The sequence below is a fragment of the Apteryx mantelli genome, chromosome 3, assembly GCF_036417845.1.
Source record: "Apteryx mantelli isolate bAptMan1 chromosome 3, bAptMan1.hap1, whole genome shotgun sequence".
Lineage (NCBI taxonomy): Eukaryota > Metazoa > Chordata > Aves > Apterygiformes > Apterygidae > Apteryx > Apteryx mantelli.
Genome location: NC_089980.1, coordinates 32316226 through 32892941, shown reverse-complemented (window position 1 = coordinate 32892941; position 576716 = coordinate 32316226). Strand labels below are relative to the sequence as shown.

General features: G+C 37.4%; 2 protein-coding genes across 3 annotated transcripts in view; both read right to left on the bottom strand.

Annotated features, from left to right (window-relative positions):
* USH2A (usherin) overlaps positions 1-211650 on the bottom strand; it is a 409459-nt gene extending 197809 nt beyond the window's left edge. The window contains exons 1-34 of the mRNA XM_013949903.2: positions 211166-211650; positions 205052-205217; positions 176158-176293; positions 174883-174946; positions 171881-172175; positions 170344-170528; positions 167066-167287; positions 165631-165724; positions 156410-156605; positions 155485-155615; positions 143836-144031; positions 139826-140473; positions 133484-133667; positions 128167-128330; positions 123806-123964; positions 120183-120677; positions 117518-117790; positions 115870-116027; positions 114405-114549; positions 104526-104756; positions 71989-72119; positions 66100-66226; positions 65590-65691; positions 63905-64093; positions 63252-63382; positions 57224-57497; positions 53470-53673; positions 53264-53344; positions 50712-50897; positions 35332-35445; positions 32610-32771; positions 10420-10579; positions 9760-9931; positions 5280-5427 (exon numbers count right to left, since the gene is read on the bottom strand). Of these exons, the coding sequence (XP_013805357.2) occupies positions 5280-5427; positions 9760-9931; positions 10420-10579; positions 32610-32771; positions 35332-35445; positions 50712-50897; positions 53264-53344; positions 53470-53673; positions 57224-57497; positions 63252-63382; positions 63905-64093; positions 65590-65691; positions 66100-66226; positions 71989-72119; positions 104526-104756; positions 114405-114549; positions 115870-116027; positions 117518-117790; positions 120183-120677; positions 123806-123964; positions 128167-128330; positions 133484-133667; positions 139826-140473; positions 143836-144031; positions 155485-155615; positions 156410-156605; positions 165631-165724; positions 167066-167287; positions 170344-170528; positions 171881-172175; positions 174883-174946; positions 176158-176293; positions 205052-205217; positions 211166-211650 (6808 nt within the window). The remainder of the gene's footprint in view (positions 1-5279; positions 5428-9759; positions 9932-10419; positions 10580-32609; positions 32772-35331; positions 35446-50711; positions 50898-53263; positions 53345-53469; positions 53674-57223; positions 57498-63251; positions 63383-63904; positions 64094-65589; positions 65692-66099; positions 66227-71988; positions 72120-104525; positions 104757-114404; positions 114550-115869; positions 116028-117517; positions 117791-120182; positions 120678-123805; positions 123965-128166; positions 128331-133483; positions 133668-139825; positions 140474-143835; positions 144032-155484; positions 155616-156409; positions 156606-165630; positions 165725-167065; positions 167288-170343; positions 170529-171880; positions 172176-174882; positions 174947-176157; positions 176294-205051; positions 205218-211165) is intronic.
* Positions 211651-243784: 32134 nt separating this feature from the next.
* ESRRG (estrogen related receptor gamma) lies at positions 243785-492832 on the bottom strand. 2 transcript variants are annotated; one of them, XM_067293058.1, is made up of 7 exons: positions 492762-492832; positions 376219-376634; positions 363533-363649; positions 298261-298371; positions 293656-293817; positions 258911-259180; positions 243785-247449 (listed from the first exon to the last, which is right to left on the bottom strand). In XM_067293058.1, exons 2-7 carry the CDS (start codon positions 376619-376621, stop codon positions 247205-247207), a joined length of 1308 nt encoding a protein of 435 aa, XP_067149159.1. In that variant the 5' UTR covers positions 376622-376634; positions 492762-492832; the 3' UTR covers positions 243785-247204. The 2 variants fall into 2 exon arrangements, with proteins under 2 accessions (XP_067149159.1, XP_067149158.1); XM_067293057.1 differs by lacking the exon at positions 492762-492832 and adding an exon at positions 413115-413170.
* Between the last annotated feature and the right edge of the window lie 83884 nt (positions 492833-576716).

Sequence of the window (576716 nt, the reverse complement as noted above, 5' to 3'; positions counted from 1 at the left end):
GTATAACTTCCCAAAGAGCTCAGTGTCTGCAGCTCTGACTGATTTCATCTAGACGAGGAGGCTTCCCAGTAGCTTTGGAAAGGCAGTCTTACAGCGACTGTGCAAGTTCTTCTGGACTATTTCACAATTCTGCAACTGAAATATTCCAGAATTGCTTTTCGCTCCATTCTGATAGTCTGGACATGACAGACCTCAAGGCACATACACGATATGCTTGAGGCTTCAATTAAAAACAAAATAAATAAATAAAGACTGATAAGGGCATCCTTAAATATGAACACTGGCATTAAAGATGTGTTTTACAGGAAAAAAATGAAATATTTTAAGTACTTATACCAGTAGCACTAACCCTTTAAAGTAATGGACAAATAATTATTAACTCTTTTGATATTTATGGTAACAGCATTAATCCTAATGTACTCATTTTTATATTAACGTAGGTGTCGTATTCACCTCTATGGGATCCCCACTGTAAGTCAGTATTAATTAACTGGACATTATTTTAAAGTGTTCTTGCAATAACAGCATTATGCAACATCTACACTACAAGAAGCAGCTTGCTGGTCGATATTGCAAGCTTTTCTTATCCCTCCAATACAGTCAGAGAACAAACATCTTTAATAAGCTGATGCATTATCTCTTGATTTACTTCTGCCTTATATGTTTCTCATTGAGAAAATTACAGAATGAAAAGAAAGGAGGGCTTTTTAGAACAAAAAAGACATGGGCTAGTAGTCTGACTCTGAGATGTGAAGTTCTTACTCTAAATTAGGCAATACTTCTTTTTGGCCTGGGATAAATAACTTAACCTCTCTATTTTGCCAAATATCTTTCTGAAACTGGAATAATAGTGTAATTGCTTGCCTACCTCAGAAGGGTATTGTGAAAATCGGTTAGTGTATGTCTCTAACACACACTGAAAAAAGGTTCAAAGCCTGCCCAAAGTTTATGCACTTCTCAAGACTAGCCAGATATTTTTGAAAAGCTCACCACCCATGAAATATTAAAGTGTACTGTACATTTTTGTGATTATAAGGCTTCAGAAGTGGCACATAGTGGCCATGAAAAGATGCAATTTCTTCTTAATTATTAAGTCTAACTAGCTAGGATTAAATCTTGGTTTCACTGAAGTCAAAATCAGTATCGATTATAGTATGATTACATTTTACTCTTTAAAATAAAACAATGCAAATTAGGCTTAAATTCTGAAGAAAAGTATAGGGTCACTAGGAATTCCCTGCACATGTATCTACAAGCTCTATTCCCTTTTTCTTCCTCCTCCCCTCTCCGCAGGAAGGACCATATAATATCTGAATGAAACTCCAGACTTTGAAGATGAAAAGAAGTACTGAATCTAAAGTGCTACAAGCTATTATTCTTAAGGTACAATCTAGAGGTCAAATCTTGAGCAAAAAATACATTTATCTACATGAATAGCTTCACTGATTACAAAAACAAGTAGTCTCTCTCACAAGCATAAGGATTTGCAGAAACAAGTGCTAGATTAGTTCTCTGAATAGTTTCATAAATTCGTTTTTACTATATCTTTTATTTCCTATATGAATTCCATATGGCCTTGGAAGATACAGTACAGATCAAGACTTGTTTTTAATGTATGATTTGTATACAAGTAAAGTGAAGTTTTTGAGAAGCGATCATCTAAGGAAAAATTTCAAGGGGGAAGAGAAATAAAGATGCTTTTATATGAAAGGATTTTTAAAAAGCACACCTCAAAATATACGGCAAGGGTATGATCTGAAGAATATATGGATTCGTTGTTGAGGCCACAAGAATAGGCAAAGCTCAAAACAGAGTATCTGATGCCTCATGTCATCTCACAGAGCCTCTCTAAATCTCACCCTGAACTAAATGGTCCATATTGCTTATATTATACTATCTATATATGTGACATATAAGTGATAGAAATAGAGGGAGGTCTACTGTAAAGCAACATATCTCAGGCCATGTCTCATCAATTACTTTATTGTTGGTTTGAAAATGAGACAAAAGAAAATGTGAATTATACAACAAATATATTCAGTATATTATCTTACAAATATCTTTTTTCTGTACCTCATATATAGGTGACGATACTGAAGGTACTTCAAGACAAAGAATTAGGTATAAATTTTCCATTTGCTATGAGATAACAATTTTTCACTAAATAGTGTAAACTGACTGCAAATACACCAAAGATGGAGTCCAGAAACTCATATCCATGATCAGATAACATAACTCTGACTGCTAAATGTTGCCTTATCCCGGCAAGTCTCGAATCTTGCCTTTCTTTTTATTTTTCATTGTGCCATCTTTGTGAATAAGCCAAGTAGCCCGTAATCCTATTTGCCACCTGTGGCCTCAAGGGTAGCATATTAATCCCTCTTTAGCTTTGTCAACTTGTAGGCAGCTGGTCTCCATATACATCAAGAGAGTATAACAAAGTCCATGCTGTGCAAGTACCAGTCAGCTTACACACCTACTCCACATCAGCAACAGCTAATCAGCTTCATCAGCCCACAGAACTAAACAGCTTCTTCTGTAATATCTTGCCAGAAAAAGGGAGAGAGGGAGAGGAAGGAAAGGCCCCAGAGATCTACTAAGGAGATGTCAATTAACGATATGCAAATCTTGTCAATTCTTAGGTTTCCACCTGAAACTGAGCCAAGCTCAGTAGTTTCAGAAGGCACTACTTAAGCCTAGCAGGCTGAAACACACGCAGTTTGAACCGATTAAGCTGAAAGTGAGAAACAGTTTCTACGCTTTTGCAAAAAAAAAAAAAAGTATCATATTACATCCTTAGCCCATAAACATGAACAGACAACAGTAAAGATGGTGAAGCAGGAAAACTGAAGATACATTTTTTTCTGCTGATCCTTTTCCGCTTTTGAAAATATCTCCATAATATTTCTGTATTGTTACATTTTCTCAACTACGATATTTTTCAGCCTCTTTCTTACACAGTTTTAAAATACTAACATAGAGAGTGATTATGAATGATGTGGTCACTAGGCAGTCTAAAAGACATGCTGAAAATGAATAAAAGAAAGTCTCTGAACAATGCAATTTTTCCTGATAAAGCAGTTGGTCAGTGAAAAATTTTAGAAGGTGTTTCTTTTGTTTTAATTATTTTTCTGAAATAAGGAAGAGGATGCAAATCGGAAATTGGAAAGAAAGAAATAGGAGAACAGTATGACGTGTTATTATTTATATACTCTTTCTGAAACTCCCAAAAAGGAAAGGGAGAAGAAAGAAGGAAAACGAGAGAAAATTAACACATCCCTTCGTGACCATTGTGCAAGCGTGAGCACACGACAGTGAGAAAGCAAAGGCCCTGACCCTCCTACGTGCCCTTCTGACTCCAAATGCTCATATGATAGCAATTCTTCCACTCTTAACCACTCATTAAAAGCTCACAGATAAAAATGGAAGCAGCCTTTCCCTGTGAGGCAGAACAACAGCAACCGTCTTCGCTGAATCCCTTCTACCAATTCTGAACCTAATGAAACTCCTCTAACAGCAACACACATAGCATCCACACATCACCAGAGAATAATGGCAGTTCCAGGGGAAAGCACTCCATAGGCATCAGAGTGGAAAAGCAGTGAAAATGCTTCAGAATATTTTTCAAAAGGGAGAAACGCACACAGGTGGCCTACAAACAACTTTGTTCTGGGTTACAGAGGAGTAAGCTATATGGCAGACTTGGTAAGACAGTTACCTAAACACATTGGTCAAAACCCCAATATACAGGTAAATAGTGCTGTCATCTAGGCTGATAAAACCTCCATGTTCCTTGGATGAGGGAACAAGGGACAGAAGAATATCATTTATTTTACAGAACTTCCCTGATTCTTATCACATCTGTTGCTAGTCCAAAGTCTGGATTCACAGCTTTCCTAACAACCTGTTTATTGTGCTCCTGGTTTAAAAGGAGAGCTAAACTGTATACAATAAATACGGTATTAATAACAAGCTACAAAGTGTAAATTTAGTCATGTGTTCCCACCTTCTGGCTGTTTTAAAGTATTCATCTATCAATCTATAGTCCTTATCCTGCTTCACTGAGATATAAATTCACACACATGTGTATGTGTGTGTATGTATATTTTGGTTAGTTAAAAATCCCTCTAAACCATTTGTCTTTTTCACAGCGCAAAGATAACAGGATCAGGTCCTGACAAGAATGATTACACGTAAAAAACATCTATTTCATCGAAAATGTTTCAGACCTTAGTCACTAAGTCACATAGGTGACTTTCTTTCTTTCTTTCTTTCTTTTCATTTATCTCTCCCTGTGCCTTTGCCACATACACAGATGGCATTTTAGTAACAGGGTTAGAGGGTTTCTTAGGGGCTAGAAGGCAAAAAAAAAAAAAAAAAAAAAAAACACAAAAACCCCATAAATTATCAAATAGAGTATTTAACAGCAGATGACATACCCTTATGTCCTTCTACAAGTAGGGCATACAGAATATTATAAATACATAACCTTAAAATCCTTAATTTTTTAAAAATCATTTAAAACCCCTAGAAGTTAAGTTATACGGGTAGTAGGCATTCTTCCAAAGTTGAAAGAAGGGGCAAACTTGCAGGAACAAAGCAAAAAATGAAATTCAGGTAAAAACAACGTGAAAATTGATATATATCAATATGATACTACAATGATGAAAAACATTTCTGTTGCTTAAATGCATTGATTGATGCAATTTAAACTGTTATATGCATGGTAATAAAATTGAGGTGAAATCCAAGGTCACATGATACTGTGCAATACCACTGGAAATGTTCGATTGCTCTAAAAGTTTTAGACACGATTATTTCACAGTGAAAAACATTTCTAAACAAAATAAAAGATATTATTTAACTTCCACAGCAATGCAACTGTATAACTTCAAAATGATTGTGCAGAACAGAAATCTAATGATTATCATGTATCTATTAATGTAAAAGAAATGAATGTTTTGTTGGCGGGCATGATGAACATTGTAGACCGATATCCTTTCAAGAATGCCTATTTCCTCAGCTCAGCTGTCCTGAAAACATTAAACAATGAGCTGCAGTACACAAGAACTATCAAAAGGGAGCACTTTTGAGCCACTGAAACTGTACATTAAGCTGAAAACCACAATCTCCTAGCTACAGACAATGATACTATCTCAGGTATTTTATGTGCTAAAATGATCATTAAAAATTAAGCACCACATATAAGCTGCCATTTAGAATATTAATTTACCTTTACTAATCATCTTTTTAACTTGAGGCTAAAAGAGTTCACTTACCATTCGGATACTCAGGCTTAGCCCATGAGATGTTAAAGGAGTCAGATGAATATGACTGGGCTTTTGGAGCAGGAACACCTTCTGGTGTACTCTCATCAGTTATAGCTGTGCTAGCTTCACTGACTGAACACCCACCTCCGGTGCAAGCCTTAAAATATGAAGCACAGCAAATAAACATATTCCAATGTAATACCAATATCATTTGATGCTAGCAATCAAATTTTGCAAAGTTTTATTTTTACATTTCTGACTTTAGTAAGCCATCTGCTTTTCATAGTAGATTCATTTTACATTAGCATAGGTTATTTATGATAAAAGGTGAAGAAACAAGAGATGTGCTACTCATTATATTTAGGTTTTAGGTATAAGATAGATAACATCTATTTTTAATAAGTGCATTTGGCACTTGACTGTGAGTAATAATCATGATTAGATTTCCATTGCTCTTGCAGAAGGAGTTAAAATTACAGTACATGCACACAATATACATCATTTACAGTGCAAAACTCTTCTGGTATTGACTAAAGAACACTCAGAAATTTCAGACACAGAATATACTGTCCAAAGTGCAATGCACTTAAAAAATGAATAGCTACAGGAAAAAAAAAAAAAAAACATTCAGACATTCCTGCACTTCATCACACCACACTGACTGACAAAAAAGGGAAAAAATAACTTATAATAAATATGTAACAGATTTTTTTGCAAATACTATTGCAAGAAAAGATTCAGTACATTATTTTTACATTTTGCTTGATTATGAAACAACACAATATGCAAGAAATTGTGCATATTGCCTCTTATAATAGGTTTTCAGTGTTTTACATGTATAAACATAAAAGTTCACAGTCTACTCCTTACATATGCTAGTTTACCAGTTACTTGCACTAAGAGAAGAGACTGGACAAGAGACAGAAGTTCTTACAGAAGTTTGAAAAAATATATACACACATACATACATATATATACACACACACACACATATATATATATATATATAAATGGAATGTATAAACTCTGCACTGGATTTAAAGATTTTTTTTGTTTTAATTGCAAGCCATAAAATAAATCAAAACCTGAATTCAACAAAGACTCAGACATACTCTTAATCATACTTATGGGATCACTGGATTTTTAGGGGTTGCCTGGGTGCTGAAATGGATAAGTAGTCCTTTCTGGAACAGCAGCATCACATAAAGAAAAAGCAACCTTGGTCTGCAGATCTCCAGGAATAAAATTCTTCTTTTGATCTAGCATATATTATTTGAAAGTATTAGCTTCTATTTCCTATTTCCCAATGCATTTCAAAATGCAGAACAGTCAACATACTTCCCACCCCACCTCCAAAACCGTATATTAAACCCTTTGGTAAGAAAAATAACTGTTCATAAATGAGTGGATATTTTATACACCAAGTTTGTTATGATTTCACTGGAAACTACACTATCAACACAACAACTGAATGATGCCTTTTGTTCTGCCTGGGCTCTCAAAGGTGAAAGAATGCACCTTAGTTTTGGAAACATCCAAAAATGTCATTTACTTTAAATGTGATAGTGTTAAAAAAAAAAAAGTCAGCTTGGATGCTCACATAACTCTTACCATTTCGATACAGAGAAATCTTAAGAACATCAGCCTCCCACCAGAGCCAGACTATTCTTTAAATGATTTAGTTTCTACCAAATTCATGAAGAAACCAAGAGCTGAAATACCTATTCCTCCTATGATCCTTACTGCCTTGCTAAGTAGTTGCACTGAACCTTCCTAAATAGTAGAGGTTTTTTTTAATTTGGTGAGTTGGTAACAGCAGCCTTGCTGTTCATTTATTTCTTGAGTTTAAGAAGGCTCAATCTTTGTATGTCAGAATCTTGCTGAAGAATGAAGTTTCTGATTTTGTAATGAATATCAGTTAAAGAAAGCTCATCTGCATTTTAACTAATGGGATTTTAGATTAGTTTATCCAAGTGGACTGGACATTGCTGGAACGCTGGTGATGCACAATGCCGTGAAATTCTGCACACCACTGAGCTATGTTGTGCCACTCTGAGCTTCCCTGAGAAACAGTTTTGAGGTAAAATTTGCAAAAATATCAAAGTGCCTGGAGAGCCAAGGGACAGATCCACACTACACAATGAAGCACAGCACAGAGATCCTCCAGCTACCACCCGAGCTGGTATATCCATACAACACAGCGGTTAGGAGATACTAGCTTAACAACTAAATCACAAAAGCCCCAAGGCCATATAAATAAGTGCACCATCCCAGCTACTAAACTCAGCCTTTTAGCCTTTCATTTGCTTGCAGATCGACCTGATTCACATCTATCCAGCTTACAGTGAGAACAAAGCAAAGACAAGTTTCTCCACACCAATCCATGCAGACATGACCTTAGACTCGGCTGACTTTGGAAAGAAGCATTAGACTTATTTATAAAAGCTGTTACACTCATTTACAAATAAAATTGCTACATATTAAATGGCAGTAATTAATTGTGAAAATTGGTAACAGCATACACAGATAACAATTTTGTTAACTTCATTTAATATACCTGTATTAACCTTGTCACACAAAAGTTAAAAATAGAAGCCTGTTAGGTGCTGAAAGCTCTGCTGATTAGGATCACAATTATTTTTGATAAGTCAGCTTTAAATTTCCTACCTAAAATAACGTTTTTGCATTGATACAAAACAGTATCAATATTACCTGTGAAAAAAGCAAAAATAAAGCTTCTATCTTACTGAAACACTTCACTGTAACAAAAAAAAAGAAAGAGGAAAAGCAGCACTTCCGTTTCCAAGGTTCTTTTTACTTTAAAAGTTTTAATAAATTTTAGGTTAAATTATATGCGAAATAGTCTAAACGTTTTAACTTTTTTGGGGGGTTGCTTATTTGTTTTGGCTTATTTTGTTGGGTGTTTTTTTTGCATCAAGTATAATACGGCCAGCTTTAAGCTCAATTACTTTAAATCTGCACTGCTCTCAAACTAGTCTGATAAGTTGTAAATACAATGGGCCCAAATCCTTCAGAAGGCTACCTATTCTACCACCATAAAGATATTGGACGTTTCATGTACTCTCAGATTTGCCCAGTTGAAAGTCTTGAGGATGGTTAGCTCTTCTAGCCTACTTATCACAGACCATTACATTTTATTCAGTCAGCCATCACCAAATGACCTTTCTCTCACTTTCTGTTGATCCCTGATGCAATACAAATGTAAAAAACAAAGAAATAAGAAACAAAATATAAAGATCAAAGGTTTCTAAAAATGTTTTCAGTAACTTCTAAAAGAGCCACACGTGTTAACGAAGTAAAAACAAAATGCACAAAACCACTCTATTGTTTGAACTGTATCGCTAGGCACAAAGAGTCACCAAAAGCAGCATCCGCGTTGCTCGCCGGATCCTGGCTGTTAACGCTACCTCCCTCTCCTCTCCTCGTGCCCCAGCGTGCAGAAACCGGGCAGGAGCAGAGAACAGCAGCTGTGGCACAGTGAAGGACGGCACAGATTCTTTTGATAATACTGCTAGCTTATGAAGGCTTAAAGTGTTTGCTGAAGTACCGCCTTAGTTTTGGACATGGTGCTATTTTACATACTACACAATTTCCTATGCTGAAATGTCTAGGCACAAATGAATTAATTTCAACATGAATCTAAGCTTTAATTAGACTGAATATCCTTACTTTTTCAAGTTCAAGTCAGATCCTTATCATTACCTGAAGGTAGTTTATTTTTTGTGGTATAATATTTAGAACATTCAAGAGCATGTTAAGAAAAAAATGAATGCATACCCAGTCTACATAAATGTAAATTTATTCATAATCAAGAGCGGAATATTTTTTCTATGGCATTTATCAAAGCAAATATCCTTATATAAGTATTGTTATAAAACGAACAGTGTGCTTAAAACAAGGAACAATCCCATGTTTTTATCCACATATTCTCAGGTTTGTTAGTGAACTGAATGTGTTCTATTTTATCACAAAATTAAACCATTGACAAAGAAATGCAATGAAAACATCAAAGTCTTTTAAAATATTTTGAATAAAAACCTGCTACTTCACACTGAACTGTTTTCCTCTCCGCTGTCTCCCTCTACACAAGGATTTTGTAAAGAAAGAGCAAATTCTCATGGTATAAAATATGAAGAATGAACATTTTCAAACACATTCAATATTTTTCTTCTCATAAGTTGGGGGTGGGAGACATTATTAAATCTTTCAGATATTTCTGGTCAATTCTCTATTAGTCCTTATCTAAATTATCCTTGAAAAAAACTGTGTTTAAATTACATACACATTTTTGAGGGCCAGTTTTGAAATAAAAACAATTACTGATGTTCACGACACCTCACCAACCTTAGTTTTCAAAAAGAAGAGGTTAAACAAAGTGGACACATGAACCATTAAGTATTTAAGCTGTTAACAAAATCAGAATCATTTTCACCATTTTACACCTCTACTACACTTCTTTAAAACTTACAGCTAGTTTTATGAGGTATTCAGTACCCGGGAAAAGCTGCTGAATAGTATAATCCAGAAAAAGTTCTGTGCTATTATAGATTACATTCCACTTTGTAAAATTCTGCTCATTGTTGGCAATATAAATTATATAGCGATCTAGGATTCCATTTACTTCTACTGGTTCTTTCCATCTGGAAATGAAAGAAAAACATGATTAAGACCAATAAAGATTCAGACAATACTGAAAAATGCAAGTCTTTGTTTAGGGGCTCTGTAGTTTTTCTTTTAAGCATTTGAAAATATATTTGTGCAACCATAAAAAGAATATCTAAGGGATATCTCTAATGCAGTATTTGCGCTGAACAGATAAATGATTACAATAACACACCAAATAGGGGCTACGAGATGGGCATATCACCAGAACATATTTCCTGCATTGAAGTTTGCGGAGGCTATGCCCATATGTAGGTTATACTGATTGCGTAAAGACAAAATGGAAATTAAGTTGGCAAGTGATAATCAGAAGGTTCACAGAACCACTAAACTAATCACTTCTATGCATTTAATCATAATAAATTTAATTTTATGTCACAAACCTTTCCCCTGATTGAACTCACTGGAATTCTTGAATAAACTGATACACTATTGTGTTGTCAGGAAAGAAGAAATCCTTACTTACTGTACATATATCGTTCTAGAGTCCAAAACAGTCAGGATCGGGGCATCTACGTGAGATGGTGGCAGCTGTGCTGTAAACAAGGTGACCTGGGAACTGTTTGTACAGCCAGCAACTGTGCACGCAGTGAGCAGAAACTGGTATGGCGTAAAAACTGCTAAATCTAGGGGGAAAAGGAAATACGAGTTTACTTTGTATATTAATTTTACCTTGCTTCTCTGTAACTTTGAGAGGGCATCGAGTTCAGAAAATCAAGAGGAAGGAGGACCTGCCACTGTCTTAAATGTCTCAGATGTGTCTAAGAGAAGCAATAAGAGAATGCTTGTTGTTTAATACCAAGTACCTGCAAATTCTGATTACTAATAGGACTACAGAGCTCATTTTGGCTTTGATGGACTTGTACAGTACGCTTACAAATTATACTAGAATGTACTGCACCTAAACAAAACACAGATAATAGCTTCCTTGGAGCTACATACTATATGAATTTGCTACAGTTTCATATCAATGCCTTTAAGATGATTAAATTAAAACAAATTAATGGAAAAATCATATAGGTTCATTAATACAGCCAGATTATATTCTTCTACAAAATGTGCTATATGTTACATGAATGTCAAGCATCAAAACATACAGTCATTCCCCTCACACAAATTTCACTATATGAGAATGAACACAAAGGAAGCTTATTGTTGCCATCACTCATTTATAAACTGGCCTCTTTTTGCCTATTGGTCCTCAGCTGCATGAACATTGAACATTTGTAATATATATTTTAGTAAAAAAAAAAAAAAAAAAAAAATTGAATATTTCAGCAACACCACTGTTAAATGGTTATTTGTTATGAAGTTATCTTGAGTTCCCATTACTGCAGAACTTCACCTACTCTTTAGGATCACTGTACTAATAAAAGAATGTTTGTCAGGCAAGTTCTAGTAGGAGAGTAATTCAGACAAAATTTTCTAATCTTTTGCTCTTTTTATTACAAAAATAATTGCAGATTTTAACCAGCAAATCCTTTAAGAAGGAATTTACAATTGAGGTTTTGTCAACAGTGTAAGATATGCAAGTAAAATGTGTATGTTATATAAAGACGTTTTTAGTATGCTGGAAAAGTTCTGGATTTTTGAAAGACATAACAAATCCTGGTATTCGCGGAGCCAAATAATATCAAACTATCAGTTTGTATAAAAATGCTTCTGAGCACAAACTCAGAAATTGCAAGTGGATGACAAAGACCTTGCTAAACGGTTCATCTTCTTTCTCATCAGTTTTATCCTCATAAAATGTCCCTGGCCCTAGCTGCAATGGAATTACTTCTGATTTACTCCACTCAGTGCAAGGAGAGATTGAAGTCTTGCATTTTTACTGAAAACTCATTATCATTCAGTGGTATCACTCCTATGAAGCATGCGGCAAAGTGCGAGTTAAAAAAAAAAAGTCATAACTAAAAAAATCATCAAGTGAACGCCTGTGACACGCTGACATGTTTAATCAACATAATGGGGCTGATTCTACCAGGGTTAAGCAGTGCTTATGTGGGTGAGAGGGGGAAAGCACACTCCAGAGCAGGTGCTCAAGCTGGCTCAGCAAGCAGAGAAAGTAAACTCCACACACGGCACCGACTGTATTGCCCTCATTAGCGCATGCCTTCCTAGATCCCTTGCTCCTTGCGGCTGCCAGCGAGGAGGCCACAATAAATACAGACTGCAATGGAAATATGCAAGATAAGTCTCAGAAACTCCACATTCTGGAGGGCAAATGAGTGACCACAAGGAATTTATTTTTAACAATCCCCAAATGAACAACCAAAAGTAGTACGTGGCACCTATTTAATTCACATGCTTGTAAATGATGGATACACATTCTTGCCTCTCTAAGTTGAAACTGTCTTGTGGCTTTTTCCTCAGCAAACAGGGGAACAAAGAGAAAAACAAAAAGTATGTTTCTCCTTTTCTGTTTGTTTATGATAGATCACTTTTTTCCTTGTACAGAGATTTGGCATGGGGAGGGAGGTTTTTCCTCTCCTTTAAGGAAAATTCCTTACCGGGCAACTGTTCTTTTGAAAAAGTAGCTTGGTACTGAAACCCTGATTTGATGCCAGCTCTAGCCAATGGGACTACTTGCACGAGTAAGAGTTTCTGGAAGAGCCTAGTTAAGTTTGAAGAGGGAGGAACTTTGTAAATAATTAAGAGAATGGAAGATGGAAAATGGTCTATTTACCTTCCAGAGAAAATGAAGAGAAATGAAGAGAAAATTCATTACTATGTGTATCTCAGTGCCTGGAATGGGAAAAGCATAAAGGCAAGACAGGGAGGAGAAACAGGTAAAGTCTAAAGGAACAGGAATAATTAGGGATGAAAACACAGGACGCAGGAAGAGCAAGATCCTGCAGGATCCACTGTAAAGGATACTGGGAGGAGAGGGGAGGGGAGGTTTAAAAAAAGAAAGAGAGAGAAAAGTGAGAGAGGGTAAGGGGGGGTGAGGGGGGGGTGAGAGAGAGGGGGGTTGAGAGCGGGAGGAGGGAGGGGGGGAGAGAGAGGGAGGGGGAGAGGGGGGAGAGAGAGGGAGGGAGATTTGAAGAATAAATTATGGAAAAAGTAGCAATGTCACCAGGATAAAAGTAGATCTTTACTCCTCAGTTTTATTTAATAATGCCAAAGTCCTCTGAGTAGTAACAGAAAGTTTTAACAGAATCTGAGAGATTTTGCTGGGGTAAAGGATAAAAAGAAAAACAAAGTTGTTGTGGGTAGGAGAAGAAAATACAGAAGTGAGAGAATTAGGAATGTGCTTTTCAGTCAATGAACATCTTTCCATAGATTTCACCAAGCTCTGGATGAGCCTGCGAATAAAGTGTAAGCAGCGTTTCTAAACCTCAGAACTAGGGACCAACAAACTGAACAAAAAAATCATAACTGATGCAATTATTTGTCATAATCCGATTTGGCAGACATTTCCCTATATATAATTCAAAGTGTTTCATAATGGATCAACGGATTCAAACAACTGCAGATACAAGCAGAAATCTGAATGAGGAGGGAGGAAGTTCCTAAACTACAAAGCCACTGTTTGTCAAGGTCCTCCAGCAACAACACCTTGTTTTCCATTTGCTTGATTGCATGATTTGCATAAGATCAAATGTAGGCAATTGCGGACATGAAAAACAGATCACTTTCAGACGCATTAGAAATGGATCCACAAGCATTATCCAGAAATGCATTACAAGAAAATGCATCCCAGTGCATGGAAACCTCAGTGATTAATGTCAAAAAATCTATAATTTAAAATACAGGCCATGAATTATATGTTATTTTACAATTGATTTCATGCTGTTGCTGGAAGAATTTCATTGATCTCAATTTACAAAATGAACCCAATAAACAGAGAATGATTTTATTTTTAACTCACAATAAAACCTGAAGAAACTTTATTATACATTAGAAAATTAAAAAATAAGTTATTTTGCTCCATCAGGTTATATTCCCATCCATTCTACAATTCCAGTCTCCTACTTTACTTTAAAATAACATCAAATGCTTTGTTTGGAATTTTCCAATAACTACTCTCTTAAATCACTTATTTCCTACTAAAACAAAGCTAAACTTAAAAGTTACAGATGCTTACTGAGAAAAAGCCAAATTTGGGATTCAATCTTGTACTCATTTCTGGACTTCAAAGGGTAAAGAACACCAAAGGGCAAAAAGGGAACAGACTTTTGGGGGGATACAGGATTCCCTCAAACCATTCTTTTTCTTATTAAGGTAGCAGGAAGGCAGGAAAATGCGTTCTCCCCTCCCTGCTCCCCAACAATCCACCTATCCAGTTAAGACCATTACTCACTTTTTTCAGAAAAAAAGCAGGGGTCGGGGAAAGAAGGGGTCAACCTGCCTTTTCATCTCCTTGACCTCAGAGGCAATACAAACAAACTATATTCTCTTCTAGCTCACACATCAGCAAGAGAATTTCTAACTACGCTGGTTACCATTAAAATTGACATTTGCATACCACTATATTTATTATGCATGTGGTATATGCGGAACTCCCCACGCTTACTAAGGTAGCTATCCTAAATATCATGGTAAAGCTAACTACAGCAGTTGGTATATATCCAGTTTCTAATAACCACCAACATAAGTTCTGACAGCACAATCAATGCAGGAGACAGAAAGAATAAAGAATGACCCTGTTTGCATGGTCAGTGAGGACACTCACTTTACTTTGATCAGATTTAATGGGTAGTCATTGAAAGACAACATGCAACACTAAAATGTTACTTTTAGTATGGAATTTCAGAGATTTTGCTGAGATGGAGAATGAAAAGAAAAACACAGTAGACAAAGAATACAGAAATGAGAGATTTAAGAATTTGACCCAAAAAACGAACTTCACAGTCAAGGTGTCAGAGTTCAAAAATACCACAACAGTAATGTCAATAATGTTGTTTCAATTTATCTGTAACATGCAGCATTCTGCATTCAGGTTTACAGAAGAGTCACATATCCTTCTTTCCTCCCCTCTTCACCCTATTTCCACCCTCCCTGATTTCAGACAGCTATTGTAGGGACTAGAAATGGCAGCATAATGTCCTGGTGAGTGCTCAGTTGAAAAGTGACTTGTGTGAGGAACCCCACACAGTTTCTCTCAGGAAAATAATTGAGACAATAGCAATCCCATTGCTACATTCAAAGGAAAATAATAGGACAGCCCTATAACAAGGGATTGTTAGCAGCACAACAAAGCAAACCTGCTGAGAGAGTATGAAGATGAAAAACTTCCAAAGCATTCCAATCACCGAGTTGTTTATGGAACTAGACTGCGTGACTACTTGGGCTCATTACTCACATCCTTACTCGGGTTCCCTCATCTTCTTTCACACTGTTTGTTAAATTAACTTGCAGTAACTTAATATTTAATTAGATGGCAAACTCTTTGGGACCATAAAACCACCTCACCAAATACAGTGATGCCATCTGATCGTTATGCACTACCATATCAAAAGAACAAAAAAAATCAAATTCATAAAGGAGGTGCCAGACTTGCTCCCTCGCGTATCATTAGCAATTCTTTCCATTCCACCATTTTCCTAAAGCCAGCAACAACTCTCATATAACTTTTAGTACAGTATATCCTGCTTTCTGTATTTATAAACAACCAAAAACTTAATTATACTGACTCTTGAAGAACTATGACTAATCCGCAACCTTCTCTGGTAAGTTTTTATACTATGTTGCATCTTTTTCACAGATCTTCTGTAAATCCCTTCCATGCCCACCAGACCCATGAAAATATTTCAGAAAATGAGAGGCATCACAATTAACACTAGTTGCCTATTTTAGGCAACTGGATCAAGCCGAAGGAAACAGTGTTCCTATGTACCTGATTGCATAAACTAGAATTGAATGGTCTTTAATGAGTGGAACAGGGCCATTAATTGAAGAAAACAACCATCTTCTAAGAAAACAGCAGCAACTTCTGCTGGATATTAATTAATAATGAAGAACGTTCCAAAGTGAGGATTAAAAGAATTTTGTGAAGCCACTAAGAGCAGGGGCAAGAAAGAAAAAGAGAGAAGACAGATAAACTCAAGGTCACAAATAATTATCTTCAAGCAGCACCTTAAGTAGCTGTTCTGCTCTCTTACCAACAAAGACTTTGATGAAATGGCAATTGGACTAAACAACCTTGCTTCTAGCTGGCCAATAAATGCTGATGTGTTTTAGAAGCTATATGCTCAACAATAACTATTGTTGGTTTCCTAAATTTCTCATAAAGGAGTAAATCCTTATTCCAGCTGAGGTTTACACTCTTGAGAAGAGTTCAGGAAACAAACAACTTCCAGCCCCAATCTGAGGAATTAAAGAGCACAGCATGAAGCCCTGTATCATGCCAGGAACACCAAAAACATGACAGCCATTTGTTAAGACTATGTAAAAAAAGCCATACTCAAGAGGAAAAAACCTTTGGCACAAATGTGAAATAAAACGGTTTTTAATCATTTCAATTTGCAATGATTTCAAACTATTAATGTAGTTATTATGTGCATGTGGCAGAACCAAACGAGTTACCACTTTTAGAAAAGTGATAGCTCCACAGTAGTTACCTGTTTTTTAATATAACTATGTTTTAATAGAAAAGATTTTAAATCTATTATTTCTTTTTCATATTTAGTAACAGTGCCTTGGTTATGCTCTTATAAACCTTAAATATTGTGAAGAAAATCTTTCTACAATCTATCAGCTGAAACTACTGTAGTGCTTTGAGCACAAACACATCCCCAAACATTACATTTCATCCTAGCCTATTCAAAAAGGCCACATTAGCCTCTATTCCTGAATATTTTGTTTCTTTCTTCCTTAGTTTCTTGTTGAAGCCCTTAGTTTTAACCTTACTCTAGCAAGGTATGCATCCTTTTTTAATTAAACATGCATATTATCCTTTTTCTAATGCAAAAATTGTACTACAAGGATGGTTTTAAACCCATATCCCTGAGATAGTTACTATGGGTATATTTTCCAAATCTTGTTCTCACCCTCCAGTTAGGACACACTAGCTTGAAATGCTGAAGGTGATCAGCTGAAGAAAACTCAAATCATTAGAAGCTGTGAATGCCACATACCACAGTGCTTAGAAGAAGGGAAGCATGAGAGAAACACATTTTAACTTCTCTTTCAATCCTCTGCCAAACTGTATCTGATTCCCTTTGTGAATGTAAAGATATCCCATGACACTGACAACAAAAGTATCACAGCGCACGTATGAAACTCCTGGAACATCCCCCCTCCTAACCTCCCTAAACCGTAGCCTTCATTAGCAACCATCAGAAAAATATAAAGGCCTGTTTGTCTTTTTGAAGACTTTTCTCCATGCCAAAATGACACATAGCCAGTCTGTGTAAACATTCAGCATCAAAGTCCACACTTAATGAACTTCCAAGTTATGTCTTTGCTTACTAGAATTAAAACTATCCATTGCCTCCTTAGTTTACTTCATTTATAACAACAGGACAAGTAAAGTGAGTCTGAAAAGGAGAGGGGAAGAAAGCAGGGAGAAAGCAGAGCACGTTCATTTTTATCAGGCATATGAGTAGAAGTACTCATGCTAATACCACTATCTTAGTTTTGTTTCTCTATGACGCCAAGTTAGTCATTTCTTTGCACATAATGTGGCCTTAAGTAGCCCTGCTTTTTAAAATCACATTTTCCATTCATGAACACTTGCAGTCCAGGCATTGTAGGAGCCATCATAAGAATCATGATCTTTCATGTGAAATTATGAAAAAGAAAAAAGGTGTTATGAACAATTTACCACTGTATTACTTCAGCTTTATGTTCACAGCTACAATAATAAATTTGCACTAGGCAATTTTGTTGCAAATCTGAATCTCAGATACCTCCTGCTGTAAGACTGGAAGTACTACTCTGGATTCACAGTATGACCAAGAACACATTGGCCTACTAACTAACAGATGCACGTCCTGTACTCCCAAGAGCTGTTCCTGATGGTAATTATAATCTTGGTGCAGTGGGGAAAAAAAAGAAAGTTCACATTCACCTTACATTTGGTGCTGAATTAATTGTATCAGGTCAAGAAAAGTGACTGACTGCCACTTTTACAACCCACTGAAGAGCACATCTAAGTGTGCAGCTGTGGTTAGAGAAGCCAGTAAGATGTTAAGTTATGTAAGAATATATGGCAAGTAATGCAGCAACTATTACATTTTATAAAAATCAATAGTGCAGTCTTATCTGGAATAGAATATATTGCAGATTGCAGAAAGAAAAGCCGCCTGGAAAACAGCAGTAAAAAAAAGCACAGCCACACAAACACTTTCTAAGGAAGACAGGCTAAAAACACAACCTGAGAAAAGAAGACAAATAAGAAGACACATCATACAGGTATATAAAATAATAAGTGCTACATAGAAAAGCAATTAGAAATCTATGTTCCCAGGAACCCTCTTTCAATAATACAGAAATAAGAGGATATACAGTCAATTTAGAAAGTGAAATATTCAAAAAGATGCACCCCACCCAAAATCATGGAGCATCTATTGCTGACAAGAAGATTCAGGATAATCTTTATAAACTAAATTCTCAGAGAGAGAAACTAAGTATCAACATTTCGTTTATTAAACTATTTTTATAAGCATCATAGTAACTTCCAAATGTGGGGGACAGATTCCCTGCAAGATTTCTATACTTCTCTTCCTCTCTCTCTGTACCTGGGACCACTTAGACCTCTATAAACATTGTACCTTTGTATCTTTAAGTTTTCCTGCCTAAACAAAACAAAACAAAAGAGGGAAATAGAAGGAGAGGAGAAAGAGAAGGCAATAAATTTCGATGAGAAATATTTTTTTTGACCAAAAATAAACCATTTTACTAGTAGATTTTTACTTATTAAAATTGAATATGCATGCTATATCTCAAAATATCATTTTAACTCTCAAATAAGTGTTTTATGAATAAAATATTCAACCAAAAATATTATCAAGCAAGCAGAAACTTGACACAGCATACTCAGACTAGATATTGGAATCTAATCAGAAAAAATATGACAATAAATTGTTTATGGGCGACTTGTTCCAGCATTTTGTACCCTGCCAGCCATGCAAGAGGTTTAGAGAACAACTCTCACCACCCAGGCAAGGCATCATGTGATTTAAGAGTTTCTAGAGAAGAGATACTTATCACCTTTCCAGGACTAGAACAGCCCTGTATATCTGAATTATGGTCAGGGAATAACGGATTTTGCTAAAACATTACCATACTGCCAGAACAGGGATAGTGGGAGGAACTCAGCTTCCAGCATGGTTCCTAGACAAGACAATTTAGAGCAAGTTATATTTGTTCCAAGACTGCAAAAGCCGAACTAGTCTTCAGCTGGCCCCTGGATGAGAGGGTTGTAAAAGATACTGCACTTCCACCTGCTCTCCTCTGTCCTCACCAGAAGAGTTAGCCCTAGCTGTTGAGTATTAGTATGGCTGACATGCAGTTGGGGAAAATTATTGGATTTTTTTTTCCTTTTTTTTTCTAGTTCATTAGTTTCACCTTTGTTTTCAACACAAAAAAAGGAAAAAATCCTGAAAAGCCCAAAGTTTTTTCAACTTGACATGTTGCTTACCAGTCATGTCATGTCAGTAATGTCAACAGATAACATAACTGCCACAATCTGATGTGATGCATTAAACTGAGATTACCAGAATAAATCATGTTTGTATGTACACAGATCACAGGTGGTGCAGTCAGCTGCTCTGTATTACTGTGTATCTATAGGATGCGCAGATTAGGATATAATGTTCAAAGGCTTGTTCTTGTTTGTGAAGTGCTTTGCAACCATAACTCAAGAGTAAGGGCCACTGCACAGTTATAATGGCATAAACCATCATCAGGGAAAAATACAAATTGATCAGTGCCAGCTATATTAAAGAAAGAGCATGCATCTGTCCTCAGTCTCATAAATTTAGTGGTTGTTGCAGACCTTTTCTCTATCCCACATTCAGTTTATTAATAACAGTATCTATCATAAATAATAATAATGCAGAGTAGTTTATTTCAAGATAAATACTCTTCTTGTCTGTTGATCCTCTCCCTTATCTCTTTCATCTTGTGTATATTCCTCCTGCAAATGGCAGGGGAGGTGGAAGAGAAGAGCTGGTTTAATTTATTGTTTGAAGTTTATGCCCTTTAATTGGAAACAGTGTGCTATGCTAAGAAAGTTGTCTATGTAGGCTCCCTGAAATATCTGCATACCTTAACAGGCATGTTAAGCTTGTACAAAGGAAGCACAGAATTTACATTCTACTGCATGTTATAAATAAGTAATAAGAACAGATTAGAATTATGCATTTACGCCTACTAGTGAGAGTGAGATGCATAATTCACAAGTGGCAAACCCTTAAGAGACTATGGAATTTCACCCCAACCCTCTCCCCTCCAGTCTCATGCATGTAGAACACGGTATATTTTTCACCCCCACTGCCCCATCATTCTTTTTTTCTAGCTAACTTGTTTAGCTTTAATAAGTAATACTTACTTTCTTACAGAAAAGCAACATGCACTATATGTTTAGCAGTCATTGTTGGAAAACTATTTGCTCCATGTTACAATACTGGTGCTATCTTTCTGGATTTGCTTGGGATTCTCCAGGACACAGTTGTAAGAGGCAGGTGTTAAATGGCAGTGCTTTCAGAAGGTGCCTGAGTAAACAGCTCTGGGAAACTGAAGCCCCTACCCGCCCACAAAGAGAACACAGAACATGGCACTGCAACTTCCTTACGCTTCTTAGTCAACATGACGTCCTGCTCCTCTAGTCGGATCTTGTGGAGGAAGACAGTATTTTAAGTTAATCTCTATGCCCATTCAAGTCCTCTGCATTTCTGCTGAAACTTGTAAACTAATGTTGATTGTGACAGCAATTTATATTATGGGATATGAAGGCCACAGAGTTTGCAGTGCTTGCAGCTTCCACCACAGCAGTTCTACCTTTAAAAAGCCCTCTGTTACCTGATGATAATGTATAGGAACAAGGAAGGATTTTCGTCTAGTTGCTTTAATGCTTGTCTTGGTCCTGGTTGGAGTACTACTGTGTTGATTAATGTATCTCCCAAAGAGGCATCACCAGGGGCAGACTCTTGGTGAAAGAAGTTCTCTTGTAATTTCTCTGAACTCTTTCAAACTAAAACTGTTTAGTTCCCTGGATTTTTCCTTTGTCCTGTGTACAAATATTTTTAATTATGTTCTAGTTCGAACTACCATCTGTTTATCCTGCCTCAATCTCCGCTGGGCAGCCTGTTAAGCTAAGACATGTACCTCTTCTTTTTCTGGTAATATTCATTCTGATTTTTTATTATTTAATCTTTTGATTTCTTCAGTGTACCTTACATTATTTTGAGTGTTCCTTGACTAACATTCTATGTATTTTATCTTTGTGCGTAAATTAAGGAGAAAGATTTCAATTATGCATGTATTTTAATTCCCAGTACAATTTAACAGTTTAAAAATGGCTATGTGATATTAAATCCCAACAGCCTTATCACAAAAATTCAAAACATGTCAGTTAACAGGAAAATAATACTTTTACCCTAACTTTTAACAATAGCAACAGGCAGCACAGTTACACAGATACATAGAAGAAAATTGTTGTCCTTAACTTGAGACGATGAAAAGGCTAGAACGCCAGTTCAGGAGAATATGTAGACTTGCTTTTCAGTTGGATTAAGTTATTATTCCTTGATCAGAAAACAAATGGGTAACAATATTAAAATTAAGTAATCATAGATAAACATCAAAATTAACATTTAGAATGAGTCAGGTAATTCTGGCAAATCCCTCAGCAGTCTTTTAGGGGGTGTGATAGAAGGCATCAATGCATTATTTGATAAAATTCTATACATCTTACCAACTAAAAAATGTAGGAACACTCTTACTAATCATAGCCTTTCACTTCAAGTATCAGCAGAGGAAGCCTAAGTTATTACTGCTTACAAACTAAAGAATAAAGCTACATTATTTCCCCTGTAAGATTAAAAGCTCATCCTACAACTGACTTAGAGGTGTCAGTATGAAATTCGACTTTCAGAAGGATGCTATTGACATTCTTTATCAACAAGGATTGCTTTCCACTACTGACTGATTTCCCTCTACACATTTCACTACTTATGTATCCTTTGTATGAAAACAGCCAATCTAGCCAATGATCCTAGATGGGTAAGCAAGATCATAATGAGGACTCAGAAACTTTTAACGAAACTCTGTAGTCACCTCTGAATAACCATTTCCACTGAATAAATCCTTAAATGGAGGAGACTAACAGAGGGTGTGGCAAGGTCACCCACTGTCTTTAACATGAAAGCTTTCAACTGTTGGCAGAGCTTCCAGAGCTGCAGACAAAAATTTTCAAGTGAAGGATATGCATTTAATCATTTTGACCTATCCAATACCTTTTTAGTACCACAACACAGAAATAAATATCAATTAATGCAAAATCCTGTATGAATTAATGCAAAATCTTGAATTCAAGACCATGAATATCTGGTCTGAACATAACACCTACATTTAAAATATGCTGTGTTTTAGCTGCCCCGTTACCTATTCAGCACTGATTCTAACAAATCTAGCTTATATTGACTAGATAAATCCTAAAACAAAGTATTAAAAGCCTCCCCCTAAGATATTTGTGTAAAATTATATATAGCATTTCCATTGATAGAAACCACAGATGTTTGCAGAAAGAACATAGGTTTCATTGATTAAATCACAAATTTAAATTAGAAACTGCTAGTGATATATTTCCAGATACAGAACAGAGGCAATATATTATCACTGGTATAAAAATTCACTTTTCTTCAGCTGACCATTTATTATCTTACATCTACAGACCTTGTGCAATGCCACTCCTTATCAAAATGATTGAACAGCACCATTATTAAATTATAAATCCAGCTGTTTACAAGCAGCTGTAAACATACCTAGGAATGCAGAAAAAGAAATCAATATACGCATATTGTAAATGTAACTTAAACGTGCATCTGCAATAAGGGAACATGGTATAGCCAGAGCAGCCATCACTGAAACAGTAATGATTTTGTTTCTCATCCACCTATTCAGTCACTTTAAGATCATTTGTCTAAGCATTATTTAAAGACCACTAATCTGATGTTCTTCCTACCTGTTATTTATGTTTGCATAACCTTTTTGCCCATGCACCAGTTACTTTCTTGGGAACACATGCGTTTAAATTGCTACCCTATTTATATGGTATGAATATATCTCTCAGGAGAAAAGAAAAAAAAAAAGGAAAAAAAAGAAAAAAGAGAAAAAGGAGACCCTCCAGCAGCTTTCAAAGCCAAACTACGATTTATGTAAAATTAGATTGCCATAAAAATACAATATTTTATGGAAGACTAGTGGAAAACATGATGGAGTTCAATACTGACTAAAAGGCTATTATGCTTTATGTAAACAATTTAGGTGATAGGTGTAGAAACCTAGGTTAGATTCCTGGCAATGATTCAAAAGGAAAGGAAGTCTCGAGAATGCTTTTCATGGTCTTTCTGGCATGATTTATGCTTCGCAAATGTTTTTACATAACTTAGGAGGATAGGGAAACAGATTTTGAAAATACAGGAATCCTCCTCCAATCATTCAAACCCCACATATTTTAAAAATCAAGTTTGTATCCAACTACTGTATGGCCTCATAACGTTCAGGTACATATTGTTCACATACAGAACAAGACTCGCGAAAGATGAAACCATTCAGGAAAGGTTGGACTTCCAGTAACTTAAAAAGACATTAATTGGTGAAATATTTTAGAAATGTCAATTTTAAGGAAGTCATTCTCAGATTTATTGAAATAACAGGTCTGAAACACATATGCAAACAGAGTCACCTTTTCATAAAACTGTCTCAGTATAGCTTTCTGTTTTTTTGATAATTAAATTGCTAAAAATATTTAAATGATCATTAATGACTCAACACCCTCATGATAATAAGTTGGTAAAATTTACAAAATTGGTAAAATTTACAAAAAAGGAATGCGTGGCTGGGGACCCTACTCCAGTGTTAGGTGCCTGTAATTTGTCACCATTCACTAATATTCCACTGGTGTTAATGGGATGTTGGAACATACTTAATACATAGGGGTGGGTGTGTATGTACTGCAAACTAAACAGGAACACTTGTACTACTTTTAGTCAGAATAATTATCCCAGCTGATAAATAAAACCAACACAGTTCGTAATAGTACTACGGAAGAAAGTATCTATCTTAAATTTGGCAGTTTAGCACACCAAACAGTCAAGAGGCCTGGGTCATAAATGATTAAGGAGAAATACATTTTCCAGGGCATAAGGAAAATCTCAGAATGAAACTTCATGATGTATCTTAATTGTAAGATCAGGAAGGCTGCCCCACTCTTTGCAAGCCTATTAAGTTAGAGCTAAGTGAAGTATATCCTTATGAACAGTATCAAGGGATTCAAGTAGAAGCTGCAGGTTTGGCCTCAGTCCATCTGTGCAAAAAGGTGTCATATCTTTATTTACATGAGACCAGCATTACCTAAAACTAAGCATAAACCATACTGAGGCACCAAAATGATCCTGGCAAAAACCCTTTTGGGAAAACAGAAGTGCTCTTCTCTATCTATATATGTATGGTCCGTAAGTTAAATATAAAACCAAGCATAGTTTCTGATTGTTTTCTAAAGCATTTAACAAAAGTGCAATTGAATGAAATCTAGACGTAAATTACATATCCATGCATCTGTTTTATTAGCAAAATTAGAAATAGAACAGAACCCAGCACTTTCCCTTACTAGCTTCAGACAAACTACAATTACCAGAGCTACTGCTGCAAACAAGATCCTGCAAAAAGTTTTTTCAGGCTATAAGTGCAACATGGCCAAAAAAGTGTATTCCAGTTCTTACAGATTTAAAGAGAACTCCCAATGCTTAATAGGAAACAGAGGTCAGTGTGTGACAACTGCTCACAAAGAGCACTTATTTCACCTGATATGGCCCTTTATGAAGTTCTCACTGACGAACGACAAAATGTAGAGAAACAGATTATGTCCTTCAGAAATCCCAGAAGGGAGGTAGGTAATATGCATGAGATTGGAGGCAGGCATGAGATTAGGTGACTTTTTCCAAGAGAGGCAATGCTAAGGCAAAAAGAATCAGAAAGTGGCAAAACAAGAATTTGCTGCTATCCGGCAGCAGTGCCTCTGATGTCTTGGAGGAGACCTCCAAATCCATATAAAGCAGTGCAGAACACCTCCAAGATTTATTGAATGTGGTAAGTTTTAGATAAGGCCCTGGCACGAATCCCATTAGAATTCATTGCTACATGATGCAGTGGCTTATATTACGTGATTCCAATTACTTAAGACAAAGGTAATGACTAAAGTGGACCCTTTCACACTGTCCAGCGTTCAGTGATTTCTGACCACTGCACACGAGCCAGATTTGCTTCTCATCTCACAAATATACTACACACAAATACACTCTACTATATTCTTTGAAGGTATTCTTAACATACATTGATGGCAATATCAGCCAATCAGCTCTGCCTTTTCCCAAGAAAAGTCTGTATTTAAAATTTACAAACTGAACTCCAACAAATACTTGGTTCAAATCTATCTTTCTCAGTACACACTATCTTTTGAAGTGATCTCAGCATCTTTAACTCTGCTCACCAATCTACATATCTGTGAAGGGCAAAATAAAGGACTAGGAGCCTAAATATGTCTAAATCTGACAAATCATTATGAAATAAGATCACAGGACAAAATAACCTGGGAGGTTTACATTTTTGATTGGTTTTAGTTCTCGTCAAGGAATTTAGACTGATAAGCCTTGAAATCAATGCTTTTCTTCTCTTTGTTTAAAACCAGAACCAGAAGCCAAAATATTTTCATACTGTCAGAAGCGAAAGGAGAAAAAAGGTCTCTCCCTGTTCTGCAGCTATTAGCTTTGGAGTAGCTATTTGCTTCAGTTTGCATTTGTACATACAGAAGATTGGGAAGTACCAATCTCTCCCTCATTTTATAATTTGTGTTGCATTTTAATTTTTGGAAAGTGCTATTCAAGCAACCTGAGAGCTCAGCAATTCCAGAAGGGTTAGCGTGAGTTCTCTCCTGGCTTGCTGTGTTACCCAAATCTGATCAAAGGACAAGGACTCCAGAAGCTTGTCCAGCTGTGGTTTTATAATGACACCATTAGGTTTTGCTCTATAATCAAGGCCTCTAAAAGTCTCTGTAGCTTCAGGCTTAATATCCGCGACAAGGTTAACTGAAATCTGCAGCAAGGATAACTACATTAGCAGATTGTATCAGCAGGAAATATTTAAACACTATTTAAAAGGATTTTAAATAAGCAGATTTTATTTAACACTGCACTAATGCACTGCAATAGAAAATGATACAACAGAGCTGCTACAAATAAACATAATGCTTTTACCCTTACCCCAACCCCCCTCCCATCTAAATTCCCCAGATCTGTACTATTAAGTCCAATGAGTGGACCAGATTTTTCTATCTGAAGCTGAAATACAGAAATGCCAGACTCAGACAGCCCATTTGCCCTTTGGTTTTGTGCCTGCTGAATCTGCATTCTGGGTCTGCAGAATTAATTACAGCACTACCAGTCACTGGCAATGTCAGTGTTGCCAATTCAGGTGTATCAAAAGTGCTTTCTTAGTTTCTGTACAACTTCTGGAGGAAGGCCGCTTCCTCTATAAAACTGGTGTACTCTGCCCTCTAGTGCTAGGTGCACCAATACAAGTTTAAAGGTATACTCAGGCCAGGATAAAGCCTGAAGCAGCAGATGTTCTTTACATACCATCTTGGAGAACTTGTTATTTGCTATCTGCCTTATTACCTGGATGTGCTGTTAAGTTATGTATGAGTGGTAGGCCTGGAACTGTAGCATATTATTGCAAAAGTCTGCAAATAAGAAAGAGACTTTGGGTCATATCTTTTTGGGTCACATGCAAGCCTCACAACGCTGTAAAGTAAGTCTCTGCTTCAGAGCAAACTCAAGAATTGTGAAATTCAGAGTTGTAATAAACATAAATCTGACACCAACATTATATTGGATAGTAAACCACTCTTCCCAAAATATCCTAGTGGAAGAACAGACTTGGTTTATTCTGGTATTTATAGGTATTTCACTGCAACTTGGAAGATGGGAAATATTCCAATACAAGAGGACTATAGAATTTTTCAACTGTTTGTCCTTTGAGCAGGTCCTAAAACAAAGGAGCATAAATCCTTAGGGTAGAAAATCAGTGTTTTTAAACACTCCCATAACTCAAAAATATTCGAAAAGTAATCATGAGAACAACGGTGATATCTTAATAAAACATAAGAAGTATTGCTTTCTCAGTGACACTTTTCCTTGCAATTATCCTCCACACTACAATTCTTCTGTGGATTTTCTCCCATTCAAATGGTTTCACTTTACAATAAGTACAATATTGATGTCATGATGGATTTTGTTGTCATGAGTCTATCATTTAAAATAAGCAGTACTAACCATAGGGATAAAAAGAACAAAAAACTAACCACTTTTCACTAAAATGTGGTAACTGTGTGTGGCTGTACATAGTTTATACTATAATTACTACTGGTTTATAGCAACATTAAAAAAAATACAAGTATTAATTTGGGTTGTCCTATTTTTTAACTTCAGATAGGCTGAACTCAGTTTTCACAGGTGTCTTAGAATAAATCATGAAGACATAACTTTCTCACCTTTTTCCAAGGATCTCTTTAATACTTTCTCTGGAAAACTAATCCAAAGCTGTTTGTCACAGATACCAGAAATGCTTATTAAACTTGTGGGGGATGTAATTTAGGATAACTCTATACCGGTTTAATTCAGCTGAGGATCTGCCCTTATAACATAGTTGATCTGATCTCTTTCCTGAAATACTGGAAGCGCTTCTTACAGGTTGGCAAAGAAAAGTAAGTTTCATTCAGCTGAGTGTTAATAAGAATATCTTCTTTTTAAAGATTCATGACGAGAACCATTAGAATCTGCTAGGGAAATTATATGAACACAATTTGTTAACATTGTCAAGTACCAAATGCTGCAGAAAATGTAGACATGTACATCCCCAAGCTCAGTACAAAGAAAGATTTACAAATATTTTGTATTCTAAAGATATCTACAAAGTTGTTCTCCAATCTTTCTGCATTTTAGATGGTATTGGCACCAGCAGCTCAGAGCATTGCTGCCTAATACTCTTCAGTGTAATACCTATCTTGTTTCATCTTTCATGTAAGCAGGTGGGAAAATTTCTGAGATTGATTTAAAAAAAACCCAAAACCTCAAAAACATTGCATTAAGAAATCTCCACATTTCAAAGTAGAAAATTCCAATCCGCCTATGAGCATTTGCATGTTTGCACTCCTTCTTCCTCTCCACAGAACCTGCCTCCCCTCAAATTTTCCTAAGTCAAAAGCCTTTGAAAGATCAGTTTGTACATGATCATCTGATTTCTGTTAAGAATTTGGGATATAACCCTACAAGTTACTCCATCTCCTCACAGCTACTGGGTCATCTCCTCAGAAGAGTGAAGTATCTAATTTTGGAAAGTAGGACCCTTGTTACAATTTCTTTTCCTGAGCTGCAGCTGTTGGTCTTGGTTACAGGAACTCCTGCACTCTCAGATATAAGATCCAAAAGCATGAAAATAAGGGCCTGGATTCACTCAACCTAAATTCCAGCTAGGATCCTGAATTGAGTATTTTCTCTTGGCTTGTTCTAGGCCCCTGGAGGCCCCTACCTATAGGAGACATTAAGTTTTCACTATAATTTAGGATGTGAAATAGCACCAGATAGCATGGAAAAGTAGTACAACATAGGGCAAGTGGGGAAAGGTGAAAAGCAGAAGAAATAATGGCAGCTCGAGGCAAAGGTGCTGGGGTGCAGGGGCTGACTTGTTTTAGTGCTTTATTACTCACAACACAGAAGCTGTATTTGTCAATATGGGGAAAATATTTAAAGACACTAATGGGTGATGGATGCCTAATGGATGCTCCTTTTCAATGTGGTAAAGTGTACATTTGCCATATGTGCTTTTAAAGGGTTTCCTTTTTAATTACAGCTTAACCCTTAGAGATAAAAAACACTTGAATTTCCATGAAAATCAATGAGTATTTCAAGCTCTCCACAACTGTCAAGATCAGGAACAAAGCTAACAATATATTTGCAGTTATAGTGTTGAGAAAACATATCGCTCCTCAAGTCATGGATTAACTAGTGTGGGCACAAACCAGTTACGCTTCCCATGGTCTGAAGTGAAACTCTGCAAAGTACTAATTTTTGGACAGAACAGAAGCCTTCGTAAAATGAAAGATTTTAAACAAAATTGAACCATTCCAATAGACATAGCATTTCAAATTTTCAAAAAACATTCAGAGAATCTATGACTTTCTGGTATAGGCAAATAATTGGAAACTCAGCTGTATAGTTATTAAATTAGGAAAATCATTTTGGCGAATGAATAGGAAACAGATGTCAGAGAGGATGAACTTTGGCTTTCTGGTTAGGATCAGTACTGTATTATTATGAGGTAAAAAGTCACCAGCAAGACTAGGATAAATGCTGCAAGGATAAAAATAAGGAAAAAAAAACAGAAAGCTAGGAAAGAGGGAAAGAGATATGTGTAACTCTGAAAAGTTAAATACCCAACTTTTCAATGTAAAACTGCTCTTGCAGAAAACAAGATTATGTTATACCTCTTTTAGCACTAGCTTACAAAGAAGAAAATCTTGGGCTCTAAAAAGAAGCAAAAATGGTTCAAATTAAAGATATGCACAGATCTAAGCAAGATTTTAAACAGACCTCATTCAGAATGGGATTTCTAATGACCCGAATCCCAACCTGATAGCTCAGATCATTTCTTCCCCCTCAGGCAAAGTGAAAAATTGGCAGCTAAATAAAATGGGACCAAAGCAAACAGTCTGATCTCTACACCATATTCAGAACGGTGGGCAAGAAGGCCTGTCATGCACTCCTGCATAGGGCAGCATGAGCTGATTCACTAGTCTTCTCTTTGAGGAGTGGGGGGAAAAAAAGGAAGCTCCCATTAGCACCAAGATACTGCAAGTCCTGATGAGAAGATGGGACACCAAGGTAAAGAGATTGTATCCTACTGAATACTAGTACACCAGGAGAAAGTTGGGATTCCAACTCAAGAACCTTGCCCATCTTGGAGGCACTGGAACTAAATTTCAGGTTCTGCAAAAGCCAGTATAACTGCCATCACTGGGTCCACTTCTGCTAGACTAGTTCTGCAGTCTGTGGGCAGCCAGGACGTTTCCTGGTGTAATCAAAGTTCAGGGGCTGAAATTGTTCTCTCTTTTTATGCAAAAGGTTGGTTGGGAATAAGCAGGAATCTCTGTTCTCATTATATCTTAGGTCTACCTAAAAAAATAACTGAAAACAAAGTTATGAAATGCTCAGTTGGAACAGAATTATCAAAGTTACAATAAAAAAAAAATTATTTCCAGATAAAAGCAACAGAAGATCCTCTAGGAATTTTATGAATCAAAAGACTTTTCCTTTGACTAGTTTAGCTGAATGTAATCTGATGTAGCTGAAAAAACTACATGTAATTACTCAAGATTTGGGGGGTGGGAAGTGGGGAATCAAATCCTCAGACTCTTCAATTTGCCCTATTCTTAATTTCTAAAAGCACAACTATAGAAATCACTTGCTTCCAATTTCTATTAATAAGCATATATTTTAGCTATGGGTCAGGATACAATCAGACCTGAATGCAAAAACAAACAAAAAAAACTGTATTATGGTGAACATTTCCCCAGATCTTTTATATTCCTCTTCAATTTATGACCAGGTTGCATATGAACACACCAGTAAAAATACCTGTGATGAACTTTCAATAATGATTTTAATGTGTGGAAGCACAATTATTTCCACTTCAAAATTCTTAAGAACAGTGTTATGGGATGGCAATAAGAGATTAATGGAGATCTTGCAAAAAAGATAAATGGCACTACAAGAATACCAGAAAACTGAGGGGAGGGAGGAAATTAATTGAACCTATACTTTTGATAAATATTTATTTTTCTGCAGAAGAAAAATGCATACTAGTTTGAGCTGTCATTATGCTAACCTATATTCTATTTTTCATATTATTAGTAATACATAATGTGGTAGTTTATATTCAAAAATAAAACCAGAATGTATATACCTCATGTATTTATCCAGAAATACGCTAAGGTTACTATGGTTACGAAAAATCCATTACCTTTGAATACAGAATGAAAAAGTTTGACTTAAAGTGTGCACTATTTATTATAGTGATCATCAACAGCCTTCAGGAGGTTCTCTAACTGGATTCATTTTTCAGTGTCAGAACTGACCCACCACACAGCTTATGGCCTGTGCAAGGCAAAGAAATTTGAACTATAAGAATTTTTAAATACGTTTTATACTAACTCAAGATGCAGAAATGGCGTTGAATTTTAAGGTCTTACATGAAAAACAAAGTATGGCCTTGACACCCTTTTTCTTGAGTAGTTCAAAATGAAATGTTTTAGTTTTATTTGTACCTATTAACATACACAAATTCTGATTGGACCAGAGTAGTGATTACATTTTGATGCGATACTTCTAGTCTAAAATTTTGATTTATTTTGGTTTTTTTTATGGTATGAATAATCTTAGTCTGAACAAATGACTTGGATACCTAATTAAACTATACCAGTAAAGTTAAAATAGGAAGTCAGATTACTATGCTTCATTATATTGCCAAAAAACATTCATATAGCTTCTATGTAAAAATTTAAGAATACTGAGATAAATTGACTATTGACAGAGATTCCATAACTCATCAGAAATGGATTTACTTTATGCCTTGAACAAGTGAATTAAACATGAGCTGTTCAGAAAAGCAGCACAATGGCTCGCTAATTAAGAACGTCCAAGCACGACAGTGGGAAAAACTATTAAACTTGTATGTTATATTTCTTGTCTGCAACAGCTTGCAGTTTACTTGTTTTGAGAGCTGGATGCTACCAGATCAAAAAATTATAAAAACTATTATAAGATGGCTCAGGTCCTGTGAAACAGAATAACACAGAAGAGACTCCACGGCAAAAAGGCAGGTGTATAATTATCTCTGGGGATCCCAACAGAGAGGAGTTCTATAAAGGATTCCCTAAAAAAATGAAATTGTCAGGGTTTGAAGTGTGTACAGCCCATTTTTTATTTTATTTTTAATTGTTTTTCTCTGAAATGCTTTTATTTTAACAAGTAATACTTTGCCTTAAAAAAAGGCATTGGTCTGGCCGCTTTTTACCAGAAATAATAGAGCTGCTGTTAAATAAGGACCTCCAGGGAGAATAAAAGTTAGCATGATGGGCTGTAACCCAGGTCCATGAGGTAGCAGAAGAATTACATAATTTCAGCCTCAGCCAGGAAATATCTTGAAGCCTGGCACTGAGAGCCAAAGCACTAACCTCATCAATACTATCATGTTAACAAAGGGCTCAACCTCACAGCTCAGTCCAAACTTCCTAAATCTTCCATATAGCCTCATTACTGGCTTACTCCACCTTCCACTGGAATGACACAGTTGACTCTCTAAGCAGGGAAACTCAGGGAAACTCACAGCAACTATGAGATACCCATCCAACACGATACCTAGCACAGAGCTCACCTTTTACAACATATTTGGTTCTGTTCCCAGAATAAATTGGTACTCCATTCGCATATAAAGTATACTGTGTAATAATACCATTCGGTGTTTTTGGTGGACTCCAACTCATCAGCAACAATGTGGGAAATGATATTGCTGTGGGTGGCTGCACATCTTTGGGGGCTGGAAAAAAAAAAAAAAAACCAACAAACGTATAATGCATTATATATATAACGGGCAGTAAAGGAGGGAGGGGAGGGAGGGAGTCTTAACCACACTCCTAAGATCCCACGAAAATAAATCAGAAGCAGCTCTAAAACCATTGCAAGTCTGCTGGAGTAATGTATAAGAGCATTTTTGGCTTTTCACAAATAATACATAATCTTAGTGAGCAACTACTACTGATTGCAAGATATCAACATTTTGAGAACTCTTCTATCTCATGTGAGGTTTCCTAGCCAAAAAGAAACTTCTGTGAAAGACAAGGACATAAGCTTTGCTCTTTAGACAATAATTATCCTTGTATGACTTTATCTTTCATGACTGATAACATTCAGAAAGTGGAGGGGGACATGATTTTAGTACAGCTTATTTTTAATACAAGTTCATTTCTCTTTCTTGATGTTTTTTATTCCAAATTACAAAGCGATCACTTTTTTCTAATCATAAACGCTGGTGCTATATTATGCACACATCCCTTATTTCAGACTTTTTGTAATTCAACAGTTAATAATGTTTGTTTAGTACAGATTTTGTGTACATAATATACTGAAAGTTGGTAATGCATAATAATATAAAAGGCCAATTCTCTCACCCTTCCGGTGAGTTATATCTTAGAACCACAAGCAATCCCACCAAGTACTGCAAGGGGAGCAGAACTTGGGCCTCAGCCTGGGAGGAATATCTCATAATACACAAGCTCTGTGTTAGCAGTCTGAAACAATAACTAGCACTGGCTGGCAACATGAAAACAATATAAAGTAATGAATGTTTCAATAGGGAAACAGGGATAGCTGGAGGGTGTGATATGGTGTCTGTCCTACGTATCATCAATTCATTGTTATTAAGAGCATGTAACAAGAGCATTCAAAAATAGAAACTCCACATGTTGACTTTTTGTTCAATTCTTCTGAGGGATAAAACATGTTCCCCATGGCTTTATTTGATCTCAGGTGTTTAAAAAAAAAAAACAAAAAAAAAACTCTTCTTGCCTAAACCTTCCCAATATGACAGCACATCTAAACACAGTGGGTATTTTTCTAAAACACATGTAGAACTCCCACCTCAGCAAGTACATTTACTAAGCTTAGAAAATGAGATATAAACAATTTTTTTTAATTACTGTATTACACCAAAAAGACATATACCATACCATATTGCATGTTTCCATCACAGGGTCCATTACCTATTTGGCTGTCAGAGGCTACACACTTTCACTGATAATGCTACCAGACAAACTCAAGAGAGTTTATTTAGAACTTTCAACAGGCAATGACTGGGTTTTGATTTGATTGGTGCTGGTCATAACTGTTAATGTGTTCACATCAAAATTATGTTCCAACAACATCAGATGGCAAACTCCATTGGGACAATTCCTTGCAGGCATATCTGCTTTGGTAACAGTTGTTTATTATTATTATTATTATTAACAGTTCAGCACTTTAGCATTATTTTGATCATTATGGTTGTAATTCATGTAACCTCATGCTAAAATTTTATTTCTTTTATTGGTACTGTATTAGTATCTAAATTACAAGAGAAGATAAAACAAATAAAAGCCTTGTTAAAAACGCAACACTGTGAGAGTTAGTAGACAGGACTATGGGAGTGAGGGAATTTTGAAATCTACATCACATCATGAAAGATTAAATACTGTTCTGTAAATACAAGTCAAAGTCTTTCACTATGTTACTGATATAAATTTGGAGTAAGTGATGATTTCAGCTTGATTAACATGGCTTTAGAATGGTGCGACCAGGAAAAGAATCTGACTGGGACTTTATGTTTAACTGAGAATGGAGTTAGACATGCTACAGATCTTTTGGGAACAGTTCCTCCAGTAATTGACGTGTATTACTTATCAAGCTACTCTCTAAATCCAAAACTGTAACATATTTTCTCTTTCTTCCCACTTTAGATCTTAATGTAAGCTTAGAAAACACTAATTTACACTACAACCTTTAAGTTTGAGCACACCAAAACATAAAACAGTTTAGAAAAGAAGGGAAAATATGAACAGTGATTAATAAATAACTCAATTGGTATTTGGAGGTTTCATCACACTGAAATAATTGTTGCCTATTGCTGGTGTTTAGCAGTTAAAAGAAACCACGGAAATCAACCGTTTGATTCTCAATTTCATACTGTGCCATACAATCAATTCTTTTTAGTCAGACTGTCTCTAGATTTACTTCTGAGCCATAGTAAAATGAGGAAGCTTTCATTAATCTTTCAGATGCTTCATATTAATGACAAGGCTCTTGCATGAACAATGTAACAGCAATTAAAAAGCCCATTAATCTGCATTACAGCTATTAAAGATGCATGTCATTAAAGGGTATGCAGTTTGATTCATTTTCACACACCCCCCCCCAAAAAATGGAGCAATTATGGCCTGGCAATGCACTTTGTCATCAAATTAGGTTGGGGTTTTCCAGCAAATGGCTTTGCAGCATTTAGCTCTTCTCCTGTTTTATTATTCATGACTGAAATGTGGAAGTCAAGACCTTTGAAATTACTTTACCTTCTTGTGGAGTGGAGATGTTCAATGCATGCAAGCTCTCAGCACAGCCAGCCAAAGTGCAAGCAGTTAGGGTTACAGCATAGTTTGTGAAGGGATGCAAGCCTGTCAATATGCCTGCAACAGAAGAAAGCAAAATGTTATATATGTACAGTGTACAGACTGTTATACATACATACAAAGACAGAAGTAAAAAAATAAAATTTTTCATAACCTGCTTCCATTGTTATGGATGCAAAAGAAAAAGCATTCAAGGTTTCATTTCCAGTATGCCATGACTCAAATTTTGAAAAATAAATTAAGAGTAAATGGTGTTTTATTACATTCAACGTACTCCTAATTCAGCTAAGTTCCTTTAGTTCTCCACTATAACAGACACCATTTCAAGACTGAGGTGCGTATCTTAATATAATAATACCATTCAGTTCAGTTTTTTTCTTAGTCCCTCCCTCATCAAATTAATTCTGATACGCATTTTGTTTTTCTAAGGAATTTTCACTCCCTCCCAGAATAATGCTACCTCTACACTGTTACCCCTATTCATCCATAAGCTAAAATCTTTTTTGTGTATGAAACATCCCAGTTGTGTTCCATTACTTTAGTGGCAGTGTATAAGACATATATTTGCTGCTACCACGGTCACATAATTCAGATGACACAGCACCCAATGATTTACAAGAAAAACAATTTGTAAGCTTGTGCTTTCTCAGGTCCTGCTGCTATTAGTGAAGAGAAGTTGCTGGATTCCCACAAATAGATTAGCTACATGCCATACCAGTTTGGTTTCAGTACCAGAGTCAGGAAAGATAAATGGTCATCCTGACACACTGCTCCCGTCAAAACAAAACAAAACAAAACAAACTACCAAAAATGCCTTAGGAATAGATGCAACACATCACTCCTTATCACTTAAAAAATAAACTATTTTGAACTGAAATATATGGTAGGACTACATAGGAATTAATGTATTTCTCAGTAATTTTCAAAAACACCTAGCAGTTCCTACTTCAAAGTAGGTCAGACAATAAAGTAATATGGAATGAAAATGCAGAAATAATTAATTTAAAAGAAGGTCAATTCATGTCAAATTTCATTTTGAACCATGTTCTCACCTCTACTATAATGGCTTTTAGTAAGATCAATGGGGTGTTGCATTAAAAAAAAAAAAAAAACGATTATTTTTATGGTGCAAACTATGTTATTTAGGAACTGCCCCATATTGGAATGCTGCAAGCTGCACCACTGCATAAACAGCTTTGGAAACACTGGTACTTCAGAGAACCATAATTTTTGGCCAAATCTCCCTTAGTACAATGAGAGCGCAAAGCCCCTCAGTACACAAACAGATAGAGGAAACCAGTCCATAGTATTACTTTTCAAAGAATTACTAAATAGAATGCAACACACTCTTGGCTTTAAGCAGAAGGCCTTTTTCCCCCTCATACGCCCTTCATACCCACAAAAATGGTCTTGAGAATTTGATGCTGGAAGGTTACTAGTTGTAGCATTATTCTATTATTTTCTGAGCGGGACAATCACTTAAAGTAAATCCATACATCTTTCTATTGTGTTTACTAATAAGTGTGTTCACATGGAAAACGAGGTTAACTTTCATTGAATTAGTAATGTTTGTGTCTTCTTGTGTAATTTATTCAAAATCTTGGAAGGCTGACATTGCGCAGATCTTTGAGCTTTCTGAAGTCAAGTTCTACTCTTACATGCAAAGAGATAATCAGAAGTAACAACAGTCACTACAGTGTAGTTGTGCTAAAGTAAAAATGTTGATCAGAATCAACTCTCTCTAGTTATGTTTTTGCTTTCGCAAATCCTCCATTAATAGTGGAAAGTTGTACTACCATCTTACAAGCTAATGTAAATGCTACAGGGAGGAAAAAGAAGGCTGTGTCCACCATTACCAAGCAAACTTGCCTGTAATCTTTTTGCCATGTAAGGCAAATATTTTTAAGAGCGTTCAATAAGCATAAAATAGAAAATAATGATGTTTCAAAGTGTTTCTGTAAAGCAGGAATACTGGAATCTACAGTAAACTCCTTAGCACAGAAACCTCATTGCCAAAAAAGCCCTCAAAAAACAAAAAACTTTTTTTACCTTAAGACTTAGTACAGACAAAACACTTATTTCCAGATCATAAAGAGTTAAATATGGGAATGTATAAAAGCTACTATTTGAATTACCTTCAGCAAATAAACACGTGCAGAAACCAAATCCTCTGTGACATTTTCAAGTTCTTGGTTAAGAGAAGCATGGTATAGTATAAATGCTATCTCCCTATTCACTCTGCTGTGCTTCAGGATGCAATTTAGTTTTATTTGTACATTTAGCACTTGTAGCATTCTTTTCTTATGAAGTAGTGAATTAATGCTCCTTGCCTTTTCTGATGGAAGACATTCTGCAGGGTCACCAATGGCTTCAGGCATTGAAAGCCACGGTAGCACACATCCAGAAAGATGCCCATAGCAGTAGGAGGTTTGAGTTGGGCTGTTTGGCTGTGCTTTTTACTTTTGACAAAGCAGAAAGATTTTACATGATGCATCTGCAATGCAATAGGTTTTACATCATGTTATCCAGTAGGTTTGTGAAGGACAGTGAGAATTTGAAGGAAAATAAAAAATCCTTTTGAAAAATCAGGTATCTGTTGCTTAAAAAAAATGTATCCAGCAAAGGCAGCAACTGAGAAAATATTTTATTTATTTCATAATTAAGATCTTTTTTCACACACACATACTCTGCACTATTTTCTCTCAACAAAGAAACAGATGTGCTGCATGGGTAGGCAATAGAAAGTGCACAGATTTTATTTACATACTTCAGCAAACTACTTTTTTCTCAGCTGCCAACCTATCTGTTTGGCCAGCATCCACTGTAATCTGTTCTCCTTCATTATGTTAATCTGTGGGCGGAAAGATTTCTGTCATCTTCAAATCGCTTGTACAGCAATGGTAAACACCTTGGCCTGTCTGTAATTGGACAGGTGTCTGCATTGGTGTCACCCGGCTTTTAATTCAATTAAAGAACTGGCTGCTCTGCTCTCATTACCCACTCATTTCCTCTGCACTTGTAGTCAGTCAGTGAAATTTACACTCAGCGCCTGACTATCCTAGAGCACAAAGTCAGCAGTCCCATAGCAAAGATCATCACTGATATACGTGCATTAATTTATAGCACAGCAAAATAAATTTTGTGATAAAAAATAGCCCTATGATCCAATGAAGATCGTCGATGGCTTTTAAAAACTTTTTCTTTCCCTTCAATTTGTGCACTCGCAGATTGGCATCTCCTGTCTATTCCCGATTATTGATGACCTGACGAGAGTCCGTAAGGCTTTCCAAAAAAGGATGCTAACAAAGCAAAATTCAGCCACAGCCACACGTGCATATATTCCACTAAAGTTAACAGGTAAGAGGTAGATAAATTGTCGGTTTGATCAGGAGATAGAAATAGAGGGACCCATCAATATTTAAGAAAAGGGTCAGCCTCCCATATTTGGGATAGGAGTCCCATTCATTGAGTATGCCACTACAGAGTAGCTGAATCCATCTAGACTTAAAATTTACATCATGGACTACGTTCCAAGCCTTAAAGTCTGCATGGAGAATCAGAGACTGTAAATCATTCTAACACACCGCTCCTATCTGCCCACTTAAAGAACCTTTGGAAATAAATTTAAGTTCTAACACAGACATTTTGACACAGTGACCCCATGAAACTGAATAATGTCATTTGTTAAATATGAATGTAAAGTTAACAGTCTAAAAGAGTGATCTGGAATCACACCTAGAACATTAAACGCACTTTATATGCAAAACTAGTACTTAATTTTCTATATTTTATTTAAATGATCTTTAATTATTTGTAATATTTAAAGCTAAGTTTCAGAGTTGTTTCCGAGTGAAAACATTAGGTTCATTCCTCTGGATATGGGATAAAAACATGGGCATGGACAGTAGAAAAGGGTCAACAATGACTTGATGGTAAAATGGACAGGTTGACTAGGCAGAGCTAGTAGCATCTGTATATCCACTCCATTCACCATTCTAATGCATAAAGTATACAAGAAGATTAAATATCCAGGTTTTCCATTCATTTCTCCATAAAACAAACATCATTTTCTTCAGTATATCTAAAAGGGAGGTCTCATATCTTTGGATGATTCAGCCAGAGTCTACATAATAATCTGGTAGATTTTTAGTGGAAAAGTAGTATTTCTCACCAAGGAAAAAATTGTTTTACCACTAAAGCATGAGAGTTAATATACTGTTCACAAACATTGTAAAGTGGATTCCAAGGCAATGATACTATTTTAGTAATTTCCTTATATAAAGGAACTCTGTGAGAGTAGTTGCTTCTCTGTCCCAATCTGTCATCCTGTTTTTTCAGAAAGTTGCCTCAAAGCACCACCAGGTTTCCAGAGATGAAAACATACACTTGCTTATGATAACTTATATAGCTTTTATTCTGCATAATGGATTGGTCAAAGAAATATAAATTGAAGAAAGTTTTTAAAACACATTTATTAAAGGAGCTTTCACATAAAAACCAAACAAAACCCATTTGCCCATACACACAACTTGCATAAAAAGCTATTTACTCTTATAGCTGTAACACAAATATTAACATTCTTTTCCTCACCTATCAAAAAAAAAATATATATATATATACTCAGCTAGGATAGTGAAAGAATAGAATTTTGAAAGGTTAATCAGTTCAACTTTTTTTACAGGTAAATTTAGCTAATTTTAGTCATAATTAGGCACTTTTACACGCAGCTTGAAAATTCAACCCTACCAGGATTACTATTGAAAGTTAAGATTCCCAAAGCCAACTGCAGAGCTTAACCGTACAAGTCCCATTGTTTCATGAGCTGAGTGTACTTTTTGCAAAGGGACTTGAAGGATCATTTCTTTGCCAGATTTTTTTCACTGTTTCCTTTCTATTTCTCCACCTCATAAGGACCCATTTTGCAGTACACATTATACATATGCCTTAATTCTTGTCTAAGCAGTTAAAAAAAATAAAAAACAAATCCCCCCTCCCCAAAGACTGTATTTAGCCAACTTGAATGCCTGAGGTCATACATCATCTGTCTAACAAAGTCACTTGTGTGTCGAGATGCATCATTGCCACACTACATTTAATCACAGTCCACTGACCAGAAAAGGAAGTCCTCAACTGACTTTGTGCTTTCAACAGATTGTAGCAAAAACTGTTTAAGTACATGCGTCTTCTACATATGCATTTCTGGACTGAAAGGCTGTGCACATCAATCTGTCACGCACATCTGCATTTTTAAAGCACCTTCTACCATACACATAGCATGAGTCATAAAATTTTGAAGAATTATTGAACAAGAGGGCACCTCTTCCAACTCTTCGACTTATAAGAACAAAAGAGCTTACTTTGGTTACCAGATCTCTCTGGCTCGGAAAACTTTTCTCCCCACAGAAAAATTTCACAAGCAAAAATACACAAGCCTTGAAGGTGCAGTTCATGTTGCAATACTTCAAGGAAGGCTGTTACATTCCCCTTAAGACAGAACAGCTCTCTGGCTGCTTTAAGTTGCAGAGTATCTTAGCCTAACAGTCCTCTTTTGCATATCACTCTGGGATTCTTGATCCTTCCAGATAACTTTTTCACTATTCATTTTCCGCAGCATGATATATTTAAGAAGTTTACAGAAAGGGAAAGAAAGAGAAAGAGAAGAGAAATTTTTTGCAAGCTGATTGTGTCTATAAAAAACATATTAATAATCCTTTCCTTCCTCACAAAAATTAAGAATTTGGTTTCTTTTTTATTAATAAATATATTGGTATGCAGCTAACAGCTGCATATGAATTTACAATTCATATGAATAAATTCATACAACAGCATTGGGTAGTAAACAAGATTCATTTAGGTCTAAACTCAGGCAAGTTAGAACCCTAATACTACAAAATAATAATAATCACGTTTTTAAATGAATATATTGTAAAATATGCTGACAAAGTCTGCTAAGTGAAAGGACAGAAGAACCTACATTCTGTCACTCTGATTTAGAGCCATAAGGAGCTCGAACACCAGCTGGCAATTCACAGAAACCTAATGGGCACAGCAGATCTATAGGCTACCCTATGTTACAGTAGCTGCGGCAGTCAGACAGAGATCTGAGCAGAGGCTCAGGTGTAGCTTCTGGCATACTGCTTCAGCTTCTTCCACTCAGACAGGTGTACGTACATGCAGGTGAGAGAGACTGACAGACCAAATCTGCAGTAACTTCCACAGGGACAAAACAGGCCCAGAGAGAGAATCACGTGCCTAATCATTGCAAGGGCCTTCTTCTATAATACACGGTTGTGTTAGAAGGATATATATACATCATTCCAAATCCCACATACTATGGCTTGGCACCATAAAGTAACACTAAGGCATGCCGTCGTTCTTCCTGTTACAGGAAATTTTTATGCATTTTCTGTCACATATTAGCATTTCAGACCAAAGGTTACTTCTACAAAACGATGATACAGAGAAAGACTTAGGTTGAAAATGATAACCATTCTTGTATTTAAACATGGTTCAAGCAACTGATGAAGCAATGACTTCAGAACATCAGCTTGTGAAAGTAATAATTTTAATATGAAGTTCCAGCTTTTATAATTTTAAATATAATTTCAGATTTTAATTATAAATAGATATAAGCTAAATATACAAGACCTGGCTAGTACTTTGTGTTTATATCTTCATAAAATGTTTTAGAACATTAGAAAATTGTCACAACTCAAAATACAGATTCAACAGCTCTCTTACCCTTCTGGCCCTAGGCCCTACATGTATTTATATTAATTACATTGTAACTCTTTTCTGCAAATTTAAAAAAATTTCATTAACTGCAGCATAGGAGCGTTTTGAGTGTAAAACGCTTGTGTAAACAAAGAGCTCTGAAGTATTCTGAAATGCACGACAATAATATCCAAATAATCCATTAATGGTTTCATGCAGCAAACTGGCTATCTGGCTTTGGTAAATCATTTACATGTTTAATGTAGATCAAAGCACCCAGAGACAGCCTAAAAGCTCATGCAGAATCCTCCCACTTTTTTTTTTTTTTAATGTTTACCTAACTACTGTTCTGATGCACTACTTCCTAAAACATATTTTCCAAAACTGGAGTTATTTTGAACAAAAGAGTCCTGAACTGAATATCCCTGGAAAATACATTCCCCCACTGGGCACAGAAGGAACAATGTCCATGAGACAGAACTTGCCAGGGCCTGGGGGGAGGCACCAACAGGCCTTACGGGCCCTGACCAGCCTCGCTTGGGGCCTCCCCCGGCACCCTCTGCTCAGGGGCCAGGAGCTCCAGTTAAGCTCAGCCTTGCACCCCCAGACCTTGGCCTGAGCTGCACCCTAGGTGGACCGTTCCCTACCCTCACCCGAACAGTTGTTTGGATTTCCCAGATTGACCTCAGACTCTGCTTGTCACCTTGCTGTCACCTGATGGTTGCTGGACCATCTCTAGGACTCACTGCTGTCACTACCTTGCTCCCGTCGCCCAACTCCAGTGCCAGCGGGCTGCGCTGTGTTGGTCCATACCCAGAGCGGCCCCTGTCCCCCACTCCCCGAGCCCCCTTGCTGGGAGGGTGTCAAGAGGATGGGACCAGACTCTTCAGTGGTGCCAAGCGACAGGACGCGAGGCAACGGGCACAAACTGAAACACATCTGAACATGAGGAAATACTTTTTCACTGTGAGGGTGACAGAGCACTGGAACAGGTTGCCCAGAGAAGTTGTGGAGTCTCCTTCTCTGGAGATATTCAAAACCCGCCTGGACGCGATCCTGTGCAACGTGCTCTAGGTGACCCTGCTTGAGCAGGGGGGTTGGACTAGATGATCTCCAGAGGTCCCTTCCAACCTCAGCGATTCTGTGATTCTGTGATTCTGTGACTGGGGTGGGGGCACGGGGATTTATTAGTCAGATGCAGCCAATACTGGCTGCTTACGCGGGGCCCTGGCAGAAGCCTCCCTCCTCATTTCAATTAGACAGAGAATCTCTTACCTGGTTCTCTGAATACAGAAATTTGCCATTCTAATAGTGAGTTTTCCTTTACTCTGCAGCCCCAGAAGGCAAGCCCAGACCTATCAGTCACAGACAGGAGGCTTAATTTTCTCTTCTGAGAGTAGCCCTAGTTAGAGTACTTTCAAAGCTGAGGCATATTCTAACCACTTTGATTAACCATATTAAATCATTAAATTAACTTTTCCTGAGATATTCATCTGCAGAGCATAAAAGACCAAAAGGTGAAAAGTAATTATAAACACATGTCAAGGGAAGGATGGAACAGTGATCGTGGACGTTTGGAAGGAAAACCACTGACAACAATTTTCTCATTATCACATGTGCAGTCACATCAACACCTAGTTACTGCAGTAATGGCATAGGCAGTATGAACTACAGTAACCATACTAAAGTAAAGGAGAAGTATTTTAGGAATACCAAATATTTGCAAATTCTTTTGCAGAATATTTTAGTTAAATATTAATTGCAGCTTTCACTAGTTTTCTTCATTGCCTGTAACTGGGAGCTGCTAAAATTTAGGGACTGGAGGATCTCCTGAATTCTATGATGAGATTGATTTGAATTATAAAATATTATCGTAAGGGTTTGATAATAGAAGCATTTTTGCTTGGATAGATAAATGCAAAAGCTTACTTTTATCTGAAGGCTGGGTCTAAGCAAGGAGCCCTTTGTCAAAACAAAAAGCACAGCACTACATGGAGTATGTGAGGACTCTGATTTAAGCACCCTAAGTCAAGAAGAGTGCAAACAGAAGCTTAGTGAAGATATTTCTCATGAGCTATTTTCTATGTCACACTATAAAGTGTTTGTGTGTATTCTGAGCTCTAATTGATAAGGACAAGACATGATCACCTTGCTAGATTAATCTTCTGATAGTTAAACTTACTAAAACACATTAAACAAGTCTTAAGGCTGAGCAATAATCCCCTCACCTTTTTCCCCTACGTGTAATGAAAGGACTGCAATAAAGTGGCTGAACAGAATGCATTCTAAATCTTTGCGTAGTCTCAGATACTTAGTAACTGTCTCACAAAACTAAATGTTTCAATCATCTTTTGAAAGCAACCTTTACTGCTTAAGCACAGAAGGCAGCTTGCAGCTAGCCATATCAGTAACCACTGAAATAAAGGATCATTCCACAGAACACATGAAAAGAAAGATGAAATTACTGGAGAAATCAGGAGCTCCGAGGTCTGAGATGCATGGACTCCAAAGGAAAAAAGAAGGAAAAGCCACCAATAGACCAGATTGAAATAGCGTGTCTAAAGCTTCTTTCATTTGTTTAAATACTGATTCTAATTTATTTTCTAAATTTTTATGGCAGTGTAATAACGACATTTGGAATGTACTGGAATGCAGAGTAATACAAGTTAGCCTTTAGGGAAGAAAAATCTTTGTTGTGATGATCCTGTGCTTCCCTTATTTTTGTGCTCAGTGTGACTGGTCTTATTCAAAACATATCAATGTTATTACATGGCCTTTGCACGAGGGAAAGATGAGCTAGTATAGCATCCCATGGATCTCAAAAATTCATACTCTAACTTGAGTCATTCTGGAATACAAACCCTGAACAGCATAAGAAAAAAAATACATTGCCTTATCTATTAAGCTGCCATCATAAGAACCACCTTTTGGTTCAACAGTCAGACTGAACACCCTCATTTCAAGGATTTTATCCTACTGAATATTCCTTCCTGGGATGAAAGTTAAAAAATTGTTTGAGATTTTGAAGATGACAAGGGTCAGATTTTGAAGGATTTTTGTTTCTGAGGAGTCAGGAGCAAGCATTTGGGACTGCGGGATTATGCTCAATTAAAGACCTTCTTTACCTTAAATACTTATTTTATTGCTTTAAATATTTAGCTACTTTACCCTGATAGAAGTGCAACAGGTTCTTTTGAATTTGAGACACGCAGGACAGGCTTCTGGGGAAGGGGTGATGCTGTTAATACTTTTTTGTTACCATGCTCCAGTTACGACTTAGGACCTTACTGCACAGAACAGATCATGGTAATCGTTCAAAAGAATTTATAGTCTGAGCATAAAACAACACACAACAGACGGATATAAAAAGGCATGAGGAAAAAATAAGATAAAGGGGAATGTCAGTGCCCTTAAATAAATTTGCTAGCAGCAGCTTAAGTGTAGTCTAGGCTAACAGGGAAGGAAAATTTTAAGGAGGGAATGGAAAGATACCTCTGATTTAACTTCAAAGCATAGCTAGTGGCATTTCCCCCACATGTGAAATTCAGTGTGGAGGAAAGCACAGAAATGAATATTAAGAAAAACATCTAACAGCTGGTCACAACAATGAGTTGCGTAAGGGTCTGACGGACTGTGGAGGGGATTGAAAAACGATCTGATACTGAAGAACTGGACAGAAGACATAAAAGGTATTGCGCTGCAAAATTAGCCTGAGCTCCAAAACAGCAAGTCTGGAGATGTGAAAACCTGGACTCAAAAAAAGGTTTCTGCATTCAATAAAAGAGAAAAAAACAAAGGTTTAAGGGAAAAGAAGTTGGGCAGTATGTCATTATTATGAAACAACAAACAACTCACTGTACATTCAAATGCCCTGAAGCATTGCTCACTGTGTTAGGTGACCCATGGTCACTGATGGAACAGGTAAATATTGGCTAAGCCACAAGCACATAGCTGCTAGACAGAAAACGGGCTGAAAAAACTGATAGATCTACACACAAACCTAATACCTGAAAATTTGGAACTGCCTGATTTAAGCAGAACCTGAGTTTGGAGTCTTCGGATAATAAGTTTAAGAACTAAAGCAAGAACTCTGAAAACCACCAGTGTTTAACTGGCACACTGACATTGCTAGTGCTTCCTAACAGTGCTGCTTCATCAGCAATCCCACTGGAAGGTGTAGTGCTTTCCTCTCTCCTGTTGCATTAGCCAGCCTAGCTGTTGCGGCTATTTTAGCACCTACTTGTAGAATTTAACAAAGGAATTTCTAAAGGAACAGTCCCTGAAGAGAAATTAGGGAGAAAATAAGCAAAACTTCCTTTGTAAGCAAGCTCAGAGGGAAACAGCAAAACCAGCATCTCCTGGTCAAGTTCGGTGTGTATATTTGTTAAACTTTGATTAATCAGGAAAGATCATTCAGGAGGGAAAGCCAAATCTGTTCTTGGATTCTGCCTTCTGAAACAGGGCAAGGAGCCTGTAACTTAAAATAAGTCCATCTGTGACAGAGAAAGGCTATTCAATTGCATTTAAACTTACTTGAGATATATTGTTTATAAAATATTCATTTATTTTCAGAAAATCAAACCCAGGATTTCAGGATTACCTGAAAACTGAGATTCCAAACACAAAAAACAAATCAGAATTTTTCCAAAGTCATTGTTTCAAAATATGAGATCCAAATGACTAAGTTTGAAGCTCCTTCTGAAACTTCCCCAAAACATCAAGGGCTTTTTGATCTATCGTTTTGTTTGTGCTTTGTTTTGATATTGGGAGTAGAGGTTGTTTGGGGTTTGTTTGTTTGTTTTTTTTAACCTAAGTGGGAGCAACCTTTCCATTCAGTTTCAATAAGCCTAAGCTTAGGGATATCTGAAGGAAGCTATGTTGAGTGTTCATTATCATGAGCACCTCCATCAATGCCAAATATTAAAGTACTGATTACAGTCTGAAGGCATTAAAATTGAGCCAGGACAGGGAAAGTTCATGCTGACAATATTTGAAAGGTTTTTGTTCTCTAGAAGTTACAAAGTTTGGTTTCTCTAACTGTATGATGATGACTTCTATGCCAAGAAATAGAAGAGGCATGCAGCAGTTTCCTTGAGTTCCAACAGGAGGCTGCCTTAACTATAGGGGGGAGAAAATTCCATCTGATTAAGATGGAGAGGAAGGTCTTTCAAGTGTTTTCACATATTTTGTCCCCAGTGAGTGAATATGTTGTGTTTTAGTTAAATTAGGCATTTAATTACAGCTCCATTCCTAGACTTTCTGCAAGGCTTTATGGACTATAGGCCATTAGAGGTAGTGAAGGGCTAATCAAACTGGCCCTGACTCCATCAGCTGTACTTCAAATATTCTTTAAGGGTGTTTACAGTTACAGGATTTATGGCCTCTTTCTGTTAACAAACTAGGAGGAAAAACAATTCCCCACACCAATGCTAAGTTTTAAGCATTTAGTCATGTTTCTTATCTGCTTACACTGCAGAATACTCCCATAATGCAATACAACATTTGGGTATCACTTCAGAGACTCCAACCTCCAGATAACGTAATCATATTATAACATTTCTCATTCTGATCAGTCTTACATCTCGATGAACTTGAATATGTTCTAAGACTTGTATTCTTTTCCAACAGGCTAATTCTCCAACAGACTGTAGTATAAGTGCAAGGGTAATAATTGTCTGTTTTGAGAAAATGACTTTCCAGCTCCTGCTGTATTGCTAACCCTCAGTTAAATACCAACGAAATTAGTTATGAGGCTTAATGACCTACTTTTGGTCTCCACATATAAAGCTTGCTCAAATAAAACTAAACAAACCCTAAACTTTCTCAAAATTTATCTGGAACAAAAGTGAAATTGATAAGCAGCGGTCTAACTATCCACGACAAATGGAGCACAATTAATAAGAGAATAAATAGGGAAAAATAAGTAGAATTATTTCCATTTCTAACAATCTAGCCATCAATAGCATTCATTTTTTACTTTTAATTTTCTTTTAAGATCACATAAGAGTCACTGCATTCATGGATTAAACACAAATATTTGCAGATAATTTAAATTTTATATAGCAGGAGCATGTGCCATATCATGGTACAATGAAATTTGCATTCATGGCTACGTATCGTCTCTTATCCACTGTGTTACCAGCAGCAAAATTGCAATTGCCATATCTATATTATATGAAAAAAACACTCTTTACTGCCCTCCCACTCCACATTACAACACATTTGCTTTTCAGCCTATGTCCAAACATGCGTGACAGCACACTAACCTGCCTAGTGTGTTTAGGCACACAGGTTCTCAGACACTCCACTGGGTATCCTTTTCCTAGCCCTCAGATTGCATTTAAAAATAAACTTGTGTGCTCACCTTCTATGCATTGCAAATCTGCTCATGAGGGCAACCTCTGACTGCCTTCAAAAATCAGTATTGATTTACCACTTGAGGTTTCTTCAGTTCTCCATAATAACTCACACCTTTGTGGGGAATTATTCCCAGTGCCCACAGATGAGTCCAATCTGTGTAGGTTGTACTGAAATCAACATGCTGAATGTGAAATCATTTCAAGATCAGTGATTTAACAGAAATACCTTTCATTTGGTTTAGCTCTGACCTCAGCACAATGACCTGAATTATGTATTTCATATAATGCAGAAATTGGGAAATACACAACTAAACTATTGGGCAGAAGCTGTAAAACAACAAAAGTAGCACTATTTCCACACATGGAAAACTGAACTGGAAAAACTTATTGCTATAGCATGTTTCAGGTGCCAGAAGCATAAAGGGATTAAAAAAAGAAAGACAGCTCTACCACAGGCCATTAAGCATGATGGTCCATATGCAACTTCCAGCTCGGGAATTCCATAAACTATCGACTAAAGTTGTATTAAAAGGAAGGCTTATTCTACACCTAGCACATTTCTTATATTTACTTCCTAAGCATGTCCAGTTTGACATTGTCAGAAAGGAAAATGGTTGAAACAGTCCTTTGGTCAAAACTAATATAGTCATTCTTAAGTTCTCAGGGTCATTTTATTTTGCAGCATTCAGCAGCTATCCGCTATAACAGACTAAAGAACTGGGATTCACTTACTATATCCTTTTAACGTAAATAAATGCCTTATTCTTCTGCCTCCCAAAAGCGATCTGCAAATACTTCCTACTTGCCCAGACTGGTGTAGACTTTTTCAAAGCCCTCACACACAGTCAGGGCATGAGACCAACAAAAATCAAAGTTTTGATTCTGGACATCAGCTGTGAATAAGCTATCTAATTCATATGCTTCTAATATGGTCTTTAATTTCTACTAACACAATTTGTATTGCTCTACAGCATAGATAAAGAGTATTCAATCAAGGAGTTCATCAAAGCAATCACAGTAAAAATAAAAAGCTCATGCAGGTTTGGTAGACTAAGTGCATTTCTCAGAAAAATACAAGAGATTTCAAATTCAAGAAAATAAAATGTTTTCTCTTGAAAATGCACGCATACATTATGGCAGAGAAACAACACAAAACATACATATTTGTGCAAAAATGCTAAGCACATATTAATAGGCTTTAGGAAAACAGCAGTAATACACTGTCTGAGGGTAAAGGCACATTCTGAGATTGTTATATTGCCCAAAGCTGAGTCAAACCAAGCCAACAGCCTTGAGCATTATGTCATTAGTACTTTTTAAATTAAGATGAATTATAATTAATTTTGGAGAGTACATAAACAAATCCATTGGTTACATTTTGATATAATAAAAATAAGATTTTTTTTTTTTTTACTATTGTCCCCTTTAATCATCTGTGATGTGTTCTCTTCCCAAGGCAACTGTGTAGTAGCAAGAAAAGGGAGTCTGTTGACAGAGAGCAGAAAGCCAGATGAAAACTATCCTGCTAGGAAAAAAAGTCCGAAGATGTTCTCTACATAGCAGAAGAGTCTAGAGCTCCTTCCTAAAAACATTCACCTCCTACAGGTAAAAAGATGCAGACTCCAAAAAACACTTCTCAATTTCAGTGATTCCTATGGCTTCCATTCACAACCCATAGCTCAACAATGACAACGCCCCACAGATACACCAAAGCCCCCAAAGTCCTTCCTTCTGTAATAACTTACTTCCACATTCCAGTGTTATCAAGCAAAGCATTTGCTTAACAGAAATGAATACTGGTTCCTACTTAAATCAGCAAGGTTTATATGTTTAAAGTTAGTCAAGTGCATTGGTACATCAGGTCAGATAGCATCTTAGCACCCAACTTCAGAGTTCACTTAGGTGAACTGGATGTAAAAACAATGAGAAAGAAAAATCACTTCTGCTAGGCAAAAAACAAACAAATAACCCCTTTTCCCCCCACATTCCTCAATAGACTGGAAAAGAAATGTTTAAATAAAACTACTTTTTGAGTTTTATCTTAACTTCTAGTGTTCTTTGAAGTCAGTGTTGAGGTATGTATGTAGATGCTGACACCAAATACTTCCATCCAAATATTATATATGCTGTGTATACACAGAAGTAGAAAAGCTCCATACAACTCGAGTAATACTTTATAGGTCAACAAAGGAGGTATGAGCATCTCATTTTATTAGATGTGCCTAAAAAATGGTACTCAACAACAGTTACCTGTGAGCATACCGGTGTCAGCAAACTCAGCACTAGTGATGGGTACACTGGGACCATCCTCTTCATACGCTTTCAAAATGTACTTCTCAATTACACCTATGACCCCAGCAGGTTTGTCCCAGGTGACCTCAATGCTGTAACCATTTATACTGTGAACTCTTGAGGGAGTTGGCACATTTTGTGGAACTGCGGAAGGATAAAATAGAAAATAGAGAAAATGGCAGTTCTGAGGAGACTATTGCCCCTATTCCTCACTTTTAATGGCTGCAGTAAATCAGACTCAACCATTAGCATAAATACAATTTATTAGAGTTGTAACTTTTCAGCATTGATTTAATACGACTGCACATCTTGAGCTATTCAGTTTAAGCTATATTTCAAAACCATCAAAACTCCATCTACATAACATTCTTTCTTGTCTTGTTGAGGCTTTCCAAAAACATTTAATGTATCAAACATATCTAAGCATCACTCATAAAAAGAGGAGGTGGATTGTATGTGGCCAACAAGTTCAGGCATTATAATGATGTAGCAGAAGGAAACAAGACAGTGTTGCAATACAGAAAGGTCTGACACTTATCTCTTGGATATCTCAGCCACAGAAATGCCACAAATATGAAACATTTGTAAAAAATGTGAATTTTCATTTACAAAATTCAAGGGCTTCAAAAATTTTAAGCATGCTTGTTTATTTTCTTATTTCTACAATGCAACACAACCGTCTCAGGGCAAAACAGAGACCTGTAAGGCCTTTTTGCAAAATCCTTTACTTCTTCATTTCATATTACAGAAAAAGGAAAATGAAGATGTTTAAAAAAACTGGAAAGCCAAGCTCATATATGCATACAGTCGCTAATAAAAAAAAATCATCCCATTTCCCATAACCTTTAACTATTTATTAGATATTACTATACCAAGCAAAGGTCTGGCCAGTAACAGCTTCATCACAGATAACTGCACAAGGGATGCACAGGAAAGGCCCAAGGAACACTATGGCAGGATGATGGATGATGAGTTTGCTGTAAATGCATGTGGACTCCTGAGCCCTGCTGATGAAGATCACTTGCTTTTCTCACCATCAGATAACCTTTCTTTTTTTTTCTTTTTGTAATTTTATTATTTAACTTCATTAAATATGAATGCAACCTCATTTCTTGTAAGAGTACCAGAATGCAAAGTATAAAGATACCTGAAAGTTGTGATTCTTCTGTAAAGTAAGAATATGATACTCTAGGAAAGCTTCAGTTACTACAGTAATATACTGATTTTATTAGTTCTGAAGTGTAGCACAGGGCAAGGTATGGTATTGTATAGCAGATGGTCTTCTCATAAGGGACACAACAAAACCAACGCAAAAATAATTAAATAGCGCAATTATTTGCCAACCCTTAGGAGCGTGTAGCTGTTCAATGCTGTGGTCAGCTTGCAAATATAAATTTGTGGTAGAACTTACTGTGGTCAAATAGTTGATATGAAAATATATGTGTATTTGCTCTCTTCTGGGTGTATGCAAAATAGCAACACTAAGTTGTATAAGAATGCATTTGCAAGTCAAATATTTATGCAGGTGTTGTCTTTTTAAGAGCAATTATGGAAACTTTTTTTAAAATGCCGTATAATTGGAAAGATCATACATTGAATATCTTGCATCAGAATATTTCTCTGCATTGATGGAATGCAATTAGGGTTTAATTTACAGAAGAGGAAAAGTTGGATAAATAAAATGTGCAGAATTGTAAATCTTCAAAAACTTGCTGGCTCAACAAGGTTTGCAAAAACACTGAACAGAAAAAGAAACGTCCTTTAAATTTGCTTCATAAGATTTATGAGAAAGTTGATCTTTAAGGCTCAGCAGGTATTATGCTCCTACTTTGAAACACTCTTCACAAGTCACATTCTACTTTCCTTTTAAATATTACCATATTTTCACACATAATCTATGGGCTAAAAAGAAAAAAAAAAGAACAGCCCCTCCCCCCTTTCTCCTCTGTCATTCAGCAGCACTGAGTGGCATACCCATGTGCAGGCATGGAAAGAAAAATTTGCATTAAACTCTCTTTTGACTACCAGCTACATTGACTCTCATCTTCCACAGTCTGCTCCTGCTATCCCAGTCGCTCCTTTCTCTACACTTGATTTTGTATCGCCTCAAGTTATACATAGGAAAATGTATATATAAAATACATAGATTTACTTATTCTAGCAGACTCATATAATATGATTAGAGGTTTAGATGTGCATGTATCAAAATACCTAGATGTGCAAACATTCTACTCAGATCATGCAGTTCAATCTTGCTCTTGTACAGTCACATAATATAATACATATTTGGAAATTGGCTTTGAATTACGTGTGGAAAATATTTACCTGAACATTTTATAGCTGAAATAAGACATTAATATGTTACCTACCCAAAGCATCAAGCATTTTTGCACCCCTTAGAAATACTACCCAACTCACACTACTCAAAATTGTCACGGTGGGATTTTCTCCAACCTCATGTTGGATAGCTCATGACAAATTGGAATAAATAAGCTTTAAACTACATTTACCTGATTCTCTTGTACGAACACGGGTCCATACACTAGATACTGATCCTCCTTCATTTGAGGCAACCACCCTATAAAGGTATTCTTCAAAGAACATAGAGAAAGATAAAAGGGGAGAAAAAAAATGAAAACGAGACACTGAACATGGTAACACATTAATACAGAATGAAATAAAAATGTTGTATTTCATTAAAGAACCAATGTGTTACCTGTAAATGGTTGTAGACCATTCTCATAAACACTCTGCTCTTTTCCTCGGTATACTAGGATGGAGTCATTTCCCCTGCAGTTAACAGCACTGTCAGTTGATAGGCATCCATCCAGATTGACTCTGACAGCACTGCTGGACACAGATGCCAAGTTAACGACAGCACCTCGTGTAAATTTAACATCCTTCATGCAACCACCGAAACCTAGCAAACAGTAAGGGATTAGTATCACATAAAGAGCTTCAGTCATTAAATAAGAATCAGTTTTGTTCCTTTCCATTCTATATTTTCAGCATTAAAGACTGTAATGTGCAAATCTTAACTTCCAACATGAAAATTTCTTTCCCCAATTTTACACTAAGCCGGTAGGTATTCCCGGTATTCTAGTGTTGATTTGTTGTCCTACTGAACTACACTTTCATTATTACCAATTCCACCCCATGAGCAAAAATCTTTGTTTTGTCTTTTGTCTCTGCTTTTAAAAATATCACCATAAAAGTGATTCTGAATTTGGAAATCAGTTTTCTGTACTTTATCGCTTGGTAATATTTTGTTATTATACACTTTTTTTTTCAAATTCAGAAAAATATATATTGAATATATACAGACTATATAGAAGAAAGAGGCAGATCAGATTATCCTAATGGGAATATATCTGGTATATTGTTTGCAAACATATTCTAGAAACATAACCCCAAACTGTTCATTTACTGGAAAAAAAATTAAGTAACCTCATTTTGTGTGTGTGTGTGTGTGTGTGTGTGTGTGTGTGTGTGTAATGTTACTATCAACATAACATATATGTTAAATTTAATTATTTGCAATAGAAACAACATTACAAAATTTTAAGGTGAAGTTGTTTGAATTTTTATATATTTCTATGATTTCATTTACAAAGAAATTACTAAACTGATAGAAAACTGATAGAAATAGTTCTCAAATCTGAATAAAGTTCAGTGACCAGTGGTTGACATAAAACCAAACATTAACCAAACTGAAGACTTCAATTCATCCAAGAATTTGTAAATTTAATTAATTTGTAAATTAAAAATCAGTGTCTTAGAGATCAATATTCTTTTTTAGCTTTGTGAAGGCATCATATATACATCTTAGGTATTTTCACTGCCTTTATTACTACAAGATGGCAGCTCAGACCAGTAATCCTACTGAGCCACCCAAGCTGAGAGTCTAATATTCATACATAGTTCACGGAGAAAGAAGGGGGCACTGAAGGTGGACATCCAGTTTGATTCATCCTCTGGAATGCCTTCTCTCTCCACTACGCTGGGAATTTAGAGAAACTACCCCTTCAAATGGACACATCCTAATTTATGCACAGCTCTTACTCCACAGCGACTTGCTCTGTTTCTCATGCAGTCTGTGGCAGAGGAAAGAATTAATCCCATGTCTGCCCAAGCACCTTAATCATTAGACAGAATGAACAGTTGTTTAATTTGCAATTGAGATGCATATTATCATAGCCTATTTTAGTCCATTACTTTTTTTTTTTTTTTTTTAATGTTTTTAGATGCATTCATCACTGTTTGAAGATGTCTGACTGATGCTAGCCAAGTAATGTTCTTTTTCTATGGTCAGATAGTTGCTGTATAAGCAATGACAGTAAAAATTCTCACAAACATTCCTACCAACTCATCTCCATCTTGACCTCTCAGGACTGTATGCAATGGGTCACACAAAAGCCCACAGACTCTTGCTGAAATTTCTTAAAGGATTCGAGCAGCCATTAACTGAGACAACCTTTGGTAAATATTTATTAACCTGGGAAAGTCTCCATATTCCATTATTATACCAATACACGAGTACATTCCTAAACAAAAGTAAGTTTCAAAGCTGTATGTTTTAGAGAGTTGGATAAAGTATGCAAAAATGAAATAAAAACTCTTATTAAGTATCCACTGTTGACAATGTTTTTTTTACTGATTATAATTAAAATAGGCTGGTAACACAAACTTATTTCAAATTGAGTGACATTAAAGGAAACCAAAACTAACACAGATTTCCATACTTTCTAGACTGTATGCCCTAACATACTATGGAGCTATGTCCTGTTTCAATCTTATTTCCTCTTTGGACTAATCTTCCCATTACTGCTATCATTCTGATTGGTCACACTGATAAAAACTGACAGGCTACATTTGAGAGCATGATAAGGTCGGACATAAGTTAAAAATAGGCACTTAAGCCAAGATTTTCATATGTGGATGCCTAAACTTGCTCATTTAAATCTACATTTAGGAACACATAAAAGGAGTTCTATTTTCAGAAGTTCTGAATATACATACACATAGCTGCCATCCTATTTTGCAGGGTTTTGAGGAGGCTTGGTGGAAAAAATCATGTTTATTGATGTGCCTGAATATGCACTTCAGACATTCACTTTAGACAATATTTTGCCCTAGATTCTTTGTTCATAGATCTCTTTGCTGCAGGAGTTGAGAATGCATCTACTCACAAGGCTATACCATCTGCTAAGAGGCAATACTGACAGGAGTTGAGAATGCATCTACTCACAAGGCTATACCATCTGCTAAGAGGCAATACTGACAGGATATTACTGGCTAGCTCTTCTGGGCCATAAAAATTATGCACACACAACCTGGAGGAAGTTTACAATATACGTGATACATACAACTGGAAGAATACTTAAAATAATATTTTTGAGTTATCTGTGAATACCAGTGCTTTGATTTGATTCAAGCCATTCAGTAACTGCGACCTCACAAAGCTTTGACACACCTCTACATAGCTTCCCTGCATGCACACATTCAATATGAACACATGCATTCAAAATCATCTACTAGATCTCTCACTAATCACTTACTCACTGTTACTTATTTGTCTGTAGTATCTGAAAAATACATCATGACTGATAAATAGCTTCATAAATAACCAAAAAAAACCCCTCCAAATCCTAAACAGGGTTAGTTTTATAGACATCTTTTTGACTACTTTTCATACAGTTGGTCCTTTGGTGGAAGCCATTAGTAGCAGGCTGTAACTAATACTTGTCTCTTTTTCCCCAGAAATCAGACTCAGAACAAAAAGGTCAAAGTGATGGCTTAAAACATGAGTGTCTCTTCTCCTCCTGGTAATGTGAAAGACATTAGGTAACATAGCCAAAATCCAAATTCAGAATTTTATACTCGCTGGATGTTTCAATCAGAATTAGTATTGCTTGAAGAAGGACTAACAAGATCTCAACAGTTGCTACTTGTGGCAGCATCCAGCTTCATCACAGCGATTTAAGCTTTTTGTATTGTGCTCCATCAGTTGTCTTTTCCAGATCTGTGAGTAACAAGACTAACGTGAGTAGACTTTTGTGAGACAAGTTATCGGTGTGTAACAAGACTAACGTGAGTAGACTTTTGTGAGACAAGTTATATGAACTGGCTTTCTATGAGGAAGATTTGAACTCTGCTGGTTGTGCATCTCAGGTTACTATTTGTCACTCTCCAATTCCACTCTTATGAGTTAGATTACTTCAGATATCACTGAGTTGGAAGAATTTTCATAGTATTACAAAAGGATCAGCAGTAAGTTTAGTTAGATCGGGTAGAGAGAGCTGGTAGTTCAGAAAGCAACAATGGATGGAAGGACAAATTTACTTCTCTGCTAAACTTGATCAATGTTACATATTCATTAATTTACACTACCAGCAGATTGGTCTCCACCAACAACCTTGAGGATGACAACAGTTTTTGAAAACCATAGGCTCCTCTTGGTGTTATCTTACCTTCTTCTAATCCCAGTTCTTTATAGGTATTCTGAATCTCAGGTGGGACTCCTCCTATGTAGATGGGCGAGTTTACTTCCAGCAGCTGAACACGGGGTTCCAGTGTCTGTTCTCTCAGTTCATTCATACTTGCTGAAACTACAAAGCCTTCCTTTTTCACAGTTACTTTCTTCCACCTTCCATCACAATAAAACAGTCCTAACCAGAGATCCAGTTGTGTAAAGACAATGCCAGTTTTTAACAAAATGCTTAATATTCCACTCTTCAGTTCAATCTATGTATTTTAAAACAGAAGATTTTGAAAAAGACATCACACACAGAGCAATTAAAGATGAGCACACTGTAGATATTAAAAAAACAATTGAAAAAATGCAAATGTAAAAATATTTTTATCTTCAGGATAGCAGAAATAATAAAATTGTTCACACAAATCAAATTAAATACAGTGTATCAGTTAATTCAGAATGTAGGAAACTATTTCTAATTTTTTTGACAACTCACTTCAGCATTAATGTAACTAAGCAAAAAGAAAAGACAATAAATCAGGATTGTTTTGCCTTTTTTGAAAACAAGAAAACAGTATTTTATCTACCAATTCATTTTTTGGAAGAATGTAACAAGATAATAAGGAAATTAAATGTCAGACCTGATTAGGCTCTTTTTAATTAGCTGGTGAACTCAATTTCAAATTTCTCCAGCATGTATTGATTCATCCTTATTCTTCTAAATCTTCTAAGAAAATAATTGTTTTTGTATGTGCTTTTTGAGATTAATATGCCAATTTTCTCAAATAGAAATACATTTTACTTAAATTTTTGCTGCAGAAGTTTCCAAATATTTTACTGTTAGACTCTTTAACCTAAGTGAATGGAATGCACCAGCAAGGAGCGGTGAGATTGTAAATTAGCAGGTACAGAACACTAAACATTTAGATGACAAATTCGTGATTGAAAAACATGGATAAGCTCACAAAAAGACATTTCTATTTCCATGCCAAAAATCTTATTAAGTATAATAAGAACTATGAGTTTAATATAAATGCTTATCACTAGTATTGACAAGCTGACATATTTGTTACTGAGAATATGAATATCACAGCATTTTTAGTCTGATTGCATTTTCTTAACAGTGACCCCAACTGAATAAAGAACTCAGTCTTTGAGATGTCATTAGCACTGTTCATGAGAAGGTTAGATTTTGTTTGTTTCTTTCTTCGGAACCACAAATTTTCTTGTTTCCATGAGTCTGTAGCCTTTGGTAGCTAAGGTCATTAAACTACAAGTGAGGGATAGATCATGGGATCAGTTCTGATGAGCACAGCTTGAAAAAAGCAGCCCATTGGGAAAGTTACCATTTTTAATTCACAGAATAAGAATTAACACAGATCAGACTGTGCTGCCATCAGAACCCCAGGCTGGTGGGAAGAAAGCGTTTCAGCTGCATGAGTTACATCATGACTGCAGCAGCGTGCCAGCAAGTCAGCCAAACTTGGTGTGCAACCTGGCAGCTGGAGAGAGGGCACGGTGTTTGACACAGGGTCACTACTCAACACATCCTTCTTCCAATTTACTCATCTTGGCATAGTCTTGAAGCAGGCAGAGAATGATGCTTGTGTTATTTGTGATGACCTGGTCTGACATTTAGAATGCCCAAGTGCATCCAGAGATAGAGAACTATTCAGTTTGAACTGTTCTGTGTGATGAAGACAAAAAGTAAAGTTCTGGATATATCTAGCATGTACAGGTCCTTCTCTCTGGTACTGAGCATAGGTTCAGAAAAACAACAGATAAATTGATTGCTTTGGATAAAATTCTGGGAACGCTTTAGAAAAACTTGATTGTTAATTTTTCCTTGGGTGATGTATTATGAGGTTAAGCCATAAAAGCACAAAGACCATCTTCTTTTTCTTCTGGCAAACATGTTAGCCACCATCACCAGAAAGAGACAATATAAGATCATTCTAAGAGGAGTATATCAAAACTACAAACCTGAGCATCTTCCCAGTTTAATGGTTAAAAGTATAGTTGCCTTTTGGAATTTGGGATACAAAATATTAAACACCTCTGTAATTTTAATTAATACTGTTCTCCGTACACACCATTTTTATTTTGATATACCTGAGCATGCATGGTTGGAATTAGGAAAGCCAAAGTTCAGCTGGAATCTGGGAGGGATAAGCAAGAAGAGCTTCTACAGGCACGATGGCAGGAAAATGAAAATTAAGGAAAACACAGGCCAGCTGCTCAATGGGGCAGGGGCCCTGGTGACAGGACACAGAAAAGACTGAGGTATTCAATACCATCTTAGCCTCAGTCTTTACTGGTAAAGTATGCTTGCAAGGTCTCCCAGTTCTCTGAGCCTAGTAGCAGAGCCCAGGGATGTGACACATTCTTTTCCTCTCAAGCAGAGGAAGATCAAGATAGAGACCACTTAAGCAAACTGGACATACCCAAGTCCATAGGACTGGATGGGATGTGTCCAAGGCTGTGAGGGAGCTGTTCAGTGTAATCGCGTGGCCACTGTCAATCCTCTTTGTAAGGCTGGGTCAATCAAGGGAGACTCCCTTCAAAAAGGCATGTTCAAAAAGGGCAAGGAGGAGGAACTAGGGCTAAGTCAGGGTCCCTGTACGGCAAGTCTTCATGGAGACCATATCCAAGTATATGAAGGACAAAAAGATGATTGAGAACAGCCAGCATGGATTTACTTAAGGAAAATCATGCCTGAACAACTTGATTGCCTTCTATGATGAGATGACTGGCTCAGCAGTGGGAGAGGAGATGTTGTGTACCTTGACTTTATCAAGGCCTTCAACATGGTCTCCCAGAATATCCTTGCCATCAAACTGGTGAAATAGGTGGACTGTATTTGAACTATAAAGTGGGTGGAAAACTGGCTGGGCAACTGGCTGGACAGCAGGACTCAAAAGGTTGTGATGAGTGGCTCAAAGACAGCCCCTGGGCAGCTGGTTACTAGTGGCATCAGTTGGGATTGATACCGGGACCAATTCTTTTTAACAGCTTTATTAATGACCTGAGTGATGGGATGGAGTGTACTGTCAGCAAGTTTGCAAGAGATAACAAATAGGAGGCTGCAGTTGATATGCTGGACAGAGAAATGAGGTTTTAAGAAAAGGAGCTGGTGGGTTCAGGTGAATAACAAATTAAACATGAGACAGTTCATACTAGAGATAGATCTCTAGATTATCTCAGGGCTTGGAAGTCACAGAAGAGAGGCAAACAAAGTACCTTTGTAGAACACTTTGTCTTGGGCAGAAGATAAGAAAGACTCTTTGGCAGCAGTCCAGCCATGTGTCTAGTTATAGTCAGTCAAAAACTACAAAGCTAATAAGAGACCTGTAATTTATGCAAATGAATGGGTCAGGCAATACTATCATACATTCATGTTTTGGATAAGTGGTATAGCTTTTAATCTATATCAGCTTCTAATTCCATGTCAGTGCAAGTCTCTCCTGAGCAAAGCTCCTAACAAAGACATCATAGCTCATGCTGAGCACGCTACACACCTCATTTTCACTATTAACCTTTTTTGTGAGCTGAAGTGTACAGAAAAACCTTCCGTCATCATTACGTACATGCAGAACACAAAGATGCAAGGGCTGGAAAAGCGTGCATGTACTGATGCTCTCTAAAATTCCTCATCTTAAAGTTGGGAAGAGATTGAGGTCAGGAGTAGAGTGAGATAAAAACTTTTTACTTGGGTTAGGACAAACACTGAGGAAAATAACTAATCACAATTTCATTGCTATGAATAACATAAATATAGAATTGACAGAAAATCTGGAAGTATGGTTAGAGAAGGAAATTGTTTTGTCTAATTACTTTATGCTTTGACAGCACTTTCAATTTAATACGTTCCCTTTCTCCTTTATAGTCAGAAGCTATTTTCTCCTATTTCTATTAGTCTTTCATGGAGCAAGAGAAAGGAAACAAGGACCATATGCCACAAGAATCTTGAGAAGAAAACATGCCTCACATTCATCCTTGTGAATAACTTGTCCCTGCGAATAGTGCCATCCATGCTGCAAATTACACATACTCAAGTCTTTTCAGCTCAGGACAATAGCATGTATGGAATCTTATGCTATTAGTCTATGATCTTGGTCATTACTTCAGGGCAAAACTAGAGGAATAACATGAAATTAGCAAGACTGCTGCTATTAAAACTCATTACAATTTCTGGACTAAGGCTGCTTGAGATGGAGGAAGCAAACAGGTCTAGAAGAACTCAAAATCCAGGAAAAACAATTTGCTGGAAAAGACAGTAATATAAAAAATAAATATTGAGTAAATTATAGTTTAGTCCTTCTGAAAAGGAAAAAAAATGTATTTATATACTTAAGGTCATAAGTTTAAAGGGAAAGGAAATTAGATATAATGGCATGTAACAAAACAGGCTTTGACCTGACAGTCATTAGTGAAACAGCCTCATAGTAATAAATAAATAAATTTCTAGAATACTGTACCATTTGGGTATAAAACAATACAGATTAGGTCATAAAGAATAACAATACCCTCAAAAATCTCCAGAATCTAGGAGATAAGAGTCCCAAATATCATTTACATGAATCAGTTATATCAAGCCATGGGAAAAAACATAAATATAGTCTGGTGATATACCAGACAAAATATTAAGTATATCATATTTTGAGAAAAGTGGGTGGGGAGGGGGAAAGGCTAGTAAAATCATAATAATGAGATATTTCAGCCTCCTGCAAATAAACTGGTTAAATGTTACAACAGAACAAGCAGTTTCCTGATGTTGTAAATGATTGCTCCTTGGAACAACTAAAAAAGTTACTATTCTCAGTTTAATCCTCCATAACACCTAGTAGTTGGCGCAAGTAGTAACTATAGTTGACCTATAGCAATGACAGCAATAGTGATGATAGTCTAATTGCATTTAAAATCCTTGGAGGAAGAAAAATATCAAAATCCAGAGCCACGCAACTAATACATGTGTATATGTATACAGAGATACCTTATCTTTGTTTAGTTATGATCACATTTCTGAAAAAAAGAACAGATATTTGAGAAAGCTTTGGCAATATGAATATTAGAGACACCGCAAAAACTTCCAAATTAAGAAAAAGAGGGAAATAAAATAAATTTTATCACAGAGAAGTGAATATGAGAAGACATATGTAAGTACACAAGCGTTCATGAACTGGCTTGATACCATTCATCCTGTTTCCTCAGTTGAAATGAACTGTAGAAAACTAAAAGCTAGTAGTTTATTTATAAAAGAACCTGAAGAATTTAAAAAGTTTGAAAACCTCAACAAACACATTCAACCTTAAACAAATCTTGGAAAGGACAGAGATATGAATGCTTCTGAACATAAAACAATCTTATTTAACAGGCATCAAAAATAAAGTTCTCAGGCATATCTCTTAAAATTTGCCTAAGGCAGGATTTGTGCAGCCTCCTCCATAGCACTGGGAAAACAGTGATGGAGAGGCGACTGAGTGAGATGGGATGGAATTAAACTGGACCACTAATCTCAATCTATATGACAACCCTTATGTTTTAAATCAAAATGAAGAATTAATATAAAACATATATGTATATCACCCTAGAGGAGAAGACTTTGTTAGGATACTGGACAATTTCCTTAATAGATTGTTTGATTTACAATTGAATTGATTTATTTCTGGTATCGGTGGATAAATTAGGTAAGTCTACACTTTCATGGGAATGAACCAAAAGCTTTTAATGAAAGTCTTATGTTCTATATTCTAAGCGCTTCTAATTGAGTAAAGAGAATAATTCTGCTTTTAATTATTGGTATCTTTCTTATTTATGACGTAAATAAGAAATGTAACTTATTCTGTGCATCTGTTGGAGTCTTTTTTTCCTTCCTGTGCTTTGAAATGCTGTACATAGCAAAATAAGTAGAACACAAAAATAACTTATGGTTTGGAATATCTTTAAATGGTGGGCATATGTCAGTAAGCAAAACTCACAGATGATATCTAAATACAGTTACTTGTACTGATTTCTAAACTTACTGCAAGATAATCTGGGCCATCTTCATTGTAAACAAACAAAAGCAATCCATTCAGTTGATCTGTTCTAAATTTCAAAGAAATCTCAAATTCCAGTCCACCACGGAAAACACCTGAATGCAGTTCCAGGAAACCTTGAAAGAAATTGAGTACATGAATAAGTTAATCAAGTACCTAAATAAATAGATGCAAGAAACCAAAAGCAAAAGCTTACATGCTACTTTCTACACTGACATGAAGAACTCAGAGGTTTCAAGATTAAGGTTTTTAATGTTATCACTCAGCTTTGTAAAGGATATTTCTCCATAAGGTGCAACAATGATCCAAACTGGTGTAATGTCCTAATGTTTTACTGCAGTGAGAGACCTGGAGTTTTTGATATGTTATGGACGTCTGTGTCTCTTCAAAAATGAAACTTCATCTTTTACACACATGTCAAATACATGTACAGTTAAACCAGACCACCTGTCAGTGAATGCAGTTCCTCTTCCAGGCAACAAATATTCTTGTAAACACAGAAATCAAATTTTAATCCATTTGAAAATAATGCTTTTTAACAAAACTTATTTGAAAAGCAGATCATTGAAATACTTTTGATATGATCACTTTTTAAATTTCAAGAACATATTTGACTGGTATGTAGTACAGCAAACTACCTTTGCCAAGAAAATGTGCTCCTTCTGGGAGGGCAATAGGACATCCTTCCCAAATATGATAGACATTGTTTTGCTCTTCAGCATCCTGCCATTTTAAAGATTCCCAATTTTCATAGGGAGTATGCACTTTTTTCAAAAACATGTCACTAAGACATCCCACAAAACCTTTCCGGATTATCATCTTCATCCCTGCAAAAAGGAAAATCATTTATTAAAACAAATCACCTGAAACTAAATATAGAGATGAATATATGTCTTTTATACACACTCTTCCTCTAATATATGTGCATGTGTGGATTGATATCCAGCCATCAGTCTCTGCATAGGTCCAGTTTCTAAGCTAAATCCAGATTTCTGCATGGGTCTAGTTATTAAGGACAGCAGCTACTGCTACGTAGCTGGAAGAGTTAAGCCTTTTGAGCTTTTCCATGAAGGTGCCTTAAAATCAACATAGTAGATCTACTCCATGGAGATTCTAAGGAAAATTTTCAGGTTTATCCTCTTTAAACAAAACAATAATTGTGAAGAAAGACACGCATGGGCTGAATGGGAAGAAGCAGTGTTGCAAAAGCTTAGGCAGATGAATATACTCTTAGAAGCTCAACTAGAAAGCTTTTCTTTCCCTATTTGGATAAACAATAGTAATTCGTGGCTTCCATTCCTTTTTCCCTGCTGGGCAGAAAAATATAAAGCAGGTTTTATACAGAGCCTTATCTTGAACAGTAATTATAATCAATCTTATTTTGATTACTTTCTTACTCAGCTAAGGTTTTTGAGGATAATTTTTCCTCAAAAAAAATTATCCACCCTGGATAATTTTATGAATCAAATTTTTAGAAGAACACAGGCACATTTTCCTGCTTTTAGTAAACTCAAATAAAGAAGGGAAGGGAGAAAATGTAATCTAGTGCACCTTGTGCCTCACAGCAAGTAATCAACTAGATTTCATGCCACCAGTGGGTGGCAATGAAAACTTAATACACAATTTTGCCTTCAGATTTATTTGAAAAAATGTGCAAGCCTGCATATGAAGCCTCTGAGACAAAAACAACAGCTGATTACCTACTGTTTTTGTACAAAGTGAACTCTCCATTATCTGCTGGTAGACTATACACTTAGCAAATAAACTCAGTTTATATATGAAGTCATGTGTTTATTGATTCTGTGGAAGCCAGCTACAATCAAGCTCCACATAAATACAGCTGTAGAATACAACAATCCTTGATGGATCCAAACTGGATCCAAAAAAGGCCAGCATGTGGTATTCCTGCAGGCCCTATGCTAAAGTTAACAAACGCGTTTTTTAATGTATGCTTTAGAAAAGAATTTGGGAATCTGGAATGTAAAACACACCCCTAAGATTCATATACACAACAACTTGCTTGCAGGTTTATAGCTCTGCATATAAAATTCATTAACATGTACACAAACCTTATTGGATATAACGCTGCTTCACTACTGATGAAATTGGCTATAAACATATTTCAATTTATCACTAAAGATAAAATTCAATAAACTGTAGAGACTTACTTTTGATCAAAAAATTGTGTAAATAGTTATGTAAATTAAGTACTGTCCTCATGTTCCTGATAAAATGTAAATAGAACCCTCAGTACTGGAAAAGTAAAGTCCGTTCCACTGTATAGGATTTCAGGTATATCATATTATATCATAATCATACTCACCTATGTCCTTTCTTAAGATAGTATAACCCTGTGGAAGTCCTCCAACAAAAACCCCAGTGTTCTCTCCAATAATGGTACTGCCACTAGTAGCTAAGGAAGAACCTAAACAAGAAAGGTCATTAATTTTGTGTTCAGTGCTTTCAATAAATTTTCGAATCTATAACAGAATAATGACATTTAATAAAAGATGCTAATGTAACCCATATCCTAATGCTTTTCCATACATATTCTACAAAGATTTACAATAGTGTTCGACAAAAGAATACCAATACAATCACAGATATAAAAGCACAAAAAGATTAAAACTGTTCACACTTAGTATTAAATTACCAACAATTCCCAGAGGACAGATACTTCAGATACATGGCCAAAACAGTAGCAATTTTGTCACAAAATGCCGAATGAATTTATTAGCTGAGTGGATAAAAATAAGTAGTGGAAGTGAAAGCAAGTGAGCAACACCCTGTGTTATACCAAAATAATAAAACAAAATGGAACTGGATTGATTACCTGTGTACTGCCCATCCACTGTGATGTTTCCCAGGGCCTGAATTCTTGTAGCAATTATTTGGTGCCAACTGTTATCATTGTACTCTTTTCCACCATCATTAGTTGGAGTGACTGCTACTGCAGATCCCTTTTTATTAACAGAAGAATCAGAGTTAGAATATTATAAAGGTAAGATTTACAATTATACTTCACTCCACCACTCTGTGGTATATAACATCTGAAAACAAAGACAAAAGTCCTCTGTTTAACTTATGCTAAAATAATGAACGATGTTAAGGACTGATTCCCCCACTAAATTAACCTTCTCAAATAATAAATGAGGGATCAAGGATCCAGTTTAGTTTCTATTAACAATAGAAAACCCTGTGTAGTTAGTTCCACTGATTAACATGAAGATGAGGGAAAAATTCTTAAGGGACATGTCACACAGATTTTTTTATTATTTATTTATTTAAACAAAGTCACTGTTTAAGTACTTCCCAATAATTCCAGTAACATTTTCTCAAAACTTTATATCCTACTTGAACTGTGTGGAAACTCAATGTTATTCAGCTGAATTCACAAAACAGACCTGTACCAGGAAATTACTGAATGGAAAAACACTATTTTGCATAGGCACTGCATAATGTTAAAGGATCATGACCTATACCATTACCCATATGGCTTAAGACAGACTTCAGAAAAATCAATTTCTGGGGAAAAAAAAAAAAACATAAAGGAAAAATAACATTTCCTTATAAGTTTAAAGTCTAGCATGCTACTTTGCAGTAGTAAATAAGACCGTTCAGAAACTTTTTCACCTCTTCTAGCACTCTTTCTAGTTCAAAGACATTAGTATTAGGAATATGAGAAAAAAATTGTATCAGTACCTGTTGTGATTAACACTAAAAAGGTCTATTGAAATTAAGTACTGTCCCTTTAAAGTGATGTGCATCTATTAGAAATTGCTGGCCAGCATATAGATTTATAAACACAGTATATATTTTACAGTGGATTTTTGTACTGTCACTGTGCATCCTATGCATGAAAATACATATGACGTGTATGTGACTACAGGAAAAATAATTTTCCATGAATATTTACCACACTTCCTACTCCATGCAACCAACATCTTGGTATTGAGGCAGTTTGTACAGCAGTTCTCTGTCCCATGATAACAATACAAGGCTACATACCCTTACATACTAACATGCATTTTTTCATGTACTATTTTTTATTGTCTTCTTTCCTATTTCAACATTTTAATATTTTACAAACACACATTTCATTATCGTAGTTTAATAATTAAAACCAGAACTGGTGTCATGCCCAATTAATGTGCCCTGGTAGCATGCCCATTAGTTTTTCCATTAGTGAATTCAACAATACTAATGGGATTACTAGCATGGGATGCTAATTGGGCGTGACATAAGAAACTGGCTTACTTCTTAGCATACCCTTGCTAATGATGAAATTAATGAGCATTTTATTAAATGCTGTCTCATCAAAGTGTACTTAGTTAGCGTTAAAATTGTTACAAACGATGCTGCATTCTAAAGATCAGGTGCCTGAATAAGTGGTTCTTCATATTATGTTTGGCAACAGCATTAATAGTTTTCTACATCAGAAACCACATTTATTTGTAACCAATTCAATCTTGGACCACACAACCATATGTGCTAACCTGTGCTTAATTTCAGGGGGGAAAAAAAAAGACTATATTCAGGTTTCAGAATGCACTACATTAAAAGCCTCTATAAGACATTTTACCAGAACTACCTGAGCGACTCTGTGATCACATTTAAGCATTCTGTTGTGAAACAGCTCATTATACAGTTTGAAAATCACCTACAGGAAACCAAATCTGGATTAGTTTGCTGAGTCATACAATAAGCCTTATCTTTTAGCAGCTCTCAGTAATAAGTAAATAAATATGAATCTGGGTGGGTCTTCTTGCTGAAGTCTACATTCATGAAAATATTTAGCGACATCTAAAATACAGATTCTCAAAGATACTGTCTTAGTGCTACAGCCTGAATGCAACTACTTTTCTGCCAGTAAAGTTCCTTCAATGTCCACATTCTTACCAGTGAGAAAGTGAATAAGTACTGAAGTTTTGCTAGTGCTAGGCAGCAAAGCACAGTTGGTATTCATTACTAGGCACTCTCCACCTTTCTTTTCTGGGAGTAACAGTTCACTCTCAGACTGTGCCTACTACTTTGGCTGTTGCACAAACCATTCAGCAGGAAAATCAGGAAAATTCAGCAAGTGATCCTCCTTTTGCTGAAAAGTTTAGTAAATGGGTCACCTTCTAAAACAGAAGAGATGGACTAAATTTCCTCCATCTTCTGAGAAGAATCCTGATATACTATACCCTCAGAAGTGTATCCTAATCATTAAGAAAGAAGGTATTCCGGGCCGACTGAAGTAGAAAAGAACAGCTAGTCAACAAGAAAGAGAGACAACAGAGATAGCTAGGACAAAGCTAGATGAAGGATGGTGTACAGAAAGTTAAGAGAAGTATGAATGGACAGGAAGAAAAAGATTCACACTTAGAGAAGGAAGAAGTAAGTTAAGCTGCTGAAGATTCCCCACTAAAAAGAGTTGGCAGAACTATCCCCAGAGCAGATTCAGGGAAGAGAAAATGTACTTCTTATCATGAGCAAAGATACATACAAGAATCCTGAAAGGGACCAAGGGTAAAAATAATTAACCTGTAAGAAGACAAAGGTTCAAGCTGGAATGGAGCACAGAATATTATATCAAGCTGAGAGAGATACAGTTCAGCAGAGACACACATGTCACCAAAGGAATTTTTTGCAGTTTTTAAGAAGAATACAAAGGCAGGACTGCAAATGTTTATCAGATATGTTATGACCATCATTAGAGAAAACAATGCTTATACCCTGGTTAGGAACGCACATGAAGTCAAAAAGAAGCAATTAAATGTTTGCACACTAACGCAAACTATGATAAACAAATGAAGGAATAAGAATTGCTGCAAAAGAACATGACACCTGACATTACAGGAATAGAAAATAATGGCAGAGGAGGGATCAGAATTGCAATGCATGTGTTGAAAAATAAACGAACTATGTAAGAAATATAGAAATAAAGGGGGTCTAGTCATTTCCATCACAGAAAGTACTACTACATTAAATATTTTTAAAGAACTTCTAATGAATCTAACAAATCTGCTAAAGAAGAATAATAATATATAATAGTAGTATATAGTACTACTAGTATAGTACTACTAATATATAATAGAATAATAGTAAATATAGTACCTCCACACAAGAAAGGGGGGAAAAAAAAGAATGATCCATGAATGACAAATCTGTTAGTGAGACATTAATAACATGAAATTATCTGGAATAAACGCTGATGATATGAGATAGATGTATTTACCCATGTTTAGTTCACAACAAATTATTTTTCTTCAATTACATGACTGACTCTCTACACAAAAAAAGTGATAGTTCTGGTATGCTTTTTCAGTGCTACTGCAGACATCATAATTTACATTCAAGAAGCTAGGGACTAATCATGTGAATGGGAAGCTGGCAGAAGAGATGACAACAGTCAGTTATATTGAAATAGGAACAACAGAGGTGGAGGGAGGTTATTTAGTAAAATCCTCAAGGCTTAATCTTGAGGTCTATCATTACTATCTCCCAAAGGATCCTAGCTCAAAAAGCAGAGATATCCCATGAAACCTGCTGGGTACACAGAAGTGGAAGGCTTCATCAATATGTAGAAAGATTTCAATATCACTGCAAGAAGAATGCTAAGGGTTGACAAAGAAACAGGATTAGGTTTAATAATACAAAATATAAGCAACAAGGATTTTCACTGGTAACTAGGAACTCATTAAGTTGCCATTGTCAGAAAAAGTCTTGGTTGCATTAGTTGGCCACAGAATCACTGGAAGGATCAATTCGATGTAGACACGGAAAAAGACACTGTACTATGGTAAGTCAGACATGGTGCTTTCAGTAGCAATAACATTGAATAAGGCACTGGTGGCACTGCTCTCGAATACTACAAACAGATTTGGTGGAGATGTAGAATTAAACACTTGGAAGCCTGGGATCTTCACACATTCTACTCTTAGGTAAATATGCAGCATCATGACTATAAGAAAAGGTCTTTCTTAGCTATATCTAGCTTTGTGACTATGAATCAAAGTAGAGAAGAGAGTCTAAAGGTCAGAGTCATAAATTTATGAAATTAACAAGGTTCAGATGCTTAAATAAGTACCTTTGTGGATCTAGCTTGAATCCTTGAGCATAGAAGAGCCCTTTCTTATTTTCAGTATTTGCTGCTAGTTGTCTAATGCAACAAAGTCAGCAGAAGACTGACCTCTATAGTTCTTCCGATAAAGCCTTAGAAATGAGCTCCCTCCTTCACCCGTTCTATTTCAGAAGCAGGACGTCAAAGACATCTATCTCACTTTCAAAAAGAATACATATCTTAGCTGTCCCCCAACAGGAGGGCACAGAATGAATCTTGAAGCAACAGAGATTTTATCAACAATTCACCCTCTTGGAAAATGAAGGAAGCTTTGGGAAGTAGCTCCTCTCATCTGCCAGATCTGCCACGGGTCGGACTTGGCAAACCACAGAAACTGCTTTCATTGGTGACAGAACTGCTGAAACCCAGCACCGCCAGGGAAGGGAAAAGAGAACTGGACAGAGATCAGGCAGATGGAAAATGAAAGGCAAGAGCAGAAAGCACAGGGAGAATTAACACAAATCTGGACCCAGCTTATTCTCTGCAGAAAAAAGGCAGCCTCAGGTACATTCTCTCCCACCACTGGAGAGCATGGTGCCGTCAGCCCATCCTTCCCCACGTGCAGGAAGAAGGGGTAAACTAGCAGGAGCCTACACAGGAAGTAGGAGAGAGAAGGGGAAGAGAAGGAAAGGTGTGCTGTAGGAGATGGATGGGCATAAGAAACAAAAGTTTGAGAGCTTTTGATCACTAGAAAAGACATGTTTAACAACATGAAAAATAAATACAGATTTAGTTTTAGGCCCTTTCCTGTCCATTAGCCCCTATCATGATGTATACATATTAACCTCTGTGTAGCACCATGCCTCCTCTACAGATTCTCCAAAGCTGAAGAGAAGCTACATTGCTGCACAATACCTTTGCATGTTCATGGAGCACCAGTGGTCCATGTGTTTAACCATGGCAGAGCTCAGGAAGCAAAGTTAGTGGTGGATTATCAAATCTCTAAATACACACCTTTTGATACTATTAAACATTTCTGTTCATCCCCTGGGAGCATTACATAATATATACAATTCAGTTTTGGGGTGCAGAGAAAATAAAAATTACCCAAACAGAAATGCAAGGAATGTGATCTTATTTTTAATTTTGTGGAAGTTATTTGCTAATATTTCCCTGATTATTTCCATCTTTGTTATAGTCATTATTAGTGGAAGCAAGAGACTACTTTCATGACATTAATGGCAATACATTAACTCCAGTAGAAAAAGATTAAGTCTCAAGATGAGATGCTAAAAAATAATTGACTAAAATAACACAAAATCTTTATTTGTTAATTGAAAAACTAATTCCCCCCAACTGTTTGAATGCTTGGTACTTAAAGTTGTAGAGGTGTTTAGTGGTATTGGCAAAAAACCCACAACCCATAAAAATGCAAAAACAAAGTTGTTAACAGTGGCAAACATGTAACTAACTAAGAAATTAATAAAGCTTTAGGTGTCTCAATGTTTCTTTCCCCCAAAATTTCCAGTTACCTAAGGGTTCTGAGAAACATAACTTAAATCAATTAAAAAAAGGGATAAAGTAAATGTCCCATCACCTCACATCGTCAATTACATAAAGAATTCCTGGAATATGTAATAAACCTATTTTTATATGATCTCGGGTTTTTTGTTGTACCTGTGGATCAAAAAGAAAGTAAGGACGACCACTCTTCAGTTGAAGTGCAATGTATTCCTCTTGATTCCCAGGTGATGCAGAGAAAAAAATCAAACCATCAGGTTCCTGCGTTCTAAATTTAACTTTAATACCTGGTTAAAAAAAGCAAATGTGGTTAGTGTTAAAAATGGTTCTTATGAATTCTTACAAGTCTTACGAGTCTAATTACAAATGAAAAAAGATTTCTAAAAAACAGCAATAAAATGGTAAACCAAAGTCACGGCATGGAAGCTTTGTTCACCTAAAACCCAGATTAGTCATTGTAGGAGGAATTCCTCTAACCCAGTCTGAGTTAAGCTTTGAGAGACATTCCAGTGATTTCAAAGCTATTACTCACCTGTAAAAGAGTCACAAAATTGTGACTTATGCTGTTAAGTAACCCCTTTCTTAAGAAAATGTAATTCAAATACTAGCATACTGTGCTAATAGTTGATGAATGGGAAGAACCAGAAAAAGATTTAAGCCCAGTTTTGCGTATGGACTTTCACCTCTCCCTTAACATTTCTATCTGTAAAGCAGGAATGATGTTACTACAATAAAGGGTTTCTATGAAGAATAATGGCTTTGTGGTTCCAAAGGAGATATATATATATGATGGCATCTAAGTACAAAAAAAAAACCTGAAAAAGAACAAGTTTTAACAAAAATTGGAAATATCCCAAGGGATAGTTATGAACTATGCTTAATTAAGAACCTTCCAAATCATTATTAATAGTCCTCCATTTGGCTTCTGATAAACTAATAAAGTAAACAGAATACCACTCAAAGAAAAAAAATTGTTTGGTTTTTTTTTTACATTATTTTTACCACAAATAAAATATCAAAGCAAAAAGCTAATGAAACAGCTTGTAAATACTGTTACTGGAATATTGTTGCCCAGAATATAAAGTTACTTAGTAACCATCTAAGGGCACATTAATGAAGCAACTCATAAAATATTGTATATCCCAGTTTTCAGGAACATAATTATAAACAAACAAGTTTTGGATAACCAACATTTTTTATGACCATGATGACTTTCTTTTAAGCTGTTTCCTAGAAAATCTTCTTACAGAAACAAATAACAGTTACAAAATCATATGAAAAATTTGGCACAACTTTTCTAATGTGAAAATCTAGATATCACAGGCTGAGTCTATGGTTAATCCCTGCTTTTATTGTACTATTATTTTGCAATGGGAAATGAAAAGGCAGCAATAGCAACACGTACCTTTTCTCTAATATTCAAAGGTATAATATTGGACAAAGGTTCCACATCTAAAAAGACACTGAAATAATTACTCAGAGGGAACACTGAGTCATGCAAACCTTATTTTTTCAGTATTACATCATATTCTGGTATCTCACAATTTTGACTCAGCCATGTGCTTAAAAAACGTACAACAAAATTTTGAACAGCAATGCTAGATCGTAAGGTAAATCTCAGCATACGTCTCAAATGCAATAGGATGTGATCAATCTATGATGCAACATATGGATACACAGTGAAGTATGTGACACCTCCCCTCTTGGAACGGATAAGAAGAGAGTAACCAAGAATTTCTACAAACTGGATGGGTACCATAAATGATCTGCTTCCCTTGAGTTAGTGTTAATGCAAAGATATCTCCCAGCAGACATCTGACAAGATCAAAGTAAAACATAAACATACCATTTCTAAATTACGGTGTAAATCTATCATCTCCACACTGTATCTTTATTTACCCAAGTGGTCCATCTATTTGCATACCTATCTCCCACCACTTTATGCAATACAAACTGTTATTTCTTTTTCCTTTTTCTTTCCTCTTCCTGCAGTCAAGTCACAATACCCACACCTGATCAACAGCATGGAAGCCAATGTTTTTGGAATTGCCAATCAAATCCCTCCTGCTGGAATATGATTCCTCTTTCACTTTTTTAATTGAGGGGGGACAGGTGGTAAAGGATTGAGCAAAAATAATTCCAGTGTTCACTCATGCTAAAAATAGTTTAATTTGAAAAGAATGTGTTGGAAACTTAGAGTTACGTATGTTGGGTGAGCCATGCAGCTGGAAGAAAGCAGTGAAATGGTTGGTGAAAGGAAGAGAAAACCATATCCCTGTTATATGCAGCAATTTTCCAGAAATATTTTCATGTGTTTTCAATGCTACTTCTTTCATATACACTTCCATGATATTTCAGCCTAAAATGCTTTTTACAGAACGGGGCAATTTAATGTTTTTTACCCAACTCTATCAAACAATTCAGTCTCTTCACACACATTTTCACCATCTTATGTCAGACAGAAAATAATAAGTGATAAAAGTTTTTCATGTAGACAGAATCTATTACAAGAAATTAAAGAATCATAATTCTGATACATATTCATACTAGATAATGCTTGTTAATTACCTCTACCCATAAGAAATATCCTTTGACCCACATTTCCTAATCATGTAGATGTTCTCATGCAATATAATATGATGCGCTCACAGATAAGAAACTTTCTCTCTAGATAATGAAAATCCATCATGCTATTAAAATACCTACAAAAAGCAATTGTACACAACCACACCCAGCAAAGACAGGACCCAGATGATGTATTATGCAAACTAACTTATAAAGATATTTCAGTTGAAAAGTTAACCTGCTTTTTCAAACAATATTCCTACAATTCAGCTTCTTTTCCCCATCCTTCTGAGTTTCATTTTTCCTTTTTAAAGTAAAAAGCTCAAAAAACCAGTAGCCATATTTCAGGAAGAGAGAGAGGGCATAGCTTTGCATAGCTCAGAAATCACCACTATTGCTGTTCTTTAAGGTTCTGTGCATTTCCAATCACAATATGCGCTGGAAAGGATGAGACTGTTGGCCTATAATCCCAGCATTAGAAAGCCCAGTTAATTTAACAAGCTGCCAGTATTTTTGTCAAGCTACCAAAAGACATTTCTGAAGACCAAAGGATTCCTCCTTACACCTAATTTAGGACAGCTGCAAACAAAATAATTGAGTATCTCCAAAAAAACCATTATTGTGCAATGGCAAGTGTTAGAAAATATAAATTAAATGACTCTTTCATAATGATAATATTGCAGTAATTCTTCAAGTTTTGAAATGTTATACAGGAGCCTTCTTTCCTTGCATATTGAAGAAGAGGGTTACAAAAACCTTAACTCCTGCCTCTAGAGCTGCCATAGCCTCATATGAATTAGTGATGAGTCAGGGACTATCGGATAATCTTTCTCATTCGCAGCCTATAAAGCAAATTCTTCTGACTTCATTTGCAACCTATCTATTATGCAATTTGGAGAAGGCCTCTACCCCTTTAAGTTCAGGTATCTTTGAAGATCCTCATAGGATAAGAAGTTTGTATAATTTAGCTCCAAATAAGTACTTCCACACTTCAATACTAGCATTTTCCTGTATTTCCAGTACTGACTATAATGGAGAAATCACATATTAAGCAACCTCATCTCTTATAGATAATATTCTGCAAACTTTGCAGGTCAGCTGTGTGAGAAAAAATTAACATCTGTAAAAAATAGCACAGGACACAGGAACAAAATGAACAAACTGAATATATTTGTTGAAGTTGATTGGATTATTTTAAAACCTATTTTTCTTTAATGATAGCAGCATTATACAAGATACAACACAAGCCTTGTCTACAGCAAACATAAAAGACAAAAAAAAAGAACATACTGTAATAAAAGGACAAGTAGATGAAATAATTATTAATAATATTATTAATGTTTCAAAGTATCCCAAAGTGTGTTAGGGTAGATTCTATCCTTCTGTCAGTACCTACATAGTTTAAAGGTTTGCAATAGTGCATTGTGATTAGATTTTTATCCTAGTTTCAGAGATGGCACATCCAGCTTGGTAGAAGAATAAGGATGTAAGTGACCAATATGACATTTTTAAGGTATTAAAACGAGAGGTAATATCAGTATACTATCCTGTGAGTGCATACAGTGTTGAAAGTTCCTTTCATTAATATGCTAATATTAAAACTAAAAAGATATACTATTCCTATAACACTAGATGAGTCAGAAACCAGTTCTTTATCTAATGCAGAAAATGCATATGAAATGATTTTTACACCACCTCTTTACTTCCCTTATAAAAGTATAGCACGTTTAAGAACTTCAGCAACATTTCAGATTCAGATTCACAGCTGGATTCAGATTCTCCTTGTACAACCCAATACAGCTTGCAAGATCTTCATAAAAGTATTAACAGGTAATAATGTGCTCTTGAGAGGCTGACTGCAGTTTTTGCTCACAGCAGACTCACAGAGCACATGGGATTATTTTGAGTTTAGAAGAGCCAGCTGGTAATCAGGGAAAAAAGTATAAATTAGAGCAGCTCCCAAATTAGCATAATATATATATATTCAGTTTATAATTATTCCGGCAAAGAATTTTTCAATTTCATAGCCAAACTGAACAGTTTTGAAAATTCACTGACTAACCCTGAAAATTTTTTTCCATTTTATGCTTGCTAAATAAAAAGCTGAAAATAGGTTTTGATTGACCAAGACACTTTATTCACCCAAACTAAAGAGGTTTTCTGTAGAACATCTTCCAATTTAACTGAATTGAACTTAGTTTAAAAAAAAAAAATCAGCATTTCAAAATACTAAGATATTCAAAGTGTTTTGACTTCTTAAAATTTTGGGGGTGAGGAACTGATGGGAGAAAATAGTCAGAGGTGCAAAGTAACTGGAGACATCTCTCAAACATATCTGAGAGATTTCAGCAAAATGGCCTGCTTAAGGCTTCCTGGGTTACCTTCTGGATTAACTTTGTCCCATGAACTCTGCTAAAATACCTGTAATGCACTTTTCTCCAGAAATGGACATTCAGAGGACATTCAAGTGGACATTCTATTCAAAATAGACAAGAAATACAACTTTTTAGAATCATTACATATTTAGATATCCATACAGAAAGCCGATACATATCTTAACAGTCCCATGGCACTTTGCCAAAACCTATATATTATTGCATCTAAAGACCTGTCCAAAAGTGAAAAGAACAACCTTATAACTGTATTTTCAACTTTGATGCAGAGAGTAAGAATACAGTTAATTATATTTTCATTTCATAAATATAGCCTGTAACAACCCTTATATGTCAGATTAAAAAGTAAAAATAATAATTAGATACCCTAGCATATCATAAACATTTTCTTTGTGTACCTAGGCAATCATAAAAGGAAAACAATGAACATTGCAGTTGGGAAAAGAAAGCAAGCTGCCTATTTTCTGGAAAATCACAAGGCATTATAAGAAATTAATTTTGTATAATTTGTGAAGCACATGCATTTTCAGTGCAATTTCTCCAAGAAACCCAATTTGTACTACCTGTTTATATTGCTATATACATTGCTGCAAATAATTATATAATTGCATACTCCACCCAAATTAACAGAAAACTGTTGGCAAAGAAACTGATCTTGTTATGTTTACCACAGCCCTTATTTGTGCATAATGCCAACCGAAATTAATAGAAATCATATAGGAAAAGTTTGATTGCAGCATTAGATTCTCAACACTCCTTCAGGATAACAAACTTTAAGCATTTACTTAACATTAAAAGTATGTACAAATGCTTTCACCTAATCAAAGTACATTTACCAACAAAAATTATTAAACAAGTTTTCTTTTTAACTGGGGCAGGGATAGGTGGGGAGTAAAACTCTTTTTGGGTTAACTGAAAATTATTTCAATAATTAATTTAATTCTGGTTTCAGTTAAGCTGTATTTAATGAAACCACAGCATCTTTTATGGTACTATACACTTCCATTGAATGAATATTTACTTGTTATTCGCTCTGTGGGAATGATTCTGCTTGCTACATGTCATCACAATAGCTTAAATGGTACCATTTTAAAATATATTTATGCTACCAAAACACATCTTTTGAAAAAATAAAAAAGGAAGCTTTAGAAAAATGGATCAGGATTTAGAGCCATTTCACATGATGAACAAAGGAATTAGGTGAGAAGAAAGAGCTTGGTGGACACTTTCCTAGACATATTCATGAAGATCCTCTGCTGAATCCACAGAGTTATCACTCTTCAGAAAGAATTTGTGACAGCCTACAGGCTTTTGGGTTTTGTTCAGAGGAGAAGTTCGAAAGTATTCTTCCCCAATCTACCCAATATCTTTTGTTAACTTTGGTACAGGAACAGGTTCCATATTTTGACATTATCTTAATGTATTTCAAAATATCTTTCAAGTTCATCATCACAAACATTAAACTAAGTCAGTAAATGCATTAAGTAAATGCTGTCCATTTTCAAGTTGTTTTCTTTCTAGAAGAAATTTAAAATATATACTTAAAAGACACATACATATGTACATACACACACACACACACACACACACACACACACAGACAAGTCTTCTTTTTCCAAACTGTAACTTGTGTCCAATTCCAGGTCGGCAACTTCTTTTCTTGTATTGGAGATGATATTAAAGCAAATAAGACGCTATAAATCCATTGTTCTTAGAATTAGTAAGGACAAAAATATATATATATTTTGTGAAAGTTTAAGTTGGAGAACCTCAATTTGAAGACTTTTTTTTTAATGTGCTCTTAATACCTCAAACTACCAAAACATTAAGTCAAACTGAAGGATTGAACAAGCATAAATACAGAACATGATGAATAAATAAAAAGGGGACAAAGTGTAGTATTTTCTGTGTAAACTAACTATCAGGCTAAAACATTAGATTAGAACCTAGTATTTCTTTTACACTAAAATGACTAATTTGATACCTGTTTTTTCTCATTTTGCTTGCTACCCCATTATACCCACTACTGGTAAAACAAACAGGACATTTTAGCTTTAATCTTCTTACTACATAACCCAAATAACTTCAGTCATGTTTGCATTAATGCTGCATTAATCATGTTGTTGCGTATTAATGAGTTTTCAGGCTATGCTAATTACTGTCATAGATTCTGCAGCAGCCCATTAAATATACAAATTACAGAATTAAAGAGCCAGAGCTCTTCATGATTAATCTTTAAATGGAGAAAAACTAATGATGTCTGTACAAAGTTTCTCTCCACTTTTGGCTGACTGCGTCCAATGAACAATCAATTAGAGTATTTGAAGAATAAGAAAATTGCTCATATTAAAAGATTTTTTACGCCGTTATTCTATACAGAAGATGCCTACGTTTCTAAGTTTCTGTCACAGGGACTTCTATAACATATTCCAGTCTTTAAGGCCTTAAGTGTTACACAGGGGTAAAAGCTACAGGATTCTAATTCACTACAACATACCCATAGGAAGCTGCTGTTTCCATATGAATATAGTAAATCAGTCCTTTTAGCAAGGACACCAGGCCTGCTACTCCCTAGTAAGAAAGATTTACAGCAAACCTTGGTGAAAAGAAAGCTAAGATAAGTTTAAAGTCATGTGATAAGGTTTGATGTATTAGTAGCACTTTCTCCCCTCACTTACAGTGAGCTTTTTCAGGAATAGAGTAATACTTAGTGGTTAAATCAAGAGATTCAAAATTAGGAGACCTTGAGTCTGTACCCAGCCATCGACTGAGGTATGTGACCCAAGAGCCATCATTTAAATCCCACATGCCTCCATGTTCCTTTCCGAAGAACGGGGGGCAATACAACCCGTGTAAGGTTCCATAGTTTTTGAAAACTTCCTTCCTGTTTTGTCCAACTTATCTTTAAAAATATATAAAAGTAGCAAAATGCCAACATATGTATTCAGAAAAACTACTCAAGTACCATTCAAAAGTATTCTCTGAATATTGCATGTTATGCAGAACATCACAAGTTTTTGGCAGATTCTGGTTCCATATTAATAGTACTCTGCATATCAATAGCTGCTAACAATTTAGAATTAACTGGGCCATTACAGACATGTCCAGTCAGTTCTTTGTACCCCAGAAAAATAAAAAAATTGTAGTAAATAAATTAAAGAATTTGTAGTTATATAAAGTAGTTCTTTAAAAAAATCCACTCAGAGTAAAGATTGATACTCTCATAGGAAGACACGGGGAAAAAGACTAGCTTGATGGTGAATAAACAATGAAGAGGACACAATACAAGGATATGAGATTGCCTAGGAAAGGGGAGAGAAGAAGTTTCTCAACACCCTCTCAAGACAAACAAGATTGTGTTCAAGGAAACTAAAAGGAAAAAAGTTTAAAACAAAGATGAAACTTTTCATAAGTCACCTGGCAATTTGCTAGTGAAAAGAGAAATGTAATTAAGACAATCTGCAGTGCATTGACACAAAAGGGATCTGAGATTTTAGCAAGACCCAAAAGGCACCAGATATTCTGACTACCCAGATTCATCTAATAAATAAATGAAAACCTCAGAGAAAGATATTTGAGAGATGACAGTGAAATCTGATAGGGAGATGCGGATGATACAATTATCTGTTAGCATTTCCCTTGCATTACAGCCAACATCCAGCTATTTATACAGATATTTAAAGCAATACAATCATTAAAGTAGCTTATTAAGTAAATCTAGGAATAGAATTCAGGAGAACTATCTTCCACTTGTGTGCATTGGGACAACATGCAACACGCATACATCCAAACAGCACTATACTTTTAGAATACAGCTACCAGAGTAGGAATAACAACTGCAGGCTGGAAATATTTCCAGGAGTCAAGACTTGCTTGGGGTAGGGATCAGCTGCACGTTTGTTTCTGTGTTGCTCCTAATTCTGAAGTGGAATATGAGCAAAGATGAAACATAGGCCAATAGTCTGGTAAGGTTTTCTCTGATATTACTGAACTGAACAAAATTTGAAAAAAAAACTTTACTCGAAAGTGTGGTCTCTCTCAAATAATATCTGTAATTCTTATTTTTATTTATTTATCTTTACTTAGGCTGAAAAATAAAGTCATTTTTTCCAACCATAACCCATCTTCTCTGACAGCTTCAAGAAATAGCGAGATCCTGTAATAAACGTACTGTAGATCAACAGACTCAGATTCTGTTAGAGAAAGAAGAAAACAGTTTCTGGAATTACAAGTCCTTTATCAGTAATTTCCTGACTTCAAACTTTAATATTTTAAGCTCGGAAATAGAGGCAAGAATTCATCTTAATTTCAAGATAAATTCTTTAGAGAAAGAACTGTATTCTGTTACTTGTATACAAATTAGTGCATAAAAAGTCTTCTCATACAACAAGGGTAAGGTGAGAAATGCTTCTAGGTGTTAATGCAATGCAAATCACAATTACCAGAAATACGATGACAAGAAGGATCACTTCAAAGATTTACAACAGTGCAATCTATAAAAGGTCAACATCACAGAGAAATCAGAAAAATGAGCTAGAGGTCAGTACCTGTAAATAGCAGTTCAAATGTAAGTCTTTATTTAGTATTTCCAGCAGTATTATAAATGTAACACTGCACAGAGAGTAATTTAACTAATCACGGGAAAAGAGTATGACTAGAACACACTAAAATACAAATACATCAAAATTAAAGTCAGTGTAATGATCTGAAACGCAGCAAATTTAGACAACAGTGCACTAGCCAAGGCAGAATCCCATCACACAGCATCAAAGAAGTTGGAAGCACAATAAAGTGGAAATTTTGCAGCAAGTGAAGAAGCTTATTGATTAGACAATGTACATACTGAGAAGAAGAAAAAATAAAATAAGTTAATGAGTATCTTGAGAAATACTATAGGACAAAAATGGAAATGTAACAAAAAGGAGAAAAAAACCCTTTTAGACAGAAATACAACACAAAGCAAACAGCAAAAATCATAAAAATTCAAGTTACAAACTCAGCAACAAATGCTAGTTGTGACAGAACTGCAAGAAAAATCTAACAATATATCCAGGTTAATGCAAAGTTTTAAGGCAGACCAATAAACTGCAACAAATTTGCCAAATGTTAATATTTCAACAAACAAAAAAATAACTGAAAGAAATAAATAATGTTTTCATCTAGTTGTATCTGTGGCAGTATTTCCTGTGACTGTTCTTGACATAAACGACCTTTTTCACAAGAAGCCTAAAGAACTGTTTTTATTTGCAGGAACTAAGTCCACAGAAGGACTTGCATGGAATAATCAGGTGCAAGTTTTACATATAGACAGCAAACTCACTTTTTGCACACTTACAGGAGTGTACACTTGATATACCATGACATAGCTGCTGACAGTGAGCAGTTTCCTCAACCTCCATCAACTTAGGCTATCATAAAGGCTCATTCATTGCCAGATATTTGCCATCTAATGGAACTGCATCTTGAAAGTGCAGCTGGTCCTGCTTTGAAAAAGTTAATAACATTCCCCCATATTTTGTTCTGTTATACACATGCCTTTGTACCTAGGAACAACAGATTTTGTAGAATAAATGAAGTGCTTTATGGGGTTTGGCAGCAATGAAAAAAAAATAGTACTTTCAAACACCATAGAGAGAAAATGTGAAATATTAAATTTTCCCTCTTAAGTAAGAATTTATGTTATCTCTGAGAGTGATTATGGCTCTTCTTTGATGTTGTCAGGGGTAGCTATTTCTAATACACGTGTTAAACACAGTCTAGATACCTTTTGATGATGCACCTGTGAACACTTACAGCCTTTTTAGATTGATGTTTAAAGTTAGGAAAAAAAAAGCTTAAGAAAACAAAATCTGTTGACAGTATTCCAAACATTTTGTAGCATTTACACAGAATATTTTATTTAGAATATGATTCACATCTATCTAAACATCACCTAATTCCATCTTCAACACCTCAAGTTTCACTGAAAACATCACCCTAACAGATCACAGAAGACTGATAAAAACAGATCACCTTTGTGTAGAAGGGTAAAACAGAAAGGGAAAAGTCCAATCCATCTGCTCTTGCATTGGACATGTAGGGTTAAGCATATGAAAGATGGCCTTGGCCGTGCTCTCTTTAAGTGACGATGTGATTAGAGGCATAGCATAAAGTCAGCAGCATAAAGCTCACGCGCCAGCTCTCTTTGGTCCTGTAAAAGAAAACAACTACGCCTAATCTAGAATATGGAGAAAACACAGGGAAATACTGCATGGGAAACTAGGAAATCTAGCAATTTTCTCTTAGAAATGACTAGCTTATGTATGAACCCTGCTTACTCTCACTAATGTTTCCAAATGCACATAAGGAAAAACTGATCAGATATACAGCTGTTACCGTCCTGGAGACTTCTTTAAAATAGAACCTGTATTCATTGTTCAGCCTCAAATCCTGTTACCATTTCTTTTTCCTTTCATGGTGTGTCACCATAAGTATATGGCCCAATAATCAGACAGTGGATTTCATGTTAGTTATTATACTTCAGAGGCCCTATTCACCAAATTTACCCACCTTCTCTGCTGTGCCCAGCTTCTGTAAAGAATGTGTCACAAAAACCCTGACCCAGTGCAGTAAACCAGCTGTAGAAGGTGAATCATCAACTTGGAGTCTGACTTCTTCCCAAGAATTAAAGCCCTGGACTCCCCGTACAAGTCAATCACATACAGCAAAACTAGCATGGTATTGAGTTGAATAATCATGAACTAGGAAATACTTTCAGAGTGATAAGCAAAACTCAGAAAGTCCCACCCCCCAGAAAGTTAGAAAAATTCCTGTTGCAATAGCTATGATCTTGGGAAAGCAAAGATAACTCACTGGGAGTTGGGGCACTTAAAATTTGTGAAATGTTGACAAATGAAAGACTTTCAAAAGTTATATAGCATACTGCAACTTCTTTATAAACTTCTGCAAGAAATAATTTCACAGTCTGTATATTAACAGTTTGGGACACAGATCTTTTAATCCTGTATGACCTACAAATCTACACCACTTCTTGTACAGCAGTACTAAAGTGCACATGCTGGAAAATATGAAACAAATGAGAAACCAAAGGATATGCATGCTATAGGAAAAGTCATAGAGAAGACATAACTTAGATACTTGGAAAGACACTTCAGACTGTCACTAAACTTCAGAAACCCAAGATTATTATGGAGGAAGGGAGTAGAGGAGGAATAAACATAACTTTTGATCTAAGCCAAAGACAAGATCCACTCCATACAGACACATGTTCAATTCCTATTTCATGCCTTAGTTATAGTTCTATAAAGCCCACAAACTTCAGTGGAATTTTTAATGATGTACATTATTCACAGAAAAGCTTTCAGATTAGGCCCCTGTCTCTTGCTTTTTAAGAGAGCGACGCAGTGATATGTAATGGAAATGGTAACTCATGTACTACATTCAATAGCACAGCAACTGTGACAGATACACATTTCAGGAAATGGATACAGGCCACACATTATGCTGGGTCCTGTGTGTAGTCACCTACCTGAGCAACTGGGATGGTACAAAATAACGGTGGTGCTGAGTTCATGTCTTCCTCCTACCCAGGTGTGCTAACTGCTCCTCAGCTGAGGAGCTGAGCTGATATTTTCTCTGTGTGTCAGGATGCAGAAAAGCATACTGAAAAAGTATCAAGACAACTGATAAAGCAGCACCAGCAGCAAAATCTGTCAGTGTTTCAGTGATTTTCACGTATGGTACAGGAGTTTGTGATTTTCACTTGATTCTAATCAATACCTGGAGGAAACTAAGTAAATCTATAAATTCTGAACTATATCCATTGCCATGATCAGTATAAAATCTGACCCAGGAATAAGCATGGATAAAGACATTTCAATGGTATGAATGGCCATATAACTCAACCTATGAGGGCTTAATTAAAGGACAAAATTTATACAACAATTCAACCTGAGCCAAACGAGAAAGTAACGAAGAAAGCTTATAATGACAGGAAATTAACTGACATAGCACATGTTTTCTAAATACTAACATAATTCTGTTTGCCCAATATAAGTTAATTTGCAACACTAAACAGAATAAATTAAACTGCCAGGGCACAAGGATGACTTAAACAATAACTTTCATAAAATTTCCCTTCACTGCCTTCTATACAGCTGTAGTCAATCCTCTCTTATACTTGGACTGTAAACTCTTTAGTGCAGAGACTACCAACTTTCTGTTCCTAAGGCAAAGATTTAACATTCAACCAATTTTATTAATCTAAACAAAGAGACAAGGACAATACCAAAAATAATTTCCCTAACTCTATTTCTTTAACATAGCACAATATTATTTGGCTCCAATATACTGTGATATTTTAACATGGTAATAGACTGATTCTATGTCATCTTTTTATAATTTTAATTCCTTAAGGGCATCCTGAATTAAAGACAACTTTGTTGTACCCTGCCTTTGTGCTGATTTTTACATTATTGATTAAAACATGAGTGATTTTAGAATACATGGCTGACTATTTCTGAATGACAATAATAAGGAAATTTCTCTCCTTCTAGTAAATTCACAGAAAAGTTAATTCTTTCTTTTTTCTCCCTCTCCCTTATTTCCAAGGTATAAGGCTTTCTACAACACAGAAAATCATGACTGATTACAAGATTTTAATAGATTAAATCAAAAATTGGGTGACTGGGCATATAACATTACTGGTAGGTATGATACTCTATATTCCTCTTTTCTTTCCAGGGTGTCCATTTTTGTACCATTGCCGCTTTAAACGTCTATGCCTTATGCAAAGGCACCCACATTAAAAAAAAAAAAAAGGTTCAAAAAAGTTCTCTGCCTTGTCCAGGTGCTGTAACAATGGTTCCAAGTCACCTTTTCTTGTCCCCCGTACTGCCTGAGGACTCAAATGGCAACTAACTTATCTAACTCCTGCTGATTAATTAGAAGTCTTGTCTGCAAAGTTAGAGCAGTGTAAGGGGAAGGGGGGAAAAAAAAAACTTCACTTCATCCTTACCAATAGAAGTATATAAACAAAAACCTTATTTACAGATGCAGTTAAAAACACTAAATAAACCTTTAAAAAAAAACTTAGAATAAACTATGGTAGGCTACGACAAGGTTTAGCTGGTGTAATTGTAGCAGCCAGACTTTTCTAGTGTAAAATGGTACAGCCTCAGAGCAAAGCTGGCCGATGCCTCTTGAATGGCATGTGACTCTCGGCTGTTTCAGTGTAGGAATGCTGCTGCACAAAGCCACTGACAGCAGGGCTTTCAGGCACAGAAACTGACGGTTAATCTGAATCCCAAACTGTTATAGGAAGAAAGTATTGGACTATCATGACTCCGTCCAGAGCACCCTGAAACCTTACACCCAGCTCAGCCCTTCCCATAGTGAGACCTCTTGGGAAGGACTGCCATTACCTGCTTTGTGAACTGTTAACACTCTTCTTCCTACAACATGCAGTAGGTGTCCTGAGGCTCTTAGGTGTATGACGATTTCAGTAGGTGGCTTATAAAGCCAGAAATTGTGGACATTTCTGTCTTAAAGCAACCTTGAGCTCTGGTCATTTCTCAGGCTGGCTGCAGTTGGCTGTCACTTTGCAATTCTGCAGGAGTACCGTGCTGCCCTTACTTCCACCTCTGACATTTCCCTGGCCCTCTCCTGCTCTATGTGAAGGGCAGGAGGTCTAGCACAAAACCAATTATGCAGTCTTAGCCTCAGCTAGGATTCCCATTCATTTTTCCCCCCATAGCACATACAGCTCAGTAAGGATAACCAAGTTTATACAGGAATATCCTAAATTTTTGACAATCAGTGATGCTAACAGGACTGTTTAATGTGGGTTTGGAACAACTAGGTCAAATAAGTGTATTTTGATCCCTGAACTGGAACAACTTGGGACAGAAAAATATAAAATAAGGAACAAAGATGAAAGGATATCCAAAGAAGAAAATGACGGAGGGGGAAACACCTACATTTGAAAGCTAAAGTGCAGAGGCAAGGTAGTTATAATACATTTCATCTTTTAAAAATACTGAATAAAGCCTCCAAAACATTACAGTTAAATGTTCAAAATGTTTGTAAGGAAACTCACTCTGAATAGTGCCAAAACTTTAACAGAAGGGATGACTTCTATTCCAGGAGAAATGTATATATATTTTTTCCTTTTATAATGCAATAGGTCTTTCCAAACAGTAGGCATTCTCAAAAACACTTATTCCCCACCCCTTTCTTGAATCTTCCCTACGAGGTTTTGTCCTAGTCCCACATTTCACTCAATAATTTGTTTCTTGCTCAAAAGATATTACATGGGATAGTATACCTGCCAGTCTAACTTCTGTTTTGTTCATCAAGTTATTAAGGTTGATGGGCACAAAGACCGTAATCTGTGTAAACGGATTCCCCCTCCTCCCCTCCCTGCCTCTGCAGCAAGTCACTGAACAACTTGAAAAAGCATGAAACAAAATCACCCAAGGGCTAAAACTCTACTTCCGCTATTTCAAAACTCCCACTACTTACTATAGAAGAGTGAGCAAACATTCTGCTAATGACAGCACCTCTGCTGGTGAAGTGTCATTTTTAGTAAATCAAAAAACTTTTAAAGTAAAGCACAATAAAAGAGCACTATTAATTACCATCCCTGACAAAAAAACGGTTTCTATAAAGATGTAACACTACTTACTCTTTAATCATTTTTTTCTTTACTCTATAAAACAGTAAGGATTTGTGCTGCTCTAAACATCTGTCCTTATAACAGCAACTACCCTAGAATAATAGCACTAATCCCAATTTATGTCCATGTAAATTTGGTCAGAACAAAAAATTCTGAGCTTATTTTAGATACAAAGTATCTGGTCAAATTGGGATTATCTCCTCCTCTTTTTATTTATTAATTTATTTGAGGTAGGTAAAGTAAAGTGTTCTTTTTGAACTCTCAAAGAATACTATTCTATACAGCACTGAGAATTACCATTAAGGAATGCTTGCTGAACTAATAAATATAACAGGAATAGAGTTCTGTAGTTCCCCCTCAGATTAGTGTAGGGAAATATTTTATGCTACTTCTACTTGCTTGTACAACATTGCATAGATTTTTATCAGGTAGCACAGAAAGACATCCGAAAAAATATTCAGCAAGCTGAAGGCATGACCCAACAAAAAGCCTTTTTCCACATAAACAAAACAAAATACCTCACAAGAATATAACTGAAAATCAAAAACTTTTAGCTTATGCTTAAACTTATGCTTTAATTATAATAAGCACAATATAGTTTGCAGAAAGCACTTAAACAATTTTGAAGTAGAAACATAGACAACTAAAGGAACAGTGGAGCTGAATAGCAGAATCTGTAGAAATCTTGAGTTATTGAGGCCAACATATTTTCAGGAAATAGCCTTGTTTTATAATCTAAATCATAATCATGACCATAGTGAGCAAATAATCACTTCTTAAGATAAAGATAGGACTTTAGCAGCAGCACAGGTAACAAGCTGGTTTAATAAATAAGATAGCGCTATAGAGTGCTTTATAAGTAACAATCAATGTTTTAAAATCAATGCTCTTGCAAACTGGAGCCATTGCAAAGGGGGCTAGCACAAGGGTAAGATGATCTGGTTGATGTATTTTGGATCTGTGGAAATAAATCCATTTACAGGAGCATTTGCAGGATGACTAAGTTAAAAGAGCACTGCAACAGTCAAGCCTGGCTAGGGGGATGCCTCTTCCTACTGTCAATATTTCAAACTGATAAAGAGCTGACCAAGTGCAATCAGTACTGTGATGAATAAAAGAAAGCTTGGGATCATTAACATTAATGGGACTCATGTGGCTAAACGCTCATATATTGTTCTGAAAATTTACCCAACGGACCAAGAGATTTTTTTCTTTGCTTATGCTTCCCTTTTTCCCTGCATGTTGTACACAATCAGTTTAAAATATTTGCAGTGTAATATAAACTTCTAAAATAACTTCATATTATTAATATCCCATGTGTCTGAAAAAAAATAGAAAAAAGAAAAAAGAAGAATTAGAGCTCATTCAGACTGCCAGGAAGACTTGAGAAAACAGAAATGCCAGTTTTATAAAGACAGATGAAATTGGCTGATCTAATATCTTCAGGCAGAGTGCCTTAGCCTTGGGGCACAATGACAAAGACTCTAGCACCTGCCATCTACAATGTGTGTTAGGGAATGGTTAATAAACTGGTACTGGATGAGACCTAGATGAACTTTTGTAGGAAGACAGAAATTCAGATCAGCAAATATAGTCCTAAGAGCATATATGTCTAGGATATGACCTGGTTCAATAGTTTTAATTTGAAACTTGGTAGTCTTTTTTTCTTATCAGCATTTATTAAATACCTATCGTATACTCAGGGCTATACTGAAATCAGAAGATGACATGGCTCTTACCTCAACCACCACCTGTGCAATATAACTTGAGAAACCCTACATGGTACAATGGGAAGAACAGGGCAGGGAGGGGGGAGAGGGATGGTTGTTCAGGAAAATGTAGAAATTGGAAATCTGGGAAACTGGAAAATATTTTTAGCATAATTTGGTGAAATATTAATATTTACCCATATGGCCATTTAAAACAAACATTTTTAAGAAATGATTTTACACAAGATTTACAGTTATGTGATACACTAGTGTGAAGTCATTTCTATGTGGAAAATGTTTAAAGCTTGTATTTTGTGTTTTAGCTTAGGCAGAGTACACCTAAAGATGACAGAATAGTATAGACAGAAGATGTTGAGCAGGAAATGAAATTCTCCTGATAGGGCAAGAGACCTCTCCTTTGCAGGTTCCTCAGGACATAGAGGAAAAATAGTTTAGTAGCAGTAGCAGCACAAAAGATAAGCAAATGTCCTTTATGATTTCAAAGGTTATTATAGTTCCAAGAAATTTAACTTTTTTCCAAAACGCAGAAAAATACATAACTTTACCCTCTGTAAGGCGACCTGTTCCAGTGCTGTTGAGTCATTTTTTCTTAGCCATGGGGGGGTGGGGGATTCTATTTACTGTAGTACCCACACTATTTTAAAATCAAATGCTATATTGGAATAGACTCCTTCTACAGGCATCTAAAGATTAAAAGGACCTACATATGCATATCTACCACTCTGCTCTGAACCCTTGCAGTCCTAAATGGGTTCATGGTAAGGCTTAAGGTAAAGCTTTCAAGCCTGCTAATCAGTCCCAGCCTTCCCTCACCATCTTATTTAGCCTCTGACCAACGGACTGAAGACAATTGTGTACGTGACTGAACAATAAGGCTGGGATTAAGCAATCTGTAGCACTGCGTCCTTGCATAATTAAGCCTATTAACAATATCAAACAAAATTAAAATAAAGAATGGTGACTGAGGGAAGAATTCTGAAGTTACAAACAAATAATAGGACATTGACCCAAAATAGAGCAAATGTGAAACGAAAGAATAAAATGCCTTTTCAACAGAGAAAAGAATAAAGAATAAAAGATGGCAATTAAAAGGCATTTAAAGTATGCATGCCATATAACATATAAGCCTTACTGGTAATAGAATCGAATATAAACCACAAAATATGGAGACTGAAAAGAACATTACTGTACTCAATTAGCAGTTCTACTGTATCATCAACTTCTTGATGAACAAAGTTTAAAAGATTCAGAAATTCCAGTCATCTCAGCACAGCTGGACAGAGATAGTAGCATAAAGAAATACTGCTTATTTCCAACTATAACTAACAAGAAGATTGTGCCACTGCTCCTCAGGCATGTACCTGGTCATATCAATCCATACCTTCATGACCTTTAGGTAAGGATGAGCTGCACCACTTTAGCTTACGTATAACCCTCCCCCAGCATGCAGTAGCATCATTCACCCTGTCTGCCATGAGCACATCACCCCACTCGCTCTGTTCTCTACACACACTCTCTATCGAATATTAGGTCAAATGTAAGGTCTCAATATTAATCTTCATGGCCATCCACGGAACCGGTTCAAGACATCTCAGGAGCGCCCTTCTCGATATGCTGGAGGTCTCTCCCAGCATCTGCTGCTAGTTTCAAGGCTCCTAAGAGCAAGGCTGAACTCCCTTTGCAAGCAGCACAGAGGCTCTGCAACTCATCAGAGGGGCAGGGGATCAAAATGACCACAACTCGCACAGTCTGCTAAGGACAGTTTAAGCCCACATCAACTCAGGCCTTCCAAAGTCATACATTAAAACAAAAGAAAGAAGAAAAAGAAAAATATGGCCAGAGAAGAAAGTTAGGTAACAGGGGAAAAAGAAAAAGGTGCATGAGGAGTGAGGAAAAAAAAAATTACTTTCAAGTGTGATTGTGCTTTGGAAGATGTTCAGGAATCACTTACAAACTATGACAAATGCCCAATATTTCAATCAGTATTCTCACCTAATACTAATACCTAATAATACTAATAACTAATAATATTATGACTAGTCTGTGGATTGGTTAAAAGAAATAATTTCAGGAGATTGGTTTCTGTGATTTTTCTATTCAGAATGGAAACATAAAACAAATTTTCCTCATTAAAGATAAGCAATTCTGTCTCCATCCCCAAGTGGAAGAACAGAAGTTTGCAACTGTAAATCCACAGTATAAAACTGACTTCAAAAAACAACCTCCCCATCCAGCCCCCCAAGCAAACAAATCTTCCTCCCAAGAATGTCCAATATGTGTAACAAATAAACAAATAAATAAAAGCCACGTTTTACCCACTATGTATCTGAAGACCGACCCACAAGGACCATCCGCTTCCTTTAAAAAAAAAATCAGGTTGCAGACCTATAATTATTACAAGTTAATAATTTTCATGTATTGTATAAAATAATCTCTTTACAATTACTAATGAATATTCTGAAATGAAGTCCCATGCATTTCCAAAGATTTTTGACTTTGCTTGCAACATTTTAACAAAATTCTTAGTTCTGCATATTTTAAAACCAAATAACTGTAGTAATATCTATTATAGTTAAGGCCAGCCTATACAGCAATAGTTGGTGATTACCAGATCAAAGGCCTTACTTAAATCAATAAAGATAGCTCCTGTACATTGATTACCATCCAACGCTGTAAAAATATAATTGCTTATCTCAAGAGGAGCAGTACAAGTGAAATGAAAAGGTCAAAAAAGGTCAATAATTATTTAAATTAAACTTACATCTTCCTTCATCCGATGGACCAACTCTAGCACCTACCGAAATGGTGGTGATTTACCAGTTTAAAGAGACATATTAACATGTCAGCAATGGGCTTAGCAGTAATTGGGTCAGCAATTTTAAGAAGTCAATGTTCCAGGTTGTCAGCTTCTCCCTTTATGTTCTCGATTAATCTTAAGGTAATATAGATCTTAAGTCAGTAAGCACAGATCTAACCACTTTCAGTCAAACCTAGTTTGGGCATATACAGAGGTAGAGTACAGTTACTTTTTCTAAACTACAGTATATCATTCCCTAGAACGTCTTTAAATTTAAAAAATAATGTCATGCAACAATTCACTGTTGAGATCAATGAATCCTCCAAGTAATTGAATATATAACATTTCTGTCATCCAAATAAAATGGTCCTTACACAGGAACAACATTACTTGGAAGACTTATGTTTTCCTCTGAATAGTTATGCTAACAGCTGCTTTCTAAATTCACAATCGTGATACTGCATTGTTACTTAAAGTGAAAATAATTTTGTCCATCTATATCCACTTCAGAGATCACACAAATTCCAGCGCATTTCAGAGACAGCATGAGTAACTTGAAAAAAGATAGAAACTCTGAAAAAGAAATGTATAATCCTATCTCATTCTGGAAAAAATATCTTGCAAAATAATTGGCTTTAGAGCTATTTGTTTCGTAGTTGTAAAACTCCGCATTGTATAGCCCAAAAAACAAGAAACACTTCAGAAGTCAAGAACCCAAAGTGCAAATAACCAGTATCTAATAGAATACATGTTATGCTTTTAAGTTCATTCTATTAAAAAAAAAAAAAAAAAAGAAAAAAAAATCCATGCTTACTGGAAGACAAATACTAGCATGTAACCTGTAAGATTGTATGTCATTGTAGCATCAAAAGCCTTTCTGAGGATCCTATCCAGCTATAATATCTGGAAGCTCTGTACATACATAAAATAACTAACAGAGATTTAGCAAAATTAAAATGTAACTTTAACATACTCTTCAAGTTTCTGTATTTATTAAACAAATCTCTAACACTCAGGTGCAGAAGATACTTCCTCCTTAAGGTCTGCAAATCGGAATGGCAGCAACATTCAGTGCTAAATTTACCTACCACGTCCTTGTTTTCTTTTGCAGGGGATTTTTCCTAAAATACACTCTTTTAAAAATAGTATCTTTTATAGCCATATTTTCTTCAGGCCAGCTACCTTTTGATTACACTTTCAACAATTAATTTAAATTGCCCTTTTTATCTTAAATAATAGAAGTCTTTAAGAGTTTTGGTTCCTCCTTTCTTTGGATCAGAGACATGAAATTTGGTTGAGTGTGATCTTGAGGTGAGAAAGATGGGACTCTCAATTTAATCAGTCATGAAATTGCTCTTTGCAGGATGGTTTGCTGGAGGGTGGTAGTGAAATTCTGAAAAAAAAAAATTGAATTTACATGGAGACTTCCCTAACATAGGGGCCAAAAAGGCTCTTGCATGGAATTGGTCCTGACCACCAAGTTGCGGTAGTGTGCTAGACACTAGAAAACAAGATGAGAAGTCTTTCTCCTAGACTCTTAATTTTCTCCCACACGGTATCTGGAAATATGAAGAAAAAGACAGCACCTTGACAAACACAGAAGGAAAACAAGCAAAGACATTTTAACAGTCAATTCAGGGGAAAAAAAAAAGGGCAAGGAATAAATACGGACAGTGCCAAAAAAGGAAAAGGATTAAAAATAAAAATAAAAACGAGAAATAGGAAAGCACTAGTGAAAAGAAAATAGCAGAGCAGGAGGATCTATAACTGCTAGGAAAATCTCTCCTTCAAAATCCAGTAAAAAAATATATATGCTGCCAGTAAACACAGAATGGAGTGAAAAGGCATACACTCCTTTTCATTGACAACTTCATATACAGATGACCACCTAGTGCAGCAATCAGTGTCTCTGTCAGTTCAGATCACAAACAGATGTCATGAACATGAAAGTTTTACACCCATTGACATCTGTGTTAGTCAGCAATGTTCCACATGATGAACGTGTCTGGGATTCTCCTATGCCATTGGGGTTTTTTTTTGTTTATTTTTTTTAATCTTCAAAAGAGCTATTTAGACAACATTAGGACTGTACAAGTAAGCCATCAAAATTTTGGAAATACAAGAACTAAAATGTCCGTGAAAAATTAATGCACACACAAATAGAGGATGAGTAATGATATCGTCTACAATTATACAAACACACTTTTCCCATAAGATACCTGCCTCAAGGATTTTATGATGTTCAGCAAGTAAAACAGAATTCATGTAGCAAATAAGGAATTTGTGCATAGAACCCTGTCTTGATGTAGTGCTATGAGGATGTGTAATGAAAGAGGAAGGGGAGTGTAAAAGTGCCAGGACAGTTTCACAGCTAGCACAGCTGAGCTAGTGCAGTTCAATGTCACTCTGGAGAATTCTGCCCCTGTCCCTGCCACAAAGTTCTTACCCAACGCGAAGCAAGTCACTTAAGCCAAACTTTTCAGAGTTACTCATTTGTTATGCACTTTTCATTTTCTTGAATGCTTACATTTTAAATACCCCACAGAGATCTGTGGAAGTTTTAAGTGTTCCTAACTGAATGGAGGGCAATAGAAACTCTGCTTTAAACACATGAGCTATTCTTACAACTTAGCTCCTAGCTATCTTAAACCAAGCACTCAAAATTAGCAAGGACTCTTTGACACTTTCGGTCCGTTCCCATTCAGAAAACAAAACTAACAATATCATGAAGTGTTATAAAGATGAATATCAATGATTACAAAGCACTCAGATACTCCAGCAAAAGACAGGATAGGAATTTTTCCTTTTTTTTTAAACTGCATTTACTGAAGAATTATATATGTAGAGTAAGACATATATCAATCTGTATACAGAACAATAAGAATTTTTAAAAGGCAATAGCTAGTCCGTTCCAGACACAGAGCCTATGGACAAACTAGTTTTTAATCAAATGACTAAATGCCATCATAACACAGAAGAGTAACAAAGCTGAATTAAGTTCATAAAGCCTTTTAAACTTTGTTTCCTAAGTTTTAGGAACTTCATTTTGCAATCTTAATTTTTCCCATATGTACTAATGCAGACAGCCTATTTTTTCCTCCAAATTACCACAATCTAATCCTGAATGATGGTTTTGACATAATGGCATTATTCAGTCCACGATTTGATTGATTTTAGACCTTAAAGCCGAATCTTAACACACGTAAATTTTTAATCCTTTAATTTCTCTATTCTGCTAGCAATTGATAAGGACAATCATACTAAGAGAAGGTATTAATTTGATCACCCTGAAAATCAATTAGAAGGCCAAAAAAAAAAAAAAAAAAAAAACCTTTTACCATTATTATGAACATTTCCTGATCAAATTCACAAAGCAATCATAATCAATGCATGACTTTTCACACATTTCTAGTCAATACATTATTCAGTAGTTCCACCTTCACTATTTTATTTTTAAAAAGCAATGTGGGAAAGAGGAAGTCATATCTTAAAAGCAGGCATAATTTAAAGGCTCAGTATCAGCAGAATGGAATGTCTTAAGTCATCGGACCAAATAATCATTTATAGAAATACTAATCTAAATAATATGGTCCAAACACAGGCCAGAGAACTGTGTGAGAAGAGCAACAACTATGCATTAAGTTCACATTAAAAGTCTCACCTGACTATATAGTACAAACCATCTCTTTGCTTCATGCTTTTTGAAAACTTTCCATAGAATACAAGAATCGGGAAGAATAGGTAACACTCTTACTGTGCCTGCCCAATGAACTCCTCAAAAAAAAAAAAAAAAAATCTAGCACATACAAGAGCTTGTCCTGCCACATCCCTTCCCAACACCCTGAGTATCCTCTTGTAAATTAGAATCCTTTTATCCATATACAAGAGACTTTCTTAGACTGGTTCCAATTCTGTGCTCAGAAATATTTGGTTTCTTAACTGAGATGGTTAAAAAAAAGGCTTTTATTCAGTGTACTGGTACTTTAAAGGGCAAGGAAGAAATTGGACAGGATTTATATATCATTTGGAATTAAGGAAGAACTTTGGAGAGATAGGCAGCATCAAAGATAATAGAATTCCTGCCATCCTGCCCTGGACTAGCCAATCTTTTCCAAATAGATGTAGTATAACTACACAGCTAAAAACACAAGATTAAGAGGATTTAGCACTATCAGTCTAGCTGAAAATCTTGACCAAGTGTCATTGTTACTGCCACTGACCCTAGTGCAAAGTAAAAATGTAAGATTTCAGAAGTTTTAGAAAAAAATGTATCAGAAATTTGACACTTATTAAAGTCTAAGCTACAGGAATATTCCTACCTGGGTATTACTTCTCATCAAGCCCTTGTCTTGAAAACTACTTTGGGTTACAAGTTCAATTATACCAGCATACAAGAATCCTGCAAAAACCTTCACAGAATCACAGAATCACTGAGGTTGGAAGGGACCTCTGGAGATCATCTAGTCCAACCCCCCTGCTCAAGCAGGGTCACCTAGAGCACATTGCACAGGATTGCATCCAGGCGCGTTTTGAATATCTCCAGAGAAGGAGACTCCACCACCTCTCTGGGCAACCTGTTCCAGTACCTTACAAAGTACTGCGTGGTAGGCCTACAATTGCTCTGGCAGATGAAAGTCATTGGCAACATTCAGCTTTATTCCTGTCACCTTTCTCCGTTCTACCACGTTTCTGAGACTGAGAATTTCCAGCAGCATCCTTACTTTCACTCTGAAGGATGAAAATCCACTGAATTACACTTTCCTATGCTCAAACCTGCTCCAAGTTCTTTCTTTGATCTGTATCATTTCAGTCCTTCCCATATCTACACAGCCCTAGTTAAATGAAATGAGTCTCCATTTGACACTCAGTACATGAATCTCTCACATGCATAACTTGCAAAGAGATGCTTGACACCATTTTTTTTTTTTATAAACTTTGTGTTTGCAGCTTCTACCTTCTAGCTTTTTCTTTATGCTAGTTATTTTCAGCAACTTTTATTTTCCAAAATCTCCCTCCCAATGAGTCCCTCTATCTTACATCTTTTCTTAGAGATGCACTGTACAGAGGTGATGCGCCATCACAAAAGGAATCCCAGAAGACGTCATGCCTGAAGCAAAACACAGCATTTCCATAACTGTTTACTTTCAGAGTCATATATGAGGCACCCACTATCCTTGCTGCTGAGGCATAAAGAACAGAAAGTTTCCTTGATCTCTCTCTTTTCCTTCTTCATCCTTGTAAACCTACAATATAATCCCACCTTCAGCTTCTGCAGTGAGCTGGACTAATACACGAGAACTCCATTCTTATTTAACAAATGCTGGACTACATGCTAAAACAAAAAATTATTTATTCCACAGTTCCTTTTTGTGCAGGCTCCTATGCAGAGCCCCTACCTCAAATCCTATCAGCATTTTGTTAGGAAGTTAGCAAGGAAAAGAAACAACAAATACATAAGTATGCTTTACAGATGGAAATTCATTTTGTATAAAATAGTTTTGTATATAGGTGCATACACTCGAAGATTAGTTTAAAAAAATACAAACTTAGTACAGAATAACTTCTCTTATTACACTTGACTACACACCTGTTCTTTGAAGTAATTGATAAAAAGCTTTTCTTCTGCTAATTCTTAGGTTTGTCCCCTACAGACAGAACATCCACCATATTTCAAAATAGCAAATCTCATTTGCACAAAGCGAACAGAAGCACAGTTAGTGTTGTGGCAAAGGGGAAGAACTGCTGTTTTAAAGAGTGCAGCTCATATGGCTACATTTATGACAATCAAAAGACCCAATCCTGTATCTGGTTTTGCATAAGCATACAGCTGAAGCTAATGATGATCTAACCTGGCAAATGGGTTTTTCGACAGGGAGCTAGGTATAACAACAGTAGGAAAGCTATTGCTTTTTTAACTTTTACTGTTGGGGCTACTACATGCTCTAAAAGTTTGCATGCACAGGCAGAAACATTTGTTTTTAACCAAGCAGTGCAGAATGTCATACAATACTGGCAAAAATGTGCTTTGACACTGAAGCCAAGAAGATTCAAAAAATTTGCAACTAAATATGCCAGAGGCTGTGCTGCATAATTAATCTATTAAACTGCAAAAGATAAATATGAGAAATCATACAGAAGGGGAAAATCCTTTTTTTCCTGTAGTGGCAATATTAAATCTTTTTTAGAATAAAAAAGATGGAAAAAGCAGATGCTTGATACTGATAGCCCATACCTAACAAAAGCAGTTCATCTGAGTGAAAATATTACCCCCGTAACACTGGCAAGGTCAGTATCAGCCTGGCTTATTTGCTGCCCAAGTCTCTGTTGTGCATGTTAGAAAATGTTTTAAAACGTTTTGTTCATAAAGCAGTACAGTTCGCTTTGTTGTGCTGGATCACTCCTTTTTCTCTATATACAGCTCTTCTCTCTACCTATCTTTAGGCTTCTTGGGATTAGGAAGGAAGGAAGGAAGGAATGTGTTTTTCAAGATGAAACTGTGAATTCATTCTAAGTACTAGGGCTAAATTTTAACTGAAATGGCTATGTGAACAGTTCCCTTTCTTACTGAAGCCACCCACTTGATGGTGATATAGAAGAACTTTATCTTACTTTCTTTCACTGAAGATGAAGTCCTTGGTTCAAATTGTTCTTTTGTGAAGACAAGGGAAAAAAACGCAATCAGCAGGCATAAAGATTAAAACAAGCTCTAAAACCTGTGGCAGCAATCTTTTTTTTTTTTTTTTTTTTAAACACATGACAAATCCTGGAATAGATTGACAGAGAGGTTGTGGAAATATTTCTGGAAATATACCTGACTACATATGGAGATAAAACTCAACTTGACAAAGGCAGGTCTAGTTGGACCCACTCTGAGCAGAACCTTGGGTCAGATGATTTCTCTTCCAACCTAAATTATTCTATTATACTATGATTTAGTGATTAAAACTCATTTCTACCCATTTTACCTTATCAGTAGTCATAAAAAGAAAGGTTGCAAAATATCTAGAGAAGGAAAAAAAAATAGTAGAGGCAAAATTTGTCCAACTCATGCAACCTTTCCTTTTTATAGAGGACTGTAAATCAGATCTCTGTCTATGTGAAGTTCCTGAAGGGCAAACAAGTGATGTTACTCCAAAAAATGAAAAGACATCGGGGTGGGGGGGAAGAAATGCAGATCCTTTCTCTTAAATTTACTTGGGGAAAAGAACATCTGTCCTAGTTGCACTGGGTCAGTCTGAGCTTATGAGAAGGTATAGGTTTGGAAAGCATTCTTAGGGGTCTTGGAGCCTATCCACTTACCCCAAAGCAGAATCAGTTTTACCTAGCTTATTCCTGACAGATGCTCATCCAACTGTTCTTTAAAATCTTTGGTGTCACAGCTTTCATTTTTTTCTCACAACAATCTATTCCCGCACTCAACTAGCCTGAGTCTTTCAGAAGAATATTCTTGTAAGAAGCCTAAATCTCCCTTGCTGTATTTTAAGCTCATTAAGAGTCCATTGCTCTTTTACTCACAGTAGACATGGAGAAAAGTCCATTATCTTCTCTAAAACTATACATATTTTTGTATAGTTTAAGAGCATTATCATGTCTCCTTTCAGTCTTCACTAAACAACCTCAATTTCTTTAGCTTTTTCTCTTACAGCGCTTTCTAGACCTCTAATCACATTCATTTTCTTGATCTTCAGTCATAATGCATCCCAAAAATATCTTCTGGGATGCTGGAAAAGGTTTATTTGGCTCCATAAGCTAATGAAAATATTTGTTGCTTCTACTAACTCTGAAGTGATTCCTCAAGATTATATGGAGTAGAATTTGTTCCACATTACTGCAAGGAGAGCTCACTGTGATGAAGAGCCAAGGGGAGGTTGAACATTGAATGACCACAGTCATTCTCAACACTTCTGCTTACAACAAATGCAAATGACTCTTGTTCAGTGTTCCATGGCAAACTCATTAAGAAACACTGTTACTGAAAAGAATTCTCCATTCTGAGAAATGTGTATGTATCTCTGAGTCAGAATTTGGCAGGGAAAACACTACCACTTTTTTAAAATATACATTTTTAAGACTACTGCATGACATTAAAAATGTCATTGTAAAAAAGCTCTACTTGTAATGTTCAATATATGAACATCTTACCTCATACAGTTATTTCCTGATTATTACAGGGCTGAATCTGCATCATTTAGAGGTTGGCAAAGAGTTCATATTCCAGGCAAGACCAGTTTCTTTTCAAGTGTAGTATCCTACTTTAGAAAACTCGGATTCAAAGCAAGGCCCAACACAAAGACTTGTTCAGAGTGGAACTGCATTTTGATTAATATTACATGAATGACTTTCTTTTTAAAGAGGTAGCATCCAAGAGGAATAACATTCAAACAACACTAGCTAATTCAATTGTTTTTAAAATATCACAGTCATGATGCATGTGACCTGCTCAATAAAACCTGGAAACTAAATGTTCTTCCTTTTATCTACCCTCAGGGACTTAATCTTGTACACTTGCCCTAGAAAAGACTACTGCACAGCTCTTTGATAGGGTTCCATACAAAATGTAAAGTGGCACTGTTCTATATGAAGGCAGAGTATCCACCAAGATACTGGTAAGGGTGCACATGTGTTTTCTTAGGGAGTCACGTTTTCAAAGAAAAAACATGATCTACCACTCTTTATGAAAAGAAAAGGTGAAGGTGCCTCCCTTCAAGAGATTTTTATGAGTTATGATTCCTGATCAGAAGGTAGTGTCTCAAATTAGAACCAAACTTGATCCTAAGCAAAGCTCATTTACATAAGTCAAAATTTATACATCAATTATTATTTGGTCCATTCAAGCACCTCAATCCTGGCCTTCAACCAAGGAGCAAAAGGCAATTAAGCAAAAACTCTTTTCATAAACAGATCTGATGACTAGTTGTTGATACACACACACTTCAGCAGTGCCTAAAAATCCCCATCCATCTTACTGTGAGCCTTGATACTATAGAAAGTATATGAAGATCCTAACTTCCCTGCACATCAATCCTGGAACTCACACAGCCAGGTTAACATGACATTATGCTCAAACTCATTATCCTCTTTTTTAGGCTTCTAAATGTGCTACAGGAGGAAGGTCCTAGAAAGGTGCTATGTCAGCAACCCTTTTTTTGGACCTAGCCATTAGACTCAATCATCAAAGGAACAATCCAAGTACAACTTGGATTTAAAGGGTATTTAAACACTCAGCTTTTCACAGTTCTTTGGATTCCAAGCTTACCTGTCTACATCATGAATAAAATAGTACTTCCCTTTACAACTAAAGAACCAGAAAGTCAAATATAAGAATGTTTCTGCACCATTCTGATTCCAGGCCAACAGCTTCTTCATACAAGCAGAACTGAATAAGGCAACCAAACAAAACAACTAATTTGTAACAATTTCTAGCCATTTCTAGAGGCCTTTTAATTAAGCCTTAAGTATAAATTCATGCAATAAATATAATTTGAACTTCTGTGTGTGCAAATAGACTTACGAAGTAACCTTTTGAAAACAAGGCCTAACAAGGTCCCAAACACCACTTCCTCCAGCAAGATGCTTTGAAAGTGTAATCCCTTCTCATTAACCAGGTTTAAATGCTGAATGTGAAGAAGTCAGGTTTCCCTTTTTTTGTATTACTGTTATATTAAATTTAAACACAAGGACAGTAGCTGTTTAGCAGGTCTCAGATTTATTAAAAATAAAGTCTGCACCTTCAGTCAAATGATATCACAGATGCCTAAAACATTTCTTTACAGTTTGAAGAGCTGAGAAATTGCATGTGGATAGTTCTGGCAGAAACAATCTTTATCTTTACCTGACTTCCTCTCTACCCAATGTGCACTCAAAACACATCTTCCTGTGCAGCTGGAGGCTTTGTTTCAGACAGAAGGTTACTGCTTAGTGTAGCCAGTGTTTATTGCTTAACTTTTTTTTGAAGATGAATTTGGAAAAATTCCCAGATAATGCATCTGCCCCTATTACTTGCACCTCAGAGTGTAAGACTAGCCAGAGAGGTAGCAAGGGCAACTGCATTTATTAGCAATGAATAAACAGATCTATCTTTTTCTGGATTAGCAGTGGATGGTCCCACATGCACCAAAATGTATTTGTTCACTGACTGACATATACAAGCTGGCATGCTTTTGTGTCAAAAACATACACAACTGCATTCACACTAAAGCCACTCCATCTATATAGTACAATTGCCAACTGCCCGTCTTCTTCAGAGATGGGGAATGAGAGGGGGCCTCAACAAAGAAACAAGTGCAGAGAACAATTAAAGAACATTTCTCATTCCCTTAAGTGACTTCTTTTAAAACTCTCCTGGCTTTTCAGTTATTTTCCCTCCATTGTGTTTTGTAAGAAGGACTTAAAAAAAAAAAAAAAAAAAGATTTTTATTTCTCAAAAATTTTTTGAGTTGTCAAGTAATAGGAATTATACCAAACACGCTGATTTAACCTGCTTGTCAGTTATTACCAGCAGCTGCGTGGACAAATTGCCTATCATATTGCGGTTCTAGCTCATCTCCAGAAACTCAGACTAATAGTTGATCTTACAGAAAGATCACAATCAAAAGTGATAATAAATTATATCTATCCACACATCATTATCAGCACTCAGGTGCCAATATGAAGGGAGCTTTATTTTAACATCTTCACCCATCCCATCTGTTCAAACTGTCTCAGATCACCCTCAGCCATCTCAAGAAACCTTATTCAAATTGAGGCTTCAGCTTCAGTTTTTACAGCATAACAGAAGCCCAGAGATTGAATCAGCACTTGGGTAGATTAGTGTTATACCTTCTTGGTTAAAAAACAGACAGACACGGTAACAATCCAAGTAGTGTATCTCCCTCTTCCCCAAGACTCTCAGAGACTTCTGATATGAAGCAGGAAATTCAGTGATAACCATAATTATTTATCTAATTAAACTATTTACCTATACCATAGTGACGGGGCTGACTGGAGCTCCAACAAGAAAAACTGCACCTCACAGTTCCTTTGGTGTTTAGATCATCACAACAGCAGACAGATAACAGAAAAAAAAAAAACACATAAAAGATTTTTTACTAAATATACAGTAAAGGGTGCAAACTTTGATGTCAGGAAAACTATCAAGCAACTTGGATGAGCAAAGGTGCCCACCAGCTGTTCCTACAGACTCACGCACAGAGACAGCTTTTGCAAGTCACCGTGGTGTCAATATTTAACCAACACATTATCATTTGATGCAAGTAATACCAGTCAAGTCCGCACCTAAGGAGAAAAAAAAAAAAAAGGAAGTCATCTTCAACTTTTTTTGATCACATTCAATGGGAGATCATATAGAGCTGAGAGGCATTTTTTTTTTTTTTTTTTTTTTTTTTTTAAGAAAACTCATTTCACGTACTCCCATACTTGCAAGTACCAAGACAAGCATGTCCAAATATTCTTTCCAGAATTACCTCTGGGCCTCCCCAGAGGACAAAAACAGTCAGCTACTGAGCCCTCTTCAAATCTTCAGGGGGGGTTTTGGGTGTCAATAATGCTGCACACTTTCTGCAGCCCTTATCCTGTGTTAACAAAGAAGATCCAGTACCAGCTTGAGTTGTATCACAGCACTGTGGTGTGGCCTTGGCCCAGTCAGCAAGCCATCCGACCCTTGTTCTTACTGTTATCTAGATTCCTTTTAGATTTCCTCTATCAGTCTCATAAAGATATATGTTACACACACACACACACTTTTTTTTAAACCTTCAGCTCTGCCATTTCTTCTTTACATTTAATAATTCATGCTCCATGCACACCTGTGTAATATTTCACCTCTACAACTTCCCAAACACCTGACCAGGTTCATCCAGATATCTTCCTAAAAAAACATATTGTCTAGATATTTGTTCTATCCACGAAGTGTAGACATCAACAAGATATGAGAATAACAGAATATAGCACACTTGACATGTTTAGATCAGAAAAACTGCCAGTTCCAAACCAAATACTGAGTCAGAAAGAGAGCCGATAATGCGCAGCAGCCCAGGGACAGCAGTTGTTCTGCCACGTTGGCAGCCCGTCCTCTTGCTTTGACAAAACAAACAGAACCACAACACAGGTGCTCTGAACAGGGAAGAGAGCTTTCCGAGCATGCACGCAACCTCAGGAACCCTTAAAAAGATATCAGAGAAAACAGGCTCAAGTATTTACAGCAAATTCATTGAAAAGTTTTAATCCCAGAGGAATAAATAAAATCCAGCTTATATTTACCACTGGGGAATGAGTAGAATATGCAGCAACATTCACCACCATGTATATCTCTATGTCCAAAGCCAAGGGAATACAAATCCCACATGTCCAATAAAGTCTTCCAACAGCTTTTTATGCAAGAATCTAAACAGCCCATACTTCACTAACAATCACATTATTCTTGTAAATTAAAAACCACAGATCTTACATAAAAATGAGATAGAAGATGATAATAAATGGTAAAACAAATGCAGAGTACAATTGATACATTTTATACGTCATTTAAACTCATTTACCTGTAAAGTAAGTATTGGTGGGGAGAGTGGAACTAGTGAATCTGTAATATCCATTTCCTGGGAAACGGATTCCTTTCATTACTTCTGTACTCAATGTAGCTAAAGATGAATCCATCCTTTCCACCTGGTAGATGGGAGAAGGCCCATTAAGCTCTTCAGGTTCATTCCAATTTATCTTTACCGTTGTGCTGTTTATTCCTTCAAGACGAGGGGCACTAAGTTTTCTTGGAGCTATGTGTTTAAAAAAAAAAAAAAAAGTTGCCTATGTATCATTGTTCACAATGCTTGGGAAATAATTCATTACACATTTTTTTCCAAAATATCCTGCTTCAGTTTCTGGTCACCTTAAGAATAAATGTAGATCTCTATAGAACATATTTTAGGTTATTTTTAGAAAAAAAATTCTTAATCCTTATAGAAATTTACTTTTAACTCCACAGAAATATCTTACGTGTTTATTCAGGCTTTGGATAAAAGTCTCTAATATTATATCCAATACAAAAATGAACTTTTTTCATAATCTTTGAGAATCTGAGTCAACTTTAACATAAAAGCTACATTTGTATCCCTTCCTTGATTAGCCTCCCGTGCCATATTCACCGTAAGCATATACACGTATGACTTTCAGTATTGGATTTTAGCGCAAGACCAAAGGAGAATCTGAACAGTCAATTAACTCTTGTTACATCTCAGCAGTATGGTACATGACAACGCAAGTATTATCGTTAGATAAACTTATCCTAGTCAACAAGAGCAAACAGCTATCCATCCACAATACTGACGGCCCACTAGGTTTTTTTCCTCATGGCATACTTATAAACTAAGACAACATTGGCTTATAAACAGATAATTATTCAGTTCAAGAAAGTGATCTTCTCTGACTTTTCTCCACCAAAATCAGTGCGCTGTCAGAGTCTATGCCAGACTGTTTCCGTGAAGGTATCTACATAAGATAGCTTTATGTTATCACAGTGAACCTCCTACTACTAAAACCAATACTCTAATATTCTTTTAAACACTCTGATAGGGTTGGTCATTCTATAGCTAAATTATGAACAAAATCATTAATTTTTTAAGTACTGTACAGTAAGCCACTGGAGGGCAGCATGACCTGTTTGGATAATGAAGTAATGGCCATATAGGTGTGAAAGGAATGGACCAGCTTTGAAACAGTAATACAGACATCATTTGGGGGAGAAGCACAAGAACACTTCACTATTTATAGAATCTATATCCATCTTATCTTGCCTTTTTTCTTCCACTTCTTTCCCTTATGAAGCAAGGGATTTAACAACAGAAACTTCATTTGTAACCAGGAAGTGAAATACAATGACAACCTGTTAACATTACTATGTCATTACTGGAACAAGTAAAGAGCAATAAAAGCCTTTCAAGAACAATAAAACCTAAATTAAAATATGGGTCTTTGAAATCTGACATATTACTTCACAGCACACCATTGTATATACTATGAGTTCTTTACAGAGGGAGAGATTGCTTCATTTAGCATGAATTAATAACATCCTTTTAAATATTTGTGCATTTACAAGATCATTAACATATTTTTCATTTTTCCCATTTGCCTGTAGCGTGTTGTTATTTTTTTCTCCTTCCGTTCCCCCCCCCCCCCCACCACCACTTGATAAATATTCTTGGAGAAGGCAGGGAGTGGGGGACTGGGAGACTGCCAGCGACACCGTGTATTGTAAATTCCTGCTTAGGCATCATTTATGACTTCACAATCTAATTAGTATCTCGTGCTATGTTAGAAATTCACAATGTCAAAATTGAAGTAATGCAGCATGAGGTCATAAGCTTGCCTGCACAAGCAGGGCACAGCACTAATGAATTGCAGTATTAATGCACAGGTTTAAATAGAAAACATGGCTTAACAATCAAAACTTCACCTTTGGAGGGAACCAGAGTACGTCAGCATTTTAAACGTGAACATAGAGGTTGAGCCCTCCAGTTCAGCTTACCGATGGTAAAACGGAAGTGCTGAAATTCGTTATTTGTAAAACATATACAGCCAACACTTATGACAATAACAGTAGCTTCCTTTAAAGTCTAGTATTAATAAAAGGCAGTTACTTGGATCATAATTATGGCATCCCTGATACCCAAACTCAAAGCTTTTATGGGGCTTATGCAATTAACTACTTAAATGCATCGTAACACTTGCTTCTCTGACAGCGAAGTATTGATTTTTTAATCATTTTCAAGTCTCCTCTAGCACAAATAAATGTACTACAGTTACAGTTAATGCACTGTGTACACGCATTAAACAGTGGCATGACACAATTTATTGTTTTGTGATATATGGAGCAGAAGCCTACCCTTTCAGAAAGTAACATCCTTGCTACAACATTAGTATTTAAACTATAGCATCATTGATGCTGGAGAATTTTTGTTCATCCAGACAATGGGAGACTATTCATAACAGATTACCTAAGCCCACACCAAAGAAAAGCCTCAAAACCAAAGAACCCAAACTCTGCACAGGAACAGAGAGGACAGAAGAGAAATCTGTAGCACTAGCCCTGTGTGGTACTAAATGCTGAAATTAAAAATACTCAAAACTAAAAGATACAGTATATATTTTCCTAAAGGTGTCACTGTGGTACCTGTAGCTACTTTCTGAAAGATGAACTGACTATAATTTTACCTATTTAATTTTTTTTAGTCACGTTCTGTTAAGACACATCTGTCAAAATAATGAGCATACTAGATTTTAGTGGATTCAAAGTCACATTTTGTGTATTTTAATTATGTAGTTTTAATGTCTTGCTATATAATACATATTTAATATATTATAAAGCTAAAACAGTATTTAAAAGCCTATGATCGCTGCATGCCATTGTGTAGCAGAGGGCACAAAAAAGACCAATAAAGACAGATGGTCCATACAGCTTATGTTGAAGTCATATATCTAAATATAGATGTTGCTACACAGGTCTTTACAAATAAGCCTTTCCCATGTGTGTATATGCACACACATGTACACAAAAATGAAGTTGGTAAGTAAAGAGCAGTTAATTTTGTTTTGTTTGAAATGATATCATTTTAGTTTTAGACTCGAAGACAGATGCCAGCATTTCACTCTGAACAGATGGTAATTCCATCTAATAGTGCATCTCTGTATTAGTAAGGTCTGTTGTGTATACAAACAGTAATAAACACTAGGTAAGGATCAAAATAAATTTTAATTGTTGACATTAAATTCTGGCAGCCACAGTTCTAAGGATACAATACTCCTTTCTCAAGTCTGTCAGGTTTACTAATACAACTGCTAAAGCTTTTCCATACTCTGCCAGATTCTTGTCCCAGGAATAACATATTTACACTGTGGCTAGATTTAACAGGCTTACATATGTTTGAATAACTACTTCTTAGCATATTGTACATAGATATCCGTGCACCCTTCCACAGAAGTCTTCAATTAGCCATTCTGCATTAACAATGGGTGAGGTTTTATTCCTGTCCAATTAGTTCAAAAAGGTAATAAAGTGTACAGTTTTTGAATTATTGTTCATTTGAATTCTAAATGCACATGTACAAATTAAAACAGGAACGTTCAGCAAATCTGAGGGCAAAAAATTAAAGAGAAAAGCTTTGAATTTTCTTTGCAGATAAAATTACGTGCAAAGCCTAATGCTCACCCGTTTCATTTTTGCTACGAGTTATGCTTTACAGGACCATGAGATTGCCATAGCATTTCTAGTACGATCTTTGCTTTCTGCACTTCACAATAGCATCAGCCGTTTCAACAGTAAATGAGTCAAGAAATAATACTTACGTCTTCTGACAATATTTTAATTTTTTTAGAAGATTTTTAGAGTCTATTTTGGAATACCTCACAATAAAGGAATAAAATGACTCATAATGGACATCCAGAGAAAATTTAACAAAATGGACATGTTGCAATCATATTTCTTTAAAAATAGATTTAAGATACAGTATTTTTTAAAAAATCATGAAAAATATATTGCTTCCACCATATGGGACAACCAACGACTCACCAACCGATTTAAGATGCAGCATATTGAGCTGACCATATGTTACAGTGCTGTTGAATGGCTGAGTGATTCATGCCCGTCACATTCTAGTATATCAATTAAAGCTCCTTGAAGTCTGCATGATTTGTGTCTCTGTTATTAAACCCTGCTAATTCATCCCACTTACACATCTGTTATAAATCTCTAGGAGTGCTGCATGATTCATGGCAATCTGTGAGCATGGTACAGCAAATTCTTCTCCTTGTAATTAACAGTAAATTGTTTTACTGCCATGCAATGAATTTTTCAGTTATATTGCAAATGAACTCCTAAATGCACGGTTCTTTCCTAAGAACTGACTTATATCATTAGGCAATTAAAAAGTATTGCTTTGAACCAAAAGCTTTTAATCAAGAGGAATACAACTTAAACATAGTTTAAAAACCTTGCAAATTTGGCACAGAGGGAAGAGAATAAACTGAGCTATTTTTTGAAGTATAATACGTGTTTGGTAGGGGAGAGGAGACAAATAACTCGGCTCCCTACTAATTTCTTGAAACTCAAAGAGCAGTTTAACTACAGCTTGAACACTCGGCAAGATAAGTTTGAGCAGATACTGTTTATCTCAGAAGTTACTTAAGTCATCTGTCATTACCAAATTTCTCAGATTACTTTACACTTTTCTAATTGTAAAACAGTGTCTTTATTCTTGAAATAAATAATTGGATAATTAGCCAAGATGAATCATCAGAGGATTCCAATGCTGTTCAAGTGCTCTTGTCAAAGGTGAAGCAAATTCATTTCAGCTTTGCCTCTGCAGCTTTCTGAAGAGGCTTTGATTTTTTTCCCTGCTACATTCTTGGCAGCAGTCTCAAATTCATGAGTCCATACATCAAGTCAGTAGTTTAACAACAAATGAAATTAAATTCAAAGAAGGGAAACTAATTGAAGGACAGCAACAAAAGTGTTTGGTAATGTGCTTTTTAATATGGCATGCCACATTTGCATGATAATTTTTCCTTTTTAGCATGGAGCAGAAAGTGACTAGCTTAATGAGGGATTATTCAAGACAGGAATGAACAAAATGCATTCATAACTAAGAACAAAGATTGTATTATGAAACGGAAACAGGCAACTGCCGAGAAGTAACTGGATGATTGGTTTATGCATTATGAATAAAAAGGTAGAAAAATATTTATATTAGTATTCACTAATGACTATATATACAAGATTGTTGTAATTAAAATTATAAATTAACATATTAAGAGTGCTTGTTTAATCACTTTGGGTCCTATTCACAAAGAAGAGACTTATGTACATGCATGCAAAACAATGTGCGTTTTCAGGCCAGCAGCAAATGGCCCTCATATTTCTCTTCCGCAACAAAGGAAAATATACATTACTAATTACCTGTTTAATGAGTATTTGTGATTTTAAAATTGAGGCATAGTATTTTGTAGAAAAGCAGTCTATGACAGACATAAACAAATGCTGTATTGCCATGACGAATGGGATGAGGCTTTTGAAAAGGGCTTGCACTGGACCTTATTCGTGAATGGAAAAAACGGACAAATTACTCAGACTAAAAGGGTAATCAAAAAGAAAATGACATCAAGGAATGTCAGACAGCCCAGAAAGCCCATCAGCATCATTACCCCAGTAAACCCAGAGGCAACTCCAAAGCCACCAATACAACTGCTTGCGAAGTCTGCCAAGAAGCCAGATGCAGCTGGTGCTGGAAGAATATCTTCTACAAATTAGCTTCTGAACCCTGTAATTGCCATCAAAAGCAAAGGATCAGTAATACAATGTGCTTGGGTAAATGGTAGCAATCACAAAGCTATGCTTTGGTGTCTCTTAAAAAATGTTTTTAAATTAAGTTTAAAAAAATTAAAGAAGGGCAAATGAAAGACGAACCTAATTACAAAAAGTAAGCTCAGTCACACAGTAGTCAATGAAACATAGCTGTATAGATTGCTTAAGGCATACTTTGACTATCTGATATTGAGAGATGTAGGATAAGCAATTGCTGTACTGGTCTAGTCCTCATTCAGCTAATTCCATCCTGTTGAAATGTCACAAACTGGTGGGGGGAAGAAAAAAAAGAAAAAAAAAGAGGTAAGCGTTTGCCTGCCTGCCTGAAAAGTTCAGAAAATATGCATGCTTTGTCTTTACAGGTGCTGCAAAGAATAACCTAAGTAATTCATAATTTTAAGCAAACACATCGTCAAAAAATTACTTTTTATGAATCAGCTCTTTCAGTGGTACCAGCTGATACAGCTCTCTTCATTCCAAGGCACCAGCTCAGAATCTTACACAGATAAAACCACAGAGCACTTTCAAAAATAAAGTACTTTTGAAAATAAAAGCATAGCCTAAGACCTGATACCAATAAGAGGCTGAAAGCTATTCTCAAAAATAAACAAGAATTTGAACTTGACAGAGCTTGGAGAAAGGAATAAGGTAGAATTTGGCTCCAGATGTTGAGACGAAAAATGTATAATTACTGTCCAGTATTGCTTTCAATTACATTCAGGCAGCGCCACTTGACTTCCTTGGGGTAACAAAGACAAAAATGAAGCTAAAATTTGGTTCTGAATTTTCAAACAAAGTATTGAAAATAAGCTTATTCCTTATCTATCAGCCAAGACTTTCAATAATACACGAACAACACTGCAGTACATAGAATATTTAAAATAGAGCAAGGAATGTGATAGGCACATGGACCATAAAAACATCCTTACTCTACCATTTAAAAGACTCATTGAGAAAGTAGGAAAGAAACACTTTAATGCTTTGAGCCTTTAAAAGCTACCTATTTCTGTATTTATATCTGAACACACCAAACTGAGGTCTAATTCTGGCCAGTCATCTTCTCTGTGAGTAACAGGAAAGGGTTAATTCTCCTCTTCCATTGTCATGACATGCTTGCTTCAGTTTTTCATCCTAATACTGGACTACCATGTCATGCTGATCTTCCAACACTCTCTTCCATCGCTGGAGCTGGTGATGAATCAGGCGTACCTATGCAACTTCTTTTATTTATCATATCTCTTCCTATTCTTTTTCCTGATTTCATATTCATTTGTGATAGCTTCCACTCAGCTTTAAGGTAAAATAACTTGTTTCTTATGAATTCTCTATTTTGTTAGCTTCCTCCTCCTCACATTCTCCTAGCAAAAATGTCTTCTTTTATTGCCATTTACAAATATTTTGGGAGTGTGTACTGGAGAGTGGCAAGAGAAGAAGAATGATAGATTTCTAAGAGTATCTATTTTCATAGCGAGTCTTCAGATTAAACTAATCAATAGGGACACAGTTTAGAAATGATTCGTGATTTCTGGTGGCAAATTTTAGTAGGAATTGGCAATTCTAAAAGCAAGCTCTCTTTCTAGTATACCTCTGTTGGACATCCCAAAATCGCACTCATCAAGGTACCCATTGATTTAAATGCTCCATATAATAAATCAGTATTCTCCACACAAAGATGGCTTTCCCTTCTCCTCCTAAAGATCAGAGAAGAATTAGTATAATTCAGTACAACCTCTAGCCCAACTGGGAATACAATTCAAAGCTCCTGGATTGTTACAGTGTGAGGGAACCATTATGCAGGAGCACATTTCAGTCAAGACTTCCTCCAAAAAGTTCCCTTTGCCAGAGCATGGGAGTGGCATATAGCCAGGGAAACTACGTTCACGCCAGAGAGACGTTCCTTCACGAAACAGAATTCCTCAGCAATCCTAGAAAGGCAATTTTAATTTTCTTTTGCACCTTTCAGTAACACAAAAGGATATTAATGGACTAAGATTTGATCATCTATTTTTATAAATGGCAGGAGTGGCTTCTCCTAACTTACTTTGTTCTAAGGCTGAATTTGCTCTGATTTAACAGTAAACACATGAGTAGTATTTCTTTTACATTTGCTTTTAAAATACCATTTTACAAAAAATAATATTCCCAAAATGGAACATACACAGAAAAACTCTGGATGGAGACTCTTAAAAATTTTCTCCAGAAATGAAAAATATGAATGATGAAAGACAAAATATCATGTAAAATCTAACTGTTTTATTCTTCAGTTTGTCAAAATTTAAGATACTGCATTAACATGCTTTAAAAACATGAAAAAAAAACACTACAGAACCTTTAGCTTCAAGGCCTAGAACTGGTAAACAAAAAAAGGCTACACCGCAAAACATCTAATAAATCTGGATATGTCTGTTATTCTATTTTGTATTCTCCTGTCTTCTTTAATATGATAGGTCTCTAAGTATTAATACTACCAGGGAGGAGATGGTCATAAACAAGCTGTCAAGTGTAACTAAGCTATTGTTTCTCAACCTCTTAATAAATATATAAATGCAAACTTGGATCATTTGTGCTAATAAGATGTCTTAGGCCATACTTGTTTCCATGGTTATCAGCACAGACTGGAATTCTGTTCCTTACATGGCTGTGTGGTATGGAATAAAGTCATGCTCATACAAGCAGGAAACTCTTTAGCAGCCAGCTTGAACCTTTAAGAGGTTGCAGCACAAAGAAACAAACTGAAAACGAAAATCAGCAATTCAGAAAGAGAGAAGACTAACAGAACAATCTTTGTCCACTGAAACATAAGGACTCTACGGCAAGAAAAGAAACAAATCATATATCCTCCACTTGAGATCAAATGGAAAGGCAATTAAATAAGTAGATAGACAACAAAACAGCACACTAAGGGTAATATCCCAACAGCCTAAATTCCACTTCAGTTCATATACATAAAGCTTCCTGTTTACTGGCTCTAGGCCATTCCTTATTCCCTGTCTGAAAGCTCCTATATCCCTTCATTGCTTAAGCAGAGGGGCTTTGACAGAATTCAGGCAACTCAGATATGGTCCAGAGAGCCAAGAAAAACATGTTGATTAGGCAGAAGTTTTCAGATTTTTTCCTTTGGGAGACAAAATTATCTGGTTAATTATCTGCTTAACTGAAAATGCTAATACTGTGAAAGTAATACTGTGTTTTAAATGCCTATACAAAAGGAAACTGCAACATTAAGCGGCCAGGTCTCTGCAGGTGACCACCAATATGCCACACAGTACGGATTTTGAGCTTATACTTATAGTATTAAACAGTCATACTGACTACCGTGTTCCAGGAATAAAAAGATTTGTGAAGCCAATTTTCCTAACAATTTCTCTCTCTAAACCCTTTTGATCCTCTAAGAAGTGAATTCATGCCAGTCTTTCCACCAATGTAAATACAGGCTTTCTCCATTTCTGTTCTATACTGATGCTTATTTTTCCCCACATTTGTAGAAAGCTAGTATCTTTGAAACCCCTGAAAAATGTGGTTGAAATGATCTCAAATCCTGAAAAATTATTAAGGTGCATAGACACATAAATGCAGTTTGTTAAGCATTGTTTCCTTAAGAAAGTTAGAGTTTAAATACAAAAAACATGCAACTCATCATTCGTGTTAAGCAAGACATTGCATAGTACATACACTTTGCATGCCCTGTTGTGCAAATGTTACACATACACTAAAAAAAAAAAAAATCAAGAACAACAAAAAACTTAGCAGCATACATGAATGAAAGGGCTCGGCCACATTTATGTACAATTACAGTTTAAACAAACAGGAGCAAAAAAATAAACATAACATGCAACTGAGAGTGCAGTACACAAATCCTATTGCCATAGCAACATACCTTAAACCTGCATTGCAAAAATTTTGTTTTGTTTTTATTCTGTCAATGTAAGCAAATAATAATTAAGCGAGTCACTTTGTATTAATACAACACCTATCCCTGTCACTGTGCATCAAACTATGATCATCTATAATGGTATTCATTAGTAAACTGTGTGTCAACTTTGCACTTTGATACAGATTGTTTCCTTACCAGCTGTCAAGGTTTGTCCCGTGCCCGGCTCACTGGTTACGCAACCAATTTGATTGCAGAGAGTAATAGTGAAGTTGTACAGCTTGTACGGTTTTAATTCTGTCACTACGTAGGACAGCTCATGAGCCTCAGCTATATGCAAAACCTGCAAGGCAAACAGATTAGATGATAGTCGGTTAACGTCATCAATTCATAGGAATGAAAATGTTATGTTCACTAACATTTTGTTTCTGAATTTGCAGATTCCTTCATTTAGACATGGAAAAGCTTGCCAAGACCTACTGAGGGAGAGGATTACTTTGGAGAATCTCAGTAAGGTAGGATTTAAATGATAATACTTCCCATCACCTTGTTTTATGAGGTAATAACCCAGTTCCTGAGTGGATAAATGAGGAAACAATGTTATTGCCTTGTAACACTGGTGGTGGTACAGTTCTCACTACAAACAGAAGTGCAGAACAGAAGAAGCTAGAGCCCAGATGACACCACTAAGTGATGAAATCTGACCATCACTGAATGAGTCACTTGATGAGCAGGCATTACGATGGATGGGAATAGCTAATACCTAGAGGCATATGAATCTGCTTTACTTTAATATTATTTTAAGCTATCAGTTGGAGACAGGGGAAACTGAATAAGATGTTATATTTTAGATAAATTCTTTATCAGATGTTTATTTAGATGAAAAAAATCACAAGCCTGTGGCCAGAAGCAATTTACAAACAATTATGTATTGTTACAACAGCCCTAGGAGGTAGGTAAGAAATATTATCCCCATTTTATAGACAAACAAACTGAGGTCTATCTGTGATACCATTAAAAGTCTAAGTTAGTTCTGAACTGAGAAATAAAATGTCAGAGCACCTGATCCACTCCCACACTCAGGTGATGTTTCTTTGCTCGTTCCTAAGCTTTCAGCTCACTATTACTGCCATGGTATTTGTTTGCAAAATTCAGTCATTCAAAAATTAAAATAGCATTTTAAAAATCACATATTTAGACTTTATAAAATTGGTTTTCTTTATGTTAAGTTTTCAAAGACTTGTCTATTATCCAGGAAGCTAGAGGGGGGTGGGGTTTTTTTGTTTGTTTTTTTTAATGAAGGCAGAGATTCCTACAAAACAACATGACTTTACACATATCAACAAATATTGCAGCAATACAGAATCAGACCACACAAAGATCAAGGCAATTTAAACGATGCTGCTTAATCTGACCCCTCCTGCTTTTGAATCTTACCCACCACTGAAAACAAGCAATTTCAGGAATATCGCTTAAAACCTAAAAACAACGTACAACATTAGAGCACAATCAAGAAAATGACAAACTGACAGGTGAAAAAGGTCAGAGGATGTACAGCAATTAGGCAAATAATTTCATCAGGATGTAATGGAGTCAAGAAGGACACCAGACTTTATCAATTTTCCTACTATCAGTTAGCAAAATCATATTGCAACAATAATACCTGGGAAAATGGTGGCAAGAATTTTTGTTCAGTCATCAAACTAATGCTGTATCCCAACACTTCTCCTCTTGCCAAATTATCTTCAGGTTTTTCCCAAGACACATTGAGGGAATATGGTGAAAGAGGGAATACTGATGGAGCTGGCATGAATACTGGGGCTGAAATCAAATTAATACAGTAACATTCATAAAATAAATGAGCAACGTGTCATGCAAGCTTTCTTACTGTATTTGTAAAACACCATCTCTTTTACGGACGTTTCAGGTCCAATTCCTTTTCAACCAACTTTTCAGGTGTAACTGGAATTTTCACGTTATTTTGATCCTACGTGAAAAGTACCTCACTCACCCATCATTCTCCTGTCTCCCACCCTGGCCACGAATGCTGATTAAGGCTCTGCCTATGCCTTCAAAGTACTGCTAATCAGCACTAAAGTTCTGAACCCTGTAGCAGGTAGGAAGTACACATAAATGAAAAGGTCTTGAAGAAAAACATCAGGCAACCTGGGAAAAAACAATAAAAGCAAAAGTGTTCAATACTTCAGCATCTTAAAAGCAATCTTGTTTGCTGGGCCAGTTAGAAATTAACATGTCTCTCACTTCTTACAAAACAGTTCCCTTGTCTTCCAGAGTTCAACCTGTAAAAGGATTGTTTGCACTGCAGTTAAATCCCCACCTGATTACTCTGTAATAATAGCACACCAACCCATAGCACTTCTGTTACATACAAACAACCACACTAATGGACCTCTTCCCAAAGACAATTTAACACTTTTATAACATAGAGTATTTAAGAATAGATATGCACAGAGACTCATTTTGAAAGGGGAATTAGTTTAGCCTGCTGTTTTTCAGGAACAAATGACTGAGGACATGATTTTCAAGCTATCAGTAAACAAAAGTACCAGTGATGTAACGGAGATGCTTAATCGCAAATCACAGGCTTTATCAGCTTAAAACATTAGATTTCTAATATAAGGATTTAAATAAATATCCATTATTTCAGAATAATGTGTCAAATGGCAAGCACTTATTAAAATTGGGTCATAAGAACTGTTGTGAACTGATTAAACTTCTGAAAGAAATAGTTCATATTATGATACTTGGCTTCTATACAAGCATATAAATAGTTTTAAGTGCTATGCACCTGAAAAGGTGACCATCAAGATCTTCAAAAAAATTTCTAAATAATCAAAGCCTCAATTCAGGAAAACTCACTTGAATCCCCTTCCAGCACATACATACGTTCTTGGACCAAATTCCTAAATCATACCAACTGATTACAGATTTGTGATGAAAACAATCTTTTCTCATGCCTTCTCTGTTTAAAGAATATATAAATAAAATCGGGGAAATAGTGGGGAATTCAAAAGGTGCCTGGTAGATTTTGCAGTCTTTTAGTTTTGAAACTTTGGTTCAAGTGGCAGAGCTTCTTTTTTCAACAACATGATTTTATTGGTGAAGAAATTTTTTCCCATCACATGCTAAGTTCTGAGAGACTCTGACTTGTTTTCTTTTTTAATTAGTTAAAAATGAGAAAAAATGCGTCCCTATTTGAATCATTGCTGAATAAATCTTATTGAACAAACCTTTAAAAAAGCATTCCAGTTTGTTTAATTTTTAGTGAACAAATTCAAACCAATACTTACTTGCCTCTCCTGTGCGTCCTGATACCCAGTCTGAAGATATGCTACCCGCCATGTTTACTGCTAGCACATAAAATTCATATTCTGTGAATGGTTCAAGATCAGTGACTGTGATACTGGTCTGAGGTGGAGCCAAGGCATTCTCATTAGCAGACTCCAAAACTGGTTGAGGACTGAGCCATCCACTGCTTTGGAAAATACGAATTTCAGGAGGAAGAAAGTTCCCATCTGATTTTAATTTTTCTCTCATGTAAAGTTCATATCTTATAACTATACCTAGACAAAATGCAAGCCAGACAAATGAGTGTATTAAAACTATTCCTAGAGTTCTACTAAAATATCAGTGCTAATACATTTAAAGTCCTAACAATCAAACAATGAACAAACATGGAAAATATAGCATATAAGAAGGTTTTTTTCTTTCTGCTATTTTTATCCAAATATTCACCTATGCTTTTTTTTGGATTACATTCTTTATTTTCCCCTCCACAAAATTTCAGGGTTTGCTAACATTTTGCAAATTTACTCCATGAGTTTTGCTATCTTTACTTGAAGGAGATACACTAAAGTTCTGACCAAATGTTACTGGAAATGACTTCAGGCCTCTGATTTTCAAAGGGATGTTTTATTTTTGTTTTGCATAGTGGATAGGACATTATTTGAGCAACAGTTAACTGCTGACCTTTTAGAACAGACTACTGGATAGGAGGGGTGTGCGTGTGCATATGTGTTTTCCATCAGATAAACCTACTACATAGGCAGGAAGGTCTCGCCACTTCAGAAAAAATAACCTCACTATTGTGGTATGAAGGGATACATGACCTAGGTAGGACTGTGGAAGCAGTCTAGCTCCAGGATCACAGTGTAAAAGAGCTGACTGCAGATTTCCCAAATGAAAAAGGAGAGAGACATTACAAAACCAAGAGATGGTTAATTATCATATAGTGTAAGTATCTGGGGCTGTGCTCATGCACAGAACTGCAGAGGTGGCTTTCGAGAAAGGGCATCTCCCCTTGTCTTCTGGGAAGACGAGGATATCTGACCAGACATCAAAGGAAATACAAGAGCGTTGCTTAAAACTGCCTGTGCTGTCAATTACCTCTAATAATGGCTATTTTAACCTAAAGATTACCTAAAGATAACCTAAAGATAATTAAACTATGTTGGTACTTTGTTATTCACTGCCATCATTGGAGAGAAGGATAACATTTTATACCAGTGAGTTAAAACAAAGCATATACTCAATATAATACATCTTTTTAAATTTTAGAAAGCAATACAACCATGACACTAGCTCTTTGGCACACCAAAATGAAAACCTGTCGGTAATCTGGGTGGACAAATCCATGCTAATTTTCAGCTAGTTAGCACAGGTTCCAAAGCAAAAAAAGCATAATGGAACAGTTTCCAGTATAGGGCAAACTAGAGTCAACATCCTCTGCACATCTAAGATATGTTCTCTAGTTGCTAGCCCAAGATGAAACCTCTGTCTTATTTTTCCAGCTTTCCCTGTTATTTGCACTTGTTATACTGAACCATTTCTACCCATGCCAGAATCACACTTTCACTTTGCTGCGAGTGTTCCCTTACACCTCTGTGCTTCTGAAAAGATCCATTTTCAGCAGCTGCTACCTACACAATAGCAAACAGAGGTCTACGTGCCACAGGTACCAATTTGGAAGAAGGATAATCAGTCCTCCTTCCACTTTCAGCTGTTGGGGAAAGTAAAAACAGAATCTAATGGCTGAGGTTGATTTTACTGACCCCCATATGTAGACGGATCAGGCAGATACAGCCACCAATCAAACTATGAAGAGTATATGCTACGGGTTGAGGGACAAGTACTAAGAGCAAGTTTCATGACCTACACTGTAGGCCACCCCTAAACATATAGACACATTCTTGTGGGGGCATTCTTAAGTCTAATCTGGCAATATTAAGCAAATAAGATTTTCACAGAGGTGAGCTCCCCCATACACAGATGCTCATTCTGTGAACAGATAAAAATGCTTGTTTTAGCATGCACAAATATTTGTGTAACTGCAAGTTCACAAAGCTCAACTGCATGTATATTAAAAGATAAAGTGTCTACCAGCAAAATCCGTGGCATCACAAAAGCATCTTACAACAGCTGTGTTCTCAGACTCAAAAACCTAAAATATTATTAGGCAAGTTAGACCAGCAACTCTTGGCAACGGCCTAATCCCTAACAAAGTTATGCTGGTAATAGAATTAGTTACTACACATGACGGATGGTTTTAAAAACAGACTTCTCTGTTAATTTTCAGATTTCTTTCATAATTGTTACCTACTTATTTATTCTTTGTACAGCCATATCACCACATCTGTCTGAACTAGGTGATCTGGCAAATTAGGAAGAAATTAACTTTACTGTAAATGTTTAATTATAGATGTGATTTTTTGTTGCAGCAGATGCCACTAACGGCTAAATTCTGGTCCCATCACACTCAGCTGCAGTTCTGGACTCCAAAAGAACAAAATACAGATTCTGATGGTATGTTTAGTGGTGTCAGACGAATGCAGGTGCTGCCTTACTTTATTCACTGTTCATGTCTCATGGATAAGGATATTCTAACCAGATTTGAGAAAATACTGCTTTTTCTTTGCATAATCTTTGATTTAAGAAAGTAAATATCGTATGTCCTACCGTTTGGTTTCTCAGGTGGTGACCATTTCACAGCCAGTTCTGTAGAGCTGATGATATCTATAACAGGTGGTTGTAACCCTTCTGGAGGAGCTTGTGCAGTAATTACTGTTACTGGCTGGCTCTTTAAGCAGCCTCCACTGGTACATGCTTCCACAGAAAAAACGTATTTTGTAAATGGAATGAGATTCCAAATAATTGCTGAGGTTTCTAAACCTTCATACTGGCCACAAGGTTGAAGATCAACCAAACCAGTACATGTCAAAACATATTTCTCTATGGGCCCAGAGTCATTTGAAGGGATTGTCCAGTAAAGCAAAGCAGAATGGTGACTAACAGGAAAGACTGGATTTAAATGAAAGCTTCCTGTAGGTATCCCAGATTTTGTTCTGTATGTCACTGAGTCACTTCTAGTAAAACCATGAACATTGCTGGCTTGGAGGTAATAGGAATAGAAGGTATATGGAGATAAAGTGGTATCAGTGAAGGTCTGAACACCTAAAACAAACAGGTGAAAAAAAAATTTAATACACACAAAAATCTTAATCTGCACACTTAAAAATAAAATCTTTCCAGTCCTAACTCCAAGGCATAAGATATTTATGCCTGCTTGCATCCTCTTCTTCCTGAGATCACTGACTGTAACTTGCACCATAACTTTTCAGTATTTGGTTTGAGGTTTTTTTTGAATGGGGAAATAAGCATCCTGTTTTCCCTCTATTTTCTTCCACTGGACATTGGTGTCACTACAGAAATATTTCTTCCACTGAATTTTTACCAATTCCTGCTTTAATCATGAATAGGATTAACACAATTATCTTATGATTCATCCTTTGCTTGGAAATAATTATTTCAATTGTAAATCATCGTCAATATTAGCAAAGCTGCTTTAGAAAGCCAGACATTCTGTGAATTTTCACACCTTTGTTTTTGATTCATTTTATAGTGTAAGGCCATATATTTCACCTTTCTGTGCTTTCACTTCCTTGGTTCTAAAATAGTACTTGATGGTTCATTTGTAAAGCACTTGACCTTGAATGAAAAATGAAATATAATTGCAAATAATTACTGAAAAGGTATATCCCAAAGACTGTATTTACTTTCCTCAGCCTCCAATTTTCATTAACTCTAGGCAGCTTTTTAACAACAGGACCAAGACGACCTCCAGGGTTTATCCCAGAAGCAGCTATACACCTCAGTCTGTGTCCAGCCATGGTACAATATGTGTATATATACAACCGTAATACCATACATGGTTTTGTCATAAGAGATAGTAGACAGTGAATAATATATTATGTGTGAGATCATGGATATTCTTCAACTTTTGCAAAACAGGTATTTCTATGTCCTCTCTGTGCATCTGCACTGGCAAGCCAGTTCCGAGTGCAACCTGGAGAAGAGGACCACAAGATTATTAGTATTGCTAGATATCCAAACCTTGACATTGTAGCACAAAAGCAGCAGCGTCAGCCCAATAATTGCTTACAGCATTTCAACTACCTACAATGATCACATACTTGTTGCTGGAGTCCAGTGATAAGAAGACTGGGTAGTCTAATCTTCATGCCTTGCTGTTTCGGCAAGATTCCAAAATGGCTGTCCCTGCTGTAGTAGTGGTTATTGTGATAGCAATGTGCATTAATAGAACTTGGATTGCAACCAGCAAGTTCATTCAGTGCAGATGAACAACTGATCACCAGATGGAAACTTTATTTCAAAAGGAATATAAGCTAGACAAAATTGGATAGAACCAAAAAGTAGAGGGTTCTATGTTCCCCTGGAAAATAACCCCACCATCTATTTAATTACCTATATAAATAATTAGAACCAATATGATTTGGAGTTAGTTAGAATCACAAGCAACTTTGTGGGGAATTTCTTACATTTTAGAGCAAATATTTCATTTTATCCTCAAAACTGGTATCTCCTGAGTTTCTGGCTTCTGAGAGCACAGTTAGCAAAACATTAATTTAATTGGATATTCTGCAATACTATCAGCCAGATCATCAGGCCAACTGAGGAGATTATTCTTAATTTTCCTTAGAAAGTTCAATGTTTCTAACTCTCATTTAGTCATAAGATCAGTATTCATCAAGTTGCGCTCATGTGGCATTTCATGAGTGTTACAGATTCTGCACTATACTGCAAACAAAGTAATAAGTGGAATAGTGTCAAAATAAAACGGAGTTCTGCCAGCAGTAACAAATTGTTCTCAGTATTCAAATACCATTCAGCAGATGATTTTCACATCATTAATTAGGACAATTGCCAGAAAATGTCAAAAATGTCTTTTTTAAACCAAATCTACGTTTTTACAAAATAATGGTTTGTTAAGTATAAATATGCTGATGTCTGATTACCCAGCTAGTATACATTCAGAATTTTTTAGTTTTTACTCTGTAAGTACAGCCATGACATAACATCTTCAACAATGCACACTTTCAAGTACATTACAGAGCATAAATTTATGAAAACAAAATATATTAGCTTTACTTTTGAAATGACCTCATATTTTTACTAAATTTAGGCTTTTAAAGCAATTTAAGGAATTGGAATATTTTCCATTAGTTCTCCAAACTTGGCTGTCATGTTTCTTCCTCTTCTCACAGTCACTTAATCCCAGGCATATATGGGTTGCATACAGTTCTTCGCAACATGTACTGAAGAGTGTCCAAATACACAGCATCAGCCACGCATTGTAATCAGTTGCAAGAAATATTGAAACACAGCAGCTTGCTCCAGAACATTAAAATATTAGGCAAACCAAAGCATCTGTCCTTCCCCTGAATAAGTCGATAATTTTTTTCTCCAGAGTACATACCAATACTCGGAAAGACTTATTTTCTACAAAATATTAATGCTGCATTGCTCTGAAAATGCAGCAAACTAAAGAAACTTAGAATAGAAATCAAAGCTTAGTTAACCACACCTGTTTTCTTAAAAACAGTTGTGTGCAGTATATATATAAAAAACAGCATCCAAATTCAGCTCCTTTTCAGTTATAAGAGGATCAATAGTAACACAAAACGGCCTTTCCAGCCAGGACAGAATCCTGAACCCTTGAGGACTGCCTTCTGAGCATCCCTTCGCAAGCCTCACCATGAGAGAAGTGGTGCTGCAAAAGGCAAATCAGGAGCTACACTGATAGCCTACAAAAGGTGCTAAAAGTTACAGACCACAAAAAGCTTTCCTAATCTGTTAACAGTTTAAGATTGGGAGGATGATAAAAGGAGTTTTAAACACTGTATGGTCTCTTCTATTTCCTGTAATTCTTTATCAGGGATTTTAGCATTGCACCTTTTTGGTTTTGAAGCATATGTATATTTGCAAGAAATGTTTTCAGAAAGTCAATTCTTCAAAGTGCTTCAAAATCAAAAGTAAAAAAATTAGCCATTTGGGGTGATTCCGATTACACGGTTTTAGTCTGAGGTGCTCATTTCTTTCAAATAAAAGTAATAAGAACAATAGTCCACTAAAGGAAAATGGAATAACGTATTCAAAATCTCAGAGAACAAAAATGACAGAAAGCAGAAATAATTAATAAATGATATACATATGTACATATACATATGGACACACACAAACACATACAAAAACTTTGATGTCATCTTCTCATAAATACTTACTATAAGGATAGTAGTCTTCAGCTGTATAAATTTCAGTCTCATCCCTATATAACTGGTAAGTAAGTCTGTTAGAATTTGGAGAGTCAGGGGAACTCCATCGGAGACTGATAACAGAAGAATTGAGAACTTCTCCTGTAGGAGGAGGTTGTTGGAATGGAGCTAAAACACACACATACGCAAAGAGAGCATTTAAAAATAAAAGTAATCAATAATCACACAAATAAATTTAAATAAAATTGGAAAGGAAAAGGTGGTTTTTCTTCAAAGAAACACTTTCAAGTAAACACATGGTCACCAAGGCCAGACATTAATAAACTAAACTGATCCATGCAAATGCTCTTCAACAAAGCTTTTTATCCAAGAACATAAAACAAATTTAATACCCACCCCCACAAAACTAAAACAAGTGTACTTCAGTTTTCAAAAAAAATCTTTTTTTCTTTTTCCTTTTTTATGTATTTCAAGAACTCTGTAAAAATGGAACATGTTTATCTGGTCACATTGTTGAAGTCTGTGGTTCAGTCATCATTTCTGTTTTGAGAGGATTATTTTTATTTTACCTTATGCCAGGTGCTGCATATCTTCCTCTCATAGAATAGAAATACAAAGTCCACAAGCTAACTACAAATATTACCACAATGTTATAATGAACCTATTTAATTAAGTACATAAAAAACAAAAAGGGCCAAATTTTGAAGGTTATTTAGACAACTCACTTCCATTTTTTTCACTGGAATTTAAATCTGTGAGAGTGAGGCATCTAACTTTTTAACAGATCAGCTTGAGATTCTGTTCTTATTCATGAAAATAGTGCTCTACTATAATTTTGGGGAACTTGCTACTTAATTATGTTGGTATCAGTAAAGTGAAAAAACAATTCTGAATTTCACTAGCCAAAAGTCTCACACTATTAGAAAGAGTAGTCAAAGTTCCTCCTATGTCCCTTTTGTAATTCAAGTGTATGATCACGGTGCTTTCCAAGACAGGGGCTATTATTCAGAAAATAAATTTTATATGCATAGATATACACACATACATAAACACATATGTGCACACACATATACTTATGTTATTATTCAAGCCAGAGCATGATACCCTACTGTGCTGTGAAACCTCCAGCCAGCCTATTATTACTCAGGAAAGCATTTCTCTGTCACCCTCAGTATACCGTGCAGTAACACAGAAGAAGATGGTCCTTTTTGGCAGCTAATAAATAGGTTGACTCAAAGGCACCCTTGCCATTTCCCTACTCTCTTTTCCAATCCTTTCTGCTTCCACTGAGGCACTCTGGAGTGAGCAATCCTACACTTCCACTAAACATCACACGACAGATAAGGCCTTTTATACTGTTTGATCACACTCTGAAACCTGACAAGGTTTTAGAAAAAACAAGGGGGTGCGGATATAGAAGAAACCATTTTGCTCTGGGAATGAGACTAGCTGAGGCAGTAGAGAAATCAACATATAGAGTAAGCTATCAAAACTGGATCCAGAACCATGCAGCAAGCTTTTCTCCCTTATATTCAGCAGTATAGGAAAATGTCAACATTAGAAACATGCGTCTTTTCATTAATTTTTCTCCTTCTATTTATAAACTATAGTCATCATCATCATGTGCAGATTTGCTTACTATATGCAATTCACCAAAAGATAATTATGCAGATCTGTTCAGCTGAACTAGTAGGAGGTAAGCGAAGAGTGAATCTGAGGACAGAAAAGCAAGAGGAGGACTTCCAGCCTCACAAGTGACACAGGTAGAGAATTCTGTCAGTATCAGTGAGTCTCACTACTCATGGGTTTTTAACATATACCTAAAATGCTAGTTGAAGATCACTAAATAGAACAAGATAAAGAAAAGCTCTGGTCCTACTGCAATCTCTCAGCCAAGAAATAGGAGGAGATATTTCTAGAGTCCATTGGATTGAGCACACGCAATCATCATCTCATTAGAAAGCAGACAAGATTTTGCTGCCAATCTAGAGTTCTGGAGTTCAGCTGAGTAAGAAGTGAATACACGCTAAAGTATCTGTAAGAGAAAAATTTGAGAATCAAAGGAAATATGTGCTCCTAAATCCCTTTGGCACTTTTGAATGTGTCCATCCATAAAATACATGCTTACAAGACATGCAACCTGAGCAACCAAATGAACTTATTGAAATAATCCTTCATTCTCCACTCTCAGTCTCATGCTATTGCATGTTGCTCCCACTTGTATGTCATTTTACAGTTCAGATGTGTAAGCAAAGTATTGTATTTCTGATTTTTTATGCAGCATCTAAAATGTTGCTGGGCAGAAAAATTGAAAAAAGGTCTTTTTCTTAAGAAATTTTATTTGGACAATGATAGCAACTTACATTTGCTTCTTTTGGCAAAGATTTTCAACAAGTAATAATATGTGTCAACATAATACTGTGTTACAATGAAAATAATCACAAATAGCAAAGGCAGGAATTAAACCAAACATCAAAGCTAGGCAAAGCTCCATATCTGTGCAACAAGTTAAGACATTTTGATATGAAAAACTAAAAGATTGCAATTGCTATATCATTTATGTCCAGAAGAGGACTCCGCTTGTCATTTAGAATACTGCCTGAGCTGTTCCTACATTTTCTAACTAAAATCTATGATATTATTTATCTATGCCATGTTATTATTAATCAATTTTATAGTTGAATTGCCATTGACCTTTATCAAATGTATATCCCAACATAAATAAGTAGGTTGGTTTATGTTTGTAAAGCACTTTGAAGATGAAGAGCATCATAAAAGTGCCATGTATTATTATTATTATACATTCAGTTGAAACATCCTACATTTTTTAAAGACACAACAAGCCAATCAACTATCTGCACAATGAATAGATACTATGATGTGCTCTACAGAAGAGTACAGTGAAAAGCAAAATAAAACTGTATCTAAACACTCTTAACTTTGAGAAAAATCACCTCTGAAAACAAATCAGTCTCTTCATTCCATTCCATTTATAGTACTGTGCATTCTGCAATGCATATTATTTTAAATTTAAACTAATTTACAATAGAAATACAAACTGGAATCAAAGTGAGATCTGTCTGTCCTCATAAATGTACTCTTCATGTATGTATGTTTCTGCTTGCAAATCTATAACACACATATACCACAATGACGAATGTGATATAAATGCCTACGCAGAATACTTAGACAAATATTCTGCAGAAGGAGGATCCAAAAACATAGTTCAGAAATTACTTGGGAATGTCTAACACTGTAGAAGGTTGCACTGTACATAGTTAACTGAGCTAACTCTCACAGTAGTACCAGGTCTGGTCATTATTAATTAGACCCACTCAGAGAGATGACCAGTTAGTGTCTGCAGGGTACCTCATTAACTGACTATACTGCTTCTCAGACTGGGCCCTTATCTTTGTACAGCACTATGATGTGTCATGTAAATGTAACACAACAACTTGTCCAGAACTAGCTCAGGTGCTACCAACACAGCCTGGCACTGTACACTATGAATGTCCTCAAAGCCCATTTCTGAAAACAGAACTGAAGACACCTTAAAAACGTAATTTTCTCTCTACATATAACATTTTTCCTCTCCTTTAAAATTTCTTGCCAGCACAGGGACTATGGACTGGTGAGCAAATCTGAACATTAATTTTAACTAATTATGACATAAACAAAGGCTGTTTCCCTTCCTGCCTAGACTCACTGCCAGGGCAGAAGTGCAGACGTTCCACTGCAACACAATTCATTTCAGTTCCTGATCTGATATTCAGCATAGCATTAGCCCGCCCTCACACATGCTGACTCATGAAGATCTGTTACAACTACATTGCATATTTTCCCAAATTGAGTGAAAAAGTTCCATGAGGAGACAGAGCTACACTGCACTGCGGACCAAATTTCAAGTTAATCACAAGGTTTTCAACATGAGGGCAGGAAAGAGTTAAGCTCCGAGCTGTACCAATACTATCGTGTTCATGTAACTAAAAAGTGAACTCTGCATTGGTCACTGCAAAGAAAGTGGTGGGAAGTGCAAGGGAACTTTGGGCTGTTATTTCTCCCCTGCATTAGATTCATCAATGTAAGCTGGGTGAATGATACAAAGCATTCTGTACATCTTTCTAGAAAACACTTCTGAGATACTTATAATGAAAAACTTCCTTGAAGGTTTTTTTTTTCTTCTTTTTTTAAAGGAAAAACTTTCCAATAAATATGGGGACGGGGCGGACGGGGACGGGGACGGGGGGGGGGGGGGGGGGACAAAAAAAGCCCAAAAAACTTTTTCTATTGTAAAACTAATCTAATAGTCACTAAATCAATAAAAAGCATTAATTTGAAAGACATGCTTTTAAGACCAAACATCCACTTACTTTTACTGCAGCCAAATAGGTTGTGGACATCCAAATTACTAGCATTGGGAACACAGTTGTCACATTTCAAGCCAGTTACAAATTGTTTACAAACACACTGTCCAGTAACAAGATGACAAGTCCCACTAATGGCTCCTGCAGGATGACAATTACAATGCTGACATCTATAAACAAAACCAAATCAAGAAGTGATCAAAACACATTAACACTTCAGTTAAGCACAGTAGGGTTTTTAGTAGATTCTCTTGTCTTACATAATTAAAAAATCATAAACAGTTCAGTAGCCTGAGACACAGTAGAAAATCTAAATATTAGCCTTATAAAAAAAAAAACTTAAAAAGAAGGTGCCTATTATTGAAACAAACATTAAAATCTCAATACCAGAATAACACACTAATTTGTATAAAACTGCTTAGAATTAACAGAGCTTTTTCTGTTGCATATACTGATCTATATAAAAAATACATAACGTTTGGTAATAACCACATTATGAACTCAGTCCTGCAGCGCTTACTCACACAACCTTTATTGCACAACTGTAGAGTTCAGAATGATACAGGTGCAACCAGCTTCAAAGCTGCCTGCAAAAAACATTCCAACTTGAAGGAAACTAGGCTTTTTTGAAAAAAATAATCAGTTAGTAATTTCTTGTCCACAAAGGCAAATGGAAGCTGCAAAAAATAACATACTGCAAATACAGGAGAAAAAAAAAAAAACATAGAAACAGAAAAAGGGAGAAAAATCTCAACTTAAAATAGGGAAAAGAAACACAATGGCAGAAAAATAAATACTATAATGGATAGTACATTTTCTTTACTGCCTGATATCAAAATTGAAAAAAATTAAAAAGAATATTTAATTAAACATGTAAAGTAAAATAATAATTTAATTAAAAAAAATTTAAAGCATCAGTATCATACAAATGTCACATTTCCACTGTGCAGATCTCTGGCATCAGTGGAACACTGTTACTGTATTAATTTATGCTTTGGATTTTGCATGTGGAAACTCTCATGATCAACTTGCTTTTCAGTTGATATACTATCTTCCCATTGACACTCATTTATAACATGAATACTGATGTCTGATTATGCAAGTATTCAAAGACTTGCAAAATCTTAGAAGCTGAGTAATTTTTCTCTTATTGCAAGCACAACATTATTGGGCAGTAGCATATCACCTATTGTAATACAGTCCATCATCATTAGTCATAACAGAAATAGTTAACAATGGCAAATAAAATAGTATACTTTAGATTCTAATTTCACCATCTTTTATTTGCTGAAGACTTAAGGAGTTTTGAAAAATCATGGACTGGGAGGAATTTGGGACTGTGCAGTGTGCACTCATTCTCCTTGCCCTAAGCTGCACAAGTTCCTGTCTCAGGCATCAGCAACAGCAGCCTAGAGGGAAGCTTAAAGTACCCCAGGTGCCAGGGCCCAAGATGATGAAGTGGCAGAAGGACACTAGAAGAGTCCAAGGGAGAGACATCATACCATGCCCCCTCTGCTCTGCTAAGCCAAAGACTGCTCTAGAGTTGCTGATTTATAGTTGGCCGAATTTCCCCTGGCCAGTTTCACCAGGCCCAAGGAAATAGGTGACAGTACCTTTAGTTAAGTTAGCTCCCCATTTTTCCAGTCATCATAACCACCTTTTTCTATCTCTTTCTACCTATATGAAGGCAGAAATAAAGGTGAGTTTACTTGTGTTTTAGGTACTGGCTTTTAAAAACAAGAGAGATGGGAGGGGAGAGGAGGAGAGGGTGGAAAGTGTTTTCACATTAAGCCACTAAAATTCAGGTCAATAATCAGTGAAATAGACATTAAATGTGACAGATTTTTAAACATGTTTAAGAAAACTCTTCACATATATTTTCTGCCCATCACAGAGCTCTCTTTATTAGAGTTCCTTCACTCCATGGCAACTCTTGCTGTGTGATCTCCTGGGTAATCATTCAACACCCTTAAAAAGGCTGATAAAAGCTAAAGCTGCAAAATAAGCTGCAAATTTGTTTTATGGACTAATATCCCTTTGGGAACAAATAAAATACATTCTCTCTTGGAAACCACTATACTGTAGTTTGCTCTCTTTTATAGTCGAGAGAAAAGGGCAATTTTTTTCAAACTGTATTAAGTCTTTTCATCTGTAGGCAGTGCATCCAAATCCCCCTTCAAATAGAGGTTTTGTTTAGACTGTTTAAATATCATGACTGAAAAAAATGGTTTAGTTAGAGAAAAAAAAGAAGATAGAATTATTTGCTCAGCCATGCAATATTTTATTATTTCATAATTTCATTACATGATGATACTGAGTATGTATAGTTTGCGGCTTTTTTTTTTTTTTAAACATGTGTCTCAAAACACAAACAGTAAGAGACACCTTCTCTTACTATTCCCTGTTTATTACTGTACCTCTTATGAATAAGGGTCCCCTGAGCATTCCAGTTTGCATTATCATTCACACATGAGATAATCAAACTCATTTTACATACATGTACATTCACAGTAATAGTTTTCAGAGTCTGACAGGATGGGGATTGTTTTTGCTTGGAAAAGTTGTATTTTCTTCTAGGAAAAGTGTAGACACCCTACCTCCTTCTATACTGATATAGGTCCTGATCCTGCAAATAACAGCATAAAAGTCATCCTATTCAATTCCATAGTGTTATTCACATGTATTTGCAAGATCACAAAGACACATTCATTACTTTCTTTAACTGCAGAACATTAGAACTGGCTTTATTTTTATGCACAGATCATACTTTTCCGTGCTCTAAAATCAATTGAGGATTTCAAAGAAATAATTCTTTGAAATTTTTAATTGTATTTTCAGTGTTCCTGTTAAATGCTACTTCATCAAGATACTCTAAGTCAAATATATTTGAGCTTTATTAAAACAGAATTATATATAATCAAAGAAAACGGACTTCTAAAACATGGAAAGAGAAATGCCAGACCAAGATGAATTGCAATATTGATTTTGTGAGGATAAATGGTTTTTGTAATATTAATATAGAGAAACCTTTATTACATTGACTCTCTAGGTGCAGTTAGAGCCTCTCCAGCAATCTGTTTAAAATCTTCATTTTTCATCCTTATGGGAAAACCTCACTTGCTAAATGGATTTCATAAACAGTAATCTGTCAAGATATATATATATAGATAAACAATTTGTGATGTTCATTGACCAGTTCATTATAGTAAACAATACAGAGGTAAGGCATCTCAGATATGTACCAATGCCCACAGCCGCTCGAGATCTGTTCAGACTAGTGGAAATTCCCAGAATCTCAAATTCCTTAACAGCTGAGGAAATTTTCCTGCTTTATAAACTGGAATGCATTAAAAAATACAGAGTTCCAGTTTGATCTTACAAACCTCACAAAATTAATCAACACACACACACACACACACTCTCCTCTAAGACCAGCAGGATTTCAAAGACTCGCAGTCTCTGTATGTCATGATAGCAATACCAAGTCTTAGCAGAAAAGAACCAAAAGTTAAGACGGGTATGTCTTTGCTACTACAGAGGGCTCCTACTCTGTTTTATTCTGTAACCCCAGATTACTTAAAAGATGCAAGGATGGTTTCTTTACAAAGAAAAAAAATACTTTTTTCTTTTTTTAAAGAAGATTTTAACAGTTAAAAAGAATGAATTAAAACAGATTAATAAATAAAGTCCTGTATTACCATTTTCAGTGGATAAATGTTTCTGCCTGAGGAACAGAGGTACATTGCCCAAGTAGATGCTAACTAGAAGGAAGCCAAGCATATGCAACACTAGTTAATCATGTTGCTTAATGTACTATCATAGCAGTCTTCAATACTGTCATGAGGATTAGGCAATATTAAGGCATAAAGCCAACTTTGATTCAATTTCCAAAACTGTAAAAACTTCCTATCTTTACAACAAGACGAGCCAATGCTTTGGATCTAGATAATTCTAGATATTCTATATTTTGAATCTCAGAGGACAGCTGAAGATGCAAGTAGTTGGAGCCTACTGTCTAGTGCAGGAGAGATGTTGCTTAACAGTGACTTAAACTTTTCCATTGCCTGCTTAAATGGAAAAGAAAAATCCATTCCAAATAATTTTTAAAAATTACTAAAAACAAGGAAGATGTATTTAAAAGGGAACTTTAATATTACACAGATTTTATCCTTTACCATTAGAAGTGACAGGAAGTGAAAATAGGAAGTCCTTATTCCTACAGATTACTTTATGGCCATTAGCAGATGCCTCTGTGGCCCACAACACTAAAAAAATAATTTTAAAAATCTCCTAATGAATGACAGTAATATAAAGTGAAAAATCTGCAGAATAATGTCAAGTAAATGCAAGAAGACACAGAAAATCACTGCCTAAAAGCGTGTCTACCCTACACTACCTGGGGGAAAGGAGCACAGTGGAAAGAACGTTGTACAGATTTTGTTTAAGCCTGTTTTTTTAAAAGGCAAAAATACTAAACTTGAAAATACTTTTCCACCATCAGTCTGTATCAAAATACGATAGTATTAGAGCTGTGCAATCTTACTGAACAACCTTTAGAAGGAAATTGAGATTGTGAGGATTAGCAAGAAAAGATGCTGGAAGAGAAAAATAGAGCAATAGTCAGAATAACAATGCACCACCTACAGATATATTTTACCCATTATATTCCAGGGAATATATCTATATAATTTTAGTGCATATAAAGACCTAGGCTATGTTAGATAAAGAATTTACCTTGTTGCACATAATTAAGTACAGGTGAAGAATACACTCCTTCAGGAAAACAGACTTTTAAGAGGAAAGGTGCTGTGAGTATTTCTACTGCTGTTGCTAAAACAAGTTTGTAAAGGCAGGAATATCTGCAATTTTTTGCTTTATTTTCCATTAAAATGTCTTTTGCTCTGAAATTTTTCAAAAGCATCAACTGTTTATAAGAAAAGCACACTACATTTACAACATATCATTCAAAATATATACTTTAATCATTAATGATCGGTATCTCAGAAACCAGCATCTTACTGAGGACAAAGAGGAATTGTAGTGAAGCAATATCAAATACCTACAACATTAGACACACTGTGTATAGCTTTCATGTTGCTTCTACTTAAATCAGTGGCAAAATGTCTACTTACTCCAGTACATGTGAGCACAAGGGGCTGTATAACACATCATATGTAAATCTGAGAGTGCACACATGAATTGAAGGGAAGGATTAATGTAAACAGATTACATCTTTTTATTCTCACTGAAACCTTAGAATTTGCTAACATGAGAAAAATGTAACGAGGAGGTTATAAATTACCTGTAAAAAGGAAACACTCACCTCCCTGTGACAGAGTCAAATCCAAAATAAAGCTCTCTACAATGCTCACATGTTCGTCCTGTTACAGACGCATCTCGGCAAATACATTGGCCAGTAAGTTTATCACAAACCTGATTCACTGAACCAACTATGTGGCACAGACATGGCAGACAGCCAGTGACACTGGATGGAGAAAAATAAAAACCTAGAAAAAAGAAAGTGATTTTAAGAATAGACAATACAAGAAAAATGCAAAAGAAGTGAGCTCAACAAAGACTGTTATTAACTTGTGTACAATCTGGGACGAAACAATGGAGCCAAAGGTTAGGTAATACACGCACACACCAACTCAGATAAAGCCATACAGTCCCCTTGCAGGGCAGGGCTTCTGAATCTTTTAATTGGCACTTGGTAAAGCTATTATTCATCCTCCACTTGCCAGCTCTGATTCTTTACTCTCTCTCTTCAGACTTTGTTTTAGACAGAGCAAATGCAAAATAGGAGAACTACAGTACTGTGTCTGTGGGGAAAGTAAAAACCCAAGGACATGAGAGCCATTAACGAATGCACCACAAGCCATAGGAACATAAAAAATGCTATGCAAGAACAAACATTTGTCCTGTCTAGTCCAGGACCTCATCTCTGACAACAGCCAGTATTAAAAAGCTGCCAACAAATGCAAGAAATGCATGTATTTTCTTAGGAAAGTTCCTTCTTAACCTTTCTTACCTAGTGGCTGACTTAAGTCATGAAACATAAGGCTGTTTCTTAAGAAAACCTACATTTGGTGAGCATTCCCAGGTCTATATAAATACTTACATTTTACTCTACTGAGCCTATAATTTGTATCCTACACCAGTACATTCACAGAAGCTAACAAACTGTTGAAAAAAGTAACTTGTCTGCTATTAAAAAGCTGTCATTCTGAACCCCATCCTTCTGTTCTTGTATTATTACAAATTATCAACCTGAGCATTCGGTTTACCTTCCCTGCAGTATATTTGGTATATTTCTGCTATACTATCTTTCATCCTTTTCCCCTCTTAAGCAATCTTTATCTATGCAAGTCTTTAACCCAGTTATTGAAAAACACAGGTAGACACAGTTTATTCACCTCTAATTGAAGCATTGAAAAAATTACCCATTATTCACTGCCTCGCCTGAAATTCCAAACAAAAGACATTTTAAGCACAGTTCTTTTTAGTGACACTGTACCACTGGTATAATCTATTTTGCTACCTATCTACCAACTTATTCCATTCTTACAAATTTTTTTTCTATACACCAGGCCACAAGACAATTCAAGTAAGGGAATACCACTAAGCAATATAATTGCATAATGTTTTCTAACATTATTTTGTATTTTTTACCAGACCATTCATGGACATTTCATGAAGTTTTTCACACAAATTGCTCTGGTCTTTTTTCTGGGTGGTACAGTTAGTAAAAATGCAATGATGTGTTTGAGTTATTCAAATGATGATGGTGACGCAATATTAACTGACACTTGTCAACAACAAATACCTATCTCTGAACATCAGTCCTAAGATAGGGCCATTAGTTAGGTGTTTCTATCTCATCAGCTGGCTGTCATTATTCCTTACTGCACAACTTAAGCAAAATGTCTGTCTTTACTCAAACACATATGCAGTATTTTGACAGACTTCTTGGACACATTCCCTCTTTCTCAATTTCCATCAGCTTTTTTCTTAGCCATGTTCTCAGTTACTGAATCTTTTTATCAGTCCAATAATTTTCTCATGTCCTGCTTTATAATAAAAAGCCCCAAACTGCACTGTAACATGCCATCTTGCCCAAGGCCTTGTTATTTATTTTGTCTTACAAGAGATAGCCATATATATACACACCCCTAGGGTAGTATTGTCTGTCTTCACAGTACTGTTGCACAGTGAGCTCATATCCAAATAGCGGAAGAACTAAACAAATTGAAAACATTAGAATTTTACTGCTCAAATCTTTGTTCAAGTTTAGCCTCTGGTCCTCAGCGAGATAAATCTCAAGTGGACAGTGAAGTGATATCAGTCTCCAGTTAACATACATTCACATCATAAAATAACCATGCTGTTGGCACTTTATTCCAGAGAGGCCCAGAATGGAGCCACCAAAGAGACTGAATAGCTTGAAGTTATTAGTGAGGCAGCATGTATTATCTCATACTGCAGTTGCCTGCGCAGTACAGTGACCATCCTGTGCACAAACAGAGGAGACCATTTCCCAGCAATGTCACTCCTGAGCACAATGAACAACTCCACTCAAAGAACATAACGAGAAGATAGGAAACAAGTTTAAGCCTAGACTCCTGCAGAAGGTCAGAGCACTTCTCCAGTACCAAGTTTATAGCGTGCAGTGAATGATAAACACTCGTGCTAACAGAGACTCTCTTCTTTCAGAAATTTAGCATAAAACTAATGTGTTAGAAAAGACTATAGTGGATAAATAAGCACATCTCTAGTAGAGAAATCAGTTTCAGCTGAGCTGAATTGATCACTATGGCACCTGTTGTTTTTGCCACAGCAGAAAAATGCATAATTAGTATCTATATCTTAATGTTAACCAGCTTCCAGGTCTCCTAACATCGTAACAGCTAAACCACTGTAGAGCAGAACGGATTTGGCACAATGTGTTTTGATAAAATAATCTTTTACAAATGCTCTAGAAGTTTAATTAGGTTAAGTTTCATGATGCTACTACAATATTTAAAAAATATCTTTAAAAAGTTGTAAGTAAAAGTCAAGATTAAAAAAAAGTAAAAGTGAGGGACAGGGGAAAATGGGAGAGAGCCTTTCCCCCAAATAGTTTATAAAAAGAATTAACTAACATTATTAATGTAGACAAGAAGAGAAGAGGCCTCGTGTTAAAAATCCATACTGGTGGTCAGAACTATTACTATTATTTACTTCCACCACCTAGACTTTGGCAGGAAAGAACAAGAAACAACTGTTGATGCAAGCTTAATTTACAGCAATGTTAGAACAGCCCATAAAAGTCGCTTTATGAAGGATCCACTGTTGCATAATAGAGCCAATCTCAGATTTGCAGAGAGCTATTGCAAATCTCCACAGTATCTAACTGGTAGTATGCTTATTCTTCAGATTTTCTCCAATTCAACCGCAGCTGATCATATTTGTCAAATATTCCTTCAAAAGGAAGAATAAAAGCCATAGTAAAGTATTCATCTTCCTTATTTTAATGATATTCTTACCATCTCTCCTTCCGTATATATGTATCTCTTGAAAAAGGAACACCTGAAAAATCCCATAGTGTGTTTACACTGTGGTGGTAAGTCTTCTTTCTTAACCACAGCCTATGCTTCAAATATAATTAACGTAACAGTGTTAACAACACTGACAACTTTGTCATTACACACATCAAATTCTTCTGGCCAAGAAGGGATGTAATATGTATATAAAACTCAGTACTGCTGCCTGGTGGCACATTCTACATTCTGGCTTACAGCTTTTCTACCGTGTCGTACTATCAAAAGCCCTGCTCACTAAATGAAGAATATAGAAAAAGCCTCTTACAGCTGTGCCTGCACTCACCATAGGATCCAAGATCTGTATTGAACAGCATTTTTATGGAACGTATTCCAGCCAGTGTGGCACCACAGTCATGGAATAAGACACAGACAAACTCCTCAGACTTATTTGGGGACTAGAAAAATTAGTTTTCAAATACTGCAATCTAGCACATCTCAAAAACTAGTTTACATAATGGTAAAACCGCTGTTTTGTTTGGCTTTATGTAAGAGTCAAGCGTTCCTCTCTTTTCATATACTGCTAGTTAAAAAAAATAAAGTGTACAGAAATCTACTAAAAATTTTACTTGTATGAAAACAAACCGGAAAACAATGGGCCACCAATACAGCTTAATAGTAGATGATACACATGCTGAATGCTCTGGAAACAATCCTTTAAAAATTCTTATGGTAAAATAATTTCCCAAAGTTACATTTGGTTTGGTTTTTCAATTTTTCTCCATTGGCAGCTCTTCCAGGATTAAGATTTTTGTAACTGTTGGAAACGTCTCAAACTTTATCAAGGCACACAGAAGACATGGTAAGACGCAGGCATCCTGTCTTCTGAAGTTATTTTAAATACCATCAACTACAAGAGACACATAATTATCCAGAGAAAAAAAGACATATGACCTGTATTCCACTCAGAAAACTCAGGTAACAGTTGAAATGTCCCAAAAACCTAAGAAGTTCTTAATATGTTTTTATGGTTGCCAGTTTTACCTAATTAACTGTGTGCTTTTAATTAGTCTGTGTGGGCTACAGATATACTTCAAGTGCATTTTCTTATCTTTGTCCCAAGGCGAAGCCAAAGGACATATTTAACATACTTGAAACCAATTAAACTCTTCCATACTTCTATAACTTAATTGCACTATTACTACCAGACATTTCCCTCATCTGATCTTAAAAAAAAAATCTGGATGTATCTACAAGTGGATATTACTATATTACTCATAATTATATAATAGAAGACTAGTGCAAATTCTTCCAAAATTGGGAGTTTCACTGTTATATTTTTTTAAGAAAGTCTTTATTTTGACACATCATTAAGTTGTCTTTCATTTCACCTCCTCCATTTCATCATGCAGCTCTTTAATATTTAATTTTACTTGTTTGTTGTTGCTGTTGTTGCATTCTATCTTTGTTCCACTTCTCTTTAAACATGTGCTGCCATCAGCAGCCATGAACTACCTACCAGTACAGTCTGGGCTTCTGGAGATTTTGGCTTGGTGGTTTGGGTTTTTTTCAGGTTTTTTTGCTTTTGGCTTTCTAACAGCAGTAAGCAATACTAATTTACCTCTAAGCCTCATCTTTTCTGTAATAATCACCCCTATTTTACCTTCTCCTTTGAAATATATTAACAAAGTGTATTTATAAAAAAAGTATAGCTGCATTTAACATCTAAGTCAGCTCACATGGGGATTAATACTAAAATGTTAGTGAAAATATCATAATACGCTGTGCTAAGAGCAATACAACACTCCCACAATGTTAAGGACTTAAAGTTTAACCTACAGAAGAGAGCTCAGTGTTCATCACATACATTCATTTCTTAGCGACTTTAAAAATAATTCTTATAACAAGACTTTTTTTTTTAAACAGAAACTACTGTTTAAGTATTCCTTTGAGTGCCATGTAGGCTTTTCCACATACCAGTCTGTTCATAGTATCAATTAAACCTTTCTAAACCATTTAGTTCTGCATAAAGCCTGGCCTTTATTTTTCAAGGACAAGGGTGGTCATTGACTCAGGAAGCCTTGATATCACTCCTCTGCCAATCTCTGATTAAGTGGCTGCTGTAGTGGGTTAGCAGGTCAAACAGCACTGGAGGAGGAACTAAGAAAAACAGAACACTGCCTTATTTATTAGTATATGTACCTAAAATAATTTAAATTAAAATATTTTTTAAAATTCTTAATGGAGGTTAAGCAGCTTTTTTAACCTCTGTTCAAATTATTGAATGGCATATTAAAACCAATGGGGCTATAATGTACCTTCTAATGTGACCTGCTACTTTAATAAATTGCACATGTATTTAACATGAACTAAATCTATCTATTTAATATTACTAAGGGTAGGTTAATAATGCCTGTAGTTTCACTTTATCCAACTACTGTTTAAAACAAAAATGTTAAAATATAACTGCAGAGCTACCTACTTAAAATGAATATTTAAAACTCCATTTACCGTAATACAGTATGGAACCTTGAGCTGTGATGCAGCAATTGCAGTATCAGCTATTTATAGGGCCAAACCATAAGCAACCCTTGTGAAAGTCAGCATATCCCCAGCACGGTTAGGCAGGTGTAGGTTTTTCAAGCAGCATGCTTGCCAGTCTCATCAGAGTTCAAAAAACATCTCTTTACCTCCCTCCCTGCTGAGCCTTATGCATGCAGAACTCTTCAAGAAGACTCTGCCTCAGTTTTCTTATGTGGATAGCTGCTATTCATGTAACTATGCTAATGTACCTCTTAGACTGCAATTTAGTGAATGGGCCATGACAAGCTGCGTATTTTTTCAATACCTAGAAGCACTAGGCCTAATACTATTTTGGACCTGCTGAAACTGCTGTAATAACACAAGTTACACAATCCCTGTATGGCAAGAGAATAAATATGTGATGGTGAGTAGGACATTAGTTCTTCATTCTTACTCACAGAGTCAGGAAGAAATATGAAAAAAATAAAATTAATAATAACTTAAGTAAGAGGTATATCAGGCATCAAACTCTGTAGCTGCATATTAAATACTGTAGGAACTGTAATAATATGTAACAAAGCAAAAGTTACTACATCAAATAGATTTTCTTTCAATTTCCTTACCAGGTTTACACTCATTGCACCTTCTTCCCTGACGATGAGGCAGACATACACACTGTCCAGAAAGGTGGTCACAAACTGTTCCTGTCAATGTACCCAGAGTGTCACAGTCACAATGCTGGCAGCCATGGAGGTTGCTAACAGTAAGGTTGTACATATGAAGCATGCACTGACTGCACTGAAGGCCAGTTACACCAGCTTTGCAAGGGCACTGTCCTGTTGATTTGTCACACAGCAGAGAGCCGTTTACTGTTACTGTACCTGCCTTATCACAGTTACATGGCAGACAAATAAAGGAAGGATTTTGTTGTACTTTGTGGTAGCCATCTATGCATTCATTGCATTGTCTTCCTCCAACATTTGGTTTACATGCACATTGCCCTGTCTCAGCATTGCACACAGTTCCAGAAAGTGACCCTGCAACATTACATTCACAAGCTTTACAGCCAGCTACATCCAGGCCATAAAAGTTCTCCATGCAGGTGTCACAATGAAGTCCTTTTACTTGTTCCTTACAGCTGCACTGCCCACTAAGAGGGTTGCAGAACTGGTTCACTGAGCCATGGATGTTGCACCAACAAGGCTCACATCCCTCTTCATTAGAATTTCTGAGAGCTTTAAATCCAAAATTGCAACTATCACACCTATGGCCTGAAAAGAGAAAAGGTATTAATAAAAGAAAAAGACAAAACACCACTCATTTCTATGAAAAAAAAGTATTTGTATAATACACTTTAAAAAAAGAAAAAGAAACGACTAATCTTTTCCTTCACCACCATGATTAACAGGAATTAAAAGACTGCACAAGTCAATTGAACAACAGCGGCATCCCAAAAACCTGTTTACTTTTCCAATTTGTTTCAGAAACAATGCGTTTCAGTTGGCTTCTCAATACAATTTAAGATACTTCAGCAAGAGATTTTAAAACATACCTAAGAAAAAAGAATTCATCTATGCGACCCTCAGAATACTACCTGTTGCATGATCAATTGTTACATTAACTCTTTCCCTTACTTAGTAGAAATGCAGTATGCAAGAAATTGTGCTGGGCTCTCAATCTGTTTTGATAACAGATTTATATATTATATTAAAAACATTAAATATGTTCTAGGGCAACACAAGTTAGACTAATTACAATGAATGAGCTACTTAACACTGTATGCCAGTTTTAACATTGATTATATGTATGTTGGTGTTTATTGTTAGCCCTTACTGAAAGCAGAAAATGCCTTCCATAATCCAGAATGAAATAATATTTTTATCTAAATGTATGATTTAGTTAACTCCTACAGTGCATTAAAATCTAAACTGTTTTCTTAATACTTCATCCTGTAGCTTTATTAGCTTTGTTTTCAAAGTCATTGCTTTATCCCTGCCCCAAGGGATAGCATTTGTATTTTAGTTTATAAAACGTACATTACAAGAAAGCAAACTAGATTATTATATGAAAAATGCAAATTCACAGTTATGTATTTTCCCCTGCAACGGGAAAATCCTTCACTATGAAGCCATCATTTAATTATTGCACCCAGAAAAAAAAATAATCTAATGTTCTAGCAAAATACTGCCATCGTTCAAAAAATATAGAAACATACAAAAATACCTTTAATAACTTATATGTAGAAAAATAAAATTTAAAATAGTAGGAAATGCTTTATATACATGGATAAAAGCTCAAAAACTCCAACAGAAGGCAAGTTTCTTTAACAGTGATGAATGACTCACCTAAGGCATATCATTTAATTTCAATAAGGAAAATAAAAAAGGACCACTATTGCTGCAAATTTTAAAAATAACTGTATTGTTAACAAGAATTATGACTCATTTTGAACTATTAAAATTGGTCTACATGGATTCATATCATATCAGTTTTAAAAATATGCGCAGTGCTTATTTGAATATGCCATACATATTCCTGACAGGTAATCTATTCCTAACGATACTGAGGAAGGCCTACAGGGCATCACATTCAATGTTAACAAGTACAGGGGAGTTAGCACGCTTGGCATTTAATTCACATTCTTCTACCTTTTTATTCTAGATGAATGACCTACTTTAATAAAATTATTGGTGCTAATGTATTTTACTGGTGATAGAATCATTAGTAAGATTTAACAGTTGTGTTAACTCTAACAGTTCACGTTTCATAACACCACAGTCCATAGATGCAGTTTTCTGTTATCCTGTTTGTTTAAACAGATAAAATGGCAACAGACAGATTGCTCTAAAAACCAATTTAGAAATCCAGAGAGGAAAGCTTTCTTTGTTAAAGTTTACTGCACAGTTTTGGTAAATTACATTTGGTAAATCAAATTTACTTAAACATGTACTAACATATAGAAGCTTATTTACACTTGGTTTGGAAAACAAAAAAGAGAATCCAGTCTGAAAAGAATTAGGTCTTTATCCCACAGACAGTCAAACACTTGCTTAACAGCAGTGATCCACCATATTTACAGGTAAATTTGCAGAAAGCATACATTTACACATTTTTGACTATAACTTTTTTCATTGGAAATAAAAATAATTCTTATTATTTCCATCAAGGAGACAAAATATTTAAAATAATATATAAACAATCAAGCATGCAAGAATCAGATTCTGCACTTCTTGCATACCAAACTCCTACTGAGGTTAAAAAAAAAAGTCTTTGCAGACATAGGGGATGAACCTTACCAAACCCAAAATGTAGGCAAAGAACATATAACTAAGAATGCCATGAAGTCCATTTTATTGAACATAGAAAATGTTTTTAAGATGAATGGAAAAAGTCACAGAGGTTATTTTTGACTCTTAGCAGCCCTTTCACTACATGGAAAACATGGTACTTGGCATTCCACAAGAAAGAGAATACAAACTATTAACATTTATGTCTGTCTACAGTTATTTTCCTTATTTGTTGTTATTTTGTATTTGCTTTTGGAAACCCCAATCACAATCAGAAAAAAGAAAAGACACAAAGAAAGGATCACAATGCTGCAACCCTATAATAATTCAATAGTCACAATTCAGTAAATTATAAATTAGCAGATACTTGAATTTTTGTTAATACAACCTAAAACTATGGTTAGCTGCATAAAAATAGGTTTCTAACTGTGTTAATAACAAAGCAAAAAAGGATCTTTTTTTTTTTTTTTTTGAGACATATGTATGGTCTGAGACAGTTACCATGCAAGGCTCACTTTATCAGGAAATTCTCCTTGCATAATATTCCCATATATCAACATTTCAAAGTGTATTATATATACTGCGTACTTTGGGCACTTGATAAATTTTGTCCTTATGCGGCTGTGGCTCCCCTCAAATATGCTGGAAGTAATAAATTGCTATAATCAAATCTAATTTCTGAAAAATACCTGTGGGAGTAACAAACAAAAAAGCACGTCTTGTAAAAAAAATGATAAATAACACAGAAGGTAGCAGTTTATTATAATCAGCTTGGCATTGAATTACAAAATTAAAATTATGTGGCCCTTGATAACTAACCCTAGCAATGTACATGATCTGTGGAATTATGTTGACTTATTTTGCATTTCATAGGAACAGTTCAAAGAAATATAATAGAAAAAAATGGACAGATTTATCACAAAGGACTCTGTAGCACAGAATATTTTGAGAAAAAAATCCATTTATTTTGGTCTAGCAAGAAAACTAGCATGGAAACGATTTTCTTAGAACTCGTTAAGTATAAAACATTTTGAAAAAGTGTTAATTTCCTAAAAGAAACATCTATGCAGTAAGCAAATTACATTATTTCTGTGACTTATTAGTATGGAGCTATGTAAGCTAATGCAGCTATGCCATAAAGAAACTTCTAAAGGGTTGATTAAACTAAGCTTCAAGCTGTAGTTTGATAGAATTATTAAATTAATAATTTTCCAACAGTTAATTTCATTCATTTTTTAATCTGCCTTCAGCAAAGAAGTTTACTATACTTTTCATTTAGAAATCAAGTGGTTTTTATTTCCAGAGATGATAAGAAAAATGGCTCCGAACTCTCGCATTACACATACCAATAACATTTGCTTTGCACTTGCACTGGCCTGAATTTTGGTGACAGGTAATATCTCCATTGACTGTCCCAGAGGTATTACAGTTACAAGGACTGCAGCCATCAGGGTTTGACTGTTGTAGATTGTAGAATCCTTCCTGGCACTGATTGCATTGTCTGCCAGACACATGTCTCTTACAATTACACTGGCCTCCAATCTAGAAAGATACAAAATATTATAGAATGATGAACATATCTATTTTTAGATGATACACTCATTAGCAACAAGAATGGGAGTATAAGACGTGGAGGAGAGAACTTTAAATGGAACAGAAAATATAGGCTTGTGTAACACATTTTTTTTCCTCTCTCAACAAGTTGGGAAAAAAAAGTAAGAAATATTAAAGAGTGTAACTATTGGATTTTAACTACATTTAAACCATGAAAAAGTCTTGTGTTTTCCAAAAGGGAGGAAAAGGAATTGAGTAAACAATGCAGAAATATTTACAAGTTGGACAGAGTAAACTGAAGAATAATTACAAAATTGTATTGTAAAAATGGTAATTTCTCTTAAAACAAACAGTACTTTTTTGAATCACAGTTACTATAAAATACTGTATTATTTTCAGTGGTGAAGTTCTCCATTTTTTTGTTCAAACCCTCTCCCCATTTCCTCAGTCCAGCTGAGATCCAAGCCTTCCATCTCAGTGGTGGGATACAAAGTTCCTCCTCTGTTCTCTTAATGGGCAGCATTTGAGTCATTCTATGTCATGCCTGAGCCATCATGATTTGAGGGCTTTTGCCTCATATCTTGTGCAAGATTAAACAGATTAGGCAACACACAATATGATGAGGACAGGGAGTCGGGCAATACAGAGAAGCATAACACCTGGTTTGGCAAAAAGTTGAGGACTCATAACCAAGGAAACAAAAAACCACTACAGAACAGAAACCACTAAAAGGCAAGTAGAGAGTTTTTGATTCTCTGTGGACAACAGAAAAGGCGGGCAGGCCCCCCAAAAAATGGTAGTAGAGTAAATGTTTCATGAAGAAAGTGTTGACTGAAACAAACAGAACACTTTTTTTTCTTTCATTTGTTTCATTTTCATCTAAACACCAAGAAAGAAAACCTACAAATACTTTGGGATGGACATTACATCTGCCATTTTTATCACACTGTGGTAGAAATTACACATCAGCCATTTACATCTATCATTCCTATTACACCATCGCAGGACATGGGATTGAAAAATCTTTATGAGTTAGAGAACATCCTTATAACTTCTACTCCCCAGATGTCTTCACTGTTAGTGTGCATCACAAGTACAAATTGTGCATATGACCACTAGCCTAAGAAAATCATACTGCTTTCAATAAAAATGTAAAACAAAGACAAAAACCCTTTGTGAAAAAAACTGCATTAAAGTTCCTTATGGGTGAGAATATCCTCTCATTATGACATGTTCAACTGAATTCAGGCTTTTGAGAATGAAGAATTAAAGTATTGCTCAAAGACCAGAAAGCATGTATGTATGCCACTCTACTCTACTAGGCCCGCTTGCAACTTGCAATACCAGTGAGATATATTTGCAGATTCTGTAGCTGCATGCATCATTCTGTGTAGCTATATCGAATAATAATAGGGTTAGATGGAGCAGCCTGCAGAACAGCGACTGGGATATGAGAACATCTCAGAAGGTCATGCCCTGTTGTGCACCTGAGTTCTGCTTCCTGACCTTTCATCAAAGAAATGAAGCCTGGGCATGTTTTGAGAAATTTAGTATGCCCCATTTAAGCTTTGTATTCTGAATGCTGTGTTAGTAGTGGGGTATGAGTGTTTTGCTTGCTTTTTCTGGATTCTCAGCAGCTAGCAGGAGATTAGTACAATACAGTATAATAATTAGATAGGTTAGGACAGTGTCTGTCACATTCAAAAATGGGAAGGTATGGTAAATTACAAGGTGGTAATTTTTTTTTTTGTCAAGTCACTCAAGTGCTTAAAAGAAGTTACCTCCTCTTCAGTACAGTTTAATGGCAGACAGAAAATGTGTTCATGATGTTCATGATGGGTTAATGCACAAACAGGTTGGAGTGAATGTTTCATAGTGCTTGTACCATGGCCTAGTTTTCACAGATTTCATTTTTCTGAACTCAAGTGTTCTGAGGAATGCAGAGATACCAGTAGACAACCAAAATTTTGTGTTATAAGTAATTTTCTTTGGGTCAATAAGTTTTCTTTTTTAATTGTAAACATTGACATAAATGAAAAAGCACAGTGATTCGAATCTAGAGAGAGTCATCTTCTACAGCATCAACAGCTGTAGTTCAACATACTTTGCTTTTAATCGGCTACCAGAACAATAACCATCTTTTCATGGTTGTCTTCACTTAAAACCTATAAGCCAGGCAAAGCTGAAACAATGGAAGGGACCAATGGTACTGGGGACAAAACTACGCAAAAGTTCCACATAAGCATATGTTCCTACCTATCCTCCCCAGAAGTATTTTGTAGTATAATAAAACCTTCTCAGTGAGCTGTCATGAAAGATCTATCACTGAGGTATCACCAATATTTTGCAGAAAGAGGAAGAAGTTAAAAGGCAAGAAAATAATATTTTAAAATAAACATTTATTTATTTAAAATTAAAACAAAAAATATTTTGTTTACAATGACCCTCACTGCAAACAAAAGGCAAGACTCTCTTACCTTTTTGTACCTGCTGTTAAGAGAGGGCACAACAGCAAAAAACAGCAACAAGGATTAGAGAACTCACAAGCAAAAAGCAACTCTTAGCCTAATGCTAAATGAAGAACAATACCTATTTTAATACATAACTATAAAGGAATCATTCTGTGTCTGTGAGTATAGCACACCAAAATTACACAGTATAGCATCGTAGCCTTTATCTTTTAAAGAAAAATTACGCAGAAAGGAAGAAACTTGTCAAAGAAGTGAAAGTGCTAAGAAAGAGTATAAACTGTTTGCATGTAGAAAACTTTTTATATAAGGATACCTCCCCCTAGAGCTCAGTATAAACACATAGCGCACTCCAAAAGCTACCTTATGAAGGAAAGTATTAAATGCAAAAAAAAGACTTTCAAAGAGTGGAGGTCAGATCAGAATAAGGAAATTAAAAAAGAAGATAACACCAACAAATTTTAAAACCACAATAAGGCAGTCTAAAACCCAGGTTTTAAAGAGCACTTGCTTAAGGCACGAAGGGGAAAGAAAAAAGTTTCCGAATGTCAGAAGCAGAAGAAGCAGAAGAAGCCTACCAGAGAATCAGCCGGGTCAGTAAACAATTAAGTTGCACAATAGCAGATTCAGATTGGACATCAGAATTTTTTCACTCAGAGGAAAAGGCAGCATCAGAACATTTTGCCCAGAGGGAATGTGGAATCTCCATCCTCAAAGATATTCAAGATTCAGCTAAACAAAACCACGACTGACTTGATCTAGTGTTGACAACAGTCCTGCTTCGAGCTGGAGCAGATGACCAGCTAATAATTCTGTGATTCTATGAAGCATTCAGGGAAGACAGAGCCACAACTGAGAATACAGAGAAGGTATTTTGCAACTGTTCACTATGAAAGAGCTCAGGGAGTTACAATCCTATATCTGGAACAATTTTCAAGACTTGATTCAAATTGAAATAACGGAAGTAAAAGATTTTACCAAAATCTCTCTATTGAAAGTGACTATACATAAGAAATAAGATACAATACAGCCAAGAGTTCTAGATGAACTCAAATATGAAATTACTGAGTTATTATTTGCTTAAATCAACCTCAGTAAAAGAAGAATAGAAAACGGTAAAATTAACCATCAATCTCCTACAAAGGCTGTAAGGAAGTTTGAGATCTACAGACTAGTAGCCTTTTGTTATACAAAGCAAACTGGTAGAAACAAGAAGATGAGTTTGATATAGTGGAAAAGATTTGGTATGTTTTTTTGTAAGAGAAAATCATGCCTCGTGATTCTGCTGCAGTTCTTTGCTTACATCAGCAAAATGTGGAAATATTGCAGAGACATATGCTGAACAAAATGGGTGATCAAAATGTCAAATCGATTTCTACATAAAAAAATGCAAAGAAAACACATGGGGAGAAACATGCTGACTACAGGTAGACAGTGTAAGTCCTAAATGAGCTATTATCGCTCAAGAAAAGAGCTCTTAAAGTTGCTCTATTCTCCATAAAAATCATTTGAAAGCTTTGAGACAGTTATAAAAGACAAATGGAATACTGGAATTATTAGGAAAAGATTTGAGAATTAAACAGAAAATGTCATTCCATCATAAAAATCCATTGTGTATTAACTTTTTTTTTTTTAAACACAAAAACAATTTTTACAGACTCTTTTAACAGGTTTACAGAATGAATATACATTATTTCTCATAATATAAGAAGGAGAGAATACTCATGTAATTATCAGAGAGAGAACTTAAAAGAATCAGAATGAAGAACTTTTTCTATACAACTTTTAAATTGTACAATTTATTGTCAGACAATATCATGAAGGTAAAAACCTTAGTGCATGCAAAAATAAGTTAGATGAATTCCATACATGGACATGAAACAGCAACTTGCATGAAATTCCTGGGTCAGGCAGTGCCCAAACCATTAATAGCTGGAATCTCGAAAAGTACCAGGGAAGGATCATGCTTCATAATAGCACCAGCTACTGGTCTCTATCAGAGAGGATACTGCGCTAGATGAAAGCCTCCTTTGATCCCGTATGGCTGTTCTTGAAAGAAATGTACGTAAACTCAAGTCTTATTGTGAGCAGGTGGCAGACATGCCTGATGCAACAAGTAAAATTTACAGATTACAGAGTGCTGAGAGAAGCGAAGGGCACCAATATCCTCAGCATAATTTTAAGTATCAGGCTATTATAGAGTACAAGAAGTAGTAGTTTTCATCACATTCAGATGCAGAAAATGCATGCCTCAAAACTGACCTTTTAATAGGGTAAAAAGTGATGCTAGAAGAATAAACATAGTTCTTCAGGATAAGGGAGAAATATTGGCTAATTGAGGAATATAATTCAGATTTTCTCCACCAACCAGTCAATGAAACCCTTTGGAGATCTCCCTATAAAAATGTCCTCCTTCTACCTTACTGTTGCGTAGAAAAGAGTCTTCCATTTGTAATGAATACAAGTGGCAACTGGTTTCCAGGTTCTAAGAAAAATTAAATTTTAATGGTGGCTAGAGAAAAGTATAGAAAACTAAAGTTATCAGACTGCTTAATAGATCTGAAAATAGGTTCCTATGTTACAATTAGAGCAATTGTAAGCAATCCACTGGTAGCCATCTGCCACGATGATTTCAAAGTCTTGGAAAAAGGGTCAAATAGAAGAAAGATAGTCTATAGGCAAGACAAAAAAAGAGCCTCTACTTTTATTCACAAATGACCATCATGTATTTTCACTCAACTATTTTGCTCATGCCTTAGCTCTAAGCGACTAGAAAACCTTTCCATTCTGCTGCTTCAGCCATTTTCTTGTCAATACAGGATACCAAGATAAAAGATAACTATTGAAATTTAGCCTCTGAAATAAAGAGCAACAAATAGAGTTCTGTAATCCCACTTTAACCCTGCCCTCTGTGGTAAGGATGGTATTATAAATAGACATGAATATCAACTAGGGGAAATACACCGCTATAATGCATCCCATATTGCACAGATTTTATCCTTCATATGCTGCCTATACTTCAAATTGCTGTGTGGAATTTTAAGGGAAAAGCTGAGAAATATGCTCCAGATAAAAACATTAGAAGGAGGAAAAAAAGTACTTGTAAAACTGGGAAGGGAGAAAGCATAGGGTTCTGCAGTTGTCTGCCCTTGGTGCTAAGCTTCAATATTTTTATTAGCAGACTCTGAAGAGCGAGCAGAGAACAGGCTCGCAAGTCTCTCAGATTACAGTAGCTCAGAAGGCAGAGCAAGCACTGCCAGGGCCCTGGGGGAGGCACCAACAGGCCTTATGGGCCCCGACCAGCCTCGCCTGGGGCCTCCCCCGGCACCCTCTGCCCAGGGGCCAGGAGCTCCAGTTAAGCACCCAGGCCTTGCCTGAGCTACACGGTGGGTGTGCCTGTCTCCTCGATGGACCCCTCGGACCTACGCTGTAGTCATGTCTCCAGCTGCTCCGGACCGGACTCCCTGGATGAACCCTGTACCGGGTTCATCCCTTTGCTCTGTCGGGGACTGTCGAAGGACCCTGTTATATGGCTCTGCCTGCCATGTTTAGATGCTGCAGGACTGCGTCCTGGTTGGGGTGGGCACTGCTGGGTCTCACTGGCTGTCGGGGGGAGAGTTTCAAAATCATTTTTACACTGTTCACAAATGTTCTGAAGTCAGTAAAGATGACATAGCTACAGAAATTCAAAATACAACACATATCAAGGAGAGACCAAATGTGAAAAAAAGAAAAATTGTGAGGAAACAATAATGCAGAAAATAATCTGGAAATGATATTGGACTGCTGCAAGTTAAATATGAATAAACAATATGATACCACTCCAGAAAAGGTAAATGTCATTATGGGATGTATTAAAACAAAATCTCTTATGTAAGACATCAGAAGGAAAGGTAAGGCTTCAGCTCAAACACTGCCTGGTTTTGAATAGTAAGAGAGAGACAAATTGGAGAAAGTACAGGAAAAAAAATCAATAAAAGTAATAAGGAAGTTCAGAAAATTGATTTAAAGAACTGGAATTCTAGCCAAAAGAAGAGAAAAAAAAAATTAAAGCACGCTCGCACTCTCAAATTCTTAAGAAAATTGGTTATGGCCTGAATTTAGGAAAAAAATAATAATTGGTCTGAATAAAAAAAAAGCATATCTTTAATATAATCTTTATCTGTAAAGATAAAGAAGCACTGAAATAATCTAGAAGCACTGTGAAATGCTTGGTAATAGATACCATTATGAAAAAGTTGTACAAGCTGATAAATGTTTATGACGGTACAGAAATAGGTACACTGCACATGATGGTACAGAAACACACATCAAAATGGGATAATAAATTATTTCTATAAATGTATAAAAATCTAACTGAATTATGAAGCATAGGGTTTGGGGGTTTTTTTTGGGGGGGTGGGGGGTTCCTTTCTTTCGGTAATCCCTGTAAATTTAAGCTTCCTCTGGAAGCAACAGTATCATTGAGAACACTGGTAACAATTAATATTTAAACATTTTGTTAACCAGAATTTCATCAGTTGTGCACTGCAGATATTACTGAATCTTTTTTTCTTCTCCCCTAAAGAATGCCATCATTTAATGAAATAGACTTTAATTATTCTGGTTACAGAAGAACAGAAAGCAATCCATTCTTCTGCAGCTTATGCTGGACAAGCCTGGTTCTGACCCAAACAGTAAGCAGACAGATATAACTCCTGCGTTAACATGACCATCTTAGTACTAACATGACCATCTTAGTACTAAAGCACTTAAAAAAAAATAAAATAAATAAAATAAATAAATAAAATCCGCCTAGATTGTCCCTCGTGAAAATGAATCTAGCACAGCATTATTACCAAGTGGTAGTGTATCTTGGGACCTCTTAAACAAAAGTCACTAATGCTGAGTTAGCATACGTCTCTTGTGTTATTTATAATTTAGGTATAAAATACATATTACTCCCATATTCTTGAATGTAAATGGTTATAGAGAGTATTCAAGCAATTTCCCCCTGCACAAATCTCAGCTACAGCATCATTGTCCTTAATCAGAAAGAAGACTACTTGAGACTTCTGAATGTTAGACACGCCTAGCAGTTCAGCAGTTCAATTTTTTAGACTGTATTCACTATTCTTTAACTGGGGGACATTTTAGTCTAATTCTTCACATCTAGAATCACAAAAATCAAAGAGGAGTCTGTTCAAGAACCTTCCCAATGTCCAGCTACTGAACTGCTATAAGGACTTAAGAAGAGATAAAAATACCCAGACAGAATTCCATAGAATTCATTCCATAGAATGTTATTAATTATTATTGAGGGTACAACAAGCTATTTAGCCAAAGTATTCACATAGTAGAAATTCAAAACATACATTTCATGGTCTCAGAAATGTACCTGCTGAGTACTTAAAATCTTGTTGATCAGATGCATTTGTATTCCTTATTCTATTCTGTGCATCTGTTGACTGAAATACTCTTAATTTGCTGCTTTAACAGACGTTCTTCCCCTTTTATCACAAATTTCAGTTATTTATTGCCAAGCACAATAAATAGGTTGAAAAATGTGTAAGTGGAAAAATGAGAACAGAGGAGTACTCATTTTAACTTTGGATCAAAGAATTTATCAACTTGTTCAGATATTCCAAATATTTCTTTGAGAAATAAAAATGCTACCTTGGTTTAAGATACATATACATACACAGATACCTAGATATAGATGTTTTTAATATTGGCCAATGGTAAGATAGATTTTCCATTATATGAAAAAAAAAATTCAAAATTCTGAGAGAAAAAAATTAGGAAATTCAAATAAGCAATATTTAAGGGCATGCAGAAAGGTGAAATCTGAAGCCTGATCAAATGCTTATGTGGTAGCATGAAAATCTATGTATTTATTTGACTCCTCAGAGAAAACATTTTGTTCAGCTTTATGTCTTAAAAAGGATTTTCATGTAACATGAGTCAAGACAACTACCACCCTGGCAGAAGCCAATTAAGCCTTTGCAACTCCAGCTAATATCCTCTGCAGTATAGTACAGCTTCTTTGCACCAATAGGTATATGATAAATACTTATTTGCAAGTTATGAGTAAATTAAAAAAAAAAAAACAAACAGAAAAAGCTGGGAGAAGAAAGATATCTAAATTCAGTTGGACTAGAATCGAGACTTCCAAAGAACAGGTAAAAAGCAATGGCAGCACTTCCAGCTCTGCCTAGAAACAAATGCCCTGGAAAAGAGCACTTTTTTCATGTCGTTATATATGGCATATTATAACGGAATCATGAAAGGACTACAAACTGCTGTGCCTGATTGAATATATAAGCACTTGTAGATCAGTCTGGTAAAAAGAAGCGCAGGAAAATGAGTCAAGGATTGTGGTGTAAGGGCCAGAATAGATTAATCTCCAGCTCTCCATACAGAACATAAATAATCACATTAGCAGTATTCTGGTAGCATTTTCTCGTGTGTGAATGGTTGGGGAGAATGGAAGGCAGCAGACCATCCTTCCTTCACTCTCAAAGCTTAGGCACCCTAATTAATTCATCTGGACTTTCTGATAGCTTGAATTATCTTGTGCCAAAAGTTCATAAACAGGATGTAACCAACATGCATCTTCTCTTCATGCATCTTTAAGCAAACTGTAGCTATTCTCTATCTTGTACCCACCAGTCTCAAGGGAAGACTTCTCACTACAAAAAAGTGTCTAATGAGCTGCTCTTGGGAGTGCTGCTACACCCCTTCTAAAACCCCAGTCATAAGGCTATAATACAGTTTTTAAATTGGTAGTCTGCACTTTAAAATACAAATGAAGTTACACATAAGTGACCTAGTGATGTATGAAAACTGAGAACCTATGAAACTGAGAAATACTAAACACCTGCCTGTAGTTCCTACCAAGGGCAGAGAGAAATAGGTGACCAGAATAGGCATAAAGTTTTCATAGCAGTCCAAAGAAAAGAGATGGGAGTAGCAGTGTTACAGTAAGCTCTTCTAGCCATTCTGTAAATTATCGACATTAATATTGCTACATTTGATGAGTAAATATTCTATATGATTCAACAGATTAATCTGTGATTCAATGGATTAATTTTGTAACTCTGTACCTCTTAGAACTTAGTGATAACAACCGGCATTTCACAGAAAGAAAAAATCTTGATGAACTGCAGAAAATGGTAAATTATGCAGTAAAAGTGTGTTCTGTACCATTTTTGGCATATTTCCTTGAAAATTATCATTGTGACGTGACAATTAATTTTCATGAGTAGGGTCCTTATTTCTTATGATTCCATCTTCCACAGGTCAAATCTGGAAACATTTCCTTCAATGATGCCTTCCTATTTCATGTAATTCATTTCAGCCTTTAGTCTCCAGCTGTATTAATCTATTCTTTAATGCCTCTTAATCATTTCTCTCTGCACTGCTTCTACTGCAGCAGTCAATTGATGCTTTATTGAGCAGCTTCCCCCATTTTTCCCATTTTAGCTCCCAAATCGTACTCACATATTTGAGATTCATCATTAACTTTTTGGTACATTTTACTGTTAAATTAGGAATTTCTGTAAGTTCGTAAACTACTCCTCCTTTAATTATTAATGACAGCTACAGTTGTTTTAGGTTAATCAGAAACCATGAACATGCAGATCAGCATTTGTTTTCATTTTCCTTACACCTTACAAAAATAGTCCTAACGTGACATCTGAGGTTTTCAAGCCTTTTTCATTTCTGTGATATTGCCAAAAAGTATCATCTTCAGAAGGCAGAAAATTATAAATTCATTTTATTTGTGGCCATGGGATTATTTTTAAAAACACAGTGTGCTAAATTTGCATATCACTCAGCATATGCACCCATTCCCATGAGTTCTGTGAAGATACATTGAGTCAAACTAGGCATATATTTGTACCACTGGAGTGCCAAGGATGAGAATAAAACAGGTCCACACAAGCTTACTGTTAAATAAAATGCAATTAATAACAAGATACACCAAATGCTAGAGACGAATTATTTTATGAAAAGTTTGGAGAAAAGATGAAACAGGGAATGCAGCAACAAGCTTCAGAAATGGTCTAACTCAAATCCCTTTAAAACATTTTTAAAACACATTTCAGACAAAGAGGCAATTTCTTCCCAATTCCTAACAATACTTGGATTTTCACCAAGAACAGGACATATGTGATTAGAAAATGAGCTGTAATGCATTTGTAATGCACTTTCAAGATTTCAGTCACTTGAGTTTCCCTGCTAACTATTCTCCATAGGCATGTACAGGAAAAAAAAAAAATCCACAAACACAGAATTTCATAAAATATATCTAGATTCAGTACAATTTATCATTCAGTTTATCATTCTTACATTGTTACTGGACACTATTTTAACAGACACTCAGCAGGTGTTTTGAAAGCTACAGTTAGATTTATGAGCAGACTATACATCTTGCTTGTCAATGAGGTCCATAGACTTAAAAAGCGTATATGATGGTTTTTCCTCTTCTCAGCTATCGTCACTTTTTTTGTTTAAATGGACTTTTTGAATTATATGGGATATCAATCTTTGTCTGCATTACAGGGAAAACTAGCTTAATTTTAGTTCAATTTCAGACTCATCTTATTGTCTAAATTTTCAAAATCTGTTAGTAATTTTAAGACAGTAGCAAGACCTTGTAAAACACTCAAAAACTGGATATCTTAAAATTACTGAGAACATTCGTACTTATCAGTCTCCCAAAATCACTAATTCACTTCTGAAAATTCATATGGCATCTTTTCTGTCTCTTTCTGATCCAGATGAACTCTACAACAGCATGTGTCAGATTGGTTTTTGTGTTTTGCTGTCTTTCAGGCTCTAATGTAAAGTCAATAACCATTTTGAAAAGGCTGAACTTAAGCAATTTTTATGAAGTATTTACCATCTAAATACATTTTGCACAATCTTGCTGCTACAAACACAGTTAATTAAAATACTTTGCTATTATTCTCTGTTGAGGCTACTTACATTATCACACAGGAGGCTCTTATTTTTGGTGCCTGTTGCGTAACAGTCGCAGGGTTTGCAAACATCAATGGCTGAAAGATCTGCATCTGCTTGTCTGTAATGGAAATCTTTGCACAGCTCACAGTTTCTTCCTGCATGAAGGAAAGGTTATGCATTATGGCTTCCAATTCATTAAAATTAGCTGTATAATTCAAAATTAAAGACTCTATTCCTTTGAGAGAATTCTATAATTTTCAGGACGTCCATTTTAATGCACCTTTCATCTCTACCTGCCAATTTAGTGATCCAGAGCATATGAAACAATGAACCTGTTACAAACTATGTTTTACTCCATTAAACTTCCATCTGTTATATAATACCACACTTTTATAAAAGCTGTGCCATGCGAATGCCTATACATTTTTTGGAAAAATTACTGTTGAACCTGAAACTTTCCTTTCTTCCCTTAGCTAGACAAAGCCAAGAAACTGAAATAGAAGAGAACTGTAAGAAAGTATTCAAATACACTACTTCCATAGCATATAAACATTTACTCAATAAGGAAGAATTTGATGTTACAGCAAAAACTGACGACACTTTTACATGTTATCTGTTAAACTGGGTTGATTAGAAGGACTTGATATTCTGGATTAAAATGCTCTAGCACATATAATGGAAACAGCTTCAAAACTATACACTATAATTGTCTATTGAGATGTCTTCTTCATGGAAGATTTTATACAAGGTAAGACCAAATTTTAGCAGTATTTTCCTGCAGCTTAAATATTGACACAGTTGTAACGTGTGCACTACCTGGATACTCTAAAAATACATATACATAATAATATTCTGAGATGTCAGCCATTGAACATTAGTAATTTCAGCTGATAGAAGACTTACCAAAAAAGTGACTGCAGAACAAACACTACATTCTTTTGCGACTTACCTGCTGTGTTGTGTTGACAGTTATCACATATTCCCCCACCGCCTCTGTAGTATTCCTGAGGAAAAGGGTCCATCGTTAAGTCATAGTGGCAGCTTACCGCATGGCTGTAACACTGACAGGGTTTGCAGTTATAGGCATGAACTTGATCACCTGGACGAAAAGGCTTGTCGTTATACAATGGCAAACAGCGATCACACTGAAATTAAAAAAAAAGAAAAAACAAAACAAGACTACTGCTTTATACTGGTAAGAAAATTTTTATACTCTCTATACACATATTTTGTTTTATATGCTTTTCCTCCAGTTACACAACAGAAAAAAAACGGTACTTTACCTTTTCAAATGAACAGGAAGTGAAAGAGTATGCAGGGAAATAACTTTTTTTTTTTTAATTCTATTACTTTAACAACAAATTAAAATCAATGAAGGTGGAGAGAAGAATTAAATTATAAGTATTCAGATACTCAGCACAGGCTGAAGACCTGGGATTCAAATTTAATTTAAACTCTAAAGATGCAAAACAGTGCCTATCAAGTTTGAGGTACAAGAGATATTTACTTACTACATCCATTTGGAGGCATTTTAAATAATATCTTTTGTTGTACTTTATAAAGGTACAGATACCATTTTACCTTTTGGATGAAACAAAAGTTCTACTATGCCCAAATATGTGGTGAATCATGCTGTACAGAGTATCTGAAATTACAGCACTCCTTAATATGCATTTATCTTATGAAATTTCAAAGTTTAAAAAACAAGAAAATCCCTACACTTATCAACTTATATTTGAAATATGACATCAATGGAATACGAGGAAAACAGATTCATTGTTTGAATAAAAACCTAAAACTATCTTTTCTTCAGTTCTTTTCAAATTTATTCAGATAAAATAAAAAAAGATAAAAAACAAAGACTAATAAAATTCAACTATTTAATTAACTTAAAGACTTGGTTTTTTGGTTGGATTTAAGTAGTCCAGAAGCAACTCCAAAGTTCAGTTTTTATTTGGATGAATTCACAATATTACCTTCTAAGCCGAGCTTTGTGAATAATATGAACTGGGAATAATCTTCTGTTTGTAACAGACTCTACAAGGCTTCAAGGAGAAGATTTATTATGCCTATTGGTACATCAAGAACTAAAAACAACCTGGATTTTTTTTAAGCATTTTGAACAATTACATTCTATTTATGCTGAACAATCCAAATAGTCTTTACAGAATCGTCTTAAATAATTGTAAGTGTTGACACTGGAGAAATATTTGTTTATAAAAAATTTTCTAATGTAACTGGTATTACGAAAAATCCATTCTCCATCCATATTTGTGCTTTGCTGGATCTTAGAGACAAAACATATTACAATTATTATTTCCATCTTTCAGAAACAGTCTAAGAGAAGTTTCTAAAAGAAACAGTGAGAGAAAAAGAACAGGCTTCAGGATGAAAAGTAGCAAGCCTTCGCTTCAGACCTTGAACCCTGGCCTTTGTTTACAGAAGAATCACTACCAGATCATGATTATCCCCGTTGCAGTATACCGGGAGGAATGCCTTGCCCATAACGGTTACACAGGGTTCACAGCTGAACTCTGTTCAAGTCCTCCCCTCACTCACATCCACCATTCTTCTCTCTCATCACTCCCTCTGGGCTGCACATTGAGGAAAATCAGCATTACGTTGCATCCGCAATTTAAGATGAATGTTCATTCAGGCATCATATAACGTAGAAGTACAAGAAAGAAACCTGTCCTCCCAGACAAACCATCCCACTGCTGTAGCTTCCTCATCTCAGCATGTCAACAGAAATGCATCTTCCTTGAAAGGAAAACAGAGTACAGACACAGCTACCAACCTGGCAAGCCAGAATTTCCATTCATGCATGGCTAGCCTCTTAGATGCTGAGAGCATTCATAATTTCATTTCAGATCCGATCTTAGATCAGTTACACATGCACACCTATGTTTACACCTATTGATAAAACACACTAGTAGTAAGAAATCATAGCAAAAAAGATGGCATTTGATTATACAGTGTGAAAACTACGTATATTTTTTGGCTTTTAAATAGCAGTCACTCAAAAATTGTCAATGATTGTCAAATATGCACTGTTCTAGCAGGTGTCACATCTGTATTCATTAGAAATGTGCACTGGACCCCTGCCTCATCCCGTTGAGTTTGCCACACCTTTATTAGAATAAGAACTGCATTTAACTTTCAGTTTTGGCAGAAAAATGACGAATATATGGTAATCCTCAGGCTTTCATTCACCACATTTAAACTTGGCATTTTCGAAAGCATAATTGTTGAGGTTTTCAAAGGTATCTAGAGAATTCAGATTTCCATTCTTGGCTATCGTATATGAAATGGATAGGTAAATTCCCCACAAAAGCCTTCGACAAATCTGAAAAAGTTCCAGAGGCAGAGTAACAAAGAATGCTAATTCTTCACAACACATTCCTTTCTCCATGAGATAACAGTATAAAAAACACAAACACGCTGATGTCCTCTTTCTCTGTTGCATTTAGGCCCTTCAGAAAACATGTTAAATATACGGCTTGGTCTGTGGACAATAACAAACGTGTGTCCTCTTGATATATAGTTTCTGAACTGCTCTCCTTCTATGACCACTGAAACAGTTTTCTGAGAAAATACATTACATGAAGCCAGATGGTCAAAATACCTACCTTATCTTGGCCCAATTCATTAGTTTATAATTATGATTAAAAACTTATTTTTACTAATGAATTTAGGATTTTTGATTAATTTTATGATTAAAAACTTATTTATCAAAATTTCTGAATCCAGCATATTTATGGAAAGATCACCAGAGACTTTAGCCTGAGTATATATGTGCCAATTTCCTTATTAATCACTACAAATGCGAAGGACAGTACCTGCAAAGAAACATTCAACAAATAATGAAGTACTTCAGAAGGCAACAGTAACAGTACTTTAAGACTTGCAATAAGTTGTGATTAATTAGAACCTTCTACTCTAGCACTAAAATACCGGAAGTGTTCTACCCTGCTGCTTACCGCTGGGTGGCATCCTATTTTTTTATGCTATGTTACGTAGAATTTATTCCATCTGATTTTTTTCTCTTCTGTGTAATAGAAACCACCTCATATCTGTCAGTCAAAGTTCTGTTGCAATAACCAATATACATATGTACATATTATAGACATTTATGTATAACTTATGTATTATAGATATGTCATTAACTATACATATAGATTTAAAAGTCTGCTGATGTGAGATATTTTATCAAGATCATAACACCATCTTCTCAGATCTTTTCAAATGCTATCTTGTTGTTGAAAACCACCATTACATATATTGCCCAGCCATGCCTATTTAAGCTGCCCTGTAAGTGTTCACTATAATAGGGTAGCTAATGACTTTTTTTTTTCTACAGGATCCCAGGCTGTGCCCCAAATGGACAGTACGCTTTCACTGTTTAGCTTCATTAGTCAAACAAATATGGGTTCTAGGCTATATTTATTCTAGAATAGCTTAGCCCTGCTCTGAAGAGTCTCCTTAAATTCCTCATGGCTTTTCTACAGCATCCTCATTACAGCATTTGACTATTTGTCAAGACCGCACGTTAGACAGAGCTTTGAGCTATATCTGTTTCTTGTGAACTCTCCAAAGAAAACCAAATAGCTTTTACATTCTAAAAGTCAGGTTTTATTATGAAGAAAAATCTAGAACACTCTAAATGACTCTAAGTGACTAGCAAAGACAGAATAAAAAGGATGTCATGTAGTTTTAGAAACTAAACACAGTCCATAACAGATGGTTTACAAGTATCATATGCAAAATAATATTTTGCTAAAAGATACTATAGTTGCTTTGCAAAGGCAAAATGACATACAAAGAACTGGACTGACAAAGAACATAAGATCTGCCATTTTTTATGCCAAATTCTGATAATGAGGTACAACTGAGATCTCTTAAACACTGCTACAGATGTTGTCAAGCAGCATAAGATATATTTCTGTTAAAGTCCTCTTTCATCTGTGCTTTCTTTGGAGAAGTTACAAGCAGCCACACTAAGTCCAACAAAATCAAAGTGTACGCATTCCGACTATCAGGCTGCTCAGTAAATTCATACCTGCTTAAATTGTCTGGGAATAAAATTCAAAGCTATTTTCAAATCAGGCATCCCCTCCGTCAAACTTTCATTTGGACCCCGACCTCATAGGACTTTTCCAAAAATAGAGGAAGAAGAGATGTTTTGTAGCTGATGAGAACTTGGCACGCATTCTCTTTTACACAAGTTCTGGCTTGCTTAGGATATTCAACTGCAGGTAAGAGATCTGTGCTTATTTTACCCTCTATCTGATTTGGAATAAGACTTTGAAGTTCATTCTCCTATAACATTAAAGAGTGTTGTAGCTACAGTTTATTAAGTATGCTAGGGTTAAATTCTCTCTTCTAAGGAAGCTGTTGCATGGGATTATTTTAATAACACTTCTAATGGGGTAACAGAGGAAAAAACAGTGAGATTGGCCAATCACTTTGGCACTCCTATTCAATCTGGAAAAAAATCACATAAACTCAATAAATACATGTGGCGTTATGAGTTACAACAGCTACTCTCAACAACAGTGAAACACTAGTCCGGTTTTCTCTCAATTTCTCTACATATTAAAAGAAATAATACCCTGGGCTGTCAATAAGCCCCTGAAAACCATTCTCAGACTGGACCAGCCCTCCTAACTTCTGTTATGTAACATGGACAACCATAATGCTAGCTGCCATCTGACCACGACCTCATAGCTATTAAGTAAAAATTACAACCCTCAGATCAAAAGGTATAAGTTATAATGATCTCACAAGTCCTTTGGCATGTCCACATCTGTGGAACAAATCACATGAGACATCTGAGACAGCAGCAAACTCTTTCAGTATTTCAATGATGCTTGTACACAAGTTGTTTTAGAAGCCTGATCTTTGAATTATGAAATTACATCAGTATTCCAAGCATGGATTCCTGGACAAACCCCTAACTTCCACTGACATGTCAAAAGTTATTCAAAATTTTCAGGGATGCACTGGACTAGATGCCTTCACACTTGCCATTTTCTAAAATTTCAGTGAACCATTTGTCAGATGGATTTCTTTCCTATTTATTCTGATAAAATCAGCTTCCTCCAAGGCCTATCCCTGGATACACAAATTACACCACAGAATCTACCAAAAAGCCTATGACTGCAAATCTTTGTCATTAAGTGAATGACCATTTACTATAACTAATGTTTACAGTTCTTCAGATAGTATGTATCCTTGATTCCAACATTTAACATGATGATACAGATTGTCCTTTAACTAAGATTTAACTAGATTCTTCTATAACACAAAAAGGCTTATTAATCCAGTTCTTGGCACATCAACCAACAATGCCACATCCAGTTTCAGACAGCAGATGTTTAAGAGCATTACTTATTTATACCGAAAACTCTGAAGACTTCAAGCCATTACTGTATGCAATCATTCTCACACTTCCTTTCATACCCTCTCGCGCACATATCAGAGTTGCTTTGTTTTCTTTCAATTTCTATTTTCTCTATTATATCTATAATTATTTGTATTTATTTTGCCATTACATTTCTGTCTAATGTTCTGTATGACCAATTTAAAGAAGTTTCTCAGCTGTAGGGTAAGGCTGATGTGGTAGATGGTATTGTTTCTTCATGGGCCATTTCCAATTTTTCATGTGACATCACGAAAAGTTTTTTCAATATATTATTCTTGTTTATAAATTAGTCTTTGTATATAAATGTTTCCAAGATCAGAACTCTACTCTTCATGGCTCAGTTTCCATTTGTAAAAAATAGAGCTATTTCCCAAACTAATACACATGGCATTTACAGAACAGATTCTAAATGAAGAAGCTGAACTTTTTTTTTCATCAGATGAGACACATGCTCTTTGAGGATTTATTTCTTCTTCTTTTTTAACCTGGCCCCTTGATATCTGCAAGTCATTCTTAAGGTTTCCCTTCTTCTATCATCCCAGTCCTACCAACATATTTCTTCATCAAAACAGAACTTTCTTAAAAAAAAAAAAAAAAAAAAAAAAAAATCATTTGGGATGTCAAATTTCATAACACAGTGATGCAAATGATTAAATTAAGATTTCCATTTGTAATGAATTATGCGATTTTCAGTTTGGTATTCCTTTGCTGCGCAACAGCTATCCTGAAGTATACATCAGATAAATTCAAAATTTTAGCTCTAACTTTAGCTGAATCAAGTGTAAATGTGACAAGGACATACTCTGCCATATGCTACGAGCTTGTCAGGGAATCTCAGATTTCTGGTCCAAGATGGTCAACAAAAATAATTTTTTTATACTCCTTCAGTTGTGGTGACTCACTCACTACACCAGCATAAGCGCGAGTTAAATTGGTCACAGTGCAATTTCAACTCACAAATAATGTGTATATACTTGCAAAGTTCCTTCATCAAATGCTCAATTGACATCCAAAATAAAAAAACAGATGTCTAATTCATTGGATTGGGAGCCTCAGAACCACAAGTATAAATCTATAAAACAGAATTCTATAAATACCAGAGACAGATAAAAATCAGGATGGATTCTGGTTTTGCATTTAAGTGTTTACCTTACAAAAAAATCAAAACCTTTAAACTGTTTGGATTTCATCTAAATCCCTGGTAGAATTCAAAGTAGTTAGTGATATATTTGCAAATACTACTTCTGTTTTATTTCACCTTTATCAGATATGGACATCATCATTAAAGAATGAGAAAAATATAATTAAACAACATCCTTATTCTTCTCCCAATGAATATGGTTAATTCAAGCAATTCAATTACAGTTACAATGCACATACACCAAGTCAAAAATGTGAAACTTGCTTAATGGAACAACTCATTAACATTGACAGAAAATATCTGATAAGGCAGATACATCATTAAAATGTATTTGGTTTGTTTTCACACAGTACCGCAAGTCTTGCAAGAGTGCTTGGTGAACTTCCAGTTCTTATTAAATATTTATAATTAATCCCTACAAAGTAACATTTCACAATGTGTGTTCTAATTAAAGGGACATTGTCAAATTGAATTTTTTTCCCAAGCTGATGCATCTAAAAACTTCAGTTTTCTGTTCAAATACCATTTAAGACAGTAGATTATATTTCTTTCTTAAAAAAATAGAAAACTAAGATCCTGTATTTAATTTTACAAACATCTTTCACATGATTCTGAGCACAATATCAAATATGCTCAGGTTAACAGTTTTTGCCTCCTAACTTTTACATTTACGCACACACTGGTTGCTTTTTGATGCCAGTTTAGTTTCAGCTTTGCCATTCCTGTTGCTATTATGTAACCCTTTCTTAATTTTTAGAAAGTGTATTTCCACCAGACATAAATGTAGCAAGGAACAGAACATTTATTCATGACAGAAATCTAGAATTCAGTGAGATTGTGGGATTGATTCCTTTGATATAACTCATTCCTCCTTAACCTCAACTTCATAATCCTTTATTTTTGAGATGAATGATTATCAATAATAAATTTGGTGGAAACACTGAAATGTCTTCAGTTAAAATATTCTCAAATGTTAGCAGTCAATGCGGCAAGTTCAGAACTTGAATATAGGATTTTAAAGTTGACACTGTCCTGGAATTACTACTGTGTAGCAAAATATTTGTTCTGCTTTAACTTGGAAAAGTGTGGCAAGCCCACACACATCAAACCCACTCATTTTTCAAATTTTACAGTTTCATCATAATGTAATGCAGACTGTGATGATGGTTCACAGCTCAGTCTCAAAGCCAGCATTTCTCAATGGCAAGGGGTTTTATCACATGACAGAGAAAAAGTACATCCCCCAATTCACAAAAGTGCAATATAATTACTGCGAGCCATATGAGGTGCCCTAAGGCTAGCAATTACAGAAATACATAGTGATAAAGACTATACCGTATTTCAATTAACTTCAGTTGAAGTTTACAAATTTATAAATATGGTATAATTCAAAATATGATATACTTTTCAAAACACGCACATATTTGGGAAGAAAATTCAAGTGAAAATATTGTGCCAAAGGAAAAGCTCTGACCATCACAAGCAACTCAGTGTAGTCTTCCAATTTGCCTTAGCATTTGATATAGACAATGCAAATATGTAACGTCCTCCCCCAACTTTGTACTTGCAAAATGGTAAGGAAAACATGCTACAGGTACATATTTCTTAAGACATTAAGCAAGAAATTATTAACGCGCCTCAAAGGAAGCAGGAGGAAAGGCAATTCTCCTAATTCTTCAATCAAATAAGGCCTGCTGGTATGGTCATTCCCCTCATCAGCACTTGCAACATCCACCTCTGAGCAATCAAGCTCCTGGTACTTTGATTCCTTTCCCCTCTCATACACACCATCCCTCTTTCCACACACACCTATAGTCCATTTTTATGTCTTTTCAGGTCCCAAGAGCAACTCACCTCTTGAGCATCTAATCTAGGGACATAAGTTTTTCTGTAGGAAAGTTTTCTCAATTCATATATCATGGTTCTGTTTTTGCTAAGTTGAGTGTGAAAATCTTCCAAGAAAACCAATGATTATACAATTTACACTTACATTATTAATATTTATATTAGCTAACCTTCCTTCTGAGACATCAGCCACTCTGCTGCAAGTAGTAAGTACAAACTAGCACCATTATTCTAAGCTGTCTATATATTTCTCTAGAAGACTTGTGACTTTTAGTGAAAACCTGCATTTTGGTTTGCCCCAGGCCAAGAATTACTAAGTTAGGAGGAAAATTTTAATTTTGCAACTTGGTCAGTTTTACCTACACATTGCACCTCATAAAGTCCCTCTTAACTGAAAGACGTTATTAAGAGCAGATCCTACTACAGATCCTTTTGCTATTTGCTACAGTAGGTACAGCCATAATCTTTACTGGGTGCTGACAGTCTAAGTTCAGATTTGCATCTGATCTTTTGCAAACTGACATATTCTTATAACAAGAAACCAAATCTCTGATCTCAGCACTCCTAAAGTTCTGTGATGAAATGGTTCTGGGGAGGAGAGGGAGGTTTTTTATTTAATACAAAGTCTGCACATGGAAAATATCCTTACAAAAGCAAGGACAACACTAGCATGCATACACACACACTTCCCCAGGTATAAAATCCCAGTTTTGAGCCTGTTTGCTGGTAGGAGAAGTAGATAGACAAAGGAGAGACTCACATTATTTCCTTCTGTATAGCTTTCCTTGAAGCACAGGCACCTGTACAGTTCCAAAGCTGTGTCACAATTATCAGCATGGCCATGACAATTACACCTGAAAGAAAAACAGGTAGTGAAGAAAACAAAAAAACATGGAAACATATCTCTGCAGCAATATACAACATCATCACGAAGACAATTTGTCTTGCAAGCATAGCCTGGTTCTTTATTAAGAACAAATAAAGAGACAGAAGAGAATGTTCTTAAGTGCAGTAACCCACAAAAGACTTCTCCATTCAACACACTTGTAACTATCAAAAACTGCCTTCCAAGGAAATAAAAAAGAGCATGTATTAGAGCTACTGTTATCTTATGCAATAGCGAACAAGAACTAGATTTCAGTAAACACTACACATGTAAAATTTTATTTAAAATAAATGGTTATTATTCATCAATATTTAGCTTTACAGTGTGGCTACAGTTTTTCAAAAAATCTGTATCTATATCTAATTTAATCATACAGTTTAATCCATTTAGACCTCAGCTAACATGGAGTTCTTACTAAAATAAAATCTTTGTAGAGCATTAGCCTAGACAATAACCATCCCACTACAGCTGAAGGTCTTCTCTTCTGGAGGTATGGCATAGCTTTGCAGACTACAATTGAAATGACTTTTCTGTTATATAGTCATCAAGACTGTAGTTGTTTTCGTAAAAACATCATCATAACACATCTAAATCATTAATCAAAACATACTAGTAGCACAGAAAATAAGTTTAAGGTAAACGTGACCTCTCATAGGTCCTCTCAAAATGAGATCTTAACTACCAAAATAATTTCAGAAATAATACTTATTAACAAAAATCTGCACCATATGCTTCTTGGAGACTATTTCATTGCTAAATTTGCATATTATTTACAGGGCATAATTAGTCCTTTCATAAGACAGGACACTTATACAATAAAGTTGTCAGTCACAGATAATGTAACACTTTTACTGACAGCTGCCCAGTTTTAAATGGAAAACTGAAGCCTAAAACAAAGAATGGGCTCTGCATTAAGACTGTTAAAATTGCCATGTCTGGAAATCTATAATGAAACTTGGAAGAGCTACTAAAGTAAAGCATAAGCTGTGGTTTCAATCATAAGCCTTTGCTTAGAGGCATTGGTAATTCCAAGGAAAGGACTGCTTTTGACAGATTTGTGTAATAAGTATAATTTATTTTAAAATAACATGTGAACAAATGTAAAAAAAAAAAAAAGAAAAGAAAAAACCACACACAGTACACCAATCATTACAAACTTCATGAACTTCAGACAAAATTCATTTCTCATTCATAATGCCAAAACAGAATAACTCCATTAAATTTTAGACCAGTAATTATATACTTTGCACAGTTTTAGCAGTTGGAGGTAGTGATGGGTGGGGTGGGGAAGAATTCCAATAACACCTACCTTCCACTGACTGTGATTTCATTAACTCCATAGTATCTATGCCTGAAATTTACCCAAGGCTCATTTGTATGATACTGGCCATGGAAATGAATCCTCACTTGCGTAGCTTTTACAAATTCTTGGAGAGATGGAGTATTATAAAAATCATTGTAACCAGGCCGGTGATTTGGTTCCGGGGTAAGAATACTAAAAGTTAGATTTCCACGAGAGTATGGAGTAAAGCTGTTTAAATAAAGAAGAGGAAGACAAATGAAAACCAAAATGTCATATATTTTACATATTCTTCTCAGAGAGGGTCTCCATTCAGCTACACACTTTTTTTTATGCTTTCTAAGGAAAATTTTTAGATCAGTGGCTTCCCAATCATCAGAATTCAAACAGGAAAGAGAAAGAAACATACTCTATATGTCTGTTTTCCCCAAACTGCAATGCTCTTCTCCAAATCCTGAGTTTTCCAGTTAAAAGTAAAGCCTCTAAAAGGCAAGTTCAAATTCTGAATGAAGTGTAACTGATTCAGTGACATCTGCCCTAGATTTGCAAAACATCTATGTCAATGACATAAAGAATTCATTTAAAAGGCTAAGATGATAATTAGCATGCCCACGTTGTTAATTATTTCTCTGCTAAACACATACATAAAACATACAGAAACAATTATATTTTGAGTTCCAGAGTCACTGGACTCTTCTCATCTCATTTTGACAAGCGAGCAGGATTAGAAATACACTACCGCTCCAGTGAGTTCAGTGTAATGATGTAGGGTTCAGAGTACAACTTTATACTTAAACCCTAGAAGCGGAAGGATAGTCCAGAAGTCAAGCAAAGCCCAAGTAAGCAAGTACCATACAAACTGCTTGTTTGCCCATTTGGTATGAATGACGTTCATATTGATGTATTTACTAGGCAGAGTTAAGCAATGAGCAGAACTTGCCTCTGCAGGAGGCAAGAATGCCTGCTTCTTTCCACATCTACACAGGCTCATTAAAAATATACATCCACAGGAAGCCCTTGGCACACAACATTCAAAAATGTATCTTCCTCACTTCAAAATATTTCTGAGATTTTGAAAAAAAATAGATTCTTAGCTAGATTTTAAAAAGAATTAAAAAATACAAGAACCCTGATCCTCAACAGGACCCACTGCTACATCAGACCCTTCTATCTTAGTGAAGAATCTTTGATTTTATTGTGTCCCTATACAGGCTGCATGTTTCACAAAAATCTCAGTGGAATAAATCTGTATGTTTCTTCAGGGGATACTGTCCTCTCCCCTTCTCCTCAGAAAGTTAAATAAAACACAGTAATCAATACTTTTCTTTCATGACAGAGAGCACTGTAATGAAAACGTTGAGACTGGTATGAATTGAATGAATGAGAATGTATTGGTATGAAAGTACCAGAAGGAACAGCAGAAGGACCGTAAAGCTGATAAGTAGGTCCTCAAGATCTTAGTGCACCTATGTGCAGCTTCTCAGGACACTCATATCAGGAAAACAAAGGAAAGCTTAAAACAAGGCTCAGCCTTTATCCAGACTAAACAAAGACTCAAGCCTCTGATAAGGATATAAAGACAGTGAGTAAATCCTAACAACTGACAGAGGTGGAACAGGATGGAGACACAAAAACCTTAATCATTTTCAGTTCCTAAAGGATACAAAAAAGCCCATTCGAAATTAGCATGTGGTCACCAAACAAAGAGGCAGGAGACATGATAAGAATTCCAAAACCAGGGTCACTTGTCGTCCATGTCATTCCAAGGAGTCCTGGCCACACCACCAGGATGCAAGCACGCTGGTGGCTAAATCCTGGACAGACAACTTGAACACATGCCTTGGCGCTTACAAGTATGTGGCTATGAGAGTGAGTGAAACTGTTTTTTTTTTTTTAAATAAAACCACCTTCCCCTCCTATAAAGGTCTCAGCATTATGCTCTGCTACACTGTTGCCACAATGTTGCAACATTATCTCCCACAGTAATTCCTCTTTGAATATACAGAATAGTGACCATTACAGGATATGTTTCTTATCTTTTAAACAAAGCTTTCTGTACCTCATCTGTACCCAAAATCATTCATTCATATCACTTCCTATTATCATTTATGTCATGTAATTGAAGGGGAGAAACAGTACTACTTATACAACATTTATGGAAACGGTTCACACTTCACTCCTGAGATCTTCTTAGAAAATATACAAATCATACTTCTGGATTGAAGTCTAATGAGTTCAAACATAATTTAGGTCATTTATCCAAAAACATTTGGCTTACTTAAAAGATTTCCCTTCTCCTCTACCCTCTGCTCCAAGGATCAGCAATAAAGTTCACATTCTTTTGTTGAAAACTGGTGTAACACAGATGACCTTATGCTATTCTCCTTAGAATACTCAATTCTTAGAGAACAGACAAAGATGCTGACACTTGAAAAGTCTTAGTGAGGTAGCAGAAGTGAAACAGCAAAAAAAGCAAAATGCCTACAGCACCTGGTATTGTATTTTCTGACTGACTTCCAGCCAAGTACTAAACAAGCCTAATGCTGACTGGCATCTGAAATCAGGCAAGACGTGGTGCATTTGAATAAATACCACTATATGTAAATGTGTGTGTGCACATGTATTTTATATATATGTGTGTGTGTGTCTGTGTGCATGCATGTGTGTGCATATATAATTTAAACATGCTAACTGCCTAGTAACAAGGTTTGCAATGTTTCCAAGAGGTAAAGCTCTTCCTCCCTCCCCTTCCCTCCCAAGTTTTATTTTGGTTCTCACTTAGCAAGATTAAAGAGCTTTAAGATATAATTTTCAACTCATCTCTTATGTGTTTTTCATGATCAGCAATAAGGCTGAATGACTGGCTTTGTTAAGTTTGCCCTCTCCGTGTCATGCATTACTACAAAAGAGATCTAAACTCCAGAACAAGTTGCGCTCTTGGAGATCAGAAGGAATACCTGCATAACCACTGGATAGTTAACTATAACTCTGCTGCCAATAAATAGTCCTGCAACACATGAACATACAAAATTTCAACAGTCTAGCTGAAAACAGAAATCAGTTGTGTCAGGTTCCTCAATGTTTGTATTCTGATAAAAATGACAGATGACCTTTTGCAGTTCTTCAATGGAAAGGCCAAATTTTGGATCTTCTACATACTCAGCAGCCCATAACAAATGAGTACACCAAATTAAAAGATTCTGTCTCAGTGGGACATGAAAACGAATTGTGTTAGGACATTACCTGTTCAAAGCATCTGTATTATGTAGATACAAACCAACTCATACCTAGGAAGTTGGAGACAGTTGAAAGAGTCTGGTTTTTCCAGAGATCCATTATTATCCATTCCAAAAATACTGCAGTTTTTAGCAAAATATTGCCAGTCTTCCCAGTTTAGATCATTTCTTTTTTTTCTTTCAATTCTTACTGCTTCAGGGTGTGGGCTAAAGAACTGAAGTATAATATAGAATACCTACAAGAAGATAATAAATTTTGGAACAAATATTAAGCATGACTGCACTATAAAACAATGACAATATAAATATTTTGTTTTATTTCAGTGCGACAATATAATCTTTTCCCACTCACAGACAGAAGAGTTTTACTCCAGGCATTCCAAATTAAAGACAAATAACTTTTTGTTAAACAAGCTCTTTGTTTTCTCAGACATTATTACGCAGCAACTGAACTGTTCCATCAGAATTCTTCACTTTTTCTTGAAAACCATTTGAAAACACACTAGATAGCTAAGTCCATGATTTGTTACAGTAACATTATTTTGGAAAAAATGAGGTGCTTAGCTTGGTGTTGCCAGGTATCTGATGAGTTGTTTGTCTGATAACAGGTTGTTGGGTTTTTTTAATTTAATATCCCTATTTTCCATTTGGAATCCAATCAAATACCTGTGTTGCAATGAAGAGGACTTCTCCCAAAATACTGTTTAGAGAAATGTGTATGCACCAAATAAACCAAGTCTTAGAACTTCACTGATATTTGAATTGCTTTTTTAACTAATGGACCAATTCTTTCTTATGTAGCAGAAATCAATTTTGTAGCCTGTCATCATATTATTTCCCTTCTCCCCATTAATAACAACAAAAAAAAAATCCAAAACACAACAAAGCTAGAAAGAATAAGCATCACTAGCATTTGAAACATGATCTTGATTCCTTTCTGTCAAAATGCAAGGCATTTTGATAGCACCCCTACTGCGAATGCAGCCCCACTACTGATGTGTTCTTCCTTCCAAGGCCACCTGATACTCTTCAGCCCAATAGCAAAGTGTTAGGTTGCAATCTCGCCTCTGTTCAGAATCCTCTTCCTGTTCATCACATTCTCCTCCCATATGCCTCAGGAAGTTAAACTACCATCTCCAGAGCACCTACACAACAGAAATCCCTGAAGACATGCCAATGTGCAGCAGACTTGCTAAATTCCATCTGACCGCAATCAGCTTTCCATCAGAAGATATAATACAAGCACCTCAAGTTTTAATAGAAATTCAATTGAAGCTGAGTTAAAAGACAGCAACCAGTTTCTAGATATTGATGTCTTCATACAGGATCTTCACTCTAGTTTATGCAGTCCAGAATATTGTTTGTAATACCAGCTAAGGCACATGAAAAGAAAGGTTCCATAACAAAAATCATAACACATTTGATTATTTTTCACATTGTTTCATGCTGATAAAAAGTTTTCTTCCTGGCCCTGAGGGATAACATCTCAGAGCATAAGGTCTGAATTTCCTCAAACTTTAAATAAAATGTATATTAAATCTCTTCCTAGTTTTGATTTAATAAATAGCAAATGTAATCTTTTCATTACCTGATACTGTCCATTTTGTAAATCTATTGTGATAGAAACACCATGATCCAGATCTGCAGTATTTGTAAATATAGATGAAATCCAGGTGGTCCCAATGTCATCATCATTGATGTAATACAGAGGATGGGCTTCTGCATCCAGCCTCAGCACTCGGTCATTAGTGGTATCATCTGCACCATTAGGGATGCAGTACCTCTGTATCAATGGGTGTACCCGGGGATGACTTTCGGGACAGCGGCACTCAGACTGGGTGTGCAGGTGAGGAAATTTTCCAGAGAATACTTCCAAAATGTCTCTGTCACAGCATATAAAAAGCAATTACATACATGATAAAAAATGACAAGTGGTACTTTGTGCCTCTAGGTTGATAGATTAAACAAAATTCAGCTTAGACTACTCTAGAAACCCTATAGCCTTGTTTCATCGTGCATAAATGAGCCAATCAGCCAGGAATCTAGTCACCCAGGGTTCCTACTTAATCAATGGTAACCAGCAGGCACCTTTAGCAGGCATCCATGAAGAAGCATTCCGGAGTTGCTTTCATTGTTCCACAGACATACGGAGCCAAGGGCATACATGCTCCTTGCTTGGGTGCCTAAAGCTAGTTAGGAGGAATCCAGTGCCAGATGCAAAGAGAAAAACTTCTATCAATATTTTATTATGGCATTGTGTCTGACACCAATCATTGATCTGTATACTTTTCTTAAGCTTACCACAGGACTGACATATTGCCTGTACCCACAAAACCATTAGATGACTTGAATATAATGTTTGTCCTCAAATCTTCCAATAAGACCAGCTTGAAAAATGTCACCTTAAAAACTGTGTGTAAAAATATTTTCACCTTCAGCTAACTTTAATAGAAACATCCACTAAATTGGGCTACACCAGTCTGTGGTCACCCTATTGAATTCTTACAGCTTATTTTAAAGCAGTTAGGTTGCTTTAGTTCCCACTGACTTCATCAACTGAAACAAATAAGTAGATCAGTAGATGATATGAGCAGGTCACCTAAAACTTTATCTGTCATCTCTGGTGTAAAAGAAGGATTTTGTGATCCTAGAAAGTGCTCATTTTTATCAGTAATAATATATGCCTTGTATTATTATCTGGCAAGTAAATACTTGCTGGCTGCCACTACAAATTCTACAGAAACCAAAGTTACAGAATTGACGTAGACTAAAATTAGTTGATATGCAGACTAAGACTTTCATTCACAGTTTATCCCAGACACATTTTGGAAAAAGTTATTTGTGGATATAAAACAACTACATCTATGAAACCATCGTTAGTTCACAACACTTTGTAAAGTATCTTAGCTTTTAATTTTTAAACTATACTCATTTCACTAACTTAAACTGCAGTCCAAAGGATTTGACAAGGATTCCTCTGAAGGAATATACAGCCAACGCAATCTTCATCTAGCTTGGAACTGCAATTCATATTAATACTTTAAATTCACAGGAGATCAGTTCATCAAATTGTCCTGCAGACAGTTGAGCTAGAAAACTACTCTCCATCTTATTGAAAGACTATCATTAAGTAGCCTTAAGATCTACAGTCATGAGTGTCACTGAGCACAACCTACCCTGAAGCATCACACAGACAAATAGGACTTGGCTACTTCTGGCCAGTTTGAACTGACTGGATTAATCCACCATGAGCTGGATGACTAACAAAGGTAACACTTCTTTGTAACACACTAGGAAGGGTGGCTGGAGGGCAACAGAAACTGCAGCGGCAACCACTGCGTGGCCTTGGGGATGGAGGAAGTCAAAGCCATTATCCTGGGGCTACATGGACCAAGCTAGAGAAGTCATTGGCAGCTTATGCCGACAATCTAATATAGAAAGCAATAAACAGTTTAGACAATAGCCCCTTGGCTGGGGGAGGAGGGGAATGGGAAAGGGTGTCAAGAATACCATACACAGATGCCTGACACCATGGAGAAGCTGAAGCCTGAGGAAGTGAACTGCTAAGCTTTGGAGCTGAGCTGTCAGCCACAAAGCAAGCATGCTGACCCATTGGAGCATCTGTTCTGTTCCGCTGGATCACTGGTTTTGGAATGATCTAAACTGGACTGGTAGCGCTGAAGCTCTGATTTGTATGTTGTGCGTGTATGTGTGTGTGCGCAGAACACACGCATATACCCATCCTGTCAAACAAATAAACTTTGGGTTATATGTCGCCAAGAGGTGTGGATCTGTTCCAGCAGCCACCCCACCCAATGAGCTGTCCAGCTCGGCTGGATTCAGCCTCCCTCTCCCCTAGAACAAGGCGCTTTCCTGTGAGTGCTTCCGAGAAGGTGGGAGTAAAGACTGCGCTTGACAGAGGAAGTGCAGTTTCTTATTGAAACCTATAACAGAGAGGTCTGCTAACAGTAAACCTTGCTGTAGGGGAGAAACAATTTGTGATCACAACAACTCGCCGTAAGGCAAGCACACAAGGATTCTGTCCAGCTTGAAACACTAGCAGAGTTCGCATTCAAGAAGGAATAAGACCATACAGCAGGGGGCTCTGCCTGAAATACTTTAAAGAAAGTGCCCACAGCCTACATGGAGCTCTGTGGAAACTTGGGAATCTCACCCAACTTATCAGCACACAGTGTAACATCAAAACAAGAAATCATGAGTTAATGTCACCTAACTAGCTTATAAGCATTGAAATCTAGCCACTGGATCTACTGTCTGTTAGAATACATACTAAGTCAGCTTATAACAGAGACAACACTTTAACAAGGAAAGCACACATTTATTACTGAGTTTCAATACACGTATTTAAGCAACAATTCAAAAGAATAACACATTAAATTATTGAATTTACTTTAACTCAAGGTTGTTTAAAGTCATGTTTGAAATCATATCCAGTAAACTACATCATCACAAGCAATCATCTTTTGAAAACGACACGAGTAAAACACCATACTTTGAGGAGTAAGTATATTGTTATGCATTCTCTCTCTTCATCACATTCCTATTTTCACAAAAATAAAGGTCATTTACCTGTTAGTAAGTGCCACTGGGTAAAATCGAAAATCTTGCATTCTTCCAACAAATTGCTCTAAACCTAAGAAAATATACTATAAATAAATAATCTAATTGTATTGAGCAGAAAGCAGCTTTGCACTGCATGAGAGCACCTTTAATTCAACACTCACAGATCTCTCTTGCACAATTACCCCTCCTGAATGAAACCATCTTGGACCTGGACAAAACTATAGAGGGCAGTGACTTAATTTTTTGATAAAAAGAATGATTTATAATAACTTTATAAGAACATTTTATACCTATCTCTTTTCTGATTAGAGAGGTGGCACAAGGACCGGCTCATTAGACAGAAGTAATGAGCCAGTCCATGTGCCACCTCTAATTAGAGAAAAGATACAGTAGGTACAACTGTACCTAACAATTTATACAATAAAGATAAAAGGCATTTAAAAATATTTATTTCTTTTATACACTTATCAGCTATCCAGTATTCAGAATCGGAATCAAAACAAAACACATTTCCAAATATGAGCTTTAGGAAATAGGATGCAGAACATCTTTGTTGCCCAACAGCATAACAACATTTAAGCCACATACAGCTATATTTAGGACTTGGCTTCAAATTCTGCATGTTCTCAGAGAGAAATACTCAATGTTCTTACACACGCAGAGCCAAGAATTTGTGGAGAGCAACAAAACATCCTGTAGTATTTCTGCAATGATCATGTCTACTGTAGCACATATAAAATTCTGGATGTAGATAAAGGGAACACTGTATCAGGCACTACTGGAGACCAAGGGACCCTCATTTTGCCAGTGAGTTTACATGAGTATTAATAGAACAGAAGAAAATCTAGAGTCAGAAATCTTGAGTTCTATTCCTGACTCTGGAGAGGAAATTAGTCTAGTGGCCATGCATAATTCCATCTTGAAATAGTTTCACATATTTACTCAGAAAAGCTAGGACATGATATTAATGGAATGTGTTGCTTTAGAGACCAATATTCTGGAGAGTGCAGAAAATCTACTTACATGCAGTAACACATACAATAAATTATGCACCTACAGGACTATCTACTGAACACCTATCTTTCAGGCAACTCTTGAGAAAGCTAATTTTACAATAGGAATTTTTTCTTTCATAAATATATTACTTTTCAACACAATATATTACTTCTCAACATATAGATAACTTAAAAATGACTCACACACACATTGATTTTAACCACAACGAGCACATCTTATTTTTGAACATTCTGATTCATTCCACTAAAACAGTACAAGTTTTACCTGTGAAGCTTTGTCCAATTTGCAATGTACCATCAGCATCAGGATCTGCAATTGTTCCCACAAGAATTCTCGAATCAAAAGCTGTACTGTCATCCTCCCAGCCATTTAAAAAGAAACTAATTCTGCTCTGATGCACCTATGGAATCAACGTAAATGGGCAAATATGTACTTTTTTATGTAATCATCTTGATTTCTGTACATGTTGCATCTATCACTGATTAATCACTAACATTACCTTGACCTACATGTGGCATGTCTTTATTTTTTGGTGCCTATTGAAAGTACTTACCTTTTTTCTATCCATTAGCAATCCAGGTAATAAGATCATCATTCAGATGCGTAGATTATGAAATTTCTATAGTGGTCAAACCAAAGAAGAATCTACAATACAATGACTGGCAGAATGAGGGGGGAAGGAGAGGCAGAGGAAAAAGAGAAGGGTCTATTGCACAAGCTACAACACTGGTTACAGTTACTTTACCACTTCAGGCCATGGGCGCATGTTATAGCTGTCAGTGTTCTCATATATATCAGCTCATACAGGCCTCAAGGGACTATCTACCAGGCTTAGGATAACCAAACACAGCACATTTCAGCTAGGCCTCTAAGACCCCTCCAAAATACCCCCCTAACCCCAGCATGTTCCTTTTTACAAGGGCTGAAGGGAATGGTATAGGAACTGGCTACGTTTGCTCTACAGCCAGTGGGTAATTCCCTCATATCGAGAGAACCTTTGGCTAGGAATATGCACTCAGTTGGCACTCCAGGGTACTGTTTTCTGCAGGCATTCCCTTCCCTGCCAATTCATTTTAAATTTGAGCTAACATTCATATAAATACTTTATGGCATTCTCCCAGCTCCACAAAGTCACAAGATGCTGAGCTTTTACAAAGTACTGTTCTGCATTAAAAATCCTCATGTTTAGCTGGCATAAAACTAGAAAAGGTTTAATAATATGTAGGCACCTTCCAGCCTTACATTTTATGGAATTCAGTACTTTCATTTGAAAAATATAGGAGTACTCAAAATGAAAACTGCAGTCATCACGCCTTATAGTCAGCTTCCTACAAATGAAGTTAATTAGAAAAACTAAGATCAACTTGTTCAAGACTTTTGAACTCTCTCAAATAGTTTACTAGACTAATACAGTGAATAAACATCTTGCTTACTTCAGAAAGTGATTTATTTGCAAAAACTGGAATTTCTTGATTTCAACAATATTTAGCTTGCACGAGGCTTATTTAAAATGACAGCTCAGTAGCCTTCACATTTTGAAACGTTGTAACATTGTTGCCAGTTTACAGAATGTTATTTCCATTTTGCAGAAAAGGTAATCACAAACTTAAATGGATGCTGGGTGAATCACGTCTACAGAGGCCAAGAAAAGCTAGAGTGCTTTAGCCTGTCTTGGTATCTATTCTAATCAAATCAAAATAAGGCCGGAATAATTGCCTCCATAGGAACAATGGATGTGCAAGGACAAACAGAAGGTTTACAAGCCAGAATATTTTGTTGCAAAGAGGAAAGCCAGGACCTGGGAAAAAAAATCAGTTTGAAAACCACAACATAAGCATTCAAAATGTTATTCCATCAACAGTCTTTCAAATTTCAGACCAAGACAAACAGACACAATTATCTATAAATCTGAGTTCAGATGATCATCTGTGCTTCAGGCACTGAGTCTATCAGTACTTTAAGAAAGAAAATATGCAATGAGATGGAGTTTGGGGGGGTTTTTTTCTTTAGGTTTCACAGAAGATTGTTCAGATGCATTTTTCTCCTTAAATTACATTTTCAAACATATACATGTATGCTGAGCTTTACTGCTGTTGTTTCCAGATTCAGTCAGTATTTCTCAAATTTAGACACAAAAATTTATTGCTCTTCCACTGATGGAAATTTGAAGGCTATTACCATAATTACTAAGCACTGAGATTTGGTCAAAAAGTTATTGTACATGAGTTTTACCACTCAAAATACATCTCTTTTCATTTTAAGTTAGCTTTTGTGTTCACTCATCAATGACCTAAACACAAAAAAATTTTATTTAGTTCTAATTCAAAGCCCTTTTAAACATCTGACACCCTATTTGCAAGAGCCTAAGCATATGTGTATATGGTGGTTACACTGCATTTTTTTTCAGCATCACTTTTTTACAGCCTGTTACTGTCATTTGGTGTTTGACTGTTATCACCATAGAAGATACAGGCTTTTCTACTTTGTTATTTGTAGCATTATCTCAGGTTTTACAACATCTTTGCACAACATGCCCGCACATGAAATATAACTAGTGAAAAGTTCTCAATGGTATTAATGCATAAAAAAGAATGTGGTTCCATCTCTACTGTCTTTACCCAGCCAAAAGCTGATGAACAGCCAATTTTCCTTTATCACATTAGCACAGCCATGAGGGAAACACATTTGTTCTAGTCAGCTACACTAAAGATACTATTACCAATCTAACATATACATGTTTTATATCAGCAGTATTCTCAGAGTATGAGGGAGCCAACAATATATTAACACTAGCATGACAGTTTATTTAAGAAAAGAAAATTGTCTCTGTAGAGGGACAGAAGTTAGAAATGTATGGCTAAAGCTCAGTGTCACTGGTCTAATAAAGGTAATAATTCTTAAGCTTTCTTTATAGCAGGTAACACTCCTGTGGCAGCTCTGTCATATCATTCAAATAAAAATGTTGTCTTTTACAAGTTTATGTGTACCTTTATTTTTAGTCAGATATGAAGCATGTTTCCGATTTCCTGTTTTCACCACAAACTTACTGTCTTGGCTGCAGTTCCTATAGGACCTGATTCTGCCTCCTTCAGTGGTAAGCAGAATGCTGGCCTTCAGGTATCCCTGTTAAAATCAGTGCGACTATTTATGGCTTAAGAGTGACAGAATTAGACCCTAAATGATCAGGTATTTTTTTACTTGTTGAAAATTGGTGATTAATGACAATTTTAAATCTCTCTCCAGCCTCTCCCCTCCTCCACCCACAATCTCTTTATATTAAACAGGATTTAGAATAGTTGGGTTTAATATAGCACATCCCCAAGGTAGCCCTAAGCACTTTACAATGCTGAATTGGATATCAGTAGTGCAGTGACTGTGTAAGGCAAAGGCAGCAGTCATTATGCATTTGGCAGTAGCTCAATGTAATGATCCCCCTGCTGGTTATTAAAGGGGCTATGAATACCTGACATGGGAGGAAAATGTAGGAGGGAAACCATGTGTGGTATAAAAAAAAAAAAAAAAAAATCCCAGAGGCTCTCCACTGTGGGAGGAGAGGAATGTCTCAGAGTTTGGTGTCAGTTTAGACTAAGCTAAATAAGAAGGCTGGCACCAAATCCACTGTTTGGCATGGCTATTTAAGATCTCCTGACCGTTAGCATTAAATTGCACACAAAACCACAGAAATAAAAGATGAATTTTACCGGTATCTGACTAGGACAACAGGATTATTCCCTCATTATCTTTATTAATGAAGTTCTGTAGGAATTTGCCCCAAGACAGAAACAAAAGATGAGTTGGAGAGGGCAGCCTCATGGTTGTACAGAGCACAGGACCAGAAACCTGGAACATCAGAGCTCTAATCCCAGCTCTGAAACCATCTCTCTCTCCTGTGCTTCCCCATCTGTCAAATACTTAGCAAATCACCTCACAGGGAGGTAGCAAGGATTAGTTACTAAGATAAATTCACTCTGGGACTGCATTAGCTTCTGCCAATGCAGAGCCAAATACCAATTCCAAGCAATGAAAAATCCATTTGATGGTGAACTGAGATGGTGAAAGATAACCATAATATCTCTTCTAATAGCCTTCTTGTCACAAGCCAGAACAGTTTCACAGATGAGGAGTGCAGGGGCAACTGAGGCAATAAGCAAGCTCATTCAAGGCATCCCAAATGAAGTTCTTACAGTTCTCAGTTACAACCGAATTGCCTGTTATAGCCAGTAATACCAAATCCAAACACTTATCCTATCTACCTAGGAAATTTTTCCTATCTTCACAATGGATCACAGTGGTGCAGAACAAAGGAGGACACACTAAGGGATGAGCTACCGCTTATAAAATTTTTAAAAAGACATTACAAGTATCTATTTTTTCATTTACAGATCTATGCTATTCAGAGCCTACCCATGTAATAAAGAGAATGGAATTTAACAAGAGTTTTGCCACTTGGTTTGGATCAGGCACAGCTGTAACAAAGACAAGCCAGTACTATCACACAGTAACTGCTAAGAGAACTTTCCAGTGTCCTGCAGTAGCCTGTGTGGCAAATAAATAAATAAAAATAATAAAAATAATAAAAATAATAAAAATAATAAAAATAATAAAAATAATAAAATAGCAACATTACAACCAAATTCTACACTTAACTTCAGAGTGGTTGTACTGGCTAAGACTAAGGGCCTACCTGGGGTACAAAGCAGGTGCCTGGAGGAGAATACAGAAGCCCGGTAAACACCTGATACTTCTCCTGAATACTCTGAACTTCAAACCACTAGCAGTTTGGATACTTCTTCAGCTAGACATGGTTTCTATATATTTAGCAACTTTCCCTGGATTTCTCTTCCATGAATTTGTGTAGCTGTTCCTTGCATGCAAAAACTGTATCATCCAAAGGCACCCACCATATAAATGGATTCAAAAATACGCTTTTTTTTTTTTTTTTGGCCTTGAACTGCAATGTTAGCTACAAGCCTAATGATAAAAATATTTAGTATATCAATAAAAATGCTCAAAATACTTGTCAAAAAAAACCTAATATTCCTTTTTTATTGACATGGAAGCAGAAAAAAATTTAGTTCTCAAATAAAAGAAACAGATACATTGATTGCTCCCTCCCCTTTTTTTTTTGAGCTACACTGGCACTTTCCAAACCAAAGCCAATTTGGGGGAATATTGAGATTCCAATCTACAAAGTTTTGGCTTTTAGGTAATAATACACTTACACATATTACATAACAATATACATGTGTGATATCTGGCACATTTATGCAACATGCACTTAAAAAAAAAAACAAAAAAAACCCACACACACATTAATCATCCTGTCACTCAAATGTCCTGTTTTACATATTAGGGCAACTGCGCCTATTTTAGTCTCTTCTTTTTAGAAGTGAATTATATCATTTCTCCCAAACTAAATGAAGTCAAACCAGTGACTTTTCCTTGAGTGGATGCTGCTGATGCTTGCATCAGTTAAGATCTTACATTAAAAACAGCTCTTAATATTAATACTTCCCACATATCTTGTCCAAAATTACTTCTAATAAATAAGATAGCAAGGAGAGACTTGAAAAAGATTCTTTAAGTTCCATTAGACAACAATAAAAAAATACTTAAATATATCATAGCAGAACTTAAGATTACTAATCAGATATCAAAACTCCACTTGCAGTAATTGACATATAAGCATAAATAGATGTGGTAGTCTCTTCCCCAAATGTTTTAGAATTTATAATTATTATATATTTCAAAGACACACCTGTTGGTAATAAATACTAACAAGTATAATGTTTCCCTTTATGTTGTTTCTTCCTATTTTAATATTCAACGGCAGAAGAAAGATTTATTAAAATATTACATATACATTTAAGGGAGTTATCTCAAGACAATATTAATCTCTTCTACTGGTTAAATATACACTCTTTTTACTCTTATTTACCACAGCTTCTAGTAACCACAAAGTACAATTTAATCCTAAAGTTTCCTTTCATCAGCTGCAGTTCTAACAACTAGATCACAACGTCTGGCAAGACAGATGAAGAAACCAGATGGAATTTTCCCAGATTTACAGGTTGTACATGAGGAGTTGCACAATAGAGAAAACTTTGGCAACAACAAAAAAAAATCTTTTCCAGTCAGTCCAGCCAAATGATACCAACCTTGGCCTATTTAGCTATCCAGCCAATTTAGTGATGGCAAACTCTTAAATTGTAACTTCAGCTCTTAAGGCTATTTATACCATCAAAGAAAGTCTCAGATGGCAGAGGCAGGAATGACCAGCACATATAAAACAAAGACCAAAAATTTATCTTCAGATAGATACTGGGAAATGAAATGCATTCCAATACATGTAACAGACACCACTATTTCCAAGCCAGAAGAAAAAGCAGTTCAGGGATCTGTGATGTGTACCAGACAGTGAACAAGATTCTTGAAAATATCATGTCTCTGCAAACTTAAAAAAAAAATACAATCTAAAAATAGCAATTGCAAACTCAGTTGCAAATGCAAGCTATATTTAAAAATTAAATGCAAACTAAAATTAAAAATCTGTTTTTCAAATATGCAAAAATAAACATATTCTCCTCCAAACAACTGAGCATAAAATAAATTGTAAGAAAACTCAAACAAAACTGAATTAGTTTATCCTTTAAATAAGCTCCATTTGCTCAGCAAGAAGTTTCTTGGCAACAGCAATAATTTTATATTTATAAGGAGGGGCTATACACAATACCAAGAATTTCAAAGTGCTTTACAAACTGCAATTAGATATCCATATGATTTACCCACAAGACAGAAAAAGATGTTCCATTTATTTTACAGACTTGGAAACTGAGAGAAACAGCAATGCTCCTTGCCTTCCCTTAGCTGCTATAAAATCTTGAGTAACTCCACCAAACTCAATGACGTTATAGAGGCTTTGCAGAGATGTAAATGAAAGCAGAAGTTAGCATAAACGCTTTTCTCAGTCATTCAGAAATTATGAGGAATCAGAGATTATGAGAAATCAAGAGACTTTATGACTTTCCCACCTCAAAAATTACTACACGCTGCACACTTACAATTTTTTTTTACAGTCACTTAATTTGGTAGAGTTCTTGTAAAGTTGCTTCCCAAACATAGCTTATTATCTGTTTAAAAAAAACAAGAATTGAAAAAACATTTTCTCCCCTAAATGTATTGCAGTTTTGTTGCACCAAGAACTTTTTCAATGAGCTCACTCTACAGAAATGTTCAGTGTATTAACACATTTTCTCCCAAGGTGAGAAAACAGATTAAGGTTATGACCAAAATGACAGGTCTGTGGCTTCCTTGAATACTTTAATAGAGTCAACAAATCAACAGTGGTCACTGATGACAACAGAGGAGGGATGACAATAGATGGAAGGAGGGGAATTAGTGATGCTGCTATAATAGTCTAATCAGAGACTTGAGCATAAAAATCTTTTTCACCTTCAACCTGTCTACATATGCTCATTCTCCCTGCTTATATAAAGATATATGGTTTATCCCACCATTTACCATTGAGGTGACATGTGGGTACACTTTTACACTCTGTGAAAGCAGCTGTGGAACAGAAGCATAACAGTTAATAAAGGATACAGCAGGGGGGTTTTGCATATCAGAGATGACACACACATAGGTATGTATTTTGGTATTTTCTTGCATAGTTGCAAATCTTGCTGAAGCTGCAGCAAGATGCTTCTACACAGCGTTAGTATTTTGTAAGTGAATGTCTACAAAGAGGAGGGGTCAATGATACGGACTTAAGCAACACAAAGTGGACAAATGGAGTTGGGGGGTGGAGGGGAGGAAAGAGTATGAAACCATTAGCATGAGTCCAAGTTTACTTTCAGCTGTGATTCAGAAGCCAGTGACCCCCCAAAAATATGGTCCATTTTGTGTATTATTAAAACCTAGCTACCTATGTGCCCCTAAATTGGTGCACGAGAAATAGGAGACAGCATTCTGCCACAATTCAACCTTTGTCTTCACTGAATAAATTGCGTAATTTACACTTCTTCAGTAAAACTATCATCCTACTCAGACTCCTTTCCTACATCCCAATTATGCCTCCTTGCTTTTTATTTTTCTTACAGCATTTTTTTATTGATTCTAACTATTTTGCATTATTCTTCTCATTTTTATTTCTCCTTTCTAGTTTGCTACTTTTGCAATTTGCCTCTCTCATTTTTTACTTTGTATTTTTTGTGTAAAAAAAAAAAAAAAAAAAAAAAAAAGAGAAGTGGGAGTAGAGTCCATGCCCCTCAGAACTAATATTTTTCTCACACACATTAATACAAATGGGGAAGAAAAGAAAGGGTTTATCCTAAAACTCCTCTACTCCTCCCAAACCTTCAGCTGATCTGCACGCCAGCCACTTGATGATTGCTTTAGAGGACAGAGAGCTGCAGTCATTTCCACAGCCTAAGTCAGGCACAAGTGTTAAGATTCCACGCCACACTCAACCACTCCACACGTTGCTCACCAGCACTAGGGTACAGCCTGCTTCTGCAGTCTTAGATGGCTTATCTCCCCCCTCACAACAAACCACATGCAGGCTAAACCAAATTTTAAACCTTTGCTGAATGGATTATTCAAGAACAAGTACTATAAAGTACTATCGTACATTTTGGCAGTACTTGACATTATTGCTAGGGATGTTTGGGCAGATGTCTTACATACACCAAAATCCCTGTGCTCTTTTTTTCAGAGGCAAAGCTTACAACCCCAACATAAAAAGAGTTCAGTTTTAGTCTTTTGCTCTTTGCATTTTAATATTTTATCTGGAATGAAAATTGAGAACACACAGAGGGAACTTGGCAGATCTAAAGCTTGGCAAGAGAGAATGAATTTATGTAGCAAACATACGAGAACAAGAACGTGTCGTGAGGAATTTGTCTGGGACCTTGTTCTCACATAGACAGAAAAAGATGCTAATAACCATGTTAATGGGGGCAGGAGAATGGGGGGGAAGGGCGTAGAAATCAAAGAACAACGTCCAGGAGGACAAGCCAGCTCAGATAATTCATCTGCATAATATTTGACAGACGAATGACACCTTCTAAGCCAGTAAAAGAGCTTGTTGATGAGCCTGCCAATGAGCTTGGTGCTGTTTCAGTCAGAACTCCTGTCTCAACTTCAAACGCATTTCTCTTTCTATACTTATTAAGTAGCAGAGAGAAGGAAAGCCACCTATATAGTCATTACAATTATTTTAAAACTTCCCGCTGTTTTTAGATTGCTTGCCGACTGTGTTACAGAAAATGCAAAAAATACACACATAATAAGATGACTTCTGCCTACTATTGTTAAATGCCTTTATTCACATGTCTAAATTCCTAAGTTTACATATTCATCTCCTACGGTACCCTCACATGGCAAAAAACTAAGGATTCAAGCTATTAGAAATTCTGAGCAAACCCAAACATACCATCTCTCCATATTTCTAGACCTGGAAGTAACTTGGCTGCAAACTTGCAGTAAAAGAATACCAGAAGAAAGAGGCAAGCTGCAACATCTAGGTAGTTTTCAATGTGATGTTTTTCCACATATCTTTGGTACTCAGGCCAAATAGCATTTTACAGGAAGAAAGCAAGGGGAGCCTGAGCAATCCATTGAAACCAATGGGATTTTACCACTGAATTAAATATCATTGTGGTCAGGCACCTTCCTTTTATTATTATGAGAAGTGCATATGTCAACATTCATAGTGAGGGGGGCTTCCTTTATTTCCAGTCATTCACTTACATTTAAAGGGAAATAACACCAAGATCATTCTGGGTTGAGATTCACTATCTAACTGTAGCCAAAAATACAAAGTCAACTCTGCCCTCTCACCAAGGCTTGCCAGTCTAACCAAAATAAGTGAAAACAAACATTTTCATTTATAAAGTTTTTATTTTTAGTCAATTTGTATCTGAATTCAGGGATGCTGCATTCCTGTTCTTCACAGAGAAAGGGAAGTAAAAACTCTAAAATCTCTCTTTTGTCATCTATTCGAACTAAGAAAACAGCTTTCAGCTTTTAAAAATAGCAACTGAAGTTATAAAACAGTGAAAGTGGTACACACACACAAACTCTTCAGCATTAAAGCATTGGATTTTACTTCAAAATGAGGGTGCTGCTTCAAGCTGACTAGAAACTTGAACAGGGAAATAGTTTGAAATAAATTTGTAAGTTTAATTCTTCCTCAGTATACTGTAAATGAAGTTCCAATGTATCTAAGTTCACCATAAGCAAGATTAACTGAATCAGTGAATTGGAATATTTCAGGACAGTTACAAGATACCTTTCTTTACAAGATGTACAGGGAAACGTGCACACCTAATCTGTATTTGACAACACCATGCATAATCTTGTTGCAGAATCCAGAGGATCTTAATTTTCACTAATGTAACAGGATTTAAGAACACCTATGTTGAACATATTTTCCTGCAGGCCAGTTAACTGGTAAAATATCAGGAAAACATTCCAAAAGGTGCAACGCTTTTTTCATCTTTGTTTTCATCCTCTACTTTTTTCTTGCTTTTACTTTTGTTGTTAGACTTTGGCAAACACTTTTCCAGGAGTTCTTAATAAGAAAAAATAGCTTTGATTAATTGGCTTTTGAAGTTAAAACTGCCTAAATGGGAAAAACACACCATTTTTTCAAATATTGAAATTGAATCATTGAAACACTGGAACATTCTGTCCAGAGATAACAAGTGGACTGACTAGTACTTCAGCTGTGAATTTATTTAAATGTAGACATACACATGCAGTATTGGGAAGGTAAAAACAGGATATGAAATAAACATAAGGCATCAACTCTAAGCTCACTGTCAAGAGTATACCAGGGCTTCTCACCACAGAGTTCAGCTGAAGGTAACTATCTGTCAAATGTAATCTGTGCAAGTGAACATGCTTAAGCTGGTGCTATGAATCAACCAAAATTGCTTTGGTCTTATTGACATTCAATTGCAAGAAGTTGAAGCTCATCTAGTCCAACAGACAGTCTGACAAACCAAGAGTGCTTCAGTGACAGAAAGCTTTAAATATAGATGCGACTATCATCACAATATACACAGAACTGAACTTTATGATCCCTCATACCATCTTTAGAAACTGGTCAGTCACTCATCAGCTGGTCATGATGCCATAAGCCCACACGGTCATCCTCTGCCTGTTGCCAATTTCTGCCATTAACTATCACTGTGACTTTAAAAAAAAAAAAAAAAAACTACAGATTGACTGACAGAAAAATACAAATTGACTGACAGAAAGAGAATACTCCATCTTTCATCACTGTCCCATTAATCTCTCTCTCTCAAATCCACTTCTTTTGTCATTACCATCTTTGTTCTCCTTTTATAAAATGCCGGATTCAAATTTATTCAAAGCGTTCGCTTTAGTCAAGGGCCAAAACTTCAGCTGGTACAAACTTACTTCAGCTTGCTCAGATTCAGACCTAAATTATGCTAAATGTACTGTCTTCCTCACAGCTTTTCTTTACATCTTGAAACAAAATGTCTGATAAAGTTTGTTGGAGGAGGATGTTGGAGAGTAAAGTATCTTGCATATCAGGCCCCAAAAGGAGACCTGATCTCTGTCCCAACCCTGCACAAAATAAAGGAACACCAACTGCTACAATCTATATGCTTGTTTGACCCTTGTTTTTCAAGTGAGTCCTGCCATTTCAGTGCTAGATGCTCCAATGCAGCACAGTGTGATTTTCTAAAAATTTTCCTGTAGCCCCACCATCTACCTGAGCTATTAGACCAACACACTTGCTTGCCCTTACCAGCTCATGCAGCCTCATTCTCTCTCTCTCTCTCTCTCTCTCTCCATACAGTGAATTTCAAACCATCCTAAAGATGCAGAGGATAAAGGAAGACTTGGAAAAGGAAATATGCCGATTACACAAAATTTGCAACCATGTAGGGGTACATAAAAAGTAAGTATTTGGGGGGGGGGGTGGCAGAGACTCACACCCATGCTCTGAGTGCTCAGAAGGGTTCTGCCCATGCTCTGAGAAATCTAATATATATGAAAAAATAAAAATAAAATAAATAAATAAATAAGAACACAGACTTGGTGAAGAAACTTCATCAAGGGACCACAGTGGCAGAACTATCATAAAACACAGTGGCTGGAGAGGATAAAGGGACAGTAGAAGGACTGCTAAAGAACAGTGAAGGAGAAAGAAAAAGCATAGGGTCGGGAGGGGCAAGGTGTCTCTTTGCCTTTCCTTCTTTTGCCTCAGGCCCATATCGGCCTTTCCTTTTCTTGACTTAACTCAGATGAATTTTAATTGCAGCCTCTCTACGTGTTTCATACACTATGTACTCTCCACTTGTGTGGAGTGGATTTCCCATTCATCACAGGATTGCAGGCAAAAATCCCAGGAGCATTTTGCTTTCCTTCAAAGTTAGCTTTGCTAAAATCAATAACTTTGGGGCTGCTTCCTCTGTGTCTAGTACATACTCTCACAACCATTTCAAATTTCATGATTTTATGATCATTTGATTCTGCTTCTTATCTCCATACAAAGATTTATATTTATATTCTTCCCCCATGATAATAGTGACAATATTCTTATTGTGTAGACTGTTTAAAAAAACTGGATATAGGCAACAACCTTACAGTACCAGTGGAAACATGCTCTCATTTGTAGTTTTAACACAGTCAGTATCCTAACTGATCTCTAACAATCTCTTTTCCTACTGCTGCCTCCTAGATACACCATCATTCTTCAAACGATCAAAGTTCTGGCTTTCTTAGGGACCCATTTTATATCTTAAGAAATATTTTTATTGTTTGTTTTTTTTCTTTTTTATGACCCACCTGCAAGGTTAGCACAACAGCTATGAAACACAACTACATTAAATTGTCCTTAACTTGCAAACTATTGAACTTAGTTAAAAAAGAAAAAAATAATAATTTTTCACCCACAGACTCAGTATCATCCCTCACCAATATTGTTACTTCTCTTCCAGCTTTATATCAGCTCTCTCTTCACTAAAACTCTGTATCTTGGCATTTTAAATCCCCCTTCATTTTCCTGGTTGTCTCTCTTATTCCAATAATATCTTTCTTATCCTTGAAAACATGTCACTCCAATTCAGCAGTCTTATTACATATGCTCCTAGCATTTGTATAAAAGATATTTAGCTTTTCTCTTTGCCCTCATTTACTTTTCTTTCTCACTATCTCCTACAATGTTAATCCCTTCTCCACGGGAAATGGTTTTCCTTCAATCCAAGTCTTTCTTTTTGTGCATAGCACCACTATTTCAGCTTGAATTCCCTGAAGAACAACATAAATTAAAAAAAAAAGGGGGGGGGAGAAGGGGAAAAGAAAGATGGAACCCTGGTGTTCTCCTGAAGCAATTAACTCTCTGTTCAAGAACAAGCTGTGTATTAATACAAATTTGACCTCAAACAGTGAAATGAAAAAGCAACTGGAACGCAGACTGGTCCAGAAGGTGTTTCAAAGACTTCAGACAAACTAATAGCTATTTTATTAATAAAGCTTTCAAAATGTGACAATGCAAGTAACAGCAAGAAGCAGGATCCAAAATAACAATCATGTATGTCATTAATTTTTTTAGACAAGGGTAATTTTAGTGCTGTGAGACAACCTAGAAACTGAGTGATATAACCCACACTGTCAATTATTTGACAAAGAAGGCCGAGGATAAAGACCTACATGAAAAGAGATAACTTTTGAAATGGACTGTATCTGACAAAGAATTAGTTTTTAAAACAAGTAAATATTGTTTTTTTAAAAAAAAAAAGTCAGAGATTACTGATACTTCCACCATAAAGGATGCATTCCAATTGTGGAATGGAAATTTTCTTTTTTTTTTTTTGGTGAGTAGATCATCAGTATTTCATTAGTATGAAATAATATTAAAACTGTTAAATGCAGCTCTGCCACTTTCTACACCAACCAGCATCATACCAATAAGAATTACTGCTTATCACCTATGTCACAAGAGCTCTGTCAATCTATTAATGATGCCTCAGAACAGAATTAACAGATTTGGGCAGGGGTGTGGGAGAGAAAACCAGAGAGTTCAAGACTGTAAATACAGATTCTGTTGAAAACTGAAATAATTAAGCTTTGCTCTAACTACTATTTTAACCATCGATCAATCTTTGTTCTTTTTACATGCAAAAGTGTAACAAGTGACTCTTGTGCTGCAAATGAGTTCCAAACAATAAAACATAATAACAGGATCCTAGTCATCAGATCTGAAAATACATGGAGAACAATTGCTTTCTTGTCGCATAATGACTCTATTTTCCCCAAGTCACAGAACAAATCAGATCCAAGCTCCAATGATCACTATAGTAACATGAAAAGAGACAAGTATTAAGGATTCAACAAGCTGCTTTTTAGCAGCTAAAACAGTTACATAAAATAGACTTGCCAAAATTAATTGAAACAGAAAGGCCTGAAAGTACATTTTAGATAATCTCATAACAATGCACATTTTCTGTCTGCCCCCTCCCCCATTTAAAATACAGCACAGCCACTGATTCTGAATTTTCCTGAACTACTTGTAATCATGTAAATTAGGGATGAGACGTAGATGTCAAATGAAATGTCTCTTCTGAATAAAGTCTCTGTACTTTACTAGTCAAAGAATAAGCAGATACTTGCACAAATGAAGGAAGCTGTTACTAATGTACAATTATTAACCCTGTATTACACTATCAGTTGTAGATTAACTTCTGGTCTTCTGAATTGACCATATGTGAAGAGTTTTGCACCATTTTGCATTGCTCAGTACGAAGACTTGCAAGTCATTCCCAAATTTAATGCAAGAATACATCAGTTCTACACCAGTTGGACAGTTCTACTGAGGCTACAAGGTTGAAATCCATCTCTCACTTTCTTTGTGATGGTTTACACAAGGAGCAAGCAATTACTCTTGCCCTCTGAATGCCTCCCCACAGAAGCTCCATATACCCAGTTATGGAAACCATACCATTTTTGCAAATAGAGTCTTGTCTTTTCTTTCAAGATTGAGTTTCTCTGCATTGTCAAAGATCTGCAAAATTCTGCCTCTGATTCCTCTTATATTCCTCCCAGCAATCTTACTTCAGGCCTCTCCCTCCTCCTGTATCCTGCTACCTTCCATCACATCCTTCTTTAGAAACAGTCATTCAAATATTCCTTCATCGCATAATTCTCCAACACTTTTTCAATAACAATTTACTTAAAGTTTCAATATTTTTTTTTTAATAGCTACTTTCCTCCAGAGTTACTAAGCATCTTGTCAGCAGAGCTTTACAGCAGGTCCAAACTGCTCTGTTTACTGAACATTGGCCAGACCTGACTTAGGAGGACTGTGTTTTGGTAGCTTATCTGTGGGAAAAAGCTAAAGACAGGAGTTTATGCAGAAGCTCCATCAAATGCATTTTGCTGCAGATGGGCCAGAAGAGGATCAGGGCAAGACTGCTCAGAAAGTTCCTGCACACTTTAGTATACAGGCCACAAGTCAAAGCATGGAGAGGCCAGGGAGATTCTGATCAACAGCAAAGACAAGGATGCCAATAAGCACATTTTGGTCCCAAAATACAATAAAATGCACTTAGAAGTCCAACAGAAGAGTGGCAATCCAGTTTACTGACTTGTTAGATGCACAATTACCGGCCTACAGACAGGAACTACATGCATAAAGTACAAAGAAGCAATAACCCAAAGAGATAGAAATCAAATATCAAGACTGAAGCAAACCACCCAAAGCAGCTGAAAGAGATAAGAGACTTTTTCTGTTGACCAGTACTGCCTCCAAGAACCACAAAAGTCCCATGGGCAGAGGCCATCAGGCTAGAAAGAGAAAAGGAAAGTGTCTCTGAGCACTGAGGATAAATCTCTGGGAAAAGGATTTCAGTGGTCAGAAACAGAGAAGCTCGCAGTCCTAAAATGTCTGATTAGTAGTAATATTGAAAGTTTAATCCATGCTGTCACTGAATATCACATGTTGATATACCTACAGGTGCAAGAACAGTGACTCACTATTTAGGCCAGCTCTGATCACAGACAATAGCAATGGCCCATGTGAATACCACCGGAAAGGACAGAGGAGAGGGTCAAGAGGAAAATATTTTGGCTTTAATTCAGGACACAGAAGATCAAAGCCAGTGCCACTCTTTGAAATGCTGCCAGTATCAAAAAGGGTCAGACAAGCAAGGTTGCAGAATTCTGTGCACAACTGAGCAAACAGTGTAGGTAGAAGAGATTTAGGGTGATTAAGAATTGAGAGATTTGTCTGGAACAGATGGAATTAAAGAAGGATAGGCTTCTCCTATGTCAAAATAGGGACAGTTTACTTGTATATCAAATTAGGAAAGAAACTGATCAAGTTCAGGAAAGAAAGCACTAAAAAGCATCTGAAAAAATAGTCCTAACTAAGCAGGCATATAGACCATGACAACATATGCCCATCTTTGAAATGTATAAACTAAGATGGTTGAACCAGAATGTCAAGAATGACGTTGGTCATGCCAGTGAAGGAGAGTGGCTGTACCTTAAAAGAAAGTTCAAATTTTGATAAGGTTAATAAGCTTTTTTTGTTTTAAAACATACTACAGAATCTGTGGTACAAACATATCATAACGTAACTCCAGTCTGCTTTTTAAAAGAAAAAAGAAAAAGCAGCATCTTCAAATTCTATAGGAGATTAGAAAAGCAACAAAACCAGAAAACAATACAGTTTTCAATTAGCCCTGCAGATATTGAAGAATAATACAGAAATTAAAATTTTAGGCATGATTTATAACCAGGTCTTGGAGCAATTAATCTGATAATTCAGCAAATAAAGTCTACACAGGGTGAATTGGAAAATATAATGCGAAATGGAAGTTGTAAACAGATGGATAAATATGATATACTGGAAAAGTCAAAGTGGCTTTTGCGGAAGGAAATCAAGCCCCAACGTTGAGTTCTTTGAAGAAGTTAACAGGCACATGGATAAGAAAGAGCTCAATACAATGGCTTTCCAGGAAGGTTTTGACAAGGGTAGACATTAAATGGCCACATTTCACACAGACAAAAGTTTATCAGTAGGTTCCCCCAACAACCTCTGCTATTTAACATTGTGTTGTCTTGAGAGCAGTGGTTAGTGAGGTGACAATGGATGTAGTTAATACACCCAGACAGTAGAAGTTAAAGCTTACTTCACAGTTACAGTAGTATCTCAAAATAGTTAAGGAACAAGCAAAAGAGTAGCAGACTAAATGTGTTAATAAGCACAAAGTATTAGACATGAGGAAAATATTCTCAACCATGCACACATAACAATAAGCTCAGAATTGTCACCTCAGAAAAAGATCTTGGAGTTATCGTGGGTAGTCATTCATTAATGCGCTCAATGCTCCATGGTAGCCAAAGAGCAAACCAAGTGAGATTACTGGGAAAGGAATGAATAACATAAAATTTCATTGTGCCACCACAGAAATTTATCCTTTTTTCAAGAGCAACGTGTCTTGAATAACAAGTGCAGTTCTGATCTCTGCAGCCCAAAAAAATATAATAACATAATCCCAAAAACTTTCAGAAAGATCAGTGCAGAATGGCTCCAATAAAAGGAGAGATCAAACAAACTAGGAATACAGAGTTTATAAACAATTATAACAATATGTGATCAAGTTCTATAATCAAAAATCTCAAATAGCATGAGAACAGTAAATAAGAAGTGACTGATGCAAAAGAAATTAGCAGAATGAAGTTAGGAGACAGCAGAGTTAAAATACAGAAAAAAGCACTTTTGTACAGCCATAATTACATATGAGGAACTCATCACCACAGGATAGTAGAAAAAACAAAAATATATAGGAATCAGAATACTAAACAAAAAATAGTTCAGTCAATGGCTATTCAATACAGTATCTAGCTGAAGAAGCTTCAAAGACACTGGTTGTCAGAAACTAAGTCAGGGATGTGTCTAAAGAAAGCTGTTCCTGGGCACCTACTTCTCATTCATAATTAAAGACAGAATATCTGGACAGACAGACCCATTGTCAGACCAACACTGCAGTTCTTACACAGTGCAAAGACTATGGTATTATTGAGCTGAGGTAATGGAACAAGATATATGGACAGAAGGAGTACTTCCACCTCTTTTCATCACAGAAATTACTAGTTTCCAGACAAGCTGGCAAGTTGTTCAGGGCCTTCCATGACAAACTTAAACATGCAAAACCTTGCTATAAGATTGCTCCTGTGTACTTCCACCAGCACATATGGTTTTCCACTGTACAGGATCTACATATATAATTTATGTCACCTTCCATTTACTGCATGCACAGGCGATAATGCAAGATGTACATGAAAGTTCACACAAAAATAATGGAGGTTGCATAAAGGACAGTCTGAAAGTTTCATCTTCCATTTCTTGATCAGACATCTGACTTAAGTCTCCTAGAGAAACTGGAACCAAATGCAGTAATTACTTTTTTTAAATAACCAAGAAAAGCAGAAGCTGCTCTAAATATTTTGCTGCACTCATGAAGTTTTTACACTCTTAAAGAGAAAATTTCAAATACCTTGCAAGTACATCTACTTTAGTGACTAGCATGGCATAAAGATAGAAGAACCATGGTTCAATAGTTGCGATCCATCATAATTCAGGACTTCCACAATGAGTCTTTACCAAGAATGAAGTTCACACCAGTTGCCAGTTCTCTGCCCTGTACACACCTAGAACTACTTGCTGGAAGACCATGTGTCCATGCTGCAAGTGGTGTGCTCTAAATGGTGATACTTCAATGTAAAACTTCAAACTTGGTCTCCCCAGAAAGGAGCCAAGTTCAAGCACATCAGCAATGCACTTCAGTGCATACCACAAAACTCCAAATTCAGACACCAGGCAAATCTGCACCAAAAAGAGCCCTTCATGCACACAAAAATTGTTAATATAGATGTACACTGTGAGTGTCATCTTGATGTTTTATGCTAACAGCCATATCAGGTATATGCAGCTCCTTCCAGCCTCTCAAAGCTTAATCTCTACACAATCTAATGGCACACAAATGTGCAAACAGAATAGCAGTCATGCAGCTTTGGAAGAGTACCTGAAGTTACACCAACTATTGCATACCTGGGAATCCACTTATGAGCAGTGTACATAAACATATATTTAAGAAACTAATTCAGAATCAAGGACTACCTAGTTAAATAATTTTTTTGTTTGTTTCCCCCTTTCAATAGGGCTCCAGATTTCTAACGATCTGAAAATAGTTATCTGATTGCAGCAACTGTAGTTTAATTCACAGGATGTTGTTGAACAGCATACATCTCATCCCTTTCTCTCAGTTCTTTAATTCTAGTTATGAAATTTTTACTATTATTCTTAATATTGAATTTGAATACTTGAAGCGTGTCTTTTATTCTTTTCTTTACCTTTCAATATGTTCCTCTAAGCAGGCTACTTACTTAACTATGGTAGAGCATACCTTTTAGAGTTGTATGCTGCCATAATATTAAATGCCATAATCTTTCTTTTGCAAGAAAAAATATCCTTTGTAAACATATTTTATGCCCAGTAACTACACACAATATTAATTGATATATTGCATATTACAATGGTCACTAGAAGCTTCATTCACACAACTATTTATCCTGAAAAATTTTTATGGTATCCTTAGAAAGAAGATTGAAAGTTATTTTCAAATTCAAAAATAAACAAACAAAAAACCCCCTAGGGTTCCAGAGTAGCACCGACCTGTAGTCATCTTTAATTCACCTATTTTTATCTAAAATATAAATAAAATTAAAAACAAAAAGCACCAAAAATACTACCTTAAGAATTGCAGGATGTCTAAAGATTTAAGATTAGGGGAAAAAAATGCAAGTCATTCTTAACATACTGCACCCATTATTAAAAATACAATTTAATTCTCTGCCACATATTTTTGTATAAGGAAACAAACTGCTTGTAAAACAAATTGAAACCTCATGGATTTCAAATCTCATCTCTCTCCAAACAGACCAGACAGTTTCTGCAGAATAGTCAATACTACCTACTCTCAGCATTGGCCACCCAAAGCCTTCATTCCATTCCTACTGTAGAGGATATAAAGTCTGTGTAGACCTTAGTGGGATTTTCAGCTTTGCAGTTTCCACCAGAGTGGTCAAGATGGCACTGGCAAAACTGTATTTTTGCTATTCTCTGAAATTAAAATCTTGGCTTAGATGAGGTTACATGTCTTATGCTCCCAGACAGCTGTTGCCTGCAGGTCTAAATCTGGAGATACTCAGGGAATTTGCTTGAATTCATATTCAGGAAGGAAGGAAAGTCTTCGTTAAGAAACAGTGCAAGTGGGGAGAAGATAGGGGCAGCTGGGAAATACCCCTGTTTCCCAAGGAGCTGAAGTTATTATAACAAAGAGCTATCAAATCAACACAAACCAGTCTACATTCTAGTAACCACGGCCCAGGAGAACAAGAGGCAAACACCACAGTAGCACTTCTGGATGCAGTACAGCAAGTTATTTACATCAAAGAACCCCAAGGCTGCAAGTTCAGCAGCAATATCTGAATGGGCTGCAATCATAGCAGACGCTAAATGATGAACCAGTTGCCAAGGGAGCTATGCTTATTTTTTCCAAGAAAGGTTCTCTACACAGACCCTCAGAACACGTTACACTCTGTATAACATGTTTATTCCTGATGTTTGTTGGGAGCACAGCAACAACTACATGGACAGACCCCATCCTCCTAAGTATTTTCATCATATAATGCATTTAGTGGACAAGAAGTTCTAATATGTACAGTTGATGCAAGCTCCCTTCTGCCTTTTGGGGACGGACAGGCTACTCCTAATGACTAAAAAGTGATGACTTCAAGCAGGACATCAAAGTAATCTGTTAAATAAAAGGTTTCCTTGCTTTCCTATACTCTTACTAAACTTGGGGTATATACCCCACTTAAAATCCCATATTTAGTTATATATACACAGAGAGTGTATACAGTAAATATTTTCCTCCCCACTTTTAAGTCTTAGGTTCTTGGCTTTTAATATAAATTTATAAGTATTCAAAAACTTGAGCAGAAAATAAGAGGATTTCACAAATTGGAAAGGACAAGTTTTCTCTTGATAGTCAAACAGTTATGATGTAAAGCGGTCTCATTAAATCATAAGTACTTTAACCTTTTCTTGAAAGAACTGGAAGATTTAAAGATTTATAAAGAAATTTTGCCTAAACTAGGAAATGACTCATATTTGACATGTATTGAAATGATAATGCTGATTTCAATAGGCACTCTAAGAGCATTTTGCTCCCAGGAGAGTAATTCAGTCATGGTTACCTCTTTGCATTTATATTTTAAACTTATTTTATAAAACTTTTAATGTGCTACTGTCCGCCAAAACATGGCAGAGTTACATAGATATGATCAGGCAAAATAAAGGCTAGTAAAAAGATTATTTTTTATAATTGTGGACACTAAATATGAAACAAATACATCAATCTGACATGTTCTCAAAGAATCTCCCATTTCAGCAGCCTTGGATGTATCTGAAAATTCATGTTTAAATTCCACTCTTCTTAACTGGTTAAATACCTTCTGAAGTATCAAAGGGAAAGTGAGAGACCCTTAACAGTGAATATGAGAAAGAAAATACACAATGGAGCTGCTGTTACTAAGTGACACAGATCTGATTTTGGTATCACTATGCAGACATAATGAGGTACACAACTGACCTTAATTATGCATTGCTATGCTTTCAAATGTTTTGATTTCTTTCAAAGTTCATTTTTAAGACACCAATTTAAGTGCATACCGGTTTCTTTTAATTTAAGGTTATATATGTTTACTCCATTGTGTACGTTAAATCAGTGTTTGGGTTAATACATGTCTCCAAAATACAATGATAAATACTAGTAAATCAAGATCAAACACAGAGTGATTCTAACACATTCAGAAGCCTGAAGAACTTGATCCTTACCTACTGAAATCAACTAGAATAGTCCTAGTAATTTCAAAAAACAAAAAACAAGACCCAAAAAACACACAGTTTATGGACTGTTAAGCAATCCATTAAAAAACCCTGTCAGAAATTACAAAACAAAAGATAAGTTTCTTTACAAAACATAAGCAGTGGAAAACAAAGCTAGCACACATCATTAGAGAGAAATAACTGACGAGTAGAAGAAATGGTTAAAATTCACTTTTGTTGCAAATTCACTTCAACTGACCTCAGCAGAACTATTCAAGAATAACTTGTCTCAAATGTTTATTAGGTATAAAGAGCAAAGAAATGGATAGCCAATAGCTCTGTCAGCAATATACCGCATATTAAGAAGGCTGCACAAACTATTTAAAAGTAGGAAGTTACTTTCAGACTGATATAGTAGGACCAAGCAGATGTCTCAAGTAGCTTTTTCCAGTCCATTCCAAGACTATTAGTGACTCATGTCCAATATTCTGCTGAGAGTGTTCATTTTAGTAATGTTGCAGGAAAAGAAAAAAGAAAAAAAAGAATCCCATAATACACCTACATAAGAACAAAATGTGGTAGGAAATTCCATCTTCTCCTATAGGATGCATTGTATCACATTATCATTTTTACAAAAGTTATTGAGCTTTTCTTTCAAATATAATTTTCTTATCCCCACTAATCTGATCAGAATGTTTTTTCAGACACAGACTGCTCTAGTAGAACCATCTCATAATTTACATCTCAGATAGTTCCTTTTCCGTCCTGGTGTTTACCCTACAACACATTTAGAGAAGGAAGCTGTACGTCCTCCTACTCTTCACTGTAGTTAACTCCCAAAGGAAGATTCTCCAAGTTACCTCCTGTAAGGCTTGCATAAAACCTTTCACTGCCATTGTAAGCCTAGTAATTCTGTCCTGATTCATGTTCTTTAAACATGAATGTCTGAAATTGTACACAACATTCCACATGAAATCTCAGTGTCTGGAGCAACAGCAATAATACTTTGCTTTCACTACTAGAAAGGCCTTTCCTGATGTATTCCCCTAACACATGCCTTTTCCATGGCCCCATCATGCTAGTTATTCATCATCACCACCTGGCCCACTATTTCAGTCATTTTTCTGATGATTAGGTACTTAAAGATTTTTGTTACTGGTTTCAAAATTATGACTTTGCATTCTGTAATACCAAATTTTATTTCCTGTCTGTCACCCTCATCCATTCAGTCATTCCATTCTTCCTGTATGACATCTCAATGGTCCTCTCTCCAATGACACCTCTCCATATTATGTTATCAGCTGGTTTTATCAGTATACTCTTAATATTTCCACCAAGATCATTATTGAAAATATAATACAAGGCTTGTCCAAAAACTAATCCTAGAGGAATTCACTTGTAATCTTTCTTCAGGGATTACAAGCAAGTTCCTTTCAGCAGTATCTATTGCCACCCCTCCCCAAGAACATTTCCTATGACTCTATGGCTTCTCATGGGGTGTCATATCAATGCTTTACTGAAGTCCAGATAGAGGAAATCTGACACATTTACTTTGCCTGAAAATCAGTTTTCTGCTCAAGGGGGGAAAAAAAAAAAAAAAGATCTAAGAGGTTAGACTGTGATGAGCTATCTTTGGTAAATCCATGTTGCATTTTATCCCATTTTTCATTTACCTGCATTTCTTGATCTGTTCCTTCAAAGGTGTACTCTAAATCCTCATCTGCCAGTGTGTTGAGACAAATAGGTCTGTAGCTGCCAAGAACCTTTTTCCCTCCTCTTCCTGAAAGTAAGCATTATATTACCACTTCTGACTTGCTAGATTCATATAAAATACCTCACTGTCAAAGGATTTTATGTACCAGTTACTTCAGAACTTTTAAACAAAGACAATCCAGTTGCATCAGCATCTACACAATAAGTTTCTTAATTCATGTTTCTTCCACTTCATGATTGTTCCTGTTTATGTATTTTCATTTCTGTTATACAGCTCATTTTTGCTCCATGACTGTTATTATCTTTATTGAAAACAGAAACAAAGTATTTATGTAGTTTAGGGACCTTACTTAAATCATCCTTAATCTCAAGCACATCTTCACTCCACAGGGCCTCGTCTTCTTATATAAGAGATCTTAAGAACCTTTTCACCATTTAATAGTCATTGCAAAGTCTAATTCAGCTTGACATCTTTACAGTTTTATTTCTATTCCTACACAGCATTCTCTGCAAATTTGCTCCCCCGCTCCCCACTGCTTGTAGACTGCCATTTCTAATTGCAAATGTGCTTATTCAGCCAGTTAGGTGGGGGTACTATTTCTCCGATTGTTTTCCCTTGTTAAGGGCAGAAAGTCTTCTTAAATTTATCATTTTTATTTTGAAGAACTTTCAGGCCATTCAGTCTCTGGGCTTATCAGTTCACCTTCTTTTATAATGGTAGTCCTATCCGTTTGTCCTTTTTGAAACCCAAAAGCATAGTGACAGAACCATTTTTGTTTATTCTTCTATTTCAACTGAATCAAGTTGTGAATACTCAGGTGAATATTATTTTTAAGACCAACATCTCTAATAATGCGTTCACCACTTAACAAAGATGGTATCTAGACTTTCTATTTCAGTGATTAGCTGATGAAGAAACTTTTCATCCAGAACCTACAGGAATGTTTGGGCCTGCTCTTGTTAGCAGAACTTTAATTTCCCAGGTATAAACAGGAGAATAAGTTTCTGTAATGACATAGATCTTAGTAGTTCTTCTTTCTAAAAAATTACACATCGAAATCCAAACCTGAGGATGTAAATTCCTAGACTACCTCAGTAGAATTCATTTACAAACCTTTTTCTCACCTACCTCAGCTCACTTATGGAATTTTATTCCAAAGAAATTCTTTTTAATCTATGCTGTCCTTTCTTTTATCCTTCTCTTTTATTTAATTAATATTTGGTGCTATTCTGCAAATCATTTTTATTATTCCTGAATAGTTCATATGCTCTTATACCTGAATTCCAAACATATCTGCTGTCCCACCACATTTATGCTCTCTCTGTAAGTTGTTGCATATCTGCCACCAGTAGTTCAAGTTCCTCTGTCATGTTGCCTGTCACAAGGCATTTATGTGCAAATATTTCAGTTTTTCCTACCAACACCATTGTTTGCAGGCTCCCAGCTCTTACTGATCGCTTGACTTTCAGTCTCATATTAAGCATACCTGCCTTCAGAGAGTGGCTTGGACTCTAGCTCCTGAGTAGAGAAGCCTTTCTCACAGCCAGCTGCATCATGCACACACACACTCTTTGCAAAACACAACAAACCAGCCAAAAAACAAACACAAAAATTCACCAATCTCCCCTGAACACTGTTACCAAGATCAAATCCCATAATCTCCCTTGGCTGTTATTCTAGCCATCAACTTGGTGTTTAAAGCCTTTTGCCTCAATCCCCACTTCCTCAGTTGCAGCGGATTCAGAAGCAGGCACCAGCCCCACACCGCAAGGGTGCTCTCACTCTCAGCCAGCCAACCTGCCCCTGCACAGCATCTGTGTCCTGTCACAAACGAGGCATAAATTCCCTGGCGCCCAACCAGCAATTATTGCTTTTTCCTTAGGGATGGGTCCCAGTAGGTACCCCTATTTGCTAACCATATTAGTAAGACCTAGCATTTGCTGATCATGTGGCTTTTTAAACTTTTGTCCTGAATCAGACTCATCTGAATTAGGCATACCTGTGATCAGGCCCACAGTTGCTGAGCAACAACGGATCACACCCTAAACCTTTCCTCTTCTTCTCCCCCAACCAAAGACACCCAGACCAAACAAACCAGCTTCAAAGCAGACAGTCGCACCATCTACCAAACAAACATGCAATACTGTGCATGGCACTGAATAATACTTTAACACTCTAGAGTATCTGATCAAGTTTACCTCCAATAAAATCGAAAAGATACCTATTTTGATCCACTATTGTTATCTACATTTCTTACAAAGACTCAAATCACCACAGAATTTAAGAGAAAAGCTACACTGCTTAAAAGTTTAGGAGTCTCAGGGAAAACAAGGACCTACTGGATCTACTTGACCTACCAACATTCAGCTACTAGAAAACACACATGTATATTGAAGGTCAGAGATATTATCTACAGTATCATGTCTAAATGTGTAAGCTTGCAGCATTTAATGTTTCTAACTTCAGTTTTGGGGAAACCAACTTCTGCCAGTCAATAGCTTAGATGCCTTGACCTTTGGCATGAAGGAAAAACATTTTCATAAGAAGAAAGAGACATTACCACATATATCTTCAGTTAACACCTGTCTCTGAATTATATTATCTGAAAATTGTAAAAGTACATATTTTTTAAAAGAATATGAAGAGCTTGTGCCTACTGTGGTTCATGCATGGAGAATACCATTTCTTTATGTGAAACTCCGCTTAGCATAGCAGTATCCCATCCTATCACTCTTCCCCTGAAATTCAGATTCACAAGTTTTTAGGTTTCCTGTAACTCCAGATATGGCATTGTTGCTATTTACTCCATTTTTTCCACGTATACAAGTTTCTTTAATTGCATGAAGATATCCATTCCACATTTTCAGTTGTCTTACCAGGAACAATATTTAGGTGTTCCATAAAACAACATTCACAAACTTCATTTTCTTTTAGTCCAAAAATCCTATCAAGCAAGCTGTCAAATAAGCCTGAACAGATTTCTGACATCAGTACAGTACCATAGAGCTCTAGGAAGATCCCAAATAAAAAGAATGTCAAGCAATGTTCTCTTGACACCTGCCAAATTCTGCACAGTATTTAAAAAGATGTTGAATCTACTCTTAGTTTAGTTAAACCTAATAGCTTGTGACTGAACATTACAGATACATACATGAAATTTCACATCCAACAACAATCCTATAACAATATGCAAAGGAAAACTGAAGCTAGATTTTTTTGCTTGTTTGTTTCTGTAGAAGTAGGTTATATAGCAACTACACTGATAACTTTATGACTACAAGCACTTCAAAACCAGCATGGCTGGAGGAAGACCTCAAGCTATCTTAATTTAACAGCCACAGAATTCAGTCCTAGGGCTTGTCTTTGCTAAAAAATAAGGACATACCTACAACAAACAGTGATACAGAACTGAGATCCCTAATCCTTTATAGGTATCAGAGGCAGTTTTTTGCTTCAACAAAAAAGCACAGATGTCTACATGATCTCACTTACCTGGAAAAGCCAGAAGTAGTAGTAAGCACACCTATTATTCCACTCTGCCACAGCTAGCCCTGCTGCCTTTACCCTTTATCTCACCTATAGCTCACATAAGGATTTCTACTCCACAGTGTAGTACACAGACATACCACCCACTGCCTGATCATTGCCTGGGGAGAAGGCTGGTTAATCATAAAAGTCAAAAATAACTAACTTGTTCTAAGTTCAGCTGCTTTGTACTTTTGGTTGTAAACTCCAGGGTCTCCTACTGACTTTAACTAAAATTACTAATGCCTGTAAAACCGCGTAGTGCTTTAATCTTCAGAATGCTTTTTAAACAGCTTAAGGAAACACCTGTATTCGGAAGGAAGGACAAAGCTTCAGTCTATAAAGTTCTGGGAACTATCTTACCATTGTCAAATATTATTATTGTCTGAAGAAACATCCATTTTCATATGAATGCTACTTTTGCATGAATTTGTTCAATCTCTCTCATACTGTCATTTTTCATTTATTTCTCCATTTATAGAAAAATGCTTTTGGACATCTGCTAAAAGTTTGCAAAAATATTTAAAACTTTGCCTGAAGTTTGATAGTCAAGCCTAGTTCTAAAAGGAACATGCTGCAGCCCCCATCACCTTTAATGGAAAGCTGAATCCTACAGTACTATAGATCTCAGAATGTGAAGTTCTATTTTGATCTCAGAAACTACTAAAAGGTATTAAATCTGTAGTCTCTCTAAGGCTCTAGAAGCTACACTTCTTTTCTGTTACTATGCATTGGACTACTTTCCCCAAAGAAACAAAGGACTGAATTCTAGGGAGTGCTTGGGGGTTCTCTGTAATATGAATTAAGATGTGTGTATTTAAATCTAGCCCCTTCACTCTTCACTTTGCTATCGCAGGCTCTAACAGTTTCTGAGATTAGTAAAAAAAAAAAAAAAAAAAAAAAAAAAAAAAAAGTGTCTGACAGCCACAGCACTAACATAGCAACCTTGGAGTGTTTGAAGTGTAAAGTTCATTAGTTCTACCTTAAGGTCACTCTTTTAATCCAACAGCCAAAATCTTATTCACACTACCATGATGTTATCCTGGAAAAAAGAAACCGCAAAAAATTCAAGACGTCAGCTTAGATACTTCTTACAAGTGACATGATCAGCACTAAAAATCCAAACCACAGTCAATACCTTTTAGCAAGTTCCAAGAAAGCAGGAAAACTATTCTTTGATTGTGCTGTAAACCAAACAAGATTTAATAGACCAGATAAAAGAAATGAAGGAAAGAGAAGATAAACATTTCAATACCTGATAATTAGAGCTTTTAATTATTAGTTGAACTTGACTTACAAACAGAATTTACTAGAGTGCCTGTTGGGAATTACTAAGACATGCAAATAACCAGATGTCCTTATTTCTACTGTATTTGTTTACTGATTTTTGTATATACAGTTTAAAATTTAACAAACTCAATTTTGCTTTATCCTCAGTGGATATTTGTATACCTTTTAATAAAGTTATGTCAACAAAAGATTTTTTGAACATAGGGATTGTCTTTACAATTTTGAATGGTATTTTTAAAATAAGAGGTAATAGCTTTGTAACTTACTAGCTTAATTGATCCTGCAAAACTGTTACACGTTTAATTATATGCACTGTAAGAAGTGTTTATAACAAAATGGGGTACACCTCTACAAGGTAAGTATATTTGTGTGTTTAGACGAGGATGGCATTCTCTCTTACTTCTTTTTTTAAAGACCCAAGACTCATTAAAATCAGAAAAAGTAGATTTTCTTCACCTCAAGTAACAGTGTTCTTAGGACTTTGCTTGTTAAGCTGAATGTGTACACAGCATTTATTTCCAGTGCTAAATTAGCAATTGCTTTAAAATTAGTCCCTCGAATTAAGATCCTTACCTACAAGACTCAGAGTTATCAGCTACACCACCCTTTCTAGTGCAGATATTTATACAGTTATACTATTCTCACACAAATGCTGTGTTTCAACAAATATTAAATTATTTTTTTTTCTTACTCACCTGCACACTAAGATGAATCCATTTCTTCACAAGAATTCTCCCCAATGTCATTACTTTTATTGGTGGCTGCAAACCATTTACTGTGCGATAATAAAACATGGTCTCTTTCTCAGAGACTGTGAGTTTGAACACAGTCTGCCCATCAATAGCCTTTTCTATCACACACCTTTGGAAATAACCAAGAAAAACAACATAAGGTCAGAGGCACACATATATACACATTCTTGCCAAGGTGCTATCTTGTAAAGCGATGCCAACCAGAATGTATTAAAATAAACGTTAAAAATACAGCTCTTGAGAAGATGCTCAGTGACAGTGAAAGTCACTGGATATACTAAGCATAAAATGATTTTTACAAACATTTTATTTCTTAATCTGTGATAAATATATTTTTAATGCATTCACCCTCATTTCACTTCCTCTTTCAGGGTTCCATGACAGAAAACACAGGGGCTGGCTATTGCTGTTAAAACTAATATTTAAGCTTCTGCCTCATTAAGTTCTCTGCTGCACTTTTCTTACAAAACTGCACAACACAGAGCATCCTGTTGAGACACTTGCACTTTTCTTGTTCCAACAAAGCAAACGTAATACACCTATGGAAGTACTATGAATGACATTTTCTGGAAATAAATCTTCTATTTTTCCACCTAACCAATCCAGCTAAGGCAGCAACAACACAAGCTTCTGTGCTGTCCCTCTGACACAGCCTTTCTCTAACCTAACGGAACCAGAGGCAGGCATGACAGCTATCCAGCCACTTGTTAGTTCTTTTCCACTGAGATTTCACATCAGTATCAAAAGCAATATGGACAAAGAACATCACCTATAGCAAGCCACATTGCATACCTAGCTGTTCAAATAGTTTTGCCAAACTGGCCACCATCATACCAAGGCTCCTCAGAAAGCAAAGGCTATATATGCTTGTCAAACGGCTATGTATTTTATTTACTAATTCCATCATAAGTACTAATGCCATGAAAAGTACAACACGCATTAAAAAACAACCCCTACATTCCAGTTTCAGCTGCTTGAGAAATCCAGTCCCAACTTACTTATGAAAAGCCAAATATTGTAACAGTTACACCAGAGTAAATTAATGCACTACTAAATCAGGAGAGAGAAGTGTATAAAATTCATTTGAGACCAGGATTTTAGATGTAGTTCAGAAAAAAAATTATCTCCTGATAAACTTCTTTGCCTTTCTTCAGTCCTCACTAAAATACATTTACAAAAGAAAAGAATCAGAAAGGTTGTTCTTTGATACTGCCATTATTCACTGATTCACATTTAAATCCAAGAGAAAATTAAATTCATTTTAACTGTCACCATTATAGTCTGTTGGAATGTTGTCAGTAAAACAACTTGCAGAATGCAGACTATTTTCCAACCCTTCCTAAAAACATATTTCTTAATATATTGTTGATTAGTCTTTTCAATATATTGTTTGCTTGTAAACATGCTAGTTTTGCTAGATAATAAATGTGAGGGAAGGCTCAGCTAAGTAGCAAAATATTTAGGAACTGGATTTAGCCAGTTCCTGGATAAACAATAATTGGATAATCCATTTTTTGTTTATTTTACTTATCTAAAACAAACATCCCCACTTTTTTTTTTTAATCCCCACAGGTGTCATGACTTTAAGAAGGGAAGTGACCTTGATGTACACCACTTTGAAAACTGGAAACAACAAATGTGAATTATGACTTACTATTGAAAGAGGAAAATCAAGAAAGGTAGAAAACAGAGGAGGAAAAAAGAATAAAAAATGATGCTAACAGACGCGAAACAGGCATAAGCATTACTTCTGACTAGGAGTACTATTTTCCATTCCAGCCATGCTTATAGAGAGAAACCACTGTTCTTTGTGAAGTTTCAGACTTCTGGTAACCTGCAACCCCACAGAGCCAATCCCTGACTGTAATTCACAACGGTGGGGTGAAAAGGAGAACAAGTAAATCAAACAAATCCACATGTCAACTTTCAAATCAAAAAATATTCTACACAGTCTAATGTGGATGCACTGCTGATCCCCACACGTTAACTGGGAACCATGACTTTCTAGTGAAACTGCCCTATTTAGGGAGAGTAGGCTTTCATGGTAGTGACAAAAATAATTTTACTTAATCTAATCATGCAATAAACTGAGTACAGAGCAATGCAGTACAGATATGATACAGCAGATTCACGTGATACAAGATACAAAATTAAAGCAATTGGTAATTATGCAAATAAGAAATGAAAAAAAAAGTAAACATAAGAAGAAATAACAGGTATTTAAAAACCAAGGTAAAAGTCACCTCGAAAAAGACTAATAGGGAATTAATCTATTTGGAGGAAAAAGTCTTGCTCAACTTAACTGGCTTCAGTGAGTAAATTTCAAGAATAGTTTGGAATACCCACAAATAGGAACATCTGCATGAACACAGGTTCAAAAAAATCAGATGTATGGTATCTTAAGGCAATTCCCCCCTTCAGCCTAATCAGTAATGTATAATATCTGAGTTTATATAAAGTAAAGTTAAAATAATACACCTAGTGCCTACTTCACAATCAGACCATTCCTTTTGACCCTTTTGTGCATAGGAAACCCCAGCTCATTTGTTTCTTACCTCCGATACTTTCTGGTCATCTAACTTCCAGTTAGCCCAACGCATGCTAAATTGGTATAAGCTTCCTGTAATGATTTCCAGGCTAAACTTCTACTTGTATTCTTATCCTATTCTATTTCTAGTAGTTATCATGTATTTCCTATATTATACTAAATTCTATGCATAGGTTTACTGAAAGTATTTAGATTAACTGATGAGCATGCAGCATGAGAGGAAGCATGGGGAAAGAACAATTCAGGGAGAAGAGCTTTGCTCACTTACTGCACTTCTGCCTAAAGGGAAATAAATTTAAAGACTGAACTTACAAGCGTGTTTTCTCACTATTCTCTTGCTTTTCTTCAGGATCTCCAAATGTAGTAACTTAAAAGTATACCCATAAATATCTACACCATACATCTTAGAATAACATTGGGACTTCAAAATAAATAAATCCATAATATGACCTGACTTCCCCTTCTATGAAAGCATATTCTTTTCTAGCTTCACATAAGAAATATTAGTATATGAAACTGATAAAGAAAATTCTCTTTCATGTCTTTAATTACTCACATATATATGCCTCCTTGAAAGTCACAAACTTCTATGGGCCCTCAAACTTTGGATCCTTGTGTCAGTATTTCCCACTTCAATAAGCACAGTAACTCCCAGCAGAAGAATTCTGCTATTCTCTCGCAGGGGCACATCCCTAACTGAGGAATGTTGCAGTCTTTCTGAGGTGGCAATGGGGTGTCATACATCAAGACTCCTGGGTTCTTTCCTTAGCTCTCTCTAGCAGCCAGAGAATTTCACATTCAGCACAGAGAAGTGCATTGGTATGGCAAATCCAAAAATTGTGGGTCTGCTCTACTTAATATCAGAGGACTTAGTCAGTAACTGAAGTATCTTGTTAAATTTTCAATTATTCTACTTATAAAACAAGCAGAGGGTTCTGGCCCATCTTCCTCATGTTGTCAGGTTGCAGTAAAAAGACTTTGTTCAAATGAGTTCAAGTTCAGTGAAGTCCCTCTGCCGAGATATGTGGTTTAAAAGGTCTCTCTCGCAAATGACTTCAAACGAAACAAAGGAAACCATCAGGGACTGCAAAACATAGGACACCTGGCAAATCTAACTGCTTCTTCCAACCTGAAGTACTCACTAAACCAATACAATAAAAGAAAAATATATAATTATCTTAACACTCTGTTAGGCCATTTCCGTATTTCTCTTTTGTAGGATGCCTTCCGAGTCAAGCTTCAGTGGTTCAGTGGCTATTTGTGTGGCATGGAGTGGCTGACTAGCTTTCTGCAAGTACTTATAGTACAGATCTCTCTACACCATCCATGGCCATACTGCCCAAAACACCTGAACTAGCTTGAATCTCTGCATGAACTAACCATGCAATATGCTGTGCAATACATCTACATATAGTACACCAGGCTTCTGCTCCAGATGATGCAACAAACTTTTATCCCAAGTTCTCTCTGCTACTCTACCAGTTTAATCAGATGGTATCTATCAACTAACATTTATGCATACATATTGATCCCCTCTCGCCAGATTTCAACTTTTCTATCTTCTAGTCAAGAGCACTAGGTACCCATAATTCTTTTTTGTGTTTTGTTATATCTCTATAACTTCCCCCAAACTGCTATCCTGTATTCCTTCTGTGAAGAAAGGAAAATTTACATGGACAGTGGAACACTGGACAGTGGAACAAAAAAAAATCTGTACAACAGCATATCATCTGGTCCACTAGACAGATTGCTGTCCAACTTCAATTTTCAGGACTGGGCCATACCATTGTCATTTCTATGTGTTGAGTAACAGCAATCTCACACAGCAGGAGAAGGAAGTGATCTATTGCAAAAATTAAATAAAACTTCTAAATTTTAAAAGTGATCTATAAAACCCACTGAACAAGAATATGTACACTGTGCACATAATAACACAGTAACAATAGGACAGTAATGCTTTACACAAGTCCATGGGTAATCAGACCTCAGTGGAGCCCTCTTTCTGCACAGCACTTAAGTTAAAACAAGGCACATATATTTGATTGTTTTAGGTTCCATGCAAGCAACAGCCCATCCCATTAACAAAACAGTTCCACAGATCTCACTCAACTTATCATTGCAACAGCTTGCCTGGAAATTAGCAGGACTTTTCTGCTTCAAGTTAAGCATATGCTCTGAGGAACAATAATCTGGTATGTATCCATGCACACTAACTCATGATGGAAGACCACCCCAAGAATGGACTGTCTGATGTTCAAGATTCAAACATTATATGGAAAATGCTGCCTATAAAATATACTAGGCCAAAGCTCCAGAAACTCCTTCACATATTTCTTCAGCTGAGCTGATTTAACCTAAACTCAAACTAAAGTCACTTTTGCCAGGTAGAGCTCACATTTATTCCCTCTCAGTGACCACAACAATTTCAATGGTATGAAGACTGGAGCTAGGCTGATTTTTTTAAAGGTAATTATTCATGCATTTAGCAGACTATAATTTTAAATGTTCCTATTATTTCTAGTGATTTTCACCCACCTCGAAAGAAAGTTAGTATTTCCAAGTAGCATGCAAAGTATCAAGAATGATGCATAGAGCACATCATTATTTTCATTCTAAGAATAAGTTAAGAGCACAAGTACAAAAATTTGTGATACATGCTCTGAAGGAATGGACTATACTTTGTATGTGCTTCACTTCAAAGAGCATCTGCATAACCAGGGGAAGTAAGAGGAGGCAGCTGTGCATTTTTATGATAGATAAAGTGAACTTTTTTGCAGGATTTGTGATGTTTTTTCTGAAAACAGGCTTTTCATTATAGTCAGGCACAGTCAAGCTGAAAGGCCACTTATGACAAAGTCTTATTTGCTAAAAGTGTGACATGTAGGCAGTCAAGGGAAGAACCATGTTTAGTTATGTCCATTTGGTGAACACTTTGTGAAATTGCACAAATAGCTTGAATAATGGAATATTTTGTTGCAGTATGAATGTGAGTTCTAATTTGTCAACATTCCACAGATCTTCCAGAAAAACTAAGACGACTGCCCTTTCACAGTACTAAAATATTCATTCTGTGAGATTTTGGGGTCTGTTTGCTTTTTTTAAAGGAGTAAACTCATGTTTAGGGGGTTCCTAAAACTTTAGATCATTTTTTCCATCATGAAAACAGCAACAGCACAAATCCTTGACAACATGTTTTTCCAGCAGCTTTTAGAAGAAAAAAGTATGAATTAGAAACACAAATTTAGATTTTAAAAGGACAGACATCATGCATGTTGTGTATGAATAGTTTCAGTGAAAATAAAGGGATTATCATCTGCGTCAGCATTACAGAAACTGATCCTACTCGTCCTGACACTTGTGAAGACCCCAACCTAAATACAGCTTTAAAACGTCATAGTTTCTCATTGTACCTTTTTAAAATTTTAAATAGCTTGCTAATAATGACTGTGACTACAATGATCAATTTTTCTAAGAGCATCAGGAAAGTAAACACCTGCAATACTACTTACATTACACCTTCTTGCTCAGGTTTCAACCATACAGTTAACGTAAATGAAACTGCAAGCCTCAGTGAGCGGGGAGTAGAGAAGCAATCCTTGTGATTATGAAAAATAAAACTTGAAGCGTTGCTGAAGGACCCTGGATGCAAGTCGCTTTTGTCTTCTGTGATACAGGTACCGAGGGCTTCTGAAAGAAGCAGCTTGTAGGATGAAGGTGAAGACCTGTATGGACATTCCTGAATACAAAACCTCTGGGTGCAGGACATAATACTTTCAACAGCAACTGAGCTATGACAAAAAGTACCTCGGTCTGGCAGCCCACAAGTGGCTTGAGTTGGCACAACTGACACATTCTTGAAAGCTCCCACATTTTCTAGCCTAGGGAAATGCCCCTGAGAGCTGACCAACAGAAAGGAGTCATAGTAAGTTAAGATTAATGTTTCAATAGCATGAAACAAGAAACGACACCTTAAGGAAAGAGCCCAGCAATTCATGTTTACAAAAAAGCTCTTCCTGATTAAAGCATCCGTAAATAAATAATGATGTCCATGTTGGTAGCAATATCCTCAGGTGCTATGCTTTAACAGATTACGTAGTGTTTCATCTCCAAAACACCAATGTAAGGACTCCGTTGCAGAGGACATCTATGTCTTCTGGTCAGTGAAGCACAGGTGGGTGACAGCTGGTATCTGCAAACCACAGAAAATAGACAGGGTCCACAGGAGGAACACACCACTTCTCACAAGCAAAGGTGACGCTCTGCTGGAACTCTAAGGCAAAATTCTTCCTCCACCTTTATGTCAATAGGCCAAATCTTTAAACTTTAGCTAGTGAAGGCCAAGAGATCTCTCCAAAGAAGGCCAGTAGGACTAGGCCTGCTTAAAGTTGTACACATTCACAGCAAAGCAGAATTTAACCCAGATTTATTATTTATGGCACCCAAAGCACGTGCTTGGCATTGTATTTTAAAGTAATAAAGACGAAATATGACAGTAAGCTACAGCAGGCAATCTGGGCATCAAACACCCTGAATGTATTTTCTAATGGTTTTAGTGCAATTCACTAAACTTTGCATTTAAAATCTCTCTGTGCTTACCCCAGCTTTACATCGCTAACTTTAAGCTACGCAGAGCGTCACCCCGACAGCTCTGCTTTAAGGTACCAAAAATGTGGAGTTACGCACTTCCAGAGCCTGCACTTCTGACACACATTATCTGCACACACGAGAGAGAAAAAAAAAAAAAAAAAGGAAGAGTTGACCTCTGAGTTTCCACATAAAATGACATAATTCCTTCAAGTTTACAACGCACTTTGTCTCTTACCCCACTGCCCATCTCACGCAGCTCCTCTCAGCAAAGCTGATTAAAACCACATCCCCATCTGTCCCATGTGGATCTTTTAATAGCAAACGCCTGCGCTGCTAGTCACCGGCGCGACGGGCAGGTACCTCGGCGGGGCACGAACCGCCAGCGAGCCGCGCCGCGGCAGCCGATAAAGAAGTTGATTTACCGTTATTCACCGCGGCCCCCGGAGGCGACCGCGCGGCGCCCGGCGGCTCCCCGCCAGCAACGCCGACCGCGGTTGCCTGGCGACGCCGCGGCCGCGGCCTCGGCGGCCTCCTCGGCGGCCTCCTCCTCCTCCTCCTCCTCCTCCCCCCCCCCCCCGCCGCCGCCGCCGCCGCCGCCGCCGGCCGCAGGCTCCCGCCCCGGCCCCCCCGCGGCCTGCGCCCGCCGGCAGCCGCCGCCGCCCGCCGCCGCCTCCCAGCGCGCCCCTGCGGGGGCGGGCCCGCGCCTCGCGCATACCTAATTTTAAAGTAGCAGTGCGCGGTGCCCGTGCGCCGCTCCGGCGGCGGGTCTCCCCCCCCCCCCCGCCCCGACACACAGGCCTTTAGCTTTCACTGGCGCCCTTCTGCGCTAACGGCGCAGCCCTCGCAGGGCCGTTCGCTGTATGAAACGTTTAGCGCGGCCCTGGGCAGCACTTGTCTCTCGCGGCCGCACCTCGGGGCCGGGGAAGCCCGCGGCATGTGGCAGGGTCCCCGCGGGGCGTGGCATGGCAGCCAGGCAGCGGCGGGTCCCTACGTGATACGGCAGGGTCCCGCGGGACGTGACATGGCAGCCAGGCAGTGGTGGGTCCCTGCGTGACATGGTGGGGTCCCCACAGGGCATGACATGGCAGCCAGGCAGTGATGGGTCCCTGTGTGACATGGTGGGGTCCCTGCGGGATGTGACATGGCGGCCAGGCAGTGATGGGCCCCTGCGTGACATGGTGGGGTCCCCACAGGGCATGACATGGCAGCCAGGCAGTGGTGGGTCCCTGTGTGACATGGCAGGGTCCCTGCAGGACGTGACATGGCGGCCAGGCAGTGATGGGTCCCTGCGTGACATGGTGGGGTCCCCACAGGGCATGACATGGCAGCCAGGCAGTGGTGGGTCCCTGTGTGACATGGCAGGGTCCCTGCAGGACGTGACATGGCGGCCAGGCAGCAGTAGGCCGCCTCTGCCAAGCCCTGTCATTTAAAGGTTTGGAAAGTGAGGAACTCGTGGCCTGGACGAGGCACCCTTGGCTCTATGCCCGATTTTCGGCGCAGATCTTAGCCCTTTTCCATGTGCAGGGAGAGGATGAGGAATTAATTTCTCTTTTAGGCACACTAAAATACAGAAATCAGAAGACAGATTGAAGGGCACAGAAAAAGAGCAGAGTAAGTGTTGTAGCGTAAGTATATTTTCCTCATACACATCACCCTCTGCTTCTGTGACCAGATGCACAACCTATACATCCGTGAATTGGTTGCGATTCACAAATTTTACAAACCTTTAAAACATTCTTCCATTTTCTCATCTGTGAAATTATAGCTCAGGTAGCTTTCTGCAATTTATCTGAGGCTTTTTCTTTTTTCTTTTCTTTTTTGCCTGCACTGACCTATGAGAAGCTACATCAAGGCCTAAAGGTGTGTGTCCTAACCAGCATGATGAGATGTGCCTACATCAACCTTTTGAAAACTGACTTTAAACACTAAGTACAGCCAATGTGTGTTGTAGTAATAACATCACTTCAAAGTAATGCAATGAAGAAACATTGGCAGGACCTTCAGGCATTTTTGACATGAATTTCGTTTTTTCCGTTTGGGGCTGTGCAGAGCAAACACAAGACGGCAAAGTTGGCATCAGTGAGCTGAGCATGAGATGCAGTAGGTTGATTGTATGTATTTCTGGGCAGAATAGCTCCAAATAATACATTTCCTGAAGATACATGAAGCACCTATAAAATTTATCTTTGCAGTGAAAGTTATATGAACTGCAACCTGGTTGGTATCTTTCCTGTCAATTTAGATGAAATAGGCTCAAGTAACTTGTGATTTTAGCATGTTTGGACTTTGACTAGCAACGTACCAACAGGATTCTTCAGTGGCACATGCAATTGCTAAGAAACCTTCCTCTGTCATCACTCTTAATACATATTAAGAAGCCCTTCATCCTGCATCAAGCAAGCTCCTAGACTGTCCAGGCACATCTCTTTTTTAATGCAGATCTTTTTCCTGAAGTCATAAAAGATAAATAACAATTCTAGCTAATGTATTATCAGTCACTTTACTGTGGTTTCATGTTCTCTAGTCATTGAACTATTTTAGCTGTCCAGTCAAAATTACTCTCCCCAGAGTATTCAAATGTAAAGAACTTTGTTTATCGTGGAAGGGATGGGTTGGGGGAGGGACACTGGTCTGAGGCATGGTCACAGCACACAGTGTTTCTACAGAAATACAGTAAGACCGTAGGTGACCATGACACAGCCAACAATGTGACAGTAAGAGCATTTACACGTAAAGAACAAAAACAGGTCTTTAAGACCACCACAGAAAATCCCAGATGTTAGTTGACATATCAGAACATCAAACAAAATTAAAATGACTGTGAGTCATGGATCACGTGCCTGACCAAAATGGGAACTTATTGAGTAGCCAAAGACATCTAGCTATGACTTGTATATACTACCTGGCATTTCTGAAATATAAAAATCAGTTTCTGTTTTTGCCCTGACCCACCCCTCTGTGGTGACCAGCAAGTCCTGCTCCAGGAATCCTTGCAGGTCAGACAGGATACCAAAAGGAAAGTCAGGACACGAACACGCTGTTCATTGCAAAATGCACTCGTCTGTTTTATTCTGCAAATGCTTGACAGCCCCAACACCTCCCAACTACAGTGTAGCATCTTACATAGTCAGTGCTCAGTTTGGGAAACAGGCCCCGCTGACTCATGTTGAACCCGCTATCCCCAAGGAAAACCAGCTCAGAAGAGGATTACATAATTCATACATTTGATTACACAAGACAGTGGCACAAACCTTGCAAAAATCACATTTCAGGGCACTGTGCAATTACCCAGGTCAAGGATCACTTCATTTTTGTCAAGGACACCATTGTTTATCAGGAATATAATGAATAAACTACCTGCAGGAGGTTAAATAGATTAGAAAGCATCCAAAGCCTTTTACAACCATCAACAGGTGCACTATGTACACTGTACCACAAACAACCTGAGAATGATTTTGAAATAATATGCATGCATTTCACAGGAATGTTTTGAGGGTTATTTAATGTATGTATGAAAATATGTTATATACACGCAGCGATTTCTAGAATCCAAGAAAATGTGCTACTATTTTGAAATGAATTCTCGTGAAGGATTTATTATGCCCATTTCAGAGAATTAGAATTGTGGCACATAGAAAGTGATCCAATTTAAATGCTTCAGCTTTTACAGTTACAACTTCATCTCTTCGGAAAAGAAAGCCTTTCACTGAGGTGCTCTCAGCCACACAGATCCCATTTGAGAATCTGTCCCGCATCAGAAAATTTTGACATAATCTGGAATCTGTTCCTAATGACTCAACACCTTGTTCATGACAAATAGTTAGGGTTATCCAAAATGTTTTAGGAAAAGAAACCAACTATCTGTAAAGCCTAGTTTGTTATACAACAGTGTACCCCAACTGGAAAAATTTGAAAACCATAGTTCTAAAGCTTCTGTGCTCTGGAACAGGGATTTGAATTTAGCAGAAGTCTTCTTCTATAATCAAGCAATAAGCCCTGAAAATGTCAGTTTGCACATGCTCAGTAGAAATCAGTGGAGCATCTTGTTGGAGGTGATAAAACAGCAGGGACTAATTAAGTTTGCATACAGGGCAAACTTAGCGCTACCATTTCCAAACTTCAATGAATGCTTGGCTTTGCAACTATTACATTCTTTTAGGAGAGAAAAAAGGATAAAGGTAGATAGGGAATGCAACAATACACTTATTCAAAACTGCAATAACACACAACTAGTCTCCACAAACAGTGTACTGTTGTGCGTGTATGCTTTATATTTATACAGTCCAATACCAACTTACAACTTAAAATAATTCCTTAAAATTATATGTAGAATTTCAGGGAATCCACTTCTCTACCAAAACCAGCATGGGTGTTTTTGCCTCTATCACAGTTCCTTTTAAATATTATTTTAATTAGATGAGCAAAGTCATGACAACTGATTCAGTCATCAACATTGCCTTGTCTTCTGTTCATAAAGCATTCTGAAAAACTGTTAAGAATTCTGCAGTGTATCCAGAGCTTTCATTTGTATCTTACTTTTGCAAACAGCTTATACCAATATTAGCTTGTATTCATGCAGCATTGACTAGTCACATGCTACTATTTTTGCCATTTTGTGAAGTGACCTATGTAGACTAACCCACACAGCATGACTTTCAAAGATTAGGCTCAAGTGTACAATTCAAAATTCACTTTCAGTGAATATTCATAGAGATTTGTTTTTATGAGTGCTTTTTCTCATAAAACTACACCATCTGAATATTTGTAGGAAATTAACATAAAAGAGCCATTTGCATAGGCAAGTCAATATTTATTTCAAATTTAACTGTCTAGCAAAATTATTTTTTTCCCAATATTTTGCAAGCAATAATAAAACTACAATGCAAGTACATTTTAATAGCTGGAGGGGAGTTGATCATGACAACCCAGAAATAATTAACAACTTATGTTTTAAACGGGAGGAAATTCTGTGTAAGCCAGTGAAATAAATATTAGAGTAAAATTTTCTGAAAGCACAGGAGGAGGCGGCAAGTATTTTATAGAGCTGTTAAGAGACTTTTAACAGCTTTAGAAGTACAGTACATCACGGTTTCTTTTAGCACCAAAAACTTTCTTTGTTACTAGAAAGGCAAAAATGAAATAGTCTTTTAGGCAACAAGTTCAACAGGTTTCTTTCACTTGAAAGAATACTGAGCTAGACTGTACATCTCCACATGGAGTGAAAGGAAACCTCTACAAGGACTTTTTTTTTTTTTTTTTTTAAACAGACATTTCCTTTTGCCTTACCATGATAACCTGAAAAAGCTTTAATATACTGTCCAAGAATGAAGGGCTATCCTATACACCTGAAGCACTTAGGGCTCCAATAATCGGCCTTTTCTGTCCCCACAGCATCCTAGCACAGTAATTCTTCAGTCTTCTTCTTGCAGTTCACAGCAGTCACTCTTATTCTTTCTGAGACTCACCTATCTTGTACCCTCCTAACTCCATTAATCCTCCATTCCCAAACACCCAACCGCCTCTGCCACACATCCATTCTCTTCTCCCATGTTTAAAGGCATCTCCCAGCAATTCACTGTCCTACTCTAACCTTTGCCCCACTCCCCAAATACATTTTACACCTTTCCAAATCAGCCAGGTATCTACTTCTGAAAAATAATTTGTTATTTCCTCCATCTCTCCCCCACCCAATCCATCGTATGCGTTTCTGCCAGTTCCCAGCAGAAGCCACTTCTATGTAACAGCTTCTCTTTTCCTTTATTAGTTTATTCTCCACAAAACATTCTTTAATCCGTCCTCTGGCCTCCAATCCTATCAATACATATCTGTACCTAATTAATCAATTCTGTTTTCATCAACTGATTATGTACACTTTCTCCAGACTTGCAATCAAATCCCTGCCCTATTCTTCATTTTCCATTAGACCTTCTCTTTTAATTCCCTATTTCAAATGCATAGCTGCTTTACCAGGCAGCCCCTTCCATCTTCTTTTGCTCTTCTATCATTCAGCAACAAGCACCCTGCTCAGCCTTGAGTGTTCAGCTGATCTTACATTCCTTACCCCAAACCTCCTTTCAGCAAAACATGATCCCATATTTCCTTGCAACTCACTTTTCATTCCATCCCAAATGAGGATCTTCAGGCTCTGCAGCTGCCTCCTCCCTGTTTGGGTTCAGCTGCAGTCAATGCACAGTCATCAGGTGAAAGCAGAGCAGCTGGAGTGCTGCCTCCCCTGTCAGGAGAAGCAGTCGTCAACCTACCAGGAGAAACTGTTAAGAGGCTTGTGCTTGAGGCTTTACAGAAGAAATAACAACCCTGATTTCCTGTGTAAACAGACATGGATTCACCAAAAGATATCATTACTTCTGAAAATTGCTCCCTTATTTTCAGACATAAATGATAAAATTGCTCTCCAGAGCTTTTTTTTTTTTAAGTGAAATTTTGACTTGGCATATTCATATTGAGAAATTGGACAATTACATTAGGATTTGTCCCAGAGTATCCTGTAACTATGCAGTTTTCTGGAGACAGATTAGCAGGGTACGTTTTCAAGCAGACTGAGGACTGCACCATACAGCATGAACATAACTATTTCATCCTTCAAAATGTTCAGATTCTGCTTTTTCTTCCAGAAAATCCGTATTTCACAGTTCTCAAAACGTCACCTGTCTTTATCATCTCTTGTGCCAAATAACCCCCTTTTTATATCCTTCCTTAGCTTCTGAATTCACTCCTATTTTACAGACTTTCCTACTTCTTCTTGAAGATCACTGTAGTAAATTCACTTGTATTTGTGACTCCCATTGACAAGCTCCTTCCCCAAACATCTTCCTGCTATTTGCTCCTGCAAGGATCCTATCCGTTTCTATTCAGATCAGCTCTTTGACCAGTATCAGATCCCTCAAATGTTAATGATGTTCCTCCCTCAGAATCCTTATTTTCCACCAATCTCTTCTTCTGCCTTTCAGGATATCCCTCTCTTCTTCACAGCACTCACTCCACACTCATTCTCCCATCGTTTCCCTTGTTTCTTCCTGTTCAGCTTCCCTTCTCTCTGGAAGTTTGTACACTGAACTTGCCCCAGTCAGAGTTTTCCTTTGTGGTCATTACTCTTTTTCTTCTCAAGGGTTCTCTGTCTTTTCCGGCATGTCCTAAGGGAGAGACTTGGAGAAAAATCTCCAGGGCCATTAGATTTTTATTGCTGTGCTTTGCTTGGCTGCTGGGGGTACTCCAGCCCAATAAGGGCAAGGTAGGATCTTGATCAGTTGCAGAGCAGAATTTTGCTGCCTCTCTTTCCTGTACAGGACATTTTCAGTGTCCCCCCATGCCAGAAGGAACAATTAAATCCTTCCTCGCTGTGCCAATAGGGTAATTGATGATAAGCAAGAGGAACAAGACATAGGGGAAGAGCTGCCACTATCTTCCCATCTGCTCCCCTGCCATGAGGAACTAAGAAGAAACCGAGTTGGGAGTAAGTGTGTTCCCTTCCCTTCCTCCTGCCCCGTTCCAGCTCAGCTATACCAGCATAGTACAGGATTGCCTTCTCAGGTAACAGTTACCTCTTTAAATCATTTCCAGCAAACAGGACTTAGTTGCTCCCCAAACTCTGAAAGGACACGGCTGCCTCCAGAGCACAGTTCAGCTGACTCAGGTTCTCTCTCCACTTTACACTGATGTGGAGCAAGAACTTTGCTTACAGCACTGTTTTCTCTCCTAAGTTCCCCTGTTATGATATGTGCCATCTTTCCAATACATACAGTGCCTGTAAAGCCACATGCCTTTCTTTAAACTAATGATTCCTGTGCTCTTGGCACTGCTTTTCTCCCAGAATCATTTAAAAAGTGCATTCTATTTACAGAGACAGAGATCTCCCTAGAGTCACTGAGTTAGCCACATTACACTTCCACCTGTAAGTGAAACACATTAACATTATTCATCATCTTAACTTTGAGCTGTTTATTATTCCCAGTTATCTTCCACAGGTATTATATCTGCTGTAACTGCATACACATTTTTACATAAAGTCATTTTGTGCGCTTATCCTATACTGTAAATTCTGAGGAACATTAGCATCTACTGTAGGATTATACACTTTTGTAGAATTGTAGGATAAGTATAAGACAGTTTAAATAAAATAAATGGACATCCTTCTCATAATAAAATTCGGATGATTCGGATAGATTAAGGGAGACTGTCTGAAGAGGAAACAAAACCATCAGAAAATCCAAATTCTAATCAGAGCTCAGAAATGAGTAACTGTGCATGTCTACATCTCAGTTTCCTTCTCTGCAAATTGAGAAGATTGATACTCACTTCAACAAAGCGCTATAAGAAATACAGGCAAAAAAACAAAATACCAAAGAATTAGTAAGTGTAGTAAAATTTCTGAGTTTAACCTGTCGCACATCAAGTCCTAACCTTTTTCTGAAGTTCAAGAGAGTGGTTAACTTAGCAGTAAATCAAGGTTCAGCTACTAACAACAAAAAAAATGCTACTGTTAAAAGCCAAAAAAAAAAGGAAATTTCATCTGATGGCCTTATGCTCTAACAGACTGATCCCATAAATGCCTAAGGGCTATCAATAATTTATATCACATAGCAAAGGAAAATTGATAGCAGGGATCTGCATCTTTATAAATCTTACCCATGTGATCAGCTAAAATAGAAATAGGATCTGTAACATGAAAATACAATCTAAGAGTCACAGCAAGGAAGCATGGATTTGCATCTGCACTAGTAAAAATGTTCTAAAGGAGAAAGACTAGGGACTCCTTCAAAATGCTGAGTTAAAACACAGGGAGATGGAGGAGCCTCTCCAGTAAAAAAAAGTGCAGTAGTGATTGTAGAGGAAACAGTCCATTTGTTTTCCTCCACAAAACTCCTAACAGTGTAGCTCTTTGAGGAAATGTTGATTTAACCTCATTCTAATTTAATAATAAATGCAAACCTAGAAAGTGTGATAAACGAGTCCATTGGGAGATAAGAATATAGCACAGGAAGTGTGTTGGTACAATCAAAGGGAAAGGGCACAGCTAGATAATGCAGCAGAACCAATCTGGCAGTTGACTGCTGCCCAAATGGGCAGTCCCACTCCGCCCAGAAGATTTAGCAGGTTGAATCCACTCACCAAGGAGTCCAGTGAATGCCAAAGCTGAGTACAAGGGTATTAGCCAGAATAGGATCAGCCCTTTCAAATGCAGCAAGCTTTTAGATAGTCTTATTCTGCCTCAAAGGAAACACATCGCAAGTTCTGTATTTGTTTGATTCTGAAAGTCTCCATTCAAGGTCTGAATTAGTGACAATTTTTGAACCAGTTCAGTTATGTAGGCTGAGATATGACTCTTAGAACATCATGCCTCCTGGTTACTTTCTCCTTCCCTTTCGAGGGGAAGATGCCCCAGAGAAATTTAAGTTTTTACAGTGCACTTGAAAATTTGAAGCTAAGTTAAAGAGGGACATCCAAACTGATTATACCACTGATGGAAAAGGAAGCAAAACTTAGTCATGATACATTCTTTTTGGCTGCAATCAGGCCACCAACAATTACATTTATCTCCTGACAAAGTACGGCACATGATGTCCAAGATCTTAACAGGTATGTCAGAGAACTTGGAGGAAGAGGGACGGTGTAAGAGAAATAGGACATCAAGAAATAGAGAAAGCCTGAGGAAAATGTGTTTCTTTAGTTCTGCCTCTCACAAAGCAAGTTTATACCATTATTTGCATGGCCATCCTAATGAATCTGCACAAATATCAGTGTAATTTTCATCAGGAGTATGCAGAAAATGCAAGCAATTACAACCTCAGTCCCATTGACTCCTCCTTGAAATCTCTGAGGAAAGGTAGATCTTAATATCCCACTTTCCCTAAAAGCCTGCTTCAGTTTTATCAGTGTAGCTAAAGCTGCAGCCCATCCATATAGAGAAGGCATAAATAGCAGGCAATGATCCCCTTGGTCTTTGCAGATAATTTATATTAAATATGATATAGTATATGTATATATTTTTAATCAAGCTCATTTGCTTAATATATATTGAGTTTTATAAAACTCAAAATTAAGGCCTTTCTCTTGCAGAGTTGTTCTCAGAGCAATGAGAAACCATCCAGAGGGGTGCTAAATAGCTAGGTATTCCTATAGTCTCAGCCCCACATCTGTAGTCTTACTTAGACAAAGACTGGACAGAGAAGTCTCATCCCATTATGATACACTGCAAAGGAGACTGACAGCTGAATTCACAGGGAAAGCCTCAAGACCAATGAGAACATGACTTGGCTTGGGCCCAAGCAACAATGTCTAGGTTTAATCCTTTCATTCAAGGTCACCTTGACAAAAATCATACAAACCTTTCTATTTATTGCTATCATCATTTTTGTATTTTGGATAAAGAGAGGTATTTACCATCATCTTCCTCCTCACACTTGGTGTTAGTTATACAAAACTTACCAAGTAACACTAAAGACATCAGCGTTATATCAGCATAACATGAGTGGAATGGAGTATAACAGAGAGAGCAGCCTCATATTTCAGTCCAGTTTTCAGAGGCAAGATAACTATAAATCAGTAATCTTATTTTCATATTTAAAAGGTGCAATTCAGTTCCTAGTCACTAAAATGGATTCTAGAAATGCTTTGAATATGCCTTGCTTGTGTTGAAATGAATTTACAAAAGGCAATTATTTTGAAATTGATCTTTATAAATTACTCAAAAATTTAGTCATCTACAAAAAAATCAGACATTCACTCAACTTTTTAAAGATTTACTAAAAGTTAACTCATTAATCCTAAAATTATGAGTGATTTATACTTGTTTTTTTGTTCTATACATTTCATTGTACATCTAGCCTTTTGACAGCTTTACGCACTGTAGCAGTTTTCAACAATTGAAATGGTTTTCAGCTTTTAAAATGACTTTTCATTTTGAAATTGAGCCAGTTATTTATGTATTAGTCTAGAGCTCCTAGAGCTGGAAAAATTAACAACAGTTTAAAGTTCCATGCATATGGCCCTATATTGGAAAGAAAGCAAAATGTATTGACTTCAGTAGTCCACTCCAGAAATAAATCTGTTATTATGAATGACAAATGATTTCATCCCTAGTTTAAGTTAGAGATAGATTCTTTGATGAATAGAATGTGATTTATAAAATGTTTTCTTTAAACTTGTTCAGATACATTTCAACTTATAAGCTTCTTCACAAAGATCTAACCTCGCTACAGCTCTGATCTTGCCAGCTATCCTGTGAGGGCTGAACTTTGGTTTTCTGTTGAGACTTATTAACTTTTCAGGAGAGCTAGTAATGGCATTAGGGTTCAAATGATGAGATGATAGGTTGGGGGTTCTTTTACCTTTGACAGTTCATTATTTGTGGGCATACAATGGATCACCTACATCACATCATTCCTATTCCTCTGGGAAACTTTTCTCTTTATCTAAAAAGGAGAAACCAAAGTGATTTCAAAACTGACAAAACTTGAGTTTTCATGATTATTCCTGTGACCAAAATTTCTACATATTTAAGGAAAATGCTTTGAAAGTTTATACTGCTGTCAATATTTGCTGACTGCTTTTAATCCTCTGGTACCAGTTGAGTTCCAAGTACAATTATTTCTGACTTGGTTTAACTTAATAGAGATATAAAACAACTCTAAGTTATTTTTTCCTCTTTTTTGGTGAGTGCAAAGAATGTTTTGGAAATATAAAAAGACTGATATTTAGTTGTTCCAGTCCAAGTATGGTTAACCAGTACAGTTTCTCTGAGGCCCAGCAAGAACTGGGACCCCACTGTCATCACAAGCAGATCATTAAAATTGCACTTCTAATAGCCTCTGCTCACTATGGGACAGACTAGGTCACCTCTTTGTAGTTATGGCAAACAAATTCTGAAATCACATTTCCCAGAATGAAGTGTGTCATATAACCTGCAGTACAGGTTGAAGGAGATATTTTAATCAATCCATTTTAACTTAGCGTATTAAAGTTAATGGAATTCATCTCAGTTTGTTTTAGGCAATATGATGTTGTTCACCTGGATATCAAAAAAATGAAATTTGAGACTGAAACTTTTTCACTGTTCACAATTCAGTATTACAGAAATGTGTTCCATCTTGCAGCCTTATATAAATAACTCAACTGAAATCAGCAAGAATACTTACTCACAAGAGCAGGAGGACATAATAAAATTTTGATAGGAATAGCTATAACTCTATAGGAATTTTCATTCCAATGTTATGATCCAGAAGATATGCTTGAGCTCAGAGCAGTGGTACAACAGAAGCAGAATCTGCAAATTGCTGAAGCTGACTTGAGTCTTTCAGGTATTTAGAAGTAGCTCACAGTATTGAGTCAGTACCTGCAGTGTGACTCAAACTAGACAGTTCAGTTTACCCAGGTTAAGCTTTGCATCTCTGCTTTGTTTTCTCATTTCAATTGTTGAACTGAGATGTTCAGTGTCAAGAAGTAAAATTGTGTGGGCAGTCTAGGAGACGTGTTCTTTTGACAGATAAGTGTGACTTAGCCCCTGACAGCACAAATGACCAGACAACCAAGACAGTCAACTGCTGACAGAAGTTCCAATTTTTTTTGCTGGTCAAAACGTGATTCTTTCCATTTACCATGTGCTGACTTACAGGAAGCATCATTCCTCTTTAAGACATTTTAAATGGGATTTTAGGAACTATTCTCATCTTCCTTGCTTCTAAGAAGCTTTTGTGATATTTTACCCTATGTAAAGTCATATGCAGTTTGTAGGACAATTAAAGCAATAAAAAGAGACAAACAGTCTTCTAAGGCTTTACTTCCAGGAATAAATTTTAATCACAAGTCCAGAAGTTGACCAGAAGAGAAAGAAAACAAATCTGCAATTTAAAATTTACTCCAGCTCTATACTGTCAAAGTGGAGTCAGCTTCCATAAAGCAAATTTATAACCTTTCACAGAATCACAGAAGGGTTGAGGTTGGAAGGGACCTCTGGAGATCATCTAGTCCAACCCCCCTGCTCAAGCAAGGTCACCTAGAGCACGTCTGGACAAAATCCTTGAAAATGACTTTTGAATATCTCCAAGGAAGGAGAATCCAAAACCTCTCTGGGTAACCCGTTCCAGTGCTCTGTTACCCTCACAGTAAAGAGGTTTTTTCTCATGTTCAGATGGAACTTCCTGTGTTTCAGTTTGTGTCCGTCACCTCTCATCCTGTCACTGGGCACCACTGAGAAGAGTCTGGCCCCATCCTCTCTACACTCTCCCTTCAGATACTTATAAACATTGATAAGATCCCTCCTCAGCCTTCTCTTCTCCAGGCTGAACAGTCCCAGCTCTCTCAGCCTTTCCGCATGAGAGAGATGCTCCAGTCCCTTAATCATCTTAGTAGCCCTCTGCTGGGCTCACTCCAGTAGCTCCATGTCTCTTGTATTGGGGAGCCTAGAACTGGACACAGCACTCCAGATGTGGCCTCACCAGGGCTGAGTAGAGGGGGATGATCGCCTCCCTCAACCTGCTGGCAGTGCTCTTCCTAATGCAACCCAGGATACCATTGGCCTTGGCCACAAGGGCACATTGCTGGCTCATGGTCAGCCTGCAGTCCACCAGGACCGCCAGGTCCTTCTCTGCAGAGCTGCTCCCCGAGCAGGTCAGCTCCCAGCCTGTCCTGGTGCATGGGGTTATTCCTCCCTAGGTGCAGGACTCTGCACTTGCCTTTGTTGAACAACATGAGGTTCCTCTCTGCCCATCTCTCCAGCCTGTCAACGTCCTTCTGACCTGTGCATCTGTGTAAGAAAAGGGTAAATAAAACTGAACTGGGATAAAGTGTTTGTTGCCCACAGAGGAGACAGAACCTATGCGTTTAGTCATAGTTACTCTTCCAGTATCAGACTTGGTCCCTCTTCCCTTTGCCTCTGAAGACAGACATTTACCATTGCCAGTGTTCCTTTCTGCTTGAGTTAGATGAAATCTCCTTGTAGGCAAATACAGCATCTTGTCTTCTCCCAGCTCCATTCCCCAACTCGTCGTCTTGTTTTGAGCATTTCTATAAAGGCCCACTAATCTTCAGTGTTCCTAACCGATATGGCAATCTCTTATAATCAAGAGCTGGGATTCTTCTCGCTGCTATGCAAAGATCCTGAGAGTGTCCGTTGATGCATCAGCCAAGCCTGGGCTAAACTGTCAACAGCAACACATACAAAGAGAGCAGAAATAGCATGAGGAGCAGGGACTTAAGGATGTTTGTTTCACATGATGCTGTGCAGCCAAATACTCCTGCCTATAAAAAAGTACATGTGAAACTACTAGTTTGATAAGGACAGATTTTTACTCATTTAAAACAAACACTAAGCATCACTGAAAACAGCTGGAACCTGTTTGATATATTAGCCCATAGCAAGGGCTGGGCACTGAAAACCTTCCTTTTGAAACTGCCAGATTGAACACTAGATTTTATTACAAAAACTGCCCCGTCTTCCCCTCCCTCCCCCCAGCAAAAGTGCATGTCAAGGGCTTGACTACTGCAGATGCTTATGGAAATAAAACATTCTTGGGTAGGCTACCAACATGCTTTAGCCCCAATGTGGAGGACCGATCTCCATAAAAGTAACTCAGTCCATATTTTCTCAGCCTTTGACTGCTCTGTTCAGAAAAACAAGGGGAAAAAGTAATAACTTCAATGAGCAACAGATCGGTTCAGTAGAAATAACTTTATCTGGATACTTACATTGCCTCCCTTACTGAAATATCTTGACTGAGTCAAATTTACCTTTGTACAAACATCACATGATAGTAACTTTATTACCAAATCAAACTGGATGAGGCTGAACCAGCAGACAAAAAATGAAAAATTTGTAGCATCTAATCTCAAACACCTTCCAAAAATATATACATAGCACCAAAGTAATACTCTTATACATTTCTTTTCCACTTAAGCCTTGCTTTAGGTATTAAGCAACTTCGTAATATTTACCAGTACCCTAATTCATAAGAGAAGAATATTGAGAATTATGGACTAAGTCTCAACTAAGTGATTGGAAGTACAGTAGGGTTTTAAGAGTTTTAATACATGATAAATGTGTTCACATGCCTTTTTTACTCAGTGCAGACAGAAAAGCTTTTTCTGAGAGATAACTTAGTCCACCTAAATTAGGTTTCTTCTGAGAACAGATCAGAGGAGCCACCTAGCTAATGCTTCTAGTCCTGACTGATTCTTTGAGATTTGTATCTTGATTTCCTCATATGAATGCTAATGTATCAGACATATCTTACTTTGATATAAATAATATTCTAAGCTTTATGGCCGTATAAGATTTCCCTGCCCTCTGAATCAAATACCTACCATATTGCAAAATTCTTTGGGGCATTTTATATTTAAATGTTTACTACTATAATTAAATAATTTTCAACCAACTATACCGGATCAAAGTAGCAAGTATATCATTTATGCTGACTTTGGACTACACTTAAGTGATACTCTACCAAATATCACATTTTTGATCTGTGGATGAGTAATTTACAGCCAATAAAATGAAATTCAAAACTGAATATTCATAATTTAAAACATAACTTATTCTGATTAGTTACAGGCCACATCTTCAACTAACAGACAACATAATACTATTACTTTCACCACATCATGCAAACCATATCCATTGACTTTAAGACTCCTACTGACTCAAATCACAGCTGAAGCTCTAGCTCACAATTTAGAAATCACTGAAAAACATTTAAGCCTTCAAACTTAATATTTGCTTGTGTTCATGCTATAAAACTCAATGACTATAATAGTCATGGAAAATTAACGCTGAAGGGGCAGAGACTAATTTAGAATGAATTTGTTTTAAACATGGATGAAGACAATTCATTTGCTTGATTGCCTAGAGAAATGAAGTTTTGGGTGATGAAATTGAGGCCAGCTGTTGAGAGAACAGGAAACTCAGAAAACCCTGGAAGAATACTAGGGTGAAGACAGAGGCAAGAGTCAGCAATGAGGAGGAAAAAAACGTTCAATTTTTATATGGAAAAAGTGAAGAAGGCAGAGAATCTTGGGGCAAACTAAAACACTAATTCATATGAAGTGAATATTAAATTATTAGAAATTTTCAGCATAAAAAGTGACTGTGAATAAATTATTAAAAACATTTCTAGTTATTCTTCTGCTTTATAACTACTTGGAAACCTTTTGAATATACCATCATGAAATATTCTGCGGGAGAAAATTAAGTTTTTGTTTCCTTTTTAATTTACTGCTGCAGCCTAGTCTGTTCCATCTCCATATGGTCACCCGGCTGCCACAAGCAGACTCAATCTCAGCATCCACACACACTTCTAGGAAAATGTAGTTTGAATGTGGTCTGGTTATCACTTGACTTTTAGACCTAGGACCGCACATTCATAGGCTCAGATCTCTCTGACATGAATCCTTAAGGAATCAGAGTCCACCGGCCAGCTATCTTCAACAACTGGAGCTGCCTGAGGAAGTCGGAGCTTTGTTTGCAGTCTGCATCACATCTGCACCTTGCAGACACAACCCATCAAATTTGCTGTAGTCATTAGGGGCTTATAGTTGAACCTTTCTGAAGTCAAGGTCACAGGCAATCAACAAAGGGGAAAAAAATATTAGCAAGAGAGTAACAGCTCAAGCCACAGAAACTTTGCTTTTGAAAACACTCAAATACCACAGATCTTTTAAAACAAAAGCAGATGAAAGATGCACTCTTCCTTAGTCTGGTCTCTTCCAAGTTGGCATAGACAATAAATACCTTAAGCTCCATTTTTCCCAGAATCAGAAAGCTTCCAGGAGTCTGTACCTTTGAGATAGGTATTCAAGTCAATTACATTTTGGTAGATATATCTTTAAAAGAATACTCTTTCAAAACCCAGAATGCACCCCAGAATCATGAGACAGTTGCTTTATGCTGTGGCATGATCATAATGTAAACAATTTGGCTTAAGCACTTGATAATTTGGTTTGCAAGCCAACCTAAAACTGCACAGCCTGTCTAATGTATGAAACAGTCTCTGAAATCCTTAACAACTACTCAGTACATATTAAGGAGTAAAATAGCAAAATAAAAATATCTGGAGGTTTACACAGATACCAGATGGGAGACTTAGAGAAATGCCGGCAGTTAGCAGCTAACACGAGGAAATCTGAAGGCCAATATGCACAGACATTATGGCAGATAAGTTAGTGGAAAGTAATCCTCACAATGAGATAATATAGCTTTTCCATATAATTATGATATTTGAAAAAGTGTAGTAACTTCATTTAAATATCAAAATCTAGTCAGCATAAGCTATAATATTAATAGGCTGAGTAAAGAGAATAAATAGTTTTATCCTATTTAATCATAAATGTGGTTTAATGACCTTTATCTGATTATACGAGCAGCCCAAGCAACAATATTAAATGAATAAATAGAATATTAAAAGATTGTTAGCCAATAAGCTGCTTGGAAATTTCTAAATTAAATGTAGTTGGGAGGAGGGCCCTGTCATATTTAATAGTGTATACATATTCAAAACTAGGATAAGTGCATAGGTGCTGCAACTGATCCTGTTGCTACTGAAATCCTGTGGGAAACCTCTCATTCAGTTTCCTGGTGGGAACTAAAGGATTTTTCAGGAGAGATGCTGGTTTGGCCCTTAGTCATGTTGAGTTAGCATCTTTCCACATGTGCAGGAGAAAGTTAAAACCTGAAAAAGTTTTATAGCTAGTAGTGTTTTATTTATTTTCTGTTATGCACATTACATTACGTAGTTATTATAGAGTTTTCTAATGTGCTTCACCTCAAGCATTCAAAAATCAGTTGCATTCTTAAGTTTGGACTAAGCCTGTTTCTTTTCCCAGGTGGACAATGCACTACTTCATACAACTTGTTCCGCCTTGTCTGTTTGTATAGTCCGTATATGTTTTATCAGGAACAACACCAGCTTTGAAAGATATCACACTTCCTCCCTCCCACAATTTTCTCCCTTTTTTACTGTTTTTCCTACCTTGCATTTGCTTAGCTGTTTGTGCATCCACACCTTGAACTTCATTGGCAACCTGCTTCACTTGGAGCAAAAATTTTTAGCCAAGGTGGTTTTTTTAGCCAGATCAGTTCCCCAGTCTTGTTCACAGCACCATTACAGAAACAATTCTGCTAACATACCTGAACAGGCAAATAATTCAAATTCATACTTCTGCCAGAGACAGACCTTCACCTTTAGTCAAGGTGCCTGATAACATTCTAAACAGGCTTGATTAGTAAAACAAAAGTAATATATTATTAAGAAGTTCTCAAATGCAGATGTTATCCCAGAATGACACTGGCTGTATGATCAGGACAGATAATGTTTTATCCTGGCTTATAGATATATTTGCATCTAGAGATCAAAATGAGAATTTTATCCCATTGGCAAGTATAGAATCCATTTTTTAATGGGAAAAGAGTTACATCAGGGGTCTTTGTAAAACATTTATACACATATGTATCTTGGATACAGCAGAAAAATAAAATATTGGAGGCAAATAGATAAGCCTTAATAAATGTGACTGATATTTTATCCTTGCAAGTTTTCTAAGTCTAGAATACTCTACAGGTGACTCCTCTATCTAGAAATTTTTCCCAGTCCTCTGAAAATAAGTTTCCATTCTTTCAGAGTTACCCGCTCAAGTCAAAAAAGGAAAGAAACAGTTCTCCTCACCAGCTGGCAATTTTTTTTAAAAGAAAAACTCCACTAAGCGCTACTGGGGCCATCTCCACTGTAACATTCATTCTCCCTTCCCTTGCTCTGCCTTCTAAAAGGAGCTTAATTGAGGTTCATCATTTTCTAAAAACAATTGCTTTTGGTCTTAAATTAGATATTTAAGTCTGTAGAACAGAGCATGTGACAGATTCATGATATTTCACTAAAGAATTTTTACTTTAATTGTAACAATAGGTTTCTACTAGTGAAACAAATATTAAACACTCAATCCATATACATCCGTCTCAAAACAATTTGTATATGTAATATGAACCAGAAAACATTATGTATTTCATTATACATTTAATCTTGAAATATATCATATTAAAATTTAAATGTACTCACATTTGCATACAGTAATGAAAAAATTAATTCTGATATTCACAGAACAATGAAACTTGCATTTCTATAGAACTGTATTCCCTTATCCTCCTTTTTCATCATCAATATCCCAGGCTTCCCCTTCCATATCTTTTAAATCACCCTGACCATACCTTCAGCTTCCTTCCTTGACTTTAGTGGGAAGCTTATCTGAAACTTCTTGTACACAGTTGCCAGTCAGCAAGCAAAATACACTGAGCTTCAAACTTTCTCTCAAAAAGGACATTAATTTGAGCCTCTCCATCTAGCTGCAAGGTTTCATGAAACTTGTCAGACTGAATACCATTGAGATTTTTTACCCTCTCCTGTTCCCACTGCCAGTACAGGTTGAAATAGGCCAACAGGTTATGAAGTTACTGGAGAGAGTAGCTGGAAATTACTACTGTCTAAGCCTTACAGTTTAAGAAAGCAAAGCTTCCTCCTTGCATACACTGCAAGAACAGATGTTTAATGCTTTCTAGCCTCCTTTGTGGCCTACTAAATGTATTTGTTTGGGAAAATATAAATGACAAATTGACTTTTAGATTAATAGCTACCATATTGGTAATGTACAAATCACTTTTAACAGCCACTGTTAACTTGGTAAAGAGAAGCTTGCTAACTGCTCTTTAATTAAGTACACTTAATGACCTTAAGGGGATTAGTAGTCTTGTCTGATAATCAATAAGCATGGCTAGATTGCTACCCCATAGACAGGGGCTAGAGAACAAAATTAATCTGTGCAGATTAGTTCTACCTAGTTTGGTTTGTTTGCTGAAGACCATTTCGAAATTACTTCAGCTTAATATATTTATGAAAATCAAAACAGAAGATGTTTTGCAAAAGATTTTTCTTCATTTATCCCGTGTTAAAACAGCATGCATGCTTGCTAAGGCAATCCTACATTCTCAGCAGCAGTTAGTGCAAATCAGTTTAAAAGAAATTAAAAAGAATGGGTATTCACATTGCAGTCCGCAGAGAAAGCAGAATGCTAAATGAAAGGACACTGAAGACAGTACTTAAAAGACCTGAAGTGAAACATTGTCCCACAAAAGTCTATAGAATAAATCTGGGTGCGATCAAGACTTCATTCTTCAAGTCTGATGCAAGCCCTGTAACTGACCCACCGTGTGAGACCTGACTGCCTTCATCTGCTTACATTTGGGTTCCCTTCCATGTTTCACTTGAATCACAGCCATCCCAGCAGCTAGAAATAGCCATGGGAGCACCTGATCTTCATGCCTTATTCTCACTATGACTCCTATTCAAAACCAGCAGATAGCAAGCTTTTCAGATCAAATGCTGCTTCTTTCCTGTGATAGCTGTGGGGATCTTCCAGCCGTCCATAAATACACATACCTTCCATAAACCAACCTTCCTCAGCTCCTTGGAGAAGCACACCATCTTCTCTTCTCCATCCCCCTTCACTGCCTTATCTTCCCTCTCTGCTCCCCACAAAATAATTACAATTCAAGCTCTAGCAAAGCCAGTTCTCTACAGCCTAACCTACTTAAATTTTTTGATGCATCTTCCAGCTACTCATCTCTGCCAAGCCAGAATTCCCCTAAACCACAAATGCCTGGAAATGCTGATAGCACCAGGGACACCATCCATGATACTCCAGCTCTTGTGCCCAGGCCTCCTCAGAGAGCACCCGAGCAAACTGTTTCTCCCCCCTCACAGGTGTCTCACCTTAGCAGATGAGTTGGGGCTCTGCTTAGAGAGCGCCCTGGGTATTGTGCTCTTCCATCACATGTGAAATACAGTCTGTATAATGAAATTGTTTGTTTTCTCATTGTGTATATAAGCTTGTGCTCACTCAGGAACTGACTAAAAGAGAAAGTATAATGCACTAATTTGTGTGCAGGACATGCTTTAATCCAAGACAAACTTTGGCCCTATGCACCTATCTCCACTGTGGATAAGGCATAGCAATGTTATACTTTTCAAAAGGCTCTCTCCTATTTTCCAAGCATGTGAAAGGAGAGATGTGAAGGTAGGATTTTCTTTTTAGGGCTCCTCGCATCTCCCTCAGGATGTATGCCACCTCCCAGCGTGTAGATACATCCCTCCAATTTGAGGGTTGATGTTCTAAAGATTTAGAAGAAAAGTCAGCAAGCATTATGTTTAAATGACACTGAGATTCTCTTCCCACAAGTGTAAAATGCCAAGAACAGCGGGAACTAGCAAAAACGTTCACTCTTCCAAATGACTCTGGCACAAAAATAGTCTTGCATTTCAGTTAGGAATTTATGTGATAGCTTCATAGAAAAAAAAAGCATTTATGTTTAGGAGTGGTTTGGAAACTGCCTCTAGTTTTTCCCTTTTCTCTCTAAAACTCCTCCCCAGTTCTTCTAGTTCTCAAGTATCATGCATGCAGTAAATCAAGAGGCTTAATTGTAAAATAGAAGCCTCTGTAAGACATGTATATAGTATATTGACAGTTATGCTACCAGAGGTATGGGGATATTAAAACTGATTTCCAACAAGCTGAGGCCTTCTGCTTTCTCATTCTATGTCCCACAGACATATATTAATCTGACTCCCTAAACAGGGGTAATTAGCTTCCAAAAATAGCTGCTCATATAGAAGGTGGAACATAAAGTTCAGTTTGCCTTCACATAGTTCAACTTCAGTTGACAAAGTGCAAAAAACAGTTTGCATCCTGACCAGGAAGAAACTTTATTGCTCTCAGTTTACAGCAGAGCCACCAAACTTGATTAAACACTTGGTATACCAAGACCTACAAATAAGACCTCACTCTTATTTCTGTCCTCCCACCATGTTTTTCTTAATTACATCTTATGTTCCATGCTATACTTTAGTTTGTAAGGATTTCAGGGCAAAGGCACTTCAGCTGTACAAGCTTATAAAGTGTCTCATTGCCACCTCCATACTAACAATGATAAACCGCACAGGCTTCAGTACAGCCAGGCTTGTATGCAGGCTTTTAAATCATAATTAAAACAAACCACCAACCTGATATATTTGAAGAGGATCCTACTAACACAACTATTCCGCTTTGATATTACCCAGCCAAAGCCAGTACAGAGGAAAAAAAGCTGTATCACTGCAGAACAGGGCTTATACGCAAGCTCTAGAACAATACTGACTCAATCTACCAAAAGCCTTGCTTTGCTCCTTTCTGCCTTAAATACCCAGGGGAGACCTCCTGTCCAACAGCCTAATTCTCCAGGAGCTGTTGCTCATGCCAGCTGAGGGCAAATGAGGGTAAAGCTCTGCCTCAGCACCCTGGAAGCCTCTCAGTGTGCTCAGGTGCAAGCAAAGACCCAAACAGCCCTGTGGCTCCTGAAGGAGCCCAGCTGTGATGGCCCTTCAGTTGGGGAACTGGCCAAGGGGAAAATATGGGCCAGGACACTATAGCTCTTCACAGTTCCCCGAATTGTTTTGCCACTTAAACAAAACATTCAATATAACATTGTCCTGAATCTGTGTGTAGGGTAGACCTATCACTCTACCACAAAACCAAAGAGCAACACTTGTGTTTTCTATTATGATTCTTCTTTATCTCAGTGTCTGGCCTGCTACTTCTTTAGCCTTGTGGGCCCATTTCTTATTCTATACTGACTGTAGAAAAAAATAAAAAATGAATGAATATAACTCCATTGACTCCAATAGGGTTAGGTTGTTATAAAACAGACATAACAAAACAGCAGGTTAGAGCCTTTCTCCTCTTCCCTGATTAGTTTTCTATTCCTACATATATTCTTTCCCTCTTTCTGTCCATACATTGGAGCTTTCTTTCTCCACAGCTTCATTTTCTTTCATATATACTTCTCCTATCCTTTCTGCAGATTTTATCTCCCTCCTCTAACATGGTCGCGACCTTCTCATCTTCAGATTCCTCCAAATCTATGAGCATGTTTGACGATTACTGTTTGCTACTATTTCTGGCCACTATAAATCTGTTCATATTAGCCAATAATATAAACAGTATATGATCTATATATGGTCTGCTCCAGACCACCCTTGCTGTTGGCATGGCCTTTAAATTTTAAATACATTTTTAATGCATTTGGTAAGTTACTCATTGCCTTGCCAAAATGAAGTCTACTCAAATAAAGTGCAATTTGGCTGGGCCACAGTGCCAAGTACAAATAATTTATCTTTAAGCTGGAACATCTGTTAAGATCATTTGACTTCACGAATAACACTTCTAAATAGCTTCTTTCCAAAGGTCTTGTTGTGCTTTACAGGTATTTAGTCACATAGCTTCTGTCACTTGCTTTTAAAACATTGATGGAGTAAACAAGGAGGAATAATGCATCAGAGCAACGTGTTGTAATGATTCGGTTACGATGTACCATTGCGTTCACTAGAATGTGATCCAAGTTGCTTAAGTGCCTTCAGCCTTCTATAATGAAGTCTCTGGAGTTTCTTTAGCCAACTCAAATAGTAGGATGTTATGCTTTTGGAGTGGATGGCATTATAATAGATCTGTGTTACTTATGTGGGGGTCTATGAAACTGGTGTGTGACACATTGCTGATTAGGCCCATATATTTCTCAGACACAGTGTGAGCAAACCTGTGCCAACCTGTACTTCTCATATAATTATCAGGATTCCAAGCATAGCTTCTAAAAACAAAAAAGAAATAGTGTGAAATTGGAAATAGTTCTGATCTCTTATCAGAAAAGACCTTCTTTGATCATCTGACAAGACCAGTGCTGAGTTTTAAGTATTAATGTGAAGAACTCAAAAAACCTTTTGGCCTGTGTTTGTTTCTTAAAATATATATAAGAAAGCAAACCTTAGACACTTTAGCTGCCTCCATAATGAGGCTTGCATCTGAGGTTAACTGCTGCCTTTTGCACAAAATATTTTATATTGGGGTCCTTGTATAAGAGTGTATTTGCTATGAATCAAGTATGCTTAACCACATTGCGGCTATTCTCCCCATAAAAATGCCAATTAGTAAATGGAAGTAGGGAACAAGTTAGCTTTTCTTCATATTTAATACCATCTTTCTCTCCCCAACCTTTTCTGATGTAAGTCTGTAAAAAGTGGTGCTTTCCTAAAAGGATGCCGTGGAATCTCTTGATTTTCTTGGGGCTATACTCTACCTTTCAGGTAGGCTTTGTTATGCTGCTCTTGTGAAAAGGTTTTGTAGTGTAAAGTGACCGACCTTAATCTTTTCACATTGGGAGTTGAAATTTTTTTTCCTGAATCTTCTGGTTGTAAGACAGAGTCCATTTATATGTAAGATATAAGAATAGCCTGGCTCAGCAAGTCATTTAGAAAGACATTTGGTCAATGTAAAGGAGTGAGGGAGGGAGGGGGAAGGGATCCCCCCTCGCCATTGTACACTTTTATCATGGTCACCTTGTGAGTGGGTCTATGTGTCTAGGTGACAAAAGAGCAAGGGAATCAATGTAGGAACTATGTAAAACCTCATATTGCAAGTATAGGCACATTTACTTCTTACAGCATTATCAAAGCCCATCTTAACAATTTGCCTGGAGATCCATTCAAGGTACCACAATCTCAGATATATCAAAGACAAATTTTTTTGTTGCTGTAGTCAAAGGATAAGATATAAATGGGAGAGGACAAAGAGTCATCAAAAGAAATTGAAGAACTTGTTCATTTTATTCCAATCTGAGATGCAAAGCAAAGCCAGCACAGTGCTGTAGTTTGCTACGTCCTTCACTGTTTCCTTATGGTGTGTGGAATTGGCCTCAAGAAGCTACCTATTCCCTCCCACAACAGTTTTTTTTTTTCTGCCTGTAAAAAAGATGGAATACATATAAAATAGCAGCCATTGCCTACGTACATGGACTAATTTATTAATTCCCACAGTATTAGTGGGATGTGGGATCTCATCTCCACTTTATAGCTGGAAAAGAGCCAGTAAATGGCTTGTCCAAGTTCATGTAATCAAACTGGAGCAGGACAGAGGCTGATTATCATGGATTTTGATTCATTTGCCCCATTTCTACTCATTAGGAAAGACCTGTGGCTAGTTCATTGATGCTGCTGTAAGCTGTTCATGTTATACTCTGCAGACTCAAACTCAGCTGAAGCAGCCACTGGTTCAGGCCACAAGGCTCAGGCCACAGCTTTCACAGTACCTTGAACAGAAAAAGGACCAAGGCAGGATGCTCCCGTATCTGGCTGATCTCAATCTTCTGGAGTGATATGTGACTGCCAGGGGTAGCCAGACACTGAGAACGGGGCTGGTCTCCGGGGAATGGGGAAAAACAAAAGTGGCTTTAAACCACAGCACAGAGAGACACGAGAATGCCACCATTTTCAGGAAAGAGCCCTTTCAGAGAACTTGGAGGCACTGAAGTCTCACAGATACTGCAGTGACAGCCAGAATAGAAAGGGTAAAAACACGTATCTAATGAGACTATACTACAGTGTTTTGTTTTGTGTTTTTCAGGGAGGGAAGGGAGGGGGAATTTAGTAATGCAGCCTCTAGGTTTTTCCGTAATACAAGAATCAGGTTGTATCAGATCCCCTGCCTTTTACTTTATTAACAAGCAGGACTGGTTTTTGCATTTCTAGTGAGGCTGCTCTAGCTTGTGATGCCGAGTATCAAGCCTGAGATTAGAGAGTCCGTACTGTCCACTAAGTACCACTTACACTAATCTTCGTGATACACATAACCTCTATTCCAGACCTTCCCTAGGGCCAGCCCCAAAAGACTTAATGCTGCTGTTCTAGTTATTTCTTTCCAAAGAGGAGAAAAGTGTGGGCTGGGGCCCTGAGTACAGAGCTGCAAGCCAAGTGCTTTCAGCCTGCGCCCATCCTGAACTGCCCTCCTGTGCCTTACAGTGGGTTGGCCAAAGCGCGTTTTCTTGAAGGAACTGTACCATTTCCCCCCTTAATACCAGTGGGAGCAGCAAACACATGGCACTTTCTTTTCAGAACCATACCCGAAAAGTGTTCACTACCCAGGAAATTGCTATGGCATTTTTAGGTTATTTCGCTGTTTCAGGATGGCATTCATACTAGAGTGCTGATTCTCAATGGAAGCAGAGTGTGAGGTGAACGGAGGGGAAGAGGGAGAGGTGAGAAAGCTAAGGAGGGCAGTTGTTCTTTCTCATCACTTCTTTTATGATTGTTTCAAACTGCTGTACAATTAAGCAGAGCTATTTATTAAGTGAACGCTAATGGTCTTTGCAAACTGTTTCAATAGCAGAATGGAACAAACTGCAGGCAGAAACTGTTGGTGCTCTCTGGGAATCAAACCCTGCCTGAGGAGGATATTTCATGTCTGCATGTAATATAGCTGAGTAATATAGCTCAGCCTCAATGGATTGTAGACACTGATTCATTAAGACATTTTTATTATGGACAAATTATTCAGTGAAGGTTCAGATGAGGGTGAGAAGAAGAGACCTGTGTACCTGGCAAGTCCATGTGGCGGTACACTAGTAGGCCATAGGAAGATGAAAGTACTTTGTTTCAGAATATAGAGAAGTCCATTGGGATTCAGACACAGATTTATTTATTTATTTATTCATTTTTTTAAGTAAGGATAGTGATGACGAAGGAAGTTACTTGGGATGTTATGCAGTTTTTCCATTAAAAGTGCCATAGAGAAGCCATACAGACTCGAAGTTAACCTCCAGCAAGTAATACTGGCACTTTTGTGACTTCTCTGCAGCCCCATATGAGTGTTGTGCCCTTATTGACTTCCTTTTACTGCCAGTCCCTCACCTTGTAGACATTCCCAATGAAGCTGTGAAATTAGATAGAGCATGGTAGATTGAACTGGAGAGTGTTAGCAGTGCGATTTTTAAAGCTCTTGTGATTTAAAAGTATTTTTTCTTTAACCCCCTTTCACTTGCCATTAACTCTCTAACTCTGTCTCTAAAAAGCATGCACATGAGGTACTGCAGAGGGCCAGAGCAGCACGCGAAGTTTGCAGAACTTGCATGTGTTGCTTGCAGAGGGAGTTTGTAAAGAGAGTGGACAAAATCCCCAGTGCCTCTGGCTGCAGCGGCCCCCGAGGCTCTCCCAGACACCACCAGGCTGCACCTTGCTGGAGCAGGACCGCTGTGCACAGCCTCAGCCCAACTCTCGGCATTTGCTCAAGGCGGGTGATCGCCACAGGGCCTGGCGGTTTGACTGGCTGCTGTGGCAGCAACAGCGGCGTTGGCTGGCGGGAGCGAAGAGGCCGCGAGCCGGCACCGCGGTACGGGGCTGGTGTTAAGGCTTCAGGACTGTCTTCAGTCCCAGACAGCTGCCGACTGAAGTGAGCTGAATCGCCAGCTTGTTGCAGCGGTGGCGCTCCTGGGAACACTTGGCCCGCCTAGGACGATTTTGAAGGGAATTACATGAGCAGGGATTTAGTGTTGTCCCTTTAGCTTGTGGAAGAGATAATCTGGCCCATTTAATGTGTAACAAAATTTGCTCTGTTTCACAGGCATAAGGACATAGTTTTGCCTTGAGAAAGCAGCAGTAAATGACTCTGAAGTCATGCTGTCACTCGTTCACTGAGCTGCTGTAATATGGAGTGGCAAGGTCTGTTTTCTTGGGCTGCTTTTTACATATAAGTAACACTCTTTATAAAGAACACCACTTAGTCTTATGACAAAATTTATCTAGTGTGACACAGAAAAGCATTGACATCATTCTTTAAGGCTGCAGAATTTATGGCACAGTTAATTAATAATTTGGCTGGCATTTGTAAAGTAGAAGGGAGTTCTTGTGCTTTTAGGCCATGCTCTCAGTGTGTAAATCTCTTGTATGGCTGCCATAATAATATTCCTGCAGCTATGTTGTCACCTATTGTAATTTTTCTGCTAATAAGAAAATTTAAACTAACCAGGAATCCTAAATTTGGAGACTAGTTGTTTATTTCAAATATACTCTAGAGAAATAATAATGCAGTTCTGCTCTGAATTTAATTTAAACAGGAACAGGCAAAACAAATCTCTGCGGAGGGCATTTGACAATAATAAAATATTTCTCCCAGCGGGTGAGCTGGTAGCAATTGTATTGTTGCCATCAAAGCTCACGTTTCAGCAGGTCATTACCATCATAACAAGCCCTTGGACCAACTGGCATGGACATGCAACATTGAGCTCCTGATGGGCACATTATTTCAGACCTTTAACTTCGTGGAGAACAAGACAAATACTCCTGGGAATGGAGGATTATATTTTGAAATTCCTTTCTTTTCTGTTCTGCTTAATAATAAGATCCTGTGTGTAATCAATCTACCGCCACTTGCTTTCTTACATTAACAGAGATTGTACGAAACTAGGCTCGGGAATCTGAATGCTAAGAAAGAATGGCCTTTAATCTTAACAAAATAGTAACGATTAGTGGGTCCAGGATATAACAGTGCAAACACTTTTGAACTCTTGTGAATAAAAATGTTAAAAAAGCAAACAAATGTGCCTGTATTATTTTTTATGTTTACTTTTTTTTTTTTTTCCCTTCTCTAACAACCATGAGGAGGAAGTTCATAGACTATGTTAGAGGAGAGACAATCCAGACACAGAATCAGCATCTTATCAGACAGGAAAAACACAGTATGTGATGTAGCCACAGCAGCCAGGCTGTATAACGAAGTATGAACTAATTAACAAAGTGCCATGTGAAATCAAAGAGACCTGCATTACACTAGAGAGACAAAACACAAAGTAAAGGTGCAAGTGAAAAAGCTGATAAGGAAAATAAAGGCATTAAAAAAATAGAGTAGGAATTGAGAGAGCAGATGAAAGCTGTCTCATTCTTGAGCCAGAACAGGTAATGTTCAGGAAAAAAAAAAAAAAAGATTCCTGCAACAGAAGCCTATAGGCAAAATCTCAGGTATTTTTCAGTAGGGTATTATATTACAGGGTATGTATTAGGGACACTGCAGGGGGACCCTTAGAGAAGCTATGCACCATGGGGTTTGTGCCCCTAAGGACAGTGTTTCCATGTCTATGTTATCTTCTGGAATTTATTGTCTTTTTTTTTTTTTTTTTTTTAAATCTGTTTAACCTCTACTAGTATTTCAGCAACATTCATATCAGGTATTAAGCAGCATACATAATTGCATGTGTAATAGCATTGATTGATGCATGATTTTCATGGTAGTCCTCTTTTTTACAAAAGGGTAAGTTGCAGAGACCACAGCAGACCACTTTTTTATTGATGTTTGCCAGACCCTTTCATATGGTGAACTCATGAGGTCAAAAAACCCCAGCAAAACAAAACCCCAAATAAAGCCCAAATTAAATCAAGTTAAGACTATTATTTGGGTGCGAAGCTCCAAAGAAAACTCAGAGCCTGTCAGAAATCCCACGCCATTCAGTAGTCATCTCAGTTAGCAGCACATTTTCCCTTTTGCATCAATATTGATGGCATTGGCCAGCTTGCGAGTACGCGCCGGTGCCAGTGTAACAGCGTGGGTGAGGAGGAGGAGTGGTAGCGCTCCAAGGCAGGACGGGCTTGGTGATAAGGCTAGAGCGCTGTCGAGTAGGCAGCGATAGTGGCAAAGCTATGCTTTTAGACCGGGGTAGCTTGTTTTATTTTGGAAGGAGGGGGGGAGAGGAGATGGGAGATGTAAACTGTTTCAGTCAAAAAGTAGTTTCACTGAGATTAGCTATATCCGCAACAGGAACACTCTGTCAGTTTGCCAAGCTCCTCATTTTAGTACGGTAGTCTTTCTGTAGCCGTAGCCGGGGTCTTTAGCAGCAGATAGCTGTAATAGTATGTGTTGGTTGAGCTGCTAAAGCCACCGCCCCAAGCCCTTTTTTTTCTTTAAAGATTTAGTAGCTATTTTCATAGTTTAGAGAGGTTTGTGCTCCTGGCCAAATTCCCCACAGATACCTACTGAAACATTTCTGCCTACCTAAACATTTCCATTGGATTTCTATGCCCCTTCTGGCTTTACTGCAGAGACACTGTGGGGTCTTAAAAAAACACACACACACACACACACACACACACACACACACACACACACACACACACACTTGCATCCCCGGAAGTGGCTGCATTTCAATATTCCCTGTATAGTCTTTTCTGTGAGGCTAAATTTGTGATTGTACAGTGCCTCATGATCTTCCGATGCAAAGTGGTACAGAAATGCTAATTACAATTTTTTAATTGTATGTGAAAACATTTAACCAGTGAGTAGGTGCAAGCATGTGTTGCGGAAGGCTCAGAGCACCACTGTTTACGCTTGCTTTTTTTTCTTTCTTTGCGTGCAACAGTTTATATCAATGCGCCCTTCACTTAAGTTACGATGAGGTATTGTGTTCGGCTTTGGAGAGATACTTTGCAATAACGCAACATCAGAACACTAAAAAGGAGGGGAGAACAATTCTGTGCGCGTGCATGCGTGTCCGTAGGTATGTATGCTTGTGCATGTACACACACTTACAGCATCAACACTAAAAAACAGTTGTGATCTCCTTTGAAGAGTCCACGCACGATTAAACTTTCTGTTGCTCTCTGCCACTCCTTTTCCTCAAAAAAATGACTTCCTAGTATGGTTAAAATACAGAAGGCAATAACAGCAGGGAAGAGATCCCCTCCCATTTCAAAGCATATTGCTACTGAAGGACTGCAAAGCACACAAAGCCCCAGCGCTGCCCTGGTAGCCTAGCTGAAGCAAGCCGTGTCCCTGCGGATCCTTCTGCTTAGTGGCCTCTGTGCCATCAGCCCAAATCTCCAGAGAATGGCCAGCAGCGAAGGTGAGAAATACGCTGGCAAACACAAGGACAAAATACTACCCAGATAAGCTAAAAAGCAAGAAAAGCACACATTAGCACTTCTGCGATGGCTCCAGAAGGGTCCACAGGAAACACAGGTTGACCCTGTGCAATCAGGGCTACGGACTGTAAGAGGCTGAGGGGCCCTTTACTGCCAGTTTTTAACCATGCTGTTTAACCCCTTTAGATCTTGAAGACTTATCGGTGCTCTTCATTAACACCAATCTATATTATTGCTCCTGTGGCTATTTGCTTCCATTCTGAAAAGCTGGATCAAATAATACAGATTTTTTTTTTAAACCCTACCCCAGCACACATAAAAGGAGTCTCTTACAGTAGGAAATGAATGATAGACTCAGTTGTTGATGGAGAAAGCAAATAAGTACTTCTGGATGGTATTAATGTGATCTTAAAATAGTGGGAAAGTTTTCTTTTATGACATTGACAGAGAGGCAATGATTTTGAGTAATGCAGGCTGATGTGGAGATGCTTTAAGATTAAATAAGTGCTATATAAAGGCCTGTCAGACTGCATTCTAATGTGCTATGAGACATTTTGCATATTTAAGAGTATGCAAAATGTCTTGTACCACACTGGAATTCATTCTGACAAGGCTTTATATAGCATTTATTTATACTCATATTCTGCTTTAAGGGAATAGGGATAATGCTCGCTACTCTTTGAATGGAAGTAACAAAAGGGAATGCTTATTGGTTTGTTTCCTTCTCAGAAAAACAAAATAAAACCAAAAAAACCCCACAACACAAAAAATAAAATAAAAGCAATCAAAAGTGGAAGCTTGTTTAATATTGCTCTACCATCATCCTGAAAGGCATAATAATTTGAGTTACACATCTGAACTGATTGGAGTTACAGAATCATATCTCCTTTTTGCATTTAACAATATATACAATATAAAATAAATACATTTACACAAATGGACATTGGTTGGAGCACACGGTATGATACACATCACAAAAATATACAGTTGATTGCTATACAGATGTGAAGCCCATCTACAGCTATAGACATGTTTGTTTTTGTTTCTTTTTTTTAACTACTGGCTATTATGCAACTCCTGGATTATTATAAGCAGTTTAATTTTTTTTGTCCTTTTGCGATCTTTGCACGATAAGACTGCCATAAAATGTTTTCCTAGGCAGGTAAACAGAGACGCTTAAATAATTAAAATACAATCACCAACACCCATTTTCTCTTCTATAAGAAAAATAGCAGTTTTAATTTTTTATATCTTTTTATGTTATCATTTAAATGCAAAATAGTGGAATAAATACAACAATCTGATCTGATTGAAACAAATGTGTAACTTCTGGAAGTTACACAATCATATTGCTTTAAATAAGAAAAAAATTAAAAAATGAAGCAAAAATAGAAATTAAATTGTTATGGCTAAAACTTACACCCTTTGAAATTTTCCCAACACTTCACATTAAGTAAGTGGTCTTGAAAGAACTCTTCTCCAGCAAGGTTTAAGATGAACAATATTATAAAGCCCGTGCAGCGCTTTTAGCTATATTTCAGGTAATGTTTTTACAGTCTTGAGATACTTGTTCTTTTGCAGCTCCAAAGAATTACTGAAAATGAAAACTAAAATTTGCACCGTGTGCCTTTAACACATCTCCATTTTTTTGTGTTTTTGTATATTTTTTAGTTGATTGGCTTTTGACCCTGAAGCCCAAGTTCTTTAATGTGATACAGCAAAAACAATATTTATATTATATATTTATATATATATAGTGTACTTGAACAGTAGCAACTTAAACCCTGCACAAACTTTCTGGAAAATAAACTTTTTTTTTGCACTCTTACATATATAAATAATCTTATAGAATCAGCACCTTTTTCCCAGGAGTTGTATTTTTTTTTGACATTTTTAAAAAGGGATGTGCCAATTTCTGAACTCCTATCACAGCTATAAATTTCAAGTTATTGACCATCTGAATGAATTGCTAATGATGATTTATCTAGAATCACACTACAGTCACTTCTCTACTGAGAAAACACAATCTACAATATAGTCCCATATAGCTAATGATAGATACACAGTTTTTCTCTAGCACAAGGCTGATATAGCATCGGCCCATTGTATTTTGTTTAAAGCACACAAAGTAGCAATAGTTTTGGAAACTTGTCCGCACCAAAAAGTTTTGCAACAACACAGAGCGAGTTAATAACAACATCTGAGAGATGATTGAATAAAAGCTATATTTACAGCGTTTAAAAATTAGACTTATCTATAATCTTGAAATATTCAAAGTTTTATTTCTAAGCTATACATTGGTATTCTATAATAAACTGTTACAGAAATTATCCCTTGTTTTGAAAATATTATGATTTCAATGTGTATCTGTTCATAACGAGTATTTGTTTGGAGTTTCGATCTCTTAATTATTACTAGGAAGAACCTTATTACCGGTAAGGAATAGAATATACTACTGTAATCTCCTGAGGAATTGTACATCCAATATTGTCTCTAATTCTACCCTGTGTCTATAAGCACACACCACAAGAATCCAAACACCACAAGAAGAACAAGACAACAGTCTTTGAATGCAACATAAAAATTCAGAAAAGCACAGCAAACATGAAACATTGAAAAGCTGAACTACATTTCTTTTGTTTGTTAGGATTACAATTTTAATTACATCTGTGTACATAGAATAAGGATGTTCACATAGTACAGGGAGCAGCTACTAACACTGGTACATTGGTATAGCATTTGATGGAGGTTATTGTTTATTGGTTATTTAGCGACTGTAGTTTTCTGGGGGCATCTAATTGGTTTATACATTAGATTACACCTCTTAACAGTCTGGAAACTGACTGACTTTCATGCTGTGACAATACTGGTTGAAAAGCACCTATACTGGTTTAGCTACTTGTTAAAATTGCAATTTACAAAACAAAATCTAAATTAATAAATAATGTATAGAAGTGGTAAATTCTTGAATTTGGTCAGAAGTCTACTACTCTGATTTCTTGATTTTGCAAATATTGGCAGTTGCCTTATTGCCTCTAAGCTACTATTGGTTCATAGGGTTTTTTTGTGTGTGTAAGGTTATAATTTTGCAAACAGGCAGTATCTCATTCGTTTACAACTGAAGCAGTTAGAAATCATGTAGCAACTACACCGTTGTACAGTCGCTGTCTCCTAACACCTTTATAGATTGGTATTTGACATGGAGTATTTATATGTTAGACTACTCAGATATACTATAGGTGTAATCTAATCCTTTCAGTCAGTGAACATTTAGTTACAAACTGGAGCTCATGTTAAGAAACTGGATGTTTTGGACCAGACTGGCACACAACATAAATTGCATCCGTGATAATATGCACCTTCCCTTCGACTATTGCTTTAGTAAGATAAATTCCCACATTAATAAATGGCTGAAAACTGGTAAAGCTGGTACAAAAAAATCTCCATTAGTAAGAAGAAACAAAACATTTAAAAAAATCTTCCTTCAGGATTCATTTGTCCTTCATTATTGTTCATCATTGTTCAAGCCAGCACAAAAATGCAGTATTTTTTTCTCTTTAGTATTGCATGAATGAATAAAGCTTAAACTATTCCCTGAAAAAGTTACATTGTAGCTAACCTAAGAAATATCTGGAAGACTTGAAAAAACAATTAAGGAATCAAATGGCTGTAACTGATCTAGATGGAAAATGCAATGATAAGAAGCAGCCGATGCATCGTCGCTTAGTCGTCTAATTAGAGACTGCTCCTATGAAATCTAATACTGCATTCAGTCAGTTCATCATGTTGTACTGTACTGCTAGGTACGATGGTTCTCTCTTTGATTCCTTTGTCATTGGGGACATTATGGTTCATAATAAGTTCACTGGCATCCATATTATGGATTTCCATCCTTTGGCAGGCCTGGCTTCCATCTCTCTTCAATTAGAGACCTCTTTTAAAAAGTTCAGCAGCAAAGAAAAAGAGAAAAGGAAAAAGGAAAGGAAAGAACAGAAAGGAAAAGAGAGAAAAGGAAAAAGAAAAGAAAAACTGCATCAGAAAGACACAGAAGAAAAAGTTGAAAGCTGCTTCACAGTCTTGCTGCTAAATATCAGTGCAGTCATTTTTTTCTTAATTAAACACTAAGTTTCTTTGCCATTATTATCCTGTTTATTTTCCCTTTTTTTTTTTTAATCGTGCATGATGGGAAAGCCCATGATGCTTTAGTCAGACCTTGGCCTCCAGCATTTCCAAAAAAAGTTTGTGCATTGGGACTTTGCCTTCCAGTTTGATGTTGTAGAAATGCTGCACAGCCTTGGTGGAGGTTTGCCTCAGAAGTGGGAGAGTCATCAACATCTTGCCAGCGCGACGCGGATCTTCCATGTGCTGTCCAGCCTCGTAATCCTGCAGAGCCTCATGTAAGACATCCTGAAGTTTCTGCACTGCCTCAACATCCTCTATGTGCATTGAGTCTGCAAAACAAAGGAGCAACAGGAGTCTTCAGTTTCGTGTACCAGAAAGTCAGGTAACTCCGTAGCTGCACCACACGTTAACAGGTACTGTACTCTCTTACAAAGAAGAAAGATAATTACCCACTTATTTCTATATTGACCTTCAGGAAAATATCTGGATCCCCTGTGGAATTACAAATGCATAATTAACTCTTGGGGAAGTAATCTTTCTCCTCATCCTCCTCAAACTAGTAAAATGGTTGCCCTAGCTGCTCCATAAACCATTTCTTGCAGCAACTGCTTCAAAGAAATGATAGCACCAGAGGATAAAGGCTGTACGAATTGAAGTCCACATTTTATTGGAGACACAAGAATCATTCCCCTATTATGGAAAAGCTTGGTAAAATGCTGTGGCAAACTCCAAGGTTGTGGAATCGCAAGCGATGGCCCTCACCCCCTGGCGAGTGACATACATGTCTACATAAAAAACACAGGATTAGCACCACTTCACTGACACAAGGGAAAAGGGGGTTTGATGTGATTTCCCAACAGGTTTAGCAAAAGTTTTTCTCCCTCACATTCAAATAGGATCCAATACAGTTTTCAGCTTGCGGTGGGCAACACTTAGCATGTTCCTGAACAGCTTTTGCTCTGTAAAGCTAACACTTCATACTAGGTGTATCTCTACTGTCCCACCCCCCAGAGGATGGTTTGTATTGTTATTGCAGCTTTTTTGCATTTTTTTTTAATCACTTAAAGCAAGCGCCTTGTTTTGTACCTTTCCAGGTGAGATGTTTTGGTGGTATAAGTATTGAGTGACAAGCCTAGACAAATGTACACGAGGAACTAAATTAAACTGCTACCTGACCTGGAAAGGTTAAAGCAACAGAAGTATGAAGTAAAAAGAAAAGATCCTACTGAGATAACTGTAAAACCCTAAACAGCAGAAATATAAGGAAGGAAGATGTCCCTGAGAACCCACAGTTACTGCACCATGCTGAGATGACTTCAGATGAGCAGCCCTAACTCTGTGACTTTCAGGTAATCATAACTGTTGAAGAAAAGACCCATGTGGTCCAAAGCGAGGTGCATGCAATTAAGGAAGAACAGTCGTAAGTGAAATAGGCCACGAAGCCCTTCCTATCAGCTACCAAAATTTGGACAGCCCACAGACTCCAGAGCCCACAGATCCCAGTGCTCCATAAAGCACCATATCAAAATATTTATCATGAATACTAATTTCATGCAGAGGCCTGGTTTGCCATTAACTGATGCACAAGCTATACGTAACTGCTGCCAGGGGTTAAAGTCCTAGGGATCAGTGACACAGTACAGGCTAAACTCATGGTGAGACTGGGAGAGTAAATCCATGGCATTATTAGAGCATATCTTTAAAAATTCCATTTAATACGACTCTTCCTTTGCATCTTAATTTTTTGTTTCAGAATAAAGCTCCTGTTCTCCAACAGAATAATGACCGAGAAGCTAGACAGCGAAGAAACCACTCCTATCGTCGTTTCCCACTCCTGTATTAAGCAGTACCATGCACTGAATCACTATTTTGATAGGACCTCATGTTTTACCCTGTTGATGAGAACAGAATCACAGAATCCAAATTTTGCAACCCCTGCTTCAAATATCTAAATTACATTCTAAGAGTTAAGATATATCCAGTTTCATTTCTTAATAATTTGCAAATAACTATTTCCTCAGATAATTTGGGCAGGCTCTCTTTTTCAAGTATAAACATATAAAAACAAAACACAAACCAGTAAGTAACAGGTTAACCAAAATGCTCCAGCTTCTATTCTCAAAACAAATGTGCAAATTGAAAAGAAAAAAAAGTTACAGCCCTTGCTCTAAAACAGACACTTAATTATATACAAGTTTGGATCATTTAACACGTTTTATTGATTCTGATGACAGTTTATCTGTTAATTACACATAATGGAGTCCTATGGGAATTTTACATGTTTAATAATTCTGAGTCTTAGCGAATGCATGCTCTAAGAAGCATGCAGTTAGACATACGCTGCAGGGGGATGTGATACTGCGCATCAAGATGCACTGTGCTGAAAGCAGAGAAACTCAAAAATACATCCTTTGGGGAGAAAGAAGCCTACAGCTTTAAAAAAGGCAGATAGGGAAACATTACCTGTAGCAAAATTTAGCTCCAATTAATGTGAGCCCATTCCCCAAGTCCAGACATTTTTTATTTTTCTAGTTTTTTTCTAGTAGTGACATTTCTACTAAATAATTCTGCATCAATAAGAGAAAACCCCTGAATTCTGTATCCTACAGACAGAATGTTATCAATACAGACACGTTAACACACACACAAACTTAGCTGATGTCTTAAGCACAGGGTCCAATCACTGGGCTTCATTAGGAATGCAAACTCCAAATAAATTGTGTTAATTGCTCCCTGATTCTTTACCAAGTCCTTGGATATTCACAAGCACATTATAGAACATAGACATGCTGTGCTGCTCCAAATAATTTTCCATAAACCATGCACAGTTTGTGCAGAAACTACACACCTTTGCCTTCTCTCCCCCCTCCCTCCCCAGAGGCAGGGCCATCTTTAGGGTGCTTTAGAAGCCAGATAGGAGCATTTTAGTGGCAATGAAATTCTTAGCTGGTCAAGACTGTCCTCAAGCCATTTTTTTACACCATATTGCATTAAGAGACAGGTCCTTCCGGAGAAAGTGACTATAAATGTTTAGTTTTACCCTTTATAAAATTGGTCTGATTCTTCCTAGGTGGCTAAGTACTTGCAACTGCTACCAAGTCTGAGTTTGCAAATGTATGGATGGAGTCTGGACTAACACATTTTTCTTGCAGAGATGGAACTCCACTGGGAGCTTTAGCTCAGTGGGTTGGATAGCAATGTGGCCTGAGACTTTAGAAATATATATGCTTTCTACATTTCTTACAGAGAAACTGAGGGAGGAGAGAAAAGAGGAGGAGAACACACCCTGCAAAACTAAGTGTGGAAGGTGAATCAAAATCTGTCCTAAGATGCAGCTGGCACACTCCAGGCTCTGCAACTCTTCCACTGTGTGGACAACATCTAACAACAGGGATCTTACCCTCTCCTTCCAGCAGTGATTGTGCAGCATCCCAGTGGTAAAACCAGCAACTGCTTACATGGAAATGTAGTAGTAGTAAAGCATTTAACATATTTGCTGCTGTCTTTGAAATCAATTTAGCAGCTAGGAAGAATGTGACCAGCCAGCTCTCCACAGGCCAAATGCAAGTACTCTACTGACAAACAGTGGTTCGTGGACCAAAGTTTCGAAACCTTCGCCTTAGGAAACAGATTTTAGAACGTTACAGGAAATGAGGTAAGAAAAAAAAGCAGAGAGAGAGACACTCACAAACAGTGATTAAGACTTCAAACTATTCTTTTAAGATTGTGATTTAGCTTGAAAGATTTAAAAATGATTTAATCAAATTACTATGATAATTTAACTTTCCATTTACAGAAAAGATTCAAACTCATTTCAGCTTTACCCATTCTAGGGTCTGCTAATGTTTAAATGCAAACTCACTAAATCTGTGCTATTTAATTAGACCATGATTCAGCTGGCAGACTGCTCAGGAAAATATTAATCTCTACAAAGATCCTTCTTCAAGTTTTAGCCTTGCAGTTTGGACTTCCACTTTATTCCTGATATTAAACAGATGTAGATCTTAATCCCTCAGGCGTTTGCCTTTGAAAATAAGGAAAATGGTTGAAAATGCTGAACTAGCCAAGGGGAAAAGAAGACAAAAAACTAAAAGAAAAGAGGAATATTTTCAGTAACTACAGACTGGCAGATGTAGAAGTGAATTCAGAGCAGGTTAACTTATTGCTGATAAGCCCAATCCACACCAGTAAGAGATGGCAATGTCAAAAAGAACCTCTATAATTTAAGGGAACACCAAGTCTGTGTGACAATTCAGTAGTAAAGAAATAATTCCACAGACAATATGAAATTGAGTCATAAGTTAAGTTCAAAGAATTTGAATGTTCTTCCTATACTAGGAAAAATCTAAAAATGAGTTGTTTTTTTTTAATGCCTTTTTAGACAATATGGATAATTTACAATTACAATACACACAAGTAATATCCCGAGGAAATCTACACTCAGATGTAAGCCCTTAGGCATTTTAAAACCATTGCCTATATTAAGGATGAACTTAAATAGAGTCATTTGAAAATGTCATTTGAAAACAAGCAGGATTTGATCTTAAATGGCCTGCAAAAAAGGAGCCCCGGTGGGTGAAATTGAAGAGCTCAACAGACAAACACAGAACTAGTAGATGCAGTTCCCTGCTGAAAGCATGGGAGTTCAGTGCAGAAGTGGGAAAAGAAGTTGATCAGTGTTGCAATGGGAGAAGGTTAGATCAGCAAATTAGGACATAAACTCACTGATCTCCACTTTGAGAACCTCATCTTACCCTTGCAAATGCTTTGTTTCACCATCACAGCATGGGACAGTAGGATCAGGCCTCTCTGGATCAGCTCCATAGAAAGCTGATTGACTGTTTCATTGTGCAGAAACGAGAGAAAACTAGACTTCTCATCTGAGAAGAAAAACCATAAGATCCAGATGCAAACTCCGATTACAACATACCTTGTTTAAAATTCAAGCTTTATCTCAAGTACGGAAAACAAACATCTGGCCACCCAGGAGTGATTTAGAGCATACCACAAAGGGTGAAAACTAGCTGGAGTTTGGAAAGCAGCTGAAACGAGGACAAGGTGATCTCTCCAAATACTGCTCTGAGGAAAGTTGAAGGCTGGTATGTTTGTACTGCTTGGGTACATAATATCACTAAGAAGAAAGCAGAGGAAACCCAGGGGTCTCAAATGAAGTATTTTTCATGTCAGGAAATTCAGGCAGCGTAAAGCAAGAAATTATTACAGTGAATCAAGCAGCAGGGAGTATGCAGCAGTGAGCACTCACATTAAGATGCTGATAAAGCACACCAGAGAGGCAAATATCAACAAGCAGGGCAAAGTACTTGAACGACAGCAATCACTGTGACATTTTTGATTCTGTATAGCTGAGTAGTTCACAAATTAAAAATGGATAAATCAGTTTAGGAAGTTATAATCCTATATATCCTTGAAAAACTGAATGAGATGAAGAATAAGAACGGTAAACAAATGGGTTTTGCTTTACCTAAAGGCAACAGAATCCTAATCTCAAATAATTATGTCTCAAATAAGAGGAATTCATTATCTAGTTGGTGTTGGCATGCCAAAAAACCCACAAAAATCACTACAGTGTTTATTCATGGGTGAATTGTTCTCAGAATTATAGAATTCCTGCCTGTTTTGCCTGAAATATATGACAAATTTACATGGGGAAACTCGCATTTTTGCAAATTGCTTGCCCATATTGTTTTTATATCTCATTTTTATGAAAATTTATGTCTAATTTTTATGAAAAACACAACACAGTGACAACATTTTGGAAAATACAGTGCTTAAGATAGAAGCAAACCATGGAAATCCTCTAAAACCACTCAAGCTAAGTTCTTGGTTCCTCTGTCCAGCAATGCCCATCCTTTTCCAGTCTAGAATTGTAATTGCCTCACATATTTACTTTGGTCACCCCTATTTAAGATCAACAACCATATATCATTTTGATAATCTATTTGTGTATCTTTCCTGAACAGAACTATTTGCTGGAGTCTGCACGGTTGGGCTGGAGACAAGTGCATAGACAAACACAATATTTTCCTGTGAAAAAGAGTACGGCAAAAACAGTTTGAAATCTGGATTATTCCACTGGAAACAGACAGTTCAATTGTAATATATGTTGAAAATTATGGACAAATAATTTAAGAATTCCTTGTCCTTAGTGGTTATGGACAGTGGCACCTAAAAATGTAAAACAGAGGCTTATAAAACTGATACAAGGGCTTAGTCTGGATTACACTGGTTCAGCCAATTTTTAAGGAGAGACATGAAAACTGAAGCCTCAAAACAGTATCTAAAACGTGGTAGGACTAAGATGCAATAAGAAAAGAAATGAATTCACAGAACACACCTGTTTATTTCAGGAGGTGATTGGATTAACCATGTACTGAAAACACAGTATATATAGGCATAAGGTAAGTTAGAACACAGTAAACCACCTTTTCTGGTTCCTGAAATGGCTTACTTTCCACTAGGATGAGTGCAATGAATAAAGAAATATTCCAGCAATGCAGAACAAATTGCGTAATATGCAATTTGTTCAAATGCCTACTGAGTAAGGCTACTGAAACTCTGGAAAGGGGAAATTGCATGACAGAGATAAGATACCAGATAAAAGAAAATGTTGAATGAATGTTTCAAAGTCCCTTTTATCCGCTACAAGATTCAAATAATTGCCGTAATAACCAGTGAGGGCCCCTGTTTTACTGCTGTGGAAAAGCAGGGTGAGTAACAGTGAACACTAGCAATTGCGTTGGTGACACAGCAGCGCGCACAGCTGCTTCCCCTGCAGGCGCTTGGCTCGCAGGGCCGCCCCAGCAGCGAGGGGCCTGGGCGCCTCTCCTCCTGGCTGCCACAGGCTCGGCCTCGCCTCTTCGCTTCTGTGAGTCTCCAGCTGCTAGCACGTCAAATGGGGATAATACCTACCTATCTCATACTAAGTGAGGAATATCTCAAAGTTATTTGGGCACTAGACCAACTAACAGAGGAAAAATAATTAAACCTAGCAAATGGTAGCAGAGTTATTTATCTTCTCTAAGAATTGTGGGTGCCATCTATTTGATTATACGAAAACGGAATCTGAGGAAGAAACTGTGTTCATGCAACAGGAAACACTGATTACACCAGCAATTTCCTTTTTCTTTACATTTTTTCTATGCCATACCACTCTATAGAGGATGATATGAACAGAGTTAACACACCTTGCTATTTATATTTGGCAAAATAAACAGTAGTAACATACCAGTGACACACCCACACGTATATGTATATCTATCTATCTATTTATATATACACCTATTCATGACAGATATGTTTTAATCATGAATTCTGACACTAACAAGATACAGAAGGATGACTAAATAAAACTAACAAATTGGCATTATTAGAAACTAAATAATCTTTTGCAACATATGATAAACCACAGTCTATATAGGGAATAAAGCTGATATATGTCCTGTGGAATAAGCAATCTATAGGGTTCTACCAATTAATTTCTACTCTGAAAATATTATTTAACAATAACATCCTAGTGCTCTGAGTACATTTTTTTGGTGGCTGGAAAGCTATCAAAGTTGTAGGTAAGAAAGAACTACATTTTTTGCAAGGATAGATGATTGTGAAACTTTACTGGCATCAGTGTTGATCTGCGTTTCATTATGTTATGAAGCACAAGGTGCTCCTTCGTGCTCACTCCTTTGGTACTGAAAGCATTTTTTTTTAAGAGACAATTAATAAGAGAGACCAGAAATCATGATGGGGAACAGAGGTACTTTTCCACTTCAAGTAGTATGGGCTAGGCAGCCAGTATTAAGGCGTAATGTTAAATTTTTAGCAGTACAGGCAGCTATGCTTTTAAGTGCTTAGCATCCACATTTGGTTCAAATTTTTCAAGATCCCAGCAGCCTATTAGGCAGAGACAAACAGATCAGATTTTCAAATGTGCTAATGTATTTTGACACTCCTGTTATTTATTTTAGTTCTTAGATGGGAACTGAGCTTTCCTCAAAAAGCTGGTCTCAGTTATGACTTCTGAGCTCTTTTGCAACATTTGGCCTGAAGGCACAATGCAGTCCTTACTGATTAGGCAATTTCAAAAACTGCTCACCTGCATCTTCCTGTTTAGTATTACCTAATCAATACATGAGAGCATTTTCTAATGCAAAGGAGATGAGCAGGTCATCTTTTATGTGTCGGAGTGCGTGCGTGAGAATGTGCGCACGTGTGTACGCTTGCACATATTGTGTAAATATTTCACCTTCCCGTCCACACGAGGAAGTAATTGGTACATGCATGTTTTGGAAACCATTCAGTGTTGATTTTCTGCGTGGGTAAACAAAGTGCTCATTGGTGCCAGACTGCTTCATTTGGGCAGTGCAAGGCGGAGCGCAGGGCATCTGCATCCAGCAGCTTCAAGGTACTTGTTTGCTTTCGTGGATAGAAGCAAAAGAAAGAAGGGAGGAACTAGTGACATTGACAGGCCAAGGACTAGACTGTGGCTAGAGGGACTTCTCTGGTGTTCGAGCATAAAGTGTATTAATTACTACTGAATCAATTCAGATGTTTAAAACTGACCAGATAAATCCCACATTAAGCACTAGAAATTAAACATAACTGTTGAGAAATCATGTCTGTATAATCTCTGAAGTACACAGGACTGAAATGTCTATACAACATTTGTCCTCTTATATATATTTGTGAACTCTCCAGACGCTGTATGCACTCCATTTGAAATCATCTGACTATAAATAAGGTTGATACTTTTTGCATTTCTGAAAATTTCTAGATGCAGAGTGGCATTGGCAAACATTGAAAAGGGAACATTTGATAACAGCTGTCTGAGAATTTCCCTGAAAAATGGCACCTCCTCCCCACCTTTTGGAAATCAAATGGCAGAATTATCTCAGCTTTTGTACTAATGGATTCTGTAGGCTGAAAGCAAAGTTAATAGTTGGGGTATTTTAATGTTCATGATACTAAAATGTGTTGGCCAAAGCAAAGCTTGTGGTATTTATTTAAGCAAAATAAAGCCAATATTAAGACAACCCACAATTTCTTTTTCTGCTCCTATGTACCAGCAAATGCTCCTATATACCAGCAGAAAATAACAGGACACTGTATCATAAATCACTAACAGAGGTACAGTGCCATAAGACCACTTTCATCTGCTATTTACACTAGAGTTAGCCTGGGAATCTTATTAGACAGCATGGATCTGGCAGAAATGTCTGAAATGTGCAAGAATTTCTCTTTATACTTCATTCTCTCCACAGCTATAAAACAAGTTGATTTATTTTAAACTGGAAAAATAAATACTGGAATAACATTAGAAGTTTTTGAAGAAAGTAGATATAGCAACAAAATATATTTAAACATGAATTGCAAACTTATTATTTTTATAATGGCATTTTACTTCATTTTTCTGCTATAGCTGAATTTACACTAATCAAGTTCATAGTTATATAAAAATAAATTATCTTCTGGTTTTGTCTATGAAAAGAGCTGTACTGTAATTTTAGCAGCATTTGTAAATTGAAACACTAGGGGTCTGATATGCTATAATGGCCTGTAATTCTGCAGGTGCTATTTTACACCTACATGTTAGCGTAGTTACTGGTAGAGGTCTGATATCTGCTGCCTGTACAACCTGAAACTGAAATGTTTAATGTCAGCAGTCAAAACGTACTGTTGAAAAAGAAGTCAAATAGGTGTTAAACAGCTGGTCTGCTTTTTTAACTCTTCCTTGCAAAAGTTTCATTTTAAAACAGCAGTTTTATTTCTGTTCAGATGACAGAAGGAAATATTTTCACTTAGATGTGCCCTGATTTTTAGTATGCTGAATTATATTTACCTATCTCTGACATTAACCTGGTTGTAATTCCCAGTGAAGTTAATGAAGCTACAGATGATTTTGACATACTCTACATAGAACGTATGACTAAACTTTTTGGCAGCAATATCTCTTATTATTGCTTAAATACTGCACATCTGGGGAGGGGGGGGAGGTGTTAGTGTTATCTAACACCTTAACCTTACATTCCAGCCCCTTATCCTTTTCACTGAATAAGCTGTAGAAATATTTCTAATTCAGAGTCTTTGAATTACAGATTAAAAAAACAAATACAAGAACTTTTCAGTTTAGACTCCTACTTCCAGATAACTTTCTTGTTCTGCTCATTGAGCATGAACAATCTTGAGAAAAACCCTTCTTGTAGCCGCAAAGTGTTCCGAAGTGTATATTTAGATTGGTCAAAAATAAATAATCCTCCCCCAAAAAGGTGATTTTGATCTTTGAGGGGCATTTCAGCAATTTTTTTAATTCTGTAAATAAAAAATATTCTAAAACTAAGGATAGATTTAGTGGGGTGGAGAGTATTTTACAAAAAAACTAATAGCATTTTGGCTTTGCATGTTTTTGAATTATATTTCCAATTAAAAATGCAGAGTGCTAAATCACATTACAAAGACAAATAGGAAAGTACAACTTCATTGTTGAAAACAATTTCCCTCCTATCAGTCTGAGGATTCATGCATCAATATTGTAGATGAACTGTTAATTACAAAATCAATTAAAAAATTATTTCTAAAAACAGTCACGCGTCCTAGCTCTCAGGGGGGCAATTTGGGCAGAAGGTCTCATCTCACTAGGACCGCGCCAAATCACAAGTCGTCATCCACAAGTAAGCAAAAGCAATCTGGTTTTTCATTTTTCAGCGCGGCTGAGCCCAGCCTGAGATTGATCGTCACATATGGCCCCAGAAAACAAACTGTCAATACCTTGAATGCTGCAGAATTTGAACAAATAGCCGTCCGCCCATTCAAGCCACTCATTGCATCCCATTTAACAGATTTTATTGACAGTTTCCTTCTTGTAATTAAAGGGAAAACTACTGGCCAGCAACCAAGATAAAGTTCAAAGATAGGGTCAAAACAAAAGCAGATGGAGGGGCACGGTGTGACTGTCAATGGAACATAGCATCAGAGCATGTTATTGACACACAGGTATCTAATGATCGGCACGTCATTAAAGAGGGATCTATTGTGAACTTTATGCAAATGCTAAAAGGGACTTAAGACCACAATAAAGCATTAAGGAGACACAAAAGGAAAAACAACAAAGCACAAACGATTTTTACTTATCAGACACTATTCACCACTTCAGCACTTTTAAATTCAAATACAGAAAAAAAATTTCTTTCTGAGATTTTTAACCCCTGCTGCACAGGTAATAATTTTTGGAGAAGTCTTACCATAAAAGCAGAGGATCATAAAAGCAGAAGTATTACCATAAGAGCAGAGGTAAGGTGTGGCCCTCGTGCGATTAACTAAGAATTTCCTCCTTACACCCATATCCTAAATTCACCCTAACACATAAATCAGTAGCTGTATTTAAAGAGAACATATACAGCACATACTTGTGCAGCCATCCTTTCTGTTCATTTTAACTGCAATGATTAGACTTGTCTGGATTATGGAATGGATTTAGGAGAACAACATCTATATTCATTTGAAAGGATCTCTGCCTGTAAAATACTCTCCAAATCATCCAGTGCATTATTCTGTGCTCCCTCAGGAACACACTCCACAATTACTTAGAACCAGAAGGCTCTTCTTCAGTTTGAACCGCTTTGTTTGTTGCCTTTTAGACTAAGAGGCACTGTAACCTAAGGCATGATTAGCAATTTCGTATTCTAAAACCATGTTTAAAACAAGCGTGCAGAAGGTATTAGAGAGAGAAAAAAAAGTGACATGTGAAAAATGTAGCAACCATCGTGCCACTCTGCCAACCTGAATTAGCAAGTGCTATAGCTTTGAGGGTGACAAACTCTTCTTTCTCCAGCTTCATGCTCTTGTATTTCTTCACCAGCTGCAGTATGGCATTGTTGAGGTCAAGAAGGCCTGCTAGTTTGGACTGGTCTTCATCCATAATATAATCTTCAGCATATACAAGCTCATCCTCAAAAGAAAGTGACCGGTATACAACACCCAGAATCAAAATCTCCATCCAAGCACTCTGCAGAAGGCTCATCTGGTCTGCTAGAGACAAAGTGGAGAATCCTGCACAGGAAAAAAAAATGAAGGAAAATATTAAGCAGGTTTAAATTTGTCTTAAATTTTCTCCTCTTTCTACTTTTATATATACCGTGATACAACATGTATGTACTCTCTTATTCTTCCTTCTGCTTCTGTGCCTCCCCTCCTCACCCTACTACAGGAAAGTCAATAATATAAAATCAAAGCTTTTCTAAGCAACACCAAAAGTTATGAACAAGTATGGACTGTAGGCTCTTTCTGTTGGAATCATTAATTTGGGGGGGGGTATTACAGTCACAGTCTGGGGTTTGTATGATGTCTTCTTAGTTCTGAACTATTCATTCTTAGTTCTAAAACCTGATACTGTGAGGCTCTGTTCATTGTTATCCTAAACCAAAGAGGATAACTGGGGGAGAGGGGGAGCTTTTTTAAAAGGGAAGATTGGATACTTTAATAGAATTAGGGTGATTATCACAACGAGGCAAATTGTCTTTGAACTTTAACCTCAGTGGAAAGGGAAGTAACACCTACCCTCTTCAGAAAAGATGCTAATTACTCCTGTAATGCCTCCTGCCTCTCCTGCACTTGTTGAAATAACAGGATGGCACATTAATGTGCCAAGTGAATAGCAGTCACACTATCATTTTTGTGACTGCAAGTGAAAATTTAATAAATGTCTCTTAATGAATTTAAGTTTTGCTTTCTTTTTTTTTTCCCCTGCTTGCTGTGCTGATAGGATCGCTAAGGGCAAACATCTTTATTGCCTTACCTTTTCAGGCTCTTGTTTACAGTACCTCTTAATTTATTATATCAAACTGCTAATATCCCAACCACATTAGGAGCTACAGAACAACATGGGAGAGGATGTGATTTCCTGGCCTGTTGGTGAAATGCAGTAGTTTGCCAGTTGGCACCGTCAACCACAAGTACTTAATAAAATCATCAAAGGGGATTAGTCAAGCTTTTCTTAAGGGGTCTTAAGACATGTCTGAGGCTTTCATTTAGTTGTTTATGGAGCTGCTTACATGTTCTTTGACATGGTTCCTGCTGTAAGAACATTCCTTTTGTTGTTCAATTACACTTAAATGCATTTTTCTGCTTTGAAAGTCAAGAGTTACAATCAAGTAGGAATATATCAACTAGTAAATGTACAAGGCATCTACTCCAGACAAGATTTTCTCTGTAAGCACTAAGCAACAAAACTAATACAATAAAAAAACACATCCAAACCACCAGGCATCCATAAAAAATGAAATATAAAACTGGCTGCATGCTTCCTCTCCCTCTCTTTCTTTTTCCCTTTCTTATTTGTTTTCATTTTCTCATACTGTCTTTTGTGTCTTGTGATAGAACTGTAGCTCTCTGCCTTCAAAAAAAACCGTCAAAAACTGAGCCAACAACAACACGAAACCCTTGAAGAGGTGACAATGGAAAATAACACATCTGTGATTAAAATAAATAGGAGGGAAATGGAGAAGAAATAATCATTTGAAAGATTATAAGGAGCATTTCATGATTTCAATTAGCTTCAACATTTCTGTTCCTTCCCCATCTTTCAAGACCAGTTTTTCTGCAGCAGCAGATGGACAGAGAACGTAGCCTGCAGCACCGTCCTGTGACAGCCCTATTCTCCCTCCCAGACACTGCTGTTAGTAAATAGATTTACACATTCTCCAATCTCCACACATCTTTCTGCCGAATAATTAAAAGCAGGATGATTAGTTTATTGAATGGAAGGAGGAACTTTTTTATTGAGGTCCATCCACGATTTTATCAGGGCCAGCACTTTTACGGTTGTCATGAGGGTGCAGGCATCCAATTTTTCTTATCTGCCTGATTAATACAAACGCTGTTTCAGGACGCATTAATTAACAGATACAAATCTACGTTCTCATGGAAGGATCAATACAGAGAAGAAAAGAGGCATCAATGTGAATTTAGTGCTGATGATGGAGAAGGCACTCTATTGACATTTACGTGCATAGAAACTTTAAAGTTGCAGTGGAACCCTTTTGTCCCTGTGATTTACAAATTAACAATTTTTCAGCTATAGCAATGTTTCACACACTTTTGAGGAGTTTAATTAAGCAAAAAGCAATAAAATCAGTTTTGATTAAAAAAGTTTAACCTGCAATTTCTCTCTATTCTATTTTTTTCTGAAAATTCCCAACTTTCTTTTTTTATTTACTTATCTACTTTATTACTATTTTTCTTTACAAATAACGCTGTGTTTCAGTAACATTTATTGCATGCCAGAGTCAAAGAAAATCACATATGCTCTGTGTGGGGGGAAAATGGGATTTTGCTGATAATCTATTGTACTCCAATTTGAAGAATCTGTGTTCTGGTGCAGTAAATACACTAATTGTTTTTATATGAAACGTAAAAAAATCAATAGAAAATTTTTACATTATAGAAAAACTGGCAAGTATAAACCACAGTGTTCTGCTGTCCACTAATAAATGAAATAAACATGATTATTCTCTCCTGGATAGAAGGATCTTTCTCTTGAAAGCCGGCTGGGTCAAAGCATGTTTTAACTTTTAAAGGTGTCCCTCATGGGAACGTAAAGCTGCATCCTGTTGTAATTAACCTGTTTTTGTTTTGTTTTGCTTTTCCAGAAAATGTGAAAGCATCCAGCATGTCTCTTGAGCAACACCAAAGCCCTTTTAATAGCCATTCAGCAAATCACAGTAAAAGCAACAGATTATACGGGCGTATGTATTTACATACGGAGATTTCTTTTAAAGTGTTTTGAGCATGTTATCCTTATCTCATGCCAAACTCTGTTCTGATTCTGGGATCGTTAGTTATACGAACCCCCTAGACCAACCGTGTTCTGTGACAAGTGGATATTTTCTATTTTAAAATGGAACTATTTGAGAAAAAGTCACAAAACCATACGTAAACACATTTCCAGCTATGTGGGCCAGCGCCAGCCTCCCGAGTCGCAACTCCAAGCGCTTTTCAAGCAGCGCTCAGAGGCTGCGTGACGGTGTGCGTTTGCGTTTGAACTTTGCCATGCGTTGTGTGGCTCCTTAATCCTTGCAGGCTGACAGGTCATAGTTTTAAATGTACAGCGGCATAATGGATTTTTAAAATACAATGTTGTGTACCTTCTTCCCCCTTAGCATGTACCATTTTGTACACACTGGTGACAACTTTGATCTCTTTTCCTCTCCCTCCCCAAGTCAGTGCCATTTAATGTATCTCAGGCATTTGCTAACAGAATGACTCTGTACCTTGACCTGCAGTTAAATAGCATGTTTATCTGCAATACAGTGCACTCCAAATAAACCAGATGACAGTCTGGAACAACGTCATTTGGAAGGATTGAAAGGCTTCTCAAGAGTCAGGTACCCCTGAGGTAATAAGCTTGAAGGAAGCATGTTTTGTGCCAACCCTCCTGCCATCTTCTGCTAGACGCTTGTGTGCTTGACAGTGATGCCATGGGCACTTGTCAAGATTTTTTTTCTTTTTGCCTAGCAAACTGATGCACTTTGCAGTCAACTTACAAAAAAGGCTAAGCATTTGAAAGTGTGAAGGGCAAAAAATATCTGACGGCTAGTCTTCAAAAATACACTTTCATTTCAGAAAGCATAAATGTTTATTTCCTGAGCTGAGTGTTGACAGAAATAGGCTGCAGTGCAGGCATACGAATTTAACCCCTGGTAGGCATTCCTTTCAGTGCAGGTTTTATGGGGCTGAATGCAAGCGTTGTAAATCTACAGGGTGTCTCGTAATATCAGTTAACAATGGCATTGATTTGCTGGTTAAAGATTTTCTTCCTTCCTTTTTTTCTTTCTTTCTCCTCCTTTCAGGGGCTGTAGTGTTTCTTTGGCTAAAAATAGATACTTTTCCACAAACAGCATATCACACTCAAATTGTAATTATGCCGTAATGACTCACTGAGATCACTGAGTGTGGATTGAGAAAAGGTTGATTGAACAACTGAACATATGCTTGATTTTTTCCTTTCACATACCAGTAAACCCAAAGCTCCAAGGAAGCAGAAATAAATAGGTAAAAAGGCCTTAGCATTTTTATTATATGAACAATCAACAGCGAGCTAAACCACCCAATCTGCAGCATTCAGCATTCTCAGCCAGCTACACGCACAGTTAGCAGTCTCTTAGATGGGGCTATTTAAGCCACAGATCTTTTCAAATAGCAGCACATACACCACTTGCTCTCTATTTCACATTGCACACAGCTCCATGCTAAGCAGGGTAAATCTTTTATATTCCTGAAGACCCTTTCCTCTACTTCATTAAGATGGACTTCATGGACACTAACTCACTAGGGGCTACAGTGAAGCAGCTGCAGATGGTCAAGTGCCAAAGCAAGATCTGTAGCTTACACAGAGCACTCTGAGAACTATTTGACAAAAAAAGCTAGTGGCTGGAGTTATCCCTGCTATTATTTGCAGCCTTAAACTGAATGTGATGCCTAAATCAGATTACCCGGACTTGAATCCTAGCTAATTTCACTTTGCAGTGAATGAACTTTATGCCTCTCTATTATGTATTTAGACATCAGACAATTTGATCAAACCAGCTATCAAAATAACTGGCAAATCTGGGAGTTGCTGGAGTTTTCTGATAATCACCTCCCATTTATTTCACCAGTTGTTTTTGCAATTGCTGGTTTTACGAGCAAAATATTCCTCTTGCTTATCCTGGTTTGTACTTGATATCTTCATTTACATTTTTTATAATCAAAGCTGTGCTCAAAAATGACATGTTCACTAGTGTGTTGCAGATTCAATGTATTTACACAGTTGAAATATCAGAGTAGGATTTTTAAATTATTTACACTTAATTTTGATAGATTAACTTCCTTCTAAATGTTTTATGGGTACTGATGTTTCCAGTGCAACTTTCTTATTTCAAAATGATGTATATTCACCACTGTCTGAAAGAACAAACTGATATTTTAAACATTTTTTTAACTTTTCTTTCAGCCCAGAATACTTTATTTAGCGAGTGTGCAGCCTGATAGTGAAACGATAAAAAATGGGCCAAATGCTTATGCTGACTGCACAGAAGGGAATGTGAAGAAGCTCCACATCATTTTAAAAGCAGCATCCGGTCCAGCGTGCTCTCAGAATTACAGCTGTTAGACTGCTGTCCTCTCCCTTCCTGGCATGCACTCAGCACTTGCCCTGATTCATCCTGCAACTTCAGCCGGCTTCCAGGGATGTAAACAAAGGCCAGTGAAATTTCAGCAGTGAAATTTCAGCTAGGGGTACATACTGATTTCTAGACACGATCAGAATATTTGGTGAAGGAAACCTTCGTAGCACTGACTTCCACTTACAGCTATTCTCTTTCTTCTGCAAAAATTCAAGGAAGAGCATGACATGAATCAATTTTTTTAGGGTACATCTAAGGCTGACTGTCCCACATAGATCTAAACTAAGATATTCTTTTCATTATATTAATCCCAGACAAAATGGATTTAATTGCATTTAAAACCACTTTGTATTATAAAAATATATATCAAGACCCACAAACATTTCAGCTGTTATGGAAACTATTGAACAGGAGGACAGTGCTCTATCTAATCACCAAACATATTTTACAGATTATGGATGAAATCTGGTTCTTGGTGGGAGCTGAAACAGAAATGGATACACCTCATTCTGCCAGTTTTTTCAGTTTTGCTTTCTTTCATACCCGTTTGCTCATGGACACCTCCAGGACGGCCCCTGGTCAAAGACTAGTAATTGCATGGGATGCCACAGGAAGGTGAAATCTAATCACAGCTGAAGATTCCCAGGTGAGAGGTGTCAAATCATGAAACAAAAAGCACAAATACTTGCCCAAACTTGTAAATCACAGATCAAGTACCAAACCATGGACTAAAACAGGCTAAAAATATAGCCAAAAGCTGCTTAGTTTGTACTGTTTGCTGGATTCAGCTTCCAAGCTATTTAGAATTGACGTACCATAAATAAAAATTAGGATTAGGAACTAGTTCAAGCCACAACTTTTACAAAGCGCCAAGTAAAATTACCACCTTGCCCAAGCGATGCTTTGCTACGGCATGTCCTTCTGCTCCTAAAGCAGAGCACTGCAAGAAGCACTGGGATTCAGTTCTGACAACGCTGTCTGTCTCATCACACGGGCCAGGAGCTACGCTCCCTGCGCTAAGAGTTTGGACTGCCATCTGTCAGCTGTACGCACGCAGGAGTGAGGAGATCAGATTTCATCCACAGAGGTGCCCAGGAGTTACTCTGACTCCAGCACAAAAGGCACAGTGCATCCAGAGAGCTCTGCGATGCCTTTGGCCAACTCTGTGCACTTCCTTGTTTTTTATTTAAATATGTTTATATTTCTATCCCTGGCTGTCAAAGTTCTTATAAATATTTTTTATATTTTACAACATGAAGAATTGCGGATGTTAAGCACTTTTTGACTAACACCTACCAGTAGGGTAGGAAATGCCACACGGAGCACTAAGAAACCTGAGGCTTTTATCACAGCACTACTTTCATCTCCCTGAAACACCAGCAGATAGATGGCATGACAATAAAAATGCATTCCCTCTGCATGTCCCTCGCAATCCATTAAGAACAATGGAGTCTCACTAAGCAAATATTCGCTTGTCAGAAGTATTTGCAACACTGGATTCATTCAGCAAGACTAAGCAAGTGAGGTTCGCAGCAATCTAAAAGCAGCAAATTAGACATTTACAAACAGTGAAGATGCTGCTTGTCTAGCGTGACCTTTCACTCAGGCTATACACAAAGGTGCTAATGTAATTTAAATGCCAGTTAGAAGTATTTCAGTTTTGTCTTTTACCCTGTACCAAAGCTTGCATGATAACCATAAACAGGAACAATTTAAGCTTGTCATTTCTTCACGAGGTAAAATGCATAGTAACTTACTATAGTTCAAACTGATTTCAGTACTTATATCAGCTCTATACGCCTCTAACCAACCAAATATTTTTAGGCAGCTACTTTTAAATTTCTTCCTATTTTTACTTAAAAGCCCAGGTTCTTGTGAGCTTTTTCTTTAGAAATAGCAATGGAAAGGAGCTGGAAAATGTCACAGAGTAAGCATGTCTCTCTGACTTCACACAACCACTTTCAGTGGCTAACACTCTGCAGTGAAACGTTAAAGACGAAAAACTGGTGAATCCCCCTTGCTTCAGTACAGGTTTGGTAAGACCTCCGTGTATGGAAACCCTTATCATGGGGTTTCTGGAAACAGATGGTTTGAAGTAGCGTACTCTTTATTTCCATTAATTTTCATTTCATACTTTATTATTCCAGTATTCACTCAGAAAAAGAAAAATATAAGACAACAGATTTAAATAGATTAATACTTGATTTTCCCTTTGGGCCAGTTTTACCACTGGAATTCCTAGAAGTTAAAATAGCATTAGTCCAGATTCATACCAACCTTACATTTAAAAACAGTCAGGCAAACATTTATATTTAGATTTATCACTAGATGGCCTGAGAACAAAGGAAAATATTGAATAAGTAGTAATCTGCTATTTTTCTTTTCCATTTGTTAGACACTTGGCACATGGAAGCCCTTACGTGTTATGTTTTCTGTAGTGAGGTTTTTAATTTTAAGATATGCACAATGGAAAATTTTCAAAATTCGGAATAGCAGGCTAATATGGCTCACTGTAGCTGTAGGTCTGCTTAAGGAGAGCAATATGAACTTAGAAATTTCTGAGGGTGACTTTTTAAATAAACTACATGTATGATCTGATTTACTTATCTAAAGTTTTTATTTATTTATTTATTTATTATTTTATATTTTGGCTATTTAAATAGTTAATGCTCGCAGATTTTTAACTTGTGAGCTTTAAACATGGTTAGACCCTGGACTGCAGAAAGCAGAGGCAGATCAGATCAGGCAGTGTGCTCCTATAACCATCTCAGCCCCTAGATTTGAAAAGTCTGCGTGTGGGGTACAATTTGCTTTTCTAAAATGTCTGACATGTTCTGAGGTATCCCCTGTTTGCCCAGGCATTTGCATGGGAGAAAATGGAGCAGGATTATATATATTTATGACCCTTATTGTTTTTTTGGGGCAATTCTCTATGAGAAAGGATCAACTTTTCAGCATAAATATTGATTTTATACAATTTTTTCTTCAGTCTGTTGTAGTTGTAGGTATCTGAATATGAGTACACTAAGGCTAGATTCGTGGGTGAAACATTCATAAAAATCTACATGCCGTCATTAGCAAAATGACTGCAGATGAAAAACACCAGGTACCATAGAATTGGGTTGAATCCCTCTCACAACGCAATCGAGGAGACAGTAACACAGTGCAGCTGCCTTAGAAGAGTCCTCACCATATATGCATATCCTGTGATGCCTTAACGAGAGCTTTCCATGAACTTAGCTAGCCCAAGTTAAACTCTGCTCTCATACATAATTAAAAACTCCCCCAAATGGATATTTGGGTGACAACAGGAGCAGGCCTCGTGACACTGATAATGAGAACAGCTCTTGCAGCTCCACTAAGAACATATGAGTTCTGCAAAAGGACAGTCTGATATAAAAGGAGGAACAAATACACAAAAAACAGCGCCAGAACTAGAACCCTTGTTGGAGTAGACACTAAAAATCTGTAATGGTGATCAAAATGCTTTGACCTCCTGGAGCAGCGTGAGGCTAGTAAGAGACAGTGGTTAAAAAAGAATTGCCTGTGCTGGCCTAACACCTGAATAAAACAATTAAAAAGAGTCTCTCTTTTCCCCCTCCTCTTTTTTATTTTTTGCCAAGCTAAACCAAAAAAAAAAGGGACATGGGTTTGAGAGAGGAAGCTAACTAAACAAGGAACGACAACCAAAGCTCATCAGCTACTGCTCACTTCAATCTTTGTGCACCTCAGCCTCCAAATGGTTTTAAACACAGGCTGAGAATATCAAGAAATTCAGAGTTCAAGCTTCTCCAACCTGCTGTACAGATTAGGCTCCAAGGCCAAGCTTGTTTCATTATTTCATATCAGGCTTTTTCCACAGGAAGGACAGACTTCTTGTGCATTTATTACGTGCTGGTGTTTCTCAGTAACCTCTACAGGTCTGCTTTAAGAGCCCTTTTCCTCAGAGAGGGCTAGGTCATTGCTGGTTGCCTTTTGCTCCCCCAGGGAAACTCCCGTCACTTCCTCACGGAGAGGGGTGGCAATCCCTGCTCCCTCCAGCTCCCCATCAGGCAAAGTCAAGTTTCCAGGAATTCCCCAATCACGTTAATAATACGAATCCAGTGCTGGAATGCATTAGCATACAGAGACAACTATGCTTACAATCCAATCAACGCGTCTTTGTTAACCCCGTATGTGCTGAAGTAACTAAAATCACTCTTTCCATATCCAAAGCAAGAACTCATGGTTGCAAAATTTCTGGTAAACCCTCTAGCAGGGAAATGACACCTCAGAACACTGTGGGACACATTTTCCTTCTTCTTCCCAATTTTTAAAACTTTTCTACTGGTTAGTTGATTTTCTTAATGTGTTCCAGATGCCCAAAAATTCAAATGATGTTTGCATTCTCCCTGGTTTGGGGGAAGACAATCACAAATAGACACATATTCTCCTACACGAACATGAAATTTTAAGTTTACCTAGCTGAGTTTATATGTATCATTAAGATCATCTCTGGAGGCAGTGTCTTAAGTTTACAACAGTCCACAGATTAAAAAAAAAAAAAAGAGAGAAAAAAGAAAAAAAGAAAGCTGCCTGATTCTAATACACCTAATTAGCCATCGGCAGACTCTTAATTGCATACATTAGGATGATTCCATAGTGGAGATTAATTCTAAATATACCCAAGCAGCTGGTTAAGATGCCATGGATTACAGTGTGGACTGTACTTTTCCACTTAATTAGATATCAAAATTAAGCAGCAACAAGCATTTTGACATAACGGGGATCAAACCGCCGCTTGGCATCCCAGAGCTGCACTAAAGTGACCGCTAAACAGAGCCGCACAGATGGAGAGATATTAAATGCCGCACTGGAAAGTAATTTCAAATAATAAAATATCAATATTTACATTTTAATTACCCCTACTGAGAGCCGCTCTGTCATTTTCACTATTGCCGACGCAGCAAGGGGTAGTGGAATGACATTGCGGCTCTGACTGCAATGACTATTTTGTTTCCATTAAAGAATGACAAGTGTTTTAGAGGCAGTGACACCCAGTGTGTGAACAAGAATGACAGCAGATCAGAAAATTCCTATTAAGGGAATAAATGACTCAACAGGAGAATTTACTCCAAGCAGCCAGCTCCTCCTTGAAACACATAATGCCTTCTAAATTTTCTGCAGAAAGTTTATTATTAGAGGTGCCTAGGGGAAACCTTAGCATCTCATAAAATATTTAGAATGATAGGACCTTACATGATGACCGGTCAATTTAAAAACAATAATACTCTATGCTCAACCTATCTAAGAGCTATATAAAGAGTTGGTATGAATCAAAATAGTTTGAGGGGAAAAAAAGGCAACTAATGGCAGGCAGTGAAAAGGAGATTCCTTCCTGTCAGACCATCTCATGAAAGTTTTGACTATGCATGGAGCATGCCAGGGTTACTTTTTCTATCTTTTCATTAGTTTTATTACCATTGGCACAGTGAGTACTGCACACCCCATCTGGATCACAGTTTACTGGCCTTCAGCATTATAACCAGACATTGATCACAACAGGTTATGTGTATATGCGTGGGTTCATGCCTGTCTGTTTCTATGCTGTATATTACTTACACATACATAAACACTTTTTCTTTTCTTTTGCCTTTCAGTATGTATATCAGAGGCCAGTGAGCTTTCTTGCAGCAACTTATGAATCTAATTACTTTTATCAGGTCCAAGGTCAATATCATGGAAAATATTATATTACATCTGACATGCTGCATTTACAAAGAAGAAAAGCAAGGAAGAAAAATAGGGAAACAGTTAAAAAAAAAGACTTCCTTGGGGATGTCTGTCGAACTACAGAGATCTTCAAAGAATTTCAGTGGCCTCAGACATGAGAAAGTGCACATGAGAAAATCCTTGGTTGGTACACCCCAATACGCAGCTAAGTGACCCTCCTATGGCATGGCATGCATTTATTTAGTAATATGCAGAGCTCAGCTTCGATAAATGTGACAAATGGTTAGACTAGAACAAGGGGAAAAAAAGGCATGTTTTTACGGAACAGAAAATGAACATCTTTATGGTGGTGACTATTTCAGGAGTTTTAGAACCAGGTTTGGCATTAAGAATTAGCAGTAAAGTATAATAATGTTACTCTGCCATTAGTTGCTTAACTAGTTGAGCTTCTTTTTCTTGCCTTTCCCCCCCCTGCCCCCCGCTTTTTTTTTAAGTACCCAGGAAGTACTTCTTAAGCATCGCTAATGCTTTTAGGACAAGACACTTCCCCATTTCTCAGCCACTAGCACCTTTTAATTTCTGCAAGAGCCACGGTTGAAAATCTTAATTAATTGTTCCATACTGCTTCAGGATCATTATGCAATGTAATAAAGGCTGTGTAATTATGAAATTTTACAGCCATTACCAAGGCTGATGGCTCGTATTTCATCCTCAGCTGGACCCAATGGCTTTTAGCCACTCAGCTCCCCTTTGATGAACTACAGACAGATCTATCAGGCCCAAACAATATCCAGGCAAGGCGGCTATAATAGCTACCTACAGATGAAGCCATAGATAAAGATAAACTATAAATCTACACACAAATGCAGGCACATTGCCTCAGGATGACAGAGGAGAGAGGACGAGACACTTGGGAAAGCTGGCGGCTTGCAGGAAGGAAACCTTCTCTCTTTCTTTCTCTCTCTCTCTCTTTTATTCAATTTGGAATTTGTTTGGTTTCTTAAAGATGTTAAACCCTGTTGGAAACCTCTGTATTTCTAAAAAAAATTACATATTTTTGTTGAATATACATTTCTCTATGGCAGGCAAGGAATCACCTTATCCATCTATTACATTTGACAAAGGGAGTTTATATGGGCAAATCAACTTTTCCTCTAAATGAAAGAGTTCTAGTCAATGAGTTTGTAAATTATATTCTTAAAAGTGAATCCAGTTCTCTTGCTTCTGAGACTGAAAAAGCGGAACATACCTCATTTTTAAATGCATTATCCTGACCAGATGCACAGAGGTGAAGCTAGATTTTAGGCTTTCACTAGAGGCAGCACTGGAGATGCAATTTCATGCAACATTGTCCTACATTAGTTTATTTTGAGTTTGAAAATGAAAAGACTTCTCAAAATTCAGTGCAAGTTAGAGGAACAAGGGAATTATGCATGATCTTGGTACCTACACCACCAAAATGCACTTTATGGAGGTAACCTCCATCAATGTAGTCCTGAATTTAAGACAGAAGGCCTTTCTGAGTATGTACTGTTAGTCCCTTCGGAGTGAGACAACGCTGACTAAATGGTATCCAGGTGCAGAAACGAGAAAAAGAGCTGCAGTCCTGACCAACTTTGAAAGAGTCCCGGGAAGAGTGTGAAAACATTAGCATGAAAATTGAATCTCTTAGGACCCCTTCCAGCAGCCTAAAGATAGTTGTCAAGTTGAAGCCATGCTCATGGCTAAGGCTTAAAACACATCAGGACACAGAAAAACTTGGAAGAAAAGTATCAACAGTACTCTCTGACCTAGAATACCAATGACAGAATGGCTCAGCCTTTTCCAAAGTAAGTATGACAGATGTAGAGGAGATTTTGAGAAAGCAAAATGGAATAAGGTACCTGGGAAAACTCCTATGAAAAGAGACTGAGAAAACAGGTATTGTTTACCTCAATATAGCAATGAATTAGAGAATACAGCAAAAGTATATACAAATTAAGGATATAAAAACTAGGTTGAAAGCTTTTATTCTCCTTGTCTTGCAACACAGAAGAAAGACCTTGCAGTTAAAGGCAAGAAAATCCAACTGGAAAGAAAGAGGGAAACTTCTCATTCACAGCACAGTTAGACTGTGGAACTCCTTGCCAAAGGATGTCACTGAAGCCACGAACTCAGAGAAGGAGCTGATGCTTACACAGAGAGCCATAATACTGGGAGATAAAATACTCTGAACCCAAAGGAAAAGAACCAAAGATGTTCTTCTTCCTTGTTTAACATAATCTCTAAGTGTAAGGAATTAGAAAAAGTTTTCTTGAGGCTTCTGCCTACTGCAGGGATAATGTCCCTTCCTCTGAGGCTGATCCTGCTGAAGACAGCTGAATATATGTCAATGACCTAGCATTTAGTTCCTGGTTTCCTAAAAATGGAAGTCTAAGAATTTTGGCTGTCTTTCTTAGAGGTGTTTGCAGTCTACTCCTACAATCAGAGTTTAGACTAGAAAAGCTTAGAGAGATGTGCCCCAGGCAAAGAATTTCAAAATCACAGCAACTGAGGTCTCACTCTCGAGCTGCTGCTGTAGAAAGGGGAAAATAACAGTTAGGGAAGAGCCATGGTGTAGGAAATTTGTGTCATATACATAAGAGCAGTAAGGTATACTTATAAGCACGTGTTTGCATATGCCTGTGTGCACACGCATTTGTTCTAAGAAAACTCAAGATATTAAAAAAGCTACTGAAATGAGTAAGGATCACCTCCTATTTAAATTGTATTCTTGGCTTATTAAAGATGTATTATTAAATATAAAAAACTGACCTGCTGAAGGACAAAATAATAATGTAATCAGCCAGGTCAGATCAGAGAAGTATTTCCTGAAACAGGGAATAGAGTCACAAAGGGTCACTGGTCAACAAAGCTGCAATTGAAGACAGGCAAGGGAATGTGTGATTCAGGCTTTTTCCAGCATAAATTTGGGAGGTGCTTGATATATGGTCTTCTAAGGACCAGCAGCTGCTCTTAACATTCTTTATTGAAACTGCATGCATGGAGGGTATTCACTGTACAGGGTGTGAATTGATCTATTCCTTGTACTGTATTTGGAAGCACCATAAACATTCTTAATAGAAAAAGAAAGAAAACAAACACTGAAAGTTTAAGCATATAAAATACACTAGAACATCTAGAATACTAGACTATACAGACACCCCCGGATTTTGACACCTGGACAGCATCTTAGATTGCCTTCTTATGCTGTAGTAAGTTATCTGAATTCAGGGAAATCATTAGCTAAAGCATGGACTATATAAAATTGAGAAGACTAGAGGTACACAAAAAAACCCTGGCGAATCTTTTCCCTCCTCCATTTCCCATCCAGTTGACTTGTATTTAGTCAAATTAGCATCAGCTTCATGGTTGAGCTCTGTAGCTGTACTTCTTTTTATCCTCCCACCCAATCACTCACATCACTAGGATGAAAAGCAAATACAAATGTACTCAGCAGGAGCATTTTTCAGAGAGAAAACTTCAAGTAAGAAGTAAATTCAAAGATGCTGTTATTTTTATTTCGATGAGAAGCAGTAATACCAATGAGTTTGCTATATCAGCCTAGTAATAATAATGATGATCATCATAATAATGTGAGAAAACACACATATACCACTCTACATTTTTTATTTCACAAAAGAACTGCATGAATTTTTATGCACTTTGGTAAATGTCCAGTCAGAGGATCCACATCAATATTCCATAATGTGAGATTACAGCTATAATTTTTAATAAAGTATAAGAAAGAAATATCTGCTGGTCAGAAAATTAGGCAGTTAATTTGTGGTTTACTGCAAACTGCCTTGAAGCAGAACTGGCTTGGGCACAGTGAAACAAAGTTTATTTTTGCCAAGTAAGGATTACTGCATATTAAAGGGTATCAGCATTATATATTTTGATCTGCAAAAGACTTTCAGTATTGGTCTTAAAACATTTTACTTTTTCAAGTGATTTTTTTCCCATTTATTCAAGTTACATGCAGATTACACATCAGTATGAAGTGTTTTTAAGAAACCTGTTTTAGAGAACATGCACAGGAAGGCTTTTGCTAAGTCTCCAAAAAACCTAACTGGCTATACTCTGACATAGAGAAAGACATTAATGTAAGTGCAGACCAAAACCAGCAAGGAAATGGAGTATAATTGTATGTTTTCTCTGTTAAGATTTACCAAATGGTGCACAAATCTGTAGCTGTTATAATGCATGCCATGTTTTACACTGATTTTCTACACTTGGTATTCCCTAGCTGAATTGTTTCTAAAGCCTACGGTGATTTTTTTCTACAGCAAATCAGCAGTTTTTCAAGAGGTCTCTGTGCAACCCAGGAGTATGACATTTACTAATGTGTTGAGATTCAGGGATTCTCTTTTGTAGAAGCCAACACTAATAAGAAAGATATGGTTCAGTGTCCTGGGTATTCTTCCCAGTTTTATTAATTAGATGGAAAGCTACTCCCTCCAGAATACTGCAGGGTATTTATTAACACTTCAGTCCACAAACTAGAGCAAATTTACAGTAGCGAAGGCAATTGTTACATATACCAGCTCTTGTTTTTAACTTGGCAGGGATAAGCAAAAAAAAAAAAAAAAAAGGTTTAGATTATGATCTTTTCGTGATATTTTAATTGTGCTTCTTAATCCGCTAAATTAAAAACTATAGTACAATCTTATTCAGATCACTGACAAAAAAGATCATATCAATTTGCAACAAAATGTATGAGTGCTCCTATCTCTTTTAATTATACAGAGAATTTAACAGTCATATTCAATATGGTCATGGAATGACTAAGATATAAACACCATCTCTTCTGCAGCTGTATCATCTTATCCCTCAGCACCTTCACATTTTCTTTCAAGTCTTCCACCTTGAAATGCAAAGATACCCTTCCTCACCTGACCTTTAATACTGCCACCTTCTTTCTCTTCTTTCACATTCAATATCAAGATCTACATGCACTGCTATTTCTTCAACAGACTGGCAAGTGATAATGACCAGGCAGGTAGTCAATAGTATCTAACTGACTTACGTGCTTTACAGAAAAAGCAGAGGTATGCTCAGATGTAGTTTCTGTAATCACATGGTCCTCTCACCACTGCCTTCAACCTTCCCTTTTTTTGCATTCCTTTTCTGTCAGACCCACTTATATTAGCATTCCTTTGGGGCACCAGCAGGTCTGTTTATAGTCCAAACAGAGATGACCTGTCCTTAATGGGTGTACACTAAATTACCCACCAGGCATTTTCACTGTGCAGCGCTCTGTGCTCTGAAAAGCTTTACTTCAATTTTGACCTCAGAGTTGGGTTTCATTTTGCATATGTCACCCTATGTTCTATGTACTTGCAACCACAAAATGTTCAGACACATATTCGTTAATAGTTGTTAAAATTACCTGCAAAGCATGGTTGTACTTTGTGAGGATGTGCCATTAGAGAGGTCTGAAACATGATTTTAATGTGTTAATGCTGCTGGATCATCTTTTGTTTCTTTGACTTTTTTTCTTATTCCATGATCTGCTTTCAAATCCCTGTTTCTTGAGAACTCTCCTTCATGTTGACCAGCCAGTAACTGTGGCTTTCTTTATATACTTTGTCTACTCTTATCAGCGGTACAAGAAGGAAGAAGCTTACAGTTTCCTCACATGTCAAATCAACGTTTGCTGGGCTCTCAGGTAATGTTGGGCATCAAGGGCAAATCAGCAAAGACTCAGTATCTGAATTGTTTGCGCAGTAAAAGCCATGTGAGATAGTTCCAAAAGCTCTTTTTTATTAATTCACTGTTGCTGTTATTGTCTTTGTAATACAGCTCCATTTGAAACATATTCTCATGGTGTATTTATATTTTCATTCCTTGAATATCAAAGTAACAATTAGATTGACAACAGATCCCATTGAGCTATCCGACTGCACAGGGCACACATGGCACTTGATAGCTGGTACTTGCCAAATACAGCCTTGTCAAACAGCTAACTAATTTATTAAAATCAGTTTTCAGGAGTATATCACAGATGATGTAGGAGGCACTGATGCAGTGTGAGGTAATGTTTATAGGAAGAGTACGAGAAAGACGACCTAGTCTCCCAAATGTGCTGTTGACTTTCTTTGTGATGCTCTTGGAGGCACTTAATTTCCCTCTATCTCAGAGTCTTTCTGTGCAAGCTATGGATACATATATTCATACGGAAGCCTGCTGCGATATTTTATTCATTTGTGTTTGAAAAAAACAATTAATATCTTCAGAAGGAAGAATCCATAAAAATATATTCAACATTCTTGGTAAATACTGGGATAGAGAAGATCTAACCCATAGTATATAAAAGAAAAAGATGATGCACTATGCTCCTATCTTTCAATCCCAGGATGCTGTGAATCATACTTAATGTTTTAAATCTATAGCTCTTAAAGGACTCCCAAAATTGGAATTATAAAATCATTGTTTCAACATAAGGAAGTTAAATGATTTGCCCAAGGTCATATGGCGAGTCAGTGGCAGACTCAATAAAGGGACTTAGTCTTAGTCTTGTGCCTTGTCACTAGATTATGGCAGATCTTTATGTCTGGCTGGCTTGAATTAAAGCCCTCCGAGGCCAGTGGAAAGAGTCAGGTTCACATCATAGGCTCTGAATCAAGCCCACGTAATGAAACAGTAGCAGTACAATATTTTATCATACTTATACACACTAGCCAGTCATCAGAAAAAGACTAGCAGAACATAAACAGATTGCAGTTAGAAATTGAGCAGTACAACAGAGTTTGAAATGACTTCTATTAAGGTGACCAGATTTTTTCCCATATGCTCCAATGGAAGCAGGACTGTGCCCACAGTATGCATTTTGCATTGTATTAAAACAAACACAAAGTAAAAGTAAGATCTTAACCACGTAGTGCTGACTTTATAACACTGAATAAGAGGATCAGGTGCACTAGTGTTATAAAACTGTAAATAGACATTGATATTATACTGTATGTATGAAAATACATAAAATGCATTTAATTAACTCTAGGTTGTGACACAACCTGACAATTTAAAGCAGAAATTTCAAAGCTATGCCTGACACCTTTGGAGTCATTTTGATCTCTCAAAGAAGATACATATGTAAGCCAGATTTCTATATACTCCTATGTATTTTTTTAATGTTTGAAAAATGCATATTATTTAACCAATTGCCTGGAATGTCTATTGGAGAAATACATATTTATTTTTAAAAGCAATCCATATATTATTTACTCAGTGGATGAGAATAACTTCAAGAAAACCATTCTGGTCCATCAAATAAATACATATTTATAAATGGTTTGTAAAATGCATATTATTTACTCAATGGACTGTAATGGCTCTGCTAGTGCCATTACATGTAAATATGTAATTAGCCACATATTAAAAAATCCCTACAAAATTTCTCTGAAAAGCATTATCTTTCCATGCGTTAATATACATTTTCTTTTCTATTGTTATTATTTTCTTTTTCAATGTACCAAAAGTGATTACCCTACGTTAACGACTAAGGTTTTACCATATTTTAAAATCAAGCCAGCTTTGAAACTATACAGATCATAAAGTTGAAATCCACATTTCTTTCCCTTAAAATTAATATTAGATAATTCTTATCCTGAAGTTGATGCATCTGGCCAGAATCTTGCTGCCAGTCCCACAGATTCCAGCGAGATCCTGCACGAAGCACAGTCTCATTTGCAGCACCGGTGCTAACTGAGCACTCCTGTCAGCACGGAACCAACAGGATCTGCCACAGTTTTGTGTAGGTCTCATATAAGCCTCTCCCTGCTGCTAGCTGATGCACCTGCAACACCACTGGACCCTCTCGCCTAACGCTTGCCAATTTTGTACTGCGCCAAACTTCTTCTCTCCCCCCGCCCCCGTCACGTGCAATTTTCTGCAGAGGCCTAAAGATCCTCCAAATCTCTTTTTCTTGTGAAAGTGAGAGCAGGATTTGAAATGTACAACTCCAGGGACAAACCCATTTTATCTCCCAGTCCAGTATGTGCTAGTCTTTGAAAGCATGTACCCTAATAAACGCAGCCATCCCAAGTGCTTGGGAACTTGCTAACAACAAACTTTCAAGCAGGAGTGAACAGTACCGTTTTTAATAGTGCAAATTTGTGCTGGAATAAGTGTCATATATGAAGATGTAAATTTTATTCTCTGAGCTGAATACCAGGTGATTAATTCTGATAGCATAGTGATCAATTGGTACAGATGCTGCACCTGAGTAATGTTTGTTTTTGTACACAAGGTAACAGAAGTGCACCACTAACACAGGTGTCGCTTGCATAGCTATGCAACATTTCTGATTTCCTGAAAACACTGATGTTGCTGTTAGGTTATATGTAGTTCTGCCAAATTTTTCAATTAGACCTATTATTGATTTGATGAAAAAGCAAATTAAACATACCATGGTGGTATGTAAAACATAAGGTTCTAGTATTTAGGCATGTGGCTTCTGCATGCAGCTTTACTCAGCAAAGTCTCTGGAGGCTACAGAAACAGGGGGAGCTTTCGCAAGAGACCTAGGCAGCATTCATCTAGCAACTGAGGTTTAAAACGCCCGGGAATATGTTAACATAAAAGAGATCTTGGGAGAAAAAGTGCCAGGAAGTTCATACTTTGTACAAGGCCACAGAGCAAGAGTTGCTTCACTTTAAATCTGGAAAAAACCTTTTGCTTTCATGAAGCTGCTACAGCTTTGCAACAGTTTAACAATAAAAATTGGCCCACAGGTAGTAACATCTTTTGTTTCAAGTAGTAAGAAGAACTATTTATCAATTGATGCTGCATTTTAAGCTGTCTAAATATTTGGCATGTGGAACAGACACTGCAGCTCCCAACTATTCCTTTTTAATTTTCCATAATCAAAGAACAAGAGTTTCTGATGCTAAGAATCAATAACATGCAGCAATCATACAGCAGTTTATACATTCATGTTTGCCTCTCTCCCTTTGCTTCTTAACATCTTACTGATAGCCAAGGGGCTCCAAGAGATGTGGAACCAAAAGCAAGTAGGTATGCTCACAAGCAAGCCTCTTACCTAATTTCCATTTAATTCACTTATGAAATCAAATCGAACTGCGACTGTGAAAATTATTTTCTTACAGAAGGTGCTAAAGGAGCACTCCAAAAGTCACTCCAAAACACCTGAGGTTTAGCTTCTCAAAAAGAGTTAGCTGAAACCAGCATTACTGACAGGACACTGCAGCGGCAGATCCACCTAGGGCATACAGCTCTTGGCAAGGAAAACCTCAGTGCAGTTTCTTCAGGTCAGATACAGTAAGCCTACTCTCTGGCTTTGGTGCACTGGAAGCCTAGGAAGTCAGCACAAGCCTCGAAAATCCTCTTTTCCAATTTCCGCAGAGCCACTTGTGTCCCAGCAGACAGACAACATTTGGAGCTTTCTCTCTCTCATGTCACTCAGCACGGTAAGAGGGCCCAGTAATACCATTTCCAGCAAGCCAAAAGTCTTGTTGACCTTAGTGGCCTGCCTGTATAAAGACTGTACGTTTAGGTTCTGCACTATTCACTATTAAAACAGCGTCTCTAAACGGGTGAAAACTCTGCTCTGGTTAAGACAAGTTTTCTGCTTCTTTCATCGCTGGCGGTGCCAAGATATCAGCCTATTTCTTTGTCTCTCTTGAAAAGCATGTAAACTGTTGTATACAAACAGAGCCATTAATGGAAAGCAAGACATTGTGAATCAGACAATAGACATACCAATTAATCCCTGCAATGCACATGAGGCAATCAATTTTCCCAAATCCCAAATCAATTAAAAAATAAATAAAGAAAACAATTTGAATTTGCACTCCCTTAAAAAGAAGGGGATGGAGGGAGGGGACAGATGGAAGCGGATGTCCCAATTACTGCACATTCCTTTGCATTGTCTTTCTTCACTATGTTCAGAAAATTCTTAATATAAGGCAACTTGCAAAAACTGTGAAAGCCATGTATCCTTTGTCAGTGGAAAAACTGAAGTTTCAGATAAAAATGTCTAAAAGGAAAGATGAAAAGAGAAAGGAAGAGGAAGAATTTAGTAAGTATTAGAAAACTTCTGGATTTCAGGCTTGTACATGCAGCCGACACCAGGAAAGGTGTAATATTTCTGTTTCTACGCCTTTCGTACACTGATGGAAGTGATGTCCTATAGTGTTTCAAGTCATTTACTGAAGTTTGGTGATGGTAGTAGGAATGTTGTTAAGGGAAGTAAAAAAAGCAATGTCCATTTGAAGCTTGTCTGTGAACTTTGCATGAACCGCCAGGAATAATGTAGTGTGATGACAAGCCAGTTATACCTTCCACTAAATTTGCTGTCTGGAATGAACTGAAATAGTGTTTGGTTTGTGTAATTACGTCCATCTATCTTTATATTCCAGCGGCATATCGCAAATTGAAAATACTAAAAATTGACTGTTGGTTCTGATATTTAATGATTGCCAAAGACAAGACGATGATTTATTGGTTACTTACCGATGTGACACATTTGCATCTTATTAGACGGAGATTACTATTCCTTAAAATGCGGACGAGGCCTGATCATGTCTGATGGATTGATTTGATTTGCAAATGTAATCAAACTAATAAGAGGGAAAAAATGAGCAATAATGCCTTGTTTTTCAACTGGCAATCACTCCCCTGCCAACAACGCTGATATCCCTGACTAAGCAGCCTTCACACAGTCTTCCTGTCTCCTCAAATAAACAAAGGGATGCAAAGAGCTTGATAAGAGGATAACGAGCCAAGTATGGATGTAACATGGAGCCTGTACCTCAGCACTGTACAAATGTATCAATGGGAGTAACAGGACTGAACTTACTGTGCCTTCCATCCTTAAAAAGCAGCAGGCAAAAAACCAAAGAGCAAAACAAAATGACGAGAAAAAACAAAAAAAACCCTTTACAGAGTTAGGGAAAAGAGCTCATTCCAAAAAAAAAAAAAAGCAGTTTTAATTTAGGGAACCCCTGGAGAACACTCATCACCAGTACAGAACTTACAGGGTGAATTCCTAGAACTCTCCAGCCTAATGGGAAGCACGTTTGGGAAAGCATTTTGGACACTATGATTCCAGCAATTGGAACCACTGTCTATGGCCAGAGCCTCAGAGAACGTTTCCAGAGGCATGCTGGATAGTGTTTTTAAATCCTCCAAAATCATAAGTAGAGACTTTCTATGGATTTTATCTGCACCATATAGATAACATAAGCAATTAAACAATATATTTCACCGTAGAGATTCTAGCATTCTGGCCACATGCCGATGTTTCTGTAAGGGCTGAAATATGGTTCTAGCTAAAAGCAGGTTCTTATTCTGCTTACAGTAAGAGAACCTAATTCTCCCCAGCAGGATTCTCTTACTTGTTAATAATAATAATATAAAAAAAAACCTTTGTGAAAGGAACTGCACCAAGTTCCCCTTCCCCACTGAAACAAAAGTGGTAAGTCAAGCAGAAGGCAAATAATAACATTTTGAGGTTCATACAGGTTTTAGATTGTGACCTGCATATTTAGGGATTTATCCAAAGCCCACCGAAGTCAAGGCAAGTCTTTCTATTGACCTAGATAGGTTTTCAACTAAAGCTTTATTAAAGAGGAAGGATCAAGTGTGAATGTTGACAGCTGAGGATCTGATCCTGCAAATATTTAGGAATACAGAGAACTCTGCACAGTGGAAGTGTCTGTGTAAATAATGTAATTATACTACTTAAATATTTTCCAGACTGATTGCTAATTTGCTTCACTAAGGGATATTCGATAACATAAAAAAACTCGCTTTAGGGAATAGCCATTATAAAGTGTCAGGTTAAAAACAAAGTTGAATATATGGCTCCAATTACCATGCTCAAAGACCTCAAAATATTTTCATAATTTAAAGTTTCACAGCTCATGTAATTTATACTTATTTTAACAGTGGAAAAGCATCCCGGTCAAATTCCAATTAAATAATTACATTTTGCTTACCTAAAATTCTCACTGCATTTTTAATTGGATAGGACACACTTCACTGCTTCTCCTAAATTGTTTAGTGTTGCCATTCAGTATATAAATAGCTACCACTATCTTCCACAGAGACAGTACACTTGTCTGTAGCTATCAATGGCAAACTCTAGTTCACCTGAGTGGCTGTAGTATTGGAACTTGTGATACCCATGGCAGCACATGTCCATATCTCCACCTGTCATAATCTCTTTTTAAGTGTATTTTTTCTCCAAGCAGGTTCTCCACAAGATTGTATGTTTGTCATTGATTGTGACTGATGACTGCATGAATATGCAAATACTCAAGTGTTAACACCTTCTTCTCTTGACATTATCTCCTGAAACGCCCATCTAAGCCTCTTGTTAGAGAGTGCCCTCTGTAGGTATATGATAGTGCCTGAATTATCCTGGATAGTATATGCACTCTTCTTCTGAACTGTACTTAGATTTTCTGAATGGTGCCTTTCTGAAGCACCCCGTTTCAAAGTGGCCTTTTGATTATAAAGCCCATGGTGTGCTTCTGGATTTATATATGAGGATTATAATACACAATAAGAGTCACTCACCATTGTTTAACTGCTAGGCACAATCTGCATTCACTGTGAACTCCAAATTCATGATGAATACATTAGGTAAATTGTTCAGCATAAGTCATTAGTGGTGCCTGGAAAATGTGCAGTAACTCAAAACTCAAAGAAACTCTTGCAAAATAAACTCCTACCAGTTCTACTGAATGAAGATCATCCAGAGTTCACATTGCACACTTCAGGCTAAATCTTTAGCTGAAGATTCACTGGCCCTTAAGCAAACACTCCTGAATCTATATAAATGCTATCTTCATCTCTGGGAAACTTATATGTAGCAAAAAGTGAAAAACTGATCACAAAGTAGAATGACTTTCTACAAAAGACCAATATGGGGAAGGAATCAAAATTCTTCTCCAACCCAAATGCAGTTAGTGGAGGACATAAGAGCCATTGGAACTTGCATACCCTACATGATATAGTTTGAATCACAGCAATTCAGAGTTTGATGCCTGTTTATTAAGGCAGGCATGGTGCTATAGCACAGGTATAAAAAAATCTCTGGCTAGCAATACACCCTACAGCCTGTTAATATCATGATATACGCATGTAGGGAAGTGCAGTTTCTTTGAACAAACTCATGAGCAGCCATTACATGTGAAGCTGTTCAACCTGATCTTTCCAATAGCTAGATGCATGCAAACTGCAGATTTGCCCCCTGCCTCTTCTCCACTCTCATCACAACTCTTTGCCATTGTGTTCTAGTGCAGACAGTCCCGGTCATGTAAGGATCTGGCGAGTTATCAGACTCTTCTCAAGTGCCATTTCCATTGAATTTGGAGCCTTCTGCATCTGTAGTTGGATCTCCTTTCAATATTTGATTTCACCTCAACTCTTAATGCAATGTGGAAATTGACGGTGAACAACATGGCAGTTGAAGACACCTTGGGGAGAAGGTTCAGAGCTATACTGTGAAATTTCCACTTGTCTATAATACATGTCTCAGGAGTTTTGGGTAGAAAAGCCCTTGGTCAGAGCAACATACTCTTAAAGAATCTTCTCTTTATACAACATGCTTTCAAATAAAAGACAGGTTCTTTACTTTTTTCTCACATGAAAAATTACCTAAATACACCTGCCTGCTATTAACTCCATAGTATATTAAACTTGGAAGCAAAGAATTAAAGTAACATGGAAAACTGACTTAAAAGTTACAGACAAATAAGCATTCAATCTAGATAATTAAATACACGAGCATTCAGGACCTGAATTCTTTGGATTCCCTGTCTTATATACTTCTTGGGATTCTTCCTCCATATGTATATGTATATATTTATGTGCATAAATTGAGTATTCCTCAACAAAGCAGCTTACTAGCAGTGGAGACATGAGTTCATAAAGCTCTTGTATGATCCAGCTGATGTAGAAGGTGATTACGGCAGACTGATTTTTAAAAACTGCTGACTGTGTTGATCAGATTGGAGCAAGTCTTGCCATTACAACCGAGATACTCCTCCGCCACCCCTATACTGTATATAACCATGCCCAGGTCACCATGTGCCCTGCCAGAAACGTGCTGACTGGCTAAGGGGGCATTGCAATTCAGGTAATTAATCCTATTTTAATGTAGGTTAAGCAGGTGTGAAGTCTAACTCATCCAGAGAGAAAGTAGACACTTCTAGAGGCACCCTTAGAATTACAGTATTTAACTGGTCTCAGATAACTTTAGGAAACTAGATCAGCTTGAGCTGCTGACCCAGTCACACAGGTGTAGACCTGTCTGCTCTAAATCCTGTCTGAGAGTGACTGGTTCTGTGTCCCCTCCTTCCTCCCATACTAGATTTACAGTATCAACACACACGACTGGAAAGCTGCCCTTTTCTTCCCCACCCATAACAATGTAAATATACTTGCGTTGGAGGCTAAATTAGATGATTAAAAGTCACTTGTTTAGTTTAAAATAGACTAACTGGTTACCATGTGAAGAGGGCTATGTTGCTTTAATTTTACTTCTGCATTCCCAGCATGTGCTATGATCCTTTCACTGGCCAATTTAAACAAGATGTAACATTTGTGATCTTATTTCTAACACAGCTTTCAGAAACTGCATTGGAATTTTAAAACTCACAAAAATTTCTTTGTTTGGATGTCTTAAAACTCTGATTCTGGTCGAAAAAGTCTTATTTTTGTAGATAAGAGGAGTCTCATAACTACAGAGGAGATACTTTCAAGATTTGGCCCAACTTTCTTAGTATGTTTCTGAGCAAGGTATCTTCCTGCCTTGCCCCAGTTCATCCTCATTTACTTGTAAGAAGCTGGCCTGCCTTGAAATATCTACTGTACAGTTAGGGAAAGTTTGGAAAAGGAAGCCCCCTCAAAGATTATTTCAGAAGTTTTAATTAGTTTGTACAGTATGCTCCTAATTGGCAGTCTTTTAATATATTTGGCAGTTGAACTAAATAAGGGGAGGAAAGGGAATGATTTTAAAGAAATAACTTGCATGTAAATCTTATGTGCCTAGGCATCTTCAGTATGGCACTCCAGACACTTTCCCACTTGCAAAAGCCCATTTTTGCTAAAGTCTCAGAATAAGATGGCTTATAAAAGAAAAAAAAATGGAGACTATAGTAAACTTTAAAAGGTTAGGATACATTTAAATTCCCTTCCCTCTGAGCCTCTTGTTGGCTCAAAATAAGGAAAACTGCTACCGAGTCATCTGCAATACACACAGTTCTAATGTAGTAAACCCTTTTGTCACGCAAGCAGCGAGTACAGAGGTGAGCACTGTTGTCCTCTAAACAGAAATACTTGCTTAAGGCTTGATTATGCACATTGCTGCAGATTCTTTGGGGTGGTGAGTACACACAGGGAACACAGAAAGCTCTCAGCCCCTGCCGATATACTGATTACTGCTGTGGATTTACCCCTTCAGGGCCAGATCCTTAAACAACACAGACCAGCACAGCACATTTGACTTGTACTCCCACACCAACTGATCCTATCCAAGGCTCTTGGCCATGGCACTGTCTCTATAAATTAACTGGGCAAAGCACCATATCTATTTTCTTTTACAGATTCTTCTTGTAATGCCTGAGCACTAAATAAGATCAAACCATTTCCCACATTCTTTTTTTTGCATTGCTCCCTCAGACCATTGCGATATTGCCTCAGAACATAATTTTTTTTTTTTAGGTACCTCATAGTCCTAAAATGGTTACTGGGAGTCTAAATCCAGATGTGCTAAAATAAATGGATTAAAATTTGTTCAGTTTTCCCTCTCCTTTCTTCTATTCAGCATCAACTTTGAACACCCTTAAACATGCAACTTGCAGCAGCCTATTTTCAGCCTCACGGTACCCCAGTAATACAGTGTCTGCAAGTAAGGAAGCAGGCTGTATTAGTCCGTTTACAAGTCATCTAGAGTAACAAAATGCTCCTGATTTTGCTAAAAAAATAATAGGAGATGACTGCTAGATCTTTTTATATTCTTGCATTTAAGAATCAAATAATAGCCATTTTTGTTTACAGAAAGAAAATGAAAAGCACTGGCATTCATTACTGTTGATTTGCTCTCTTTTTAGTAATCATTTTTTATTTTTAAAGGCCACAGGAGTGAACAACATAATACAATGGTAGGAAGCTATTTACCAATTTAGCACCTCATTATAAAACTACTCAGAAATCTCTTTGTCTCTTGTTTAACATAATAATTATTGGTGGCAACAAAAGTGGATCCCACACTTGCACCATGATTAGCAAGTGATGAATTTGGGTTGAATATATTGCATTTTGCTAAGTAAACCTTGTGCTATCCCAAATCCTCAGTCTAAAAAACACCAATTTTAAGAGAATAATTTTCACTCCCTGTTTAAATGCATGTTTCCAAATTAACCAGTGATATTCTATAGAAAACTGTCTCTCTTACGCTTGAAGTCTCCAGCTGCCACACAATTTATATCTCTTTCCTCTCCTCTTTGTTTTTCAGCCATTTTCCCTGAATGCCAAAGTCAATTTAGTGCATTTCACTTTGCTGAATAAATCAGAGGCGAAATCCTTGCTAAAAGTGAAAATTTGATTTGCTAAAAGGAGCTTAGGGCAACTATTAATCAATATATCCAGAGTGTCAAAGCTAAGGCCATGATAGACATGCATTCATTTGGAGATTGTTTGAGGCAGTTAAAGGGGGAAAACTGGGGGGGGGGGGGGGGAAAGTGCAACAACCAGACAGTGTAGTGTGTGTGTGTGTGTTCAGGGCACAGGTGGAGGGAGAAGACTGTTTTAAAAAAAGTGGAGGGGGGGTGGAGGGGAGGGATAGTCAACAGGAAAGAAAGAACAGGAAGAGGGTACTTGTATAAGAATAAAAAGTGGACTTCCTAAAGATGTAAAGTCATTGTTTAATTCTGATCTTGAGAGAAGCTGATTTTAATGAAGGATTCAATTTTTTAAAAAAACTAAGTAAAACATAAGTTTGAGACAACTTTTGCTGAAGATTATTCTTAAACAAGCTTTTTCCAAAAAAAAAAAAAAGATAGGGATTTTAAAATCAAAACCAGTATGTGGATGGTTTTGTAAAAATACCATTTCAGTCCTACTGCACATTTATTTTATATTAATGTATAACTTCTACATGATGGTATGTTTATATGCTGGGGAATATATTTTCTTCTTTTCAGTTAATTTAATGCTAGTAAAGGATGCCAGAATTGACTATTCTGGAAGCTAAAGTGCTCTATTTACCCCAGAAGAGGTATGACTAGTAGTACCAGTAACTTCCTCACCTCTCCATGGCTGTCTGTCTCAATCATGAGCTGGAACCAGTCTTTTCTGATCAACAGACACACTAAGAGTGTGTGCATCTCTAGTTGCACAGAGGGCATATTCCTTTTCCTGCTGACCTCAGCAAAAATTTTGTCACTGACTTCAGTAACAAATCCATCAAGAATAGTCTGCCATCACATCTCAGGTGGATATATTGTTTTTAAAACAAACAAATGGGCCTTTCTATAACTACCTTCTACCACACTGCATATTCCTGTTTTGTTTTGAAAATACAGTGGACATGCTGATTCATACCCCCATTCATACCTCAATCCAACCTCTTCCCAGCCTTGCAAAATCACGTACACCTCCTCTGTGGTATTATCTTAGAGGTGTTTACAAAAAATGAGAAAAAAAAAAAGAAAAAAAAAAGACATCATTCCTAGCAGTTCAACTGACGTTAAAAAAACTCATGTAAAAAACAGTGGGATAGATGAACTGCTGGCATTTTAATACACTGTTGTTCCACTCTGCTCAGAGCAGCTTGAATCAGTGGAGTGATCTACACACTGGCAGTGTCTAGCAGTTCATCTGTGCTAAGGCTCAAAGATAAAACTGATAGTCAATTGCTGATCTCCCCTATCGTACAATTTAGTAACAGAGGTCAAGGAAGACTGCAGTTTTTGAGAAGCCTTTTGGCTGGAATCTCTACCTGTAAGGCCTGGGGAACGGCATCCCTCAGAGCACACAAGTCGTACAAGTTGTGAGCTAGAGAACGTTTCCGTCACAGGGAAGAGCATGTCTGATTTCCATAATTAGTGCATGTCTGTAGAAGGAGTTAAGAGAAGAGCAGATAGTGGGGTTTTGATAGACAGAAGGCAAAGAGAACCTGCAAAGTGTCCAGGACAGAACAGCGATAAAGGGCAAGATGTCCTGGTTCCTCAGGAGGCTCAAGTTATTATCACTACAAACCTCTTAGCATGAAAGAGCTCATACTCCATTCCATGTTACAGTCACATGAACATGTCCACCTGTCACTGGAGTGACAGGCACCCTGTGACAGTGGACTCTAAGACAGCTGCAGGAGTGGTCGTGCTGTCAGAAATGGTCCCAAATTCAGCTAGCAGCAGAAGACACTACAGAAGGCCTCAAATTTAGCAGAAATAAAGTAATTTTACAGCAGCAAGCAGCATGGTACAGACATACAGGAAGACACCTATTCCCCTTGCAGAGCTGAAAGTCTGTATTAGCTGCGCAAATGACAACTCAGAGAAGGATTTGGGCACAAACAGGATGCTAACTAGAGCTAAAAGATATGTGATCTTATACACCAGGTAGTTCTAAAACAAGATTTCAGCCCATCTTCAAAGTCCTACAGACATGATTGCCACCATGAAATAACATTCAGCACTTTTTCATTCTCATTTAAACACATGCTACATGTCCACTACGATACAGACACATACACATATACACAACTATGTGTATGGGAACAAGTACGTATGCACCTAAGTCATACCTGCATGCACATACCATGTATGCATGCTCCTATGCTTTCTTGAAAATTAGCTTCCCCAAAGTGATTACTGTCCACTTTTTCTCTGTACTTTTACCTACATTGGGTGGTATTTCTGGAACATATGATTTGCAAAGGGCATTTTAGAAATGACAACTCTGCAGCAAGTCATGCTCTTGTTCAGTATTAGAATGTTAAACTATACCCCTGAGAGCTGCTTTGGAAAGGAAAGCTTAAATATTGTCCTCTACAAAGAGTATACTGGAACAATAATGTTTCATAAAACATTAACATTAGCACTAAAATGTTCAAAACATCCTTGGATTTGCTCCATCAAAATCATGTCCTCTTTTCTTTTTCATACTAGCACCACTGGTAGTATCAGTTTCTAACTGTTCCCCTTCTTGAACACTGTTACTGCTAGCAAAATGTGGACACAGTTGAAGACAAGCAGGCTTATTCTACTAAATAATGTAACTAGTTATTTTTGATGTATTAGCCTGATTTACTCTTTCCAAACAAATTTTTCATTTTAAGTGCAAAAAGTTGATTTCTATGATCTGGTTGATGTTTTTTCATGCATGCAAATTTTTTAGAGAACATTTTGTCCCTTTAGCTTCCTGTTATGCACATTTTTAAGAGCTTAATGCTTCCTGCCTCCACTTAATATGAAAGAACATTGCATATTTTTGCTGAATGCCAATGAGACAGTTACATTACAGAAATGGTGCCTAAATGACCCTGAAACTGTGACTAGACATCAGCAGAATCCCACCCCACACTGGAAAAGAATTTAATTATTAAATATACCTGAAATAAAATAGACCCTCCCAAAAATACAAGCAAAGGGTGGAAAACTCAACCACCAGTAAATATTGAATTTAGCAGCTGTCTCTTATTTAAGAGATAAATAAAATAAAAATAAATAAAAATAAAATAAAATAAAATAAAATAAGTCTTGCAGAGGCTCTGTAAATATATTTACAATTTATGTAGGTCAGTTAATATGGGCTTTGTCTCATCAAACAGGAGATGAAGCAGTATCAGTCTCTCCCTAAGCATCTTCAGTATTTTGCTAACGAAGTTACAGTACATAGGAATATTTTAATCTGACACAAAGAACAACAGTAGATCTGACTGCTGGGCTGATAATCTTCTTATCACACCCTGTGAAACCTATCTCTAATATTTGACTGAGCCTCCATTACTCGGCAACACATTCTAAAAAGGCCAACAATGGAGAGAGAATGAAGTGGAGTGTGGAAGTACCTCCATATCTACATAAAAGAGATTAGAGGCGACAGCGTTCCATTTTACAGCTCAATCATATTGTGTTAGCATGCGCTTATCCGAGCGCGGATGCAATTGAAAGAGAAATAAAAAAGTCAGGCAGATAGGAACCAGAAAAGCGAGGCATGAGCAATTTCCAAGGATATAAAAGGATGCTAATGGCGGGGCCCTGTCATTCTTAAAAAGGGCTATTAGGGCACCATCATCTGTTCTTGTGCCCTTACGCTGCTCTAACTAAAGTCAAGCATTTCCTAATGCCATTGCGATCTTTTTCTTCTTCAGATAAGACATGGTCATGTTTCATAACAACACACTTTCCATTTATTTGATTTATTAATGCAAGGAGACTAATTCTATTTACTGATAAAGCCTTTCTATATATATTTTTCTTTCAATATTTTCTTTTGCAGATGGCATCCACTTTTTGTTCAATAAAAGCAAGGACTGAAAATGTTTCCAATAGCACAAAAACACTAATGATTTTATGAAAGCATTTGAACTTTGCATAATTTTAAAACAATTTTTAGGCTATGACTGCAAAGGATAATGGTTGGCCAGGAAAGAATGCATATTGCATTATTACCTTTTAAGAGACAATCTCATTAAAAGACTCCCTGTTAGAAGAGCAAAAAAAATTTTGTTTTCTTCCACAAATATATGTTTGACTTTGAATTACAATGCTTTATAGCAAGATCTTTATTAGTTATTATGCAGCTGATATGTGAGGGCCTTTAATTATACTGAAGCTTAAAAAATCACTATAGTAAAGAAAGAGTATTGCTGATTTGCTGTGCTAGGTACAAATTCACTACTGGTATAATTAATTGACTCCCAAGAGATTTGCACCAAGGACTTACCTGGCCCACTAAGCTACACAGAACTTTCAGGCAACTTGCACCCCTTTTCTAACTCATCCACTTTTCCACCCTGCTATATTAGTGCCTATGGTAACATTTGTTGTCTTAGAAAACAGTCAGGTAGCACCATTCTAGGCTTTTCTACAAGTTGTTTTGTGCCAGACATTAGCTGAGCTTAGGCAGTCCAAGTTCAACAGTACTTCATCACTCAAAACCAAGCTACGAATGCTCCTCACATTTACCCTTTAGCATGTCAAGCCCTTTTGCTTTTTGATTTTTGTGATCAAAAGACAGCAAGCGTAGATTTTATCACTGCCCTCTGTTACCAGAAGGCTTACAAAAGGATTGCCTTTGTTTCTTCTTTAGTCCTTTTCCTATTCTTCCCATTCCTAAACAGGGTCAGGTGAGCAGTCTTAGAAAGCTGCAACTTTACCATGGCAGGTGTGCTTTTGACTTTACCTCATAACAAAGGGCTGCCCCATGACAGCAGTGTTCCTCTGACTGTAGGCTTTAAATTCTCAGTGCCAGCTCATGGCATCCAATAGCTTTTTCACAGTAACCAGAGCCACTGAATCATTTTAAAGACTGCTCAGTCCCATCCCTCTGCTCTTCCCATTCCCCTGCCCCCCCAGCCAAATCCAAGCTATGCAACATATTCCCAAATCAAACTGATAAAAGCTCCTCCGCAACTACTGTGGAGTGTGACCCACTTCTCTGAGCACTACTCTATTTGGTTAAACTAATGTAGGTATCTTTCAAAGATGAAATGCAAACTCACCTATTTAACTCATTTTGACTTAATTTGGGGTGCTTTATTAGCAACCAGTGTAAGACAAAGTAGCTAGTATAATATAGAGTGATGTTTAAATTAGTTTACAATTTGCTTGGGCTCATCTAGAACTGCTCTGAACAAAGCCATTCAGAAATGTCAGCTGTGTTCCTAACCACTGTAACAAATTGTTGCCTGAACGCTGCACACCTAATGACTTCAAATTAGCTTCACTGCGATATTGCCTGACAGTTCGTTACGACTGTTAGCAACATAGCTGGCGTATCATGACCAATAAATTGGTTTCAGTGTGGGCTGGGAAAGGGACTTCCATCAATTTGATTAAAGAAATTACTGTAGCATTCAAAGCATAAAGACAAACTAGTTTAAGGAGACAGAAATAAGTTAACTGTACCAGAAAAACATTGCTTGTGATACAAAGCTTATTTATACACCATTTGTGGTATAGATAACAACTAAATTTCAACTATGTGGCATAATGACTGTTTTAGAATCTGTAGGTTGCTGTCTCTCCCCTGAAGTAAAATAAATTTCCATAAGCATACAAATTATTTTTTTATTATTTGGTAGTTTTTGTATTTATCAACGATGACCCAGAAGCACCTACCATAAGAAGTGGGGCCTTGTAGTGCTTGGCGCAATGTAAAGAAATAGGAAGAAGCAATTCTTACCTAAAGTTAATGTTTGTACAATGCTAAATGCCCAAGAATCCTAGCAACAAAGTGAAAGATTGGAATATAGACACTGTGCTTTCTGGTTGAAGAATAAAAAGGATTCAGTGCTCGGGCTGTTTCAACTGTATTGTTGACAGTAATAGTAGAAGACTAATAATGCAATTTCTTCTGGTGCTAGAAATAAAACGTATTTTTTAACTTTGACAAATAGACAACTGACTGGATTATTGATTAATACTAAGGTATCCCAAAATAACATCTAAAATAAGGATGTTGTATTACTCAGAGGAATTAAAGGATATCAATTCTTATGTTTGGTGAGGCTCCACTATGGAAATTAGAAAACTAACAAGTTTACAAAATTGCACAAACATGCCTGCTCATGTGCTGCACTAAAAAAATACCTTAAAAAACAATAAAAACTCCAAACTTTTTTGTGCGACTTTACCATTTGTGAAAGGTGAGACTGAAAACCCTGTCTACAAGCTTGAGTATTAGCCCACAGAGCAAGTGCAAATACCCCAGCACTGTGGAAAAAAGCCCATACTTCAAATGTCATCTGAAGAAATCACTCATCTTCTGTTCTGAGAGACTACTTTTGATGATCCCCTGCTTTTCTTGCTAACAAGGGTGCCAGTTAGCTTTAACTATAGTAACACATTTATGTGACATAGACCCCAGTCCATTTCTTGCAGACCAAGGATCTGTTAAGCTGTAGGAACAGACCCTCAGGTAGAATCCAGTTCTTTCTCCTGAACTCACACAATGGAGTTCTCATACTTGTTCAGTCAATGGAGAGAACAACTGCTCTGTGCCATGCCAAAATACAACTGAATTTTTAGTTCCTCTGTAGTCAGTCTAAGTTAGTGCCTTATGGAAGAGAAGAACTAGCCTTATGTTCAGCTATTGATGAATCAGAGGAGTACAAAGGGGAGAATTTAAGATAGCTTACTGTCCTTCATACCAGGCTAATGCTCTAGACAGCAATGCAGGTTTATCTTAATAAAAGAAATTGATTCAGTGAGCAGTATGTAAAACTTAATAACACAGTAACAAGCATAGCAAGAATAATATTGCTTCCAAGGTAAGAATATTATCGTCTAACCTATGTCCTGTGAATAATCCGCAGCCTTAAGAAAACTTTACGCATTGTAATGAGAGAACAAATCATCTTTGTTACCACAAGATAATAATCCATGTGAGGACTTCTGTACGTCATTTATTTGCAATAAATACTGTATGTACCTGGAATATGCTTGGCCCATCCAATGATAACCACCAGCTCTCTGTCTGCCAGGTCACAAAGAGTGGTAAGCGCTTTGATGTCACTGTCTGGAACAGTGGGGTCAGGCATAGCATAGATCTTCTCTGGTTCAGCCACCAGCAAGTGGGAGACAATCTTGTTATCTGTAAAAATGGGCCAGAACAGTACAAGATCACCGGTAGTGTCATTCTACTTCTCAAACAGTTGACTGTTATTTCAAAGTGCATAAGAATTTCTCTGAAGATACAGGACCTAATTCAATCTTCCTATAACACTATTGGCTTCCACAAGCAGTTACAGCGCAGACAAATCTGATCCATTAAAAATGTTTATCATGCACAGAGCAACGCTCAGACATTATGTTCTTAAGAAAATAAATTTCATGGGATGTAGAAATACATGATCATCTCCTAATATTGGAATAAAATCATTACAGAAAAATCTTCATGCATTATAATGTATTTTGGACTGCACAGATAGAAGAGTTTTGCTTTTCTTTAATTACTTGCAAAAGAAAAGCAGATATATTTTTTGACCAAGTAAATACCACAAGCAATTAGTGAATCACTGAAATCTATAACTTCTGTCAGTGACTCCAGCTGCCATTCTCTGTCGCAGATGTCACTGTTAAACTGTCCTAACAGAATGGTCTCAGGACTTTCTCAGTGCTTGTCATCCCATATATCTTATATTACATGTACCCTGCCTGTTAAAATGTTAACAATAAATCTGTACTCCTTGGTGCCTATCTGGTAAGAAAAAAGGGTCCTATCATATATTTGTTCTTCTGTGAAACACACACATTTAGAATCATGTATAAAACTAGCTTCTTGAAGTATAAAAATGAAGTAGGGGTCTCCTAGCATTTCCGGTCAGGAATAGCTATTAAAATCAATGAAAGAGTGTAAAAGAAAGTAACAACAGATGGAGATCCTATCTGAGAAAACTGGTTTTCTGCAAAGAGTGATACTTTATCATATTCACGTTTGTTATTTCTACCTATATAACATTTTCATTTATGTGTTTAATATTTACTTTTTCATTCAGATGGATTGTGAGAAATCTATCTGGAATAATCAATTAAGTTATAATGAAAAGTGAAAAAAGAAGAGTAAAAGAGCCTGGAGATTTACTGCACAGTGTTGCTAATCTGTATTATATAAGTAGGACAAACATTAAATGAGCATTATATTGACATGGAGGCACAAGAGAAATATTTTATTTCTGTACAGGAGCCTGATTTGTTACTCTAAGAACTCAAAGTGAATGATGCGGAAAGGACTAATTCACTGAGGCTCCTAAAAATATATATATTGTTATACTTCTTGCCTACACACGTTTTGCCATGGTAGCTATACCACAAACGTCCCACCGGAATTTAAAGTACAAACAAGCATCCTTTAGTGAATTTACACTAATCTTTTCCCTTCCTTAGGCAAAAGAGTCATGCAGCTTGATATAAATGGGAATCCACTGGGAGAAGGTGCTAAGTATTCTCTGACTGCAGAGAAAGCCATTAGAAATAGTATTATTGCCCCTTTCCGGGGGAAGTCACAGGAGAGGGAGTCACACTGCCCTCCCTTAGGGGAACTGCAGTGGAAGAGAGCAGGGCTGTGAGCTGCCCACGAGCACCGCACAGGCTCCCTTCCAGCCCAGGCCAGATTTCCATAATATACTCACTTGCTTCTGATTTCTGAATCTTTACTGCTCTTTTGTGACATGGACTCCTTGATTCTGATCTATTGTCACTAGAATTTTTGCCTTATTCCAAATCTGTGTGTCAGAAGTTGTGATATATGTTAGTCCTTCATAAAATAAGCACAAGAGCCAACTGGAAACCATCACATCAAGTGTGTTTTATTACAAGGGGATATAGTCATGTTTTATATGAACTGTAGGAACTATGCCAAATGAATAATTCTTGATCTCAATATTCTACTGATTATCAAACTGATTAATGCAGAATTCTATTCTTATTTAAAGATGACAGATGGTACTTTTAACTTATATTGGCAAACAGCCTTTGCACATACTTTTTTATTTTTTAAAGTCTTTCATATACTTTTTAATTTCACACAGAAAATTCCATATTTCTAAGTGAAAAAAGAAAACATTGCTTCTTCCAAAATTCCAGTATTTTGTATGTATTGAAAAATGGGATAAATAAAGTAGATATTCTTAATATCAAAACACATATAGATGAGGACCTAAACTTTTTTACCCAATGATAAATGAATGCAGAACCACTCATGTCCCCAAGTTCTGTTTTCTTCCTGCAAACAGACAGAAGAAATAGCCAAAAAAGCCTCCTTCCTTTTTTTATAAGTTTCCTCATCAAAGGCTTTTTGCAGATGATTCAGGAATACTATATATTTTGATTTATGATTCACAAAATCAAAAATTACTTTATTTTCACGATCAACAAGATCTATATGCAGGCTATTAGATTCTGTGGTGAAGCTGGGAAATTATTATGGAGACCACAAGCAGGTCTAGGAAATGTCCTCAAAATGCCAGTTCTTTCACTATAGGGAAAAAAAGCTACATGTATTGGAGCATGTGTTAGTATACAGCATAGGAAAATTCTGAATGTACTCAGAAAGCCCCATCACTCAGGAAATTGAATAGCCATGAGCACTGTTTCTAGGTAAATCTTATTTAATGTTTCCCTAATTAGAATCAATAGAACCCAATTTTCATTCTTCTGCCTTTGTTATACACAAACTATCAGTCAGGGTCCAGAAAATCTCCCAGGCTACTTCCACACAAAACCGATTCAAGTGCTTCTTGACACTTATCTGACAGGATCCCAAAATTAAGTTTTATAAATGCTTATTACAAAAATATTTGTAAATGGAGTAGCTAAGGAAAATTAAGGGAGGCATTTAGATAATGAGTAATGATTTATAAGGAGGTTAGTTTATCTCGGACAAACGTAGCTTAGAGAAATCGGTGTAGTTATCTTCTTAAAGGTAATGCAACGCACCACTTTGCAGTAATCTCGGGTTTACAGAGAGATGCTTGTATTTCAGCACAACAGCATCAACCTCTGCTCATATTAAAAGGCTTGGGTTCTTTTATTTTTGCGGTTTTGGTCTTGGCTTTTTGGTATGTTAGGCTATCAACGTTTCGACTCAATGACAATATCAAGTAAATGAAAAACTGACAATCTGTGCACCCAGGAAAACTAAACCTCTAATGAAATTAAGCATTAGTTTATTAAATTTTATTGTATTATCAGAAAGTTTTTATTATAATGTGCAAAATCTGCTTAGTGCAGCCCTAGATTGTATTTACAGAACGGTAGGACAGCTTATGTAGGCTGAGCAGAAGATGCCAGATTGGACAATTGAAGGAATATAATCAGCATAATGTTTTTTGGAAAGGCAAAAGGAAACTATGCCATATGTTCACTTAAGCCTTAATTTTATGTAAAAACTGGCTGTTTTTTCTTTGACATAGCTAGAATGCCCTTTCACTTACAGTTCAAAGTCTGTTTATGTGCTCTCCAGCTCCCCATATGCTCAAACGTATTGTACACAGCACTGTCCCCTACTGGGGAACACAAACTGAAACAGATCCCATTTTCCGTGCAGCCAGGTACTGTCAAGAGCCCTGAACTGTCATGTGCAGTGCCTTTTCCTGTCAGAGGCATAGCGAGCAGAGCGAAAGGGAAGAAGGAGGAATTTCTCTCCTTTATTTCTCTGGCTTATTTCTCTGTTTTAATAGCAAATTAACCTTCTTGACAGGATGTGTGAATTCTGCTTTGAATTTGGAGGAGTTTACATGGACTTGATAAGGAGCCTCTGCCTTTGTAGGGTAATACACTAGGCTCTTGCACTACAGCTATAATGCTATTAAATTTACTTCATGGAATTAGTACAGTCGCTGCTTGAGTTTATATAAGCTGCAGAGCAAAACCCCTAACTATTTTTAGTTAATCGCAAAGAGGATGGAACTTGTATTTTAGCAATGAGATGATCAGCTCTCTCTCTTTTAATTTCAGCCTGACAAGATACAATCAAGGACATTATTAAAAAAAGCAAAACAAAAAGCCTCATAACGCTTATAAAGGTATCAGAGCCAGAACTACCAATCTATGCTTGTTATTAGTGTGGCATATTGCTGTTTTAATCTAATGCTAGGTAGTGTATTAACCTTCTACAGGTATAAATTAATGAGGCTCTTAATGTATTTTCATTGGGAGGCTGAGCAGTCAAACTCATTTAGCTAGTGAAAACTACAAAAATCACTTTCTTGTGAAATCTGAAACTAGAAGCTCCAATGAACTAATGATCACAGTATGAATCATTTTATGTACCACTAAAAATAAAGATAACCTGTAAATGTAAAATTTGCACTGCATAACCCATGCATTTATACACCTCCACCTGTAAAAATATTCTTTGCTTAACTCTGCTTGAGAAAGGATGAGCACATTTAAAACAAAGTATGTTCACAGCTAAATGTCCTCATGGTAGCATCTTCTGATCAAACCTCTGCCTCAGTCAGAAGGAACTTAGTGAACAGGACTAGGATTCCATGCCTTGTACTCAAAGAAAAGATGATATATCTGATGTACTTACATGGCTTTTTTGCTGGCTGAACTAGCTGAGGGTTCAGGTATGGGCTATTCTCTGCATCTATTCTGCGTTTGTACTTCTGGCGACCTCCACGTACTCTGTCTAGGCGGACACCTACATTGGGAAAAATAAGCAAACATGGAATTAAATATATTTTGAGGATGTCTTTCAGGTAACAATCTCCTGTCTCCCGCCTTCCAAGATTTATTTAAATGCATGTTTATTTCAAAAGAATAATTAAAAAAACAATAGAAAACAGTACTAAAAGTATTTGTAAGCTATTTAGATTTTCACATGTGCAAGACTAAGCTCACAACATAATTTCCTGTTCATTTAAAAGCATTTGGGTTTTTTTTTAACATAATGTTAATAACAGCTAATGAGTTTAGTTTTTGTTTGAAAGAGTTTGATCTGAAGTCTTCTTTAGCAGAAGCTGGATCCTGTTCAAAGCTGTAATAAACACCATGGATATACAAGGCTATCATCATGAGCAGAGAATTACAGAGAATGAGAACTTTATAAACAATTAGTGTTGAATACAGTTTAGATAGTCAAAAGCAATGCTTTTAATTTACATGGCCAGAGAACACAAAGGAAGTGCCCTTAGTAAAATAAGAACATATATGTGATTTAAAGACCCGAAACGGTTCACAAGGGTTTGAAAGAAATTGTATGGGTGTTCATTTATATGTCAGCAATGATGAATTAACATTTGCATTCTACTTCCAAATTGCTCATTGCTTTAATAAAGCATTCTGATAACTGTATTGTATAGATATATAGGAGCTCACCTTCCTGAAACAGGCTGTGGCTGCTCTCATAGAGAAAATAAAAAAGGGAGGGGAAAGAAAGGATGGTAGGTCCTATAAAACAATTAAGTGTTTTTATTTCCTTCTTTATTTCCACACAGACAGATTTCTAGACAACTAGGAAGAATATCAGTATAACCAAACAGTAGCGTATCACTGAAGTTGAAAAACTCAGCACACATGTAGGGCAACAGGATACTAAGTGCAAAGTATGTCCCTGATGACATGGACTTAACTATACAATTATGCAAAGAAACATTATGTAGCAATGATTCATGCGAGTGATGTATTAAAGTGTAGCTCACTTTCTCACTTCTCTTTTCATTGTCTACTTTAATTCTCTTCCCTCTATTTATCTTTTCCATTTCCATTATTATATCATTCCCCTGTTCTCTTCTGCTCAGGAAATAACTCCAGAACTGGCTTCTGGAATGCATAAAAGCCACCACTGAGAGAAGCTACAGTTTATGAGCAAGGCATGAAGAATACGGATTTATGTGTTGCCCATGAACCTGCCCTGGCAGCACAGTCTAACTGACAGGAAAGATCTCTCATTCCTCTTTCAAACAAAAGAAGGAAGAGGATTGACCGGGTTTTGATAGAAAACAAAAAGCGAAAAATCCAAGGCCAAGTCTTGTTTTGTTTTCATTTCTTTTTCTTTTCTATTTCTTGCTTTTTTCTTTTCTTGTTATATCTACTGCTTTTAGAGTTTGCATGAAACTAACCCACAGGAACACTCTGACTGGCTCAAGGAAGACGGTAGTTTAAAGATCTGATTCTGTACTCAAAGCGGAGGCTTTGTATGGATCGTGTTCTCATTTGCCTAAATGGACTGTTCATAGCTGTAAAGGTTAATAACATGACAGTTATTTGGCTTCAGGTCACAGCCGATGTAAAACTGTAAAACAGTGAATTGTATACAAGAATACTCACTACTTCTTGCTCACCAGCAAATTAGATAGCAATCATCTGTATTGAATAGTGAAATTTCATTCACTGTACTGTAAATACTGTATTTTCTTCTCCCAAACACAAGAAGTATATTTCTCTTTGTACCATACCAATTCACTTTTGTGAACCACTTCATATAAATAATAAAACTAATCAACCACATATCCAAATAGGTCAGTGTGTAATTATGAATGAAATCTCCTTATTTATGGCATTTACCTATATCTTTACCACACCTGTGATTGATTTCTGGTCTAAGCTATTTGGTATAAATTCACAGTGATTCAGTCAACAGAGAATGGATATATTTGTTTGTTTTTAAAGTTATATTCAGAAATGCATGAACTACAACAATATGTTTCAAAACTATTAGTTAAAAACTTCTCAGAGCTAATGGTAACTCAGTGTCCTCCATCCTTGAATCAGGGAGTTTCAGCTCTACCCAAAGAAAATGGCATTCAAGACAATACATTGCCATGAAAACATACAGCAAGAGACCAAGATTTGATAGTTGAATATTCAGAAAAAGGCAGAGGATTAGAACAAGGCACATATGAGATTGGTGGGATTATGAAAAAGATAGCCCAACATTTGAAGAAAAATAGATAGAAAATGATTTCTGCATAATTCAGATGTCATCCTTCTTCCTGCTTGGGAGCAGATTTCATAGTGATAAAAGATGGATAGCATCAGACAGAAGTATGTTTAATCAAAAAGTAATGGAACTGAAGCTTAAATTAAAATAATATAAATCTACCAAGATGAACAATTTTTTACCTCCTTTGCATTTGCTGAGATACACATTCAAGACATTCACATATTCAATGGAAATACAGACAAATGTCATAATAGCAAAATTATACACAGATTCATGCACTCACATATATACATATCTATACCTGTAAACATAGCTACACTTTTTTTTAAAATGCACAAAATTTACAATTCTAGTAACTGGTCAATAACGGTACCACCTATTTTAAAATTACATAAATCTATAATATAATTAGTTCAAATTCTAATGTGAAAATCCTTTTGATAACATAATACCAATAGAATATAAATCGAAAGTTTATAAGCCTTTTCTTAAAATTGATACAAAGTTTACCATCATTTTAGTTCAAAAGCTTTCATCTCTCCTAATACTATTACAAAGTAACTATTTTGGAATCAATTTCTGATAATCTCACATACCTCAAGTGACATTTTACTTCCAAAGAGTCTTAACAGCAGTAAACATAAAGCAAGATACTACTTCAGAAGTAAGAAAGTATGCCAGTCTGACATCTGGTGAAAACTTACTGGAGTTTGGAGGGTAGCAAACTGAAATCTAGAGATTTCTGTGTATACACATACATTTTCACTTATAACTCTTAGAGCTGTAGAGATAATTCATTACACAAAGATATATTAATCTGCTTTCAAGATGGCAACATTTGATTCCTTCTCTGTTTAAAATAAAAGGGGGGGGGAAACAATTTTGTCCACAAAGTTCTTTATTTTGTGGGGGGTCTAACATCTTGATCATAGAGGCAATTGCTTTAATTCAACACACATTCTGTATTCAGAATATTAAAGAAGATTTTGTGGCATCTAGCTAGGGTACAGAGTGAAGTTAGAGACCTCTGCTTTAGGTGTGCTGTGCATGTGGCTTGCCAGGGTTTTTGGCAACTCGATCCACTCACCCTTGTCACCGTCCCCAACCATAAAGTGAAGAGAGAGATATCCATTCCACTCAGATCACTGAATGAACTGTACTGTAAGTATTATCATTACAGTTGGTTAGGGTCAAATTATCCATTAATGCAACCGAGCAAAGCTCCCCTGAAGTCAAGCAAGCTGATTTTCCATGTTCCCCAACACTGTGTTTCATTTTTAAAATTCTTCAACAGAAAAACAAAAACAAACCTCAAATAAGAAAAACTGTGGTGTCCGCAGGGAGTCTTATTGCAGTACAAATAAAAAGAACAGGCCTGCTACCAATTATAATATCACTTCAACAGTCAAGGCTGCAACACATTCACTTTACGTCTTATGACAAGTGCAACTCATTAGAACTCATCTGTTCAAGAGTGATGGGAAATCACGCATTTTGACATGATTTACAAAGCTTAGAAGATACGGGTTAGACTGGAACTGTAATATATGGAGACATAAAAACTATGTAAATCAATGCAATAACTACTTTTTTTAAAGAAGGTAATTCACATACTAATACAACTTAAGAATCTCTCCAGCTGGCCTTAAGGAAAAAATGGTCTTGTAGTTACAACATAGCTTCAATAAAACAAGGTTCACTTCCTGGTTCCTCACACAATCTTTGCATGACTTTCTATCAAATGTTTGCCAGCATAAAATAAAAATATATTGGCCCCTTACTCTGAAGTAAAATTGTTCACATACAGTCTTGCACAGAAATAACCGAAGACTAGGGCTGACCTACAAAGTCAGCTACCCTCCAGGTATTTCAACCTAAAGAAACCTCGCCCAGGCAGAACTGAACTTTCAGTTTGCTCCATTTTTCCTCATCTGCTCCTCCCTCACTATCACTGCTGCAAATTATTGTTCCTATTTAGTATGCCTTTTCTCACACTGTCTAGAGGTCCTTGTGTGGGACAGGCACCCCACTGTGACTGGTGCTATATAATCAAAAAAATTGCCCTTGTCCCAATATATAATTCTTTCTGTCATTCAGGTCCCTGGCATGATAATCATATTTAACCACTTCTCTTTTTCCACACAGATCCAAGCCATATACACACATGCAAAGTGTACCATTTATTCCTTTATAACATAACTTTCCTCTACTTTTCCATTCCCTCCTTCCTACCACAGATACCAGTCTTCAGAGTTCATCTGTTCATTTCTCCCGCTAACATCCTTGTCCTTCCCGTGGAACTCTACATCTACAAGAAACTGGCAGGCTAACTTGTAAGGCATTCGCCCATTCCTTCAAGTCCTCTTCAAGACCTACCCACAGCAGACTGCCTATGAGAAATTGCTAACCACCTGTAATGAGGGATAGCTTTATACTGTGGGAAAAATAAATAAATCTAATGCACTTAAATATGAACTGAGATCTAAATACATCAAAACTCTCTCTCTTCCTGACAAGGAAAATACATCAGTGAAGAGCAGGTATGAGACCAGAACCAACCCCACAGTTTTAAATTCCTGAGGAACCTTCAGCCTGTGCTCCTTTCCATCTCCCCTTCACAAGACAAGAGAAACATGGCGAGCAGACTTGTTCTACATGCAGGCCGTTCCGGCAAGCTCCCATCTCCAATTCACCATTCTGTGTGTACTAAATTAGACTCTCACCTCATTTTTTGAGATATGTAACTGGGTAAAGCTCTACTTTACTACAGATGTCTGTAAGATTCCCAGCATTGTCTTAAAATCTGACCAGGAAACCAAAAAGAATGGATACCAAAATAACTGCATCTTTCTGAGCTCTGGAGAAACATCAGTAGCAGAGAAAAAAAGAGATTAACAGCAAAATCAGAAACAGCAAAAGGAATTTTAATGGCAGATTCTGATGTGGTTTTCCTTTGGGACAACATCTTGATAGAGTGTTCCACTTCGACCTGAACACACTGTGCATATTTATAAGATTGCTGGGTAAGCTTGGGTGAATGTTATAAACACAGGGTTTTGCATTTATTCTGACAGAATGGGAAAAACAGTTCATTTTTCCTCCATGAGCAGAGTCAGAATGTATTTGGAGATAAGAACGCACGGTCACCTAGTTACTCTTTAGACAATTCAGTAATCTCTGTAATTTGGGATTAGAGAAGTGTGAGGCCAGTGCATTAAACCTAAAGTTTAAAAGATTTGCAGTGGAAAAAACATTTGCACACAAGTCCTTTAAACCGCAATAGACCTTTCACAATATAGTGGAAACATGCAGGAAATAACACAGCATGAAGAAAAAGGATAATATGAGCTATCTTTTCTTTGGGATCTGTATATTTGTTTCATGTGCTGAATGATAAGGATATCAGCGAGCTTTTGAAATCAGTTTACATAGTATTTGGACAATACCATGTGCAGGTAAAAATTCAGCCAGCGATGTGAAATGCATTCCATTAGGCATTTCCATTTTTTGAAAACTGTGTCCTAAGTCATCAAAGAAGATAAAAGCTATGACTCACATTAAAGCTTTCTTGATCTACAGCTGAATTAACAATTAGCCAGGGGAAGGCTTTAGTGTTTTGTCTTCTGATAGCTATCTGCACTATTAAACACATTATTTAGCGTAGCACAGGAAGTCTAAAAGCCATCCTCCTACTTTATATTCAGTCAGAAAGAATATATTTGTTAATATGGGATAAAATTCGCTGTCCTCAAGAGGTGCTTATAAAATAAGTTAGTTTAGGAACCTGACCGTGTAATGGAATGAAAGGCAACACTTAATGTTTATTACTTTAATATCTAACTTGCTCTATGACTATGAGTAAGTTGCTTAGTTTATCTGTTCCTCAGTTTCTCAGAGGATAACACCCTGTAGGAATCTGACCAAGATCTGGGACAAACAGTTTATTAGCAAAAGAAAGAAAGAAAAAAAAAAAAAAAAAAAAAAGACTTGGGTCAACTGAAAATACTTAGTGAATTTTCCCAGGGGGGCAAAAAAAGGAGAAAAATATTCATTTTTTTATAACGATGTTTCAAACCCATGTTTCATTTCAGAATTTGCCCATGTTCAAAATTTTTGAAGTGGTTCTAGAAGATCAAATAAATACAGGTAACATTTTGGCAAATCCCTTTTTTACTGGGGGAAAGGGATGAACAGGCTGGATTTTCCTAAAAGAACTGAAAAAAAATCACTTTGGCTAAAGACCAGAGGAGTTTTTTTTCAGTTTGACAAAAGAACTGATAAATGTGTTACTTACACAGCTCAGTACTCAACCTTTCTTGAAAGGAACATTAACTTTGCATGAACTAATCAGCTACATGCTGAATTTTTGTGCATTGTCATTTATGCATTAAAATATAAAAGAACATGCATAAAATCCACTTAGTTTTCCCATGCAAATGAGATTTTGTGTAAATAAATTCTATTATTTTCTTAGCACGAGTGATTTCCAATGAAGAATGGCCCATAAACAAGTAGGCTCACATGAAGAAAATGTGGCATAAAATGTTCAGAATACTACCGTTGCTTTACATTTTTTAAGGTTCCATATGAAGCTGAGTATCCTAATCTGTGACACTCACAAATACAAATTAGGTCAAACGCAACAGGTAACAAGTTTTAATTGAATGTCTTCTGTCTGCAATTCTGACAAAAGGTGAATGGAAATAAATGAGTCTGGCAAGACAGCCCTGAGCCTTACAATACCCAATATCTCATTATTTTTAAACAGCTATCTATAAACTGATGCTGACAAGCCTTGAACCTTTTATATCTGCTCAAGAGAAGGTGAATGTGCAGAAAGAAAAAAAAAGGAAAGAAAAACAGGACAGCTACTCTGTTGCATTAAACATGTAATACCCATTATCATCTCCCAAATATTATTAAAGGAAATCCTTTTACATTTCAAATAAGAACTTAAAAAAACCTGTTTCATCCAGAAGAGAGACACTCTATGCACTCAGTTCCAGATACCTAAATTTGCTCTTTTGCGAGTTTTGCACTACTAGAATTAGAACATTATGCTAGAATCATGCTGATTTGAAAGAGGCTGAAATTAGGCCACTAAATACAGGCTACCAAAGTTGTACTTCTTTTACTTCACTTTTTACAAATAAGGAAGGGCCCATGTTGCAACCAAATGTGAGTATTTGCAAACTGTGAAGCAAAAGCAGTGGAAAACTAAGACTGTGCAAATATAAAGCTCCGATGTTTCTGATATGAAACAACTGCCATCACATAATAGTCTTCTTTCAAATTTACCTGGATTACTAATACACTAATAACCAGGCAGAAGAATAAAATATTGCAAAAGTTTTTATGAATAATACAGAAAATATTGTTGCTAATTGCACCATTTCATTTCACATCAATGTGCTTATATATCATAATCATACTATGTTATAGTATATGCCTTCTTGTTTTAATTATACATATGGCATCCTGGGAAAAGGTATAAGAAGAAATAAAGAAATACCATTAATTAAATACCACAATTCTTACCTTAATTTATTTAAATATAGTTACACAAGACGCTATCTTGTTTCAGAGTTCAAATTACAACCAATTTAGTAAGGTGGAGCTTGCTGGGCTGTGAAGTCACTACTGCATCAATACACTTGTAACCATTACTCCAAGGTGACAAGTGGAGACTGAGAAAAGACAGCTTAGCTGATGATCCAAGGAGAGGGCAGGGAACACAAGGAGACAGAAAGGTCAAAAAGTAAGCTGGAGCAAGGCCTTATCAAAGCTTGAAGGTCAAAAGCAGGCTTTTATTCTAGATCACATCAGCAAAGCTTATAAAGAATTCAAGAGCTATGCTAGTGACAACTCTAATAGAAAAGAAGTCTAACTGTTAAGTTCTGGACCATTTGCTGGCGACTCTCAAGAGAGATGGGAAGATTGAAATAAAATGCATTACAATAATCAGACTGTGAAGTACTGGTAGCATGAATCAAGATCTCAGTACCCTTTTCAGATATAATAATGCACAGTTTCACAATATTTCAGCTAGTGATTTGGATAATGTTGGATTCTGGAATTAATTCGAGATCCAGAAGTCACAGGAAAGTTCATAACAGCGTGAGTTGAAACAGTTACATAAGATCATCATATCAGTCCTAGTGGCACCAAGAAGCAGCTTGCTTAGAACTATGATTTCTATCCAGAAGAAGTGATTCTATTTTGCTAGAACAGAACTGGAGGAAATTAAAGGATCACTCTCAACATATCAAATCTCTAAAGTAGATGTACAATTCACTAAAATACAAAAGTTCTTTACCTAAATAAACACACTGCCAAGTTTTTTCTGTTTCTTATTTTTTTAATTACCCTCTTTTTTCTTTTTTCCTTTGGGACAGAATCTTGCTCATCTTCATCAAGGAGTAGCCAGTTTCTTCTGAACTGAACAGTACAAGAGTAAGACAAAATTCAGTTTTCAAATTGCACTCATCTGGCAGAGTAAGGGAGACTTTGCTTTTCAGTTAAGGTGGCTTTATATTGCCAGCTGAGTTTAAATTGGCCTTAGTGCAAAAACATATATTCTCACAAAATTCCAGACTTCTCCAAAGCTATTCATGGAAATATCATTTTGCTTTTGTCTCTTCTCTTCGCACAGCTGTAACAATGCTAACTATCTCTACTATCTCTCTTATAATTATGTACTGTGTAATTACAAACTATACTTTTGTTGATGTAGTACTATACAATTCTTCCCTGCTTTTGTTATTTTTTCAAGAATCAGATAATGATTTGTGGAACGTCTTCACTTTTATACTTCTTCCTTCAAGCATCCTCTAAAGGTACGTCAGAACTCTGAACCTCTTCCTTCATCCTTCAACATCCTGTCTTACAGCACTGCAGAATCTAGTCCAGTTGGTACAATGGAAAAATAACCAAAGGAGCTTAACTCATGTCTCAGCCTCACATCTGTCTCATGTCTTAGCCTCTAACGGCTAACACACTTTTAAGAGCATTATATTTTATCACAGTTTATAGTCTAAGTGTCTATCTCTTTTACCTATGTTTCTGGAAATTAGATAGATATTCTAATATCCATCTATTTAATGCACAAAAAAATGTGCACACCAACATTGTGCAAAAAAATGGGGTACTTAAAAACCTAAGCACCAACTTTGTGTATAAATGGGGGCTTGGAATATGTGATAGATGCTCTTGCATTTTCTGCTGGTTTCAGTCTTGCAGCAAATATATGAACATTTTGTCTTTTGTGTGCTGTTATCTTGTTGCCAAACTCTTTTTCAGGATTAGACGGGGAATTACAAAATAGGGTCCCACTTGGGGTCTCAGAGAACTCTTACAATATAATTCCAGGTTAATTTCTATTTTCAAGACAATAGAAGATCTTATGTTACAAGTTTCAGGTGACTTAGACAAACACCATGGCTTTTCTGTACTTTGCGATTCCTGTCCACATACTATTTATTTCTGTTTCTTAAAATTCTACCTGTATGGAGAGAAAAGCCAGCAATGGCTTGTATCAGTTTGTAGTAAAAGCAGCCAAATTTTATGACTGTGAGGAATTTAAAATCCCTGGTTTCTATTCCCTTTTGAACTTCTCTCTGCGTAGCTGCTTACATTAAAATGGGAATATTCATCTGGTATTTAGGTGGAAAAAAATCAGTAATCTGGGTTGATATGTTCAGACTGGAGGGTGCCAACATACCGTATCATAGCCCCTTTCTGTGCAGTGTTGCTCCTGGCAGAAAACATCAGACTTAATGCAGGAGAATACACTGGAGATCTTTCATTTTCAGAACACTGTGCGCAGTGGGTTAAAGTGACCATTGTTCAACAAAAAAACAAAACTCTTGAAAATGTAGTGGCTGGATGGGCATCAAACCAAAACATACCATAGTAAAATAATAATAATAAAAAAAAAAGTGAAACAACTTTGTGGTGGTATTGCTTTCTGGTAATGGTCACCTTGTGGTTTAACGCATTCTGCTGAAAAGGTGGAAACAAAGGGAAGATCTGTTCTCTGCATACGTTATCATTTCTGGGGGTGGCAGGTAAAAAAGCTCCAATGTGTACAGCTTAATGAATACTGGGAAAAAAAACACTCAGAAAGAAATTATTTTTCCATTTCTGAAAAAAAGTTGGGTAACAATTCATCCAATTATGAGTTTACATATGGAGTCTGTATAAGAACTGATAACCTACTCACAAAATTGATACTGATGATACTCACAAAATTGTATTAAATAATCAATATAAAAAGAAATTAATCAGACAAAGCCTTTACAATTAATATTCTATAACTTCTTGTCATGTGATTAACAGCTTCAGGAAGCCCTGCAGGAGCATTAGCAGAGAATGTCCTAGGCTATGCTACAATTTAATCTGCAACTCTCTCTCCCCAACCCCAGTATTAAGGCATGTAACTGATAGGTCCCCAATGTTAATTTCAAACTTTTACTCAGAGGCTAAATACAGCAAACTAATTTTTAGGTTTCATTTCCAGAGTTAAAAATTTGGCCTGCAAAGTTTCCGAAAGCAGAGGGAAATGAGTGTTACAATAGTAGTTTTCCAAGATAATGGCAATTTACTCTAGGTCCCCATTTTGTGAACATATTTGTGTTTGCACATACATTCTTACATACACGAAAGCACTCCAAGTGTTCAGTGAACATAACAAACTAAACCTGTGCATAAATCAAAATCTTATAACATTAAATCCCTAGTTAGTATTTGAAAAAAATCACCTGATTTTGAATTACTGTGTGATCCACTCAGAATGGCATTGCCAGGAAGGGATTTTGGAAACAGCCTGTCCTGAGGCCCAGTATCCAATCCACAGAACTCTTCATAAGAAATAAGTACACATTTCATATGACGTATCCGCCTGCACAAACATTTGCTCTGACATTGTTCAGAGTTGTGAGAGCACTGAGAGAAGTCAGGGGAGGATCTGGTTGAAGGAAGGCTGTCAACTCGATTACAGGCTTTACATTTTTAAAAGGATATTCGTATCTTTACGTAACATTATTGGGAAAAAATGGTTTAAAAATGCACTTTTCCTTTGTCTTTATTTAACCTTTCCCCTGTTATGCTGTGAACATCGGTACCAAAGACCTGTGTGTACAGGAGAATCAGAACGTGAGACTGAGTAGAAACAAAAATGAGATCAACCAATTCAGTTTCGTTGCTCAGGTTGAGTGAGTAGCAAAAAGGGGATTAGATTTTTAAGTTATTTCATTTTACAAGAGAAAGCTCCAGTTCTTCAATTGAATTATATGGACAGAGCCTCCTGCCCATGCACACCACTGATTTCTATGGGGAATCTTCTCTGCAGATGGGAGCATCTGCTTCCTGAAACCAGGCCTCAGACATTTAAAATAATTTAGACAAGAAGGCTATGAAAACATGTGAGAGCTTTTCTTCTCTGTTGAATGTGATTTCTAGAATCAGTTTATATTCCAGATTCCCAAAAAGTATCAGACCTGGTGAAAAGTCATAAGATTAAAAAATATACTATTTTTTGAATCTTTGAGTGTTCACTTTTTTCCCCCTTAACACAATAAGGGCTAGAATATTCCTGTAAATAGATATAGATATATAAAATCCTAAGACTAGCTCTACCAGCTAAAGCTTGAAAAGAACACCAGATTAAATTTTTAGAATTCCTATAACAAGTATATATATTCTATGTTTCATCTCGGCAAAGCAATGGATAAGAAAATATGAAAGACAAGAAGTTAGTATGTACAGGCAAAGTGCTGTGGACATAAATGCAAAAGTAAACAAAGTGAATGCATAAATGCAAAAAATGAAGCTAACTCTTCATTTTAAATATTATGTATGCTCCTGAACATATATAACATTGCGTTCATGCCCAGAGAGTAACTGATTTAGAAATCAATTTATATATGCTGCTAACCTCATAACTTGATGATGATGCCTAGCACTCTGGGGTGAGAGGTTATCCTGTTTGTGGCTTCTGCTTCTCTTAAGCTAATACTCGAACAATTAATGGGAAGTTTATTAGTGATATCACATTATTGATGCTACCACTAGAAGCCTTCCTAACAAAAGCACATGCTAGCCCACATACCCGCTATTTTTTCTGTAGTTAGCATGAGGAGTTGATTGGAGATAATGCAGAAAACCCGAGCTGAAAAACATAATTATAAGGTGTTCAATGTTTTCCAGCCCTTTTTGGCTGTCCATAATGTTACGCACAATTAATACTATGAGAAAAATTGATTTTACTTTAATAAAACACAATAAATCTTGCAACAATTATACAATATACTTCGACTGTAAAATGCTCTCTGCTTTAAAAGAAAAAATAGCAACAATTTTCTTCTAATCTGATATGAAATGTTGGGCCTTTGGGAAATGGGTTAATAAATTCTAGGTTTTTAAACCAGGCAGTCTGATTTACTGTAAACTTCCCCATTACAGTTATAATAGATGTCTATCAAATTGCTTATGAGGACAAATTTATGGAAAATATCCAAGAGTAATGCTTTGTTCTTATTAAAATATATGAATATGTATGTAATTTTAGCCAGACTAAATTAACAAAACAAAACAAAAAGAAAGGGAAAAAAAGGTCAACAATTGCTGTCATGAGAATTATTCTTTTTCACAACAAGCAACTCCTTACTGTTAAAAATGCCTTTATAAAAAGATATTTGTGGGAGTAATATACTTTTGTTTAAATTGTAATGGCAATTGCTATGAAGAAAAGTGTACAAAGTGTACAAGGATATGTTAATACAATTAACTGGTCAACATAATTAGATAAACATTATTAAAAAACCCATAAAATTTCTTCATCCTGAGGAATTATTTTTATATATAACTTTAACAGATACAGAATTAAAAAGCAAATTTAGTTTTGTTAAGTGAATAATACTTGACAAGCAGAGTCTATTTAAATTGGCACATGCTTACCTTTCTGAAGAATGCAGATCTCAATGGGAATATTCACTGTGTGTAATGTTAAACACACGCATATTTTATTTTTCTAGGGGCCATAAGGAGAATATTTACCAAACAGGAGACCAAGCTCTTCTCACTCAGTGCATTGCAAATCTAGCATAATTCCTCTCAAGTCAGTAGATTTACCCAGAGTTGCTTCTAAAGGGCAGGAAGGGCAAACAATTTGTTTTTATGGAGTCCGTATTTTTTTGAAATATTATGCTCCTTTCAAAATTTTCTGCTTTCTCTCCTATTTCTCTCCCAAATTTCTCCTCCCTTCCATTATAACTGATGTATGTTGGATTCTTTCCTTCTTTTGTAATTTAAACATAGAACTATACTTTTCCACCTGGATTTCATTCCTATAGACTGTGACATCCAGCTTTAAGAGATGGTATGGCGAAAACAAGAGCAGAACTTACTTGGTGAAAAAAAGATAGTCAATGTAGTAAATAACCTGAATAAACAAACCCACAAAGAGAAATCCGCAGAAATATTTCAGGACATTTACAACTAGCGGCCACAAACCAAACCAATGTGTAGAGTCCTCTCACAAGGATAGGCTTTGAGCAACTTCCCTAGGAAGTGTACATACAACAAATCAATCCGCAATTATACTCGTGACATCCACAGCAACATCCAAGAAGAAAAAGTAAGTCCTCTCAGTATGATGATGAGAACAGTTATCAAAACAACTGAATGACAGACTTATAGTGCTAGCTCACCATAAAATTCAGCAGTAATTGAATTGTATTTCATGTCAACAGAAACCCAAAATTTCAAGCAGAAAGAGACTTGGACAAATTATGAAACAGGATTTCCAAGGTCCTCTTACATGAATTCAGTAGTGCGTTTCATCGCTTACTGTACATGTCTTTCCTGCTATATTTGAAGCATAGATACCTTATGTTGTCCTTTTTTATTTTGGCTAACTAAACCTTTAATAATTTTCAAACTATTAAGAATACTGTTCTTTTGCTTCAGAAGCAGTCATCCATTTCAACAGATGTTTTCCTAAATCTTCTTTGATAATTATAAGCTCACTTTCTGATTTTTTTCTACTTTTCCTGTCTAAATAGTCAAAGTCCACAGCCTAGTTTGCTAGATTTTTCTAACCTCAAACAAGATGTTACTTGAAACATTCTTATACAATTGCTATGACATTAAAGACATTAAAATTGTAAGGTTAGGAGAGGACAATCACAGCTCAAAATATTCATGCAAAGCAGAAATAAAACACATGAAAAATATTTACTTGATACTATTGCCAAGAGTATCAGAAATGTTCTTAGCATAATCATCATTTAGTTTTAAGGCTTCTTTAGTTCCTTTGAAATTCAGATTAAGAAACTATAATCTATATCTAAAGGAAAGACACACAGGAATTTGTTTTTATTACCAATCCATCCTTCTTTATGTGACCAAAAAAAACCCCAGAGAAGCAGATGTACACATATATGCATTTTAACTTACTTCAAGATTTTGAACACAAATATGCTTCTGTATCTTACATCATTTTTCAAAGGGTTTGCAATGGTATTTCCTTACAATGTTACCAGATTTGTTCTGATGCAGAAATGGAAAGCATGTGCATCACCACAGGGTGCAAACTGGAGTGCCTAGCTCTTTGAACCTGGAGGATCATGAAAGAATGTTTTGGAAATTCACTGTGACTGGATGGGAAGTAAAACAATACATCTGAAAATAATCATTTACTTGAATACAAAGGACAGTTAGATTCTTCTTGTTCTTGTATAGAGGTGAGTTCCTGTGAGTTCCCCATGCAAAGAATATAATTTCTGTTACCCTCTGTGACAGGGAAGCAGGCAAAGGTTGAAAAAAAAGCAAACTGCGCTACCCACAATGTGTTGCATTGAGTATACTTCTCTTCGACCAGCATCAACACCTGAGATAAAGAGCATCATCAAAGGCTGTTCATGCCCTGCACATCACAGTCTAGCTAATGAATTACATTGCACCCCTTAATGGTTAATAAAAGCTAAGAGTCAAAATCCTGAATGCCCTACTCTTTCTGTTTGCCTGCCTTACACAGATAATCCTTCGATGTAAATATAGGAATCTTGAAACAAAGAAGTAAAGGTCTCAAGAAACATCTTCAAATAAAGTCTCAATGAGGTTCAGTTTCCACATTTTAGATTTTGCCCATTCCCTCACCACCAGCTATTTTCTCTAAGATCCAAAATTAAATCTAGGGTTGTCTTTTAAGCAAAACAAGTTTGTTCCTTCCGCTTTTCCCTCTCCTTGACCTTCCAATTTTCTCTTTGGATCAGAACCTTCCTCAGCAATATGCTTTATTCGTTCCAGAAAATATTTTGATCCCAGGGGACAGACCTGAAGTCATCTACCTTTTTTCAGATATTCAGAAAGTTATTTTCTACTAATTTTAACCTGGACTGGATACATTCAGAAGAATGGTATAAAAACATACCCAGAGATCTGAACACAAGAGCACTGCTTACTACATTATTATAATGTCGAGGCAGGAATAGGATCTTGCCCATATTTTGAAAGGAACCTGATTCAAACTGTTTTTCTTTTTTTTTTTCCCCTAAGGCTTAACTCAGTCAACCTGTGGAAAAGGAAGAAACTGGCCATTGAAGTCTTTGAAGCCTGTAACTATCTTGTATCCAGCAAAATTATAGGTTGGTTATAGTAAACATCAATACATTTTCTGAGAACAGTAACCCACATGGTTTATTGGAGAAAAATCAAAAGAGACGGCACTGACGATGGATCCTATGATGGCTTCTAGGATTGAATATGGGATCTCTTTAAATTAATGATCTCAACGGTCTTGACAAATCTGGTATTTTCTGGTACTGTTTCCTAAGGTTTTACATGTTTCCCATTTGCTGACATGGGAGATTTATGTGAACATCACACACCTTGGCATTGTTTAGGAGCATTTGTTTCTGGAATTGAGGCAGGTTTTAGAAACTATAACACAATTCATTTTTTACTGCCTTTTCCCATCTTACAGAGTTAAGTTATTTTCCACTTGTCATGCCATTGTGTCAGAGATGGTGTGGTACTGTGGATTGATATCCCATTATTATTCTCTCCAGCTTGCGCATTTGCCTTTGAATTGCTCAGCGATGTTCTTTTCAAACTACCCAAGAAGAGTGGAAGTACAGCAAACTTCCATACTTTGTGTCAAGTTCATACAGAGTCTGCTGTTCTCTCAGTGACGGTACTTACATATTTCTTGAAACTCAGTTGGCTTGTAGATAAACATTAGATCAAAGTGAGACTTGGCCAGATATTCTAAATATATCAACCCAGTAGAATATTAGTGATATCTGAACCTTTAAATTAAGATTAGGAGCAAAAAGCAAAAATGAGAACATATTACAAAATTTCGATTGAGATTCATATCTTTGTCTGGTCCTTTCCACATCTGGAGTTAATTTAATACACCTTCTAGAGACCAAAAGATTGCTCTCAAGTCCCACATGAAAATTTTCCTAAAGTTCAAGAAAGTTCAGACCCGGAGTTCTGCAAGTTTGATAGGTACCATCCCCACATCCAGAATTATGTGGTCCATTTTTTTATTCAGAGCCATTTCTACAAAAGAACATTCAAACAGAGTGATATTAATTTCCTCAAGCTGGAAAAAAAAATCTACACTGAATCCTTGATTTTTAAAATTCTCTAATTAAAAGATGCACTTTTTAGGAAATTCTTCCCCTAGTTACATAAATATGTAAGATAAAATAAAAAAAGCTTTTCATATGACTATTTTTATTTTTCCCATTCCATTCTATTGCTTCTGCCCTGAGGGATGTACTACAATCTTTGCATTAAATATAAAGAAATACACTCAATATTTTAAACTTCTTAAGCCATGGAGTATACCTTACTGCTGAGCAACCCTTGTGAAAATTGCACACAGCTGGCAATTGTAAAAATGAACCGAGCTGACTTGGATTCCAAGTGCTGAATACATCAGGTGAAGGTCTTGCATCCTGCTTAAGAAGAGAGGGCAGAATTTATCCAAAGAAAATCCTACTGTGGCAGCATATGCATCAGAAAGAAAGGCTCTATGTTCTGGGCTTTAAAGGGAAATGGAAAATAAAGTTCCTGTTTATCATGAGGTTAACTATTATGTACATAAGATCTAAAATATCAATAAAGGAATTCTGCCTTTATTGGCAAAGGTAGCAAAAGTTTCAACTTAAGTTATCTGGACCAATCCAACTTGTAATGAAGTGAAAAGATATTTACCTATTCATCTCAAACTGTTATTACTGAATTGGGCCATAATCAGGTATTGTCTAGGTAGATCTCATATGTCATGCATCAGAATATGAATGGAGATTCCAACAGGATAATACCAAAATAGGTTAATACATATTATTTGATTTTTAAAAGTGTAAAACTAAGTCAGATTAGAAATTAGAACAGAAAACACATCTTAATGCATCCAATTGCAACATAGTCCTTCCTGCCAATGGCAAAGATTAATAGCTAGGATAGTAATTCCTACATTGTGAATAGGTAAGGAGAGACAGAGAATTCCTTCATGTCCTTCTCATTCACAAAAAATGGAGCGGATTACTTAGTGCTAGCTTCAAACAATTTTCATTATTGATGTGAGGAACTAGATCATGTTTTGCAAGACTAGAACATGTTTTGCAAAAAAGTGAGCATTACAAAAGAACAAAACTTTTGTAAAAATGTGGAAAAATATTTAAAAATGACACTCAGTGCCCCCCCTTCAATTTTGAAGTACAAGTGCTTTAACAAAGTCTTCAAAATTTAATTTGTATGTAGGATCAAAGGAAATCAGTGCTTCTTCCATCCAAATGTGGGATCTTAACAAAACCCATGAAAAATCAGGTTAAGTCTATCTTTTTAAAGAAGGTTATCCAAGAAGGAAACTAAGGAACAGTTTACACGAGGACACACTTAAAGATCAGTGTCATGTTCCATGGCACAAAGAGATCTGTTATTAAAATAAGATAATTTTATACAATTTTCTTGATGGACTAATGCCTGCAGTCCTTTCTCAGAGAAAACTCTCACTGAAACTCCCATGCCACTGAAATCCTGATTGCAGACTTTTTCCAGCATGAATAATATTCAGTGTACCCTCCTAATTAACGTAAGCAGTATTACTGCCATTTATCTTTCTTTTTCATTGTTATTTCTCAGTTATTTCTCAAGCAAAATGCACTGAGCTTTATTGCTAATTTAATAAAAAACAGAAATGAGCCAAATCAATTACAGTTCTCTATCAGTCTCTATGGTTGAGGCACAACTTTTACTGTTTTAATTAAATGAAGAAATAGGTCTATTGTTTAAAGGCATTAAAGAAGGCAATTCAAAACTTGAAGTAAAGCCATTTTGTTTTTACTGAGGGGCAGAGATGCCTATAAAAGCATTGCAGGTCTTTATTTGAATTTCATAGTAGCTGTGGAACTTGTAAGAACCCCAGTAACAATTAGCTATCCATTTTTCTTTTAGCTGAAGTACCACTAATTCTAAAGGTTTTATGTTGAGAGGACACTGCTACCTACAGAAAAGTGCTGTGACTTTAATCCTGGGATAGCAAGAAGACAAAATCCTTCATGAAGATGGAAACAGATGAACAGGAAAACCTGAAGTAAAAGTAATGACAACAACAAGCCATACGGACTATCAATGATACAGGGAAGATTAGTAGAATTATACTGTTTATTATCAATACAAAACTGAGTTATTACACATGCCAGTAAGGGCTAGTCCATTAAATTCAGCACAAGTTTTAATCCTGAATTCAACTGGAACAAAAAGAGCCCTCTGCATCAGAGGAGTCCATGAGGGCAAATTCAGATCAGTTCCTTTGTATGCGTAAAATAAACACACAAAGAGCCACCAAAGACCTCTGCAACACTTTAAACTCCTTAAGCCTTTAAAACAGTCCTAATGGAGCTGGGTGGTGTGTTGGTTGTGCCTCTTTAAGAGATGTTAAACTCTGCCATAGCCAAATTCCCTCCGACAAGGCTGTGAAGATACCTAAGAAGCCTTTCCTGGGACCATAAGCCAACCTAGGCGACAGCTGAAATGATGTTGCCCTGCAGTAGCGACCACGCTGCTATTCTGCTTCATATCTTGTCACCTGGGATAATCTTATCACCATGCTTGACTATCAAACACTGTATTTTCAAGTCACCAGAATAAGTCTTAAAAGGGTACTGCTAGGCCCGGTTGTTCACTGCATTCACAAACTGCAATCAGCAGTTGCTGAGTGAAGTTGCTTTTTAAAAAACAGGCCATGTGAGGAGGAGTTTGAGATTTGACTGATGGCTTTCAGGGAATCTGTCCTCTATTCATGGCAGTAAAAATGTGTTCAAACCATGGAGCAGCCAGGTCAGGGAATGAATGGGCTAAAAAGTGCTTATTCACTGATTTCTGGAGCACTCCTTCCCTCACTGAGGATCTATTGCTGTGAAAAGCATGAGGTAGATTCAGCAAGCCACGCTTGCTTTATTGACACATAGTTATTCGTGCAAGTGTTTCCTCTGAAGTTAAGGTCACTACTTATTACGTAAGTGTTAACCCATGCAAGTAAAGGGTTGCACAGTCAGGATATGTGAGTTTTAAGATGCCTACAGCAGAAAACTGATTTTGTAGCACTTCTCAGGGCATATTTCTTTTAAAAAACTGACTTCTGCTTGAAACTGAGCAGAAATATACACACACACACACACCAAAAAGTTACATTTCCAAGGGAAGAGGAATACATGTATGTAGGCACACCCAAGCAAACAAGCTGTTCTCCATGTATGCAATGATTTTTGCAGGCACCACTGGATTACAACAGTGCATTAACTGCCATTTTATCCGTTTTAGTCCTTGTGAACTTGAGCACAGGGTGGGCTAAATAACACTTGTAGAACATAGGCTCACGCAATACCACGGCCCATTATGCTAAGCAGGGTGGTCTACGCTACTTGGCAAAGACTTGAGATCTGCTTTGGGAAATTGAGACAACCTTGCCACTATAAGGTAATAATTCAGAAGGCATACCTCCTGGTTACATAGTACATATCGCATATCATAATCCCAATCCAAAGAAACAAAAATGAATGCAAAAATTCCACTAAATTCAATAGGCTTGAGTGATCAGTTACTTGTTTTACAGAGCCTTTTCAATCCCTACAAACAAAACTTCCAACAATAATACAGAGATTTGCAGTGGAAACCGATAGGTAAGTTTTACCTCATCTTGAATGCAGAAGAAATAACTCATTAGACCAAGTTGAAAAAACCAAATGTTTTACTCTCAGGCTAATTATATATTATTTTAATGTAATGATACACTTATCAACTTTGTGTATTATATAAAAATTAGCCTGAGAAATCTGAATTTCAACAACAGAAGTATTTCTTGTAAATGGGATTTGACAAATGCGTGAAATAGGATAATGGGATTTTCAATCAGAATCTGTTGTGAAAGGGAAGCATTTTTTCTAGCAAGATTTATGGTAGAGGGCTGGCAAAATTGTGAGTTCTGAGCAATTATGAAACTGTATAATGACTCGTCTTTACTTTCCTTTTTCTGACTCACTCTTTTTGTGATCAGCAGAAGCTCAAACACCAAGAGAAGCTGGGACGGCATGCTCTTTATACTGTCCCCTTTTTTACTCCACACATCCCCAGGGCCAGTGGGATCGCCAAAGAAGCCAGCCTCGGAACAACATAAAACATGATTACTCTTCTGGTTTTCCCTAAATGCTCTAGGTAGCTGTCACTTTATCCTGCATACACCACGTTCCATTACTGCCCAACCTAATAAAGACTTCTGTCACAGCGATAGCTTTTCATCTTCAGAGCTCCCTTCTCCTCTCCTGATAAGGCTGCCAACTCCACTCGCTGTAAATGAGCTCACGCGAACACTTTATTTTCGGCTTGTGGAAACAAAAAGAGCCACTGCTCAGCTTCAGAGGTTGAGGGGGCGGTTTTCTATCTTCAAAGCAGGACCAAGGCGTTTGAAAGGGATTAAAATTAAACTGGTAAGCTTAGCTTGAAATAAGAAACTTGAAGCAGGGCTATTGCACTCACGAACCCTGCTTTTTCTTTAAAAGCTTCAGAAGTTTCTTAAAAATGGTCATTTTAAATCATTTTTATTTGTGTATTCTTAAACCTTTGGCTACTGCTTAGATAACAGGGCCAGCCAGTAACCCATGTTACTATCAATAGCTGCACATCAGCTGAGCATCTTACATGCAGGACAGATGGTTATCCCATCACAGTGTAGTCAGTTCAAAAATGAGTGAATCACAGCTTCAGCTTCCCTGTCCAAATAGCAAATAAATTTAATTTTTTTGTAATCAGTGGTGTATGTTTGCATCTGTACAGAATGACTCGGGCCAAACGTGAACTGACAGGTTTCAGTCAGTGACTTCCTAAGTATTGTGTGAACAATGAGACAAGAAGGAAAAATTAACTTTTAAAAATATTTCCAGTGCTGTTAGATTTAGCGCATTTGTTTCACTAGATAGCTACTAACTGTCTAATGCCTCTCCTAAACAAATCTGCTATGTTTTCAAAAGCTTACACAAAATGTGTCTTCAGCAGCCATGTAAATTAACTATTAACCTCTTTAAAATACTTCTGCTTTCATATCTGGTATATTTAAAAAGAGGTGGCTAGATGGAGAATGGAGTGAGCAGTGGCTCAGGACACAGGTATTCCTACAATATAACATTTGGTTCAAAACCCACTCAAATAAAAATTATTTGCTGCTTTCATATTACTAATTCATCCATATCAGAAAAGCACCAAAGAAGTAGCACATCTTGTTTAGCTCAAGATGAAGACCCAACTAATACAGGTATCTTCAATTAAACTTAAAATATACAGTAGCTGAAGTGTGGGTTTAAAGAAAAGCTATGTGGGAGCAGCAGCTGGTCATTCTGTAAAACTTTTTTAGATATAGAGGATCCTCTCAAGGTGCTCTCCTTATGGTGCCCTTCTTCAAGGCACTGGAAATCCACCTTATTACTATGACCATTACTACTTCCAGTCTTGCCATTTTCAAAGGCCTAATACTGCTAGCCACTACTGTGCTTCATAAGCTTTCGACAGGTCTAGATCGCTAGAACTGCAAATTCTAGTGAATCTCCCCTATAGTAGAAGGGTTTTCACGGCATGGTTTGAAAACAGAGTCAACAACATCTCAAAGGGAAGCAAAACAGCCCTTCCTGATGGGAAAGGATTTTAATGGGAGTAAGCATGCAATGGAGTCCTGACTTTTTAACACTGTGGTAAGACAAACATTGAAGGTTAACCAGAAACTGCAAATGACCATTGGAGGGCAGAATCACCAGGCCAAAATTACAGCAGATCTTTATTCCCATATTTTTAATAGGGAAAGTGCAACACAACCTTCCTTCTAGGAAACTTTGGGGAGAAAAAAAAAAAGGATAAGAAATAGCTATGTCCAAAGATACTACAATAAGCACCACAGGAAAACATCAGGAGCCAAGTTGAGCAGGGCTGAACACCAAAGAAAACATGAAAAGGAAGCTGGGCAGAGAATGGCTCCCTAGACCATAGAAATAGGCAAGAGGGTTATGGTTTGATTAGGCTCAAAGGAACCAACTTCTGAAATAACAGCCAGTTGCCAAGCTGGCTGTTAGAAACTGTTCCCAGCAAGAGGCAAAGTTTTGCTTAGCACCATATACGCTCATCTTGACAAGTGGCTCCTCCTCTACAGACCTGCTTCAGCTGAGTGGTACAATGCCTGTCGCACATGTCTGTGTGACCCAGTCTTTGCATTCTTTTTACCCTTGAGCCCATCTTCATGCTCCTTGGTCCTGCCCCTCAAGCTATTTGATATTCACATGACTATCAAATGCAGCTCACTCCTGGAAATAGACTGGCTAGAAACAACTGTATGAAAACTCTTGAAACTTCTTCATGAACCCTACTCATTTATGAGTGCAAAAGAATATGAAGTGCCTCTGGTGGTGGGAGAGACCAAGACTCCGCAAACGCTTCATACAGTTCTGAAAAAGCAGCCACAGTTATAACCAAATCAAACAGCAAAACTGAAAGTTACGCAGAAACAACAAATCTGTTCTCAATGTGTATATTTTATAACATAATTTAAAATGTGAGTGATTTTAAGAAGCTCTGTAAATATATCCTAAGAGAAACATGTTCCGCTTACTAGAAAACGCTGCATATTTAAGACAATGCCATTATACCCAAATGGGTGTATGCAGGATAGATTTGAGAACAGGTTCATGGAACAGCATTGGCTTGATCCTGCCTCTACTACTTACATCAGTTTGAAATACCTATTAACTTCAAAGGCACAGGACTTTGCTACTGATATTTAGCAGGCCGCCTTTGCACTCTTCTAACATCTCCATAATACTAACATAATAAATTATATTATTAAGAACCACAGCCTCTGGTCTCCCTGGCCCAGCCATCAATCTGCCCCTAATAGTTTGTAGGGCCTATAATGCGGGTTGGATACAAAAACCATTAGTACTAACTAATTGCAATTGACTAATTGATGACAAGGGACTGATCTTAATCAGGTGGAGGGACTTTGGGACTTTCTCTTATTCCAGAAGACAGTACTTTTGCCTCTCCTAAAAGAGGTACTTGTTTCATGTTGCACCAAACAAATATAAAATGGCCCAAGAATATTTATATCACCCAGCTGCCATTTTGGATTAAGCTATAGACTGAGAACTCTATTTGCCTGAGGTTGCTGGTATCCCAGTGATGTGACTGAAAACAAAACTGTAAATCAACATTTGTTCTCAAAATAACTGTCTTTCAAATACTATCTATCTTGGACACTAAAAAAATCTGTTCTCTTTTGCTAATGTTGTTAGCAGGGAGGATGTAAAAGCTCAACTTTTGTGGTTGCCGGGCTTCAGATTTTGTTGGTGGTGGTAATTAATTATTTTCAAAAGAAAAGGTAAAAAGACCTCATGTGCTCTGTGGGGTCAAATTATTGAAAGAAAAATATTTGACGCTTAACCCAAGTCAAATTATTAATCTCTCTCTCTTCTTTTATCATAGAAAGGTACACCACAAAAGGAAAGTAACAATACTTCAGAAACATCTTCACTTCCACCTGAAATTCTGTTCCACTTTAGAAACTTTTTCATCATTCTTCATTCTAGAGAATTCTTCCTTCTAATGTGGCATGTACTCTCAGGTCCCTCTTCAGCTGACGGCAGTTGAGAGCATTTAACATCTTGTTGGATAGGACAGTCAAAACACACCTACAAGACAACATCTTCTTGGATAAGACACCTACAATTCCTGCTATTCATTCACAGCAAAGAACTTTGAAATGGTCCTTAATGAACACATGGGCATTAAAGAAAAGCTAAAGAGGGTTAGAGTTCCCCTTCAAAGATTTTGACCTAAGGCCACTAAGTGCTTGGTGCTATGATAACTCTAAAATATAGACTGGAACACTTGAAGGTAAAAAATTCTTCCCTATCAGAACAGAGCAGGCAGCTCTATCTGCTAAAAGAAAATTACATTTTTCAAAAGGGAAATTAGCAGAAAATAGACAACATTAAGAAAAAACACAAAACACATTTTGTAGCTAACTGGAATAAACTTGAACGGTAAATCTAGGTTGTTGCCTGTCTAGTCCAATCCTTTCTTATTTGGTTTGTTTTTATAAGAGATTTTGCTGGCTATCTTAATCACTCTGTATCATGCAGTACACTACAGAGAATGAGCAAACAGACCCTCTCAAGGCTAGTAGCTAAATTTGGGTCAGACTGCAAAATGGTTCAGTGGCCTGCACTCACTGTCTACTGAAGCTTTGTACCTGGATGGCTGTTCCTCTATCGAAATACTATCAATAATGTTTCTCTGTCTCAAAAATTAAGTGGGCATTACTTGGAATAGCAGATACTGAGCTTTAGGACAAATGATTTGTTGTAAAAATGTAACAGCATTTAAGAAACTCACTGTCTAGATTCTGGCTCTGTAGAACTTTAAGTCAAGCCTATATTTAATATGAGTATTTAGTCTATAACTAACTCTTACTTTAATATTGATAATTCTGAAATATGCCTCCCATGCACAGCTTCCTTTAAAAAATTACTGCACTTAGCTAGAAAAAAAAACCTTCTGTTTTTTATCCCTCAGCTGCTATAGTTCTCAAAGTCTTCCATATTTTCAGCTATTATCCCTTTCTTGAAAGGAGCCCACTTAATAACGTTCACTCTAACAACCTCATTTATTTTCCAGAAAATTAACTCAGTTTCAACCCTGATTAATGATTTCATCTAAATGAATCAAATTAAAAATTGAAAATTATATTTCAAAAGCCAAAGAAAAAAAAATTGACCATTTCCACTTAATAAATGATCCTTTCAAATACTAAAAGATGACCATGAAGAGTGCGTGACAGTAATGAAATCTAACTGGGGCCTACTGCTTATCTGGAGTTCATGAAGGGGGAGAAAAGAAAAAAAAATCCTTCTGCATTGTTAACGCTGAAGTCTCTTGGGATACCAAACTGACTTCCACTTAGTCTTTGCCTGTAATCAGCACACCAAAATAATACGAGAATTTCAATGTTAATTAAACCTGTAGGGTTGGAGACGCACCAACACTGAAGAGAGATTAGGAAAGCACACAGTACCAATAACCACATCTGTTAAGAAATCCTAACCTATGAAAGTAAAATGTAACCTTTCCAAAACTGCTACTACCTAGTTATAGGCTGTCTACTGGGGAAAAGAAATGTCTTAGCTTATTTAAAAAAAAATATCAGCAATAATTGAAGAAAAGCTGGTAATACAGATCATCACTTACACTGTCTTGTAAGAGAAAGACAGCTCCAGCCCACACGGCACTTGATTTCCTTACAATTAAAAAAAGTTTTATTTTCCCTTCCTTTTCACTCACCAGAAATTAATTTTTATTTTGTTCTCACAAAAATGTCTTTTAAAAATGTGTTCTTTCTACAGGGCTTCCAGGTTATGGTGTTTATCAGTTAATAAAAAGTAGCCACATTTATACTGATGAATGAATAGCACTGCAATTTTCTTACAAAAAATACCGATTTCCGTAACTGAAAGGTATTCCGTAATTCAAAATGTTGTAATTGTTACTTTCAAGCTGTGTGAACAGTTCAGTGAAAAACTGTAACACAAATCTTGGAATTGGCCCAAAGTATAGAGACCAATATTATTCTACTTAGCCATGACAGGGAAGATGCTAGAGAAGTTTCTGCTTACCAATTTGATTTTACTGAAGGTGCAATGCTTGCAGCAAGGTTGCTTCATAGTCATCTTTGTAACAGTATGGAAGTGGATGGTAGAGCAAGGGAGTTCATATGTTTCTCTGAGGATCAGTGACGAAGCCTCAGTGTGTATATATTTGACAGAGTTGCAGTCTCTTGTTCTTCTGACCTTCAGGAGAAAGACTGTCCCATCCCAATGCTTTGAGTCAAGGACAACTCCAGCAGCAAAGTCAAATACATAGATGCTTCTGAGAGTTTAAGAGTTACCCACTGCAAGAAACTGGAGGCCAGTCCAGACAGATGTTTAACAAGCTTCCAAAAAATCCTGACATACGTTTCTAACCAAACTGTAACATGCTGGATAATTGAATCCTGGCACAGACAACGCTAATATTTCAAGATGTGCCAATCTGGGTGTTAGTTTGGTGGTGCAGACAGACTCCACACAGAGGCTGGGCAAGAACTGAAAAATGTAATTTCTCTTATCTGAACCACTTCTGAATCCAGGTTTCCACTTAAAAAGACACTACATTAACATGGAGTACAACTTGTCCCTCCAATATAAAGACCTATTTTAAAGGATTAACAAATGTTGAGCTGAAAGTACACCTACAAAAGCACAGTCATTTGAAAGTTTAAATATTTACACTGGTGAAACTTTACTGCACTTCTTCTCCTATAAACTCTAGAATTTTCCTGTTAGTTCTCTTTTGGAAATACCAAGAAAATTGTGATGGAAAATATAACTTAGTATTGCTAATCCTCATTACAAAGCTGAAATGGTTGTGTTTTTTATATGTAACAATGTTCTAGTCAGCTTTGGCTTTAATAGACCAGAATATTTCAAGTCCCTGCCGCCATTCATGATGCTTTTTTCCCCCTCCAAATTCTAGCAATTCAGAGATTTGGCTTTCATTTATTTTCATAAAATGAAAATCTGTCTTGGCTTTCATCTGGTACTGTTTCAAATCATCAACTGATGGACAGAAAATTTTGAGCAAATTTCAATTACTGCCTTGATGCACAACTTCCACTTATGTTAGTGGGCCTCAGTGTATAAAGACTGAATATATATTTATTACACATGATTACAAACCCTGGAAGAGACTGTGGATCTAAGAAACAGTGGCCTTCATGGTGATCACAGAAAATTCTAGCTCAGCAGAACCAGTCAGGTTTTGCTGAATATAAAAAGCAGAAGAGCCAGTAGGACATAAGTGCATATTTGGTCCACTGAACTTGATTAAACATATGTACACAAATACATATATATATATAAATATATATTTATATATAGGCAGAGGAGTGGCAACCCCAGCCGTAGGTTAGAGTAAAGGCAATCTCTCCCTGGTCCCTGCAAATCTCACCAGTACAGATCCCTGCTCGTCACTGATGGTGTGCACTAGATGCAGTATCCCTGCATATAGGTGAATTTATATTTATTTCTATAAAATGAACAGGTTTTTGAAACATAGGTTTTTACAACCTATGAGTTTACAACCTATGATTTTGTTTTTATCATCAATAACTGGTACCTCTTTCTCCTTCACAGTTTTCTAAACTGCCATCTCCTTTAGCAGCTTTCTTCTTCTTATGTCTATCTTTGGTTGCATAAAGCCTAACTCTTTTATTAGGTGCACCTTTAATGCCATGAGCAGGTGTGCTAGCCTGCCATGTTAGCCGTACCTTTGATGCTCACTGTATCAGAAAAAATAAAGCCCAGTACTGTGATTTACAAATTAGAATGAACACTACCTTTGCAAATAATCCATGATACAGACCAAAAAATCACGCAATAACTGCTAAGTGTTTTACTTTAAAGCAAGGGGGAAAAAAACCACAGTGCCACATAATACCTGTAATTTTAAAAGACCCAGGAAAAGGGTTTTTTACATTTTTGTTTCCTCCTACGAATTGGTGCTTCATATCCCCGCTGTCCTCCAGGATATGTATTACCGGCACTGCCTCTCTACAGTGGATGACTACACAGCATTCCTTTTAGAAGCCAATAAATTGTCATTCTTGGAATCACGCAGGCCAATTCAAGATTGCCTTCTGCTGAACAAAAAAAGGATTTAAGCGTGCGCATAAAGTTAAAAACAGGCTTGAATTGCTGAGATTTTTGCTGAATCTCAGTTGCATAGATAGCTGTGATATCTTTGTTATCAAGAACTCTGCTACTAGCAGTCAAGGAGACAAGATATTGAATGCTTAATCACATCTGTTTTTCACACAGCAGTACAAAACATTAACCTGCTCCAAAACCTGCATATACATAATGTACTGCAATACCATGGTTGAACAGACAGAAGTAAATCTGAGATTTTTCTTTGTTTATTTTTGGTTTTGAGGTTTTTGGGGATCTTTGTGAGGGGGTGGAGTTTTTTTTTTTTTTTTTTTTAATTTTGCAGTATTTGCTTTAGGAAATGTATTTATGTAGTTTCAAGTAGTAAACTGCACTTTATGTAGTTATCACTCAAATGGCAGATCAGAGAAAACTTTTGTTGATGGCTCAGACAAAACAAACTCATGTAAGCTACTTCAAGCAAAATAGTTGTAATTCCACATAGGTATGTGACATAAGAAGTCTTAGGAAATAAATGAAGAATGTTTGAAAAACTACAAACTTTCTACTGTGAAGAATTATGTCCTATCAATAATCTATCAACCAAGAAATAAAACCTATAAAATCACCAATGAATAAAAATCAAATATATTAACCATATTTAAAATAGGTATTTTTCTAGAAGACAGAAAAAATGGGAAACCATATACTACAACATTTCAGGGTCAAAATAGCTGAATTTAAAACATAATATAGCTTATGAATAAATAAATGCTATATAAATGTTACATATATTATACACAGATATGTGTTATGTGTGCACATCCTTGTATTATTTATAGAAACACGTTATCACTATTAACAAATACACTTGCTATGGGAAATAAAGTATATGAGTTTATGATCATTGAATAACATAGTCTCATTACAAATGACATTAAAAGAACACTGCTGGCCAAAGCTGAATGGATTTCTCTGGGACCAACAGGAGGCATGTGCTTTGACAATCACCAGTTCCTCCAAATTCCCATCTCTGTGCGCTAAAGCATGAGGTTTTATAGAAAATGTTTCATATAACTTTTTAAAATGGACAAAATGCATTTTTACCAAGCCCTGTTCTTGACAATAGCTGAAACTTAAAAAAAAGAAAATCAGCTTGAGGTACGTTTTTGGAGCAGAGGAAATTTTAGCCTAAGCACCTGAAGTTTGCCAAAGTTATATGGAACTGAAAGGAGAAAGTTATGTAAGAAACATAAAGGAATCTTAATAACTGGCACTACCAATCCCCTATCTGCAGCATCCTTCTGTATATTTACAGAATATGTAACATATTATGGGCATGTTAATGCAGTACTTCTATCTGCATTGACACCTGCTGATAGAACTTGCTTATTGTTTTTCTTTCAAACTCAAGGGCACTATGAAAAGATCACAAAAATGCCATAGTTTTTATTTATTAAAATATTGCAAAATTCTAACCCCCAAATTACTATGACCAAATTCCCACTTCATCTGGAATGGCTGCATTTCTGAAGGGACATCATCAAAATTCCTTTAACTTAAAACAAACAAAATGAGGAAGGCATAAACAAAAGCCTTTGTTCCATCCTTAAGAGATGAAATCAGTATGACATTCTTGAAGTGGTAAACCAGAAAGCACTGAAGTTGTTGCTATCTATGTAATACCATGAAAGTTGATTTTAGTTTATTTGGTTTTCCTTAGTGTTTCCAGATAGAGGTCTTAAGTTAGGAATAAGAGGAGATATAAAGCACCTGAAAGCAAATTCACATCAGTAGTATAAAACAAATCAGAGGGTAGTAATAAATGTCACAGCTGTAGCAGCAAAGGCGAGCCACTGCTTTTTCTCATACTTAAAGTGAAATACCTAGCTGTTATCTTTGTGCCTGCAGAGCCTCCCTATTGTAGATTCAATAACACAAGAGGCTTCTTATCAGCAGCCAGGGTGACTGATTGGAGCTGTGATATGTTTAGACAATGCACTGTATTTAACTGAATTTACAGATGCCCCAACTCAGACCATAGTAGTAAACGCCAGAGACTAATAGGAAATTAAACATGTACAATGGACTAACTCCATTTGCTCTCACACACTGTAATGCGTTTAGTTAACTTACTCATAGTCACACTTTATCTTTTTCTCCATGGATTCTCTGGGATATGTTTCAAATTGGTCAAAGATTAAATCTTCCTTTCAATTTTTTTCACCATTTTATTGCTGCTTTCCCTTATTATTTGCCACTCTTCCTCTTGCGCAGATAAGCTAAACAAGATGACCCCAGGTATACTCTCCCAACCCAATTATCAGATAGTCAGGAAGTAAAGCAAGGGTACAGAAGACTCCATAATATTAATATTAATATAACATGAGAGGAACAAAATCAGTCATTTATCTGAAAGAAATGGTGTATTTAGCTCATTTGAAATTTAAATGTGAATTTTAATGTACCTGCTAAGTAACAAAAAGAGAGTGAGAGAGACAGAGAGAGTGTATGGTGAACACGTGTGTGTTCCTGGTGTAAGCAAGTCACTAAAGGCATTGTTTAAACAGATAGTTATTTAGTATTTTCATTAACGAAAACAGTGTCAAATAAGTGTATACTGAATGAACTACTCAGAGAAGCAGAGGCTTTATACATCTTCTGAAGCTTCATCCCCATTATAGAGAGGAGTATTTTATTTTTAGATAAATTCCAGGATTTATCTGTGCATCTACTGGGGATTCTTGAAGAAAAAAATTTCAAAATGAAATTCCTCATTAATATATTAACCAGAGTGAAGCTGTATTGCACTTACCAAACTAAAGATGTTTTATTAATATGCATAAAGTTAAAAATATTGAAAACAAAACATAGTCTCACAGCCAGAAACACACACTTCCCACATAAATAGTAAATCTATTTTGGTTCTAAAACCAAAAATCCATAAAAATTTATACTAAAAATCTCAGATGTGAGAAAGAAAAACAGACAACACAACAGGTTTCTAAACACAGACACAGGACAGAGAAACAGCACTTGCAGGTATTTTCCTAGCTACTACCTGACCTCAATACATTTTAGGCCAAATCTGGCAGTCAAATAGCCTAGCAGATTTAGTCCACTTCCAGAAAAAGGACTGGAATTAAGACTACGTAGGTAAAACGGTGGAATATGTCTTATCAGCCTTGCAGAGAATTAAAGAACGTTTGGAGGAAATATTCACACACTCTCCAAATATTATCTGCACAAGTAAGTTAATTATCAGAACGCTCGTCTTGAAAGAATCGGTTATTAGGTCTCTGATGGAAACAACACATCAGAATGACAGATCTTCAACTTGATCAAATACAGCAAATCCCAGGTTTATAATTTAGAAAAGTCACTACAAAAATATATTTCTAAGCTCTATTTTTATTGGATGTGGTTATAAAAAAGAACATAAGATTTAGTATTAGGCTTTACTTACTTTTTGCCTGTCCTGTCCAGATCTTTATCTGTTTCCAGTCCTCACTGCATATCCATTCTCCACGTGCAAATTAATTAGTAAAATGGGAGTTTTCTAACAGCTTTGCCCTGGTACAATATTTGCCATTGTAGAGCCTGTGTTTTAAACAATGAATTCTTACTGATTTTTCCTACTAGAAGCCAGTTTCTTCAATTCTTGGGTAACACTTTACTAAAGTGAAGACTAATACAATGGTCATTATCTGGTAAAATGGGCTTCATAGAAATCATTTTTTCAACTAGTGGGCAGTACTACAAATGTTACTTCTTTTAATCAAGTCTGATTGGTATTTGCAGTACAAGACACAGACAAATCTTTGACCAATCTTCAATTAGTATCACTGATGAAATATTTATTCTTTTAATTTGAAGCTGGAAACTCAGTGAAGCTGTGTTTGCATCTTTTATCAACTTAAATAATATCTTGCTTTATTGCTTTTGTCTTAAGAGCAGACATGCTGAAAAATTATTTGTACCTATAATAAATTTCTGGCTGCCAATGATCTATATAGTTCTAGTAAATATTTAATATTGCCATTTAGATCATGGAGACTTTCTGAATGTGTAATTTACAATATTCTGTGACAGACATATGTGTGCATATGTATATGTGCATATTACAAACCATTAAGGAAAGGATTAGTAAAGTTGAGAGTTTCTGTAATTTTTCAGCTGTAAAACAGTTGACCTGTTATACACAGGACTGGAATAATTGAGTCATTGAATCCTGTCCTCCATAACAGTAAGCAACCACAGAAATCAAAAGCTAGTTTAGATGGATCTGCAGAGTATGTATGCTCTGCACCAACACACACCATGGGACAAAACATGTTTCCCAATACAATATAACACAGTCCTGAAAGATCAACAGCCCCAACTCTGGAGTGTGCTATGAAAAGACAGCACATGTATATACACAGAGAATTCAATATGTAAGGGTGCCACCACAACTCAGCATCAATGAAATGTCATCAGAAAAGATTATAAATGGACATAAGCTATGTAACTCAAGCTGTAAATACAGCACCAAAATATATAAAGAAAAACAAAGACATAAATACTACCATCTCTATATTTCCACCATATTATCATCAGGGTAACATGGCTATAATCCTTATATTATTGGCTTCTGCTTTTTGCAACAGGGAGAATTTCTGGTGACTGCAGCGCAGATTGACTTCGACACATAAAAATGGAGAGTATGAATGAATGGAAGGTAACATACTCAGGCAAAAATAATATAAAAATTACAAATAGAGTGCAAATTAATGGGCCAGTGAAAGCCTATAAGTAACCAGAGATGATTTGGAATCATTTTCTCTCTACTCATTAGTTACTGTACTTTGCACAAATGTATCATATGTTGTATACTATTTGTGTCTTTGCCTTCGCTTTCATTACACTACTTACTCCAAGTAGATACAAGGATGTTATCAGGAGGCAGTTATCTGTGCTTGTTGTAGGCTCTGGAGTTTTAAGAGAGGACCATATTGATAGCAGCATGGTGTGGTTTATATTTGTACTTATCTGACTGCAGTGTAATTAAGTTCAAAATTCCAATAAAAAAGCTAATAAAAAATGCCCAAAATATTAAGAGGAAAAAAGATTGGCTGTATGACGGGAGTACAAAACTAAACTGACATCATCTTTCATAAAGTTAGAATTAAAAAGTCAGACTTATTGAAAATATCTTTCAGGACACTATGGGTTCTTAGCATTACAGTACTAAGAGGTTCATCCTGTACCCAGTAGCTCAGTGACAGTGTTACTAGTTACTGCTATGGGATCAGTACTCAGAACTGAAGGGCTATGTTCTCAGCTCAGTTACAAATTGAGCAATTCCACATTTACAGCAGCATCATTAACACTAGAATTCAGTGGAAATCTTTTATGTTTAGGGAAAATAAGTTGTGCAAACTTGCAAAATAATTTTATTTCAGATAAAGATTTAGTATGAAAGTGAATTTGGCAGCTTTTGCTAGTTTAGAATGCTTTTATTTAAATACATTTAAATAAACCTTCCTGAGGCTAATTAGATGCCAGTTCAGTGTAGGTTTGTACTATTTGTTATCATTACCTACAGTCGACTGAAGATAACTGTCACTGTCATGGTAGACCAAAGCCATCATTTACACTATCTAGTGCACATGTGTCTATAAAGTATTCACTTCATTATTGCATCTAAAAAACCTATGGTAACAGTTAAAAACATTGCATAACTATCCCCAGGTTTAGACTGCAAAGGCAAGCAGTCAGAAGTTAGAAAACATCAAAACTCTTGCATCAATTCTCTATAGTGTATGAAGCAGGAAGCCTGCGGCAACTAAAAGCAGTTTCCATGCTCTTAAAGGCTGTATCATAGCATATTTATCTTGAGTTAGGGTGGGTGAAAGCTGTTTGTACGAGCAACTTTATACAAAAAATTACATAAACAACACTCCTTAACTTTGCAAAATAATGTTCTTCCATTGTATGGTTTTACTAGCCTGTCCACATACAATATTCTAGATGCATTTTTGAAAAGGAAAAAGATAAGATCATTTGTAGCATTTGCAAGTGCAGATGTCCTTCTCTTTTGTGTGCTTTTTAGCAATCTCAGCACAGCACCAGTGACTGTTACCAGCGGATCCCCACCACCTTAGCTTGCAGCAGAAGAACCCGAGTGGAGACGAGGCCAGTTAGCAGGGCTGGGAATGCAGGCTGGCCCATTTGCCTACCCTTGCTCTCCAGCAGGATCAGCTCATGCCCCAGGGACCACTGGGGCAGTCCCAGAGCTACTTTTCTGGGGTTAGAATAACCTTTCACCTGTTCTCTCTCTACTTTTTTTCCCCCCAAAAATGCGTGTGTGGGTTTTTGACCAAGCCTGTGCTCCTGAAGTGGTCAGGGCCCGGTTGGCCCGTAAGCTGGATCTTTGTTGGGAGAGAGCAGTCTCCCCTGCCCCATTCCAGGGCCACAGCAGCTCCACAATTATTTATTGTTTTGTCAAGCTGACAAAATTTTCAGGAGGAATGAAAGCAAAAGAAGGACAAGGGCAATTTTTCACTATTTATATTCCAGCATAAGCTGAATGGAATTTTACAAGACAAAGCATAAACGCTTCTCTAGCCCAAAACAGATTCCTTTGCCAAATAACAGAATCCTGCTACAAATAAAAGAGATGGAAAAGCTTCTCAAATAAAATGTTGCAAGATTGTTTGGTAAATAAAAGACGTTTAGTCACTCAAAAAGTGGGGATTCTTACAAGCTCTGGTTCGTGTTAAGTTCACTGCTCTCTAAGAAGTCAAAATAATTTTCTGTTGTCATTACTAGGAAGGGAAATTCCTAGTTTTGCCATCTGACTACAAAAAATCTTGCAGCAAGGAAGTCACAGTCTAATGTCAGGGCTACTAGAAAGACATTTAGCGGTCTCACTGGGCAGTTCATGTTCCCAATCCCAGTGAGAAAAATGATACTTCCGAGAGTTTATGTAACTCTTCACGTTTGTATGAATTTTGGGCACAGTTTGTGAGATTCTGATTTTTGTACTGTCGATGTGGAATTTGATCTGGGAATAAAATTCTTAAAGCTAAGGTTAGGGAGAGAAACCAGTGCATTTCAAGGTTTATGGGGTCAGTGGAAATGCTCACAGTCAAGGGGTGAGCTTTCTGCTGCAGTATTTCTTCAGAGGATTTGAAGACTGAAACACTGGAGGACCCAGTCTGGGTTGACAGGGAGCTAAGGGAGCTGGTTCCCATCACAACTGGACAAGGCCAAAAGGACTTCAGCTGAATGAAGTACTCCAATAGCTAAGAAAATACAAGTCGGAAAAAAGAGGATTGGGAGAAGAGACCAAAAGGCAGAAGTGCTACGCAGAAATCACAATGAGTTTTTGCTCTCTAGCTACTTTGTACAAAAACATGGTGAGGGAAAAGATTTTGGCCAAATTTTAGCCCACTTTCAAATCAGTTCACCCTGCTAATTGCCATGGAAGGATGTAAGATTTCAAGTAGCACAGCCAAAAGCAGGGTTTGGCCTAACAACTGTATCTGATGTTCAAATAACACCGTCCACTTTACGGCCTTGCACAAAACTTCCAACAGCGCTAACAAAGGGTCAGCACCCCTCCCCCCTTTTTAGCTTCCTCTTTTCATTTGCACTCAACAAGATAATACGACTAAATACCATCCCAATATATAGCTACCAGTTCACAGAATTATCCAGTGTTATTGCCAAATAATTTTTTTATCCTCCCCCTTTGTAAACAAAGTGATTTAAGGCTCTCCAGAATTTTAAAGATGTTTAAGTTATTTAAGGGTCAAGGTTGGCTTTTCAAACTTGAATAATTAATGCATTATTAATCAATAACCTCCTTCACTTATGGCCAAGGTTTTTTTTAAACTAACTTACTCTGTTTCATATCAATTTACAAAAAGAGCAACTTCTTGCTTTACTACTACAGTGAAATATCACTTACAAGGCTTTTCAAGCCCATGTTGTCTATGTTGCACTAAATGTGAAAACTGTCTCCCTGATTCTGCACCATGCTTTACAAAAAAACACACCGTTTGCAGATCAAAGGGAGACGATTTATGCTTTCATCCCAGCTGACGGACGATTAAATTAAAACAGATCAGCAGTACAGTGCATGGGCAGGTGGCTTTAGCTGCCACTGTCGGCCTCAGAGCGATTAAATTGCGGTGGAGATGGAGGGCCTTCCGCTCTCATTCCCGCACTTACAGATCAAACGGTGACAAATGAGATGTTACTGCTCTTGTAAAGCAAGGCTACAATCTGTCAAAATCCAACATAATTTGTGACCCTACGTGACATCCTCTTTCTCTTTTTTTTGACATTTGAATACAGTGATTGTACTAGAGTCAAGTCCATTTAAGTGAATATAGTCAATTCTATCTAAAGGAATATAGCCTGTTAGCTCCAACATGGTGGCTGAATATATATCTGGTTAGTACTCCAGCGACCCTTTGTGTTAAGTGCATACCATTAACAATGAATTCTGATTTTTCCAAGTTATATAATTTGATATCTTGACAGCTCAGACACTTAAAGCACCACTATTTGTTTTAAATGGATTTATTTTATTGTTTAAATGTCAGTATCAAAATAAAGTAATGCATACAGTCTTGTCAGTTCCAGTGCAGTGGGAAGTGTTCCTCTGAGAAAAAAAAGGCCTTGGGAGAGTTTGTTCTAAAAATGGATTAAAAAGTCAATTATGTCTTTTAGCTGCATCCTTAAATGACTTGCAAAATTTTACTTACACTGTTTTTTTTGTTTAATGGGTGAGCTTATCAAGGTACTGAGGAATAAAGCACAATGGGACTGCTGCATCTGACTTTAAAGTGTCACACTAATAATCAAAACCTTCTAAGTAAATATAAACCAGAAAGTAACTGCATTTGTATTAATTTTTAACCATTTGTAAATATTGCCATTAATTGGCAAAGTATCACTCAGAAAATTAAAAATATGAGCTTCACTCCAAATTGCAAATTAACATAGTCTTCTTGTATGCCAGTGAAAATCTGATTTGGATAATACTTGCAAGAACTGAATAACCCCCTGTGTTTATTGTTATTGTTTTCTTAATGAGGAAGAAATACTTACAACTTACAACACAGCAAACATTGTTAGATTTTGACCAAATCTATTTCCAGTAACTTTGGGGTTAAAAAGTTCTTCTTCGCTGCAGCCAAGAATTTACAGCATTTATTGTTCTCTTAACATTTTAAGGTGGGCAGTTTAGCTATCTACCTCAAAGCAGCCAAAGATCCGATCCAGGGGCTCTTTATATTTTCTGTTGACCATTGATCTTTGGGCTGGATAACTATAGCCTCTGGGGAATTAAGTTAGAAACAGCTTTATTTACAAAGAATGAAGATGCATATAAAATCTCTCAAGTGAAAATCTTAAGGGAAAAACAGATATGGTTCACTGAAAAAGTATTTATACTTAAAGACATACACAGCACAATCAATTCATATTCTTTTGTCAAAATCTGAAACAAAATTTCTTCTGTCATACTTGCATGCTTTCCCTGTTTAGCATATAGTCCCTTAAACCGGAAGCAACAGTAAATGTGCCAATAAATATAGCAAGAAGCTCTGGTGCATTCCATGAAGCTACTGTAGATAATCAACCATGTGCAGAAAAAAACAGCTAATAGCTGGCCCCATATTTGGCAAATTATATATACTAATCCTTCCTTATCGTGATGACCCTCACAGCCTGTTAAGGCTTCAAGGCCTGTCAACACCCTATTGTTACCCATTTATAAAAAGGAAAACTCAGCCCATGAGCCGCACACTACCCTTCCAACCTTGCCTATTAAAGGCAGAGTCTCCGCAGCTGTCTGACATTTTGGGGCGGGTCATGTATACCGTTCGTGGAGCCAGCCAAATCGCACTTCACCCTAACAAGAGTGCTGCAAGGCCTTGGGGTCATCGGGCCTATTATGTCAGGAGTGCAACCAAGGGGTCTGCAACAGCTTACACCTACAGCTGTGCTGTGTAATAATACACACTCTTGGTATGGAAATCTATGCTATACCATGCCAAAGCGGATATGATATGTACAAAGAACATAGAAAACAGCAGGCTCAGAAAAACCACAATGCAACAAAGTGATAGTAGCGCTTCTACCTACGATATACCACTCTCCTTGCTGTTAACTAACTGTCTTTGGGGAGTTACTCCAAGTTTATTGTTAGGGTCAATACCACAGTACCCAGCTGAACAAGGTAAACGTTAATGGTATTTTTAACAGAAGAGATACCTCTCAGCTTATCAGAAAGGATGAAGCAAAACAAAAAAGTCACCAGTACTAGCTACTCCTGCAACTTCTTTGCACTAGAATCTCTGGTTTCTTTCCAACTGCAGGATCCCCGAGACATGAAGTGTTGCACCATGGTAAGTTCAATCAACAAGGCTTGAAAAAAGAATAATCAATTTCTCTACTCTTTGTACATAAAACTGTATTAGAGATCATTTGTTGATTTGCAGCAAGATATCCTATTGTAATGATGAACAACTACGGCTCGGGACTGCCAACTGGCCCATGTTTAGAGGAGATTACTGGCTTTTTATGATTTCTCTCTGGCTCCTGATTTTGTAAAGGCTTTTCTAGTTTTATAGGCTGTCACAAACCACAGAGCTGCTCTCATTCCATCCGTTCTCCTTCCCTCATCTCTCTGCTTCTGATGTAGAGTCTATACTAGTCACAGGGGATGTGGGGTAGGCTTTCACCTTTGACTGTAAGCATGACAGGAGGGGAAAAAAAGGTGGCAGAAACATTATTAACTTTAAAATATTTTCTATTCCTCCAAGATGAGAATAAATTGTCCCCACATGACTATGTGGGATAGAGATAAACTGTTCTCCACCCCTTAGGAATCCTTTGCCACCTCAGGGTTTTCCTTCCACTTCCCTAAATACAACTCTCTATTGCTTCCCATGAATAACATTTTTTAATAATTTAAAATATATTCAGTTTGGGTTTTTTTCCTCCCTGTTTATTACATTCTTTCAGTGGCTCCTTCAGATTCTGCACCCAACCTGTTTCTATTGTCTCATTAATGAGGCCAGCTAAGAGTCATATATTTCTATTTAGCTTCCCAGGCAACAAAATGGAAGCACATGTGTGGGTAATGCTAACACAACCAAGGGCCTCCTAGGAATAGAGTGAGAACACAGTGCCTTTGATTTATAAATAGATATCACTATTTATAATGCATAAACAAAATGTTTCATGATTTGTAACACTAAGCCCAGGCAGTTATATTGTATTAAAAAAAAAAATCCAAATGCCTACTGTCTACAGAAATAGAAACACTTACTTATGCAAGAATCATGAGGGCACTGGCTGGTATTATATGAACTCCTGCCAATTAAATGAGGTACTTGCTAATTACTGTCCCATATCTTTAAGGACCAAAGGGGTAAAACAGTGCCATGTGAGGCAACATGGTATCATGTAGCAGAGTGTACCAAATCCAGGTTAGATTTAATGTTCAGAGCTGATCACATACTGTATTACTCATGTCCAGCAAAAACATTTTGATTACAGGAATGCTAAGCTCCTGGTCTTAACCACAGCCAGCACTTGTTGCTACTGAAAGATTAATGCTATCTCTCTATTTAAGTAACCCTCATATATGGCCAAAATTAGACTGTAAAGAGTGCAATGGTCTTGGAGTGAAATTGTTTTTAGCAACAGTTTACAAATGCATTGCTTGGGCAAACCATTTGGGTCCCAGCTAAACGATGAATATACAGTGAAGAGTAAGAATTCCTGTCACAAGCAGTGGCATAATTAGTGTCTCATATATCAAAGCAGAAATAGTTCAGAAGAGGATAAAACACTGGTTGCTTAACTTCTGCTGGGCAAAGTGAAACTTTTAATATTAAAGAGATGTGGGTTAGTGAAAGGGGGGAATTAATTTAAGGAGATAATGTCCAATTAGAAAATACAAGTTTTGTTTTTATATATTTTAAAAACAAATAATGCCATTTGTGTCATTAGTTGTATAACTAATATCTCCTACCTATTCCTACTGGAACACCTGCATTTATCACTTATTTTGAGTATACTGCTAGCTTACTGTTTGTTCTTCCCCGCTGTGGCCTGAATAAAGACACATCTATTTTATTTCTAGTTCTGTTGTTGGTGGGCTAACCTATGTTCTTTGATGCTAAGCTCAATAAAAATAAAAATCTCCAAATGTCACAGTCTGTGTGAAAATGCTACTACTCATATTTGAACAAAACTATATAGTAGTTAAAATTAATTAAAATAAAGATTTGACAATATTTCTGTCCTATTTACCAGATCCAGCCACAGAAGTCACATGGATACTTTAGCAGGTGTTCAGTCAGTTATGGATCAGGCCTAATTCATAACTGAATCTGCATAGAACGTCAATGCTGCTGGTTAATGGCACTGATAATTTACTGTAGTGTTTTTAATAAAAAACAGAGTGTTAATAAAACACTCTTAATAAAAGTTCACATTGTTAAAACATGATACAGAAATTAATGTACATATTGTATTGCACCACAAAATAATTCATGCATACAATTATTGTTGCACAAGAGACAATAGCCATTAAAGTTTGATGGCCAAGTCAAAGTATTATAATAATAAAAAAAAGATGACCTACTGTTGTGCTCTTGCTATTAACCCATCATATAATATATTATAGTAAAACTGAGCTAGCATTTAATGTGGAAATAAAATTAAACATCATCTGAAATCAGGCTTTCAGGTTTTGTTTTTCAGTATACATTGACAACAGAATAGATGAAGCAGATGACACTTATGAAAAATTAAATTTAACAACTTAAGCCCTGTACACTTACACAGCCTTTTTCTTTCTGCAAAATAATATTCTAAACAGAGGTCCCTCAGTTATGTTGCATAATGAGATAATGGAAGGTAGCTTATTTGCCAGAAATATTTGATTTTTAATTCCTCTTTCATTGCTTGCATGTAACTGTAAGTGTGCAAATAAATGTTTACCTGGAAATGCTTCTTTTGAACACTACTCTTTACCACAGATTGTCCCTTTTAGAGCAAGTCACCTCTTATTTAAGACCTACTTCTTCTATGGCATATATTAGTTTGGCAGTTTAAAGCTAACTTCCTTCTTCTGATGAGCAAATCAGAGAATGGACTGTCAAGCACTAACAAAACATATGCAGTCACACATACGGAAACACGCAACAGTATTACAGAATATAGCATGTGATGATGCACTTTTACAAAAGATCTTTCCAAATTTGGTGGTTTCCACTTTGTTAGGACAATCCTGTGAAAACATTCTGTCTGGTCAACTTTCCAAGTTTTCACAGAATCACAGAATGGTTGAGGTTGGAAGGGACCTCTGGAGATTGTCTAAGTCCAACCCTCCTGCTCAAGCAGGGTCACCTAGAGCACGTTGCACAGGATCACATCCAGGTGGGTTCTGAGTATCTCCAGAGAAGGAGACTCCACAACCTCTCTGGGCAACCTGTTCCAGTGCTCTGTCACCCTCACAGTAAAGAAGTTTTTCCTCATATTCAGATGGAAAACTATCTTTCTATCTTTCTCTTTTTAATATATATATATATTTTTACTATTGGTTAAAACTGTTTTTCCACAAAAATTTTAACTACTTCATAAACAAACTTCTCCTCAGAAGTGAATAGAAACGTTTAGGAATATATCTCTAATTAATCATAGGGAGACATCCTTAACAAGTTGACAGCATGTACCTATGTAAACCTAAAAAACAAAACTGCTTCAATGTATATTGTAGATTTTTTGTTGGTGTCACTGCTTTGTTCATTCCTGATGCTCTGTGCAGAAACTGGAATAAGCCCACTTCACCTTATCACAGTAACTTCAAAAAAAGGTATTTTGTGGCACTAGTAAATATGGAAAGGACATCAGACTGAGTCCTTTCTGTACTTCCAGTGTACCTCTTGCCACTAGATAAAAACATATTCCCCAATATCATAGAACTATGTGATTAAGCATCCGTGTCTTCCTTTACATATTGTAGCAAATGTGTACACTTGGAAAGAGCTAGATCCAGCTTATTTAATCAGTTATGACTAAATTCACAACTCTGTTCTGCAAACTGAGGACAAGACACAAATTAATTTTACTGAAAGTCATTTGCTCTTTCTCAAGCCTTGGTGTGACAATGCCATCTGCAACCTACTTTATCATACAGCAGACAGTGGGTAAAACTCCCCAGTTCAGCAATAAACACTTCAAACTAATAACGTAAAAGTGACTAACTGGTTGCCCTGTTGTTCTTTATACAAAGAATTGTCTCCATTCTCTAGTCTTCTCTCAGTACAGACAAACCCTTTTCTTGCCTGCCACATGCTGAAGAAAAGAGAGGTGAGGGGACTTCATGCCCTTCCTGCACTTTACCCTTCTCACAGCACCAACCGTTCACTTCAGGCCCAAACCTGCTTCAGCCAATGACCTTTGGGAATAATCTTCAACTGCGCCTCGGTGGCACCCTAGCAGAACTTTCCACTCAGGGAATTTGGCCCTCTGTGTGCACCAAAACTGTGAAACAGAGAAGAGAAGGGATAAAACGGAGATTAAAATGACTTTCCTTCAGACGTGCAGAGCATGGACACCTTCTGTATTTCAGTAACGTGAGAAGACCGGTCCATGGGCACTCACGGGTGCTGAACAAACGCTGTACCAGCACAGACATTCTTGGGAAATGAGAGAAGGCAAGGGGGAATATTAGAATGAAGAGAGTTCTGTCTCACATACTCATTTTTGTAACATACAGATTAAGGGAAAATGCTAGTTGCATAGACGTACTTTATTTAGAAGATACTTATTTTTAAAAGCACTTGGAGAGCTTTCCTGCACAGCTTTTGGCTCATGTGGAGATCCTGTCCCAATATGCCCTCTGGAGGTTTTGGGTGTCTGGTCAACACAGGGAACAAGAAAGAGGGAAGCACAGATTTAAGAAAATCATAATCTTTGTGGACTGCAATCCATGGCCTCATGATGATGCATCAGCTCAAACAAGCTGAGGCAGAACAGCTTTATAGTTTTAGGAAGGTTGATGTTTACCAGCCATGAACCTTTCTGAGAAAATGGATATTCATTCTATATGTAATGTTCTGATTTTAATTCAATATGTGTGTGAACATTTGGCAGAAATTAAAAAAAAATCACCTGTTGATGGACAAAACTAACACTTGGAAAAGAAGGGAAGGGATGGGAAGGGAAGGGACGGGACATTGCAAAGCAAAAAGTTTGGGCTCCTAGTCTCCCAAAGTAAGTGCATGACTGCAAATGTTAACACCTGGTATTTTTACAGCAACAGCAAATCCCAAACTATTCCACAAATCAAACACGTCTTGCAAAAAGAGAGTAACTATGAGGAGAAATCCAGCAGTTTTTGATAGCTCATAACAATGTTGTACAGTAGTTAAGGACAGGAAGTAATAGGAATACTCTACACCATCAAAATTAGAATTTCATATGAATCCTCTCCTGACACAGAAAAAACTTAAGACTGGACTGCCATATTATACCAAAGGGTGGGGTTGGGGGTTCTTTTTTGGTGGGGGGAGGGAGGGTTAGAGGGTAGAAAGCTTGGCAACGTATGAGCTACGGAAGAGCAACACAGATGAAAGCTATCCATGAAACACAGCAGAAAACCTTGTAACAGCAGTAAGTTCTACTCTCAGAAAAGAAAATGCCATTTCCATATTTATTCTGCAGGAAGCCTATCTGTTGTAATTTAAAGAACACACCTTCAGATATACCAAAATATGCAGAAAGTACTATGGAACTGGACAACTTTTAAATTCATTTATCAAAGTTCCTACAATTCTGTGTTCAAAGGAGGCAAAGCAATCAATATTAAACAAATAAAGTTCACCTGCATCTATCTAAAGCATTTTATTAAATACAAAGCTGAGGGTGAAATACTGCAGTAAGTTAATGCCTGAGGCTTTCATCTCTGGAGACCTGTGTTCAAAGCCTTGCTCAGAAAACAAAGAACCACATTTACAGATGTCAGCAATCCAAATTTGATAGCTGGTTCCCTGAAATACTGACCATATCTTTCCTTATGTTTGCAAAATATCATATATACCTCTAGAAATAATCACTAAGAGCAATCTTTCCCATATGTATTTCCATCACACAATCACTTCACATTGGCATAACTGGCAGCCTCTTTTCATAAGATCTAGAACAGAATAGGCAGGCTTTAGGTCATGCCTCAGGTACATTGGCAGGGCTATTTTTACAGACTGGCTTAACTTTGCTGTTAGAGCCTTTGCTGCCATCTTCATCAATCTACTTGCTGATATAACTGCCATCAACATCATATCATCTGCACATCTGTTAAGGGGATATTCATGTAAGGATTATTTGTACGAAAAAGGCTGAGGTTTTACATCCCAAATCGCTATATTCATAATAATTCAGTTTACTCACAGAATAATGAGTAACAACTTCAGGAAAATAACAACTACACATAGACATGGGCTGCTGGCAAAACTAGCTTCTAACTGCTTAAGACTTAAGGGATTCCCAGCTGATAAAACACCTGAAGGAAAGCCTTAATTATATGCAAATATCCATGCAGCGTTTGGGTTTTTCATACACTGCACATGATTTTAAAAATATTATCCTTGTAGATATGTTTACTCAGAAGACACTCGACTAGCCCCATCTTCCTTTTCACTTTATTTCTTCTCCCTCTTCCTTCTAAATATTCAAAGACAAAAGAAAGTCTAAAACTGGAGTTTGCATCTCTTTATATTAAGCCTGAATGTTTCAGTACAATTTTCAGTTTGACTTTGCTATAGATGGATACATAGATAGGTATAAAAAAGTCATTAATTAAAAATTTGGCAAGTTAGGTTAACACTAATACATTGTTTTCTGTAGGAATTATAATTTAGGAATGTAGCAGAACAAGAATAAAAAAAAAATGAACCACTGCTACCTGCACTCATTTTCACATTACTCACCAAACCAAACCAGAACAGGAAAAAAACACCTTAAGCCCCACTGGATTTTTACGTATTTTTATAGAACTTTATCTAAATGCAGTGCTGACTTTTTCATGTTTCTAGAAACATTTTTTCCTTTCATAACAGCACTCAGATTGAGAACCAGACTGGAAGTGATCAGCATAATAAGAAATGTTCTTCCTATTACCTCTAAAGGGCTTTCAAGTTCTATTTTGAAGGTTCAAGAGAATCAAAACAAATGACAATAATTTCAGGAAGTTCTTATGAATTTCTTTAGCCTTCTTTCATCCACCTGATTCCCAATTTTACAATTCCCTTCTCTGTCTTATTATTTCTTCTTGCTTCCCCATAGGAAAGATTCCTTTATTTGGGGGAAGAAAAGAAAATTCCCTCTATCCAAGAGAGATGTCTCTTCCCCAAAATTTCTCATCATCATCTTTTCCAGAGCAGAGATAAGAAACAGGAAACCGAGACTTTATTCTGAACTTTATCACAAATCTTCTATGCTAAATTTGGTCTATTAATTTCTTCATCCTCACTTTGTCAATTACAGAAAAACAGAGAACACCAAAGGAGGAGGACTATAACTTTAATCCATTCATGTTTGTAAAGCTAATTGATTTTCTAGAACTAAACACTACAAAAATACTATCACTACATTTTTCTGCTGTTTTGTCCAAGTTCTCCCACTTTGAAACTCAATTCTGTTTCTTAAAATATCAGACTTAACTCAGTTTTTACACTTCTATTCTGCTCCATCTAGTGGATTATTGATTTTTGCAATGACTGCTGTAACCATAGTATTCTAATATACCATGCTGGGTTAGCTATTAGGGCAAGGGACCATGTTCAAATGATTATTTTTTTGGCTTTAGATGAAACAAATTAAGTCACATTCCTGGGTACCTGGATAAGACTATAGGATTCTGGCAGCATGTTCATGCAACATAAATGGAAAAATGGTGTCATTTAATTATATCATTGAAATGAGACTAAGTAAGGGACAGGCCTTTATAATAAGGGACAGGTGGCAAAATTTCTCCTGGTGCTTGCACAATTTACTAGGTCAATCCTGGGGAAAAAGAATATTCCGTGCCTGCACTGTTTTGCTAAAACATTAATATCCTCCAGGCTTCATAGCCTAGATTTCAGAAAGTTTTCTTCTTGCACTTGGTGATGGACAAAATTAAGTTACATGCTTGGTAAGTTGCTTCATTTGCAGGGTGTGGATATCTTTATTCATCCAACGTCCCTTCAGTACATATATAGGCTTTTTTCTGTGCAGCACTGGGTTTATAATATTCTCTTTAAAGACTGCTCTTCAGGACTTCTGTTAACTTTTCACAGGGATGTTTAAGGTAATGAGAGTTTGATTGATGAGAGGAAAAAAACAGATAATTAGTCCACTCTCATGTGTAGCTTATTTCAAATCAATGTGGCTTTTCATGGTAAGAATATTATCTTTGTCTTCTTTTCAAAAGCAAATATAAAAATACTTAGTCAACAAAACCCCCTCAATCAATGAATCAATAACAGCTGTTCATACAAGGAATCATAGGAGCCAATGATTCAAAGACAATGCTATTTACTTGTCTAGTGGGCTAGGTGTAGGATTTGTTCTGTGAAGCAATTTACAACATAATAAGGAAATATTAATTTACTCTCCCAAACCACATAAAGTTACTATGTTATGCTTGGTTTTAACTATGAATCTAGCTTGGAAAGTATGAAAAAAGAGCCTATAATCATAAAAAATACAAGTCAATTCAAATATTAAACCCAGAATACATATCCTACTTTCCAGAGTTTTCTTAATAATTGTGGGGTTTTAAAATAATTATATAATTTTATAATATGTATAATAAATATATATTATTATTATTTGTTTGTAGTTATGATTTTTTTAACATGATAAGCAGCTCCAGCAGTTAGTTACAACAGGATGAGGTAAGAGTAACTCCAGACTGATTTGCTTTTCAGGATTTTATTACAGTGTGCAGCTATATTGAACTTTCTATCAAAGAATCTTGAAGTATTCCATAAATATTAATTTAATAAGCTTCACAACATGCTGGTGAGATAGCTCAATATTCTTTTACCTATTATATTTTTGTTGGAGGCACACAAGGTAGAAGTGACTTGTTCTAGTCAATGTTCTAGGATAAAAATTGGTCTTGACTCCAATCCTCTGCTCTAACCACTAGAATTATTCTCTCCACGAAAATCTGGGTGCCCTGAGATCAACAGCAACTTTGCCACTGACTTCGGTGGAACTATAATTTCATGAAAAGAAAGACAAAGCATCTTCCTTAGTAATTTGCAACTGAAGACTACTTTTTATGTTCAACATCCTGTAAAAGTATTAGTTAATACATCTTCAGGAAGTTTCTTTTTGGAAACAGATGACTGACTTCATTAGAGAAGCAGTAAATGTTTTTTAAAGAGTTTAAAAATGCATATAAGTGACCTAATATATTACAATAGCTCTGGCAATATGACAATATAGTGCTTTCATGTGTACCGGTGTAATTCACGAGAGTCACAGATCTGACTTTACAAATAGGGTTGCAGACTTAATTTTCAGCAGTGACTTCCATTTTTACATTTAAAATTTTGCAATCACCATAGTTGTGAGAACAGTGATAGGCATTAAGCTAATTTATTGTGCTTTAAAATAAGGTATTCAAATAAGCATCAATTAAGGCTGCAAATGTTTGGGCCCACAAAACTACAAGTAAAATTATTTTTTACTTGCAAAGGTCTCAGCACAAGATGATAGGCAAAGTCTTTTCAGATCAGCCTCACACCAAATTATTTAGTGACTATATTAAAAAAGTTCAGACTGTGTTAAATGCATATATCTGAGATTCTTTTTCCATTTCAATATCTCACTTTAGACTTAACAACAAAATCCAACAACAGGATGCAGGTATATATCTGCAAGGTACCATAATGCCTAGCTTCTAGGCATCTGCCCCATGGAATGGGATCTGGAACCCTAACTGAGGGAACCAGGCTCCCCGGTGCAGAGCATGGGGGAAGTTAAGCATCGCAGGGCTGAATATAAACCAGTCAACGTGCACACACTGCTGCCTCATAAACCTAGTTCGTATGGAGAACATACATGGAACTTTCAGACATACCCCTCCAGGCTTCCTGGAAATGCCTCGTTCGGCTCAGGATTCCTGGCCTCCTTCTTACTCCTGCGGGTCACTGTGCCCTTTCTCCAACCAACTTGGATTTCTTCTTTTATAAAATACAGTAACACCAATTCCTGTATGTTTAGAGCACTCACATAGATTTAAACCCCTCTTCTGTCTGAAGCATTGAAAAGGCATCCTAATTCCTGAGACAATGCTATCTCTGTACCAGCCATGGAGGGGCCACTGGACGAAACAGAAACCATCCTGGATGCTGGGACCCCATCTCTCTGCCCCCATGTCCTGGTTGCCTGCCCTAAGCCTTAGGCCACTGAGGTGTAGCAGTCAGATCACCAATAGGTTACAGAAGAAAACAACTACTGATGCTATTTTGTATCTGGTCTGTTGTGGTGTGAAAGTGTCATCTGACAATGCCTGCCAGACTGAACTCTCGGAGGACACCAAGAAACATTTTTGGTTCCAGATCCCACGTAGAGTTAAACAGAAGATAAGTAGTAAGGTGTTCAGACCTGTCAAAAGACAGAGAGTTCTGTGTATGCACAGGTGTATGTCATTGCAAATGGCTACAGAAATTTTAAGGCTACAAGAGAAACTTCAGAGGCACAAAACTTTTAGCACTTTTGTATGTCAGAAAATTCCAAAGGTAGATAGATGAGCAGGATTTTCCAGGAGCGCCACTCTGGATTAAAGCAAATAAATTCTACCTAACTCCCAGTTTTTGTAGCTTTGGTGGGATCTAGCATCATTTCATATTGGATTATTGTTCAATACCCCAAATTCCCCACTGCTGATCAAATGCAATCTCAGGTTATTATTTATCATTCCAGGTTAATACTAAAAAAAACAACCATTTTTAAGTTACAAGAAAAGAGAAAAGACTGAGTACTCACAACCTGAATCTGCAAATACTTACTACTGGGAATAATGTTTGCTGCTTTACTAATTCCAATGCAACTAGAGTGAATATCATATCCCATAAGAAGTGTTGGCAGGACTGAGTCCTGAAATTGTAAGCTCCTGAGGCACAGACCTGTCTATAAAACTCTTGGACATCTAAGGTGCTATAAGAATAATAAAGCATTCAGCTTTACGCAATCTTCAGCTAAAAATCAGTCAATCCGTCTTCTCTACCCTCCCTCCTCCACAGAGTTACCACAGAAATTTTGTTTTGTTAGGTAATATATATTTTTAATGCCAAATTTCAATGGGAACCATTTTTATGGTCTACTAATAAACCCTTGAAAACAGGGATTTATAATGGAAACAGTGATGGACCCTTAACTACAGTGTATGCAACTATAATAAAAAGAATTAATGTAGTCAATTTGTACTACTGTTCTCAGAACAAAAAAAAACCCTATTTCAACAGCAATCCTTTCAACAGCTGATTGGCAAGCCTGTCCATTTCTAGTCTGCAGTGTTGTCAGTTGTCTTCAACATGATAATGAGCCTGTCACCATATTCAAATAGCCCTGTGACAGCATGTTTTGTGAGCATGACGTCCACTGCAAAGGGTCTGTCAAAAAGCACCTTTCAGAAAATGAAGAGAGAATGCTTTTCTGATGATAAATCTAATTTCTTCATAGATAAAAGAGTGAGATTTTTCAGCTGATTTTTTCAGTGTTGTGTTGCATTTGTCTTCAAATAATCCTGGGTTCTGATGCATAAAATTTTAAAGTTATCTGTAAAGACAAAGTGAGAAATAATAATCTTTTCTGAGTTCACTGGAAGCTTTGCCCAGAACTGTGGTACTGCTGGCTTTCCATCAAATTAAAAACAGAGGGGGAGGGAACAGCATGGGACATTAGCTTGTTACCAGAAGCAAGTAAGGCTCAGAGTAAAGATCTCAAAGTCTACACATTTCATTCGTTAGGGTCTTCACTCTTTTCCAAAGAGCCTATTAAAAAATCTTCCTTGCTCTGTGTGGTCCTAGTTAAGTTTGACCAGATGGCGTGCAATCCTATGCCTTTCAGAATGAGTGGGGAAAACATGGATGCGTGCAGAGCTCTCAAGTACTGGTATGATTCATGACTGTTGTACAGACTGTAGTGCAACACATTCCACATTCAGCTGCCACCAGCATTACTGGTCAACTGTGGAAATTTTCACTGAATTTTCTGAGCTTCAGTGTATTTTGCTACTTCAGACTTCCAGAACTGGGTAACCTCAGTGTAAGAAGGTGATGGGCGCAAACCCATAGAGAGCTTGTTCGCATGCATCATTCATTAATATCAACAGGAAATATACAGATGCATTGAAATAGAGCACTTTTTTTCACTCCGTATTGGCAAATGTTGACCTTAATCTGACTTATCTTCTAGCAATCTTTTAATCGGTATGAATTTCTGAGTAACAGATTGAACAATCTACATCTAAAGGAAAGTGTTATAAAAAGAAAAAGAAAAATCAAACCCAACAGGCAATAAAGCACTCTCTCTTTCAGTCTTTGAGTGAGAAGAGGGTAGCAATGGCCAGACTTTAAAGTCTTAGGCTGAATGAAGTTGAGATAGAAGGTTCTAGTTCTGCCCATGCCACTATTACCACTTGTCATTTTCACAAAAAACCTCTTATTCTCTTTGTCTTAGGTTAACTACTGTAAAATGGGGATATCAGTACCTACATCACATGAGTGCTCTAAAATGTGAAACAACTAGTCTCTGAAAAATTTGTTGAAAAGCTCATGAAGCATTTGGTACAAAAAATGCACGTTGCACAAGCTTAACATGTTCTTCAAAGGTATACGATAATTTTGTTTCCTTAAAAATCTGCAAAAATAGTGATCCTACAACGCTAAGGATATAGCAGATACTACAGATGTGGATTTACTCTGCTACCTACTAACAAGTATTGAAACCAAATATTTAATATCTGCTACTAGTACTACATAGTGTTCTTCAGGCAAGTAAGAACATGAGGTTGATGGTCATATAAAGCTATAATCTGAGGGCTGTATCTGCAAGAGTTTGATGCAACTTGGTTAGGGACAGACAGATACTACAGGTGTGAAAGTGGGACTCACCTTCAGCTCCTTCAAAGCGTGCCTTTGAAAGGATTTGGATTGCTTTTGTCTTACAACCTCCATTGTTTTCTGTTTACACACACATATAATATTTATTTATTTATTTTGTCCATAATTTGTGATTAAAATTGTGTGTCAATAAGGAATTGGATTAAGTCAGGTCTAATAAGTTGAAGCAAGACAGTTTTACTGTGAGGTGATTTTTTGTTGTTAATAAGGGGTGAATTTCATTTAGAGGAGCTGTATTTTAAGTTAGGTATCCTGCAACATGGTATTCTGCACTTGATAACATAACCCAATATACCTGTAAATAAATTGCAAAGGTAGGATTTTTAAACACTGAAGTGAAGGCAACTGAGTATTACACAGCTTCAGACAGAGCACAAATGGACAATCAACATTAAACATGACTGATTTTTAAATTCTTCATTGCTCAGCTGGAGGGAAGTATTACAAGGCCAAAAAACAGAGCTGTGGACAGCTGGCTTTGTGCAGTACCAGTTCTTTGCCTCAATTTTCAAGCCATTCATTTCTTTGGGGGGGGGGCAGGGAAAGAAAGGGAAAAGCAAGAAGAAAAAAAAAAAAAGGAAATCTAAACGAGGCCATACAAACACACAAAGCAAGCCTGTGTCTCTAGGACTTTCATTGTCTCAGGGAGTTGTCACCACCCTGATCCCTCATTAAAGCTGAAGAGAGGCTGGAACGGCATTAAAATGAATGCAAACCATTTGCCGCAATCTTCTGCTCACACCATCTCCAAATGAAGGCAGGCATTGCATAATCCAGGCAGCTAGAGCTCCTGACAGGTGGATGATTTATGCTCATAGTCAGAAGAATCGGAGAGCCTGCAGAGGACACAGCGTGAGCAAGGTGGTGGCGAGACAGATGCTCTCAGTGGGCTTGCAGAGGCTGGCAGGCTCCAGCTAGCTCAGGTGCAACCTGAACACTTTAGTACTGAACTCATATTGCCTAGATTCCAGCACAGCAAGATACCATTTACAATATTATGTACAGTAGATACACTATCAAACCTATCTGTGTGCTATTTATTTCTCTGTTTGTGTATACACACACACACACATAAATATATATACACATATTTTCTATTTGCAGTTAAAGTTACTGTGTTTATATTCTTTTTACATGTGCATATGCTCTGTTGAAAAATAAAGGGCAGATTAGGACATATTCTGCATCGTTACAGCCGTGCAGCATAAGTGAAACCACCAGAGTTGAACAGATGTAAGTGGGGGAAGAATTTGGCTCTAGCATTCAGAGAACAGGGACAGTCTGGGATACTAAAAGTCCTTCAATATTTTAAGAGTATTTGAAGGCTAGGAAAGAAAACAACAAGAGAAAAGATGAAAACATCCACAGATCCAATGTGCCAGAGTATTCTAGTCACTTACGTTAAGCATCCTCAAAGTACAGGAAAGTTTACAATCACATTGTCCTGCAGAAAATGCATTAGCAAAACACCAAAAAAATGGCACTTGTGTCATCTGCTTTTTTCATCTTTCAATGGAATGAGTTCTGTGTTATTCAGGAGTGTCTAAAAAACCTATCCAGAAGTGTAAGGTTATTTCCAACCGTGTAATTCAGCTTCCTATTCAAAAAGGAAGCATGTGTAATAGATGTGAGGGTTTGAACTTTCATTCTTGTTCTGTAAGCAAGAGCCTGGTCTCTTTAAAAAACAATCAGAACCACACACCCAAATGAATGAACACACACACACACACACAGACACACACACACAAATGTAAGACTTTATAGCTGTTTGAACTGCATAACTTTTTGTTCATTTGCTTAATTTAAAAGGTGAAGCCTCTAGAAGTTATTCCACCTTAAGCATCTCAACAGAATGAAACAATTCACCTGCCTCACAGCAGAACTGCCACGGTTTCCAATCAAACCTGTGATTTAATTAAGTATGTAATTTTCAGGAGCATTCAAAGAGTTAAAGCTTTCAAATGTGTGCACTGCAGGTTATCTGGGTTGAATCTGGGACTTTGCTGACTCTCAACTCCTTTCCACTTTAACAGATGGGGTCAAAGGTGGAACTGCAGATGAGAATTAAAGACACATACATCCCTTTAATCAGATAACACATTCAAAGACTTGCAAATTCCCAAGAAGCCACTTTACAGGCACGCGTCGTGGGCCATTCCATAAAGGGGGGGAGGGAAGTGTGGAGAGGGGGGAAGAGGACTTATTTCAGCTGACCAGCATTAAAAAAGGCAGGAAATTAGAGAAAACTAATGGGAACAAAATGGGGCAGATTGCTAGCATTCAGAATGCCTTCTCATTGCACAAATCTCCCTAGAGAGGAACTCCAGTGTTTGAAGCCTTCATGCTCTGCATCCAAATGCTTTTCCTAACTTCATTAAGCAGCCGTGTTTAAGAATACTTCATAACAAGTATTTTAATTAGAGATGAGCTGCTACTGAAGTATCTTGCCAATGTGGATATCTTCAGCAATACCAGGATGCTCAGGAGGAAATAGTCATTCAGCCTGTGAGTAGCGCTCACACAATAGTACAGGTCAGCAATCAAGAACCTCAAGAAATTAATGATTCTCTCTCCCACCTGGCCAGGCAAATACTGCCTAGAGGATGTGCACTTGCAGCAACTATTTTTTCAGCAGCATTCTTCTGTTACTACTGTGGTATGAAGAGGAAAAAGAATACAAAACCATGAAAATGAGAGATGAACAGAGAAGGAAGAAGAAACGTAAGTCATCTTAACTAGTCTGGATTTGTGCTCTGATTACTGGATTCCTTTGCACCTGACACAAGATCAAGCAATGGCACATATGGCCTGCTCTGCAAGAGGAGCAGCATCAGCAAAGACTACACCTGTATACATCAGGCTCAGAGGTGTTCCACTCCTGTTTGTCTGGAATACCATCAGAGATTTATATTTTGGGGTGATGCTGAGGGGATCTGTTGAAAAAAAGCAGCCTATTCAGTCCCTTGGTAATAAAACCATTACACTGACAGCTTCCCTTCTTAGCCTGTTCCTTCGCCTGAGGTATAAATCAGAGAGTAGATAAATGATCTTAGAAACTTTCCTGGTACATCTTTGAGCAAGAACTCACAAAAGCAATACATTTAAACTGTTTTTTAATAGTTTTACATTTTTACAATACAGATTCATTTTCCTATTTCAATATTTAGCACATTTTCATCTGTCTTGAACTTGGAAGCTTAAGTGCTTTAATTAAAAGTTTGACAGAGAAACTGGCAAGTGACTTCTGAACCTAAAAGCCAGTTCAGAGCAAGACCACCTCTGAACATTCAATAATCCATAGACAGGTACCCTCACTCTGGATCCAAAGTGTATTTCTGCCACCTCTTATGTCATCTGACTTTAACAGATTCCACAAACTATATCCAGAGACACTGTAGTTCTGGTGACTTTGGAAAAATATGTTCTTCTCTTCACATTTCAGTCTGATAATCCTTGATATCAGTCACACAATGAAATGTAAGGTGCCTGTTTCTTAAGCTTTCACAGAATTACACAAAATATGAAAATGAAGTAGTACCTCATTACGGTAGTATTAGTACAATGGTCACCATTGTAAACCCAATCTGATAGACTGTCATTAAAAGCAACATGTGGCTATAAAATTGTTTAACACGATATAAGACTCATTTCTTGATTGACTCAGAGCAGAATGCAAGACCTACCCCATCTGAAAAGTCTTTCCTCAGTAACGTTGCCATAGTCAGTCATCCACAGGATTGAAAAGGAATATTAGAAGAGACAAAGGGCAATGGTGATGTGATAAATAATTTTGACCTAGTTGATGATTAGGAGTTAGTATTAAGAACAGCGCTGCTGTATGGACTACTTTTTGGCTAGAAACAGAAAAGGAAGGAGAAAAAAGATAAGGATGATGTCTTTGTATTATTTCTTGATTTCTACTACATGCTATTCAGCATGCTAAAAGTGTACCAACATTTTCTCTTATTAGTCAAGCAGTGACTGGTGTTATTGTCAAGTAGGTGGTGTTTTGCAGTGCACCAACAATTCTGCCTCTGAGGGCACAGGCAAGAGTTAAGCTGATTATAGAATTCTATCATGTGGACTTCCTTTTAGAAGGTATATCAATTTTTTAAAGTTAACTATTTTAATAATTAACTGTTTTAATGTGTATTGAAATAGGATCCTATGGAAACAATTTGTGTTGGTTTTGGATCTGTTGCACTAAAATCTGCCATGGTATATCAAATTGATATCTGAGCTTTTACCTGATGACCTGAGAACTAAAACTAGAGGCCTGTGAAAAATAGTAACTTTGTTGGAACAATAAAGGACAAATAGAAAAATATTGATAATATTCAGTAAATGAATATATTTAATACTGCTTATGTTTGAGTTTCTCTAGAATCATGAATCTAACAACAGATTTTGGGGGCTTAAAATAAAGCTATGCTTTATTTTATATAAAGATAAATAGCTATAATAAGTCACTATTATGCAAAGGAAACAGACCCCAAGATGGATCCTGATAGCATCTACTTTTCTGTCATATAAATACCCACTCACCAAAAAAAAAAAAAAAAAAGTTGGTTAGATGAAATCTAGTACTAGAACAGCTAGTAAGTGTGGCAAAATTTAACATGATGGCATTTCACTGTTGAAGAAAACATTTCAGACTGTTGACTTTCAACCACAAAACACATGATACAAACTGCAAATGAAATAATATTCCAGCCTCGCATTGCGACCTAGTGAGTGCAAGTGACCAACAGTGCATGCTGGTGAAAACACCTCCAGCTGAACAAAGGACAACGATTGACCAGACAAGGTGTTGTGGCTTAGTTATGTTAATGTCCCAATAAACCATGCTATTGGAACAGTTTTTGTAGGACTGCAGAGATTAAGAAGTGTGAAACATTTAAGGGATAGCACCGTATGAGGTCACAGGCAATAATTACAGATTGTAATTTTAGCGCTTCTCAACAATTACACTGCTTTGACTGAGTGAAGAGGCCAAGAGAGCTCCTGAACCTCCAGCCTTATTGATACAAATCCACCTCAAGCAGCAAAGTCTGCCTGTGCATCTGCCACACGGGTTCTGTTTAGTAGCACTTAACGTCATTTCAGCACTTCACCCTTTATCATCCTACCATACATCCTGTTTTTTCTACCTGGATTTTACCCAGTGAAAAGCTTATTGAGTAAATGTGAAGGCTGCCCAAGTAAGAGCTAAAAGTCAAACACAAAAAGGGTTTGGTTGCAAAGTGGGATTTTAGGGATATGCATATGTATCACTGCTAAATGGTTCAGTACCTTCTACATGGAATGCTTAACCTACTCACCTCATGCAGGGGATGTACAAATATCTGAACAGCAGAAACAGAGAAGAATGAAGAATAAAAATAACATTAATGGCACACTTTACCAAATGACCCCTATTTATTATAGAGCAGGACCCCAAATATAAGAATTTAAGCACTTCACAATAAATGGCAGTGCCATATTGATGTATGTGTTTATGGGTGGCAGAAACCAAGAACGAAAGGCAGCTATTTGTCTGGGGGCTCATGGGAAAAGATACCATATCATGCACAGTCCTACATCCTTCAGACTTGTCTCTACCTTCACCTATCACTTATACTGCTGTCACTGTACTTTCAGTGCATAAGCAAATATTCACAGGGGCTAAATCCATTGAATATATTTTTTTTAATGGAATAATAATTTCAGGAAATTAGAAAAATGCTGCTTCCTTATTTTAGGTTCAAAAGAAGAAATATGACAAATGGGGATGCTCAGTTAACGACCTCAGATTGGCTTAATAACATTTTTCAATCATAAAATGATTAGTTTTCAATGATAGGCCAATTTAAGTAGATTTGTGAACCTACAGAAACTATTCCTTCTAATTCTGAGGAAGCAATAGGTAAGATATACACATGAAGAAAAATACAGTAGATTTTAATTCCACTCAAAATCTCTCCAATTCAGCATCTTTAATAAGAAAACAAAACAACAAAGTAACCATAGGCCAAGTGCATTGCTGACCAGACTGAGCGTGACCCTGCAAACCGCTGTAGTCATTGGGATTCTCACCAGTGGCTGCCATGAGGGTAGAATCACGCCTAACGTCTAATTTCAGTGAAGCTGCAGATGACAACAGCAACAGTTTTGACCCCAGACCTACAGAAGCTAACCCTCAGAAATGTACAGCCACAAATCTGTGGAACGGCAAGGAATGTAAATAGTTCTCAAACACAGGCATATAAACTATAGTGGTTTCTCTACATCCATCGTATACTCCCTTTTTGACAGAAGTGGAGTATTTGTTTTAAGGATCAACTGGAAAACAAAAGTTGTATCCAATAAGAGAGAAATTTGGTTCTAAAGAATTAGTCCAGTGAATTGCTGGGACTTGTTCATTTAATTTCCAATTAAATTATTGGGGCCTAAAATGCTCAGAGTCAGAACATAAACCAGACTGGCACAGCGCTGCAACACCAGCACTGCGAGAACTTTTCAGGAGGTTGACAGCTGGTCTTAACTGTCGGTACTGTTGTACAATTTCTAAACCCCAAAAGAACAGCCACATTTCCAATATTTGCTTATTCTTGACTGTTCTTTTCTGTGGATGAAGAAAAATGCTTGTTGCTGGAGTTCACTATCAACACTAACCTGCAGTTGCCTAGTTTGTCCTTCCCCGTCAGTTATAGAGAGCGACTAGTCATGAGCCATGTTTTAGGGCAGACAAATTGGGCTGTCAGTTTTAATGTCTGAACTGGGCTATCAGGCCACATTTTGGTTAGGAGGAAAGAGGCCTACTTACAAACACCACCAACAGTTAAGAGATTAGTTTCTATTGCTTCCAAGGAGATTTAACAGGTTCCAGCACATATTAAACTAAGAACAGGCTGAATGAAAGAAAAAAGGAAAATAAAAGGAGGAAAGGAAGTAAAAAAGGGGGAGGAAGGAAAAAGGAAAAGAAAAGAAGCACTTCAATAAGATATCTGCAATAGAAACCAAACTCCCTTATAGCACATAGAAACACAGCACAGAGTTGATACTCAGAAGAGACTTGAACAGAAGATGCACTGTGTTATCTCTTGATGTTATAACACAGGAGCTTTGTTTAATATCCTGCATTAATGAAGGAGCTCCTTAAGTGTAATATTACAACAGAGAGCATAAGAAATATCGCTGAGGTCAACGCAGTTCTATTAACTGTCATCCTGTACAGAAATATCTTCTTTGAATACCATTAATGCTTTCTCCTTCCCTTTGTTCTAATTTCTGAAGGCAGTAGAAACTAAAACTTCCTCCACAATAATTTCTGCTTTCTTCTTGGCAGACTAATGGCATTAGACTTGTGAGAGAAATTTACCTTGGCAATGTCTTGTGTACAGGTCTTTTCAAAGGAGATGTTGTTAGGAGGAATCCTAATAAGCAGGCTTTTTTGCTAGCCTCAAAACACAGATGATAGCACATTTTTGCTTATAAAGAGGACTGCTTAGTTTTATTTATTATTTTTAGAAGGAATGCATTAATCTGTTCCTGTGCATATCATGAATCTCTTCACATAAGAGTAAACTCAAACTGTCTATTATCCTTGCTACATTGGATTCATTTTCACAGATTGTCAAGACCTGAAAGGATCAATATGATAATTTAATCTGATCTGCTGTTTAACACAAGGCAGAGATGTTCATAGAATAATTTTTTGAATAATAAACTCAATAATTTATACTCGAAAATACACATATTTCTCTAAAAAAGGTCTTATACCTGAATTAATGAAATCTCTCAAAGTTTGAAGCAAAAGTATTTTAGAGAACCCCAAGTTTACTAGCTGCAAAAGCTAACATATGTTAAGAAAAAGTTTAACTAATGGGTAGCAGTCTTCTGATTCAAAACAGTGCTGTGACCTGAACTGACCGTCTAGAAAACTCAAGCATTTTAAAAACTCCCAGTAATTGCTTTTATTGGGGTCAGGATTGAAGGAAAAATCTTAAAGAATTTCTTTACACACAAGACAGATTCTGACTACTGCCATAACACTGTCCTACGGACACTGAAATCTACGTTAAGAAACTGTATAAAACCTTAGGAAAAAAACAAGCAAACTAATGAATGAGCAATGTTAAGAGCCACTCGGGGAGGAGTGTGAGCACAACAGATCAACTGTACTACTGGGATGGAAAGAAGATTCTTTGGGAAGGGTTACACTGAAGTCAGCACTGCCGGATGACAAGCTTGGAGACAGAGTTTCTATTTGTTTTCAGAGGCTGATTGGCTGCTAATGTAGCAGCATCAGTAAAGATGAACAGACAGGAAAAGGTATATTGCTGCTTTACACCACATAGCTTGCTAAACCTGCCACATGAATGGCAATCTGATGTAGCTCCACTAGCTTCGATTTATACTAGGTGAGGATCTGGCCTTCCTTTTTTGACAGATAAACCAATCAAGCTAACATTCTGCCATCCTCTCTAGTGTAACTGGGTACAAAGTAGATGGTGATAATTTGTAATGGCCATCCATTCATAAGGAAAATACAAACATAATTTTGTGACGGACAACAAGCTTTCTGCCATCTCATTATGGTAAGTTTTATTTTTCAAAGTAAACTTAAATTTGTTTCCTTACATATCAGTCACCCGGGAACCACACTTTCTGAAACAACAAGCAAGGCAAATCAGCCACCACAAACAATCTGTAAAAAAATTCTGAAAAAAAAACAGGAATTAAAGAGAAGAAATATAAAGAAGGTGCTTTGGTATTAACAGTCATATAAGGAACTAGCACTGTTCAGAACTATAACAGCTAAGATGAGATATAATTCTTCACATCGTCTATGGCTGTGTTAGTGCCACCTAATAGGTTCCCCTCTTAACCATGATTCTTAACCTTGCAACAATATAGGGGCAAATAAAACTGAGGCTGCAGCTCTGTCTCCATGGAGACAACTGAGTAATGTGGAATAACTACTTGAAAAAATAGTTGTATGAACGGTGCATCTGAAAAAAATAATTTTATTTTGAAATAATTACTCCAGTAGGTTACACATAGCCATTCGGAACAAGTTCTGTGGTGTGATAATTTTGGAATAATATCTTCTGTCACAAAGATATGCTAGTAAGTACGGACGCCAGTGCCTCAGACAGTATTAAAAGGCATACAGAACTACTGGAGGACTAAAAGTACAATTCAACCAGACCTACTAGCAATTAGAAAAAAAAAGGTCAGAAATCTGCCCAGGAGTTTCCCTGTCAACTTATGCAGTTTTACATCCCATTTTCTTTTTTTAAAAGGAAAACAAAACCAAGTCCCCTTTCTCTCTCCAACAAGCTGTCTGAAAGGGAAATTAGCTAAAACACCCAGTCCTGCACATGAACATAGATTTAGTTCAACCAGCTAAAGCAAACTAATCACTGGCTTCTGAAGTGTTTGAAAGACGGAGCTTAAAAGACTGATTATAAAATAAAAGAACTGAAAACCAGAGGCTGTTTTAAAGCACAAATATACACACCTTTTAAAAAAGACAGGCATAACGTTTTTTTTGTCTTTTTTCCCCCCTTTTAGTAATTGTAATGTTATTTACAGAAACCATGAGAGATACATTTTACATATTTTTCCCCAGGAACCTTTATGTTGTTTCATCTGTTGTCATGAATCTGAGAGAACCACAAAACATAAGCAAATTCAAAGAAACTGTATTTCAGGAAAAGAACCAATTGTGATCTTTGAAGATCTAACTTTTCCTAATACTGAAACACAGAATTAAAAACTGAAAAATGTAAAATTTCTAAACATCTCTAAGTAAAGTGTCTTCTGTTAACAACCGTTACCTAGAAAAGTAAATGAACACATGAAACCCTTATAATTGTCACGTACTTAAAAGCTCCTTAGCCTCTACTTAATGGTTCAGAATGACGCATAACATATGCCAAAAAACCTCCACGAACCTTCCCAAACAGGTCAGAGCTCTCATGAGAACTAAATACGTCCACCTAGACTACTGTTTTCAAGTAACGGTGGATGGGCTAAGAAGGGTTCCTCTGAATGTGCCTGCAGAAACTCTCTGGCGCTACCCAATAGGAGATGCAGGCAGGAGCCTCGACTCGAAACCCGCGCCAGCCCAGCACAACATGGCGTTGCTTTGCCCTGCCTCCCCTTGCTGCTGGCCCACCACGCCTAAATCGTTAAGACTCTTGATCTATGCATTGCTTGCTGTACCACACCGACATCCTTGAGAATACATGCACAAACCCCCACCCCACCAGTCCTTAACGTAACCAAAAAGCCAAACTCTCCCACTGCTTGACCCCCAAGACTTGGCCCCAAAATTCCAGCATTAGCCCTTTCACACAAACACAGGATCCTGTGCAATGTGCTCTAGGTGACCCTGCTTGAGCAGGGGGGTTGGACTAGATGATCTCCAGAGGTCCCTTCCAACCTCAGTGATTCTGTGATTCTGTGATTCTGTGATCCTGGGTGAAAACTGTCGTCTAGTACAAGTTGTCTTCCCCCAAGAAACGATTCAACATGCAGCTCTCATAACAGAGGCTCTAAGTTTGGTGGTTTTCACACCTTGCCATAAAAGCTAAAATAAGACCGAGGAACTTTTCCCAAGTACTTTATACTACGATCCACAAAATGGCAATGTAATAAAGTCTTTCAAAATGTGAAAGGAAGCACAAAGGCTGATAATTATGTCAATTATGACTACATTAAAAACTGCTAGGGAAAATTTCTGGAAGACAGCTCCCCACCAACAGGGTAAGATTTCTGGAGAAAATATGCATTGGTAGTTGTGCAGAAGCTCTTGTAAGGAATACGATGCTCATCTCAAAGCTGCTTAAACTTGATTTTATTTCAGGTCTGCAACAAAATTTTTTTTGTAAATAGATTTAGGCTGTCAATTTCAAGGCATGCTGTGCCATCAGCATGTAGAGACTGCTGTGACAAACGTGGAGGCTGTAGCAGCAAATTTTATTATAAACTGGTAATTGAATTGAACAGGTTTACATTTGAATAGATTTACTGCAGCATGATCTCTGACATGCTGCATGGGACTGAAATCCTTGTCTATAATAAAGATGTGGTTACAGTCGGCTGAAATAATTCCTGCTGTAAGTCCATACTAATCAATAAATTTATACCACACCAATTTACACATGGAAGAAAAAAGTATATCATTGTTCTTCACATTTTGTGCATAAAGGGCATCATCATATGCAAAGCAAAAAAACTCATCTTCAGACTTCCCATAGGTAAAAAAAAACGCCTGTCTCCAAAAATACCCTCCCACTCTCTCTATTACAAATACAGCTCTACAAGTATACTATGAACCAGTATGGTTTCCAAAGTTAAAGTGGCCACTAAAGGAGGCAAGAAAACAAAACTCCCTTGCAGGCCCTTAGAAGTTGTCCTTTCAGGTTGCAGATAAGTAATACCTGAAAAGAAGATAAGCTAGCCCTCTCACAGATATACAGATTCAGGAATTAAAAATAGCTAGAAATATCAGTGTGTTTTGACAGAAAAACTCACACAAGGAGAGTGGAGGAACTATGATCTGCAAATGAATTGAGCCAACAAAGGAACCTAGATTTTGGCAGTGTATTTGATGTCCCTTGGAAGGAATTCATTATTTTGTTATTGTAGAACTTTCAGAAAAAATGTATGTAGATTTGGAGCAAACTATTTAAGTAATTCTGATCAAGAAAACTCTGTTGTGGGACTGATTTGCATCCACAGACAATGATTATTCATGCAAAAAATCCGATTCACGATATGCATCTGAATTGTGTGCAGGATTACTATGATTCTGCATGCAATTTTGGTAACAGATAATTACTCATTTGTAGAAGAGTCACTTAATTTCCTCAATCAGTTCCAGAAGCTGCACACAAACTAGATTTACAAATATGTATATTAATGGATGGGCAATTGTGCCCCCAAAATTTAAAAGAAAAGGTCTAAATCAGTCCACCTGTACATGTTATTGGAAGCACCGTTCCATTTCCAACAAGTTGTTCAATATATCTGTATATTAGGTTACTAGTGATATGAGGTCTTAACTTATCAAAAAAGACGTTAAGCACAGTGTGTTTCAAAAGGTGCCATACTCAGACATTCCTTTCATTCTACAGTTTATCTAAGCATTCCTTTTAAACCTTTAAATAACTATTTTTAGTTGTTAACTATATTAGGATTTTTGCAAGTAAGGAACCCTCCCATCACCACTGGAAGAAAGGGTCAAATCCTGCCGTTCTTGCTGAGGCAAAATCCCATTGAATTTGACAGGAGTTTTGATCAAGTAAGACTAGGGACAGCAGGATTTGGCTCACAGGATCATAGCGTCTGCCAAAGTAGTTGCACAGAACAAGGTTTATTTTTAGTAAGTATAATCCAATAAGAATATGTCTGTAGGTGCGTGATACGCCTAATTTGTCCATCATCTCTCCATTGGTCTATGTTCTTGGATTTTACCTTGATAGCTATATACTTAAATCTGCTTTAAATTATAATCAAACAATTTGCAAAAATCAGCTATCTATTAAAGCTGAATTTTTAAGCAGTGACAAAACAAAATTGCATGGGACTATTTCAGAGTGATTGCTTAACACAAAGTATTATCCACAGGAGGTGATATTTAGAAAACATTACATTTCATTTTAAAAGGTTATCTTGTTCAGAATTCATAACATGCATTTTATCCATAAAACTGGATAAAATACATACATCTAAAAGTACATTTTTGCATATACATTAACAGCAATAAAAGTGCATGACAGGCAACCGAGATTTAAGGAAAGACTTCTTTCTGTAGCACAGATGAATCAGGTTCCAGGTGAGATAGTACTGTTTCTTGGAAACATGTTCTTATATTTTTCTGTGATTCAAGACCTTTTACACATAGTTGATGAATTAAAACACCCAGCATATACTTACAGTGAGGGGTCGGAGTTCTTACATGCTTAAAAAAAAAAGAGGGTCAGATTCTCCTGTCCTATATGCCAATATTTCTCTAGTGTAGTTGCAATAACTTCAGTGGACATACTCAAGAGTTATTACTTTTTTAAGTCAGAAAATGGATGAAGAATAGAAGAAAGACACCTTGGAAAATTCATAATGTAAAAACGTTAAGGAAAATGAGAGAATTTTATCTGACGATTATTCTGTAAGTTACCAACTGAAGGAGACTGAATGCTGGAGCACATTTTGCTGGGGCACATTCTATATGGGAGGAAATATTCCAGAGAAGATGAGCTCTAACCAGATACCTCGACTCTTCAGCTGACACTTAGACTGTCCGGAAGTGCAAGCATACATGAGGATTGCCTTTACAATAACTGTTCAGAACGCTCACCGATCTCTCTTCTTTCCTGATTGCCTTAAAATTGCTACATGTGTTTGCAGAGAGATATGTATTGACTTGATCAGTCTTACCTTCTTTCAGCATGCCAACTTTTAAACACTTCATGAAGCGGCAAGCTTGGCAAGACTTGCGTCTGCGCTTTGTGATTTCACATTCATTTGTTGCTGGGCAGCTGTATTCTATGTTACCTGGAATAGAATGCAAAGAAAAAAGAGGTATTCAGGATCACTAACTAACCAATACAATCAATATACAAAGTACTCATACAGTTGCTGTTATGTTTAATTTTGGAACATACAAACAGCATACAATGCTATAGAAAGGATATGCCCTTAAAGTAAAAACAAACAGTCAGCCAAATTAAAGAAAAATATTTTTCACTTTTTTTTTTTTAATTTAGAAAGCTATGTGTAAAAACTACAAGTATGTAATCAATGCAGGTCTGCAGCTGGCTCCATACATGGCCCCAAGCAAAAGCCTTCATGTTGATTATTCCTGTCGGGAGGAAGAGGAAATTTTGTCATTCATTGTCTGCACCAAGCCACATGGCTTAGGCTCCTAACTGAAATAGTCGTCTTTTCCTTTTTTCACCAATTTCATCAGCCTTTCTTTGGATGGAATACGAAAAGGTGACCATCTTGCTTCATTGCATAATCAACAGAAAACAGTGCTATGGAGCTTCTTCCTCCAGAACAGTAGGCACAGCGTATCCAAATGCATTAACTGCATTTTTATTACCACACCTTGCACATCCTACAACTCCCGAGTCAGATCTGCTGGCCAGGGCATCTCCCCTTCTGTCTGCACTGAACACAGAGTCCGTGTACTGAGGGGCACCAGAAATAGGATCATCCTTAGCAAGTTGTCAGAAGGATAAAAACCGTGGGAGATGCTTGCCTGTGTCTCTCCCAATCCTTCTTAAGGCCTAGAACAAGCCAGATCCTTAAATGTGAGCACTCCAGGGCAGAGTAGCATCTCCATGTTTTTGTTTTTACTTAGTACATATAATTTGTTCCTCAAAATAAGAAAAAAACTGAAAAACAATGGGAAAAAATATGAATAATTTTCTTTACATGTTTAATATGACATCTTTTGAAATCCAAGCCCAAAAGAGAGAATGGTCTGTCCTCTTTTGCTCTAGTACCACAGAATTTTTCATAAAAAGCTTAGCTCAGCTTATTCATCTGTCTAGCCATGCATCCTATTGCCCATGACTACATTCAGTATGACAGACTTTGCAGTAGTCAGAAGTTTTATAAGGAAACTGACTTTTAAATAAAGTATCTTCCCCATCAGCCTGTCACATCTTGCTTTAAAGGTATTTCGTTACTTTCTAACCCTTTCCCCCTGTGATTAAGTGCATTAGTATCTTAATGAAAATGCATTCTGTTTATTGCCCTCTTGGGAAGCAAGAGGTCATCGCACCAAATGCATAAATTGTCATCAGAGACAGTCCGAGCATAATTGCAATTTTGCTGCTCCATGTTTGCTGCACTCAGGGTCCATCAAAGTCCCCTGAAACATGTGCAGGTTCTAATAATTAGCATAGAGTCTGCCTGGGACCACAGCATTGATGAAATATTTCAGAGTTAATCACACTTTGTAAACACTGATTTATATTGACTACCTTTCTCCAGACTGATGTCTCCTCATTAAATATCACATTAGTGGATTGCAGGATTGCACAAAGACTCAAATGCTCAGCAACTGCTAATTCAACAGGAAGTAATACTTAAACCACTTATATCTATTGAAAATTAGTTAAGTATTTATGATAAAGGAGGTCTGCATGGTGCAGTGTATGTTCTGCCAATAAAACCAACATACTTTGCGCAACCTTTTCAGGCCTTTGTAGGCTTTATTCCTTTTAAGCATTGTTGCATGACTGAATTAGCAATGCTGGCAAGTAAAAGGGATCTTGGCATGTCTGAATGCTAATAGTTCTTGTTGACAAAACTTACAACTTCAGTTTAGTCATCCTCTTCTCCTTTCCTTATCCCCTGAGAAAAAAAGCCATTTAAGAAATTGGGGGATGTGCCTGGTAGGAGAGTTCCTACATAGACCTTCTTTCTGATACATATTAATGAGGTTGGGAATTAATACTTTTAGAGCAATGGCTAGGAAAGGATGGAAAGGACAAGCTTAAACGAAGTTTCATATTATCTTCTCATACTGTAGCAAGGCTTTCTCAGTGAGGCACAACCAGTACACAAGGAGGCCTTCAAAACCTTTCACATGTTTTAACTAACTAACTTCATCATGCCACAGCAATATAGGTATCACCATCCGCATTTTTTAAAAAAACAAATTAGGAACCAGAAGAGTGAAATGCTTTGCAAAAGGTTAAAGATGATCTTGATCAAAAATAAGATTTGAGCTTAGGACACAGAACTTCAAGTGGCAAAGCTCTGTATTCAACCAAGTAGAGCACTAACATTACAGCCGGAACCCTTGTGCAAAGGCACAGATGACAAAGGTACAAATGCTGACACCAAAGAGTGGTATTCAAAACCATAAACACATAAGGAAGGTTGCTTATTTTCTTGAGCAGCCTGTTTAACCCATATCTTGAAATTTCAATTTTGCTCAAAACCCTGTGAAACATGGCAACGGTCTGGAGGACATTATATGTGCAGCCAACTATTTTCTCCAAATGATTGTCACCTAAAGAACTTTTAAATGGGCTATTGTTCTAGTCACTTAGATCCCAGTAATTTAGCTTACATGGAGAATATTTTCTTAGCATGTTAACCTGCTTTACTTTAATGAATTATATTTTACAGCAGAAGTCGGGCTTTTTTTTTTTTTTTGATTTTTTGCCTCCATTTCACACACACATGCAGAATTTTATCAAATGCCCACATGGATAGACTTCTCCATGCTTCTGTTAGTGAGCTTTTCCTGAAAAACCTCTCTGAATTTTGTAGTGGGCATGTAAATGAATGTATATCACACTAAAAATGTGCTGTACCTAGCATTCAGAATGTTTGTGGATCTATTTTGGTACCAACTTAAATTTTCTGCACCTTATAGGTTATAAAAGCTTTCATAATTTCTTATTTGCTTCTACATCTTAAAAATAAAGAAGCAGAAATCCTTTTAGAAGGTCTAGGTATCTACACAGATTGATAGTTACACTATGTATGTGTAAGATTCTGAGTTCCACGTTGTATTTCAAGGAGAAGGATTTAAAAGGAAGCTCTGCCATTTACTTGTTTACTGCATGGTTCTAAAGGCTGAAATTGAGCAACTAGTAAGAGGATAACTTGAGTTTTCCCAGTCCTGTCAGCAGTTGGAGAGGTTGCTCTGCTACACAATGAACAAAATCAACATGGCAGCTCTTGAGTCTTTAAACTGGACTGACAAGAATGACAGAGCAGTTTATAATATCTCCTGGCTGGTTTTCAGGAAGGACTGGGCTCTGATTACTTATTTCAGAGTCTTTTGTACAATTAGTTTGCAGGCAATATAATTTTCTCACTTACTGCTTAATAGAATCTTGCAGCTAGCTGGCTGATAGAATAACAGCGCATATGTAAAACTCCTGCCTGAAGTGCCAGGGGATAATTTGTATATGCCTTTCAGTGGTGTAATGGACTTTTACAGTTTGGCAGTTAAAGGTCTGAGTAATGTAAATTAGTATGACGTTTGAAAATAAAAATATATGTTAAATCTTCACTCCCCACACATTGCCCTGTGCTATAATAATGCAATAGGATTTATGCCAGCCTGAGTCTCTTTTCTTTCCTCATACACTGAGGAAAGTTTATATTAAAACATCTGCCTTTTTTCCGCTAATTGGTTAAACTTTATTAAGTAGGCTGAAAGATGAAAAAAATCTCTCTAACACATATGGCCTATCAAGAGCAATTTACTCACTAAATACAACAAAGCCATCCATTTGATCTATCAAATGCAAGACAGCAAGTGAACTGCAAAAACTTACAGTGTATATGTTGTCCTTCTGCTTTTAGATGCTTTGAACTGTAAAGCTCAGGGATAATGGGCCAAGTTAGCATTTTTTTCATTTCACAGATGAGGTTTGGAGGTTACCTGAGTGACAGGTGAGGTCACAATAAAATTTTAATGATACAGTGACACATTTGGGGTGTTTACAAGCCAGACAACTGACTGGACTTAGCTGAGATTCTTGGGACCATTTTGGCCATTGCTTGCAAGGAAATGATAGCAACATGGGTCAATAATTTTGGACCCTCAAAGTAACAGAAGACCAGGAGTTAAAACCATGAAAGGAAAAGGCCACTGAAAGCACAGGGGCTTATGCACAAGCATCCTATCACACATGAAGTTATTGTCATAAACAGTTAAAACTTCAGAACCTTACAGATACCACGAGAGTGAAGCGGCTCTAGAAACTGTCTCCAATCTGTGGGACAGGCTGAAACAAGAGTCTCTTCTAGAAATACTGACAAGAACAGTAACTGCAGACAGCAATGCTGAGCAGAAGTTTTATTCCCCTTTTCACACTGTGGCATTTGATATTATAAGACAAAGGAGGTAAAAGGATTGCTATGGGCTGTTGGATATGTATATGTTCAGAAAATCTTTGGACAAGTAAAAGAGAAGACGATGACTGAAATACTTGGTGAAAATCTGTTTAGGAGTAGCCATGCACTACTTAGAAGAGCAGAAGGAATGCTAAAGATATCAGTGGTGAAATTTTTACTGTGTGGGAAAGCAGGTCCAGAAGTAAAAAAGAGAGGAGAATTAATTATTTCAGGTAATGATTCCATGCCACAACCAGCTCATGAAACTGTATTCCTCTATTTATGTTCATTAATGCCCTGTTTCTCTCCCAAACTTTACCATTGAATTTCTGTAATCTGATACCTCTTTTAAAAAATTTGTTGTATTTAAAAAGCAAATTTTCCCTCTATTCTTAGTAGAGGCTCCTGTATCACTGGATTTAAGTCTTTCTGCAATAACATTTACCCTGGATACCATCTTAAAGCCCTATTTTCCTGGGATCATGGAACCAAAGGAATAGACCTGCTTTTCTGTGAACTTTGTCATATGGGAGACGAATCTGGAAAACAAGAGGTAGCTATAATTACAGCATAACAAGGTAGGCCATCTGGGAATAGAGAATAAGCCTTAGAAAGAAAGACAGGAGAATGTAAGTCAACACAGAGAGCAAAAAACATTATGTTAGGTGATGCCATAACAGATAATCCAACTAGTACAGAATAGAATACTTACAAAGAAATTGAGGAAAAGCAGGTGCTGTTGGAGGTAAAGAGTAATAGGCTAATTTAGGAAAAGGTGGCTAGAGAAACAATCCCAGATGGATTAAAAAATGTATTTGATGTTTTTAGGCCTTAGCAAAACTGAACTGAGGAAAGTAAAAATTCTCTCTCAGGTTAAATTTCAGTTCTTATAAACTTTGTTCCCTACTTTGCAGTTTGAACTCAGCTGAATCTAAGCATGAATAAATATTTTCATAGCTAAAAGTATTCAAACAGGTAGGGTTTCAGAAATGGGGTCAGACTGGAATGAGGTTGGACTTGAACGTAACCCAACTGAGTTTTGGCTGACAAATCCTTAAACAGATTCACCTAATACTGTAGATAGCTCTATGAATTATAGATCTATGAATTCTGCTACCTGTCATCTGGAGCTGACTGAGCCTGAAGTTGACTGTATTCACAATTTTTCACCCCAATGATTTCAGGAAAGCACTGCACATGCACAGCTAGAGACCATTTAAAAATTTGGTTTCTAAATGTCTCTTCATTCAAAAACTCAAAAAAATTTTTAGATGATAGAGCCATATAGGAAGGCTTATGCTTCTTTTTCTCTTAATATAATAAACTCAGGAGAAGCAGCCAGTTTTTAAATAGTTCTGTAGTTCAAGACGGTACTCGACAGAGAGCACAGCCAGCTTAAAAGTATTACATTTTAAATTAAAAGAAACCACTGTGTTGAGTTGCTTAAAAGAAGCCAGTGTACTATGTTATTGGTTTACAATATACTTAGAACTTCTAAAATGTATTTTTTATTGCTTTTTCTTTTATTCCTAGAAAGCAATGTGAATGGAGATTTAAAACAAAAATGTAAAGGTGATGTTCGTTGTCTCAGTACATGATGCATTTGCCTCAGCCTCTCACTTTAGATAGATGGGTTTCCAACACCATAAAGAACACCATAACTGTCACTGTGAGACAGTTATTAGTGGGTGTTGAATGACACCTGTAAGGGACCAAGCAACTGTGATCGCCACTGGACTCAACTTAGATATACCTTCAATGGGAGTAAAGGGCATTTAGGCCCTTTTAAGAGACATTCAACCCCTTGAAGGCACAAATAGAACTGATCCCCTGCCTGGGAGTCACTGAAGAGTTGTCCAAATCAAGATCAGAAAGACTGAACCATGTGCTGATGATTCCTACTGATACTCTCTCCAGATCAATTTTAATTCATCCTACCAAGGTAGCACAGGGATTTGTCACTGTTTGTCTATGAACACACAGAACATCTCAGTCTCTAGAGCAGCCAACCAAACAACTTTCACAGCAGTAAAAAAAAAAATCACTTTAAAAGTTATGGAGAGATTAAAACAAATCACTTGCTAGCTTAGACCTCACATGCCTCTCGTTTCAATCTAGACAGAGCTTTAGAGGTGACTTGGACACTTTCAGAAATTTGTTTATAACAAATGAAGAACCAGATGGAATTGTAATGGCATTGATACATACCACTATATCCATCACTATTAGCAAACCATGTCTTCCTTTTTTTTTTTTTTTTTTTTTTTTTTGAGTGTTTCTAATGGGTTTGAAACAGCCATTAGGAAATCAGGATCCTCATTCCTATTCTCTGATAATCTAAATGCAGCATATAATTTACAAGGCTGTAAAGAAAGCAGAGATATTAAATACAATAGAACCATCAGCATACTTTTAAACTTCTTTCTGGTTCTCAGATTTCAGCATGATTATATTTTATTGTCTCATCTTGTTTGGCTGCCATAGATGCACAATGACATTATGATAAGATGAGAAAAGATGTGTGGGAAGGAATTAAAAATACTTGCTCAATAGCTTGGTTGGCCCATGGCACAGAGAAATCAGGAAGAAAGGGAAGACATCTATCATTGCTTGCTTAAAATATTCTTTGAAAGAAATGCTGATCCACACTTTCACTTATATAAGGAAGGTGAATGATTTAATCAGGTAATGATGGATTCAGGTGACATTTAGTGTTAGGTTCACTGGAGAGCTGCCATCTTTGCACCAGAGCCAAAGTCCACAGACTACTGCACCAGGATGCTAGCCTCCACCCTACCTTTCTATAAAAACTGTAATCCTAGCTACCAGTAAAGATGCTGAAAAGCCATAAAGTCTTACTTAATTTGCTTTCATTTCCTCTACAAAAATGATGTGCAGTGTTATTACAGGAGTCAGCTCTGAGACGTATAAATTAACCTTTGGAAGCAACTTTGGTCATGTGCAACTTCGAATCAAACTTTATGTTGCCCATTTAAAATGTCACCTTATCTGAATTTACATAGCTAGTTCTAAGTTTCCTGATTAAAACTTGCTGATTAAAAAGATGTATTTACTATGAAGTGTTTGTAGATTTACAGATCAAATTGGCTCAGGAAAGGGTAAACACTGCACAGACGGTTGAAAAACCCAAACACTAAAGGGATTAAGAACAACTCTGAATAACAAAAAAAGGTGAACAAAGCACTCTTAGACAGCAGCAGTGTCATCTAGCTCATAGTTTGAGCAGGCTTTGACCACCTTAGGAACTATGTTACAACAGAAATCTAGAGCTGAAGGCTCTTAGATAATCATCATAAAAGAAGATGGCAAACTTGGTCTAGCTTGTAATAGAAAGGTGACCAAAAAGGCGAAAAGCATTCCCAGAATGGAATGTTTCTCGTTTGCCTTAGGAGAGCTGGACAGGGACTGAACCCCTCAGGGTTAAAACACTTAAATGAGACAGTGAGGGTATGACTGTAGGGCTTCTCACTACCTGTGCTTTATCCAGCCTGTGTATAAATAGAAGATTGCTGTCTTAATAATGTTCATCCAACAGTTTTCATTAAAAAATAAACATACAAACAAAAAAAAGTCCTAGAACTATATGGGCTATTACAACTGCAAAACATTTTGGCTTTTGTAGGATAAATTCAAATACGATACAAGGAAATATTAAAAAAGCTGTGATGCTCTTACACCAAATCTTATCAGGAAGGCAGTATATCAATATCTGGGGCTTTTCACCTTGCCTTTTCATGCTAGTTTGAAGACAATAATCCTGAAGGGTTTGAAGGAAAGAGGAAGAAAGTTGTCAGTCATTATTTTTATGCCTTTATTTAGCCTTGAGATATCAAGGCTAAAATAAAACAAAATAGTAAAATGGTTTTTGAATCTCCTCACATTGAAAGCAAGAGTACTACTGCAATCCACTTGCAGAAATGTTTAAGCAGAGAATAATTATATATTATTAATACAAAATGTGTGCTTGCTAGCCTTTATAATTGAGGAAATAAAAATCTTGAGAAATTTATTTACATGAAATATTCGCTACAAAATATATAGTAAGTACAAGACCTCAGTGTTAAACATAAGTCTTTGTATCCAGCTGACAACAGAAAATCCTTATTTTCTCTCTTTCTTTTAATGAAAGCTTTGAGTTTTCAAGATAACACAGAGCACAGCAAAAACTGGAGAGAGACCCTAAAAATCAATGGACCTGTAACTATTTTTAGCCCTTGCTATTTTCTGCTGTCCCTGATGTTAAGCCAATTTTGGGGAGATTTGGCTGTGTGTGTGTTTCTGTGAGACATTTGCAATCAGCCATCATGTAAATTATTCCAGAAGCAAACTGAGAGCTGCAGCTGAGTGAGTAGTAGGCTGAGCAGAGAGAACATCCAGTTCTCTCATTCCTTATATGTCACAAAAGGGGGCAGAACGTCATTAGATGCTGCTATGACCTAAGAAGAAACTGATGCCGTATATTCAGCTGTGATTTTTTTAATCAGGTAATTTCTCATTTCTAATCTTGTCTAATGTTACTGATTTTTTTCAGAATCTATGCATTATTTCCCCCTGCCCCAACTGTAAAGATTTCTGTGCTATATTAAATATATATATATTCAGAATAGAAAAACTTCTCTTTCTTGTAATTCAGGAGAGGGTTCATTTAATTCCTTTACTTTCAAGAAGCAAATTACCAGGGATTGCAAGAGGGGAGAAGAAGAAGAGGAGAAATCTTTCAGAGAGAAAGGAACATTTTTTAGACTAAATTGCTGTCATGTGAAAGGGAATTATAATTTCCATTACCCCAAAAACAGGTGTACGCTCAACATTAGAGTGAAATTCGCCTTGCATAAGGGGCTATTGATGCACATTGCTTCTGATGGGGCTCATGATGCACTTCACTTATGTTTTACGTAAGATGCCAGCGGTACACAGATTCTGTGCTGTCTCTCTGAACAGATGTGTGTGGATTTCACCTACTTAGATCTGAAATGGAAAGAATGGAAAAAATCCCATTGACTTATTGGAAGGTACATCAGGCCTGACAAGAACACAAGATTTGCTTCATAATCTAACTTCATCAGCTCAGCCTTGCTTCCAATGAAGTCAGTGGCAGTTTTGCTCGACTTCAACAAGAGTAGCATTTATGTTCTATAAGTCTGACCTAATTTAGTAGCTTATGAATGACAAACAAGAGAGCTTTGAAAAGTTGAATATGTTCTTTTTCACTGAATCTGTAATTAATTACTCATCAGAACTAAATTATTAGCACTTGAAGGATACAACTCTTTTAGCTGAGATCAGCAATTCTTGCATGCATAGTTACAATATTTGGCTCTTGAAGCACTCTGGTTTACTACTCTATATTTTTATATTTCTTGGTTTATTTGTGCTTTCTTATTCAGCACTTATTCAGTAATCACCTTGTTTTAAAAACAAGCAGAGAAAGAATGTGATATGAACCAGGAAGTGAGAAACGGTACAGGGAAGAATGACCTCTACAAACATTAGGGCTAAATCCTATCGTTTATAGCAAGCAAAACTCAGGAGAATTGTTCTTCATGCAAGTTCAAAGCAGAATTTGCCAATTCAAAATGTAAGGAGTACCTTTTTCTTATATACTTCTTGTCACATACAATGATGCATGGTTTGACACAGCAAATAGCTTCTATTATTTTGGGTGGTATTTGAAAACTCTTAAATATGTGTCAATCTAGTTAGTGCCATTACTGAAAAACTGCCATGACATCATGATGGTAACACACTCCCTACTGTTAGTTTCTTCATTATTGCTTTTCCATTCAATGCTTGGTTTTACCTCATTGCTTTTTTTTTTTTTTGTCTTTGTCTTTACAGCACTGTCACCTGCTGATGCAGCTACTGCTCTAACCCTACTGAGAGCTTCTGCACAGCTGCCAGTTCTAACTTGAGCTGTGTGGCCAAGTCCAGGTTGCTAATCTGGAGAATGACGTCTCTGTCTTGTGCTTCCATGCCCAGAAACTTGCAGTCTGTGGTGTAGTGTAAAATTGCAGGCTATTATTGCCAGAAGTCAAAACTTTATTCAGTTAAAGTTTTTGTGGCATTTTTTCATGCTGAAAATAAAACTAAAATAATTGTGCATCAATTCAGTTCTGTAGGATATCTATTGCATAGTAATTAAATAGCATTTATAAGAACAAAACCATGCTAGTTGAAGTTTGGCAACAAGCAAATATGTATTACTTTACTGGAAAAATTTTTTGAGCTTTTCTGAAAGTGTTCTTGAAGGTCAAAATCAAATTACCTACCTCAAAGAATCTCAATTCTTACAAAACGGAGGCTTGAAATGAGCATACTGTTTTTGCACGTGCAGTCATTTTACATGAGCCCAGGACAGCTAGGAATCTTCACAGGTATGTTTATTTCCAGGTTGCAAACTTTCTCACACCGAATTTCATTATAACAACTGAAGTCTATTGTTTCTTTTTAGTAGTTATAGCATCATAAAATGCGTACTTCATACTGGTGGAAGTCCCAAATCAAGGAACTTTTAGGTATCTGCTTAATCACGTGTTTATGTTCAACAGAACCCAAGTGGCTGCTGCAATAAAGATAGGTTCCTGACTCAAAAACGTATTTACTACATTTTGGATGCCACTACAATTATACAGGCATCTCCCTTGCAGTTGTGAAAACCCAATAACGTTAATTCTTAATAATCATCTGACATCCACAGAGCTAACTGTAGTGTTCTGCCATTCTGGACCAACACACCTCATTCAAGAAAAACTTGCACCTGATTGTATGGAGAAAACTTTTAATTGATTTCAATGGGAGTTTTCTGTGAACTGTACCTGCATCGTTCTGCCTTAAAGTCACAGTTCTTTGCTCTAGAAGAAACTGGGAAGTTTAGCATAAGTGTAAATAACTCAGCCTTTCGGGTAAAAGGGATAAGGAGATATCACAATTGCTCTCAAGTTCACTGGCCACCAGCAACTTGTAGATGTGCCACCAGTGCGCGTGTCCCAGGAGGTTTTGTATGTTGACAACAATCAAGTACGGGAAATCAAACGGATGGAGAGAAGAATAAAAACAACCTTCAACAATGGCTAAATAAAAATAACATTCATTGCTTTTTCCTGTTAATTTTACATTAAATATGGAAATATTATATTTAAGAAATCATGACCAAATTTTTCAAATTTGGGGTTATATGAAGTTATGAACTGAAACTAACCTTAAGCTCCTTAGTATAAGTGATTTTAAAAAAAGAAAACCATACCTCTATGTCGCATTTCCTTTCCTAAGAATTCCAGGTGCTCAATGTCTATGAAAATCAAGCAGGTTTTATTGAGGAGCTTAAATTTGGACTTAGCAGCCTAAGTTTAGACTCTGAAGTTTGAATTTAATTTAATGTGACACTATATTCCTGTACAGGCCAAGCTTGGCCTCATGTTCTTTAAATAAAGCACCTTCAATTTTACTTGACAGGATGATATCTAAATAGAAGGAGAAGGTTATTTTGTCCCCGTTGGTTCTGTAACTAGAACAAGTGGTCATGCAAATTATCCCATTCATACTAATTTATGCCAAAATATGTGGTGTATTTGCAACAGATATCAAGAGCGGATTTATACTTTAAAGTACTGGGCAGAGATCAAAACCTGCTAACTTACTTTCCTTCGGATGTGATCCGACAGATATTTGGTGAATCTGGTTAAGGCCACGGTGTGATATAGGGGTAAAAGGCCACTTACTAAGCCACTGATGTGCCCAAAACACTTCAGCATTATGTTTTGTTCTGTTTTTAAACAGATTAGAGCTTTAACAAAAATAAGCTGGCTTTCTCCAACAGTTTAAGTGTAGTAGTGGTGTAGCTAGAACCAAAACAAACGCATGATCCCTGTTTGCCACAGGATGCGTTCAACAGGTATCCATGACAGCCTTCAGAAAATAATCAGTTTTCTTAGCAGCAATCATTTACAAAAATCCATGAGGAACTCATACAGAAAACAAATCTGAATGTGTGCTGGATGGCCCACTGTTTTCCCTATCTTTGACATTCAAAATAGACGTGACAGTGGGCCTAACATGACAGACAGAACTCCCAGAGAAGCCCAATATGGCTTTTTCATGAGTAACGTCTGTAGGAGTGGACACTAGAAAGAAAGAAAAGGTACAGTTTGAAGTTGTAAGAGGATTTAGCCAGGACCTGTATTATTTCACTTTGAACAAAAGAAAGAAAAAAAGTCCAATGAATAACCAACCTTGAATCGTCCTCTTGAAGAAAGCCTTGCAGGCCTCGCAGGAAGCCACTCCATAGTGGTACCCTGATGCAATGTCACCACACACCAAACACAGTCTTTTGGGCATCGAATTCAGCATATATTCACACTTGGTCTGTGAATCTTCAGCGATGGTACTGGAGCAGTCATCATACCGTTTCCTGACCGGCCCATTTCCCCCCAGCCCTGTGGCCGAAGGGTAGAGGGGAGGCGAGTCCAGCCCGTTCTGATGTCCATTCATGGTGGAACTGTAGCTCCCGCTGGCGTCTGAGGAGCCACCGGGGCTGTGATGGTTGATGCTGTCCGTCAGAGAGGCAGGGCTCGACGGTTCCGTCTTGATGTACGACGAACAGCTAGAATCAATGTGTCGATCTTTGCTTGACATTCTGCAGAGAAGCCTGTAGTGGTGAGAGAGAGAAAGAGGAATCTGTGTATTAAAGACAGTGCTCTTTATGGCTGCTCTGGAAGGGTTAGGGACCGCACATCATTCATTCATTAGTCAATACCTCTTGTTCTACATGAAGGTAATCAGCATAAGGGCATGACAGAGCTTTATCAAAGCTCCAGACAGGCAGTAAACAAAAACTTTAAAGAGACCAAATCCTCCTCTTCTCCCCTCCACCTGCCCTCTGGGCTCTGTGTCTATTTCAAATCAACTCTTCAATTCTGAACTTGCCATCTAGCAAGTCAAAAAATTAAAAAAAGAAACAAAACTATTAGATTACTAGACTATTTGATTTCTTCCTTTTTCCACCAGCATTTTCTTTCCATAAATTCTATCATTACCAGAAACAAATAATTCCAAGTCTGAACACATAAGTGTTCTGCTCTGCAATTAATATTTTTCAGCACACCTCAATAAAACATGTATCCACCATCTATTGATCTGATCCCAGAACTGAGGAGTAAGTCTCCCATGAACTTTTTTTTTTCTTTATTAATCTTGCTTTATTATACACAGCTATTTAGTAATGGAGTAACACATCAACTGAGAATTCTGACTAATAATTAAGGCTGGACTTCAGTTTCACAAAATCTAAGTGAAATGATTCATCAGCTCTGGCTGCAATTACTTCCTAGCCATTATCCTCAGACTAACCAGTAATAACTACGCCAGCATCCCATATATCTACAGCTCTATAGGATCTGACATTTTACGTGTTCCATTCTCAGTTTTAAAAAAAAATGTATTAGAGGAATTTTTAGATAGAAGTTTTGTCTTTCAGAAGGTGAGATTCTGCCTTATTTCTCAGTTCTCACCTTTTTCAGAATTAAACATTTGAAACAAAACCATAACACATTTGATCTGACAAATCAGTGCTTTCTACAGGAAAAATAAAATCATCTTCCTTGTCTATTCTGTCCTTGATTTTTTTCTTATTTTTAAATGTATTTTGCAGAGAATAGAAGACAAAAATAATAATTTGAAAGCTCTGAATCAGACACTGTCTTCCTTTTCTGCAGCCATGATTATGAGACCACAGTAGCAAATGGCCTACCCAGCATTTTCCTGACAGTACTCTCAGGAGCTGCCAATGTGCAGATGACAGTTATGAGCATTTCTCTAGGAAGATTTTCAGCAGTAATGCAACCACACCGTAAGGCCATCCACCTGGAGCTATAGATTCATGTTTTCAAAGCAAACACATGAGTCCAGGCAATTTGACTGACTTCAAGTAACTTTCTAAAGTCAGTTTCGAGATCTTGTCTTCACTTGCTCATCTTTTTGTGTGTCAGCAAAACTCAATTTCAACTTCAACTCTGGACCCAAATTCACTGCTGCAAAATTTATACAAATCCAGAGACTTGGCTTCTTTTCCAATGAAGGTAATGAGATCAAAACCGGCCCTTCACTACAAATGCCTGCTTGGGATGAGATTTACCCTCAGTTCAGTGCCCATGGATCTTGGTTAGGACCTCTCAATTGTTGTGAATTTTACTGTAAAATATTACTGAAAACAAACTACATGTGGCTTTGGAAAATAGCTAGGCTGATGTGCAGAAATGTTAACCTCAAAACTTAAAATCAGTATTTATTTGGGGCAGTGGAGGGAGCAAGCTAACTAGTGTCAGCAAATAAACCAAGGAAATGGGAAGGTTAAAGGCATGGAAGTATCTTATTACATTGGACCACCTGCTTGTGTTGTCCTTTCCTCAAGAAATGGAAGGGGGGAAATCCCCTTGCCAGCCTGCAGTAGCATGTGCCTTCTCTTCTGTATCTGCTGCCTTGTAGCCGTCACTGTTAATGAGTGCTGTAATTAATAGATAGCTCTCTCTTGCCTCTCTAGTTGCACTCTGGGCTAAGCACTTTTCTCAAGTCAACGTTTGAAAGAAAGTGGGTCGGCACTGACTTACAGCAGCTCTGCGAATTCCTTTTAATTTAGAGCACTTACACCACCACTCCACTTATTACCTTATAATTACTGGACCACTCTCACATACATTATGATCTTAGACTAGAGTTAGAAGTTATTAGGGTACTAAAACATGGTGTGTCTGCCTTTCTCTCTCTCCCCTTCTCTTCTTCTTCTTCTTGAATTTTATACAGCTGTGACTAAAAGTATTAATTAACTCTTTCACACACTATCAACTTACTTTTCATATTACTTTTCTGTACACTAACAATGAAGTCTTTTTATTGAATAAACAGGATCTGGTCTTCTTTTCACCTCCCTTCTGTTGACATTCCATAAGTAAAGTCTCACTTATAGCAATAGGGGTCCACTGTCTTCACTCTATCATAACCAGTTTGATGGCTCATTTTTTCCTGTAAGACTCCCACTGCCGATTTTTTTTCTAATCTGTGGAATAATGAGCTGTGCTGTCACTCTTCCATTCCCAGAACAATCATTTGCAATTAATTAGTTGCCCAAATGCATGTTGTTTCAGCCAGTGCAAAAGTGGATTTCTCCCACTCTGAGCTGTCAGAACCAAAATGCAATCTCCGTTCTGCAGGCCTTAAGATCTGATTACCAGTGTTGTTTAGGCCAAAGCCAGTCTGATGATGCTTCTGAAGGAGCAGTTTCTAGTACCAACCAAGATTCATCTGCTCCTGGCCACAGCTTAAACAGTATAAACTGGACTGGAGCATGGTGGCAAAGCACAAGTTCAGTAAAACATTAACCATTTCAAAGAGAACAGAAAACAACAGCTCCTGACTCTGAGGATAAAAACTTACTCAATTGCCCAAAGAAGGTGAACCGGAGAAAGGGCTGTGTGCTGGCTGTGGGTGGGCAGCAGAGACACTGCTTTCATTCCTTCATTACAGTGTCAGGTCTGAATGAAAGTAACTCAAGAGCCATCTTACAGCGATGGCAGGTTGGGCCACCATCAAATTATTATGCTGAACATTTGGAATAATGCCTAAGCTACATCTCTGTAAAATCCCTCCCTCAGTTCCCTCCTAATTACTACTTAGCTCGTTACACTGAAGAATTCCTAGACACCACTGCATTATATTCTAAAACTACAGTTGGAGCTTAATTCTCTCTTCCTCTGTGTGTCTGAAATTCTACAGTTCTATTATTCAAGCCTGAAATATTCACAACTATCTATAAATTCAATTGTCAGCCAGTGGGTTTTATTCTAGACCTCACTTCAATCTAAAATTAGAGGCACTAAAATTCACATTAACTCTAAGAGGAATGTAGTGAATAAGACTTTATTTCAAAAGAACACCTTTTTGTCAGAAAGAGCTATTTTCAAGATGATGGCTTTATCTGCATTCAAAGAGAATAAGCCCAATTCCACATTGTGCTGTTAATGCAAAATTTTTAGGTCACATTGGATTAATAAAAATCTAAATTTAGTTAAGGTTTATGAATAGAAATAACATGTGTCATATAAAAATGTACAGTATTTATTTTAAAGCCTTGGTGTGGTTGTTTTTTTTCTTTACTATATTTTAAGTCAAATAAATGGCAATTCCATTGGTGGTGGGCTGTTCTCAGGTAAGTTTTCTAACAGCCAGAAGCTCTCAGGTATACTTTCCTTTCAGTAACTACAGAGAAAGCAACTAATTAGTTCTAAAAGCATTTCTATGCCCATGTGCAAGAGGGACTGCATATGGTGCTGCAAACTTTTAATAATATGCAGCATATACCACAACTCTTCACATCTGTACTAAACTTACTTCACAAGTCCTTCATCTGATAAGACTTGAAACCAGTCACTGCTGGCACAAACATACAGTGACAGAACACTTCAAAATGCAACTCCTGCTTTAAAAATGGTCTTAAAAACAATAGTGAATAAATTGTATGCTATGTGCTTATGAAAGGTTGAATATATTATGAATTTATTAATGCAATCACATTCATCTTTCCATCTACCTGCCACATTACTAATGATATTGATGGTGCTGACACTGGCTAAATCAGTGTCAATAATACAAGTGGAGTTCAAAAATTAACTGCATCTGATTACTGTTTCTAAGGCCTTAGAAAAGAAAGCCTTCCCATTCAAGCCACTGGGAGCTTTTTATATTTTGTCCTTGTATACAATTGGTTCAGAATGTTATTTTTTCATTACCTCCCTTATTACTGATACCTAAAGGAGATCAAAACAACATGCAGATACTTCATAATCCTTGAGCACATTTCATGGTCACTTCACAAGCAGGCAAAGTTCTCCTCAAAGCATTATTCACTGTTTCAGTGGAGCTGCACTAGCGGTTTCCATGAGAGTAGCAATTAGTCACAAAAATTAGAGTGAGCACCTTTATTGTAGACCAATGTAAAAGTCCACTTTTACCATGTCTACACATGAAGTTTTCTATTCTTTTCTCTTCTCAAACAGGAGAATTACTCTGCTGCCATAAATGCCAGAATAGCTTGCTTTCGGTTGACATTTTTAATGGTAACTACTATGTGGAAGCATCAGCAAGGCAGGTATTACTACACCTACATACACACTTTGTATGCTAACAGCAACATCAATCTCGTTTTTCTCCAACATGTTCCTCTAATTCACATGTATGTGGACCAAAAACCTCCTAACTTGTTATCCTCATTTTAGCTATGAAAACCAATGTGTAAAAGAAAGTCTTGGTCTATATTATACAGGAAGCCTGTGGCAAAGTCAGGAATGGAACATAGGTCCTTCCTTTGGCCACAAATGCCATATTTCCTCTCAAACACTGTCTTTACTTTCAGTATCGTTTCACAGGTCTGCACCAAAATCAATACAGTAAACTGTGAAGCATTTTCCAGTGATTTCCCATACTCTGTTTCTCTCAATATAAGAGGAAAAAGTATTTGTGCGGAAAGAAACAAAAACGTTGCTTCTTGTACTGACACCCAAGACACCTCAAGACTCTCACCAGGTCCTGTTACAGAGCTGAGTTACAATTTCAGCTGAGCTACTTTACATGGAGCATTTTTTTCTGCTTCAGCTAATTGCACTCTAGTAAAGTGGCAAAATGTGAATCACTTAGTAGGAAAATGGGCACCAGCTGCTATTGTCAGAGAATGGAGATGCTGAAGAAAAGGAAAGCGACTGAATGAAGTGTCATGTCAGAAATCAACGGTGCAACGTGTGATTTGAGAAAACATGACTACTTTACAGAGACAGGGTGTCATTACGGCATCACAGTAATACGATGCTTTGACAACTGCTGGGTCTAACATATCATCATTGCATTAAGGTGCACTGGCTTAGTTGGGGGAAGGAACAGAAAGGATTTCTTCTTTTAATAAGAAATATTTTAAGGTCTGCTTGGTTAACCTAGTGGATGAGATCATTAATTGCAAAGTAAGTATTGCTAATCCTGTCCCATACATGCACATACAAAACTGTTATTATGAATTAGGTCTGTATTAATAAACACTCATGTACAACCATGTAATAAAGAGTGTTTTGTGCAAAACAGAATAGCTATGGCTTTCTATATTCATTTATTTTATTTTTGACAAATGTTGAATGCTTTATTACTTTTTCTAATCTCTTCTTTCATTTTTTCTTGAAACCTTCACCACTTCACCTTGGTCAGGGAAAGGATGCAAGCTAATGGCTTCTTCCAGAGCAGCTGTCATAGCCACTAGCAGTGGGAACAGAAGCAGCAATGCTTCAGGCCATCATGTTGCTACCAGCAATGGCCTGAGTTAATTGATGATTGGCAAAAGAGGATCAAGCTTCCCAAACAGTTATTATTTGTCTATATGCAATTTACTAAGCCCTGCTAAAGCACACAAGGCAGTAGAAGACTAAACTACTTTGTTCCTTTTTAGTTCAACAAAACAAAACAAGCCATTAGCTAAGCCCCTTCACATTTGCACCCAAGAGGCCATAATTAGTCTGGTTCCTATGTTGCTTTTAAAAAGCAAAGTTTCCAAGTGACTGTCTTGTAACAACTGCATGCCCTCCAAAATGAGAGGAAATTATTTTAACCTTTCCCCACTGCACACACATATTCATTATTGCTTCCCTTTCTGCTCCAAGTTGATTCCCCGTGCTTCCTGGTTGATAAACTTTGTTAACAAGAAGGAAATGATCCTGCGATACCCCAATGTGTTTCAAATTATGACTGTTGACAGCTTCTGCATTTAAGGATTATATCTGATGCAACAAAGCATACTAGTGTAATCTATCTTTAGCTCATTTCCTTGGACCTATTTCAACTGAGGGTGAGCATCTCTTGTTTATAGCTCTAAATACTGTAAGTGAGCAACGGGCAAATCAATAAAACTGTTAAATGCATAATAATACTGTGTAATTACTTACATGATGTTTTGCATAATTAACTGTCTGAGGTGTTTCTTGATATAATGGATACTCACTGTATGGAATAACCTATAAGCCTATAAAACACACACTGTTTATATGAACAGAAATTATGTTTAAAACTTTCATTCTAATAATCCAAATCAGGCTCTGGCACTATATGACAGAACGCCTTCCTTTCCTGTCAAGTCCAAATCAATTCTTATGGCATTACTCTATAACTAACGTGATTTCACTGATGATAACTATTACCCTGATTACTTGGAAGTAATGTAGTAATAACAGAAATATACTTAAACAAACTAGCACTATTTAATCAATATTACTGAGACAAACTAAGTGTTTTAATAAGTCTGTACAGATGCATTAATGCAGGTTTAATTAAATGTATCCTTAGACATGTACAAGCTCTGCAGCATACAGATCCTATGGTTCGACAAACCATAACATAACTCTTCAAATCACATCTCAGTTTAAAATCTGAAGCATTTATAGCCAAAAATTTATATCTTTTGTTACTACAAAATGATTGCTCTTTACATCAGGTACTCTTTTGGAAACAAAAAGGTCAACAGGGAAGAATATTGAGGACCTTGCACCTCTGAACCAAAGCACCAGACATCTGAACATGTGCCAGCCCTTAGTAACACAGTTGTCCAGTACATTAAATATGTGTCACTACAACACACTGTTTAAAAAAAAAAATCTCCAACTGAAAGGCAATAAATAAAGCTGATACAAAAAATCACAAAACTGACCTTTACTAGTGTATACATGTATGCAACAACTATCCTATCAGTTGTGTTGTACACTGCTACTAACAGGCCACCACTGCAGAAACCTTCCTGCCAAAAAGACTTGCCTACTTCTACAGATTTTTCTGCCTTTTAAATAGAAATATAGATCAATACTTTTTTGTATGCTCTGACAGTTCAGTTTTCAAATACTCAAAAGAAAGGCAAATACTAAAGAGAACGGAACACAAGAAGTGGATGACAGTTTAAATGAAAATCATTCTGAAATGCTTGAAAATCATATATAAAAGGGATACATGGCTTTGTATTTTTGCATATAATATATTATGGCTGATATAACTTAAACCTCAGTAAGTAGTTCAAATTCTTACTTGATTTTTAGTTTTTTCTTTTCTCTGTCAAACACTTATACACAGTAAGAACATTATTGTTTGAACTTACAACTGGTATCATTAAAATACAGGGCTTTTGACTCACCCTCATGTTTACTGGCTTGAAGCCCAACATTACATATTTTCACTGAAGTACTACTTAAAAGCCTCAAAAGAGTCAGCTCTTCAGCGTTTGGAGAATTGTGCAAACTTATACTAAGAGATTCCCCATGTCCAAACAGTTTTAATGGAAAGACTGAAATGTGACTATTAGAATGAGGGCCAAGCCTCATCATAGGAAAACTGGTACATCGATCGGGAAAAGCAAGATTTTATTATACTTTATTTTCAAACTGCAGACTAACACTTTTATCTCATGTCACATGCTGGAACACAGTGAAAACTCTGGTTAAGAAGCCAGGTGTTTTTTCTGTGATGGAACATCATTTCAGTTGAGGTTATACTCCACCGGTATCAGGTGGAGGCCACCTGATGTCTCTAGCCCCCAGAGGATACGGTAAAGTGTCAAGGAGTCTTCTGTTTATTAATTGTGGGGATTCTTTTTTACTAAGAGAAATCAACCGAATAGCAAAAATAAATCAAATGCTCTATTTAGCTACTTCAAGGGAGAAATATACAAAACTTCAAAAATAACTAAAGATTTATTCAACAACATAACAGGCTTTCTTAAGAGGGATTATTTTGAAATGATTACGGCATCAATAGCAGTTACTTGGACCAGTCAGAAAGCCAGTACTACAGATCACAGAGACATAGCTGTTGTTCATCACTTTTCAAAAGGAAAAAGAAGAAGAAGAAATTGCCTTCAGTCCCAAGACAGATTCAAAGTTTGTATCATCAGAGTTTCCACAATTAAATCAGTGATTTTCTTCCATCTCTGAAAGAAGAGTGTAGGTGTGCGCACACTGTGTACCTGTACCTGTCTCATTACCCAATTCCCTCAGTGACTTTCTATAGATTTACGATAGAAGAAATATAATTTGTTAGCCAGTTAAATTGGAGGAACAATTAGAAAGAACATACCAGAAATAGTATCAGAAAGTGAGCATCTTAAAAGACTCAGGACTGAGAGTTACAAAGCAAGCGATCCTTGCCTCACCCCTCACTCAGCTAGTTCCCGAGTGTGTCTTTCTCTCCTCCCAACCACACACCACCAGCTTTAAAAACCCCCAAACACACACACAAACACACACACAAGCAACTAAAAAACTACTTGGCAAGTTGGAAAATGACGTTTTCCAGCAATCAGTGTTTAAGTGAATGTTTGTCCCAGTGTGTTACACCATGCTGTCAGCTAGCAGCAGGGAGTCGTTGAGTTGTTACTACATTTGATTTGACTGCCAGTAGGAAGCTTTATTTCTACCAACTGTTAGTTGCCAGCTCTCAGGATCTTCTCTTACTTTGAGAGGGTTGTTGTTGTTTTTTTAATATAGTCTATTATTTTTCTCTTTCACTCTGAAGACTCTTAGCATAGGGAAGAAGAATCTCCACATCACTCTCTATTACAGCAGCCAGTCTACTTCTGCTGGCCGCCTTATCTGCAAAAAAGTAATTGCATTAAGGCATCTATAGCTTGGTCCTGACACACACCACATTAGAAAAGGGATTTTTACATCTGGACACAGGAATGAGAGATGCAAAAGATGGGTATTACATAAGCAAGCTGAAGCAGTGGAATTTTAGTCTGATCTTTTCCAAAAAATATGGGATTAGAGGCTGCAGGTATATGTATGGAAAGATAACCTGGGTGGGTTTTTCTTGCAAAGAAAGCATTTCTTATCCAGATCTTTACACGCTTCCCAGATACAGTTTTTGGTAGTTCTTTTTGTTTATTATTCATGTACATTCTGAAAGGTTTCTCATCTATCAAATGGGATTCTATAACTTTAACAGTTGTTTATAATGCTTCCCCTTCCTACAGAATGATGATTTTGATAATTAGGATCTAATTATAATGGATCGGACAACAACTTCCAACAACGAAAAGCATCCTTAGAAAAATGAAAGCATATGCAGGAACGGTATAGGGAGGTGGGGGGGAGGGGAGCAAAACATTCCTGTGAGACAAGCTGAGAACTCAGGCTGAATGGAAAAGTAATTAACACTAAAGAGCTAAAACTGTAATTAAAGAAAATTTCATTAAAGGGAGGCAGGTGATTCCACTTTCCTAAATATGACAAGGTGCTGTATAAAAATAAAATAGCAGCCCGTTTCAGTGAGTGGAACAGGAAAGCCATGTCTTTAACCAGATCAAATTCTCGAAATTGGCTGTCAAGACGGGATTGTTGTGATTTATACCCGTCTATCAAGCGCATGAAAGAGAGAGACAGGAGAGGAAAAGAGGCAAGCTGCTGTCGCTTCCATTCGCAAAGCACCTTTAATTTCCACAGCACCATCTGTTACCAAATCTAATTCACATTCCCTCCTAATCTGGTTTAGTTCCGTAATACTAATTCTTCCACTACTCTTATGAACATGGCTCTCAATAAAAAGCTTTGGTTCTGGGTTGGTAAGAAATTGAATATTATACAGTAAAGGTTCTGGTGACTTAAGTGAAGCATGCTGTCCATTAAAATGCACTTCTGGTAAAGGGATTTGTTTCCAGTCACTGCAGAGATATGGAATTGCTCACAACTGAGAAAACCATGGAGGGATGATAGGGGGAGGGGAGGGGAGAAGAGGAAAAGAAGGGAAAAAAGAAAAACAAAAAACAAAAACCAGCCAATGGTAGGAAAGCAGGCTGGGGACATGAAAGCAGAGGTTGTCATAAAATACAATTGTTGTCAAGTTCAGTCACTTTCAGTACTGGCTATAAAATCATTTTGTCATGGTCTCGTATCGAAAGCTTGAAACTGTATTTTTTGTTAAGGAACTGAAAGGAGTGAAATGTAAGATTCTACACAGCGGAAAGTATTGCTTTCAAATTATGAGATGCAAATGCACATAAGAAACCAAAAAGGTAGGAACAAAAATTCAACCCTGTTTAAAAAACAGTCTCCCAAATGCCCGTATGTCAGCAAATGCCATGGTATTACTCTTAGCTGTGGGACGAGGACAAATATCCCAATCACTTTGTTTGGAAAGAAGGTAAAGGGCCAGGCCTTTCCCACAGCTAAGCATGTTCAGAAAAGTAGCCTGATCTACAAGGTCTACAAGTAATTCAGCTTTTTTCTTGGTTAATGCACAGAGTTCCTTGACTGGTCTCTCTTGGAATCAACAGGAAAAAAAAAAAGAAAAAAAAAAAGACCTAAGCAAATATTATTACTAATACTAATACTATCATCATCGTTACATTGTGGTAAAATTTATTAATAATAACCATCTTTTACTTTTTGATTTGAATGCAGATCTGAAATTGCATTTCCAAGGAGTTTAGAGTACCATTATCTCCTTTTTACAGTTGGGTGAAAACAGACACAGAAAGGTAAAGAGTTGCCTAATGCTACTCTACTGGCCAATGACACAGAATGGAAGAGAATCAAAGTACTGCAGGCTCCAATGCAATACATTTTGCATGATTTCTCCTTTTTTTGCAATGGCTTTAATGAAACCACACCTTGGAAGTGTGAACATTTGCTTCTAATCTGGAAACTTTCCTTGAACTTTCAGAAATTAGACCTTTGCTATTTTTAATTACATAGGTTTTTCTAAAATGAAAATTTATTTTAAGGCTGACTATGATTAAAAACAGTTATAGACTAAATTAAACCTCTTCTTATTCCTACATTAAAATGTTTATTTTTCTGTTAAAGTAATTCAATTTCTTTGTGTGTAGCCTTCCCCCCTGCAAAAAGCCTATGGCAAGAACAGCTTTAGCCAGCACACAGAGTAATGTGTGAGCAATGTGTAGCTGTGAATAGCCCAAGGTTTTTATGCATTTTTTTTAAGATACAAAATAGGCAGGCAATACCAGGAAAAAATATTGTGATAAAATAAGAATATTATACAACATGCAAAAGAAAGTACTAGTGTTCACTATATGAAGGAGTAATGTATAAAAAAAAAATCCTGGTAGAAGAAAAGATTACAAATGTGTAACTGCTATGAAACATCCTTGAAAGGAGATGTGAATTCTGAAGAAGTCTCCTCCTCAAATATTACTGTTTGATTCACAAATTGCTTCAATCATCTGAATAATTTTATAAACAGTGTAGGGTTTGCTACTGTAATGGGAGGAGTAGGCAACAAACAGAATCAAATCTGTTCCAAACACAGCACAATATTTGCCATTCATTATGGGTCAAAAATCTGGATACAGAGGAATAAACTCAGGGACTCTAAAAATTTACAGTAGCTAATGATGTTACCCCTCAACCCAGCAACTGAATTCAGAGGGTCTCAGGTCCTGATACTCTGACACGTAACATGCAGGTAGATTACCGTAATCTACTGCACCCAAGAAAAACCACAGTGACATCAAAGGACTCAGTGGGCACAGCAGTCTATCTTTTTTATGCTCAAGAGTTTACATGATACAATTCCCTGTTGTCAATGCACAACAATACTACACTATAAAGACCCTTAACATCTGCAAATGAAAACTGTAAGGAAAGTTAATCTCTTTCTTTGAATTTATTCTCTTTGCTTGCTTATTTATCTTGATTCTGGAAACACTGGAAATTAAAAGTAGGTTACAAAAAAAAAAAAGTTGGGTACATTACTGATGACCAAAGTCATCATGTATTGAGTTAAATCAGAGAATTTATAGAAGAAAAATCTAACCAGCTTAAGTCTTTTCTAGTCTGTCTTGGATTTTAATGTGTGATTACAGATCTTTAAAAAAATAAAAAATAAACCTTTGGCTTTTCACAGTTCCTTGTTCTTCACATATTACTATGTGCAATTCAAACCTATTTATGCCACTGGGTTTACATGTCAGCAATTTGCCTCTGGATATAAGCAGCAAAGGTCAGGTAGGAACTAGCATTAATGCCTTTCACTTTAAAAATGTTTGCTTGACTCCAGTAAGTTTGCAGGATGAGCTTTTCACCAAGTCCTGGAACAGTCTTTATTCTTTTTATCTTTTGCCCTTCTATTTTCAGTGAGAGTCACTGGGACAAAAGAAGAAAATTCAGCATGTTAAAGAAAAATCATCTAAAGTAATAAATGTGTACCAGCCTATGTGTTACATTCAGAACAAGCATGTTGCTACTTGTAATTGTGAAGCACTCATATCACTATACTGCAATTATTATGTGCTGAACCCTGTGGTCATCACTCAGGTAAGAATTCTCTGAGGGATTTGTCCAAGAAAAGCTTTACAAGAACAGACCAGGATAAATTACTTCATATTGTGCACTGTAAATTTCAGTTATATTTTGCTAAAAGACTTGCTTTAATTATTTTAACAATATAAAGTCTAGATCAGAAATGTATGCCTTGTAGATCTAAAACTTCCGCTTAAGTTTATTGTATTTGGGTAAGCAACGAATGAAAGTCTGGCCTGAAGTAAACACTGTGTTCAACCATTAAACTAGATCAACCAACACATTTGATCCTGAAAAGTTTTGTGCCTCACTAGTTTCAGTGCAAGTTCAGGCCACTCAGCAAACTAAGTGATCCCCTGTACGATAATACATTAAATGATAATTTTACCAGATTAGACTTTACATTTTATATTGTGATATGACTGAGTTCTGGAATAAAAAACAGTCTGCATTTCACTAAGAATCTGCCTAGAATATACACCAAATCTGTACCAGTCTTGAACTGGTTCTTTGCAAAGCAGACATCTGAAAACAGCTGGGTCTTACATTACTGCATCCTCATAGAATGAATTTCCAGGAGCTCTAAAAAAAAAAAAAAAGTTATGAGCTACCAAGATAAAGCCAATACAAACTCACAACTTCAACTGTCCAAAGTTGGAACCTTAGTAACTTGAGGGTGTTTACGGAAATCAGCATAAACACCTAAAGAGCACTCTCATCTACCTCTATATCAAATATGCTGTCAAATCTAAAATGGGACATCAACTGAAACATCTGTCACAGGACAACAAATAATGATAGTCAAATGGTGATGTGTGATTGGTTTACTGTACATTATATAGAAATTGTTATCCTACAGGTTTTATTAAATATGAGAGTTTAAGATTTATGTTATGGGTGATAAGGTCAAGAATGCTGTAAAAGTGAAAAAATATGGCAACAGAATGCAGTACATCACCAGTAGGATAATTATTTTATATAAAAAGTTGGCATTCTTAGACTTCCCACACATAGTCATGAAATTCATATATTCAAAGGAGTCATAATAATAACCTGTCAGCTTGTGGTGATAGATATGTTTTTAATCCAAACGACCAGAATCTCCAGTCTACCTGTCATAAAAGGACACAAAAAATTGGAATTTTCCTTTTATAATTCCTTAAGTTGAAAGGGAAAAATGTGGAAGCATGATAAGTAGCTCAGTCCGGTGGTCAGATGGACAGGCAGTAGTAAAGTCAGTATGAATAAAATGCATTCACTAACGCTATTTTCACTTGTTACACATTGAAACTCAGAGACATAAGATATTTGCCTTTGACTTCTCAAGTATACCCTTATATAATCTAAATTATATTACATACAATAAGGGATTACTATAAAGACTAAAAAGTGCATTACACTATTCAGATGTCATCTGAAAGCATTCCTGGACAAACAAGCACAGAAGATCAGCTACAGGAGCATCTTATTGACTTGAGGTACTTGTCTCTAACAGTTTTCTATTCCTAACTTCCACACTACCAGAAAGGAGTGCCCGACCCATATACTTTAATTTATAAAAATTCACTCAATCAAGCAGCCCTAGCAGAAATTTAATAAATATATCAGTCCCCTCCGATATAGGAGAAAAGGAGGATAACTCCATAGCTTTCTCCTGTCACCTCCACCCACCACGCATACACACCCGCACCATGCATTTACCACATCACCACAAATCTTCCTCAGCTTGCATCCTTCCAGGGTTAAAAATGGCAAAGAAATTTAACTAAGTTAATTTTAACTGCTGAAAACGTAGGCAGACTGCTCAGTTATTTCATTTTAAAAAATCTTCATTTTCCCATCTGTGTTATGGCAATTTTATTACACATTCGGCAAATTTACAGTAACAAGATGTTCCCCTGACAAATTAATCACTTTCCAAGCATTTTATCATATAAATAAAATATCACCTCAAGAGAGAAAATCAGCTCAATCAGTTGATTTAACCCATCTTTCGGGGAACTCGTCTGAAACAGATTGAGCGCATTTTTTCTGAAGAGGGACTGCGCACACATCCTCCTGGACTCCCAGCTCATATGGTGAGGTTTTTGAAAAGAAAATATTTAGAGCTACCTGATAGCGTGCAAGATTTTTACCATACTGTAGGAACTACATTGCCGCAAGGACAGACCTCTGTCAGGAGCAAAGATTTAGAGAGTACCTCATTTAGAAGTTGGTACTGCCTGTGACTGATGAGGAACTACATTTCCCCTTAGATCACTCTGATATCTTCATTTCCGTAACACTTCGCTGGTGGTTTGCAACAGTCATAATAATAAAATAGTTCTTTCTTTTTATGGTGCCAATCTACTCCAGTGTTTTAGGAATCCCACAATAAAATAACAGCTAAAATTCCAACTAGGTTTGCAGCTGGTCAAACCTTGTTTGTTTGTTTTCTTCTTTACATTTCCCCTGCACTTTTAAATCATTTTGGAAAATAATTTTGGTAATTAGGAAAAATAGGAGATGGCAACATTAAAGACGAAATATATGAACAACGGAGAAGTGGGTTCAGCTTGAGTTTTAGCAAACTAATCCTTAAAACGATTCATTGCCTTTCTGGAGAGAATCTGTCACTGAAGCAATTTAACCTCTCTGCCATTTAACCTCTCTCCTTTTGCCCTGCTACCAGCCCACCTTCTCCTTTTTATTCAAGGACTGCTAACAATGAGTAAAAACAAGAAGGCCGAGTTCTGTTTATGTGACTAGAACCTAAAGTTGTTTTAGTCAAATAAGACTACCTTTGTGACATTTTATCTGGAGTTCATATTAGAATTTCCTTGCTCCTTTATTAATACAGGCATTTTGTATTTATTCTCAAACTCTAAAGAAATATGAAAGCAAACCACCTTTTTGCCAGAAGTACTGCCAGACAATACAGATACATAATTCTTGCAACATGACGATACTCTTCAAAGAAATAATTATACTATTCTCTACAATACAGCTGTGGGTGCTAAGCAAAAGAGAATCCAATTCACACATCTGGACAGTCTTTGTATCCCTTATGTTTTACTCCCCCAGCAGAACAGTAACTTTACCTCCCAAATACTAACAAATGAAAAATGCATATAATTTACAATGACACTATTCCCTATCCCACAAGTAGGATAATAGTGTGTTTCATGGAATGCTATTATATAGCAACATAAATGCTAGTATTTGCTACTTAGCCCATATAATTAATAATGCTGCAAACAGTCATATTAATACCGAGGGATCAGTATTAAAAGCTGCAAGCTTTGTATTGCTAAAGTTTTATCAGAAAGGAATTTCTAGATGAACAATGATGAATTTGCATACAACCACAACATTTCATATCCTACATGTAACTTTTACTTCCTAAACATTCCTTTTCTAAGGTAGTTTTTTAAGAAAAATAAGGACTCTCAGATCATGTAACACAAAGAAGCATAATCTCAAACAAAGAACTCTGATCACATGTCAGAGCAATTTTGACTCTTCAGATGAATGCTGAAAAACTTCAATTAAAAAAAAAGGAAAAAAAGCCAAACACAAGACAATTAATTACAATAGTTGTTAATCTTACACTTTATCTGTAGGCAAAATTTTAGCATTTGTTGGGCAAGATTTGAGTGAACCAAGCAACTGGAAAAGGTGTACTACTCGTTGACCCTTTTCTCCAAACACTTAGCTAGGAACTTGACTATGTGGATCAAGTGACTTATGCAGGCAGGTTTTGCAGGACTGGGTCCGAAAATTCAGTGTTTCATTTAAGGAACAGCTTAATTCTATAGCTATCACTAGTAAAAAAGGGCAGTCAGAACGTGAAGTATGTGCCATGGGATGTTTTCTTCTTTCCTTGAAATGTAAAAACCAAATATTTTTTCCCGTTCTAATTAATGTATATTTCTAAAAGACTTGGAGCAGCTGGACCCTTAAGTCAATGGAAGATATTCTAATCTCAATCATCACACATAGATCAACCACTTTGGATCTAAAGATAATTGAAGGCAGTGCTTTCCTTGAGCAGGAAAGTGTAAAGTTCAAACACTGCAATGAGGAAAAAACACAAGGAAAAGGCATCACTTTCTCCTCACTTACATCTTTAAAACCCAGCAAAATTCAGTGAGTTTGAGTAACGTCAGAAGACAGCTGTAAATACAGCATCCTGGCAGGTACTGAACAACCAGCTACCAGTGAAGCCATTGCGGAAGTGGGTGAAGTTGATTCCACACAGTAAACACTCAATTCCTTCCAAGATTCAGCCCTCCTGGTTACCGGATCTGGCCAGCCATTTATTAAAACTTATGTAATATTGAACTCAAAATATAACAATACAAAGCCACTCAGAAAAGAAGGGCAAATCTTGCAGGACTCATGTATGACAGAAAGCTCCAGGATCCGAAGCAACCTCGGAGAATGGCAGAGCACCAGGAAAGGTTAGCATCATTATATACCTGATTATAGTGGGTCTCTTGTTCCTTATTTAATCCAAATTTTGACTAACATCCATGCAGTCTGGCAATATCTAAATAAGGCAAGGTGTCTTCATTAGGTGCACCTTTCGCAGCCTGCTGGTGGACTTGAACAATCTTGCACATGGCATTTAGATGCCATGGCCTGAATTTTTGACATGCATGGAATTCCTTCAATCAGCCTTTAAATCAAAGATTAAACTCCTCCTTTGACTATCACGTCCTTGCCATTCTGAGGTAACCACAAATCCTTGTATACACCATAAAATATTTTAATCAATTCTTTTTTTTCCTGCAATTGTTTCCTGAGATACCATGAAACACATACTGTACATCTAAAATCATTTAACAGTAGAGACAATCTACAGGGGGAGTGAGAACTCAAAGCCCAGGAAAGTTAAGAACATAGAGTTTAAGTTATTTTCAAAGGTTAAATTAATCTTCAGTTAACTATATCTTTGTGAATCACATTTTTGATGGAAGATGAATATTCATACTAATTCAGATACTTTAATACAATCTCCAGGATCTCAACTTTTGCCAATAAAAAATCTTTGGTCTGAAGAAGACACAAAACAGAAAACCTTTTAATTTGAAAGATGACAAAGTGGATTATTGGTTAGTTACATGTGCCAGTAGGGTGATCCATTACCACGGACATTCTACCGCAGGGAGATGATGTTGCCTTAACAGTAGCTAGAGCCTTATTGGCTTTAAAAAAAAAAAAAAAGGTTTTGCATGTGAATTGAACTTAATAGGTTTGACATGGACTAACCTTAAAGAATCCAATCCACTCAAATCCCTTTGAAGGCTGCAGCTGAATTTCATGCAAATCTTAGAGAAGTAGCCAGGCTGTTAGGATTTCAAGATGCTATGTCCCTTTCTTCTGGAGATCTAAAACCAGGCAAAACAATGACACAAAACCCTCCCACCATTTCAAGAATACCTGTTAAGAAGCTCCTGCTTTTATTCTTTAGCCCAGGGAAGTTTGACATTAAAAATTAGAAAGCAAGAACAATCTGCAACCAGAAAACATATGCAAATATGAATCCTACATTTTTATTTTTTAAATATAGCGCTGGAATAAATGAATGTTTCCCCCATTAAAAAAAAAAAAAATCTGATACACACTGTTGTGAAAATGTTTAAGACAGAAGGATTCAGATCAAATTCCTATGCTTAAATATAACACTAATTGATTTTTATGTTTTATAAAAATAATTCAGTTTTAACAATAAATAATAACCCACCATAGTCTAAACCTTTTGGTGGTCATTTTGAAAATGAAGTAAGCAGTTATTAAATAAACCTATTCATTTTTCAAGGCCACTGTACTTTATGAATTTCATAATGGGGGTTTGCTCAGCCCCATTAAAAAATAGTTATGAGATTTAAGTGTTCTATGTATGCTTATACAGAAACAAAAGCAGATAGATTTTGTCTGCATAATAATATATATACACTTGTGGTTGGAAATTATTTGACAGTTGGATTTAATCTTCACCACAAACATGAGAGAAAAAGCAAAAAGGAGAATTTTTGTCAACTTCTTTTCCTCCTAGAATAAAATACAGATGACTACAAATAAAACTAACTATAACCAAATCAAAACCACACAATGTGTATAAAGCACCTATGTAAAGTAGTTCTAAATTCTTGATTAACAAAGGGCACAGAAAGCCCTTAAAGGAAATATTTTATTTCTGCTAAATTAATACCTAAAAGCATTACATTTCATCAGTTTCACTTAGGTTTAAAGTCCCAAAAGATTCTCCTCCTGAAACTGGCTATATTTTATGTGCAAACCAGGCTGAGAGCTATCTAAATCTAGATAAAACTCATTGGCTTGTAATCTTCACAATGATCTATACATCTAAATCTATATGCAAATCAAATGCTCTCATGCATTAACACATTCCAAAGCATCTAGGAGTAAGACAGCGCGCTCTCTCTCACTGCCCCCCCTTCCTTTGCTCCTCTCCCCCTCTCTTTATTTACACTAGCTACCTAAATAATTCACACTGCCTTCTTTTCAGCCTGAATGTTCTTCTGTTGAAGCCTGCAATGAGCTATTGCAGTAACCAGATGGACACATGAATGCAGCAGGTGGGACAGATGGCAGACCGCCCTGTCTGACGCTGGCTGCCTCAGCTTGGACTGCCTTTTCCTTCCAGGTACATTATCATCAGTGTAGCAGAAAGCAGTATGCAGAGGGAAGAAACCTTTACATACAATACTATATGAATTAGTTAAATAAATGACCAGATGCTTATTTGCTTTTTGTAACAAAATGTAATTTTCTTAGAGTGCTTAAAAGCATTTTCTGTCTTTCCTTAAAGCAGAAAAGTCTGTTCTCCAGCAAGCCCACGAGAGGTGCACATAAAATAAAATATGCCTGAAACCTCACAAAGAACTTAAACTCACAACTTCATGAAAATTTTCATTCAGCTTTAGTTTCCAAATATGTGTGCCCTTTTACAGGTAAATGTTTTAATTTTTTGTTATAAAACAGTATCCTCTGGTATATGGAAACAGATTTTAGAGGAAATCTTATCAGTTATTACACATGCGGTAAAAAGCCTCATTTTCCATCTGAGCATCTGTGTGGTATGTTCCTTGACTAAATTTCTTTTGCCTCTAGTTTCAAGAGACATAAAATGAATAGTTTATTACAAAATATTTGTTTATGTTTCTTTCATAGAAGCAGCAAGAGCTGAAGCAATAAGTCTTTGTTTGACTGCAAATTACCATTTTAACATGTTGCCTTCCTCTTTGGAACAGTGGGCAAAACACTGGGAAGGTGACAGTAAAAAATATATATATAATGTGGGTTTTAATCAGAAACATATGAAACCAAGAAAAAAAAATATCTGGTGACACATCTGGCAGTCTGACTGGCATCAATATCAGTTTACCACAGAAGTTATTCTTTTCATAAAACTTACTGCTGCTTATTTGAACAGCAGTAAGTTAACTTTATACTCTTCAAATGAGCAAGTGATTGATTCAGTATATTCATTGAAATTAGTGTTTCAAAGAAAATTATTAAAAATCATACTGAAAACATCAAAAGTGTGTACATGGTCAATTAGATGCTCTGTGTAATCTTTTGCTATCCAGATTTGTCTCTCCCACCACTTTCCTAGCCCTCACGTTATGTCAACGGTAACAGCCTGTGCTGCTCCCTTGTTCGTCTCCCCTCCCTTTCATAGTGCTTCTCACTCTACCTTCTTTTCATTAAACACACCTTCTCTGAACTGACATAAAGGAAACCACCCACCTCTCCTTCAAATGCCTTCTCCTGCTAGATTTCTGCTGATCTACAAGAAAACAATCCATGCTCCATTGTTAGGCTGAAGTTAATACTTTTTTTTTAATTAAAAATATACAAACAGATGCAAATTTTACACAGGTGTATATGCATACGTACACAGTACGGCTGCATTTGCCGTATTAACAAACAAACAAAAAGGTATTTTATCCTTTTCTCCAGCTTTTGTGAATTGTTTGTATTTGTAGTCAAAGCTCTTGAATAGGAGCTACTTACATACACTCTACACTGACTAGCACAACAGGCAGCCTCTAGATACTATCTTAACAGAAATACTAAACAGTAACAGAGTAAATAATATGGAATCGAATTGCAATTTTGTTCTACTGAGTCAAAATATCGTAGTTTTTAATCAGAACAAGCAATTACATGATATTGAAGGTATAAAAGGCATAAAAAGTATAAATTGAGATACGCTATGTGTTAGATTCTGCTCCCTCTGAAAGTACTGGTATGACTGGAAAAAGAACTGATTGTATACAAACTTGCACAGCTAAACGAGGACTGGTCCAAACTGGCAACTAAAGCCTGAAACAAACACAAACCTCTCTCTTCAGATTTAAACACCCTCAGTAAAGACTCTTTCATACTAAACATAACAATAGAGCAACTAGTTTCAGCTGGCACAGGGAGAAGGCAGAAATATTATCAGAAAGTCTACTCCTGTATATTTCCAATCTGGCAGAATCCAGAAACTACAGAAAATCTCAAGAGACGGACTGCTTTCATGGGATTCCCTCACTGATTTTGAGGCCAAAAATGTTAAGCACTTTGGATAAACTTTGGATAAGCAGCGCAACTTCTGTATGCTTATGTGTCCTAATTGAAAATCCTCAACTTTAAGGTTTGCTCTAACCACATCTCAGAAAAGAACTGAAAGAATTCAGGGATCACACATGCAAGCTGCCAAAATTATGTAGCAGAGTTTGGTAACAGCAGCTTCTAGAAATGGTGAACTACATATTATCGTCTTCAGAAAAGCATTTCAAGTTATAGTAAACAGTTTACAACATCGCAGAGAGATAGTAAAACGAGTGCACTTTAGAACCAATTTACAAGCAGTATCACACCAGTCAGGATTTCATTATTATGATAAAACCTGCTTTCTCAACACAAATAGAGGAACAGAACTCGGCACAGAGGAACACCCTCTTTAAAAATAAAACTCAGAGCTACTGCCAGTTTATCACAAACGAATGCACACACTGTTGGAGCTATATTTCTAGAACAAAACTGTTATTTTAAAAGGTGTATTACACTGGTAAGCTTGTTTCACTAGTGATAAAAAGTTGTGTTAATACAAAAAAGAATTTAAAATCTCCAAGCCTTCTGTTTTCAACAGCAAAAAACTATTCTCAGTACTGAAACTGTTCATTTAACTATATGTGGGAAAACACAGTGGAAGAAAGAATTAAATAATTCATATTGTAAGGCCACAAGAATGATACTGGCTTCTTTCTAGTTTGGACATATTTTCACAATTTAGATATTATTTAAAATACTTATTTTTAATGGACTTCTTAAATCCACTAATTTATAAGGTGATGTGATTATGCAAGATATTTTAGAAAATTAAGTCTAGACTGCTTTTGCTTTCAAATGAACCAATTCAGTTCTCTTTGACTTCAAATTTAATCTTAAACTTTGAATGCAAACTTCCTACTTTGTGTAATGCTCACCATTGCTTTGTGGATACCACGAATAAACAAAGCCCTGATCATCTGAAGCCTGAGATAGCAGTATCCCCTCAAAAATCACAAGCTCATACCTCTATAAAAAGAGGTGCATATGGACATCTTGATAGCAAAAGGAGTTGAGTTGCACAGCTGTCTGTGAAGACAGGATTTTGTCCCCCAAAAAGTAGCTACTGCACACAAATATTTCAGTGAAAATATCTGCGTGCCTAAATACATACCTATAATCTGACAATTTGCAGGGGGGTACTGCTGGCAGGAGAACATTGTGAATGTTCAGAAATCTCACTCTCAGGAAAATAATTGTCAATCCCAACCCTGTGAGAGCATCATAGGGAAGAAGACATAATTATACTTAAACTGGGTTTGGTACAAAGACCATGGAGTTGATTTTCAAAAGGATCAAATTTTCATTAGAGCTCTGCAAACAATAGATCTGATGAGTTTTCCTGAGGCTCAGGTTGTAGGACTTCTGAAAAAGCTAACCACTTCAGGAAAAAAGGAGTTTGGGTTTGGGCTTTTTTCTCCTCTCTCCAACAAACTACATACAGTGTGTAAATGCAGCTTGATAGATACTAACCTCCTTCTGGCCCAGGAATGATAGGAAATAGAAGAAAAAAAAAAAAAAAACCTCAGTGTAGTAAAATTACACACAATATTTTGAAAAATGATGTCTCCTTAAACATGTATTTATCTAAAACATGAAGATTGCTCAGGTCAGATAAAATACTGATAGCCAAAGAAATGGAAGTAGCTTAGAAACAATCCTAACATATAAAAAGAGGTAAATTCTACTTCCACTGCAAATGTATCCTCTATTTTTAATACAGAGCATAAGTGAGGGCAGAATTTGATGCTGACTGTAATGAATATAATAAATACACGATTTTAAAAGCTCCCAAATATGCAACTGCCAAGGAATGGAAGAGCTGCCTTTTTTTTTTTTTTTTAAAGGAACTGTGTACAGAAGAAATAAACAGACATTAAATCCTACAACGTAAAGGTATAATTTCAAAAAGACAATACAATCTACCTTCTCCCTATGTCAATGACTAAAAAAAATAAACATTAAATGCAGACATTCCGTCCTCCCTTTCCTCTGCTGCAAAAATTGAAGCATTAACTTCAAACACCTTGACATTTGCCACTTTAATACTAACACAGAGGTTTACTCTTAAAAAGGGGACAGGAAAAAAAAAGGAAAAAATGTCTTTAAAAATCTCAGATACATAATAATTCTTGTACTTATTTCTCTGCAGAGGAATAAGCAGAGCCATTTACATAGTCCACTGAACACTGTATAGTAAACATGGCAAGAGTGCTTCTATCTTACTGCCCTTGCAAAATCAAGGCAGGGGTTCTGTTTTTAGTGTACACTCTGGTTCAGTGTTAATCCTGTTTTATGTTGTTCACACCTGGTGCTGACTAGCAGCCTGCTGATGGGCTGTGGTTTGCACTGCTCTCAGACAATTCTGACCAGCTTCAACAGAAACTACTCTACTAAACTGGAAACAAAATCTCAATTGCCATGCAAAAACTTTAGACGGGAAGAGGTGAAATGCATGCCTCACTTTCCTTACTCTACTACTTCCAACTGTTAGGAATTTAACATTGGGTTTTAAGTGCACGTGTTTATATTTAGTCCTCATGCCTAGCTCTTCCAGGAGTTCTTCTCCAGATAACAAATCTTGTAGGCAAATGTCATGGACACAACCTTTATAAATATATGCTGTGTAACTCACCTTTTCCTTTGCACCCAAGAAAATAATAGGCTTTGCTCTAACAGAATCACCGAATGTTCTTAAAATATCCTTTTGCAAATTTTTAAAGAAATTGAGTTTTGCAGATTTTCTGAGAAACTTTCTTTAACATATTCAGACGGAATTCAAATGTCACTGTTCTAGAAAACAATTTTTTCTTTTTTAATCACAACACTGATCTACACATTTAAACACTTTAAAAAAAGGCCATTAAGTCTGACTTTTTTCCCACTGATCTCAATGGTAAAAAAACACCTATGGCTTCGTTAGTGCAGAAGACTAAATGCTTTGCCACAGACAAAAGGATGATCTGTGATTAGGAAAGAGGTCTGGAATTACATAGCGCACATATCCTGAGAAAGCATAAAAATCAAGGAAAGGAAAACCCCTTAGAATTGAAATCCTCTTTATTGATGTGTTGAGATCAGGGATAAAAATCATGTGCAACTTTACTGACTTGAAGTCTCAGAAGTAGGCACTATTATTTACAACAAAGTTTTGCAGTAGAAAAAAAATCTCTAAAATGGAAGGCAGGACACCCTACTTTCACACCCACTTTATGGTACTCTTTATATGACTAGAATAACATAAAGAAACATCAGTGTATTTGGAAAACAACCCCTCTAAGCCTCCCTTTTCCTCTTATGCCATCTTGGTCTATTTCATTCTACAGAGAAGGAAGTACAAAAATGTTTTTTGTCCAACAGCCAAGTTTCTACATTTCTTAAAACACTATATGAACCTTTTCATAAATAAAATGCTGGTTGAAGGCCAGTCAAGGCAATTCACCCTCTATTAAAATTTATTTTGCATCTCATGGGGAAAGACATGCTGAATGGCCATGACCATCCTTTGTGACTTTTTAATTTTGCATAGAAACTCCAATGTGTTTCTGCCTATATAGCAGGACAATATGCATCAATCAGACATACATATTCTATTCTATAGCTTTTCATCCAGAATTCATCAGCAGAAATAAACCAAGATCAAATAATCTTTAAACAAGTTCAGGATTTCAACCTCTTGTGCAAGTCAGATGTAAAACCAAGAGAAAAAAGGGATCAGTCTTACTTTTTCTTGCCATCTCAGGCTGAAGGTTGTCTACCTCCTCCTCAGTCAATGCAAGACTAAGGATGTTGGCATAATGCCAACACCGCTTTTAAGCTCATACAGAAAATATGGTAGTAATCTTAGTATTTCCTGGTCACAGGCCTTTAGGCAACTGTGTATTGGTGCAAATGTCACATGCTGGCAGTGAATTCTTGAACACAGGCTCCATTTCATCATTGATTTCTTCTAAAATACTACCAAATTGTTCATTTTTTAAAATCAGTTATAGGGACTGATCCAGTATCTACTAAAACTAATGGCATTCTTTCATTTTAGTTTTGAATTAGGCCATTACCAGCAAAAGGGAAATATTTTTTAAGACACATGCAAGAGTTTGGCAGCAGGTTGTCCTTTGTGTCTTCGAAAAAATCTCAGCTAACTTATCTGACGCTGTGCAAAACCCACAGTAGTTTCGTCAAACAGTTGAATCTGCAGTATTCCTATTCCATCATTACCTAGTGGGGGGGAGCCCCCTCTCCCCCCCACCATCCATACATCTGGCTCATTCCACCTAAGAAATTTAATACATGCTAGAAAAGAAAGATACAAAAAGCTTTCAGAAAAAAAAGTACTTCAGAAGGGGGCTTTTAATATTGCCAGGTGGCTTTTGTGCAAGATGATAAAGTTCACTTAAATGATAGGATACTTTGTTTCAGCAGCAGCAGCAACCTACATATTGTCTAGTATTAGTGGCTGACGTGTATTGTTGATTCCAAAGCCAGGCTATCATCGTCTGTGGAAAGAAAAAAAATTGGCACTCTCTGCCAACCTCGCTACCTGCTGCCTTCAAGCGCTGTTTTCGAGTATGGTCTCTTCATAAAAAAAAGTTAAGACTACTTTATTTTGGTTATACTGCTTTCCCCAGGCAGGAATTTTTATTTCAGTTTGAATCTTTAAACCATTACATTTTCAGTGATGCATTTTTATATTTACAGTTGACATCTTCATAGAAGAATGAAACCTTTGAGAAACAACTCTAAAGCATGAAGGTTGCCTGCAGTAAGTACTTAAATTATTTTACACCCAAATAGAACCAGTTGTTTTTAGCTAAAATTTAATAAACCTTAAATCAATGACCTTTCCTTTACTGAAAGCCTGCACTTGTAAAAACTAACTTTCCCAAGAAACATATTTTGGTGAGTAAATGCCAAACAAAAGGCTATTTAAATCTGAACACTTTGTCAATTTATAGCTTGTGAACATTCAGTTCCTAAATTCCCAACTGCTGCCTAATGTATAGAACAGTGGTGCCTTGGTTAATCGCATACCATTGATTTCAGAGTGTCACAGTGATCTCATTGAGAGCAATCAATAATAATCCAAAATCAATCAAATCTGCTCTTGCACTATCATTCATCAAATCTGAATTATCCCCAAATTAATTGTAGGCACATGAGAGAAAAAGAGCCTGGAAATAAAAAAAAAAAAATAGTTACAAAAATAAAAATCAGTAAACTTTGAAAAGATAACAGTGCATGCAATCATGCTTCACACCTTCTGGGTTAAGTTAATGATGAATCATACCTTGCCTTTCCAGAGAAGATTCTGAGATATTTTTTTTTCAAACATGAAAATACACAGCAACTGAAGGCAGAGGACATACTACTAAATGATCGAGCATTATTTTACGAACGACCGTGTTATGGGCTGAATTTCAGATGTGTTGTCAGCACATTAAAAAATGCACAAATATGTTACACTGTGAAGAACCGCACATTTTAAGTTAGCCGCTGCACTTAATAGAGCGAGAAAGAATAAAATTACTGAATTTCTGTATCAAAAGCATGAAATAGATGTAGCCACTTATCAAAAGAGCTGTTATTGTTGCTGAGGACTCCCCTCTCAACATATTCACCTGTAATTTTGTCAAGGTAATAAATCCTTCCATTCATTACAGCACACTCAAAACCACCCTGCTATTTAATTTAAATGGAAAAAAGGCCCAAAGTGTCTAAAACATTTACTTTTGCTAATGTAAAAGTGCTGGCATTTTACTTCATTCCTGATAAGCCAGTGCCAGTGGATGTGATTATTCTTTTCTTATTCAAAGCATATCAGTAGTTTGAAAGCACTCTCAATCTTATCAGGTGTATGAACAGCACAGTTACTGAAAACAGTTTGTACTGCTCCTCTCTCTTTCTGCCAGGCTATCAGATAAACCCAACTAACTAACTGTATTTACCCACAGTCAAACATAAGCTGTGTCTTCAATATATTGCAGCCTGTTTCTGGTGTGCTACAGGTTTTCTGCTTGACATTAGCTGCTAACAAAAACACCAGCAGCTTATGGGGGGGGGGGGGGGGGAAGGCAGGCCACGCCAAAAAGCATGCAACACAAAAGAGATATGAAAAAATGAGAAAAACAATTTTTTGAAATAAGAACGATAACTTCCGTCTCAACATTTTACAGGTATTTACTTGGCGTTACTTGGAAAAGAGTACGGAAGCAGTGGGATTCAAATATGTTCAAAAGATGTTTGGTGTAGGACTTAAGAGCAAGGAAATAATTTCTATTTGCTTTTTTGTTTATCCTATTCTCCTATCCTCTAGGAGTCATCTCTGATTTGCAATGGCTGAAAAAAAAGAAAGAAAGAAAAAAACAGTTACAATATGTCAGAAAGAATGTAAATGCCTTTACTGTTTTTGTCTGAAGCAAGACCGTGATTTCTCCTGATTCAACCTTTGGCTATTGAAATAAAAATAGTAATATCCACCACAAAAACAAAAAGCAACGCCTCCACAAAATCAGCCCCTCAGCAGCTCTCCTTTTCATTCAGTGTCTTTGGCACTGGATTTTTAGTACTAACTACACAGTAGATCTTTTATCATGATGCCTTTCAGAAAGGACACTGCTTTGAAGATTTTGCTTACTGCAAAGCCACAGGAAATATGTGCAGAAATCTCCCTTCATTCTTCTCAAAATGACAGATACAACATGGTATTTGAAGAGTTAAGTGTTAACCTGGATTGGCACTCGGCACTTTCAGAGAGCTAAATGAAAAGTTCTGGAATTTGGGGAGAAATACTGAGTTTCAGCTCTTGATGAATTACCGTATTCTCCAGCAACTGACGCCCCAGGCCCCGCGTCGAGCGCTGCTTCCCACCACCCCCAACACATCGCCTTTTGCTGAATACCTCCGAAAGCCCAGTGAAGGGCAGGCACGTGCCACCACCTGAGCCCATCTTGTGCTTCTGTCTGGACTCCAGGAACAGAATGAGCCATCCTCGAGATTTGTAGGAGAACAATGAGCTGCATTAAGCCAAGTGTGCAGTGCTGGGTAATTCAGCCGATTGTTGTTTCTCCATCTGTGACACCACGGCCTCATGATTGATGGGACAGGTGTCATTCATACTAATGTAAACCACCGGCAGTGGCCGCGCAGCTCTTTAAATATCACCCAGCACCAACTGGACCCAATCAGCTCCTGCTAGAGGAACGACAGGGTGCCCACGAGCTCTATTCAGTTATGGGGAATTCAAATTTCACCCCTTTAATGCTCATGGGAACAGTTGGTTAAAGACACGGCATTTCATGCCACTTCAAAACATCTAATTTGTCCCACTAGGTTAACGGCTGCGATGAAAACATTGCCAGGGAATTCTTTCACTGCTGGAAAAGTGAATATAATTTAGTAGAGGAAATCTTGCATTCATGGACCATTAAACAACAATGGTGGAAAAAAAAATCTTTTGCTGTAAGAATTTTACTTACTTTTTTGTTAGATCTCACCATTCTCTGAAGACTATTTTGATAGCCATCTACATTCATTTGCTTTCAGAAACACTCTAAACCTATTTGTTTTTAAAATTGTATGTACTTTTTATCTTTTACTTTCACAAGATGCTTTTTCTTCTTTATTTTTAAGGAAAAGGATAAAATAATTGTGCTAACAAAAACCTACCAGTTTTCTGAAATTAATTCCTCTGAAAACTATTTTAGCATTAACACACGTCAACTGAGCCTATCATTGTCTATTTCAGAAAGAAAACATCAACTTAAACATAAAAGTACACTGGCATTCATTCTCCAAAAAGAGACTAATCCTGCAGCCAGTTTGAAGAAATAAAAAAAATTAAAGAAAGCAAATACAGAATACCTAGAAAATTGCTTGATCCTTTCTCTCCATTGTATTTTCAATATATGGAGAATTATACAAACAGCCAGATGACTAAGTTAACTGGTTACATTATGCTGAGAACAGTATAATTTCACCATTTTGTTCACTACTGTTCTTTATTAGATTTTCCCATCTTACATTTGCTTTAAAAATTTCAGATGTGAGATAAGAAAGTGTTTATTCCAAAATTATTTCTAGAACAAACCCAGAAATTGGGGGGGGGGGGGCAGGAGAAGAATATCATGGATAACGATGGATTGAATAAAACAAGCCATCTCCCCTCTCCTCCCCACACCTTTATATGGGAAGGAATTTCAGAAATGCTCTGAAACAAGTCAATACTACATTTTAAATGGACTTTTCCATTACACTTGCCAGTATCTTTACATCTGCACATTTCTAGGGGCATAAAATTTAATTTTAAATTGTATAATGTATAGTTGGCTTTTGGGCAATCATTACATTTTTACTTTTTTTTTTTTTTTTTTTTTGCTTTTGTTTGGGCTTTTCGGAGACCATTCAAAACAAGCATCAGCAACTCCACAACATCTTCTCATTCCGACTTGCCAAAGCCATCAATCTCTGATCACACCTATTAGAACCTCTCTGTAGCCAACACTATATTTTGCGACAGCGTGACCGGTTGTTTAAGGAAAGGGTGTGTGATGGAGCAAAGCTAAATCGACACATCTGTGATACTTCTGACACCCCTCAGCATGGCTAATATTAATTTGTTTTCTTTGGCTAGGTAAGTGCTGCCAAAACACATTACATATGGTATGTAGTTCCAATCAAAATGATGAAAAGGAGATGTGCAGTTTTTTCACTCATAGCAACATGAAAAGATAGAGAGGAGTAAGAGACACCCAAACTAACGTACAGAGTAACAACCTACAAAGCCTCAAATCGCTTCATCTTAAAGTTTGCTTTCAGAACACGGCCTTTTAACAGTTTCTGTCCTCCCACCAAGACTGCAGCTCTAAACTGTAAAGATGTTTTACTCGGAGAAAGTGAATATAATTTTCAATACATGATAAGTGAGGTATTTAGGTTATTTGTACATGCATAGAAGTAACTTGTCATATTTCAATAGGTTATCATATAAGCAAATATGTAAAATTCTGCACAAGGATATTACAAATGGATTGATTAGACCGAGGAGAGGGAAATCTCTTTCTAATACACCCCTAACATATTGCCTTCTTGCAGTATACGGATACCTTTCTCCAATTTCAAGTATAATGTTCTGTGTCACAGTGTCAGGAAAAATGCAAAATTCACATTTCTAATAGTATTTTTATTTTGTCTTGTAAATTATTTTGATCCAAATCAGCAAATTCCACCTAAAGTTCAGCCAAATTCAGACTCGTGACCCCACAGTCAGAATTAGAAATTCAACAACAAAGAAAAACAGCATATGCTTGTCTTCTACTCTGTAGAAGTAACTATCCCACTTTAACTTTCATTTGGACATTAATAGTAGAGTTTTTTCTTAGCAAAACTGGGAAACCAAAGCAAAAAATTAAATTTTATTTCAATTTTAAGAGAGATGTGAAACGATACTCAGATTAAAAAAAAGATATTTTCCTTAATATAGGAAAGTAATTTAGAAATTTGGAAAGACAAGATTCCCTTTAATGCAAACTAATCATATTAAGGAATTGCAAAGAAGAAAACACTTCTTCGGTTGAAAGAAATACATGTTAATTGAATGACATTACAAGTATCATGTAAACATGCCCAAGAGATTTAAATCTTCTGCAATATAGCAAATACATAAATTGTTTCACAAGGCATACATGTCAAAATACAATGTTCTACTCTGTCTATCTAAAGTTACTCTCCAAAGCACTACTGAAAGGGAAAAATAGAATCTTTTAAAAATAATAATTAAGTAACTCTATCTGACATAGTCATATATAATTCAGTTTAATGTTTTTCTTTAACATTTCACAATAGTTTTACTTCTGGACAACCACACAATAACAAAAAAAACTTATAGGATATTTGGCAGGGACGAGGTACCATTAAAATGGAGTATGTATTTTATATTTTTTGAGAACATTCTGATTTATATTAACAACTGTATGTAGGAGACCTTTTCCCCGCTAAAAATAATTATATCCTTTTAATGTAAATATAACCATGTGTCCAAGGATACATATAGCTGAAAAAAATACTTCTCTGATAGACAGCCAAAAGTTACAGGAATATGAATAAATATTATTCATGTAAATGACTTGGAGGAAGAAATTATTATTAAAAAAGCATTTTTATAAACAAAACTATGAGTACAAATACAGGAAATGCTAGATTACATGAAGAATTCGATATAAAATCAGGTGCAAAGCTTTTTATCTACATTGCTCTTTACCTGGCCAGCTCTCTTCTCATGGATAAGAAAAAAAATAACTACATAAAACCAGCAGATTTTTTAGCAAGCAACTGCATAGAGAGAAGTTGAGATAGCTCTGCATATATTTACTGTACACGTCTGTGTGCATATACACAAAAAAGTGTACATTGCACACATTCCATAAAGAATACAGTATATACCTGCAATACACACACACATGCAGAGATATATATATATATGCATATATATATCTGAACTCAAAATTTGTTGTGGATACACAGATAAATGATTTCCATGTAAATAGAATGTGCATATACACACACACGCCTCTACAGGGCTGTATGCATGTATGGTTACCTGAGTCAAGTCTAAAAGTAAAAGAAGATACACAAAATGTAAAAGAACATGTAATAAGTGGAATGTCAAGCTCCAGAGACTGTTGGTGTCATCCCTGCGCTATCAAACATACATATGAGTATGACTGGAGACAGAAAGGCTAAATATTTCACTGTCAGAGCATGTCGAGAAATGCAATTCATTTCTCTCTCATGTGCTTTAGGACAATGACAATTTAATACAAGGCCAGTGGATGTAAAAGAGATAAAAACTGAACAAACTGGCCCAGCATAATCAAAGATTTCCTCCAGAGAGCTTGCTAGCGTGAGGCTCATATGCACTTGTAACAGATCAACATTTTATTGTTTCTTCCCTGTATGAATTTGTTATGAAGATGAATTCATAGCAAAGCTTATCTTACAACAGAAGTTAGTTTAAGCTTCAGTAGGAGGAAGAGTTCCCCCCAGATTTTTTTTCTATTTATCTTAAGCTTTTCAGTGATCATTATATTACTAGCAAAAATAATTAATTATTTGAGAGACTTTGAGAGGTTCAAATAAGTGGTTTTTTCATTCCTACTTATACTTCCACAGGGTGCAAGAAACCTCCCCACAGGTCAAGGGTCAGTTCTTTAAAAACATTCCATAAAATGAATAATTGTGTTATTTATAAATAATTCAGATTTTTATATCATAACTTCCCTCCGTAACACACAGAAATAACAGTATAGCATATGGACTGATTCAGCTTTGAAAAGTGTGGACATATTATACTTTTTAGTCACTAAGCAAAGTAGGCTTCAAGTACTGTTAAATATTATCATAGACAAGTTACCTTCTGTATTTGATGAATAGCACCATGTATTTGAAATTAATTGCAAAAGTAGGGTTGGCTAATGAGGCGGCCCTTATCTTTTCTCAGCAGTGCAAGCACAAGTATTTTTCTGCTGGCTCGATATTTTTTAAATGCCCAAAGTACTGCTAAGTTGAAATCTGATTAAAATATGAACACTAAAATATTCACAACAGCTAATGCAATTACAAAAAAAGGTTAAGAAAATTCTTATCTCTTTTCTTAACATTAAGCATGTGTTTTGAAAAATAATAATTAAATAAATTATTCCCTACTGATTCTCCCAGTTGCTGTGCTTCCCATTAGCATCTTTGAAAACAGTTTGTTAAAACAATAGTTATTCTTTATTATGGAACTATGGGGGTGGTGCCTTGTACCTGCTTCAATTTAAATAAAAGAAATTTGTAAGGAATGTCAAAACTTAAGGATTCTTAGAAAAAGGAAAGTATGCCTTAGGAAAGAGAAAAAAAAAAACCTGCAGAAAAAAAATGATCAGCCATTCAAGAGAATTAATGGATATCCACAAGGGCTTTGCTAATAACACGGGTTAATTACCGCTGCAACGCACCAGGCTCAGTAAATAAAAGAGCACAACCATAAACACATTAAAATGAGCAGCCATCACTGAAAGAGGGGCAAGCCCCAGTAAATGAAAAGCTGTCAGACAGGCATTTCAGCACAAACCCTTTGTACTTTCTGCAGGATTAAAAAACTTGCCAGCAGTCTATCAAAACTAAAAACCCAAGACCTACAACCGGAAACAGAAAAGAAAGAATGGAACAAGGCCTGCTTGCAGCCCAAGGGGAGAACACAGAAAAGATCTGTTCATTCACCCGCACTCTTGGGCTGGCTTCACAGCACAGAGCTGAGCTCCACATTACACGCTTGGTGTATGCATGGAGGCCTGGAGACTTTGGACTTTAATACAAAAACTTTATGCTTTATTTCTTAATAACAAGTTTAATAGCTATCTAAGACGACAAATGCGTGAGGTTAAAGACCTCCACACCTTGAAGAAACCGTAGAGTAGAATCAAGCGTCGCTTCCCACTTCACAAAGAAGCATTCTTTAAGCCATCCCTTTCTTCCCTATATAAATAAAAGGTGCTTCTAAAATAGATTCTTCAGGAACTAGAAGCTATGCCAAAATATTTCAAAGAAGAATGAAACCAATATAAAATCTTTTATACTTAACATATAATCACCCCCCCACACATATTTGTGTATGTGCTGATGTGCGTGAGTATGCAGACGCTCATACTCATCCACATGCACGCATATCCCACACAGACTAGCACGGTAACTCCACAGACTATTCGCATATTGCAACATGAGAACGGTTAGAAAAAGACAAAATACGTACACTGACCATCATCGCACTGAACTATTTACAATGACTCCAGACTACGTCCACTTTTTAAAATATTACATCTGTTCTACACAATCTTTTTATCTTGTCATCTGTGTATTTTATCTCTTGCACTACAAAATAAAAATCTATGCACGCTATAGCAGCTAAATTTCTTTTATGCCTAAACTCTGTTGCATGTTTTTGAATGGAGAAAGTAGAGAAACTGTTGAGGGTTAAAATTAATGAAACACAGGGAGCCACAAAGGGCAAACGTACATAGTACACAGAAGCTATCTGGAGTTACAAATCTACTCAGTTTTCTATGTTTGGCACTCAGAGATCATGTTTAAATTTACTAAACTAGCCCCCCCCCCTTTTTTGGAGTGTTTCAGTTGCCTTTCCTTCTTCCAACAGCTGTGACAACTGTTAAAACAGTCAGTAAAATTAAGTCTGCTCTATAATCCTTTAGTCAACGTTACATTTTAATCAGAGGTTGAAGGAGATTTCATGTTATGAGCATACTGGTTCATTTAGAATGATTAAATTGACACATATGTCAAATTGAACAGATATATTTATTGCATCTGTTTATTAACTAGTAGTAATTATTAGTGTTATTGCTGAAAAAGCAAACAGTCAAGGCTGCAGCTGGCTTTAAGTTATTGCATTCTTTAACATGCTCTGCCTTAAAATCAAAGCATACCTAGTAATGGTCAGACAGACGTCTGTGCACTCCTAAAATGTTCTGACAATTTTTAGCTTGGATCCTCTCTGCCTTCATCTATAATGTGAGAACTGCAGAAAGCGGCTACTATATTTATTTTGTATGTCCTTACACTTCTATGTGTATATGCATGCAACAACACATAGTCAAAATAGAATTACTATGAATACTAATAACACATAAAACTCTGGGGCTTATTAATTGAAAAGGAGAAGCAGACATGTTTCCAAGCGTTGTTTTTTTCTGTATGTGCGTCCACTCAACCACGTATTCCTGAAACCCTGAGCCAGGACAATATATTGGGATTGTTTTAAGACGACTTTTAATTGAGCCAAAGAGGATGAAAAAAAACTAGTTTGAATCTTGCACCAGAGCCAAAAAGACATGTGCCCCGATTTCATTGAAATGCATCTACTCTAAGAGGCTTATCTAAACTAATCGTTCAAATTAGCCGTAAGAAGGTAAATTCAAGAAAGCTTCTTGGGGAGGGGGGGGGGAACAACCAGGAAAAAAAACTATTTGTGTATTTTATAAAGCTAACTTCTGATATTAGTAAAAGCTGTGGAAACTGCATTCTTACATTTATAAAGCTATCTTACACTATATAGCAGCACACAGTGCACTGACCTATAAACCATATCTAAATGGGCATCCTACCTTTATTTTCTTTTATTTATCCCGGAACACTACAGTGGATTTTCCTGCCTCCTGTTCCCAAACTGCTCGCTCCTATGAGCGAGTCTATTCATTACTGGTTTGTCTTACTTCCTGTATTATTTCATCAGCACGTAATCACTGCAATTCACTTTTCATCTCTGTCTTAATTACAAATAGCAACGCAATACGCAGACGCTAAGGACAGCTAGTGGGCATCTAACTATAATACACTGTCACCTCTCAGCACAGCCTTTCCGCACACTGCGTCTAGGGCGATGCTTACTATTAGCTTGTTTTTTCCCCTTAGTATTACTGTCACTGCGAGCGCAGTACGAAGGCACGGCCACGTAAGTGGCTCGACATAAAGAAAAATGAATCAGTGACAGCTCCCATGATATACTAATATTTAATCCTGGCTGTAGGCTGAAATCAAGTTTACGAGCCACTCACCAGCCCCAGGCCGCCGGGTTTCGTTTGGGCTCCACGCTCCCCACCCGCGACACCCCACGTACGCGCGCTCGCACCGGCCGCCGGGGACCGGGCAGCGCCGCCGAGGAGCGGCGCCTCGTTAAAAAGTGTTTCCCCGACCGCGGCGCGGGAGAGCCCCGTCCCCGGCAAAAGTACGCAACACCCCGCGCCCTCCCGGGGCCTCCCGCGGGGAGGCTCCGCCCGCGGCCGGCGGGGCGGCCGGTACCTCAGGGCCGCGCGGCGGCGGCGGGCCGCTCCCAACCGTCACCCCGCCGCCGCCGCCGCGGGGGGAGGGGGGAGGCGCCGGGCGCGCGGGCTCCCTCCCTCCCTCCCCTCCATGCCGCCGCCGCCGGGGAGCCAACACACCTGTGCGACCGCGGGCGCGGGGCAGGCGGGCACAGTACCGCTCCTCCGCGGCAAGCAGGCAGGCGCGGAGCCGCCGCGCAGCTGCCCCGCGCCGCGCCGGTGCTCCCGACGGCTCGCGCGCGCGGCGCTACCTGCGGCGGCGGTTACGCGTTCGCCACGCGGGGGGCCGGCGGCGGCGGGGTGGGGGCGGGGAGCGGTACCTACTCTTCCTCGTAGTGCAGGGAGAGCGGCTCCGGCAGGCAAAGTTCTACCGAATCCATGTGCGCCCGGCGACCATGCTTCGCGCGCCCCCGCCGCAAGCCAAAGTTTCCGCGGCCCAGCGCCGCGCGCCGCGCGCAGGTGCTCCGCGGGGGACACGCCGGCGGGCACGGCCAGTGGGGACCAAAAGCTCGCCCGCGCGCCTAATCAAGGACTTAAAGCCCCGCTCGGCGCTCATGAATATGAAGCAGGGCTTTACATATGCAGTCCCCCCGGCCCGGGGGGACGGCGGATTGGCGGGGCGGCGGCCAATCAGGCGCCGGGGGCGCCGGGGCGGCACGGCGCGCGGCCCGCGCGGCAGGTAGAGGGTGGGGACAGGGGAGCGGCCTGAGGCGGCGGCGGCCGTTGGGGCAGAGCCCGCAGACGCGGCGGCGCGCGGCCGGCCCGCGCCGGGCCGCAACGGCGCGAGCGGCTCCGAGCTGCCCTGCCCTGCCCTGCCCCGCCGCGGCGCGGGAGGCCGGCTCGAACTTAAGGCACACTTTGCCAGGTACCTTGACAGGAAGGAACACACGCAGACTCTCACTTAATGTCGGGGAGAAACCCGCCTCAGGTAGAGAACGAAGTTTGCGCTGCCATTGTCGGTTGTGCCGTTGCGCTGGCGCGGGTGGGGGCTTGGGCGCTCGGGCTGGCAGGGCTCCGCTTCGGACACGCGCTCCTCCTTACTCGCTTTCTAACCCCTGGAGTCGCTCGACACCTACGATCAAACGCGGTGTGCCGAAGCGCCGGCTAACTCAACTTTTCATTGTCAGCCGAGTTACTGGGCGTTGGGGGAGGGGGGAGGCGTGCTGGGATATTTTATATATATTATATATACATATATACGCACATATATATAGTGAAAATCTTATTTCGTACATACAGGGAAAATGTACATACATAACAAAACTGGCACTCGAATGTGTTTCTTAACAGCATGGGTGCCACTGGGAGTGCATATAGGTATACGTGTTCCTCTTCAGCTTAGATAGGCGTTAACATGGGCATATTTAACATGTATCCCCATATGCAAATATTTGGGTGCTTAGAAGTAAATATTTAGATTTCGTAAATAGCAGGAAAAGCTCCAGAACTGATCAATTTCTTCTGTAACTGTGGAGGGATTATAGTGGACTAACTCAATCTGTTTCATTTTAACAAGATAAGGACTGCATTGTAGTAGGTCTGCATTATTAAATCGCAAAATGTGCACAGACCTCTACTGTGTTCCGGGGTTTTGTTTTCTGTAAAGCAAATTTTACCAAACTGAAAGGGAAATAAACACATACCCCTGCGTATATGCCTGCATAAACATCACCAATCCCAGTTCCAGCAAACCACTAGCTTTTGTAACTCACAATTGCTTGGCTCAGTCTTAATGAAAGGTCCCTGATTAAACTTGTTTCGAGAAAATGATCATACACAAAATTAGAGACACTGCTCACACTGAACCCCACCTCCCCCCACACACATTTTAAAAGGATCAGTAATGAATTGAGAGCAAGTATTTTTCTCGTAAAAGCTACCATTTTTACTTAATATTACAACTAAAACACTACTATTTGCTAGTTACAAAGTGTTTTTACTCCTTCCTCTCCAGGTAAATAGATACAGGCTATTTCTGGCGATTAAAAGAAAACAGTGGAAAGCCCATACTTTTTATAATTCAGCTCAACTGCCCACAAAATCTTTTGTGACTGGAGCCCTACATGATGCAAATGGCAATCTTTTAGATCAAAACAAATCAGTGCACAACCTCAGACTGCATTAATACCACTCACAAATGAGAACACAAATGCCCTCTCCAAATCTATCTCACAGCTTTTTACCAAATAAATAAAACAACAGAACCCAAGTGCAAATTATGCAAGTGCAATGGGCATGTTTGTATCTGTTTACGGCAGAGAGATTCCAGTGTTATGTACTTAACCTTATGTAAAGACTGGGCCTGCTTCTTACAAACGTGGTAAAAATACATGCAAGTTTAGGGATCAGAACTCACACAGCAAAACTACATGTTTAAAAGCAGGTAGTAAAAGCTTAATTACAGTAGCATTATGCTGTCTATATTGTTAAATGTGAACTCTGTAATTAAGATGTAAATTCGCTTGTGAGCAGTGAATTAAAGAGCTCTGAGATGTAGAGTAAAATCCAAGCACTCTGTAGAAACATCACAGACAAGAAAAGGATTTTTTTTTAAACAAATTTTAAAATGAGAGGTATTTAATCATGTTACCATATTAGAACGTCCTCTAAGAAGCGGTTTGATAAATGCAGATTTTGGAACCAAATCAGCACTCGAATATGATGTGTTTATTCTACATATAGATATCTTTATTATTGTATAAACCCAAAGCATAGATCCTACAAATCTGTTTACATGTGCATATTAGCAAACCATGCAAAATACAAATATATTGTTTGTAGTAAGTGTCTCTGTGTGTCCATTTATAGATTTATATTCAAAGTTACTATTTTTCAGTATTTGTATGCTAAAATCTCTTTGTTTCTTTTCATGTGTATGTGCTTTCTTATTTAAAATCACCCACAATTAATTCCTATACACAGGTAATTTGATAAAAGTCACTTTAAAGAATTAAGTTCACTGGAACACACCCTCATTAAAATATGACTCTTAATCCATTTTAAAAAATACAAAGCATGGGTTAGCATATTTTTACTTTTGTTCATTATCTTCCAAGACTATATATTTATATTAGGTGCTGAAACACAATGGTCTCTTTCCTTCTGTCATGGTGTGTCTTCCAGTATGCTCTCCTTTTCATGTTCATACAGTTTCCACTACCTTATTGGCTTCTCCCCCCACCCTCCCTCTACACCCCCAAATCCATTTTTCCTCCCACCCTATTAACCATCACTACCTTTCTATCAACCATCTTTCATCCAAGCAAGCGGCTGTCTTCCCTGCCAGTGCTGCTCCTTGAACGACCAGAAATACAGTACTATACTTTATGTGTTGATAAACAAAGCAGTTGGCTTCTTCCCCTGGGACTGAAAGTGTCACCTCCACCACACCGGGGCCTGCAATTCCAACTACGTTCTTGAACTTGGGTTTCACAGTTACCAATCAGTTGGTGGAGGGAGATAAAAAGATTACTGCAGCAAATGAACTGGGCTAAGTGTAACTTCATTGTCTCAAGATTCTCTGTACCACTTCAGAAATAAATAAAAATAATAGTAGGAATAAGAAAAACAAATCAAGGCAGATGTCGGTTTACTGAATTTATCAGAGGATACAGAATAAGAACATGCATGCAAACACACATCTGCACCAACTTATCAAAATCTACAATGCAAAATCTTACCACAAGGAGTCTATACAAAACAGTGGTAATAGAATCAGAGAGGGGAAGGGGAAAAACTGTCATGAGTGTCTGCACCAGTCAGTGGGCATTACTGAGCAGCATCCACATCTCCATGTCTCTCTGTGCATATAATTATTCCTGTTGTACAGAATGGTACATCTTTAAGCACTTTCACACTTAAATACTATAGACATTTTGAGGTATCCAAACAGCCAGATTCTTAACACACAAACACCTCAAGGCAACTAAAGAAGCAAGATTCAGTGGCACTTTGCAGAAGGAGCACAGTGCATTGCGTCAAGTGTGTATTTACCAAAAAGAGCAACAAGCTGAAGTCATTATGCAGGAGCAAAAATATAAAAAAACTATTACCTGCTGAGAATTTATTTGAAAATAAGCATACTATTATTTTAGATGGAAATTTTCCATATAGCATGCTACCTTTTTCAAAATCTAGCTGTGGAATATTGTGTTTTAACAGTTTGAAAGAAGTTTCTGAGTATCAAATAAGTGATTTTCTCTTTTTTCAAAATCACTAAGTAAAGAAACACAACTCAAACATGCCATGCTGTAGTGACATCAACATTAGAACAACACTGTCACCATCTACTCATCTTACGACACATTTGGCTTTTGTGCTTCTTACTGGGAGGCAATGGTGCACCCCTGGATGTACTGCTAATGCCTTAGAAAAACCTAATGCTACAAAAGTTCCAAAACAAAAACAGCTCACCTGTTTGTACATAGCTGGGCAAACTGTAGCAGGTTATTACTTTAAAGCCATCTGCTACTTCAATCTGTACTTAGCATTAACTGCTCCTTGTTCTGATCTTAGGAAAAAAAGCTCACACACCACTATCTCAGAATGCTCTTTAGAACTTCTCCACAGTGCATTCACAAATGCACAAAGTAAGGCTTTTAGATTTTGCTGCTTACACTCAGTTACAGCATATTAAAAAAGCATCCGTGAAGTAACTCAATCACCTTACCATGTTTCCAAGCTACATTCAATTCATCCAGTCTCAAAAAAATACTCCATATTTTCTGCTCATTTTATTTTCAAGGGCATGGGCACTGATATTTAAACAATTGCCTTCACTGGTACAGAATAGAAACTTTTCACATTGCTATAAATGAAAATTATTCTCTTGACAAAACACCTTTTCCAAAGCCTCTAACAAAAAACAAAAAGTAAAAAAGCCCTCCTCCCCCCCCCCCAAAAAAAAAAACAAGTTGCAGAGGCATTGCCTGTCACCCTCCAAAAAAAGGTCTTACTCCCTAAAGATAACTCGGGCATGCACTTCAATACTGATATCTCACTATTACCCCAAGCTCCTTTTTTAGTGCAAGTTTCTTCAGAGAAGCTGAAGTGCATTACTGTCTCAGACAGCCAAGGATAAGATGACTGAGGGAATTCAGTTGCTCCGTTTAATTAATACAGGATTATTTCACTTTCATTTTGTGAAGCTAATAATATGACTGGTGGAATGTCAGTAAAAATTAAATCATAAACTAGTGCAGTACCAAAGGGAAAACTTACTTTAGTTATGGAATATTCCCAGCAGAAATCTTGAAAATCTTATACATATTTACATTGATAAAATACCACATGTATTTCATGGGATACTGCAAGCTTTCAACAATCCTTATGGCATGTATTTACAGAGCAAGAGTTAACATTTTGAGATTATACATTAATAAATGAGTTGCAGTTATATTGTTTCTTGAATGTTAAGCACCACATACAAAACACAGGAACACGCTCAAGGTCAATGCCCTATTTTAGACCTTTTCAGCAGCTGTAATATTATGATAATCACACTTAAAATATTCCTATAGAAAGAGTAAATTAGGCCTTTTCACTAGAAGGATTATTATGATAAACAATAAATCTGAAAGAGGGCAAATTCAGATTTTTTTTTCCAATGCAATAAATTGCTGTCCCTTACTGTGAGGCCTTTTCTATTCAGGAATAAAAAAAATAAATCCACATTATTCCACTCTTACATTATGTTTTCTTTTTTTGAGACCTTAACTATGTGAAGATCTCTCTCTTAAATGCTTTTGCATTCTGTTAGAACAAAAACATTCCAGTTAACATCCCATTCTGTCCCCTGTACTGCAGTGAAATGTAATATCCCTCAAAACAAGAGGGGAAAGACAAAAACTTAGCATCAGCAGCTATTGCTAAGTAAGATTAGGGGTTTAGTTCTAACTAATTGAGCGACAAGATGTATCCCTCAGCGGGTCTTTTCCCTCTCCCCTCTCCACTCCCCCCCCCCCCCGCCCACTCTCCTACCTGACTGGAAGCTCAAAGTGCTAAAAATAGAAAAGAAGAAGATGGAGCGCAAATATTTCCCCAGTGAAAACACCAATAATCTTTACCGTGAGCTGACATGAATTGCTTGTTACACTGCCCTAGGATATCATGGCTTGAAGTGAGAGCATGCACACACACACACACACAGAGCCACCAACCATCCTCAAAGCTTTCATAATGTGTATTTGTGCATGTTGCAGAGGATCCTATGACATCCGACTTCGAAACTGTACACCTGCTGTACAAAGCATATTATCTCTAGCTTGCCCTTTTTTTCCCCCTGACTGTCCCAGCCCATCTTCCATCACTCTTCTTCCTTTTTCTCCCCCTACTCCCCCTCCACTCCCTTTGCTCTGGCATTTTTATTATTAATGTTATTGCTATTATTACTGTCCAAGCATAAGCTGATCCACAGGGGAGCCTGTGTAATTTAACCCCTCAAGCACTAAATTCCTTCACATGTGCCAAAGACACAGGTTTGTTGTTGCCTCCAGCAATATCCCAGGAAGACGAGTGATGGCGGTGTCATATCATCACACAGCGACTTAATCTATTGCGACACCCGGGGAACGGGTAACTGAAGAAATTTACAGAACATGCTTTCTGATTGAATGCAAAATGTTATCTCCTTTCCCAACAAACTCAAGTAACATGAAAAAGTGAAACAAATTTTGCCCTCCTACAGCTCTTCATTTCCACAACTGTGCATTATCCAATCCTACCACTGCATTAATTGTCCCATTGTACATCATCTAGCTATACAGCACTTTTTTCAACATGCTTGTTCTCCCTCCTTTGTTCTTCTCATGTTCTCTGATTAACAAACAGCCAGATCATGTTGAACTGCCAAGTAACATAGCCTCAGAAATCTTTTATCCATACACTAGATGACTGGAACCATCACTTACATCAGGGTTATCTTCACATGCTGTCTTTATGTTGTCTGACATCGAATGCATGCTTTTTAAAACAATAGATTAAAGGGGTTGCTCTTTTTAAAGGTGCAAGGAACACTAAATTAAACACTCACAGTTTAGCTACAATAAATACTGACAAACAGGAAAGCATCTATTTTAAGTACTGAAAACCAAGAGACTTGTCTGCCAGTCTAGCAGGGACTTTCCACATGGGTATCCTACTTCTGTTATCTATTACTATTAAGAAAGAATTCAAATGTAATATAGATGTATGTAACTGTTCGCTCTAAGATCAAGGTGAGATTCTTTCTTTCAAAGCTTCACTGAACTGAGAAGAAAGAATCTAGGGCAGATTTAATACTGGACTGGAGACAAACAATAATGAAATTTCTTCGACTTCAGAATAACCTTACTGTGCTGGTAAATCAGAGCTTTCACAGTGAGAAATTAGCATCTCTGACATAGTCATAAGAAACTGGTAACAGGTTGAATTCATATATTCAGCAGTAAACAAATACAAAGCAAAAACTCCATAAGGTATCAGCTACCCTTAGCTCATCTCTAGACACCTCAGATTTCCCTACGGAAGACCATGGAAATCTGTCCCAATGGAAACATCTAATTTCTCTTTCTGTATATGTGGCTTCTTCTAAATGTATATGTCAGCTGACTGACTGAGCCCTTAACATTTGAAACCTTGTATGTATCCACATTCCAACTGGCAAGGCAAATGATTTCTGTGGACACAGAACTATGTATATAAACCAAGTATAGGTAGGGGTTAAACACATCTTGTATTCTTTTCCCTAATCATTAATATGGAGAGTCTTAACAAAAGGTTTTCATGGGTATAGAGCCCCAAAACAAGTAATTGTAAGGTTCCAGCATTTCTAAAGAAAAGTGGAATTCACCATCAATTGCCCTTCTCCCAAGTCCTCCAGCTCCATCCACCTGAACATCAAAGCTCTGATGATCTTAAAGGAAGGCCTGAGACAAGCTATCAGGGTGCATTGAGATGCTGTTCACCACTTCTATGTGCATTTCCCACCTAATGGTAGGTGGAAGGCCTACAATACCACAAACAAACATGTCAATATACACCAATACAACCGTAACAATTCTGCTATCACTAATATGCCTGTACACTAGCATTTAATGTGATCATGTTAACATTTTTAGTAGAATACATTAGAATCGCACAACAAAAAAATTGTTAGCCATATATGTTGTGGTTATTGCAGTGAAAACATTCATAATTTTTTCTGACTGTATTAGTAAATTTGTTTCAATGAGACAATATAATCATAGTGTGATCTCTCTGCAGCTGAGCTTTATCTGAGTATTATCCCCTAGGTTTCTGTCCTATAGCAGCTTCTTTCCTATTGACCAGACAGTTAGCCCTATTCAATTAGTCAATCTCAATCAATAGATTTAGCTCCATGTGTAATGTTTAGGTGTAAACATGATGCATACACTCACCCAGCTTTGCTCATGTGCCCGCAAATTTGTATTTATATTCTAATTTCCTTCTTAAGAATTATGCAAAACTAAGTTTTTCAAATTAGCTTTTTTCTCCCACCAGTTCTGCCCCCATTTTAGCTTTTATGTTCCCAGAAATTTGGCTTAACTTACCTATGACAGAAATTTCTGTCTTTCACAAATTAAAAAGGAAAAGCAAGAATTGTAGTTACTTGATTCAAGTATATTGAATAAAGCAATAAAATAGCAGTATGATTTTTTAAGCAGATCCAGTCAACATTTTATTGCAAAAGCACTCACTAAAGGTGCGAACTGATCCAGAAAGTACAGCCTTTTATACTTATTGCACTTCTGACACTTCTATCACAAAACGTTTGGTTCAATTACCTTAGATGTGAGTGTAGGTATACCTGCACACACACACACATAAATGCATTATATTGTAGACTCTTGGTTATCTACATATATTTGCACGCAAAAAGTATTTACTGAAAAAGCTGAACAAAAATACTATGCAAAAGTGAGTTGTTCCATCTTTGATGCTAGTTAGAAGCTGCTTTATTAATTTTGTCCCTCCAAAGTCCATGCTTCTCTGCTTAAGAACTTCCAAGTGAACTGATCTGAAAGTGCACCAAGTTACTTTATGTTACAATCCTTACTTCTTTTCACTTGCAAGTCTGATTCTACAGTCCTTTCTCAGACAAAACTCTCGTTGGCTTCAGTGCTTTTTTTCCTCAGAACAGATCCCTAACTACCTACTTCCTGAGAGTACATCCATTTTTGTATAATACAGTCTGCATCTAGAAAATGTATCTAATACTAATCCTGTAATACAGTATCTTCACTGACCAGATAACCCTGAAGAATATAGTTACAACTTATCTGACTATGAGTTCAGATAATACTGTAAAATGAAATATTGCATTTCTAGGGAGCTTCCTTGCTGTTACCTGCCCTGAACCCATCCAGGACTACATTCAAAACAGCTGAAGTTTCTAAGCATGAGGATGGTGGCACAGAGCTGCTGTTATAAGAAAATCTAAAGCAATTTCTGTATGCAACTATTACAGTGTGACTGTTAAGAGAGATGCAAGAATTTCTCTAACATTTTCAGGGAAACAAAGGTTTTAAACATTGGAAAACCTTTCAGAAATAAAATATAATCAGAAAAGTTGCAACTCAATCTTCATACAGACCTGTTTACTCCAGCTTCAGATTATCTGCTCCTAAGGTATTAAGATAAACTGCTCCAGTCTTATTAAAGGCCGTATCTTTATTCTTTAGCACTGTTTGTTTGGTACACACATTTTCAGAAGGCTAACAGTCTTTACTCAATAACGAATTTGGCAGCAAAACAAGAATCAGTTCTCTTTCAATGTTATTTTCTAAATAAATTCTCTAAACCTGATTGAGTTAGATCCTTGGATCATGCTTTGGAAGATGCAACTCAGAGTTTCTGAATAAAGTGAAGCACTTAAGCAAATCAGACTTTTATTCTTCATCCACTGAGAAGGCTGAGATTTAAGATGCAAGAGCTGGGCTGCCTTTCTCTTTCCTTATACTGCAAGGTTCCTTCATTTTCCTTGTTTTCCCAGTAGATTTACTTGAAAATCTGGCGACAGCCACATTTGAAGTCCTGAGGTCTGACTCCTGACCTCAGTTATGTTAGCCCTTCCCTGCAGAAGAACTACCCCTTGGATCACTGACTTGCTATTATTCTATGGTTAATAGACCTGACCTGTGCAATATTTTCTATCTGGCTACAGTCCTATCTCTAAATTCTCTATTTTGAATGAATACCGATTTTGTGACATGAAGTCTGCTATATAATGAAATGCAAACAATGAAAAGGCTAAATCAGTTTACAAAAAATCTATTTGTCAAATAGTGTGGAGATGCTCCCAATTTAGTCTGGGCAGTTCAGGCAGCTCTTGATAAGGGAGTTAAAACTGAGCTGTTCCACTGCATAAAAATAAAATCATCTGCAAAAGAGATACATTTTCTTTTGGAGAATCTTTCCTATAACCTGTAGCTAATTATAAAAAAAAAAAAAAATAAGCCCCCTTGGATTTTACAGGAATTTTCTAACAGCCAGGAGCACTGTTATAGTAGGTAACAGCAAACGCCTCTCCAGCACAGTCCCCTTATGTCACATTTGCATTTCTATTCAGCTACATTGCCTGACAATGAAGCAAATGGGTCTGCCTTATCTGTACAATTCTGGACAACAGAGATTTCTAAGCCATACAAAGGAATGAGCTTAACATTCAGCACTCAACACTTCCCAGTGCGCCCCCCCCCCCCGCCACTCCCCAAAAAACCCTGTGGGGAATGCAGTCATACAAACACCTGTCCACACCAAAAACCAAAACTGTCACATTATCAGAAAAGGAACTGGTTAAAATAAAAAATAAATAAAATGCTATTAGATTTTCAAGAAGCTGGACTGCCTCAAGGAAGAAAACAGTCCCAAACCCCAAGATTTTAAGGCTTTATTTTGACTATAACAGAAAAGTAAGGAGTGTCCCTGGAATGTAAAAGTAGATAATATCTAGTCAACCATGTTACCCATGCTGCCCCTTTCTGACTGGTGTTTAATACAACAAATAACATCTAGATATCTTTTTATCAGGAAAATTTCATATCACCCTAGTTTTCATTAGAAAACTTTTAGCAGCTAGTCTGGCTAACTCATGCTATTTCATTTCAGTATGAGGAAATTTCAGACTAATTCCTTCAAAATTAATATCATCTGATTTAAAAGTTAGAAACGACACAAAAACTGCACAAGCTGAAACCTCCAGATCAAACTTGTGTTATGACAGGACTTAAGCCAGTTATAATACAGGTTAGGGCTTTAAACATCAAGAAAAAAAATTATGACCACACAGCTCTACAGACAGTTCGGCTTTATTCTGGTTTTCTGTGATATATATGTAACATGCTGTATCTGTCTACTTGGCACTCTTTCTCTCTCTCCCATCCTCTAGGTAACAAAATAGGCACTTTGCATATACAATCTGGAGTTCAAGAAACTTCATTTGGGAGGGGAATTATCTTCATGTTTATTTACCTATACAGAAGATTTCTAACATGAGGCAGCAATGGGGGAAGAGTGCCTTTCTTTTCATCCTATTTAGTAAATCCTAAATCACGATATACATTTTACACAGTTTTCAGTACACTAAAATGTAAGTTGCTGGCTTCTACTTTAATTGTCCTGAACTTCCCGGTAAGGTTATTCTCTGCTGTTTAACAACTGCTGAATTTCTCCCCAGAGGTGGCTGCAATGAGTAGTGATTCTCTGTCTATCTTTTTCTCACTCACATGGTTTTGAAGATTTACAGGCATGAATATCATAATGTAAACATAAAATGATATTATTATTGCCAAAAACAAGGCAGTTAGCACAGACAGTGAGAAATGCAGAATGTTTACTTGGATTCACAGGAAAAATGAAGCTCCTAAAGCAGTCTGTTGCCTTTAATTTTACTAATATTGATGCTTGAAAAGCTGCTGTGTCTTATCCTTTGTTGTTGTTGCCTTTGCATGATTTGGAGCAAGAAATGATGGTACATTCTGCCTCTTCAAGTGCTAGTGATAGAACAGCCAACCTTTATTATCCTTAGCACTGAAATTGGCTTTATTGCTGAGAATGAATGAAACTAGCAATTGTTCTGATACCATACCTCCTAAAGCATTGCAGATCCCTCAAATATTCTCAAGGTGACAGATCAATTTTACCCTCAACTGTGCAGGCACATGGCAAGAGCGAACTTCATACTTCCATGAATGCATACAGTGCAGTGCAGAACAAAATTTAGTCCTTAAACTTTGCAAGCAAGTGGTCATTTTCCTTGAAAAAGGATGATAAAAATAAAACATAGAACAAAATTAAATAATTGCTACTAATGTGTCAACATTGTAAAACATTGACCTGGACTGTAGCTGTAGAAGTATTATGAGCTATCACATACTGCACTGTTGGAAATACTGATGTCTGTTGATTTGTTAAAGACAACTATTACAGATGGAAAAGAAAGATACAGTAGCTGGATAGTTAAGAAGAAAAGTAATCAAGAAAAACATTTTCTACTGATTGGTCAAGGACAACTTGAATCTCGAGTCAGGTCATCTAATGCTTATATAGTTACCCAAATGAAAACTATCCCCTTACTTCTGCTACCTTGTAAACATGCAAGGACAGAAGTTGCATACTACACTTCGCTGACTGCAGACATAGTTTATGTTAGTGTATTGCATCTTGAAGATACCTATCATCGTGGTTTCTAATCAACAAGCAAGCCCACTCCTCCTGGAGCTGAGCTGACCAAGAAGAATTAGATGAGAAATTCAAGTAATTAATGAGCCCTGCAGGAAAAATATTGTTTCTTCTGCTCTTTAGGGCATTTACAAGGTCAGTTTTCATTTTCAGTCTCAGGTCAGGCTCAGTCAGCATACTCAGTCAGCACAGGTCAACAAACACAGGATTTTTAAGAGAGTATTGGTTGTATATTGGACAAGTGGTAAGGTAAAAATATGTTGTCCCCACCAACAAACCAGATAACATGATATCTTTTGTCTGATGGCCACAGTAAGGGGAGACCTGTTCAGGACAATTTATCTTTCTTAAAATACACTTCTGTAATACTCCTTTGCTCCTCCATACAGCACAGTTTTCAATTATAAACTCAGTATTTCCCATTTAAGAATATATTCTGGAATGCTAGTTAACTGACCAGTTCAATCCCCCATCCTGTTCTACTCTCTTTCTGACGTTCTCTTTCCTGAGCATCACGTGGCACAATTTTCTTCCATCTGCCAGGGAAGTTTCCCAAAAAGTGTACCAACTTCAAGAACTGAGTAATTATGATTTTATGTAATCTGAATGGGAGACACATTCAGATAGAATTCAGGAAGATTATCAGCTCAGCTCATCATCTGTTTCTCCAGCAATGTGTGCACTATTACTATCCAATGGCCTCTTTGGTAATAAACTTGTCCCACCTCCCATCTGCTCTTCTTGCTGGCCTACTGCCACTTCAGCCTCAGTCCCTTCCTGTCTTCAAGATGTCATTCAACTTCACTTGCTCTCATACCCATTTGTTTCTCTTTCCAAGTGAGATCAAGCATACATCTTTCTATGTCTCTCTCTCCAGCCTTTAGCTTCTGCTCCATCTTTTTAGTAAGTGTCTATGTTTATGCTCCATTTATCATAGTTGGCAGTATGCACTATGCAGGTGTCAAGGAAACCAAGAGAGAGTTCACTATTCATGATACTGCCTTTTCAGCTTTCTTGTGGCTCACCATCGAATCTCAGCTCCTTAACACTAAGCTATATGTTAAGAAGAATGTGTATCAGTTCAAGGCAAATTAAGCCAATACAAGGGCACAGGAAGAAACAAGGCTGCTTCAAAATCACATACTTTTTCGGCCTCACTCTGATCTCTTTCTAGATTATTTTTCCTTTCATTTGTCCATTTCCTGAGTTTTCATGTTATCACTACAGCATACTTACTGGCAAAAAACAACTGTACAATCTATGATGCTGGATGTTACATATATATGCCAATCTTTATGCATGTGTATGCCTAATGCTTTGTTTAGGGAAGTGCTTCCTTTTCATGTCAGTATGGACTTATGTTACTACTGCACATAATCCAGCTCAGAAAGGAAATACCTTGGACTCAGCAGGACACAATTCAAAACTAAATCAGAAATACCTAGCTCTATTTCTGCCATGACTGAGGGCAAAACTTGACCCATTCCCTCCACTGTCTTGAACTATGGAGAAGCCTCAGCCTCACTTGAAGCCTGATCACAAAAGACCTGTGTGCTGCTACCAATCAAGCTCCATTATTTTTTAGTACAACACTCAATTCCACAAACCTGTAACTGCAAGTCACATTTATATCCTGGAAAACTGGGGTAACTCACAGTTGCACCTGAGAGAAATTTCCCTGTATGTACAATACTTAAAAACAACACAGACAATTAAAAAGCAACTGCAGCATTAAATTCTCAGTTCCAGTAGCAGCTATTGCTATAGAATTGTAAACAGAGACATTTTCTCTTCCATGCTTTAAAAATACTTTTTGATCTGTCATTTCAACTAGGATAAGAGCTATTACCCCATGTCACTGTGCTGTAAACAGCAGATTTCCAGGAACATCTGCACTATCATAAGGATCTAGTTTAGCAAGGACCGAAAGCTGACTTCACTGTAATGTGAACATTCACATTTGTACATGCGACAAAGGTTTTCAGGCCAGACAGTCCTTTAGGCAAATGCAGTTTAGAGAGATGATGAATTGGGCAGAAGAAATAACCATTCAGGTAACTATGGATTGTATTAGATTCTGGATCACTTTTTTTTTTTTTTTTGGTGGTGGTGGTGGTTTACAGTAGTGCTTTTTAAAATATAACATGTAACTTGAATTGTTTCTCATAAAGCAAAGTGAAGAAGTTTTCATATGAAGTTTTTTGACTTGTGATACACAGGAGGTCAATCTTGAAAATCAGTATGGTCCCATTTAAGCTCAAACTCAGTGACTCTCTACTACATTGGAACTGCATACACCCAGCATCAAAATAATTCATTACTTTTTATTCCATGTGGCAAAGGACTGTGGATAGACACCTCTTACAGTAATTAATCTCTAAAATTTCTGTCCAGGCCACCTTTCTGTTTTTACTCAGCATTCGTATTACATCAATAATAAAGGTAAATTTAGTCTTATGGTGAAACAAAAAAGCAGTCTGCTTTTTCTGCTCCAGATAAGTATAACAATGCATAGTTTAAACTTTTTTCCTTACTATGCATTCCTTAAACCAAGCCTGCAGATGATTCTCTGATTGGTCGAGCCCTGTCCTACAACTTTTCATATCTGAGTGATCTTCCATCACATTATTTCTGTGGAAGTAAGGAGGACTATTTGCATAAACGAGGATATAAAACTAAGAGCTTAACATAAAAATTTGCTTTATCCCCTTGCAGAATTTCTTAGGGAAGTAAAGTTTCATATTTCACCAATGCAGTAAATATTATGCAAAGGCAATTTGAAGTTCAAATCTGAACAACTAGACAAACCATTTGCTGGAATTTCCCTCTTTTGCCAAAAGGCAATAAAAATATATTCTAACCCTCTGATCAGCTATATCCATTCACATTAATCAGAGACCACTACACAAACTCTTCATTTACAGTAGAATAAAATTGCTTCAAATATTGCAACATGTTTTTTGTCAGTGTTATACCACCTGATAAAAATCCACCTAAGGAAGAATGTCAACAGCATGGAGTCAGTCAAGGTTATGGCTATACAGACAGTAAAAGTGCAGAATAACTGTATATTTGGAATGGGTAACACAGCTTTGTGGGCAACACACGTGTCACATTATGAACAACAGCAGATTACAATGATATAATGAAGGGATGGCTCTCACACCCTGAACGACAAGGACAGCAAAAGAGAGTGACCCATCCAATTATCTCTACTCTTATTTTATTCCTCATCCTTCAGTCAACTATCTCAAGCACGGGTAGCACCCTCTTAAATCAATCCTTACGTTCGTTCCATTTATTCCTTTACAGGTATGCTCATTTTATTCTGGTCCACTCTGTGTCTGGCACTGTTGAGAAGAATAAATTAATGCAAGCATAAAAGTCTAGCAGACTCTGTCTGTAAGGTGCTAACATATTTTCCTTGGTGCATCCCCTCCCCTTTACTGAAGTACCATTAACCAGTCTCTGTGGCAAAACGCTATTTAGTAACCAGTGCTATCATGTGCAACGGGGCAAAAAAACACTCTATTGACCACCACTACATATTTGTTTGTGTTGTCTCTCTGGTTCGACAAGTCTGTGCTGATGGCACCTGTTAAAGCTGCTTCAACTAAGCTGTTCTGCATTTGTCTGGCTGGATTTGGACTTCCCAGATCCCTGACTGAATACAAAGTGATTTGAAAAAACAGTGTTTGGCAACAAGCACAGTGGGGAGTACACTGTGTGTTGGTATACAAGAGCACAATGTGTTCTTCATAACATCACTAAGGGAGCATGCTGCTAGAATCTCTGTGCCGTTGAGATCAAAATGGTCTCCTTTGTTGTCAGTTGTTTAATAGCAGCTGTTTAATGTAATTCCAAATGATCTGCTTGAATGAAGTTGTCATTCTTGCAGTTCACTTTAATGTAGTAAAAAACACAGCTTGGCCATGTTATTTTTCTATTGTTCTTCTGAAAAGTTGTGCATTCTTGTACTTCCACTAGCCTGCCAAAATAATAAGCCTGTCATTTCTGGAACTAAAACACTTATGAGAGAATTAAATAAAAAGAAGCAAATGATCAAATATTTATTTCAAAATACTTTCCTTTTCGGTAATTTGTAATGGCTTGGAAAAAAGTATCTTCACTACTAAAAAATTACACACAGAAAGAAAAAGTGAACTTGTCAATCAATACCTGAGCAAAAAAAACCTATTTCTATATGTATTTCAAGACATTTTCCCTGATCTGGGTTATTATTTGTCTTACTGTATTTCATAATGCAAAAAAGTTGTAGAAAAATGTTGATATAGTGCAAAAACATATATACTCTTCTTGATCAAGCAGTTTAGCTTATGGAAATATGCTCTTATAGTGTGCATGTTTTTTGTCAAAATCTGTTTGAAACCAAGAGCGATAATAAGGGACATAATCTGTAAAAATATTTGCAGTTCTCTGATGAACAATAGAGGGCACTAATGCTTCTAATCTGGCAAACGCATCACGCACCAGACAGAACAAAATAGCCGTGGTACTTGTAGCACACAAACCACATCACCTATGCTAAATACGTAGATAGTATAGAGAGGATTTCTGTGTCTCTCAGAAAAGTTCTTTGTCCTTTAAATTTCCTTTTTTTTGCCTGCAGAAAGTAGGATGTGATAATAACGTACAGATATTTGCAGCCTTTCAAAGTGTTATTTTCTTTTGTTCATTGAACAAAGCACAAGCAACTTTTCCTCATACAAATGCCCTTTCTGCGTACTTTCTCACAACACTCATGTCTATTTACCTGTAGTTCTGTGCAATATTTAAAGGCAAACGAATTCCACTGATAAATGCAGAAGCCAAAGAATGCTTAACATATGTGTTACATATGTTCTTAGCAAGCTAATGTAGAAATACTGGCTGCAAACATGAGCAATAGAGAGACACTGGGGTATCACTTGAAGGTTCTCAGTTAGAAGGACTTATCAGGGGATCCTATATCACGATAGCATTTTAAGCAGTTTCAGTTACCTCAGAAAAGATGCAGCTACTGAAAGTGTTACTTTCAATAAAAAGCACATGCATAGCAAATATTTTGGAAAGGTTAAACTATTTTTTAAACCGTAAACTATTTTTTTCCATAGAAAATAAAAGCAATTCAGAATTTTTCACAGAATATCTCTCAGGAACATAAACTTCTTTAGAACTGCTAGTAGCTGAACACTATCTACCTTTTTTTAAATGCTTACCAGTCTTTCTCATTGCTATTCAAAGCAGCAGATTTATTTCTCAGCTCTGGAGATTGAAACTTTGGCAAGAGACACTTAAATACCAAACACCAACTAATGAATTGTTTTTTCTTAGATTTCTAAGATTGTAGAAAATAGTAAAGGTGCTATGTTTAGTTCAGGATAGCTTTTATCTGGAGAAAAACACGAAATGCTAATATTCTGTTGCTGTAATTTCAATGTATATTTTAAATGAAATATGAAACATATGTCCCTGTACACCCTATGAACTGAAAAGTCTTCATGAATTGTGTGCCCTAATTTCTGAATCCCCAGTTTCAGAAGCAATGCACCAGCTTTTCAAAGATACCAAACTCTAGCAACTCTAATGATAATAGCATCTTGTCTGAGTCAAAGGAAACAGCTTTAAATCAATGTTAATAGCTAGGCTGAAATTTGAAAGCTGGATTCAAGTTACCTCCACTACAAAAGTAAGATGCATGCAGTTAGTGAAAATAACTCAAGTTTTTGCCCTGAGTCAACATGAAATATGATGAGTTTCTATCTTCTGATTTTCTGAACTTTTAAAGACCTTTTGGCCATGGATTCAAGATGGTCAATGCAAGTACTAAACATTCTTTATTCAACTATGCTGAAAAGGTCAAAAACCTATATGGTATTCATTTAACCCTCATTTGGAGATTTCTGACATCAAAAGATTATTTCCAACTTCAAGGTTCATTTGTTGCTGTTTTGTTTTTCTTTTTAAATATGACTGTAGCACAGGCCTTCTGTCTTTGTATCTTCATTTTTGTGCCATACAGGAGACTGGCCTTTGCATATTTCTCCATCTCTTCCAAGCAGTCATAAGAGGTGTTGCAAACTAACAGGTAAAATACAAATCATGCTATGCAGAATTATTGTTCCAATTCTCAATGTTGTATTAAGTGCTATCATATTGATGATAGTTGGTTGTATATCACTATCTTGAGAGAATAGTAACGACCAGACACAAGCAGTATCTGTGATGCTGCCCAACAAAAAAGGAGGCATATTCTGGCCATGGAGACAAAGATAAATTCTTACTTATTCCTGAGCTAAAAGTGTGAACAGGAGATTGTTTTTTAAGACTTATTTGAACAGTTTGCATACAATAAAATTGCAGTGGACCAACATGCTATATAACTAGGGTACATGAAAAAAAGAAGCATTTACAAAATTGGGAAAAAACAGGAACCTTTGATGGGCTGTATTTTAAAGGATTATCTCAGGCAACTCAAACTCATTACTGCTTTATCAGAGAAGCACCATACAAGTGTTAAATCCATAGACAAAACAAAAAAATATTCCATAAAAATTCGAGTTCAGACCACTTGTCCATGCATCATAAATTTTTCCTTCCTGGCCTTCAGCAGCTTATCAATGATTGCTATCCCTACTGTTACACTGTATGTCAGTTGCCTGTCTTGCAGTTGTGGCTTGGAGCCCTTACCTAGATCAGAAACTATGCTGGGTTTAGTGCACCTCTTTCCCCTTAAGTCATAAGCATTCTGTAACAGTAATTTTATCACAAAACTGCTGGATATATAAAATCATAGATCTCAAATATTTTGGAGGACACATGGGATGACTCTTCTCTGCCACTTGACCCCATCGTTACATTTCCCCCAAGGTGTTGTCCACCATTTCAGCATACTGACTGACTATTTGTCTTATTCTCAACCACTAACTGCCTCAGTATTACCTTCCTTTCACTCTCCAGATTAGAGAATACTGTATGCAAAGTGACCCAGACGCCCCCTCTGACACAGGTATTAGAATTGACTGGTTCCTAATCCACAGTTTTTATTTGATGGATACTTATATTACACTGGGCCAAATTTTATTCCTAGTTACATGACTGTAAATCTGGACTCAAAAGAATTTACTTCAATAGAGTTAGATTGGACTCATACTAGCACAAAACTAATCTAGAGACTAATGAAATAAAAAGGGACCTTTATCAAGCAATGATCCTAGCAAGGTCATTTTTATTCTTTCTGACCTGCCTGTAACAATAACCAACGTGGCTTAGAATGCATTAAGAAACATCTAAACTACAGCTATGTGCAGCTGCTTAGACACTAGCAACTTCCAGAAAACATCCAAAGTCACTGAAAACACATATATAACCCATATAATGATTTTTGTAGAATGCTTAGACAATCTGTGTGGAACAAATTCAGATACTTAATCTAGTACTGTCAAATATAAAGATATTGCTAGTAAATGTTATTGCAGGAAATACTGTAGATGCAGTTTCTTGCATTTTCTTCACATTCACCCTTCAAATTTTTCTGCAAGTAATCATGGGCTCTCTGTCCTGCTTCTTTAACAATAGGGACAATGGAATAATCAAGCTGAGATATAAAAACCACAAAATGACGGAAAGAGAGGTAAATGCAATAAAACTATTTTCATTTAAACTAGGCGTACATTGGACCTCTCATTTCATACTGCTTGCAGCAGGACGGGTAACATCCTGAGATTAATTCTTTTCAAGGATTTTTCCTCCAGAAGAGAAAAGGGGGAACCAAAAGGGATAGATCTTTGCATCACAAAGGTACTCCATTACTTAAGTTTAGAGTCAGCACTAGCTGCTCTGAGACTTGTAGCACTGAATTGGTAAGTGCATTTCAGATTTCATGAATCCCCAAAGCAATGGTTAGTTTTCAAAACAAGAGGCAAGTTAATCAACAAATTGCAGAGTGTATCTATCCTTAGAGCCAAAAGTATTCTACCCATCCTCCCAGTCCTTCATGTCAATAATGCAAAATTATTATTCTAAAAATAATAATGTACTCCCAATGCCTTAGTATAAACATCAACACAGAAAGGCCGCTCCAGTCTCAAAAATTATGAATATCCCTTCCTTTTAACTAGTAACCTATTTCCTAATGGGAGGGCATGACTCTAAAGTGGTTTTTCTTTCATCTTTTCCATAAGCAATATACAGAGGTTCAATTATTCATAAGAGGGACTAGTCATGTAAATAAGGTCTGGAAGACCAAGCACCATGTTGCCAAAGTATATCTTAAAGTGCAAAAGACAGTTTTAGTGTAGCCCTTGCTAGCAGGGTGCTATCTCAGGAACCCTCGACAGAGAAGGCAGGGTTCATAAACATGCACTTATACAATATGCAGAGACCATTTACACTAAGTTAGAGCATGGAATTTGAGGTTTTACAATGGGAGATTTACAACAGCCAGAGTAGATAATCAAGAACAAAAACACAAAGCACCTATGAAAGGAAAGCTGGAAAAACAAAGCAAAACTCTCAGAATACTGGTCTACATGCAACTGATTCTTTGATTCCTCCAGAAAGATGGAGGTTTGTTTTATAGCTATATTCCATGGGTACACTAATTCTTTCTGTATGTCTTCATAACGAGCATCTCCCTGCTCTTTAAAACTGCAATTCTGTCTGCTTGAATCAGAAAAAGGGAATGATTTAGTATTTTTGTTGGCTGGTTATTTATAAGAGATCTACTCTAGATTAGTCTTGCTTGAGTGGCATCATAAATGGCTCCATTCCCTAGCAGTAGTCTACTTCAGATGGGAACCTGACAACCTCTACTTAGTATGTCTTTCATAGTACACAATGAAGTGTAAAAACTGCTGTGAAAAAGCCTGTGTTTCAAAACAAACCATCTCAGTAATAAGCACTTAAAACACTTTTTATTAATATATTTCTTTGTATACAAAACAAAAGCTTAATGCTAAAACAGGCCTTTGACAATGTTTTTGTTTTGTTGTTTTTTTCTTTCTCTAAATGAAGTACTACAGCAGCTTTTAGAAGGTCCAGAATAAATTATTTGAAATAAAGTGTTAAAGTGAGGCTTATAAAAGGGTTGGTTTTTCCCTCATCACAGCTTAATAACGTGGGATTTTCAACCAAAAAGCTTAATCAAAATCCAAAGTGGAAATCCTAAATTAGTAAATATTGAATTTAACCACTTTTATATCTCAGGTATTAGCAAATACCTTTGGTCTACAGAGATACAGCCCCTTCTAATCCTTATCTGAATTTGCAATTAAGACTTCAGAGCTACAGATATCTGTACACAGCTCTGTACACAGCTCTGCTCTCTTATTTTTAAATGATTGGACCCAAATCAAATCAGTCTTCAAATACATTGAAAAGTAGATGTCTGATGTCTAATTGAACTAATAGATAACACTCTTTTTAATACTGTTAATGCTTAGTGTGGGCTTCACACAGACAGGAGAAAGGGGAGGGAGGGAGTTAGAAAAAATTTGCACAGAAAACCTTGCCATTATATTATTACCATTTAGTTCCTTGGCATAAAGATAGAGCAAAGCTAATATTTGCAAATTATTTGCCAAATAAAAAAAAAAATCTAAATGTGTTAGGAGTTAGGTTCTTGTTCTCTTTCACTAATTGTCACCTCCAATAGGACATTGTAAGAGCCTCAAAATGAAGCACTTATGAGTTTTCTTTTCCAATCTCTTGTGGGCTTCTCTCAGTTTATCGCAAATGAACAATCGTGTTGGAAGGGGCTCCGTCTGTTTAATGTCATTAGTGATTGTTTCATAAAACAAACAGCCGCTCCACCATTCTGCTGCAGTTAATCTTAAATCTAAACGTGGCGGCACTTGGGGAGAGTCTCAAACACGGTTTGTTCTAACCAATGCAGGTCTCTTAATCTATTGCAAGTCAAGGCGCTTATCTCTCTGCTCAGCTCAGAGCAGTGATTTCTTTGTCCAAATATCAAACCAAACCCAGTTAATATCATGCTTCCAGCCTTTTCCCAAAGATTTTTCCTCCTTAAATTCTGGCCAAAGCCTAAGGTATATTTATTTATTGCTTATACCATTTCATGCTTATTTTTCAATACTAGCAAAGTCAAACTATTTCAAATTAGTGCACAAGGGTATTTCAATGAGCTTAATCAGCCAGGTGAACTGATAACTTAGCGATTTACCTAACTGTGCTGGAAAAATCATTCATTCTGGATTAAGCCTATAGTGGTACATGTTTATAATATGCCAGGATATATTTACAATATGTTTATAATAAGCCAGGATTTTTATCTAGTGGCCCAGTCCAAAGGGGTGGTAATCACCTTAAACTTCCCTGGAAGCAGAGGGTGCCCATCACTACACAGGATCAAATCTTATAGCAGCAGTCATTTAGGGATGGGGTGGGGGGACAGTTCTGAAAAAAAATTTACAATAGCTTTTCCCAAGTGCTTCATAACATATTCCTGCTTGAAAAATTAGGAGAACAAGCTTATGCCATATGCTTTTCAGTGCTACCACACCCTTAGCTGGTACAAAAGGGTAGGCATATTTTGACAGCTTACATATTTAGGAAAATAACAACACCTGTTAACAAGGGTATTTATGAATATATAGAGAGAATATGTATATATGTACAATAGATTTTAACTCTTACTTCTTTTAAATCTGCTTGAGTCTAGCATGGATTACTAATTCTTAAGCTTGGAATAGATGCACATTTATGTTCTTGCAATGTCAGAAGAAAAAAATTCTTTTGAACTGGTGGTAATCCAAATGAGTTTGAGTAATGGGACACCTCTGATGGCAAGTGTTCATGTAAATAAAAAATAAAAAGATTTTTGCTGCTCTAGGGAAGCCTGAAGCATTTTTTTGGCCTTACTGTTACCAATGCATCATCCTCTAGACCCTGAGAAAAAGACTTGAAGGTGGAAGAATACAGAGCATTTGTTCACTGAGAAAAAAATAATTAAAAAGTCAAGTAGGATTATTCTTCGCCTCTTTGAAAATTCTTAAATGAAAGTTGTAGTGGGCAGAAATTGGTGGGCAGATATACCAAAACAACTATGTTGCAAAATTCCATGATACTTATGTTTATATAGTTTATGTATATATTCCCCAGTTAAACTTAACAAACTGGTATACAGATACATGTCAATGTAGTGAAAGGATGCAGATTTTTTTTTCTCTTGCCTTAAAATGCAAAACAAAACATAGTGCTACATATGAACCCCAACTCTATTGTGGTCTATCCCTCCACACTGGTATTAAAGTCCCTTAATAAATATGAAGAATTGTCTTTTTCTTTTCTCTTTAAACAAAACAAAACAAACAAAAAGAGAGGGAAAAATCAATTCAACTCAGGTTTTTCCACAACTTCATATCACTTCCCATCTCTACTGGATGGAGTAGAATTTCAATTAACTGGTAGGAGTCCAAGTAAAGCCCGGCTGCCTGTGTTCCTCCCGGTCATGCCCCATAATTGTAGAGGGACCTGCATTTTTCAGCCAATGACACGGCTTGCAAAAATAGATACACTGAATTATTTGATAAAGGAACCAAAGCCTGTCACTCCTGTTCAACTGCCAAACAACATGAGAGTGAGTGAGATTGTGTTCAGATCCAAAACTAGCCAGGCTTATTATTCCATGGAACGGTCTCATGTGGGGGGAGAAAAGGGAAAAAAAAAAAAAAAGAAACAAAAAGAAGAAAAATAGAAAAAAAAGACTCTACATACGAGCCAGCCAGCTTCAAAAAAAAAAAAAAAAGAAGAAGAAGAAGAAAGGAAAATTAACTGCCATGTTTCCAATATGCCCCCCCCAAAAAAAGGGGGGGCACTTTTGCCCCAGTGTACTTTATGCATCTCCTACAAATCTTTTTTTCATAGAGTAGAAGCACTGGCAGGTATATTTCCTCTCCTGTATTCCAAGACGATCTTGATTCCCAAGTACAATTCTTTATCTCTGCCCTGAAGATAATTATCAAAGCATGGCTAAGAAGAAGAAGAAAAAAAAAAAACTGTTAAAGGCTCTCTGCACCAAAATTGAGGGCATCAAAGAGGTTTCTAACTTTATTAGTGCCCTCTAAGCCTCTAATATATTTTACTAGACAACAAACTGGTCCTTTAAGAAAAAAATACTTTTATCAAAGAGAAAGAAACATGTTCATAATTGAGTGGTTCACAGAATACCTTTGGATTATGACAAACAATTTTACAAATGTTCGTACTTCTATTTACTGGTAGTGTGAGCTACCAACATCAGTTCTTGCATTTTTCTTTCTTATTTCTTTCTTATGTTTTTCCTTAGGTTTATTTCTGAGCACCAGAGGTATTCAAATCGACAGCAATTCAAACATGAATACTAAATGCTCCATAATGTTCAATATTTCTTGATCATATGAGTGATATAATATTACAAATCTTTTTTTTTTTTACAGAAAGTATTGGTGTGCCTGTGCTATATAGCTCTATAGGTGAACAACAGAGGCAGATGGAATGCAGCTGTATAAGAATTTTATACTTTCTATCCTGCAGTGTGCCCCATACTTTACAGATAAATACAGGTGATTGTTTAGAGGTGCCTCTCCTAATACACCAGAATATTAGGTTACGGTTATCTACTACTATCTACTATCTATAATTGAGAATTTGCACCCAGTTTTAAAGCTCAGTGATTGAAAGGGCCTATAAATATAAAACCATAGCTATAAAGCACAGACTTTCCACTTTCAATGGACAATCCAGGTCAGATTAAATATATTCTGGTAAGAATCAACCAATAGCCCTCTTCACTTGCTTGTCGATATTACAGATCTACTCCCAGATTGAGACCTTATTTGGAATCAGATCAGAAACAAGGTCTAATCAATTCTCTTTTGATATGGCAAGTCCTGGCATTCAGAGTAACTGCACACACCTGTTAACTACTTTCCCCACCGCAGACCCTCTAATTCATCTGCCTCCAACAGGTATAAATGGAGGGAAACAAACCTGCTACTAAAGCTGGCAGCAAAACTCAAGCTGACAACAGTGAGGTGAAGATTTTTCCCCCTCTCTCATGAATGTAAAGACACTCACACAGACCTTGTTCAGGCGACAACTACGAGGAACCAAAGGACAATTCCCAGCAGAAGCAACATGAAAAAATTCTTTCATCATTATGGATTCAGATTTATTTGTACTTGTATAACAAAACAAAATCATAACATCCATCCTGGGAAAAAAAAAAGCTTTCATTTATGCCATGCTCTTTCTTTTCAACAAAAATGTCACTATGCTGCCAAACAGGTAACAGTGCAGAACACAGGGATTAGTATTTCTGCAAACAAGAGGTGACTCGCTCTCTCCTTCCAATTTCTCTCCTCTTCCTTCTGTCAGTTCTTGCTCTTCCTGTTCTTGGTTTCCCTTCTTATTCTCTTATTCACATATTAACTGGCCCTACATAGCTCCCTTCATTCCTGTCTATCCTTTCTTCTCCATACCTTTGTGGCTTCTTCCCTGCCTGACCACTAATTTTAATTAAGTCTGAATTAGAGGGAGCCTAATTTAAAAAGCCTTGGCCAAATACTATATTCAGTGACCACTTCCATTTAAAAAGAAATCACAACCCCATACCAAAACGCCACACACAGACATACATACATGAACCCACACATACGAACATACAGGCATTCATGCTGGTTGGAATTTCAAAGATATACGTGCTTTGTTTATTAATAATATGGGTAAAAGGCAGAAAGAAAAACTCAAGACTGCTGCCTAAAATACCATCCTGATACACTAATCTTAACGCAATCACCAACACTGTTATATTGTTACTTATCAAAAGACTCTTTAAACAATGAGATACAAGCCCTTTAAACAACGTAGACACTTGGACTTTGTAACAGAGGTGGCCCTACAGATCAGGGCTGGCTCTGATTTCTGAGTACTGTAAATATGAAAAATTTAAGCAAAGTCTACCCTTCTAATTGACACTCTGGGCAGTTTACTTAATCAGTTGAGCACCTTCAATGAATGAAATTCCCATAGGAAAGAAGGTTTCACAATCTGTTCACTAGAAGTCTCAATTATTATAAGAAATAGTGTTATAAGAAAGTATTATAAGAAATGCTCCTTCTTTCCATTATCTTGTTACTATAATCTTCCAAAAATGGCTCTGCTTAGTGTTGGTATATTCTAAATCCTCTAGTCTTCAGCCTCTGACTTTAATGAGTTTCTGTCCAAAGACTGGAGGACTGGCCCCATAAACTAAAATGCTGTGTGTTTTAAATGACTACCTAAAATATATATACGTTGAATCAGAGTGAGATTGATCATCTTTTTCTTATTTTTACACTGCTACATGTACACCTGCTGTGTTCCATCTTCTTGTGTGGCACATTCTGTCCCTTATTCCTAAATGGGCCCTCTATGTCGAGTTTTATATTAAAACATTTTCAGGTAACAATTCAGATCAGTGACTGAGAGGAGAGAAAACTAACTCATTCAGCCTGATTTTGCGAACCATCAGAGCATGCTCCAAGGCCCCTCTTCCTGACCACCTTAAGAGCCTCGTGCAGTATTGGCAATTGCAGAAAAATATAACTTATTCATCCAAATAATGAGAAGGGGCAAGAAGAACTTTAGTTTGTACTCTTTCAATAAAGATTGAGTTGTATTTTGAGCAGGCATGGCTCTACAGCAAAGCATGGTGGGGGAGAGCAGGAGCTCTTTGTTGATTTGTTAGAGAAATCAATACAAACTAGTGTGGCTTGAACAGCACTAGTACAATAAACAGAATACTTCAGAAGAATAAATTTAATTACCTTGAATTTTCAGTAGCCCATAAACACAACAGTCTGGGAGAATTAAGTGACTCCTCCTCATTGTGAACAGATTACAAAGGTAAATCCATTTCACTGTAGTTATTACAAAGCCAAAGCCAATTGGTTGAACAATAGTTCCAGGCCAGCAGAAACCTACTGTGGCACCAAAGATTCTAATAATTATCATTATTGCTATTAATAACAATATCAACGCAAGTAAGAAGTAGTAGGAAGGAATTTCAATGATTCCATTGCATTACAGCACACAGTTTTCTCAAGGGCACATTTGTTGTCAGCTGCTACTACAACTCCAGATAAGATCATGGTGGAGGTTTTTCAAATTCATAAATATGAATACAGAAGTCTAAACCTGACTTTTATGCTGATTTTACTTTCATGAGATTCTGCTTTCAAACTATATAGCTGTAGTACAGTTTCACAGCAAGCGTGCAGACAACAACAATATGGATTTGTCTGCATACAGTAGTTTCATCTCCAGCTTTGTAGTGTGATCTACTAGGGTGTAGCACTGTAACAAATATCTGCCAGCATTTAGAAACCATAATGCTATTAAACTTTTAATGATGTCTGATGACAAACCACAGCATTTTTTCCATGCTAAATATCTATAGAAAGCTCTAACTTCATATATTCATTCTCAAAGGGGAAAAAAGTGTTCAGCCATGTTGTGCAAGCATTTCCAGAATGCATCAGAAACCTCATACGCCTTTTGCAGAAAACAACAAAACACAGGTTTATGTCAGATATATGAAAGGTTTGATGGCGTCTTATGGACTGTGGCAACACCCCCATTACTCTCTCTTGTATATTTACAAGAGTCAAAGCAGTGCAGTAAAATGGCCATCAATGCAGATAACTATCTGGGCAAGGGAAGTGGCTTGATGGTCAATACCCTGAGATACTTGAATAAAATATCATTAATTTGCCATAAGGACTGAACAGACTGCACAAATTCTCTCTGATTTTTCTCCTCCTTCTTTCTTGGATAAGTTGGGAGAAAAGGATAAAAAGATGGAGGTCAGTAATAAATAGTATGTATAACACCACAGGTAACTTCTTACATCACAGAGTACTTCCATCTGAGGAGTTCAAGACACCAAAGCAATAACAAACGTGCAATAGGCCTTAAGCTATTTTGCATCGCAATTGTGCTCCTGAACCTGGCTAGCTTGCTCTTTAGTTTTAAACACAAATTTAATTTCCACTAAAGATGCAGTGAATTACACTGATCTAATTTAAGCATCAATGAACTTTATTAACCTCCTAAGATTGCTGAGATTTTCACTGCCTTATTTTGGGACTTCACTGGTACATCCAGTTCCCTTGAAGAATGTTGAACAACAGGAGGTGGTCATCTCCTTCAAAAAATTTTCAGACACATATACATATATGCCTATATATTTGTGTGTGTATGTGTATATATGCACACACACAAATATATGCATATATACATGTTTGTACGTATATACATGAGTATATGTGTGTGTGTATACACACACACATAGCCTGCTTTTCTAAATCCTACCAGAGAAGCTAAAGCAAGCAATCACTAGAAGAGCAGTAAATGAACAAATATTATTAGGGCTGTATTCTCTTCTCTCTAGGGCCCACTGTAGTAGTACTGTTAACTATTACATATGTATCATGGGAAGGATATAGCCCTGAGAGTCTAAGGGCCAAAAGTAGCTCATTTTCCTTGACTGGCTTGAATACTGAGCAGAGATTGTAAACTGGGCCATGTAATGCTATTGTAATGCAAAAGTTAAGTAAGTTCTGTTTGTCGAGCTTTAGGCAAAAATGACAAATATCATTTTACTGAGAACCTCAAGGTGAAGTTGGACACAGGTTTCCAAGAGGAAATATTTTACTCACTAATATCTTCTCTCCTGTCATAACCTCTTGCCTGCATAGAGAGAAGAAAGCGTAGCAATTGCAACAATAAACAATTCACATATATCATGCATAATCTACTACCACCAATACTAATTTATTTTTGCAGTTGGGGATGTTTTCTAAATGTTCACATGGACAATTACTATTTGTTGTTTGTATTACCACTGTGCCTATAACTGTGCTCATAGACCATGACCCACTGTCTTGTAAATGCTGAAGAAGTTCCAAACAAAAGGACAGCTCAAGACACAAGTAGCTTGCACAGTGTAATATGGCTGTAAATCTGAGCTGGCATCAACAGACGTTGAAATACCTGACAATGATACAACCAGGAACACAGAAGTTGCCACACGGGCTCAAATCTTGTTTCATCTAGAACTATAAACAGAACCTGATGTGTCAGCAGAAAATGCAAAAAAAACCCTGCACTAGGCATAGCTGGGATAACCCATCCCCTAAGAAAGCATCCTTGTAATGTTTCCTAGAATTAGAGTAGAAACCTAAAGCACATAATTTTAGACCTCTTAGTAATCTATTTTTAATATACACTAACAACACAGAATATTCCCATTCATATAACTCTCCAGACTCTTTCCTAAAGCACACTAAATTCCTGGCCTTAGCAACATCCCAGAGCAATGAAGTCCATTACCTAATTGCACATTAGGTCAAAAATTATTATTAATAATTTCTTTTCTTTTTTCTTTTTTAATCAGTCACCTTTCTATATTGTTCCCTTGTTCTCGTATCATGAGATAAAGAGGAAAGCAGTTCCCAAACTGCCTTCTCTATGCAAAATAATGATTGTTAGATTCTTATCAGGTTCTTTTTTATTCATCTCCTCTCAAAGGTAAGCAATCTCTCCACATGAGAGTTTTCCCATGCACCTGATCATTCTTCTTGCCTCACTCTGAACTCCTGGTAAATCTGTAATATCCTATTTGAGATGATGTCCCCCATATTGATGAGCCTGCACCATTTGCATAATGGCATTACAGTATTTTCCATATTATTCTTTATCTTTTCCACACGTACCTAATCTGTTTTTAACTGAAGCTGTTCACAGAGCAGATGTCTTCAAGGAACTCTCAGTATCGATGGCTAGTTTTTTTTCTGAGTTGATACAGTTATTTTATAGTCCAGTTAGGCAGACAAACAGTCACATTTCTCCATTCCAATGCTCATTACTTTGCATTCATCATCAACAAATTTCATGTGTCATTATGTAGCCAGCTAAGTCCTTCAGAAGTTCTTTATAGTCTCATCTAGATTTGACTAACTTAGATAATTTTGCATCTGCAAATTTTCCCAGTTCATTTATCACTCTTACAGATAAAATAAATATCAGGACAGACATGCAGTAGCTTCCTCACACTGTTGACATGCTTTAACTCTTGTCTAGAAATGAAGTCTTACAGAGGTGAAAAGGTACGCTAATGTTCATACCTGCTTCTCTCGTGAAACCACCAATTAGGTGGGAAAATTTATTACATAGGAAAGAATTATCCATATACAACTGAACACGTTATCTAAACATCCATCTAAGGCCCCATCAGCTGGAAATGATATTCAGTTACTATAAACTTGAGCTGAATTAAAACTCCAACTGGAGGCAAATGCTGCCACATTGCATAAGAGAGTATACTTTACTGAAATCGATGTGCTAGATTTTTACTTCAATTGCTTTCATTATAATTCAATAGCCTGGAATTCTTCAAACTGTAAAAGTTGTCTGAATCTTTCCTAGTGGAGAAGCAACCACCTATATGAATTTGGTCCCATATCTCATGATGGCAACCAATGCACCATTAGTTCCCCAGCTTATTCCAGTTGGGGTCAAAAAACTATCCTCCTAACTGATGTACTATAGAACAAGAATAAGCTATGGACTGCAGTCTAGAAATCAAGTAGAGGTAGTGGTTTAACCTAAGTTGCACCATCACTGTGTGTTATAGACAAGCATCACACTAATGTACCATATAGTGTTTGAATTATGAAGCAGTCATGAAATGTTAATTGTGGACTACAGACTACACTGAATATTAGGTGCATAGTATTCATATTACATTCATTCTCTATAACTAAAAACCTGAAGTGAATCATTTTCACCATTGAGATTTTTGAAATGATTTTTTTTTTTCCTCAATGAGCTCTTCTCTTTGCTATATATGATCCCCACAAATTATCTTTTTGAAATAGGCTCACTTAATTTAACAGCATCAAAGACTCTAATTAAAAAAAAAAAAAAAAAGAGTTTAATATTCCCTAGGATGACCAGTTTCTCTGCATCGCTCAGCCACTATCTCCATAGCTTGGCCCTTCCACCATGGGAGCATTAAGTCAGTCTGAAATAAGAACCAGTCTGCACTATAGCCAAATTTCCAACTCTCTTCATGGAAAGACTCCCCAACCCTCATTCTTAAAAGCTGCAGGAGACTAACAAGTTGCTTTGACCTGGTGCCTCAAAAGCCTCTTCCAGGAAATCAAACAATGTTATGTGCACAAAACTGTCCAGGCACCATTCAGAGGAGAGCATGTGCCTACTTCAGAGAACACTGAAATTTGAATATAAAAGTGCTGAGGGGCTACCAGATCTGAGCAAGCCTCATATCTTTATTTATAAAGACTTTTCTGTAGGACCAGAACCTTGAATAGATTATTCTGAAACAGGACACTGAGTAAGGCTTGTGTTGTGTGTACCGCAGAGGAAGGGCTGTTGGATAATGAGCTCCAGGGAGTTGAATCCTCTAGGTGCTGAACAGGAAGGAGACAAAGAGAGGAAGGCCAAAGCGTGCTGAACAAGGCACAAGGGACTCTCAAGCAACCCAGAGTACAGGAATCTGAAAACCTGATTCTTCTGAAGCAAATAGTATGAAGCCAGAAACCACTCAAAGGACTGCAGAGAAAAAAGAAGATAAGTCATTCCAATTTATTCACATTAGTATTGAAATTACTTATATTACTGTAATAAAAATAACTGGAATTATTCTTATTGCAACCAGATCCGCAAACCTTTTAGCATTCACATATCACTATTTGGAGGCCTTTGCCACCTTCACACTTCATAGCTAAATACACTACCAGCATACCCTACTACAGCTTGAATACATCCTCTCTTGCGACAAATCCTATAAATCTTACTCAGACAAAACTCCCACAAAAATTAAAAAAGTAAAGATATGGAAATGTGCAGCAGTCACATTATGGATATGAAAGCCCTCTGGGCCCAATATCATGTCAAAGGAAATCACAGAGGATAGAAGAGTTTCATGTATTAGTTAAACACACTTTTTTGCAGCAATCATTGTTGTGCATTAAAGAATACATCAGATCAGAAGCAAACAGCGTGAAGAGGGAACTGTGTTGCAGAGGGCTTCCCTGGCAATGACTGACTGAGTCCTGTTGCTGCCTGCTCCCTAAACTACTAGCAATAAAATAAGCCTGGTAAGACCAAGACTTGGATTCTTGCTCCATTTCCTATTTTTTCTACTCAAAAGAGCCATATGCTGTTTGGTACAATAATGCCTGCACAAAGAGCAAAAATGTTTAATACGTAGTTACAAATGCTAGGTTTCCTATTGTTTATGCACCATGACTTAAGGCAACTTAGGCAGTTTTAATTTTACACGGATACCACAAAGGCCTATAGTAAACACCATGGTTCCTACCAGCCCTAGTAAGGAATAATGCATACTATCCAGTTGAGTTATGACTAAAACATCCATCTATAGCCAGAAAACTTTTACTTTACATATCTTTGCTACTTAAAGCTGGGGGCAGGGGGAGAAACAGAAACAGAAAAGTGGGGTGGGGGGAGGAACAGAAAATAGCTTTGCCTTTAGAAGAGGCATATTCGAATGCAAAAATGCAGTGACCCTTTACATACTCTGATTTATGGTGAAAACACTCCCAGACCCTTAGCAAGCGTCCAGTCCTCAACAATAGCTGTGCCACTGACTACAGCTAAATTTCTAATTTTTTTTTTTTTAAAACAGCAAGAATGCTTGCACTTACTACAAGATGACTAACTCACTCACAGCTGTGCCACTTATGAGCAATGGCACAATTCCCTCGTTCTTTGACTGTTAACTATTTCCTCTGTATGTCTGTTGCTCCCTGTACATATCAATACCTAAACTCCACACTGGTTATCAAGTTGTGTGCAAACAATATCTGGTTTTATTCTGGAAAAAGCAGATGATTTTAAACTGCTACTGGGAAATTAACTTTCCAATCAAGGTTTCAACTTGTTGACTTACACGAATCAATATGCATCGTTTCCAATCTTTACATTATTGTTTGTTAGAAAAGTTAGCGCTGAGCTGAAGAATTAGGTCAGTTGCATTAGATCTTCTAAATAACGAGCTCTTCCTTTAAAAGAACGCCGGCTCTGCTTTCAAGACTGCTCCAGCATTTTGTCAATAGAGTTCAGAACAGGGCTAATGATTATCATTAAAGAAAGCCCAGAGTGATTTTAAGAACTTATCTTTCTGTATTTTGTTCTTTTTAATCACACTGTGGGATCCTGGAATGAAGTCACTTCAGACAACTGTTCAGGTTAAAAAAAAAAAAAAAAGAGGTCAGGGAAGGAATGAGAGAAAATTTTCCATGACTGGAAAAGGCAAGATACTTCAACACAAACTACTCCCCTCCAATTTAGACACTGATGACAGAAAACCCACAAATCTTTGCAGCCACCATTAATACATTATTCTTTTACTATGAACCAGTACAGTCTTTGGGGGGAGGTTAAGAACAGCATTAATACACAGACAAACATATTTTTCCCATACTCTTCTCATTAATACACAAACATTTTCCTTATACACTTCTCATGCTCTGATTCCTCCCCCTTGAAGTTATTCCACTGTAAAGAGATTCTGCCTAAATTCTTTGAATATCTGGCCCTTGCCATAACTACACTCATGCTTTCTTGTGCTTGTGTACAACACTAGCTCAAATTGTCTTCTGCAGGCTGTCTCATCTGCTCCTTACAGAGGTTTTTTAAACCAATGTCTACTTTGCTGACCTATCCTAATACTTATCTTAAACTTCCATGCAGTTTTTCTCCCTAAATTTTACCTTTGTTAGTTTCTTAAACCCTTCTGACAGGTGTTCAAACTCAATTCTGACGGATTTCAAAGAAATTGAAGGTAGTGGTATGATTTGTATACACTGATATTTTGCATGAGATGCTATTCTTCTTCGTAATATCCCTTTTTCATTGCTGCTGTACTGATCTCAAGTCCTTTTTTTTTTTTTTTTCCCCTGAAAGTACCTAGGTGAGAAAAACACTAGACCAATCTACTGCAAAATAAGCCTCTGTTGCAAGCCCATGCACATCATAGGAATAATGGAAGCTCTAAGAGTTATGCTGCATTACCTCCACAATGTTCATCAGGGACTAGATCTGGCAGCAGTCACATAGGATCCCTGCGTGCATTTTGGTTTTTAACATGTTGGTATCCTATCGTTGCCATGAGGACCATGGAACAGTTAAAAGAGCTATGAAGGCTGGATATGTAGACACCCAGAAATCTGTGCAATTTCCTGTTGCAAAGCCCAGCTTCTGCATCTATTCCAAGCCAGACCCCCTACTAATGTATCAGAGCTTCTCCCTCCTACCACCAGTATAAGGTGGTAAAGGCTACCAACCTGTCTATCTTTTTCACACCCTTTCAAGGTGTGAAAGGGAGCCCTTGGGTCAAACATAGGACCAGCACATCCAAAAATATATTGCTTCAGCTTATTGCTCCACTTAGTGTGCCCAGCTTATGTTCCAGCAGTTGAATTCTCCAGTAACTACTTTGTTTGCTTTTTTTAATAAATCTTTTTGATTTCTGTTATCTCCTCATAGTGCTATCTCAGTTACTGAGAAATTTTCCTTTACATGTATATAAGGTTACTCCTCCTCCCTGCTGCCTTCCTCTTTGATCTCCTCTTAGGAGTCAGAAATTATTGACTGCACACACTGTGCTGATTTTCCTGCTTGCCATTTGAATGAATTATCATCAGCACCAATTACGCAATTCTGCTAGAAACAGTAAAGTTACAGAGGGTGAAGTTTGTTTGGACAACTAAGGAGTCAAACTGCACCCTTTCGCTTTTACCTGATAAGAACCCTTGAATCAAATTTTGCGTCCCATCTAAAGGTAAACTCCACAAAGCTTCAAGGTTGATGATCTAAAATACAATAATGCACTGGACAAAAGCTTCACTGAAATCAATGGGAAAACTCCTGCTGTTTTAACTTTAATCCCTTTCTGTACTTGGTGTGGAATTTCTATATGACTTATTATTTAGGATAAGTTAGAAGAGAAAGTATTGCTTGATTTACTATAAATTAGTAATAGGGCGAAAGTAGCCAGCTAGGTCTAATCAACAACACTTCCATTGATTTCAGTGGGTAGGATTCCTCTAAGAGTATCCATTTCCATGTAGGTCCTTTGCTTTTCCTATGTCTGAGATAATCAAATTTAAAGGAAATTATGTTAGCAATATTTTAGTGGATCTATTCCCTTTTAACGTGATTTATAAGATATAATTTTAGCCCCAGATTAAAAATAAAATATGTCAGTTTGTTATTATCATCATAACTTTTTTGGCCAGTGTTATTTAACAATAAAAATCACAATGAAGACAATCTTGAATAATTCATGAATCCCAATTTTACATTATTTTGGCATTGTTTTTTATGGTCTTTGCTGTTTCTGTCAACAAACAACAGTCCTCAACTATTTTCACCTTGGATTCCTGTAGACGAGCAGATCATAATTTTCAAAATGTGCTTACTGAGACACTGCCCTAGGAAGATTTACCAACCATGCTGCCAAAACTTTGAAAAAGCATCACCCAGAGAATGCTCTCCCCCAGAATTTAGTAGCGGTGGGTTTCATAATTATCAATTTCCTTAAACATGTATTTTTAACCCAGTTTTACATCAATGACTTGAGAGCAGTAGAGTACAAGAACAGCAGCAAAGCTTCTGAGGTGTGTATTGTCACACTGTTTTTAATTTAAAAGCAAAGACTCATGTTATCCTTTAAGATACAATTAAAATAGCAAATATGATTTGATTTATTAAAACTTACTAATAAGCAGAGCTAGCCAGCTGGGCTCAATGTAAAAGAAGGAGAATGATGGATGAATTGATAGATTCATAGTTCACCCAACAACTAATCTGTATAGCAGCTATAGTAGCAGGTCTGTGGGAAGTAGTGCAATCAGGCACAAATTATCATCATCATCATCGTCGTCCTTTGCTTGTCTGTAGCAGCTTTCAGTCCACTCTCTCACATAAGTTTGCAGACACTTAATTAAGCCTCACGATACCCTCTCCAGGGAAGTCAATATTAGTTAACTTATAGGTAAACTGAGATACAGCAACGTGTAACTTGCTCAAGGTCACAGAGCAGGCCAGTGGCGAAGCCATGAATAAAATCCTCTAAGCCTAACCCCAATAGTCTGATTTAATTATGAAATGATGTACCCCTTCTGTTACCAGTTCCACACTGGAAATAGCAGTGGCAAATGCTTTAGGAAAGAAGTAAAATGTGACAAGTGAGAGAGAAAAAAGTAGTGAAAAATACTAACAATAAAGATCCCATGCTCAAAAATGCAAACTGAAAAGCTATCTCTGAATTTGGAAGGAAACCTTTGTTAAATAAGTAAAATGGTTTCCCTTACTGAGGGGCAAATACTGTTATTTTATTTGCGCTCTAAACAACCACTCTCAACAACTAATTAATGTTAGTGGCTAGATCAGTAAACTAAACCATTGTGGTAGCGTTTCTCAGATGTTTCACATGTATGCAGACAGTGAAAAAAAACAGATGGAGAATACTATAATGAATTGAAATGTTCTATTTAAAAACTGTTTGTCAGCTGTAGTTAAGTTGACACTGTCATCATGGCAACAAATCACAACACTTTACATGCTATGCTCCATGCTCAAGTTTGCTACTAAGAGCTGAGTTGTTGGAAATTGGAAGTTCTTAAGCAGCTCAGCGAGTGGAACAATCAACAAGCGATGGCTACCTCGGGTTTCCATAGCAGTCTGAATGGAAGAAAAAAGGTCAACGGAGCACTTGTTTTTATAACAAACCAATGGTTACCTCTACTGTGCTGTACCAGATTAAAAAAATAAATAAAACAATCTACATAAGCAAAAACACTCAAAACAATACAAAGCGACTTCATGGTTCAGGTTGCTGATAACAGGTTAACGTCTTTCAGCTCAAGGTCAGTGGCTGAAATCAAGTTCACTCTTGATGTAACTCAAAGTCATTACCATCTGATTGCTGTTCAAATCACAGTCTATGCAAAATGCACTTTTGGTCTCTCTGTGGTCCCTAGTGGGATGGAGCCCACATATATTAAAAAAACAACAACACACACACACACACCATTTTGCTTGGCACTACTTAGCACCTTTGCTAAGGAGGCTTGCTTGGGCCCCCTGAACACCCTCGGTGCAGCACTGCCAGGCACCTGCCAGCTGTGGTTCTACATACAGCACACAGGGGCCCCAGCCATTAGTGCCACCACTTTGGTACCATTTGCCAATTGGTTTGGGGTCTTTTGTTTTCTGTATGTAAAGGGAAAAAATACATACTTTTGTGCTCATAATTTATTGCCCTCATGCAAACCCTGTGAATCTCTGTAGTAGAGGAGAGAGCAAGCACTTTGCAAGGTAGCCAAGAATCAGGCCCCTGAGCCCTTTGTCTGTTAAAGCCTCAGCCCCAATCCAACCCCAAATCTGGATCTCGGTAGCATCCATATGTAAGTATGATTATGCTACTATATATTGGAGACAGTAATAACATTTGTCAGGACTGAAATTTCTGTTATCTTCTCACAGGGCCTTTGAAACTAAGTCACACTACTAAAATACAGTCTGCAATTCTAAACTACTCCAGATTAACTTGAATGGATTTGTATTTACATTCCCTTTGCTCATATTAGTTATGGCTACACAGAATCAGAAAGAGTAATTAATAAACAGTATGTAATGCAAAAGCCTGATTTTTCTTTACATCAGCAGTAACTCTTTTGAATCTAACAGAGCTAATACTTGCAGAAAAAAGTGGAAAACAATAGGAGAGTAAGTCTCAAATACTCTGCTCGGTCTTAATTATTCCACCTTTTGGGAAAGGTGAGAAAAATGTTGAGAAAAATGTCTGTAGAAGTGCCTACTCAATAGAACATGAATAATGAAAATATCTCTACAAAGCTTGCAACCTCCTATTGCAATGGTTGTAGAAAAAGAATACATTATTAAACATTGTGGCAAATGTGGCAAAACTAACTAAATTAATAAGTCTAATGATTTATTGGATTTATGATTTTATTTAGCTGTAACTGAAATTATTTGCAATACTTCTGGGTGCAGAATTGTTCTTGCTATTGTCTCAATTTTCACTGAGACAAGATAGAGATTGTCACGAGGGAAAATCAGACACTGGTTTTAGCAGCGAGGGCTTGATTTATTATTGCTTCAAACAAGTTTCATGCACTAAAGATCCCTGTACGGAACATGACATGTTCTTTCTTTAAAAACAGCTACATACTCTAGGACAAGTGACATGATCCAAATGGTCTAGGCTGATGTTGATGGCTATTCTAATGCAGCACAGGAATGTCTCCCTGACTCAATGTGTTTAACATTTTTTCAAACAGAGAGGAGAAGAATAAAAGGAAAATGTTTAATTAAAATGAAGTATCCTTCCCACAGAAATTCAGTTTTCATCTCACTTTCTGTATTAGCTGTCATCTCGTAGGCTAAAGAAAAGATTTCATTATACACACACCCCTCTATTCAGACATGAATTGCAGCACTTGGTAATCATCTGTTGTGGGTCACATCTGAAATTCACTGACCTGAAGGGAAAACATTCCCCTGATTCACTAGCCTTTGGATTGAGCCTGTACAGTTGTGGCAGTTTTAGGAAATAAATTGCAAAGTAACACCACTGAAGCAAAAACATAACTAGACATTTTTATAGAGACCAAGAATATGTGAAAGAAAGAGAAAGAGTGACACAGAGCTGAAGGGATACAATGGTATCATACAGGGTACCAATAAAATAATATTTTAAATTGCTGTAGCACATTTCATCTTGAGAAAAAAGCACTTACATAGCACAGAAAAACACATTTTTCGATTTTAATATAGTTAGAATATTTTACAGTTAAGTACCCAGAAATCAGGCAACTAATTCTGTTTTTTTTTTTAACTTTACAAAGACAACTAGTTTCTTTATTTTACTCCCTTGCAAATAAATATTATGGCCTCCAACGAAACTTGCCATTTTCAATAAAACTTCCTCCCCCCCAATAGAGGAGAGTCTTCTTCCCTTATGGTACATGCGGTGTTGTTACATTACTACTCATTCCCGTTCTTACAAGAAAGATTGAAAGAAGTTTCTTTTGGATCACACCAATACAGCACCAAGAGGGTCTACAAGGATTGATGAAAAGTTATCTGAAGTATTCCTTTTCAAAGGGGCAAATCAACATCAGACAAACTTTCATCAGCCAAACTCTGGTCTCCCCTCAGTATAACATGAAGACAGCAGCAATTAAGTTATTCTGGATTTATAAGTATGTAAATGACCAGAAGGTGATCCTCCACCCCTAAGGCTCCAAGGGCTCACAGGCAACTTAAATATTGCATTTCCTCCTTCATCATTTCCCAGTATAACAACTTCTTTTCTGTTTTCCTGTTCCAATCCACCCTTTTCCTCCTACAGTCATAGTCTGCTTAGGACCCTCTCTTGGTTGCAATTTTCTATTTCCTCTCCCACATGTCAAATCCTTCCACAGACACAGCAGGTTCCTCTGCTCTGCTTCTGCACACACACTCCAACTGTGGAAACTGCTCATTTAAGGCAAACGTCTCCATTTCTTAACATCCAGTAGGATTCAAAAGCATGTACTATATCAAAACATGGTAGGCCAGAATGTCAGTGATAGTGTAAGAGCTGAAATCAGTCAAGCTACACTGACTGATGTGCACCATCCAAGGATATGGTCCATTGACTAAAGCAGTCATTTGCAGCACTAATCTCAGACCTGCAGAGCCTAGGTGACCGGCACAGCAGGGAAAGATGCATCAAATGCCAAATGGTCACCTGGCCTTCAAGGGTGGACTAAAAGGAAACAACGGATTTTGAAATGTACCCACTCTCCAGTGAAGAAAGTCCAGTGAATTAAGTAATTATTCCATCAGCCCCCTGAGTCTATGTAATAGCAAGTTACAACGTATCAGTCTGTTTTAAACACATGAGATTTTTAACTTGATTTTATTCTTTCCCTGTACAGACAACTTTTTCTAAGGAACACATCCTAAAAAAGGGTTAATCACAATATAAAAAGCAAAAGCACTTAAACAGCACCTTTAGCATTACTCTAACATGTCTCCAAACCCATACTGAAAATATACGTCTACTTTTGAAGTGAGAGGAAATGATAGAACCCTGTAACTTTTTTTTTTTTAAGTCAAATTGTTATTTCCCACTTCTAAGAGAGCAGATTTCTTTCACAAGACACTGATAAAGTTCAGCAGAAGAACTGCTATATATTGACTGCTGCTTAGCATGTTTTCAGTGTTATTCTTCATCTCCAAGTAGGTATTGCACACGACTTCTTATATCTTCAATCTTGCATTATGTCCCATGTCTACTGCTCCCTTGGTTCATCTCTATCTTAAGCTAGGAATGGAAAGAATACTGGTATAAGAAAAGAAAACGTAATCAGAGTAGTTTATTCTCCTTTAGTATGCCTCTGAACGTATTCTTAAAATTTCTGCCAGAATGCTATGATAGAGTGAGTGAGTCTCTAGGCCACAGATTTACAGCATTTACTTGTGGTCTTAGAAAAAAGAATGAAAATACTGTATGCGTAGAATATCAGTACCTTTGAAAGTAAGCTTAAACACCTTGTATATAACTCCAGCAGATTTTCTATGGTATCCATTTAACAGAATTCTGAGAATACAAGTAGAAGTGTGAGAACAACCTAAAGTATAGCCAAAATGTATTGCCAGCCTGCAAGAATCTTTCCTACATAGAGCCTGTGACATGTTCCCAAGTAAAAAAGGGTGAAATTCAGATCCCCACTGAGGGCTCAACAGGTGGACTTTTTTTCACTAGATGAGCATGATGCCACTTAAGTCAGTCATTCAGAATCTCTTTAAAGCTGACAAAGAGAAGCAGGCACTTTAGGGTTGAATTTCTCTCTTCTAAAGTAGCCATCCAAAACAAGCAAGATGAATCATACCCTAGAAGGCCCTATTTCTCTCCATCAGCTATAAAGAGAGTCGAGGATGGTGAGCTCAGATATAGATGTTTATACTACAGATGTCTAAAGTTAGGTGAAATGAATCTCATCGTAGGAGTTCTTCTAAGGACTTGAAAGAGGAGAGGATTTCATCAAAGGGCTATTTCAAGATAACCGTCATAGTCCAGAAGAGAAGTAATTCACTTAGCAATGTCCAGTTTTAATTTGGGCTAGTTTCTCTTTGGCAAAATTGGTTTAAACACCACATTCAAAGTTATTTCAAACTATCTGCAACAACACTGTAAGTGGGTCAGAGCACAGGATGAATACCAGGGCTTTTACTTTTTGTTCTAGATTCTACAAGTGAGTGATTCTACAATCTTGGTCAAAAGCATTTAATCTGTCTGTCAGTTGTCTGTTTGTAAAAACAAAGGTAAAAATATTTGCATGTTTTACTGGAACTTCATCAATTACGCTTGGTAAAATGATTTGGATCCTTTGATGCAAGGATTATATATTTTGCACATTAACGTATTTCTTCTTAGCTATTTTCTCCCTTATGCAGTTAGCTGACATAAGTGAGGTTCTGGCTGGCCAAACTGTCTTTTGCTTTTCCTACCTTTTCAAGGAAAGGCTAAGGAAGAGGCAATTCCTCAGTGTATATTTGTTGCTGAGATAAATTCAGTTTAAAGAATATATTTTTATTAACCATACAGTGTCCACTTTGCTCAGTGAACCTCACCGTGAATGTTATACAGAAGGTCTAGCATACAACTATGTAGGTGTTACTGAGTAATTACATAACAACATGGAAACTGAAGACTAAAGGCACAGAGTAGTGATAAAGCAAAGTGCGCAGAAAAGAATGCACAGACAAGCTACAGGTAGGACTTTTTTGTGAAAAATGGGTAAAATATAACCAGAGATACTCATACAGGTGTGGTTAGACTCTAGCTCCACTGGATACTGACATTTAACAATATAATTTAAAGTCTCCAGTTAATAGGCTTGAGCTCTCTTGGCTTTATACCGGGTGTATAAGAGATTGACGTTCTGACACAATAAATACTCCCAATTTTTCCATTTCCTCTTTTGACATTTCTTTCACCACTGTCAGGCTGTTTGCATCTTGAGAGAAAGAAATAAAAGTCTCATATAAGGAAAAAGATCCTCCACTCATTTCTCTCTTGCTATTCTCTTGCTGCTACTCTACTGCTGTCATTTCAATGCAACACCAAAAGAGGCTAGAAAAATACATTTCTGCATGCAACTCAAATGATGGTTTGTGCTGCAAACAAACCACGATCAAGATTACAGGTGATACAGTTCAGGCTATAAGACAGAGACTGGAATCAGAGGAACCAACTGACTTTCTCTCTCAAACTTTCTTGCCTACCCTGACCCTTGTCCACCCTTCTTCTATTTCTCTGGTAAACTGTTATTAATGCACCTAATGGAAGGTATACGGTAATGGAAGATGAAGAAAGAAAAGCTAGTTATTTGGCGCACACGTAAAAAAGAGAAATTAGTCCAGGCCTGAGAACAAAAAAGCACAAGACAAAGAAAACTACATGAGGAAGGTTACAAGAAATATGAGAAGCAGCAAAGGCAGGAAGAGAGCTGTTGCATTAAAAACAGTAAGAGTTCATTATGTCAAAGTTACAGATACACTTCAATAGCTTAGCAGAGCGCTAAGCTTAGCTCAGCAGAGAGTTAGCTTTGACAGCATAAGGTGGACATTTGTAGGCACAATACCAGGCAAAATAGGTATAGGCTTGTTCTGTATCACCACAGTGATGTAGAATAACTAGAGAATATCAGAAAAACTGACAAAAATTTGCTGTAGAAGGAAAGGATTACATTAATGGATACAATCTGAAAAATGGCCTGGAGTACCATTCAAGGACCTTTTCTTGGGCAATCAACTGTCGTGTTTCCTGTATGTGGCAGGCAATTTTTAATGAGACCCTTTAAGAAAGTGCACCGTCCTTATCTGAGGAATCAACAGTTCTAGTGGACCAGATTTCACTTCTCTTTGCAAGAGCCCAAAGCATTCCACTAACGTCAAAAAATGTCTGCAAATTTAACTCAGAGCCTGCTCTAGTCCTCCAGTCCACACATGAGTGAAATCGGATTGAAAATCAACAACAGTGAATTATATTCAGCATCCATGTCAGCATCCAACCAGATTTAAAAGTTTTTCATTACATCTTCTGCAGCAACAAACCTGTATTAGGTGCATCTGCAGGCTGGGATACTTTACTTACGTTCAGTACTATAGGTGTGAATACTCTTGAAAGTGAGCATCTGTTTATTCATAATGCAAAAATAATATAATCATGCTATTGACCTTGGTGGATTCACCTCCCTTCAGGTTTCAAGTAAACTCAGTTCAATTGTTCTGTGACTGAGACTATTGCATCAGCCTCAGCACATACTCTTTTTTTTGGTACCTTAAAAACTGTGAAGTCACAGAAGAACAAGACCTAGGTGCATTTTTATGCAATTTAAGAAAAATATCATTGCATCTCCACCTCATGTCTGCAGACCACTTACTTGTGAAAACAACTGACACAGAGATATAAACTGATATCATGAGCAGATTAAGTTTTAAGACAGCCAAACTCATTTAGGAAAATAAGTTGGATCACTCCCAGGTCCTCAGAAATGAATCTACTATTCCACGTCTTTATGACATCTCTGAAGTACTCAGTGATTGGGGGGGGGGGGGATTAAAAATATTGCAGTGTTCTGTGCAGATATTAGCCTTTCATTTCCTTTTGGCCAGATACAAATTGTCAAACTGTTCAAACCCCAGACACTATACCAATCCCAAAAGCCTAAATGACATTCATCAAATAATTTCCTAATGAAATGTATTAGAAACTATTTAGAAAAAAACATATCAGTCTAATTTCCCAGAACAGACTAGAGGCTTAATTTTGTTCTCAGGTACACTGGAGTAATTCTAGAATAATGTAATTGATGACAAGAACCATTCAAACTCTCACAGCAGCGTATCTGGAAGGTGAATTTGGTTGTGGGACAACAGATTGCCAGGACTCAGAGAGCTAGGTTCGACCCCCAAATTCCCATCTGACATACAGCTGATGTCTTGCTTCCCCAGGGAGTGCAGAGTGCTGGCTTTGGGCAGTGGCCATTGAAAGAGGCTTTCTGCTTCAGTCTGAGGATTTTGTGGGTATCACATAAGGGTATCCAGCTACAAGTACAGAGTAACCCTGAAGCTGCTCCAAAGTACAGCCATGCTGGGAAGGAGAACAAGACAGTCCTAAAATCTCTGGCAACTGCTCTCCCAGCGACACAAGCAGGGCACAGCTTGCAATTCAGCCCACGTGTTAGAATGAATTCCTAGTGCATTGGCATTGTGGTTAGGCAGGGGTAAATAAAAGGCTTTTAAATGGGCAAGCTTTATAATACACTGCTGAATCAAAAGACCAATCTCCAATGAAATAACATTATGGCGAGGAGGGGGGGGAAGAGAGAGACAAAGTTACAACAAAAATCCTATCTTTTCCTCCTTGTACAGAGTGAAACTAAATGCTTCTATACATCATCACCAGACCAGCACTGGTCATGGACAGATTTGTTTTTTAAGGTATCAGGACAATTTCCTATTAGGAAAAATGGTTATAGATCAGTTAAAACAAAATCATGATTCATGTCTATCAGTTGGAAAGGATAGACACATATAGTATGGTTTCTGCTAATCTGCTGGATAAGGGATTGAAAAATAATAGATATATTTATATAGGCTTAGATATCATCACTTTTTGTAGCATGATATAGTCTTTGTCTTTGGAACACAAAGAAAAATACTGCAACTCCTGTAAAAAAGGCAGGTTCCACAATAGAAAACTGACTTTGAATCTAGTCTGTCCTATATTTCACATGCACATTTGGGTCATAAAAGTCTCATATATTCTGTTCTACTATCCTTGGCCATCTTTCTCTCATACATGACTGTATAAACTAGTAGACAAAAGCAATCTGAAAGACCTATGCCAGGGTGCATTCTACTGGTTTCAAGAAGCCCTTTAGCCTTCATATCTTGTCCTACAGATTTGAAAGTTAAGGTCTTTGTTGCACTCATATATGTTTTCAGTTTCAGAAGGCCCATTAACTAAATACATTTCTAAATCTGTTTTTTTTTTTTTTTTAAAGACGACCTCAAACCTGCCATACCTTTCTGTTTCCCACCTATAGGAGTTCACCACCTACATCTTAACTTTGGAGAAGGGCAGAGGCAAAGCAATGCGCAAAAGCAGACCAGGAAGCATAGTAGGGCCTAATCATTTTCCATTAAAGGAGTCGATGACAACCACGCTGTAGAAACTGCTCCTTAGAACAAAGGACAGCACGTTACGTAACAGTCTTGGACAGTTAACTACACAAACAGGATTTACTTGCTGGTAATGCTATAAGGCCAAAATCTGCAACAGATTTTGTCCAGGATTGGACTGGAATAAACAGCTAAATTATTGCATAGGTGTAAGACAAAGAACTGATATTATCATCCGAAAGGCATTACGTCTTCAAGAAATAACTTCTGTTAGAGGAAATATAAGAAAAATAAACAGAAAAGCTAGTTTTTATCTTCTTTTTCAGAAGCAAAGATACCCATCACTGCAACCAGCATACAGGTCTATACAGAATATTCTGAAAGGACTTAAGGTCTTCTTCATAATGTAGATCACATTCTAATACCGAGACCACCTGGTGAAAGATTTGCTCCTCTTTTAAAGCTGCAGAGATCATTTCTCTTCACTTTCACAATCATAAAGCTGGAGCAGCTACAATGGCTCATTTGGAAGAACGATATCGGGAAACTATTTAGGGTACTGTTATCTGTGGTTTCATGCAGCCTAACAGTTGAAAACGAGATTTTCCACCACCTCAAAACCCACCAGCTACCTGCAGCCCACCTTGCAGAGCTTCTCAGATCATATAATGAAAATTCCTGGACAACTTCATGCACTACGTCTTTTCTGTCTCCTAGATTTCTTGTCTCTCAATTAGATGTACAAGTAGAGTTCTCATCTGAAACTCCTAAGCTCTATTTGTATTGAAAATAATAGCTTTCTTTGCACATGTGAATATATTGGATAAGCACTAAGTTTAAAGTGTTATCTGCAAATATAGGATAATATATAAATATTAATTCTTTAAAATAGAATAAAAGTACATTGGGGGGTTGGAATAAAGGTATATGCAAGCTAATAGCAGCCAGAGCAGGAAAAATAAGGGACAGTATGAAAACTTAACACTTTCTGACACAGGTGTTTGCCCAGCCAGGAACCTATTAGCACCTTGTCACAAAAGCCCCTAAGCACACAAAAATATGAATTTGGAAGTAATAAAAAACAATGGACACACACAATTAAGTGACCAACTGAAAACCTGTCATCATCTTTCTTTGGAACACAGCCAGAAATGCCTGGTAGGAAGGAAGACACACCTTGGAAATACCTGAACCTCAACTTCTAGCCTTTACTGGCAGGGGAAAAAACAAACTAACAACCCCCCCACTCCCTCCCCACACACATGTATTTACATGTAACAAAGGGTGGGAGAGAAGATGAATGTTTTGTGGGAATATCTCCATTAATTTTATGAGACTTATGAAACCTGAAGCCTAGTATCGGCTGCTGATTTAGAGGGATCCAGGGGCAAATGCACTGAATGCCTCCTGATATTTGCATATGGAGCAAGTTATGAAGTGTCTGCCAAAGAGCTAACATCTCTACCTTCACAGTCTCCACATCAGTTCTCTGAGCTTCCCCTAGCTCATTTAATCTGCTGCAGCCACAGTTACCTTTTACTGAGTATGTTTTCTGTACCTCAGTTTTCTTATTCCTCCACTTCAATCACTCAACAAATTCAAGCACTTCCACCTGCAAGTGTCTACCATGGCATAAAAGAGAGACTCTACGAAGTCTCTACCATGCCATAAAAACTACCTACATCTTGGCTGTCGTGCTTGACCTGTAGTGAACTTACATGGTCAGTTAAACTTTTAGTCCAACTGAAAATATGCTGAAGTAGTTCTGGATTCATCTCTCTCTGGTCACAGTGCATAAACTTTGTTTCATTTTTTTTTCATCCTTCTCTTTCTGTGCAAGATACTTCTTCAATCCCTATTCAAAATCCACAGTCTTCTTTATCCTTTCTGGGATTCTACCAGCAGTCCAACCATGTGTAACCTCATCACATAATCCTTTAACTATGAAAAACAAAAAATGCCAGCATGAAAAAAATCACACACCCACTCTTTACATCACACCTCTCCCCATCCTTTTCATCTTAATTATATGTATTTAGATGGGAAACCGTTTATCACCATCAAGGAATTAGGTAACAACCCTACATATCTTCACTGCAGACCAGAACCCCATAATATTAGACCTTCCATAAACACTGTAAAATAAGCCAGTCCTTGATGCAAAGAGCTTTTGGCAAGTTTGCCCAGGAGAGGACTCAGCTGGCATTTGCTGCCTGTGATACCTCTTTAGAGCTCCTTCATTGTTTACCATGCAATAAACAGTGCAAAACCTCAAGAGAAAATATACACCTAAAAGCAACTGTCAAACATATTTAGAAAGAGTTTTTAACAAAGATTTTAAAGTGGAAGTTGCACGATCTCCGTGATTTTCATAGGCTCAACAGTTTCTTTGCCACTTTGTTCATTGCACATTCATTGCAAAGCACAAGACGACCTGGAAAACAGATCTGACAGGCACCTGTAAATAGCAGTGTTTTCAGGGCTTAGAAGAATTAGGGGCCTAATTCTTACAGCAGCACAAATCAAAAATGAGTGCAAAGACTGACCTGGCATTACATTGGTGTAAAACATGTATGCAGCCAAGTTGTGCTTGTTTCAGTGGAGTAACTTTAGTAACGGGTGCAGATTGACATGCAAATAAACCTCCTGAAATTGCACCAAGAGAGGTGGAGAAAGAAAGACAGCCTTGATTAATATTTTTGAAGGACACTACTGTGAAGTGCTTAGTTATTATCAGCTCAACATAAATTATCATATAACCCATTTCCAATGAGAATGCAGTATGAGCTAAATTTTGCACTGATTTATAGCTTATGAAGCCTTTGCCGAATTCCGCGGCTGTTTCACAAGTGCAGGTCAGTACCAAGTTTAGGCTTGTTTTCTTTCATTAAACATGTATGACTGTGTATTAGGGATGGAAGCTCAAAAAACAGCAAGAAAAGGACTTCAAAAACTATATGATCCCATGTACAGGGAAGATCATTCCTCTTTGCAAACTTCCAAACCTGTGTTCAGTTTTTCCTGAAATGACTAAAATGACAACATCATTTGAAAGACAATGATGTAAATAAAAATAATAATAATAATAATAATGAAAGTTATGTCTGAAGCATTTTTCTTATACTTTCAAATGTTTGGTTTTTCTTCTCAGAAACAGAGTCTCTACCCGCATCAAGTCCCACTTCAGTCTGGCAGCCTGGAAAGAGAAAGCTTCGGCCTACCTTAGACAGCAATGAAAAATGTATTTTTCTCTCCCTGTTCCAACCAACTTCAGAGGCACTGTGAAATTTCCTGTTAAAAAACATGGAGTCTAAACAGAGTCCGTATTCTGGTCACAGTTGCAGCATATAACTAGAGAAAGAGCACTAATTTTTATTTATTTGTGCTAGTGTAAATGAGATCAGAGTCAAATCTCAGAGCTGAGACTATATAACAAAACTAGCAGCTTGTACAATTGCTTATTAAAGTATTATTCCATACAAAACAACAGCTCCAATATGGGGGGTACAATTTTTAAAGATACCTGGGTTTTGTTTTTTGTTTTGGGTTTTTTAATTATCATTATATGTCATTAGTCTGCTCAGACATTATCTCTCTCTAATTTTGCTTGTGGCTTTTAATAGAGTATTTCAAGATATCTGCAAAGTATCTCTTTTCTTTAGTATTAGCTCCACTTACACAACCCTTAGAGCTCAAAGACTTGCATGATTAATAGCTCTGCCAGCCATTCCTATTTAAAAACTACGCCTATTTTATCTCTTTTTCCTCTGTCTCTGATTTTCCTTTATTCTCTACTCTGTGCAAAATACCCACTGTCAGTGTCTTTATGCAACCCCAAACTTTGTAACTTTATTTCTCACTATTCCTTTTCTGCACTTTTTAAAAGAATGTCCTGTAGATTTTGCTTGACTGGATAATAACTAAGTGACTTAAAAGCACAATCCTACAAGTAGCTGAGTGCCCGCTATTGATGTAAGCCGAAATCAGCAATTTAGCGCCTTTGAAAGTGCTCAGCACCTTGCAGGATCATATCATTATATTTCAGCTTGCTACACTGTGATTTGCCTATGCCTCTATTTCTCACTCAGAGGTCAGCATTACCTTTTAGTCTTGGATTTCAAGAAAACAGAGAAAGGTATTTAAACAAGATCGTACATGATCCATCACCAAGCAGGCAAGGTAGGTTTCCTCACTGTAAGCATTCCAGCTGAGCCTTGAAAGTATAAGTTATATTCCTAAAATTATTCTGTCATCCCCATGACAATTTAATTATATATATATATATATTTTATCTAGTGTTTCTTGACGCTGTTTAGGTAGCAATGTCTCGTCAATATCTCATTCAGGTGTAGCACAGAAAAGTCTAACAAGCCTGGGCTGGCAGCCAAGCTTGCCCGTGACTGACGCTCGCTTAACTGAGCAAAGATTTGCTCTGCTCCAAGCAGGAACTTGACTACACAAGAACCAGCAGTGACAGCAAGGGTGCAGGCTTGAATCCTAACAACGCCGTTTCCAGCTTGTGTTCAGGCAAGTGGAACCAGCACTTAAACTGAATGCTAAAAGGCTTCAATCTTGTGCTTCTTCCTAATTCACCTCCTGGACAGACCCCGGACTTTTTAGAAAAAGCAGCACATTAGGATAGTTATGTAACTAACCCAGGCAAAATGTTACACCCCAAGAAAGATGATTCAAATGTGGACACAGGGGGAAAAGAAAAGTGAGGAACAGGAGAGAGGAAATAGAGAGGAATGAACTGCTTAGAATACATTTTTTACATTTTAAATTCTTGCCAGTAAATGATAGAAATAAATCAGCAGTATGAAGTCACTGGTAGCTGGATTTAAAACACAGTTTATGACCATTTGCTAAGGGTCCAACATAAAGCATAAGCAAAACTAATAAAAATATAGCTTCAACTAGCAATGATAATGTAAAGCTGTTGAAAAAAAATTTTTGATTTAAATGAAATTACACTTCTCCAAACATAGATTACAGGCAGAATTTAACTAAAAATCTCTACCCCAGAGATTTTACTGTCTAATCTGCCAATGATCAAGGGGGATAATGGAAACAAAAACGTGTAAGTAAATTCTGTGCCCTATTCCCAATAAGTTGTAGAAATGTGTATCTAAATTTCCTGGCTTCACATGAAAAAATCTTATTTTCCATGGAGAGCAACTGAAGAATTGTAGCTTTCGTGTGAGCAATTCCATGATTATTAACAATGATTCTTCCTCCCTGCTCATCTCTCTGTCTCTTTTTCTTTCTTTCTTTTCTTTTCTTTTTTTTTTTTTAATTTAGGATACTTCTTGTTGCATAGAAGTAAAAGAGCTGAAATGCAGGCACTCGATAAATTGTGGGGTAGACCCTTCAGCTTGAACACAGGTAGGCTGAGGTGTAGAAAGAAAGTCAAATTTGGCTTTAGGCATACATCTTCATTACCTTTACGCAGTTTTGGAATCTAGTCTCTGATGCTTTTCATTTTAGTTTTTGAGAAGTTACTAACTATGACTCCATTTATCAAACATACTTTGCAACGTATTTGTCAAAGAATACAGGTTTTACAGACCCAGCTGCCCAACGCTGTGTTTGGTGTGCAAGAAATGCCGCACCAAGCTGGGAACAACAATAAAACTATCCAAGCCTGTGGACTGAGGTAACCCCATAAACTTCTCATCTCTTAAAACTTCAGTTTACATTTCAATTAGATCATAAGTGAAATCCATTTGGTCATGTCAATCTACCGATGACATAGCTTGATCATAAAAATCACCATAGAGCTAAGTACAACTGGTAATCTCGATAGCAGGCAAAGATGCTCTAAATTAGAAACATGTGGGTGGATTATGCATCTATACTATCTGCCTTCAGTAATCCGTCCTCTAAGTAATTTTTTTACATTATGCCTAAGTGAGTATAGAAGTTAAAAGAAAAAGGTTCAACCTAAGGTATACCAAGCAACAAATATTAGTAGGGATGAGCAGGAAAAGCAGGGGTGGAAATGAGACCCTCTCAAAGTAAGGCCTCACAGCCTGCAAACTTCTGAGAGATTCTGCTGCCAGCCCCGTGTTTCGTTTTTTCGGAGGCAGAAAGCCTAAGATCATCGAGAACTTGGGCATCGTTAGTATCGAAATGGCTTTTTTTTTTTTTTTTGCCCCCTCTCCTCTCTCTGGGATTTTTTGAACCTAGATCTTATAATTGAAAGCCAGTGGATTAAGCATAACACATCAAACCACTGTTAACACCCAGCCTCCCGCAAGGCTGAATTCTAACAACTCTGTTTTCTGCCTGCAGCCTGCGCAAGCAAGTGGAACCACGGCATGCACTGCATGCTAAAGGCCGCAGCCTTTGTCTCCTCCAAGCTCTGGCTGTTTCAGAGGCTAACATGCTGCAATTAGTCTAATTAATGTGAAACAATGAGCTGTGTTACCACTTATCAAATTGATTGTTCCCCTATCAAAACAAAACAGGCTGGCTTTTTGATGTAATTTCAAGAGATGATTTGAAATGTCATGTTGCTGCAAACCAATTACCTTATGACTGGAGTCACGGTCAACAGAATACATAATTAGCACGAGTTTGGGAAGGCTGCTTACTGCTAGTATGCTAATTAACTGTCTTTTGTCATAAAACAAAAAGGTTGTAGCTAGGGTTGTGAAATAGGTCTTTTTTATTTACATTTCTTTGTGCTTATCAATGTGAGGCATGACAATGCAAAAGAATGGGAAATTTTAATTCCACTACTTCAAATTAAGACTGAGCTGCAAGGTCAGGCATGGTGTTGGGCTACAGTAATATTCAGCTCTTCCCTGTGCGACACTCGGGCTGCACAGTCTACCAGGAGCACGGTAAAATTAAGCATCAGGTGACTCTCATAGCAAAGAGCCCCTGAATAGCCCCTAAAAAACTACTAATGGCGCTCAATCAATACCAGACGTTCCTTTCCAGAAACGAAAGCACCTGTGATAACCAGAGAGCATTGGGTGCTGTCCTGCTAACCCCAAACTGCTCCGCTACCGCTCTTCAAAACTGCGCTCTAGAAAGCTGAGAAGACTAAACTATAAACAAATGATATTATTACTTCTGCTTCATTGCTGTGTTCAAAGAATGCTTAATGAGGGTGTGTGGGATAGTAAATGAATCCTGCTTATAAGTAAAAAGCTTCATAACTCAGCTGCTGCCACCTCCTTTCCATCGCCTCATTTGTGTGATAAATTTTGCATTCTTCAGGCATTTGTTAAAGAGCTGATCCTGCAAGGCGCTGGGTGCCCTCTATACCTATAGATTTCAGAGGAAGCTGAGGAACTCATTAGTTTGCAGGATAAAGATCTACCAGAAAGAAACATAACTTAAAAGCTGGTTGTCAGCAGTTCCAGTTTTGCCCTCTGTTATACCTGTACAATTCCACTTACTGCAGAACAGTTACATGAGAGTAAAGAGGGCAGAAATTAGCCTAGTGAATCATCACTAATTCCCTACCAATTTATATCCTGTTTTTCTTTTTCCTGCCTATAATTCAGCACTTTATTTAAGGTTTTGTTTGGCCTGGGTGACTCCTGAGAGCAAGGTCTGGAACTGCAGAAAGTTTTAATGATGTTTTTCCACTAACAGCTACTGTCTTATGCATCCTCTTATTTGTTGTAAAAAACAATTTTGTTACTCTGCGTATGCTTGCTTTAAACCACTACAGAGATAATTCTTGTGTTTCTTTGATAGCCCTTAAAAGCAAGAGAGATGTGTAAATCACTCCCCTATTTAGAGGGCAAATAAAATGTTCAATATCTAAATCTAAAAGTTGTCAAGCTTACCTTTTCTAAAGGCTTCTTTTCAATTCAAACCCAGTTCTATATTATTATTCAAGTCCAAAAGTGACATAGAATAGGGTGGATCATTTTTAAAGTCATCACTGATACATGAAATCAGTAGGCATTCCTAAACTACTTTCCTGATTTCTCTCTTTCAGTCTGAGCTGAACTCAAAGCATAATAAAATTAGGTATGCGTGAAGGAAAGCTAAATTTTTATCTTAAATGATGAAACCTATAACAAACGAAACGAAAACAATCATTTCTTCTGGTGCTGTCATTTACTAGAATCAACATCATCCTTCCTGTCTTTATTCAGCAGAGAAAACAAAGCTAATCCCAATTTCTAAAGAGCTGGCTAATAAAGGAGTCAAGGGATCATTAGTCTAATTAACTCATTCCTGTTTTCGGTTTACATTTCATTATGCTATTACACTCTTTGAAATGTCAGTTTTTAAATACCATAGAAAACTGTTTAACATATACACATTATGTTCAACAAATCTAGGCACATACAGAACAGTTACTCAATATTGGTAAACTAATAGTATCTAGGTATGCTACTAATCATCTCATGGCTAGAGCATTATTGTAAACCTCACTTACTGATAAGAAATGAGAGAAATATTTCCCTGATACTTGGTCACTTGTTTTATGTTAGCATTGTGTAATACTCAGATGCATGTCCTTGTCTCTACTTTTGGTAATCAGACCATTTTAGTCCTAACCAAAATAAATCGGGATACAAATCTAGAACTTGCTGAATTTTTTCTTTTTATTGGGTGTCCTTCTATGGCTTAATCTAATGAGTCACTTTAAGTCAATTCTTAAATTGATTTAATGAGTCATTGAGCCATTTACTGTACTTTAAGTCAATTTTTAAATTAACGCAAAGTGGTTAGCTTGAAATGTTAACTGCAGTAACCGACTGTTTAGAAAGAATCAACATGAGTTAGCAGTATAGGCACTTCACTTATACTGGGGCATTTTTGTAAAACAGCTATATTCTCTATATAGAAGAAATATTTAATAATTTGTGTGTCTGTGCATTCACCAAAGCAAATAAGGAGAGAGAAAGACTACAGACTCATACACGAGCACACATTTGCCTACGAACACGCATTTTCCTATGTGTACTTCCGAGAATCTAACACGCACTGGGGACCTATTTGCTGATGAGCAAACTTCACAGTTTTTGCTTAGTATTTAATCCAGTAAATCACTAAATATGCATAACATTACTCACAAGTAGTCCACTAGCATCTCTTGGATTATTCACATGTTTAAACCGGATATATATCACACACTCTGTTGAACCACAGCCTGAAGTACAAAGATATTTTGCCAATGGCTTTCCACTTAGCGAAATGCCTGCAGAAGTTCGGGATACCTGAGCGATTGAAGCACGCATGACTGGCACTGCGTCCTGGTAATCTCTTTACCGAACGCCCCAGGCTATGGGATGCTCCCTCCATCCGTCCAGGCCTGCCCCAGAGAAGCGCGGAAGTCTTTCTTCTCCGCTTAATTTGCACGGTACCTACCCTACCAACCATGACAGCCCCAGCAGCTGCCAGAACCAGGCTGCATGGGCCAGAGTGCACCTGTAACAGTCTCCCAACGAAAACGTCAGGCACCGTGATTCCTTTGTATGTATTTTAAGGGATGCTAATGATTGCTCGTGCTGACTCCAACTCATGGGCAAAATGAAGACAGGCACACTGAAATGAGAACAAACCACGACAGCAGCTCTTACATAAATATGATCCAGATATCAATTACAACTGCTGCAGCACGGGCCCAGTTATTAGTCATGCTGGATAATAAGTACAGAGATCTGATCCTTATGGATGTGCGAGTCTTTTCCCGAGTGCCCAAGATTCACCAAACTGTCTTTTAATACTCTCTGATGTATTCTGGCCCTTACCTACAGCAAAAAGCTTACTAGTTAATTCCCTGGTATCGTAATTTCTGAAAACTGGAGTTTGATCTTCTAACTTGGACCCTGCCCAAGGGCATGGTGAGATCTGCTGCTATACCCACATCTTCTAATTGTGACTAGTTGCTAACATAAAATATAAGTTTATATAGATGCTTATATAGATGTTATAGATGCTACAGAAAGGAAGAAAAGTTTGTTTTAATATCTACCAGTTCAATCTAGTGCCTCCTTCCTGGTCCCTTGCAAATGGCACATCTCATAGCATGTCTACTTCCTTCTGATATATGAGCACAGTCATGGCTAAGCAAGTCAGGTTCTCTCAGAATCAAATGAAGAAACCTGAGTAAATCAAAACAAGTAAATCCCTTCATTAACCACCCTCCCACTCCCTAACCTCAGCAATTCAAACCCTCGCACCTAATAAGGCGGAGAGGAGTTGGGGGCGCTCATTTGCAGAGGTCTCATTTCCCCGTTCTCTGACTGAAGAAAACCACGTGGCTGTTCACCAACAGTGTTTCAGCGTTAGCTGTCTTTGCACTTTTGGGGAGGAAGGGTGGTGGCTCAGTTTTAGGCATCCAATTTTGAAAAATTTTTCCGAGAATAGGAGCTTACATTAGAAATCTTTCAACCAGAGAGAGGCAGATTACTCCACCTCAGAATGATGCATGTATTAAGGGAAATTTATTCAAAATTTAAAGTTGAGGGGAAATGGGAATGGTGGCAACCATTCACAAGCAACCATATAGTACAGAATTGGTGCAACCTGTTTCTGGGATAATAGCATTGGGATGCCAAATCTGCAGGACGTGGAGAGGACACCACCATTCTGCTATTTGTCACTAGCAATAATCTCAGTGATACCAGAAGAAAAGATGTGCCTTTAAAAAGAAGTAACGGAGAAGCCTAAGTACAGAAACAGAGCATGGAATGTGCTTAACAGCTTAACAAGGATTAAACTGCATCCATTAATTAATGTATTTCGAGAAGGCTAATAAAAAATAACATTTTTATCTGCTGAAAAAATGAATACATATATCTTTAATATCTGATTTGCTTTAGAAAGACTGAATCTGGGTAGTAACTGTGGCTAACAAGGTACCTGATAATGCTCCAGTAATAAGAGGTGAGCATTAGCTCTCGTCAATTCATGTTCTTAGTGTTATTCAGCATTGCAGGCTAACCCGACGTGATGTAACAGGACGTGGCATGCTAGAAAGCACCTCGACGTGGTCAGAATCGTAAGAGCAAACAAACCCTAAACAACTAAACTTCTTTGCAGCCCCCGGTACAGAGTTCGGCATTACAGATCAGGCACTGTCTTACCTTTATTATCAATGTGTTATACCTCCTGTTGGTCGTTCAATGACTATTTTCTCTAGTCTCTTTTCTAAACCAGCCAAAGCAGGTCAATGCATCTTCATTTAAAAACAAAGGCACAGAACGCTGCTTAAAGCTTTGACTTAGCAGGGCCTTTCATTTTCTTTTCTTCCTCATGGTTCTACCTGATATTATCCAAATTTAGCATTACCAAGAGAAGACCAAGGTGACTAGGAGAAACACAGCATTATTGTAGTGAACGCCTTGAAAAAAAAATTATTTAGACTTTAAACAAACCTGAAACATTAGAGCAAAAGCAAGTACAAAAAAAAAAAAGCAGGAGCTACGGCACCATAAGCCCCGTCTAACAAGGTGTTGGGCACCAAAGCCCAAGGGACTGCTGGCGTTCTCGCTGTGAAGATGAGACAAGAGCACTCGCGCAGGACACCGCAGGAATATGAAGGGACACGAAGCGAGCAATCCCAGCAGACACACTGTTGAAATGTCAGTCAGGCACTCTGCCTCCACCACCTTTCACAGAGCTAAACATCTCTTTATGTCAGAACAAATTGGGCGATCCTCAAATCTTTTTTCTTTCCCCTGACTTCAATGCGATGAGTGCAGGGAACGAGAGCGAGAGAAAGAGAGGGAGGGAGTGTGAAGAGACAGTTCAGTTCAGTTCACATGAAAGCACTGTGACACACTACAAGACTGAATACTGATATTGGCAACTCTTACAATCTTATCAGAGTGGCAGTAGCAGCGGCAAGCAGCATGCCGCAGACCTTCCCGCTTGCCAGCTACACTGGGAAACTCTTCCCTTCTCAAACACTCCACAACGCTCCTGGAAAATAAACTCTTACGCTTGATCAAAGGCCGCAAATGTAAACCCGTCACTTTCTTATTTATCAGCATATTTACTTTTGTCATCTCTTCTTGTCTCTGCTTGTGCCTCTCCCAGTTATTCCATTAAGGAGCTCTAATTTTAACTGGCTCCTGTCGGAGTGTTGAAATGGAGACTGTAGCGTTCACAATCTTATTGTAAATATTTTGGTTTCATTTGAAAAATCCTGTACATGGTGTCTGGTTGGTTTTTATTTATTTATTAAATGTATACACAAAATGTATACAGAAATTTTTTTTTTTGCAGATGATAACAAAGAAATCTTCCCACTGACTTGTGAATTTTAGAAAGGTCTAAGTATTATTACATAGAGAAATAAAAATTATTTCGATTGATTTTTTTATTTGATTCCACCCATGAAAGACTACCTTAAAAACAATCAGACAATTTTCATTCTAAAAAACACATCAAAAGAAAACAGAAAGCTCTATCCAGCGAAGATGAGGAACTCTGTGAAATCACTGGAACATCTGCCTCGCAGAACAGCAAGATTAAGCTGCTAGTCCACCTTTAGGTTAAAAAATGATGAATACTAAGATTTAAGTATGTACTTAGCTAAAAAAAAATCCAGCTGTGGTTTTAAAAATATAAAATGAAATTTTATTCGAAGAAAAGGGAGAAGGAAATATAACTGATCAGTCACTGTGAGGCCTGGCCACCTACTCTTTACACGACCAGTTTATTGCAGGCATGACCATCTGCACAGAATGATCCATTTCTAGAGCTCTATTCTGGGTAATATTTTTAAAAATCTGTCTAAGAATGAAAAATCTTAATTGATTATGGTTAAAGAGGGGATGCACTATATTATAATTTCAAGTTTCTATTTATGACATTCTGGTAGGTAAATGTCTGTGTGTATGCTGCAGGCATTACTAGACCATTTACTGCCCATTACTGCCAAGAAATGAAACCCATACCAGAATAAACGGTGCAGCATTTCTGGCATTCATTAAAGGAAGAAAGCTTTATAAGAAAAAAGAAATACCACTGATTTTTACAGGTGTTTAATAAAGATAAGCTGAAAAAAGGGTTCCTATTTTAAGCTTGGTGATAGCTAAAAATGCATTCAAATATGTTCAAAAGCAATCTGAAGTCTCCTAAAAATGGGTGTTTAAAAGTATTCAAGAAAACAGTAAAAATGCAAATAATTTGTCACATTATTGTAGGATATGGGACAAAAATGCTCATAAATTCAAAGAACCCTGCTGAGGCAAACTGCATTTCATTTAAATATGACATTATTTGGGAGTCATTAAAACAGAAATAATGTTTATCGGTTGCATTGTAAAGGTTACTATGAGAAAACAGCAAAAGTTTGCCCATAGTAGAATGAGTGGTGTGAGGGACTGTAAGCATAATTCCCTTAATTTTAGTTGTTACAACTGTGCCATGGGGAAAAAAGACTTGATGTAATTGATAATTCACTTCTGTAGAAATATTACAGTAAAAAAAAAAAAAAAGAGGAAGCACCAGTATTTTCAAGAATCTAGGTCCAATACTCCAAGATCCTTCATATACATAAGACCAATTAGAAAAAAATTAAGAAGAAAAGGGGGACAATAGTGACTGTTGACTTTCTGGTCAGGAATACATTCAGTCCTGAGGAAGAATAAAGTATAATGTGCCTTGTGACATCTATAAAGTATATACAAGTGCCCTTCTTGTCCTTCCATTCAAGCATCTTTCTGGTATTTTATTTTAAGTATGGAAATATAAATCCATCCATGGGGCCCTTAAAGTATACAGAAGTAGGCTAATATGTTGGTTTTAACACAAAGAGCCTAACTGTTAAGATTAAAAATATCTACCCTTGCTGAAAAGAGACAATGTTTTCTAGCTATAACAACACAGAACCTTCTGCAACTTGAGTTCAAAAGTTTCCATTTACATAGACATGTATGAGTGTGTCTATTTTCTTCTAAAACAGCAAAATGATGCTAAAAAACCCCAAAAGTCTGGAGTTGCCATTCTGAACCCAAGACTGCCCATTACAGTCAAACAGCATTAATACAGTAACCAGCATTAATTGTTGCTTATTTGTACATGTAAATCAAAACATAAATGCACACAGAGGCCTTGATTACAGGGACATTTACTCAGTGGCTTGACTACTGCGAGTAGTTTTTGAAGGAGCAATCAAATTAAGCATCCCATTAAGCATCTGATGTAGGTAAATCAGCTTCCAGTTTTTAAAATTTGATCCATCCTGTTTTCCTCCATATATTAGATTCAATTGTGTTTGTAAAAATCGATCATGCACTCGGCAGTCTTGCCTTAATTCTGTCAATGAATTTAAATGCACCGCGCAGGGCACTTTTAGTGAGCGAAGAAGGCCCATTGTGGTTCTGACATGAGTGAGCTAAAATAATTGTGTTGCTCGCTGCTTAGTCCTAGTGGCTCACCTGCAAGCCACACAGATCACCTGGATCCTCCACGAGCCCATCTCTCTTTCAGCGTATGTGGTGTTCGTTCCCTTGCAACATGCCCTGCGATGTGTGGTCGGGGGGACAGGGAGAGGGGCCGTGATACCAGGCGGCCCGTTAGGGGGTGATGCTGCACACAGCTGGGCTTCGCGGCAGGGCTGCAGGTGCCGCTGGCCCCCAGGGGCACAGGCAGAGGACACCGTGCAAGTCTGCAAAGGAGTGAGATGCAGGCTTGGCCCAAGGGAAGCTGTTTGTGCAAACCTCCCTCCGGCTCCATGCAGGTTCCATAGATCTGCAATTTACTATGATGAACATGAATGAACAAGTTGAATTCCAGCATTAATAAGTCACCCAAAAACCTTGATCCCCCGTTGAGGCAAAGCACCTGTCCCTCAACAGAAGCTAGCACCGCAGAGCGCAGGGCAACTCTCTTGGAGAGCTATGAGACAGATGGTGCAGTCATTTCTCTCTTACAAACCAGGTAAAAGTCCCCCAGATACAAAAGATTTGCTCCTGGAGCTGCTGAAGCTAGCTCTGTGTGCAGCTATAGCTAAGCAGAGCTTTATAGCAGACCAGATAAAACAAACGCTAGCCATCTAGGCAGAATTTTTGGTTAGCGTATTTGTTTAGAGCTCAACATTACTACTATTTTGAGATATGTGTCTATCAAATGTCTCTTTTTTTGTGGTAATACAGTTTGTGACGCTGTGTTTGCCTCTTTCAGACAAAACACCTGGCCTTTCCTGAAACTGTTCTGAATAGAAAGTCAAATAATGTCAGCAGAACTTTGCTCAAGACCTCCACAGCAGCCCAAATCTGCAGTGTAGCACGCGGTAGTCTGCCGTCTGAAATCTTCGCCTGGCCTACACAAATCTGTATTCCCGTTATTTTCTTGGAGCTTGAAATTGATTTGTGATGTTCTCTCGGAAGACTTGCAATTTACATAATTTGCCATTATTCTTTGCAGCACACTGTACTCTGCATAGTGGGCTAAATTCTTCTCCAAGGAAGCAGTCAGGCGTGGGCTTAACTTTAAGCACAAGAGGTCCTGTGAGACTTCTCTGCTACTGCTTATATACCGTACTTAAGCACATGCTTATCTACTTTGTTGCATCATAGCCTAAACCTAACTTAGCTTCTTGGAGTTATTAATAGTGGACACACAATAACAGTATGCAGAATTTGGCTTATTGTCTCCATAGAGTCATACTAATATACCAGTGTCTCAAGGCATCATTTCATTTTGTAATGAGGAGGAGATTTAATTTCTGCAAATTTGTGTAAAAAGCAATTTGGAAACTTTGCAACAATGATAATACTTCCCATAAATGTAAAACTGGTAAAAATATCATAAGAGGCATACACAGCACATTCACAGTATCATTTTTTCTATCTTAAGTACCAGCATTATTCAAAGACATTACACTATTAAGTATCCAAATAATTCATTTATTTTAAGGATTGAACGCATAATATTATTTTGTTAAATTAAGCTCTCTTTTCCAAATCCCTTTTTTCCACTTAAACAGAGGCAATAAAAGCATCTGAAAATGAATCTGTATGTAAGGCTAGATTTTCACTTTTCAGGTTCGGTTCAATTCTAGTTGAGGTGTGCGCCTGTCCTGTTGACCACCAAAATGCTTACTTTTGCAATTCTCTGATTTTGAGCATAAGATGAGTCTCAAGTATTATCATCTCATTCCTACCTTCCACTGCTAGCAGGAAGGAGGAGGTTGGCAAGGGAAAACGTCACTTCTCTTTAACTTACTGCTACCAATACACTACTGCATCTCCAGTTTAAAAAAACAAAGAAAACATAAAAACAACAACTAATAACTGAAAGCGACTGTTTAAAATGATAGCAAAGATCAAAATTTCTGACTATAGTAGGGTGGTGGCGGGGGCTACCGACAGTGAAGTTTTAAGCACACCATATTAATTGATGAACATCAGGACTTTGTGGTCATTTAACACTCCCTATAAATGTAGACTTGATAACAGTTATTGATCTCAGTTTTCCTGGAAGAGGATCCCCAGGCTCAGCAGTGAGCAGTTTTGCTTCTCACAGTTCATAAATACAAGAATAGAGCTATTGCTCAAATGGCATCCTAACGGCTGAAAATAAAATAAAAGTGAAATTTCAGGAAAATATAGAAGCAATAGGGGTGTATTTCTGTAGGTGTTTTTGAGCGGGTAACACAACGTTACTTTAGCCTTGAACTGCCTATGTGAAATACAGAATTATCACAGCTGATCTCCACTGTCATTTGAAAATATTTTCCTAGTGGATGTCTGGTCAAACCATAAAGGTATGTAAGCTACTGCTTTTATTTTAGTTATTTATAGATTTTCCTTGGGTTACCATGGAATTTGAATACTGCAGACCATTAATGAATTTAGCCTACCAACACACAGGTTGGGATTATCAGTACCCCTATTGTATTGGCAAGAAGCTGAGGCGGGGGCCCATTAACACCCTTGCCAAAGGCAATACAGGATACCCATGGAAAGCTAGGAGTAGGCAGACCTCCTCAGTACCAAACCAACAGATTAATTAAAAAGCAGACATCTTCAGCACTCTTTCTCAGAGAAAAGCCCACAGAAACCAATGGGTGAAATTAGGTCCTTGGCAAGTGACTAGCAGATGTGAAGGACCAGACTCCAGAGTTTAGAGTGCATGGGACGGATTGGGTTACTGCAACCCCAACAGAACTGCATCGCAAGAGGAAATAATGAAATTGAACTAGAAGCAGCTATTGTCTCTCTCCTCTTATTTGTTTGTCATTCAAAACTTTATTCACATTTTCCTTCTATCTAGCTTCTTCTCCCTAAAGCCATACTATTGGCTGGTCAGATCAAAAACTGATTCCTAAAATTTCCTGTGATGTTGCCAGAAGCTGATCTGTATTACATGGTTTACACAGAGAAAATGAATCCCCTCTCTCCCTTTCCACCTCCCCTTCCCCAAAATCAGAAAAACAATCCCTACATCTCCTGACCCCTGGTTCAGATTAAACCTGGATGTTGAAGAAAAGACCTAGAAAGAACTGTGTGTCCCTTCCAACTCAGTTTTAAGGAGAAGCTACAGAAGTAGGTGAACTGTTGAACTCGGTCTTGTGTCTTAAAAATACATTTTGCCGGGATAGCTAATGCACGACGTAAGTACCCAAAAGATGTAACAGAAATGCAAAATGAATTAAAGACGTATTGCCATCAACTCCAGCAAAATAATAAAAGTAGAGAGATTAAGAGGCAAGCATATCTTTTTGGAATTGTAAAATAGGTTTATAGGTCTTCTAATAACAAATTTTACTCAAACCTTACATAAATAGGCTTATATGATACAAATATTACGTGGGCTATGTGGAAACTACAAGGTCCCTAATCATGTTTAGGGATTACTTGACAGAACAGAGACATTTCATTCCTATTGGACCTAGGGATTACAGCAAAGAAACATCTAATATTCCATTTTTTAATTTCATGCATTTTTTATTTACCTTTAATGATGCTGTATATATTCATCATCCTGAAATATTAAAACAGTATGAAAAAAGTAATAAATTGGTGGAAAATTTAGGGAATGGGAATGCAACAGCACGCAAATCATACACTATCAAGTGCTTGATACACATTTAAAATTACTGCCTAGTACAGCAAAGCCAAATTCCTGGCAGATTTCTGAAGCGCAAAGTCACAATAAGAAGATCAGCAGAACAGACTGAAATAATAGAATATTCATCCCCCTAATCCATATGCAATTCTTTAGGGCTTTTTTTTAAACAATGCATATGAGATCTGACTGTATTCAGGATTTAAATAAGTTGTCTGTCTCTCTCTCACACACACACACACACGCATGCACACACACAGGCATGCTCTCTCTCTCTCCCTGTATTTTTGTTTTTTTTTTAAAAAAAGTATATACAGTTATCATTTCTGCTCTGCTGCACCCACATTGACAAGGTTAGCACATCTCCTCACACCTCAGATGAAACAATAGCATTTTAAACAACAAAAGTGTTAAAAGAAATACATTTATTCATACCATTGAAACCTCCTGCAACAGCTTTGTTGGAAGGAGGCAGTCTAGTTGCCTGGAAAAGGGATTTTTTTTTTTTTTTTTTTTTAACTCTTTCCTACTTCATTCTAACTACTTCATTTTAAATAATTACTGGTTAATTTAAAGCAATTTCACATTCAGTTATTGGCAATAAAATCTTGAAACCAGTATTAAATCTTTGAGATCATGCATTTCCCTCTAGACAGAGGTAATTTTAGATCTAGTATTGTATAAAGGGACAGAGACCTGGAGACGAATAAATCATCAGTGAAAAGACAGATGCTGATGATAATAATGATACATGTACAAAATGTGCGTGAGGATGGGTGATGAGGAGGTATAGTATAAAATTCCCATTGCCATGCATGAGACTACCAAATTACTTTCAAGTAGCGTAAAGCCGTAACAGAGTTGCACCCCTTCCCCCAAACAAGCAGTAAGAAGAAATTCCTACCACGCTAAACTGACGTACAAGGCTTGATCTTGAGATCAGGCAGGTTTTACACAAGTTTAATGCTGTGATTAGGCTTCAGACTATCAACACTACAGAAAGGCTAGATGCAAAACAAACACGCCCAAACATGAGCTATTTGTAACAGTAAAATATACAGGCGGACTTGCTAAATAAAGGTGCCTACGTGATAATTACAGTGGCCGCATACAGCAAGAAGCTCTCATAGCTGCCGTAACGCTTCTTGTCACAACTTTGTTACAGAGGTGAACAAGCACTAGGGCAGGCGATGGTGCCCAGAAAGCAAGCTGGAAAACAAGAAAGCACAGCTGCCTTCTGCCGAAACCTGAACAGCCAAAGCAGCTATGTGCTACTGGTAACCAGCAGGCCTCCTGCACAGTGTCCTGGCTGCAGATTGCCATTAGACATAGCCCGTTCACCACAGCTTCAGGCTTGTACCTGGTGAGGCACATGGTGGTTCAGCCCCCTTCAAATTATGCTCACATGTATTTAGCCAGACTGCAATATCAGTTGACATTGCTATTCAGACTGGAAGGTTATTGCTTTAATTTGATACACACTGAACAACCGACATAAAAATATCTAATGAAGGATTTTCTTTTGGAAAGAACCTGCTGTGCCTGACACCGCCACCAAGGCAGTGCATCACCACCTCGTGACACCTGCCTATTTACAGAGCGCACGCTTAGAGGCGCGTACTGCTTCCAGGTATACAATAATTATTGATAGATTTGGGGGGAAAAAAACAGCTGTACTGAAGTCAGTGGGAACACTCCAGCAACAACAGAGCTAGAACGTATCCATACTGCTTATGTATTTTACATGCACAATGGTGAAAGAATAAGCATTCTAAGAAAGAATTTGTTCTGTACTAGTAAAGACAGGGCAGGGTTTTTCTGTTTTTGCTGTTGTTGTTTTTGCTTTTTTAAACAGGGCAATTAAGTAAAGGTACAAACATCAGTTCATTTCAAAAAATAAGGCTATAGAAGGAACAAATCCTTTATTTAAGAAAATATTTATTTACTGAAGAAAAGAGGAATAAGGAACAGCCTGTGAAAATTAGGGTACACTCGAAATACATTAGTGTTATTCTTCCTTCTGATATCCTGTATTTTACATGACATAATACAGAATTATTAATATGAATATTTTCCTTAGTTAAGAACTTCTGCTTGTGAAAGAGAAGGCTTTTAAGAAAAGCTTTTGCCATAATTTTCAAGCTTTGTTACAAAACACAGAGCCACTAAAAATTTTCTGCAAATGTTTGTAAACACGGAACACTTTCTAATGTGAACACGTAATATTTTGTTTCCTCATACTCAGAAATGGTTTAACCAGCTTCTTCAAAGTTTCTAAGCAAGCAATGTGAGACATATTTGGAATATGAAAGTTTAATCCTACTCATTAAAACATGACAAACTTAAAATTAATTGAGAATGGAGTCAATAATGAGAACATCCTTCACTGTAATGATGCTGGTACTATCAGCTTGTAATATGGGAATATGTTATGAAAAGTGAAGTATAATATGGAAAATTACAAGTCAATTTGAAAAAGAAAAGTCTGAAAGTTTTTTATTTGGTCCAATCTTTAAAACATAAATTTTAAATCGTTAAAAGTTATATTTTTCCTGTCACCGAATGAGATAACATATTATGTTCTTTTCCTCTGATGAGGAAGAATTCAAGGCCTTACACTACCTGATCAATCTCACAGCCAATATTTAGAAAAGGTTTCTCTTTGAGCTAATCAAACTTGGCAAAAGCAATCTTCAAACTACGTCACATTCGCTGATTTGTAAGATATCTCAAACTTGTGTTTTATTAAATGCAGTTTGATTAGCAATACCACTAAATCCACTTGCTTATGACACCCTCCGAATCTCACAGACAGTACGTGAGTTACATAAAAGAAAACACATGCAGATCAAAATTATTAGGACAAACTATTTTTATCAGATGCTGTTTTAGTTTTAAGACAGAACGCTGTGCTCCCATTATGCTGCATTTTGGGGAGTAGTTGTGTGGTGTTTGGTTTACTTTTGCTTCTGGAATTAACTGCCTTGACCTTAGTGGATAACTTATGCCCAGGGATTCTTCCAAATACTACTTATTTGTTTATAAATATAAAAGAGAAGGTGGCTTGCTGACTTCTTCTAACTTTCAGTAAACAATTTTATGACATTCCTAGGCTTTGAGTATCACAAAAGCATCCTTAGGCCAAAGGATGTTACTGCAGAAGAGCACTGTTGTTTTGGTATAGCTGTTGTCATGAGGACAACTAGGAGACACTGTGGGAAGCATGTAAATACCTTGACAATCTTTTCTAACATTGTAAGTTCCTTTCTTTCTGTGAATGATCATATTCATTTCAACAGGATTTCCCAAAGTTTGAGAACATGTTTGTATTTGTTTGCATGGCTATTAGCACTAGATCCCTGAAAGGGGCAGAAAGACATCACTGACCTCAAAGATATTTGAAGCCTGACAAATAAATTCAGCTCAGCTTTACTTAAGTATTTTTTTTCTTTGCAATTTTCACTGGATGCTAAAAACTAAAGAGATTCCTGATTTAGCATAGTTGAGCAGAAGGGAGAAAAATATGGGAGAAATATAAGTATTAATTCCCGTACTGCAAATAATCCAAAAGAAGATCAAGCTTCCAGCTTATTGTTCCCCTCAAGCCACACTTATGTTCTGGATAAAAACGCTTCTGAGCTATTAACTGACCCCCTCTCTATTTCTTCATGGCCCTGTGTGACAGGGAAATTGTGCATGAACGTCGGCAATGTCTGATCAAAGAATCTAAAATAATACTTCATTAACAAAGACTCACATATATTAGAAGTTGATGGTGCAAATGTCTTTCAGACCCAAGGAAAGATTTCCAGATATTGGTAATATACTCTGACTGTGAAGACTATCAGTGAGTTTCTCTATTTGTTTATATAAATGGGCCAATGCTCTTTGAAGCACTTCAGAGCACTTAACTAAAGCAAACAAGCACTTGAACTTTAAATATCCAACAAGAGGAGCTATTGACAAGTATGACTTTACTTAGTAAATCTTAATATCTTTGCAAACTTTAATTCATACAGTCTCTTCAAGAAGAGAAGCACCAGACTCTTATCTCAACTCAAGCTCCACTGCAAGATATATAGTGCAAGGGGTGTGCAACTGCTTATTCACTTTGTTTAATAGCCTGCTTTATTTTTTCATACATAGGGACCCTGGGCCCACAGTAGTAGATAGAAAACTACTCCTGATTTTGAAATCTTGTGCTCCAATTCTCTTAATTGGCCATTAAAGTAGGATTTTTTCCTTCTCAAGAACATCCTTTTCAACTCCTTACAACCCATAGATAATTAAGCATTGATTAGGGAACACAACTTTTACCAAATACTGTCCTACTAATTCCCAATAGGTGAATAACGCTGTGAGACCTTACTGCACTCAGTAGAAATATTCAGCAAAAACATTGCTTTGGTAAGCAGTCATGTAACGGTGTTAGCTTCATATGTAGCTTTTGGGTCTTACTGCATTATTTGCAATTACAATGATCATTTCCTGCCCTAGAATAGCATGATCTGATGCACACACACTTCTGCTCAGAAAACAGCATCCAAAGGAATAATCTAAAAAACTATTCTATTGGTTTGGACAGTATTTTTTTGAAATGCAATGACCTCAAATAGGTCAAATACCATGCAACTTCATAGCTGGACACTGTCAAATGTGGTTTGCTACATCATAGTAGCTACACTCTGAGAAACAGTAAGGATCTGTGCATTTTGAGGAAAGCTCAGTAGCAATTTTCAGAAGTAAAATGCCACCAGTATATGCCAGGTCAGCTCAAGTATTAAGTTTGCACTAAGGAGCAAGAAGGCGGTGCTTAAAGCAAGCTTCCCCATCCAGCAGCAGGTCCCTCTCATTCTCTAAAACCCTGCAGGACATTTTGGTTTTTCTTTCTTTCTGAAATGTATTGCACGCAGTCTGTGTAAAATGGCTGGAGCAAGGTGACTGAATAAACCTCTACTTTTCCCTGACCATTCCCATTTTAGAGAAAGTAAATAAAGTATTTTTTTTAAGCCTTCTTCTGGAGTTTGTTAGCCATATTGGAATTTCATTTTGCTAGTTGTTGGGGTGACATTTTCCCGTAAAGCATAAAGCACTTTATGAAAGAGTTTACAGAACTGTCTGCACATGATGTAAAAGTGTACGTGTGTGTCTGCACACATATGTGTGCACTTGTACATGTGTGCACATGTGGTTTTGGTTATTAAGAATTTGTATGGGCTAGTCTTGTAATGAACATTCTTCAAACTCTATTTTGCTGGAAAAAAATAAGTGTTTCAGCTGAGAATATGAACTACTCAGTGATAAAACGTTGGTCTATGTATAGTTCCTAAAGGAAATAACTTTGAAATACTCTAAGTTATAATTGGGGTTTAGTGTATAAAATGGCTGAGTAATTTAAATGTTTGGAAAAGAAAACAGTCTTTCCTAGGCTTATCACTTCATAGACTCTATTTCTTATAATGATTAACTATGAATCCTTATTTCAAACATGAGCATCTACTAGTGTACGTTCTCCACAGCTGACACCATAAGATCACACAGCTTTATCAAATTAATATTCCAGGGCCCAATTCTGATATTAATCTTTCTTTTTTTTTTCTCCTCAGATTGGATCAAATGCCTTGATTTCCATAGAAATATTTTTGCTTCCTACTCTTACACAAAAAGTAAAATCAGAATTAAGCTTTTTTTTGGGGCTCCTCTGTTCATGGTCCATTTTGGTCTACTGAATGAAACAAGTTATATTTGGATGTACACAATGCATATCACAACATTCCCACTAGAAACTGAAAACAAACAGAAAACTCGAAGCATCACAACCATAATATAATGCTCATTCATTAAAAAAAAAATAAAAAATCTTAGTAGCAAATGTGTATTAGAAAGATACACTGACTACAGCCAGGACAGCATAAAGCATGCTTTTGGGTAAGAATATCCCAAATAATATACTACTTTGGAACAGTGATAAAATGAGTCTATAACAAAAGAAAATGCAATACAGTTTTGAACGCACTGCAGATCTAATTATTTAGAAGGCCCTCCAAGATCCCATAGCTTTGGTAGAAATGAATTAAAGGGAGATATTAAAAAGAAGAAAAACGTGGACAAGATGAACTGTGAGAGGAAAAGAGACAAAAGCAGCAGAAAGAAACAGATGCAGAAAAATATTGGCCTACTTTATTCTAATAATAGAGTCATCAGCAGAGTATCTGTATGCACTAACACCTAATTTGAGCATCCTGGATTCTGATCCTGATTTCCAGAGAGGGCAACTACATTAAAAAAAAACAAAAAACAAAAAAAACCTTAAATTACTCATTACTAGAAATAGATTGATTTGCATGAGAAAGATAAAGAGTTAGATTCCCATTTCATTTACAAATACTAAGGATAAAGAATGATATCTCCCAGGTTAACACTTCCCTCCTGTTGAGAACAGCACAGCTGTTCCTAGGAACTGAGCAACAACATATACAATGGCCACAAGGAAGAGGCAGTTTTGAGTTAGCCCAACAAAAGTTAAACGTATTGAATAGAGAAAAATCTAAGTGGGAAACATCATCAACAGCGAAAGGCCTGACTTTACCTTTCTCTGTCTGGGCACCTGATTAACACAGGCCAAAATCTCACAAATAGCTTGACACGGTCAGAAACTCAGTACAGTACTGTGGAAGTGGAAGTATCTGCTTGTGTGGAGAAACTTTCCAAACTGCAGTCATGCTCAACTCACTTTTCTATTTCTTGTTAGCCTTCTCCCCTTCAACAAAGCTTACTCAACTGCCTCGCTCATTCTTAAATATAGTAAACTAAGAATGACCAAAGAAATCGAGTTTATGCTGGTATGGAAGCTAAGTGCCAGATGCAGGTAACCTGACATGGTACATTTTGGGCACTAGAGGTATGCCAATTGCAGAATATCAGCTGTCATTTTGATTTCTTTTACATTTGTAGGTTTTAAATTGTTGCTAAATAATAACTTTAGGCAAGTTATGGGGGAGTTTCAAATTAATATAAGCAAATCACCCAGGTATTAAAAAATTTTCTGCTTCTTTAGAGACTAGCTCAAAGAGCCAAATTATTGTTTTCTACACTTTCAGTTCTATTCTAAACATTATGTTGTCAGAATTGTCTTTATCCCTTGAACACTACAAGTGAAAATTCTCCTACGAGCATTTTTGTGTTGAACAGTTTATCTAAGCACAGTTTCTTATACAGTTAAGAACCACGTCAATATTCTTCACAAACAGCAACTCTCCTTCTGGGGTGTCCAAGATCCCAGCTTGTCAACTTCTAGGACCTTCAGCCACTAATACCCTTCTTGTTTGTAAATACCCAGCCGTAACGTGGGTGGTTTTTTATTTGTTATAACTTACTGAACAATTGCAGCAGCTAAAGTGCATTTATTTAACATGGACCGGTAACTAAAAAGCACGTCTGATCATCCTGTGAGAACGGGGCGAAAACGTAAAAGTTTTGCTTATTGCTGTGGCTCCGAAGTGCTGCACTTGGGGAGGGAGAGGCAAACGCCTCTCGGTGGCCGCAGCCCCCACCACCCCCGGTGGCTCACATGTGCTCAGTCCACCAGACAATTGCGCAGGAGAGGGGACGAATCCCCTTCACGGACTCACCATCCTTTTCTAGTCACATTCACTACACATTGCATTAGAAAATCGTAACGGTGTTAAAATATTTTGGCAGGATTTGTTATGGCCAGATCACTCACTTCCTTTGGGACACACAAAGCCTCCTCTGGCAATGAAACAGCCAAAATGTCAGCAAACCCTATAGAATAGAAAACGGTCCATCAATGTAAAGCCTAAATGAATTGCTGTTTTTAATAAATAAATAAAAAGACACACACATCAAGAGAAAAGAAACAACCTAGAAATATTCACTTGCGATTAACATTTTTTCCCTCCCCCCCCAACCCCCCCACCCTCTGGAAACTTTTTAGCGGCATTACAGCGTATTCATCACGAGGTGCTATTAGAGCGCAGCTCACTTCAAGCGCTCCCAATTCCTGGATAGATTAGAGGGCACATTAATAACGCAGTTAATATGAAGTGTTTAGCGCCTCCACGCCGGTGACAAATACGACTCAGCCCAATTTCCTGACCACTGAGGCCACGGAGGAACAATTTGGTAGATTTCATCAACAGTTCTAATTATGTTCCTGTCAAGTCGAGAACAAAGTAATCCATAACTGGGGGGCTGCTCCGAGACACTGGCACGCTAGAGTAATTTATGCCCAAGACACAGGGCCCTCGCTGTAGTTAGCGTGCACAACGCTTGACTAACAAGTGGGTTCAAAAAGGAATTTATTAGGAAAAACGCAGCCCTCTAGCTCTGCGTGGCTCGTCAGGTGCGAGCTTACGAGGAGTTACGAGGGAGAGTCTCCGGGCGAGCCTCGCTTAGATGAGCGCGCGCTCTCTGCAGCCTCCCAGGTTTTAAAACGCAGGGTTTCGGCCCAAAGCGTCGCTCGGGCTTCTCCCTGGGCGCCCATGCTGGGAGAGCGGCCTCCCGCGGCACGGTGCCGGGCCGGGCAGCACCAAAAGACGACGCCGCAGTGGGCAAGCGCGGGGCGCCAGCGACACTCCGACCCATCGTTTTTAAGGAACGTTTCAATCTCTGGGATGCCCGCAGCACCACCCCAGAGACTAAGCGTTATAGGTGCCCTTTTACAATTCCATAAATAATACACTAATGAAACAAGCAAAGGGATTATTAGTAACTGTAAACTAAAATGTCACCAATACGCTACACATTACTTACTGCAGCCAAACTGGGAAACAGACTGAGCAAAAGGAGGAGGGGGGTAAACGGGGGAGAAGCTGTCATGTAATTTTGAGTCATTTTCCACTGTGATCTATATTGGGATGCAGCTTCTATGCTTTCAAACAGGATAATTTTATATACGACATTCTTGTTATATTTCACAAAAACGTAGGAATGTCTCCCTAGTGCTAGGAAAAGTGCTAAGCCTGGCAACATTCATTCAGGATTGGCTACTTTTATTGGTGGTTAAATGTTAGAGAAAATAAAATTGTGCATTTCAAATGTAATTAAGAACAATATCTATAAATATGGGGAAAAATAACATTAGCAAAAATTAGATTTAAACACTCATGTGACCAATACAAAATGGTTTTTGCTTAATGAATTTTAAAGCACAGCTTTCTGAAGGTAGCTGTGAGCACACACTGTTGTCAGCAGTTTTAGACCTTTATTTAGCAAGACAAAAAACACAGAACAAAAAAAAATTGTTATTTTACAGCCTTTTCTTTGATAGTGAGGAAGCAAGCTTATAAAATTGTCACCAGTCTAATCAAAGCAGCCTGCTTTAGTGGACTGAACACAAGATCAGATAACAGGAATGCTCAAATCTAAGACCTGTTTTACAGACTGACTTGCTGTATGGGCTGGGGAAGGTCACCTGCTTTTTTCCCCTCAAGTTCCCCACATGTAAAAGAGGGAAATGCAAGAATATGAGGGGAGGAATATTTTCCCCATGTGACATATTACCAGCATATTTTTGTCTTTGCAAAAATGTAGCTAGCTCCACTGAATTATCACTATTACTTCAGTATCGCCTTCTAAACACTAGTTAAACAGTGGCACACAGTGAATGCAGTGACAATTGTAGAGTGCTGCAATAAAGAGAGCTAAACTTTCTTTCATACTTTGCTAAAATTTCTTCTTCAAATTTACTTGAATACATCTGAACCTGTAATTTCTCTGCTGTTAGGTTTAGGGAACTTCCCAGCATTTATGGAGAAGAATAGTATTAGTCTCCTAAGACAGAAAGACTTCACAGAATTATGATTAGTTGCATCCAAGGATACAACACTGCATCCAAGGATAAAAATACACTTCACAAGCACTGGCGGCTTCAGCTTCACAAGGAGGCAAAGAGAAAAGGGAAGGACACAGTCCCATTCGGCAGATGTGAAAAGAGAGAAAGCTAGCTGGTAAATCACACAGATGATAATTTGGCAGCCAAGCAATGCCCAGACTTGACGATTCCTATACTCGTGACTCAGTCACAAGACTCGCTTCCTTTGCTGCCGAAATGTCATGCTGCCTCATGCTTCTGTTACAGAGCACATTCTAACCAAGTGTAGCAAAAGCATGATGATCCCATTAAGTATCTAACATCTAATACCTTGTGAAAACTAATTTAGTGCTTTATCAAATCACTAGTTTGTATGTAAAGCATAAACTGGCTACATTTGCTAAAAGGACAGATTGACCTGTCCCATATATTATCAAAACACATCAAAGTCTGCTGGAGGACATAGCCTTAGCTACTTATTATCCTTTGCATTAACTCTCCCACTAGCTCCTCGACCAATACATTTTCCTGTAATACCTCTGTCATGATTTTGCAGAGAAATCAGCAATTCTGAACAGTACAGCAGTTAGAGACAGATAACAGGACTAAACCCATCATGGTCGCCCGACTTTCCAATCTACTGTTAATTGGTACAAACGAAAACCTTCAGAGCTAGACTTGCACAACCACGCTCTACTGCTGGGCCCCAGAGATTCGTGCTCTTAGTTAGATTCATATTTTTAGAGCTTTAGTCATTCACATGATTTTTTCAAGATTTATTACATACCACAGAGAAATAAAGTCATATGCCAACACCTTCAAATTTACAAGATTTTTTTTTTTTTAACCAGAAAAAGGGTACCTTATGCCAGAGAACATGTGGCTTAAAAATCAGAAAAAAAGTGCTAGACTATTACTGATATTAATATTAGTAATATCAGGTCAAATGAGAACATCTTTGTTACCTTGAATGCCATACAATCACATTCCTGCCTGCATAATATTTAGGGTCTTATTTGTGACACTGCACAACAAATTATATCTTTGAAACCACATTTCTTAGTGGCTGGGATTTTATGTTCTGCATCCATGGCTAGTGGTGGTATTTTTTTAATCACAGTTTTTATTAATTATTCTCCCTTAAAAAGTATTTGCCTTTGAATATCCTGAGCCATTTTACACAGGACTCTTACTGACCTATTACCATTTGACTCTCTGAACTACTGCTAGGAGTAAGTCTGTAATCCAGTAGCTAGTGCTAGAATATTCCAAAAGAATGCCAAAACATGCCGTCTTTTTAAAAAGAAACCAAATCCACTCAATGGAAATGAGAAAAGATGTATCTGACTTTGCATATGTGACTGTATAGACTTCTAAAATACAATTATATAACTAGTGCTACTCTAGCCATTCACATTTAATTCTATTTTTCTTTTTTGGGGTATAAATAGCATCTCAGCACTATATATATATATATATTTTTTTTTTTTCCTCCCACTCTTCATTTTCCTTGTAAATTCTGGCCTTCAAACACTAATATAAAAAGTAATAAGCCCTGGGGGCGGGGAGGGGGTCATTAGAAGTTTTGTGTTTTCATGGTGATTCCAGATCCGATTAACAATGAGTCCTTTTTAACCCAGGGAATATTAAGAGCTGCTTGCACCCAGCTGTGGTTTAACATCACTGGCTCAGGCAGGCCAATACAGAAAGCCTTCTACTAGGTCGAACTTCTCACATGCAAACTTCTAGCCAGGGGGAATAAGAAAAAAAAACAAATACAAGTGCTCCTGAGCCAGTGAGTTAACACATAGCAACTGAATTGAACTGCAAATCTTTGGAGCTCTTTCCCCTCCTTCCCTCCCCCCTCCCTTTTTTTTTCTTCTTCTGTTTTTGTTTCAAAATCACAGGAACTACGCAGCCTAGCAAGACTGTAATCACGCAGCAGGAACCTGGCACAAGCACAATGCAACCACCAGCCAGGCAGCAGGAAAATGAAGGAAATCTCTCTCTCCCTCCCTCTATGTTGCTTAAAAGGGGCCCGGCATGAACGAATCTTCCCGGTAGCCACCAACAATTTCTTATTCCTTCCGAGCAATCATCAATTTCAGCATCAAGTGGTTTAGTGGATCCACAACTGGTAGTGGCAGCGGAGTAAACCCAGCATGCAAACGTTTTGGCTAATTTAAAACCCTTGTGCTGCCGAATCAAACATGACAAGACAACGGTAAAAAGAGAGGCTATTATCCCAAATGAGAGTCGGCGGATGGCTGAAATTGGCTTGAGTGGCAGAGACAAAAGAGGTGGAAGGAGCAGGAACAACCAGGAATGATAACCGCAGATATAGTGCACACTTTCTCCCCCTCTGCATTCACATGTATCACTGCAAGGAGGGAAAAAAGACAACATTTCCAAGTTCCAGGGCCAGGCAGACAAAATACACTTAAAAGGATACAAAATAAATTAGTACCTGGTAAAATATTTGCCCCATGGGTATGGAGATACTTAACTTACAAGGGACGTCGCCCTTTTGATAGGAAACCTAACACTCAGAATACTAAAACTGTCATTTCCTACCTGAATTAATGTCCTGCTGCCCAAAGTTCATTACCATAAGTTGAGGAACGGAAGCACTGATTTAAGATAGAGTAACCTTAAAATGAGAATAAGCTGCGGTGTGGCTATTCATGAATAGCTGCTACATCCATAGCGCTCACCAAGCTCCCAGATCTCAAAGAGCTGCTAGGGGAGGAAAAGTGGTGGGCAGGGGAATTAATTTTGCAAGGCATTTGGGAGACCACAAGCAGACTGATGATGTTCAGAGCCATGAACCCTGGTGATGGCTTGCAGCTCACAGAATGACGACCTGTGGGATCACTGGAGAGCAAGCAAGTTGTCTTTTGCAAGATTAACAATTTAAAAGTGCTGAAATTAATTTTGTTTAATAGCTGTGGGTGCAGACTCCTTACAAAGTAGGTTGCAAGGTCAGCAAGCCTCCTAAAGCCTTTTAAAATGAAGCTTTTTATAGGGACAGTAGATTTAGGGTGGCTCAGGGCTTAAAAACTTAAAAAGCAGAAAAAGTGTAAGGGGTCATTTCCTACCACTTCCCAAATCTTGGATGAACATATGTTCTCCATTTCACTTCTCACTTTATAACATGCATTTACTGGTGCATTCAAAGCTACTTGAGTCAGCATAGGCTTCTTAGGGTAGACAAGGTGAAAAAGACAATAAAATCCAATACAAAAACTAGACTAACTAGTACCTAGCAGGATCATCAGTGTCACACTGGAATGTGCTTCCCTGTGTTGCAAAGGGGTGGTGGGAGGAAAGAAAAATAGAGTGAGAGATGGGGAGGGGAAGGACAAGGGCAGGGAGAGTGCTCACACCCTTTTCATCATTAAAATGTAGTTCGCTTGTGATTCACATCTGCCCGCTTATATGAGAACATTATACTCTAAATTACCACACTGTACCGAGTGTTTCAAGCAACAGCTGGGTTCAACACTGAAACCACAGTCAGCCACTTAAAAGACACTTGCTCAGCTCCACACCCTAATACGTACGAGCTATCACGCGCAACAAATCAAAATATACCGAGTACTGCTCCCTTACAGGAATGCTATTGACCTACATTTTTAGTAACAGCATCCAACAAATTGCATAGGTATAGTTCATAGTGCAAGTGTGGGCACTAGAAACTGTGCTTAGATTTTGCACTGTACTGTAAAAGGGTCTAAATCTGGATTTGCTGATTTAATAACATTGTCTTGAAAATTATTCTCATTCTGCACAGTTGAGACTATGTTAAAAACTGAACTCACGAATCCAAGCAGGATTCCAAACCCGAAAAGTATGTTTCCCCAATGCAAAGACAACTGCCAAATTCAAACGATACCTATTTATACATATCCACCTGGTGTTATCAGCACATTTTCCGAGGGACCCACAAACCCAGGTGAGAATATGATCACGATGGATACAGCGCGCGGGTTTGTTCCATCCTGCTCACCTCTTTTAAATCCTTTTTCCCCAATGTGAAGAACACACAGGGGTTACATTTCAAAAGAAGACAACAGTAAGATGCCAAGCAGCGAAAGTGAAAGCTTTTGATACGCAGCATATGCTGGATCAGGCAAGCTCATGAACGGAGAAACCGCTGCTCCTCTGCCACACAGGCGAGGGGAAACGCTTTTAGTGTTTGTGGGAAGCGCGCGAGAGAGAAGTGTTGTCCTGTATAATGAAACTTAGCTGTTATGATTCTACAGATGGCCAGGGCCATTTCCCTGGCAATGAGGTAGCTGACAGTCGTTAGAGAGGACCGAATTAATTCTGCCGTAAGCCCGTCTCTGACAGTGGCCAAAGCAAGCACACCAGCCATTTTTCTCTACCCGTTCCACCGGGAGTTAGAACAAAGCAACGGAGCCCCTGAGAAATACTTAAGACACCACAATTTCAGATGCATATTAATACTACCGCCGAATACTGTGTGCTTTCAGACTGACGCATGCTGCTGTATACAGTATTTTTGTTCCCTGTTTTTTGCCTCAAAGTTGAATTCATATCCTCACACAGCACTTCAAGAAAGCCCCAGTTCACAGTTCAGCAAGGTACTGCTTAAAAGGCAAGCCTGATACAGGTCCTTAGGGCATCTCATCCATCCTGTGCTTGGATGGCATTCACCACCAAGGGACCCCATTAGGAAGGAAGGGCAAACTGAAATCCTAACCCAAAGCAGCCTGAAACAGCACCGGCATACTGGTATAGCAGCGATGGATGAGATTCCATTTGTCTTCAAAGCATGGAAGCCAATATATCTACTTCATTGCAGACTCAACTTTACTTTCCAACCTTGTAGTGTACTTAAAGCAAAAACGTAGATCAGCTTTCTATCTGGGGATAAAGCAGCAGAGAAGTGTCACCCAAGACTCCAATTAAATAGATTGTAAGTGACGCACTTGCAATGCAACTCCACACAGCAAAACACCCTGAGATACCTTCTCTGCCTTTAAAATCAATTGCCTAGGAAGGTGTAGCCACCGGCTACAAAAGGTTTCCTTTCCCCCCTGCACAGTGAAATAACTCAGAAGCATCTTATGCTAGCATAAAGCTTACTGGAAAACGCAGGTGTGATAGGAGCACTACCAGTATTAGAGAGGTCACAGGCACTGCTCTCCCTACACAGGGTTAGGCCCAAGCAGGAAGAAACATTATGCTTATTCTGTGGCCAAGGTAATTATGGGGTTACCTTATATTTCTCCTTTCTTAAACGAGCTTGCATCACTGTTGAAAGAGCTGAGTGTGAGACTGATATTTGTCTAGATGCCTCTGAGCTAAATTTAGGTCTGGCATGAGTAGATATCACTTCGCTGACTTTAGAAGAGGTGGCTCTGTTTATACCAGGTCTGAATATGGCCAGATGAGCTTCCTTCAACATTGCTTCTTAAAATATTTAAATTTGAGTGGGTGTAATTCCCTCATGAATAATGTATAAGTATACATTTTGGACCTCTCTTTGCACATCGGACTAGTGCATATGTGATGTTACAGCATGAACCCACATTCTTTATCCATGGGGACAGTTTGAAGAAGAATGTACTGTATTCAAATCCTGTAGAATGAAACACGTTTGGTAAAATGTACTATTTGGCAAGCCATCACCAGTTTATAGGAATTTCTAGCCAGGGCACTTATTTATACTTCAGCAGTCTCTAGTACTCCAGTTGAGATCCCTCTATGCTAGGAGCTGTACAAATGCAGAGAGAAAAAGACCTGACCAATACAATCCATAACTTAAATGGACTAGTCAAACAGAACCGCTAGGAACTTAATGCATGTTTCTTGTGTTCTAGTTAAGAGCCTAAACCTAAAGGTTATCCTGTCTGGCTGTACCACTACATCACCTCTTACACCAGGTAAGCTGACCAGAACTGTATATCTGCCTGCCTATTCAGTTCAATCAGGCAGAGAGAACAGAAAGCGGGAAGGGGGAAGGCAAGGTCAGGCACCCAACCTGCTCAGCGTGGTATGAGCAACAGCTACCTCACGAGGACTCAAAACCCAAGACAAACAGCAGAAACTCAGCCTCATACTGATCAGCGTGCAATTAATTGTCAATAAACCATTCGCTATCCACAATCTCATTGTTGGGGGCTTACCTGGTCTGGCTGGTGCCTGAAAAACCTGACTGGCATTGCACACCCAAGTTCACAGACCCGGACTCGCAACAACACACCTCAAAGCGCCATACCAACTCTCTTTGTACCTGTAGTCAAGAGAATAAAAATACCTTTGACCAAAAGCCTCTGTGTGCACACGTGTTTATTGTTTCTGTAAATCCAGAGAGAAGACTGAGGTATTCTGCTAATCTACAAAACCTAACTAGCCCAGACCAAAGATTTCTACAGGGACAGCTACTTTTCCTGACACACTGAGAAAGTTCACAGGATGTCATCCTAAGTGGTTGAGATGTCTAATGAGGCTGTCCCACACCTCCTATTTAAACTCCCTGGCTCAAAGTTTTCACCTTTATCTCTACTCAGCAGACTATTAATTGGTCCTGGCCATGGAGGAAAGTGGAAGAAATGCAGGAATTGCCCTCTTCAGACTGATTCTCCTCCAGGTTGTACTTCTGTTTCCCATGAAACAGGCAGATGCTGCCTCAAAAACTTGTTTTTCCTCAACCAAAGCCCTCCATTGAACATTTACCACAGCCTAGAAGATCCCAGCAAAACAAACTGTTCAGCCACTTTCCCACCATTGCTGTGCCCGGGCAGTTTTTCTTGCCCACACTCGGAACTATTCTTGAACAACTTGCAAAAGGAGGGGAGAGTTGGAAAAATCTTGGCAGAAAAGCAGAAAAAGAGGTCTAATTCAGACAGCCTCAGCTGCAAAATAATTTCTGTGAGTTTATGCTGCCATGTGACACAGATGAGAAGTTTGCTCTTCCTCTGAAACATGCACAAAGTCAGGCTCTGCCAATGATTTTTGTAATATACATATAGGTAGCAGATACTAACTTTAAAAATCATTGCCATACCCAGGACTATGTAAGCAGCCATTCCAGGAGAGGCATCAAGAACTGGTAAGTCTTGGTCATGTAACCAAATGTTATTCTCTTTATTTCCCACTCCTAACAACCATGAGGCCAAGAATCTCCATACCAATACGTGTTATAATGTTTTTTCCCAAAGCTGTGGTAAGAGTCAAACAAATTCAATGCTCATTGCAGTGCCCAGCAAACGGGGTAGCTTACTATTTCCATTGAAAAACATTTGCTACAGTTGCCTTTGAACTTATGTCCATACCAGGAACAGAAACACTAGAATGGCTGTTAAGATGTAGTATAAGAGAAAAGATGCTAAAACATGTCCCATACCTATTCTGCTGATAAAATTTGTGAGCTAAAGAATCTCCACTACTTTCAGTAGGATTTAGGTGTAGTCTATGCAGAGGATTTCCAAAACAACTGTTATTCTAGCACCAAAACGAGTTAAGAATATTGAATAAATTAATCAAAGCATCAGGATCCACAAAAACTTCAAGAAAACCTGAAGACCAAAAGTGCAGTAAACACTGAATTAATTTTCAGTTTCTTTTTCCTCAGGCACATATAACGGTCATTAGGGAAAAGGCTGAAGGAGCTGAGGAAACTCATTACAAATACAGCAAAACATGATTGGGGGTCTGTTTGGTTTTTCTGTTTTTCCCTTTCATACAGAGACAAAGCATGTACAGGCTTTCGGAGCTTGACTGTGTTACAGAGCTGAAACAACGTACCTCCAGCAGCGTTCTACAAACCCCTCCATCAGCAGAAGTCTTAGGCAGGTCGGAGACAGACTAACTTTTCCAAGGTATTAAATTAAAAGATGTTGAATTAAGTTAAACGCCCCACATTGAATTGACATTTCCCTTTTTTAATGCAAGCTAAGATTGATGAAAAATACCACTTATCTACATTAAGGGTCAAAATATCCAGCAAAAGAAGCCTCTGGTTCAACGCGTCAGAGCAAAGTCAGTCTTACATAATCTGAAGACCAGAACGCAGATCACATTCTGATGATCCAATTAATGGTGGGATACTTTGCAATCAGCCAGGAAGCAAGGCCCCTAACAGATTGTGGGGCTGTAACATCAATTTCTTAAGTGCATTTAAAGGATTACAAATGTTAGTCCTGGCTTGAGATGGAAACACCTATTGAGGTGCTCTGAACCACATTACAGTAATTGGGTACCTGAATTAATGCCATTTCTTCTGATGGGCGAGTTGAATACATTGGAATTAAGGATTTCTTTCGCTGTATTTCACTTTCAGCCTTTTTTTCTTCCTCCTCAGAACATAAATCTGAGGCAGAATATCTCTTTTTATCTAGGTAGCTTTAATTACAGCCCTGAGGCACCCAAGTACTGTCCTAATTTTACCTTCTACATTGTTTGGGTGCATTTCCTTTTTGTGCTTATTATTTTACCATACAATGACATTAAGATGGGAATAAAATTATTTTTTGTTGGGGGGAGGGGGAGGGGAAGAGGCTGCTGAGAGACAGAGAAAAAAAAAGTCTTTCTTTTCCTTCCTATAGTCCCCCTTCCACTGTGTAAACCTGTTTATGTATGCACCAGATACCATTTGCAGTGTTTTACACCTCTAGAGAGCTAGAACTAGGGCTGCCTCAATTAGTCTTCTATTCCTTCTGAGGTCAGTTCAAGTAAAGGTCTCAATCATATCAAATCGGCAGGAATGCTAACTATCTGGGTATTTCAGACCCTACAGCATTTCAGCCAAGGAGCTTTAAAACCTTTCAACTATATGCAGTGAATATATAGCATAAAACTCTGGATGTGTGCACACAGAGACTAAACTAACCTACCTGGCATGCGAAATGCTTAAAAATCTGAAATAGGTAAGGGCACAGGTTTGTCTGTAGATTTTTTTCAGCAAACCAGCGTCTGTTAGAATGCAGTATACAGCATGAGAGGCATGTGCCTCCCTCTAATGAGGGTTTTGCAAATTAGTTTTATAACAGGGAATACCATCCATTTTTCCCTCAGCTTATGTGGTATAGACACTCCAGCGATCTCAGTGGAGATTCTGGTCTCGCAACTAACTGGAATGTACACAACCATGATATAAAGATCACGCTGTGAAAGAAGAGGTGGGAAATGGAGTGTGGTATTCCAAGTGTCCCAAGTCCACTGGGTAAATTCCATTTATCCAGTCACAGCACATCCAATTTAGATACCATTTTAATTACTCAGATTTTCTAGGTCTATTCATAATTGAAGTTTTATATTATATATTTTACATATATATATAGGTATGTGTGTATATTTGTCTCATATATATGTGCGTGTATATCTATATCATTGCATTATTGAGATATTCCAACAAGTGTTCATCCTATATTCAGGATTCCATATAAAATTGTGATTCCATAGCGATTCTGCTTTAATTCTGGTTTTGCTTAAGATAACTGTAAACAAGAAAGATACAGGAGCTATTTATCTTCATTGCTGCTTAAGAGGAAATAGTAGCGTATACCTTCGGGGAGTTAAGGAAGCACAATGATTTAACTGGCATATGAAGAAAAGAGACAGCTTCTAATTCAGTAATAGAACTTTCTGACTCTTAGGAAAAAGCAGTTTGCATGGTTTTGTCAGATAACCTTTTACAATTACCTATATATATATATATTCTTTTGTTTCCTACTGCGTAAGAAATATTAGAGTTGAGAGGGATCATGGGGAATCATCCAACTGTGCTCCTTGTTTCTTTTGAATGGTTTTCAGTGTTCCTTAATTTCCCTTCCCTTCTAATGCAGGGTATTCCTAGAGTTTAGAAATAATCCTTTTGAAACTTAATAAAACCTACCAACTATTTCCTCCTAAGAAGTGATTAATCACAGCATAGAGCATATACAGAGCTTCTCTGTAAGGGCCACATGATGAAGTAGGACATGAGGATTTAAGGAAAAAAAAAAAGTGTGTTGTAAATCCTGATTCAAATTTCAGAGCAGTTTTTGACTCATTAGATCATGCTTGTTGAAATGATTTACATACAGATAATTAAAATGCAAACCCCAAGGACTAGTTAGCTGTTTAGCAGTGTATACATTTTATATAACCATTTCCATACATCTAGTTTTAAATTCATTAACAAAAGTTAATTGCTACACAGTTGTCTACATTGCACAGCACGTAGCTTCAATATGTTTTCTAAATTACTGCTTTTATCTCCTCCAGCAATCTTACAGACAGGTTAAACTTTGCTGTCCTGGAAGTGCTACCAAATTGTAGCAAAGCTCATAATTACTACAGCTAGTGAGAAACGACTAAACTTGAGAAAATATTCGCCTCCTTTTTTTTAATACTTCAGTAATATTTCATTTAGCATGGAATAACAGAGACTTCTTCCCTCTCTTCCTTTGGAAAAGGCAGTGTGATGCCCTTAGGACTCTACCTTGGAGACACCAGCAATAACAGCTACAGCAAGCTCAGAAAGTACTGACCTCACTAAACTCTCATTTTGGACCTGATCCAAAATTTATTGAAGTCATAAGGAGACTTTCCATTGACTGCAGTATTCTGTAGATCACCCCCCCTTTTTTTTTTCCTCCAAACCTTGATTGAGCTTCACCGTGAGCACAACTACGTTGCTCTTCTTGCTGCACATTCAGTAGTAACACAGTCCCAATTGCCCTTTTTTCTCATAGCTCGGGTAAGGAGAAAAAATTATTTTTCATAAACAATTAACAGAAATTGGTCTCAGATTTTTACAGATGAGTGGTAATGATTTGGGACTTGAGGGGGGTATGGTTCACTTTTTCGTAAGAACATTTAAGGATAAAAAAGTACCTTTCCACACTCTTTCCATCATATTTCACAAATATTTACAGTGTACACCTCAGGTTTGAAATAAGCCAGGGAGAACGAATTCATTGTTTACACTTGGAATCCTAGGTGGCCTGGTCCCACAAGGGTAGTACAATGCACTGTATCTTTCCGTTCTCAGTACTTATCTTAATCTTAATAACTAGCCAGACTACTGACTCCAGAGTCCTGGGCTTATCGACTGGAATTCGTCACATGCACACAAGAAAAGACAAGAAATGCATTATATAACAATGCCATACAAATCATTATCTTTTAATATTTAAAAGTATGTATTCAAAGGCTGATATGAAACCATTTCAGTTGAACTCAAATCCACTGGTTGTTATTAAATTTGATAGCAAATGAACAAAAATATACTTGTAACATATTTATCTGCAAAAGAGTTTATTTGCAACAGATCAAAAGGCTTCTTCTTGCTGCATTTTAGTTACTGCTATCAAATATAATCTGCTTTTTAAACATGCTTTGATTTGGGAAGACTATTTTCAAAACAGGTTAATAGGATATATATATATATAAATAAAAAATATATATATTTTATATATATATCTATATATTTTTTTTTTTCTTATTTTTAAGTCTCTTAAGCACAAAGAAATACCCAGAACGTGAACAGAAAGTTTACTGCACCCTCACTGTAGGGCTACAACATGATTTCTTTGAAAAAAGTTCACGTAAACAAGAAAGCCATCTCAACTCTACCCACCAGAAACTTAGCATATGCTTTCAAATAGCCATATGGAATTTAAATTTGGTTCTGGTGTGTTACAGTTAATGACATCTTTCGCCAGGAAGCAGAGACTACTCTGCCTGTGTGTAGACCAAAGCTTCGGGAGTACACTTTGCTAAAAGCCTGGTCTCACATTAGGATTTTCATTTCTTTCTCAGCATCTCCATAGTAAAGAACTGCTGGAATATACATACTCCATGGTGAGGGGAGGAGCAGGGGCACATGGAAAATGATAATTAGGGGCCCACACTATTAAGCAAAAAGGGAAGGAACAAAAATTTTGATCACAGACCCTGCCAATAATCCCTCTCTCATTGCCTGCAAAAGAGTAAAAGAGAGGTGAGGTATCTTACACACAGACATTCTTAACATGCACCTCAAATGGATATATATGGGAATTACTATTGGTTAACAAATACACTGTAAATTCACTCCTTATCTTACTTCACTCCAACCCAGCCTATAAAGTGTTTATCATGCTAAGTATTAATACTCAAAGCAAGGGGATTCCTCCAGACTAAGAAACTGCAGTAGTGTTCAAAAAGACGACTATCATTGCTAGTGAGGGCATTTTCCAAATTTTTGTTCCACTGGCCTATACCTTAGGCCAATCCTTATGTTAAGCCACAAACTCTAGTAAATAAAATTTGTCAGGCAATCCCATCAGGCAATCAATTAACATGAACTAAGAAATCCCTGAGCAGACATATTCTAGTGTGACCGAAGGTCACCCAGCCAGGGCCTTTATATGTCTGTTCATATTAGTTTAAGCCCAGATTTAGAAGAAGAAATTTTCCTGTGATAACAGTTCTTTGTATTGATGTGTCAGCAGAGACATCCAGTCTCTGTGTATGTCTGGCAGAGATCATTTGTATTTTTACTCATGTAATAACTATAGGCCACTTTTAGAAGAGGAAATCTGAGATTTGTGTTCTGTTATCATATGAGAGATGAGACCTCTTTCAGTTCCAGTTAAAGGACTTTGCACAAGGATTTGTAATGACACCTGAGCAAAAGAGGAAACTAGGCATTTTCAAGCAAACACCTCTAAAACCGCAAGTGCAAGCAAATTAATGATCGCCCCCAAATATTTGATCCAAGCTGCACAGTCAATTTTTGAATCCATTTGTTAGGTTCAGTGTCACTAAGAGTAGGGAGAAGAATGCTTTGAACTTTTAAAGAAATGCCTGCTCTGTAACACCTGTGAGTCTACTTTATTTTTAATCAGAACTATTAAATAATCACATTAATTAATAGTATTTTATAGTCATGTGGTAATTCCCATTCAGGGATAATCCATAATTCAGTAATTAATCCATTCATTCTGATCTGCCACATACCTGCAGCCTAAGTAGATGAGGTTACTTCCATCCACCAACTAGGGAAACTGAATCGTGGCTGGGGTCACCAGTGCGCACAAGAGAATTTACAGCAAAGCAAGGGACAGAACACTTTCATCAGAGTCAAATGCAGTGGGTAACCAAAATTCTGTAAAAGTGAAATCTTAGTAAATAATCAGGCCTCCAGACTTCTGTGACTGCAGGTTTGCCACGCGAACTGGATATTGTATGCTTTTCCATGTGTACAGGCAAACCCAGAACAACGTGTAATCAGAATAACCCAATTTCCTTCCTATTCCCATTTCGGTTTTCATGGTTCACTAGGTGAACCTGAAGTAACGTAACAATGTGTGGTCACCTTCACTATTTATTACTCAATATGGTTGTACTATGATGTTACCAATCAGATTAACATTTCTTGTAGATAAATAAGCTGTAGAGCACCAAATCTTTTATTTACCACCAAAATTTGCCGCAAGTTCAATCTCCCTTCTGTAACACTCCTCTTCCACTAAAGAAATTTAACATTTAACAGCAAATAACACATCAAATAAAAGCTGGCATAGCTCTTCTAATTCTAGCCAAACTCAGTGACAGAGAGATGCGTGGAACAGCTGAGAACTGGCCTAACTTGGGATAGGAAAAAAAAATGCAAAGGTATGAAAACGTATTCAACAGTGCTCTTGGTGCTGAGATCCAGCGGTGACAGGGCTATAAGCAGATGCATTAGTCTGGAAATATATCAAGGTTAGATTAAGCTGCAGAGCTTCCATTTTATTAATGGTCTTCAATATGACTCCTTAATAAAATGGAAACCATTTGTAAAATTTTGATCTGAATCCACACTTAGCTTTCAAATGCTTGCAACCTTTGGGTATATTCAGGAACAGATTTCAGAGAGCCCATGCCTAAAAATGAAGGAGAGAAGGGAATGAGAAGGAGAAAACGACTTGAGGTGAATCAGACCTTGAAGTGAATTATTATGTAAACTATGAGTTCAGATATAAGAAACCATCGGGACAGCATGTTTTTTTGCATTGATCACAGAGATAATATGCAGTGTCTGCCACAGAGGCGTAACTAGAATAAGGAGGAGTAAGCATCCAAGATGTCTATATTTAAATATTATCATTAGTGGAATATTGAGTCCACTAGAGTGTGTTGCTTGGAACCTGAAGGCCTGGGGGCTGATGGGCTGAACAAGGAGCATGAGGTGCAATTAATGCAATGCTGTATTGCCATCGATTCATTCAGGTTTTCTCTCATCTGATGTCAGGAAACAGGAGAAAGAAAGGTTCTTTGTAACAGCTACTGGAAAAAGAAGCGTCACTGGATAAAGTTATGGTGACATGAAAAGACAGCTCATAGACGATCACCCCTCAACTAGGTCTCTTGTGCCAAAGGTAGCCTGTGTAAAAAGACGATATAATTCATACTTAGAACTACATGACCATTTCATTTAATGGCAGAACAGCCAGAAGTGGAAGTAGACAAAAATCATCTAAGCGTAGATGCTGTGCTGCTGCACTTCTGGTATCTGAAACCTGAAGACGAAATATTAAAAGAAATACTATTCAGATGTGGCAGTATGTGGATGCATTGACTTATAGGTTATGCACAGATTTCAGATATGGCTTAGACTGGTCCTTTTGTCTAACAAGTAGTTTGATCCAAAGCAAAAGGAACGTACTGAGAAAGTCCTCCTTTTTAGCCTTCAGAGAAGGAGAATGTCATGGCAGAAAAGATCTGCTAGTAGGATCGGAATGTCCAAAAAGTACTAGGAGAAGAGTAGAGTACCAGCCACACTGACATAAAACATTCAGTAAGGAAAACAGGCAGCATCGTCCAGGGCCATAGCCTCTGCTAGCAGGCAAAGGCTTTTCTGAACACTTAAACCTCATGACATCTATACTAAAAAAGCTTACATCTATAATGAAGCGCTAGTACTTCCTCTGGGAAAGACCCAAAGCTATCAGGAAGGACAACATGCTACTGTGACAAATTAGGTCCATTTCTCTCCCTTTGACTTTGACATCCACTTGGATGACATTTGCAGCACTGATGGGGACAACATTACAGAAAGAACAACCTTGTTTAGTGTAGCTAGTAGAAAGTCACCTATCATCTTAGGAGACAAATCTGGAAAATTTTAATAAAACTAGACACTGTCACTTCACCTTGTGCCTTAGGGTCATGGTGACCCCAACAGAAAATATGGAATACATTTATTCAAACTAATTGAACTATTTCTATAGGTGACACCTCCATCTGTTTCTTCTCAATGCATTTTTCTGTGTGCTCACTGACTAGCTGGCAAATACAATGGAAATGCTAGATAAGCATAAGTGACGTCTCTACACAGTGTGCCAAATATCTGCTGTTTGACTTCAGACAAAATAAGGGGGTTAAGACAAAAAAACCTACATGTAGGTACAGAAATACTACTGTTCTATCACCTGTGCTCCCACAAAATAATTTCTTCATAATCTGCATAAAACAGTCATTTCCACACACACTAGGACCTTTGTGTCATCGTATGTCCTTTGGCATTTTGGTGAGATGAGAAGAACCTAGGCAGACAGGATATTTTAGGCTGAGATCTTGGAAGTCTGAGGAAATTAGGTGCACACTGAAATCAAAAGTACCAGGGTCACTACTTCTCATAGGCCTGTATGTAAATCTTTCAACTAGTACTTCTTCAAATTATGTAGAGTAGTAAGATGGCACATCAAAGCAGATAAATTAAGTGAACTTCAACAGTATAAAACAAATAAAAAAAATGAATATCTATCAGTGAAATAAACTAGCAGAGCGAGTCAATATTTCGAAGCATGTTTGGGAGAATGCAGCTAGACTTAAACCAAATGCTTTGTAGTGTCCATCTCATATTGAAATAGAAGATATTCAGCAAGGTGTTAATCCAATGCAACACACAAACTAGCAGTTTATTTAAAACAAAACTTGATCCTTATTGGGAGCCGAGATATTTGAAGCACACACAAGTAAAACTAATTTAACCTTTGAAAAGTTATCTCCGGAGGGAAGAATAGAAATCCCTTTATAAGATTTTTAAGCACTGCAATTATTGACGAGGACTATATTACTTCAGTTTTCTCTGATCAGAAAAAAAAGCAAAGCCACAGGAGACATCAGCAGCTGTCAGGCTGTTTTCCAACTGCAATGAGGTAGTTTACGGTGGGCTTGTGCCAGTCTCTTAAGACCCAGTTAAGAAGCCTTTTTAAAATGCCTTAAAAAGCCAACTCATACATTAATCAAGTTGAGCCCTCATCCATACTTACTGCAATACATCAATTACCATGTCCTTTTTTTAAATAAATTCCAGTTGACAGCAGACACCTTATTAAGGCTCACTAAAATGATACAATAAGTAAAAGGCTATTAATATTGCTTTTTTTCCCTGCTGCTATTGTCTTGCCACACTGGTCTGCAAACAAATTCAGGCTGCATTACAATTAATGCCAGTGGAACTCCTTCTAACGACTTCCAGCTTGCTAATTTTTTACGCTAATAATAAAAAAAAGGCATTGCTATGCAAGAACGGCCCCCTTTTATCATGCTCGCATGGCACACTAGAGAGCTCCTGCCATTGTTCACATGAAAGACAATTAAACCCAGGAACATCAAACCCAAAAATGACAATCTGCTAACCAGCACTGGGTATTGCTGAATTCTTTTCTCTATTTTCTGAACTGATAGAAAACAATTCTCCAAAGACATTTCCCTCCCCCATGCCCACCCTTCGGGAAAAAAAGTTTGAAAAATACCCTTGCTGATTTATGCATCTCTGCTCAGAATTTATTAACTGTCTAGGGCCAATTTCACTCTTGCACTTCTATTGCCTCCAGGTTTGAATTCCGGGCACATTTCGAGAACTGCACCAATAATATTGTCCACATAGTTTCGTATTTAAAAAAATAAACAATTTTTTTTTCTGGTTCGTGTTTTCTGAAACACAATATAATATGCCCAAGGCAGTATGATAAAGCTGGTGAGATAACAAGCTTATTTCTCCCAATCTTTTAGGGACAAGGATGGACAGCAAAAGGGGTCATAAGGTTTGTTAAAAATTAAGTACATCCAAGATGTTAATTTAGAGTAAACGTAAGTTCTAAAGGTGTTTTTCTATCCCCCACATCAGCAGCTTAAGTCCCAGTTTTATAGAAGTATTTTCAGGTTTGCACTTTGGATTTTTTTTTTTTTTTTTTTAAATAAACTGTGCGCTCTAGTACCAGATGTATTTATACAGAGACAACATTATAGATATGGACAATTATATTACTTTTTACCTCTGTAAACGACTTTCAGCCAAGAGTTTCAAAGCACTTCAACATTAACTAATTTTCACAAGGCCTTTGAGAAGTAGGTGGTTTTATATCTGTTTTACAGGTGCGTAAACTAGGTTGCAGAAAGGTTAAGTGTTGTGCCTAAGAACATGATGCATTAGTGGTAGTAATGCAAGCACAGCCCCAAAAATCCAGCTGCCATCATGAAGATGCCTCAACAACTTTGACAAGGCTCCAGTTCAATATAACACTTACTCAAACACTTAAGGTATATCCTTATTCAGAGCCTTGTCTGCCTACCTTCAAGGACACCCATAAGTCCTATGGGCTTCCATGCAACTCCAGCCGCCCTGATTAGAGATACTTCCTTAACTTGAGTCTTTAAGTGTCCCAGCTACTTGGGCCCTAGTCCAATCACTGCAGCGCAGTACACATTTATTGTGAGAAATTTAACAAGTTAAAAACACAATAAATTTTTCTATTCCGAAATATTCATGTTACTGGTAAATCAGTGAGTGTATGTATATGCGTGTTATATACATGACATTAAGCAGTCCAAATTTGGGATCAATAATGAAAGGCAAAGTTTTGACTAAAGTATGCAAGTCTTACCACAAAAAACTAAAGAGTTCAAGTTATACTTAGCACCAAATCATAGAATTACATATAAATATCAAATCTTATAAGCTTACAGGGGTAGAAACAATTCAAGCTTTTAAATCAGAAATTGAGAAATTCCCATCTCCCCTTTGCCATACAAAAATTATTTCCTATCCCCTCAGGCTGAAGGACATTGGGCCTTAAACCTGTCACTAGAGCAGGCCTGAATATTACCCAGCCTTTATTCAGACCAAAGAAGTTGCAGTAAAGTCCACATTTGGGAGAAAAGAACATTTTTGTGTTGTTGTTTAATAGCCACTGAGAGCTGTGGAGTGTTAAGAATATACCCCAGGAAAGATGGATTACTAGGAAGTGGCCAAAAGAGGCCATAAAATGTGCATTATAAATGCAATTCATCACATAACTGTGCAATTTGTCAAATGGATATTGTACCTTGCATAGTGTCTTTTGGGACAGAAGGAAAAGAAAAAGGCCTGGGAGATAACGGTTCTATTCCTGGCTCTGCTACTGGTTCTCTTTTTGACCTTGGAAGAAGCTTTTAAGCCAAAATACAAAGACCGTTTTCTACTTCTGTTATTGTATGCCCAACTTCATTTTGATTGGACTCACGGTTGCACTTGTAAAACTGCAGTGTCCCGAACCCAAAAAACTAGCAGACACTTGATGCAGAAGTCTGTGTCAAGTGTCTCTTAGTGTAAGGGCTGCATCTACGTGTCTTTACGTGTAAAACAGGGAAGATAACACTAACATTTAAAAAAAAGAGATTTCACAAGAATTAATTTGATATTCACACGAATGCAATTAAATAGGTGTGGAAGTATTTCATCATTCAACTAAAATGACCCTAAAATAATTGCTACTGCAGAGTGCAAAGCAGAACCTCGTTTATGTGGAGCAACACCATGAAGTCACACAGCCACTGCAAGCAGTTACTGCCAGACATAGTCCAGACTGCTAAAACACAGCTATGCAGCCTCAGTCAGCTGTCCAGCTCCCTCTGTTAGTCAATGGGACGGATAGATGTGGGATATCAAATACTTTCTCCGCCGTTGGGCAAGGGCCACGTGGTCACTGTTCACGTAGCTCAACCATGAACCCACTGGCCGCTAACAGAAGGCTCCAGTAAAAGGAAATGCCTTTGTTGGGCAACACAAGCAATAAAACCTGTTCTGCTTCCTGAGCTGGGTGCAACTCGATCCTCCTCGCCCTTCCCTTCAGCTCCTCTACCGTCAGAGCCCCAATGGAGAAGCCCACTGGAAGCGGCCGTGCCGACGCGAGGCGCTGTTGCCCTCCGCTGCTCAGTGGCGCCACTCTGCGGAGCTTCGCCGGCTGCTCACGCACGGCCCCAGTCAGGGCAGCTTCAGTCACTGCGCTCACTCCCGGATTCGGAGAGCTCGGCAGAAGCACTGACCTCTCCCGCTGCCCCAGGTAACCACCGCTACGGCCCGTCCGATCGCGCTCCAGCGAAGCATCTATTTCTTTGGCCCCAAGGAACGCAATTACCACCATCCTTCCCCAAACTGGGCTGCTTTTCTGACGTAATGGCTGGGATGTCCCTTCAAGCTGGCATTTGTGCCTTGGACAGACACCTGTGCGAGTACAGCGAAAGATCCTTTCATGTCTTGATGAGACGCACGAAGCAGCCTGTGCTCTGTCCTCCTCAACACCGGTAACAGAGCCGAGAACCCCCGAGGCACTTCCCTACGTGGGGATGCCACTGTGCTGATCTGGCCCGCTGTGTGTTCTGTGGACTGCCTGACCTCGGAGGTATATACGTTCCTGCTCTGCCTTCACTCCCGCCGCCTGTCGCCAGCGCAGTCGGGGCCCTATCTGCTTCTCTCTGCGCTGGGGAATGCAGTTCCACAGCAGAGCGCAGGCTTCGCTCCGGGTGAGCCAGCTGCTTCCGGAGCCGCAACTGTATGTGGGGGCTGCATGTAAAACACTGTCATTCCTGACCACAGCTCACTGTGGAATTTAAAAAAAAAAAAAAAAAAAAAAAAAAAAAAAAAAAAAAACCCCTCCATTTTGCCCTTTTTTTTTGGAAAGACAAAACAAATTAAAAGTAATAAAAACATCCGCTTCTTTTCTGTATAGTCCCACGTGCACTGGATTTAGCTCATTTAAACACTACATCTGAGCCAATTTAGATGTGACATCTGAGACAATTATACAACTCCCCCAAGTCTACAAAAAAAAACCCCAAACAAATATTTTCTTTTATTCACAACATACCAAGTTTATATAGTGCTCAAATGAGCTGCAAAGTGTAAGATAACACCCCTGAACTGATACTGGTGAAATTGGAAGCCAGCTCACAGACTTTCAGGTAATAAGATTGCGAAAGAAAAATAGAGAGAATTAACATGTCTGACATCACAGCCAAATTTTAGCATGGCTTAAACTGGTGTCATTCGATAATAAATCCATAGAGTTACTTCAAATTAATGCAGATGGAAACTGAAAGTAGATAAAACCCAAACTAACTGTAATGAAATTGCTTATTGATAGTGCTTCACTTATTGTCAGAATAAAACCAAAGTACAATAACCGAATTGTTTTATACACATTCCCCTCCTTTTAATTACTGTGTAAGAAGCAAACGTTATCTCTTCTATCAGCTTACTTAGATTTATAATATGGCCTGCTACCCACACTTAAGACAATATAACCTTACAACAAGGCAATATTATAGTACCACATTCTGTATCCTAGCAACGGTTTAGGGCTTGCATTTGATGTCAAAATAATGGGTCCTGCTTAATCTCTTGTTTTTTTGAAGTAGGGGGTCAAACACTGAAATCCAGGAGTTAGAAAAAAATGATTGAAGAGCATTGTAAAAGCACATATATAGGGGTACATGTTTATATATACACACATACACACACTGATGTGTATGGGTAAATAGATAACCATACATGTACGCAAAATAGATGGTCTAGTTTTTTGTCTTTAAATTGTTTAGACAGAAGTGAAATCTGAGAAATGGAATGCTGTATATCTCTTCCAAGATATCGGAGGCTTTTAACAAATACAATCTTCCTCCTGCTTTTATCAGTTCACCTTCTTCTATAAATTAAAGAGGAAAAAAGGCGGACTTATGGTCCTGGTTTTCCTCTCCTCTAAATTTGGGTCCTATCACCATATTAAAACAAAAGAAAAATATGCCCGTCTCTTATTTCTTGTGCCTTTCCTACTTCCTTTAAAAGTGTTAGTTAACAAGTACTGATTAAGTGGTCTACTTGCACATAACACTTGCCAAGCTATGAGCCAGCTGAGACTTATCTGTATTTACTCCTTAAAACATTAGTTGTGATTTAAAATCCAAATGGCTTGATTTGTAGCAGCATCAGGGATATATGGTGGTATCCAGCAAAAAAAGTGACTGAACAAAAAGACAGTATTGAGTAACTCTGTATTTGGAAAGTACTTTGACAGAGCAGGCACCAAATCTGGATTGGCTGTCAGAGCCGTGTGTGTGTGTGTGTGTGCGCGACTTTCTCAGGAAAAAAGTAAGACTGAATCTATAGTTTTACAGGCTGAGGGAAACTGTAAAGCTGACACCCCTACGATGATAACCTTCCTCAGATAATCCAACCCTTCGTTCTACAAGTACATGTTTTTAAATCTTATTTTTAATGCCCCTTGGAACAATGCTGACCAGGTGGAGTAACTGAGCATCCACTATCCCATGAGCTTTACTTATTAGTAAATATTACTTTATCAAGCTAGCAGATTTCTAAATCAGGCTGGTATTCAAACACCTGTCTATGGATTTTACGATATTTGCTGTTCTTTGCCCCTGAGGCCTTGATAGAACAGCAGAAGCAAAGAACGCTTCAAATTGTATTTCGTTTGCTCTATAGATTAGTTTAAAATATGTCGGAAGAAAGTTCCCCTTTAAAACTTGCAATGAATATACAAGCCAACACAAAATTTCGTACAACAATCACTGTTCATCTAATAGCTACATTAACAAACCTTCAAAAAGCCTCCGGTATTAGTGCTTTTCCTTAACTCGCTACACCCCACTAATATACCACCTCAGGAAAAGCCAAATAAAATAGACAGCCCTTCAAGTATGCCCCCAAAGTCAACAAACTCAAGCTCTGTTGGACCAGATGAGACAGAAGAAGTCAGAGGAGCCACACTTGGGTGCCTGGTACAAAAAGGGATACACAGCACAAAAAGAAAAACACTGCTCCTAATAGACTGATTTCTTTTTGTTATCAACAATATTTTACTTCTAGCTGAAAATCAGAGCAATAAGAGCTTGAAAGAATCCTTGCTAGCTCTGTTTATTTATTTAAACCAATTCTTGTAGCCCTTCTTCTCTCTAAATAACACTGAGGTCAAGAGTTTACCAGAGCACATTGTCCAGAGTTCAACTTTTCGGCAAGTGGTTCACTACAGGTCTAATGAAAAGCAATGCTCAATTTGGGAGCTTCCTCTGTGTGCATCTCTCTCTCTCTCTTCAAGGGAACTGTTTACTGTGTGTGCATGCACACCCGCGTACACACACACACACACACACACTGCAATTCACCTCTCTGCAATTGTCATGGCAGTCATTCTATTACTGATATTATTACCCCCTGAAGATGGTTCATGGACAACCCTATCCCCTGCTAGGCTGTCCCAGTTTTATAAACTGCAAATCTGGTCAGCTTACTCTACGAGGAAAAAAAATAAAGCTGTTTAAAAAGGACAGCTGCTGCTACAATGCTGCATTAATGCAGACACAGCAGAATGAAGGCACTGTCTCTGTTTTACTGTGGGTAATTCTTCCCCCCCTCTAATGACACCACCACCAGCGAGTTAATGGGAGCCCTGCTATGGTCTTTATTGAGCAGCAAAACGGAGCCCAGCAGCAATTGTTGCACAGCTCCCTCAACAAGCACAAGCCAGGCTGGGAAGCACAGTCACATACCTCCGTGCCCCAACTTCCCTCTCAAGCAGGACTGTTTCAAGAAAGCATTTTGAATTTAGAAAGCACTTCTGCTTGTCCTAAGCAGAATTAAAGATAAGCATAGCCTCACAAGCTCTCCTGAACAGAGCTGGATTTAAGCACACACTCAAGTACTTCCTTGAACTGAAACTCAAAACAACAGGAGAGAGATAAATGCAAGACAAAGTTTCAATTGAAGTATTATTTCTTCTCCGGAGCTATGTGATTCAACACAGCTTGGTAGTAAACAAAGAAAGAGTAGCTTACAATGCATTTTCAAAGAGGAACGATATAGCAGGAACTTTGTTCAAAGCACTGATGTTGTATGAACATGGGTCTTCGCATACAAAAGCATTTCTGTGCGTATTCAAAAGCAAAAAAAGCCCACACCTTGCTAAGGTGCTCACTTTTGACATAGGACAACCCCCTCCGCACTCCCTGGCATGGAGCACAGATACTCCCCTTGCTGCACACGCAGAGGCGGACTCGCATGTTTAGGAACTACACACGTTTTCCATCCTGGTGTCATCTAAGCCCATTTTACATTTCCATCAGACAGGCAAAATTGAAATGAGAGGCAGGTCAGGAGAAAGCACAAACATTTAAAAAACCCTCTAACACATGGGGAAAAAGCTTGCCAGCCACCTTTTAAATGGCCAGTTTGTATAAACCACCCCCACCACCTCCCTGCACCTCCCCCAGGTAATTTTCCCTAGTCTTTTCTGGTTTTAAGTTCCTTAAATTTAGTTTGCTTCATTTTTAATAAAGTCAAATAAATTTTATTGATCCTGAAACAAATCTTTTCCACATTTTGTAGATTGTGATTAGCCACCTAAAACATGCTGCATCGCTCCTCTTCCCTGACTGTATCAGCAAAACTCTATAGACAGGATGAGGGTATTCAAAAGCCAGTAAAAATTGAAATCTTTAAAGGAGAAGAAACAGATAAGGGATAAGGGAATTTCAGAAAAACTCCTTTTAAAACCAGTCTCAGCTGAGTCACTGTAAGGTAGAGACTGTCATTTTGATATATGCTTGCATTTTGCTTAGAACAAAGGGACAGAGGTCTCTAGTTGCTACAACACTACAAACAATAAACTTCAACATTCTTTAAAAACAAAACAAAAATCTCACACCACAGCGAAGACCACATGCCGCTGCCACAGGATCGGCTAGATAGAAGTTTACATTTAATTTCTTCCAGTTAACAAAAGAAAAAAAGTATGCTGGGCTCATAATCAGATTCCATGTCAACCTTCCAGATTCCATTTCTTTTCTGAAAATTTTGTTCCGGTTTTCCAAATCGGTGTCCCACCGCATGAAACATATACCAGTGCTAGTGCACAGCCGGCATGGGAGTTAACAATTCACTACACTTCAGTAACTGATCAAGTAAAATTCAAGTTCATGTTTACAGATAATGATTACAAGAGAGAGGAATAATGAAAAAAAAAATTTTTTTTAATGACAAATGTTTGGTTGTAGTTGAAGCTACAGGAAACCCTGAGTCTTCAGGGTATAAATTTCCTCTACAGTTATCATTTTAAGATGATAACTTAAGAGCACAGCTCTATCGACGTTCTTATCTACTACCTTCCACTGACGTGGGATTTAAATGTCAAGACCAGAACATTGATACCAAATACCCTTCTAAAATGAAATGTCCATACTTAAAGTGAGTTAAATATTCTGTTTCAGAAAATATTATTCAAGATCAATTTCAGCAAACTAGCTAAATGAAGAGGCTTAGACTTGTGGTCAAATTCAGCTCATCATCCAAATGACTTGCTGCTTCTCTGAAAATATATCTGAACCAACAGGGACTGAAAATGAGCGTGCAAATCTCAGCAGTCCAGTTTCCCTCCAAGATATCAGGCTCTTCTGCTTCCAGTCATAGCTATAAAACCTAAGAGAATATGCTTTCTCATTTCATCACTGGTAAGGCACTAGCAGTGAAAAGATACACAAGAACTGTACAGAACTTACAGGAAAAAGTTTGGTTTTATCTAAAAATATAGGTAGCTAGCAGTGAGTGGCAGATGGTTTAATTTCATAGCATAGCTACTTTTAAATATTTTGCTTATGGATATTTAAAATGGTGCTACTACACTCTTACAGTAGATACTCATTATAAGCCAGGGGGAGGGGGGAGGAAGGGGAAAGGACTGACCATGATAATAATTTGTGACCTTAGGGAAGCCCAGGTGTGGAAAAGATAACACACACACACACACAATTTGCCAGTCTTTTCAAGGGAACACATCTGTGTTGCATCAGCTATATCTACACCAGTCTATGAAATACCTGGTAAAGGTGAGAGAGAGCAACATTCACGACCATCTATTGTAATTCTTTCAGCATACTGCAAATTCCAGAATGCTAATTTTAGTTGATGTGCAGAACTTATCACCTATCTGGTGGGGTTAATTTTAGGATTTACATACAACTATTACATTCTGTAAATGCTCAACAGTGCAAATACTCAGCAACTGCCTTTCCAAGTGTTCCCTGCTGGTAAAAGGTTTTGATCTCAACCTGCTGAAACGTTGAGCCTAGTATCCACTCATTTACGCCAGGGTAGACTAGTGGCAAGTCAATGGAGTTAAACTGGAGAAGAAAAGGTGCAAAAGCAGAATTAGATTACGATATTCACATTTTAATGATCAGGGTAATGAGACTTGAAAGGCACTGGAGTAAAGTCAAGCAAAAATGCTGTTACTTGGTGAAATTAATATTTATAAAATAAACTGCAAATGTAGTTAAGAACATTGACTTTGTTTCTCTAAACTGTAACATGAGTTGCTTAACCATTCTTAGTTGCTCTCTGTGTTATTCTTTATATGTTTTTGACACAATGTGACACTAAACTAAGCTGATATTTTTCAGGTATTTTTGAACAGGCTTCCCAAGTTGTAAAAAGTAAATAAATAGTTGTACATAATGAGGAATTTTAGTTATTTAGTTTAGTAGAGGATCTAGGAGATATTTCACTGAGACTAGCATATTATTCTTAAAGTGTGCCACTCAGTCTGATTAACCCTAATACGCATGGTTTGATTTGCCAAGTTCAAATATGAAGTGTCAGCTCCTAAATAAGCAGCACACTCCTTTCGCTAGGACAGATAAATAGCTACCGAGATGAACTTTTAGTCAAGTGATGGACCTAATGGAGGAAGTTCACTGTCTGCTGGATCTGGGTTACTATTCATTAGACATGTCTTACTTCTTATCTGTGAACTTGCTGCAAGACAAGACTTCATTTAACATGTAGGCAGAACAACTAATTAGTGGCTTTTTTTCCTCCAACTAATACAATTCCCTTCTAGTTGCACCATAAAGAAGATTCAGTGGAATACCACTATGAAAGCAGTGGAATTCCAGGTAGTTATGGTGACGGATTTCATTGTGAATGAGGATCAATGTCCCATACTACTTTGAATAGTAATTTCTTAATTCTTATTCAAATCCGGCCACCAAGATAATATAACTTGAACTGAATTGTCCATGTGATCCTGATGGCATCCCATTAATGGGCTGTTCACTTAATTTATGTAATTTAAAAAAATTAAATAGTCATATTTTAAAGCCCTACTGCAGTCCTTCAGATTGAAAGTACATGTTTAAAAGTTATAGTATCCTTATAAATCAGTATGCCTGCACTTCTCAGTTTGTTGACTGAACTTTCCTGAAGTTTTACTTTATCTTCCCTCATCTTTCTCTCTCTCTTCTGCCTGTGGGAGCATTGTGAAATCCCAGCACCAAGCCACTTCATGCCCATTATGGGCCATGTTCTGTGCCACAGAAAAACTGCATTTGTAAACTCTCATTTAAGTTGGCAAATAAACCAAGGTTTTATATTTGTACAGGGAGAGCATAAAAATCCAGTTATAGGGACACTTTCACTGATGGTTGAAAGCCAAATAAATTCCGTCTGTAAGCAAAACGAACATGAAGGCAGTTATTAATAACAAAAGCTTACGGGCCGTATTCTGCAAGATGCTGAGCCTCCTTATACAAGCCAATAGGAACTCAAGGTGATCAGCACCTCCTGTGAAGTACCTGGCACTTTTTGCAACTGTGTCCTAAAAGGCTCATTGCAAATATTTCCCTGGGCAGCCAGGTGAATTGCTCTGCAGAAGGCCCAGCCAGGAGAGGGCGCGCCTCTGGGAAAAGAAGGGCCCCATCTATCTAGGGCTATTTATAAAGCTTGCACTAAACATTTAGAGCCAAGCCCTGACTTGGCTAAGTGTCAAGGACCACACTGAAAAAACCCTATACCCTCATTAAGAAAATGCATGAAGCACTGATTTCTATTTTTGGCCACAGCTGTAATCATCGCCAGGGTTACAGCTGCTTTATTGTGGTTTCTCAAGAATTTCCTTGATAAAAAAGGACAACAGAATTAGCTGAGCCTTTTGGAAATAGTCACACTGTCCAGCTGTAAAACAATGTCAAGTAGCTGGCAAAAAAACAAAACAAAACTCACAATACAACAGTAGCTACGTATCTACTAACCGTAACACATTTGCCCTCTGAAGTTCTTTATTTAGAACTGGGGAGAGGGAGGGGTGGGAAGATGGAGGCTTGGGAAAATGAATTCATATAAAGTGGCTGCCCAAAACTATACAGAAACATTTTGGTGGAGGGCACATTACAATAACCTGCTAGAGAAGACACTCTGTCATAGTGAGAGCTATCACTGCCATGCGGATATATATGCTATGTGCATTTACAAGACAAGGGAGGCAGATGGAAAGAGTTCAGCACTCTTTACTTCCACAGGAAAAAGCATTAGAGAATGGTGTACTAGGAGCAAGGACTGGAAAACACAGAAATAAAATCCTCAGAGTAATTAGTCCTTCTTATTTTATGCAAAACAGTTAAAATCTGTGTCATTTGCTGGGAGAAGGCAGCTAAGGTACAAGACTTAGAGTCAAGAGGACAGGATTTAATCAAAGACTGCCTGAGAGCTTTGGAGAAGTAAGCCTGGGCTTTTCCTAAAAGATGCTTACTCCCCCTCACTTCTGCAGGAATCAAAGATGCTCAAAGGTTTTTACCTGCTGGAAAGATGAAGAGAGGGGAGCTTTTATCTGTGCACATACAAGCCCACCTCACATCTGTAAGAAGGGAAGGATAATCCATGCACTAGTACATCCCTGGAGTTCGAGAACATTAAATTAAATTCTTAGTGTAAATACAATGAAATGTCCAGACAAGGACATTACATTACATTGCATATTGCTTTCATAGAGTTCATATTTTTATACTACTCTTCCTGCATTTTTTGATCAGGAAATTTCCTGCCTCTCCCTCAGTTTAAATTTAGAAATGCTGACAAATATGCTGACAGATAAAGGACCTGGCTACATGGAAAACTTGCGGAGAAGTGTTATTTCTTGTTACCTATCTTTGCAGGCAAATCTCACAAAAAACATGGAAGAAAACTTATGTCACTAATGGAGAAAGTGCAGTAAGGTAGCTCAGCATGTACTATCTACTAATTCTACATGAAGGGAGCCAACATCTGGTTAACTTCAGAGTAAATTTCCATGTAAAAATTTAATACTCCTTAAGAAGTCAAATCCTCTCTGACGTCAGTACTCTTCATAGGTACAGTGAAGTGAGAAAGGTTACCATTGTATATAATCACAGTAATCAACCCCAGAATTATTTTGCCCTTTATCCTTGCATTTCCGCCTACTTGTTTGACTTACCTATACTGTGTCAGTTGTTACGCTGAACACCATGAAGGGCAGGAAACACCTTTTGCTACAGAGCAAGTGATACAATCAAGACCCTAGCCAGGTTAGCTACTATGCCCCTGGCAGTACAAATGTTAAATAATAAAAGTGTTCTCTTAGAACAAGCGATAGTTTAAAATCAGTATAAAAAAAGCACAGACACGTGTGCATGCACACACACCCCACATGCACCCCACACAGAAACAGTGGTTTCATTTGTCATGTGCAAGTAGAGAAAACAGGGCACTCAGCTGGAACCCAGAAGACATGAATTATGGGTAGTATTTTCAAAATTGTCTGAGGTCTAGATAATTAAATTAACTCAGGCATAGCTCACTCAACATCGTGGTGCCTGAATTTCTTTTAAACATGACTTCAAGGTCAATGTTGAACAATACCCAAAAACCATTAAAATCCTGGTCCTAAGCATTTCAAAAAACAAAATCCCATTTTTGGGGGATGGCAAACATCTCTGAATGCCTAAAATGCCAAAGTTAGGCACGTAGACCTATTGACTATATAGTCTCTGTGTTATCAGTGAAGGAAGATGAGCACTTCCTGAGGGTCATTTGAAACACATTAGGCTTGACTCCTGGAGGGACCTATTTCAATACATCAACTACAGAAGGAGACTTAGAATACTCAACCCACAAGTCTCTTTTCTTCATGAGTATACTTCTCAGAGAAGCCATGAATACTCTCCTCAGAGCCAAAGACAGAACTAGCAAGGTCCAGGATCTGGACCTATCTGCAGACTTCAGTAAGCCCCAAATAAAGCCCTTAGAAGCCAAGGTCCATCATTTTTATTAGGGTTCAGGCTCTTCATGCAGCAAAGCTCTTAAGAAAATTTTAGTCTCCACTCCAAGCTCTTTCACCAATTTTGTGTGCTTGGCAAACTGCTTTGTTCTGCATATCCAATGCCCTTGCCTGTTGGTCTTTTATTTTTGGTTTATAAATTCCCTAGCTTGGAGACTTTTTGCATAAACTGTTTACCTCCTACCTTGCAGAAGTCAGCTTGTGCTTGCCTCTTTCAATTTAAGATTATCATCCTCAATGAAATGGCTTTGAAATAAGAATGCAATGCCACACTTGGCTCTATCATTGTCACAGAGCTGGTGTACTGCTGGCTGCAGGCTTTAATTTTCCTCAGTTAAGAAGTGCAGTATGCGCACACACTCTCACACACAAATGTATATAAAAGATCACTTCTATCTTTGGATTCTGCAGAAGTGTTCTTCACAGAGTTCCTAGTAACCAAGTTAACTCTTTCCCCAGAAAGAATATCCAGCATCCCAAACATCAAGTGAGTGAATGGAAAGCCAGAAATAGAGCCTTGTAGATCAATAGATTTGACTGAGAAAGCGTTGCATTCTCAGGGGTAGAGATCATTCTGTTTCTAAGTGGATCAGAGATATGATCCTTGGCCACTGTGAATGGAATGGAAACTGGATGCCATCAGAGGGAGATACAAGTGCTAATGTGGTGAGGTAATGTGGTAAGGAATAGAACAGTGGAAGGAATGTAATGCTGCCCTAAAGAATCTTAAAATAAGTTCAATCTTGTATTCTAATACGAGGAGAAGAAGAGAGAAAAAAAAAAACACCCAGCATTTTCACATGAGAATCATTTCTGAAAGGAGGAAAGGTGTCACCTGTAGTTTTCTTGCTGATCAGCTTAAGTTACATTCAGTGTTCAGAATATATCCTCCACAAATTTCCATATAAGTATAATGAGTAAGTGACTGCCAATCTCTTGCCAATTTGGGGGTCAAAATGCGAGCTCCTCATACTGAGAGATCTCCAGTGGAGATGGCTCAGATGCACACGCTGACCAGACAGCCAAGGAAGGTTGAACAGACATGTCTGACCATTGTGCCCAGGAACTGCTGCTTGCAGAAGGTCATTATGTGTCAAGCACACCATATGAGCCTTCTCTTTTGAATGGTGCCTCACTACACTATCAATCAAGACCCATGAGGTAGCTTGCAACTGGCAACTCACTACCAACCTGCCACAGACCTTGCCAGGGCCACAACCCTGAGAAAGAAAAGTATAGCTGAAAAATGATGGATTATTTCTGCTGAAGCACAAACTAAACTCAGCCCCAAACTGATGACACTTTTACAAGTAAATCTCATAAGAAAGGTTGTTCCTCTATAGCTTCTGCACAGATAGTATCAGGAGCCCACGTCTGGTTTGAATGATATCAGTGGTAAGTTTTGCTTTCTTCTCCGATGAGACTGGGGTTAGCTTGAAAAATATAATGAGTATATCTGAGACATGGCTACTTCTGTAGAGTTCTAATCGCATTTGTTGCCTCCACTCTAAAGTCAAGATGCCACTGTTTCGTTTATTCCAGGAAGGTCATTGCCTTTTGTTTCTTCTACATGAAAGATAATATAGCTCTATGCACAATGGGTAATAACATTTCTCAATAATTTCAATTGTTGTCAGGAATGCAGAGGATAGGATAAAGCACAACTCCAAACCTACCTCAGGTTCACATTTCATGGGCTAGAGGCAGGAAACGCGAATAGAGTATTCACATTGCTGCATTTTGTTTGGAACTGTGTACTGCTATGCTTGTCAATTATGACTTTCCTATTTTTTTCTTGTTCAAAATTACAGGGTATTCCTTACCCATTCTGCAGGTTAAAAATGCCATAGCGGAGTCAGAGCCTGCTGGTAGGTAATCAAACCCCAAAGCATAGTAGGTAACACACAACACTGCTGCTCTTCTGCTGTATGCTGTCCCAGCAAAGAAGTTAAGGATTGGAAGTCCAAGTGGAGAGGGAATCTGATTAGACTGTCAACATACAGGTTGGATTGTTGATGGTTATTTGGTACCTAGTCCAAGGGCTAACCATGGATACAGAATTATGCTTTACATCTTTACAAGCATTACATTAGTATTAAAAAGAAAAAAGAAAAAAGAAAAAAGAAAAAAGAAAAAAGAAAAAAGAAAAAAGAAAAAAGAAAAAAGAAAAAAGAAAAAAGAAAAAAGAAAAAAGAAAAAAGAAAAAAGAAAAAAGAAAAAAGAAAAAAGAAAAAAGAAAAAAGAAAAAAGAAAAAAGAAAAAAGAAAAAAGAAAAAAGAAAAAAGAAAAAAGAAAAAAGAAAAAAGAAAAAAGAAAAAAGAAAAAAGAAAAAAGAAAAAAGAAAAAAGAAAACCTTATTAGGCACAATTCTCACTGAGTGATATCTACTTGGCACAGAGGAGACTGGGTCATGTCAAGGAGATGGCAATGCACCACCCTCACGGCCAACCCTGATTTCTCTGTATCAGCACTTCTAAATTCTGCTGCTATTCTACCAATTGCAGGCCTTGGGCAAACAGAGATTGCGGAAGTAAAATGAAGCTCTGCCATGTCATCTCCCTGCCTCACGCACCTCCTCAGCAGAAGCACAAAGGCCGAGGTGCAGGTGGAGAATTAAAAATAAACACAAGAAAAAAAATCTCATTGCTCCTCCCAAAGGAGCTCCTCTTTTACAGGGAAAACCTTTGCCAGGACTTTGCAATCAGATGATAGCACCACCACCCCCCCCCCCCCGCACTGTTCAAGCACTGTCAAGGTGCATTATACTCAGAAGATAATCCAGCCCTTGAACTCCCAGGGTACTGTTTTTAAATACCTCTGATGATATCCAACTGCATCATATCTGGGTATGCCTCAAACATCTAGCATCACATTTGGTTATGTCTACAAAAACACCAGCTAGAAAGAAAGAGATAATGAAGAATGATTTCAGACTTTTATTTGAGCAAAAGCTAAACATATGGATGCTGGCACCAAAAGTATGGAATCTGTGATAAAACATATGGATATCCATATGGAAAAAAAGGCTTCTTGGCCAGAAATTCTGCTCTTGCATTTTTATCCTGTATGCACAGTGCACCCCTTTCCCTCTGCAGTACAACGCTGCCTGCCGATGGATTAGAACGTTATAAATTCACATGCAAATTTCACAAAACGCTCTACTGTTATCAACTTTATTAGATTTACGAATACAGTCCCACTTATATTTTTTTATTCTCTTAATCCCTTTCATCACTTAATAGCTCAGAAAGTAATGGATTTCGGTAAAAAGGAGAGACTTATTACAATCAATCCTGTTGCTCTATCTCTGCTCAACGCTCAACTAATGAAACTTATTTTTCTTCAGGACCTCAACAGGAAATCCTTTCCTAAGGAAAAAATAATAACGTTTAATATGCCGCTGACTTTTAATACTGCAATTGTATTATTTCTCTCCTTTGGATGTCCATCCAGAGGTTTGTAAAAGCTATTAATCATACTTTATTCACCAAATTCTAGCTTATAGTCAAACAAGAAGCTACTGAAGCTTGCTTAGTATGATATACCAACTCACAGTTCAAACAAAAGAGACCCTCATGCTAACTTTTAACTCTGAACAGAGGGAGTCTTTTTCCTTTTAAGGAGTGAGGGTGACAAGGCCAGAAAGAGCCTCTTTATCATAAATTTCATATGTTAAATAGTCCCCCTGCTGGGCATCACAATGTCTCTATCACCTCTCCAAGTTGGACTCCTCTAAATTCTTCTTTGAGATGTATGACCTCCACAATGGTTTTTAACCTCTCAGCTCCATCATTGGACATCCTCCGAATAAAGAGGCAGAGAATAGAAGAGCAGAGAAGTTAAAAATAATAATAATAAATAAATAAAAAGCACCCCACTTTCAACTCCATTATTAAATGATTTAGTAAAGGTAAGGAAGTATTCACAGATTCATTTGCTTAGCTAGGTCTACATTACTCCAGTCACCCACAGTCTCCAAGCTGTGATCTTGTCCACAGCATCTGGCTCCTTTGCTTGCCCTTCTCTCCATCACCTCTGGAGTTCCCCATGTCCTTGCAAGGGAAGCACCAGCTCTCACCCCTTGCATGAGGGCCTGCTCACCTGCATTACACGGGGATACCCCCTCCGCCCACAGAAGGGCAGCTAAGGGTGGAGAGAGGAAGCCCTTTCCCCTCCTGTTTTCATCCATCCCTCATCGCACAGCCAGCCCAGATGACAGAGGGCTATGGATATACTCTTTCTTTTCCTTCTTTCACTGAACCACCCACACAAGTGTGGCTGCAGTCCATAAAGCCAGGGAAGCTCAGCTTAACATGGGACAGCTGGCAAGGAACTTGGACACTGCCTTGCAGAAGGATCATGGGACTTCTGAATGACTGAACAGTCAGGACTCTTATTAGTTTGCCTCACAGTTATATTTGGAGCATGCCTTGGCAAGAGTAGCTGAGCCAAATGACCAGGATGCTCTCTTCCAGCTGTACCTCGTGGCCACGGCAGCATTCCTGGAGTGGCAAAGCACTCCCAGCCGCTGTCTTCCCTATCAGCGTGAAGGAGGAAGCCATCAGCCGAGCCACGGCACCTCAGCAACTCCAGCAACAGTCCTTCTCCAGGCCTTCCTGGTCTTGTTCCATCCCTTGCCATGAGAGGAGAAGGCCTACAGTAGCGTAGCACAGGTTTTCACCCTAAGAGAAGCCTGCTGTATCCCGACTCCCCGCACAGTGCAGAGCAACTTTGCCCCCAGAAATCACAGCCCTTCGCAGTGCCAAACCATGGAAGGGGCTACATTCACTGCTAATACATACATGCGTAAGTACAGATATGCTCATTTCATTAAAGAAACTAGAGGAAAACTGACTCTGGGGTGATTTTTAAGCCAAGAATAAATCAACATTTTTACCATCTCCAGATGCCTGCCCACAGGAGAGCAAAATCTGAAAGACATGAGGGCAAGCATAAGAGTGTAACTGGCTTGACAGAAGTAAGAGAGAGACACCAAAACACTGCCCCACACAGAACTCTCTACAGTTTAAAAGCACCCAAATTTAAAAAAAAAAAAAAAAGAACTATTAAATTGTTTATTTACTGTTGTGGTTCACTTCTGAGTGGGACTGGAAATGGAAATATCATGAGAATAGTTAAAAATATCATAGGCACCTTTTTAGAAAGGGGAGATGCCAGATATATCCTGGGAACAACAAGCAAAACTCCATCTCCATCTTCCATCCGAATAAAGTTGGAAGTACAATATGGATTTTCTACAGCCAGTTGACAGTGACAGGAATTTCAACTCCCATATCCTCTAGTTAACACCTCTTCACTGAGGCTAATTCCAGAAGCATCCATGAAGGCTGTATAACACAACCAGTTGTACAATACTTAATTGGGAGGCAGTTCTTCCTGTCCTGAATTGATTATTTATGTTCTTAAACACCAGAATGACTTCCTTCTTATCATAGTCATTATAGTTACTGTTAAATACATTTTTTTACTCATGTGGCTAAAATATGCTTTTTGTTACTAAAGATCAAAGAAGGAGAGTAAAGAAAGCAATGGCTTTGTGTGTGGATATATATACTGTAAAGCTTGAACCTACAAATATCTCACATGGTTAATTTTACTCACACAAGCAGTCTGCTTGCATGAACAAAGTTACTCACGTGCAGAAGTGTTTGCAAAACTGAGCCCTAAATCCATTAAATTAATGGTGGAAATTTATAAAATATATAATTGATGAACAAGTGAATTAGGATTCTGCTCAAAAGTAGGTGAAAAAGGATTATCACTCAGGCAAGCGCACTCTCTCTCTCTCTCCAGTGACTGTTCCTGATTGATAGATTTGTATAAGGCTGAGTTTCTGATTAGTTCTGAGATATGAATGCTTCAAAATGTAGGAATGGAAAGAAAAAAAACCCAAGACTTTCTGAAAATGAAATGCAATACCCAATTCAATTAAAAGAAAATGCTATGATCTGGAATCGAACCAAGACTTTGGGATAATGTTATTTATTCCATGCCAAGATTAGTAGATGTTTTCCAAAATGCCAGTTTACTTGGGTTTTATGGAAAAATTGACCTTTTCACCCAGAACAGAGGATGCTAATTTCATTAAAGTTGTTAGAGGTTTTCTCAGAGTGTATCCGTGCCAATTCTAGTATTTCATTCCTCTATTTTCATCTATATTCCACTTGCATGGAAGTTGCCTGACAAAGCTATAACGATGGTGTTATGTTTCCTGTTCTTGCTGTACCCATTGCCAATACATTTCATTATTCAGACTGAGAACATTGTGGAGACTTGAAAGAGTAAGTGCTGTCCATTCAAAGTAGTCCTTCCCCTAAAGGCCCACTGCTGTAAACCCTTGGGTCAGGTAATCTGCACTGTTAGCATCCCAGAAGAGCGTGAATCAACTAGACTGACACAATGTGAGCCCAGCCTGTCAATTCATATGGCAGCTTGAGCTCATCATCTATATTTACAGAGTTCCTCAATCAAACTCCTGTGCTCTGTAAACTATGTTTATTACCCTTAGAGTATGGGTCTGATATGGTTTTACAGTTTGCTCTCCTTATAGTAGAAGGAGACAGAGATCTATGCTTGATAGCTATTTTCTCCCTTAATTCTGTCTTTTAAGAAGAAGGGAGCAGTTATTACTTGCCAAACCAGCACATGTTCACAGAGAGAGAGTGCGGTCAAGTGGTCAGGAGCAGAGCTGATGTTAATTAGCAATGAAATGAGGAATGAACCAGCATTAGCCCTGAGACTAATCAATGGGAAAATCACTCCAAGCAGGCAGCTTAATGAAGTACTATACAGCTGTTTATTTTTAGTCTGTTTTAGCCTGACAACAAAAATCCCTATTAATAAAAAAAAAAACACTATCACTTTCTAAAATGTATTTACTTTTAAAGCCTTGCTATAGCTCTGATTTGTTTGGCTTTTTTATTACATTTGTCTATACCTTTCCCTAGCAATTAAAGGCCTGACTAGAAAAATTAAGGCAGGTCAAAAAAGCCTGTACCTATCACTAGCACATGTTTGTCATTAACCATAATCTACCACCTTGCAGAAGGCTCATTCAAGGCCCTTCACACAACTTAGCTCTGTGCCCTTCGACAGCAGCAGCTTGAGGGCAGCGTATCATGGCCATGAATCTGGAGCACGCTCCTGTGATCAGTCCTCCCAGGGACAGGCCAGCAAAGGGAGCAGCAGGCAAAAGTGAATCCAGTGAACAGGAGATTAGGACGTGATTTGGGTTAGGCAGTCTCAGTTCCCCACCTTGCCACACAGTTCCTCTGGGAACCTGGATAAAGGCACCAGAGTTAAGTGCCAAAATATCTGGGCTTTATTCTCTGTATGTCTTGATTCTTCACACGCATCACAGATACGGTAATGCTTCCCAAACATTGGTATTGGAAGGCCGTAAGACGGCCACACTACCTGCCATGCAAGTTCCCAACCAGGACAGCTGGAGACAAGTGGCCACCTCTGCCAGGTTCTCTTTCAGGCATCCACGCCGCATCGTGCTGCACACTGCACGGGATGACTTTAGGCTCTGCCACAAGCCTCCTCCCACCTGCACAAGGATTTTCTGCTATGCATCCTGTCCTCAGCCCCTCTCTGCCACAAACACTTCTTGATCCTGCCGTATTCCCATACGGGACATTGCTTGGTACTCGCGGCAAAAGGGGAAGAGGGCTCTGAGCCAGCCATGCAGGTTATCAGCCTCTCCCTCTACTTGCCAGCCCCTCTGTGCCCGTACCTGGCAACACGCTCCCGGCTAGGGAGGCACCACTCACCTGCATCCTGGCACGGAGGACACCCTCTCCCTCCCAGAGCCTCTGGATCCAGGACACACAGCAGTGCCTTGCAGACTCCCATCATTTCCCTTGTATCTCAACTCAATACCAAGTACCTTCTTCAAGGAAAAAAAAAACCACAGCATTTTCCAGCAGTGAGGGATGTAACACAAGGTGCAGAGTAGGGGATCGTCCTCCCGAGCTTGAATGTGGTGAGGGCGAGAGGTGCTGGTAGAAGAGGCTAGAGAAGAAATTTAGGAGCTAAAGTCTTTCCCTACGACACCGCACCAGAAGATGACACAAAGGACTAAACAAGCGCTGCCTTTCTTCCTGGCCATAGCCACAAAACCAAGTTTTCTGCTCACTGCCTTGCTCGCTCGCAGAGGCGAGGGGCAGCGAGCAGCCACGCAGCCAAGCCTCTCACAGCCAGTTCCCAGGAGCGCATGAGCCTCCCGCTCCAGTGCCCTCTGCTCACTGAGCCCCCACCCAAAAACTTCCCAAGGCTCCACTTCACATTGGGACTGCGACAGCCTCATGGGGAGGCACAACCCAAAGGCAAAGCAAAAGGGCCAGTCAGAGAGTACTCGGCTGTGATTTTTACTCGAGATTAAAAGCAGGAGTCAACACCAGCAGTAACAAGATTTGGCCAGGACCTGACTTCAGAAGAACTATATGGCAACGCTTCTCAGGAGAGTTCCCATCTGCCACAGTAGAAATAGACACAAGTAAAAGGTTGGCTGAAACCTGCTTTTAGAGGAATTTTTTTACTCAGCATATTAAACAATTCATTACTTGTTTGGTCAAAGTCCTTTCATATCCTAAAAGAAGCTTAATTTGAGGAGAGGAATTTCTTAATCTGTCTTGTATAATCAAAACACACCTCTGAAACTGTGTTAAGAAAAAAAAAAGAAAGAAAAGAAACACACACCACACGCGGGTACATTCTCTGAGCAAAATGCATATACTTGTCTTCAGGGATTTTCTTGTCTGCTGCTTGTGCTTGTACGTTTCAATAAACAACATACTGTGACCCTTCAGGAGAGCACTGCTATGCTGTACCCAGCGAGAGCAGAACCAGCCACGAGAACCTCTCCTACCCAGAAAAATAAGAAATCCTTAAACTGATATTATCAGCCCCTCTATGACAGAGACAATTTTGAAGTCAAATTCACCTCCTGAAGATGGAGACATTACAGTAAATGTATTCATTAGATCTCAAGTGACAAGCCTTAATTAAAATGTACTGTGTTTGCTAAGCAGGAACCAGAATTGAAGACACTCAAGTACAGTAAATATATCTTTTGTACTGAGCAGAGCAAGACAACAGACAATAGCTTTCATTTAACACTCACAACATGAAAAATACTCAAATATGAATACTATACATATTTTCAAGAACATAAGATGTTCACCACCACATGATATGGGGTTCATATATACAGTAATATAAATTCAGACAGACACGTCTGCATTCTTAAAGGTGAATTATGTTCCTTAAAGACTCAATTGTATATATAAGCACCAAGTTTTACCAGTTTTTCTTCTTCAGGCATTAATTCAGTGATACACCAAAGTAAGTATTACTAATGCTTCTCACTTCAATATCTCCATTCATGCAGAGATCACAATACTCTTCACAAACTTCAGTTAAACAAACTGCCTTGTGAGACAGGTAATGGATATAAAATAACTGACTACTAAAATGCGGCCATGTATCTATGAGGTAGACGTAGATCATACCTGTTTAACAGTACACAATTATAAATTTCTCAGGCACAAACGAACCCAGTAGACAAAAAGGTCTTTCTTTAATGAAGTACGCATTAAAACTTAAGTCTTCCTATGAAAGCAAGGGCTGACTGAACAGATCCACCATTCTTGCAGTTGATTACAATTTATTTATGATGACTTGCAAAGGAAGTGAGGGGGATTATCAGGAGTACCTACTTGCAAGACTGGATTCCATCCAACTGAAAAAGTTTGATGATTTTCACAGTTTCTGTTTATTTATTTATTTTTGAAAAGCCACAGTGAAACAATTATTTTTTTAAAGAGCACAGACCTGAAAAACACCACCACCAGCCAGGTAATCTCCTTTATAGGCTGATTTGATAGCTCATGGAAATCTAAACAAAGGCACAATGCTATGCAACCACAACAGCTGGGTCGGAAATTGCTGCAGATTGTTAGGAGGAGCTGCAAACTAGAGATAGGCAATGAAAAGGTTAGAAATGATAGTTAAAAAAAAAAAAAAAAAAGACAAATTACTCCAAAGACCATATTCTTTAAATCGTTGAAGCAAAACATGTTTATTTGATTTGTTTGTATGCCTATTACAAAAATGCTACTTTGGGATTCTAGGAACCCAGTCTGTCAATTTTTCAGCTTCTGCACTTTCATGGTTGCTTAGAGCTGTTTAATGCAAATACACTTCCAATAAGAGATTTCATGCCCCTAAATTACACCCAGTTAAGGGCGAATGAAAATGTAAGGTAAATAACTATAATCAGCCATATTATCTTTCTCTTGGCACCTCTCACTTTACAGGCATATTTAAAGGCATCTCTGGGGTCCTATCCTTTTTAACAAGCGGCAGCCTATTTCCTGGAATATTACTTATGATGCTGTGCTGTGAACATTACACAGGTTAAAATGTTACCTAGAGACCTAGAAAGAATTGCATCTGTTGCACAGCCATGCTTGTTGCCATGTTTAGGAACATCTGAAAAAATGAAAGAAAATTTTCAACTACAGGATGAAAGAGAGACTAAGACAACTTAAGTCAAGCTTTCACATCCGATTCTGTTGATCAACACTGTTGGTGTACAGCAATTCAAGACAAGAAAAGTGAGACTGCACGCTTCTGGTATTCACTCAGGATGGGCTCACTCATCTACTCCACAACCAGTAAAAAAAGTAGAGGAACTTAAAAGTGTTTCAGCTCTGCTACTATTATTATTAAACTAATAGAACTATGCTTGAGCAAGAAAGGTAATCTGAGCATAGCTATTAACAGCCTTACAGTCCCATGCTATCTCCAAGTAAAAAGTGATAAGCAATAATCACAGAGTAGTCAATCACTCACTTGGCAAGAAAAACAGAATTAGCATCTTCAGAAGGAAATATATCTTGAAGTCCTTCAGAATACACTTTGTCATTTCAAGTAAATTTGAATGGTGTGTAATTGTTTTGGTTTGTTTTACTGGAAGATGACTTCAGGCTTTTACAAATAAATACTCTTCTGCTTTAACTAAAAGTGGCCTAGCACTGACTGAATTAAACCATGAGAATTCTGTGAGATAATAAATTCCTTTAAACTTACCATAGATTAGTTTAGCTTTTGTCTAACAGAGGTAACTCCTTATCTCTAACAGACATGCCATGCCACCATACCTCTATTTACCAACTTTTATTATCAAAATTATTTTTACGTAACTAGTTTGCAGATCTACTTATGCTGAAGTTCCATTTTCTCCTAAGCAGCAGTTGCTCCACAAATCAGATTTCTTGCAGTCATTTGTCTTTTGTGGATCAGTTTGAGACCAATTTATCCCTATATAGAGCAAGAGCACATGGCCTAACTTGACAATTTAAGTGATCCGTATAGAAATAAGTCATACTAGACCCTGTATAGTGATGAATTTCATCCCACATGGTTAAAGAAAGTGAAAACAAATGCATAGACCCTCATTTATGTTCTGCTACTGACATGCAAGGTAACCTTTGAAAAGTCACAAGCTGAGCCTCACTTCTCCATCCATAAATGGCTGCAGTAACAACTTCACAGGGCGAAGTCCACTGTTCATAATTCTCAAATGAGAAGTGCTGAAGAAGAACTAGCGTAAATAAGGGACTGTCTTGGTTGGAGTGCATGGGGCTGCTAAATATGCCAGTCCCTAGGTCAGGTCTTTCAATATTACCATAGTGTTTCTGCTGTCACAGTGAAACAATATGATAGCCTCTGATATCTCATCAGCTCACGACAACCATAAACGCCTGTTGAGTTTCTGTGAAATGCTAATTAGCATTTGTGATCACTGAGCACTGAAGGACAGAGAAATGCTTGATTTCTGTATTCTGTTAAAGGTTCAGCATGAAAGTCATTGATTTATTAATTACAAATAGTAGCTACATTTTCAGTAGAGTAGGGGTTTGGAACAAAATATGTATATATATAAATGCTACTTCTCTGAAGATCAGTAAGGTCTTTTGGGCAACCAAACACATGCAGACTTACTTATCCTACTCACTTCCAATACCTGGTTGCTGCCAAGCACCTTCTCTCACCCATTCAACTCTGCTGACACCACTCCTGGGAAACAATCTCTTTCAGATGCTGGGGATGAACATACAGCAAGTTCCTGACACAGCAGTATTTCAGAAAAATATCATAATGCAAGGGCATAGGATCAGAAATACAGGTGACAACTGTCCCAAGAGTAACACTGAGCAGAGTACACCTAAAACATCATTGAACTAAGAAAACACAAAAAAAATCCCCAAAACAACAACAACAAGCCTTCCCCTTCAATGTCTTTTAGCTATAGTCATATTAGATTCAGCTGTAAATATGACTTTCAAGTATCTGGGTTTCTGTTACACGCTCACCTAAACCTCATCTCACCACCTGACAGAATGAAGCCATACACAAGACTTTAATTTTTCTTTTTGAATTAGGAGACATTAAGCACCCAAACTCTCTCATAAGAGATCTGACGCACAGGCTATATAACCTGCACATAAGCAATGCATTCCCCCCCCACACTCAATCCAGACCTTAATGATCAAGAGAGATCAGAAAAGTGTCAAAGGAGATAAAACAAGTTATCCCTAATAATGCATCTATGTCTTCTCGCCAGAAGCAGCCGATCTAGAAGCTTCATTCCTGCACCACAGATATAAAAAGATCTCAGAGTTAGATATTAATTGTTGATTTGTCAGGGAAAATAAGTCATTGTGTACTGAGTTTCTGCTACAATCAGTGATGTGTTGAGGCCCCCAGGATAAACTTTGTAAATAAAGGAGCAGTAAGACAAGACATAATTCTATTTCAGTGTGTGTTCCAAGGTACTTTTCTTCTGTTTTCTTAAGAGTGTAAATGCCTATATTTCATGGAAATAGATCAAGAACATGAAGTTGTGGGGAGCATCATCACATTGTGCCTGACAATACCACATGGAGGACCAATTAACTTCAGTCACTTGTTTCTTCTCCTGTCCTCTCCAAGGGAAACAATGTGGCTGTGGGTCACATGACAAAGGTGTCAATACCTAGGAAGAGGCCATCATTTGCAGTAAAGGAATTTTTTCTAATCATCTAGAGATCATGGAGATCACTCTTTACGGGCACTGCATTACAAGAGATTTCAAGCAAGACACTTGGGAAAACTCCTAAATTGCAGGCAAGAAATGGCTGGCAGTACAATCTTGGACAGTGAAGGGCAAAGAGAGAAATCATCTGCATATTGCAGCAATTTGGCACTTGCACCAACACTGCATTTTCAGTTTGTTTAATGTCTATGAGTAACTGGAGAAAAAAAAATCATCTTTTCAGACGCTCCAAGCAAGATGCCTAGGAACAGAAATGCAGCTTCACTGCTCAGTGGGTGCGCCCTTTCTGAAGGAAAGGCAGGCATTTCTAGGGCAACTAAAAATCTGCCTTTTCACCCAATCCTTGATGAAACATAGCAGGAAGTGGTAACTTTATCCCCTCCCAGGTGGAAGTTCTCCCACTGAATTAAATGGGACAGAGATAATAAAAAAATAAGTAAGCTGTCCCTTAAAATAATGGGTGAATAATACTGATGTTAAAGAGAATGCAGCATGAATTCATGGATATTAACAGCATTTCAGCCAACTGAAAGTGTGAACTTCACTACCATAGCTAAATATAATATCAGTCCTTCCCATCTCTAAACAGTAGGGAGGTCTAGTCTGAAAAAGAAAGACCCATTTACTAACACTATATAGTCTGTGGCTAGTATCATCAAATCAGAAGAAAACAAACACACACACACACAGACACCTCCCCCCCACACACACACCTATAAGAACTTAACCATGTTATAGCCTTTGGCCGTGATTGTTCAAAACCATCTGTGACCTGGTAAAAGCGGTGTTTAAGCTGTCCCAATACAAAGAGCTACAGAAGCCTCATTTCAAACTCATTTTCAAATAAACAATTTTCAGTTTATTTCAGGTCTCTCCCCCCTCCATCTCATTTAAAACACACCACTTATCTTCCCCACTGCTTTCCTTTTGTTTCTCATTAGTTTTCTATTCCAGGTCACAAACAGCAACAGAGTCAACGTGGAAATTTGGTTGATCGAAACTGGAAAGTGTATTTTTATAACCATATTTCTTTTATAGCTGAAAATTCATTGAGGAATAATGATATTTATGAAATCACAAGATATGCGGGGTTTGTCACAAATATTTTTAGCAAAATGTTTAATAAGCAGCTGTCACTGTTCCTTTAAAGAGTAACAGGGCAGCTGAGGTGAAAATCTGACACGACCAATAATAAAGTCAGCACATATCCTCCCCAGCTCCCTTTTGTAGCAGACAGGCCTCAGCTCCTTGCTAATCATAATTTGGCATTCAACGAATTGTGCATCTTTAAATTGCAAAGCACACAGTGGAGCAGGGGAAAAAAGCCTGTGCGCACACAAGCAATGCCCAAGCTTTCCCATTCTGTTCCCAGAGCTCGGACACTAAAGCTGATAAGAGCAAGCTGTGGGCTGGAAGGGCATTCTGGTATCAGCATACAAACTAGCATCCAAGCTTCCTACTTTGCTTTTTAAATTCCCACATCCAATAGTGCCACTACATGGATTGATAAGGAAAGGAGGATATCTACAGGTTTTATGCTTCTTCACAACGTGCTTTGTAGGCAGGAAGTGTGGAAGTTTCTACTACTTTCACTCATCATTCTCTTTCCTTAAAATATATCTTTAAGCACATTTTCTTTCCAGGTATGAGGGGCTTCCTCTGTACATACTTAGAAACAGTCTGACCTTCAGAGCAGAGGCTTCAAGACCACACCAGGGCTGATACTCTCTCTGTGACTCTACACTGAACTACCACTAGATGGATACTGCTCTACCAGAAGAGGGATCTTTCATATAAGACATTAAATTCAGGTCCCTTGGGTCTTTGTCTGGTGGCCACCTAGATAATGGTAAAACATTTCAAGGCATTTTTTTGAAGACATGCTCCAGGGTCCCTGGCCAAATTTCAGTCTCTTCACCGAGCAGATTTCAAGGAAGCGAGAGAACTATTGTGGAGTGTGCACTGCTGCTCCTCTTGCCAACACAGTCATCATATAATCAGCATCTAGCTCATCGCTTTTCAACATGCTTTGAAGATCTCTGAGGTTTTTTGTTTGTTTGGGTTTCCCCCCCCACCCCTTCTGCTAGTGTTTAAATGGGAAGAAAGAGAACTCCAAGTTGGACAAACAGATAAAACCAGAAGATTAGCCCTTTGTATCTTTTTCCAGCAATTTCTTTTCTAGCATGTCGGAAGGAGGCATAAGGTTTTAAAATCTGAAATATTTAGTTATCTAAAAATAGTAATAGGGAGGTATCCAATGAGCATCACTTACAGAAAGTTTTAAGAAGTAATAGGGCAAAACTAGTGTGGCCCATGCTCACATGGAACAATTTGTTTGGGATGGGCACAACTGCAGATTTTGTGCCACTAGACTGACTAGGCTGCCATGGGTCACAGGGCTGGCAGTGTGCTGATGCATGAATGCCAGGCTGCAACTTTGAAGCAAAGTTTTTCCTCATAAGCCCAGGTGATTTCAGCTCCCCACCACTTCTGATCTGCAGGAAAAGCTGTGATGCCCACTGGACACTTCTGAACACTCCATCCTGAAGCCAAAAAAATTCTGATGTTAAAAAACAAGCAAAGTATATGCTTACAGTTCCTGAAACTGCATCAGCAGATCAGCTAATTGTGTGTTAATTAGCTATTTGCATGCGCAATTACCTGATTTGTACAAGCAGTCAAGGTGATCGTACATTTAAATTAGGCATGGATTTGCACAATTTACTCATCTGAAAATCTGCTATTCTACTTATTTTTAAACACCAGAGATCAACAGCTACAGAAGAGTCTGCTGAGTTAATGTTTGTCTTTACGGTTCATACATTTATCAAACCTAACAATCCTTTTGCATCACTTCCATACACCACTGTTGGTATGCACGTGTGGGCAAGCACTTGCATGCATGTTCACACACATGTGTAAAGAAATGTTACTATCAAATAAAATAAGAGACTTGCATTCCAATACAGACATAAATTTACTTGACTCCTGTTTTACCTTGTTATCTCTTCACTGCTGGGAGCTGCTGTGCTTGACAAAGTAAACTTGGTTTTACTTATCACAGCGAGCTCAGGAAGCTCTGCAAGGAGCAGAAACCCAAACAGCTGTGATGCAAACACTGAACCTGAAGCCCTGAAGACTGCTTAATGTTTAAAATCCTCTTGCTGCCATTCTGACTGTTCAGTTAAGGTTTTTCAAACACAAATGGGTCATCGACATTTAATGTCAAGTTATACCATAGCCTTACAAACAAATATACGTTTATGTCATCAGGGGGCTGTTGAGGGATTCCAGACCAGAGCATATTGCTGTTATAAAAAACAAATTCTCCTTTTCTCCCAAGATAACACCTTTAGCCAAAGGAGGAGTAGGGACAGTACAATATGGACAGCAAATGCTCAATGGTGGAATAGTTCAACGTAATCGCAAATGTAAGCGAGTCTCCACCTGCCTGAAGTGGCAAAGCCATAAAAATTCAGATCACCAGGGAGAAAACCCACTAGTTCAGCCACAAAAACACAAGAGCTGATGAACAAAGCAACTTAACACGACACAGAAGGTTAGAAGTAGAAGGTTAAACAAGTCTCAGTATCTGAGGTCGTTTAAAGAACTTCCTTAGGCAGAAGGGGAAAAGAGAAATAAAACTCTTGAAGATGGTAAAATAATCCAAATGACTAGACTTACAACAATACTAGTTTTGGGACTGGGCATTGCTATTTAACTAGTCAAAGGTCAAGATCTACAAACAGCAAAATTCTCTGCTTATATCCTGCTTATATCCTTCAGCACATATTACTAGAATGACCGTGCTGCTATTGTCTACAGCTTCTTCCCTTAACTAGAAGATGCCTCACCAGCCTTCGGCAAACCATTGGCTTTAGATGAGTACAACATAGCTCCTTCCATCTCATCTTCTCTCCACTCCTCCACAATAATCACCAAAAAGAGAATCTTTCTTTCAGTGATCCTGACCCTGAGGCAGCTGAGGCAGACCCTGTAGTGCTTCATGTACCAAGGGTTTGTGTAGCATCACAGTTGTAAAGTTTGAAAGACAGGCTATTCCTGATTTTTCGCATCAGTGCACTGTATGGTGCACATCTGCAATCCAGTAGGGAACTCTGGAGGAACATCGGGGCTTTGACAACCACCTCTGACACAGCTGCTGGTGACTAGGGGGAACATGGGGGGGGGCAAAGAGGACACCGTCAGTGCTGAAGCATCACACCTGAGGAACTAGACTGATTCATGACTGTTGGAAAAGAAATTCAATTCATTCTCTCATAGCTGAATGAGTACGTAAAATATTTGCTTTAAGGTAGTATCCACTAAAGACTGAGCCAAAAGAAGCATCTTCTATCTCTTTCCAATAAAGAAATTCAAAAGCTGCTTTGCAGGAGCACATTTCTCTTTAGTTCCATTACACAAAGGAGGCATGGTGAACACTCACTTATTGAGAAATTGAGTACTATAAATACATTCAAAGTAGGAGTAAAATTGCAATTCCAGATCCAAACATAATCCATCCCCTTTGAGATCTGGAGAGTTTGAAAGAGCGAGCCCCAGCTCAAGCCCAGTGTTCCCCTCTGGCACTGCTCCCCAAGCGCCTGTGTCTGAGTGCGTTTCTCTGGGAGGCCTTGGGTCAGCTCGTGCTGCAGGAGCATCTCCCGCAGCTGGAACATTCAAAGCAGGTAGCACTCCATGTTGTAAACTGCTCATGCAGCAGGACTGAGAAAAAGGCATCTCCTGGTCACCGGCTGTTACTGACTACAGGAAAATGAAAATACAGCATCTCCGCACCTGTTCACCTGATGGTGAAGGAAGGAAAAGCCATTACCGAGTGACAGGAGACGAAAAACCAAAATCCACTTCAGCAACTCATCCCAGCACTGGTGATTAATCTCACACTCCCACAGCCTGATGCACATTAACCAGATAATTAATAATTTCTTTAGGGACTCCAGCTCGGCAACTGTTTTATCAACCTGCACAGCATTAGGAGAGAGATGCTGCATTTGTGATCAAACTGCTGGAACTATGGAAATGTTCTACAGGAACAGTAAAAGCTTCAGAGCAATCTGTGAGCCCAGTTTTACAAGTAGCTGTAACATATGTGCAGAAATAAAGGCTGCTCCTTTGTCAGTGCGATCACCAGACTCAAAATCCAAGCAAGATCAGCATAATAAAAATAATTAACAGCAACAACCAACTCTCATCCTACCCCCATCTTTCCACAACAGAAGTGCTTTTCAGTATATAAATATATATATATATTTTTTTTTTAAAACACATTTTGCCTGATGCCAGAACATAGCATCCCAAATCATACACTTTCACCATCTTTGGTACAGATTTTACAGATGTGTATTTTTTAATATTTAACTTTTTGAGTCAATGTATGTTTAAGTGTCACAATTTCATAAGCCAAAGGTTTTCAAGCAGTCGGGTGAGGAATATGACAACACCGAGTACGTTCTTGCTAGAAACTTTTTGCCATCTTCTGTGCACCCGCACTCCATGTTCAAGGACAGAAGTCATACAGGATCAGAAACACAACACCAGAGTGCTTGGCACCACATTCTACTAATAACCCCAGTACTTAAAAAAATGGACTGCTGAGAAAAATCATGGTAAGCATCCTTTCAGATATTAAACTCTAGTGTGTTAGATACATGCCAGTATTAGGTGAATAATTAATAAATCACATTCCTGGAGAGCGACCAGTTTTTTTTTTTTTTCCTTCATCCTTGGAAAATAAGAACTAGATTCACATTTGTGCCTGAATATTTTTGTCTTATTTTCATCTTTCCAAGATGCCTAAGTGTCTTGATCAAGCCTCTCCACCACAAATACTGTGGCTTCCTAAACAAAGTCAGGATTAACAGACAACTGGCTATGGCTCATCAGAGTATCTGCCTTCCAAAAAATATTCTGCTCTTAAGACTCCAAATCTGGAAATGCACTCATGCAGAGCTCCAGAGACATCAATGCATATACGCCCATGAAAGTGCAACTGCAGGACCGGGCCCTGGAAAGGCAGAGATATGCTTACTCTAAAGCAATACATTTTCTCCAAAATATCTGTTCTAAGACTAATTTAGTACTAAAGAACACATTTTGTTTTAGTACATAGCATGACTTCATTTGTATTTTCCTTTTATATGGTGTTAATTGAAAGACATAATATCTCAATTTTTATCATCTACCCTAGTTTTTATGTGACTGTTCTCGCCGTATTATTTCAGCCCCTTCATTTTCATAGCGTCAGTTACCATTATTCCATTAAATTAAATCCTTTTACAAGCATCTTTCTATAAACACGCACTAGAGATAACATAGCCACATGGTGAGGATTCACGGACTATGGTAAGCAGATTACACCCGTCTTGATTTTCATTGTAGCTGTTGGTAGAGTATATTCTCCCGTCAAACTGCACACAGATCTCCTCATTAAAGCTACAGGGGAGAATAATTACAGAACAGTACATTACAGTTTACCAATTGGTCTTGCATACATAATGGCCTATGAAAGAAAAATAACATGCTCTGACTAGCAGCTGGGAAAAATCTTTAAATGATTATTATTATAAAATAGCCAACATTTTAAACTACCCAATAACTTGCCTCCTCTATGCAAAGTAGACAGATGCAGGTGATCAGGTCCAAAAAGGTCTTAGACTCAGTCCATAAATACAATTATTTTTCCCTTTGTAAACACTTCATTCCACAACCTTCCTGTTTCCTCCTGCTCTAAAGCAAAATCCTCTCCTCGTGAGAAATCACACTGATTGCAAAGCAAGTCTTCAAAGGAAACGGATGGTTTTCTGGATCTGCTGAGCCCTCCTGCTGAGCATTAAGCCTCAGATCCCCCCCATGTCCTCACCCCTCAGTGGGGAAGTGGTGGATCCGTAGGGCAGCCCACTGTCCTTTTCCCAGCCAGCAGGGAGAGGGACTGTGGTGACAGACAGGGACTCCACCTGAACGTGCCTCTTTCTGCCAGCCCATGGCCTCCTTGTGCAGCAGCTGGCAGGTACAGCAATCCCGTCTACACCCAAATAAAGGATACCAGGGAGACGGTCAGCCTGCAAGCACTCTTGACGCAGTGCGTAAGGATACAACCCCTCTGGTCTTTTTATCCATGATCATCTCTGTCCCAGGGCTGAAATAGCCAGGATACATTGAATTGATAGTTCTGCGAAACATCAGGAAGACTGAATTTTCACCCGAGCGTTAAGAGTTCAGACAGCTGACCTGTATTTTTCTGTTAATGGATAGAGAGTGAATCCCTTCGATTTGGATATCACTTGTATTCCAAGGTCCCGTTAGTCAGAACCTCAATACAACCCGCACCCAAACCCAAGACTTTTCAGGCACCATTACCCTTTACTAGCAGCAGCATCTTTTACTCTTCACACAACAGACACAACTTAAGGGAGGGAATGCAGACACAGAAAAAGCCCGATTCTTTAGATGAAAGAAAGCCAAATTAGCTTTGTTAACTTTTTTTGCTAGCCAAGAAGCAAGACATCTTAAGCGTGTATTTGGGCCCCAGCAGGACTTCCCGATGCACTTTCCTACTTTGCTAAAGCAGGAACCAAGAGCCATGGGGCTTCAGCGACATCGCAGCGTGCCAGGCAGGTCCCGCACATGCTGGTTCTCCCAAGGCAGTTTCACACAAGTGAGAGGGACTCTTCTGTACAAGTAGCCCAACAACAGTTTCTCAGCTCTGAAGGAGAGCTCACACAAGCTGCCCTAGCAGCAGAGGGATTCTTACCATGTAAACAGGCCTAATTGCCTGTAGTGTTAAAATCACTGAAGAACAAAATTGCTCTGCCTATGAAATGGCTTTCGGTACAAGCACTGCAAACGACTTGCTGCTGCACTTTAACCAGCTGTACCTCGCAGATGAGCTGGCACGCTTCAGGCTTTCTTCCAGTCTCTATCAGTTTGTTATTTGCGCTCAGCATAACGGGTACGCACCGGTGACAGAAGCCCAGCCAACAAGCTGTCTGTAAATGCAACTTGTCAGTCCTCCTGTAGTAGCAAACAGAGCACAGCCTGCTCAGATGGGCAGCCAGTAGCCAGGCAGGTGACGCTCACAGATTAAGAGATTTTTGTTTCTCCATTAGAAAAGTCCCTGTCTGAAAGGCCGCAGGGAAAGCAAGCATCGTGTATTCATGGGTTAATTAGCTGAGGGCTAGAAGAGATCACCCAGTATGACCTTCTGCATAAACACTGGCCATTAACTTTCACCCATTTAAACACTGCTTCGAGTTCAATAACTCATGCACGTTTTAAATCAGTGAGTTTGGGCAGAGACAATTCAACTTCCTGGACTCATGGATCACTGCTTACCGTCCTCAGGAAAACAGGAGCAGAAGAGGCAGCACAAACTTTCTTTCTTTGTGCGTGCTGCAAGCGTCAAAAATTTTGTAAGCCAGTTCTCCCAGCTGAAGGGTCGCAGCGGGGCCTTTACGCTGAGAAGAGACGCCTAGCAATCCTTCTCAGGACTTGGCTCCTACTCGGACTCTCACTTACAGTGCAGTCTTGCAGTAAAGAAGTCAATGTTTTGCCACCTATTGCCACAAAAGCAGAGTTTGGCCCTGAGGGAAAAGTCTTCTTGACTTCACTAGTTCTGGACCAACACATTAATGAACTTTAACACAGCTCACATGAAAGATATAAACACCTCACAGAAACTGTGCTTTAAAAATTAAGTATTAGAGGTCTACAAAATATTTTCCTTCCACTGGCGTCCCCAACAGTACCAACCACGCATGTTCAAATCATCCATTTAAAGGTACTCGGCAACAAAGCTATCCTTAATTAAAATTCTTCTGAAAATTCTCAGGATATATTATGTTCAATGCAAAGTGTCCTTACAAAATATTTTAATTACACTTTCTCATTCTTGCTAGGAAAAAAAGTCAGTCTGGGAGATAGAGAGATGACAGATACAAGACTACTACTGACCAAGACATAATAAACAGTACAAGCTAGAAACTGCCAAATTTGGACCTTGTTTTTTTCCTGGATGGAGAGGGAAGAGTGAAAAATACCAGCTTGCACAAATATATCCACCACAGGAAAAGGCATTGAAGGGAAGGAAAAGTAGTAGTATCAATTGAGAGGAGAAATCTGTCACACACATTTTTATAGATCAGGCCTCTGACTATATATCATAGAGGAGAAGCCCTGATCAAGTCACATGCCCTTTACTACAGAAGATAAGATCAAAAGGTTTCAAAGGAAACCGAGGGTGACAGTTTCTTCATTTGTATGCAGTGTGACATACCAGATCCAAACTGTTGGCTACTTTTTGAACTATTTGTCAGGGGAGAAAAACCATTATTTTCTTTTATATCTTACTTTTAAGAACCTTTAGTCATTTGGGGGTGTGCCCCCCTTCTCCATGTCCCCACTGCCTTTTTTTTATTATTATTATTATTATTATTTTTCAGTCAGGATTCAAACATTTACCCTTGATGTAATATTCTTTGCTCACATCAGAATAGCTTCAGAAAGCCAACTGAATTGAGAGAATGAAAAGCATGGCATCACTTCAAACATGAACTTTTAGTAAAATTATATTTAAGGAACCTCCCCTGTGATTTTTTTTTTTGACCTGCCTCTTCTTTTTTCCACTCTTTCCATGCATTTGCAATGATTCAAATTATTGACAGATGAGTGGTAGTAGTTTATGCCGAGTGATCAGCTAAATACTGCACAAACATTTATCCTTGTTTCTCAGTGCTTCTATCAAGAGAAGTGTTAAATACAATGCAAAAAATAACTGTATAAGATCACATTGCTTGCTTAGCCAATAGGCTGCATAACAATTATATTCATGTAGTAAATAAACAGGAGACTTTCCATGGCCATTTGTCTTTCACCTGACAGGTTTCAATCAAGTATTTCATGTTGTGTCTCTGCAGTCACTCTTGTTACATTTTTAAGTAAACTTACTCCAAAACATGCTCTTCTTTCAGATAAGTACCAAATTCCTTACCAAAGTTCATCTGTGCTAAAAAAGGCACTCAGTATCCATGAGCCAGCAACACATTTAAGGTTATATTCTCCAAGAAGTGTTGTGAAGCATTCAGCAGTTACAGCCACATAAGTATCTGAGACAGAGACAGCCAGACGCGGAGAAAACAAACACACACACACCATTGCCGTCTCCTAGGTAAAGGAGAAGGTACTCAAACCACGGGAAAGCGATACAATGCTCACTTCTAGCTCTGGCAGACTGCAAGAGATCAAACTTCAAAACTGGTGGGGTTTTTTTGTTTGTTTGCTTGTTTTTTTTTTCTTTCAAACTGCTATATGGATCCGTGTGTGTCCTAGAATCATGCTAATAAGTGACTCTGAATTTAAGATCTCAAGGCTGTAAGTCCCTTTCCATACAGGAGACAAGAAATCCAAAGAAACAACTCTTCCAGTAAATATTTTTCCTAAGTTATCCCAAATATTTTCAAAGCAAATTGCTTGGAACTGCATGGTTTACATATAGGAGTCTACTGAGAGTATTTATAGAGGGGTTATTGCAGTATACAGATTTAGAGTCACTTATTTAGGCAGTCTTAAAAACTTACAACAACACCTTCAGTGCATAAAGCTGCTGTCAGAAACTCCTATCAGTAAAGCTTTTTCCCCCCCCACACCATCACATGTTCTCTATCCACGTCGCCCAGATTTTCCTGCCTTCCAAGAAGGGACTTTTGTAATTTCCCTTGCCAGGGAAATAGCTAAGCAGCAAGAGGAGCACAAACGGCACCTCCCTGGCAGGTTGGTTGGTTCTCCAGTCCCCTCTGGAAGGGATTCTGCTTGGGGCACTCCCCATCTCTTTCCAGAGCTGCAGCCCTTCTCCAACACAGACTCCAGTGCAAAGGAAAACAAGCATGCCCCCAGCTTCCTTACTAACATACTGAAACTCTCAGAATTAGATTTTTCCCTTGAACTTGAAGCAACACAAATGCCAGGACCAGTGTGAAGCACTCCAATACTGGTGTGACCCAGCATTTGCTCCTCCCACCTGTGCTAACGTGAAGACCATTGCCCTGGCAAGCCCTTTAAGGGGTGATTATTCTTCATAAAGTCCAGCTCTGAATTTCAAAACCAGCAGATGAAAAACTGATACAAAGCCCTCTTTTGGGCACACAGACACATACTTGTAGCTTCACACGAATTTTAAATGGCCTGAAAAGCTTGCCTGCACCCTGCCCATATGTCACTAGCTACTCATGCAGCAAGACTTCAGTTGATATGCACAGCCCCACATCCAGCTTCCATGGGAATCTTGCAGACCACCTGCATAATTTGTATTCTAATAAGTGCATTTATTCTAATAAGTACATGTCTCTGCTGCCATTTCAGGCACCTGCTAAGGATAGCACTAGTACACAGCAAGTAAACACAAAAATATAACTGTAAGAGAAATAAAAATTGAAAAAGCAAAGCAAAAAATCAGACTTTAAAGATCAATACAACTTGAAATTACTGACACATTCATATGGGATATGAAGCCAGATGGATCACAAAAGAGTATTCTCATTATCCAGCTTTTGACACCAAACTTAAATGAAAGAGAATCTTACTCTCCCCAGGCTCTCTCAACAGTCCATGACAAGAAATCAGCTTTTCCAAGAGTGCTCAAGAGTTAAAACATAGCTCAGGTGGCCCCCTGAAGTGGCTACTGACCAGCATTAAGAAAGCCTGACAGATACATGCAGCTCTTCCTACACACCCAGCCAGTTGGAGCAGATCAAAATGGATGCAAGCTCACTTAAACACACTGTGCTGTAAGCAGCAAAAATTCAGCAGCTCACTACAACTAGCCCTGCTGCAGAGACAACAACTTCCAGAAGACCAGCAGGCCAGCAGACTTTCAGGAATTGAAACTGCTTCAGCCGTTTTGGTTCAGCCTGCTACCATATGTGAATCAACACCTTCAGGCCTTTCGATTTGGTATCAACACCCAGGTGAAATTAGTTCCCCCCAAGCCCCCAGGTGCTGAGCAAATCACTGTTTTCCTCTTCCCTAGGACACAGCGCCCGCTGGGCTAAGTGGGTCCTCAGCTGCCCGGGGCGCCCGCCACCGGGGAGCAGCTGCCAAGGGAAGCTGAGCGTTGAAGACGGAAACTGAGACGGATAAGGGCTGGCAATACGGCTGGGCCCAAAAGGGGACGGGGGCTTGGAAGGCTCCTTTAGGACACTGCATTAATATTCAGTAAGGCCAGGGGGGGTTCCACCCCTGTATGGCTGCAGTGGGTTTGTTTAATCACCAGGCGATCAAGCAATTAAGAAGTATTCACCCCCCAACACACACACACAGAGTAATGCTTCAGTCATCACATAGCCCATTTGTGCTGCTCAATACTTTCTATAAGAGTAAGAATATGAGAGTATGTCCAAAGATAGCAATGAACACACAAGGTAATTATTTTTAAGCTTGCTAATCACAATCAATAGTTTCTTAGCAAAACTGATGAGCTGGAGTTGGCTCCTATTTTTAACCAATAAGATATGCAGTTGAGACTTGAATTACACCATCGGGCAACTCTCCAAACTCCTAATGACTTCCAGCCAAGAGAAGGATGGGTCCTTGGTGGGTCCTACTCCCTTCCTGAGCATGATACCAAAGTCTTTTTCACAGACTGTAAAGCCAGAAGTATATTGTAACCTCTGTGCCGCTCCGCCAAAAAAACACACATGAATTTAGCTTCATGCATCAAAAAAGTTATACAATTCTAAAAAGGCCTAAGGATATTTGTTTGATTAATTTTAAGTTTTTTACCTGTCATATAAAAGGCAAATTCCCAGTAGAACAGTACCATGTGCCTTGCAGAGGTACACAGTTAGGACAGATGAATAAAAGCAGAAGACCAATTAGAAAGCTCAGCCCCTCTCCCTGCTTTGGTAGGATTTTTCCCTAAAGTACACTTTCTCATGTTTTGCTATCCCTAAGTTTTTTAATTTCAAAAGCACTGATTTCCCATAGTTCTGTTGGGAAATTCCTCCATTTCCTGCTACTTTCAGGAAAGTATTTTTCCTCCCCTTAAGATACAGCCTGAAATTTTTCCCAACATGCAGTACTATAGAAACAATGCCCTCTAGGAAGAGGGAATATGGGATGTTTTCATCTGTTGTGTTTCTTCTATGCAGTGATGAAAAGCAACAGTTAGTATAAAGGAGCAGTACAATGCCATCAGCTGTAATCGTTGCCTCTCATAACAAATGTGAACGGGATCAGGAAACACACCCACCCTTTATTATTGGGAAAATATCAGGGATAAAAGATGCCAGCAGGGGCAAGTAATTCTTTTTATCAACTTACAGACACTAAGGTAAAAGAGAACGGTACTGGTCCTCTTCATTAACTGGATGGAATTACAGCGGTTAGGAGGTTACATAATTACACAAGCAATTAACAGTTCCTTCATTTTCCTGTTGTAATCCCTCTAGTTTCAGACATTTTCAACTTTGTTCCTATAGTCTGCTGCTGGATGAAAATGGATGAGTAATGTACACCTCCACAAGGTGTTCAGTTGGTTTGGCAGTGCTGGAGGAGGGGCTCCAGGTCAGTAACGCAAGCAAAGAAGCTCAGTGGCACCGTCTTGTTAGTGCTAGGCAGCACTTTCAGTCATCTAATATGACCAGTGTTTTACATGCTAGGAAGAGTGACGCTACTGTGCATGATGCTGGTTTTTGAAGCCTCCCCAAACATTATATGCATTGTCACTGTTTATTAAAGATAACTAATGCCCTAAGTCTTTATTTACTTCTGTTTATTGCTATTTTAGCAAGAGTCACCAGAGAACGGCTATGCTTCTGGTCCACCAGGGTTCTTTAATCACTGTTAGTAGGTAAAATCATGTGTGACAACTAATCCAAAAAGCAGATTATATTTATTTTGGCTACAGTGGCTTGCAATTCGTTAAAATCAACAAAGCCTTTTCATTAGCCCCCTGCTGATGTCCTGAAAACAGACATTTCAAGGGTCTCAAAGCACAGAGCTACACATGTGCAGCAAAGCCGGGACTGACAGACTTACCGTTGCCAGACTTACCATAAAATCTTATTAAAAAAACCAGCAAACTTCTTATTTTCTTTCATAAGAGGGCTTAATTTATGATCCCAAATTCCAAAATCACAATCTTTGAGGCAAGACTTCTTAAATTTAAAAAAGCGTAAGTAAATCAAGCAGTACAATTACCAGTGAAATACTTGCAAATGGTTTTGTGCTGTAAAAAAAGCTGTTGTAACATTCTAAGGAGTGAGATTAGAGATTCAGCAAGTCTAAATATTAGCCTACATGCTTGCTGAGCCTCTCACATTCTGGAACCACATTTGAATAACTGAATTTCTAGTTAGCAGTGTGATCTTGCAGCTCTAATTCTCCGTGATTTCATGATCTCTGGCCATTGACTCCTGAGAGAGAGCACCACACTCCTGACTACATTCCCTCCGATCAGCAATCAAGAAAGCATATGCTAAAAATGCCAGCATGTCAAAGCAGATCCAGATGAAGTTATGTGCTGCTCCATCTCCTCAGCGACCTCCCTGCTTTTCAAACACTGTGAGCAAGTTCACAGCCAAGAATCAGCCTTACCATAACCTCCGAGGACCACTATCCACCAGAAGCAGGAAATGAATACATTAGAAGTCCAGGCAAGTGGTGAAAAAGAAAAGAGTTAAGACACTGATTCACATCAACCACTTTTTTTCCATCTCAGTATGAGTTGCCTGGGTAACATACACATTTTTGGTCACTGGTCTCACATGCCCTGTCTTGGAAAAGCGACTTAAACAACACATTCAAAACTGTGAGGAAAGCCACTCCTGACCTGCATCCTACCACACACGCATGCAGACATATTTATTTGCCAAGTTATTGCTGGACTTGAATGAGGCTCTCCGTTGTGAATTTTCCTGTCTCCTGCTGAAATGGAACTTCTTGTTTGTCCCCCAAGCGCAATTGTGAGCATTGTCAAGGCTGATTATTAGACATCACTTCACACGAGGCTTTTCCTAATATGCAGATCTCCAGCAGTTTGAAGGGAAGCCAAAAGCAGCTCTCTAGTGAGATGACTGTTCTTAAACGCACAAACTACTACTGTACTAAACTGCCCCGGAGACAAAAGGGTCAGTTCATCTACCAGAGGGCCACTGTGCAGCAGCTCTTCAGCCTGCTTCAGCTTCTCTAAGTTCATCCCATGAGCAAAACAGCTGTCTGTTAAAGCAGATAATAAAATCCAGCCTGGGAGGAAAACCAAGATACAAAGCTTTTCTCCAATGTCTAATCAGAGTTTTGTCCACAGGGAAAACTGAACCACATCTGATATACAAGTTATCATTTTGGCTATCCATAATTAAAACTATTGTTGCCATGGCAATACAAAGGCTGTTGAAAACATACGCAAGGCTAATGTCATGCCTCTTTGTTGATACAATTTGTCGTCCCACTCTGGTTCGTAGCAGGATGGAAAAAAAACGTGACTCGGGCAAATAGTTGGCTTTAGGAGGCTTGTTATTTAGGAATCAGATGCTGTATGTGCTGTAAGACTATTTTCTCAGGCTCTCTAACATGACCACTAATCCTGTTAAAGTCAATAGCAGTTACAAAGATAATTTCAAAGAGAACAGATTCAGGTCCTGCGCTATTAAATTTCTCAAAGCACTGTAAACAAAAAACAAACAAACAATATATATGTAATAATAAAGATGAAGACTAACCAATCAGAAAGATTAAAATATGTAATATTAAAAGTAGATATAAAATTAAAATGTGAAAACCTGATTATACATTCAACACCATGAACACTCACGGTTTGGTTGGCAGTTATTTACTCATTTGAAACTGTGATCTCTACTGAGCATGTTATAATCAAACAGAAAATCCAGGTCACCCGATGGCCTCTGAATAGCAACAAGTAAGCTGTTATTCAGGATATTTCGTAAAATGTATGTCTCTCTCTATGGATGCACACCTACCTATGCATAACACACACAAACATATCAATATGTTTTTAGTAGCTCAGGACAAAAGTTTTCAGTGTTTCATGACTTGCATTCAAGTCATTTCTCCCACACATGGAAATCCCTGCCTTTAGCAGCATGCCTGACGTGCACAAGAGTCTACTCACATGGAAAACTTACAGGTGCAATTACTACTTTTTAGTAACATGGGACAACAAATAGGTGAGTTGCACACATTTAATTTAAGTAAAAATCCCATTCATGCCAATGTCCATCAAAATCAACTGGAGTTTTGCTTGACTGAAAATCACCAAATCAGTAACAGAGGTCTGGAATGAACATACAGGAACAGACGACTCAGTAAAAGAGCAGGAAGGGATGACCCATATTCACCAGTCACTTCAGCAACTGATTATACAAAATAGCAGTGCTCCCCCTCTAACCACTGGAAACTGTACTGCAGAGCAAGGAACAGCTTTTGATAGGGACCTTTTCATAAGAAAATAATCTTTACTAATTTGACACCATCAAACTACTTTTGTACACTGCACACACTTAGTTTTTCCTCTCTGCCTACAAGTAAAATTGACTATTTTTGTTTTTAGCAAGGGGTTAAAATGTCAATTAAAAAAAGAGCCTGAACAGACTGCACAATCAGAAAGAGAGATAGACATGGAAAACACATATCACATTTAAAGCAATGGTCACTATGAAAGATGCAGAGGTTCACTATAATGTTTCTCCTGAGGTGTCTTTCAAAACGGAAAAGTAAATGACAAAGAAGGCTGTGAGGACTTCATTGCCACAGGTGCTTTCACAACAGTGGCTAGGAAACAGAATGGAGAATGTGATTACAAAGTTTAAAACTTGATATAGAAAAAGGGCCAAAGATGCCAGAGGTTAAAGCATTTAATGATTTAATGGCTACCATGACTACAATACAGCTTGTGATAGGCATGGAATATGGAAAGAAGTTATGCAGATGAATAAGAACAAAAACTTAAAAATGGCTGGTGAGTCCCTCAGTCCTGCAGTGTTTAAATTGGACAATTAAAGCAGACTTCACTTTTAAGGCAGAATGAATATCAAATTCCTTCAAGACATCTCCAAATCATGGCATTAGCCTAGATTATATAGGGTTAGCAACTGAACTGATGCAGAGAAAGCTGCATCACTGAGGTCAGTACTTATTGTATTTTCAGTAAAATACATCTATTAGCAAAGGATGATTACCAGAAAGCACCATTATGTTAATACTCACATGGGAAAGGAAGTTACACAAAGTAGCAATTGTTCAGATTGTGCTGTGTTAGCTCTGATGTACATCCCCCTACTTCAGTGGGGCTGCTTTGAATTATGCTAGCTAAGTATCCAGTCTGCGCTATGTTAAACAAACAGGGTCCTACACAGTGTCGAGAGGGGCTAGAGAAGCAGCCACGATTAAGAGAAACAACGGCTTGGATCCAAACTGCAGCTGAGGGCAGGCCCTGTGGCTGTGTCATTCGAGCCACGCTCCCGCCCTGGTCTCCACACCTTGTGGCATGGGGAAGAAGCCAAAATTCCTTCCCTGCCATAGGGCCAGACAGCAAAAACAGTGAAGAAATCAGGTGGTTCTGCAGCGTGGGGCAAAGCTATCGTGAAAACAAGGAAGGAGACGGATAATTTCTAGTGGACCTGCCGTGGACAGAGCCCTGGGCTTTGCTGGTTTGCAGGCAGACTGCTCTGCTCTCCCCTTCTTACACAGAATGCTGAAACAAAGGGTATTTTAAAAGCAAAAGGCCAGTTCTCAGCTCCCTGTCCTGGCTTTCTACAGGAGTATTCAACCATGTTCCTTGTCTCAGTTCTTATTCTGGAGTTTTTTTGCAGCTTGATCCTAACTGTATCTAAAAGACTAAACTGTCAGAGCCCACATGAATATGGACTATTGCAAGCTTCAAGAGTTAGGGGTATAAGTGTAAAGTGAATTTCTTTTGAGTGCACCTCCCCTAACATAGTGATGAAATAAGGAAAATATTACAAATCCATTTGTCTGGTAGGCTCATAGCACAAGGCTATCTCTGCTATATTTCTACATCACATTTCCTTTGGGAAGGCAACCTACATCACACTATTTTTCTCCTCTACTTGGGAGAATCATTAAGGACAATCAGGAAATGAATGCACTTTCCTTACCACAATCACTTCTAAGCTAAGTAAAATCTTTCTCATCACCTCAGTGAGAGAAAAGTGTAAATCCATGCAAAAGGAAAGAGAACAGAGATGACTGTGCAGCCTTTAAGAACACGGCTGATGGAAATTTGAGTGGAGGAATATAAAGAAGCATGTTTTCTGCAAAGGAAAGCTTGACCTTTGGGCCAAGCACAAACAAAAAAAGATGGCTGTGGGTTTAAAATGGTCAAGTGCCTGAGAGAGATGTGATCCAGGAGAGGGGAAATACAGCCTTGAAAATCTTTTGACCCAACAACTTCAAAGAATGTTTGACACTACAGCTTCAAAAACAGCAAGAAAACTGAAGCAAGGGGGCAGGCATTTCTTATTTCACCTGGATTTGTGTCTCTTGTGCTACTGTGAATTAAAATATGTTGTGTTATACCAATCTCAGTACGAAGTTTGTGTCTAAGTGCTTCAGATGCCATGTGGCCCCGAAGGATAAATTATAAACTAGGGGATCACTGACAGAAGGACTCTGGGTCTGGCAGGGTTAAGCCACCAGATAAGAGTAGGAGGGTCAAGGGCAAGAGAGTTCAGCAATGATTCCTGGGGAGAGAGACCAGGAAGACCTACTTCAGAGAAGTGACACCGCACAGAGTCTTTGCCAAGAGAATGAGCCCAGAGAGCAAAGAAAGAAACCTGGGCAGTGCCCAAGGGGCTTAGGATGGCTCCAACACCAAGGTCCAAACAGGGTATATACAAGCAGAGGGTGATCAGGATCATGACAATGTACATATCACAGCAATATAAAAAAATTCAAAACCTAATGCTTAACTGCACACTCCTCATAAGAAAGTAGAAAAAAAAATGTGCAACAACAGCTGGACACACGGCTTAATATACTCCTGGAAGGTGCTCAGATACTCTAGTCACTAGTACAGGATAAAACCCTACAAAAAACATGAGACTATGAAAAAAGCATGGGAGGAAAAACTAATGGGCCAGAAGAAGAACAATAAATTGTCAGATGGGAGGTCCCAGCTCAAGAAGAATTTGAAGGAATGGAAAGATGTATTCTTGGAAGAGGAAGGGTACATCAGGTAGCTGACATATTGAGTTTCCAGGAAAGAGGGTAGAGTATTAATGACAGCGCAGCTGACGGTTCCAGTAGCTACCAACAAAGTGATTTGCCCTTCTTTTTCAGCTGAAGAGGTGACAGTGTGGATATGGCAGCTGATTTACATACATCATCATAACTTCCATAGAAATATCAGATTTCTTTATAAGGACTTGTAGTATCAGCTTTGCAGGTCAGTGTCAAAGTATATCAGAGCCACTGGAGACAAAGGGGAAGATTCAGAGAGCCACCAAGGTGCCTAAAACAGGGCTTAACCTGAATATAATTGCCTAATTAAAAAAGAGATTAAAAAATCCCCTGTTCCAGAAACTGTAAATGCATTACAGCTAATATTTAGGACCATAGCACCGGAAATAAATTCCCACTATGTAGGCAGCTAAGTGGCTATCTCCTCTCTCAACTCCACTGCGATCCCGAGACAGGTCTCTAAATGCTGTGTTGTGAGGGGACCCAGTTCCAAAGGTGAGCTTGGACTACTCCTAACACACAATAACAGTGCTCTGTTTTTTCATCCCCACTTTTAGCCTCTCTAACATAAAATATGTACATTCTGTGATAACAGTGTGCTGGCTTTTGTGTAAGGCATCTGTCTTTAGCTATTGTGAACTGGCCAACTGACTGCACAGGCCACTATTACTGCTTTGAATCATCCCACTTCAAAAAAGTATCTATGTTTTATGGATTACAGCAATCTAAGCTGTAAGTATTTAAGGGGCCCAAAACAACAACTGAATATCATTACAAAGTTTAATTTTAGTTTATTTGTACAACACGAAAGTTTATTAAGCACCTTTATTTTCCTGAGTAAGTTTTTATGCAATCAAACTACACTACCTAAATGCATGGGGTAAGGAAGGAGGGTTACATTAGCATATCAAATGCAAAACTGCTTACAGGATTGGGCCTTAATTGAATACATATCCCTGTCCAGTATGATGAACAAAAAACAGGCACCAAGAAAGCTGCAGAATACTAGGTTTCCAGCTGTAAGCCAGGTTTACTAATGTACCAAGGTTTTGGAGTATATAAAACAACAGAGGTCCAGCATGGTGTTTGGTGTTACTACCTCCAGTCTGATTTCAGTATGTTCTCACCATTTGCAGATGTCCCATGCATTTTTGACATCCCTTATGGCATGTAGATTTTGCTACAACAAAAATTTAAGTTGTGGATTTTTGCCAGTAACAAGCTGAAGTTGCTCAGAGCAGCATTAAATGCTATCATGCTGTTAGATTAAGTAACCTATTTTCTCTACTAGCACAGATTGTACTTTAGTTTTGCCCCTACACCTACCAAATTGCTGTTTCTTGCAACATTTCCTTTTGAAGCTAGTTTTCCAATCTCCAAACCAATGTTATTTTCACCAAAGGAAAGAGGGACTTGTACATTAGTTCAATAAAAGTAGGATCTGGCCCTATTTATGAGATTCTTTTTATGTTTCAAAAATAAAAAAAAAGCAGTAAGGCAAAATAGGGAGTTGTATTTCTTCATTACTTTTTAAGCAGAACTTCCCTGTGATTTTAAATAGCTGCTTATAAATGGATGGGATCCAATTTATAAATGGATGGGATGAAGTGACTCATGAGATATTGGTACATGTGTTAATATGAAAGAGGTTTTATATAGTAGGTAGCTATGGTATGTACCCCATAGATGTACATGGTCCTAAAACTGCTGACATAACAAGTACTACTCCATTTAACACATTTTCTCCCTTTGCTCCTTTCTATTTTTTAAGCTTCTTTTGAAAACCTCCCTCCTCTCATCTCTCCTCCACCAACTATCAAATTTTTTGCATTTCTATTTCTAGTTCCTTAAAGGGAATAATCTTTGATGGAGACAATAAGAACAGAAACAAGCAGATCTAGTCAAATGTGAACGCATACACTCCAGCTAGGGCACTTCCAGGACATTTCATATAAATACTAAACAGGCTGGAGAAATTAAAAAAAACTGCAAAAAGAGACCAAACTACAAGAAACCAGTCGCATCGATTAGCTGATTAGTTTGCCAGTGAGCGATTAGTCAGAAAGACTTGAATTAGTCAGTCCAGCCCTGCCTCCCATGAATAAAATGTGGGGAGGACACTCTTTCCCACCCTCAGTGACAGATGATATCTGTTTTCTCCTGCGAGTTTGAATTTAAGAGCCACTGAAGCTCAGCAAGAGTATATTCTGGCTCAAATGAGCTGAAAATTGCATTCAATTTGAATTTCAAAACTAGAGGAGAAGGGGGAATGGGGGGGAGAGGGAGGCAGCTCACTAGTACCCATCAAGACAGTTCACTCTTTAACTACTTCCTGCTGCATTGAGGCTGACTGGAGAGTTTAAACCCAGTGCATGATGCAAAGGAAAGAGCATTGCTGGATGGCAGCCCAGTCTGAGTTTAAAAATAGACGTTTGACTGCCAGGATCAAAGCAAACTCTGCTTTTATGTATATTACAAGCTATACGTTCAGGAGAAAAAGATTCTTCTGGTTACTTGAGGAGAGGAGCTATCTTTACGCAGTCTGAAGGTAGGGCTGGGGAGAGGAAGGGAATGCCAAGTTTTTCCACTGGAAAATCCTCAATAATACATTCTCATCCAAAAGTACTTGCCATCCCCTTGAACAGAGTGTATGTACTGAATGTATGTACTGAACTCTCATGAATGTAAGGTTCATTTAGGGTTACATTTTTTAGTGTGGGGTAACATTTAATTTATCTCTTTGTGGGTGAAAGGATTATTTCCCCTTTTTTTTGTGCATTAAATTTACCGTTATATCTGATGACACTGAAAGAAATGGAGTTATGCCTACAACCCAAATATATCCTGTAATTTGATGGCATGATAGCAGTTGGTCTGTTTAGTGCAATTGTCCAATATTCGATATAATAATGATAACATACCAAATCAAGAGGTTCTTCAGCAAATTTCTTACCAACTTCCATGTGCAATTTGACCTAAGGTTTTGGAGTAGTAATAAAATAATTACAATTAATCTTGAGTAATAATTAATATCTTAAGGATTAAAATGCTCCCATTTATATATTCAGGATCAGCATTTTCTATCTACCCTTGAGAGGCTTTTCCTTTCCTAAACAGAGTCCTTGCAATAGCATTTCATAACCAGACAGTCCAGCCATCAGAGAAACTGGGTTTACTCTGTGGCATGATATTTATTATATGATGTTATATTCATGGACTAAAGGGTCCCTATTATACCCAATAATAACTCCATATCCTGTGATGCAGCTTATATTTCAAAACCTGGTGATGTTATCACAGGGTTTTCTCCTTCTTTATAACTAAGTATTGTTTCATTGATAAATCAGTAAATTACCATCTTTATTCATGTATGTGATCTGAGGCAGGATCCATTCCCCCCTCCCCCCAAAGAAAAAAAAAGTGAGGTCAATTTTCCTGGCCATTGCATTTAATAAAAGCTCCCAGGCAACAGAGTTAAGCACACATTAATAGATATACCTTAGTATGCTATGCCTTCAGCAATTCTTTGATTTCTCTCTATGGAGAAAGACTGCATTAACACGCAAAGTGAGCTACAGTGTCCTTTTTTTAAGCTTCTCCTATCACTGAATTAATTTTTTTACCTGTTCTTTTCACAGATAAAGAGACTACTTGAACAATCTCTAAATTCCATTTTGTGAGCTTTTACAGACAGGAGAAAAGTTCCCAAATAATGCAGTCACATGCACCAAAATGCATACGCAGTCATCCTTGGGTGTGCACAGTTCCACGCTCAAGGCATGTAGTCACATGTCTTGCATTCACAATCACTTGGAAAACCTCTTACATTACATGTGCACAACATAGTTCAGAGGAAGTACTCAGTGTTCAGGACACTTTTTAGATACCCCAAAATGCATTTACGTGCCTCATTTTAGCAGGTGTTTTTTAGTATTATCGTTTCACGTTTTATTCTTGCATTGTCCTCTTGCTATCCAGATTGTAAGGCAATGGGAGAGCCTCAGAAATGATGAACTCACTCCTGAGAATTCTCCAAGTTACCCTCCTAAATACTAGGGTTTCCTCAATGTAGACCCTAGAGGACAGTTCCTGGGAAGAGAGGAGAAGAAATACACAGAAGTGGTTCCATCATGCCATCTCTCAAAAACAGAATAGAGAGATTCACAACAGGAAAAAAAAAGCTTTCTTTGAAAATCAGATTATCCGCTATTACAGTGCTTAAGTTACTGAAGTCAATGCTTACTTTATAGGAGGTAGAAGAGGACAATAAATGTACAAAGTGTATTGAATATTCCTGATGGATCATTTTTCATACTAGACCTGAGCTTCTAGACCCCAAACTACTAATAATATGCAATAGGAGCATTAGCCTGATGACACTGTCACACTAAACAGCTACAGAGCTTCCAGACCAGAGCCGAACCATGCTCAGTCCACTCCAGTCCATCTGCAGCTACTCACGTAGCCATGCCCCTGATGATGCTCTGCTGTCTCAGCTGAGATGGCCCGGCCTGATACCGTTATGGCTGCAGGCACTCAAACTGCTCTTTGGTATAAGCGCTATTAGCAGCCCAAGAGAAACACTGAGTGAGCGTGGGTAACATAAGCATGGCATTAGAGGAAATACTTGACAATTTCTCCAATGTATTGGACACTAGAGTAGTTCAGCTGAATGGCATGCTTGCCCATGTAATGCTGCAAGGTCAAGAAGACCTTATGTTATTTACTAGGTGAGTGCTGGGTTTTTTGCATTGAAATATTTTGTCAAGATTGACTTGCCTGTTTGGAAGAAAACACTCCCCATTTTTCTACAGATATCAGCCCCTTTTGTTTTGAGCATCACTTACTCATGCAACATTGCATAAGTAACATTGCAAAGTGTCAATATAACTTGCAAGGAAAATCTGAGAGGGGTAACAATTTCGCACAGGAGCCACGTTCTGCTAACTTTTTTTTTGTCCTCTAACTGCTATCAAAATTTGGGAGGAAAGAAGTCAGATGGACTGAAAATTAGAGTATGAATGGAAAACTCACTAGATATGAACTCCTCCACTATTTTCTCCTATATGGTATTTTATGCCCAAAATGTTGTTCTTACTGTAAGTTTGCCATAAAGACAGAAGAAAAAGATTGCAATGCATCTAACATATCACATCTCCACAGCCAGCTAAAAAAAGATAAAAATGGCAAAAAATATTGTTGGTTTTTGTTGTTGGCTTTCTTGTTAATTGAGACAACTATGGTTTCAAATAATTTAGAGGGCAAAGGGTGAGTTTTTAAAAATGACATCACAGGGCTTCTGCAAATCTGTGCTGTCCAGTAAAATGACTTACTCCCTGGAAATACCGCTGTTGTAAGAGGTGGCATTACAAAGACAGCAAACAACCAACATGATGGGAACCATTATTTCACGGGTACCCTGGAAAGACCACATCTCCCAGCAAAGTGGAGCATGCATGTATGCAAGTCTCCCCAGTGCCTCTATTGGTACCGGTTCCAATCGCAGACTGTAAAAGTCCATCTCGGTTGCTGCTATGGCAAAATACTGCTGATGATTTATTAAGAGCTCTTAGCTGCATCAGACAGTTTATAATTAACAGCTTCTCCTTTTCTTAAATATAAATAAATACATAAATGAAATCAGAGCTGCTAAGTGCTGGGTGTATCCAAAGCTTCGATGACATCATCAGCAACTGCCAGTCACCCAGACTGCAAAAATAAAGAAAGGATGGGGGTGGGGGCAGGGGAGAGGCAGGGTATTTACTCAATCAGTGCCTATTTCTGAATTTCCTTCAAGCTGGCTTGGACCAAGAGCCATCAATTATTTAAAAGAAGTAACATGATGCTTCCTTTGTTGAGGCAAATCTGCAAGCAGACCCCAAGAGAGAATAAAAAATGAATTAGGCAGAATTTATTAGTGCACTTAAAGAAAACAGATTCAGCTATCAGAGCTGACTGTGGTTTTAAAAATAGTGTATTTCTGCCCACGAACAATAGTTTCTCTCTTTCTCCCTTACCCCACTAGATCCTCAATAATCTCACCTCTTCCCTTTCCTTATGCTTCCCCCCGCCCCCCACTTTTTTAAGAGGGCATAACACTGAAAGAGGCATCAATCACTCCTTAAACTTCTTCCTTCTTTTCTGACTTGACTTGATGTATTGTCTTCATTTAAATTACAAATATACTAATCTAAAACACTGTTTACCAAGCAGCATATTAAATGAAAGATGCAAGAAATTGCATCACTCACATTTTAAAAATGACTTTAGACTCTGGGACACATAAAAACAGCAAGACAGGATGAGCTGCCTTTGCTGCTATATTTCAATCCTAGCAAATGAGATTCAGGTACTATGGCTTTCTGCTCAGGACACTGCTGCTCAGGTGGCTGGTCCAGTCAAACTAACGGCGCCAAAACCAGTACAAAACCGTTTTCTTAGCAGACTATCAGTGTGAGTTTCTACAACACAGAGAAGAGACATTTAGAGCCAACGAAACTGATGCCTCAGTTCCCTGATCTGCACCTCACAAGAAAAAGAGTTCACATCTGAGACAGTAACTTTAGGGGTCTGAGTAAGGGTACTCAACACATTAGAGGTTGCTGCACAGAAAAGAGTAGTCTGAGGCTGCACAGCCAGCTGGTTTCAACCACGATTACAGTACTATTCTGAGGAAACTATAACAGGAAAGGGAACACTCACAGAACAAAAAAAGCACCGCCTTCACTCAAAGGTTCCCTACTGCATCTTTCACACCAGGAAAATGATGCATTTAGATCATTTCTGGTGACCTTTTGTGGTGTCCAGCAGCAGGAAAGGGCAAATTCCGCTTTATAAAAACACCGAGCGAGCTTGTGCATGCAGCGCGCCTGGGGAGCCAGGCACGCCGCCTCAGGAGCCGCTCTCCTCGTGACGCAGGCGCCCCCCTGGGAATCCAGGCTCCTTCCCCTCTTCCTCTACGTGACGGCCTGTTGCCGACAGCCGCTGCCAGTTCTCCATGTCCTCACCCCTCTTCTCCTTCGAGGGGTTGGGAACAAAGGTTAAGGTGCTCTCTGCAGTGTGGAGAGAGCACACGGAGGTCACTGCTCAGTGGGGATGAGTATCAGAAACCAAATTTTAGCGCGCCTCTTTCTTCCCCTCTGCTGACCCACAAACAAAGCCTATAACAAAATAAAGGGCATTACTTACTATTTTTTGTGCTGGTGGGTCTTGATCAAAAATGCATTTAGTTCAAAAGCCAAGCAAATTTGATGGGAACTCTGAACATGGCCTCAAGGAATATTTTCCCATGTTAAAAAATCACTGGAACTTTATTTATCAGCATGAACTCAGAAGAAAAGTAAAAATCTTTGTAAACAGAGACTGTTACTGGATAGATATGTTTGTGTTTCCTTGCGTTAGCTTGGAGAATGGAAGTTTTTGCTGATACTGTCTAGTGCTAGGCATAACAGTTTGCATACTGAATGTCCTTAGAGAAGCTGAGCACCTGAATACAGGCCTGCTGAGTCTCATTTTACCCTTTTCCAATTAGTAACATACAGAGAATCAAAACAATGAGAAATATTTAAACCACTCTGAAGAGGATTTTTTTTTAGGAGAAGATTTATGTTTGGTTTTGGGCGATGCTGACCGTAGGGGCACAGCACCAGCATCAACTTACAATACCAGGTGCTATGAATGGGACCGCAATAGCCCTCATTTCCTCCCTTCTCACACCATATTGCACATGTTGGAAGGGCTCACGGCAATTGCCTGATCTTGGCATGCGGGTCAGCCTTCGTATTTGCAAGTATTCGCACAAAATCAGTTCCTTGCTGCTCACATGTGCATCGAACCCGCCTAACTAACACTCGCTGCGTTGCGGCATGGGCGCACTATTCTAAAAGGACACCTCGACGCAGACAGCAAACTGAAACGCTACAGGACCTGCTCTTTCCTCAAACGCATCTGTCAGGCTGCTCTCTAAAAATAATAATTTTCTATTCCAACAAAAAACCTCTGGCTTCTGCTCTCACAGATTTATCCATTACCTCTGTGGGCCTTTTGCTAACCAAAACATGATTATGCATCATAAATCTAACATTCATGAATTTGTCTTTGAATAAGTGTTTTAAAGGTAGCATCAATTTTCACAGTATTCTACCTTCAAACTTTTTTTTTATTATTTTTTAACTTCCACTCCAGATGACTCTCTAAGAAGGAGGAAAAAAGAATAGAAAATATATAACTCAAGTGAATGTGAAAGGAAAGCTGACACTGTGAGGTGCCAAGACAACATCATTCCACTTCCCTTCCTCACCACCTCTTCTTCTCTGGATGGTAATCACAAGATCCTGAATGCCAAACTTTGGAAAATATCCTTGCAGAGGTAGCATCTGCTCCCTTGGCATACTTCTTGAGCAGTTGTATTGGCAGCTTTAGATTCGTCCGAGTCTATCATATGACAAGACTGCAGATGGGTTGCCTTGGATGCGTTGTCTTCCTGGATGCCATTTTCCTTTTATTAACATTTTATTCTAAGAAAACATATGTACAAATCTGTATGTAGAAGGTTATATGTACACATGATTTCACACCAGTGAGGGGCTTTGTCTAGCTTCTGTCTAGATTTTTTTTGCTATCAGTTAGGCTGGGTTCCTGCAAGGGCCCTGACTTTTATTGAAGACAGTATGTGGCATCAAGCAGATTAGGCCCTTACTGTGTGGATCTGCATTTCAACCAGCTATTCTTCCACAAGCTATAACTTTTCCCATCTGTGTTGATCTTTCTTTGTAAATTAACACCTGAGTCCTCAGAATATTAGACATGTAGGAAAGCTGCTCATTTTGAGTTAACTTCTGCTCCCACTGAAATCAATGGGAGTTTTGCCATTTGTCCATTATTCAAAGGAATAAATAACAGAGCTATGACATAATTGTCATATATGGTGGGACTGGTCTTTACCTCTGGCTTTCTTATGTTTATGTTACCTCATTATCTCCCATACACTAATCTCATAGTCACAAACCTCAATATATATGCATTTTTTTTAACTGCAAAGAAAACGAGTTCAAGTCCAGTGAATCACAAACTGCTACTAAAAGAAACGAAAGGAACCTGAGGGTAAAAGGAGAAGGCATCTAATTAAACTGGAGGATACAGAACAAAGAAAAAAATAGAAATAAAAAATTAATAATAAATATACCCAAGAAATTCTGAAAAGCATTTTTCTAACCTTTCTGAAACACCTTGCTCTTGTTGCTAGAGTATTTCCTAGAATGTTTCGTGAATACAGTATGAAACAGTTTTAAAAGGTATTTTAAATGAAAAGTAAAACAGAGAGGCAATACTCTGAAACCAGTAAGCATTCTTAGAGCATGTTTTAATATGGTAACCTTTTATTTCCTGGATGGATGAAGGCACAGAGTTACAAAACTACAAGCCATCTTTTGATTTATTGTTATGTACTGTTCCAACAAAGCATAAAGTATACTGAGTAGCGTCCAGAAATAGACTACCTACCACCCCTAGTCACCTCTTCAGGGAAAACCCTGAGAAAGACACAACTTACACGAGACAAGAGGCATCAAACATGGACTCTGGTGAACCAAAATGAGAAGTTAATTTCAGACTATAAAGCACTGAACTAGAATCCCACATATTAGCAGCTAGAAACTCTGAAAAATCATTAAAACTGACCTCTCCACTGTGATTTTCACCCAGACTGCAAAAAGGGAACATTTGTCCTAACCACCTTCACAACATAAACTGCCAACCTCGCAATAGATGTACAGCACGGAATCTGTTTTGATACAGCTAAACAGTTATCTACCACTTCTTTAAAAGTTCTTAAAAAGCTGTTTCTGACAAAGGAAAGGAGAATGAGATATCACTGAGTCCACCTCTGGGCTCAGTGAGATTTGGGGGATTTGGGCACAAATAAAATACCGAAAAATTGCATCTGCTCCTAGCCCTGATTTCATGTCTATTTCCTGATCTTTGTGCTGGGTTGCTCACGTCCTCCTGCACTATCCTGCTCATGTGCAGCATCCCCACTGAATCAATCCCGCTGGTCCTCAGCTAAAAACATGCTAGGCAGAAGAGCCTAAAAATCAAGTCCAAGAACTTAAGGAAGTCTACAGAGAGGGGTTACTCTGGGAGACATCTACACCTTTCAGGTCAACATGTGACATTCAGACCCTTCAATTCTAGCTTATCTCCAATGAATTAATACATTAAGGACCAAAATCTGTTTGACAAAATTGTACAGTTAGTTTGACATGAGTACTAAATAGTCTATGAGGATACAATTTAGCTTACATAAATGAATGCTCTCAACTTCAGTTAGAGAAGACTGAATAGTCTTCTAAAAGGGAATACGATAGCATGGCAGTAATTATCCAAGTAAGGGCATTTCGTTTTGTATGCTTCACCACAGTATTCATGCATCATAAACACTGATAAACACGGAATACAAATATACTTACAATACACAGCATGCTCACATGTACACTTTCACATCATATATGCATAATACATATAGCCACTTTAGAGAAAACAGTTTATACTTGTGGGGACCTCTCATGAGGCCTAAAGTAATCAAAAATACACAATGCTCATAAATCATAAAAGGAAGGAATTATAAAAGGAAGTAATCATATTTAATTTAGAAACAGGGAAAACAAGGCAGAAAATAAACTTGCCCATGCTTGAACAGTGATTCTCTAGAAGTGCTGAGGATAAAACCCAGAACTCTAAAACCAGAAAACATCATCCTTGCCATATTGAGCATGTGTAATATAACCAAAAACTACATAAACCTCTTTATGCCACAAGCTACAAGTAAAAACGTCAACATGAAAGACTGGGAGAATAATTCACTTTGCAGTTCAGCAGATATTTTTTTTTTTTTGGAGGTTGCATGTTGGACAGATTGTTATACACAGCCCACAGAAGTGTTCCTTTTCAGAGACCTTAAGGCACTGCACATTCCTGTCTTGAGAATGGGTGCTGAAAACCCTTGAGAAAGAAAAAGGAATGGGATTTGTGTCTGATGTCCTGAGCGAGAGCTTTGAGCAGCTAGGTAAAACGGGGCCACAATCAATCACCAACTTCAAAAAAAATCTAACCTGTCAGGTGTTCTTCTAAATTAAGCAGTTTGGAAAATTTGGATCAACTTTGTTAATACTTCTGTGTAATCAAAATCAGGTTTTGGTGAAATGATAATCCTGCCCTTCTCATCTTTTTCTATGAATGTTGTAGAGAAATTAAAACATGTAATAGCTTTCAATGTGTCTTGCAGGAAGAGAGCTGAAGACATAATATGACTCCCTATCACATACCATTCAATTAGAGGAGGGTTTGAGAAGTTGATATTCCCAGATGTTTCACAGATGTGATAAGGCTTCTGGAAAAATTACTGAATATCTGAGCTGCTGGAGGAATTTATATTTGAATGAGAAAAAAAAAAGAAAGAGATATAACTGTGGCAATCAGGAGATGTGTATTCTCCTAACTCATGAAAGACTGTATTTAGAAAGAGTTTTGATACTATGCTATATCCTGAACAGCTTAAATTCCCATTGATTTTAGTGAGAATCCAGAAGACTCCAAAAACACATGGAAGGGACTTGAAATAAGTATGTGATCTGGTATGATCCAAGTCACAGAGCATCTTTCATGATCAGTCCCCAACAAATAACAGACAATGTGCATTATGTTAGTTAACATTTTTATGCATAAGGTTAACATTTAATTAGAGAGCAATAATTGCCTATCACCAATACAACATCAATAATACAGGTTAACACTGTTTTATAAATTGGAGTATTTAGCAATGCCACTAAATATTTAAATACTCTGTAGCACAAAAGGCAAGGGAATCTCAACAACGAGAACTATGAAGTATTGTTTGTATTCCCTGGTATGTATAAACACACTGTCAACTCCCTGCATTTTCATTTAGCATCAGAAACAGCTTTCCAGGGACTTAGATGCTGCTGCAAGTGTCAATACCAATGTTACTATTTATAGCACTATAAACTACATTTTGAGTTATATTGGTAAAGTTAAGCTTAGGTAGCACTTCCAGCATTAATACCTTAATATAGAAATATTGCTATAAATATAGTTTACGGTTTGGAACATAAACACAAATTCAGTGTTACTAATAAATCACCTTCTGGATTGCCTGGAAACACACTGCCAAAGTGTATTTTATGTAATACACAATGGAGCAAAATGCAACGATATAGATGTATTCAAATTTCCCATTTTTAAGCTGTCACTCAAAAGCTTTTCTTCTTTTTTTTTTCTAGGTTATCGATCTCACTAGCTTGTGATAGCATTTCAGTTTCGTTGAGCCATTTTTAGCTTTCACTTTTTTTTTTTAAAGCTAAATCAAGGCTCATATGATGCAATCAATTTAGCTTTTTCAATTAGAAAAGAAAGTTAAAAGAAAACTCTAGGACATGAAAAACTACCCACATTTTATCTCTGTCCTTTTTCTTATATATCAATAACATCTTTAGACAATATATACTGGGTCTAACCTTGATATATACAGTTAGACTTATATCAACAGCAGGATGATTCCATTCAATTTTACCATGAGGCACTGTATGATTTTACCAAAGGCCGTTCCTCAGGAAGCACCATGTTTGGAAAGGCAGCAAGGTAGTGTATGCATCTTCGTAGCTGGGAACTTTGGTAATGTCCTGCAGCAGCGGGGCCGGGCCGCTGCCCAACTTTTGCTGTAAGCAGCCTCACGCGTTAGTGTACTTATGCAGGGATGACTTAGGAGGTTGGGTGTCTGGGCCCTCCTCAGGGCCCTGCTATCCCGAGTGCTCTGCAGACACGAGGGTATGGGCAGGGGGCGTGAGGATACTCACTGCATCTCCTCCTGGCAGTAGGCTACTGTGCAGAGAGCACTGCTCCGGTCAGAGTCAGAAGAAGAGCAAACGAGATTCAGAGCCTGAACCCAATGACATGGGGACTTGAGGGTCACATCCATGTTCCTGGAACTAGCTGTGCATTTTGCATTAAAAAATACTTGGATAAAAATAATTGGAACAAGAGCCGGAATACAGGACTAGTTCCTCATCTCTCCCAATAAGGCTCCTCCTCAGGGGCCTCAGAGTTAGGTACTCTTTTGCTTACTTCATCTCTTTCTCCGTGACTTTTGCATTTATTTCTGCATGATGACTGGATGCCAGACACCTCCTTTTAGGTGCAGCAAACCCTAAACTGAGCAACTATCTGAATCTTTGCCTGTGTGCTTAATCTCTAACAGGTATTTTTTTGTTACCAAGGATATGGAAGTGAATTCATATTCTCACATTGTGTTCTGGCACTTACTTTAGCCACTTGGCTTTTCTGTAGGTACTTCTGGTATTCTGGGGGAAAAGAAAGGATCTGTAGTTTGGACCAGATAATCTGACATAGCTAATGAGAGAAAACAGCACTGAATATCGCATAACTGATGATTTATTCAGACTAGCAGCTTGTGCTTCATTTCAGGCTCTTCAGGTTTAACTCCAGCTGTTAGTCTGATCAATCATCAGGTCATAGAATCATATTTAACCACACTTAGCTACAAGTTTTGTTTTGTTTTCAGTGTAGAGATATGCTGTGCTTGAGTTTAGTATGTATAAAACATACATAAGTTCAAGGGAAATGTCTAGCTATGATTAATTTGCTCACCCAAAAAGAATATTTGCAGATACAGAAGACAGAATATACTAAAATACAGTTAAAACCTGCTCTTCTAAATGTGATTTTTTATTACCTTTTTCTTTCTTTTCCTCAAATTTAAACTACACACATGCATTTTTTAACCCCATCATAGGCAGCCACTGTTAAAACAACTGGAAATAGACGATCAGTAGACCTGAATAGTTGGGGTGATTTTCTGATTATTTAATCAAAACTGTTTTAAGGTACCTCATTAGGGTTTTAATGGCAAATGGCATCAAGCAATTAATCAGAAAACCTGCAGACACTGGAAGTCTTGTCCTGCAAACCTTGTACCCTGCACACACACAATTCTTCTGAGCATGTGCCAAGAGGAAGTGCAGTTTGTTGTGCTCTATTTGTGGCTATAAGGAAGTTCAATGTACAGTGTTTAGGAACCAGTGGATCTCATAACTAATTGCCAGTATTGCAAAGGATTGCATAGAGAGAAAGCAGCAGTCACACCCAGACGTGATTTTATTCTGGTGATGGATGAGCAGTGTGGTCGTGGTCATAGATCTTAGAGTGGTTTTGAACCTTATCATCACATTTTCCTTTCTGTGGAAGGGCAAGCGGGGGATGGAAGGATCTCTTCAATACCCCAGAGGATTGTTCTTAGTGCTAGCAATAAGATTTTTGTTAACCTCATTACTGGTACTTCTGTTGTTATAGTAGTAACGAGTAATGGAGACAAAGGCAGGCAGAAGGAAGTAAGGTGGAGTGTAAGCCCTCTTTAAAGTGATAAGAAGTAAAAAGATAGTAATTCATATCTAAATGGTGGCCTAAACTACTTTTGGGTATCTTGCATGTGCTTATTTTATTTTGCTAGAAACTCATTTTGCTCCTAAATACTGCCGTGGAGATTTGTATGAATACAAAGATAAAGCAAGGTCTTTAGAAACAGAAAAAGGCACTTTGGGTTTGCACCCCCTTAATCCCAGAAATAACTGGGTATTGCATTTATTCCTCACAATGCTGGGAGTTTGCATCGCCCATTCTTAATGCAGGTATGAGCATGTATTATTATAAACATATATTTTAAAAACAATGAGAAAGTGATGAATTGGCCACTTGCAGTTTTCTTGACAGCAAGGTGAAATGGTAGCTACGGTGACCAGGGGATGTCCTGGTTCCTCCTTGCAGAAAGGTATTCAGCGCACATAATAATTATTCATCCATCTCATTCACACTAAAGGCATCGGCAATGCAATTTTAGCCTGATAATCAAGACCATATGACAAAAACCAAGGCCATCAGGGACCAATTTCAAGTATTCTCTGCAAGACAATGATTTTCCAACTGCACTTACATATGCTGAATAGTTACTTCTGCACGACCGCACCTGCTCTCATTTATGTAACCCTCCATCCTCTCCCCTTTTTCTATCCCTTCTTTTCTTAATGCAAAGAAGGAAAGTTTCAAAGGGTTGCTGGATTCCTCCTAGAAACAGATTTGATTTATTTATATTTCTGGTTGGCCACATGCTGTGAGCAAATAAGAATCTGGCATATGTAAAAGTTAGTTTGTGCTAATGTCAGATCAAATTCCACCCTCACTGGACTTCATGGGGCTGCATTAATGTAAATGAGAGCAGAATTTGGCCCAACACTTTCATTCTCTTCCTATACATATTCAAATTAAATGAATATTTTGGACAGTCTCTTCCTTCCTCTACATATGCATGCATAATTCTGTCTCAGTTAGATTCTAATCTCAGTTACAACGGTGACTTCATCGAAGCTTTTTGCTGGGTTTATGCTAGTGCTGCACATCTGAATGAGATGCAGCGGGACTATTTGTTTGAGTAAAGTGAGCAGGATAGGGCACTTAATCTCTGGGTCAAGTTTGCTCTACTGGTAAAATTTTGTTTCTTAATTGCTTTCTGCTTATTTCTGACTTTCCCATTTCAGTATCAGTGACATAATAATGTTGCCTTTGAAAAGAATGTGGTGCCACTGTAAATCAAAGTCCCATAAGGTTAAAGGCTTCAGTTGCCAGAGAGGAAAAAATGCCAAAATTATTTTAAAATTATACAGAGTATAACTCAAAGACTCTAGTGTGTTTTAATTTAAATGCTCCTAAGGAAATGAATACACCTTCCAGCTTTTTCAGATATAATTCAAATAATAAAAGCAATAATAAGCTCCATTATTAATGATGTAACAACCTTTTCTGGCAGAAAATAGAACCTATAAAATTAGTGAGTAACAAGTAAAAAAACCAAGACTGTATTAGCAAATGATCCCATAATAATGCATACTAGATCCTAGTCCTGTAAACCTTTATTTGCATGAGTGATCCTGTCTCACACAAGAAGTGCTACAGACGTCAATGGGCAGTCCTTACAAGTGAAAATTATTCACGAATTTGAATAAGAGAGTACAGGATCAGCTTCCAGCCTTCTCTTCTCTGGCAGTGATCTAACTCCTGGCTACAGGGCCCCCTTCAAAATTAAAAATAAAACAAAAATCTTATGAAAACCAAAATACATGTATATTTCTCAAAGAAAAAAAAGGTCCACTAATTCATTATTAGAATGAGAAGAAATACTCATGGATCATGTCCTTGCTCATATGTATTCTAGGCCAGTATTTTACTTGTATCCTATAATAATTTAGGGCAATGACATCAGAAAGATCAATGTAGCTGTATCCTAGTATTGAATTAATTTCACAGTACTACTGGTGTCTTCTAGAAACTACAGTAGTGAATCCAAAGAAGGAGAATCTTGGCTTGCTAGCACTAGTCCTGATTTTTGATGGATAATTATCATGGTGTCCAGTAAAAATGACCGTATGATTTCTCAAATGCTTGGCTATGAGCATGTCCTTCCTCTGTGTCTATCATGAGTAATATCACACAGATACAGAGTCTTGCTAATACTTGGGAATAACATGAGACTGGGAAGCAAAAGAAAATTCAAGAGAGGGAAGGCTACTGCTTCCCCCCCCCCCCCCCATGAGTCTTCAAAGACACACAGGAAAACCAATCACATGTAAAGGAATCAAAACCAAGAACATCCTGAGGTTGGTTAAGATTGAGATCTGTTTCCAGATTTCGGGGGCCTTATGTTTCACGGACACAATTTTCTACCTCTCAGCAAATACCAATATTGCTTAAACCTCATTTAAATGTCTTAATTCAATTGAACCAAGAGGTCATTGACACCTCAGTAATTTCTATTTAAAACCATTCAGCCAAAAATAAATAAACAAAAACAAAACTGGAACTGAATCTCCTCTGGAGATTTTCTTCATTTTAAAAGAAATTACCCTGGCTGACTTTTTATAAGATAATTATTGCAATTGTTTTGCCTAATGAATATAGTTCGAGTATTATAATGTCACGCTATGCATCTCGAATAAGGAACAATTAGCAGAGCTTTGTTCTCTTGACTTCCCAGGACACATCTGCAAAGGAAAGCTTAGCCCTAAAGATTTGTTTTTCTGGCTAAACAATTTATTGAACATAAAGGTAGGATTCAAAGACAAGACTATGAACAATTTTTGTCAAGAAACAAACCAGGGACATATTGTTAGTAGAGATCTTAGACAGATCTGATCATTTCATTCCCTAACCATTCCTACATACCCAAAACATACTGGAAAATGAAAGCTTTTGCTTCCAAAGACTATGGGCTTGATCAGAGAACAAGAGTTTTACATATGTCATTCCACCGCCTTCAGTGGGATTACTCTTGGTTTATATCAGTGTAAGCAAGAGGGGATCAATTTGCTGATATTTCAGTTTTCATTGAGGTAACAAAATTGATCTTTATCAGTTTTCATATAGACTGTTGGGGCAAAATTCTAATTTAAATTACACCAACATAAAGGTGAAGCAATGCCCTTGTCTTATTCTTAAGAATGCACCTATAATAAATGGGAACATTTTACCTTATTCTTTCTAGGTTTCCATCCTTCAGAAACTTATCTCCTGCTTATGCTCAGAGACAACTATTTGCCTGAGTTAGTAAAAAGGATATTTGAAGAATGGAGACCAATTGTGCCCAAAGACACCTATCTACCACTCTCAGTGCACTTGAATCTCAGGGAGGATTTGAACATCAAGAGGTAAATAATCCACTGTACAAGACACGAGAGAAATGAAAGATTCTTCCAAAATCATGGAAAAGAGCAATATGTGGTGTTTCCCTGAGTCACACGCCATGGAAAGTCCCTGGAAAAGCCATGCCAGGCCCGTGCAAGAAACTGAAACCATGCAGGGACCGATCCTACCTCACCCTGACTTCTCTGCGTTGAAGGGTCATGGCACCTCATAGGAGGTGCTCAGCAATTTGCAGAATCAAGGAGGAGATTGGATCAACTCTGTGAAAATCAAAATAACACCTTATTGCTGTCATTACCATCACCTGAAGTTCATTACAGCTCAGGACTAGTTTTCTTCAGCTACATCTCTCAAGGTAAAACTCATTGTCAGGCCATTGGCGTATTGCTGGGTGGCGCCATGGTGCTTTCCAATGGGAACATTTATTTTCAGATGTCCTGAGCTGGAGGGTAGAAGTTCTCAGTCAGCAACAAGGATAGAGAGCTACTGAAAAGGTTCCTCACAAATCTCACTAGTAGGCTGTGTGTTAACTACTTTAAATGAAGAATAATGCAATCTTTGGGGAACATGTTTTTGTGTGGCCATGAACACGTGTCTCAATAAAATTTATGAGAAAATGACCACAGGACCTTCCAGATTTACTCTTTCTAGCCTAGAAAATAATAGAAAGCTAAGCTTGTCAGTTTGTCACCATTTTCCAGCTCTGCATTTGTAAAAGAAATAACATTGGCAGGGAAATAATACAAAAATGTATCACACACAGAGGCTGCAGGAAGATATAATGTTATTTTACATATTTGATATAGAGCCTAAATTAAGCTGCAGAAAAGGGGCCATGAATCTTCACAGCCTCATTATAAAGCCTCCCTAAACCTCAAATACAGGAAAATACATTTCATAAACAAAGACCCAATAGGATTTTAATAGTATAATAAATTTCACTGACGTTCACCACTAATCACATTTCAAAATATATTTTTAAGAAGAAAGTTCATTCAACACAAACCCAGATTTAGAAAAGGAGAGTAACATAAGCATATGTTATATCTGTTACACTTCTTACTTGAGCCCATCTTTGACTGAATTCTTCAAATTTTCACTTTTAATAAGGTTGGCTATAATTTCATAGCAGTAAACAAATTCTTTCCCGTGACCCCTCTTTTCCTTTCTTGGGATATAGGCTCAAGCTGTAACAGTATTCATGGACACAAATTTTCAAAGTAAACTGAAAAGGCAAAGGGGGGGGTCAAGCCTTTCTCCCGTCACTACGAAACAATGCTAACTCCACTCTACCCCTTGATATTGTCCCTCTGCTCACCAGCGCTCAGGCACTGCCTTTCACTTCTGATCACTGCTCGTTCATTATCCACATCTAAGGGAATCAGAGCCCCTTTATTCTTTCATGTATCTATCTCCTGCTAAAGAAAAGTTTCGTATAATTTTACAGAAAGGACACCATTAGTTGAACTATTCTTTCTCTGTTTTAGGAAGAATTCTTTTTCATGTTTTGAACAATCTTAAAAATGGTGAATTCATTTTATGTGGTGTTTCCAAGTTTTGGGGAGAGGTATTTTTCTTGAGCTTTTTTGTTTTGTTTTGTTTTTTGATCCAACTGAACCTTTGTGGAGGAGAGAGATGCCTGAGAGCTTACCAGCCACGAAGGGTGCCATTCTCTGGAAAGAAACTAAAAACACAAAGGAGCACTCACATTTTGCCGTATGCATGGCAACCCCAAACCAATGGGCCTTAGCCCAGAGCACTCTGACGAATAAGAATGTTTGTAGCTCTTTAAAGAAAGCCTCAGTTGTGTCTCATTAAAGGGTACCTTTTCACTGCAATTCTCATGTCGGCTTGAATTGTTACACTGGCATCTGACGTTAGAGCATATAAGTGCTGTCAAAACTGGAATAAGCTCACCAGCTCATTTGACTAAACCCATTGAGGGCCTTCCTACAGTAATACCATTATTGACCTGGGTTGAATTCAAATGCATTTGGAGTGCTTGATATTTATCCAAATTATGCCCATTGAAAAATCCCTGGCAGAACAACAGATAACATCAGATTAAAATGTATCATTATAATTACTTCAAAGAGATGTCTAGTATAGAAATAATTAGGTTAGTAAATATTTTTAATTAAATTATGATTTTTAAATTGTGTTAAAACTACAACTTGCATCTATGGACTTCGCAACAAAGACACGAATCCTAAGAATTCAGGGTCTGAATATGAATATTCAAATTGATCTAATACAGTTGTTATACCATTAACTTCAGTGATGTGATTCCAAGTTTACACAAGCATAATTAGGGCTACAGCCAAGATTCAGCAGATCAATAAAAATCTTTCCATGTGCTGCAATTGGCATGATAAGGCCCTGAGAAATGGTCTGGGATCCTAGTACCATCCCACCTAATAAGACTTCTCTTATCTTGATCTGTATATCCCTAAAATAATGTTCCTGCTAATAGCTTTCATTCCCCTAACAGCCAGTATGAAAACCAGGCAAGTATGAAACCAGGCAGTCATGAAAAAAAAAAAAAAAAGCAGGCATAAATTCGAATGCCTTTGATCAGACATATTCAAAGAATTTGATAAAATCTCCTGAAGTTTTGTACCACTTCTGCCTTTCACTGAGATTCCATAATAAATTAGATGCATAACACAGACAGGGAAATAAACAGCAAAAGTAAACAAATAGAAGAAATTAAGCCAGTAGTACTGGTTGGGATTGTTAAAATGGAACATTCCTTGCTGATCAATTCAATGGATTCTTTCTGTTAATGTAGGAAATATAAGAATGTGTTTTAAATACCGTACCGCTTAAGACCATAATTTACATTTATAATCCTCTTTTCTTTAAACAACAGTTTGACACCTCGAACATAAAACTATGTTTTACGGATGCTCTCCTCTTTTAATTGAAATCGTATCTCAGGTCGAGATCACCACTTTCCTTCTGCTTCTCTAACCTCTTCTTGCCCGAAGGCCTGTAACTTGTGAATTATTTAACAATCATATTTGCGGCTGAAAATTGATTTCTGAGAGAATCCATATTGATTGAGATATGTGAGACTAATGAGTTTGAGGTTAAGGTGTTTAGATATCATTATCTCTGATAGTCTTGAACTAGAATCTTCATATTTTTGTGTCTCTTGTCAATACTCAGTTTTATTTTGTATCTCTGCTTCAAGCTTTGTTTATGTACTACAATAAAGAGCTGGGATGAATAAGCATTTTGCACAATGTTTGATGCGTCTCTAGTAGTTTCCCAAACACCTCTCTATCGTGATATGCCACAGTACCAAGGTGGCACAAGCAAAGCTTGGCCAAACTTTCATTTTAGCCAGCTGCAAAAATAAGTGGCTGGTAAATACAGGGCCACTGGTATATGTGGTACACACATCCGGATATCGATGCTAAATCCAAAATCCATGAGTCAGCACAGAAAATAGCTCAAGAAGCTCCAGTATGAATCTATAAGTTTTGGAAGTGGCATGATTGGGATACAGGTGTCCTGTCGCTGGTCACAGCTCTACAAATGCATGCTTGCATACCTGGCTCAAAGACACAATTCAAGTCTTTATATTTCTGCAAACCGCTCTTCTCCTTCACTGTAAACACTCTTGCTCTCACAAACATCCAAAGCAAGCAACCAACAACAACAAAACCCCCCAGAGTACTTGACCTTGGAGTTAGACCACTTTTGAGTTAGCTTTGAAATGAGCTGTATATATGATTAAAAAAAAGATAGTTCTTTCAATGACCCAGCTGGAAAAGGATATTTTTGGTCAATGATCTATTTTTATTTCTGCTCTGCTGTTTCTTATGAAGCCTGATAACAAAGACCTGTCCTTCAAAGCTAGTCTATGGACTCTGAATTAGCATTTTCAATTACTTTCTCTTGGCGAAGTCCACTACAGATTTGTTATCAAGTTTATTTTTGTGGGTGAGTGCCCTATTAGAGGGAGCAAAATACTTTCTGGGTTATTTTTGCCTACATTCTCACATGTAAAGAAATATAATACAAATTTTCAAAGCTTCTTTTAAAAAAAACCTCAAAGTTAAAATAAGATCTATGAACTGCACTTAAGTATTTAAGATGTGTGTTTAAACTGTTGACTTCATCTGTTTTAGTTAACAAATTTATTTTATGTCACTCTTAATCAGTAGAGGTATATTTTTGTTACTGTTATTGATTTTGCAGCCATGCCAGTTAATGCTATTATCTTGAATAGTACATTCTGAACAGTTACCCTTACAGACATTTTAAATAAAAACAAACATCAATTGGGAACTCAAAATGAAATCAGATCACTTTATGAACCTGAAAGAACAACCTTCATACTATACTACATAGTCTTCCTTGAATGACCTATCTTTTAACCTAACTTCAATGATATATAGAATGATCGGGACAAACTATGCGGGGAAGCAAGTATACTTTTATTTTAATCATACAAAATTGGCATACTGAATTCTCTAATTATTCTTTTTTAAGTGAGAGACTCAAAGTTCTCATGATAGATTGGTAAAGACTCTCAGAAACCATGAGGGGAAACATGATCTAAACTTGAAGATGTGTATACAGGCTTTGTCTTTGTTAAGATATATTAGCTATGTCTGGCCTAAACTCAATCATTTTTCCTAATCAAGATGAAACAACAAACAGATCCTCAGACTGAACTTTTGTTCACTGGAGAGATGTTGAGTAACTGCTATCATAGTAAGTTAGACTTGTGGAAACTCAGGACTATGCAGGATCACATTTTTCTTGAGGGTGGGTATTGTAGCAGTTACCTACTTTCACTTTGATGCCATGCCATAAATCCATACTTTTCCAGTCCCTCCAAATAAATCTTTTTGTTCTGAACACCGACTACCTCTCATAACAAGGTAGGCTGTGAGGTTTTTTTGATGATATAAAACATTTAGGCAGTAGGCAAGTCCACCAGTTTCATTTCAGTCCCCACAATTCGACATGATCTCCAGAGAATAAAACTAAAGCCATTAATAACAGAAATACTGATAGCAGGCTATATAGTTTTCACTTGACTAGAAAATATCCAAACTGTATTGGACACTCAGGTCAGTCAGAAAGGTTACCTGCAGGAGTGATACCCTTAGAAATCACCTGCTTTCACAGATCAACACCCTGAAGACTATAATTTTAATGTATTTGGAGTTCTAGATGTTAAAAGTCTGTTAATTATGGGCTCATTTAACAAACTCATACACATGCCTTATCAGAAAAGGACCTTATCTCATCTGAAAAGGACTGCAGGAGCAATGGTAATTTTGTGGGTGAATCTACTAGCTATCTGGACTCATAGTTAACTCAAGGAAATTTGGGTGTTGCCCTTGAAGAGCAGACTGAGTTCAAATTAGTGTTTCTTTCCTCATTGTTATTACTTTTTTTAAACCAGAGAAAGAGGAGAAAACAAAATTTCTCAGCTCTTTATTCTGCCTTAATTAAGTGTATGAGAAATTAAAAAAAAATAGCTTCTGCTCTCCCAGTCTCTTTCTTCCCCTAATATTAGTTTAAACATAGTGGAACACCCTTGAGCTGTTCACAGCTCAGTATTTTAGACTTATTAATTTGGTGTGAGTGTGTGTGTGCGAGCACGTGTGCGTGTTCAAATCCATAGGCCTTGCAGGACAGACATGATCTCATGAGGAGCATGAGGTCTTTCTTTCTCCTCAGGTCAGAATGAAAGTAATGTCCTGTACTACAACACCAGGAATGCAGAGCGCCTATTTTCTCACTGTTCACTTCAGAACAGTATGGGACTAATTAATAGATGGGAAAGTGAAAGTAGGCAATGTTATTCATGGAGCTAATTAAGATATCTGGCAGAAGAACATGTGGACAGGCAATTTCTTGATTTTAAAGGTTTGTATAGCTAGACAGTTTTATTAGTCAACATTACGCTTTTTTTAGTCCTCGGCTACATAGTTTTGAGATATGGACTCCACGATTAATCTTTTGAAGACTGATTTTGATTTATGTGAGAGGGAGATGGGGGGAAAAAAAGCAGATGTGCATTTTTAAAAAAAGAAGCTTGTTCCCTTTGGTTCCTGGTTACAAAATGAGTGCATTGATTTGATCTTTTAAACATGTTTCTATACCCTCCCCATTTCATCTATTACTGAAGGAGGTGGGGAAATGAATCTAAATGTCCTTTCCATTTAATTCCCCACAGATTTAAAATGTAAGGAAATTCTCTCAAAGAAACAGCTTTGGTCTAAAAGACTAGTTCATCAGCACATAGGAAGTCTGTGGCAGGAGCCCAGAATAGAACCCAGTTCATCCAAGCTGCAGCCCACCGCATTGATCAATGAGCACAACCATAGCAAAACTTACCTGCCTTCAAAGAGTGGCGTCTGGGGAGAGTCTGCTCAAAGTGTCAGGGTAACAAGTTCCCAGACACCCTCATTTTCCCAGCCCAGCACTGCTCAGATTCAGCGTCTTTCTTTTTGTTCAAAAAGAAATGGTCAGAGAAAGCCTAGAAGATTTTAGTAAACCCTCTCCTCCAAACAGGGAAGGGTGGTGGGGGGTGGTGGTGTATATTTCACATAAGAACAATGTTGACATATTTATGAATTTTGGAGCTAGTAAGTAGTACAAATTTTGGTCAAAGGAGTGGCAAATTTGGTGAGACAGACGGTTCAAAATCTAGAAAAATGCTATTTCAAACCTTTATTTAGAAAAATGAAGTCATGACCCAAATACCCTAAGAGACTCTCAGGTACCTCAAACTATATACCTTTGAAGGCAATGCAATAATTCAAGACCTCTCCAATGCAAATCCTGATGTATATTAACTGTGGAATTTTTATTAGTGCCTCTACAATACACCTAGTCATCTGGTACTGACTCAATACTATGCAAGGACAGGAAGCTCTGCTGAAGGGCTCCATAATACATTTTGCAACAACGGATGGAAGCAGAGGACAAGCATTCAGCAATTTGCCGCCGTTTGGGTCTTAAAAGTACGAGGCTGCTGCTTTTCATGCAGTTCTCAGCCTATCTGTGCTAAAATTAGTAAACGCTTGCCACCTTCCTGCCCTTCCTCCTCAGGGTGCAGAGGCACAGCTGAACTCCCGCTTCCTGCCACAGAGACCACAAAAGAGCTGCCTCTCGTTACCAGCACATGCCTGGGTCCGGGACTGGCTCTGCACGTTGCCGCCTCCACCGCAACCTCCGACCCACCGAAAGGGTCCCCTTGCTTTTATTAGCTCCCCATTTCTGCTCTGCAGAGGCAGTCTGAAAGCGCTGCCTGACACACTGCTTCCCTAGAAGATGGATGGATTTGGGCACAGGGATGCAAGAGAAAGGAGGGGGGCGATCTCGGCTGTGGATGTTAAATAAACAATTTTTTCTTACAACAAACCCTGGCACCTGTTCTCACCACGTCATGGCCTGTGATGACTTACTGTCCACCAAGCATGACCAAGCGATTAGTGGAGCTGTGTCGATGGATCTCAACAGTAATGGGGGCTCTCTTTCCATTTGCCTTGCATTGAAATCTAAGCGCTCCATTGGCCTGTGCATTTTCAGCTTGATGAATTCATTATTCTCCATCTTTTTTTTTTTTCCTTTCTCAGACCAGAGCTTTCCCCAAAAGCACAGTGACTATTTCTGTTTTTCCCTCTCTAGTTTTTTTTTCTCTCTCTCTTTCTAGGGAGATGTCAGAAAGTCTAGCACTGACTCATCTGTTTCAAATAGCATTTCAATATACATTTGGATCTATGTATATTAGATAGCAAACAATCATGGCACTCAGCTTATTTATTTATTTATGTGGAAGAGAAAACATGCTGTTGTCTAACATCCTTCAACTAATGATATTGGAAAAAATACATTTTCAAATTCAGAGGCAAGGAATGTGTTCAATTCATATTCCCCAGCAAACAAATGACACTACATAAATAAAATACAAAACTATTCAACTATCATTAAAAATGTGACAGTCATCCAAAGTAGGAAATTCAACAATGTGGCTGTTGCATTTTGTCTTTAAATATTTACATGGTATGGAAATAGGATTAGGTTAACCTACATCTGAGTTTCCTGGAGATGTCCTCCTTCCCTTCTCAAAATTTTGCCTAGTCAAAAAAAAGGGACTTCGGCCACCTGTCTGGGATTTTTTAGATGTCCAGAAGCCTTTTTGCAGCACTGTAGGTCCAATACACTTAGGATATTTGTTGTCATCATAAATCCCATAAAGAAATAAAGACGCTTTATATATGAATCAAAGCATCAATTATTTTTAACAGGCACAAGTTTAGGAATGCCTCAATGCTGTGGTCTCACAGCTAAAGCAGCAGAGCAACACCTGAGACTGGAATCCAGACCTAGTTCTGCAACATTTGTGCCTCCATACATTTCATTAAACAAGGATAACTTTCTTCCATCTTAAAGTAAAGCTACCATTAATATCTGTTTGTACTGTGGAAGAGCCTACAAAAGTCTCTTGGAAGAGGCCCTCATTGCACTAGGTGCAGTACAAACACCGAACCACATGTTGTTATAACGTGGGAGTGGCATGCTATTAATAATACATATGGACATTTTGAAACTGTTAAACAGAAGAGTCATTTAAAATTCTTATTAATTTCTTCCATTTCAAAAAGAATGGATTTTGAAAGAGTAGGTAAGGAAGCTCTTTTTAGAATGCCCAAATTTTGTTCTGGCTCTGTGAACACAAAAATGATGCATTGTTTGCTCTTCGGGGTAAAGGACAAATAATCAGGAATGCTGTGTTCCTTCACTGACTCTGCCACTGACTTTACATATAACCTTTTTCCAACTGGTTAATTTCACCGGGCTTTGGCTTATTTACCACTTAAGTGGATACAGTATATCACAGGGACATAATATGGTTCAATTAATGAAGACCCAGCCTAGAGAGATTTTAACTGGGTTTGAGGGCAAGGGTGTTTACTACACTTGATAGACTTTGGAAGTGAGGGAAAATTATAATTTATTATTTATGTGCAAATTTGACATTATTGTTAACATATATTCCCCCAGAGCCTTGGATGGACATATTTTGGAAAATTCAAATCAATAAGTGATTTAATATCTGTCAAGTGCTTTGGGATCTTTATTTGAAATGTATGTTAGAAGAGCAATATCTTACTCTCAACTCCTTAATGTGCAAGCATGCCTTCTATTAATATTAGAACCCCTTGGAACCATTATAGTTTATCAGCTAAATACATATTTTGGCACATTAACTAATTTTTGATTACCCAATTAGACTTTAACAGCTCCATCTATCATGTAAATTTTTCTTAATGTGCAGATTATGGACCCAATAGAACTTAATGGAGCTCCTTACAGTGTTCTGAGTCGATGCAGCTGGCACATGGACACTGAAGAAAGTATTTTCCTCCTAACAGAGAATTACACACCTATCTTCCTGTGTTGCTAATGGGTGTTATGGCCTAAGAAGTCCCTGGGCAATGAGACAAGACAAGAGACCCAAATGTGATCCAGTTCATACCCATTTTATATGTTGGCTCTCATATACCTTCACTTTTGTCATTCTGTATCAAAAGTAAATCTCCTATAGCCAATGACATTATATCTACACAAATCGAAAACCAGGACCACTCAGTCTATATCTATCCTGTGGTAAACCATGATACTCATGAACAGGTTACATGGTGGATGATCGTAGTTTTCAAAAGCTGCTAGTGAAATCTGCTTCTCTGAGGCTATGCTCAGCCATGCCGTGTGCCCCTGGGCATGTTCTCCCTCACTCCACCATCTTCCAGAAGAGTGTGGGCTGAACTCAGCATTAAGTGAACTTTTCCTCTCCGCCTGGCATGAGTAACATGCCATTTATCTTGTAAATTCGTCCCCAACATACTGTCCCAGCTAATATCCCATTCTCTGCACTCCATTTTTGCCACTACCTGCCTATGGGATAGAATACATAATGTATTTCCATATGAAAATGTAGACACTTTAAAGCCATGGAAGGAAAAAAAATTACTCAAATCACTGGGACAACTGCTCTGGAGCAGATAGCCAGAACAAAGCCACCGGCAGAGAGAAAAATCATTCAAGTAGCAAACATGTACCCCTTAGCCCAAGAGCTTAATGCATGGTATAGGTTCAATGCTAACTGTGTTTGGTGCAAGAATGAATGAGGAAACTTTGTTCAGAATCAGCAATAATTACCTGTTAGAATCAAAATGCAGAACTCTGGTATACATTGTGTTGTGCTGGCTCTCTAGATCTGCCAAAATCTCCAACTATGTGCAGAGCAGAGGGTCTCTCTCTGAGCTGTACTCTCTTCTGGAAATGGATAAAACTACTACCATTAGAAATAATGCAAATGAAACACCCCCAAAAAAGGATGCATTCACACATGAACATAAATATTTTCTGTGCTAAAGTAAGCAATTACAAAGCTATCTACTATACTTTTAATTAATTTTTTTTTTTAATTTCTCATTTCTCTTAGGCTATACAGCGAAACCAGATTGAACTGCTCCTACTTAGTTTCACTTTCTTTCCCTCTTCCACGTAGGCTGCAAACACAACACTGGAATGTTTTTATGTCATGAAAATAT

Coding starts and splice junctions, on each gene's coding strand:
- ESRRG (XM_067293057.1), bottom strand. CDS start 413,170: ATGGATTCGGTAGAACTTTGCCTGCCGGAGCCGCTCTCCCTGCACTAC. Junction 376,635..413,114: donor TCCCTGCACTACGAGGAAGA/GTAGGTACCGCT, acceptor TCACCACTACAG/GCTTCTCTGCAGAATGTCAA. Junction 298,372..363,532: donor AGTTGGCATGCTGAAAGAAG/GTAAGACTGATC, acceptor TTCCCAATGTAG/GTGTCCGCCTAGACAGAGTA.